Source organism: Myotis myotis, unplaced genomic scaffold, assembly GCF_014108235.1.
Source record: "Myotis myotis isolate mMyoMyo1 unplaced genomic scaffold, mMyoMyo1.p scaffold_m19_p_16, whole genome shotgun sequence".
Classification (NCBI taxonomy): Eukaryota; Metazoa; Chordata; class Mammalia; order Chiroptera; family Vespertilionidae; genus Myotis; species Myotis myotis.
Window position 1 is genome coordinate 10,203,084 of NW_023416320.1, and position 445,343 is coordinate 10,648,426.

At 42.2% G+C, this 445,343-nt stretch overlaps 3 protein-coding genes, 1 long non-coding RNA gene and 2 pseudogenes across 8 annotated transcripts; 3 read left to right on the top strand and 3 right to left on the bottom strand.

Moving 5' to 3' along the window:
- Positions 1-21,102: 21,102 nt before the first annotated feature.
- Positions 21,103-88,095, bottom strand: NIPAL2 (NIPA like domain containing 2). The gene is made up of 11 exons (XM_036337839.1): positions 87,868-88,095; positions 69,616-69,684; positions 66,701-66,872; positions 51,859-51,918; positions 41,299-41,420; positions 34,908-35,004; positions 32,152-32,287; positions 29,950-30,038; positions 28,597-28,660; positions 25,636-25,730; positions 21,103-23,834 (listed from the first exon to the last, which is right to left on the bottom strand). Exons 1-11 carry the CDS (start codon positions 87,976-87,978, stop codon positions 23,722-23,724), a joined length of 1,128 nt encoding a protein of 375 aa, XP_036193732.1. The 5' UTR covers positions 87,979-88,095; the 3' UTR covers positions 21,103-23,721.
- On the bottom strand, positions 66,879-87,939 carry LOC118670662 (annotated as a pseudogene).
- LOC118670664 lies at positions 87,243-90,156 on the top strand. 2 transcript variants are annotated; one of them, XR_004972423.1, is made up of 3 exons: positions 87,243-87,680; positions 88,468-88,681; positions 89,599-90,156. It is a non-coding gene; the product is annotated as an uncharacterized LOC118670664 (long non-coding RNA). The 2 variants fall into 2 exon arrangements; XR_004972422.1 differs by having other exon boundaries at positions 87,248-87,641.
- Positions 90,157-192,587: 102,431 nt separating this feature from the next.
- On the top strand, positions 192,588-195,312 carry KCNS2 (potassium voltage-gated channel modifier subfamily S member 2). Its single transcript, XM_036338719.1, has 2 exons — positions 192,588-193,101; positions 193,749-195,312. Exon 2 carries the CDS (start codon positions 193,792-193,794, stop codon positions 195,223-195,225), a length of 1,434 nt encoding a protein of 477 aa, XP_036194612.1. The 5' UTR covers positions 192,588-193,101; positions 193,749-193,791; the 3' UTR covers positions 195,226-195,312.
- A 19,953-nt stretch (positions 195,313-215,265) lies between these two features.
- Positions 215,266-442,009, bottom strand: STK3 (serine/threonine kinase 3). Of its 4 annotated transcripts, none has more exons than XM_036337845.1 (11): positions 441,814-442,009; positions 418,910-418,990; positions 415,355-415,483; positions 408,225-408,339; positions 385,946-386,110; positions 385,276-385,443; positions 314,355-314,492; positions 308,235-308,360; positions 292,732-292,924; positions 278,222-278,397; positions 215,266-216,630 (listed from the first exon to the last, which is right to left on the bottom strand). In XM_036337845.1, exons 1-11 carry the CDS (start codon positions 441,837-441,839, stop codon positions 216,472-216,474), a joined length of 1,476 nt encoding a protein of 491 aa, XP_036193738.1. In that variant the 5' UTR covers positions 441,840-442,009; the 3' UTR covers positions 215,266-216,471. The 4 variants fall into 4 exon arrangements, with proteins under 4 accessions (XP_036193738.1, XP_036193741.1, XP_036193740.1 ...); XM_036337847.1 differs by lacking the exon at positions 215,266-216,630 and adding an exon at positions 246,410-246,691; XM_036337846.1 differs by lacking the exon at positions 215,266-216,630 and adding an exon at positions 277,405-277,652.
- On the top strand, positions 410,233-412,978 carry LOC118670742 (annotated as a pseudogene).
- Positions 442,010-445,343: the final 3,334 nt, after the last annotated feature.

The following is a 445,343-nucleotide window of genomic DNA, read 5'->3' on the forward strand; positions in this document are numbered from 1 at the left end:
GGAAAAACAGCCAAGACGTACCGGCGTCTCCCTTCTCTGTCTTGTTAAAAATTAAAATGTAACCAGGTCCTGTTCTGGGAGAACCCACCCCTGTGCTTTCACAAAAGGAGATGTTTGCAGACGTGGACCCCTCCCATCCCATTGCGACCCTCAGCCTCACCCGCCACTGGGACACGCTGGCCCGGCTTTGGGCCCCCCCCCCCCCCCACTTGGCAGCAGCCTTGCTCTGCCTTCATGGAATGTTCTTGCCGCCCCCCCGCCCCCGCCCCGCTTCCTGCAATCCTGTCCCCTTCCACCCCTTCCTTCCCAGCTTAACTTTGTTTCCCAGAGAGGCTCCTGCCTACCTTATTCTCGATCACCAGGGGCCTATTTCCTGATGACATCACAACAGATCACAGTGCTTTGGTTGTTATTTGTTTATTGTCCATTCTATTAGGCTGTGAGCTTCTGAAGGGACACTGTGTCTTATTTGATCACTGTTGTTCCTCAGGTTCTAGCACAGTGCCTGCCCCATAACTGGTGTTTAATGTATGCTTGTTGGTGCATGAATCAAGCTTGTTGGTGTTTGTATGAAAAACGGTGCAGTACGATTTTAGGCACAGGCATATGGTGCAATGCACAAATTAGCCACTAGGTGGTGCCAAGACCTCATGAGAAAACAGCCTGCTCTGGAAAAATATCAGAACTAAAATACAATTCATTTGTGTGGGGCGTTTACAGGGTTACCGATCAATTAATATTCCCTCTTTTGAGGCAGACCCATCCTACCAAAACCCTAGTTTGAAAAGGCTCTGTGATTTTTAAAGAGAGGACTAGAGAAGGAACAACCTTTAAAACTCCTACAATGAGCGATTCCCACCCACATTATCCCCAATAAGTTGGCCCACCCATCATGAGCAGAATGAGGAAGCTCATCGCTTCGCCCGGGGTTGCCGTCTCCCCCGTGGCAGCATCCGATGGGCAAACCGCTGCTTGGGTGCCTCCTTCCTTGTATCAGCAAACACGGAGAAGCAGCCTCTGATCCTTAGGAAGCCAGTTACGAGGCCTTTGCTTCCCTCTTCTCCAGGCCAAACAAGCCTCATTTCTGTAGCTTTTCTTCTCTTGTCCGACATCTCCCCGAGGACAAGTCATACTTTGTTCTCAGAACAGCTGTGCACGGCTGTGTGAGCCTGAGCAGGGGCTGCCGGCATAGGGAGAGCCTGGAACGTTCTGGGCCACTGTGGCCCTCTGAGGTCTCCAGCCTCCCCCTCCTTGCTCTGCGGGATACAGCTGCTCCTGCCTGAGGCAGGCGTGAGCGTGGTGTTCCTCCGCAGCAGCGCCTGGGACGGCTGCATGCAGGTGGCTTATTTTAGGAAGTGGTCTAAGGCAGCGGTTCTCAACCTTGGCTGCACATTAGAATCACCTGGGAATCTTGTTAAAATCCTGATTTCTGGGCCTCATCCTCCGGTAATTCTGTCTCTTTGTTACTAATGTTGTGGCCTCACCCCAGAACAAAGAAACAATTTCCGGAGGATGAGGCCCAGAAATCAGGATTTTAAAAAGATTCCCAGGTGATTCTAATGTGCAGCCAAGGTTGAGAACCACTGCTCTAAGGGGACGGGAGAGGGGATCTGGGCAGAGTGACCTGGGGACAAGTGAAAGCCAAGGCAAGCGTGCGTCATTCGCCTGGTCACCGTGGGGCAAGTGCACCTCCCCACTGCCCAGTGAGGCCCAGAGGAGGGAACCCTGCCTGCACCAGCGCGCACTCCCCTGGCCGGGGGGGTGGGGGGGGACGGGGTGCCCCAGGAGCATTTCTTGCCTGGCACCTCCAGGTGTGCACAGGTGCTAGGATGGCCGAGTGCTCTGTGGGGACCCCACGGAGGGCCAGCTGGGAAGCCCCACGGGTGGAAACGAGGTGCAGCTAAGGCAACGTGCTGCTGGGCTACACCTGTTCCCAGCGGGTTGCTGTGGTTAGGACTGAACAGAAGTGCGCGGAGGGAATGTGAGACGGGAGGAAAGACGTCTGGCACAGAGCCCTGGGGACAGGAGAGTGTGTGTGTGTGTGTGTGTGTGTGTGTGTGTGTGTGTGTGTGTGTGATGTCAGGGCTGCTTGATGACCTCTGGAGTAAGTGCCAGCAGTTGGCATGTACACTGTAAAGTCGATCTTGCCGAAGTGGGGAGCAGCTATGGCCCAGCACCCAGCAAGCTCTCAGGCCCGGGCATCCGTCCCTCCCTTTTGTGGGCGCTGCCTGGTGCAGTTGAGAATATTGCCCATTGGGTGCCGCCATCGTCATGCGGAAACAGGTCCCAAGACTGTCGTCTGGTCAGAAAATAACCCCGTGGAAATGTTCTGCGGGCTCCGGGCTGGCTTTCCCATCGTTCCTGCCCACCCCGCTCCCGGCTTCCTCCCCGCTCACCCACCCCATCCTCTCCGCGCCTGCAGCTCAGCCACCTGCTTCCTCAGTGAAGTGGGGCAGTCTTTTTTTTTTTTTTTTTTTAAATATTTTTATTGATTTCAGAGAGAAAGGAGAGAGAGAAACATCAATGATGCGAGAGAATCATTGATCGGCTGCCTCCTGCACACCCCCTACTGGGGATTGAGCCTGCAACCCGGGCATGTGCCCTTGACCGGAATTGAACCCGGACCCTTCCGTTCGCAGGCCGACGCTCTATCCCCTGAGCCAAACTGGCCAGGGCAGGTGGGGCCATCTCGCTGCTCACAGTGTGGTCCTGGACCAGCAGCATCCGCATGAGAAAAGCGGGGTCCTGGCTGCACCCCAGGCTTCCTGAGAGGGGCGTGCGTTTGAACAAGGGCCCGGGGGATTCGTGACGGAGGGCAGCTGCAGGGGCAGGGGGCTGTCGGTGGTTTCTGAGCCTGTTATCAGCGGAAGAGCTTGCGAACAACATGTTTCTGAGCATCTGCGACCCTGACATCTGTGATTTCTGTCACGCTCCCTCCGTGATTCCAAGCCAGGCCATTCATAGGATCACGTCTGAGCATCACCAGGATATGTATCTTTGGTGGTTTTTTTTTTCTACTTCTAAAATTCTGATATTTTCACCTCTGACTTTTCACAAATTTGGGTGCCACTCTTTTTGGTATTTAGATGTGGGGCCTAAGGTTTTTCTTCTTTTATAAAACAGAACTAGTTTCTGGTGCTGAGTATTTCAGTCAGGAACTTGAGTCTGAGCTCAGGGCGCACGCCGTGCTGTTCTTCCCGCCCTTCGTTCAGCCGGGACAGGAGAGGCATGTGGGTTGTTCTGTGGCAGACCCGGAGGGTCAGAAACAGACTCGAATCGGGCATGCCCTTGTCCTTGAGCAGTTCAAGGTCAACAGCTCGCTGCGTTGGTGCCACGTGAAGAGCGAAGAGGACACGGCCTGTGGCCCGGTGCAGGGCTCCTCCTCGTGCTGCTTTCCCAGGAAACGCGGCCCTGAGCCCCAATGAGATTGATTCCGTTTGCTCTCTTGTCTCAGCGTTGCCCTGATATGGCGCTGTTGTTTACCATTCGAGCACCACCCAAAACCATTCATCTTGCCATCACTGGGCGTTTAGGAAAGCCACGATTACGTCTCCCACTTGGCCCTCTAACGTTTAAAACATCAGCCAAAACCAAAACAATAAGACACACAGACGCCCCTCCACCCAGACGGGAGTGGGCACAAGGCACAGCTTCCCCCCTGCACCCTGGCGGCCGACTCGGGGCGCTTGCCTCTCCTCCCGCGCTGCCCCGTTGCGTCTTCCAAGCCCCCGCTCATCTCATGCTTTTAATCTTGCCCATAAATCAGCGGCCTGGCTCCCCAGCCTGCGCCACGCTGAGCTCTGGGCACGGGCCTCCCTTCCCGGCGAGGATTAGTGTTAATCTCCTGCTCATGCGATGGAGTCAAGTTATTCTTTCCATCTGCCACCCCTCGGGCAGAGCTCTGGCCTCTCCTCCTCCTACCCAGAGGCCTCTGGGGGCCGGTGGTGACACCCCCTCGCAGGGACGTGTGCAGGGTACCGCGGGCAGCTCTCCCACCCAGCGTCTGAAAGGTGCAGCCTGGTGAGTGACAGGTTGGGGGCTGGAAGGCCTGAGCCCTCCTCCTTTTGCTGCGGAGGAGGCTGGGCCCCAGAGAAGGGCCTGCGCCCAGCCAGTCCAGCCACGCAGTCACACAGCTGCTTCCTAACAGCGCTGGGGCCAGAACCAGGTCCCCTGACGGCCAGGCAGCTCAGGACCAGCTTTCAAAAACGATAACAACAAACAACCAAAACCCACACACTTTTTCAGAAGAGCCTCACCCCACCAGGAAGAGAGCAGGCTGCCGTGCTGCGTTTGAGTTCTGCAGGCAGCTCCTTTCTTCCTCCTTAGGTCCCCGTCTGTTCTCCGGCGACTCTGCCGGGGTGATGCTGGCGGAACAGAAGGGCAACGTCGAGCCCTGCCCCTCCCCAGCCGAGCAGCCCTGGGCAGGCCACTGAAGCGATCTGACCCATCAAATGGAAATAACTGTGATTTTAAAATACATTTAAAAAATATATACTTTTATTGATTTCAGAGAGGATGGGATAGGGAGAGAGAGATAGGAACGTCAATGATGAGAGAGAACCATTGATTGGCTGCGTCCTGCAGGCCCCACACCAGGGGCCGAGCCCACAACCCGGGCATGTGCCCTGACCGGGAATCTAATGGTGAGCTCCTGGTTCAGGGGTTGACGCAGTGGACTATAGGAGCAAACGTGCTTTGTATTTATACTTGCTGAGCTCTTGCCATGTGCCCCTAACCGAGCCTTAGCTTATTTTATGTGGATTATGTCTTTTAATCCTCACAATAGCTCTATGAGTTTTATAGTCTGCATTTTAAAGAGAGGGACGCTGAGCCCAGTGAGGTGAGGGCACTGCCCCTGGTCACATAGCTGGCCGGGGCCAAGCCCATACCTGTCGGCATCCTTAATAACCAACCTCCTGGCCGCTCACAGTGCAGATAATAATACAGTGGGGCCTTGACTTATGAGTGTCCCAACTAACGAGTTTTTTGAGATACCAGCTGTCTCTCGGCCGATTTTTTGCATTGAGTTGATAGAGTAATTTGAGTTAACGAGCTCCTTAACGAGCTCGGTCTCCGAACGAATTAAACTCGTAAGTCAAGGCCCCACTGTAGGCTCTTGGAAGACAGGGGTCCAACAGCCGTGGGCTAAGCACTGGTCACTCTCAGGGACATCCTAGGGGGAGGAGGAGGGGCTGAGGCTCACCAGCCCGGACCCCTGCTTTGCTTAAAACCCTGGGAATGAGAGGGAGGCCCGCGACGGTGCCGTTCTCAGACACGCCACGGGGTGGCGCTGTGGACCGACAGGCGCGCCCAGAGGTCTCGGGAAGGAGCCTCCCTTGGGTCCAGCCGGGTGGATGTAGGACTATCCTGAGATTCAGCAGGAGACCTCAGGATGGGGCTCTCGGTTCGTTTGCTCAGTGCGGAAGCCGGGGAACCCGATGAGGTTCCCGTCCACAGGTGTGTGTGTGGAGCTCTCGCCACAGACCAGGCGCTGGGCTTGGGGAAGCCAGGGGCACAGATGGCCAGGTCTGTCCCTAGGAGCCCACGGTCCACGTGGGTGGTGTGTTGGAGGTGCAGAGGGGACGTCATTGCTCCCTTTAAAATGAACACAAAGAAAGCAGGACAGCTTTTCGTGGCCGTAGAAAAGTAACACTTGTGCCCTGGCCTGGTGGCTCAGTGGCTTGGCGTCCCGTCTGGTGCACAGAATGACTGCGGTTCGATTCCCAGTCAGGGCACATAGCTAGGTTTCGGGTTGCATCCCAGTAGGGGCACGTGTGGGAGACAACCAATCAGTGTTTCTCTCTCACACTGATGTTTCTCTCTCTCTCAAATCAATAAAAAGCAACAACATATCCTCAGAAAAGGATAAAAAAAAAAAGAGTTAACTTTGTATTTCCTTTCCCAAAAGCAACTTCATGCTTCCTCAGACCCCCACCCATCCCAGGCTGCTCCCTGGCGAACCCATGCCCAGCAGGAAGCAGAGTCTGGGAGTCCTGGGGCGCATACGAATGCTCTAGAGCCCAGTAAAGGGCCCTCCTTACTAAGCACACCCACCATTCACAACCAGCGCCCCCACCCCCCCACTGGGGGAGGCCCCTGCCTCATTCAACCCCAAAAGCTCCAGTTCTTCCTCCTTCCACCCGCTGTGCCTCACTTTTCCTGAGCCCTCCAGAACGACCCACTCCCTCTCCCGTTTTGTGTTCCTCCGATAACTGGGCATTTCCCACGATGGGAGGAACCTGTGTACGCGGCTGCCCGGCTGGATGAGGTAGGTCCCTGCGGGCAGTGCCCCGAGGCTTGCACCCAGCCCAGTGCCAGGCAGGTGGAAGGGGCTCTGGAGGCACGTGTGTAATTTAAATGGGCTACTCGAGAGAGAATGCACACGGGGTATGTAACGTATTCCCCAATTTAGTCCTAACAGCACCCTGTTCACGTGGCATCACCTGCATTATTTTATAGGTGAGGTGAGGCGTGGCTCCGAGAGAGAAACCCTGGCATCTCAGAAGCTCTAACCTCCCTGCAGTCTGCGGGGTGATGCACAGCCTCTTCCACCAAGAATCGACTTCATCTAGACCCGTGGTTCTCAACCTTCGGGCCCTTTAAACACAGTTCCTCATGTTGTGACCCAACCATAAAATTATTTTCGTTGCTACTTCATCACTGTAATGTTGCTACTGTGATGAATCGTAATCTGATCTGCAGGATGGTCTGAGGCGACCCCTGTGAAAGGGTCGTCCGACCGCCAAAGGGGTCTCGACCCACAGGCTGAGAACCGCTGCTCTAGACTGTCTTTCTCCAGGGCCGCTGCTCCATTGGGCTGGGCTGCTCTAACGAAGTGCCGCAGACTGGGTGGCTCACACACTCCACGTGTGTGTCTCACAGGTCTGGGCCTGGGAACCGAGGTCAAGGTGGCCCTGCAGACTGGTTCCTGGTGAGGGCTCTCTTCCTGGCTTGCAGATGGCCACCTTTCTGCTGTGTCCTCACATGGAGAGGAGAGGGGAGGGGAGGGGAGGGGAGGGGAGGAGAGAGAACTACCTCTCTGGTGTGTCTTCTTATAAGTACACTAATTTCATCCTGGGGGCCCCACTCTCATGACCTCATGGAACCCTAATTACCTCCCAAAGGCCCCACCTCCAAGGACCATCATATGGGGGGGGGTCAACATATGAATTTGGGGGAAGCACATTTAGTCCATTAACAACTGCACTACATCGGCACATGGGCGGCCGCCCTGGCCCCGAAGTCACTTCCATTCACAATTCATTCGCCAAAACTAGTCATGTTGCCCCAATATAACGGCAAGGGGAACCGAGGGGTGTGAGGAGCACACGCATATTTGGGGAGCACTTTCAAGTCTGCCACAGACCACAGCACACCCACACACATGCACAAGCACTCACATACATGGGTGTATGACGCATGTGCCAACACACGTACTAAATCAGGAAAGACCTACATGGACACTGAACCTGCAGAACATCACGTGTCCAAACAGAGAGGACGAGTGTACACCAATCTGTGCTGAGGAAGGTAAAAAGCTGCATTTCTTAAAGAAGACTCCCCCCTCCCCCCGCCCCCCTCCCCCCGCCATTATATAAAATTATGATGCTCAGGATGGAAAATAATGGTGAGCGGGCAAGGGTGACACCGATGAGAGTGCGCGCTGTTTCGGAGGATGACAGTGCTGGAGGCGTGCCCTGCCTGGGTGGCTTACAGAGGGAGCAGCGAGACACAATGTTGGCAAGGCTTAGTTTGAGCACAGAGAGACTTGTTTTATTTCTTGTGCCTACTTTGCATATAGAAGGAGACAGGAGAGGAATGGAGGAGGTGGTTACACCCACTGCCTCTGCTCTGGGCTGCACCTGCCTGCCGCGGGGGTGGTGACGGCTGACGGAAGTTAAACGTGACTTTAGGGAGGTCACCCGATGACATTTTGACATTGAGGAGGCTGGAGGCGACACATCTCTGTGGGAATTAAAATATTTGGGCCAATTCTAACAATAAACAGGCCTTAAAAGGAAAAGAAAGGAGAGCAAAGATTGCAAGCCCTCGGTGTTGATGGGTCTCCCCGCTCCCCTCTTGGGGGAGGAGGGGTGAGTGTTTGGGACACAAAGGCCTTCTTTCACGGAGCGCTTGGGGGCTGCTGGGAGAATGCGAGGCCCTGGGTGTGGGTGTCACTGCTTAGAGCCAGAGGTCCCCTGCGCACCCACTGTGAGCCATGCCTTGGCGTCAGGAAAGACAGGGTGGTAGTTGGCTTCTGAGGGAGCGAGCTCCCAGGGAACCTCAGCTCTGGTGTGCACACCTGGGAGCCCTCTGCACGCGGACTCAGGGCTGGCCTGGATGCATGGACCATGGTGGCGGTGTTGGTGGGTGACTTCACGGGTGGGTGAGATGGCATTGGTCCCGGTCACGTGCTCTGGGGGAAACCCCTGCCATGCCGGGAGCAGACAGGGGCAGGGCTGGCCACAGCCAGCACCTGTTTTCCAGTTGGTGTGTGAGCGACTTTGGAAATGGACCCTCCAGCCCCAGCCCCGCCTTCAGAGGATGCGGCCTCACCGGGCACCCGGCCGGCACTTCGCGGGGGGCTCTGTGCCAGAGCTGCCCACCAAACCACTCCTGCGTTCCTGGCCCTCGGAAATGAGGCGAGGTCATCAGTGATCACCTATGTGTAAGTCTCTTAAATGTTAGAGTGACTTGTTTGGCAGCATTCGCTAACGAATACAACAGGACTCAAATGGTGGGATGTCAGACATCCAGACCCTTCCTGGAAGAGAGCTGCCCACTTCTGGGGAAAGGCTGGGGCTGGGCGGCCCGGGGGCATTTGAAGGTCATCTTGCTGTCACACGTGCTCCATGCTGTGGCCGGCGGCCGGCCCCTGCTCTTCATCAGCCTTGGAGTTGCTCCACATCCCACACCCGGGGTGGCCGGCATTCCTCAGGCCCTGCCCGTCTCTCAGCACCGCCAGTGGTCAGCGTCCTGCCTGGGCCCCCGGGCCAGCTGGTGGGGTAAGGACCGCAAAGCAACTGTTGATTTCTCCCGAGTCCTTTAGAGCAGTGGTTCTCAACCTTCTGGCCCTTTAAATGCAGTTCCTCATGCTGTGACCCAACCATAACATTATTTTCGTTGCTACTTCATCACTGTCATGTTGCCACTGTGATGAATCGTCATGTAAATATCTGATATGCAGGGTGGTCTTAGGCGACCCCTGTGAAAGGGTCGTTCGACCGCCAAAGGGGTCGCGACCCACAGGTTGAGAACCGCTGCTTTAGAGTCTCGGGTGGTCCTGGCCATGCTGTTTTGGAATGAAGGACAGAGGTAGATGTGATTGCCTGTTTCGGAGCGGAGGGCAGGGCTGCAAATGCTGCGACATTTGAAAACATCTTGGAAATGGGCTGTGTTGCTCCTAAGTTCTGAGATGGCAAGGGAGCTGAAGGCAAGGACAGTGTGGCTTCTCCCTTCCTCCTGTTCGTTCGTTCCTTCCTTCCTTCCTTCACGCATCCGCTCCACAATCCACGTGTAAGAACTAGCTTCCAGGCCTGGTGGCGGAGGCAAAGCAGGGGCCAAACAAACAGCAAATCCCTGCCCCCCGAGAGCTTGCTTTCTCATTGGGCATGTGGACAAGAACCACAATAAGGAGAATACACTCAATTGGGTGTGTGATAGCAAGACGTACTGTGAGGAGAAAGACGAGGGAGAGTGGGTGCCAGGCCGTGCTGCGGTTCTCCTGTGAGCAGGTGGCACCTGGGTGAGGCCTGGAGGCCAGAGGCGGAGTTCTGTTGTTAGGGATTCCAGGGCAGGAGGAATAGGGGAAACCGAGGCAGGGAAATTAGGACGAGGCCGAACAGCGTGAGTCATTTGCAGCTGGCCTGCACATAACGAACCGCTATCTTCCCCAGCCAAGGACACTCCTGGAGCAAATAAAGACCTCCCTACTGAGCGCATGCAGAAGGGAGGGGGAGGGGGAGGGGGAGGGGGAGGAGCATTTTACTCCCCAAGCCAGTGATTCTCAACCTTGGCTGCACATTAGAATCACCTGGGAATCTTGTTAAAATCCTGATTTCTGGGCCTCATCCTCCGGAAATTCTGTTACTTTGTTACTAATGTTGTGGCCCCGCCTCAGAACAAAGACACAGAATATCCGGAGGATGAGGCCCAGAAATCAGGATTTTTAACAAGATTCCCAGGTGATTCTAATGTGCAGCCAAGGTTGAGAACCCCTGCCCTAAGCAGAGAAGCCAGCAGCCTCGGGGCTCGGCAAGACCGTCGCCAGGATTCGGGGAAGACCACAGCAAGAAAACCTTGAGACTTGATCTGCACCCAGATACTCAGCAAAAGGATCTGTTGAGTATCTGGGGAGTAAGATCTGTATCTGACTCCCCAGCTTGCTCCAGACGCTCGCTCTTCCGGACCAGCCGGAAAAGCCCACCTGTGCTCCAGGCCAGGTGGAAGGGATTGCTTCAATGGCGTTAATAAATGGGCTTTCCACAACGAGGAGCGCGGTTGGGCACAGCCCTCTCCCACCGGCTGGGGAGAGGTGTCCGGTCGGTCGGTCGGTCGCAGCTCTCCGGTGTTGGGGCGCGTGCCCCGAGCACTGTGATTCCCGGGGAAGGAAGGCGAGGCAGGGCCCTGAGGCGGGAGCACCCAGGAGTTTTCACCGGTCCCAGCCCGTGTGTGTGGAGCAGTGTGAGCAGCAAAGGGTGGGGGGGACCAAGGCCCCCGGGCGGTGGGTAGGAGGGTGGGGACTGAGGCTGGGGCCTGGGGTGGGGTGGGGTGGAGGGGGACCGAGGTGCTGGGCCAGACAGAGCAGGAAGTGCTCTGGCTTCTGCTCTGAGTGAGCTGAGGGGCCCTGGCAGGTCTCGGCCTGGAGCCTTTTGTTGCAGCGGCCCCCCTGCCGGTGTCTCCGGCCCCTAATGTCCCCTGGTAGGTGGGGACAGGAACCTAACGTTCCAGCCGCATCTGCTCCTGCAGGGTCCCAGCACTCCTTCCCCAGGGGGCCTCCGGTGGTGGATTTTTCATTTTTGTTGGTCCTCACCTGCGGATATTTTTTCCACTGATTTTTAGAGAGTGGAAGGGAGGAAGGAAGGGGGAGGGAGGGAGGGAGGGAGAAGGAGAAAGAGAGTGAGAAACATGGGTGTAAAAGAGACGCATCAATTCGTTACCTCCTGCATGTGCCACGACCAGAACTGGGGATTGAACCTGCAACCCAGGTATGTGCCCTTGATCGGGAATTGAACCCATGCCCCATTGGTGTGCAGGCCACCGCTCTAACCCCTGAGCCACCAGCCGGGGCTCTGGTGGTGTGTTTCTAGGCCCCACCCTCTGGAAGGGCTGCAGCCAGGCAGGTCTCTGCTGCTCCAGCCCCAGAGACATGCACCCCCGCCTCCGAGAGGAGCCCCTGGGAGCCTCACATGGCTCGTTGCTGAGCGCCACGCCACGCGGGAGCCCCAGGTGAGTCTCCGCGGCTTTGGGAGCTGGGCAAGGGCAGGTTCTGGGCAGGCGCAGGGACGAGGCCTCATCCCCCCGGCCTTCGAAAACCTGGCTGTGGGACCCAGGTCACCGGGACTCTCCACCCAGCAGCCTCCGGGCTTGGCTCTCCCGGTCTGAGCGACCCTCCCCTGCTCAGCTTGTCCTCCTGCCCAACTTGAACAGGTGGGGGTGGGAGGTGATGGAGGGGTGCCGACACCAGTCGTGTTTGCGGGCTGGGCCACCCGGCACGATGCCCTGGGTAGGCTGGCCCTGGCCTCGGCATCACTGCCCCCTGAGAGCCATCCCTCATTTCTCCTCTGGTCACACTCGTGTCCTGGTGGCAGCTCGGGGACAGTGGCACTGGGTCCTAGTGTCCCCTGTAAGTCTGTCTGGTTTCTTCAGCTCCTACCGGAGCCTTTGGCCGGGGTGGGCCTGCTGAGTTCTGTGTCTGAGTCAGAGCGGGTGCTTGCTCCCCCCCTGAGGTAGCCCGAGATGTGCTGCCTGGTGCGCTCAGGTGCCCCCGTGTGCCTGTGGGGCGCCCGTACACATGCCGTGTGCGCGCCCATGGCCAGCGTCTGCGGCCCTGTCCCGAGCAGCTCTCCAGCTGGGCTGTGGTCCTTGCGGCTCTGACATGTCTCCTTGGCATTTCTTCATTCCTGGGACCTCCCCTGACACAGATCCAGCCTCCCCCCGCGCCCCCCTCCCTCCCCGGGCTGGTCTGTGACTCTCAGCCCTGCTCTCCGCAGCAAGCAGGCGGCCCTCTCTCCCGCCTCCGCCCTCCGTGACCCGCGCTCTCCCGTGATGCGGACCACAGGCCGGGGATTAGTCCTGGGCTGGCGATGTTATTAAAAACAGGTGTAGGAATTGCTCCGCGCAGCGAGCCCACTGCCCAGTAAGGCAGTGGTTCTCACCTTCCGGCCCTTTAGATACAGTTCCTCATGTTGTGACCCAACCATAAAATCATTTTCGTTGCTACTTCATAACTGTAATGTTGCTACTGTGATGAATCGTCATGTAAATATCTGATATGCAGGATGGTCCCAGGCGATCCCTGTGAAAGGGTCGTTCGACTGCCAAAGGGGTCGCGGCCCACAGGTTGAGAACCGCTGTAGTAATGGCTCCTCGTGCTCGTAAAGCTAGCCGGGCCCTCAGGGGTCAGCTCACCCTGCTGCTAGCCATGGCCACACCGACGTCATTCCAGAGAGACGGGATCATCTTTTATTTGTGGTCACGTTTTAAAGACCTCCAGCGAGAGCTCAGCCTCCTCGGGAAAGCGCTCTGGCGACGCAGTGTCCCCTAGGCCGCCCCGAGCTGCTGTGTGTGTGACAGGTGCATGCTGCAGGGCCCCTGGGATGATTTCTGCCCCCACCCCCCTCCTCGGACACAGGGACACAGGCCTGAGACAAGGCCGTGGAGAGTGCCGGGGTTGGGGGTGGGGGTCAGGGCGCTGTGGGGGAGGCTGCACGCTCTGATGCCTGGACTCGAAGGCACCGACCCAGGCGGGCTCTGTGAGCGAAGCCAAGGCTGATCAGTGGTCCTGAGCTCAGCCCCTCGCTGTGACGGGGGTAACCATGGTTACTTTGCGTGTTGTGGGGCTTGGAGATCATCATGTGCAATGTGCCGCCTCCATCGTCAGTGCCCCATAGATGCTATTCTTGGGGACGGGGGAAAAAACGATGCCTGGGGAGGCAGAGGGGACACATGCAATCGAGAAGCTCCTGAGAACAGACGTGTCTGCGTGGGCACACGTCAGTCAGGGCAGATCCCCCTGGGAGTCTCCTACTCACAGCAGGAGGCTCCCGGGGAAATCCCACGGCTGCCTGGGTGGGGAGCGGTGCTGGTCCCAGGGCCACGGCAACCTGGGTACCCTCAGCTGCCTAGCCACGGTGCCGGTCCCCAGGTTGTGGAGGGCGTGGGCACACGCCCCTGTGTTCTGTGGGGGGCGACCCACGTTGCCTGGCTAGATGAGAGGCCACCTGTCCCTGGGTTGTTGGTTTCCATAGCAACACAGGGACGAGCAGCTAAGCAACCAGGCAGTTAGGTTAAAAAAAAAAAAAGTAGCATGACTTGGGAACCTAGTGGTTGTCATAGCTCTGTGTATGCAGAATACAGGAATTCATTTGTGTAGCACGGACTCGCCGATTATCAACCATGCACCAGGCACATGGAATACGTTAGCATCAGAGACCCCTGTTCTTGAGGGGCTCAGGTTGTGGCAGGTGGGGGGCGAACAGACAGACAATGAACAGTCACCACCCTAAATACATAAATGATACAGAACGTTAGGAGCCACGGTATGGAGAGAAAGAGGTGATGGGGCTAAGAGTGGTGGGCGACAGCATTATATAAAGTGGTCAGTAGGCCTCCCGAGAAGGTGGAATTTGAGCAAAGACGTAGAGATGTTTCAGGAATTAGCCTGGTGGAGAGAACAGCACGTGCCAAGGCCCTGAGGCAGGAGTGTGCCTACAGAACAGGGAGGAGGCCCTGAGGCTGGAGGGGAGTGAGAGAAGGAGGGAGGAGGGGACTTCAGGGCAGAGAGGTTGTTACGATAGTAACAAAGGTCTGGAAGGCCACCGCGATATTCCAGCGAGAGATGATGCTGGTGGCAGCGGAGGTGGAGACGAGACCAGGGAAAATTCTGTCCCACAGTGAGTTGCAAGTGGGTCCGTAGCAGGAATCAGATGTGTATGCAGATGACTGACTCATTGTACAAGAGTCTAAGAGCTGCGCTGAAAAAGAAGTAGAGATTCTGAGGAAGCAGCACATCTGGCTGAGAAATCGCTTAATTGTCAAACGTTAGAGATGGGCTTCGAGGGATGGAGAGTCCACCTGGAGCAGGAGTTGGGAGGGCGGGAGGGCAGGGCTTGCAGCCTGGGCGAAGCAGGATGGTGGGAAAGGTAGGGATGGAGCCAGGCCTTTCTCCATCCTGACTCTCCAACCCCAGCCCACGGTGCACGGGGGACCCTGAGGGGGCAGAGACCCTGGGGCAAAGCAGTGGGAAGCCGGGCAGCATTTCAGGGGGGAGGTTAGGACCTGAAACAAGGCTGTGGCTCTGGGTCTGGGAGGAAGGGAGAGGGCGGGTGGGATGCTGGGGAGACCGGTTACAGGTGACTGTTGAGTGGCTGGCTGTTAGCCATGGGAGGAGGTGGAGACGCCCTGAGGCCCAGCCTGGGCCCGGGGAGCACAAGGAGCTGCTAACAGAAGAAGTTTGGTGGCAGGAGGTGAGGGAGGTGGGGGAGGAAAGGGAGAAGAGGGAGGCGAAGGGGGCCTCTGAACACACTGAGAGGGCCAGGTCTCAGGGGCGGGGGTCAGGCAGGGTGGGAATGCTGGCCGAGGTGCAGTGGCCATGCTCAGCTTTCTGTTGATCTGCACCCATTAGTTTGTTGGGGCGGGGGGTGGGGGGAGCTCACAGGGGGAGCTCACAGAACCAGCGGGAAGAGGAGGATTAGGCTTGGAAAGGGGACAGGAACCAAGTGAAACCAAACGGCTGGCCCTGTGGCCACGGGCAGGCCCTGGCACGCGCTGGGTGGAGTCACTGGAGCCGTCAGACTGGATGTGGCATGTGCCACCACTGCTCCTGGCAAAGGATACCCTTGGAACTGCCCCGTGCTCCAGACTTGCGGTGGGGGGGGGGGGGGGGGTAAGGTCTCGCCTTTCAGCTTTCATGGCAGACGCGTGGAGGCGGGGGGGTGGGGGGGGGAAGGGTCCCCAGCAGAGCAGGGCCACCTGCTGGGAGCCTGAGACAGAGTCCCTGTTAGGGTGCCAGAGGGCCTGCAGCGAAGTCCCACACACCAGGGGCCATGTCACCGGAAAGGCAATGTCTCAGGTTCTGGCGTCAGGAGTCTGAGGTCCAGGTGTGGGCAGGGCTGCCGCGTCCCTCCCCTCCGAGGCTGGGCGGGCCCAGCTGCTCGCTGCCCCCCGGCTTCTGGGAGCCGCGGCGTCCCCTGGCATGTAGCCGGCTGGCTGCTCCCCGCATCTCCACATCGTCTCCCCTTTGTGTGTGTCTCTCTACACCCGAATTTCCCATTCGTATGAGGACACCTGTCCTATTGGCTCAGGGCTCACGCTAGCGACCTAGTTTGTCTCTGATTACCTCTGCGAAGCCCCTGTTTCCAATGGAGTTCCATTCGGAGGTCTTGGGGGTCAGGGCCCCCACGTGTCTTTGGGGGACACGATTCAGCCCCTCCGTCCCTACGGCCGCACATGCGTCGCTTTGGCTTGAACTTCGCTTCGTGTCTTCCTTTCCAGCACAAAATGGTTTTCAAATGGCGTTTATCGAATGGTCAATTTTTAAAAAATATATATTTTATTGATTCTTTACAGAGATGAAGGGAGAGGGATAGAGAGTTAGAAACATTGATGAGAGAGAAACATCGATCAGCCGCCTCCTGCACACACCCTACCGGGGATATGCCCGCAACCAAGGTACATGCCCTGGGCCGGAATCGAACCTGGGACCCTTCAGTCCGCAGGCCGACGCTCTATCCCCTGAGCCAAACCGGTCAGGGCAAATGGTCAATTTTTAGATATGGGAATAAAATAAATCGGCATTGCTGCTTCACTCACGCATATAGATCAGCTCACGGGCTTCAGCGCCTCTGTGCCCGCTCTGTGGATGGGTGGTGGGTCCGCGGCTCTGCCTGTGCCTGTCCCCGGCCGTGGCATCCGCGCTCGTCTCATTAACTTCATTACGTGGTGCAGCGACCCGTCAGGACAGGGAGGCTGTTCTCGCTGCTGCTGGACAGAGAGCACATGCCCAGCACGTGCCCAGCACGTGGGCCGGGTGAGGGGCCAAATACCCATTTGCAGCAAAGACCCGTCCCCGGCCCCCCAGGAAGGGGTTCCCTAGTCAGACCTTTGCTCCAAACACACTTCCCCGCGGTTTGCAAAGGGACGTGATGGCACGTGCGTGGCTGGCCTGCTGCCTGGCCCTGCCGCTCACCCGCTCGGAGCTGTTTCTGTCTTTCCACCTGCGCCTGTGCCATCGACTTTGTGCACGTTGCTCGGAAGGAGCCATGAAGGGGAGGAGGCCGCGGGCCCCTCTTCCCACAGTCAGTTTATGTTCTGTCACCTGCTCTTCCCCGGCACCTTCCTCCAAGGCCAGCGGGCCGGGAAGCAAGCGCCCGCCATCTGTCGCCTCTACCCAGGGCTGGAAGACGGAGGTTTGGAAAGGAACCCAGCAGACTCCCCGATCCAACAAACCTCCACTCAGCAGAAGGGAGGGCAAGAGGAACCCGGGGGAGAAAGTCCCCCTCCAGGGTCCCTGGGAGGCGGCCTCTGTCCAGATGTCAGGGCAGCCCCCGCCCGCCTGCGGGGAGCCGCGGGGCTGAGCTGCAGGAGCCGCCAGGAATCTATTATTATTTGGTGCTGCCTTGACTCTCCCTGCTTTGGGTGGAGAAGGAGTCTGGATTCCGCAGACTCCTCCGTGAACACAAACAGGAGCGGGCGGTGCCAGGGTTGTCACTCCTCCTTCCTGGTGGAGACCGGCAGGCCAGGAGCAGGTGGTTTGCTTTACAGAGCGGCCCACGGGTGGCCAGGGAGGGGAGCGCCGTGCCCGGGGACAGATGTCTGCCCCCTGCCAACGCTGGCTGTCCCAGCCCCGGCTGAGGACTTGTGTGTGTGTGTGTGTCCCTGTGTCCCTACTTGTGTCCTGAAGACCTCCAGGCCAAAGCGAGAAGGTGGCCATGGCGCACCCGGGCTGGAAGGATGCCCGAACCTTCCCGAGGGCAGAGCCAACTAGCCCTGGGATTCCTGGTTGGGTCTGGGGGTGTAGCACGAGCCTGGGGCGGGGGGGCACTGCTAGGAGACGCCGCCCTCAAGTGCCACCAGGTCATTCCTCTGGCGACACCTTCGGCCGCCTGCTCAGGGCTGCCCTCCCTGGAGGGCGCGGCATGGAGCTTGAGGTGCGGAAGGGGCTCTCTTGCTGCTGAGCTCTCTGGTTCGCTGTGGCTCGGTGACTGACCTCTCTCCACATGATGTCTCCTGTCCCCGTCGGCACCTCTTTCTTCCTCCCCCCTGTCCCGCAGCTGCGTCTCGGCCTCCCGACATGACCACATGTCAGCATTCCTGCGCTTCTGAGGATGAACGGGCTGGGGTGCTCATGCGATGAATCTTGGGATCCACCAGGGCCTCCTGGTCCTCTCCGTGGGCCCACCTTCTTCTGTCCCTTGTCGCCAGACTGCCCCGTCGGTGCGAACAGTTCTGCACTGTGATCTGACTTCTCCATAGCGCGTCCCTCCCTTTCTCAAACGGGCTCTGTCTTCCCCTTCTGGGCTCGCAGCCCCACCTAACGTCCTTTGGAAACCCAGTGAGCGCCGTGAAAACAAGGCCCCTTTGGGGGCCGGACACGGACAGTCTCCCCAGCGCTGGACAAGGGAGGGGTTTGCTACGATTCCCAGCCTGGCCGTGGCCCAGGGGGCTGAGCCTGGCCTGGGTGCTCAGTCCCAGCGGCTCTCCTGGTCGGGGCCGCCATGAGTCTTTGCTTCTTGTGCCATCTGCCCTCTTCCCCGTCCTCTGCCCAAGGCTCGTAGCTCTTTGCTGCCACGATTCCTCTTCCTTCTCACTTCAGGTCACTGCTGACGTGGTTGCACCCCTTAGCCGTCCCCTCCCACCTGCAGTTCACTCCCGGAGAGTGGGGCTCTGGGTGGCCAGCACGTCCTTCTCTGGGCTGAGTTCTCTGCCTGGGGCGTCTCAGCGGTCACTGCCCAGCCTGTAGCCCAGGTGGGATGTTTCTGGTAGGAAGTGATGGGCCAGAAACGCAGAACTCGAACTCAGCCATGATGTGCTGAACGTTTATCTAATATCGATAGTGAATGACTCAGAAAGATAGAAGGCAAATGCCATTGGATTCTGACGGGTGAGTTTTGGAAAAGACACGGATTGTGTCCTCGGCCCCGACCCCGAAGTGAAGTCATGCCACCATTTGCCTCCCCAGTCCAGCCCAGACTCCGGAGCCTGGATCAGAGCTGGCCACTCAGGGCCTTGCAGCCGCCCTCCTCGTCCCAGCAGCATCTCTCTCTTGCGACACGGATTCAGACTCTCCCTGGGTTTGTTGCGGGCTGCCAAGTTCCTCTTTCTCTCCTGGGCTCCCTCCCACGTCCAAGTTCTACCTGGGCTTCCGAGACCAGCTCAACCTGCACTCCTGCTGCGGCGAAGTGCTACAAACCTGCTGCCTTAAACCCGCAGAAATCTCCCTCAGTTCTAGACGACAGCGTGGAAATTAGGGGTCGGCAGGGTCGGCCCCTCTTTGGAGGCTCTAAGGGCGGCTCGTCCCTCCCCCTCCAGTTCTGACGGCTCCAGGCGTCCCACGGCTTGTGCCTTCATGACTCGGTCTCATGTGGCTTTCTCCTCTGTTTCCTCTTCTGTCTCTTATAAGGACACTCGTCGATGCGTTTAGGAGTCACTCAGATAACCCAGGATACTAGCTATCTCAAGACCCCTAACTCAGTTACACCTGGAAAGCCCCCTTTTCCAAATAAAGTCATATTTATAGGTTCTGGGGATTCAGCGGTGGACATATCTTCGGGGGGAGGAGGGAGGGCAACATTTAATTCACTATAATCCCCAATTCCCTCGAAGGCGGCCCCACAGCCAGAAGTGACCTCTCCCCCCTGTGGGCTTCCGTGCCCTTACTCCGGTCCCGTAAGCATCCTTGTGCTTCTACTGTGCAGTGTTGGTCTGTTGGGACTCGTAGTAAGAGTGTGGGTTACAGAGTTAGGAGTTCTGGGTTCAGATCCCAGCTCTGCCACTTGCCAGCTGGATGGCACTGGCCAAGTCCCTGAACTCCCCTGCCAGGGCCAGGAGGCAGCGAGGGGCCACTCTCCGGGGCCTGTGACCGCAGGGCCAGCCCCCTCGCCACCCATGCTGAGCTTTCTTACATGTTGTGCCCGAGGTGCCCTTCTTGCCTTTGCCTTGGTTTTTAAATCTGCAAAGAAGGGACCCTTCTCCTGATAGAGAAACTGTCTGGATTAAGTGAGCGGCACAGCGAAACGCCTCGGCACGCCGCCTGGCACATAGCGAGGGCTCCGTAAGCGAAGCCGCCGTTTCTCTGGCCAGACAGTGAGCTCCCGAAGAGCTGGTCTTCGATTCTCATTCCCTTTTAGATTCCTAATAACTCCACGCGGTCAAGGGTGCTGAGCGAATGAATGGACCTGTGCTCAGCGGGAGGCATGCGGTAACCAGGTTAGCGGTCTATAACCAGGCAGATCACTCCAGCGGCGTCCCTGGACCAAGAGTCCTTGAGCTGATTCATTGCCTTGCTCGTGTCTGGTGCTTGGAGGGTTTAGGTGAGGTGCTTTGGATGGAAGGAGGGGAGCCCAGACCTCAGCACATTTCTGAGGTTGGTTTTCAAATTAGAACCATGAAGGAAAAGGCTCCTAAAGCGGGGTGCGCGGGCGCTAGAGGATTAGCGAGTGTCTGGAGAGCAGCAGCTCAAATGTGCAAAGTGGCTTCGGTCCACGCAGGCCGGTCCCCCGGGAACAGCTGGGCTCCCTCTCGGTTCTGCACTTGCCAGCGTCTGGGGAGGAGCTGCTTTCCTAGAGCTCGGGGGCGACCTTGCCTCTGCCTGGAGCGCCATGAAACTCCCGGCAGCAGCTGGCCCCCGTGGGTGGACCCCGAAGCATGGGTATTGGAACTGATGTTCCTCTTCGACATGGTGGTTGGGACTCATTAACTCGCACTGAGGACCAGCCCGGGAGGAGGAGTTCCCTCCTTTCCAGCAACAAGGAATGCTTCCTTGGACAGGCCACTCGCCCTGTAACTGATTTTCTCTGCTGGCACAGGACAGCCTGCTGTGTGGGACCCCGAGGCTGGTGAGAAAGGGGATGGATTCAAGAATTCCTGGATGGGAAGGCTCTTCCCTTCGTTTACCACGATTGCTAAAACACGAGGTTTAATAGCCCGAGAAGGTCTATAGTTGCGTGGAGACTGTTTATGTGTGGAATTTAATTTTATTTTTGCTTCAAGCTGACCACCAGAGCCAGACGATTGACGACTGTAACAATTCTAAATTCCCCACACCGTCCTGTTAGGTTCAGATCTGAGAGCGCGGCCCTCAAAGCTCAAAGAAGTGTGTGTTTATCTAGTAACCTCACTAACGCACTCGTTTCCGCCGGTGCCAGACACATGGATCCGGTTTGCAGTCGGCTGCCCAGTTCAAGGGCTGCCTCTCGAACCAGCCACAGGGCTTAAGGGAAGCGGTCTGGAAGGCTGTTGGGAAAGTTGGTTTTAGTAACGGCCGCATTGATGTGCCTAAGATCACTATGGAACTGGCAAGCACCGAGCCGCTTTCGGTGGGGCTGAGCGTGCAGTCACCGTTCCTGGATGAGCTGTGCTCTTGGAAGCGGGAAGCACCGAGCGGGGTTCGCGGCTTCAGGCATTTGGCTCACTGTTTCCATCCACTGAGTCATGTCCACTGTTGCACCTGCTTCTTTTGGAGCAAAACGTGCACATTATCACCATGACTCTTCAATAGCACTAAATTGTACTAATCTAGGAGATCTGTTTCTTTCCTTTCCTTTCTCTGCCATGAAATAGGATCTCCAGGAGTATGTGTGTGTGTGTGTGGGGGGATGGTGGGGGGAGGATGGGGGTTGAAAAACACCTTCTGAGTCATTGCCTGAGGAGTTTTTTATTGTGTGTTGTTTTTTTCCCAAACGATTCAAGGTAGCAAAAGCAGTACAGGGCAAGCAGACATTTAAACTGAAAACAACCAGGTGGTAAAGACTTCTGCTTTACTCTGCCACAGGCCAGGTAACTACCAGTCATTTCTGACGCTGTTATCAAGTTGGAGAGTGGGGTTGGGGAGACTTTTCCAGTAGAGGTGGTGGCACACACAAGAACTGCGGCCTGTAAGAGAGGACCTTCAGCACCAGTCATGGCCTCACAGCTACCATTTGGATCTTGTATAGATAAGCAAGAACATCCTGATGGGAATATCGAGACATGGTTCTACACTCCCCGAGTATTAGCTTGTCATGAACCGTGAAACGGTGCTCTTTTGAGCTCCCGGGTGCCCGAGGAACGAGAAAGAAGCTGCAGAGCAGTGGCAGAGGAGTCTAGGCCAGGGGTTGGCTAACTCCAGCCCGAGGACCGGCCATCTGCTTGTGGAAATGAGGTTTTACAGGCACAGCCACGCTCATTCGTTTCCGTATTGCCTGTGGCTGCGTCCATGCTACCACCGCCGAGTGGAGTAGTTGCGACACTTGTATGGCCAGTGCACCCAAAACATCATCTCTCTGGGTCTCTAAAGGAAAAGTGAGCAGACCCCTGGTCTAGACAAATAGATGAGTCAAGTGTTGGCTACAAGTCCCCGACTCATGATGCCAGAAGAAGCCTGGGTTGGCTTTGGTTGTTGTCAGGCACTGTGTGATTTTAAAACATCTTTGCAAGCCGGCACAACTGAAATTCTCATTCGCCTTATTTTGGGGCAGCAATATGGAAAGTAAAATTAGATCTGAATATAGTTTATATGTTACCTGGACTTCTAGAGCATTGCTCCATTGCTTATATATATATATATATATATACGCAAGTCAATGTCATTTCTCAAAACTTTAAAAAAGATGCAAATGTTGGTGATCTTTAAAGTACTGGTATTATGCTCCTGTCTCTGTGCAAAATTCTACAATGCTCAAAATCAAGTGCTGGAGCTATAATTCCAGTCCTTCAGGTAAAACTCTTTAGTCTAATGGTTTTCCCCATCTTTGAACCAGTTTTAAGAGTCACCAGAAGTCTGTAGGTTAAGACACCAGACACATTTCCCAGCCGAGCCTTCCAGTGCCAACATTCAGTGAAACATGCCATAAAATTACGACTGTTTTATTCGAGTTAACAGGGCACTTTCCACAATGGCAGGAGTTCAACAGCCAGGCACGGGCTCTAGGTTATTATGCACATGCTGGCGATAGATCTGAATCTTGCCTTGGTGGCCAGGTTTGGTTGGTCTGGTCAGGCGTGCAGGGTCTGACCAAGAACACGATCAAAGACCTGCAGCCATGAAAGCTGGTCTCCATAGGGCTGCGTTAACCAAGCCGCACAAAGGCAAGACAAGTGGCTGGAACCTCGCTGTCCTGACGTGTCAGAGGTGACCTGAAGGTTTTGAAATGTCCTGAAGGATAGGGCTTCTTATTTGATGCTGGTTGCAATGAAGGCTAACTCTTTTCTCCTCGTTTAAATGTTAGGTAGATTCATAAGTAACTGATGATGATGGACGCTGCCTGTGTATGTGTTCTTAGTTGAAACAGAAAAGCCCTCCAGGGGACAGGAGCCCTGGCCTTCCTCTCTAGACTCAGATGGACCCCCTGGCTGTGTGCCTTGTCTAGGATTTAAATGGCTGGGACCCTGTTCTGTAACTGTTTCTTTTACCTGGGCGAATTTATAAAGCTTGAAATAATGACGTAGGGGAGAAACGCTGTGTTAGTGCAAATATCACCAGGAATTGAAATATGATTTTTTTTGAGACGTGTTAAGAGTTACAACATACAAACCCACATGATAAATTATAACAGCTAAGCAAATGAAGGCATAGAATATGAAGTTTTTTCTTCCATTTCAATTCAAGTGTAATAGGATCCTAATAGCTGAAGGAATCGTCACCGTTCTGTATTGTTATTTAAAAAACTGGTTCTAGTTCTTAGGTTTTTTTCCCTTGCTTAAGAAGCTGGCAAGGTCTTTAGTTTTGGTCTGTCCCATCTCAGAATGCCACTTGTAAATTCGAACTTAAAGGCACCCTTCATGTTTAAAGGAGGCGCATAGTAGGGCTGGTTTTCAGAAAAGATGACTCCTCGTTCTTATTTAGGAACAGAAAGGTGAGACCTTTATGGGGCGTCTAAGAAAAGATTTCAAAATGTGATTGCTCTCAAACCTGGGTTCCAGGAGTCAGGCTGCGGGGGAAAGTGTCTCTTTAAAGCAAAGCAGCCGGCACTCCCAGACGCTGGGAACAGCGGCCAGATCACGGGCACGTTTCTGCGTGGCGGTTCTGCTCGGGCAGCCAGGCTCTCATCAAGGTCCAGGCGGTCAGAGGCTGGCTAGGGAGAGGCCCCGGGGGTGGGGGGCACTTCAAGTTACATTCCATGCGAACATTAGGCTGTCAGGGCGCAGGGAGGCCCGAGTGTCCACAGGAGGGAGGTGGGCAGAGACCTGGAACGCACGCGAGCACATGTCAGTGATAACTAGCTGCCGACACAAATGGAACATGTGCAGCTTTTTAAGAAGGTGGGATCGAGTAACAGGCCCACGGCCGTTGCTCTCGGCACTTCAGACCTCTTTCTTCTCTCCACTTTGGCTCTTTGTTGAGTCACTTCCATCAGGCAACGTGCCACAGGATAAACCGTTTGAATCTGGTTGTATTTTATCCAACGTCTGTTTCCCTGCGGAGATAGTAATCACACAGAAATCGTTCGAGCTCTTAGAGAAGTCTAAGTCTTAGTAATTTCTCCTCTATCTGGGCCACATTTTATTCCCCGTTTTATACTAGGTGGTCACCCTCTAAACCAGTGGTTCTCAACCTTGGCTGCACATTAGAATCACCTGGGAATCTTTTTAAAATCCTGATTTCTGGGCCCCATCCTCCGGAAATTCTGTCTCTTTGTTCTGGGGTGGGGCCACAACATTAGTAACAAAGAAACAGAATTTCCAGAGGATGAGGCCCAGAAATCAGGATTTTAAAAAGATTCCCAGGTGATTCTAATGTGCAGCCAAGGTTGAGAACCCCTGCTCTAAACAGAAGAGGAAAACGCCAGCGGAGGCAAGGACCTGGGCACTGCATGCCCCTCGCTATGTGGTCAGCGCTGCCCAGGGGAGAGGGCAGTCTCCCTGCCCGCAGGGGCTGCCACGCTGGGCACGGAGCCCAGCCCGGGTTGGCCGGGAGGTTGACACATTGCATTCCCTCATCTCCAGAGCTTTCTCCCCGGAGCCCTGTCTCCTTTTATGTTGAGCCTAACGCACATGACTACACAGAAAGGCAGCCTTTCAGAGTGGCTTCTAAAGGCCACCGATCCTATGCACGGGGCTTTGTGAAATGAAAAAGAGTTGAAAATAAGTGAGCTTCATTTCCTACCAAACCTCTAACCATACACGTCACCGCCCTAATGCACACCTTGCCACGAACGCTAGTTCTTAATTCTTGCACTGAACGCTCTCAGCCGATCAGATGGCTCACGTGGGAAACAGAGCACAGAATTCACGGGGCCACGTTTTCTCAGTCGTGCGGACGAGGCGTTAATGGTTTGTGCTTCAAAGAGTCGGTCCTAACAGAATGGCGGAGGAACCTGTGAGGACACCACGACTCCTGTCTAGGAACCTACAGGTCACCCTAAACCAGTGATGGCGAACCTATGACACGCGTGTCAGAGGTGACACGCAAACTCATTTTTTTGGTTGATTTTTCTTTGTTAAATGGCATTTAAATATACAAAATAAATATCAAAAATATAAATCTTTTACTATGGTTGCAAAGATCAAAAAATTTCTATATGTGACACGGCACCAGAGTTAATGCTGACACGCTGAGCTCAAAAGGTTCGCCATCACTGCCCTAAATCTTGTAAAGCTGGAGACTGTTGAGGATGGAGGGGAGGACACAGTGGAGTGTTTCCTTTGTTCTGGACATTGCTTCTGTGGTCTGCATGACTAAAGCGAGTGATTCTCAGTGGAAGTAGGGAACTGCCTGGAAAGATGAGGCATGTTAAAGGGACCAGGATGAATGAGGGAAGGAGGGGAAGAAGCTACTTGTGTTCAGGTGTCTGGGGAGAGCGTTATTCTTGGCCTCATAGTGCACAGGCCGCCTTCCCCAGGGACAATGTTCCTTAGCAGCCTGGCCTCTGCCTTTCACTGTCCCTCAAAGGCCCTCTGAGCACCAGGGCGGCTGCTAGGAGCCCTTCCATGTTCCTCTCCTCCCCTTTTCCAATTTAAGGAAACTCACAGAGGAAATCTGCCATATCACCCAAATCAAGAGAACAGGGTCAGTTCTCTTGTAGCCCGTGTTCTGTGCAAACCTGACATTCAAATAGATGAGTATTAGCACAGTCAAAACATCACCTCTGGTATTATCATTAAGTGCTTATGTTTTGAAAATATGTTTTCTATGAATTTAACACCCAAAATAATACCCGCAGCTATTAATTTATGAGAATAACATTTTCTCTTATAAATGAAAGAATATAGTTTTACCAGGAATATTCCCCAAATCAATGTAAGACTGTGGCAGATGTTCCTTCTCTCGGTTTCTTGTGACCAACAACACACCCAGGAATGACAGAAAACACCTGTAAGAATAGCATGAATACAGAATGCTGAGACAACGCATGGTATTAAATAACAGACCCGTATCCCACATGGTGGCATAAATTCCACTGGTTTTGCTCTTCCTGTTTCCCATGGTAAGCTGCCTAAAACTTAATTGCTGCAGCCAATAATATTTGTCCTCAGAACCAAGCCTTGGAGAGCTTCCAAGACATCTCCGCCCCAGCTTTTTACCATCTGGAGGCTAATTCAGGCTCTAAACCCTCTGGGTAGACATTAAGTCTCATTTTCTATCCATGCATGCCCAGACCCATTACTGGCATGCAAAACGAGCACAAAAAAATAATTTATTCTTTAATTTTCTAAGAAATTTAGTTGTCCTTGGCCATAAGAATAGTCACAGTTTCCAGATCTCAGAAGTTTAGCCTTGCCCAAATATCTTATGAAATTGGATTTTCAAGATAGATGGTTTTCTATGCTGAGAGTAGTCTGGGCTCCAGTTTGCATTACAACGGCCATGCAGAATACCAGATAAAATGTCCATACTACCCAAAGCAACCTATAGATTCAATGCACTCCCCATTAAAATACCAACGGCATATTTCACAGACCTAGAACGAACTCTCCAAAAATTCATCTGGAATAATAATAAATAAAAAAAAGACCCCAAATAGCTGCAGCAATCCTGAGAGAGAAAACAACAAAGTACGAGGGATCTCAATACTAGATATCAAGCTGTATTACAAAGGTACTGGCACAAGAACAGACATATAGACCAATGGAATAGAATAGAGAACCCAGAAATCGACCCAAACCACTATGCTCAATTAATATTTGACAAAGGAGGCAAGAGCATACAATGGAGTCAAGACAATCCCTTCAATAAATGGTGTTGGGAAAATTGGACAGATACAAATGAAACTAGACCACCAACTTACACCATACTCAAAAATGGATAAAGGGCCCTGACCGGTTTGGCTCAGTGGATAGAGCGTCAGCCTGTGGCCTGAAGGGTCCTAGATTCGATTCCGGTCAAGGGCATGTACCTTGGTTGCGGGCACATCCCCAGTTGGGTGTGTGCAGGAGGCAGCTGATCAATGTTTCTCTCTCATTGATGTTTCTAACTCTCTATCCCTCTCCCTTCCTCTGTAAAAAATCAAAATATATTTAAAAAAATAGATAAAGGACTTAAACATAAGACGGGAAACCATAAAAATCTTAGAGGAATCCACAGGCAGCAAAATCTCAGACATATGCCGAAGCAATATCTTCACCAATACAGCTCCTAAGGCAATGGAAACTAAAGAGAAAATAAACAAATGGACTACATCAAAACAAAAGGCTTCTGCACAGCAAAAGAAACCAACAAAACAACAAGAAAGCTGACTGCATGGGAGAACGTATTTGCCAAAGTTATCTCTGATAAGGGTTTAATCTCCAGCATTTACAGGGAACTCATACAACTTAACAAAAGGAAGATAACCCAATCCAAAAATGGGCAACGGACCTATGTAGATACTTTTCGAAAGACAACATACAGAAGGCCAAGAGACATATGAAAACATGCTCAAAGTCACTAATCATCCGAGAGATGCAAATCAAAACGACAATGAGGTACCATCTCACACCTGTCAGAATGGCTATCATCAACAAATGACAAATGCTGGTGAGGATGCGGAGAAAACGGGACCCTTTTGCACTGCTGGTGAGCTTGCAGACTGGTGCAGCCACTGTGGAGAACAGTATGGAGTTTCCTCAAAACTAAAAATGGAACACCCATTTGATCCAGTGATCCCACTTCTAGGAATATATCCCAAGAAACTAGAAGCACCAATCAGAAAGGATATATGCACCCCTATGTTCATAGCAGCGCAATTTACAATAGTTAAGATTTAGAAACAGCCTAAGTGCCCATCAGCAGATGAGTGGATTAAAAAACTGTGATACATCTACACAATGGAATACTATGCTGCTATAAAAAGGAAGGAACTCCTACCATTTGCAACAGCATAGATGGACCTGGAAAGCGTTATGCTAAGCGAAATAAATCAGTCAGAGAAAGATAAATATCACATGATCTCACTCATTCGTGGAATATAATAACAAACTGACGAACAAAAATAGATCCAGAGACAGCGAAGCATCAATCAGACTGTCAAACCTCAGAGGGAAGGTAGGGGTGAGGGGAAGAGATCACCCAAAGGACTGGTATGCATGCATATAAGCGTAACCAATGGACACAGACACCAGGGGGGTGAGGGCATGTGGGGAGGGGGCAAGGACACATATGTAATACCTTAATAAAGAAAGAATCATTAAGCATCATTGGATTGCCATTGGAACCAACGGATGATCCTATATGTCGGTGATCCTCCGTCAAAGTCCTGTTCTCTGCGAGGATGTTGGCAATGATGCCCAGCAATGAAGGGTTAAAGCTGGGCACCCAGACCCAGGAAAGGGATGTCACCAATCTGATGGCATTAGGTCCAAAGCTAGATCTGCCCATCACGGTCTTTTATTCTAGGTGATCCTAGAGGTGTCCACAGTTCCCTGATTGAGATCTAACCTAGGCGTCCCCAAGGTTGAGACAGGTCTGCTACAGTATGAAAAGGCATGGAGTAGCTACAAGGAGCCAGCGGATTTAACTTGACTTTAGCTGGAACTGAAAGTCCCCAATGTTTCAGAACCCTCGGACAGATACCTCAATCACAAAGCCAAAAGTCACTGAGCCTTGTGTAGGGTGTTCAATTGAAGAATGTTTCCTGTAGGAGCTCAGGAAACGGTTGTCTCTTCTATAATCTTCCAGTTTTCTATGCCTCACGTACAATGCCAACAATCCTACATAAAAGTAATAGCATTTCATATACCTTACCTCAGACATTTACTCACCCAAAAAAATATATAAACATGGCGAGAAAAGCTGCACCAAGGAATTCCTTATAAAATATGATGCCTATAACAGGAATAGAAGACAACATTTTAGGATAAGAATATTTACAATAGCCACACATTGTTTTTCAAATTATGTCAATAGAGGAGGCCCCCTTTAGCCTCGGTTTCGCTTTTGTGGTTTCTGTTACCCAGGGTCAAAAATATTAAGTGAAAAATTCCAGAAGTAAACAATTCCTAAGTTTTAAGTTGCAGGCTGTCCTGAGTTGCACGACGAAATCCCACACCCCCGGGACATGAGGCCTCCCTCTGTCCAGCATATCCATGCTGTATATACTGAGTCAGCAGCCGTCTTGGTTGTCAGGTTGACTATGTGCCAGTGTAGAGCCTGGGTTCAAGTCACCCTTAATAATGGCCCCAAAGCACAAGAGTAAGTGATGCTGGCAATTTGAACATGCCAAAGAGAACCCAGAAAATGTATTAATTACTTTTAAAAATTACCCACTGGCAGTCACATTGCTTGCCATGAAGTAAAAAAGATGAGCCAATTAGGAAACAGATAATCCCCTACCTACCTCCAAAATACAGACATTTTGCAATAGGAAATGAAATCTCAATATGACACGGTGGTGAATTTATCCAATAAGCCAAAGAACGAGGGGAAATCAGTACCAAATGTAGGAATGATATACCTGGATCTACTGTATTTGGGTCGGAACCAAGTTTAAATGTCATATTTTTAAAAAAGCAGTATTGTGTCTGACACAATAAAAAACTGTCCATAAAAATAAAAGAATGCAATAGTAGAAAAACAGAGGCCAGAACAACAAAAGCAGTAGTATCTGTTCTCATCTGCCTGGCCTTCCTGGAACACTGGGTTCTGTTTTGGGCCCCACTCGCTGATCCAGGTGGTGAAGGCCAGAGACGGGCGCGTGAATGGACCTGGGGTGTTTGGCCCAAAGACAAGACACAAGAGGACCCTTCCACTGCTCTGATCACCAGCAGGGCTGGCAAGGAGAAGACTCCAGAAAGCAGAATTAAGGTGAGTGTCTTGAATTCACAGGGAGGCTAGTTTCTGTCCAATATAAGGAAACACTTTCTAATAATTAGAGCTCTCGAAATAATTAGAGTAATTTAAAACGGGACTGAGCTGTCTCGGGAGGTGGATAGCCCTGGGGAGCACTCGCACACAGTAGAAGAGCATGTCCTAGAGGGGTTAAGGAGGAAACTCAGACACTGTGTGAGGCTGGGAGGACATGGGTTGTGCAGATCCTAATAACCGAAGGATTCCTTGCTTTTCTCATATGCGTGTTGTGGGGGTAGAACACCTAAGTACAGAAAGCCAAAACTCACCTGCAATAATGGCACTGGTTGTAAAGAAAATATGGTTAATGGGCACCACCGTTGCTGTACTGTAGAGATTCGTGGCTTGATTCAGGAACCTAGAGCAGAAGGCACTTCCTGAAGCTCTGGCCTTAAGAGATGCTCAGCAATAAGTTAACAATAACATCAAGAAATGCATGTTCTTCAGCTACAACTACAAAGGGAAAGGAAGTGCAGTAGAAGGGCATTTCCAATCAGCAGTCATAGCTTATATGCATCTGATGTATGAGATCAGATGTCAGGTTTTATGGTCTGTTTAAACCAACAACAGTAACAATGAAAAGCAATTAATCATATTCTGAGGCCACAGAAGTTTGAGTTGGAAGCAATTCAAGCTGCTGGACCGGTATCACACTGCGGCTGATTCATTACGATAGACCCCAGAATCTGTTAAATATCATATCGAGGGAATAGTAGAGCTATGCATTGACATGCCACGTGCCAAGAAAGAAGATGGAGAAGTAAAAGGAATGTTTAATGTTTCAAAAACAATGCTTGGGGCTCCAGCTGCAGAGCACATGTGGGAACTCAGCTTCTCACGTTGGCGACCAACCGAATTCAGGTTCCCGCACTGTGCTGTGAGGCCCCGTCCGGGACTAGAACAGTGATGGCGAACCTTTTGAGCTCGGCATGTCAGCATTTTGAAAAACCCTAACTTAACTCTGGTGCCCTGTCACATATAGAAATTTTTTGATCTTTGCAACCATAGTAAAACAAAGACATATTTTTGATATTTATTTTATATACTTAAATGCCATTTAACAAAAATCAACCAAAAAAATGAGTTTGCGTGTCACCTCTGACACGCGTGTCATAGGTTCGCCATCACTGGACTAGAACCTTCTCTAGAGCAGTGCATTGCACTGACATCACCTGGGTGCTTTCAAAAAGCATGAATGCTTAGGTCCTATTCTTGAGCAATTGGAAAAAAAAAAATTTTTGTGGGCAAAGCCCAGGTGTGCCTGTGTGTATACATATACGCACGTATATATGTGTAATTAAGTCTCCTCGGGTAATTTTAATGGGCAGCCAGGGCTGAAAGCCACAGTTCTACAGTTCTAGTGTGTTCACCCAGCTCCAATGTGAAAGATGTAGAGACGGAAACAAGGGTGATAAGAATGCAGTTTATCTTTGACTGTCTCTACCTTTTACATTCAAAAAGCATAGTTCAAAGATAATGATGCTAATCGTTACATTCTAAAAGGTAGTAGAGCAGCCCTGATTAATTCAGAAGAAGGGAAGAGACAAAACAGCAAGACTCAAGTATTAGAAACACACTCAGTCTTATAAGGAAATGACTAATGAAACAGTGACAAAACATTGGTTTCTCCGGTAATTGTCCACACTCCTAGTTACAGGGCCTATAGCCAACCCATGACAATGAGACTGGACTTCTAGGACTAAGAAGGGAACCAATCTCTTCCTGAGTTTGGGCTCTGACTTCCTTGCTGGCACTGGGATGGTGGCTCTGCATAGCACTTAGGGGGTAAACAGAAAACTTTCTGGTTGACTCGAGAGTCTCGCAGGCAAAGGCATCCTCCCCATGTGACATGGAGGGGAAGCCGTTGGAGCAGAGGGGTTGGGGGGAGGCGGGGAGAGCAGAAATTAAAAATGTTCCATGTCACCACTATTAGGCCCCAGGAGAAACATAAAACAATCATTCCACAGTCCCTTGGGTACGAAGCAAATTCTGGCCAAAGATACAAAGTTCTGAGGAAAGGATTTCCCTCCCGGCCAAACGTCTGGTTTTGTCCATCTCTGGGCAATTAATGAGCATGAGCTAAGAAGTGAAGGTGAAAGGTTCATGTATTTCCTATACTTAGAAAAGAAATCTGGATGTGGACCTGCCCCTTTGATTTATTGCTAATGACAACCTGTGTACGATGGATATTAATTACAAGCAGAAGAGCATCAGGAAAGTATCAGCGTGCACTTAGCTGGATTATGGCTGCACTTTAGAGCTCACAAGATGTGAAGGCAATGCTCAGTTAAAACTCCTTATTGGATGTGAAAGCTATTGCAAGGCATGTTAGCTGAGGATAAGCTGTAGACCCTTCACCCTTCTAAGTCAGTTGCATCTAATTTTAACGATCATCTGAAGCCAAGAAAGACGGATGCTCAGAGAAGCACAGGAATGCTGAAAGACTGGTGAGGACAGGGACGCTAACTTACTTGACTTGGAAAACACAAGATGCTATCATGATGATCAACATTATATAGAAGATGGGATACGTTAGCTGCATTTTATCCGTCACAGAAAAAGCGATCATGCCTGAGACAGCTTTCACTGAAATAACAGTCAATGAGGCTGAAAAACAAAACAAAGAACACACATAAAATACATACCTGAGACAGAATGACAAATATCTTCAGTGTACATGGCGCAGTGGTAAATACCCCCATGATGCTTTAAGCATGAAGATTCTAGCTAAGCAGTAGCCCTGGTGTTGAAGCTGGGCTGGACTTCAGATTGGCTTCTATCAGCTAAAGATCTGCTGTGTGACTGTGCTTTTTATCTTTGGAGCAAGATGCTTATTTTCCAGCCGTAACTGTTGAAAGGACGCTATGGAGGTTATAATTACTAAGAGGTGGGAAAGGAGAAAACAACGAAGGGAGGAGATAAGAAAAGTCGGATTGTCCACGTAACGTTAATGGGAAAATAACTATGAAGCTATACTGAAAAAAATGTAAAGCCAAATAGATGAGAGGACTGAAAACTGAAAAGCAACTCACTCTGTGAGTTTACTAAGAGTTGTACTTGGTCTGTGCGTGAGCCCTTTGCTAATAAATGCCTACAAGTTTCATTAAACTATCTTTTGAAGATGACACTAACAGGAAGCAGGACTTGAGTATTCATTTCTCAGAGTCAACCATAAATCTAAGATTTACACAAGCATGTCTACACGCTTTCTATGCTACAGAGGAACCTGTCCCCTATGGGGACACGTCTTTCTTAGTTTCCAAGTAGCAATGGAGAAAAAGTGACTTGACAAGGCTCTATCAACGTGAAAGCAACGACGCATTTTCTGGAAACATCATGTTTCTGTAGGAAGAAGACAGGGCTTCCCTTTTGCCCAGGTCTCTTGAAATTATGTTACCTATGATTCCATAAATTAGCTGAAACCTACAGAAAAATAAAAAAGTTTTACATGAAATCAAATATAATTATAAGTCAAAGGCAATGGGAAGGAGAAATACTGTTTTTGTTGCTGTTGATATCTGGTCATAATATATCTGAACTTTACTCCTTTTAGCTTCTAAAAAGAATATATATATGATGTGTTTAAATAGCAGGTGAAGTGTTCCAACTAGGAAAAGCCTTCCAGAATCTCCTTTTCCAAAAACTGAAAGTATACTTTAACTTGAAGGGTACTAGGGCACACTTCCAAATTAGGCATTTTCTTTCTGTTATAAGTCACACTTAACAGAGGAGACCGGTAATAAATTCTAAAAGCAAACCCCCAATCCGAACAAAGAGGCCCTTACAACTGAGCATCTCTTCGTTTTAAAATGTCTTTTGACCTGACCTTCTACATATTTTCTACAGAGTACGACAACACTCACATCTCAGCGAATCTAGGGAATGTCAAGTATCTCTCGAGATGTGTGTTACTCGATGGTTTAAGTTTGTAAAGTTTGCTCTTGAGGGACCTTGATTTCTCCTCAACACGTTGCTTGTAATCAGAGCACAATGTGATTATGGTCCTGTAGCGGGAACAGCTTGGATTCCCAAAGGGATCACTGATGGAGAAACAGCTGAACACACTGTTCCATGAGCCGCAGAACCTCGGACTGCCAACGCCCTTAAAGGTCACCGACTTTTAAAAAATCATCGAATTCACCCACCACCTGGTGTTAAATTATCCTTAAACACAAGATACAAACAAAACTGAAATTCTTTACTGAACAGCTAAACCAACTATGAGCTGCTCGAGTTGATCATTGCATTTTCAAAGCATGCACAATCACCAACTGATTAATCACGATTTACTATAACTCTGAAAGTTATTTCTAGACTGGTATCCAGTTCTTCTAAGATTTTTTTTTTTTTGGTGGAGGGAGGGTGGTTGATGAGGACAGATGGAAATACAAAATTGTAATGCATTCTCGTTCTAATATTGTATATATAAAAATAGAGAGTACTTGTGTATACACAGAAAAAAGATTAGAAGAACCTACATACTCTAAGTAGTGGGATTATAAATAAATTTTAAACTAATTTTTAAAAACGATACAAATATACATGTTCATTAAAGAAAATTTGGAAAATGCAGAAAAGCTTGAAAAGAAAAATGAAAATCACTTGTAACCTCAACACTCAACTCCAAGTCATTCTTAACATGTGGGAAATATTTTTGTAGTTATTTTTCTATCTTTACATTTTAAAATTATTTCTAAGAAAAAAAATCCTAAAGTTATTAGAGAGCAAATAAAATGACCAAATAGTAAAAATTGCTATATATATATATATATATATACACACACACACATATATATAAATATACATATGTATATCTTTTTAAAATATATTTTATTGATTTTTTACAGAGGAAGGGAGAGGGATAGAGAGTTAGAAACATCGATCAGCTGCCTCCTGCACACCTCCTACTGGGGATGTGCCCTCAACCAAGGTACATGCCCTTGACCAGAATCGAACCTGGGACCTTTCAGTCCCCAGGCCAACACTCTATCCACTGAGCCAAACCGGTTAGGGCTAAATAGATTTTTTAAAGAATTAAATATATATCAATTTTTGTAATAGACATACAAAGTCTAGTTTGCATAATTGAGACACAGTTTCTTTCTACAAATCAGAGTTGAAAAGTAGAAACAATGAGAAAGGAACAGAATGCTCAAATATTTTCCTTGAAATCTTTTTGACTTAGCATGGCTAGATTAGAAAATTAGGAAACAAAATATATCCTTACCTAGAAGTGCCACCAGGGTTAGTAGAATCACAATGTGCTTCATTCCTTTTCTTTTATAGAAATATAGGAGAATGCAGAAAATCAATATTTCTAAAATCTAGAAATAAAACAAAAAGTATAAAGTATAAATTATTCTATACAAAGTCTTCAGAATGTCGCAATTCTTTGACGTTGCAATTAATGAGAGTTGGTGAGGTGACTACAGTCCCTAAGGACAATTATAAATATTGGAGAACAATACTTAAAGCCTCAGCTGTCCAGGCCCAGAGCTCTAGCATCACCTACATGCCAGTGGTGCCCAGATCTAGATCTCCAGTCCCGACCTCCCTACAACTCCAGTCTCATTTATCCAACTCTCTACTAGACGTCTCCACGTGCACGTTTAATAGCCATATCCCACGAGTACGGGCAACACTTAACCCTGGATTGCCTGCCTTCCCTACCTGTTCTTCCTGGGGTCTTCACCCCCTCAGCAGGTGACAACCCCACACTGCTCCCTCCGCCTCACTCCCTTTCACCCTCTGACCTCTGCAACGGCTTCTCAGTCACCTCTGACTTTACTCTTGCCCCTCTACAATCCAGCCATTCAGCAGCCAGAGGAATTATTTAAAAACACAATCTGGGTGATATTTTATTCCTAGAGCATACATGTGATATACATATAAGGTATTTATGGTGATATGACAAGCATTTGTGTGGCCCTAAACTAAGGAACAGAACCGACCAATACCTTTGAAGTCTGTTGCATGCCACTCCCCACTTGCACTCCTCTCTCCTGTGACCTCCCCAGGAACCACTGTACTGAACTTTGTGTTTACCATTCACTTGCACTCCTCTCTCCTGTGACCTCCCCAGGAACCACTGTACTGAACTTTGTGTTTACCACGCACTTTCTTGATAGTTTATCACATTTCTATGTATCCCTAAATGACACCCTGCTTATTTTTGCATCTGTTTGGACTTTATACAAGGGGGGTCATACTGCTTTCATTTGCTTTTTTTCACTGTGCATTATGTTTATGAGATTCATCCAGAATGATACATGTAGTAAAAATATGTTAGATCCAGTAATTCCTATGGTTTCCTATCACATTAAGAATAGAATCCAGCCTGGCTGGCATGGCTCAGTGGCTGCGCGTTGATCTAACCAGGAGGTCGCGGTTCAATTCCCAGTCAGGGCACATGTCCAGGTTATGGGCTTGATCCCCAGTGGGGGTCGTGAAGGAGGCAGCCAATTGATGATACTCTCTCATAATTGATGTTTCTCTCTCTCTCTCCCCCTTCCTCTCTGACTCTCTGAAATACACACACACCCTCCTTCCTGGATATAAAAGCCCCAGCCAACTTCTCTCACCTTATCTTGTACAACTCACTCTGGGGATGGTCCAACCTGCGCCAGCCACAAATGGCCTTTTTTCCTCCCTAGTGTTGGCAGTCCTCAGATTGCTCCTGCCTTTGGGCCTTTGCACTAACTGTGCTGCCTGGAGGGGTCTTTCCCTGATCTTTGCACAATGGCCCCTTCTAGTCACTCAGCTCTCAGCTTAACTGTCACCTCCTCTGAGAGGTCTTCCCTGACTACTTTAATCTAACAGAGCCCCCCAGTCATACTATCATACCCCCGACTTCAGGTGGCCACTGTGAGCATTTTATCATCATCTGTCATACTTCCTGTTCATGCACTTAGGTGTCTCCTGTCTGTCTCCCCACTGGACATCAGCTCTATGAGGACAGGGTCCTTATCCGTATCGGCTGTTTGCCACCCTGTCCCCAGTATTTAGGGAATTAATAAGAAAATTACACCTCAAATTTATGATGAACAACATGCCAAAAAACAGACCTAACTCTAATAAACTGAAGGTTCAATAAATATTGACTAAATGTCTAAATTTTCCTATCCCCAAGAAAACTCTAATGTAAGTCTGAGTTCTCAATTTTATTTTTTTATCATTTTTTTTCTTTTTTGAGGTCCTTAAGATAATCTGAAGCAACTCCTTTTTTTCCCCCCAAAGAGATGATATCCATGGACTGAAATGATAAATATGAATGTTGCCCGAACCGGTTTGGCTCAGTGGATAGAGCGTCGGTCTATGGACTGAAGGGTCCCAGGTTCAATTCTGATCAAGGGCATGTACCTTGGTTGTGGGCACATCCCTAGTAGAGGGTGTGCAGGAGGCAGCTGATGGATGTTTCTCTCTCATCGATGTTTCTAACTCTTAATCCCTCTCCCTTCCTCTCTGTAAAAAATCAATAAAATATATTTAAAAAAATACGAATGTTTACTTTTCTGACATCAGACAAGTAAAAATACCAACAATAGTTGTTGTTTTTTTTCTTTTTTTTTTTTTTTGCATTTGCCATAATTTACTCAGCTCTTTATTTTATTTATTTATTTATTTATTTATTTTTTAATTTATTGCTTAAAGTATTACAAAGGGTATTACATATGTGTCCATTTTATCCCCCCGCCCTAGACAGTCCCCTAGCATCCCCTATCCCCCAATGTCTTATATCCACTGGTTATGCTAATTACTAGAATTAGGCACTTCACTGCTTTTAGGACTGCATTTTACTTATGGAGCTCTAAGTCAACAATCTCTCCTTTTCCATTCAAGGTTTTGCCTGTTGGTTTGTTTTCCCCTTTAATCCTCTGTGGGCACGGAAAGCATCAAGACCAAACCTTCTTCATTTAAAAACCCTTTCATCTACAATGGAAACTTAGGTCATCCCTTAGTCTTCTTTTCCTGGTAAATTAAACCAATTATTTTAACTCTTCCTTATAAGACTTATTTGCTAGGCCTTTGATTCAACCAAGCAGTGCTACAAAAGCGACTGAACAACTGTCTCTTTGCCTTCCCGAAGGCGGCCATCAAAACACTGGGTGTCCCAGCCTGTGTACGACTCCTCAACTGTTCACAGAAATATCGCTCTTGGCTTGCTCTCTGCTCAACCACAGGCTTCCATTTCTCACCTGATACAGGGACCACAGTTCCCCCTGACGGAGAGAAGAAAGCTCTTCTGTACAACACAGAGCATGTTAGCTAAATGGATGAGCAGGCCGATTACTAACTTTTTGGCGGGGTAGGGGGTGGGGGATGAGGGTAGTGATCAGTTCTCAAAGTCATGTATGACTTTTTGTAAATCCACTTCTGAGGTTTCCGGTAAATAATACACGAGTTCCTATTAATTCATAGAATGGCTGCCGTTGCCCTGGGTTTTGTCTTGTGTTACGACGTCATGGCGCTCCCAGGAATAAAATATTTAAACAGCATGAATGAATGTTAATTTTTTTCTAGCAACATTGCCCCCCTGTCTGTGAAAATAGCAATATTAAAGCAGCTGTGATTCCTGCAGGTTGCTGCAACCCACAAAGAGGCTGCTTTGCTGCTATCTGTGAGGTCAGAAATAATAACAGCGAGTTCTGCATGCTCACCATATGCTTTACTTGTACTAATTCATGGAGTCTTCACAACCACCTTTGGAGTGGCACTCTTATTATCCCCATTTTACAGACGGGGAAACGAAGGCTCAGAGGGGTTTTGCTGGCCGGGCAAAAGAGCAGTTTTAATTACTGTAGTTATGATCTTTGCAGGCATGGTTTGCAGAAAAAGCACAGAATCTGCCACATCCAAGGATTAAATATTAATTACTTAGGTGTTTAACAGATTTAAACTAAACTTTAGCTCAAGATCTTAGTATATAATGGATAAGTTCTGGTCTTTAGAGATGCAACATCTAACATTAAATTTCAAACTAAGATAATATAGATCTATTTCCCTTAGAGTCTACTGCCAATGTGTTATTCAAACATGACTTTCTTAAAGGTTAATTTTATGCTATCTTATGAATATCTGAAATTATATACATTTTTGGTGGCATTTACTTTCAAATATATTTTTATGGGACTATGGATCTCTCCCAGGACTGTGAAATTTCTGCTACAGAAATTCCTCTCTCTACCCAGGATGACTAATAAATTGAGTTGACTTTGGAAAATGGCAAAATGCAATTAATTTCAGATTTTTTTGTGTGGAAACATAAGGTTTAATAAAAAGCTTTATTCTTTTAAAATGTTTTCTCTGGTGTTAAAACAATATAGGATACATCATCATCAAGCAATGCTGTTTATTCCCCCCAAAATAAGTCTTGATGCATCTTTAATCTCCAAAGGATTTAATTTGGGCTATTAATTTTCTGATCATAAACTATGTGAGCCTTTTCTCACTGGAGGAACAATTTGTTTTGCTTATAGACAAAGTATAACATGTGTTGGTAGGACTTCAAGTTTAGACTATCATGAAATACAGAACAAGTCCTTCTAGTTCTTAGATTTGATTGGTGACAGCTGCAGTAGTTAAAGGACTGGGTATGGTGAATAAGTAGGAAGATACAATGGGGTAGGCAGGCAGGAGGCACAGAGTATGATAGGCCTGAGGAAGGCTGACCTGAGTTGGGAAGCCCAGTCCTAAAGGCTGATGGAGGGCAGGGGGAAGGGGAGCCTTCCAATATAAGAGAGGCGGGAGCTGAGGAGAGAAGACGGTGAGCTCAGTGTTTAAGATGCTACATTTGAAGAACCTCTGGGACTTCCAGGCAGGGAAGAGTAATCAGTGGACAGATGAGAACAGAGATGTAAAGCTCACAAGAGGCCTGGGGAGAAATGTAGGTCTGGATTTGGAAGTCCTTCTAAATGAGGATGGTGGGGTGGGCAATGAGATCACCCTAGAAAACCCTGGATGAATATTTGGCATGAATAGGTAAGAGTGGTTGGCAGAAGAGGAGGAGGTGACTATCAAGAGCCTGGGATGGAATAGTTGGAGAAGCAGGGAAAAACAAACTGAAGAAGCAGAGGGGCGAGCAGTTCAGGATGATGATGGGCCATGAGTAAATGCTGCTTCAGGGTCAGGAAGAATTAGGTCCCCCCCCCCCGACCTCCCCCCCCAAAATAAGGCAATTGCATTTGGCAACTTGTGGGGAGGGATCCACTAGATCCGTGGTCAGCAAACTGCGGCTCGCGAGCCACATGCGGTTCTTGGGCCCCTTGAGTGTGGCTCTTCCTAAGCCTTAGGAGTACCCTAATTAAGTTTTAACAATGTACCTACCTATATAGTTTAAGTTTAAAAAATTTGGCTCTCAAAAGGAATTTCAGTCGTTGTACTGTTGATGTTTGGCTCTGTTGACTAATGAGTTTGCCGACCACTGGCCTAGGTTATAATAAATGGTGAGTGAGTAGGAGCTGAGAAAACAGAGGGGAATAAATGGTGGTGAGTGGAAGAGAAATAAGAGTTTATTGAAGGGTGTGTAGTATATGGAGAGTTTTTTAAAACAGAAATCTTCGTTGAGTAAGAGAAAGGGGTAGAGTGGATAGAGCGGGTGACTACAAAAAATAAAAGACCTATAAACATTTATGCTCCAGTGGTCAGAATTATATATCAAAGACAGTAAAATATACAGAATTCTTGTCACACAGATGAGGAACTGCCAGACAATAATGTAATACCAGGCAGTTCCTGCTGTGATAGCCCAAATTAAACTTGGAACAAAAACTTTTACATAAGAGGTGTATAAAGTAGGATTGTACTATGTTACCTGTTTTAACGGCAGAGGACTAGAGCAGACAGTTTTTTGAGGTCACGTCTAATCCTAAAATTACATGGTTCTGTGTACTTTGATCCTTTTTACTGAATTCACAATTACTTTACCAATCCAGTTCTTGGTTAAATGCTAAACTATCCCAGTTTTGTTCTTACTACCTGTCTTTCCTATAATGTTCTTAATGTTATTTCCCACCTAAACCAACTCCTGTAAAAAGTTACATACCAACCACTTCAATCATGTCCTCTCTTTACACCCACTGGATATGGCCACTGCAGCAAATAAAGTGTCCCAATTAGTGGCTTCCAATTTCTGTACCAGCTCATTCCATTCCTTCTTTTGCACATCTCTCAGCATTAGCCCACTGTGGCCTGCTTCTCCACAGACAGCCTATTGCATTGTTCTCAATGAGAACTTTTTTGAAGAGAATATCTATCTTGAATAAAATTCAAGGAAGAAAAAGGGGTCTTCAGGTACTTCCCTTTGGACTTGGGAGAGAGGTTTCTTTGGGGTTTGTTTGTTTTTACTTTTGAGTTGTCCTAAAGTATGATGCTCTGAAATTGGCCAGATCCAATGTTGTTGGAATTGTTCCAGTCACGGGTCACCCTGAAGGAAGGGAAACCTGGGAAGCTGGGGACGTCTATTGCTGAGTTAGTGTTTCAGATACTTTCATGTTGGTCAAATATATTTGCATTGTAATGAGATATTAATGCTGAGAAGAGATATTGTGTTAGTTCTCTAACATCTGCATCTACCAGCGGTCTAGATAACATAGCTCTGCTACTGTAAATAGAATGCTTACCACATAGATCAGGAACTGCCAGCCAACAAAGTAATACTGTACTGTTCTTGCAGAGATAGCCTGGGATATGTTCGGAGCAAAGTTCACCAACAAATATGATCCTGCAAATGCCAATGTCATACCTTTAAGTAAAACAGAAAAGACAAGTTGAAAAGAGACATTTTAATCTTTTTGTTGATGTAAACATTACCTATAGACTGAGCATTACTTGTAAAAGTGCTGACAGTTCCGCCCTATTAAAATATAATTCATTAACCATCCCCTAGATAGCGTCACACATTCACCTGATAGCAGCATTACCTTTAAAGAGGGATAAGGGCCCTGGCCGGTGTTGCTAACTGGTTAGAGCATTGGCCCGTGCATCCAAGCGTCACGGGCAGGTTCATTCCTGGTCAAGGGCACATACTTGGGTTGCAGGTTCGTTCCCTCACCCCAGTAAGGGTGTGTGCAGGAGGCAACCGATTGATATGTTTCTCTCACATCAATGTCTCTCTCTCTCTTCTCTCTCCCTCCACGCTCTCTAAAATTTAATGGAAAAAATACCCTCAAGTGAGGATTAAAAAAAAAAAAAAAAAGAGGGCTAAGGGCCCGGGAATGGATGGGGCAGGACATAACTTCTGACTTTTCTCTGTTGTTCCAGATAGATCCTGGCCTAAGCAGAGAAGTGTTCTGCTAAGATGCGAAGATCAGAACATGTGAATATGGAGACAAGAAAACCCAACCAAGCTAGCTGTTTGGGTTCTTATGGGCCAGTCAGTGCAAGATGGACCTGGATTTAGGTCTAGATGGCAGAGCCCAAGAGGGTGGGGAGTCCATCACCTGACCATTTATTCTGCACTTACTCATCTTGGGAGCCTTACACACACACACACACACGTAATTTTACACTTAGAAACTCTGGTAAATGAGCATCTTAATCATTGCCACTTTTTTGGCGCCCCTTTAGCAGAAATGAAGGTGAACATTGGCTTTGCTCTACGATATTTATAGCCCAATTTAGTATCTAGAATTCCAGGCATAGCCGAGTAAAATATCACATAATAAACCTATGGAAGGAATGTGTTACTGTCATCACTTTAACATTACTTAAAATAATGGAGGAAGGGCATGTGGGGGGGAGTGGGCATGGATGGAGGGGTAAAGGAAGGGCACTTCCAAATAACACTGAAAGCTACTTATCTGTTAATTAGCAGCCCGAGAAAAAGTGACATAGGTAGCATTTTTCAGGTAGCACCCTTGAAAACATAATTCAACTTGTTCCATCACTGAGGTGGTTTTGTTCTGTACATAATTGACAACAAGAATTGACTCCAACCTGAAACAATTTGATTTGTTGATAAAATCTCACACTTTGAAGACACCAATTTCCTATTCTTCTTAGCCAAATGATTTATGACTTTGAACTCTAGTTTCTGAGAACAAAGAGCATTTGATTTTTCACACAGGCTAAATAATAGCTATTCAGGGTAATTTAGAAGCTATAAAATAAGTTTCATCGAAGTAACAATGCATTCTGTAATGCTTTGTGAAGACAGAGATCATATACACAATTTTAAAAGCTATTTCTAATGAGATTTTAAAAATAAAAAAATATACATTATTAAGCATTGTCATAAAAGGAAAATAATAAACACCATCTATAAGAACTTGGGCAAAATTATTGGTCAGCCTTGTCCTTTCTTTAGGAATAAAAAATTCTCTTATAATTGTTCAATATTAGGTTTCTAGGGAGAAGGGACTAATAAAAACAGTTTTGTAAACTTGGTGTAGTAAAGTAGAATAAAAGCCTTGAATGCAATTTAGAAGTCTCAGAGACTTCCAACTTTCTTTTGTGAAATCCAAATTTCTTGTTTATATCGAGTTCCTCTGCCAGTTATTTCTTTATCGCATTTACCTGTATCTAGTGTCCTTTACATTTCTTTCTAAAAATTTACTTTTGAATGGGTAACGTGTGTTAGAAAATTCAAAAGCACACAAGGGTGATGCGTGAAGAGTTAAATCTCTCTTCTACCCTGATGGCTTCCTAGTTCCAAGTTCCTGAGGTTTCCTTTTCTGAGATACTTTATGCACGTGTATATGCTGGTGTGTATGACTTTTGGATTTTTTAAAAAATATGTTTTATTGATTTTTTTACAGAGAGGAAGGGAGAGGGATAGAGAGTTAGAAACGTCGATGAGAGAGAAACACCGACCAGCTGCCTCCTGCACACCCCCTACTGGGCATGTTCCCACAACTAAGGTACATGCCCTTGACCGGAATCGAACCTGGGACCCTTGAGTCCTCAGGCCGACGCTCTATCCACTGAGCTAAACCGGTTAGGGCGACTTTGGGGTTTTTTTACACAGACAATATTATACACGCTCTTCTGTGTTTTATTTCTAATCAACAGACCATCTTGGAGAACGTTTCAGTATAGGTATGGCAGCCTCATCCTCTGCAAGTCTGCAGAGTTATACAGAGGTTGTGCTACTTATTTAACTTTCCAATACGGTCCCCATGTCACATCCTGACACAGCCCCTCTCCCCCACATCACATCTGCTTCCACATTTGTACACTGTTCCCATTTATACCAATGTAGATCTTCACTGCATTTCAAAACTCCTTAAAAACAAATAAAATGACTAATGATTCCACAATTATACTTTCAAAGTACTTTTTCATATGCATAATTTCATCTGAGCATCACCTCACTGTGAGTCTGGTAAGTAACTTTATGACAGCTCAGTAGGTCATACCATCCTTTTTTTTTTTTTATTGTCTAAAGTTTTACATAGTCTCCTTTTCCCCCAGTTGACTCCCTCCCTCCCCCCCCCCACAGCTCATACCATTCTTAATAATTTTAATCTCAGCTACCCCAGGCACTTACACAGGCAGTCAGGATAGCTGCTACCTGTTATATGCTTGTGTATCTGGTGTTATTCTTTTTCTATGTGATTAACTATCTCCTTCATAAATCATGTGCACATTTTTCAAAAGTGTTGAAGATCGTCATTAGCAGTTCCTTAAGTGGATTTCCTTAAATTTTATTTATATTCCACTTTTTTCTAAAAGTGGCATGAGATGCCAGTTCCTGTGATTTTTATTTCAGTAAAGCCGTGAATATTCCCTTTCGAAAGACACAGATTTCTGACTTAGAAAACTTGCTATTGACCTCCTGCTGGTCCATTTGCCCAAAGGAGTGTCTGGAAGAATGAGCCACCGAAGGGAGGGAAACAGCACTTAACACGCTCTGTGCCCACAGAAACGCTTACATTTCAGGTTAGGAACCGGATCGTGGAAGTCTACTCTCAGCTGCAACTGCTCCCACAGAACGGAAAGGTCACTGCTACTTGCTAGCTGGAAGTTATTTATCCCTCTGTGCCTTGGTCTTCTCATCTCCAGGTACACATCAAATGTCACACCTGCTTGATTCCAGGAATCTGGCTCTGCAAGAGGCCAGCGTGGGGAACTGAATATGATGTTTGAAAAGCTCACCTGCAGGCCTGATGTGACCGAGGATCCTGGGACAGTGACTCAGGATGCTGACTGCCAGGAGTCACAGGCCACCTGAGTTAAGCTTAAACATTAATTCAAAATTATGTCTCTATTGTTATAGTCCAGGGATCCAAAGGAAATGACATAACAGATCACAGAGGAGAAACACTAGCAGCCCTATATTTGCTGCCCACTGCTATCCTTAGGCAGCCAATGTGTGCAGCACCAAGACCTGGGTATTGGTGGGAATGGAACTCAGAGCAGCTGTGGGCAAGCTGCAGGTGGGAGTCAACGACTGGACATGACCTGGATACAGGGACGTGGCCCCACCCGCCACCCTCATGCTTAGACCTGCAGCAAATCCATTTCCCCATCAAATACAGCTCAAGTCACGTAAGAGTCTACAATGACCTGGTGGGAATTTCAGATTTAACGATATAACATACAAGTATTAATAAAATCACTTTCTATAAACTGGCCATATGTGCAAAACAAGTAAACAAGCTCACCCCTGCTGTTTGTAGATCAGGTGTACTGGGGGGAGGGGGGCAGCATATGCCAAAGGAGGGTAATCTTTTTCCTTTTTTAATCCTTATCCAAGGATATTTTTCCATTGATCTTTTAGAGAGAGTGGCAGAGAGAGGGAAAGATAGGAGGAAACATTGATGTGAGAGAAACACATTGATTGGTTGCCTCCTGCATATGTCCTGACCAGGGTCAGGGCCGGAGAGGAGCCTGTAACCAAGGTATGTGCCCTTGACTGGAATTGAACCCAGGATTCTTTGGTTCATAGGCCGATGCTCTATCCACTGAGCCAAACCAGCTAGGGTGGGAATAATTTTTTTAAAGTGATGTTCTTAGCACTATTGATTTCATAGACAAGTGTGGTTGACATGAGAGTCACATTGTGATCACCATCATAGTGAAGTGTGATCATCGTAACTATAATGGTAATAGCTAATACTTACTAATATAAGCACAATTCTAAATGTTTTATATACAACTTAATCCTTATAATAAACCTGTGAAAAAATAATTATACTATTGTTATTATACTATTATAAAATATACTATATGTATATATTATATGTACATACATAATATCTATATATATAAAAGGTTAAGTAACTGACTGTCCATCCGCTCGACCGGCCCATACATATGACGCGCACTGGCAATCTATCTATATATATAAAAGGCCAAGTGACTGACCATCTGTCCATCCATCTGACTGACTGGCTGGTACATATGACACACACTGGCAATTTAAAAATAAACGTTGACTCACGCACACATGATACATATACAGCTCTCGCTGGCGCCAATTGTACATGTATTTTAATTTTATACAGTATTATATATACTACTTTGACATATAATTTTTTGCAGTAATGTAATTACTGCATGAATCTTCTAATTAATATCCTTTCAATGTGCACGAATCTGTGGACTGGGCCACTAGTAATATATAATATTGCATAAAACTATTACTGTCCCTATTGGGCATATGAGGAAATTGAGTCAAAGAGGAAATGACGATCTTATCTGGAATTTTCTAACTAAGTGGAGAGTGTGGATTGAAACCCAGGTAGTTACTTTCTTAATGATCACACTCTCCTGCCTCTTGTATGCCAGGGCCGATGAATGGACAACTCAGCCCTGACATTGTAGTCTCAGCGAGTGGCACCCAGGAGTTGTGCAGAGCATAACCTGAGGCCTCACACAGCGTCCCACTGGGGACAGAGGAACTGACCTCCATGGCAGGGGGCCTGGCTGGCCCTGAGGTTCCTTCAGACGAGCTCTCCAAACTGGAAGCCGTTTCATTAGATGGACGCTCCACCAAAAGAGGTCCCATGTCAAACTGATTTGGGAGGAGGTGAGTTCAACACACTTACATGGTTCTTTAACTGAAAGACCCCTTGGACCCTCAGTGCCTTAAGTATTCGCTGTGAATGTCCTCGAGGATATTTCTAAACACATCTGACAATTTATATCATCCCGAAGTAGAGCTTTGCGGACTATTTTCTACTTTGGGAAACATCTGACATTTAACTGGATGCAGCTGTGCGGCCTGTTTCAGGAGGCGCCGCGGCTCTAGCATAAAAGTCTCCTGTTGAAACTCTCGGACTGAGAATGCAGTACAAAGTGGCTGGAGGGAAAACAGCCTAGAATCAGAGCGATGCTTCCGTTCACTGGCACCTCCAGCTGCTGTGTCCTCCTCTACGCAAGCCCTAGATCTGAGACCTGCAGCCCCGTTCTTCCTCGGCTGACATCCCGTTTCCCAGCCCAACCGTCCTCTTAAGTAAAACCTGAAATCTCTTTTAATTGGTCTCTGCCCCCCAGCTCAAGGCTAGCGGGTATTAACTGTCTATCATCTAGCTTCTGGAATATGACTTGACCTTACTTCTGGCCTTAAGAGTTTTTTTCAGATTTAGCTGAGCCCGACTCCAGTGAAGATGGATGGGGGACTCTCTTGGTCCTGGCAATATGTCCCCTGATCAACAGGGCTCCAGCTATGACTTTTGTGGGTTACCTGGAGTCACGGAATAAACTGGGCTCCTGAACACCCCGTGGGACATTCTCTCCCCTTAGTACAATCTCCCCCGATTCCCGGGCTATGGAAGTGACATGCTGAAGGAGGCCTGGATTGAGAAGTCTCTCTAATGCAGGGAATAGAGTCCTGAACCTGCCATCACAAAGCCTGCCCTTCGTGGGGCAGCTTGGAAGCCCGAACAGCCAATCTGTCCTCTCATCCAGAGACAATGGCTTGTTTGGCTAGATTCGTACTCTAGCCACTGGCCCCAAACAAGCTGACCTCTGGTGTGGGAGGAGGAAGCGGGAGATGGTCCTCGTCTCACAATGAATTTCTTGACATTCTGTCCGGGGAAGCCATTAATAGGGGACTTGAAGTCAATACGTTACTAGTCTCTGGAGAGTGCTGATGAATGCACTGCAATTTTTATTTTTATGATAAGTATCTGGAGTAAATCAGCTAGGATCTCCCAGACTATTAGATTCTGTACTTTTGATGACAAAGGGAGAAGAGAGGGGAACATACTATCATTTTTGGCTGATAAAGGGGAGAGAAATCTGGTGCTTTTTTTTAAAAAAAGGGAAAAAATCATTAAAATAATTTAAAGCTATTAATCCACTGAGAATCAGAACACAGTCCAAAGCTTGTCATTGCGTTAATAATAGTTGGCGATTCCTTTCAGACATAGCTTTTGTGAGGTCATTTTTTGAGGCCAGTGGTGAAAAGCTTCATAGTCACAGAGCAACATTTGGCAATAAATTAGTTCAGCTTGTTCCCACATGGTCCAAAAATCTTCATTTGTTCCATCCTGCAAAACAAACTGCCATTTGCTTCAAGCAGGGAAAAATAAGTGATTTTCTTTTGCACATTTTGACAATTTAATTTTTAGCATGCTTATATGTTAATCTTTTTTTTTTAATGTCACTATTCTTTTCCTTGTTTGGTTTTAGTCTGTGTAAAGGAAAAAAAAATGCATTTTTAGCTTCTATCAGAAAGAGCCAAATTTGCTCAAGGCAACAGCAATACAGGACAAAAGAAAAGACACGTGACAACACATGTAGGGCTATATCACCAATAGTGAGGCTGAGGAAAAATCTCTTCCTAAGCATGAGGTGGGTGATGGCACTTCAGATCACGATAATCTCACGATGCCGCTGTTGGAGACGTGGGTATGGAATTGGTGACTACATCCTTCCTCATTCTTATGATACTAGACTGAAGTTAAGAATTAACCAGTTTTGCCTGGCTGGCATGGCTCAGTGGTTGAGCGTCGACCTATGAACCAGGAGGTTACAGTTCGATTCTGGTTGGGGCACATGCGGGCTCAGTCCCCAGTAGAGCATGTGCAGGAGGCAGCTGATCAATGATTCTCTTTCATCATTGATGTTTCTCTCTCTCTCTCTTTCTCCCTTCCTCTTTGAGAAAAAGAGAGAGAGAGAGAGAGAGAGAGAGAGAGAGAGAGAGAGAATTGACCAGTTTTAACTAGAGTATGCCACAAAGGTGCTATCGGTGATATAGCCCTACTAAAAAAGCATCAAGTTAGGAAGGCAAAAAAAGAATCCCAACCAGAGCCACAGGAAATGAAACCTGGATTGCTATCGTGTGCAAAGATACCCTCCTCTGGGTGTCCTCTGCTGAGGCAGTGGAGTGCAGTGGAGTGCAGTGGTGGCTAGGGTGGTAGTAGGAGTCAGGATGATGATGATGTGCTAGGCCCCATGCTAAGAGTTTTACACACATGAACTAATTTAACCCTCTGAGGTAGGTAATGTTATCTTCATTTTAAAGATGAGAAAATTGAGACTTCAAGAGAGGAAGTCACTTTGCAAAGGTCACACAGCTTTCTGACATGGGAGACACACTGCCAGTAGGGGCACTCTGGCTCCCCACTTGCTAGTTATATGACCTTGGGCAAGTTATCCAACCTAAGTACCCATTCTGTAAATGGGTTGGTTCCTGCATTCAAATGAGATAGCTCATTTAGAACAGTTATGATACCAGAAAAGAATAAATATTTAATAAAGTGTTCTGTTATTAAAATAAGAGAAATTAGTGAAGAATTAAATAACTAATATAAGTTTTACGTGGTTTGGTGAGAGAGAGAGAGAGAGAGAGAGAGAGAGAGAGAGAGAGAGAGGGAGAGAGAATTACCTCTTGGGCATAAAGTTGGCTACACATATGATGACAATGAACAGGGCTTTACATTTTTCAAAGTGCTTAAGTGAATGACCCAATTTGATCCTTAAAACAGTCTCTAATACTTGTCAGCCAACAGGCTTAGAGAAGTGAAGTCATATGCTGGCCACACAGCTGACAGCAGAAGCTGAATCCAGATCTGAACCCACGAGAGTGAGTTCAATTCATATCCTTTGATGTTGAGCCAGCTAATTGCTGTTAGTAATGCTTAGTTGATTTTGGGTTTTCTAAGTCTATGATCAAACCACCTGCACCGATTGATGCTGATATTCTTCCCTTTCACAGTTTATGACGAGCATTTATTCTTTCCCTAAACCTTACAGGCAGTGGCTGTAGTGCAGTATTGAACAGAGACTTACCCTTTTGCACCTTTGTTAACACTTCTCGTGTTGTTCCCTCTGTATGCCCACCTCCCAATGCTTGGATGTGGCCCCTGCCTGTCCTATCCAGCCATCAGAGAGGATTCAAATGTTACCTCTGCTGTCAAAAGTTCTCTCTGAGCTTCCCAGTTAGAGTAATCTCTCTTTACTCTAAACCAGCGGTTCTCAACTGGGGGGCGATTTTACTCCCCTCTCCCCCGGCCCGGGAACATTTGGCAATGTTTGAAGTCATTTTTGGTTGTCATAACTGGTGCAGAGGGTGTACGGGCATCTACTGTTTAAAGGCCAGTAGGGATGCTGCTACATACCCTACGAGGCACAAGACAGCCCCCTACGAAGAGGGAGTATCCAGCCTAAAACATCAGCAGTGCTGAGGTTGAGAAACCCTGTTCTAAACTAAAGCGTAAGGCCTTAATGATACATATTATTTCCTGCTTTTAAAAAACATTCAACTGTATTGTTTGAGGGCAGAGATTCTGTCTTAATTAGTCATCTTTTTACCACGAATGTTCATGATAATTAGGCAAGTCCCCCTTTACATCCGTCTGTATCGCTTCATCAAATATCTTAGATTAATTTAAACATTAATTGACCACTAATGACAAACAATGGCATATTTTAGGTAAAACAATTTAAAGTTTCCTGAAGACATTACATAACTAAGAAAGATGATGTAGGACCTAAGGTTTTTAACTTATAAGACGCGGGCATGGCTCCTTCTTACTTCTGATTCCAGACAACTCCCCCAAATGATTGCACAAACCATCATATATTTAAAAAATATAGAAAAAGAATATAGGTGACAAGATGCAGTTCACGTATGAATAGCATTTGGGAAAACACTTTAACCATGAAAAATGTGACAATCTTGACTACAAACTCTAGTAGCAGAATCCAAGGAAGGAGGAAGAGAAACAGTGCCAGCGCTGTCCCAACACTGGCTCCCGGGAAACATGATCAGAGACAACAAAGGCTCAACGTAGCGACGCTGGTGTCCGGGCTAACGCTCACACTCTAAGAGCAAACGTGATCTCCTCGGAAGCGAGTGGACATTGCTTTATTTCAAGCACCTAAAGGATCATATTCATTATCACACGTCAGCAGCAATTCAGACAGGAGTTTGTCAAGGAAGAAAACGGGAATCTCCAAAGTCTTTTCACCAATGGTATTTCCAACAAGAGGTGGAAGATAGAATCAATAGCGGATGGCTTTGCTAGTAACGAATCTGTCTTACAGCCAGGCAGGCTACTGTCATTTCCCACCAACAGCTGTATTTCCCAATAACATTTTATAAAAGAGCAATGTTCCGTGTTATGTTGGGAGAGAGCTAACTGCAAACCAGGTAGCTACTGGTACATCTAATTTGTGTGTGTGGTTTTCTTTTGTTTTGTTTTGTTAATCCTCACCCAAGGATATTTTTTCCATTGATTTTTAGAGAGAGTGGAAGGAAAGGAGGGAGGGGAGGGGGGGGGAGAGAGAGAAACGTTGATGTGAGAGAGACACGTGGATGGGTTGCCTCCCGCACATGGTCTGCCCAGGGCCAGGGATCGAACTTTCAACCCAGGTACGTGCCCTTGACCAGGAATGGAATTTGTGACCCTCCTGGTCCGAGGGCCAACACTCTAACCACTTAACACTGGCCAGGGTGTGTTTTTTCCTTTTTCATGTATACTTTCATAGGACAGTCTAACAAAATACATCCTTTGAAATAAAATTTACTGGATTTTATTATGCTCGTAAAAATTTCATAAAATTCATAATCACAATACTATAAAATAATAATTTGCTGTGGTCAATCGTATGGGGAGTGGGTGCAATGAAGATGGAAGTATTTCCCATGGAAGAGTAAACGGCACCTCCAAGATGATATCATTTCAGTAATTTGTTCCCAGTTTCCAAAGCACATATCTTTTATGGGTAGCATTATTTACTTCCTGATCAAGCAGTGCTGTAATGACAGGAATTGAAGAATTACTTACCTAGTACATCGGAGGCTCTCAAATTTTCTTTCAGAAACATAGCAGAAATAAAGGCACTACCTAGAAAGACAATGGCCGTTAGTGGTGTTTCCAATATAAAAACATATATTACGCAATGGCGTTTGAAAGAAGTTAATCAGTTAGTGTCCTAAGCTGGCTAGCTGTGTCCTGGTCAGAGACACCCAGTGGCTGTGGCTGTACAATAACTTCTTTCCTGCTCATGGTTCAGGATACATGGAAAGTAGCCTGGCTCACAATGGCCCTGGGACCGTGATTGGGATGGTGCCCCATGGACAGTGAGGGCTTAATAACTGAATGAATGAATGGAAAGGAAGGGAGGAAAGGAGGGAGGGAGGAACTGTGACACCAGTGTTGCTATGGAAAGGCAGAAAGAGACAGAAGGGAAGGAAAGAAGGAAGTCTTAACTTCATATCCCACATGGAAACTCATTATTTCCCATCACCTCCTCCTTTAATCCTCACTCCTATGATGCCTCTGTCAAGCACCAGAATCCTAGAACTCCGCCTGGCTGCCCCCCTCACACTACACATCCAACAGGCTACTGGGCCTGTTAAAGCTGTGTCTGTCTCTCTCAAATCCACCCTCTCCTCTGCATTCCACTGTCACTGTCCCAGCTCAGGCCAGCTTCACCCTGGCTCAGGCCACTATAATAGTTTTCACTGGGGCCTCCCATCTCACGACCCCTTCCCCTTAACACCACCAGAGTCATCTTCTAAAATGCAAATCTCATGTCAAGCCACAGCTTATCAACCTCTTCAGTAGCTTCTTCTCATTTTCAGGGGAGAGGCAGCCATGCAAAGACAGCCAGCCATGCTTATGCTCCTGCCACTTTCCTTGCCACATCTGCCCTTGACCTCTTTTATATTCCATACCCACTCTTACGAAAACAGTCCTAATTCCCAGCACCGCCAGTTAGCTTCATGCTGAAGGACTGCTATTTGTGCCATTCCTTACGCAACTCGGCCTCCATCCTCTCGAGCACCTCGAGACTAAAGCATAACCTCTGCCCTCCCCAGTCCCCACCACCAGGTTGACCACTCCACCCTTATGGGTGTCACCCCTTGTAACAGAGCTTTTCACCACACCTACTAGTAAGATCTGCGTGTCTCCCCTAAAACTACCCATCCACTTGCCTCTGAGGTATAGCCTATTCTCCTAAGATCTCCAGTGTGTGGTTTGTGCCTAGCACATAAGTAAAGTGTTTGCGGATCTCTCTGTCCAGCACTTGCTGGCCCTGGTGATGTGTAAGACCCTCTTTCCCATTGCCGATGCTACTGAGTCCGCAGCCTCGTAACTGAGCCACGGCCTCTGCGACGGCTCAGCCATGTGGGCAAGTCGCCTCTTCCCACATTGTTCCTCCTATGGAGCCATTCCTCCACGAGGGGGGGGGGGGGGTATGGGAAAAGGCAAACTTGCAATAATACAAAGCACAGGCATACAACATGATCTGTATTTTAGATTAAAAAAATTATTAGCCGAGTTGTTGTTTTTTAAAGTAAATATACAGGGGGAAAGTCATTATAAAACAATTTCACCATTTAGAGAAAACTGCAGTTAGTGTGTGTATTTTCCTTAATTGAGATATACTATAATGCAAATTTTCTTTTCTTGGTTTCCTCAGTTACTATATTACGCACCACTTGCCGTGTCATTAAAAATTCTTCATAGATATCATTTTAATGAGTCTGTATAATAATCCATTAAATCATTTTAATTTGAATATATCTGATATTCTGGCAATTGATTTAAAACTATAACAATTCTACACCAGAAACACTCATTCAAGGTAAACTGGGATCCTCATGGGTTCTCTCCATCTTTTTCTCAACCTAGCTCCCTCTCATTCAAGTTGAGCTACTTCCTTGAGAACTTTTCCTGTTTACAGGAATGAACGATTCACACAGAATAAATAGAGCATGGGGACTGTCCACCAGGCACGAATTTAATTGTGTGGCATGGCTTTAAAACATGAAAGGAACATTTCCTGCACACAAATTAATCTACGGAATACATAGCCCATTACATTAAGAATTGAGTTTGGGGCAGATTGAAAATGTCTGAAAATCTTGTTTCAGGTTTGAACCAACATAATTCAGGTCAACTAATTTCACATGTTAGAGAATTAGAAAAGGTATAAAAACCAAGACCCCACTTCCACCCCCATCACTGACTTCCTGTGTAATAAGGTAAGGAATGTTCCCAAGCAGAGGGAGACAGATTAACAATAAAAAAAAAAAAAACAAAACAAAAAAAACAGGCAACGTATCCCTATGCTAACACGCACACACAATACATTCCACTGTAACAACAGATGACAATTTCATAGCAAAGAGGCCAGTAAGAAGGGAGACACTGCTGACATGGAACAGGGGAATTCTAGAGCTACTAGGAGACAGAGATAATCTACTCCAGGGCCTAGGAGTTATCACTGGGAAACGGAGGCCCAAAAAGAGGTTGTTTATTCATCAATCTGTTCATCTAACAAACACTTATATCACAGCAGAAGTGGAAGCAGCGCCCATGTTTCCTTATCCCAGTCCAGAGCTCTTCCTAGTAAACTACACGCCATTGCTCCCTTGAAGAAAAGCATCATTTCCCTTCTCTTTTTGTTGCTAAGCCACAGTTTCATAAATACGTTCACTTTCAGAGGAATTGGGGGAAATGTTATATAGGAGATAATTTCATTACAAAACGCAAAAAGGATATGAATGGTAACAATAAGCTTGAACTACACTAATGCATCAAATCATACAGATTGCTGTGAAATAGTTATCAGAGTTGTATGAAATGTAAATATGCTATTTTTACTTTCTGAAAAGAAAATTATGTCTGATGCACTTATATACTCATTTTTCTGTTTTAAGAGAACATGAGATTTTCTATAAAATTTTTACATAAGAGAATAAAAAGATTTTAAATTTTATTTATCTAGCAAAGAAAGCAATAAGAGGAACATTCTATTAAGATACATTTACTTGTAACTCATTTACCCTGAAAAACATTGTTAAAATGAGAGCAGGGCAGAGCAAAAACAGCATCGGAACAACAGCTAATCACACGACTTCCAAGTAGAGTAGTAAATGTTTAAGATGAGGAAAAAATAAACTAAAAGTGCTCCCGTATACATTGGCAATCAGAGATCTGTCAAACTCAACCCTGTCTAGTTGTGGCTATAACCATGACCACTGTGCAATGGACACTTAGAAAGGGGGACAACCTATTACACTTCTATTCCTCTAGTAAAATCCAATATTCAACAGAAAAAAAATGTCGAGATCAAAAGCATTAAAACAGAACACACTTGTAAACGAAACAGATTTGTGCTGGGTACAGGTACCTCTGAGCACGCACACTGTTGGGTACATTTTGGACTACACGCATATTTGGGCAGAGGTTCGTCCTGGCTTTCGTAGGACATGGGTTTACACAGAGAACGCTCCCGGCCACTGGTCTCCAGAGCGCTCACAGACACAGGTCTACATGAGTGTGCATAGACCAGGGGTGGGCAAACTTTTTGACTCGAGGGCCACAATGGGTTCTTAAACTGGACCGGAGGGCCGGAACAAAAGCATGGATGGAGTGTTTGTGTGAACTAATATAAATTCAAAGTAAACATCATTACACAAAAGGGTACGGTCTTGTTTTTTTTTTTAGTTTTATTCATTTCAAAGGGGCCGGATCCGGCCCGCGGGCCGTAGTTTGCCCACGCTGGCATAGACTCTGGGGTTAAATTCATTGCACCGTGTCACACTGTGACTCAGAGATAGACACTGGACTACAAATGACCATAACACATTAAAAAAGGTGAAAAGCAGTATATGAAGTGGTTCTGTAGGAATCACGAGGGGAAAAGATAGCAGGAATATTATCCATTGGGGAAAGGACAAAAAAAACACACACACAAAAAGCTAACGTATTTTCTCTGGCTCAAATAGTGCTCCATGGGGAAGTTTAGTCATACAGTCAGTCACTTGGCCTCGACCATAGAGCTTCATGGCTTCGAAAAATCTTAGCAATTGTTACAATGGACTGACTCCTATTGATGAGTCATCTATTCTCTCTTCAGCCGTTAAGTGTCACTCAGGTTAGCAATCGGGATGCAGATGTTTTCTGGTCAAGGCTGACAAAGGAAACTTACACATGGGCATTCTGATTGGGATTTCCAGGTGAAAACAGATACAGGTCAAGCAAGATTCTGGCGGCTGCAGCTGAACCAAGTCTAGATGTGGGGGACCGTTCCAGTCCCAGGTATAGGGATGTGTCCTGGTATTGAGCTCTCTAATACTTCCTGGTATGCTTAGGAACAAACCCTCTATTTGTTCTTCATCCACCTCCTCTCTGACGTCACTTAGACTTGTTCTAAAACCTGGTTGTTATTATGGAAGAGTTACTTAGCTTCATGTGGCCAAGAGTTGGTACTCTATAAGATCCACAGCAGGCCACAAGTGAGAGGAAGAAACCAACAAGCATACATTAATTTGGTGCATGAGAGTTCAGATAGGTTGTACTAACTTGATTTGGATTTCTTCTGTGATAGCTACTAAGGGCCAGAAGTTAGGCATCAGTTTTCTGTTACACAGGACAAGGGTCTCAAGGTCATGGGGGTTCTTAATGCTATTCTTGCTATATGTTAAAAAAATGCACAGTATTTTGCAGCTGCAGCTGCAATGGGATGAGCTTGACCAAAACCATAACTAGATAAGTTTAGCCAACTGCAAAGAAGAAATTGACAGGCAATCAACCAAACAGTGTACACAAGCAATGGCTAAGCCTCCCTTTGGGAAGGCAGAGCTTTGGATGTGAGTCTTACTTGCTGCCAGAATAAAACTAATGGCAACCGTGTCTTGTTCTTGAATAAGAACATCCCAAGTGGCAAACCTCTTGAGTTCAGTAACATTTCTGTAAGATAGCAATTAAGCCCCAGGGTAGATTTTTACCTAAAAATCGTTTTTGATTTTTGGGTCTGTAGAGTGATAGGTAAATGGCACTCCCTTTTTCAATTTGCAACACTGAATTATCTGTGTACATTTTACTTAAATTATCTACCCCTCCAAATAATAACTTTTTAATTAAAGATTTAATAGCACAGGAAAAAGTTCAATAACTATTTAAATGTGTTATAGTATGGCTATTTAAAAAAGATTTTAATCCGAGTGGATTAAAAAACTGTGGTACATCTAGGTACACAATGGAATACTACACTGTTGTGAAAAAGAAGGAACACCTACCATTCGCAACAGCAGGGATGGACCTGGAGGGCATTATGTTAAGCGAAATAAGCCAGTCAGAGAAAGATAAATATCACATGATCTCACTCATTTGTGGAATACCACGAACAACATAAACCCATGAACAAAAATAGATCCAGCCCTAGCTGGTGTGGCTCAGTGGATAGAGCACTGGCCCACAGGCTGAAGGGTCCCAGGTTCGATTTCGGTCAAGGGCACATGCCTGGTTGTGGGCTACGATTCCCAGTAATGGGTGTGCAGGAGGCAGTGATCAATGATTCTCTCTCATCATTGATGTTTCTATTTCTCTCTCCCTCTCCCTTCCTCTCTGAAATCAATAAAAATATATTTTAAAAAAAATAGATCCAGAGACAGAGAAATATCGAACAGACCATCAAACCTCAGAGGGAAGGGGATAGAGATCAACCAAAGGGCTTGCATGCATGCATATAAGCCCAACCAATGGACACAGACACTAGGGGGGTGAGGGCATGTGCTGGTGGGGAAGGGGGGGGGGGCAATGGGTGACCTGGAGAGCATCATGCTAAGCGAAATAAGCCAGTCGGAGAAAGATAAATATCACATGGTCTCACTCATTTGTGGAATATAATGAACAACATATATAAACTGATGGGGGGAGAAAAGGAGACATATGTAATACCTTAATCAATAAAGAATTAAAAAAAAAAGGTTTTGTTCACATGTACTTCTCATTTTTTACCCTTTTATGACCACTTCTTTTTTTTTTTTTTTTTTTTTTAAATATATTTTATTGATTTTTTACAGAGAAGAAGGGAGAGAGATAGAGAGTCAGAAACATCGATGAGAGAGAAACATCGACCAGCTGCCTCCTGCACATCTCCTACTGGAGATGTGCCCGCAACCCAGGTACATGCCCTTGACCGGAATCGAACCCGGGACCCTTCAGTCCGCAGGCCGACGCTCTATCCACTGAGCCAAACCGGTTTCGGCGATGACCACTTCTTAAAAGACAAATTTAATCCAAAACTTAAGAATAAAAACAATTACACATTACCTATAGGTAATTGTGATATGATATTCTTCTTTGATTCCATTGGAAAGAAAAAACCCATTCAGGTCACAAACTCAAATGCCGACAGTGGCCATTAAGCTGATCCCCTGGAGAGGACAGAAGAGTGGGCTGTGGCGACCAGGACTACACAGCCAGTGACAGGTGGCAGCCACCACTCAGCCCTCGCGCACTGAGAGTCCCCTGCTACCAGATCTGATTCTTCTGGACAAAAACCCAGTTCTTGTGTGTCATGGTCCAGTTTCTAAACATGGGGAAATCATTTGTATTCGTATAAGCATTGTTTGAGCCAAACAAAACACAGCCGAGGCCAGAGCTGGTCAGCAGGCCACCACCAGTGTGTGAGCACTGTCCTAGTCCTCAATTTCCATTTCCTGGACATTCGAGTTATCGTTTCGTGTCTGCCATCTGAGGAGAACTCAGGGTATATGTTCATCATATAGGAAAGCAGAAGGCAAAGTAGTAAAGAAAACTCTTCCTTTATGAAAAAACAAAGTCACCCATGACATGAAAAGAACAGACTGACAGAATAATGCTACAAACAGATCCTCGCATGTAAATATCTGGCTTGTGGTTTCTGACCGCTTAGAAGGGCAGCTGTACTGTACGGGGAAAAGCAAACCGCAAAGCACGTTCGTGTCAGTCACAGCCCAGCGTCGAGCACGTGCACACATGGAGCGTGCTCACAGGCTCATCTAGTCTAACCGTACGAGGCACCGACTGCTCCACAATTATCATTCCTTGTTAGCTGTAGAATTACATGTCAGTTACAACGTACCCGTGGAGTTAGGATTTGAAGATCTGAGGACACTTTGAAAGATGTTTCTTTACAGAGAAAAAAGTTAGCCTACCATCCCTAATGGTAGGAATGAAAGTGAGTAATTCATCGTACTAAAAAAATTGCTATTGTCACTTATTGAAGATAATAACAAGATAATTCATAGGTTATTTGCATAATTTCAAATGAGGAAATGTAACTGGATTAAGAGCAATAAGCCCTTCTTTTCTACATTTTTTTTCTTGACACACAGTAGTGATTAAACTTGAAAAGACTCCAAAAAAAATGAAAATGCTATCATTGGAAAGATTAACTCTGTATTACAAATTTAAATGTGCATTACTTCAACAATAGCAGTTTCTCTAGAAATACATTGTGGTGTTCTCAGATAATAAGGATGGACGCAAATACAGTTTTTAGGTTTTTGGAATGCTTTCAGCTGAGTGCACGAGCGGACAGACGTAAGGTGAGAACCTCAGAGCTTTATTCCACACATAGAGGCCCGGTGTATGAATTCATGCACCAGTGGGGTCCCTCAGCCTGGCCTGCAGGATCGGGCTGAAACCAGCTCTTCGGCATCCCCCAAGGGGTCCCGGATTGCGAGAGGGCGCAGGTCAGGCTGAGGGACCCCACCGGTGCACAGTCGGGGCCGATGAGGGATGTGGGAGGTTGGTCAGCCAGGGAGGGACCGCAGGAGGGTTCCAGGGGTGTGTCTGACCCATCTTGCTCAGTCCCGATTGGCCTGACCCCAGCAGCAAGCTAACCTGCTGGTCAGAGCGTCTGCCCTCTGGTGGTCAGTGCACATGACAGCGACTGGTCGACTGGTTGCGGCCTCCTGGTGGTCAGTGCACATCACAGTGAGCAGTTGAGTGGCCTTAGCATATCACTAGCATATTACGCTTTGATTGGTTGAAGGGATGACCAGACGACCAGACACTTAGCATATTAGGCTTTTATTATATAGGATGTTACTTAGGCTGTTTTGGGGACCATGTGCTGAAGCAGACAGCCCAGCAAGTCACTGAGAAAAGGGCATCTTATCTTTGCACATGCCCAACAGGAAGATAAACATCCATGCGAAGCGCCACTGTCACAGGCAGCTGTGAGGTCTGGAGCCCCAGCGAGTTCACGGGCTGGCACTAAGCACAGGGCTCCACGCGCTGGGACACGCGCAGTATCTAGGTCTGTGGAACGCGATGTCACTCACTCATTGGTCTGTTTATGCTTCCTTTCATTTGTTTCTAATAAAAATCTTGGAGACCCAAGTTTCTGCTTGAGATGACTTCTCTGGAACTCCAAAAGGCCTCGCCCGGGCGTCTGGCTACGCTATGCCCATCGTCTAATGGATCACAGACATGTTTCAGTGTAGAGCTTCCTAACAGCACAACAGAAATACACGAAACAACATATATTCCACATCCTGCATTTCATTTTGAGCAAACGCCAGCATGTTGGGGGAAATTAGAGACGGAAAAGACTTATCAGTCATATGTCTCACTCTCTTCTCCAGTTTTAATCCAAATTAGCCACACTGAGGGTGACTCCTTCTCTTAGGAAATTATCCCAGGGCCAAGGAGACTGAGCTGCCAGTAATTTCTATCGTTCCATTTAATATTCCAAGTGTTTGATCTCGTATAATTCACCTCAAATTTAACCTACTTATGACGCACTTCTATTCATCTGGGAAATAATTAAGGAGAATAAGCGTATGTGGCTCAGATGGTACCTGGCGCAGAGGACGCACATTCAATGTTAGGCCCTTACCTTTCGCTATTTCTAAAGGACTGCCCGGGTTTCATTGGAGAAAGATGATATCTCCTCTGGACTCTTTTCTAATTACTTCCAAAAAATATACTCGGAGGCACAAAACTGGAGAATGTTCCTCATGTTCCATCTGTTCCACCCTCCTGCCCCTGCAGCAAGCTCCCTTCGTGGCCCGCTCCAGTGCCACCCCCGGTGAATTTTATACTGAGCGAGCTCTGCCCTGAATCTTCTTCACTCTATGTGGCTTCAACTCTTTGGATTGTTGCTGACTTAATGATTTTTTTATTTTTTTATATTTTTATTGATTTCAGAGAGGAAGGGAGAGGGAGAGAGAGATAGAAACATCAATGATGAGAGAGAATCATTGATTGGCTGCCTCCTACATGCCCCCCTACTGGGGATCGAGCCCACAACCTGGGCATGTGCCCTTGACCAGAATTGAACCCGGGACCCTTCAGTCCGCAGGCTGATGCGCTATCCACTGAGCCAAACCAGCTAGGGCTTAATGATTTTAAATCATCTCTCAATGCATAGATCACAGGCATGGGGATGAACAGAAAAAGGAAAATGTTACACGAAGGACACCCTTTGTAGATGCACAAATAATCCAACTCAACCCCCACAGGACAGTCTTATAAACCTTTGTGCATTTACAAGGGCAAGTACTCACAAGTCCCTTGCAATGAAATGTTTAACCATTGTGCTTCGTCAGGAATGGAAATCTTTGAAACAATGTTCTTTTCTGTTCCAACACCCTAGATCGGAACATCCTATCCTCGTTTTATCACAATTCAATTTCAAACCAACTCCCCGAGGCTGTAGTGTGTGATTTCCCTGGGCCCCTCTCCTAGAAAGAGCCAACGGCAGGCAACCAGACACGCACAGTCACAGTCTCCTGGGTCTCTCGGGTGAACGGCCAGGACAGACATTAAACAAGTCACTGAGAGCACGATGGGACCTGCCAAAGGGGAAGGGCGAGGTCGGGACCGGCCGGGGCCGCTGAGCAGGTTGTGCAGAGCACAGTCACTGCAGCTGAGGAGGCACCACCCACATCTCAGATTCTGTCGGTTTGTGTATTTCCCAGGACAACTTTCTGACAGGTGGCACCAGAGTGTCCTGCTTCAATAAAATCAACGTACTCCAATTTGCAGACAAAGTACCCTGAGAAAGGCTGCCTTTTGCTAACTCACAAAAAGGCACTGAGCAGAGACTACACCTGCTGAATTTAGTCTAGGAGCCAGGAAAGGCTGCTGAGGAGGAGGGTGTACCTGGGACAGGCAGTAAAGCAGAAGTTTAAAATTTTAGTACAAGTTCTACAGATATCCAACTTACTTCTTTTTACCAAGTTTTTGGTATAGTAAATAGTTCTTCAGAAGCTATTTTTTAAAAATATATATATTTTTATTGATTTCAGAGAGGAAGGGAGAGGGAGAGAGGTAGAAACATCAATGATGATAGAGAATCATTGATGGGCAGCCTCCTGCACGTCCCCTATTGGGGATCGAGCCCAAACCGGGGCATGTACCCTGACCGGGAATTGAACCGTGACCTCCTGGTTCATAGGTCGACACTCAACCACTGAGCCACACCAGCCGGACAGAAAACACATTCTTAAATTGCAGTTAGACCTGAAAAACTCCGCCCTTCATCCTCTTTGAAGTTAGTCAGCGAGCAAAGAAAGTGCTGCAAAGTGAGAGTAGCAAGAAGAGTTGCACACACATCTCAGGCTGTTACCACTTGTCCTCTGACAAACTCCTGGGTCTGGTTTCTAGGTGCATTTTGTCGTGGTAGGTTGTCTGGAAATCCTAGCATTTTCCAACCTGTTTTGGTAGGGAATGTGAGGAGGAGTCAAAGGGTAATTACTGCTTAATGGCCCAACAGAGGAGCCGGGAAGATCCGACTTCTCAGCTCCCTGAAGGTTAACCACTGCGTGGATAAGAACGAAAAGCTTTTCTTGAACTGGTTCGTCCTCTTTAGAAAATGTAACCATTGGCCACCTTTGGGGGCCTGGAGGCAACGCCGTCATAGGGAATTGTGAACTTTGAATTTCGTTTCTATGTGAGAAGGAGGCACAGCGGCGAGAGCCAGTGCTGTCGCCGAGGCAGACACTGTACTTACTGCTCAGCTAGTTCTGTTCTCAGGGTGTTACCCAATTCCTCCTGTGACAACGTCTGAGGTAAGCACTCTTTTTCTTTTCTTAAAACAATTATCTTTATTGTTGAAAGTATTACAGATCGTCCCCTTCTTCTCCCCCCATTAACTTCCTCCACACAAGCACCTCCCCACCAGGCCTTCACCACACTATTGTCTGTGCCCCTGGATTATGTATAGATGCATATAAAATCCTTCGGTTAATCTCTCCCCACCCACCCACCCCCGCCTTCCCTCTGAGGTTCCACAGTCTGTTCCTTGCTTCCATGTCTCTGGATCTACTTTCTTCATCAGTTTATTTTGTTCATCAGATTCCACCTATGAGCGAGATCACATGATACTTGTCTCTCTCTGACTGGGGGGAGCACTCTTTTTACTCCCATTTTACAGATTAGAAATCGAGGCGTGAACCGGTTTAAACACCTTGCCCAAGGTCACAGAGCTTTCCAGGGGCAGGACTGAGATTGGAGCCTCAGTGTGGCCCGAGAGCTTGTGCTCCTGGCCATTCTACTGCCCTGGCTTATTGGGGAAGCATCCAGCCGAAGCGCTAGATGAAAGTGAAAAAACTACCCATTAAGCTTTCTTAATTATGGAAACACGAACACAAGTCTAAAATTAACCGCACTGCTGGTATCACCAGCCTTTCCGCAGAACACGCGTTGGGACCTATTCCTCACTGACAAAGGCCTTTAGTGGGACAAGTAGGGGGAAAGCACAAGGTGCACAAGGATACGAGGGCTCCGACTCTCTCTCTCAAAAAGCAGGACCCAGGCCTGGCCACTCCGATCTGCCTGCTCACCAGGACTGCGTCCCGTCATCCAAGCCCACCGCCTGCTCGGGCCCGTTGTCTATCCCGGCTGAGTCCCGATGCGGGGACTGCTGTGAGCTCTGCCTTCAGAGGTCCCCGAGGGTCCTCAGCAGAACTGTTGTTTGTAGAGACGCTTCGTAGAAAAGCATCGTGTGATTGTCAGGTTTGGGAAACCTGGCCCATTGCCTCTGCCTTTGAAAGACTGACCCTGCGCCTGGACCCACCCCAGGCCCCGGAACCCCACACGGACGACACCTGCGTCACTGGAAGCCTAGTATTTCAGAAACGTGCTTGACTGGGGAATTCTTTGTCCCTTAGAACACCCTCGAAAGCACCGGCAAAAGTCTGCTTGTGAAACGCTGTCTCAGGGTGAGCATGTCAGTGGGGTCCAGCAGGACACCGACAGACAGAGGGCCAGAAAGGACAGAAATGAACATGGTTTGAGGCGGGAACGTGGAGAGAGTGCGAATGGAAATATCCATAACGCTGACCATAGTGCTTCTTCCATACTAGTCCTAATTAAAACAAACAAACAAAAAAACCCTGCACGAATCCAGTGTACAGAGGGAGCAGGAGCTCTGATGACTAAGACAGAGCAGCAGGTCCGACACATGCACACCGTGTGTGGTGAGACTGCACATGGGGTCAAGGAGCACAGAGGGCTGGAAGGAGCAGACCGGCCGGAGGAAGAGGGAAGGTACCCTTCGCTTGGACTTCAGAGCTAAACTGTCTAGAGTGTCCTAGATTTTAATTTCTTTTTAAAAATTTATAAAGCAGAGGAAGAAAAAGAGGCCAGAACAGAAGATGCAACCTCCATGCAACATTGCAACAGACATTATCCTTTTTTTCTTAATTCAAAGGGAGATTTGATTTCTCTGTTGAGGCTCCCAAGGAATAATAAGGGGGAAAAGTTCTAGCAAAGAAGTGTGGACACTCTTCTGCCTCATCTATAAACACAGCCATAAGATACGTCTGCGTGAAAAATACTTTCCCCTTTACTTCAAATTCTCTCGAGTTTCCATAATCTTTATAAAGAATCTCAGGGTGGTCGGGGGTTGTTCTGGGGAAAATTCTCCATCACAGTAGTCCCTATCCCACCCACGACACTTCACTGTAACCTAAATTCAGCTCAGGAGTGCTGTGGGGATATTACTTCTGAGAATATATTATTATTTGCAAAGATTGTAAAGCAGAAAATGATTTGTGCTTGCGGCCATCATTTACTTCTTTGAATCGTTTTCAATGGGCAGAGAGGGAAGTTGCTAAAAATGTTCTAAATGTGAACCATTAATTGGGGCTAAGATCACACACACCAAACGGTGAGAAGCATTAAGCAAAGCCCATCGGCCAAGTCAGTGGACTCGGAGTTTGAAGTGGGCAGGCAGGCCCCACAGGGGGCTTGGGGAGGACAGGGCAGTGAGGGAAAGGTGGGACCCCTTACACTTCCTGTGGTTAATGAGAGCAAGTCATGCTGCAATGAGCAGTTTCACGGCAGCTTCCCTGAGGATCTGCAATGAGGGCCCTACATTTCCAGCAACTTCTGAATTTCCACCTCAGGTCCCAGGAGGCCTGGCTATTTCATTCCTGGGAAGTCTCGCTCTACAATAAATCCAGCCATATCCCTCTTGCTTTCAGCTGGTTAGAATAGTTCTCTTTTATTTTGTTCCCAGAAAAATGATTTCCCAGGACTGGGTATCTGGCGATCAATGGAGAATTTCAGTACAATCTGGTGCCCTCAGCCCGGCCCCTGGTAACTATCATGCCTGGATACTTTTTTCCTTTAGCTATTTCATGGAAATTGAGGAGAAGGCAGAAAAAGAAACAAAACTAAAGATCGACTCTAAATATATAGTCATTATGAAGAATAATATAACATTTTCAGAACAATTGGGGAATTGGGGGCCTGAAGTCCCACGTTGACAATATAACTAGATCTTTTATGTTATTTCTCAGATTTTGAAAATAAAATCTAGGACATCCGTGTACATGGTATGTATACTAAATAGAAGATAAGACATACCCAAATTGCTCCCTTTATCAGGATGTTAAAAATGATAAAGAATTACATCAATTGTGAGCCTATTCAGAGTAGTAACAGCATGGCGATTTTAACGGAACAATTTCTAGAAATTAAAAAAGTGGTCTTTGCTAAATGTTCTATCATCATAGATCATAAAAGTATTTAAATATTTTGAATGATTAAGAAGGGGAAATTACTTGATAAACAAAATGAAATTCTCTATGAATACACATTATTTCAGTTCAAACGATGCATTCTTTAAGACTATTTTATACTTCCTAGGAGAAATACTAAAACTGGGATATGTAAGCACATGGTATGCTTGATCTAGTTGTTACCAGACAATAACCGTCCACTTGTTTCTATTTCAATGGTTTCCACATTCACAGAAATTTAGAAACATGCTGTTTCCATAGCAGCAAATAGAGAGTAAAAATAAAAAGATCTTATTGATTTAACGAGGTTTAGAGAATTTGTTCTCCTTTTCAGCAGTGATTTTTGCTCCTTTTTTAGTCTTTTAGCAACATCTCACATTCCCTTTTCCAAATGTACTTAGTAAATCACATAAATTTTAAAAGAAACAAATATTTAATTTTTAATGTAAAAGGGATGCTAACCTATGGAGTCGAGATTAGGCACCAAAGCATCTAAGTACATGCAATGCCAGTTTATCATATGAATAAAATATAAATTGTATCACAAGATGCTTTGAGATGATTCATTAATAATTAACAAGCACAGCATAACATTTGCTGTTACTGTGAATTTATTAAGACGCAGGCTGGGAATTGGGCTTTTATGCACAGTGGTCAAGCTACCAAATGCACGTTTATTCATGGTTCATGTGGCAGCATGACAGCGAATAACTGAAATGAGTAGTCTATTGTGTGACGTTAACATGCTAAGGAGACAGGAATAAACCTTCTTCCTTTCTGCCTGTGTTTTTTTAAGTGGTATGTTTTTCATCAACTTTCTGATCTCTTAAAATTTCCATTTGTTAAAACATAGGAAATTGGCTCACCTGTAACAGACATACAGCCTAAGGGAGCGATGAGTGTGATGGGGGCAAATCCGTAGGCCGCGAAGTTCCCTGTCTCTCCCAGGGCCATCAGGAGAGCCCCGCCCCACCACAGCAAGCTCCTGAAGAAGGGCCTTGCGTGCTCTTGGTGCGCCAACTGAAGATGAGAATATTTCTAGAAGTAAATCACAGAATGTAAATAAGAAGATATTTAAAACTTGTTTTAAAAATGTTGGCCCTATAAATTTGCATCGTGGCTTTAACATTTATCTGCCAGATCACTGTAGAGCAATGATTATGTTTCTGTGTTTGTGTCCAGCATATGAGCAGCAGAAGTGATTCACACTGACGTAGCATTTTAGAGTTCCCAGGGTCTTCCCACATATGAATGTTGCTTCATTCCCATAACAGCTCTGTAAAATAAGTATCAATACTATCAAAAGTTGAGGTGTATGGGAAGGAGTTAAGTGACTTTTTGGTCCTCCACCAAAACACTTTTTATTATTTTTTGTTCTCATTAAACTTAGTTTTAATGGGTCTCAAAATTCTGTGACAGATTTTGGGTCAAGCTAGTTTTTCCCATTAAAAAATACTGATTTTAAAAACAAATAATTTAAAAATTGCCACACATACAAAAAAAATCCAAATGGCCCATAACACATTCTCCTTTCCTTCTGAAGGTTTTACGAGGCATGAATTGTTCACCGGTCTTTTACTATTAAACCTAAACGGCCAATGGAGATAAACAGTTTCGAGACTGTCTGATTAAGAAGGGGGTGGCAGGTATGGGGATGACATGCATTTAGCTTCTGAGCTCTCTGGGCAGACTTGGTGGCTTTGCCAACTCCAGCTGCCTTCTTGTCCACTGCTTTGATGACACCGACAGCAACTGTCCGTCTCATGTCACGAACAGCAAAATGGCCCAAACGAGGATAGTTCGAGAAGCTCTCCACACACACGGGCTTGCCAGGAGCCATACTGACGATGGCAGCGTCACCAAATTTCAAAAACTTAGGGCCGTCTCCTAGCTTTTCCCCAGAATGACAATCAATCTTCTCCTTCAGCTCAGAAAATGGGCAAGCCATGTGAGCTGTGTGACCATCCAGGGCCAGGGCATGGACAGCACTGATCTGGCCTGGATGGTTCAGGATCATCACCTGAGCTGTGAAGCCAGCTGCTTCCACTGGTGGGTCATCTCTGTGCCACCAGCCACAGTGGCATCTTTGACAGACACGTTCTTGACACTGAAGCCCTCACTGTCTTCAGGAAGAGCTTCATTCTAAGCTTCATGGTGCATCGCAACAGACCTTGCTCCAGTTGTAACACTGCCTGGAGCACAGGTGGCCATGATGCTGGATTTGAGAACACCAGTCTCCACTCGGCCCCCGGGGACAGTACCAATACCACCAATTTTGTAGACATCCTGCAGGGGCAGACTCCAGGGCTTGTCAGTTGGGCCAGTTGGTGGCAGGATCCAATCCGGAGCTTCACGCAGCGTGGTTCCACTGGCATAGCCAGCTTTACGGGTGACCTTCCATCCCTTGAATCAAGGCATGTTATGTTAGCACTTGGCTCCAGCATGTTGTCACCATTCCGACCAGAAATTGGCACAAATGCTACTGTGTCAGGGTTGTAGCCAATTCTCTTAATGTAGGTGCCAATTTCTTTAATAATTTTCTCATATCTCTTCTGGCTACAGGGCGGCTTAGTGGAATCCTTTTTGTTAACATCAACAATTAGTTGGTTCACACCCAAGAGAATATGCTCAGAGGTCTGCCCGTTCTTGGAGATGCCTGCTTCAAATTCACTTACACCAGGGGCAACAGTCAGGACAGTACAGTTAGCCTTAGATGTGCCTGTAATCATGTTTTTGATGAAGTCTCTGTGTGCCATAATACATACTATTCTCGAATTTCCACAGGGAGATATCAGTAGCGATACCATGTTCATGTTCCAGCTTTCAGCTTCTCCAAGACCCAGGCATACTTGAAGGAGCCCTTCCCCATCTCAACAGCCTCCTTCTCAAATTTTTGATGGTTCTTCTGTCAGTCCCATCACACCTGATCAGATGGCCAGCGGTGGTAGACTTGCCGCAATCTACATGTCCAATGACCATGATGTTGATATAAGTCTTTTCCTTTCCCATTTTGGTTTTGATTTAGTGGTGATTTTCATGACACCTGTGTTCTGGTGGTAAAGCCTTTGCTCCAAAACACTGATTTCAGAATATCGAAAAGTCCAGATGCCAAAATAAACATAATTGAAATGAAGTTAATAAATTAATAAAGAAAAACCTTTTAAAAAGAGATTCAAATTTATGAGTCAAAGTAGCTATCGCCATGAATACACCATGGTAGAATGCTTTGGGAGCAGAGGGTTAGGTTGGGAGAGTCTTACTTATATCTGGCTTGAGTATTTCTTTGTATTTTAAACATATAAATTCCTGAAAAACTGGCCATTGAATAAAGCCCTATTTCCTTATTGATTTTATGATAACTGAACTTCCTTATTGCAAAGTATGTACAATTCTAGATTACTTAAAATTTTTTTTAAAGAAAACAATAAAAGTACTAGAAGAAAACATGGAACATTAAAGAAAATCTTAGCTTATGCCAAGGCTATGAGTACCTTTTTAAATGGGGTACAAACTCATAAGCCACCTACACACCTTGCCTACGGTATATAATACTATCAAGAGGACCACAAAAACATTTATTTAATTTCTTTTAAAATCAGAAGAAGAGAAAACATGACTGTAATCCAGTTGGATTATATTTCTCTTTATGTTGGCAAGGTCATAAAATATAATTTTTATATTTTTAATGAAGGAAAAGCCCAAGAAGGCAAAAGTGTCCACGGCCCATTAAAATCGTCATGTGCTAGAAAAATTCAGAATTAGAAAAGTAAGCTCTTCTTACCTGAATATTTAGGGAAATGCTGATTACCAAGTTTCCTAAAACAGCCAGCAAAACTCCAAAAAGGTGAAACTGAAAAAGAAAATGTTTTATTTAAATGGTGCGCTAAATAGCACTTGTACAATATTTACTAAAAAACAAACACCCCAAACAGCAAAACATTTTAGGTTGATACATTCATTCATTTGTTCATTCAGCAAATATTTGCTTGGCATCCATTTGGGAGGGTTGTTTGAAACATGAATAATGACTTTATTAGGATTAGTAGCCCATCTTTACTTTCTCAGACTCCAAACAGTGAGCATCCCTTAGTCCAGGGGTCCTCAAACTACAGCCCGCGGGCCACATGCAAATACAAATATTGTATTTGTTCCCGTTTTGTTTTTTTACTTCAAAATAAGATACGTGCAGTGTGCATAGGAATTTGTTCATAGTTTTTTTTTAAACTATAGTCCGGCCCTCCAACGGTCTGAGGGACAGTGAACTGGCCCCCTGTTTAAAAAGTCTGAGGATCCCTGCCTTAGTCCTTTTATATTGTCATGTGTATCATCAGGCTCTATAAATAGATGGCGAACTCTGAGGAAAGAGAACCATGTCTTAGGCTTCTATTGGGTCTTTGATATCATCTACTCTACAAAATTAGGGGCTTGGACAAAACTTGCTTGGACATATGTATAGTGGTTTAAAACAAGAACTATATAGGTTAAAAAATTATTTCTTTCACATTGCCCAAGATGTTTACTATAGATAGTGCATCTATTATTTGATGACTTCAAAAGATGCATTAGCAGCTCCTCTCTAAATACAAAGGTAGAATATCTTCTAGCATGATAAATTAGCAATGATTTAAGGGATTTCCCCCCTCTTCTTCTATAGTGCATAACTTCCAGCTTGCTTCAAATTCCAAGGAGTTATTTGAATTTCAAATGAACGTTACAACCACAAGGAACCCTTTTCAGAATGCAAAATGTCTTTGAAGTGTTAGAAGTTTATATGAGCCGAAGTGAAATTCAGTATTAAAAAAAAAAAAGGAAGCAAAAAAGTTAAAAACCCATTGAATAGTTGATATACAATATCCCTAGTCTTTAATCAGTTAAGAATTTTCTTTTCCTAATAAAGGCAGTTGGCAATAATTTTGATCGCTATTCCTCATGGGGAACAATTGTATCATAAGACAATGTGCTATTTCCATGCTTTTGATTTCCAGTTAAATGCATTTGGCAGCAATCAGGAAAATAAAGACTCAGATGAAGTTTAGGATTGAATGAAAATCTCCCATAATTACAAACGTAAGATGATAAATAGAAATAACTTCAAAATTCCTTAAACAATTCACTGAGTAGTTTAAATGCCACCAGGGCAAGGGTTTAGAAATTGGTAGCAGCATTTGGCAATAATTTCTTGGATATGACACCAAAAGCACGGCAACAAAAGAAAAAAAAACAGATAAATTGGACTTCGTCAAGATTAAAATCTTTTATGCCTCAAAGGACACTCTTAACAGAATGAAGAGGCAACCCACCTACGTGAGAAAATACTGACAACTCACATATCTGATAAAGATTGATATCCAGAATATATAAAGAACTCCTATAACTCAACAACAAAATAAACACTCCAATTTAAAAATGGGCAAAGGGCCGAAACCGGTTTGGCTCAGTGGATAGAGCGTCGGCCTGCGGACTGAAGGGTCCCGGGTTCGATTCCGGTCAAGGGCATGTACCTGGGTTGCAGGCACATCTCCAGTAGGAGATGTGCAGGAGGCAGCTGGTCGATGTTTCTCTCTCATCGATGTTTCTGACTCTCTATCTCTCTCCCTTCCTCTCTGTGAAAAATCAATAAAATATATTTAAAATAAATAAAGAAAGAAAGAAAGAAAGAAAGAAAGAAAGAAAGAAAGAAAGAAAGAAAGAAAGAAAGAAAATAAAAATGGGCAAAGGAATTGAGCAGCTATTTTTCCTAAGACAATATACAAATGGCCCACCGGCACATAAAAAGATGCTCAACAATACTAATCATTAGAGAAATGCTGATCAAAACCACAATGAGCTATCACTTCACACCCATGAGGATGTCTAAAAAAAAAGGAAAATAATGAGTGTTGGGAAGGGTGTGGAGAAATTGGAACCCTGTGCTTTGCTGCTGGGGATGTAAAATGATACAGCTGCTGACCTCACACCATGTACAAAAATTAACTCAAAATTAACTAAAAATTAACTCAAAAGACCTAAATGTAAGAGCCCAAACTACAAAAATCTCAGGAGAAAACATAGGAGTAAATCTTCATGACTATGGACCTGGCCATGGAGTCTTACTGGTAAAACATCAGAAATATAAGCAACAAACGGGAAAATATTTGGACCTCATCAATATTGAAAACTATTTGATTTCAAAAACCACTATCAAGAAAGTGAAAAGACAACCCATAAAAGAGTAGAAAATATCTGTAAATCATATATCTAATAAGGGACTCGCATCTAGAACATATAAAGAACTCTTACAATTCAATACTAAAAAGACAACCCAAACAAAAGTGAGCAAAGGGTCTGAATAAACATTTCTCTAAAGAAGACAAACGCCTAATAAGCACATGAAAAGATGTTCGAGATCCTCAGCTATCAGAGAATGCAAATCAAGACCACAGTGATATACCAGCTCGTCACCGAGTAAGATGGCTAACATAAAAAGCCAGATAATAACTAGTGTTCGCGAGAACGTAGATAAAGCAGAGCCCCCTCACACTGCTGATGGAAACATAAAATGTAAAAGCACTCTGGAAACAGTCTGGCAGTTCCTCAAAAAGTTAAGTTTCCATTTGACTCAGCAATTCCACTCCTAGGTACATATCCCAGAGAAATGAAAACACATGTCCACACAAAAACCTGTACAACAAGCATTCATAGCGGCATTATTCATAATAGCCCCAAGTGGAAATGACTCAAGCGTCCATCACCTAACGAGCAAGCAAAATGTAGTGCATTCATACAATGAATATCGTTCAGCAACAGAACGGAAGGAAGCACGGATGTATGCTATGACCTAGGTAAGCCTTGAGAAGTTTATGCCAAGTGAAGGAAAGTCTAGTCGCAAAGAGCACATAGCCTATGATTCCATTTGTCTGGAAGGCCCAGAACAGGCACATCTATAGAGACAGAAAACAGATTTGTGGTTGCCTAGGGTTGGGAAGGATGGGAGGCGTGGGGTTTAAGCTAAAGGGTGGAGGGTTTCCTTCGGAGGTGATGAAAATGTTCTAAAATGACTGTGGTGATGGCTGCACAATATACTAAAACCAGTGAATTGGACACTTTAAACGAGGAATTGTAGGGGATGTGAATTATATTTTAAGAAAGTTGTTATAAAAAATAATTTTGAAAACACAAAACATTTACAGCTTTGTTTTTTGCCCTGAGAACTAAAATGCTACAAACGTACTAGTAGCTATCTGTACTTCAGTCTCTTCCTGGCTGCAGTGTGGAGGATGGACTGGCAGGGAGCAAGAACAGGGAGCAGGAAGACCAATTCCAGGAAGCAGGAGACCACTTCCGGAGTTCAGAGAAGAAGTAGGTAAGGGCAGTGAAGAGAGTTAATTACACCAGGGCCATGAAGTAACAATATTCACATTCATAGCAGGACAACCTGAAATACGCAATGCTTTTCAGATTACTGAATGGTTTGGACTATCCTTACCACTAATCTCCTTGCCCTTGTATGTAATTAAGTTGTCTGCAACACTAACCCAAGCTGAGTTAAAACTAAAATCCCATATGTGAAAAAATAGAAAAAATTTCAGTCAGGAACAGATTTAAAATATATATGTATATATATTTTTATTGATTTCAGAGAGGAATAGGGAGAGATAAAAAAAACATCAATTGATGAGAGAGAATCATTGACTGGCTGTCTGCTGCAGGCTCCCAGTGGGGATTGAGCCCGCAGCCCGAGCATGTGCCCTGACTAGGAATCGAACCATGTCCTCCTGATCTCCTGGTTCATAGGCCAACTGCTCAACCACTGAGCAACACTGGCCAGGCAAACAGATTTTTAATTTATCTTGCTTATTGTATGCTGCAAGGTTGTTGCCTTTCGTTTTTAATTATTTACTTATGTAAAGTAATTCATCTGTTCATCCATCTATGCATCCACCCACCCACCCATCCGTCTAGTCAAGGAATAGTTATTGAGTACCTACTACAACTATGAGTTCCAACTATGGGGATACGGCAGAGAACAAGTTTGACAGACGCTGCTCTCAAGCAGTTTACTTTCCTTGGAGACAGATCAGCAACAAATGAACAAGAAAATACATCGAGTAAAAACTGGAAGACGAGCATACAGTAATGTCATAGAGGGTGCAAGAAGGCGTCTGTGAAGACAGCATGTCGCTCAGATAGGAGCACCAGGAAGAAGCCACTACGGGAAGAGGAGGGGAGAGCATTCCCAGCACAGGGAACAGCTAGCCCCCTGTTCTGCCTGCAGACTCTGGAGTTCGTGCCATAAAACATTCCTCTGGAGATACTCAGGAGGCTGGAATCTAGCCCTTTCCTTTGAGATGCTCAACGCAGCATCCATCTATGAATTCCTATGACGGTGCCCGTGTGAAATAGTTTTCAAACCTTTTCATAGATGCAAGATTTTAATACTTCTGACAGTTGTGTCTTCCCACTTTGCAGTCAAGTGCTAAGGCATTTTTCTCCTTGATGTTGTTCTCTTTCTGTTGTTGTTTTTGTTGGTTGTTTTGTTGTTTTTTCATTGTCCTTCTTGTGGTTGGCTCCTTTATTTTAATTTTACTTAATTTATTGGGGTGACATTAGTGAATAAAATTGTGTCGGTTTTAGGTGCACCACTCTATAATACATCATCTGTATGTTGTATTATGTGTCCATCACCCCAAGTCAAGTCTCCTTCCATCACCATTTATTCCCCCCGTCTTCACCCTCTTCAACTTCCTTTCCCTTTGGTAATCACAATATGTACTGTTGTCTGTGCCTGAGTTAAACACACACATACCGCCCCCCCCCCCCACACACACACAAATCCATAAACACAGACAACAGTAAGGTTATTGCCTTTCTCTCCTGAGACTGTCTCATGACACTGAATCCAAATCTGGTGATTTAAAGCCAGCAAAGAAGGCCAGGGTTACATAACACAGCATATTGATGCTATTGTTCCATGCCGTTTTTTTATAAACCTTAAAATCTAGGTAAAAAAAAGCCCAACATATTGCCTTCCAATACAATTAAGAACTATTAGATTTTTTTTTCTTTTACTCTGGAACACATTTACTTACATAATTGTACATTCATTATTTTTAAAAACTGAACTCCACTGAGGAGAAGCCTTACCGAGCTTTCTAAGAAGCCATTAGGGTTTTGCTCTCGAGAAATTTTGTTTCAGAACAAATTTATGGGAAAAGTAATACCTTTAATAACACATCCTTTGGGGGCTTTTAACACTTTGTTAAAAGGAGAGCAACAATAGTCAAGAAAGGTGAGATATCAGTTAAGGAAGTCTTAAACTTGGTTCTATTACAAAACAAATCAATCCCATATAATGGAAAGAGGATCTTTGTAACAAGGACAGACATTCTGAACACTGTTGTTTGCATTCAGATCAATATTCATCTGTTCATCCATCTATCCATCCACCCACCCACCCATCCGTCTAGTCAAGGAATAGTTATTGAGTACCTACTACAACTATGAGTTCCAACTAACTTTCACATTTTGTAAGAACATAGTCATCATAATAATTTTAAAAATCTGTAAGCTTTTGTTTCCAAAGAAGCAGATGGCAGACTGCCTTCTGCAGGGCCAGCCCGGGGTTTGGAAGAGGCTTCCTACCCTAAAGCTGGAAACTTGTGAGCTGGCTTAGTTACCAGTCTTTGCCCACACCTGTCTGGGTTTCTGCAGCACGTGTCCCCCTTGAAAGCAATGCCTACCTTGATCTCTGGCTATATTTTGCCAGATCCATCCCCCTGGAGACTGAACGCTATTATCCGTGTCAGGTCCCAGCCGCTGGGAGAGCTTCTGCCTCAGTCTGGGGGAGGGACCATGGCATTGCCACTCACTGATAGACCTCTGCCAGGCTCCCGTGGCCCTCCCCGCCCACCAGACCAGATCTTTCTGACAGCAAGGCCGGGATCCAGTTCAAGTTGCCTGCACCTCTTGGACATTGTTACTTGGGCTCTGCGTTGCCTCTAAAGGGCCAGTCTTTATAGCCAAGATGATACCTCCTCTCCCCAAGCCCCCCTTTCCTGGCTAAAGTCTCACATCCTACTGATCCAGCAGCCACATCCCAACACACTCCAAGGCCAAGCTACATATGACACCCAAAGAACTTAGGAGTGGCGATTGTGATGTGGATCTGCATGTGTCTTTCACAAGAATAATAAAATGGTCTACAAGTGTGGTCACAGAGAACCACACGCTTCTCTGCTGCTGTGACTCGGGCTGCCATATCCAAAGGTAAATGCCAATATTTCGTCCTCTTCTTTGGCTCTCTAACTTACAATTACATAACTGTATGACCATGTCAGTCCTGGAAGCTTACCATAAGGCGTCCATCAGGTCGGATAAGAGGGCAGCTTCACGCCAGTCCTTCAATTGTTGTTTTTCAAGTATTTCTAAAGCATTCTTCCCCCCTCCCCCACCCCTCTCTCTCTTTCTCTCTCTCCCACATTATGTAGCTACATTTTGAGGACACAGTCCATGTGTTCTGATTTCTTTGACATCACTTCCCAACACTGCTCTGTGGAGAAGGGCTCTCTCTGCTTATGATTTGTATCGAGTGGAATGTTGGTTGCATTCAGGTCCTTATTGTAAATGAGCTGATGTAGCTTAATGTGGGCTGTGACAAAAGGGAACACAGTGCATCTATCTTCCAAACAGCCCTGGAACATTCAGAGCTCTGCAAGTCCAGAGCCTAAAGCAGTGGTTCTCAATCTTCCTAAACCGCGACCCCTTAATACAGTTCCTCATGTTGTGGTGACCCCCAATTTCACTGTTACAAATTGAACATAATTAAAGCATAGTGATTAATCACAAAAACAATATGTAATTATGTATGTGTTTTCCGATGGTCTAAGGTGACCCCTGTGAAAGCGTCGTTCAACCCCCAAAGGGGTCGCGACCCACAGGTTGAGAACTGCTGGCCTAAAGTAATAAAGAACCCCCCAGAATTCACAGGGTTCTCCTTGAACTTCAATGAGATATTGGCAACGCTAAATGGCTCCTAGGACTCGATACAGCATTGCCCTCACATACCATCCCTTTTTTCCTAAATCCACTACCTCTTAGGAGATTCCTGCCTACTACAGAGGTGGTTGTTGACGGTGAAAAATTGCTAGTCAGGTAGAGGCAAGACAGGGACTGAGCCAGGGACACTGCCTTTGCCAGCCGAATCCCTTTGACTTGGACATCAGTAGGAAAGACAGGCCTTTCTAGAAGTTCTTTTATAAGTCACTGCTTAGAGATGATGTTAGCAAAAATGTTTTAGAACTTGATCCTATACGTTTTGAAGGAGATTATGGCTCGCGTCCCCTCACAAGGACAAGGAGGGCTAAACCCAGAGCTGCATTTCAGGGGTTGCTCCTGTGAGACAGGATACGGGGGGAAGGTCACAGGTGAGTTGGGAGGGGTGTTCACCTGAGAGTTGCCCGAGAAGACATTCATCCACGGGAGGAATGAAGCCCACTGGTGGGCTCTGCATTAGGGCCACGTGGTATCTCTTTCTTTTGGTTACAGGACCCTTTCATCAGCCCTTCCCAAGGGTTCCCGTGTTCTTTGGGACACCAAGCCCAGTAAGTCTAGGTAAGTCTAGCCGTGGTGACTGGTACAGGAAAGGACGTGGACCTAACCTCGTTTAGTCAGGCTAAAGCCCAAGTAGGTTGAGAAAGTTGAGCTTTCTCTTCTGGAAAATGTAGGGTAGAGCAACAAGCCTCCTAAACATGGGATCCATAGCCCCGAGGAACAAAGGTTGAGGAGGAGAATGAGAAACTGTTAAAGCCTCTGAATCAAGGCTTATGTGAACCCGTATTTCTTCTGGCCTTTTATGTCATCCAAATGGATGAATCTCTTTGATTATTTAAGCCAGTTAATGTTAAATGTTAGGTTTTCTGTGACTTGCAAATTAAGCCTCTTAACTTACAAAGCATTCTTGATAGGGAAGCCAAGTACAAAGGCCAGAAGAAAGATGGACTCCCACTGCAAGCTAAAGAAGGAAGGCCGGTGGTCCAAGTTATGGAAAGAAGAAACAATTTGTGAGGTGCAGAGTAGGTGATTTAAGACACCAGTGTGTCTGCAGGCAGCAGGACGTTCATTTTAGGCAGAGCTCTTTACGGCCTGCCAAGGCCAGGGCGGGTCTCTGAGGAGTCATGCCAGGACAAACACAATCGTCAGTGAGGTGCGGAGTGCATAACTAACCATATGTCAGCCGTGCTGGGAGTGACCAAAGTTCCAGGGATGTGACAAGGTGAGGCAAACGCCTCACAGGTGTGCACATGGTGAGAGTTACGTGGAGGGGCAGTGGAGTGTTAGCTGCCAGTCCCCAGGCAATTATGACACTCTCATGACTCAGGATAGACTGGGTAAAATTTAAGTCTGTCGGACGGAACACAGGGGTGGTGGGGGCGGGTTATAAAAGGTATAAACTGGCCCTGGCCGGTGTGGCTCAGTGGTAGAGCACTGGCCTGTGCACCAAAGGGTTGCGGTTTCCCTTTCAGTCAAGGACACATACCTGGGTGGCAGGCTCATTCCCTGGCCTAGTCAGAGTGTTTGTAGGAGGCAACCAATTGATGTCTCTCTCTCACATAGATCTCTCTCTCTGTCTCTCTCTCTGTCTCTCTCTTTCTCCTTCCCTTCCTTTCTCTCTCTGAAAAAGCAATGGAAAAAAATATCCTCAGGTGAGGATTAACAAAAACAAAACAAACAAAAAAGGTATAAACTGAATAGAGGAATGTTGGACTTTCAGGAAAAAAAACACCCAAGCTAAAATAAATGGCATCAAAGTCTTAATACTAACACTGTATGAACCTTCCCAGGCTAGGGGTGCTGGTGGTACTGGTGGGCTGAACTACAGTTGGTGTCTGAAGATGTGATCCCACTACTGCCACCCAAATATCTGTCAGCTGTTCTCATATCCCCAACCCAGAGGCCTGGAAAGTGGTAAAATGCCGGGGTCCAACCCCAGCAGGTCCAGGGGTCCCCAAAGGTGTAGACGGAGTCGGCGAAGAAGGAAGGACACGGAGACAGTGTTCAGTTGATCAGCAGCCTAGCCAGGATCTCCAGCCAGGATCTCCAGCCAAGTTCTGGTCTGGATCTCCAGCGAAGTTCTGCTTCAGATCTCCAGCCAGGTTCTGTGTCCATGTTCTCTTGCTAGGTTCTCCAGCCAGGTTCAGTCACCAGGTTCTAGTCAGGTTCTCTTGCCCATTTCTGTAGTCAGGTTCAGTCCAGGATCTTTTGCCATGTTCTCTCCAGCGAAGTTCTTCTGTCTGTAGGTTCTGTGTAGGTTCTGTCTTCTTAGTTCTGTGTTCTAAGCTCTGTATTCTAAGTTCTGACTCTTGCTGTCTTATTACATCTGTATTTATACCAGTTGATTCAATCCTATCAATCTCTATTACAAAGGTTAGGGCGTTTCTTATCTCCATTCCAGGGAGTAAAGATTATGTAGCTTAAGCATGATTGTTCGTAGTTAAAGTGATTAATTACCCACCTGGCACTAGTTAAGAGGTTTTATTCCCTCCCTAACTTCAGGGGAAAATCCCTACCTGGGGAAACAACCTTTCTCAGAGACCTTGGTTAAAACACATAGTGCCAAGAAGGTGAGCAAACATATTAAGAACAGTATGCTATATATGCCAGGTCCCTTGAAACAGCAAGCATGGACCGGCTCCCGGCAAATTCCCCCTTTTTTATTTTTTAAAAGCAGGCATTAAAAAGAAAAACCTGAAATGCTCTCTTGTATCCATTTTAAGAGTAGGATTGGCGCTTTCCGCTATTACCTGAGTCCTGATCTATCACCCCAGGGAGAGCTTGCCAATCCTGCACTTTCCCGGGGTGGAAAGGCTGCAGTGGGGTTAAGGATAAGGCTCCTTGGGCCCACCTCCTCCCATGCCTTTACATTTACCTTTCCTTCCTCAGAAAAGCATGGACATACTTCTTGTATAAAACATTCTGTCTGACTGGGAGTAACCTTAATTCCTCTGCTAGCAAGCATATGTGTTAAAAGATCAATACAGAGTCTTATTTCTTTAGACTCAGTATGGCACATCTTCTTAATCTAAAGATCAATACAGAGTCTTCTTTCTTTGGACTCAGTATGGCACATCTTCTCAATCTAAGAATCAATACAGAGTCTTCTTTCTTTGGACTCAGTATGGCACATCTTCTCAATCTAAGTTCTGTACTATCCACCTTCTTACCCTACTTATCCTCTATAGGGGGGTCTGCAGTACCCTGGTGGAGTCCTATCCGTCCCGAGTGTGGGGGTTCTCAATGGGGGGGCTTACCTAAGGGAATCCTGTTCCAGGGGTTCCCAAAGTTGTGGACGGAGTCGGCGAAGACTATCCACCCTCTTCCTACGGTGGAGTCCTATCCATCCCGAGAGTGGGGCTTATCTAGGGGTCCCTGTTCGGGCGCCAGATGCCGGGGTCCAGCCCCAGCAGGTCCAGGGGTCCCCAAAGGTGTGGACGGAGTCGGCGAAGAAGGAAGGACACGGAGACAGTGTTCAGTTGATCAGCAGCCTAGCCAGGATCTCTAGCCATGATCTCCAGCCAAGTTCTGGTCTGGATCTCCAGAGAGGTTCTGCTTAGGATCTCCAGCCAGGTTCTGTGTCCATGTTCCCTCGCTAGGTTCTCCAGGTTCTCCAGCCAGGTTCTGTAGCCATGTTCCCTCGCTAGGTTCTCCAGCCAGGTTCTGTCCAGGTTCTCCAGCCAGGTTCAGTCACCAGGTTCTAGTCAGGTTCTCTTGCCCATTTCTGTAGTCAGGTTCAGTCCAGGAACTTTTGCCATGTTCTCTCCAGCGAAGTTCTTCTGTCTCTAGAGAACGTTCTGTGTAGGGTCTGTGCCTAGGTTCTGTCTCTCTTGGTTCTCCTAAGTTCTGTGTTCTGCTGTCTTATTACATCTGTATTTATACCAGTTGATTCAATCCTATCAATCTCTATTACAAAGGTTAGGGCGTTTCTTATCTCCATTCCAGGGAGTAAAGATTATGTAGCTTAAGCATGATGGTTCGTAGTTAAAGTGATTAATTACCCACCTGGCACTAGTTAAGAGGTTTTATTCCCTCCCTAACTTCAGGGGAAAATCCCTACCTGGGGAAACAACCTTTCTCAGAGACCTTGGTTAAAACACATAGTGCCAAGAAGGTGAGCAAACATATTAAGAACAGTATGCTATATATGCCAGGTCCCTTGAAACAGCAAGCATGGACCGGCTCCCGGCAGTAAAAGGCAAGTGGAGAACCCTTGCTTTAGTATTTCAAGACACGTTTTCCAATTAGAAAATTAATTAGGAAGTGTTCTGGAATGTGAATACATCTGAAGAGTGAAGGGGAGGCAAATATCAAAGGGAGTGAGAAAGGTTATGAGGGATAGAGAAAGCAGTGATATTAGATTCAAGAAAGCAACATCTCATCAAATAACTGATACATTTTCTCTTATGTCCACTTGTAATGAGCTAAGACCAATTACTAATTATTAGAAGTACTACACATTTTATGACATTTCTTATAATCTAGGTGGACTGCATTCTATTACTAGTCGCTAGTGCTCACTGAGTGCTCTCTGTGTGCATAGCACTTCGCTAAGTATTTGACATGCATCCTCTTATTTTATTCCGACACCATCTCTATAGGTACGTAATGTTACTATCATTGTAATTTCAGTAGAGAAAGCTACAAGTAGGGGAAATGAAGAAACTCGCTAACACACTCAGTACAAAGACTGAGCTTTTAAAACTGCAGAAGGCAAGAACAAAAAGGATATCTCGGGGGAATGTCATCCTTGCCATGGTAAGCTCTCAAATGCCAATTTGAACCATCGCCAACATTTAAAACAGAAATTATTTAAATAATTCTCATAAGCAAATAAAATAAATACGGCATAGCATTTCCCACACGATCTGGATAAAACATGTGAGCTGAACAGTCATAGCAAGGCTAACATTATTGTAGAATAGATACAGACAACTGCAAGGAGAATGATATAGAGGAATTGTTATAAGGCAAACACCCTTATAACACTATCCAGATCAAGAAACAGGAATTGGGCATCCCTCCAAGGCCCTCCCTTGGCCCCATCTCATCACATCCTCCCCCTTCCTTAAAGGAACCACTGGCCTGACTTTATAGCCATCGCTCCATTGCTTGTCCTTATAGTTCTATCACCCAAGTCTGCATCCCGAAATACTGCAATTGAAGGTTGTCTTTTTTTCTGATTGAACTGTTAGGTCTATTTTAGTTCATTTGTTTTATTTTTTTAATATATTTTTATTTATTTAGTTATTATTTTTAAATTGAATTTATTGGGGTGACATTGGTTAATAAAATTATATAGGTCTCAGGGGTACAATTCTATACTACATCATCTGTATGTTGTATTGTGTGTTCACCACCAAAAGTCAAGTTTCCTTCCATCACCATTTATCCCTTCTTTACTTCTCCTACCTCTTCCTACCCCACTTCCCCTCTGGTTATTCACCACACAGTTTTCTGTCTATGAAGTGTTTGTTTGTTGCTTAATCCTTTCCCTTTTATCAGCCAGCCCCCCAACCCACACCCTTCTGACAGCTGTCAGTCTGTTCTCTGTATCTGTGAGTCCGTTCCTATTTTGTTAGTTTATTTTGTTCATTAGATTCCACATATAAGTGAAATCATATGGTACTTGTCTTTCTCTGACTGGCTTACTTCACTTAGCATAATACTCTCCAGGTATTATAATACTCTCACTCATGCAATCATGAAAGGCAAAATGTCCTCTTTTTTTATGGCTGAGTAGTAGTCCAATTTGTAAATGTACAACTTTTTTAACCACTCATTTACTGATGGGCACTTGGGCTGCTTCCAAATCTTGGCTAGTGTAAATAATCCGCAATGAACGTAGGGGTGGGTATATCCTTTCAAATTAGCGCTTCAGATTTCTACGGATTCCAGAAGTGGAATCACTAAGAGAACCCTCGTGCACTGCTGGTGGGAATGCAGATTGCTGCAGCCACCGTGGAAAGCGGTATGGCGGTACCTCAAAAAATTACAAATGGGTCGGTTCGGTCCATTTTAATCTACAGGTTCTCTCTCCATTCATTCTCTCCCTTTGTTTTTCTTGTAAACATGATTTATGAGGAAACTGAGTCTTGTAAACCCATGAACTGGCAAAGCTGCCCCTAGCCTCAATTTTTCTGATTGCATCAATGCCAATATTCATTCTAGTTCATATGAACCAAGCCATAAAGAGGATAGCAGGTCGATTTAAATGCGAACACCTGGTCTGCCAAACCCCACACGCGCATTAAAACTCCATTCCTCTAACAAGAACCACGGGGTTCTCATTATTATTACAAAAGCTCTGACAGAGTTGCTTTGAGGTAATCCGTTTCTTTCTTCCCTCTTCTTTCTGCCTTATACACATATCTCACAGAATATTGGGTAAAGGGGATGTGCACGCTACAGACATCAGGAAGGCAAAAAAAAAAAAAAGAATCAAAATTAAAAGAAAACCAAAAAAGGGATTTTTCTTGGGAAGGAAATGGAGAGGTTCAGCAACCTGTACCTGGCCCTTCAATTATTTGTAAGTTTTGGCACTTTTCTTTCTTTAAGAGACAGTAAGATGCAGCTATCAGCAGAAAAGAGATAGATGGAGGGAAAGCAAAATCAATAAAGGGGCGATATGAAACTAACGCCATTTTTTTTTTTTTTTTTTTTTTAGAACATTGTGAAAAGCCATATTCACTCCCCGCCTCCCCCATTTACTCTCACCACCACATTCTTTTCAAGCTGTAGTTTCTAAGCAATGGCCTTCAGGCATGGAATAAAAATAGCTTTGCAGTTAAACCTACTTGCTGTAAGAACTTGAGGCAAGTTATTTAACACAAGTTTCCCGACATGAGCAGTGAGGATAATATATACCTTACGAGTTGTTGGGAGCTCCAATGAGATAATGGCTATAAAGGGTCACACAGTAAATGCATAGCAAATGTCAGTCTCTTTGCTCTGCCTCTTCCCTGCCAAGTTGTATCAGTTTTCCTTGAAACATGTTGACTTTAACAATTCAAGTCATTGAAAATCAAAAGTTCAAATACAGGACATCAAAAATTCTGAATTTCCATTCACCCTATGCGGCATGAACCTTTTGACAATGTTCCTGTGAATTTATATATTTAGCAATATGCTATGCATAAACTTAAAGAACCAGTAGCAACACTCCTTCACATTATTTCCCACATTCTTCTATCCGCTCTAAAACCTTGCTGATTTGGCATTAATTTTTTATTTTAGTTTTTAAAATATATTTTTATTGATTTCAGAGAGGAAGGGAGAGGGAGAGAGAGAGACATCAAGGATGAGAGCGACACATCGACTGGTTGCCTCCTGCATGCACCCTGACCAGGTCTGGGGATCAAGCCTGCAACTGAGGCATGTGCCCTTGACCAGAATCAAACCCAGGACACTGCAGTCCGCAGGCTGATGCTCTACCCACTGAGCCAAACCGGCTAGGGTGGTTTAGCATTTGGGGCCTGGAGAACTATTTCAAACCTAGTTTTACAGGGAAAGAAAGTGAAGCTCAGAGTGACTTGCCCAAGAACACTCAGCCAGTCAACAGCGAAGAATAGACAACGGTCTCTAACACTGGCTGCAAACTGCCTACAGGGCCAATAGGATGAGAGCAAAGATGGAGGCTTACGTGGGGAGCACAGCTGTTCTAAACTGTCAACTCCAGCTCATAGTTACCACGTGGGAAAGAGGGCCAAGTGTTGCTAGAACAGTGGTTCTCAACCTTGGCTGCACATTGGAATCACCTGGGAATCTTGTTAAAATCCTGATTTCTGGGCCTCATCCTCCGGAAATTCTTTTTCTTTGTTACTAATGTTGTGGCCTCACCCCATAACAAAGAAACAGAATTTCCGGAGGATGAGGCCCAGAAATCAGGATTTTAAAAAGATTCCCAGGTGATTCCAATGTGCAGCCAAGGTTGAGAACCACTGCTGTAGGAAGACTTCAGCAAGGGATTGCCCGAACCTGTGACACCACGCCATTTATTTCAAGTACGGGGTAGTTACAGTAAGATATTTTGAGAAAGTGACCACAATCACATAACTTTTTTTTAAATATATTTTATTGATTTTTTACAGAGAGGAAGGGAGAGAGATAGAGAGTTAGAATCATCGATCAGCTGCCTCCTGCACATCTCCCACTGGGGATATGCCCGCAACCCAGGTACATGCCCCTGACCGGAATCGAACCCGGGACCCTTAAGTCCACAGGCCGACGCTCTATCCACTGAGCCAAACCGGTCTCAGCTCACAATCACATAACTTTTAATGCCAAAGTATATTGATACAATTGTTCTATTCTGCTATGCTACTGTTTATCTCTGACTGTGTTTAGTTTATAAATTAAACTTTATCACAGGCATGTATGTATAGGAAAAAACATCGTATATCAAGGATTCGGTACTATCTGTGGTTTGAGGCATTCACTGGGGGTCCTGGAACATAGCCCCACAGGACGGAGGGAGACTACTGTATGCTGAATATCCTTACAGTGCTTTGTACAAAGCAGGGAGCGCAATAACCATTTTAGAAACATTGTCCTTTTATACTGAAAACTTGTGGCTCAGACATAAATAAAATATCTTTGTAGAACTCTACTGCATCCACACTTTATAGCAGGGGTGGGCAAACTTTTTGACTCGAGGGCCACAATGGGTTCTTAAACTGGACCGGAGGGCCGGAACAAAAGCATGGATGGAGTGTTTGTGTGAACTAATATAAATTCAAAGTAAACATCATTACGTAAAAGGGTACGGTTTTTGTTTTTTTTTTAGTTTTATTCATTTCAAACTGGCAGGATCCGGCCAGCGGGCCGTAGTTTGCCCACGGCTGCTTTATAGCCAGGCCTCACTTCCCTGGCTCCTCAAAACATCTTCCCCACAACTACTTTTTACCCTACTACTACTTTCTGCTTGCTTTGAGGTTTCCTCCTTTAAGTACTCAAATCATCCCCTGAGACAACACTGATTCTAGGAGGCCACTGTTAACTATTCATCTCTTACAGAAAATTGTTTCAGGGGAGTTGGTCTTTTTCTAAGAGTGAGGTTAATCAATCAGATCTGATGGTTATCACTGGAGAGACGCAGACAGCGGGGCTATCAGTCAACAGGCACTGTCCAAATATTTAAGTTGTGATAAAACTGATTAAACGCTGGCTTTCCAGTAACCAAGGCTAATTTTGAGTGTGGGAGTCCTAAAGTTTTATTTCATATTTTGTTTTTCTTCAGCCACCCTCATTTTCAGCCTTCTATTTTTAGTCAGGTCAAAAAAAAAGAAAGAAAGAAAGAAAAGAAAAATTAAACTCCATTTTACTTTTATTGGCCTGGCCAGCACTAGAGGCATTCAATAAAATGTTGGCCAAATGAATAAAGAAATCAATTTTTACTTTTGCTTAAAAACAAATGCAATTACTGAAAGGGTAAACTATGACAGTCTTATAAGACAGCCTAAATTTGCACAATAATGGGATATGGTCTTACCTCAAACTAGCTATCGTTTAAATGTCAGCTGAGTCATTTCAATTAGCATACTTTGGATATAGCCTTTCTAACCTGTATAAATATATCGTCAAAGGCAAGTCAAGAGTTGCAAACCAAATCTCACATTTATGTCACATGGTCATCTGTAGTCAGGCGTCAGAAAGCCAAGACAGTCTTGAATTCCAGGAAACATTAAATAAAGGAAAACTAATGACGACAGCCGTTTCCACTGTGAAAACAATGGTGTCTCCTGTTTTGGATGATGCCATGGTAGCTCACAGGTACTTAACACTCCAATTCCTTTACCAAAAGAGAAAAAGCCATTCCTAAACTCTTACTGGGACTGCTTCTCACATAAGCACTCTATAACACACTCATAACATCTACTAGCTTTCGCATAATATAACATATGCTCAAAGAACTCCCCACAGAAAGCCATTTTCTAGCTCCTGTGAGAAGGAAGACGACAGGGAATAGGTTACACACAGTAATCAGGAGGCGCTGGGGCCCCACATTTTTCCTGTTTGAGTATATTTTGCGGTAAGACTTAAAGCCACGCTCTCCCCTCTGTGGAAAGCTACGGTGCACATGCTTACTTTGTCTTTACATAAATAATCTTGTGTTAGATTTTTGAAAATGACATTTCAACATTTCAAGAAGCCGACATTCAAAACGCTTTTTACGAATAAAAGGATCCTAGACATTTGCTTATTGGTTTTAAAAAACCCTGCTTTTTAGACCAGCAGCAACAAATATTTTGTGACTATATTGTGGTAAAATAAAAGGGCCCACGGATTTGTTAAAGAACCGGAACAAAGTAACACGGAAGCCTGCCATGCACCCTCTCCGATCACTTACTAGAAAGAGGATAAACGCGGCCAGTGCAGGGCCCGCGGAGCCCTTTTCCTGACCTTAAACCGAGCCCCAAGGTACAGGGCAGCTCCAAGCCCGTGGCTGTTGTTAAATGTTTATCTGCAGCGTAAACGGGTGTTGTTCGGGCTGGCAGTGCTGCTAAAGGGCCGGTGAGAAAGAAGCGGGGAGCCAGGCAAGTGCCCCCCAGGGCACGGTGCTGCGCGCGGACACGGGGAGCGGCACAGGCTCTGGGAACGCACACGCGGGGCGCCTGCGCGGGGGCCCTCATGCTTCTGAGCAGGGGCTGTCCCTGTCGTTAACTGTGACACGATCCTGGGGGGTACGGGTGGAGGAGGATTCACCCCGCGCCCCAAGAACCCTTCCGGGAGGAGCGGCGGACTGTTCTGGACCCAGCGGCCCAGGAATGACGTGCGCAGGTCAGAGCCGCGGATCTGCGCGCCCCCCCGCCCCCGCCGGTGACTGGGGGTGACTGGTGCCCAGGGATGGAAGCCGGGGGTACCCCGCCCCCGCCCGCTCTCCCACTCGAGGGCAGTGACGTCAGCGTGTGCAAACATCGGGGCGGCGGGTCCACGTGGACTGCGAGCTGGCGGGGGGGCGCCGAGGAGGGGCCCGCGCGGGTGCGCACCGGGCGGCGGCCCTTACCTGGTTCCTGCGGTACCAGGCGCCCGACAGGGAGCCGTTGCCGGCGCCCAGCGCCCCGTACGTGAAGTTCCGGGACAGCTCGTCCAGGGCGGCGCCCCCGGGGCCTGCCATCGGGTCTCGCTCCGGCCCGGGCTCCCGCCTCCCGGGGCTGCTCCGCGAGGCCGCGCTGCCTCCGCTTCCTGCTGCCGCCGGCCGGGCGGGTGCTCCCGGCCACCTGGCTGCCGCCCCGCCCGCCCCGCCCGCCCCGCAGGTGCGCTGCCGCCCCGCCCGCCCCGCCTCCCCCCTCCCGCGCCGGTGCCCGCGGGGATCCCCGCCCGCCCCGCATCCTCGCGGGCCGCTCCCCCCGGCTGGTCACCGCGCGGGCCAGGGGGTCCGCACCTGTCAGGGCGGCGACGAGACCCTCGCCAAAGGCCCGCCCGGCCCTGCTGGTGGCGCTGAGCCAGTGTTTGCTTGCGGGGTGAATGGGGGGGAGAGGGGGGCGGGGAGGGAGAGACACAGGCTGACCAAAGCAGCTGCCTTCGCCAGTCCCACCTGGCAGTTCCAGCTCCCTATCGCTCAGTAGTGCGTCTGTCTCACTTGTACTTTTAAATTGTTTGCAAGTGGAAAAGTCGCGAGTTCCCCAACTACTGTAAGCAGCCCGAGGATGAAGGTTGGATGGGTGAAATCTCAGCGCCAGCCCTGGATAGAGGCTTCCTGCAATGAAGGAGAGGACCCCCAGTGGGAGCGAGGGGGACCCCAACCTGTGCCTGGAACCCGATGGGGCTTCCTTCACAGGGAACCAGGAGGACTTGCTGAGGAGTTGCCTGCAGCTGACGTAAGAGTTCAGGCTGGGAGATTGTTGCTGTTAATGGTCTTAAGGAGCCCTAACCAGATGTTCTGGGTTTACCTGTATTCAGCCTGTGTGTGTTACTGCAAAGGCTTCTCTCTGCAAGGTTTCTCTCACCTGTAGAATTTTGTGATTCTATATCGTTGCACCAAACGCTGGAACTTGCAAATCTTTTGTTGTTTACACCAAGCTGAGATTCTTCTCATACAATGTGCGTTGACTGCCATGACTTCCTGAAAGAGAGACCTTCAAGAGAAGAGGGCGTTTCCAGTGATTTTTAGGGGAAATGTGCAAATGAGAGAAGAAAATGTGGAATAATAATTTCAGATAGAGAAAAGAACAAGACATGTCGTCTCAGAAGTTGTATGGTTTCTTGCTTGAGCATCCAAAATGTTCAGTGAGCAGTTAATATGGTAGATAATTCCAATTTTAAGAGGCTTATTTATTTCAAACTAGAGGCCTGGTCCACAGATTTGTGCATCAGTGGAGTCCCTCAGCCTGGCGCACGGGGATCGGGCTGAAACCGGCTCTCCGCCATCCCCTGAGGGGTCCCGGATTGCAAGAGGGCGCAAGCCAGGCTGGGGTACCCCACTCCTGCACTACTGATTGGGGCCAGGGAGGGACCGCGGGAGGGCTCCAGGGTGTGTCCGGCCAGTCTCGCCCAGTCCTGACCCGCTGGACCCCAGCAGCAAGCTAACCTACCGGTCGGAACATCTGCCCCCTGGTGATCAGAGCATGTCATAACGACTGGTCAAACAGTTGAATGAACGGTCAGACACTTAGCATATTAGGTTTTTATTATATAGGAGGATAAATATCTGGGAGTGTCTCTTTTTAATATGTTTTATACACCACACAAATTTGTGGTGTTTTTATTCATGGTTCTTTCCGTTGAAATGCTTTAGGATCCAAGGAACCGAATATTCAAATAAAAGTGGCTTCAACAACAAGCACCTGTTATCTCCAGGGGAATGTGGCTATTTATGGCTCTATGAGGTCATCATTTCCATCTTCCTGCTCTGCCATCCCTGAGGGATTGGCCTTGTCCCTTTCCATGGTGGCAGCTCCAGGCATCAAATGCAAACATGACCACATTTAGAAAGGAGGTGGGCATTTCTCCTGATGCATCTTTTTATTAGACAGGAAAACCCTTTTCAGAATCCTCCCGGCCGCCTTCCCTCTCAGGTCCCATGAGCCAGGACGGGGTCACGGATGTATGCTTTACCTGCACGGGAGGCTGGGAAAGTGATGTGGGCATGTTCAGCTGGCAAGGAAGAACCAGGAGGCGGTGGGCAGGCAACCCCAGCAGAGCCTGGCACAACCAGTCTTCAGTATATCCTACGAGCCAGATTGCAACGATTCATACAGCCTCTAACAAGCAAATAATAAATGGGTCATGTTACTTTTCTGTTTAAAATGCTTCCAAACCTTCCCACTGACGCAATAAAGTTCACACTTCTTAAGCCGGCTTATGAGACCCTTTATGATCTGGCCCCCATCCTCTGCTACACTCAGCTCATTCCCATTTCATTGTTTAATTGAAAAAATCCTTTTCAGATTTTTTGGTATTTGTTTTAAAACCTCTAATGTTAGAGAAAGACATGACTTGGTGCAGAATAGGTGTGATGTGTGTAGCCTGTGACGAGCGGTTCTGCACATTCCAAGGTGCCACTGCAGTTGCCACGGCTGTCCCAGCGAGCGGGGGTGGCTGGGACAAAGAATTCGTGACCGGCGTTCCTTCCCACACGGTTCACAAGGAGGCAGCACAGTGCGCTGTGAGCTATTTCGGTCCCAGCGGTGTAGGCGGAGCTGGAGGCTGTTCAGGACTTTGTGATGGCCTCTGCCTCTTGCTGGGGTGTCTTCAGGGCATAAGCTGTTCACTTTGCAGGATACCAAGGCCTTTGATCACATCCTGTCCTCAGCGCTGAAAAGGTGGAGCTCTGACTCCCTCAGTTAATTCAAAGAATTCCATTCTGGTGCCACATCATTCGAAACTGGACTTCATGGTGAACTTAGAGAACATTTCGCCTGCCTTGCCTGGGATCACCTCTTAAAAACATTTTTTTGTAATCGATTTCAGAGAGGAAGGGAGAGGGAGAGAGAGATAGAAACATCAATGATGAGAGAGAATCATTGATTGGCTGCCTCCTGCTCGCCCCCCACTGGGGATCAAGCCAGCAACTCGGGCATGTGCCCTGACCAGGAATTGAAGTTTGATCACCTGGTTCATAGGTCAATGCTCAACCACTGAGCCATACCAGCCGGGCTGGGATCACCTCTTGCAGCATCCACACACTAGGTGGGTTTTTTTTTAATTCATCTTTAGCATGAATCAGTCAACACTAGTTTCATTAATGATGAATGTCCAAGGGGAAAGGTCGTTATTACAGTAAAGATTAATTCAGGTATCTCACTTCATATATAAAAGGCAACTTCAGATTATATGGTTTAAGGAGAAAGGCAAAACTTTATAAGCATTTTAGAATAGCATGACACGATCTCTACAACTCTTTTGAGCAGCTGTTAAAATGCAGATGCTAAGGACAGCCTCTTTGGGTTCAGATCCTGACTCCACTGCTTTCTTGCTGTGTGACCTTGAGCAAGTGGCTTAATTTCTCTGTGCCTTGCATTCATCATCTGTCAAAGGGAGACGATGAAAACGGAAACATAGAAAGTGCTCTGTAAGTCCTGGCTTTTCCTGTCTATCACCTCAGGATAAGGAAGGATTCCTTAAACAAACAAAACTACAAGCCACAGAGGAGATTGATACCTGCAATTACAATGAAATGAAGGACTTTCATACATCAATAGGCCATAAAGTATGAAAAGAAAAACCACAAATCGGACATTTGTCACACATATGACTGACAAGGGATTCACATCCAGAATGTGCAAGTGACTCCTAGGGCTCTTGAAAAGAAGCATTTTGAAGGTGTGTTAACCTAGATGCACAAAAACATTGCACAGGGCTGGCTCAAGGCAAATAGAAACCTTTTACTAAAGAAGTCATATGCCTGGGGCATGACCACCCACCATGACCGGCCACATGAGAAATTTGCGATCAGATCACCCCGTGAGGGTACTCTGAGTTAGATTTATTATAGTGCCCCGCTTTTGTCCACACTTAGAGCCTCGGTTGGGAAAGGTAAAGGGAGTGTGGCACATTGGGTATGGCTCCCGGCCTTGATGTCCTCAGTGCACGGGGTTTGGCCGCATGGCTTGCTTAGGAGATGTGGACAGAGCAACAATGGGATAGTTCTGGGCCAAGACCTTCAGCGTCGCTCACGTTTCTGCTTGCTCTGGGCTCCTGGGCTCCATCCTGAGGAGAGTGTGCCCCAACGAGCCCGGGGCCAGAGAGAATGAAGAAACCCGTGAAGCGCACCTGGAGCTAAACCTTGCCGCATTTGGCTCACGGGCTCACAGACAAGAAAATAAAGAGGGATCGCTGAGACTGAGAGTATCACACAGCAAAACGGGTTGATTAAGGGGATTCTCCACTAGCTTCGTTGACAAAATCCTGGTGACAAACTCCGATTGGCCTGGTTTGGGACATGTGACCCATTTCTGCACCAATCACTGAGGACAGAGATTCGTACTAGGATTGGCCCTCCTGGGTCATGTGCCCTTTTGATTCAGGGAGGTGGGGGCAGTTGCCAAGGTGAGGAGAAGACATGCTGAGCAGACAAAAGCAATAGCAATGTAGTGGTGAGCCCGCATAGAGTGGTGCCATAGAAACTTAGGCAGGAGATAGGAACAAAAACGAGGTGTGTTGAATAATGCCATCGCTAGCCAAAAGGACACCCCCACAAGACATAACATGTGTTTATTGGCTCCAGCAATAATGACCAATAAAGGTCATTGGTGAGTTTTCCCTGTTTCAGCTGAGTGTTGGGGTGACTGCCAGATTACGGCTAAAGATACTATTTCAATAAATTAGAAATATTTCAACAAATTAGATATCACTATGATATTTCAATGGATTAGAAGTCACTATAGGAATGTTAGTTATTACTACAAAGGACCTTAGATAAGGAACAGGCTTTAAGGGAGAGCCAGGAGTTTTATTAATTTGCACATCACTCTGAAGCCACAGGAGGCTTTGGGGAAGGGCGTGTTGGGATCACCCACACTAGAGGGAGATGATTCTGGAAGGAAGACAGAGCCCCTCGAGGGTGGGACTGGGCTAAAAGGTGGAGCACAGTCCTGGTGTGACCCTCAGGGCCTGCGGCGAATTGAGCTGCATCTTTGGGACCCATGTGGAACATGAAGGCAGGGTCCCAGTGATGTGGGCTTCACAACAGTAGGGTTTAGCGAGAGATCACGAGGGAGGTGAGAGAGGCCAAGGGAGGAGAGAGCTGATAAGGATATCTGGTCTCAGGCCTGGAGAAATAAACACAGAGCCAGCTCCAAATACACGTATTCAACTGACAACATGCGACTCTAGTGCAGCCCCTTTCAGGACACTGACCTTTTCTCGACTTCGGTGGAGATCTCTCTCCTTTCCCTTCCCCAGCCCCTCTCCCTCTACGCCCTGTTCCTCCTGCTTTTACTGACCTCTGACTGTGTAGGACTGTCCAGGGCTGTGTCCCATCCAGTCGGGTCCTCCCCAGACAGAATACCAGCATCTCTCCCTCTGCCTTACCTTTAATCATCCTGTCTTATGTCTCATTCCTTTGCTCTCCACTTTCAAAGAGGCATCTGGGAATGCATCCACCCTAGCACAGCAGATCTGCTTCTGCATCATTTGCCTTCCAAATGGACTTTTCTGGTAACATGACATTGTGCCCAAAGGAGTAATTTTTGTCCAGGGACTAAGAATTTGGCAGATGGAGGAGGGAGGGCATGCAAACTTGCCCCTCAAATTTGACCACACAATAGGTTTGTCACTGACGAGGCTGGTCCTGAACTGTAGAAGGTATTGAAAGAAGTTAGATAAGGATCTTAATTTTAAGAATAAAATATTTAGTTTTAGGTGTTGACACAACCGATTTTAAATGTAATTAATTGCTAAACAAAAATGCCCTGAAGTGAGAAAGATAGGGTTAGACAAATGGCCACACCTTTCCCTTCCAGTTTATAGTTACAAACACTCTCACATCTGTTATTTCACTTGATTCCTTTAAAAAGCTTTGTGAAGTAGGAAAAGCATTTGTGTTTCTTAGAAGCATTTTTAAAAAGCAAAAAATTTCAAATGGAGAGCTAGATTACTGATCTCATGTTCACTGTTTGTGGAGTCAGGATTGCTGCTGCTGCTCAATTTAAGACAGTCTATGTGAGTGGGTGTAAATCAGGGTTCTCCAGAAGAACAGAATCAATAGAGTATATTCATTCTCATTCTCATTCTCTCTCTCTCTCTCTCTCTCTCTCTCTCTCTCTCTCTCTCTCTCTCCCTTCCTCTCTCTTTCTCTCAGACTGAGAAGTCCCATGATCTACAGTCAGCAAGCTGAATCCAGGGGACCTGGTGGTGCAGCCCCTGTCCTAGTCTAAAGTCCTGAGAACCAGAGAACGGATGGCATAACTCCTAGTCCAAAAGTTGGCAAGCTTGAGGCCCAAGAAGAGTTCATTTTTTTAGTTCAAGTTTGAAGAAAGGAAAAGGTCCATGTCTAGCTCAACCGTCAGGCAGTAGACGTTCCCTCCTACTCAGTCTTGTTCTACTGAGACCTTCAACTGTTTGGATGAGGCCCACCCACATTAGGGAGGTCAATCTGCTTCACTCAGTGTCCCAATTCAAACGTTAATCTCATCTGGACACACTCACAGACACACCCAGAATAATGTTTGACTAAATACCTGGGCGCCCTGGGGCCCAGTCAAGTTGACCCATAAAATTAACCATCCCGGAGAGCTCCTCCAGGAAGAAAATGAAAGAGTCCATCTCGTTTTGTGTTTAGTGTTGATGAAATGGCTTATAAAGTCGGATGTGACAGATGTGGCAAGCAGAAGTTTCAGAGACACAAATGCAACCATTTTCCTTTGGCCTGGAGTTTGATCTCTGCAGTAATCCAACTTGTTCTGTAGGTTTTCCTGACCATTTTACTTTAATAGAATTTATTTTCTATCTTTAGCCTCCTCTCCTGCTCATTTTTTCTCCATCATCATCATGATCATCAACATCGAAGTGTTACTGAAGGCCCAGGGCTCACATGGCTCTGTACCAGGAAGGAATGTGCAATTCACAGGGGAAACTAGGTCTGTCCCTTGCTTTGAGGGGCTTAATTCCAGTTTAGGAGTCAGAACATGTCCATGAAGAAGTATAAATGAAGTATGAACTGGATAACTAAGTGCTAACTGCAGAAGGATATTAATCTTAGGTGCCAGCAAAAGGGCTGATTGGCAGGCTGAACATAGTCTAGACAGGCTGCGAGAAGGCTGTGATCCTTGGGCTGGGCCCGCGGGAAGAGGGTGATCTAAACAAGTCGGGCAGCAGAGAGGCTGTCGGGAGCAGAGAATTCCCTGAACAAAAGTGAAAGGTGCAATGTGTGCGCAGCGTCAGGAGGAGGTGCGGGGTGGTGGGCACCTGCACCGTCGAACAGGTTGGTGCCTGGAGAGCGGCATCCAGAAGCAGATGCAGGCCCGGGTTGCCAGGTAAAATTATTTTACGGTGTGTGAACATACCCAAGGTCACTGTGTCGTGTTATCTCCCAAACGCGACTTCTTAAACCTGCCCAGCCGGTCACTGCTGTTCTGCCAAGTTACATGGGCGTCCTCTGAAAAGCAACTTCTGGATTTGCACACGATTACAAGAAAGAAAAGCAGGTGTGTTTTTGTTGTTGTTGTTGTTGGTTTGTTTGGGTTTTTTTGCCTGTTTTCATCAGAACACAACCCATAACTTCAACATTCATTGCACAATATACACATATGCAACAGAGAATTAATTTTTCAAGGCTCTTCTAAACTCGTTATTTAAAATATCAGCTCTCATCAAATCTCAACTATTTGACAGGATCAACTGTCATCCTCTTTTCGCATGTCGTCAAAGAGCTTTATCTACTTGAATCTTGCCTCTACGCAACCCTGTCTGAGGACTCATTTGCTCATTCCATTTGCTGAGTGCCTACTATGTGTAAGGGAATTACAAATATAAAAGTGAGCAGGAAAGAGGCAATGCCTGTCCTTGGGAACCTTAAACTTGAGATGGACGCGCAGGCGCGTAAGCAGAATCGACTACATAGTGCAATGAGGGAACTAAATATCAAGTATTCTGGAAGTTAGGCAACTAACCTGACGTGTGTGTGTGTGTGTGTGTGTGTGTGTGTGTGTGTGTGTGTGTGTGTGTGAGAGAGAGAGAGAGAGAGGGAGAGAGAGAGAGAGAGAGAGAGAGAGAGAGATAGGGGCAGGGACACCTGAGGTTTGAGTTGAAGTTGGTGTGTGGGCTGTTGGGGAGTCGAGCTGGGGAAAGGAAGAGAGCATGCCCAGTGAGAAGAGAGGCATCCCATGTCCCAGAAGGTACAGAGGCCTGCAGGGGCCTGCATATCGCCCCTCCCAGCTGGAGTCCAGGAAAAGTACATTCGTGGCTTGGATAGATGTAGGGAGGCAAGGTTTAACTGGCCAGTCATTTGGACTTTATTTAAATTTTATGTTAAAGATCCTGGAAACTTCGGCTCTGCTTCTGATGTCTCACCTGCCTTCTTATTCTGTGTTTCCTGCTGTTTTACAGGGTATCCCCTTTTTCACTTAAATTCAACATGCTCGAATCACTCAACACCTTCCTCCCCTACTAAATAGTCCACACTGCTTCTCTGTCCGCATTTCTTTGTCATAACGAGATCAGCAAAATTCCAGTCTCTTTCCACAGCTAAGACATCTTTCATCCCTTCCCTATCTTCACTCCCTCTACCCAAGCTGACACCAGATCTTGCTAATTTTTTGACTGGATATCTGAAGGCTTTTGGTTCAAGCACTTTCTGGCTTCCTTGAAGAGAATTCATCACTCATTTTTCTATAATAGCTCTAAATTTTTGCCAAGGCTATCTAAACTCCAAGTGAGGGGTATAACTTGTACTCCTTTGAGATATCATGTTGGAACGAAACAGCAGTTTTAAAAATCACATCAGATTATAAAGTAGGGAAATAATTTCAGCAGTCCAGAAAAGCCCCAGGTCATTTTTGTTGGGAAAAAAAGACAGTCCTTAATGTTTTATTTATTTATTTTATTCTGTGTTCCTTTATCTTTAAAGAAATTTATCCACCTTCCTCCTGAAATCATCAGGTTTTCTTACCTGCACAGAACATCCATGAACAGGGATTTTTACTTGTCGCACCGTGTCCGTCCCTTTCTATACAAGCCCTTCCTGGGATATGTTACCTGCACATTCGCACACACTAAAAAAATGTTCAGCACTGTTTCAACTTGCCCTTGATTACCGAGTGCCTTACTTCATACTGGCCCGGCTATTCATTATGGCCACACCCTGAGAACTGGACATGGAAAATCTAAAACACAAGGACCAGATTGCATTCTGTGTCTCAGGAATAAATGAGAAGAAAAATGATAATGTCTCCCAGTTGTATTTTGTCATATTTTAAACAAAATGTCCACTGGCTGGAAATTCCATTTCAATCAGTAAAGTATTTACTGAGATTTAAGGACTGTGTTCAGCATGAAACTACTTACTCGTTCGCGGTCTGGTGACCATATTCTCTACAGTTAAAAAATCAGGACACATGATGTGACGATGGGACAGAGCATTTGAAATCAGTACTTCCCTGGAAAACTTGGGCTATGTGATCGCCACAGTTACAGCACATGCAAGAGAAATATTGTCCCTCAAATTTACAATTGCAATGGAAACACAAGTCCAACCCACATTCACTTACTTGACCACTGAGTGGGTGGTTACTGAACACTTAGTATAGGAGGTCCGTTGTTAGCCAGTAAGACTGCAAGGATGAAAACTAGTCACCTTAAATGCCCTCTCAAACAAGGCAGGCCTTTCTGAGGCTAATCTTCTGTATCTACTTGGCTGGGCTACGGTGTGCAGTTGTTTGGACAAGCACCAACGCAGTGCTGCTGTGAAGGTATTTTTTTCTATGTGAATAGCACTTGTCAGCAGACCTTGAGTGCAGTAGATTACCTATCATAATGGGATGGACCCCATTCAATCAGTTGAAAGCCTTCAGAGCAAAGGTTTCTCCCAAGAAGAGGGAATTCTGCCTTTGGACTCACCATTGCAACAGCGACTCCTGCTTGAATTTCCAGCCCACCAGCCTACCCTGCAGAATTTGTACTTACCAGTCCCCAATTGTGTGAGACAATTCCTTAGAATAAATCTATCTATACCTATATATCTATATCTAGGTCTCTATCTCTACCTCTATTCATATCCATATCCATAACCATATATCTATCTTTATCTTTGTTTCCTGTTGTTTTTCTGTATTGGGGGTAACCTTAATACAGCTTTCATAAGTATTATCATTTATTTCCCATTCCTGAAATAACCCATACATTTTAAAGCATCTCTACTAATAAAAGGGTAATATGCTAATTAGACTGGGAGACCTTCCGGGAGACCTTCTGGACGTCCTTCCAGACAAAGCCATGGTGGCGGGCCGAGGCAGAGGCCGTTAGGGGTGATCAGGCCAGGAGGGGAGGGCAGTTGGGAGCAAGCAGGCCGGCAGGGGGGGTGCAGTTGGGGGTGAACAGGCTGGCAGTGAGGGGCAGTTGGGGGAGATCAGGCCGGCGGGGGTGGGGGAGACAGTTGGGGGCAAGCAGGTCAGCAGGGGGGGCAGTTGGGGGCGATTAGGCCGGCAGGGGAAGTAGGTGGGGGCGAGCAGGTTGGCGGGGGCAGTGGGGCAGTTTGGGGAGAGCAAGCTGGTGGTGGGGGCAGTTGGGGGCAATCAGGCAGGCAGGCAGGTGAGTGGTTAGGAGCCAGTGGTTCTGGATTGCAAGAGGGATGTCCGACTGCTGGACATCCCTGAGGGGTCCCAGATTGGAGAGGGTGCAGGCTGGGTTGAGGGACACCTCCCCTGTGCACAAATTTCATGCACCAGGCCACTAGTAATTGTATAATACCTTCTTTTCCACAAATAGTAACACCCCACTTCACAAATGTGTCTTTAGCAATGTTTTAAGCACGTGGCATCTACCTTTAAGACCCACCTTGCTGCGGAAGAGAAGCCCCAGGGACATGAACTGGTGGAACAGAGTTGCCCACCTTTGGGTGGAATAAGGGGTGTGGGATTCGGGGAGCTGAGGAGACCAGGACGTGCTCAGATTGGGTGGCAGTCGGCACAAAGCGCAGAGCAGGCGGTGCTGGCCTTCTGGTTACAAACCCCGGAGGAAAGAAACTTCATGGACGATAGGGCCTGTGTCTGTGGGTATCTTTATAGCAGAAAAAGATCCTGTGGGAAGAAAAGAGGAAAGTAGTGCAAAATTGCTCAAAGCAATTGGGATAATAATAAAAATTGCTTGGGGTCAAAAAGGAGTAAATGTTGTCCAAGAGCTAGAACTATGAGTTCAGCGCTAGATTAACATTTGGGGGTTTTAGACTTTTTATGAGTTGTTCCAGTGGAAAATGGTACAGGTTGATCTGTTCTAAAAAAAAGTGTGGCATGTTACATTATATTTAAGATTGTTTTTCTTGAAATATTAAAAAAAGAGAAAGAAGTGTGGGTGCTTTTTAGCAAGAGAATTCTGGCTGGAATAAGTGATAGTCAATTTTCCACATCTGATTTGAGCATGTAGCAGGCCCACTTCTCTGAACCTGCAATAAAAAATACTTGGAAGGGGAAAATCTTATGAATAATTAGACATAATTAGGTTGTCAGCTCATATATCATTATGTCTTGCTTCTCGGGGATGTTTTGCAGATTAATTAGCTAATGTTTGTAAAATAAGCTCCAAATGCTATGTATCATTGGCATAGAATTTGATTTTCAGTATGATTAATGTAATTAAGTCATGTTGATTTCATACGAACTTTCATTGCAGAATAATGTCTGTTCGGGGGCACAGATTCTCACACTGGCATTTCATCAAGGAGAGCTCTTGATGTTGGAAGCACTGTGGCAGGCATTTTGCATCGTGTGTGATGCACGTCTCAGGTAGATGAGGCATTTAAACTGTCAGATTAGAATTGTGGCTTCTAGTCCCGCCAGTGTGGCTCAGTGGTTGAGCCTCGACCCATGAATCAAGAGGTTACTGGTTCAATTCCCGGTCAGGTAACATGCCCTGGCTGTGGGCTCAATCCCCAGTAGGGAGTGCGCAGGAGGCAGCCAATCCATGTTGCTCTCTCATCAATGTTTCTATCTCTATCCCTTTTCCTTCCTCTCTCTCTAAAATCAATAAAAACATTTTTAAAAAAAGAACTGTGGCTTCTACTGATGAATAAAAGTTATATTCATATATGATGCCCATCTTGACATTACAGTAATTAAAAACAAACACTTTAAAATCAAGATCAACAGGAGAGAAAACATCAAGTTCTTATTTGGTGCCCTATGCCATCCTTGCCTAAATGACATGTACATGAAATATTCTTCAGTTAGGGTTCATTTTTTAAACCCCAAACGGCTTCAAATATCCCCAATTCATACCCATTAGTAAGCTTTTCTTAAACAGTACAACTAGTTGACTCAGAAGCTCCAATATATATTTACTAGTGCCCTGGTGCATGGATTCATGCACATTGAAAGGAAATTAATTAGAAGGTGGCTGGTAGGGAGGGACTGGGTGAGATGGGCCTGACACCCCCTGGAGCCAACCTCCTGTGGTCTCTCCCTGGCCGGCCACACCTGGGGCGGCACTGCAGCTCAAGGGCATCTGCGGAGTGAGCTGGGTCCCTCCGGCACGTGGGGTCCCTTGGCCTGGCCTGGCCTGCGGGGATCGGGCTGAAACCAGCTCTCTGACATCCCCCGAGGGGTCCCAGATTGCAAGAGGGTGGTTCTCAGGTGATGCACCCCAGAATCAGGCTCCCTCCTCTCTGGTTCCGGGGTGTGTCACCCAAGAACTGCCGCTGCCAAGTCACTGCAGCTCGGCAGCTCCTGCATTGAGCATCTGGCCCCTGGTGGTCAGTGCGCATCATTACCAGTTGGATGGTCAGATGGTTGCTTAGCCTTTTATATATATAGATATTTTGGATTTGGTGATTTTTTCCACAGTGGAATCAAATAAGGTCTAGGACAGTGGTTTTCAAATAGTTTGGTCTCAGAACTCCTTTAACAAAATCTTCAAAATCATTGAGAAGCCCAAAGAGTTTTTGTTTATGTGTTATATCTACCAATGTTTATTGCATTAGAAATCAAAGCTGAGAAAAAATATTTATTTATTCACTTAAAATAATAAGCCCATTATGTGATAACATAAATGAGACTTTTTAATGAGGAAAGGTGGGGAGTGGCATCGTCTTACATTTTTATAAATCTCTTCAATGACTAGCTTAAAAGAAAGCAGCTGTAGCTCCATATCTGCTTCTGCATCCAATCTGATGTGATACATCATTTTGGTTGAAATAGATGAAGAAAATTTGGCTTCACATAAATATGTAACTGGAAAAGGGAGGAGTGTTTTACTAGCCTTTTCAGATCATTCTGGATGTTCCTTTTTGATTTGACACCCAAACTCAACAAGTGGCAGTTTTTTTTAAAGGCTGCTTTCTTAAAAGTTGGTGGGTTCTGAAAACACATCAATGGCTTTTTTGTACGCCATTGCTTTATAGTGCATGGGCCTGTCTTGGATGATGTGTTGGTCATTTGGAAAATATGGATTCACTGAGCTATGCAGGTCTTCCAAATGTTGACACACTTCATTATACAGTGTCAAACAATCACTTTCATTAGGATCACCACTGATTTCATCATAAAATCATTTAAGTTATTGGTATACTCTCAAGTTAAAATTGTTTTTTCACTATAAAGCTGGAATTTTATTATTGGCCATAAGTACTTTCAGTTGTTTTCCCTTAAGTGATAATCTCACTTTGTTCCTTTCAGAGACAACTGTCTGCCAAACACCCACATCTGAACAAGCGTCATTTGTTTTCAAGTGAAACGGCTATTCCATGATAAAGCAGCTCGCTCAGCTCACAGCACGCTTGATCTTCCTCGAGACAACCATGGCAGTCGGTATGCATCGAGGCCTCTCTGAGAACTTCCCATGTCCTCACACAGAATAGTAAAATGATGTGTGCTCAAGGGTCAACATTTAATAAAACGAATACTTTTTTTTACTGCTGGATCCAGGTCATTGTAAATGAGACTGTCTCTTTAAGAAAAATCTGCACGTGCATGGCCCTGGCTCCCCCAACGCACATGTCAGCCCCGTGAAAAGGCAAAGAATGTCCTCGTCTCACCAGGAAATCGCTGGGATGTGCAGACTCTCTGTGGGGCCTCGGGGACCTTCAGGGTTCCGTGGACAGCACTTTGAGAATCACCGGGGTAAGAAATGCACTGAGGGCGGAGCACAGGAGAGGGGCGGGTATCTTTTTAAAGCAGCCTCGTCAGCAATGTGTAGGACAAGTAGAATTTGATGGGATTTCCTGCTGTCACTGTGTTTTGTTTTGTTTTACGTAGCAGGAAGCATGTCGTGCTGCCCTAAATCAGTTTTTCAAACTTTGTTGACTGTAACACACAGGAAGATACATATATTTTTTACGTTGTAACATGGTGCACACACGCATACAGCTATTATGCTGTATAATAATAGCCTTACGGTTTATGACACAGCCTAACATCTTTATTTAGTCCTTTCCCATTTCTTCTGAAGCGATTGGTCGTGACCCACTACACTGACTTCACAGCCCACGAGTGGGTTGGAAACGGCCGTTGGTCAGAATCTGCTCCGAGTAAAGACCCTTTGGTTCTGTAGCGCATAAACCTCCCCACAGGCGGGCCACCTCTGGCTGGAGGCCAAACGTGGCCCCGGGCGTTGGAAACGGTGGTTTAATCTGCCATTTCTTGATTCCGTTGCAAATTATTTAAAAGTGTGGCCCAATGAGAAACACTTTCTTTCAAGGGAGCGATGTGTATGTTATTGCATAAAACACCTTTTAAAATTTTATTTTCTCTGATAAAATCTAAATGTTTAACTGGGGTCCAAAAAACAAAACAAAACAAAACAAAACACAAATCTCTAACCTTTTTTTCCCTTCAGCATTGGTGGCTAAATATACACACCATGACCTCCTAAAGGAGACTGTGTTGACACTGGTGTGGTGGTAATTGTTGCTCCCATAAAAGGAGCCCTTCAGTACAGTCCCAGGATCCGGGTTCATGCTCCAGTCACACTGCTCCTCTTCCTATTCGGCCAGTGTTTTGAGAATCATTGCTCTGGCCGATGCAGTTAATGGTAAAACCCAAATTTAAGTGGCTACCAATTTTGGGTGTTTTGCTTTAATGCTAATTGACTTTTTTTTTTTTTTTTTTTTTTTTTGTGATATGGTAAGAAGGTATTAACAAAGGGGAATGTATCTGAATGTTCTCTTCAGAATTTGGCCCCTCCCTGCTTCTCTGAGGCTTTCAGGATATCCTTTCAGAATCTCTCTCTCTCTCTCTCTCTCTCTCTCTCTCTCTCTCTCTCTCTCCAGACCCTCTATCTATATTTTTCAATATTTTAGAGATATTGATCTATTGGTCTATTTTACCTTGACCCTTAAATGTTGGTTTTTTCCTCTGTTTAAGGGCAAGGACCCGTCGAGTCTTGCCTCCTCTGCTTTGGCATTATTTACTCCCCCGCATCGAGCAGTGTGTAGGAAAGGTGGGGCAGGGAGATAGGAAGTGAGAAAAAAAGTTAGACATCCATTGCAGTTGTTCAGAAGAGAGGGGAAGAGGCACTGAGTTAGGGGGATGCCACTGGAACGGCAAAGGAGGGACAGACCCTCCGTATTTGTCTCGCAGCCGGCGTGGGGATACGGACGAAAAGAGGTTCTCACTTAGGAGGACCTGGTCAAGTAGAAGGAGCTGATACAGGAAAAATGATTTTAAAACACATCGGAGATGTTAAACAGGTGCAAGAGCGTGTCGGAGGGGAGCTTGAGAGAGTGCAGGGCCGGAGATCAGAGCTAAGTCATCTACACTGGAGCCGTTTTTGAACTCGTGGGTGAAGATGAAGTCACTGATGTAGAGAACCAACAAGAATGTGGCTGAGGATAAACTTCAGGAAACCTGGACAGTGGGAAGAGCAAAAAGAGGATGAGGAGCCCTGCCCGGTTTGGCTCAGGGGATAGAGCGTTGGCCTGCGGACTGAAGGGTGCCGGGTTCGATTCCGGTCAAGGGCATGTACCTTGGTTGTGGGCACTTCCCCAGTAGGGGGTGTGCAGGAGGCAGCTGATCGATGTTTCTCTCTCATCAATGTTTCTAACTCTCTATCCCTCTCCCTTCCTCTCTGTAAAAAAAAAATCAATAAGATATATATATATATTTAAAAAGAGGGTGAGGAGCCCTGAAGGAGACCGAGAAAGAGAAATCCAAGGAGTAGAGACGCAGTTAGAAGAGTGTTAACCTGTGGGGGCAAGTAAATTCGACAGCATGTGACACACCCAGTTACAGTCCTTTGGGGTAAGGACACCCCGCCCTTCTCCTGAGAAAAGAGTGGCCGAGAGCACTGTGCAAGGGGTGCAGGATGCGCAGAGGAAGAGCCTGCAACCTGGAGGCGGCAGCCATGGGCTTCGCTTCCTCGCTAGCGTTTGCTGTCTGGACAAGCTGCCACACAGACGGGAGACCACGGGAGAGCAGCCGGAGGCCGATCTGTGTCCAAAACGTCGTCAGAAAGACACAAAGTGTGAAAGCGCGCAGCCGTCCGATGTGAGGCAGTTAGAGAGCATGTCCGACTTGAGTAGCGCGTCGGTGGGTAAATGGGGTTTTGTCAGACACAGGAGTGGAGGCAGAATACATGACTTAAACGGTTTTGTGTTGTCATCTGGGGAAGAGAGGATTGAAGGCTTAAATGCCTCCAGGAGCGAGTGCTTGCGTTTCCCTTTTCCTTGTTCGGGAGCTCGGAAGCCTCGTTTATTTGGGACATTGATATGCAACAGTTTGGCGCTTGATGGAAGAGGAAAAAGAACAGATCAGTTCACGTTTATAGGAAGCGCCTTCCATTCCAACGGATGGGTTGCAGTTGATTCATTTTTGAAATGTACCCCAAAAGTCTTCAATAAGGCGCTTCTTACGTTACTCGAAAGTTAAGCAGCCACGGAAAGACCCCCCACTTTACAAGCAGGAGGTGCGCATAAGCGGCTCGTTGTTTACCTTAGCGAGGCAGTGGGCGGCCTGCGGTGGAGGTCTGCAGACACATATCCCATGTGATGCGAGTGTGCATCTTGGATCACCATATGAGAGAACGGCAGGGGGTGATTTCAAACTGCAGAGAGACACAGGGGGAATACGATTCAGAGGAATAAATTAAGAGTATTATGACTTTGAAGATAAAATATCAGTTTGGTAGTAAACCAACATTTTTGGGCCATGATGTTGGTTCCTTTGGGGGAAAAAAAATCCAATCATGCAAATAGAAAGGCAGCTTATTCCACTATCTTTGGGGAAAAGACAGTCACAAGTTTGACCTCTAAGAATCAGTTCGAGAACACCATGGGCTTTACCGACCATGCACTGGAACAGGACCAGCCGTTCCGTGGCGACACTGGGTCACTGCTGAGAGCTGTCTGCTGGGCGCTGCTGGCGGCTCCAGGAAGCATCGCCCGCAGGGTGCACCTCGCTCTGAACGAAACCAGTGAGATCACCAGCACTCACGACAGTGAGGACAAGCTGAGGATTAGCAGCTTTTCGAACTAAAAACCAGAGAGCACTAAATGTGTCGTCATTGGGACACACACGGGGATCACTACTATGCTATTCATCACTTATAAGTTAGTTTATATTGGCCAAAGGCAAATATAAAAATAATTTCTTCATAGACACAGAACGGACTGACAGCTCTCAAGAGGGGAGCGAGTAGGGGGGGCTGGGGGAAAAAGGTGAAGGGATTAACAAAATAATTCTCATAAACATGAGATAACAACATGGTGATTAGCAGAGTGAAAGGGGGGTGGGCGAGGTAGGAGAGGGTAAAGTGGGGATAAATGGTGATGAAAGGAGACTTGGCTTGGGGTGGTGAACACACGATATGCTGTACAGATAATGTGTTATAGGACTGTACCCATGAAACATATAATTTTATTTACCAATATCCCCCCCATACATTCGATTTAAAAACATTAAAAATGACTTCTTAATTATCTAGGCATTAAAGTCTTGCATCATTGACCACATATTTAGAATAGCTTTGTATCACTTACAAAACCAATGTAAAACATCAGATTATTGAATTTTTCTCTGATCCAATGTCCAACTGTCTTACAGCCAAGATTAACTTATGTATTGCTTTGCAATTACATTAAAAAGCTTTATTCTCTCATTGATCAAAAATGGAAATACGAAGATATGAGGCAATTTATGCATCTCTATCCATCCACCTAGGTTTAAAATTCAAGAATTGAACTCCGATTTTAAAAAAACCTGGTCTGTATTTGTACAGTATGCCAGGCAGGCAGCATACTGTTAAAAGAAAAGAAGGAAAATAATGAAATAACAACAATAATAATAATAAAAACCCTATTAGCTTTGAGTTGAATAACAAAGGAGCACCAAATGGAAACTCACCTCCTAGCCAAGGAGGGCTATATGCCCTCCCCCATCTATCACCACCAGCTGCAGATGGGCCCAGGAGGGGCGCAGGCCTCTGAGACGCTGAGTCCTCTGCTTCGGCGGCAGTCGGAGCCTGGCCTGCAGGGTGGAGGACAGGGAGTGGCCGAGCCTGCAGTTCCACGTGGCAGCTCATCTCACTGCAGAGGAGACCCTTGGGGTTAGCCAACAAAAATGGAATTCAAATTTGGAACCAGAGCTCACCTGATACATTTTAATTGATTGCCATGACATGGGCGATCTGTTTAGCATTTGAGTCTCTTTTCTTTATATGAGAAGTGCTTTTGTACAGGGCGGGACCCATGCTCCCCTCAACTTCTATATGGAAAAAGAAAATCTTTTCTATCTTTTCATTGCTTTGCTGAGTAGCTTTCAACAAGCTTTTGGAAAAAGTCTGGATCCAGATTTATAAAGTATCAACTGATGCTAAAACAATGAGGTATTTTATGGGCTGTAAAGCTTTTATTATTGTTTTTTTTGGGGGGAGGGTTGTGATAATTTTAATAATCACGGTAAAATAACAAACGATTTTAGAGGCTGAAAGATGCTAAAACTTTAAAAATCAGTTGAGATGGTTTAAATTCAATTTGCACCTTTAAGGACTAAATCCAAAATATTATTTGGCTAGAGCTTTAGTTCTATAATTGATTTGAATATCACCATTTAGATGATTCATAGAAACTGATGCTAGCTAGGATGATGGCTCAAAATTACTTGTCCTTAAAACTTCTAGAAATGCAGAAGTTGTTTTATTTTTTTCGATTTAAATTATGTTAATCTTCATTGGTCCAACTTTTATTCTTTTATCTTCTTATGAGTCTCTTATCAAAATGTTGGTAGTTAATTTAGGACGTTGGGGTTGCATTTCTTAAAGAAAAAGGACATAGGTTCCCAAACTTTGGTTTGGGAATAACCAGAATAACCAGAATCATCAGAATAACCAGCCTAACCCCGGCCCAAACTCAAGGAATCAGGATCCGGATGAGGGCATGTCACAGGTGCTCAGTTCATTCTGATGCACACCAGAGTTTGAGAACAAGGCCAGTCCATAGGCTGAATCTGCCTCCTGCATGTTTTTCTAAATACCGTTTTATTGGAATACAGCCATGCCCATCACTTTGGTATTGTGGTCTCTGGCTGCATTCACACTCCAATGGCCGGGTTGAGTAGTTGTGACAAAGACCCCGTGGCCCACAAACTGGAAAATACTTACTCTCTGGCCCTTTACAGAAAAAGTTTGCTGACTCTAACGAGATGCATGATATAAAAATAGATACATCTCCTCCCCCCCCCCCCCCCCCGATCTAGTTATTTCAGTTCCCTCCATTCATTCACTTATTTACCTGGACATGTAAGAACTAAAAATCATAGGAACGCTCATGAATCATGGGGTTCAAAGAGGACTGTAGATACTGCCTTTTCATTTTCTCCAAACCTTTCAATCGTCTCAAGCAGAGAAAGGAAAATTAAGATGGATAGTATGTTTTTTAAAAATAACTATTTGATTAAAATTTTGGATATTTAATGATTCTCCAACTTATTGCTGCAAAATGACTCATTGCTAAGTTAAACTGTGATATCATGAAGTTTAGCAGTGATTAAAGTAACGTTCAAATATAAGGAAAAGTAAACCTATTCATTTCGAAAGGTGGGTACATATTTAAGAATATGTAGGGGCTTAGAAGTGTGTTTGGATTCCGCAAGGCAGTGAAGTGGGGGAAAGGGCTAAGGATCTTCAGAGCTCCCTAGCCAAAGACAGCACATCATAAAACAAGGATGCTTTCTGGTGATACAGTGCAAGAATGCTCTCTACACGGTATGAAGCATCTTGAAATGTGAATAAATTTGATGAGGTTCCAAAAACAATAGATATGCTCAAGTGAATGGGAGGCCTGAGCTGCAGCGAGGCCTTTGATTTACATGGTCTGATTGCTTCAAGGCACACATAGCTCTTCCCCAGAGCCGGGCTGGAGTTCCCTCCCAGGGCCTGCGGGAGTGTTGAATTGACATCACAGAATGTTGTCAGCAGAGAAGGGAGACTGATTGCCGGGCTGCAGGAGGGAGTTGGGGAAGGGAATTAGTTTCCTTACACCTTGTTCATCATGTCATTCACTTGCTTCTTCAAAGATCTTCCATGACTTTTTATTACTTAAAGGATTAAAGTCAAACCCTGGCTGGCATTTCAGGCGTTCTCTGATCTGCCTCGTATGCTGGTATCACAAAGCATTTTCATGCCCATGATGTCATTCGATCTTTACAGTACCCTCAGACGAGTCAGAGGTATTATCTTCATTATATAGATAAACTAGAGGCCTGGTGCACAGATTCATGCACTGGTGGGGTCCCTCGGCCTGGCCTGTGGGGATTGGGCTGAAACCAGCTCTCCAACATCTCCCGAGGGGTCCCAGATTGTGAGAGGGCGGTTCTCGGGTGACACACCCACCCCAGAATCGGGCTCCCTTCTCTCTGGTTCCAGGTGTGTCACCTGAAAAACCTCAGCTGCCAAGTCACCACAGCTTGGCAGCTCCTGTGTTGAGCGTCTGCCCCCTGGTGGTCAGTGTTCGTGTTAGCTGCTTGTCAAAAGGTCAGCCAGTTGCTTAGGCTTTTATATATATAGATAAGCTCAGGTTTAGCTGGCGTAATGGACTGGCTAAAGGTCGCACAGCAGCAAGGGTCTGAGTCAGGACTGGAACTCGTGTCTCCTGCACCATGTGGCATGTTCATGAATCTTTTCCTCTAAGTTAGACTTGTTCCCCAAACATGCCCAGTGCTCACCTACTTCTCGTTTGCTCTTGCCCTGGGGAATTCCGCTCCCTTCTCCACGTGGAATGCCATCTTTTGAGTTCACTTGCTGTCTCACCTTCCCTCAGCTCTGGCATTTAGAGCTCTCTTTCTCCTCCTCTCAACTCACACACTTTCTGTTGATACCATTCCTTTTCCTTAGAATCCCGTCATACTTTGTGGCACCTCTCGCCTTATTGGTGCTCGTATTGTGCAGTGAGAGTCTTCAATGGCTCCTTAACCTTGCACGTTGGATGCCCACGTCTCTAATGGAACTGTGTGCTTTCTGAGGGAGCATCTAGGTAGATTTTTCTTTTCTCCTCCGTGACGCCTCGTGTAGTGCATGGAGAAGGTGGGGGCCCGGTACATATTTGTTGGACAAATGATTTCATTCTCATGCTATCTTAATCAGGAATATGATTAAGAGAAGTGAGATGAAACTGAAAAAGGGAGACCAGGTTGAATGTCATCAATGTGTTTTTAATAGCAAATTCTTTCCTATTGAATCGCAGTATCCCAAGGACAGCAACGGATGCTCCATGTTCAGCCGAAGCCCAGAGTCCTCAGGGCCGAATGATCTCAAACTGGGCATAACATAAACCAGCCCGTCAGAAATTACGATTTGGAATAGACACCAATAAGACCTAAGGCCAGCAACTTACAGGCAGCTGGCATCACGGGAGAAAGAGAAAGACAGTGTTTTCTTCCCAAATGCTGGCCTTGCTAGATCCCCCTTCCTGAGGCCAGTGCTGTGCTTTGCTGGCCTGGGCTCAGGGGTGCAGCTGCGATGAGGCAACCCCTTCCTTGGAGCTTCGACAAGGTCTTCTCATCGCTCTCTCTCTCTCTTTACTTTTCAATTTTATTTTATTGTTCAATCACAGTTTACATTCAATGTTATTTTGTATTAATTTCAGGTGTGCAGCATAGTGGTTAGACAACCACATGCTTTACCAAGTGTTCTCCCCCAATATTTCCAGTGCCCACCTGGCACCAGGCCCAGTTCTCACAATATTATTGACGACCTCCCCTGTGCTGTGCTTTACGTCCTGGTGACTATTTTGTAACTACCTTTGGTTGTGGGAGTCAAGCTAAGCAGAGCTGCCTTTGGAAATTCGGAAAAATGGGCAATGAAGTTCACGGAAGTATTACCTCGCAGGTTTGGTGCCTCCGGCAGCGCAGGCTTGACTAGCCCTGATGGCCACTTTGGGTCACGCTGTCACAGAGAGTGCTCCCTCCCCAGTCGCAGACACCGTCTCCTCCAGGGCTAATCTCACCTCCCGCACTGACCACACCTGTGACCAGTATTCCCTGGGTTCGGAGCCAAGGCAGCGAGGCGGGGAGCATCAATACCACGTTTCCCTGTTTCTGGATGAGTGCATGGACCACACTAAACCTCCATGCAAGGTTATACCTGTTTACAGTGATGACTTCCTCTCAACTGGCCCTTCTGTCACAGAAAGTGATTAATCTGAGGGCTACCTGGGAAGTTGAAAACTGATGTGGTTTTTATTACTTCTGCAAGAGCCTTTCAATTACAGTCTACGCACACATTTCTTCACTTAAGAATTAAGCAGAGCTGTGTAAAGTGAGCAGCGTGTTTACAGTAGATCCCTATGGCTTGCTATCAAATTAGTGGCAAATCAGTATTATAGTAAACAGAGGTCAAAGATCAAACCCACAATTTCACATAAAATTCAAAACACGAGACGTAGAGTACAAAATAGAGGGCTCGTGTCATGAGACCATCAACTACTCTTAAAAAATAATCAAAACCAGGAAAAGATGAGAGGAAGCAAAATTTAAACATGATTTTAGTCCAGAATCTGATGCAAAAGTCAGACCTTACAGAGATCTTTTAAACACCATGACAACTGACTACCTGTCACTCATCTTAAATGGAAACACACATCAAAAGGTGGCAAGAACCAAGACTTAGCAACTCTCGGATTCTGTTCATGGACTTGACACTGACTTTGGACCAGTCAAAATCTGTTTTTATTTCCTAGCCTGAAAAGCAGGGTGGAAACTATTGTTTTACTTCTCTCGATGGACAACTCTGGGGAGAGTCATGCTAATAAGGGGACAGTGGTAATGCTCTCCTAGGTGTGATTAGCTATGTTTTTGAAAGGTCAAACGGTTTAGTAGCATGACGTGACACACACCACAGCCCTCTTTTACTGTGGGCAGCTTCCCACTCTTGGCTTCTAAGCAAGAAACTAGAAAAATCGCATTTATTTCATGTTAAATTATTCCCTGAAACAAAATGCGAACCCATAAAAATTGATTAACCATTTAGATCTTATTACTAAAGCTGGCGTCCTAAATCAGTGAACAGTTCACACCTCTCATTATGAATCTAGGATTAATTAATCTTGAGTTAAAATATAAGGCTTTACGGAAGGCTTTAATGAAGGGACTGGGCCAGATGATAAGTATTATAGGGAAAAAGCAAAAAAAAGCCTTTTGAAATAGTTTAGAAAAGCTCCGAAGGAATTCTGGATATTGAAAAACAATGCAGTCAGTCATTTTAATTACAGTGCTGCTTATTAATTTGTAAGCATTTGCTTAATCAATGCCACCAGATGTCAGCATATCCTGTGTGATTACCACTGAGTTCTCAGAACCACCCAGTGTTTTCATTCCACTGAATGACAATGATAGAGTGGGCAAATAATTACGGCTCCCCAGAGGATGATAAATCCTGTTCCTCGGCATTTGTTATGTTATGGTCGGGGCCCCGTGGTTTAGATGCAAATTCCCAACTTCCCAATAAATCCTGGCACCGAGGTTCTTGAAAGTAGGGATGCCGTGATCTGAAAGCGATGTCTAGCCTTAGAGCTCCAGTAGCACGTTGAGAAACACACACTGGAGCCCAGCTTCAGGAGGTCCAGCTCCGGCCCTCCCCTGTGTTTTTCTAGCCTATTGACCTGACTTTTCCATTGGAGAAACGTCTTGCTGGCATTTGGTTTTTAAACTAAAGAAGCTGTCGGTGTGATAAAGGGAGTTTTTATTAACAAAGAGGATAACTTTACGGAATGCTTACATATGTGCTAGGATTCTTACCAGCGTTAGCATATTGAGACAAGAAGAAATTGAAAGAGAAAGTTCAAAATGCCCTCTAAGCTTAACATGGATCTCTCTCTCTCTCTCTCTCTCTCTCTCTCTCTCTCTCTCTCTCTTTTTTTACAATAGTAAAGACTTAAACGGAGTTTAAAACTTCCAGAATTTTCATTTCAGTTAACAAAAGTGATATCGTGGCCAAAAGATTAAAGGTCTTTGTCAAATTGGCAAAATTTTGCATTTTTAGGTTATTATTAAGCAACAACTGATCTATTCTTTAACAAGATAAATCAGAAAGGCTTTTAAGTAAGTAGTAGGGATAAAATTTTAAATGCTATTTAGCAATATGCCTTTTAAAAATATTTTTTTAAATTTATTTTTAGAGAGAAAGGAAAGGAAAGGGAGAAAGAAAGGGAAACATCAATGTGAGAGTGGAACATTGATCAATCGGCTGCCTCCTGCGGGCCCCCACTGAGGATCCAGCCCACACCCCAGGCATGTGCCCTGACTGGGAATCAAACCAGCAACCTAAGACCCCCTCAGTTCAACCAGCTGAGCCACACTGGCCAGGACAATATGTCTTTAATTATTAGATATATGTGCATTTTGGTACCTGTAAACATTAGAAATGTTCAAAGTCCCTTGCCCTTTGCTATGTTTTCAGAAAACAGTGAATTTGTATAAACAACGTCCATGTTGGAATTTCACGTTATAAAGTCCAGCAGTACAACTTCTAGCACTAACCAACAACGTCCTAACATTTTATTTTATTTATTTTGTTAATCCTCGCCTGAGGATATTTTTCCATTGATTATTTTTAGAGAGAGTGGAAGGGAGGGAGGAAGGGGGGGTTGAGGGGGAGAGAGAGAGAGAGAGAAACATCGAAATGAGAGAGATACATTGATTGGTTGCTTCCTGCACATGCCCCTACTGGCCCAGGCATGGAACCTGTAACCCAGATACATGCCCTTGACCAGGAATCAAACCCAAGACCCTTTCAGTGAGCGGGTTGATGCTCTAACCACCAAGCACACCGGCCAGGGCTGTCCTGATATTTTTTCCCTCTCTTTTATTGTTGTCCTGATTTATTCCACATATTCAATATCTTAGCTAAATTATAGGTTTGCTTTCTCTTGAAACCCGTAACCCTCCTGAGGACAGTCCATATATCACCAAGGAAACTAAATGTAAACAATTCCCAGCAAAGAGTGCCATTCAAATGTGCTTTGAAACAGACACTTACCACGGGTATGGTCAGCAGGCTTCTGTGTGCTCACGAATTCGTTTGAATGGGGCATAAAAAGGGCACCTGGATCCAGAACCCTCCAGAACCCTCCTGTTGGCTCAGTGCTCCGATCTCCTGTTTGCACTCCGTAGCTCATCTTTCCCCCATTTCTCATCTCTAAGTTAAAACATCCAAAAGAGAAAGAGAAAGAAGAAAAGCAAGAGTGCATATCGTTATGTACAGTTTATAGTGCATCAACAAGTCTGGGGTCAAAAAAGTTATATATTTAAAAATTCAGTCTTGCTAATTCAACTTGGGTCCCCATAGACGTAGGTGGTACTAAGCTTTCAAGCAGGCCTCCATACAGAGCGAGCAACAGGAAATAAGTCTCTTTCCCAACCAGATAGCTCTGTCTGTTTTTAACTGGATGACTGAGGCAGCTGCTAACCGATGGTGTCTAAACGATGATCCTTGGTGGTTTAGGAAAGTAAGAAGATCCTCTGTAGGGCCAGTTTGGAGACAGCCCTCAAAAGGTGGCAGAATATTGAGTCAGACACCAGCACTCGGCCTCATGGCCACCACTTTGTTCTCAGGTGCATGGAAAACACACGAAACCAGGAGGAGTGGCAAGGAAAATCATTTCACAGGATTGCACAAGTATCACGTATTACTCTCCGCCAGGGAAATTTATAGCGTTTAAAATACCACTGTGGTCGGTGTTCACTCACCAATGGATCCTTCGAGGGATATTCAGCTCTTCATAAAAATTCCAGCTGTTCTGACACAATGGAAGAGACTCTCTTACTCATGTGTGTTTGCATATTCTGTGCAGGAGATGAGGCCTGATTCTGGCTCGTCCCTTTGCAAGTCCTTTGGCTATGACTGGCCCAAAGCCCAGGTCACAGTCTGCATCCCTCCGGAGGGCCTAGGCTTCTCCATGGCAACGGGCTGTTCCCAGACTGGTGGCAGAGCTGCTCCGGGGGCACCTTGAGCAGAGCCAGGGATTTCAAAGGCTATCCATCATCTGCTTTGCTTTGTTTTTAGGGTAAACACATTTCTGTGTGCAGGTAAAGGGGAAAAAATTAACCAACTGATGTTTCCTTGACCCAAAAAGGCAAGCTCTGAAACCTCCATGTAACAAAAAGAAGCTAGGCTAGAAAGAAATAACTGACTTTTGCAACAATTTGCACTGACAATATAGTCTCTGCTTTGACAAAAAAATAAAATAAAAAAATAGGATACTCAATATAGGAGTTTGAAACCTATCAAATCATTCCCACCATATGCCTGCTTTTCTTAATCATATCATAATAGTTGAAAGTAAATTGTCTGGTTTTCTTACCTCCAACTGTTATATCATGAGAAAAGAACCTGTTTCTCTTATGTTTTTTATTTTCGGAAACTTTTAATCAACATCTATGCTCAGCATGACATTTCTGACATGAATCCCTCCTATGGCTCCCCCATCGTCATAATACTAGCTCATAACTTCAACATTAATAATAAAATAATAGAACTAATAGTAATAGCTATTATTTATTTATCCATTTGTATGGATTATCACTTTGATGAGAATTTTATGTACATTATTTAATTTAATCCTCACAACAGTAAGTAAGCAAATAAGGTTACCACCAAGTGCTTACTGTATGTGATGGTTAATTTTGTGTGTCAGCCTGACTGGCCAGGGGAGGCCCAGATATCTGGCTAAACATTATTTCTGGATGTGTCTCTGAGAGTGTTCTGGAGGGAATGAGCATTTCACTGTGAACAAGAGTAAAGCAGATGGCCCTCCCCAGTGTGGGTGGGTGTTATCCCAACCACTGAGGGACTGAGTAGGACAAAGAAAGCAGAGGAAAGTTGAATTTGTGAAAGCCAGTCATTTCTTTCTAGCCTAGATTTCTTTTTTTAAAAAAATATATATTATATTGATTTTTTACAGAGAGGAAGGGAGAGGGATAGAGAGTTAGAAACATCGATGAGAGAGAAACATCGATCAGCTGCCTCCTGCACACTCCCTACTGGGGATGTGCCCACAACCAAGGTACATGCCCTTGTCCAGAATCGAACCTGGGACCCTTGAGTCCGCAGGCCGACGCTCTATCCACTGAGCCAAACCAGTTAGGGCTCTAGCCTAGATTTCTTTTACTACATGGAATTTTCAAGTTTCTAGGTTTTGCCTTTGGACTATTGCATTAATTTCCAAAAATTAATGACAGTTGCAACTTCAAAGATATCAGCGTTACTATCTTCCTTTTCTTCAATCCACCAAGGACTTATGTTGCCTCCACAGTGAATTCCAAACTCCTCAGCTTGGCGTTGGAGATCCACAGACACTGAGGACCTTGATTCCCATTAGTTTCTGCCACTCACTGTAGGTGTCACTGGCGAGTGTGGCATCTCTCAGCCCCACGGCGTTCTTTGGTGCCGATAGCGTGAGCATTGCTCCTTGGGCCGCTTCCCCCATCCCTGCCTGCCATTGCCGCTCATGCCTAGACGCCTATTTCTCGTGTGAATGACTGCAGCCACTTCCCACTGCTCTTCCTGCCTCTCCCTCTCTCCCCTCCAATGCATTTTGTACTCACTTGGTAGCAGGAGCGATCTTTCTACAATGCAGAGATGAACATGGGTACCCTTTTCAGTTGTGGTGCTCTCTGCTGGGGGGCCCAGCTTGGGGATTAGATCCCAGAGTTCTCAGTGGCAACCCGCCCCCCCCCCCAATCTCTGGAACTTCAGTTGCTGTCTGTGGGTGCCCAGCCTTGTTCCTCTGCCCCTCCTACCAGTCTCTATGCGGTCTCTACTTTCGATCCTCGGGTATCAGGGTTCTGTTCTGTGAGTCTCCCATTGATTATTCAGGAAGTTTTTCTGTATTTTGCTTGTAATTCCAGTTTGTTCCGGGAGCATGTCCATGCAGCATCCACTTATCCTGCCGCCGTTTTTAATCTCCAGAGCTGAGCATGGCATGGCCACGCTGAAGGCCTCTCAATAATTTCCCGTTGCCAGAGGAATAAAGTCCAAATTCCTTCCAAGGGCCCTTCATGGCCTTGTCCCAGCTTACCCTCCAGCCCTCATCCCTCACTGTCCTCCTACTTGAGCCCTTCCACCCCTGGGCCTTTGCACAGAGAGGCCCTTTTGCCCAGAATATTCTGCTTCAGTCCTCACCTGGCCAATACCTACTCAACCTGCAGGGCTCAGCTGGGATGTCGTCCCCTAAGGCACACGATCCTGGACTCCTGTCCCCACCTGATGTCTTCAGGCCGGAAGCATGCTGTGCCATTCGGGGTGCCACAGTGCCCTGTGCTAACTACTCGCTGTTGTCCTTGTTCCAATGTCCCAGCCTGGTTCTTGTCAGCTTCTAACCTTCAGCTGCACACTCCCTAACTGGCAGGGCTGTCCTTTTATTCACGATGTCTGTCGCAGAACAGGAACTCTGTAAATGTCCCGCAAAGGAAGTGCACGAACGAATGAATATCTGGAATGCCTGCCCCGGGCTCACATCTTGTTGAAATACCTGCTTTGCTTCAAAAATGGGCTCTGACCTCAGTTCTCCTCTAGAGCTGTCCCCGCCCTGGCCCCTCTGTGGAGTGAGCATACCTTCCTGGGTGGAGAGCACCTTCATAACTGCCCCACTGTAAAGCAAGGAAGCTTCTCAGTGCATTCCTGCACCTCAGCGGGAAAGGGATGCTGCTGGGCATTAACTCCCTGGCACCTTTGCCCACTTCCTGGGAGGATGACCTGCTCCTTTGGGCAGAGAAAGCTCTCAGAATAAAATCAAAGGCTGCTTGAGAAATAAAGCCACAGGCACTGGCAGGAATTGTCTATGGCAGCGGTTCTCAACCTTCCTAATGCCGCGACCCTTTAATACAGTTCCTCATGTTGTGGTGATCCCCAATTTCATTGTTACAAATGGAAGCATCGTGATTAATTACAAAAACAATATGCAATTATATATGTTTTCCGATGGTCTTAGGCGACCCCTTGAAAGGGTCGTTTGACCCCCAAAGGGGTCGCGACCCACAGGTTGAGAACCGGTGGTCTATGGGATCTCCAGGTGGCTCCTGGAGTAGTCCCAGGGCATGAGTGAGGCACCCACAACACCTGCTACAGGGACGCAGAAACACGTGAGGATGTGAAGGGAGGGTATTGAAGGTCACAAAAATCTCCGTAGAGGTACTGCCTTCCCAAGGTCTTGAAGGTGGAAGCTTCTCCAGATGGACAAGTAGGGCAGACACTGTGCATGAGGGTTTGGAGATGCCACCTAGCATGCTAAAGGGATATCTGGGTACAGATGAGTCAGGGCGATGGTGGGAGGCAAGAGGTAAGGTGAGACTGGAGACGTTTAATAGCATTGCGTCTTTTCAATGCCACAAGGAAAAAACTCCACAACATAATTGGATTTTGTCAGGGTTGGCCACGTGACATGGTTGTGGGCTGCAGGAGTAATTTGATGGACAGCCAAGGAGGTCCGATCATAGATCTAGGATAGCCTCCAGATTTATGGAACATATTGAAACCCTCTACACATTTTAGCTTCTGGCGTCTTGTTTTCTTTTGGTTTGTTTACTCCCTTTGATGGAGGGAGAGATTTCCTTTTCCTGAACTTCTCAATTTTACCCCAGTCATTAGTAACGTCATGTGGAATAAAGATCTCAAGAAAAATACGGAATTTCATCCCTTATGAGGAAGTGTAATTTGGGGCTCAAGGGGGAACTGAGCCTGTGTTATTGACAGAAGAAATACGACCCTCGCAGGGAAAATAGAACAATATGGATTGGAATACTCATACTTCAAACATCTACCACTGTGTTTAAACAAATAAATAATCCAGAAATCTCTACCGTGGGGAAAGCACAATGAACAAATTATGATGATCACATCCCACCTGTGCATCTGCCTGCCTCTGAGGTGTTCGACCCTCAAAGGAGTTCCCAGAAGCAAGGCTTTGTTGTGCTCTGTGAGCTACCACTAAGCTACAGCAGCAGTCTTTGACGGTATTTTCTCCAATAAATTGTGTTTTACTTCATCGGCAAAGAAAAAAGTCAATGACATAAACAAGGGGTATTTGGGGACTTGTTCTTGTTTATTTAATTTCCTTTTTAAAAAAGCAGCTGGTGTTGGAGAAGGGGAAAAGGAGGGTGACAGTATTTAAAAACTAATTATAGCACAAAATCATCCTAGAGTTCTGTTTCGGCCCCTGTCAAAGTCCCAGCTCCGTGCTGATGGATGAGTCAGAGCCACCCCAGGGTCAAGCTTGTGACTACCAAGAACCATTTTTGTGTTCAGTTGTTTATGGGGAATATTGGAATGCAGTTAGTGCCCATCCCAGCCCATAATATATAGGACAGGTTTCTCAATCTTGGCCCTACTGACATTTGGGGCCAGATAATTCTCTGTTGCGGGGCTTTGTCCTTGCATTGTAGGATGTTTAGCAGCATCCTTGGCTCCATCTGATACATAGATGCCAGTAGACAACCCCTCTCCCAAAATGTGACAACCAAAAGTGTCTCCAGACATTGCCAAACATCCCCCCTGAGGGGTAAACGGCCCATTTGAGAACCGCTGACATAGGGCCACACAACCACTGCTATGGCACAAACTTATCCCACAAAATCTCTCTAAGTGGGTCATTCTGATTTATTCTCCCAGAAGAAAAAAAAAAAAGAAACAGGTTTTCACCTTTCTCACCCTTCGGTCTATAGTTGCTTTGCTAATTTCTGGCTCTTTTTATTGCCTGAAATACACCTTCCCTTATAATACTTTGATTTCCTCAGTTCTCTCAGGCAGACCATGGCTGCCAATCAAAACCCAGAACCCATGGCTTGGGGAACCTCACTAATAATCAAACATTTGCAGACACTAAAGGGACAAAGAGAATTTTCTGATGTCCTTTCTATTCATAATACTCTATTGTAAATGACATTTTAATTTCCAGAAAAATTGTCAAGGTTGTAATCTCCTTGAAGTCAGGGATGATGTTTTGTTCCTCTGAGTATAATTGTGTAATTCTCCACGATGCCGGGCGAATGGTAGGTGCCCAATAAATGCCTGACAAACTGACTAAGACTGACCAACTAGTAGTTAGACTCGTAGCAGCCGCAGTCATAGGGAACCCAGAAACAAGCAAACAGAACTCTAGGTAGGCATCTTTTTCTGAGTGATTCACTAGTGAGGGCGCATCCCCCAAATCCACGTACTCGTCTCAGTTTGGATCTGTTTAGTGAGCTTTTATTGAGAGCTTAGTGCGGTGGGACTGGGACACAGAGGTGAAAAAGATGCAGTCCCGACGTTTGAGGCACTTAAAGTCATTTAAAGGCGCATCAGTGGATAATTTCAATACAATGTGGTATATTCTAAGATACAGGGGCTTAACCAGTAGGTACTGTGGGAGTCTGGTAGAGAGACACCAACCCAGCCTTTGTTAGGAGGTCTGAGCAAGGTTGGAAGATGTGATGCCTGAGTTGAGCGTCGAGAACACCCAGAAGTTGGTCCTGTGAATGGGCAGTGAAGGAGTAAGGGAGTAGAAAGGGTCCTCTGGGAAGAGGAACAACATAAAGTAACCTATAGAAGCAAGTCTTGGCAAGATGTGGGATGGGAATTAGGTATGATCTGATGTTGCTGGGACTGGGAATGATGGGAGGGGAGTCTGGAGAGATGAGAGGCCAAGTCATGGGGGACCTGGCATTGCTGCCAGGAGTAGGGGACTCTGCATGGGGAGGGCCCTGAAGGGTAAGGCAGCCTAAGTTGTGTCTTGCTGCAGCGTGAAGCATGCATTTAAAGAACAGAGGCCAGATGAGAGACTAGCATCACACTCAAGGGAAGAGGTGTTCTTGGTAAGGGAAGGAGGAAAGGCACAGAGGCAAGAAATGGAACAGGATGTCCCAGAACAGACTGAACTACAAATGGAAACCCTCTGAGCAAGGGAGAGCCCACGGGTGGTTGGGTGCCTTTGAAACATCCTAGAATAAAGCACATTTGGCAAGAATAGAAACGGAGTTGCCGCCCTTCTCTTCCCAACAGCAGCCCTGTTCCGTTCTGAGGTGGGGAGGGGCTTGCTCTCATGCCTGTGTGACCTCAGCCTGCACATTCAAGATCCACCCACACCCCTCCAACCAGAAGGAAGCTGGCTGGAGAAGGGCCAGAGCAGGGTCCTCTAAAAGAAATCCTGGTGGGCTAGGTCTGAAGGTAGTAATGTCAGGGATTGGGATGGAGAGAAAGGCTGTGAGTCAGGGCCTTGATCTTGAACGTGTCTGTGTGTGTGTGTGTGTGTGTGTGTGTGTGTGTGTGTGTGTGTGAAGATGGCTGGCAGCAATAGCAAAAGGGTAAAGAGGAAGACGCATCCTTGGTCCAACTCTATTGTCCTGGGATGTATGGATACGGCTCTAGCAGACTGGCTTTCTCATTTTCCCCTTGTAATCGTTGGTTCCTGCAGAGTTTAAAGACAAGCAAGCGGAGTGGGAAACGTTGGGAGGTGACACATGAAGAAGTGGTAGCTGGCAGCAGGAAAAAAAGACAAAAGAGTCCCCGAATGGAAAAAACCACAGTAGTTGGGGGTCATTTTGTGCCAGCGCAGATAGCCCTACATGCCTCAAAGGCTCCTGGGGACAACGATGAATGTGCTTTCAGAAGTTTCCATTTTTGGGAAAAAGCATTTGCTTTCAGTTGTCTAAAAAAAAAATCATTAATTTAGAGCTCCTCCTTCTCCAACAATTCAGAATAAGTTGGGTACCACAGCCCGAGTTCCCATTTAATCTGAGACTTCCTGCTGCTTCTCCTCTACATCTGAACGACCTGATCAAGTTTCACTGTTGCTCTCCCTCCTCCTCTCCCTTCTGATCTGCCTGCCCCTGCAGAGCTGCCCTGCAGGGCCCATTGCCTGGTCACGCAGCATAAAGTCAGCTCCATAATGGAAGCCTGGAAATGAAGTGACAATTCTGCTGTTATGCCCTAATTCACAGCCACATAATTAAATTGTTCATTATAACCTCCAATGGGACTTTTAATTCTCTCACAACAGCTGGCAAACGGGAGGAACAGATGTGCCCAACCCTGGAGCTGCTTCAGCAGGAGCAGGGAAGGAGGAGAGGAAAATGGAGTCAATAAATAAGGTCCAGTCGTCCCTCTTCTCCCCAGCTCTCAACCCCGGGGAGACTTGTTGCAACTCGCCAAGAGGGTCTGGATCTCTGGGCTTTCCTCTGAACAAAGAGGCGTGGGTGGATCATCCTGGCAATCCAGCCGCTGTTCATGGTACAGCTCTTCTGGATGGTGGTTTTCAGTGGCAAACAGCTGCCTTACAATCATGAACAAGTTGGGGCCATCTTGTGTGTGTGCATTTTGTGCTTACATCTCCCCAACACTCATCCACAGAATCAGCAGCCCAATCTCTGGGGCCAGTCCTGTTCTGAATAGGTGGGTGAGATGCGATGATGAAGAAGGAGGAGAAGGAGAAGGAGAAAGAGAAGGAGAAGGAGAAGGAAGAAGAAAACAATGATGGTGGTGGTGGTGGTGGTGGTGGTGGCAGGAGGAGAGCTAACATGTTTCACAACCCTGCTGCTCTGTAATTCCAGTGCTTGAAAGCAATCATGCCATGTCATGGCCATGACTATTCTGTGAGGTAGGAATTACTAAACCCAGTTAGAGATAGGAAGCTGGACTGGGATTATCTCACTTTCCTGAGATCACAATAATGAGGGGTCATGGAGCACACCTCCATCATTTGCTGGGCCAAGTCCTCTCACCCAGGGGTGGGGATCCATGGCCGCTGCTGCTGCTGCTGCTGCTATGGGTGGAGGGGGTGTCCCCAGAGCCGCACTGGGGGGCTGGGCTAGAGGTGGCAGTCCTCCACTCCAAGCTGTCTGAGCTGGTACTTGGCCTTCTGCCCTGACACCTGGTTCTCAGGCTGCTGATGTGCCCGCCAGAACCTAGAAACCTCTGGGTGAACCTCCTGAGTTGGGAAGGGACTATGGCTATTGGGGTCAGGATGAGCTATGTGACCATCACCCAGTCATACTTGCTGTGTGCTAAGGAGTCCTAGATCTGGTCCCCCTGAAACCCCGGGGTCATCAGCTCATTGGAAGCCTGAGCTCCTCTCTTGACCCATGTTTAGCCATGAGCCCCCCATGAATTATTTTAAACTTCCTAACACCCAGGAATAAACCTCCATCTGCTCAAACCAGAAAGAGTGGATTCTGTCACCTACAACTAAGCACTGGGACTATTACAAATTCTGAAATCACCTCCATTGTTTTCCTTGTGTGGAGAAATAAGAAAAACACATAAAAATGATCTGTAATCCCACAAGATGGAGGTAATTGCTGTAATATTTTTGCATGTTTGCTTCTGGGCTTTGAATTCTACCTACTTTGGATATAGTCAGAATGACACTTTATAATATTCTGTGCCAGTTTTGTTCACTTAACATGGATTATAAACATGTCCCAGAGGCTTTGTCCATGAAACCTTTCGTTCTCTAGCTCAAATCAAGTTTTTCTCTATCTACTCTTTTTTTAAACCACATCCACTATTTTTTAAACCACATTATCATAATCAACATACAGAAAGCATTTAATTTCTACAGCTCGATGACTTTTGAGATAAGCGTATATCTGTGAAACCATCACCACACTCTATGCCATACACACATCCATTATCTCCAAAAGATTCATCCACACTATTTTTCCTCCTCCTCCCTCTCCTCCTCCTCCTCCTCCTCCTCCATATTATTTTATAAGAACACTTACTATAAGATCCATCATCTTATCCAAGTTCTAGGAAAACAGCAAGGCATTATTAATTCTAGGCACTAAATCTATAGGATTTACTCATCTTGAATAAGATGCTATACCTTTTGACTAATATCTCCCATTTCCCCTTATCACAGGCCCTGGCAACCACCATTCCATTCTCTTCTTCTATGAGTTTGACTGTTTTAGATTCCTCATCTAAATGGTATTATGTAGTATTTGTCCTCCCAGGTATGATTTATTTCACTTAGCAATATGTCCTCCTGGTTCATTCATGTTGTTGCAAATGGCAGATTTTTATTCTTTTTAAAACAGAGTAACATTCAATTGTGTATGTACCACATTTTCTTTATCTATTTATTCACATTTAGGCAGCTTTCATGACTTGACTATTGCAAGCAATACTTCAATGAACATGAGAGTGCAGATATCTCTTTGAGATACTGATTTCAATTCCTTTTAATATGTGCCCAGAATTGGAATTGCTGGGTCAAATGGTAGCTCTATTTTTAATTTTTTGTTTGTCTTTGGAATCAGGGTAATGGCCTCATAAATAAGTTCAAAAGTGTTCCTTCTTTTATTTATTTTTAAACAGCTTTAGAAGGATTGGTATTAATTCTTCTTTAAATGTTTGGTAGAATTCACTTGTGAAGATAACTGGTCCTGGGCACACGTTTTATGTTGCCAATGTCACACTTTACATCTTTTCTCTTGTGCATCCACTCATTAACACATTTTTGTAGTTATAGTTATTCACAGATTTTTGGCATAATAGTTATTCTTAATAATTCATTCTTTTAACTATTACACCATGTTTAATAGTGATTCATGTACCACTATTTCAGTATTACATTATTCTGTATCTGTCTATATATTTACCTTATCCAGTGAGATTTATACTTTCATATGCTTTTGTATCCATGCTTTCCATTTGAAGCACTACTTGTAAAGTTAGGGGTCACAAACTCTCTCAATGTTTGTTTGTCTGGGAAAGTCTTTAGCTCTCTCTTTTTTTTAAAGTACAGTTTTTCCAGGTATAGCATTCTGGGTTGGTAGGGCTTTTTTCAAGCACTTTATATCATCCTACTATCTCCTGACCTTTAAGGTTTCAGCTGAAAAATCTGCTGAATATTATATGGGGTTCACTTGTATGTGATATGTCACTTTCCTATTGCTATTTTCAAAGTTCTCTCTTTGTTTTTGACTTTTGACAATTTCATTGTAATGTGTCTCACCATAGATACATTTTCATCCTATTTTGGGTCTTTTGGGCTTCACAAACCTTGGAAGTCTTCAGCTGTTTCTTTAAATAAGCTTTTATCCCTTTTCTCTTCTCTTTCTGGAACTCCCATTATATCATATTGCTTTTCTTGACGATGTCTCCTTGTTGCAGAATTTACCAGGCAACTGGAAAACACACAACGGGTATTCAGAAGATTCAGGAAAAACCCTTTATTCACAGCAGTGCTGCTGGCTCAGGGAATTCAAAGATCCAAAGCCTGAACACCTAACACAATGATATTACTCCTTATATATTCCTCAGTGCTTTGTTTCCTAGCTTCTGAGCTTTTGTGGCAGGCTTTCACAGCCCTACCTAAGTCAGTTAGAATGGGGAAGTAAGATTATATCTAAAGGCCTGGCCTGGGTGGCGCCAGTGACCTCCCCTCTGGCTAAGCTGTTAATTCTTGGTTTATGGCCCTTGTACACTGGGAGTATTTAGGAAAACAGATTATCCCCTAAGAAAGGGACAGTGGCTTGGAGACATGCATTTCTGTGAAAGCAGCTCTCCAGATACCAACACCATTTCTTTTTTCCCTTTTTGTTTTAAATATATTTTATTGATTTTTACAGAGAGGAAGGGAGAAGGATAGAGAGTTAGAAACATCAATGAGAGAGAAACATTGATCAGCTGCCTCCTGCACACTCCCCACTGGGGATGTGCCCACAACCAAGGTACATGCCCTTGACCAGAATCGAACCTGGGACCCTTGAGTCCGCAGGCCAACACTCTACCCACTGAGCCAAACCAGTTAGGGCCCAACACCATTTCTTTACACTGAAGGTACCGAGTAACTATCTAATGCTTTTCGCCATTTCATACCAGTAGGAATTCTGTCTCTCACTCGTCTTTCCTGGTTTGGGTCTGTCTAGAGCTTTGCTAATAAAGAAGAAGCTTTTCCAAAATATTGGACACCGGATAATAGAACTTTCAGAAAATCATGGCAGCACAATTTTCAATCTGTCTGAATCCCCTAAACATACATACACACACCACCACCACCACCCCCCTCCCCCCAAAAAAAAACAGTGCAGCTAGACTAGATAGAAAAACTGAAAACTCATGGGCAACATTTAAATAAAACTAGGTGACAAGGTATCCCCACCCACCTCAAAATCAAGCAGATGGAGACGAATCACCAATAGTCACCAAACCGGCCTGCTGGGAGGGTCTGATAGGAGAAAGAAGAAAGCAGCAGCTGGGAGAGTATGATAAACCCAATAATAAATAGCCAACAGACACACACTGGAAAGCACACTGGGCCAACGTGAGATGGTAGCTGAAACTGGGAGGGTGTGGACTTTTCCAATACCAGGTCAATGAAAGCAGCCCGTGTTATGAATGACTAAAGAGGCTGGATCCTCCTAGCCCTTTGAACTCTCAAATCTAATTCAGAGCTCCCTTCTAGGACAGAGTCACACAGTTAGAAGAAACTTATGGGAACAGAGGCCAAGTAATCAGGACATAGACAATAAGAAAAGGATGGAAGAAAAAGTCCAGTCCAATGTGGAAAGAACAGAGCCAGCATTGCCAGAGAACAAGCTCATGGATTTATTAGCACTACACAACAACAGAAGAGGGAGCTCTGAGCAGTTGCAAAAGCTCTCCTGAATCTATTTCCTGCCTCAGTCCACATGCCTAGGAAAACTGAAGTCACATAAAAGTAAGCAGCAGCCAAAGACCATACAAAGTTACTACTTAAAAATAGGATCCAATGAGAATAACATCCCTACAAATAATAAAAACACCAGAAAGATGTGTCCACAAAAACAGTTCAAAATTGTAACTTATTACTTCAAAATGAACCAAAAGACATGAAGGAAATAATTTAAGACTTGAAAGAACAACAAAAGTCAGAAATAGAAAAACTCAGAAATAAGCTGACAGAACTCAGGAAAAATGTAAAAATAAAAGAAAAATATATTTCAAAAACAAAGACTAAACCATAAGGAACAATGAGTAAAAATACAATAGATAATGTCTTAAAAAATAGAAGTAACAAGAGGAAAATTTTAAAAACAAAAAAGGAAGAATGAGATAAAAAGAATTCAGAAGAAAGAATAAATCCTGAAGCTAGGCAAAGAAAATTCAACGTATGCATAGAAATTCCTATAGATGAAAATTAAAGCAGGAGAACAGAAAAAAATACTAACATGTCTAACTCAATAAAACATTCCTGACAAAACATTGAAATCACGTATTGAAAGAGCACAGCACTGCTCTGTGTTCAGGCCATAGTACAGTAATAGGGACTGGATTTACTCTCCAATATGAAACAACCCCCCAAAATGGGAAAATATAAGAAATAATGGAGGACAATGAGTGATCCCTGAGACCTGGGAAACAACTGAGGTGAGACTTATGATTGGCCCAACTTGTCTGGTGAGCGTTTCCAGGTTGTGGTGCAGGAACGTGAAACCCAGGAGGTTCCTAACAGGTTCTTCAAGTCAAGGAGACAAAGCTATGAGTCCAGGAAGACCAAAAGGAGCTAGAGTTAACATGACAGATTACTGAGACGAGAGCTGCATGGACAAAGAACTCCAGAAATCTGAAGAGGGTCCTCTTAGGATATTCAGCAGAGCACTGATCAGTACTCCCCAAGGCTGGAGAAAGAATTATTAAAAAGGATTAGAGGGAATAGTACATGATGCTCACAGAGGCCTGGGAATGATCCACAAGGAGAGTAATCAGTCAGCAGACACCAACCCAGAACTGACACAGATGAAAGAATTAACAGACAAAGACATTAACATAGTTTTTAAAATGTGTTCTATATAGTCAAAAAGTTCAAGAAAATAAGAGAGATTTCTATTGCATTTCTAGAGATGAAAATTATAATGTTCAAGACTATAGAAACTATCTAAAATGAAACAGAGAGAAAAAACACTTATTAAAAGTTAACAAAGCATCAGCAAGCTCTGGGACTATTGCAACAGCCCTTAATAAACATGGAATTGGAATCCATGAAGGAAAGAAGGGGGAGAGGGTCTGAAAAAATATTTGAAAAAGTAATGCCTAATTGTTCCCCAAATTTAATGAAAACTATAAAGTCACAGATCCAAAAGCTCATTGAACCCCAAGTACAAGAAACATAAAAAATTACATGAATGCACACAAAACTCAAATTGCTCAAAACCACTGATAGAAAATCATAAAATCACCCAGAGATAAAAGATACTTAACATAGAGGAACAAGATAAGAATGACAGCAGATTTCTATTTGGGAGCAATGCAAGTGAGAAGGCCATGTCAATTTAGAATTCTATATTCACCAAAAAATATATCTTTTTAAAGAGTGTGAACTAAAAACTTTTTCAGACATAAAAAGTTGAAAGAATTCATCACCAGCAGACCTGTATTATAAGAAATGTTATAAAAAATCTGGAGTGGCTCAGTTGGTTGAACATGATCTTGTTCACTGAAAGGTCACTGGGTTTGATTCCTGGTCAGGGCACATATCCAGGTTACAGGTAATATCCCCCGTCAGGGTGTGTGCAGGAGGAAACTGATCAATATTTCTCTCTCACATCAATGTTTCTCTCTCTCTCTCTCTCTCTCTCTCTCTCTCTCTCTCTCTCTCTCTCTCTCCCCTCTCTCTTCTCTCCTTCTCTCTCAAATCAATTGAAATATATTAAAAAAAGAAAATCTTAGGCAGAAGAAAAAAGATACCAGATAGAAATATGGCTCCACACAAAAGAATAAAGAACACTGAAAATGGTAAGTACACATATATATGTATAAACTTTTTATTATTATTTAAATATCTTTAAAGTATAATAGCCTGTTTAAACAAAATAATATGTCAACAATAGGACAAAGGCCAGAAAGGGAGGATAGAAATAAGGGTTTTATAACATGCATAAAATGCTATATAAACCTAAAAGCAACAACCAAATAATAGAGTTATAGTTAATAAGTCAACAAGAGAGTAAAATAGAATCATAAAAATATTCAATTAATCTAAAAGAAGGCAGAAGTAGAGAAAAATGGAATAAAATACAGATGGGACAAATAGAAAACAAAATGATGGATTTAAACTTACTCATATCCATAATCACATTAAATGTAAATGGTTTAAATGCCTCAATTAAAAGGCAGAGATTATCAGAATGGATAAAAAGGCAAATAGGTTAAAAGTAAAGGATGGAAAAAATATATCATACTAATAGTAATAATAAAAAAAGTTGGATTTCTGTGTATTGAAGGACACAAATAATAGAGTGAAGAGGCAACCTACAGAATAGGGGGAGATATTTGAAAATCATATATCTGATAAGGGGTTAACACAGAATATATAATGATCTCCCACAATTCAAACTCCTACAACTCAAACAAACAAAAAACAAACTATATGATTAAAAATATGAATAAAGGACTTGAATAGACATTTCTCCAAAGAATACATACAACTGGCAGATAAATACATGAAAAGATACTCAACATTACTAATAATTAGGAAATGCAAATCAAAATCATGAGATACCATCTTAGATGGCTAATCCTATATAATAAAAGGCTAATATGCAAATTGATCAGGAGTTAGACATGTACTGATCACCAGAGGGAGGGGCAGAACGTGGTGGACATTGGCGATGCGGTGCTGGCAGCAGCGGCAGTGGAGGCGCTGCCAACCCCAATGGGCCCCAACGAGAGCGAGACTGCGGTGTGATGGTGGAGCAGATGAGCAGCTGGTGCCAGGCCAAGGCAGGTGTGAGTGGGGGCCCTGATCACCCCACCAGTCGCCCCAAAGACATCAACCAGCAGTGGTGGCAGGGGGCAGGGCCGGTGAGCGGGTGGCGCCAGGCCAAGGTGAATGTGAGTGGGGGGACCCTGATTGACCCGCCGGTCACCCCACAGATCAGCCCTGATCACCAGCCAAGCCTAGTGACCCTACCCGTAGACAAATTTTGTGCACCGGGCCTCTAGTATTAAAACAACAAAAAAATAACGTGTTGGCAAAGATGTGGAAAAACTAGAACCCTTCCTTGTACACTTCTGGTGGGGGTGTAAAATGGTGCAGAGATTATGGAAAACTAGTATGGCAGTTCCTCAAAAAATTAAACATAGAATTACCATGTGATTCAGTAATCCATGTTTATAACAGAGTTATTTACAATAGCCAGAAGATGGAAGCAACCCACGTGTCCACTGGTGGATTAACAGATAAAATCTTTTGTATAAACACAGCTTTAAATAGGAAGGACATCCTTACACATGACACAACATGGATGAACGTTGAGGATATTATGATAAATGAAATGAGACAGTCATAAAAAGACAAATATGGTGCGACTCCACTTATCTGAGTATCTAGAGCAGTTAAATTAATAGAGAAAGAAAGTAGAATGGTAGTTGCCAAGTTCCCGGGGAAGGGAAGAATGGGGAGTTTGTTTAATGGGAATAAAGTTTCAGTTTTGCAAGATGAAAAGAGCTTTGGTTGCATAACAATGTGTATGTACTTAACACTGCCGAACTGTACAATTAAACACGGCGAAGGTGGTAAATTTCATATTATGTATATTTTACCACAATTAAATAGAACAAAAAGAAAGCTATATTAATGTCAAAAAGAAAGGTATATTAATGTCACACAAAGTCGATTCCAAGGCAAATAATATTACCGGAAACGAAAAGGCTATTTTAGAATATGAATAAAGTAGTCAATTCAGCAGGAGGAACAAGTGCACCATGCACTTGGGACTACAGACCGGAATGACCAACTCCACAATATGTTTTAATAAAGTCACAGGATTTTCAGAAAAAGGCAAGTTATATTTTGGGCATCTAGAAAAAAAGAGCATGTGGCATAGAAGAGAAAAAAATAAATTAGCATCAGACTCTGACAGTGACATTTTATGCCAGGAGAAAGTGAAGTCACATGTTTAAGATACTCAAGGAAAGAAGATGCAAGCCAAAGATTTGTGTTCAGCAAAACCGACTTTCAAGTGTAAGGGGTACAGGCATACTCTTATCAACATGCAACAACGTAGGGAAACTGGTCCCATATGCCCTCCCTAAGAAACTCACTAGAGAATAAACTTTGAACAATCAAAATGGCTAGAGAGGCATTGTGGGGAGCACTAAATATATCATCTTGTCACACTAAGACTAAATGAAGGCTACTGGGGAGAGCCAAGTATCTAATAGTTCTGTGCTCTAAAAATCTAGACGTAGCATAACTATTTTTTAAAGGGAGGAGGGATGAAGAGATCATCTACAGATTCTTTTAATGCTATTGGTCATCATAATGATGATAGAACTGGTATTGTTATTCTGAGACTGCTGTGTATGCAATTTGGGATAATACAAATGAGTAGTTGTGGGACATTCTAATTCTATCATCCCCTGTGCCCTTGAGAATAGGCCTCAGCATGGATAAAAGAAACTACAGATTTGAGACGTCAATAAAAGCCCTGTGATCCTAAGGACATTACCAAATGGCTACCCAGCTTGCTAAACATATCCATCATAAAGTGGCTGTGGCTGGATTGTGTCAGGTGTTATCTTTTCCATGAGCTGTAGTATTTGAACAGGAAACTTTCAGACACTTGGTGCCCTTGACCTAGTGATTATCTTCTGTGGTGGACACTCATACTTTTCCGTACAACATTCGTCCCTTGCCACCCAAGTGCTGATTTTATGCTAGTGGAATCAAGTGCCTAGCCTTCTCTCTCTTTCCCTCCCTCCCCACCTGTGTTATTTTTTTTGCATTTATTTATCTCTATGTCTGACACATTCTTTTTGCCCTGCATTTCAACTTTGTAAGTTTCTCCACGCATATGGCAGAAAATGTCTTTGTGAGAGCTTCCAAAATGACATGCACCATAGCAAGACTAGCTATTTCTGAGCTACAATTCTGAATTTCTGGGACAGAGAATCCTATTGGCTCAGCTTTGGGTAGGTGCATTTCTTTGATCCAATCAATTGGATCTAGGGGGAGCTGTATAGTATCAACATGACAGCAACTGCTGGAGCCACCCCTACACCCCTGTGAGTAGGTAGTTGGGTGTAGCACTCAGAAAAGAAGGGCAGGGACTTTGCCAGGTACTGCAAGAGGGTATCACTACAAGCCTAACTGCAGCGGGTCCATTCTCGCTTTCCAAAGCTACCCTCCCAGGACTGTGATCTTGTTGCAGCCAGGGCCAAGAAGGGTAGCAAATTAGTATAGACACTGCAGCAGGACCTCCACAGTTAGGTAGGCATGCCGGATGGAATATCCATCAAAGCCAATCACCAAGTCATTCCAGCTTCCTGTCTTCTGGGCAGGTAGGATTTCACTCCTGGCACTCCCTGGGGTTGGACGGTACCGTGTGACAAATTCTGGCCAATGCGCTATGAGCATTTAATTACCTGTGAAAGGTTTTCCAAGGTGGTCCTTTCCCTCTGCCATGAGCACTGACAATGTCCCAGATAGTGGTTGTTACATTAGTTGTATGTAAATATTACAATTCAATGGTTGTGTGATGGGCATGTAATATAAGCAGAAGTAAGTCGTGGAGATTCGGGGCTGTTTGTTAGTGCAGCACACCTACACTGCCATGGCTGGTACCACGTGAACTGGGCTGGAATCAGCATCATTTCTGGAAAAAGGCACTTGAAATCTCTAACTCACAGCACCGAGTCTGCCACACAGACCCTTCTCCCCTCCTCTGTTCTGGGGATCCCTTATCCTTACCTCAGAAGGAAAAGTGCTATTTCCTAGTACTTAGTGATACCACCAAGAAATAATACCACAGAGGGCTTCTTGCTTGGAAGGGGTGATGCCCAGGGGCGTGCATACATGGTTAGGGGAGGTTGGCACTCACTGCAAGCCTCGAAAAGAGCTGCCCCTTTGTTGAAACTCAACACAGCCTGGTTTTTAGAAGGACAGGGCCCTAGGCAGGGGACGCAGCATGATCTCATGCTCTCAGGTAAGGCTCCTGATGCCGCCCTCCTTCCTGCAGAATCCTGGGAGAGAGGCTGAGGAGTCTGGGCAGCCAGGCTGAGCGCCATGGGTGCTCCAGCACACATGCAGATCCCGAATGTGGGAATGCGATGTGATGATTTTATGAAATATAAAAGTCAAATGAATTTTTTATGAAGAAGTTATCTTCCCAAGATGCAATAATGGAAAATTCCTTTCAAGAACTGGTGTTTAGACCTCACAAAAATGCGCAGCAAATTGCATTGTGATTTATTTGTCAATGTTTTTATAGGTTAGGCGTTACTTTCTACCCCACAGCTGGAGTCAATTTTTAATATTTAAAAGTGGAAAGAAAGCAAAACCTAAACACATGCAGGGCTGTCTGTTTTAGATTGAGCTTTTCCCAAACAGTGCTGTTTAGAACTGAACCCTGAGCATGGTCGGTCAGCGGCCAGCTGGCACTTACTTCCCTGCAACATAGAATTAAAATATCTGGGACTGGGCAGATTACATATAAGACCTCCTAAATTGTAGTTGGTGGGTCTGGTATTTATAATCGCTTTCAAATGCATGTAGCCTGTCTGCCCTCTCGATTGAAGAAGGAAAAAGTCTTTGTGCTTTTTATCCCGGGCTTCCCTTCATGCTCCAAGCTAAAGGTGCCGCGAACATAATTTTCAAGGCCAGTGGTTTCTGGCCCCTTCGATGGCTGGGTTAGCAGGGATCCCACAAGACGGTCCCCTGGGTGATTTTCAGCACACCGACCAATTGTAGAGAGGCAGCCAGCCCCCTCTAGACTTCGACTTCCTTGGAGTCTAGTCTGGGAACTACCCAGGACCCATCTTCCTGGGGCTCCAGGTAAAACCACCCTGCTGACCTTGAAGGTGGGCTTTCATGGCCAGGATTCAGATCACACAAGGGCTCTCTCTATCTAGCCTTGAAGCTGAATTCCATTCATCATCCCCTCAGGCCACATCTCCAATGGGAGCCGCATTATATCTGGTGACAAAGGGTTCACAAAGCAAAACTGGGCCTGTGCCTTTGGGAGCACCACCGTACCTCAGTGCCTGGCACATCCTACTTCATGCTCAGTCGCAGCCCCCATGGTTGAAGCCCTCAGGCTGGCACCGGCTGCCGCTCTGGCTGCCATGTGTGTGCTTCCCAACAAAGGATCTTGTAACACACAACATCTGGAGGCAGGAAAAACAGCCCCAAGTGTGACAGGCGCAGTCCCTCTGGGAAGGGTGGCTGCCCTTCCGATGGAGGGGATGGTCCTCTTTGCCCTCTCTTTCCTGCTCCCTCCTGATCGTCCTGCAGCCAAGGCCCACAGGAGGGGTTGACCCATTTCCAAATGTGCGCATCGGTCCAGCTGAATCAACCAGAGGGGGGCCCTGAGGCTGCTGACAGCACTCCCCCCCCCCCCCCCCCCGACGGGCTGTGAGAAGCATCAACCGCCTCACAGCGACGAGCTTGGGGTCACAAGGAGCCACCGCAACCATGGAAAGGTCAGAGGTGCAAGCACTTCGGGCTCAGCGTCAGCTCCAGGCCCTTCCCGGGAACCATGCTCAGGGGCTTCAGCAGGAACACCAGCATCAAGAGAACCCCTTCAACAACCCCCCCCCCCCCCCTCACAGCATCAACAAATGAACGGGTGAGGGAGGGTAATGAGGATTACCCATCTCAAAAGGATTTCTCGCCTCACAAATAGCATTCTCCCTGGGTTTCCTTTTAAAAGTGCACCCCCCGGGAACACTCACCATGTGATTTGATTTAATGCACACATCTCCCGAATGCACCCAACGCATCCAGGGAGATGCACGGGCTTCTAGGGCTCAGGCACAGAAGCGCAGCCGGCCAGGAGGGGGAGCTCTTCCCCTGGTTCAGACAGCCATCGCAAGCCTCCAAATCACCCCCACTTTACCCACTGAAAATATGCGGGGCTGAGAGTGAGGAGTCAGGGCTGAACCCCACTATCCAAAAGAGCACAGACAAACCATGGGTTGGTGTGTTATCCTGAGAGCAGAGGTGGCCACTGACGGCTCCTCAGAGATGATGGGGTTGTACTGAGTCATTCTGTCTTTTCTGCCCCATGCATGTCTCTGATGGCTTTGGGGAGCCCATCTTCAGGGATGGCGTCCCTGCATTTTCAACCACTCTGAAAACGCATTACAGCGACGACCTAGAAACCAAATCCTTTTTAGGGACCAGGGCTGGTTCAGGGTTGGGGGTGTTTTCTCAGGAGGTGTACAGCTTTGTTTTATTGGGGGCCAGGGGACAGAGAGGCAAAGTTTAGGGGAAGGGGAGGGAGGCGGAGTTAGAAGTGTTATTGTTTTATGCTCCAGTAAAGCTCCAAACCTTGAAGCAGGCAACTTGGCACCGAAAACGGTTCTGTTTGAAAGCTGATGGGCGAGGCATTCTGAGAGTGGGCTGTGGAGATAAGCATCAGGAGGAAACCGCCCCGTTTGAAGTTCGCCTGCAACCGGGAAACCAAGGAGGCGGGCCGTCTATGAGCTGGACTGCAGTGCGCACACGCATGTGCTGGGAATCCAAGCCCCATCCAGGGACAAACATCTCCGAAGTAAATGAAGGGTGACTTCTCTGAAAAAAAAAAGAAAAAAAGAAAAAAAAAAAGAAAGAAAAGGAGCTGGGGAGATGGTATTTCCTTCCTGTGCTGGGGACCAAGTCACGGTGTTCTTGGGAAGAGAGGTGAGCTCCCAGGGCAGAGACTGGGCACCATCCCTGTACTCCTGCTGAAGACTGATAGGAAGAGCAAATGTCTTGACCTCAGAGAGCTCCGAAGGGCCGAGGAGCCTGAGGGGAAGTGATGAAAATGAGAAGCCAATGTTGTCTTGAATACTTGACAGCAGCGGCAGGCCACTGTGACGTCCCTCCAGAGCGCCTGTACCGGGTTTCCTCCCTCTGGTCTTAATGCCGCCCGTCTCTCCTCCCCGACCTCCTTTACCCGCCACAGAGCTGTCCCAGGAGCTTTCTAAGTTTGATCTGCCTAGAATCCTTCAGTGGCTCCCCACTGTTCCCAGGATAAAGCCCTGACCCTTTGATACAAGCGATGAGGCCCCCATGCCCTCTTCTCTGAGAATATCTCTGAATCCCATCTCTTGCCCTTTCTGCTCTGGGCATTAGGTGCCATGTTTGGAGCGACTCGGGAAAAGTAGGTCTGGGGCTTTGTAATGTACCTGGGTCCTTTCCCCTTAATGCTGCCTAGACATTGCCCATACTCCCGTGGTTGAGAGGCCCCTATGGATTGGGACCTAGGCCATCTGCCCCCCACCCCCACCCCTTGCTCCACCCCTGTATGGCTTTCACTCTCCCTCTGGACCTCTGAAAATACCCAGGGCTCTCTTTGCACCCCTCCACTTCTGTTTTGTCCTCAAAAGTTGGCTTAGACATGATTTCATCAGGGAAGCTTTGCCTGAGCTCCAAGACTAGGAGGGGCACCCCGATGTCTCCTTCCATGTCACCCTGGGCTTATTCCTACTGTGCCATCTGCACACTGTGCCTCACTACCTGCTAACCTGCCCATTGAACCCTCTTGACGGTGAACTCCACAGAGGCAGGACTTTTCCTGTGTCCCCATCCTAGACCAGTGCCTGTCATACTGGAGCAGCCCAGGCAGGCCCTGCCTCCTGCCCACACTGATAGGGCAGTGGCTTCGGAGACGCAGCATTTCCTTTTTAAACTAAGCGTGATAGGCCTGCCCGGTGTAGCTCAGTGGTTGAACATCTACCTATGAACCAGGAAGTAATGGTTTGATTCCTGGTCAGGGCACATACCTAGGTTGTAGACTCGATCCCTGCAGGAGGCAGCCACTCAATGATTCCATCTCATCATTGATATTTCTATTTTTCTCTCCCTTTCTCTTCCCCTCTGAAAAAACAAACAAAACAAACAACAACAACTTACTGACTTTGTGGACCTCTGGGGACTTCTCTGTGCCCCAGTCTGCTCATCTCAGGGTTGTTGAGAGGTTAATTTAACTAATGAGGTGCTTAGAATAGTGTCTGCCAAAGGTAAGCATCCCAATAAAGGTGAGCTATAACTATGACCTTCGTAGGAAGAGTGGACAGACTTTAACATATGTTGGGTTACCTCAAAGTCATGAGAGTTCAAAATGCCCCCCTCCAGCTGCCCTGCTGCGGTGACGCTGATGAGCAACACGGTAGCGTATCTTGTGTAAATGGCAACTATTTCACTGGAACATTAGAAGTGTTGCCTGGCATGCTGGCTTCAGAAGAGACTAGAAATGAAGTCGTTTTGCTGGTGTGGTCAGGCTGGAGTGAGCTGTGGGGACAGGCTTTCCGAATGTGGCCCTGGGGGTTCAGGAAAAGGAGCCATAGGGGAGTTTTGTTGCTTCTCAGCTCAAGCCAGTCCCAAGTCTGGGTGACCTCAGCGTAGCCAGTCCCCACGGCGGGTGACCTCAGCATAGCCAGTCCCCACGGCGGGTGACCTCAGTGTCGTTCCTGCTGCTGGCCCGAGTGCTCTGTAAACTGGAGCTGGCTTTGACAGGCTGCACGAGCTCCTCAGTGGAGCCAGTTGGGTTGGATTCTGGGTAGCAAATGGCCCCCTGGGGAGGTTTGTGCACACGTGTTCCTTTCTGCGGGGTGTTCGGAGGTTGGCTGACCCAGGAGGAGATGTACTTAGAAGACAGTGGAGGAATGTGGTTTGGAGGGAATCCACAGCCCATTCAACAGTGAACGGGCACGTTCTGGGAGAACACTGACGTGGATGAAGGTAACCCAGTGGGAAGGTGGGAGGGAAAGCAGCAGATTGGGATTCCACTGGGACGGGCACTGACAAGACTGCTGACAGACTGGATGGGGTCAAGGGGAGAGAATGGCTCCAAGGCTTTTGTTTTTGCAGCAAATGGGTGGCTTCGCAGGCTGAGCTGGGTGGCTGTGATAGCCCCACAGGTTCCTCCTCCCATCATCCTACTCATCAAAGCTCCTCTCCCCACAGCTCAGCACGGACTCACTGTCCTTTAGAGCAGCGGTCACCAACCTTTTGGACCTCACGGACCACCAGTGTCCCGCGGACCACCGGTTGGCGACCGCTGCTTTAGAGAGTCCAGGGCAGCGGTTCTCAACCTGTGGGTCGCGACCCCTTTGGCGGTCGACCGACCCTTTCACAGGGGTTGCCTAAGACCATCCTGCATATCAGATATTTACAATACGATTCATAACAGTAGCAACATGACAGTTATGAAGTAGCAACGAAAATAATGTTATGGTTGGGTCACAACATGAGGAACTGTATTTAAAGGGCCAGAAGGTTGAGAACCACTGGTCCAGGGTGAAGGGGCAAGCACTTGGGGGCACCTTTCCCTGGAGTTGACGGTGATGAACAACAGAGCAGCATCTCTTGGGCATCTACCTGACCGGCGGGTGGGCTGACGGGAAGACGTCCATCTCTTTCCCGATCTGGGGCAGAGGCCGCTCCCGGGCACAGCACCGTTCGGCCTCCCGCCATGTTCTGCGCGCAGCTTCAGAAACCGGGCTGCGGAGGAAAGAGCGTGGTGCTTCCCCGGAATCACCATCACAGAGTCACGGCCCAGCGCAGGGCTGCACGGAGAGGATGCCCCCTTCACGTTCTCAGCTGCACTTCCGTCCTGTCTGCTCCCTCGGCCAGCACCTCGACAACCAAGAAGGAGATGCTGCAGGTCTAATTTGCAAAAGAATCTTTTCAGATGTTAAGACCTAGCTATCTGTTTCTAGAAAGCTCCCACATGATCATTATGTCTCTCTCTCTCTCTCTCACACACACACACCATTTTATTTACAGCCCAGGAAACGTCCATACGTTCTGAATATATACTCCACCCTCCCCACAAACCACTGCAACATTCTAAAAAAAAATACCCCTGCTTGTAAATAGATCACCCTTAAACGGAGCAGGATCTCCGAATACCCCATGAGTCATGCAGCTAAAATGTTCCCCGGGGAGCCCGACTTGGCAGCACACATTTTCCTATAAAAAAAAAAAAAAAGAGTGCAAAGCTTTCCATGGCACCCAGCTCCATGCCAGGATGCCAGGAAGAGACCATCTGTGTTTGGTGGGGAACCAGCAGTCAGAAACCTGTGAGGCCCACGGCCCTTCAGCTGGAGGAAACACTCCCCCTAGGAAGTCCCTTAGCCCAATAATTGAGTAGAAAGAGCAGTAGACTAGGAATGGGGGTGGGGGGCGAGGGTTCTACTACAGGCCCTGTGTTCCCCTGGGAAACAGGGACCAGATTAAATCCAACAATCACGGAGAGCCAGGTATATGCTGTAGGAAAGGAACTATTTTAAAAGCCAAAATTCAGCGTGGGCCCTCAAGGAGCATGCAGTCTTGTGAATGGATGATGATGTCACTGCATGGTTAGGATTTGGGGTCCCCAAGGTGGCGGATGGTTTGTGTCTCCCTGACTAAAGCAGCTTCAGATTGGGGTGAGTGGAAGTGATGTCACCACAGAAATGTCACAGCCAGAGGGGGGCCTGTGGACTCCTCCTCTCCTTCACTTCTGACCATTGCTAACCTATGGAGCTTCCACATTCACATATCCCACCAGACACTAGAAAAGCGCTGATGGGGACAGGAGAGGGGTACAAAACAGCCTGGCCTGAGCAGTCCCCCAGCACTCTTCCCTCTGGGTCTCAATCAAGCCAAGCAGATCTTAGCTGAGAAGCCAGAAGCTGAGAAAAATCTTCTTAATGAATTGGTAGGTGTCACTTTACTAAAGGGCCACTGGGGAAGGCAGCTGGGGATTCCTGAAGTATCTCCAGCCCCTGGAGTCTTGTAGAGGGGCAAGGACTGTTTCCCCTGGGGCCTCTGGCAGCCTCAGACAGAGGGTGGCCTTGGCATTCTTACCTGCAGATTCTGGGCCCTTCTCCCTCCCACTCACCTGCTTTCCATCAGCTGCCTGCTTCCTTCCACATCTGTGCACTCAGCAACCATGGCTACCTATGAATTCCCACGTGAAGGAAACAGATGGGGTTTTAGAGCCACTGGCTGCCAACTCCCTCTGGTCCCATCTCGAAGCTCCTGCCCCTGCCTTCTGCTCCCACACTGGGACTAGTGAGGCCTGCTGGCTTCTTTTCCCAGGGGCTCAGCAAGAGCCAAATCCCAAGCCATATTCCTTTTCCTCTCTGGTGTCCACTCCCTTAGCAGTGACCTCTCCCCAAAGGCAGTGGCCCAAGTCTCTTCTTCTGTTCTTCCTAACTAAACTGTGACTATGACTAACTCCATGCTGGGATTCTTTCAGCTTAGGCTCGGTTGTCACCGTTTGCTCATACCCCCACCCCAGCTCTTCCCTATTCGAGCCCCAGGGAACCGAACCCTGTGGACTACATCTCCCAGAATCCTTTGTAACTGGCTTCCCATAGGGTTTACCCAATGGAAGGCACAGGAAGAGTTTAGAGGCTTGGGAGGAAAGATAAGTCGGGGTATTTCTTTCAGCTACTCCCTACCCTCTCTTCCGTTTGGTGTTGTCTCTGGCTTTAGGTGAGGCTCTCCCTAGTTTGTTTTCACTGGGCCACAGCTACACTGTTCCTTCTCCCCCTCCCCTTAGCCTTAAGGGGTTAATGACTTCCCACTAATGCCTCATCACCCTGTGTGTTCCCATAACCCTGCCCACACTCCTGTAATAGTCTCTGAGCCTATTCTGTTTCCTGTTGTGACCATACTGATGCAATAGTCTTCTGGTTTTTATTCCAGAGTTTGACTCACCAAGCTTTTAAAATTATATGATTTTCCTACCAAGATCATTAGAATGGAGGCTTTGCTTTTCATATTATACCTACTAGGAGTTCTAGAACAAAACTCCGGACAGGTTAAATTCCTTGATAAATCCATGAGCCACAGAAAGAGAAGGTACTCTCTCAGAGAAAGGATAAAAAGGTCCCCAGAGAATAGTGAGAAGTTTCTCCCATGACTGATGGGACTCCTGGCTCTCACTCCTTGATGAAAAGAAGTGTGAGAGATCCAGGCCCTGGAAGGAGAGAGGGAGGCAGAATGATCCCAGATCTGCTTATTTTTAACAGAAAAAAAAACAACAACACAAAACCCTGAAAGAATCCATGTGCCGGCCACCGGAAATGAACAAATGCTTACTTTAAAAAATGTACTTCAGATCTTTATTAAAAGAAATAAAACATTAGAGTTAACATACCCCATGTCTTCACACCAGACCTGTTCTCCTCCCTCCATTCCCAAAGTGACCACTATGATGAATTCCACATGTCCCCAGTCCTTGTCTTTACCTTTTAGTATACATGCATGTATTAATAAACAATATGTAACATTGTTCCATGTTTTTAAACTTGGATGAAAAACAGTATCACCCCTCCCCCCCCCCATATAATATTCGCCAACCTGCTTTTATACCTCAACATTGTCTGTCTAGCTTTAGCTCTATTGCTACATGTAGCTTGGATTCATGCATTCTGGTTGCTGTATAGTTTTCTATTATATGGATACTAGAGGCCCAATGCGTGAAATTCGTGCAAGAGTAGGCTTTCCTTCCCCAGGCTGCCGGCACCGGCTTCCCTCTGGTACCCAGGACCTGGGCTTCCCTCACAGCCCCTGCTTCGTCTGGAAGGTCGTCCAGTCTAATTAGCATATTATGCTTTTATTATTATAGATGGACTCCCCATCTCCAATATCTCCCTTTTCAATGTTGCTCTGCACTCATCTACTAGACCTATCTTTAAAAGAATCGGTATCATCACCCAATTCATTGGGTGCCTACTGTGTGCTAGGCTGTATGCTAACTACCCATACGTTAGTCATTTGTTCCTCACGGCTCTAAGAGGCAACCCTGTTTTGCCAATCAGGACACTGAGGCTCAGAAATGGAGTAACTGGCTCGTGTGTCACAGCCAGGAAGAGACAAGGCTGGGGCTAGCACCGGGTCTGCTAGTTCCCGGTGTGTTTCTGGTGCTCTGTGTCCATGGTCTGGCCTCCATACCTCCACAATCTGGTCCCCGTCTGATCTCAGGATGCTCCCGTGTCTGTGAAATGGGGACGTTAGTCCTTCTTTGCAGGACTGTCAGAGCATTGTGTGAGATTATAAATGTGAACGTCCTTGGCACAGTGCCTAACACATAATAGGTCCTCAATAAACACCAGCTACATTTGAATAAAAAGTATGCAACGGTTGCCAAAGGTTAAGAAAATAAATGAACGTTTATCCCGGCCCACTTGTCCCTGCTTTTGCATCCCAGTGGAAGTCGGGCAAGAGAGAGTGGGAGCGTGTGAGTAGGGGTAGCAATCACCTTTGGAGAGCTCCCCTTTCCACTCAGCTTCCTCTGGTTAGGGGCTCCCAGGAGCAGCAGGAAGGCTGACAAGCGGAAGCTGACAAGGGCAGGAAACCCTCAGAAATCTTACTTTACTCCTGCTGAGCCTCGGGGCTATGGGTCCATAGCTGTTTTGGAGCTCTGGTCTTGCACAGCAAGCCTATCTGTTGAATGACCATCATGGCCCAGGTTTCTCATCTGCAGGCACCCGGAGGCAAAGGGGAGCGTCTTCCTTCCTCTCCCGGCTGCCTGGGCTTGGACCACAGCCAGCCATCCCTTTGGTGATTACCATGGCAACAAAGCAACTCTAGGCCTCCCTCAGAGGAAGCAGGTGAAACAAGACAGCCTTTCCGGCCAGCTCTCTGGCTAATGGGAACCACATTGGGGACGGACGCTGACCGGCTTGAAAAGCCCAGTGCTAGCAAGCGGCTCCCTTTAATGCTGGGGGATTACGGTCACTTGCAATTTTCTTGCTAATTGAAGTTTTTGTAGGAAAAGCAAACACATATATACACATGCATGTCTTTCCACGCTGACTCTATTTCAGGGGCGGTGGGCGGGGCACTCGGTTGCCGGCTTTCTTTGATGCCACCGCTGCTCACATCTGCACTGTGTCACCCCCAGCCCCGCCGCGGCCCGGGACACGCTGCAGGTGTCAGAACAACAGGAGAGCAGCGGTGGGAGGACGGTGCCTCTCCCCTGTTTAACTTGGAAATCCTGCCTGAGTCTTACAAGCAGCAATCTGTTGGGCCCTGGAAGAGTTGAAAGCTACACCAAGTTACTCCGAGAGAAATCCCAAAGGGGCTCTCCGTGGCCGGCGAGGGGTGTGGAGGCAGGTGCGCGCTGCCACCGGGTTCCTCTGAACATGACTGGTTTGGGAAGGGCGAGAGTTTTCCCTTAGTTTCCACCATTCCCCCAAACCAAGTGGGGACCCCAGGTCCCCATCATCTCTCCATGTGGTTGAGAGGAAAAAGGAACAGTCGACCCCTGTTTAAAATCGCAGAGATCTGGCAGCGCCCGGCTGTTTCCTGCTTCAACAGCGTTTGGACGGCACCGCCCAGGGCGCCTCTGCTTCCAGCCCCCGCCTCCCTCCTGGTCCCATCCGGTCTCCACCTTCAGACCCACCTGCGGGCCAGCCCACACAGGGGTTTCCCACCTTCACTCCTGATGCCGACAACCCTGAGCCCCACTTTCGCCACAGTCACCCCCCGAGGTGGAGGCTGCGCGCCCCGCCCGCCCCGGCCTCTGCGGCCCCACACCTACCGCTCCCGGGGCTCCTGTCCCCCCGCGACGGGGCGGCTCCAAGGGCGCGGGCCCTTCTCTTCCAGGACGTGCGGGGCCTCCCCGGGTGAGGGCCGAGCTCAGGCCCTGGCCGCTGCCCGGCCTGGGAGAGGAGCCTGGCCCCGGCCCTTGGGGAGCCCCCGGCCCCGGTTCTGCCCCCCAGGCCCTCGGCTCCGTGACTTCCTGCAGAACCACTTCCGGGCAGGAGGGAAGTTCATCAAGAAGAGGGGCGACACCTGACCCGCCTCTGCAGGCTGCGGCCCCGGCTGGGCTGGGCGAGCATCTCTCGGAAAGGCTTGCCCTCCAGCAGGACCAGGACCCTGTGGAGCCCGGAGGCCTTTGAGGGGTCCCTCTGCCTCCACTGGGGTCTGGCTTTTACCTGAGCCTCTTCCCGAAACTACTAGCTATTCTTTTAAGTACCCTGAAGCCCTCTCCCATGCATTTGGGCCAAATGAAACAATAAAGCCCTTTGCAGCAAAATAATAGTAATAGTAATAATAATGAATTGCAGGGATTTGAAGAAGCAGCTGTCCACTATAGGGGAATCAAAGGACTCCCCTTCCTTATTATGCTAACTTGGCAGCACACTGGTGCCCACCCTCTGTTGTCACACAGGCCCACACACACCCTCAAACATCGTGCATATGCACACCACACTTCCATGGACGTGCCAGGGCTAGGCCAGCTCCAAGGGGTGGCACACCCACTCCTTCTGCATTCACGAAAGCACACCAGAACACAAGTGAGCTCCAGTGATAGATTAGAAACCGACTTCAATGACCAAGATCCTTCTTGATTGTGACAGATTCACTGTGATGCATCTCAATGAGGACGGCGCCAGCTTGGAGACAAGAGAGCTGATTTCTGGTCCTGGTCCTGGCGCGAGCTCAGTGACCTTGGGGACATAACTTCTCTGAACGTGGGTTCTCTCCTCTGTGAACGTGTGAGGTTAGGCTGGTAGCCTCTGAGGGCACTGGCGGCACGAACATTCTTTAGGTCAAGCTCCTCTTGTGCTGTGTGCCACAAGGCAGGTCTGAGGTCCCTGGGAATCAGGACTTGCCAGAATTTCCAGGCCTCTGACCATTCTGGCTGCGCCCAGCAGCCTTTCTCCCGTGGAAGTTTCTGTTCAGTGCCTGTTACCTTGAGTAGCAGACATTCTCCTGGTCTCCACCCCTTCCCCTTAAACAGGGGCCCTTGAATAGAAGAAGGAAGCTTGGACCCAGAGGAGTGGGGCTCTAATTGGGGGATTTTCACTGGAGAATCGAAGGGCAAGACATGTGGGTTTAAGGACTCTACCTGAAAGGGTGAGGGCTACACCCTCCATCTTACCCAGGATCCTCCATTTTTGGGCAGCAGCCATTAGCCATGTGCTGAGCAAGGAGCTTCTTCCCAGAAGCCCAAGCCTCTGCTAGCCACACCTAGGATTTCTTTAAACTAACCAATGACAATCAAGGGAAGTGCGTGCCATAGACACAACCACATCCTGTGTAACAAGACCCCGACTTGCACCTGGCCAATCGGCAGGGCCCACAGTCCTCTCTCCTCCCCTTACTCCAACCCCCCTATAAAACCCCTCTTCCCACAGGGCTCTCTTTCTCTGCCCCCTGCCGCTGAGTCAGTGAGTGTGGACGGGGAGCTCGAGCTAGCTTGAATAAAGACTCTTTTGCTTTTGCATCGGACTCAGCTGGCTCCCTGGTGGTCTTTTGGGGATCCTGAAATCTGGGCATAACGTAATGACACAGAGGCTTCTCCCACTGTTGATGCCTCGCTCAAATGTCACCATTAACAAGTGAGTTCTTTTGCTAAAACTATTAAGGGCCTCCTCCCCATGAAAGTAATGTATTAACATTCAGACGTCATTCAGGCCTTGATGGGAAGGAGTTATTTAGATTCTTTCTTAAATGCCTTTAAAACAAGGCTGGCGGGGCTGGGGGGGGGGGGGTGGAGGGGTGGGGAGGGATGTACATGGAGATAGGGCAAGGGGCTAGGGGACTTAACAACTCAGGGATGTGAAAGGAATGTCCTGAAGGGGGAAAAGAAAACAAAACAAACCACAAAGGGAGGACTTGGGACCCCAGAAAATAAACTTCAATCCCACACAATTTTGATGAGGGCCTGCCCTGTAATGGGAACTCCTAACAGGGAGGAGGAGGGGCCCAAAGAAGGATGAAGTCATTTCGGACTTGTTGGAGCAGCATGGCCTTGAGAGCTAAAACAAAAGAGGCCGTGCTGAGTCACCCCATGAAGATGAGACGCACCCCCAGCCAAAAGTGGGTTCCGACGTGGAGAGTGATGTCGCCACTCATGCACCAAGAGGGTATTAAAAACGTTTTACTTGCATGATGAGCTTTCTAGGGGGATCAGCCCAGGCTGCAGGGAAAATCTGAAAGTGACTTGAGATTTTATGGTGGTTACCAGGCAGGGTCGGGGGGAGGGGGGGGGGCTCCTGCCTGCTGCCAGGGGCCTGTGTGCCTTGAGCTTCCAGCTGGTGCTGAGGGAAGGTGCCCTGGGCACTCTTATCAGCTCCCCCCAGAAGGAAAGGGAGTGGTGGGGCTCTGAAAGCTGTCAGCAGTCAAAAGTCAAGAATGGGATTTTGAGTTTTTTTACAGGCCAGGAAGGAGCAACACCTCCAGTCTGTTTTCAGGGCCTATGGGGACCACCACTAGCTCCAGGAGACCTTCGGTGCTGATCTGGACTAAAGTGACGCCAACACTCTGTTAATATAAAAAACCATTGAAAACTTTAAAGAATTTTTGTGAGTTTATTTGAGCCAAACTGTTGACATATGCCGGGAAGCAGGACCTCAACAAATTGAGATAATGCTCTGGAGAATGGCGGGTTACATTTGTATTTATACATTGGACTCAAAGGAGGGACGGATTAAGGAGGGGGGATAAAGCAAAGCAGGGAAACCCCTGGGATTGGATAAAAAGTAAAATGATGGACACGCACTTAGGTGGGTGCAGGAACAATTAACATGATAATGAAGGAATTTGTGGTCTCTGTCCTGGCGCCCAGCACCAGGGTTGGTTGTGCCCCAGGGGCTCCAGAAAAAGGGAAGTTACAAGTTACCCAGACATTTCAAGGGTATGTTATCATAGATGCAAAAGGACAGATAGGCTCAGTTAAGGTAAAGGTTGACCTTGTCAGTGAAGATACTGGCCTAGGACATAACTGTCCAACATAACTGCTTTTAAAGTTTAATTTCAGACCATCCTTTGTGGTGACTTTAGGTCTCTGAGTTTGCAAGACTGCCATGCAGGCCTCCCCTGAGCTTGTCAGGTCAGCATGTGGCCCCTTTCGTCCACAACTCTCAGGTGAGTGGACCAGGAACTTTCATTCTTTTAAGAACTAGGGAAGCCTATTAAAACAGTTTCTGAGTCCACAGGCCTCCTGGGCTGCAGGTGTGTGTGTGTGTGTCTTCAACTGGCTTTAACACTGACCCCAAGATCCAGGGCCTCTTAATAAGAACTGGCAGCTCCAACATTGACCATCTCATAGCTACTCACCCAGCACATGTCACGTATGGCAGGAGGAGGAACAAAACCCAGAAGACATGCCAGAATGTGAACTCACATGTGCGTCATCCTTCGGGTGGTCTTGATGCCACACAGCATCCAGACATGCTAGCACTGCCCCCTTGTTCTTGAGACCAGCTCTCCTGTGGGCAAGGCTTTTGATCCAGGTAAAAACGAATCCTGTTCCCTTAGGGTCACCGTTTTTCCATTGTAAGTGGTATCCATCAGGAGACAAGGTCTCGGGGTTCAGTCAGGCCCGTTCAATTCCCAGATGTGTGATCTTTGGTTGTTTTCTTTCTATATGAGCCTCGGTTCCTTCGTCTGCAGAATGGGGACACTAAGGCCACATAGAACATTATAAAATGAGGGGTATTATATATGTGAAGGACCTGCAGAGAGTAAGCATCTAATACTATATTTTTTTTCTAGGTTGTGTGTTCCTACAGAACAAGAATTAATATGATTTGCTGTATCACCTGGGTCAGCACAAATGAAGGTATACAGTAGGTGCTCAATACTCCTTCATTGGATTGGAGTAGTAAAGTGGTAGCTGGTATACCCATCCTTCTGATCCCACCTGCTAAGGGCAGGGGAGAGAAAGGAAATAAATAGAACGCTGAACACTTACTATGTACACTTTTCTGTCTCACAACTCCAAGTAAGTACTGATGGTCTCATTTTGACAGCTGGGGAAAAGCAAGGCTCCACAAGGTGAAATAATCCTCTGAAGGTTAAACAGCTGGTGAGTGACAGAGCCAGGCTTTCCCTCAAAAGCCCACGATCGTTCGAGGCCAGCAGAACACAAGTGCCGTGGGAGGCAGCGCCTCAGGAATGTTGCACTGGTGTTTTCTTCAAACGCTCAGCCCTCCTCAACAGAACACTTCCCAGATGTTTCCAGGGCCTGGCAGGTCTTCAGTCAAAGAGCAAGGGATGGTCCCACACCTGCACGGGAACGGAACTGTGTAGTGACCTCTCTGGATTCTGCCTTTTACTCCGTCCAAGGGCCAGCTGGCAGAACCCCGGCTCAGCTGCACTGAGGCCTCCCAGCAGTAGTCACCGGGAGCCACTGCTTCCCCACCCAAGGTCTAGGCCGCGGAGGGTGCTGTGGTTGAATTGTGTCTCCCAGGAAGAAATGTTAAGTCCTAACCCCCAGCACCTGTGAATGTGACCTTCTTTGGAAATAGGGTCTCTGCTGATTAAATCAAGTAAAGATGAGGTGATATTGAGTGAGGGTAGGGTAGGCCCTTAATCCAGCGGTTCTCAACCTGTGGGTCGCGACCCCTTTGGCGGTCGAACACCAAAAGACCATCCTGCATATCATATATTTACATTACGATTCATAACAGTAGCAACATTACAGTTATGAAGTAGCAACGAAAATAATGTTATGGTTGGGTCACAACATGAGGAACTGTATTTAAAGGGCCAGAAGTTGAGAACCACTGCCTTAATCCAATGTGGCCTGTATCCTCATAACTGGAGGCCAATTCGGGCACAGACACCAACGCGGTGAGAGGCCGCGTGAAGACAGAGCAGGGATGAGAGTGATCCGGCTGCCGGGCGAGGAATGCCAGCTGGCCAGCTGCTGCCAGAAGCGACCCCGCCTCAGAGAGACCCTGTTCCCACCTTCGTTTCAGACTTCTCGCTCCAGGGCTGTGAGGGAGTACATTTCTGATGTTTTAAATCCAGTTTCTACTACTTTGTTCAGGCAGCCCTGGGAAAGGAACACAGAGGGCTCTTCGGGGCAGCCTCCACGTTCTGGAACCCGGTGCCCCAGCCATCAGCTGCTGAGGCCCACACATCCCCTCAGCCAGGGCACCCGCCCCCCGCCCTTCAGCCATCCCCATGAGACAAGACAGACTTCAGCTCCTGGACACACATCTCCCCGGTGCTTTTTATTCCACTCTTAGCTCAGAACGCTTCGTGAATTGAGAAATAAAATGTTCTGTGAACATAGGCACTGCGATGCTGGCTACTGCTACGCACGTTCCCAGTGGGGTGGAGGGTCTAACACGTCTGCTCCCTTCCGGGCCTGGGGCACAGAAGCGCTGAGACTGTGTGTGGTGCCCAGAGAAGGGGTAGAGTAGGGAAACGGGAAGAACAGAGGTTTTAGACTCCAACAGTTCAAATTCCAGCTCTGCTTCCTACTAGCTCTGTGACGTTAGGAAGTCTCAAAGCCTTGGCCTCCTCATCTACCATTTGAGAAAAAGAACACCCACACCACAGGGTTCTTCTGAGGATTAAATGAGATAATGCACACGACGTGCCTGACACATAGAAAGGAGCCAATAATAAGTATGCTATTAACTTCATCATTGTTGTTGCCATCAGTCATCGTTATTATGAACTTCCCTGAAATGGGACAGTCCACACCGTGAACTTCGGTACAAATGAGGGAAGTACCTAGAGAGAGTCAGGAGTGAGGCGAAGGCAATTCATTGAGTTGTCTGGCCAGCTCATACTTCTATTTTCTAAGAACAGCCTCTCCCCCAATAGCTGGTGCTCCACAAATGGCAGGAGTTATGATTACTTTATTATTTCTGTTTATAAGGTCATATGCCTGAACCAGATCAGTGCCATTAACAGCTCCTCTGCCCCAGCCGGGGTCAAAGTCCCAAGTACCTGTGGTAACCTGGGTACGGCTCCCAATCTTCACTCCCCCGTCATAGGGTTGTATATCTACATCCCTTCTATTCGCGGTGCACTTCCTCCCACGGTGGGCAGAGAGGCTTTCTGTAGGACTTGCTGTGGTCCCTGGGGTGGCGGCAGACGTGACATCGACAGGAGGTCTGCCTTATTCTCTTGCGTTTCTGATAATATCTATTGAACATTATGTATAGGCCTGGCACTACTCTTCATGGTCTTATTGAACGGTCACAGCTCTGTACTATTTTCCTACCCGTTTCCACAGGGGAGAAAACGGAGGCTCAGAGGGATTAAGCAGCTCGCCCCGAGGTACACCTGCAGCCAGGGCTGAGCCAGGCAGTCTGGCGTGCATGGCCACTGCACGTCACCACGCCACTGCATAACCTGGAAAAGGTCAGGAGAAATTTCTCTGTCCAAAGACATAACCCCTGCCCCCCGCCCCCCGCCCCCCACACACAAATCTTCTCTCATTTTTTTAAATAGCAACAAAGTGCCATGCACCACGCCATGTGCTTTATATACTTCGTTCCTCGTGCTTACAGTTGCCTTGTGCTTTTAAGGACGAGGAAATGGAAATTCAGAAAACCTAAGGGGCTTGCCCAAGTCACACAGCTAGAAAGAGAACTAGAATTTGATCCCAGATCTTGAATAGCTGAGCCTAAAACCTTTCTTCTTCCCATCTTCTCACTATACTGCACTGTCTTCTCCCTCTACATATTACTAATTATGGGGGGCGGGGAGACACACCTCTGTTTCTCTAGATCTAAAATGAAATAATCAGCCTAGAACAGCCGTGGGCAAACTACGGCCCGCGGGCCGGATCCAGCCCATTTGAAATGAATAAAACTATTGAAAAAAAAGACCGTACCCTTTTATGTAATGATGTTTACTTTGAATTTATATTAGTTCACACAAACACTCCATCCATGCTTTTGTTCCGGCCTTCCAGTCCAGTTTAAGAACCCATTGTGGCCCTCGAGTCAAAAAGTTTGCCCACCCCTGGCCTAGAATCTAGAATCAAGAATTTAGACCCTCCTCCCACACTGGAGTGGCATGCTGACTGTAGCAATCATGTCTAGTCTTGAAGGAGTTCGTGTTAACCAAACATTTGTACAATGTTTTTCAAGTAAATACATGGGGGACTTTCTGGGGAGTGTGATGAAGGGAACATTTTACAAGTCTTAGAGCAGAAGGTTGAGGATCAGTGAAGATTAGATACTGCAGTAAAAAGGCATTCAGGGCTCTGGATGGTGTCGCTAAGTGGTTAGACCAGCTGTGGGCAAACTATGGCCCGCGGGCCAGACCGGCCTGTTTGAAATGAATAAAACTATTGAAAAAAAGAGACCGTACCCTTTTATGTTAATGATGTTTACTTTGAATTTATATTAGTTCACACAAACACTCCATCCATGCTTTTGTTCCAGCCCTCCGGTCCAGTTTAAGAACCCATTGTGGCCCTCGAGTCAAAAAGTTTGCCCACACCTGGGGTTAGACTGTCGGCCTGAGCACTGAAGGGTCATGGGTTTGATTCCTGGTCAGGGGCATGTACCTGGGTTACAGGTTCGGTTTGATTGCCTGGCAGGTCAGGGCGCATGTGGGAGGCAATCAATTGCAGTGTCTCTCTCACATCAATGTTTTTATCTCTTTCTCTCTCCTCCCTAGATCACTCCCTTCCACTCTCTCTAAAATCACTGGGAAAAAATATCCTTTTGTGAGGATTCACACAAAGAAAGAAACATCCTGGGTGAAGCATGTTGCAGGGATGGGATTGTCTGGTCTGACTGACTGTGGGTGGGTGCTGGGGAGCCAACGTGTCTTGGCCACGGGAAGGTTCGATTTGTCTAAGCCAGTGGTCCAGGCACCAGCCTCTGGCATCCGGTGACTTTACAGAATGGACGGCCAGCGCCCAGGAATTGGATAGTGGTGCCTGAGTTCCTTTCCAACCACAGTAAAATGAAGCCATTTATTCTACAAATATTTACCAGATAAGCCAGGCGGTCTGAGACAATAGCAGTTAGAATCTGCGCATTTATTCCTGGCAGTAACTTGCCCTTGGCAGCTGCAGCCGGACTGTGTGGAAGGACTGTGTGGACCACGTACCTGGCTGAGCACTTCAGTAAATAGGCCCTCCCTGCCCCTTGGGTGCTGTCAGTCCTGGAGAACAAATCTTTCTTGCCCAAGGATTTTGTATACAATATGTGAAAACTATCAGCTAAACCAAACTCCAGGCTGCAGCTAAGCCTTCTCCCAGAATTTAGGAGCCAAAGAATAGCCCTCTACTGTTAGGGGACGGGGAGCCCCAGGATCTGCTATTAAGAAAAATAAATACCACGTAAACTGTGTTACTCTTGGAAGAAAGCAGAGGAAAACAAAAACAACATTCTTACTTGCCTGTATATACATAAAGGAACTCTGGAAGGGTGCATGAGCAACTAGTGACTGGATATCTCTGGAAGAGGGGGGTGGGTAGGAATTAGGTAAATGGGGGTGGGGGTGGGAGAAGACTTTATGACATACTTCACATCTTTTATTATTAAAATTATTATACAGTAAAATGGACCCTTTTTGAGACCTTTTGCAAAGCTTTATAAATTGTAATATGTGTATAGATGTATATAATGCCGCTATAATCAGGATACCAAACAATTTCATTCTCCCCAAAAACTGTCTATGCTGTCCCTTTAATGTCACTGCTGCCTACTACCTTTAACCCCTGGCAACGGCTCATCTATTCTCTATCCTAATAATTTTGTCTCTTTAAGAATGTTGTAATAATGGGATTGTGTGGTATGTAACCTTTTGTAGCTACTTCCCCCCCCACCCTCCCACCCCCTACCCCACTGCACATATCTTTGGAATTCATCCAAACTGTTGCATGGATCAAAGGTCCATTCCTTGTTATTTCTGAGTACTAGTGAAATGGAATTTTTGGACTGGAACCGGAATTCTCTGTCCACTGGAGTCAAAGAATGAATCCAGAGACAGAAGATGGTGTAGCAAAGGTGGAAATTTATTAAAGAACAAGTACAGACTCCCATGTAGGGAGGGGGAAGAGTCCCACAGAACAGACTCCCACCACTCCCACTTGGGGAGGGGGAAAGGGTCCCACTGAGTTCCTTTTTCCTATGGCTTATAAAGGCGCAGATCTTGGTGCCTTGATATCCCCTCTGATTGGTCACTATTCTCTTGGACTGGTTACTATAGCAACTCCTGGGCTCAAAGGTCGAACCTCACTGGGACACGTGAGGTTTTCCCCCTCTCCTTCCTTATTGTTTTCCTACTACCTTTGGGCTTCCTTTTCTCCTTCTGGATGAAGGGCTTTCTTCTCTTTATTTTGTAAATATAGACCTTTTGCTGTTCCCAGCCCTCTCATTTTATGGAAATATACCTGTTGTAGCTTTTCAGCTCCCCTATTCTATGGAAATATACCTTCTGCTGCTCTGCAGCCCTGTGCTTCTTCTATGGTCCTCTAATTTCTAAAATTTCCTAAGACCTGTCTTTTTCACCCTGCAAAATTCACTAGCCCATGGATAGAGGCAATCCAGATCCCACCCCCACCCCTCATTCACCCACTGAAGGACATCTGGCTTGTTTCCAGGTTGGGACCTTTTTAAATAGACCTGTTAGAAATATTCACATACAGGTTTTTGTGTGGACACACATTTTCATTTCTCTAGAGTAGATATGCAGGTGTGGGATTATTGAGTCATAAATGTATGTTTCACTAAATGAAAAACGGAGACTTCCGTTTGCACTCCTTCCAGCAAGAAACATCTTAGTTGCTCCATATCCTCATCCGCAACCAGTGCTGTCAGTATATGTATTTAAAAACATCCTAACAAGTGGGTAGTGGTATGGTGGCTTTATAATTTGCATTTTCATAATGACTAACCATGTTCAACATCTTTCTATCTGCTTTTTTCCTGTACCTATATCCACTTTGGTAAAATGTCTGTACATGTGTTTTACCCATTTTAAATCTGGATTGTTCATTTCCTTGTTGAGTTTTGAGAATTCCCGATATATTCTGAATACAAGACCTTTGTCTGTATGTGACTTGCAGGTAGAAAATTATGCCATCTTTGAAGGGTGAGTGCTTTATTTCTTCATTGTTAACCTGTGTGCTCTCTCTCTCTCTCTCTCTCTCTATCTCTCTCTCTCTCTCTTTCTCTCTCCCTCCCTCCCTCCCTCCGATTTCCAGTACTATGTTGAAAAGGAGGTGTGAAAGTGAAAACCTTACCTTGTTTCCACAATTAGAGGGAAAGAATTCCATCTTATGCCATTAAGTATAATAAATTAAGTTAATCAAGTTTTTTTGTAGTGCCCTTTATCAGTTGAGGAAGTTCCCTTCTGTTCCTAGTTTGTGTATTTGGGATGATGGATATTGTATTTTGTGAAATGCTTATTTCTTTGTCTTTTAATTTGTGTGTTTATACAATTTCATTTAATGTACTTACTAAAATGTTTAGATTTACGTTTACCGTTTTTTATTGGTTTTCTGTTTATTCCTTCTGTTTTTCTCATCTGTCCAATTTTATAATTGTGATAAAATATACATAACATAAAATGTACCATCTTATCTATTTTACATGTTCAATTCAGTGGTATTAATAAGTTCATAATATTGTGCTACTATTACCACCATTCATCTCTGAACTCTTTTCATCTTATAAAACTGAAACTCTATACCCATTAAATGGTAACTCTCCATTCCTCCCTTCCCTCAGACCCTGGCAACCACACTTCTACTTTCTGTCTCTATGAATTAGACTTCATAGAAGTGGAATCATAGTTTTTGTCTTTTTTGATTGACTTATTTCTCTTAGCATAATATTCTCCAGGTTCATCCACATGGTAACATGTGCCAGAAGTTCCTTCCTTTTTAGACTGAATAGTATTCCATTGTTTGTATACTAACACACCATATTCTGTTTATCCATTTATTCATCAACGGACACTTGGGTTACTTCCATGTTTTAGTTCTTGTGAATAGTGCTGCTAGGAACATAGGTACAAATATCTCTTCAAGACCTGTTTCTATTTCTTTGAGGTATATACCTAGAAGTGGAATTTCTGGATTATACGGTAATTCTATTGTTAATTTTTGAGGACTTGCCATACTGTTTCCATAGCAGCTATACCTTTTAATCCCACCCACAGTGCACAAAGGACCCAATTTCTCTACAGCCTCATCAACACGTTATTTCCTGTTTTATTTTATAACTAGAGGCCCAGTTCATGACTTTCTTACACTGGGGTCGGGGGCTCAGGGGCTGGGGGGCCAGCCTGTGCCCTCTCGCAGTCTGGGACCCCTCAGGGGATGTCCAACTGCAGGCTTAGTAGGCCTGCACTGGGCCTAAGCCAGCAGTTGGACATCCCCTGAGGGGTCCTTAGCACTGCTGCAAAGGCAGGAGGAGCTCCCGCCACCGCTGCCGCTGCTCTCACCAGCCATGAGCCCAGCTTCTGGCTGAGCAGCGCTTTCCCTGTGGTAGTGCACTGACCACCAGGGGACAGCTCCTGCGTTGAGCGTCTGCCCCCTGGTGGTCAGTGCGCATCATAGCGACCAGTTGTTCTGCTGTTCGGTTGATTTGCATATTAGGGTTTTATTATATAGGATAGTAGCTATCCTAGTGGGTGTGAGGTGGTATTTTATTTTAGTTCTGATTTGAATTTTGCTAATGATTGACGATATTGAGCATCTTGTCATGTGCTTTGTATATCTTTAGAGAAATGTCTATTCAAATCATTTCCCCATTTCTGAATCAGCTTGTTTGTGCTTTTGTTGCTAAGTTCTAGGAGATCTCCATATATTCTGGATATAAATTGCTTACCAGATATATGATCTGCAAATATTTTCTCCCATTCCATGGGTTGCCTTTTTTTCTGTTGATAGTGTCTTTGATGAACAATTAAAACATTTTTTTTTCATGAAGTCCAATTTGTCTATTTTTTGTTGTAGTTGCCTCTGCCTTTGGAGTCATAGCCAAGAAATCATTGCCAAATTCAGTGTCATGAACTCTTTGTGCTATGTTTATTTCTAAGACTTTTATAGTGTTAGTTCTTACACTTAGGTCTTTGATTCATTTGGAGTTAATTTTTGTATATAATGTTAGATAAGGGTCCAACTTCATTCTTTTGTATGTGGACATCCAGTTTTCCCATCATCATTTGTTGAAGAGTCCTTTTCCCATTGAAGATTCTTGGCACCCCTGTCAAAAATCATTTGACCATATATGTGAGGGTTTATTTCTGAGCTCTCTATTGTATTTCATTGGCCTTTATATCTGTTTTTGTGCCAGTAACTGTAGCTTTGTAGTAAGTTTTGAAATCAGGAAGTGTAGTTTTCATTTACAAGTATTTCACCTCCTTGGTTAATTCCTAAGTATTTTATTAGTGTTGATGCTATTATAAATGAAATTGATTTGTTAATTTCTTTTTCATGTTATTCATTGTTAGTGTATAGAGATGCAACTAATTTTTGTGTGTTGACTTTATATCCTGCTACTTTGCTGAATTTATTGATTAGTTCTAACAAATTTTTGTATAGAATCTTTAGGGTTTTCTATGTATAAGATCATGCCATCTACAAACAGATTATTTTACTTTTCCCTTTCCAATTTGCATGGCTTCTTTTCTCTTTATTACCCAATTGCTCTGGCTATCGCTTCTAGTACTATTTGAATAGAAGTGGCCAGAGCAGGCATCTCTGCTTTGTTCCTTATCTTAGAAGAAAAGCTTTCACTCCTTCACCATTCCCTGTGGGTTTTTCATATATGGCTTTTATTATGTTGAGGCATTTTCTTTCTACTTCTACTTAGTTAAGTGTTTTTCATCATGAAATGATGGTGAATTTTGTCAAATGTTTTTTTCTACATCAACTGAGATGATCACAGTTTTTTCCTTCATTTTATTAATGTGGTGTATGACCATTGACTGATTTTCATATGTTTAACCATCCTTGCATGCCACTTGGTCATAGTGCATAATCCTTTTAATATGCTGCTGAATTCAGTTTGCCAGTCTGTTTTTGTTTGTCTGTCTGTTTCTCCTTATTTGAACCATTTTTAGCATTCCATTTTAATTAATTTATTTGATTTTTATTCTATCTCTTCGTATGATTGTTTTAATAGTTACTGTCGATATTGCAAATAACACATTTAATAGTCTGCTTAGAACTGATATTTTACCATTTCATTTGGAATGCAGAAACCCTAATACCTTCCCCCATTTTGTTAGAATTGCTTTATGTATTACATCTACATATATTGAAAACTCTATCAGAAAATATTCGAATTTTCCCTTTAAGCTGCCAAGTACATTTTAAAAATCACAAGAGGAGATTAGTATTTCATATTTATGTAGGTGTTTGCCATTTCTATTCTTCCTTCATTCTTGATATTCAGTTTTCTTTCTGGTATCATGACTCTTCTGTCCAAGAGCTTTCTTTAACAATTGTTTTAGAGCATATCTGCTGGCAATGAATGTTTAGCTTTCCTTCATCTATGAATGCCTTTATTTTGCCCACATTTCTGAAGAATATTTTTGCTGAATACAGAATTCAGAGTTGACACTTTTTTTAGCATTTAAAAGATGTGAGAATTCCTTTTGGCCTCTATGGTTTCTTATGAGACATCTGCAGTCATTCAAGTTGTTTTGGTTAAAGTAATACATCATTTTTCTCTGGCTGTTTTCAAGATATTTTAGTTTTTAGCAATTTAAATACAAAGTGTTTGGATGTGGATTTCTTTAGGATTTGCTTGGTTACTTGAATTTCTAAGTTTATGTTTTTTACCTAATTTAGGAAGTTTTCAGTCTTTTTTTTTTTTTTTTTTTACATCTTTTTCAGCATTGTGCTTTTTCTCTTTTCCTTATGGGACTCACATGGCATAAATGTTAGACCTTTGATAATGTCCCCACAGATCTTTGAGACCCTGATCACTTAAAAAATGTTATATATTTATTGCACAGATTTGATAATTTCCATTGACCTTATATTCAAGATCAGATAGCAGATATTTTTAGTTGCCATTACATTTTTATTTCTATTTGGTTCTTTTTTTTCCATTTTTTTTTTTTTTTATCTATTTGGTTCTTCTTTATGTCTTTTATTTCTTTGCTAAGACACTCTGTTTTAACATTTGCTGCAAGAGTATTGGTGATTGTTCATGTCCTCTCTCTGAAATCAATAAAAATATGTTTTTTAAAAACCACATATTGTATGTTTTCATTTATAGCAAATGTCCACAACAGGCACATCCTTAGAGTCAGAGAGTAAAATGAACAGTTGTTAGGTGATGGGCAGTAGGAAGAACTATGAGTGACTGCTAAAAGGTATGGGATATCATTTTGAGGCAATGGAAATATTCTGGAATGAGACATTGGCAATGGTTGCATAATAATGAATGTGCTAAAAAAAAACATTGAACTGTACGCTCTAAAATGGTGACATTTATGTGTATGAATTGTAATTCAAAAAAAACCTTCAAAAGTAGACAATAATGGACATTATCAAACTCACTGTTCACTGTAGGTCATGAGTTCAGGAACGACTGAGCTAGGTGACTCTGGCCGGATGTCTCAGGAGGCTTCACTCGAGACTGCAGTCATCAGAACTGCCTGGCGCTGCAAGACCTGCTTCCAAGGAGGTGCAGCCACCAGGCTGGTGAGCTGGTGCCGGCAGTCCATTGAGGGAGGCCTGGGTGTCTCCCCGCCGGGCTTTTCCAGAAGCTGCGTGAGTGTCCTTATGACTTGGTAGATGACTTAATAGCCAATTCCATGTGCCAGGAGCCTTGGACACGGATGTGAGTTTGCATCGATTTTTGACCCCAGGTAGCTGACCATCTAAAGGCAGACAGTCTTAGGTCACCAAGCTGTGACTTCCCAGCTGGAGAAGTTCCTTTCCTGCTGTCATGGCGGCAGGCCAGTCACAGCAACAGCTGGAGGCCAGTCCTCCAGGCTTTCTGGAAGAGATGGGCCTGGAAGGACGAGCAGGGCCTGAAACAGCGCTGAGAGCGGGCAGAAGGGAGGGCAGGAGAGCGGGACACCACGCACAGTCCACGCGCCATCAGCGGGTCTTCCACCCAGTGGGCTCCCCCCAGGGCGCATGCGCGAGTGGCGGGAGGGCGGGGCATATAACAACCCTAGCGCTTCAGCGTGAGCGCGCCTTCTTCCCGTGGGGTTCTCGCGAGAGCCCCGCCCCTAGTCGCCGCTTCCCCGCTAAACCCGGATTTGCTGAAAATCGCCATCACCATCTTTCTGAAGCCGGAGGTGGAGCTGGAGCTCTGGCTGCTCGGCGGGGCTTCCTTCTGGTTCCGGGTGCTCCGAGTTCCGGTCATGGATGCCGAAGGGGAAGCATATGGTGGACTCCCCACCCGTAAGATTCAGGGGTGTTTTGAATTCTGGTTTCCTTACTCAATCTTCCGCAATTTACTTTTCACCGTCTTCAAATCATCCTCCACGTATGTGTTCTGTTCAGGTTTATAGTTACTCCTACCTCTGTGGTTTTACACATAAATGTTCTCTTACAGTTCGAGTCTTGACTCTGAATTCTTTCCCAGCGAGAACGCATGTAGCGGGGTGGCTGAACCCAGGCCTGGTCTGACCCCGCTGGTCTAACATCCAGTCCCGTTACTGCAGTCTAAATATATATATATATATATATATGTGTGTGTGTGTGTGTGTGTAATATGTATATATATATATCTGTATCTATATCTATATCTATATATTTATATTTATAACCTCCATCCCATTGGTTCTATGTCTCTTAAGAACCCTACTAATTGACCCCATTTTGCAAATGAGGACATGGAAGCTCAAAGAGTTGCAGTCACTTACCCTAAAGTCACCCAGCGGGTAAGCAGCGGAATGGGCTTCCACTCTGTCCGCACCGAAGCCCAGTCCCTGCGGCCCACCCAGGCTCTGGGCTCCCTGCGCTCAGGCAGGGCTGGGACCAGGACAGGCAAGCGAGGTGAATCATGCACATGCAGGGTTGGATCTTGCCTTGATTTAAAAGTTTGATGATTTGTACTTCATAGACTTTTTGCATTCATGTTTACTTAAAACATATATTGCATTCGAATATTATTTTCCTTCAGTGTTGAATTTTTTGCTTCCCCCTTCCCCTTAAATTTCGTGCCCAAGTAGGTGCCTCACTTACCTTTTCAAAGAAATGAAGGTGGGGACCTGGGAAGGGCAGATTTTGGAGTGCAGACTGCGGTCACAGAACTGGGTTGGGACCGGTTCCCATGGTGACTGTGTGGCTCAGAGCAGCATGCTTGGCCTCGCGGTGCCTCTGGGCCTGTCGGTGGCAGGTCTGCTTCTTCCTGCCTCGGAAGCCCGGCTGGAAAATGAACATGGGGCTCAGTATGCTCGCTCTTGGGATTCCTTGAACGCTATTGCATGTAAATGCACACGATTTTGACGTCTGGTGATGAGCAGCGATCAGCATTATGTCAGTGTGCATAGCATTCTGTCTAAAGCGCGCACTGCCTTCCCAGCCCAGGCTCCAGAAGGCAGGGAAGGCAGACTCGCAGGTGCCAGGCCAGGGTGGTGGGAGCAAAGGGCCTCCAAGTTCAGGCTGCCTCCTCCACCCAGAACAAGCCTTCTCCGGAGGGGTCAGTGTTTCTAAGACTCGGGGAGGGGTCTGATTGGGGACTCTGACCTGCGAAACCTGCCCAGGCCGCTCACTGAGGGGGGACTGCCCAGTTCACCCAGGACACCCACATTCTCATCCGCACTCTAACCATTCTCCCCCCGGAGACACGGTCCGCTCTCCCTGCCTGGAAGGCGGCCTGACAGCTAATCACATTCCCGCCCACTTTGTCCACTCCAGCGGCCACATGACTGAGGAGAAATGGCAAGAAACTCGACTCCTGAAACTGGGCCCAACTGATAGGGCCCAGTTCCTGGAATCACAGCCCAGAGGGTGGGGGCCAGCCTTCCAGGGGCTTGGGCTCCGTCCTGCATGGCAGGGTTTCAAAGTCACGCAGGCCCAGCTGGGCTGCCTGCCTCCCAGGGAAGAAGAAAGAAATGCAGGCCCCACAGCTCACTCCTCTCGGGAGGCTCCCCTATCCCACAGCCTGAGGGGCTCTGCCTGTTCCTAACCTCCCTTCTCGGATGCTTCCCTCTTTCGGGCACCTTCTGCCTCTGCTACATATGCATTATCTATTTGCTCCTCACTCTGGGAGGTAGGAACTAGGCACCATTATTATCAAGAATATACAGATGGGGCCTGGCCAGTGTGGCTCACTTGGTTGAGTGCCGACCTATGAACTGGTTCGATTCCCAGTCAGGGCACATCCCTGGGATGTGGGGTTGGTTCCCAGTGTGGGGCATACAGGAGACAGCCAATCAATGATTTTTCTCTCATCATTGTTTCTATCTCTCCTTCGCCCTTCCTTTCTGAAATCAATAAAATATATATGTGTATTTTTTAAAAAGAAGATACAGATGGGGAGACTGATAAAGTAACTTGTCCAAGGTTATGTAGGTGGCCCTATCAGAGTTAAGACTGCATCTGTTTATTACTAAAGCCTGGGCCAGGGGTGTCGGACCGGAAGTATAACTGAGAGACAAGGAGCTCAAGGGACCAACAGTAAGATAGGAGGTGTGTTCCTGGCTGAAGGAGCAGGGGCCCACCCCTCTCGCTAATTGTGCCACATGGAAATGCAGGCCACTGGGGGCTGGAAATCCACATTTTAGGTCAGTGGTTCTCAACCTTCTGACCCTTTTAAATACAGTTCATGTTGTGACCCAACCATACAATTATTTTCGTTGCTACTTCATAACTGTAATGTTGCTACTGTTATGAATCCTACTGTAAATATCTGATATGCAGGATGGTCTTAGGCGACCCCTGTGAAAGGGTCGTTCGACCCCCAAAGGGGTCGCGACCCACAGGTTGAGAACCGCTGTTTTAGGTGAAACAACCCTGATTTTTAAACTCTGACGACTCATTAAAAATAAAGCAAAACAAACCCTCTGCAGACGGAACACTAGCAGTCCCTGGGTCAGAGGCAGCCCAGGAGCCAGCGGTTTGCCACTTTTGTTCCACACAGTTACATCGCACTGTGCTCATTGTGCATTTAATGCTTGTCACATTCAATGGAAAGTAACCAGCCCTCTTCTGGGAACAATTGTATTTGCAGGGGGGAAAGGTACAATTTCAAATATCCCTAACGCATAACTTTAAATGGCGCAGGTCCGGTGCTGCCTGTTGGCAGATGCACGTATAGGCCAGGCCGGTATATTTATCGGACACTGAAATGAGTCCTTCGCGTCTGTGGTGAGACCGCATCCGGGAGGAAGGAGTGTCTCCACAGCGCTGGATCCTGCAAAGGCCAGGCTTCTCTGAGCTGTCCTCCTCCTCTCCCTTTCTCCGACTGTGTAAGCCTTCCAAGACCTAGGCCTCAGCAACTTTCTCTCTGTCTCATTTTCTTCCAGGAAGAACTCTCAGCCCCTTATGGATGTGACTGTCACTTCTACACCTCACCCAAGCCGAAAGCCAAGTTCACTGTCTTTCTCCCAGAATCAGCATGCCCACCCTCCAGCTGGCCTCCCTCAGTCATTTGTACTATCATTCTTCTCCTTGGGTAGCTCCAAATTCCAACCTCATTCCTGAATCTTTATTCCTTCCCTCCCTCATCCATCAGCCCTGGCTGGTTTGGCTCAGTGGACCCAAGGGTCACAGGTTCAATTCCCAGCCCAGGGCACGTACTTCAGTTGCAGGTTGGTCCTCAGCCCCTGTCGGGGCACATGTGGGAGGAAACCAATCTCTCTCTTTCTCTCTAGCTCTCCTTCCTCTTCCTCCTCTCCCTCCCTTCCCCTCTCTCTAAAAAAAGTCAATGGGAAAAATATCCTCAGGTGAGGATTAAAAAAACAACACATAAAAGCCAGTGATCAGTTAGAGAAGGTTCTCTCGCCACTCTTCTTCCCCAGGATACCCCTGGGAGGCGTTGGGGAACGTGTGGAGAAACTGGTGGGTTCCTGAGAAACACTGTGCCTCTCTCCCACACCCAGGCTGGGCCCTACAGAGATTTGAGGTTATTTCAGAGCAGAGGAAACATGTCTCATTAGCCAGGAGGAAGCCCAGCACGGGCCAGGTGCCGAGGAATAGAAATGACGGCATAGGGTGTTGGGAAGATAAGACCTCAAAGTGTTCTCCCAGCGTCTCCTTGGCCACCAGTAGGTGTGGGAGAGCAGCCAGATTTCCTGAGGGCCAAGGGAAAAAGGCCTTCTAGATGAAGGCAAGGAGGCCAGCCACAGCTGCAACGTCCTTGACTCAATGAGGACCTCCCAGGAGGAGGGTATCTCAGCAGGTGCTCGGGGAGGCAAGTGATGACCAAGAACCTGACTCCCATTCCCAGCATCCCCCAACTCTCCCACCCCCTTCGCCCACCATTGGGGCCACACCCATGACCCTGGAATTCAGAAACAAGCTCAAGGTGGGGGATGGGCAGAGCCTGAACTGACAGAGATGATTAAATCTATGCCCCTCCCCAACCAGAGAACAATTGAATTGTAGAAAAATGTACAATAAGAATCATAGAAAAACGAAGTTGTATTTCTGATGATTTGGGCTTGTGTCCTGAAATTATGTGTTCCATTCTCTCCATATTCCAAACTATTCTGTATTCTGTAGCTAGGTTTAATCTTCCTAAAATACCACTTCATAAGAATGACTATTGAATACTACAGTAAACCAGGAGGTGTGTTAGGGGATTAAAAACCTTGAATGGAGTTTAATACTAAGAAACATATAAAATAGCATTGCACTGAGATGCCATTTTTCAAGCGAAATTCCAAAAGTTTGACTAGATAGTCTGTGAGGGAAGTGGTGAAGAAGCAAGCACTCAATAAATTGTAATTGGATACACAAAACGGCACACCCCTATGGAAAGGAATTTGGCAACATCTAGCAACGCTACATACGCATTTGCCCTTTGAACAACCTATCCCACTTAGAAGAATCTCTACCACGAATACATTGGCAAAAGTATGAAGGGATGTGTGCGTAAGGCAATTAATTGAAGCACTATTTATATTAGCAAAGAATTGGAAGCAACGCAAAAGCCTATCAGTAGGGGACTGGTTAAGTAAATGATTGAGCTTATTATTATTAAAATACACAACAGATTACCATGCAGCTTTAAAAAGAAATGAAAAACAGTTCTACATTCTACTGTGGGGTGACCTCTCTAAACCATATTAATAAGTGGGGGGAAAGGTACAAAATACTATGCATAGTATGTTACCTTTTATCTGAGAAAGGGGAGATTTATATACACACGCAGCACTTATATTTTTTAAATGCAAGATAAAAAAAATAAAAATAGTTACTTAAAGATGAGCGTGAAAATAAAATGGAGTAGACAGGGATAAAAGCAAGACTTTTCCGAATGCACCTTGTTTTATAGATTTTTTACCCTGGAACAATGGAACTATGTTACATAATTATAAAACAAAATCATATAGGAAAATGCAGTGCTTAAAAATTGAAAGTAAATAAAACAATTAAGCTTGTGTATCACTTTGGTGACTTATTACATAGGGAGTAATTACTCAAATGGCTTTACAACACACTAATTTGATTTTACAACTCTAGTGAGATATAGCCTAACAATTTTTTAAAACCCTGAATAGGAATAGCAAATTATTTTTCAGTAATTGTATTGTTAATAATATTTCTACTATTATTCTGAAATATAAGTATAATAAGATAAAGCAAATAAGTCACTTTTGGATTCAAGATTTTTATAATAAGAGAGATATAAATATAAAATTAGTTAAGTAAAAACCATGTGGTTTTAAATTTGAATTGGAAATCTCAGTGCAAATCCAGGATATATTGCCTTTTTAAAAGAAAAAAAATACTTATTTCCCTTCTCTGTGTGCTGAAAAGACCTGAAGACAATAAGCTACCTAGAAGTAATGAGCACCCCTAGGGCCCAGATTGTTGCCTCTAAATACAATTTACCACTAGAAGGAATCAGAGCTCTTTGTGAAATGGCTGATTTCATGTCTGGAACAGGAAATGTATAAGATGAACCTGCAAAGCAAGGAATATTTGCTTGAGGTCATGCAAAAAGGACCCAGAAGCCAACTGGAAGAGGCTCTCACTGACCAAAGATGGGACAATCTGAGCATCAAAATGAATAGTGACTGCAAAGGATTGAAACATATACAAATATTAAGATGCATGAGTTCATAATAAAAAACGAACTGGTTGCCTTTGGAGTATGGTAGGGAACTAACTCATAATTCCAACAATTTATAAAGAAACATATAATCCACCTTCTCAGGTTGCTAAATAATTGATGTGGGAAAGGTCCTTATAGAAGAATTCTAGTCTATAAATGAAGAAGTTATATAATCAAAATATCACCATTTTGTAGCTTCCAATGTTATATTGGGACTAAGCAATATGAATGGTTGCTATCCCAATATCCTCTCTCCATATCAATGTCTGCCATCCCAATATCTTCTCTCCATATCAGTGGCTGCTATCCCAATATCCTCTCTCCATATCAGTGGCTGCTATCCCAATATCCTCTCTCCATATCAATGGCTGCTAAAACCATTCGATGAAACTTTATAATGAATGAATCAGGCTGATAATACCTGAACCCAATGATCAATCTTCAGATGACAAAAAGAAAGATGACCAAACATTGTATGTCTCTTGTTATGATGCACTTGGAAGCACACACCACCACTTTTCTCCAAAATTGAACCAAAATCTAATCAAGCCTCAATACAGATCTGATCACAGTTTTTAAGATACAAAGGGGACAAAATAGCATGTTAATTGCCATCATTGCGATGAACTCTGCAAAATCCAGAATGTTGCAAAAAATTGCAAATTAAAAAATAAGAGGGAAGAAAACCTATAAAAGTTTTTTCTCTTTAACTAGATGGATTTTTAGATTTTGCTTGTCATGACTGTAAGGTCACAATAAGAAATTCACATTCAGATTTCACTTTAGATAGCTAACTTTTATATATATATATTTTTTCCAAAAAAGACCTATAAGACCTATTTACTAAATTCAGTTTGTGACCCTTGTTTGAATAGTGATTGAATCTTGATTCAAATACATATAAAAAAATTAAAAGACAATTAAGAACATTTACCAACTACTTGGCTTGGGACGGTAAACACATAAAATATACAGACGATGTATTATACAATTGTACATTTGAAACCTACATAATTTCATTAACCAATGTCACCCCAACGAATTCAATAAAAAATAAAAGAAGGAAAATTTACTATTTGACAACATTAGGAAAGTTCTCTGATATTAGTTGATGCCTTTTGCTGTTAGGATATAAATTCACTCTCTGACCTGGCATTTAGTGCTTTCCACTTGAACCAAAAATTTGGTTTACATTCTAGGTGTGCCATTTGCTAGGCTATGTGTACTTGAGGAAGCCATTGAATGGCTCAGAACCATCTGTGAAATGGATACATCATAATATACTAGATTAGTGTGAAAATATGATATAATTTGAGGGCACTTTATAAACCATATAAGCCATCTCTCTTGACTAACCTAAATGATTCCTTCATACATATTTGAGTGTTGGCCTTTGTTTATGTAATTTTCCTCTATCCAGAATATTCTATTGTCTCTTGTCTGCTTATGGATGTTTCACCCTTCCTTCTACCCTCAGCCCAGTTTTCCCCTTCTCCATGAAACCTTTTCTAACCACTTCAGCCCACGGCGATTTTCCCCTCTTCCTCTCATAGACCAAATTATCTCACTCAGTACTTTGAAATGTCATTTCTGCATATATCTATCTTCCCATCTAGATAGTGATTCTGTCTCATTTATCCATTCTTCTCTCTACCACAGAACCTAGCACAATGTTTATATATAAGAATGTATTTGTTGCTGATGATGACAGAAACTTCAAGTAAACTGTATTGCTCAGAACTTTTTTTGCAGTGACAGAAACCCAACTCAATGTAGCTCGAGCAAAAATAAATTAATGGGCTCACATAGTTAATTACAGGAAGGATATGGATGGTGTTAGCCCTGAAGGATGATCAGGGCCTGAACATGCAGGATTCACTATCATCTCATTCTCTAGTACTGCAGAGGTGATTCTGAGTGAGTCTGTTCTGTCATTCAGATGTCCTCTAGCACAATCCCCAGGGATTCCACCTCAATTCTGAGAGCAGGTTGTGCAGTGTTACAAAGATGGCACCAGTCTTTACTCCTCCCTGTATGCGTACCTTTCGCAACATGATTTTGTAGCTCCTCCCCCTGAGAGATGGAGTCTATTTCCTATCTTCTTGATTCTGGGCTCAGCCTGTGACATTCTTTGGCCAATACAATCTAATGTAAGAGACATTTGCCAGTTTGAGCCTAGGACTTAAGAGGCTTTATATACTTCTTCTCTTTCTCTTGGGTCTTCTGCCTCATTTACGCTAACAAGCTTGAGCTAGCCCGCTGGGGGATAACAGACCGTGTGAACAAAAGCTAGGCAGCACAGTCATTTCAGTCGAAACCCTGGGCATGTGAGAGAGCCCATTCAAGATCAGCCAAGTGGATACACAGCTGGCCGTAGACACAAAAGAAAGCCCAGCCAAGGCCGGAGGATTGCTCATTTAATTCCAGACTAAATCGTCAACATATAGACTCATGAGCAAAAGAAATTCTTACTGTTTTAGGCCACTGGATTTTGGGGTACTAGCTAACAATGTATCTGAACCAAAAACCCCCACAAAGTTCGTCAACCTGCCACAACAGAAACCAAACTCATGAGGCAGGTGCCAGTGCAAAAGGAAAGAGGTTTATTCAGGAGCCACATCACCTGGGAGAATAGCAGACTCTTGTCTCAAAGACCATCTCCCTTTCTTGCTCAAGCCTGGCTGTTCTTATAGGGATAGAGAGGGAAGGGCTTTTTTTCTATCCAATTATCTTGCTAGCTTTTGGCCTACCCAGGGCCCTATCCATTCACCTTCTTAGCTTTTGGTATGCTCAGGCCCTACGCATTAATGTTGCTAGTTTTTGGCACAATGAGGCAGGAATGAATGGGTATGGGGGTTAATAGCAGTACGAGGTGTGCCTTTGGGAACACTCCAGCAGTAACAGGAGTAGCCAGAGCAGGAGCAGAATAAATAGGAGCCTCTGGGATCGTCCTAAGAAGTGCTCTTCAAACTATCTCCAGGGACTCCCAGAAATACTAGGAGAAATATTAAAGGGACTGGAGGGCTTACAGAATTGATGTGGTTGGAGCCAGAGAGGCCACGTGTATAATTTGAATATTACATATGAGGATATGCTTGCTGAAATTTTTTTTTTTTTTTACCTCAAATAAGAAATTTTAACTTCCCAAAAGACACTAGGGATAGGAAGTTTTCATACATTTATTACACATGAATTCTTTCAAAGAGTGAAAAGCATCCCTAGGCCACGCTTGTATTATTTTTGTCTTTGGGGATAATTAACAATGAAACATGAGAAATAGGTGCAAAGACTGGCACTATTTATCACATATTCTTTGCAAACACAAATAAAATCAAGTGCACAGCAACAACCATGCTGCTGTCCTGCAGTCAGGAGAGGCCATGTGACTAGGTCTGGCCAATGGGTGGCGAACAGCAGTGATCCTATCATTTCTGAGCTGAGGCATTTGATTGTTGGTCTAAGACCCTCCATCATTCTTGCCAGCCACGCTGACTGAGGAGGTCGTCTGTCCCAGAGGGTAAAGCTGCAGGGTGGTTACTTCTCTTTCTGCCTGGATCAACATGGAGGGCAGCTGCCCGAGAAGACACCCAGGCCTGCCGTGGGTGTGGCACAAATGTGAAATCAACTTCGGTTGTGTCCAGCCCCCGGAGCATTGCCTGTTCCCAAAACATTCCCTGACCTAGTCTGACAATAGTAATGAAAAGCTGAAAATGCAAACATCCAACTCAAAGAAAAAACCATTGATGCTGCAAATAAATTACAAAAGTGAGAAAAATTGTTGTGCTGTTGTCAGATGCAAATTATGCATGGTTTAATTTTTGGCAAGCAAGGCCTAGTGTTCAGAGGAGCATCCAAGAAACTCTATGAGCATGAACATGATAATGGGAATTTTATCCATTTGGCAGAAGTCAGAGCAAAATTAGAAATATTATGGCAGAACACTTATGCATAATGTAAATATTGACACCAAATAATATTGCACCTATTTAAGGGGTGAAATACAAAACGAAACCATTAAAATTGTAGCAGATGCAAGGAATTAAATCAGTCTTAATAAGGTAAGAAAAGGGGGCAGGAGGGAGGGGTATAAGAGATCAACCGGAGGACTTGTATGCATGCATATATGCATAACCAATGGACATGGGACACTGGGGGGTGGGGGAGGCCAGGGGATAGTCAAGGGCGGGGAAAAAAAAAAAGACACATATGTAATACCCTTTGTAATACTTTAAGCAATTAAAAAAAAAAAGTAAAATAAATAAATAAATAAATAAATGAAAACGTTATTTTTACTGAAAAAAAAAAATAAGGTAAGAAAAGCTAAATATTACTCATTATTTTGGCTACAAAATGTGAAGTTGTTTTCAGACACAACCCCTGGTGAGTATAATTGAATAGATAATTTTTGTTAGACTTATAGATTCCTAAAATGAAAATGTTTCTACATATAAACATGTTTGGGATCCCCCTATTCTCCCCCCCCCCCCCCGCCCCCCAGCAGATGATAAAATTGGAGAAGGATTACGAACAGTGTTAGGAGACCACTTACAAAAACAATCAAGAAAAAACTCATATGAGGGGCCGCACAGCTATCACAATACTGCAAATACGCACAGAAAACACCACAGATTGCAACAGAGGATTCTAAGAAATAATCCTGGGTATTTTCTGTCCCTTGACCATGCATATTTTAATCTCGGTAGTGAATGGTGCAATAAAAATCTCTCTAACACCACTAAAGTATTTATATCATCCAGGATCTATACAACTGCTTTTCAGCTTCAACGAAGTATTGTGTATTAAAAACACATTTACCAAACATCAATTTGAAACATTGTCAAAGGCATGATGGGAAAGCTGAATTTATGCCAGAATGGCACTAACAACTCAACAAGAGACTCTAAGCAATTCCATTTTAGGAAAGGATGGTCTATTAATAAAGACGTAGATTATAGAATTCAAGCCAAAGGTAAGCTTTCAAAGACATCCCCTATTACACTGATTTGCTCAAGATTAATTTGGCAAGATACTTTAAGTGAAACTAGTGCTATATCCAAAATAGTACAGAGGCTGCAATTCAACATGTTGCCCTAAGAAGCAGCTAAGGAGGCTGTGTCCCTGCAGGTGCTTGTTGTGGTGACTGGGAGATGGGGTGAAGTGTGAGTTTCCTTCTGCTGGAGCCTAGAGTGGGCTGTCGTACCTGGATCGGGGTGAAAGGGTGTGGTTGGAGCTATCTTCGGGGAGGAGGCGAGCCTGCCTTGCTGCATGGCAGGGAGGAGATCGAGCAGGAGGGGCCTCTGTGAAAGGGCCTTGGTCTTTGAGATCCTGGAATTTTCACGTGTGTTGGTCAGGGGTCTTTTCTGCAGAGATCTCTGTCAACCTGGGCCTTCATTTCACACTCAAAGCAGGAAGTTCCGTGTGTCCACACCAGCCTGGCAGGCAGTGACTAGGCAGCAAAAGGGAACCAGGGGTGCCATGGGATGTAGATAGAACAGCTGGCAGAGGGGACAAGCCACCACAGTGCCTGGAGCACAGCTTCCCACTGGTGTGCAATTCTGATGACAAAATGACAACTTTGTTCACTACTGTATGTGGTGACTAGATATGTTTGACACAGCCATTTCCGTCCAGTTTCACAAGATTTGTCTGAGTAATTAGTATGTGCCAGGCTCTAGTCTAAATCAATGTGTACGTGAATTGACTTAATCCTCACAGCTACCCTATCAGTGTGCCCATTTTACAGATTAGGAAATGGAGGCCCGGAGAGGTTATATTACTTATCTGAGATGAAATTAAACAACAGTCAGAACCTTAACCCCTGCAGTCTGGCTCCTGAGTCCACATTCTTAATCAGGGTGTGATGGAGTATGGGAGCTACCTTTACAAGCAAAGGAAGGCTCACCACAGTGTTCTGATTTTTACCTCTAAAAAGAAAAAAAAACTAAAATTCTGCCCCCCCCCCCCCCCCCAAGGATACATCCAGAGCTTGCTACCAGCTTGAAGCTAACTTTTAACTGCTTCAGACCATCCATTTCAGGAATGCTGACATCCAGCGTCAGACCCTGCCCTCAGCCAAGTCACACCGTCTTTCCCATGTCTCCCATGCAGACTGTGGACTTCTCTACTGCCAGGTGGGCTACCAGCCTGGCAATGCCTACAGCTGGCAGGGAAACCTGCTACCGCCCCTCCACAGAGGGAAAGGGCACTGCCTACCTGGGGTAACCCTTGGGGTAAAATCCTGGGAAGCTGGGCAGGACTTGTGGCCATACTCTCACTCTCACAGTGGTGGGCTGAATGGTAGTCTGTCCTCCCAAGGCCTGAGGCCCTGCAGGAAAGGCAAGAATTACCCTGCATCCCAACCAAAGCTCTGGCTACATCGTGAGGCCTGACTTAATAAAGTCAAGGGACACCAAAGTTAGGGTGACCAGCTTGTCCCAGTTTGCCCAGAACTTTTCTGGTTTGGGCATTGAAAGTCTCACACCCTGGGAACCCCCTCAGTCCCCAGTAAAACCAGATGGTTGGCACCCTGATCAAAGTGGACATTAAGGGAAATGCTTTTTTTCAAGCCTCAAGCCTGGAAGGCCCATACCCCATGTTTCTCCCAATCCATGGAAGCCAGGAGCTCCCCAAACCATCAGTGGCGGCTATAGACTGTCCTCCCTGTTCTCCATACAAGGGGATGTGACACCTCGGTGGAGCGCTGAGAATAAAGCATTAAGGACACAGCCGCCAAATTCCATCTGCATGTTCCCATCTCCCCAGGGGCTGCAAAAGGTTGGACCCTGCGGGCTGGAGATGCTTGGCAGCTAGAGTCATTCCCAGCCATGGGCAAATTGTCCAGGCTTTTACATCTTTGCATGAGATGGCAGTATTCCCCCTTCATTCCTGATCCACGTGGCCCAGGGCCAGGGACACGAGGCAGTGGCCAAAATGCTCTTTTCTGTGATAAAAAGACCATGGGGTTAAATCAGTGAGTTAATAGACAGGTGACAAAACATTTGGCGAGACATGGCTGGGACCAACAAGAAAGCTGTGACCATCTCCAAGGTCCTCTCTGTTAAAAGTGATTTTTTTCCTGAGAGGACTTGGTCCTCAGCATGGCCACAGAGAGTCATTGCATATGATCCAGATTCCATTGAATGATATAAGTAAATAAACTCTGGACATTCAGAGAAAACAAATCACCAGTTCATCAGAATCTTTGGGGTAAATTAGTTCAGCAGACTGGACTAGAGACACACTCTGTGACTCACCCTCACCCAGAGTAAATAAGGGAAGATTAAGCACAACTTGATTGAATCATGCTGAAGCTTGGCATCGCTCAACAAACAGATCAGCCTGAAATCTCACATTAGGAACACATAATCTCATAAAATTTATGACTGTTATTGCTCACCACATATGTTTCTGGGTTACTGTATGTCAGGCTTCGAGCAAACTGCATTGCTGGGGTCTTGGGGGGCCTGTATGCTGATCCACAATGTTTTTCAAGAAAGAAGACATTTTCCTGGTTGACACTCATTGGCATGATCCTCGCCATGGCCTGGCAGCTGCAGGAAAGGGGGCCGGGTGGGGAGGTTGGCATTGGGGAAAGGCTTCCACTATGCCCCAAGCAGGCCCCTTTGCAGACTCTGATTGAGGTGCTGGTGGGGAGACTGGCAGGCAAGTCTCCTTTCTCCTGTTGAGGCATCAGTTTCCTCACCTGTAAAAGGAGGAGGTAGAATTAGATGATCTCTAAGGTCTTTTCAAGAGTTACATTCTCCTGGTTTAGAAAAGAAGATCAAGATAATTTAGAGAGAATTCAGAACCAAAATGTCTCAGTGGAGACTTGTAAGAAAATGGGGGTGCAGGAGTGCGGGTGTGGTTTTCTGAAGGCAGGGAGGGATGGGTACTGGAGGCCCTGATCATCCAGGAGGAAAAGGTAGATGGCCAACTGCTTTGAGAGGAATCTGCTGTCCAAACTTAAAACAGCCAAGAAACGGTTTCCAAACTTATATCACCACTTCACCTCCCACTGCCAATTGATCGAGGCCGTCTTTCCCTCTGAGTCCAAATGCAAACCTAAGACTCTTCACATGAGAGCTGATGGCCACCCAGACAATCCGATCCGCAGGCGAGAGAGGGCTGCTTTCCAATCTGAATGGCCCTGAGGCTCCTCCAGGTCCAAGGTCAGAGACTCCAGATCTGGCTACAGAGACTCAGAATAAAGAATCAGCGAGAAGCAGAGCACAGGAGAGGGGGTGATTTCCCTGCCGTGAAGGGCCCCCACTTGAAAGAGATGGTCATTGGGGTCGGAGTCCAGGGACTCCAGCGATGAAAGGAGGTTGAGTCCCACAAGCACTTGACTCACTTGCTGGAGCCCCCAAGTGGGGGCCCCAAGGCCATGCTCCCAGATGTTCCCACCAGGGGAACCCACGTGTAGAAGAAGCAGATGCCTGCTGCGCGGAGCTCTCCCTCATCTCCTCCCTCCCGGCACCCACCCGGGCTCTGTCCTGCACATTTCATCTCACAATCTCCCTCATGCTCATCCACGCGCTCCCTGCCAACAGCCAAGCCTGACCCTTCTGACCCCCGGGCCCTCTTCCAGGCTTTTCCCGTGTAATTTCCAGCTCTGCTAGCGCCATCCAGAAAGAGTTTTGAACAAGAGAGTGATATTTTTCTTTCTGGCTTGTTCATTTTCATTATGATTTTCACAGCCAATTCCAGTAAATCTGCTACACTGATAGTCCCTCTTCATCATCCATGTTCTTCCAAATAATCTTAGATTTAATTTGAAATCTCCTTCTGGTAATATTTTGCCTCTAAAGAGAGAGGCAAAAAACCCCACATCGTTTTGTTTTTTCCTGATTGTAACTCAGATATCAGCTGGAGACCATCCTGCCCCTCAACATCTGGGAAATGTCTTGTGGCAGATTGTACTTTCCAAAATGGCTACAATGACCCTTTCAATCCCACATGCTCACTCCAGAACTTTGTGGTGGAGACTGTGCCCTGGCCAGAGTGGCTCAGTTGGTTGAGCATCTTCTGTGCACTGAAGGGCTGTGGGTTCGACTCCCAGTGGTCTCTCTGCCTGGTGCCTCTAGCATAAGGCAACAGATTTATGCTTCTGTCTCACATCAATGTTTTTCTTTCTCTCTCTCTCTCTCTCTCTCTCTCTCTCTCTCTCTCTCTCTCTCTCTTCCTTCCTCTCTAGAATCAATTAGAAGTATATCCTAAGGTGAGGATTTAAGGGGGGGGGGGAGAGAGAGAGAGAGAGAGAGAGAGAGAGAGAGAGAGAGAGAGACTCTGCTTACTTTCCTTGTATCCATGTGGGTCTTTCGACTGCTTTGACCAATAGAATGCAGTAAGGTGACTGTGACGTCCAAGGCTGGGTCAGAAAGGCAATACCTCTCCTACCTGGCTCTCGCATCTCTCAGGACACACGACTTTGGAGCCATGAGCAGCCACGGAAGAAGTCTGGCCTCTCTGCAGACACCCGGCTAGAGGCACCAGGCGGAGAGACCACAGGGAGACGGAGAGGAATTCTCGAGGAGCCTCAGCTGGAAGGGAATGACCAAGCCTACGCCCAGCCTCTCCAGCCCAGGCCCCAGAAACCTGGATGGGGAAGTCTTCACAAGGACTCCAGCTGCAAGGCCCTCTTCCTGCACCCATAGGAAGGACCCCAGGCGAGAGCCCCCGGCTGAGTCCAGTCAGCGCCCGGAACTGTGAGATAAAATAATAGATGATTGTTGCTCTATGCCACTGAGTTTGGAATGGTTTGCTGTGCAGCGATCAATAACCAGGACCATTCAGCTCAAGGTCGAGCAATTCTGTGCCCTCTGGGGCTCAGGCAGCTTCTTGAAATTTCTGCTGATTCCTAGGGGAAAAGACTGGGTGCTCACTGTGGACCTGACCTCGCACACTGCCTCTACCCTGCCTCCCATGAACTCTTACACCGAGTCCGGCCCCGATTGCAGTTCCCGCAGCAGGAGTCACTCACAACAGGCACCTGAGTGAGTAGAAGGCTTCACGGAAAATGTACAGTCACGTTGCTGACCACCTGGGCTTCTGTCGACTTGCTGATTCTTCCCCCCACCTCTTCCCATTCTTACCTGCCTCTCAGCATCTCATCTGTCGAGAACACCCTTCCTGAGGGACACAGGGTGGGGCCAAGGTAGGAGACCCCACTCGGAGTTACCGAAGCCCTAGAAGAGGGGAGGGACAGCCTCGTCGGAGGGGGGGGGGGGGGGCGGCGGGGAGGCCTTTCCTCTGACAGCTTTCCTGAGCTAATTGTGAAGGAGAATTCAAAACTGGGTTCTCAGTCTGTGGTCCAGCTGTTCCCGCAGCTGCTGGTGCTTGAGGGAGGCCAAGGGCAACTGAGTCCGCTCCCAGCACCACTCCCACTCTCACCGCCCTGCCTCGCTGGAGACCCCTTTGCTGCCAGAGCTGTCAGACACTTACGGTCAGAGGAGGAGTTACGTCAGGCTCGGAATCTGCAAGCCCCAGATTCGAGTCCCGGCTGCCCATGTGTTCATTGGCAACCCTGTACCATTGGCTTAACTTCTCTGATCTGTGGTCCACCATCACCTTAATTCAGTTTCACCCTGCACTTCAGCTGAGCTGGCTAAGGAGGTGTGAGGCCCAGACAGAGACTCTCCTAGGCTATTGTTACATCTTTCATCAAACTTTTGGGCAAAGGGACCACTGGACAGGAAGGAAGTAGGAACACACCCAGCAGAGGCTCTGGACTGAAGGAGGCCCCAAAATTATGCAAAAGTCAGAAGGCAAGTCTAAGAAGCCAAAGTTTAGATCTGAAGACTGGGCTGCCAAGGACGTATGTGTAGCGGGGGTGTGGGGGGTATGTATGGAGCTGATTTTAGGGACCAGAACAGTAGCAGCTGGGGAAGAGGTATCTTCCCCTTAACCTGCTGTGGATTTGAAATTCAGAGAGGAGTTCTGCTAGTGCATGCACGTGTGTGTGTGTGTGTGTGTGTGTGTGTGTGTGTGTGATGTGCACGTGTGTTGGCTTATGCGTATGTGTCATGTGCACATATGTGTGTAGTATGACTGCTGGCCTCTTAGCCGCAGGCTTTATGCTCCCACATCCCAGCCATGGTGGGCTTCAGGACTCTGAATGGCACCTGCAAGTGCCTGGAGATGGGAGGAGAAGGGAATGACCAAGCACATGCCTGTGTTGGGCTCTGTGCTGGCACTTGCACATGCACCACACTCACCGCCTGCGAGGTCAAGATGATCAAACCCACGGGACAGACTTCGAAGCCAGGGCTCGGTGAGACTCAGCACGGACAGACCACGCACCTGGGCCTCTATTCCTGCTTCCACAGCTTCCACCCGCATGGCTGTGGGCAAGTCACTCACCCGTCCTCTTTCCACCATCTGGGGGCGATGGGCAGTTTGTAGTTGGAGGCACATTTGATAATTCCTACTCTGTTTCGTCTTTCATGTTAGAGTGAGAATGGAATTAAATGTCATTTAATTTTTTAAAAAAATTGTTGCCCTGGCCGGTGTGGCTCAGTTGGTTGGCGTGTCATCCCATACACCAGAAGGTGGTGGGTATGGAGGCAACCAATTGATGCTTCTCTCTCACATCAATGTTTCTCTCTCTCTCTCTCTCCCTCCCTTCCTCCCTCTAAAATAAAAAGCATATCCTTGGGTGAGGGGGGGGAAAAAAAGAAAAAAGAAACTGTCAAGTGCCATGACAATTAAAGGATTATAATTATTTTCCACAACAATAATAATAAGCTAAATCTGATTCTGACATAAAAATGCAAATAGCTGAAATTCAATGATGTAGAACAAATCAATTTGGGGAAAATTATACTCCATCTGCATTTCACAGAGCTCGTGGAAATGCGCATTGCCCAGCCACGAGGAGGACCAGAAGAGAGGGGCTCATTAATTCAGTACGTCTGTCTGACTCAAAGGCAAACAATTTATTCCTGAATAACTCTGCTGGGCTTAGGAAAGATTCAATGATTCAAATATTTCTTAAAGCCTTTAAGAGACATTAAGTGATCATTTGGATTCTAAGTAGGTCTCACTGTCAAAACCTCCTCAAAATGTGGGGTTTTCACACAAAAAAAATAAAATAAAATCCAGAGCCAGAGGCTGCTGGCCACGCCCCTCCTACTTTTATAACGTTGACCTGGGCTCCCATTCCTCTGAGACGATAGGCTGGCTTAATAAGCACACTCCCCCCGAGTGTAGGGATCTAATCAAATGAAGCCTTCACTCAAAGTTAAGCTGATACTGCTTTGGCAAGTTTTCTGGGTAAGCCTCAAACTCAGATTGTCTATCCTATTATCCAACTGTGTCTCCCACCATATGACCCAAGTGTGAGTTTGGAAGAAAATGTCCCCTCTTGCTCTGTGCCCTCCTCTTGTTTCTGCAATGCAGCTTGCCTTCTTCAAGCCTCAGGAGCATCAATGACCGGGAGTTCCTCTGCCTGCCCCCATCTTCTCACTCTTATCCCTAAATTGTCTGCTAAGCCCTGAGCTCCCATCCCCTCAGCTGAAGCTTTCGGGCTCCATAGCTGACGGTGCCTGCAGGACAACAGTGACTGTTTTGGGTGAGAAGAGGAGCCATCTCTTGAGGCATCTAAAGTGACCGGCCCATGAGATGCCAGAAGCCATGCTGGGGTCCCTACAGAGTGAGGAGAATGGCATCTCTCGTGTGTTGAACATGAACCCCAAGGCAGCTCTGCTTGAACCCAGCGTGTCCTCAACTTCCCTGTTGGCTTTTCCTCCAAGCCTTCTGCCCGAAGGGGCAGCTCATGAGGAGCTGATCTTCTGACGCTCCCTCCACCCTCCAGTCATCCCCTTCCCAAGGCAACTCTGCTACCGACTCTTCCCAGGACCCCAGCCAACAAAAGCCCTGTGCTTGTCACTCCATGTAAACAGGGGCCCGAGGTTGGACCGATGGACGATCTGTTACATTAATAGCAACCCTCCAAATTCCATGTTGGACTCAGCTATAGCATCCAGCAATGGGAATTTTCTAATTCCAGATTTTTCTGTCCTATTGTAATCCATGTGTCAAACCATGTGTTTCAATTTTAAGGCTTAAAAAATGTGGTCAGCATGGTTCTGGGGCCTTGTCCTGGCCTTAAGTCCATTCTGACTCATTCACAGCTGTTTTCAAGCTCAGGACAATCTACACCTTCTCTGCCAAATGCCTTTTAGGCCAGGCTGGGTAATGGAGTAAAAGCCCATGTTTCTCACACATCCTCAGTGGTCCCCTCCTGGCCCCAAGAAGGCCACATGTCCAGGGAGGAAGAACTGACCCAAGTCAGAGGCCAACAATCAGATTCTGTTTAGGATCTAAGGCCATTGAATCTGTCTCATTTCCCCTGCACTTGTGTTTCCTAAATTTTTCCACATCATTTCTAATTTAGGCTGTTAGAAAAGGGAAAAAATTAAAAACCATTGACCTAGAGATAATGGAATATCTTGGTGGTTATTGCATTAAAAACCGGCCAGCTGAAACGGGTTTGGAAGATCTTAGAAGGCGACCTCTGACTCAGACTCTGTAAGAGTCAAGGCTGGGAGAGGCCAAGGCCAAGGAGCCGCTGGTGCTGAGGGATCGGCCTCCCTCCCTCGGGAAAACACATTTGGAGACATGTGAGTGCTGTTCTCTCACGTCCGCATCCTAGAAATAAGGAACCAGAGAGATGAGAATTCCCTTCTGGGTTGGGGACCCCCGGGCATCCCTCACATGTGAACCTTTCCTACCGTGTGGCCTGAGAGCCCTTTACTTGTCTTTCTTCCTCAACGCTACATTTTCATAAGCACATGAGCCTTGATGGTTACTTGTTGAAGAAATGAATAAACGAAGGAAAGAGAACTGGAATAGAACATATTTTGGCTGTCTCAAATGCTTTTGGGGGGAGAATTAGGTATGCATGTATGAATGGGTGGATATATGGGAAAATAAATAAATAAACAGTCATTGTCACTCATTGGGAGATATGGTTGATGGGAACACCCATACCATCTCTCTCTCTCTCTCTCTCTCTCTCTCTCTCTCTCTCTCTCTCTCTCTCTCTCCTCTCTCTCCTGACAATCTATAACTTAATTAACAGTATTAAAGATGTCTATATATGACTCAACTGTACTCTCGTGTACCCTCTTACATCTTACTTTACCTCCTCCACATATGCGCACATACTCACATCTACTATAACAAAACCATTCACAGATGGTACAGTTTCGAGGCAGAGGAAGGAAAGTGGGGAGCAAATTCTAAGTGCTTCTTTTCAGTTCATAATTTACACTCAGGTCAATACAAGCTTCGGTACATCTCAAGGTCCTATGGCTGGGAACAATTTCCGGCAGCATAGTCTTCACAATGACATTTCATTATTACACTGATTTTCAAACAGCCAGATCCATTTTAATGCTCCTTTTAAGTGTAACCCATAAATTTGATGTCCCCATGGCCCTTTTAGCTCTTTCACAGTCAAAAGAAGTAAGCATTCAACTCTTAAATCCCAAGGAATACCAGAGATTTGGGGAAGGGTTTTCTGGGAGAGGTGGCACAAGGATTTCGCACTGTTCTAACCACTCTTGCCGTGAGAACCCACCAATCTGTGTCCCTCAACTTTTGAAGGTAGTGCAACAAAATCCTTCATCTTGTTACAACTTTTCCAGAACCAACAAGTAAATTGCATAACTCCTTTTCAGAAGTACATAGTCACGGTCAGAATGTAATATTGAATTGTGGCCAATGAGTCCCCTCCCACACTCAACACATGCTCTCATCCAACCCAGAGTCTCCTCTCTTTTCCTACAGAGTTTGGGGACACGGGGCGGGGATTTAAGGTGGTGGGCATGCCTCCTCTCCAGGCTGCCCCCAACCCCATTTATTGCACCATTAACATCTGAGCCCACCCACCAGCCTCTCCACCAGAGACCACATTTCCTCACAGTCACAAGCTCAAATGTTGTTTCTTGCCACAAATAAAACACATCTGTCACTTACTCCCTACGTTGAGGTCAGCCTGAGGGTGACAGTGTCTCACGCATGCTGGGGTCTGAGAAGTGCCTTTTCTGTAACCAGCCTTACACCTCTGGGAGCAAACTTGGTGGTACTGTCTGCAACCTAAGTCCTGGGCGAAATCTGGGGTGTCTCCTGGATGGGATTAAGGGAGCTGCTCTCCCATCCATCTCGCTTCTCAGGTGGAGCCACACTGGCCCCTACACCACCCCGGCTGCCCTCGTTAAATTCCATTATTCCAGCTCGCTCCCAGGAGCTGCATCTGACCTCCTCTTATTCCTCAGGCTTGATTTTCTATTCCAACAGAGGAAATTCACGAAGGCCTTCCAAGTTTAAGACCAGATCTCAGATTGCTCAGCCAGTCTTTGTTAAAAGTTGCTGATCTTTTCCCCCACAAGGATTGATCTAAGTGCTTCTCATTATCCAAGCCAGCTTCTACGGCTCCCCAGGGAGGCCTTGCTCCAGCAGCTCCTCCTGCTGCGGCAGCACAGGGAAACATTTGTGCCGGTGGTGGGGTCCGAACGATGAACTCAACATATAAATCCGAGCTTCCCTCCACCCTACCCTTTACTCCCGTGAGGGCAGTGAGGTGGTCAGCCACTAAAGCAGACGCCTAGTGGTTTGAGAGCTGCAGATATCCCCTGCTGTTCACTAGTTCATCGAAAAATGTCTTTTCTGCCCTCAGGGCTTGCCATCCCTGAAGCCTTCCAAGAAGCAGGCACACAGCTCAAGGTTCTTTCTTCTGGTTCCTCGCATGGAACTCCCTGTGACTTCCTCCTAGTCATCAGCTTGTAGAAGCAGTTCAAAGCCCCCTTGACTGCCAGCCCCACCGTCGCAGTGGTGCTCCAGGAGAGTGGGTCCCAGTTAGGGCAAGGCAACAGCTTCGAACTCGTCCAAGTGTGCTTGTCATTGGCCTCCTCACTCCTTGCATAAAGATCTCTTATGTCTTCAAACAGAGTTGAGTGTCTATGAGCATTGGATTGAATGCTAATGTCCAATTTGTGATCTCAAGAGAGAGTTCTTGTAAACATCCTCCAATTAACCAATTCACAAGGCCCTGCATTCATTTAATTTCCTGGGTGGTACAACCTGGCCTTCTCTAAAATCACAATTTTTTTATTTTATTGCAAATATCCCCCATTTCCCACCCCACGCCCCCGTGCCCACCTCTCCCCAGCTCCTGCTCTTTCCCTTTGGCCATCACTACACTATTGTCTGTGTCCATAGGATTTGCATATATGCTCTTTAGCTAATCCCTTCACCCTCCTTTATCCAGTCCCTCCCACTACCCTCCCCTCTGAAATTTATCAGTCTGTTCCATGTATCCATGCCTCTGGTTCGAATTTGTCAGTTTAATTTGTTAATTAGAGTCCACATATTAGTGAGATCATATGATATTTGTCTTTCTCTGACTGGCTTATTTCACTTAGCATAATAATCTCCAGATCCATCCATGCTGTCCTAAAGGGTAAAATTTGCTTCTTTGTTATGGATGAATAGTATTCCACTGTGTGAATGTACCACAGCTTTTTTATCCACTCATCTACTAATGGTCTGTTTCCAGATCTCGGCTATCGTAAATAATGCTGCTATGACCATAGGGGCGCATATATTCTTTCTGCTTGGTGTTTTGGGATTCCTAGGATATATATACCCAGAGGTTGGATCACTGGGTCAAAAGGCAGTTCTATTTCTAATGTTTTCCACAGTGGCTGTACCAGTCTGCATTCCCCTACCAGGGTTCCCTTATCTCCACATCCTTGCCAGCACTTGTTTATTGATTTATTGGTAGTAGCCATTCTGACAGGTGTGAGGTGATACCTCATTGTAGTTTTAAATTGTATCTCCCTGATGATTAGTGACCTTGAGCATTTTTTCACATGTCTATTGGCCTTCTGTAGGTCCTTTTTGGAAAAGTGTCTATTCAGGTTCTTTGCCCATTTTTTAATTGGATTGTTTGTCTTCCCTTTGTTGAGTTGTGTGAGTTCTTTATATATTTTTTAGATTAACCCCTTATCAGCTGAATCATTGGGAAATATGTTCTCCCATACAGTGGGTTCCCTTTATGTTTTGTTGATGGTTTATTTTTCTGTGCAGAAGCTTTTTATTTTGATGTGGTCCCATTTTTTTATTTTCTCCTTAGTTCACTGATTGATTCTTGTCTGTGCTCCACTGGGGATTGAACCTGCAACCTTGGCATCTGAAGATGAGCTGAAGAGGAAGCTTTTAAATAAGGAAGGGCAGAAACCACCTCAAGACTGGTAGGAAGGGTGGGATCGTGAGAGAGGCTGGCTCAGCTCCCAGAGGCAGGAGGCGGAGGGTGCTGCAGGGTGGGGTGGTGGTGGTGATCCCCGGGAGGAGTGAGGCCTGGGCCCCAAGCAGGGCTCCCCAGCCCAGAGCACCAGATCCAGGAACAGAGGCCCACGTAGCATCCAACCATGAAAGGTAGCAGGAATCCTATCCACCAGGGAGGAGTGGAGCCCACCGAAGACAAAGCCACTGGTTTTTTGTTTGGTTTTGTTTTGAACCAAAGCACTGAATTTTCATTCACAGCCAAGGGGGGGAGAGGGGGTGCAGACTGCAGTTGCCTGAGGAGAGTCTGGGTGGGAAGCACTGGGGAAAGACAGGGAAGAGCCGCTGCTGGGATACCTGCACTCGGTCATCCTCCCTTCCCCCTCCCCGCTCCTACCCCAGCAGCCATTTTTCCTGAGGCACAAGCCCCTCCCAGCAGCAGCAGCCTGGAAAGGCAATTGCCCTGCCCTTGGGGATACAGCTCACCCCATCATCGCAAATCCCACTTACCCCACCCTGCATCTCCAGCCCCCTGCTGAGGAGGCAGCAGCAGACGCCAAGCCTACAGTCTGGGCAGTCTCAGGGTGTGTCAGTGCCTGGCTTTGGGTCAGGGCCATTCCCCCCACTTTCCCAGGAACCAGACTGAGATTTCCCCCTCATAGGAGAGCTGATAGAAGCTCCCGGCTTCTGGCAGACCCCACCAGCAGGGCTCTGCCCTGCTTTCGTTAGGGAACTATTCTGGGAAAGATTCAGATGAGTGGCTCTGGGAGGGAGAACACACCCACCATCTTTCCTGAAGCCTGAACGGCATCTCCCCATCACGGGGGACCCAGTGGTCCCATCCTCCTGATTCTGTCAAAAACCCTTTCAGAAACAGCCTTTTCGGTGACTAAGTCTGACAGCAGGTTGGCAGGCAAAGGTGGGTGGAGGTGGATCCTGAGGTGCCCCGTTCTGCTAATCACCTGGCCTTGGACACAGCTTGGCCCATCCTGTGTGCAGCCAAGCCCAGCAGAGGCAGCCACAATCTGTGGATGTCTTGAAGCTTCAAATAGGTTGCTGAGAGCCAAAAGTGGACAGCTTCTGACACAGGCTAACAACAGCAGGGCACATGCAAGAATCAATCAATGAATGCATAAATAAGTGGGAAACAAATCAATATTACTCTTTCTACCTTCCCCTCTCTCTCTCTCTAAAAAAAAAAAAGACAGAATCAATCAATAAAAGTCTCCTCTTCAGCTAGTCTTCAGTTGGTAATTCTGGGTGAATGTTCCCCTATTTAGTTTTATTTCCAGTTTGGTCTGGGAGGAGGTGCAAGTAAGATCCACCTACTCTGTTGCCATCTTGAAATTCCATAATTGTAATTTTAATGTCAGAGTATGTTCTGCCATTTCTCTCAGGCTTCCGGTACTGTAGTGCTTATACCTGATTTACCTACACTTGTTTGTATTATCATTCCAACAAGTTGGCAATCCCAGAAGGTATCTATGTGGCTCAAGTCTATGATCATTCTTTTAATTTAAGAAGCAGAAAACTGTGCCTTAGGCAAAATCCCACTCAGGCTTTCAAAATAGAACCAGTGCAGAGTTGGGCCTGCTTATGGCTCTATCGACATGGGGGTTACATTCTCAAAATATGCTCAAATCCAAGTTTAAAAGAATCCAGGCCTTTGTGACCTGCTTACCGATGTGACACACATTTTACCTAACCAAGTTAAATATGTTCTCCAACAATCTTATTTAGTCCTGGCAAAAGTAAACTTCACCCCATTCCAGACCAGATAGGACAAACGATTTTTGAAATGCCAAAATAATCTAACATAAAATAATTAAAATGATGTGGCCTTCTTTTCCAATGATCATTAGAAAAGCATTACTTGTTGTATTAAATAAGACGTAGGAAACAACCGACTATCCTCCTCCTACCTGATAAAACCCAACCAAAATGTATCTCTCAACCACACAAATTCTGCTTCAATCCAGGCGACTCCAGGCAGTTGTGCTCCATGGGGGAGCTCAGGGATCCAGGCTGCTCTGACCTTGTGGCGCCTTCATCTCACTGTGTGTTTCTATGACGGGGCAGAAAACACTGCAGCCTCTTACACTGGCAATTAAATCCTAGACCCATATAACACATGACCTCCAGACACAACTTACAGGCCGGTGCAAGTCACAGTGGTTTCTCCAAACTCAGAAAGAGTTGTAAAATGCATCCTTCCATGTGCCCAGAGGGAGAGGAGAACTGACAAGGGTGAGCAGTATACATTACAAGACTCTACCTTTGAAACTTTTGATTATGGCTCCTTAATAACTACACCAGGATCTTCTGGTAAGTCCAATTTTTTTCTCAAAAATAATCCTGCAATTTAAACTTTTTTTTTTTTTTTTGCTATGTCATCGGATTTTCCAACTCTGGTTAGTCAGCTTGAGTGCAATGTAAGGAAATTAGTTTCCTTTAATAAAAACAAGAGCAAAGGAAACAAGAATGCCAGGAGGACTGTACCTTTTCTCAGGAGGCACATCTAACGGGGCAGGCTAGGGGGGCCGGTCCAGGAGCGGGAGGCGCCGCGTTCCCTGCCTCTCCTATTCCCAAATCACAGAGCTTTCCACTGTGATAAAAATATTCCAGAGCCTTCATCCTTTTAGCAAGATTTCATTAGAACAGCCCTAAATTAAGAAGATCTAGTCATTGTTTGCATTCCTAGACGCCTATGTTTAGTTGAGCTGCACGTAAGCAGAGAAATGAAAAATTAGCTTAATTTCTTGGCTGCAGGGAAGAGTGTGAATTGGTTTGCTGTCACTTGTGGGGAACATCTTGCGTCTTCCCTCAGCTGGGTTTCTCTGATGAGATGGCTTCTGCCTACTCCCCACCCCTCGAAGGCCTCTGAGGACAAGCTGCAGCTTGGCTGGGACCCGAGAAAACCTCCAGAGCCCGCAGCTAGACCAGCTCAGGGCAGGTAGGGTCAGGGGCCTCCTGAGAACAATGGCGGCCGGCCTGGCTCCCGAGAAACTGAAAGCTTCTGCCGAGAGGAGAACAGGAATTCTCTCCCATGTGGGCACTTGTTGCCCCCAAAGAGGAGCTGAGTGCTGCAGAGGCGTTCAGAAACCTACCTCCTGTCTTAAAAAAATGACCGGGGGACTTCCCAGGATCCCCAGTGGGGAGGAAGGGCTGTGGCGAGGCCAGGAATGCAGCACCTGAGAACAGAGCTCAGGGTCTGCCTGACTGACTTTGACTCCAGCTCTGTCCCTAGTTAGCTCTGTAACCTTGAACATGTTACTCAACTGTGCTGTGCCTGTTTCTTCTCAGATAACGACCATAACCCACAGAGTTATTGCGATGATTAACCCCGTCCACAGTCATGAAGTCCTCAGAACAGTGCCCAATAAGTGGCTGTATTGCTAAGATTACCAAGGGCACCACCTACCTCTGGGAACTCCCACCTGGTCCCCGGGGCAGACTCCCAGACATTCAGCTTCCAGGAGCATCTCTCTGTTCCAGGACTGAAGAGCTTTTTTAAAATCTCAAATCCAGGAAGCTGATCACCTGGATGGACCAAAGCACAAGCAACGCATGACCTTTGAGATGGGATCGCTGTGAGAAGGCTGGGACCCCACAAGCAATCCGGGAATCGAGGCTGGCAGTAAGGCTGTTGTGGAAAGAGCCTAGAGTGGAGACTCCCTCCACAAATCCGGAGCAGGCTCAGGCCCTGGAGTAACCATGGAAACAGGAGCCCACAGAGCTATCCAGGGTGTGGGATGGGAAGTGGGTGGATGGATCAACCGATGGGAGATGGATGGGTAGTTGGGTGAGTGGGTGTCACTTTCACAGAAGAGTGCGGGCCTGAGGGCAGCGCCTGTGAGCACCTCTGAGCTGGGGGAGGTTGGAGGGCTGGGTGTGTGTCTGAGGGTAGACAGTTGGGCATGATAAAGACCAAGCAAGCCAGGTCCGAAAGGGAATCTTTTCCTGAGAGTTTTCTGCTACGTTGGAAGCAGTAGAGATCTCAGGAGGAGCTGTGGGGAGAGGGTTTTCAGCTCCTGTGGCGTCAAGTCTGATTTCAGGCTGGAGAGCCTCACCTACCTAATGTCCTTGATTACAAGTCTGTGACCAAGAACCGGGTCTGACACGGTTCTTCAGATGTGTGGCGTGGATACGTTCAGGGTGGAAACATCATTCTGAGAAAAGGGAAACGAGCCTCAGGACTCCTACCGATACAGGGCGCCCTGGGCCTGCGTCCCACACACAGTCCTGTTCGGAGAAACCTTCAGCCGCTGGAGAGCAGTGACTGGCGGCTGTTCTGTGCTTCCTCTCTCCACCTCGGGGACATGGATACACGATGTCTACCAGCGTCTACTTGTCTGTCAATAACAGAAAATGCGGTGTCCCAATTTCTCTTCTTCCTACAGCCTCCTCCATTTCTCCCAGTTACGTGGCGCCATACGATTGAGTTCTGGCCAAAGGAACATGGGCAGAAGAAAAGCCTGCCACTTCCAGACATGACCTTGGGACCCTCTCGTGCCATCCTCTGTGCTGCCTTCCCTCACCTCCCATCTCAATGCAGAGGATGCCAGGGAAGGATTTCAAGGCTTTGGAGGCTGGCAGAGCTCTAGATGGAAGGAGCTGGAAGCACCATGGGGAAGGCTGCTCCCACACATCCCATTGGACTATAACATAAGCGAGAAATGATCCTTTTATTATGTTAGGCTAGTGATGGTGAACCGATGACACGCGTGTCAGAGGTGACACGCGAACTCATTTTTTTGGTTGATTTTTCTTTGTTAAATGGTATTTAAATATATAAAATAAATATCAAAAATATAAGTCTTTGTTTTACTATGGTTGCAAATATCAAAAAATTTCTATATGTGACATGGCACCAGAGTTAAGTTAGGGTTTTTCAAAATGCTGACACGCCGAGCTCAAAAGGTTCTCCATCACTGTGATAGGCCATCGGGTATGAGCATTTTACAACAATTAGTCTGTACTAATGAATCCTGCATCTACTTGAGATTATTAAGAGGGGCAGATTATTGAATCAGAAAACCATGTTTGAGTCTAAACACCCCACTTAATGGTCATCAGAGGTTAATTATCAGAGATTAATAACAGTACCCAAGAGGGGCTGGAGGTGAGCAGAGCGCAGCACAGGGCTGATCACATCATAAGCACTCAATAATTGGTACTAGTCATGAGTAACATTTGAAGGATGTGCCACATTCCGGGCCTTGCTATAGCTCTTTAATGCTTCCTTTAATTCTCATAAGAACCTCACAAGTTAGGGACTATCATAGACTTTAAAGATAGGGGCCACAAGGCATGAAGGGGTAAATGTTTTCTCCAAGGGTCCACGGGTAGACAGGCTGGACCGGGGCCCAGGCACATACCTCACTCAGCCAGTGGCTTCCCTCTGTTCCTACTCTCACCCTTCATCGCTCTCAGCTCCGTTTTCTCCACTCGCTTCACCTTCATCAGCTACCTGCTGTACACCTGAACTCAGGTGAGGGCCTCAGGGTGAGCTGTTCTGATCTGGTTTCCCACTGGGCCCTCAGAATAGGGCCAGAGGGAGGCTGGGGGCTTCAGTCCACTGTCAGTCACACAGAAGAGGGCCAGGAGCGGAGGGCCAGCAGAAGTCAGCAGACCTGCCTGAGGCAGATGGAGAGAGAGAGCCTCAAAGTCTCTGGGGCTCAGACTCCCGCTGTGGGCTCTCAGGAGGCCTGGGAGAGAGGGGAAAGATGGTCAGACCCTAGAAGAAGGTGAGAATGACACTGAGAGGGGTCCCTACTGAGGAATTATGTCCTCTTGTTAATTTCCCTCCTGGTGACTTTAAGTCTAAATTTAATCAAATTTATCTTAATTATCCCAGCCCTGGATGTTCTGGGGGATGGAGTGGTACCCAGGGGGCTCATAGGGAGAGCCTCCCCAGGAAAAGGGACTTGGAGCAGGAGGTGCAAGAGGCAGGACCTCAGGCCCTGCCCCTGAGGAGCAGGACTGTGCATGCCAACATGCATGGGCATCTGGCCCCCTTTTCATTAAAGGACTCAGAAAGGCGACCTGCAAAAACAACTTCCTCTCCCTTGTCCACTGACCTGCAGGGGCACCTAGGGATGGGGGCTGTAGGAGGAGCGGAGGGTGGCCTCTGGGGATGAATCCAAATGGCCTAGGCAAGGACTCACAAGGAATAAATCCAGTCTGGCACCCAGAAAGAATGCACAGCTATGTAACATTTACTGTTGCCTCTTGAGAAAACACATAATGAGGAATTGCATCCATAATGCAGCAAAACTTCTTAAAACCCTTTGTCCCCCAACTTTGCTCTCATCTCCCCCACCAGTCTGTTCCTCCCCTCCCCAACACCTCCTCCCCAAGGCTGAAAATTGCTCTCCCCCCCCCCCAACCCACCCCCACTTCAGGGTCTCCCTGCCTGCTTCCCTCTTCTCTTCTGGACTGCCTCTGCCACTCGCAGAGTCTCTGTGCCTGTCCACCCAGACAGGCCTGCTAGCAGCCTTGTTCCTGGTCCCCATTACCACAGGCAGCAAAATGCAGGCCCAGGAACAGGTACCCTTCCAAGGAGGGGAAGCAACTGGGACTCTTCCTAATCCCCAAGCTGTCTCCAAGGCAAATGAGCTGAGTGAGAGGCCCAGGCTCAGGCAGAGCTGCAGGAATTGGGGACTGAGGGGAAGCAGTGACAAGGGCACCCAGGCTTGATGGTGTCCCCTCCAGGCAGGCACCCACCCAGAGTGGGGGTGGGGTGGGTTTGCACTGAGCTAAGGCACAGCCCCTACCCTTGGTGCTGACTCACGCAGCTCTCAGGCTCTCAGACTACATGTTACCATAACGGTGGGGGGTCTTAGGAAACAGGCGCCCTGGGCCCTACACCAGGGATCTGATTTAATTGGTTTGGGGCAAGCCCAAGGCCTCCAGGGCACTGGCTAGTTTAAAAGCTCCCCAAGTGATTCAAATGCGCAGCCAGGGGTGAGATCCATTAGGCTAATCAATAGTTCTAGCAAACACCCCAGAGTCTGGGGCTCCAAGTCACAGCCTGGGGCACAGCCCCCTCCCCCTCTAGCTGCCTTCACCTTCCAGGAGGAAGAAGAGGCGGGCCTAGGCTGGCCGGCACAGACTGATGTAAGATAAGAGCTGGAGCCTCATTCACTCATCACCGAGTCACATATCCAATGACTTGAATACAAGTGCTGTGAAAAACATGATGGCAACTAACTGAGGGATCCAGTTACTGGGCAGCCAGCCTTTCTGAGGAGGGGACATTTAAATGGAGACCCGAGTGGTCAAGAGAAGCCTGCGGTGTGAAGCCACCATGACAGGTGGAGAGAACAGCAGGTGCACAGCCTGGGGGCAGGGGGTTGGGGAGCAAGGGGCAGGCGGCTGGAGAGAACCGATGGGAAGACACCCGTGGGTGAAGTCTGCGAGTGGGCAGGGGGCGCACGTGAAGGGTCCTGGGACTGTGGGAAGAAGGGCTGTCCTTCTCCGTTCCATAGGAAGCCCCTGGAAGCTTTTCAAGAGGGAATGACATGACCTGGCTGGTGTTTATAAGAGCCACTCTGGCTGCGATGGGGAGGCTGGCTTGTAGGGAGCAGGAGGGAGCAGGTGACAGCTCACCCAGCAGGGCAGTGGGCGCCCCGTGCTCCCCTCCAGGGAGAGGCCGAGTAAATGTGCCCAGTGCCTCGAGGTGGGAATGTAGGTCAGGCAGCCTGGCTCCCTCCCTCCACGCCGCCAGTGCGGCCCCCTCGCCTGTCAGAGAGACAGCCGGCACTGAGATGTGTGGGCTCCACTGAGAGATCAGTGTTGGCGGGGAAGGCAGAGATGATCGTCTTCCAGGTGCCAGGATGTGGGCCACCGCCCGAGGTCTCCGTGTCTCCCTTCCCAGGGTGCCTCTCCCCCTGCCCCTCCACCCCGTCAGGACCCCCCTGGCTGCCCAGCCCAGGCCCAGGCAGCTGTCGCCTGGAGCAGGCAGCTGTATTTGAAGATCAGGGCTCAGACCTCTAAATAAACCATCAACACAGCCGGCTTCCCCGGCTCAGGAGGAGGGAGGCAGCTCCATTTCTCCTCAGCGCGGTGCCTGGGAAATAAACGAGTGTCTCTGCCTGTCACATGCACTTCACCCTCTGCAAAGGCATCTGTCAGGCCCCAGCAGCATCTGCCTCAGCCTTCCCAGGAAATCACGGCTGTGCCCCAAACTCAGGCTTCTCCCTTGGCCGCCAAGTCCACCATCCTGTTCAAGGAAAGGTAGGCATGGGGGCTTGTCCTTGACCTCAAGAAAAGCACACAAACAGCAGGCATGAGCACTGGTACCTGCATGGCTGGGGCATGTTGGCACAGCTCTGTTGGCTGTTGAAGGGGAGGAGGGGGGAGGGGGGAGGAGGGAGGAGCTGAGAGGGGCTCAGTGTGACCCTAGTAGAAGGGGGAGAGCCCAGGGCCCTGGGAGCAGCCCTGGCGGTCTGCGGATGGATGGCCGTGAGGGTGGGAGGGACAAGGAGAAGGAGAGGGCAGAGAGGGCTTCTCCACGGGCCAAACCTCCCACAAGAAGGAAGGAGCAAGAACAAAACCAGACAGGGACAGAAGGGGGCCGGCAGGGAAATAAAGCAGGAGAGGGAGGGCAGCCCCACAATCATCAAACCCAAGGCTTTTGGAGGTTAGGAACCCTCCAGATGCAGCAGGAAAGGTGATTTATGCACTGTGCCAGGGCAGGAGAAGTCTGAGCGAGGCCAGGGCTGGGAGAGGCTGGGAATGGTGGCCCTGCAGCAGAAGCCACTGACAGGTGGTGTGAAGCAGACAGGGTGTGAGCCTTGGGGTGGCAGGAGCCAGGCAGGGAGAGGACGGCGAAGGGCTGGAGTGAGTCGCTGGGCCCAGGGAGCCGGCCCCACAGGTGCTCTGCACAGGGAGACCTCACAGCCAACACCGCCCTGAGGTGTGGTAGGGGTTGAAAAGTAGGGAGAGAGGCAGCAGCACAGGATTACACGTGTATTCACGAGTGTGTGCGCACACACACACACACACACACACACACACACACACACACCAGCAGCAGCAGCAGCAGCAGCAAGGGCTGGCATACTCTCAGCTGCACTCCCATGGGGATAAAAGAGACCAGGGGCCGCCTGACCCCAGGAAAAGCACACAGAGGGCAGGTGCAGACACTGGGCCCCAACCAGGTGTGGGAGAGCCACAGATTTAAGATGATAGACCTTGCAGACCTCGGTAGGGAATGAGACCAACATACTCCCCACACAGACCTTGAATAAAACAGAGAAGACAATGACAACAAATACTGGCATCTCTTCTCTCTCTCTCTCTCTCTTTCACACACACACACACACACACACACACACACACACACACACCTCTCTAAAAGCACTAGACACAAACGTGTGGCCCTCACCACCCTATCCTCCCCTCCCACGTGCACTTGCAGGGACCACACACCTGCACACAGTCACACACACCCAGAGGCAGGTGGCGGGGCAGGGACAGCTTTCCTCTGAGTGAAGCCAGGCTTCCCCAGGGAGCCCCACATGAAGCCAGGCCGATGGCCCCAGGCCCCCCGAGGATCCGCTCATCACTCGAGCTGCACAGAGCATTGGACTAGTTACCACGGCATTGGCAGGGCCACGTCAGAAAGGATGTGCTTCCCATTGTGGCTCTGGTGGCTGCCCTGTGAGTCCAGAGCCACACCACTTCTGACCAAGACCTGGGGTGGGGCCCCCCAGCTCTCTGCTAGGCTCACAGGATGTGCTTGTCCTTGCAAGTAAGGATCATGCAGAAGGACTGAGAAACACAGGGGAGAAGGCTGTGGGCCCATTTCTGAGCGTAGGCCCACCTGAAGGAGCCCACGAAGGAGGTCAGAGCTCAGATCTGGGCCACAATCTCCTGGGGAATGGGGACCCAGTACTGAAGGACACTGCACTGGACTCACACCCCACAATCCCCGCTGTGTCAGCGTGCACACCCTGTCATTGTCCGCTGAATGCTACACTGCATACAGCACACTGTACACACAGATCTCAGTCTCCCGTGTGTACATGCACTGCACACATCTCCCCACCCCTCAGAGGTCCCATTCTTATCAAGGCTGCACACACACACTGAAAGGTCCTACTGTCCTCAGGCCACACACACACTGAAAGGTCCTACTGTCCTCAGGCCACACACACACTGAAAGGTCCTACTGTCCTCAGGCCACACACACACTGAAAGGCCCTACTGTCCTCAGGCCACACACACACTGAAAGGTCCTACTGTCCTCAGACCACACACACACTGAAAGGCCCTACTGTCCTCAGGCCACACACACACTGAAAGGCCCTACTGTCCTCAGGCCACACACACACTGAAAGGCCCTACTGTTCTCAGACCACACACACACACTGAAAGGCCCTACTGTCCTCAGACCACACACACAGTGAAAGGTCCTACTGTCCTCAGGCCACACACACACTGAAAGGTCCTATTGTCCTCAGGCCACACACACACTGAAAGGTCCTACTGTCCTCAGGCCACACACACACTGAAAGGCCCTACTGTCCTCAGGCCACACACACACTGAAAGGTCCTACTGTCCTCAGACCACACACACACACACACACACACTGAAAGGTCCTACTGTCCTCAGACCACACACACACACACACACACACACACACACACACACACAGCTCTGTGCATTCCTTGAAAGCCCACACAGCACACGAGCCTGTGCACACACAGTGCCCACACAGAACTCCCACACAGAACTCGGTGCCTCTCGCCCACGCGGAAGGGGCCTGTGCTCCCGCCCTGGCAAGCTCAGCTGGGCTCGACCTCAAGCTTCCCTGCCCCCTCTTCTGCCCTCCCGCTGCCTGCCCCAACACCCCTCAACCCCTCAGCTTCAGGAAACTTTTCATCAGGTCCCTAAAGGGGGAACCCCACGGTTCCTCCAGTTCCTGCCCTTCCCGCTCCCGTCTGAGACCCCGTGGGGAAAGGTCACCACAGGCAGAACCCTGCTTGAGCTCTGGGAGGACAGAGGACGGACGGAGGACCAGAAGATGGGTGAGGGCATGGGGAAGGTGTCGGCCCTGAGTGGAGCCGGGGGCGCCAAGGGGTGGCCATGACGTGCGGGTGGAGAGCAGAGAAGCTGTGGCTGCGGCGGCATCTTCGGAGCACCGGGCGGTGGCCGCGCCTGGCACTGGGCGCGCGGAGCTGTCCGTTCAGCACCACCGCGAGGGCGCGGGCTCCGCTCCCGCTCCCGCTCCGGCTCCCGCCGGCGCCTGCGGCGCGGCTGTTGTTTCTGTTGGGGGACGAAGGGCGCTGAGATCGAGAGAGGTGGCTCTCCGAGCGTCGGGGCCAGCAGCCACCTGTGAGCCTCCCGCAACTGCAGGCGGCGGCGACATCCCCGGCCGGAGACAGGAGGAGACGCTCCGCGGACCCCGCCCGCCTGCCCGCCAGGCGCATACACAGGCGCACACACACTCGCATCCGCGCGCACACGCACAGCCAGCCCGCAGCGGCAGCCGCAGCGATGCTCGCCAGCAGGTTGGGGAAGTTTCCCGCCGGCCCTGGCCACGGGCCCCAGTGCTCGCAGGTAAGCGCTTCCAGAACGCTCAGGGCGAGCCCTGGCCGCTCTGCTGGGTAAGGCGCGGCGCGCGGCGCACGCGGCTCGGGGGCACCGCGCCCGGCGGGCAGGGAGGCTCGGGGCCGGGGGCGAGGTGACTCCAGTCGTGGGGGCTGGACACAGGGGATGCCAGGCCGGGCCCTTACCCCCAGTCGGCGTTTACAGACTCGCGCAGTGAATTTCCTCGCCTCCCTCCTGAAGCTACGCGCCCCCATCTCGGCCCAGCCCTGCCCGTACGCATCCCAGCTCCGGTCCCGCCTGTCTGCGGCGAGCGGGCGGGGACTTCTCCTCGGCCCGCCCACGGGCAAGGTCAGCTTGCAGCCCCCTTTTCTCGTAGAGCCGCGGGGGCGCGACTCCTGCAGGAGTAGAGGGACCGACAGGACCCCCTGGATGGGGGTGGAGGCGCGGCCATGCTAGTGGAAACGTACCCCGCCTCCAGCCTTTCCTTGGGAGGGGGCCAAGCCACACAGACCCACTCCTCCCATCCCCGTGCCCTTCAGCACCCAGACACCCACCTGGAGAGGACTGGGCCCGCCAGAGATGGGTGGGAAAGAAGAGAGGGGCGCCCAGACCCTGCGCACCCCGCGCTCATCTGATGCGGCTCCCTCCGCTTCCAGGTGTAGCGCCCGGGCTAGGTGCCGGAGGCTGGGCGTCTCCAACATGACCCGCCGGAGCCTGTGGGACGTGTCGGAGGCCAACGTCGAGGACGGAGACATCCGCATCAACGTCGGGGGCTTCAAAAGGCGGCTGCGCTCGCACACGCTGCTGCGCTTCCCGGAGACCCGCCTGGGCCGCCTGCTGCTCTGCCACTCGCGCGAGGCCATCCTCGAGCTCTGCGACGACTACGACGACGTCCAGCGCGAGTTCTACTTCGACCGCAACCCCGAGCTCTTCCCCTACGTGCTGCACTTCTACCACACGGGCCGGCTGCATGTCATGGCCGAGCTGTGCGTCTTCTCCTTCAGCCAGGAGATCGAGTACTGGGGCATCAACGAGTTCTTCATCGACTCCTGCTGCAGCTACAGCTACCACGGCCGCAAAGTGGAGCCCGCGCAGGAGAAGTGGGAGGAACAGAGCGACCAGGAGAGCACCTCCTCATCCTTCGACGAGATCCTGGCCTTCTACAACGACGCCTCCAAGTTCGAGGGGCAGCCCCTGGGCAGCTTCCGGCGGCGGCTGTGGCTGGCGCTGGACAACCCCGGCTACTCGGTGCTGAGCCGGGTCTTCAGCATCCTGTCCATCCTGGTGGTGTTGGGGTCCATCATCACCATGTGCCTCAACAGCCTGCCGGACTTCCAGATCCCCAACAGTCAGGGCAACCCTGGCGAGGACCCGCGGTTCGAAATCGTGGAGCACTTCGGCATCGCCTGGTTCACGTTTGAGCTGCTGGCCAGGTTCGCCGTGGCCCCTGACTTCCTCAAGTTTTTCAAGAACGCCCTCAACCTTATCGACCTCATGTCCATCGTCCCCTTTTACATCACTCTGGTGGTGAACCTGGTGGTGGAGAGCACGCCTACCTTGGCCAACTTGGGCAGAGTGGCACAGGTCCTGAGGTTGATGCGGATTTTCCGCATCTTAAAGCTGGCCAGGCACTCCACTGGCCTCCGCTCCCTGGGGGCCACCCTCAAGTACAGCTACAAAGAAGTCGGGCTGCTTTTGCTCTACCTCTCCGTGGGGATTTCCATTTTCTCCGTGGTGGCCTACACCATTGAAAAGGAGGAGAATGAGGGCCTGGCCACCATCCCCGCCTGCTGGTGGTGGGCCACTGTCAGTATGACCACCGTAGGGTATGGGGACGTGGTCCCGGGAACCACAGCAGGGAAGCTGACTGCCTCTGCCTGCATCCTGGCGGGTATCCTAGTGGTGGTACTGCCCATCACCTTGATCTTCAACAAGTTCTCCCACTTTTATCGGCGCCAAAAGCAGCTTGAGAGTGCTATGCGCAGCTGTGACTTTGGAGATGGGATGAAGGAGGTCCCTTCTGTCAATTTAAGGGACTACTATGCCCATAAAGTTAAATCCCTCATGGCGAGCCTGACAAACATGAGCAGGAGCTCGCCAAGCGAATTAAGTTTAAACGATTCCCTACAGTAGCAGGGAGGACTTGTCCTCAAACCCACGTTGTTGAGCTGCCTCTCGGGCCTCTGGCACAGTCCAGGCACCTTGGGGTTGTGGCATAGGGAGTATGGCCAGCCCCAGAGGGGAGAGATGCATGGGCATTGCATCCAGGTTGCTTCTACAGTAGTTAGAATTGTTTTTAGAGGGTGGTGTGCCTGGCACCATGCCATTGCGCCTTTCAGTGAAATGACACTCACTGGTGTTGGCATCACAGGCATAACATGTTCGCCTTTCTGCTGGACGAATACCCCCCAGAATGCTAACTTTTCTGTTCACCGTGTTCTCGAGTGCTCGTGGTCCAGTACTGTCTGTGAGGTTTCTGTGCTCTTTTTCTAAGGTTGTCATGTGAGATCTGTGCAAAAAGCCCCTACATGTCTGTCCAGTGGAAATACATCTATGGGGTCAGCAAGGATATGACGGGATTTTGCTCACGTCACATGAAAACAAAATCTCAGTTTTTTTTATTCATTGCTTTCAAAACAAAGAGAATGTGAAGTTAAGCACATGCCCAATGCAAGTCTGTGAGTTGTGTTATGAATGATCGTAGCTCTGGGACTTGCATGGGTACCTGGTCACCTTTAGAACACTGTGCATTGATGTTCATCTCTTAAATGTTGCTCTTTAGAGAATGTTACTCCGTTAAACATGTAGTGAAGATAGAAATTTTTTCCCTAGAACAGCTGCTTTAGGGACAGGGGCTTCAACTAAACATAGGCCAGATTGTAGGATGCTTGCAGACTTTTCAAAGGCGGGCCTCTGTCTTTCCTAGGGTGACCGTGCAGGCATTTATTTCTGGCTGAGGTTCCTGGTCTAGCCCATTTGACCAAACTTTGCTGTGTCTTAGATATTAGCATGTTTTTGAAATATTTATTTTTTAAAATGTTTAGAAATAAGGTCGAATTGTCTTTTTCCACTAAAAAGAGGTTTACCGTTGTGTTGTTTCCCTGAGGAACATTGTTGGGTTGCTAGCAAGGCCAGTAGTTTAGAAATCTTGTTGTCTGTTCTGCAAGCTTGTAAAATGAGGGCCCTTTTATTTCCAAGCAGAGTTTACTTAGGTAATTTTGCTTCTAGGATATAGTATGCTACATGCAATGCTGTAATTTCCTTGTTATGACATGGAAATCTGGTGGCATGGAAGTGTGTACTCAAAATACAGAAATGCATGAAAGCTGTGTTGCTTACCCAGGATGGAAATACTACAATTCCTATTTCCATTTCAACTGCCTTTTGTTGGAGGAGGGTGAGTAGAGGACAGAAAAAAGAAAGCTGTAAAACAAAACATTGCTACTCTCGTAAACAATTGTAAATGTCTTGAAAAGCGCAATGCTATTTAAAAGGCCTTTAAACTTCTAAATTTGTGTTGAAGGTTGAGAGCTCTTTCCTTCTCCAAAATGCCTTCCCTCTTCCTCTCCTCCTCCTCGTCCTCCTCCTCCTCTTCCTGTTAATTGGCACATAACATTGTGAAGGGGAACCTGGGCCCCTTTGTAAGATAGTTCTCCATTATCTTCTAGGCAGTCAGATGGTTTTACAGTTGGCTTTCATTATGGTTCGGTCTTTGGAAAGGTTGCAACATCCAGGAGTCTAAGCATGGAGTTAGGCACGTGTTTTATCCACGGCTTGGACCTTCCCTGAGCAGATCCATGTTGTGTCTTAGTTGAAAGTAATGAATACCTCATGGGAATGTGGTGAGGATCTTGTCAGAAGGTTTTGTGTACTTGTAGTTGCTATGGATACTACAGTCCAGGTGATTTGTTGGATGAATGCACTAGTCACATGTGCCCTTGAGTCCCCAGTTCAAATCCTTCCATCAGACGAGCTTTGTGGAGGGTGGGGCGGTGACCATGTCCTGGTGCCTGATGGTCTACCATCTCCATCTGTTTCTCAGAAGCAGGAAAGGGTGAGATGACTTAGGGGCAATGGGTCACCCAGTTGGAAGAGCAGGGTTATTTTTCAGAATCTACACATGGAGTATTTGGCTTGGGCTGATGTTTCCAGCACTGGAAGGCAGAGAATTTACAAAATCAGCCTTAGCTGCACTGAAGGAAATTGATGCTACAAACTTGTGAGGACTCTTCAGTTTGCCGAGACGGGTGGTCTCAGGTCACTGAGCATGGTTGCTATGGTCACTGACCATAAAGTTTGTGAAAAGTAGGAGGCAGAGGAGCTCAGTCGCTCTCATGAGTATTTTTCTAAACAGGCGGGCTTTACCACCACAAAAGAGATACCCATCGTGGTCACTCTTTGCAGATGTGAAAGCTTGAATACTTGACTTTTCATTTTGGTAATGACTTGCATTTATCTGGTGCCTTTCATTAGGGGAATCCCAAAGTGCTTTAGAAACTGTCTTTTTAACCTCTTGTACATAGACATACTTGTATAAAATTTTACTTTGCCCATCCTGGAACTTCAGTCACTTCTGAGCATGAGACTGTCCTAATAGCATTGAGTTCTCCAAGTGATGGTTTCAGATAAGAGGGAGAGAGAACAACTCAGCTAGCTTGGACATGAGTTGATTCCCACTAAGGATGGAGACTGAACTGTGAGCCTGGAGTGAATAACCTTCCTCTCCCCTCCGGTACCACCAAGGTGTGAAGGTCCCAGGTGCTCCCCACTGGGCTTTAACGGATCTTGCTAGACAACATCTTACACAGCCATCTTCTGCTCCCCGTAGCTAATCTGGGAGGGTCAGGGTGATTCTCTGCTCTGTTCCTGGAGTTAAGAATATGCCTATGAAATGACGTCATTGGCCACCAGGCTGTCAGACTGACCCACAAACCTCCTTTGGGGCCACAGCAGAGCTTCCGACCATGTATCCCAGCTACTGGCTTGACAGCAGCTTCCCTCCTGACATTTGGAAGTTGTTCTTTTCAATGCTGTTGGGGCGAATGTACACACCAGGCTTTTCTCACAATGTATGTGATGAGCATTTTGAAAGTGCTGTTTGGGAAGTGATACATGTCTTTATTGTGTAGACACATATTCCTTATAGGTCTGTGTTTCTGCCAAACCCCCACATTTCCTGGGTTTGCTACTGAGGAGGGGCATGTTGTAATGCCAAGCCGATTTGTAGCTCCTGGGGTAGTAATTGGTGTTTAATATTTGGATTTGTTATTTCTACTTCTCTTAGTCCCCAAATAATTGAACTACCTGATAATTCTTGCCTCATTTCAGAGAAAATGATCTGTTACGCACTTTGGGATAGCAGTGATCTGTGCGGGCTGTGTGTTATCTCCTTGAAGGCTAACTGGTATTTCTTGTATGTTTTAACAGCATGACTTGTCACAGAGTTGTAATTTAAAAATTGAAAACACTGCCTTTGCCATGTCGGTTTGAACACTCATTAACGTACCACTGTGCACGCACTGACGTGGCCGCTGCTCCGTCGTATCTGATGACTCACTGCAGGCTCCCTGCCTGGACTTGGTGAGGAGGAACACACACTCGGGACTCCGCCTCTGAGTATGCAGATTAAATAGAAAAAAGTGATTTATGCTTCCGTAAGGCACTTCAGTTACATATGGAGTGGCAAACACAAGGACGTTCAACGCAGGGGACTGGCTTCCTGAGAAAGGCTGGGCCTTGTGAGCACTGGTTGGGAAGGAGGAGCTGTTATTCACTCTTTGCAGGCACAGGGAGCTGGGCCCCCATTTTTTGCCAGGATCTAGAGCCACCATGCTGCTTTGTAGAAGGAACGGTCACTTATTCTTAGAGCTTGTGTGAAACGCACCCCCACTGCCTTGCTCAGCACCAGAGAGGGGCCTGCCAGGGACAGCCCCGCCCAGCTGGGTGCCATTCCCCCTGCTGCCCTGGTACCTTCCTGACAGTAATTTGGGTACTGGGTAACTTGAGTGTCCTGGCTGGTTTGGTGTGGGTAATGCTGGCGGATGCACAGAACCAGCCCTCAGCACCTACTTAACCCACTAGCGACTTAGGCTCTGAGCCATTCCAGAGGCCACGGTGAATCTGTGGGAAGATCTCTGGCTAACTGGCTCTACTCTTGCTCAGGCCTTCAGTTCTGTGACCTTAGGATATCACTTGGCCTCTCGGAGCCTTATATCCCATTGCTGCCAAAGGAGAAGCTTGGATGAGCTCATCCTTAAAGCCCCACCCAGTTCACATCTCCATGTAAAACAGAGTTTCTGCATGTCTCTACATCCTCATTACAGCAGCGAGCAGATCCCGAATCCACAATGTATCTGTAAGCAGAGCAGAGGGGCTGCTCACACACAACCTGCTGGCTTGCATGTCTCTCTTCAATAGCCAACTGCATAGACACCAGTTTCAGGGACAACGATAGCAGAGAAAGGCTTGGGCTGGCGCCTGTGCCAGGGGAATAGTTTTAAAACAATCAACGAGTGTCTCCTTTGGGCTTTAGACCATTTACACCTAATCCAAGATCCTGTTATTACATATTATTAGAGAGGAAAGTCACATTGATCCCATTTGGCTGCAGGATGAGCACTTCATCCATTTGTGTTTGTTCCCTTAGTGAGGACTAGAGGGTGCCCACCCCTGTTCCCAAGAGGGTATTGGGCCCCAACCAGGGCCCCATAATGCACAACGTCAGCTGGGTCTTTCCCAAACTTAATTCTCACTGAGGACTGGCATCTGCAGGTGTCTCCTCTGCGTAATCTGCAGAAGGGCATGGTGACCTTTGTTAACCCTGTCCCTGGTCTCACGGAAGCTGAGAAAGGGCAGCATGGGGCCTCTGTGCAGCCCAAGGGGGCACATGAGGTTGCCACCAAGTGGGGTCGAGCGCATCTCCTCCCTCCACCGGGTATACATGGATGTTCAGGGATATTTTGGGCCAGGATGCATCTTAAAAGGAAGAACAAACATCTTGTCCCAAGGGAAGAACTTAAACACTGCACTCACATGGTCATTATCTCCTATTCCTTTTAGGAGGACTTTTGTCTAGCATCTCTACCCAAGGACCTTATCTGGGTGTCATAGCCAGTTGGTCTGAAAATCTGCACGTTTTTCCTCCTTCTGTGACCTCACTTGTCAATATCACCATCTTCCTGGATAAGTTCTCCAAAACAATGACAATGTTTGCAGGTGACACGCCGATGCTCTTAGAATATAGATGTAAAGCCTCAAAGACAAGGCCAAGGGGAAAGAGGTACAACAAGGAGGAAAGAGGGCAGCTGTGCCCAGAGCTGGTACGAGCTCCTACAGAAGTTAAAGGGAGAAGGAAGAAGCCAGGAAAGAGAAAAGAGGGCGCAGAAGGACAGCGTGAATAAAAGAAAAGGCAGAGAGCAATGAAGGGAGGTGAGACAATAATGTCGGGAGAATAAGAGAGTATGTTTAGCGAAGTTATTTTAGGTCTTTTGTTGAATTCATTTTATTTTCAGTAACACCCGCCAGAGGCCTCCTGGGAGGTAGCTACTGCTGGAGTCAACTTCCACCCTCTCTACCTGCCACCCCAAACTCCCTCCCCAGCGAAGGACGCACAGTCTGGTAGAACAGCTATACGGAGACTACTAAAAGCCTTTTGAACGAAGAGGGCAGGAAGGACACAAGGAAAGGAAGGGTAAATGCTTCCTCTTGAAGGTGAGACTTCTGGGTCGTAAACAGAAAGAGGACCAGGTGTTGGCCAGACATGGGTGGTGTTAATTAGGGTTAGGAACAGAGAGATGGAGGGAAGAGAAAGGGAAGACACCTTCACGAACAGGGACCTACACAGGCAAAGACCAGGAGGCCCAGGCAGGCCAGCACGTGTGAGGCACATGTAAGGCAGTGTGGCTGAAAAGAAGCAGGGCTCACAGCGTCCGGAGAAAAGCCACGGGCAGGGCTCGGGCTTCTTTCTTCGTCACTGGTAGAACCCCCTGACCACATTAATGCCTGTGGAACGTGACTCTGGCAGCAGCTTGGAGGCGAAGGGGAGGCCAGCAGACCTATTTGAGGTCATTGCCATAGTGCAGGTTGAATAGAAGGGAGTGGGCTGGAGAGGAAGGGGTGGAGCCAGTTGCCAAGGAGACAGACTCTCCAGGCTCCATCACCAACCAACCAGATGTGGGGATGAGGAAGAGGGAGTCCTGGGATAGGCCTTTGGATTTCTGACTTAACTGGTGACTGGGTGGATGGGTGGATGGTGGTGCTACGAAGAGAGATGGGGAACACTTGGCTCTCCTTCCCGAGACTGAGCAGTGTTGCCTACACGCCTGGGGGACACAGAGGTGTGTGGAGGGCAGAGGGAAGCCTGGGACCAGATCATCAACTGAGCGATGGAGATGAGACCATGAGTGAGGTGGCCCAGGAAGGTACAGAGAGAAACAGAAGAAACATGGGCCCCTGTAGAACACTGGGGGGCGGGGGGGGGGGGGGTGAGGAGCAGCTGTAGGGACGAGTGAGGTCCAAGGCTTGGCTTTTCTCTTTTGGCCCAGTATCCTATTTCTCACTTTCCCCCGAGAAATCCCCGGTGGGTGATCTCTGCTGGTGGCCTCAGCTTTCCTCTTTACCCATTTCCTTATTTTACCCATGTGGCCGCTCTGTTCCTACCACTCTTTTCACACTACTCTTTTGAAGATCACCGGTGCTTTCCTACTTCCTAAAAGCAAATCCAGTGGTTCTTCCTCAGTTCTCAAGTTCCCCCAAACCCTTAGACCCGACAGACCAATCTCTAAACTCTTTGTAGTCCCTCCTCTCTGATCTTTGGACACGGCACAGTGCTGGTTCTCCCCTGGGCTCTGCTTCCCCTCTCACATCCCCACTGGGTCTTGGTCCTCCCAACCCTTTTCATCACGCATTTTCCCTGAACTTCTGTCCTTAGCAGCCTGCAGCACCCTTCACCCAAGCCATAGCCTCAACTGGTATGCAAATGACACATGTGTCTCCTGGTCTGACTCCACGTCACTCCCGAGCCCCACACACATGACCCATGTGCGTTTGGAAGTCACCATGTCTAAGAACAGACTTACCTTCACCCCAGACTTGCTCTTTTCCGTCACTTCTGTGAATGGGACCACAGTGCTTCAGCCACTCAGGCTGAAATGTCAGCCATCTTTGAATCCTCTCCATTTACTCGCCATTGCAATCATTTCTTGGCAGCTGACTAGTTGCCAAGAGCCATAACAGACATAGGGAAATAAATGAAAATAAATTAAAAGGTATCGCTCATAGCCCTTAGGCAGTATAGACATCATAGCCACTTGATTGGGTATTGATCATCTGGGGAGATTAAGGTGTAGATTTCTGGGCACCAGTCCATTAACAAAGCCAGACTCTTGGGGTGGCCCCAGGAACCCGCACTCTTGGAAAGCTCCCAGGTGATTTGGATACAAGTGGTTTTCAGACCCTCACGGAGAAACTGTGTCAGGGACATCCCGGCAGTCCTCGCACTCTCCTCATTCCTGCGCCCAGCAGGACTGCAGGTTTTATCAATTCTTTCTTCGCAAGATCCACACATTGGTCCCTTTGTATCAGATTCTCAAGGCTCCCATCGCACTTCAGTCCTTGTTAACTCATGTTTTGTTCATTTCCAACAGAGTCATGCCCAGGTTCCCCTGTCCAATCCATCCTCTACAGCCCCTTCCAGGCTGTTCTCCCCCCTTCCTGTGCCCCAGGCTGACTGCGACTTCCTCAGCTCCTGTGGTGCTTATGTTGACTACAGTGCAGACAGGACGGTCACAGCTGAGGAAGTGAAAAGTGTGTATGGGCCCACTGAGGCTGAAGACGGAGAAAAGGGCTCCTTTAGGTACGAGTTGCCTGTCAATGGGGTAACCAGGGACAGGCCTTAGGGACATAGGAGAATTATAACCAGGGATACACAGAGTTGACAGCACCAAGGGCCAGAAATGCTGGGTGACCGGGCTTACCAGCTGTCCAGGGAGACTAACTGCCTCTTAAAGAGACCCGTGGCCTGCCCAGCGCTGCACTACCTCTGGGCCTCGGGGGCTGTGGTATGAGGCCGGCACTGGGGGAATATGGTAGGAACAGAATTGGGGGACCTCAGGGAGGTTTTTTCCACTCAAAACGCGTTCGCCGCCTACATCTCCAGACATTTAAAGAACTCCAAGCTATTTTCAGACCTCCTAGGAAAAGAACTGAGGTGTTAGCAGTCAGACACCCATCTAACCATTTCCTACGAGGAGAGCTGGCACGACTCACTTTTGATCTGACGGCTTTGTATGGATTTTCCTGGCCAACTCTGCAGGTCGGCCAGCCGGGGCTGCCTGCTGGAGGGCCGCCCTGTAATCCGGGGCTCAGGATCAGCAATGACAAAGGCCACCACCACGGGGTCGCAGCCTGCATTTCTTTTTGTGGAACACGAAGGGGCCAGGAGGGAACCCGCAGTGCACAGAACCCAGGGGGTCCCTGGGCTTCGGTGCTGCTGGCTGGGAGGAGGCAGTAGCTTTCTTCAGGCTGCTCAGGTCTGCGATGTGAGGGCTGCTTCTGGAGGGAGGAGCTGGTGGGATCAATGCAGTCCCTGAAGTTTCCTGGGCTGGTGCCCTCACTCTGCCTGGAACCTGGGGACAAACGATTTAAGACATTTCAATATATTACGATGTAATTTGCCGATTTTAAAACATGAGATCACGGATTGTCCAGTAACCTCATTTTCAAAAAATCCTTCTCATGTTAAAAAATAAAAATCCCAGTCAGACCATGGTATCCTCCTGACCTTGGCATTTACCTGACCTTTCCACCTCCCCATGGGAATATGCAAATGTAACGGAGCTCTCATCCAGCAGGGTGCTCTGAGCCTGCGCCCAAGGACTTGCTTGTGTTGATATTTCAGGGCTGAGCTTGATGCCTGGAAACTGGGATGTGCAGATGTCACGCATTTGAAGAGACTAGAGAGCCAGCCTCCACAAACAAGGCAGGAAAGGAGCCAAGAGGCAGAAATCAACTAAGAGGCACTATTAGGCAGGTCGAGTGGAAGGATTTCTCTGTGTGCCCTAAGCTCCCAATACTTTCACATGTGTCATTGGGTGAAAAGGTGTCTCAAATGGCCCCTCAGGAGTAGGTGTGTGTCTGGGTATGTGTGAGTATGCATGTATGTGCATGTCTCTTTCTTGTTCTTTTATAACCACCTCAATATATAAAGAAATGAATTTGCTTTACATTGTACAGAGTAAGGGTAGGTCTTTTCTGCCAGAAGAAGCTGTTGTTGCCTTTCAGCCAAATTGGAAATAGCTACTCTAGACAAAGATTGTCTATATTTGTATATACTGTATATACTCGGTATATATTGTATATATAGCATTTGTATGTATTGCATATATTTGCTGTCATTACTTTGGATAAATGTCAAGGGGCCCAGCAAGACTTCAGGATTCATTGAACAAGAGTAAGAAACTAGCAATCCATCGGATTTATGTGAAATTGAAATAAATTTGTACTAAGAACTTGAAAAGCATTGTTTGGACCAGGGGTCCTCAAACTTTTTAAACAGGGGGCCAGTTCACTGTCCCTCAGACTGTTGGAGGGCCGGACTATAATTAAAAAAAAAACTATGAACAAATTCCTATGCACACTGCACATATCTTATTTTGAAGTAAAAAAACCAAAACGGGAACAAATACAATATTTGTATTTGCATGTGGCCGGCGGGCCGTAGTTTGAGGACCCATCGTTTGGACTTAAGTGATTGCCTGTCAGATTCAAAATCTGAATCTGCCCAGCTGGTGTAGCTCAGGGGTTAAGCGTTGATCCAGGAACCAAGAGGCTGCTGGTTTGACTCCTGGTCAGGGCTGCGGGCTCCATCACCAGAAGGGGTCATGCAGGAGACAGCTGATCAATGACATTTCTCCCTATCCCTCTCTCTTCCTCTCTCGGGGGGGGGGGGGGGGGACGACACAGAACACACATAAAAAACACAAAAAAACCCAAATGTGAATCATATCCCAAGTCACTACTGAACTTGTTAAAGCAATTAATTTAACCTGAAAATCAAAAAGCCTTGCTGAAACTTGTCAAGGCCCAGGCTCACTAGTCCATTGATATCAGGTATAATTTTCAAAGACCACATTCTAAGCATGTAAACGGATTTACGGTCATCAGCCGGTGCGCCTTTAAAACTTCTCTCCACATTACGAAAGGTCAGCAGAGAACGAACCCAGGAATTTGCACAGATTCATTAATAATGAAACCGTTCCCCACTTCAGATTCCTCGGTGCAGCTTGCTTTTTAGCATCAAAGACTTGGGTTGCAAGTGCTGTTCTGTCTTCTCATTTGAATATTTTTGCTTAGAATCTTTCCTTTTTAAATAGGAACGAAAGCTGTCATGGGAAAGATGGGAAGGAACACAGCTGCGGCGCTGCCCCCACCAGCACGCTTGCGTTCACAGGAACATTAGAGGGAAAGTGTTTGAAAGCTGAGCACTTTAGCATCAGGTTTTATTTAGCTTCCACTCAATTAATTACAGTTCACCTTGGAAAATTCTCTAAAAATTTAAAACTAGTTGCAGGCCCTGGATTTTCCACTAGAAAAAATTTAAAACTCATTAGCTTTTAGTGCTTTCTCATACAATGGAATGAACTTGTTTTTCTATCGAGGAAATGTCGGGTATGACACTGTTTTGTAATTTTTGGTTACAATCGTGATTGCTATCATGCCAAGAAAACCCATTTCTCTTTGCTGCCCCTCCATTTATTTCCTTCATATCCTTCCCTTTGCATTCAGTCTGTGAAGTGGCTCATGAATAGAACAATAAAAATGGACGAGAGGTCAATAGGCTCTTTGAGGGATTCTGACCTGTTGGCTGACCTGGAGCTGGAGGAGGCCTGGTCAGCCTGAATCAGTGTTTGTGTAAATGTGATTGGAACAGGTGGCTGGGGGCCAAGGGCATCCTGGTGTTCCCTACCTTAGCTCATTCCCAGGAGGAAGGACAGGGGTGACCCTAGTCTCAGGAGCCTCATACCCTGGAGCCCCCTTTCCTCCGGGTGGTAACACTCACATGGGGAAGATTCTAGCAGGGTGCTAGGTTCAGGACCAGAACAACAAATCCCCTGGACACATATTAGCTCATTTGACAGACACAAGAACCCTAGGAGAGGATGGAAGAATCATACATGACAAGGAACCAGATCCTTTAAACCAGGAGTGGCGAACACCCGGCCCGCAGGCCATATAAGACCCAAAAAATCATTTGACCTGGCCCTGCCCAGGCAACTGCAGGAGGGACTCGGAATTCAATAAATCCAGGAACTTTTTTCATAGCAACATAAATTTATATTAAGTGAATGATATGAAGCGAATGATGTTAAAAATATCCAAATGGCCCTTGGCAGAGAGAAGGCGCCCCACCTCTGCAATGCAAGGACTTATGCCTCTAGATATTTACTTTCTATTTAAAAATCTTTTCAGATTTTATAAATATAGGATCAGGGGAATGTAAGTATGCAGATCATAAAACCCTATAAAGCTATTTATTAACCAGAAATTTGATTTTGAGTTTTCTGGGACCAAAGCAAATTGGGAAGCCCAGTCAATTACATGATTCATATTTATAAGGACCAAGAATGCTTTGGTGAGCCCTGACCAGTTTGGCTCAGTGGCTAGAGCAGGGGTGGGCAAACTTTTTGACTCGAGGGCAACAATGGGTTCTTAAACTGGACCGGAGGGCCGGAACAAAAGCATGGATGGAGTGTTTGTGTGAACTAATATAAATTCAAAGTAAACATCATTACATAAAAGGATACAGTCTTTTTTTTCAATAGTTTTATTCATTTCAAATGGACCGGATCCGGCCCGCGGGCCGTAGTTTGCCCACGGCTGGGCTAGAGCGTTGGCCTGTGGACTGAAGAGTCCCAGGTTCGATTCCGGTCAAGGGCATGTACCTTGGTTGTATGCATATCCCCAGTAGGGAGTGTGCAGGAGGCAGCTGATCGATGTTTCTCTCTCATCAATGTTTCTAACTCTCTATTCCTCTCCCTTCCTCTCTGTAAAAAATCAATAAAATATATATATATTTAAAAACAACAACAAAAAACCCCCCACGATATCCCTAAAATAGGGACTGGTCGTTCCGGTTGCTTAGGCTTTTATATATATAGATAGATGACCATCACAACTGCTGCATTATTACAGATTTTTAAAAAAAGAAAAAGAAAAATAGATGAGCTGAATGGTTATTCTTGCCCAGGGCAACAAGAGTGTGAAGGATTTGAACCCAGGAAATGTGGCTTCTGAGGCCAAGCACCTTCCACTGAGCTAAGTAACAATTCTCTAAAGTACTCATGATCAAAGACAGATTTTGGTAAGGGAGAGAATAGAACATATTTTACTTAAAAAAAGAAAGCTTTCCAGGCAAAAGATGCCAAATATATCCTGATAATGAAAGAAAAAAATCTCATCTTGGACACAAGTAAATTCACCCTGCTCCCCCCCCCCCCCCCCCACCCCTTACAGGTAGAAAGGATGCCATTTCAGAAAATGCAGGTTCCACTGAAATGGAGAAAAGGTACAAATCTGCTAACAATGGTCCTAAATTTAAATTGAAAAGCGTCTCCTTCTAAGACAGATCAGCAGGCGGGCTTAGCAACACTAACATTCTAAAGCCAGACCTCCGGTGTTTATCAGGCAATGTGGTCCAGCGGAAAAAGCAACAGTTTTGGAAACATTCAAACTGGGAGCTGAAAGTTCATGCTGGTATTGATTAGCTTGGTAACCTCATTTAATCTCTCTGATCCTTTCTTCTCTGAGGAAAAGACTGTACCTTGTTGTGAAGACCTGAGACACTGTATCAAAAGCGCAGGCTTAGATGCTAAAATCCTAGTTGATATTATTACTGTGGTTATTGTGATTATCTGGGCAGATTAGCTTGTATGATTAATGATGACAATTGTGTTGTTTGCGCTAACTTCATTCAATGAAACTTTATTTACTACCAATTACATTTGCTATCCTGGTCAGCACTGTGGAGGAACAAGATGGATAAACACCAAGTCCCTGCTTGCAGGAGTCTTATAATCCAGTAACCAGACACATAATTGTAGCTGAGTTTGGAAGCAGTTAAGCTGGCGGAAGAAGGGACAGTACTAAGGCAATAATGTGAGATGAGGTTATGCCAGTTGGGTCTGGAATGTCAGGAGGCAGAATTCAGTCTGAACTTGGTGGGTGAAGTTCAGTGAATAGAAGAGTGACCCCCAGATCAGCATTTTAACGGAAGGAGCTTACTCGAGTGGGAAGAATGGAGGCAGGGGCCTGGATAATGACGGCCCAGTGTGAGAACAGGAGGAGCTGCTCTTCCGGGCTGGGGGAAGCTCTGAGCTGGCCATTAGCTTTCTCTCGGGGTCTTTCTGCGACTCAGGGGATGGTCGGCTGAGGCTGAAGGTGTTTTCTGTGGATGTGACATAGCGAGAAGGGGACTGACTCCCTGGAGGACAGGCCACCAGCCACTGGCATCGACTACCCAACTAAAGTACACAAGCACCCTGGGTCCAGATCTGATCACATTGCCAAACAGGACAAAAAATGGTTCTCTAATTAGACCCCAGACGCCTGCACTTTGGGGTAAAAAAGAGAGCATCTAGTACTCCAAAACAGCATTTCGATGAAATGCCTAATTAACACCAGTGCCTAATAATAGCTTCGTAATACAATATAACTCCAATTTTTTAAATTGATGTTCTATTTAGAATGTGGTAGCATTAGTGCTATCAGGATTTATTTTAATCATCAATCTTTTAACATACAGGCTAGGAAAGGAAAGTAACATTCTTATTGAATGCTGAGGTGTCAGTAATTTGGAAAGATTTCCTCTAAGTCAAAAACATGTTATTAATATGTATTACATAATTATATATATTATATAATTTCCACTAGAGAACCTACACATCCTTCAGGGAGCAGAGAGTAATTTTAAACCTTGGGTATGTGATTCCATAAATAAGCAGAGGAAACACAAAAGCATGTAAATAATATGTGTCTGACACACAGTAAGCGTCCCAAATTAATACATATTGCTCTCCGGTATATACTGGCAAAATTAGCTCATATTTTGAACGTAAAACTATTTATGCTAAAATAAGCTAAGTATATTGTAGAAACTGTTAAGTCGTCAAAGTTCATTAAATCAAAGAAAAAAACTTTTTCATTTACAGAACAACATATTCAACCATGCTGTTTTTTCAGCAAGATGAAACCCTCACTCATTAGCTCCAATCACAGCTACAATACTATATTTATTAAAGAATGGGGGGGAGGGGGTGCAGAAAATACATATCTATTTTGGGAACATTCTCAGCAACCAAGGTTAAAATAATGAGGCTTCTTCTTTTTCTACTTAGTTTGAATTTATTTTTTTATTAAATTTATTGGAGTGACATTGGTTAATGAGATTATACAGGATTCAAATGTACCTTTTGATGATACAGGATCTGTATATTGCACTGTGTGCCCACCACCCATAGTCGTCATCTTTTGTCACATATATTTGGCCCCCTCTATCCCTTTACTACCCTCCATCCTGCTTCCCTCTGGCGAAGACCATATTGTTGTGTCTATGAGTTTCAGTTTTATAGCCCACAGATGAGTGAAATCATATGGTTCTTAGTTTTTTCTGACTAATTTCACTTACATTAATATTCTCAAGGTCCATCCATATTATCACAAACAGCAGTATTTCATCTTTTCTTATGGCTGAGTAGTATTTCACAGTATGTATGTACCACCTCTTCTTTATCCAATGCCCTATATGGAAACACTGGCTGTTTCCCTATCTTGGCTATGGTGAATAATGCAGCAAAGAACATAGGGGTGTGTATATCTTTGCAAATAAATGTTTTCAATTTTTTTTTTGTAGATACCCAAAGAGGGATTTCTGGATCATATGGTAACTGTATTCTTAATTTTCTAAGGAATCTCCATACTGTTTGCCATATAGTAGCTGTAACAGTTTACATTCTCACCAACAGTGAATGAGCATTCCTTTTTCTCCACAACCTCTCCAACACTTGTTATTGTCTTGTCGATTATAGCCATTCTAACCGGTCTGAGGTGGTATCTCATTGTAGTTTTGATTTGCATTTCCCTAATAGCTAGTGAGGTTGAACATATTTTCATATATCTGTCACCTATTTGTATGTCTTCTTGGGAGAGCATCTACTCCAGTCCTCTGCCCATTTTTAAATTGGGTTGTTTGGTGTTGAGTTGTATGAGTTCTTTTTTTTAAAAAATATATTTTATTGATTTTTACAGAGAGGAAGGGAGAGGGATAGAGAGTTAGAAACATCGATGAGAGAGGAACATCGATCAGCTGCCTCCTACACACCCCCTACTGGGGATGTGCCCACAACCAAGGTACATGCTGCCCTTGACCGGAATCGAACCTGGCACCCCTGAGTCCGCAGGCCGACGCTCTATCCGCTGAGCTAAACCGGTCAGGGCCGTATGAGTTCTTTATATATTTTGGATATTAACCCCGTTGGAGCTGTTGTTTACAGATAGCTTCTCCCATTCAGTTGGTTGCCTTTGTTGTTGTTGTTAATTCTCAACTGAGGATATTTTTCCATTGATACTTAGAGAGAGAGAGAGGGAGGGAGGGAGAGAGGGAGAGAGAGAGAGAGAGAGAGAGAGAGAGAGAGAGCGAGAGAGAGAGAGAGAAAGAGAGAGAAACACTGATGTGAGAAATGTCCATCTGCTGCCTTCCGTATGCTCCCCGGCTGGGATCAAACCTGCAACCCAGGTATGTTCCCTGACCAGGAATCAAACTAGCAACTTTTCAGTGCATGGAGCAACACTCAACCAACTGAGCCACTCCGGCCAGGCACATTCATCTATTTTTGCCTTTACTTCCCTTGCCTTTGGGGTCAAATTCATAAAATCTCCTCTAAGACCAAGGTCCATACATTTAGTTATGTCTTCTTCTATGTAACTTATTGTTTTAGATATATTTAGGTCTTTGATCCATTTTGAATAATTTTTGTACATGGGTACAAATTGTAATCTGGTTTCATTTTTTTGCATGTAGCTTTACAATTTTCCAGCACCTTTTATTGAAGAGGCTTTCTTTTTCCCATTGTATGTTTTTGGCCCCTTAGTCAAAAATTAGTTGCCCATATACATACGGTTTTATTTCTGGACTCTCAATTTGGTTCCATTGGTCTGTGTATCTGTTTTTCTGCCTATACCCATGCTGTTTGATTATTGTAGCTCTGTAGTATAATTTGAAGTCAAGGAGTGTGACTCCTCTGGCTTCATTCTTTTTCCTCAGGATTGCTTTGGCTATTCGAGTCTTTTGTGGTTCCATACAAATCTGATGATTTTTTATTCTATTTCTTTAAAAAATGTCATTGGGATTTTGATGGGGATTGCATTAAATCTATACATTGCTTTGGGTAATATGGACATTTTAACTATGTTGATTCTTCCAACCCATCAACGTGGAATATCTTTCCATTTCATTGTGTCTTTTTCACTCTTTTAATAATGCTTTGTAGTTTCCAGTATACTATTATAGGTTCTTCACATCCTTTGTTAACTTTATTTTTAGGTATTTTATCTTTTTGTTGCAATTGCAAAAGGAATTTCTTTTCATTTCCTTTTCTGAAATTTCATTGTTAGTATAGAAATGCAGTGAATTTTTGTACACTGATTTTGTATCCTGCCACTTTATTATATTTGTTTATTGTTTCTAATAGTGTTTTGGTGGAGTCTTTAGGGTTTCCTATATACAGAATCATGTCGACTGCAAAAAGTGAGTTACTTCTTTCTTCCCAATTTGGGTGCCTTTATTTCTTTCTCTTGCCTGATTGTTCTGGCTAGTACTTCCAAGTACTATGCTGAATAAGAGTGGTGAGAGTGGACATCCTTGTCTTGTTCTTGATTTTAGAGGAAAAGCTTTCAGTTTTTCAGTGTAGAGTATGATATTAGCTGAGTGCTTGTTAAATTGGGTATTTATTATGTTGAGGTACTTTTCTTTCATCCCTATTTGAATGTTTTAATCATAAATGGATATTGTATCTTATAAAATGCTTTTTCTGCATTTGTTAAGATCATTGACTTTTATCCTTTGTTTTGTTAATGTAGGGTGTTATACTGACCGATTTGCATACGTTGCCCCTGAATAAACTCCACTTGATTGTGATGTATTGCTTTTTAAAAAATGTCTTGCTGTATTCGATTTCCTAGTATTTTGGTTACGATTTCTGCATCTGTATTCATCAGAAATACTGGTCTACAGTTTTTTTTGTGTGTGTTATCCTTGCCTGGTTTTGATACCAGGGTTATGTTAGCCTCATACAATGTGCTAGGAAGTACTGCCTCTTCTTCAATTTTTTGGAAGATTGGTATAGGTATCCAATCTTCTTTGAATGTTCAGTATAATTTACTAATGATGCCATCTTGTCCTGGACTTTTATTTTTTATGGTTGTTTCAATTTTTCCACTGTTGATCAGTCTATTTAGATTTTCTAATTCTTCATGATTCAGTCTAGGAAGGTTATATATTTCTAGGAACTTATCCATTTCTTCTAGGTTATTGAATTTGGTGCCATACAGTCTTTCATAGTATTCTAGTATGATCTTTTTGTATTTATGATGTCTATGGTACCTTGTCTTTCATTTCTAATTTTATGCGAGTCTTTCGTCTTTTTTCCTTAGTGAGTTTAGCCAGGGGTTTGTCAATATTAATCTTTTCCAAGAACTAGCTCTTTGTTGTATTAATTTTTTGTTGTTCTCTATTTCATTTAATTTTGCTCTAATTTTTATTATTTCCTTTCTTCTTCTGATTTGGGGCCGCTTTGTCCTTCTTTTTCTAGTTCTTTAAGATGTAATGTTAGGTTGTTTACTTGAGATTTTTCTTGGTTCTTGAGACAGACCTGTAGTGATATAAACTTCCCTCTTATTACTGCTTTCACTGCATCCTAGAAGTTTTGGTATGTCATTCTCATTTGTCTCTATATCTTTTAATCTCACCTTTTCTTTCTTCTTTGATCCAGTCATTTTTTAGTAGTAGGTTGTTTAATCTCTACATATTTGTATTTTGAAAACTTATTTTTTTGCAGTTGATTTCTAATTTCAAACCATTGTGGTTAGAGAATAGGCTTGATATGATTTCAACCTCCTTGAATTTGTTGAGGCTAGTTTTGTGACCACATTCTATCCTTGAGAATGGTCTATGTGCGCTGGAGAAAAATGTAAAATTTGATGCTCTGGGGTGAAAGGCTGTGTTTCAATTATATCCATTTGGCCAAACGTGTCATTTAAGTCTATTTCTTTACTGATTTTCTGTTTGGATGAGCTATCTTGAGCTGTCAATGGAATATTTAGGTGCCTTTGTTGCTTTGCCTTCCCAGCAATGGCAACCAGCAGACCTCCATGGCCCTGGGATTAGTCGCAGAGTGAGCCCCTCGAGCTGGGAGTATTTCTTTAGTACCAGTTCTCAGGTTTGCAGACGATGTGCTCTGCAACCCGACACAAAGGGAGGGGAGCTCCGGGAGACCAAGGAAGGCACCAGGCTCCGTGGCTTTGTTTCTGTCGGGAATGTCAATTGCCAGACAACTGTGGCTGTGTCCCTGTGCTTTGTCCCTGCCCAGCTCACTGGGCTCAGCAGCAGCTTGTACTGCCCACTTCTGCAGGAATGCTCTTTCCGGCAAAGGGAGTGCCAGCCACACACAGCCCGATTTTTCCCCTCCCAACTGAGCCCCACAGTAAGCTCTGGGCTGCATCTGTGGCTCCTCTGAGTTCTCCCTTCTTGAAGAGGCTGCTTCTTAAACTCATTAAAATTAATTGAAAACTCTCTTACCTAAACATCATGATTAATCAAGGCTTACCTACACTTGAGGGTTTCGGATCCTCAAAACTTAATGTTAAATTCCATTTTTTTCTGATTGGTGGGGGATAGAAGGTGAGAAGACAGGAAAACATTTAAAACAGTTTATCTATCCTAAAATGATCTGAAGCTTCCTAAGGCTCTAAAATTAAACAATGCCCACTGTTCTTAATTTGCTAAAATGTGTGCGTATTTAAAAAACACACACATAAATATAACAACAGGAAATAAAGTCTATTTACACAAAAATCTTAGTGTGATTGTAACATTTATATTTACTATTAACAGGAGGACTTTTATTGAGACTGAGTTAGTAAGAGTGGTTAACAGGCCTTATTGAGTTAATTTGCATAAATTTTCTTTTTTTTTATTGGGGTGACACCGATTAACAAAATCATTGGGTTTCAGGTGCACAATTCCACATCATCTGTGCACTGTATTGTGTGTTTACCACCCCAAGTTAAGTCTCCTTGCATACATTTTCTAATTTAGTAAACTTGGGAGAAATCATCTTCATAGGTTTCTTGTCAGTTCATGTAGGTGGTTTTACTTTGGTGATAGCAAATTAGTCATTTGATTCCATCAAATTAGGCAAGATATTATCAATTAAAAAGGGAAAAAAAGATATGGTATTTGAGTTGATTGACTAAATCTGACTGTCCTAAACAGATTCCATAAAGATGTAGCTGAAGCATATTTATAAATTTAGTTTCATTCTTATGAACCTTCATAAAATTTTCAATACCACTATTTTAAAATCTTATAATTTATATCCAATTATACATATAATTTACTATCTGTAAGAACTCGATAGAGAGCAATATTACTCCAAGGCATTACCTAGAGTGCAAATGCCATTCCTAAAAAGAGTAGGCGCTTTTCAGGGGTAAAATACCTTCTGTGGCTGTCACTAGTGAACTTGCCAGCATTTCCCGTCTCTTGCCCGAAAAGCACACGGTAAGGTTGCATTTCCCTGCTCCCAGGAAATTAGGAGTGGCCATGACTCACTGCTGGGTGGAGCTAGTGGGAGACTTGTCAGTGCTCCTTCCCTTGCTGTGGTTGTAGAGGGGGGTGCTCCATCAGCAGCTCCTGGGGTGTGACAGGAGAGGGCGCCTGGCCAACCTGGGATGGGTATGGAGCACAAGAGAGAAATGACCTGTGTTATATTAAAACCACTGAAGTTTCAGGGTTGTTATCACCGAGTAATCTTGCCTGTCCTAATAATATATCTTCCTTCCCTGGAAAAGAGAATCCCAGTGATGATTTTTAAAAAAAGAAAAAAACATACAGAGATGAAATGTGCTGGGTGTCACAGTAAAATTTATTTGTCTTTATGACTTACACATAGTAATTAAAAACACACAAAAAACCTGTCAAGATGGCTAGATGTAGCTTTGGAAATGACTGGTCCCAGTTCAATCACGAAAATGTTTATTCAGCTTAGAATGAGTTTCTTTTTAATGGTTTTTTCTTTTTTCACTCCCCAAGGCTTGCACAGTTCAGTGCAAACTTTTTTTCTATTTTGTATCATCAGGCACATGATGTTTACCAATTCCCAGGAAATAAATGAAATCAACAAAAAGGTCCTGTGACAATTGAGCGTATTTTCACAGAAATAAATTTGATGAGCTTATTACAGTTTGACACAGTTCAGTTATCAGACCTACACATGACACATACAACAATATTAAGAAATTACATTTGTCTTAAGGATTTAAAATATTTATCGCACTTTTTCTGTGCAAGGATTCCATTGATTTCTTTGGTTTTAAACATTATAACTCTGTCTGACCTAAATATATATATTTCTATTTGTACCAAATATTAAGAATTAAAAAGTTAAAAATTTCAGGAGGTAAAAATGGAATTATTGCTTCAGTATAAAAAATGCCTGGCCCATTTAGGTACTATTGTTATTATTGCTTTGCTTCTATTGGAAAACTATCCTGGAAATCAAGGAATGTACCCCATAGCTCCCTGCTTAGAGTATAATTTGGTTGAATATTATTATCTATTAATACTTCCCTACCTTCACCAAAGCTATCCTGATCTTGTCCCTAAAAAAAAAAAAAAAAAAAAGTGAAATGCCATAAATAAATAAGTTTACCTAAGGGGATATAATAAATAGGCTACTAGATAAGAATAAAGAATGCAGTAACATAAAGCCCTTCAGTGCTGTACAATTAAACAATAGCTTTGGATTTTCAAGGTCTCTAAACCCAGCCTTCATTTTATAACAGTTTTAGTGCTGGTATGCAGCTGACAGATACAGAGAAACTACATGTCTGCTGTTTTCATCGTTTAAAAATGAAAACAGAATGGGTACAGTTGTAAACTGTGCCTTTTGGAACGTTACCTGGGTAGGTACTAATCAGTTTTTGACCATTGCCTAGTTGTAGAGCACAGGTCTTAGGAATTAAAAAGAAATCATACTATTCCTTCAATTCTTAGTGGTTTCTTGGTCTCCAGAATAGTTATAGAAATAAACAGAGAAGAAACTAGACTCAGAAGTTTTGCTGCCTTCTTTTCTTCGCATCCATGGCATCCAGAATGGGCTGCCGTTTCGCGGTGTATCTCTGGCGGAGCTCTTCGATTTCCCGCTCCATCATGGGGTCCAGGGCTTTCAACCGTGTCTGCAGTTCTTCTAAACTCAGGTTTTTTAACTGGACATAGGAAACAATGAAGATATGACTATAGTAAGATTGTCTACTAGAATATATTAAAATCTAATGAGTTTTAGCATAACTATCTCAGCAAACTCTTTACATTATCTTTGAAATATGGTTCAATAATCACAACAGGAATTCCTTCCATGAAGAATCAAGGAGCCACATCTTGCAAGAACCTCAAGGAATTTGCAACAGAGTAATAAAAAAACACTGTTTTTAAAAAAGAGCAAATGAGAAAAATAACCTGGTAAATATATCTGTTTTTAAAAAGCCAGAAAGACAAATCCACCACTACCAACAAATAGACTTTCAGGTCATGCTCCATATAAATGCACTCTAATGGCTCACACCCTGGCCAGTATGGAGTGCAAAGACGATCATGAACACTTGCAGACACCACCCATTTAGGGATTGATGCAAGATTGTGACCAAATGGAATATAAGTTAAATTAACTGTCTATCCTGCATTTTACCAAAATGCTTAAATTTTAAGCACTCTGAAAGTTAATTAAAAAAATTACTGATAATTTTATCCCAAGCATTTTTATAAAATAGGATATTTAATTTATGATTCAAAAGATCCAAAATCTGCCCTTCCTGGGTAGCTCAGCTGGGTAACCAGCTGAGGTATGCCAAGACTGCGGGTTTGATCCCTGATCAGGGCACATACAAGAATCAACCAATGAACATGAATAAGTGGAACAACAAATTGATGTTTCTCTCTCTTCTCCCTCTCCCCCTTTCTAAAATCAATAAAAATAAAAAAAGAAATATCCCCAACATGGTAAGTATCATGTAAGTTCTGACATGGGCCAATTTGAAAATGAGGTGCCTGTCAGATTTTCATTGTATATGTTATAGTTACAATAATAATATTTGACTAAATTAGTGATTTTCAACCTTTTTCATCTCATGTCACATATAAACTAATTACTAAAATTCTTCAGCACACCAAAAAATATACTTTTTGCTAATCTGATTTTAAAAATAGGTATAATTTTGATTCATTCACACTGAATGGCTATTGTTGTGTTGGCGGTGGTCTTTTTTTTATTTGCCAATCTAACGGAAAAGAGGTCAGTGCCCTGACTACGTAGGTATTGCATGTTTTAAAAATGCTTGCGGCCCACCGGTTGAAAAGTTGCTGGACTAAATGATGTAGTTTGACTGTAATGGTTTAGTTTGATCATGATGGCCTCTGGGGACAACACTAGCACATGCTTTGCTGGTTTTCTGTGGAGCAATAGGAGAGGTCTTATGTCACGTGTGTATTATGGATAAAATGTGTTCTATATCAGGATCTGTGGCATCCTAAACTTTATACATCAAAACAGTAAAAGATTATCTCCTAAGCACATCTTTTGGGGGTGTTGTCTCGGGGGTTATGAAATGCTCTGAGATAAATAACTGAACACTTTTGCTTTTATTTTATTAACATTTTTAAAAAAATGTAAACTTTTTTTTTTTTTTTTTTTTTTTTTTAAGAAACTGACTCTTAAAGCAATGGTGGCAGGCAGGTGGTTTAAAAAATCTGTTCAACCATAATGATTTACAGAATGCTATTACATACTCAACATCCTGGTAGGTTCTAATATTATAGGGAAAGCAAATGAGTTCCAAACTATTTCCTTGCTTTAGGAAACTTACAAATTAGCTGGAAGGGAAGGGGAAGATTAGCAACTATAAACATTTAGGGATTGATGCAAGATCCTATAAAATTAAACCCTATTGTGTGTGGTACAAATTACAGTGAAAGGTTCTTAACTTAAGTCCAGGAATCAACTTCTCATGTGCAAAATTCTATATGTTCACGTGTGTATTTTCCTGGGGAGAGCAACTATAATTTTTAAAGGGATACTTGGGTAGTATCTACTAGGAAAACTCTTTTTAAAAAATATTTCAAAAATTAATTTGTAGAGAAAGAGGAAGGGAGAGGGGGAGAAACATTGGCGTGAGAGCGAAACAGCCATCGGCTGCCTCCTGCATGCCCCAACTGGGGATTGAGCCTGGGCATGTGCCCTGGCCAGGAATGGAACCAGCAACCTTTCAGTGCATGGGAGGATACCCAACCAACTGAGCCACAGCAGCCAGGATCATCTGATTCTTAGATTCCCAACAAAGAGAAAAGAGTCTCGCTATAAATTCAATGGAGAGAAGGTTCTCTTTAGGGAGCAGGGACTGTGCTGGTCCCTGAACAAGAATCAGGTGAGCAGGGGCCCTGTCATGTTGAGAAGGACTAAGGACTAAGGACTACGGGCATCAGAGAACCTGGGTGGGTGGGGCCCTGAGAGCCAGGCACTGCAGGGACTGCACTTCTGGGAGCCTGGATCAACTCCGGAGTAGGAAAACGATGAGAGTAACCCAGACTTGGCCTTAAAATGATGAAACTCGCAGATTATTTTTTGTTTTAAGAAGATCACTATCTTTGGTTATTTTATGAGCCAAGCCAGACAACACTCTCACGATTTTACAGTCACATGTCAATTTTATCCCCAAACGGCATCTTCCTGCTTGATCCTCCACTGTACTCACTATGCCTGGCACTAAGGGACTCTTCGTTCCAAAAATAAAATCCATTCTCAGGTGAAAAAGAGTCTTCACCACTGGAGATGCTGAAAAGAATGAGTTACAGGCTCTGAAGTAAATTCAAAAGAGGAGTTCCAAATACGCAGGAATGGCAGTGTGCGGAAGGAAGCTCCAGGATGGAGACTGAAGTGGCCTCCCGGCTCTGGCGTGTGCGAAGTTCTGGTATGTGCAAAAGAGGCCGTTACCTTTTAGTCATCTATCACCCAAACAATGGAGCTTATTGTGTTACACTATTATATATGTTTCACATAATGCATGATATTACATGCTTTCACTAATTTTGATACAAGTATTAGTCATGCATCTGTTATGGTCAGTACTTATACTTTATCCTGTGGGGATAAAGAATAAGCCAACAGGAACCTTGAAACTTGCATACACAGGTGACAGTGAGGTGAAGGGCCAGGAATGACCACACACAGCCACGTTCCCCTGAGAGAAACATGCCAGGGTGCTGCCTACACAGATCCCATTCTACTTCGCCTCTATTTCGATTTCAGCCCATTGTGAATTTCTATACAACATTTATATTTTATACAGCACAACCACATTATACAATTTAGTATGATTCTAGAGCAGCCGTGGGCAAACTACAGCCCGCGGGCCGGATCCGGCCCGTTTGAAATGAATAAAACTAAAAAAAGAAAAAGACCGTACCCTTTTATGTAATGATGTTTACTTTGAATTTATATTGGTTCACACAAACACTCCATCCATGCTTTTGTTCCAGCCCTCCGGTCCAGTTTAAGAACCCATTGTGGCCCTCGAGTCAAAAAGTTTGCCCACCCCTCTTCTAGAGTCATGTATTATTTTATTATCAATTTTTATACACGAGTCTCATGTCTCTAATACCGATATTCTATAAAATATTTAAACTTTAGAGATTGTACACACACAACTATATTGCTAAACATCATGACAAGAAGGTTGGTAGATAAGTAGGAATACAGAATAAATGACTCAAAGGAATGGGTTACTCTAAGATTAGGAGAAATGGCATCAGACAAAGTAAACAATTATCATTACTTAACAATTTTTTGCATTAAGATATTCTTGTAAATATCTTATACTACCTTTAGAGGGGCAAACTGCCAACAGTTTATAAAAATATTACAATAATAAATTGACTTCAGGGAAAGAAGCTACTTATAAGAAAAAACTTCCTCCTCTAACAGACATATTTTTAATATGTAAACTTTGCAAAAAAAACAGGTCTTTGATGTTGGAGAATTGGTAGGGGATTGGGTGTTCCATGTATGTAAATTCATGAAGTACCTAAATCTTAGTTGTTTAAGTGATAAAACTTTTGAACAGTAAGTCTTTATAAAGCATTTAATGGAATATGTTGCCTTCTAAGGCAGAGGACACAGGACCTAAGACACCCTTTCCTTGAGGATGATTATTACTATCGATTACTAACCTGTGCCAGGTAATCATGCTCTCTTTCCTTTTTGGCTTTTTATCTTCATTTGGGGGAAACCTATCAGCTCCCTTTTATGGCCATCATTAGGTTTGTACCCTCTCTCTACTTCAAATTTGTTAATCTATTGGGACCCAGAAAACTGATTAAATAATCGTATAAGGCATTAAATTAAATAAGAACAAACAGATTCTGAGTGAAACCCGGAACCTGTTTAGGAAAGTTAGAGCATGGCTTTAGTGCTAAAGCTAGTGTTTTTGTTGATGTTGTTTTCATAATCTGACTTCAAATTCATGGCTGTGTAAGGTTGAGGCTACAGGAAATCCAACGTCCACATAAGCTACATTTATAGCTGTTTTCAGCTGGACTGCCAGAGACCTTCAGGTGACTCGTTTATCAAGTATTTATTGGTATTTTCTATGGCCCAAGAACCACCAATTCAGAGATGAATAAATCACTCTGCCTCCCACAGAGGGCTTGCAATCTAGCTGGCAAGACAGGCCCAGGAACAGCTCGTTTGCTGAAGAATGAGTAAGCTGAGATGAGAAACAGCAGAAGGCACACAAATGCCTGGCATCCTTGGATGTGTGAGGGATCCATAGGGCCAGAGGACGAGGCAGGAAGGGAGGGGGCAGATTGCTGTGGGGCTTAGGCATGTTGCTGCAAACTTTCTGTCCACAGAAAAGAAACGTTATAATTCTGAGCACAAATGGTGACATGATCATACATGAATGAGCTTTAGAAAAATATCTCCAATGGCAGGTGTAGAAAAGAGATTGCCCTGGGGAAATGGATGAAGGAAGACCCGTCAGCAGGTTAGAATTTACAGTCCAGTGAGAGTGGAGGCCGAGGCAGGAGAGTGGAAGATGGAGAAGGGAGGCGTTTGAGAGACTGAATGCAGAACCGATAGGGCTTTTGTTGACTGATCATGAAGGTTCGGAAAGAAGGAAGGGCTAAAAATGACCCCTGCTTCAAGGCTGGGTGATGGGGTAGTGTAGTTAATGAAATTGATTTTAGTCCTGTTGCTTTGAGAGAGAAGCAACGCTTCAAGGTGGATATGTCAGTTATGGATTATAATTTGGGCGTTTGGAGCTCAGGGGAGAGATTCAAGCTAAAGACATCACCAGCATTTAGGATAAAACTGAAGCCCTGTATAACGGTAAGATTTCCTGGAAAAGGTTTTCTCCCTGATCTCATGATCTGTCTATGGCATTCAACAGAAAATAATCCCCAAACCTTAGCATTTGTGGTCAGAGGCTTTTGTTAATGAAACAGAAATATCAGATTTCAAAATAACTCTAAATTGTGGTGTTAACTAGATAAAAAAGAAAAAGAAGAAAAAGTGAGGTTAACTGGCAGCATTTTTCACTCTTTATAAGGTGGGTCTGAGTTTTGACTCCTGGTTAAACCTTAATAACATATACTTACCACTTTGTTTCTGTAGCCATCAAGCCTCCCACAGCCTGGAAATGGATTGGGGAGGGAAAGGTGGCAGAAGCAGCTTTTTGATCTCTTGGAAAACAGCACTGCTCAATATGCTTTAGTAGTAAAGGGACTCATGGACCAGATAAAATTTTATGGAGACTCATAATGATAAACTGGCCCTATAACAGTGATGGCGAACCTTTTGAGCTCGGCATGTCAGCATTTTGAAAAACCCTAACTTAACTCTGGTGCCGTGTCACATATAGAAATTTTTTGATATTTGCAACCATAGTAAAATACTTATATTTTAGATATTTATTTTATATATTTAAATGCCATTTAACAAAGAAAAATCAACCAAAAAAATGAGTTCGCGTGTCACCTCTGACACGCGTGTCATAGGTTCGCCATCACTGCCCTATAATATCACATAAGCCACCATCGCCCTTCTAAAATGCTAATTCAAATTATAATAATTTCGAGGGCTAATAAGGATAGAAGGAAATGTTGAGCTTCCTGAATAAATATCCATATTGTTGTGAGAAAGTTTCCTTGACTAATATCAAGTTTCCTGAGCACCTTCATCAAAGTGGAGGGAGGCTGCTTCAAGTTGGTATGTGCGTGGAACAACTTGACTTACATTTCTTATTGCTACTTAGGAAGCCATCTTCCTACAATACATGGAACACAACGCAGCTGTATTACCACAGCTCTAAGCCAGGTGTCTGATTCCAAAATAAATGTGAGAGCTTAGAATTTGGTGAGTCGAGTCAGTGAAGAGAAGGTATTAGAGCATTTACACCTTGTGGTTTTTACTGTAAATGAACAAATGTACAAAAATGAATAACTCATCTGGAAAAGGATTTTATGTTTTAGGCTAATTTTATTTAATACAATTTTGTACTAAATTTAATGACAAAATAGAACTTGCACAATGAACAATGGCCTAATATTGTGAAAAAATTTGTGAAACAATCTTAACAAACACTAGGGACACGCAACTTGATTAATAAATGAGCTGACATGCAGTGACAGGAAGAACTTCTTAACAATAAAAATTAGATGGCATAATAATTAGATGTTCATAAGTTAAATGAAAGAGTTAGGAGTACTTTCAATAGAAGTCAATATTTTGCTTGAAAACTGGCTTTGGATTATGACTAACAGCTTGAATAAACAGCTCATTTTGTTAATGATAGCCCTGGATTATCACACTTCATCCAGAAAGTAAAATTACAAATCAATACCTAAAATATTATATTTCTCAATATCCCTTAAAAATCCAAGTAAAAGATATGCATGTTAATAACTTACTGGCTCTTGCATAAAAAAGCAACACAACTAATTCAATGACATAAAAAGTTAAGATGTGAAATAAGATTAAATCAAACCACTGATAATTCTGACAATTTAAACTTTTAATAAGTAGAATTATTTCTGAACTTTGTGAATATTGAAAGGCTGCTTATTACTGATCAGGAAGAGCTGTCAGTAAAACCAGGGCTTTCTGTATCCTACCCATTATAAAACCTAAACTATCACAGCAAATGATAAGAAGGAACCACTTTCTCAAATCATTTCATTTTAAGAGCTCTAGGGTAAAGCACTTAGATTTTTATATTATTTTCTTTTGTCAAAAATAGTCCCAATTATATGAGGGAAATTTTAAAAAGTTGTAATCTCAAAAATAGCACAAACAGTTATTAAATGCATAAATGTGACAACATTTCAAGACCTAGTATAATCAGTCTGTCAAAATAAATGAGACACCACCACAATGTAGCAAATGGTCTTAGATGTTAACGTTAACACAGTTAGTCAAATAGTCAATCAAGGAAATCCCGTACAAGGTTTGCTGTGTTTACTGGGAAAACAAACTCTTCTTAGCAACTGTTTAAATAAACCTCACAGATGCTACAGACCTTATTAGTGGCCTATGATTGAAAAAATGTGGATTGCTAATACTGTACCCTGACTCATCTATTTTCCCATCTGCTAGCAATTCCAACAATATGAAGTATCAACAGAATGGCTAACAACAATAATTTTCTATGGCAATTTTGATGCTGAACTGCCTATAGCACTTTGTAAAATTTACCAGTGCATGCCTCAGACTGTTTCGAGTTGTATGTGGCCTGGAGCGACATACTTCTTTTTCCCCTAGTATTCCGATTTAGCTCTTTTTTCACTGGGCTGAACAGAATCTGGTTTGGTTTTACAAAGTACCGTCCATGGAGGCCGCCACGCTCATTTTACTAACAATGAGAGTGGGAAATGCAACAAAGTACTAGCAAAATTCCATCCAGGTCCGCTGATTAGTTTAGATGTATATAAACAGGTAAGGGGCCTTCTGCCAAAAAGACTGAGCAGCAGGAATAGTAGGCAGTAAAGTAAGAAAATAAATATAACATCAATATGTGAAGGCATTTCCTGATTTCACTTCTGCACTGAGAAGAATGCACTGAGGAGCTCTCAAGTCAGCGAACCTCCCATGACGCCTGCTTAAGAGAACCTGACACATACAGCATGTACTTACAAAAGGGTGGCAATTTCTGATACTTACATCCTATCTAATAAAGAGGGAATATGCTAATTGACCCTTAGGCTGTCGCAAAGATGGCAGCGCCCACAGCCAATAAGGAGGAAATACGCTAATTGACTGTCCCGTCCTCAAAGGTGGCAGAGCCCACAGCCAATAAGGAGGGAATATGCTAATTGACTGCCCCACCCTCAAAGACGGCAGTGCCCACAGCCACAAGATGGCGGCACCCAGTCCCCTCAGCCCTGCCTGGGGGCTGGCCGGAGTTCCCCAGTCCCCTCAGTACTCCCAGCTCCCCAGGGCCAGCCCGAGGTGCAGGGAAGCCTTGGGTGGCAGCTGCCCAGCCACCCAGGGCCTCCTGAGGTTCAGGTAACCAGGCCTGGCCAAGGCTGGCTCTGCCGGCAGTGGCAGCAGCAGAGATGTGATGGGGCGTCGCCTTCCCCTCGCCTCCCGCCCCTGAGGGCTCCTGGACTGTGAGAGGGGGTAGGCAGGGCTGAGGGACCCCTCCTCCAGTGCATGAATTTTCATGCACTGGGCCTCTAGTTATATAATAAAGGCTGCACTCTTTATAAAATGTGCTCTTACAAGTGGTGTTAATGTTGTCTACTGGCACAGCCTTCCTCCCAAAATAGACACTATTTCCCTATCTGGATAGAGGATTCCATATAGATCTGTTCTGAGCTGAGTGGCCCTATCTTCTGACTGAATTACTGTAACTATTTTGGGATTATAACTGGAAACTGCCACAAAGCATCTATTTTGTTTGTTTAACCTTAGAGCATCTACAGTAAATTTAAGACATTTAGATTCTACTTGCATTCCCAAAGAAAAGGGAGAAAAGCATTTCTTGTAGCTATTAATGGAAGAGAAAGGGAAAGTACTAACAATGGATCATTTACACTATGTCACACACTGTCCTAGGTCCTGTGCTTTCTCACAAGATCCTAGCATCATGAAACCTTATGGGGCAGACATTACCAACCCCACTTTATAGGTGAGGACACTCAGAGAGACCAAGTGACCTAGCCTTGGCCACACAGCTGGAGGTGTCTGGGCAGGCCCTCACAGACAACCTCAGTTTCACTAACATGAGTTTGGATTGGAGCCCACTGGGAGCTGTTTCTTAGGTCTCCCAAGAAGTACAAAAGCATTTCAAAATCCAATTATCACATAAAAGTTTTTAACATTTTCTTTTAATAGATTAAAAACAGGGAAACCCTGCTTTAAACACTTCCACCATGATGGACTCACACAGGGACACTCAGTTCTACAGCAATGATGTGTGATAACACATGCGAAGCGCTAACAAGCAGGGCCGCTGACCCAGCTTCGGTGTCCAGGGTTTTTGCTGTGGGTTAGCCACACAGGCATGCAACACATGTGTGCCTTTCCTCAGCTACTCGGACACCAGCCCCCTTCTCCAAGAGCAAAAGCAGGTGTTTGCCTAAATCAGGATAAACATAGCTTCTCAAACTGGCACGGCATAGCTAACGTCCTCAAGTACACAAAACAACCTCAGAGGCCATCCTCCTTCCAGGAGCTGGCCAAGGCCAGTGCCGAAAAAGGCCTTCATCTTGAACAACCCAGGTAACTGCTAAGTTACCCTTTCTTTTCACTCTCCCTTCTCTCATTTCAATTCCTCGGTTGTCACTTCCCTGCTCAAGTACAGTATTTCTTTCTTTGCCTTGAAATCCTATACTTCCTATCTACTCACGTACTTTATTCCATCATTCTTTCCTCTCTTCTCTCAAACTCTCCATCAAATCTAAATATGCTTAATCTCTCCTATAAAAGAAAAAAAAGCAAAAGAAAAGAAAAAGAATCCCACCCTTCCTCCCAGGTTGTACCTACCAAAGTATTTTACTTATAAGATATTAACGTTTTAGCTATAACTGGCCTCATGAAATAAGTATCTATGTTTATTAAGTATTTTTCTATTTAATCAGCTCTCGAGCAAAATAAACACATTTCTACATAGTGCTTTGAAATAGATGCCAATAAAAAGAGACATGCCGTGACAAACCCAAGACATGTCCCCTTGGCATACAGGCGAGACTTTGCTGTGTCCAGCGGACTGCCCCACACTGGCCTGCTGTTGGGCCTAGGCCAGCAGATGGGCTACAAGCCGATGCATTACCGCAGTTACCTTGTCCTGGAGACTCTAGCCACCATGTAAAAAAGGACTGGTGACATTTTCATTGCATTCCTCAATGGCAGTTGAACACTTATCCCCCTTTTATGCTTTTCAGTTTCTAGTAAGCAGTTTTGCCTGCTAGAACTATCAGGAAAAAGTCAATTCATGCATAGCACTACTACATTATAAACAGCTCTAAAATGCTAAGCCCAGAACATCAAAATCTGAGAAACCTGAAACCAACTAGTAATTAAATCTTTCCAGCTGAATTAAGGGGCAATGGAGAAGTTCTATTAATTTTGACTGATGTCTTATCTCAGTGACTCTGATGAACACTTTGTTTGAATATTTTTGATAAGGCCATAATCGAGAGATGAACAAATTCAGTGATTAGCTTTACAAACTTCATTTCTTTACAATTAACTACAGCAGGTCCTTGAGTAACATTTCATTCAGTGTCATTTGTATAATATTGATGAGGAGAAAACAATGGATTCCTGGCCACGGCCACTGTCTGTGTGGAGTTTGAAGGTTCTCCCCATGTCTGTGGGTTTTCTCCGGGGACTCCAGTTTCCCCCCACATCCCAAAGATGTGCACGTGTGCCCACACTGTTGCGGTCCGAGTGAGTGGGTTGGGTGTGTTTGCGAGTGGCCCTGGGCTGGAAGGGTGCCTTGTCCCAGGTTGGTGCCCCGCCACCGCGCCCTGAGCTACAGGAATAGATTCTGGCCGCCCATGACCCTGAAGTGGAATAAGCAAGCTGGAAAAGAATTCTCTTACTTGTTTTTTTTTTCTTGTTTTTATTAATCAATTTATTAATCTTTCTTTTCTTTTTTTGGTTGATTCTCACTCAAGGATATTTTTCTATTGATTTTTAGGGAGAGTGGAAGAGACAGGGAAAGATAGAAACATTCATGTGAGAGAAACACATTCATTGATTGCCTTCTGCATGAGCCCTGACCATGGCTGGGGCTGGGGAGGCACCTGCAACCAAGGTATGTGCCCTTGATGGGAATAGAATCTGGGACCTTTTGGTCTGCAGGCTGACACTCTATCCACCGATCCAAACCGGCTAGGGCTTATTAATCTTTCTTAAATGTATGTAGCAACATTAATTTCAATGTTTAATATTAGAAGTGTTTTGGGTCTTTATTTAGAAGTTTGGTGATGTTTTTATGACAAGAATTATGCTGTAGGAACTTAAATCTTATTATGTAGCTTTGCTATTGGTGAACTAAAGTGAAGACTTACTGTATATGATTAGTTATGGAAGATCATAAACACTAAAAACAAGTCCTCCAAATAATCTGTAACTAGCTTATTGGGCAGTCAAATCTCTGTGCAACTATTAATGAACTTAAAATAGTTTCATTTTTTTTCCAATCACACTTTTTCAGCTGTGCTATGCCAAATTTCCATGACATGTCCCTGAAGGAATCTGGGGCCAATCTCCCTGATTTCTCATCACTTTTAGAAGTCCAGACCAATGAAAAACTTCAACCTCATATTAAATACAGCTCTCGTCCCGCACAGACACCGAGAGACCTGCAGTGGGAAGGGATAACGATGTAGCCAGCACCTTCTCCCTCTCTTTTCAAGGTCCACTCCTCTGTGTTGGGAGCTGGGAAGGAGACAGGGGTCTTCTGGTGTAAAGGGCTACCTGTCAGTGGGGGGATGTCTCCCTGGTCTGGTTCTGGGTTGGCTGATACTGGCGGTTGTACACAGAAGGGGTGTGTGCGGGGTTTTTCTGAAATGGTGGCTGGTACTATCCGGTGCCCGCCCTCCTGGAGAGCGGCAGAGTGTGGGTGGGGTACTGTCTCTCTGGCCTGGAAGCCCTGCTGGCAGCCTTATGATGTCTGACCTCCAATGTCAGAGCCACAGAGATGGCAGAGGTGGTTCTGCACACTCTCCAGGGCCACCAGGACCAAGGAAGGGGAGAAGTCCCCTCGTCTCCTCTCGCCTAGCACGCTGGGCCTACACCAGGTCCTTCGTTGCCCTGCAGGCCTCGGCTCTATCTACAGCAGTCTCCTGTCTACAGAGCTCTTTGGGGAGAAGCCGAAATCTTCTATGCCACAATTAGATGACTATGGTAAATGAATGTTCCATAAAAACTTTTTTAAAGTCCAAGAATGGCAGCAAATTAAATTTTTAAAAATTGGTTTTGGTGTCAACTAATTTAATAGAGAACAAGACATCAATGATCTTTATCTGTAACTACCTTGTAAAATGAGCGTATTCCCAAACGTTCCCAGCATTTTTTAGTGCTGAGCTGGACACGCTGCTCCCTCTCTCAGGGGCACTAAGACTTTTGGCTTGGCCTTGCCCGGAGCCCAACACCTGCTTTCTGAGTGGGTTCGCTGCCAGTGTGGGCATGGAACAGAGGCAGCGAGCTGGGACTGGGCCCGTGACAGAGGGGCTAATCTCACTTTGCATCTACTGGGAAGCCAGGAGATTGTGGTCACCAGTGGAAACGTAGGGATCAGAATTTGAGCTCTGGTTTTAATAATATACATTAATATGAAGTAGTCTGTTAGTAAACCTTTACATTTTATTTTTCAGGATGAAATTTCAGCTAAGCCTTAAAAAAAAAAAATCCAATTTTAATAAGATTAAAAAGAAAAATGCATCTTTAATTACTGACTAAATGAAAGACATACTGTTGGTTTACCTCCTGTGGAAAAGTAACAAAAAAGCTATGTGGCTGTTAAATTCAATGGGCTGGTGAGGAACTTTTCATAAGATGGTGTTAGCAAGTAACCAGCATAGGCTGCTATTCAGAGTAGCTATCCACTGATAATTACCCTAAAATTATTTTGTAATAACATATAATATCATGTACCTCCCAATCCTGAGTAAATGACCTAACAGACCTTTGGCTAGTATCTAATACCAATACATGCTAGAATTCTCCAAAGCATTCTTAAACAAGAATATTGCGAGTGAAATTTCCTTTGCCTTATTAGAGTAAAGGTGCAATATTGCAAAGGATAAAGTGATTTTGAAAAATATTGCACGCAAAGAAATTACCTTCAAATGGACTCAGAGTGCAAGCGGGTCCCTATAGCACTGCCCATTTCTGGGTTCCCATGGCACCCACCCTACCTTCAGTCAGGACCACCCATTGGAACCAACCCCTTCCTGCTGTCCTTCTTTCAACCAAAGTGCACGATCTTGTAACTGTCAGGTCCACCCCCAGCTCTGCGGCCACCAACCCACACTCTCTTCTGATCGCCCAGGCCTGGGCCCTGCTTCCTGCTCCCAGGCGTGCTCTCTGCCTCGTCTCACTCATGCACACTATAAGGTCTGCTAAGTAGATCACCTTCCCTCTCACAGCCCACTGGATAGTCAGGACAGCCAGGTGTGCTGGGCCATGCTTCAAAAGAAGGGAGAGAAGACAAATACAGAAATTGTGTTTTCCACTGGCTTCTCATGAGGGCAGATTTCCTAGGTGGTTTTGTGAGGTTACAGCAGTGGGCGTTTCCCCATCCTCTGGCAAATCTCTGCTCTGAGTGCTATTAAAAAACACACTACTGAGAAACTAAGATGGCGGCATAGATAAACACCGGGAAATTGCTGCCTCCCACAACAATTGAAAAATCTTCTAGGAACACAAAATGGACATCATCCAGAACTACAGGAAGGCTGGCTGAGTGTAAATTCTACAACTAGAAGGAAAGAAAAGCACACTGAGAGCCAGAGGAGCTGCGGAAGTAAAGTGCAGAGGTACGGGGGGGGGGGGGGGGGCCTTGCGCGCGCGGAAAGGGGCTGGCACCTGAGGACGCGGCTGTCTTTTTGAATCAGGAGGGAGTCACAAGCTCCCGACGGCTCTGAACTCCGGTTCCGGGAAGTCTCTGGGGACCCAGGACTCATACGAGGAGAAACTGGACTGTCTGGCAGTGGGCGAACTTGAGGGCGGCTTTCCCTCAGAGGTGCTTGCAGCCGTTACCGGGACACTGAGACGCGTGACTCCTTAGGGCAGGGCTAAGGATCCGCCATAGCTCCTTGCTCCGCCCTTTGATTCCTTGAGACCCCGCCCCACCCAGGCTGTGGCAGAGGCTTTTGCATATGAATGCCCTGGCCCTTTGCAACCTGATAATTACCTAACTGCAGCCTGGCCAGACAGAACCAGAACTTCCAAGAGAAGGCCCAAGGCCCCACAGCGGCTTGCATTGCTTCACAGCTGAGCCTCATCAGGGCACCTCCAAACTCCAAAAAAGGAAGGGGAATCTGCAGTCCTCTTCGTAGCTCCTGCTGTGTAACCGCAGGCAGAGGCTAAATTAGCACCTCCTTAGATCCAAGAGCCAGTGTACCCAGTGGTCAGAGGGGGACCATCCAGATTACAACTCCTCAGATCCATAAGGGACACACTCAGGGTGCAGACTCAGTGAGCACCAAAACCCCACTGAAGCAAGTCTTGCCCTAGAAGGGTGTCTCCAGCACAGAAGTTCTCCCACTGCAGACACAGCTGATTCTCACAGCCAATTGGCCTGGAGGTCAATTCCTCCCAGTGATCCTACAACAACCAAGGCATAACTACAATAAGACTGTGCACAAAGCCCACAAGGGGGTGCACCAAGAGTGTCCACCTCAGGTAACTGGGGAGGCTGAGACACTGAGCCCTACAGGACACCTAGCATACAAAGCCACTCTATCAACACAGGGAAGCAGCCAAAATGCGGAGACAAAGAAACAGGTCACAAATGGCAGAAATGGAGGAAAGCAAACGACTGGATATAGAGTTCAAGGCCACGTTTATAAGGTTTTTCAAGAATTTTATGGAAACCGCTGATAAATTTAGTGAGTCCCTCAATAAGTATAGTGAGACCCTGGAGGACATGAAAAAGGACCAACTAGAAATTAAGCATACACTGACTGAAATAAAGAATAATTTACAGAGATCCAACAGCAGACAACAGGATCCCAAGAATCAAGTCAAAGATTTGAAATACAAAGAAACAAAAAATACCCAACCGAAAAAGAAAAAAAAAAGAGATTCCAAAAATATGAAGATAGTGTAAGGAGCCTCTGGGACAACTTCAAGCGTACCAACATCAGAATTATAGGGGTATCAGAAGAAGAGAGAGGGCAAGATATTGAAAACCTATTTGAAGAAATAATGACAGAAAACTTCCCCTACCTGGTCAAAGAAATAGACTTACAAGTACAGGAAGCGCAGAGAACCCCAAACAAAAGGAATCCAAAGAGGACCACACCAAGACACATCATAATTAAAATGCCAAGAGCAAAAGACAAAGAGAGAATCTTAAAAGCAGCAAGAGAAAGACAGTCAGTTACCTACAAGGGAGTACCCATACGACTGTCAGCTGATTTCTCAACAGAAACCATGCAGGCCAGAAGAGAGTGGCAAGAAATATTCAAAGTGATGAATAGCAAGAACCTGCAACCAAGATTACTTTATCCAGCAAAGCTATCATTCAGAATAGAAGGTCAGATAAAGAGCTTCACGGATAAGAAAAAGCTAAAGGAGTTCATCACCACCAAACCAGCATTATATGAAATGCTGAAAGGTATTCTTTAAGAAGAGGAAGAAGAAAAAGGAACTCTTACCATTTGCCACAGCATGGATGGAACTGGAGAGCGGATAAATACCACATGATCTCACTCATTTGTGGAATATAATGAACAACATAAACTGATGAACAAGGACTGATCCAGAGATGGAGAGGCATTGATTGGACTGTTGGGCCTTGGAGGGAAGGTAGGGGAGGGTGGGGGTAAGGGGAAAAGATCAACCAAAGGACTTACAGGCAAGCATATAGGCCTAACCAATGGACACGGACAACGGGGGGGGGGGGGGCGCGGTGAGGGCATGAGGGGGGGGGTAGAGGGTAACGTGGGGACAAGGACACATATGTAATATCTTAATCAATAAAAAATATATTAAAAAAAATAATAACATCTTGAGTTTATAGGTAAAAGATTATAATTTTATGTTCACAATAAAAAACACTCTAATTTGGGGATGAATTTTGTTTCAAAAGATACATGTGAGAAAAAAGATAATTAGGAATAAAAGAGTTATTGTAGTGAAAAGTGACTTTTCAAATAAAATAATCAATTTGTTATGTTTAAAAAAAACAAACAAACATACTACTTATTGATTCTTAAGAAAGTGGTGGGTTTTTAACTTGTAGAGTGACCAAACATTGAATAATTGGTAACTATTTTATAAAGCTCCTTAAATCCCATTAAGAAATTAACTTAAAGAAAACTTGAGGGACAGAAGCAAAAGTGAAAGCAATAGGATGAAATAAAGTTAGTCCTCCTAGATACGCTGAACTGTAACCAAAGTGACTTTGGAATGGGCAGACTTCTGAAAAGGGCAGGGGGTGAAGGGAAACGCTTTATTGGTTTCAGGAGTCTAAGGTTTATAAAAGAGGGGAACAGCCTCCAGCTGATGACTGGTCCCTGAGAAGGAAGGAGATAGGCCACTATCAGACCAAGGGTATTCGGAATTGAGAAAACATGAGGCCACTGAGCTCCACCAATAGAATTAGTGGCTCCTCAACTCCTCTCAGAAGGGCAAGAGATCACTGCCTCTAAGAGAGGGCTGGGTCACTGGCTATCGAGCACCCTCTGGTGGTCAATTTGACATCACAGATTTTCTGCCTTTTAAGAGCAGATACCTGCTTTCCTTAAAAAAAAAAATAAAAAAATAGCATAGTATATTTCAAAACCTGTTTTAGTCAAGGAAGGAATCACCACTAGCAGTGCTGGGCTAAGGGAGGTGTAAATTTGATACCCCCAAAAGTAAGCCATTATAATGATTCAAAGAAAGATACCTCTGAATGTGTTTATAATCCATGGGTGAAATTACTTAAATGAAAAGATCTAGTCAGTACTTAGCTATTTAAAATTTAATTCTTTGAAGCACTTACTTTCCATGAAATAGCCTTGAGCCTGATGTCTGATATTTTCCAAATCATATTATAAAATACTTCACCATTTACAAAGCATGCTTATATACATTGTATCAAATGGGCCTCATAGTAATTCTGTGAAATGAGACAGATAATTCTATAAATAGGTATTATTCTTACTTTACAGATAAGATGAATGAGGTTTAGAATGATTCAGTAACTTCCGTAAGTAGCACAATTTCCTCAAAATCTAAGATGTCCCAAATGATTGAATGTACACTAAATTAGCCTGTCTATAATCTTTATCCTCTGTTATACAGAAAATAAAAATCAGAATTTTCATGATAAAGCAAAAGAAAATATTACTTATCCTAGATCATTGTTTTCATGTTATTTCTGCATTATCTAGAATAAATAATTCAAGTAATTACTATATCTGAATAGGCAAACATCAGAAAAGAAGGAAATAAAAATGAGAAAGCAAAAAGCTATAGAAAACAGAAAAACACGTGTGGTTCATAAGATCCACATTGATTTGGGAGCAAAATGCACCAAAAATTAAGAGGGTAAGATGATTACACAAAGTACTTGGCATTTTATAATTCTTTCATTTTGTAAAGTGCCTTCAAAATTTGTTACTTTTTATAACCCCTAAGAGATAATTGAGAGGCATAATAACCTTAAATGGCAAATCAAGAAGATTGCAAAAGTACTTAGAAAGTAAGCCATCACTTTTGTTTAAAAGAAAATAGCTTGTGATTTTAATTACAAGGCAAATTCCCAATTTTTTTCTGAATATAAAGCAATGCAGCTTAGAAACATTCCTGCTGCATGGTCTTCCACACCCAATTAGTTAATGGGGACTCATGCCTCCCTCATCCACGGTCAGATTGCCCTAGGGTGGTCTCAGAAACCTAACTCTTATATACCTTCAAACTCTCTTCCTTAGTCTTTAGCATCAACATTGAAATACTTTTAAATATTTTCTATCTTCAACCAACCAACCAAAATAACCCTGCCTTCATTTCCATCTACCTCTGTAGTAGTCACATTTTCATTCTCTTCTCTCAAAAGTCAGACTTGTCAGAAGTGTGGGGAAAACAGGCTCTATGTTCTAACCTAGTCATCATACTTCAGCTCACTTCCTACTCACTCCATACTGCTTCTGCGCCCCTCCCTGCTCTCAGCTGCTCTTGTTGAGTCACAAAGTCAAATAATTCCTCTTAGTTTATATCTTATTCGACCCTTCAAGCTGCACTTTATACTTTGTCCACTCATTCCTTCTTATTCTTCAGCTCATAGCATTTCACAATTGCCTACCAATGCTTGTTGAAAAAAGACAGAAATAAGCAAATCCTCACAGTCTAAAAGCTGCTCCTAGCCATGTAAAGCCATGTAAAATGCCTTTTTAGGGTCTACAGTTCATCTTGGTTCTGTTTAATTTTGAGGTGGAATTTTGTCTTGGCCAGACACTGAAAAGCTTGAATTCTGAAAAATCAGTATTTTTGTTTTTTAAAGAGCTGGCTATCAAAAGTAGTTATTAACCAAAGATGGTTCATCATCACCCAGTCTGTGAAACATCAATAATACATTAATAATAAGAGCCATCTTACATTTCAAAAACCACCAAGGAAGACTGTTTACTAATTTATCAGTGTTTATCATCACTATGGCATATTGAAAGAAAAATTTAATATTAATCATTAACGATGTTACTGTGATGAAATTTCCTGAAATCAGAGACTATCTGTATATCCAAAATGTCTTAATATATTAGTTAACACAATTTTCAAACTGTATTAGTATTAGAGACAGAAATAGAATGGAGGGGACTAGCTATAGTTATAAGAAATATTAATCATTCTCTGTTAACCATGATTGTTCTGTTCTGATTAGAGAAAGCACATTCTGACCTCACTGAGACTTGTACGCCCTGGGACATGGGAGTTAACCTGGGAATGCAGTCCATCCTCCTTTTCTGAGAACTGCCTATCATCATGGGAAGATGAACAACTATGTAGGGGAAACAATCTGGTCCTGGAGGCACTAGCCCTTTGAGACCCCCAGCCCACACTGCCTATAAGCTGTAACCATTATACCTTGCCTACTCCCCATGCCTGTAATTCCTACTCCCCCATGCCAGTAATTCCTATTCCCTTGTAATCTTTGTCCTTCTGCCCAATATAAGCAGCTGGCTTATGGGGGTGGAGGGTGTAGAGCAGATCTTCATGGATGACCTGCTGCTCTCCCATACTGCCGGCAGTGTTGGAATAAATACTCAGACATGATTCAACCCTGTCTCTGCTTAACTGGCTCAAGTGACAGGCAGCCTGGACCCATTGGTTGTTGGGTTTCATTAGGAACCTCAATTCAAATGGTTGATATCTTATTGTTGGGCAGAGGCCAGAGTTTGGTGGACTCTCTGGCCCATGTGCCTCAAAATCCTGGGCTTAGGTGCTGGTATCACTTTGGTCAAAGCCCCAGAAACAGGAGCAGAAGAGGAGGCACAGAATGTAGAACATCCAGTTATATTAGAAAATAATGGGAGAAAAGACTGAGAGATGGCCTACCTTTGCTCCCCTAAAAGCCTTCATTTCTCAAGCACACAAAAAAGTGTTAGAACTGACGCAATAGATCTTTTACTAAATTGTTCTTCTAAAGCCTGCTATATTTTAGAAAGTAAAAAGTCAAATGATCAGAAACAGTAATCCACAATCAGATTAAATGCCACTGTTAAAGAACAGACTCTATGTAATATAACAAACATGAGGTCTGAGCAGAAACATCACACATTTAAAATATTTAAAAATAAAAATAGACAAATCTCTTAAGGAGGTCTTTTCAAACATCATCTGACATCAGTACTATGATAATACTCAGCATCAAGTTTAAAGAAGTGAGACAAATTGCCACCATGCCCCGGTGGACTAAAACTTTAAGAATCTTGTAAACAGTAGATTTAATAATAATACCCCCATGTGAAATTTGAAACAATGTGAGGTGCTCCTCTAGAATTTCTTCCTCTTGGTGCCATCCCAAGTAGCACCATATAAGTGGCTCTGATTGGGTAGTTTGGTCATGACTAAAGACGGTAAACGGAGTAGCATGAGGTTTTAGTTCATCTGAAAGAGAACCCTCGAGGACTGTAAGGACCACCTGCACCTGAGCTACATGTCACGGCAAAGGCAGATCTATTGTGCAGAGAAAGCATCAAAATCCGACAATTACTCCAACATGTACTTAATGTAAGTTAATAGTTTTTATTAAAACCACTGGGGGAGAAAAGTTATCTTCCACGTGTACTGAACATAATAATGCCGTCTGTTTTTTCCAGATAACTTATCAAACCTGAGCTAGGGAAGGTGAGAACCCTGCAGTGATTTTCCAGCAGGCATGGAGACATGGGAGCACCTCAGTCCAGGGCAGAGAGCTTTACTGCCCCGCCAACTCTAACACGGGGCAGAGTTGGGATTATCCTGGTTAGGTGATGAAAGGTCAAGGTGATTATCAGGACTAATCTGAATTGCAAAGGGCACTGACACGAGATTACTGTAATAGAGCTGCTTTATACTTATCGGCAGTCATAAATGGCCATGGGAAATGCTCTGGTTGTGTGGTCCCTTGTAACTAGGATTTTCATTCCAATAGAAAAGGGGAAACGATTGATTCCAGGTGAAAGCAACGTTGCCTGCCCCGCCACCCCCTAGCTGAGAAGTGACAACCACATTACTGGCAAATAAAAAAGGCAAATGCATGAACAGATTTTAGTGTTGCAATAAAACAAAACTTACTACCTCCTACCCCCATCAGTGTGGCATTTTTAATGACATGAATAATAAATACTGAGACAAGTGATAATTATTCAAAACCGATTTCATTTCAAAAATAATCATAGCCAAGATTATTTTTATACAGTCATCCCCCCAAATTTCCAAGTTCCCTAAATATCTTTAAATTTTATCACTGCCGATGACTTCCCCTATCACCACACATGTGTCCTGTAAAAGACTTGTCTTAACTCCAGTCCCTAGCAGCTCAGCTGCACCCTCGGTGCCCATGACTGAGGGCTGAGGGTTCCTGTACCCCTTCCCCATACAGATCCCTTAGCTCACTCGCTACTTCCCATCCCTGTTCTCCACCAGAATTACCCCTGCAGCTCTGACTGCTGGACAGGCTTGAGAAAGCAGACATTCTGGGGTATAAAGTTGCAATGGCTGCACTAGCAAAATCATTACACCCGGGGAGCGGCCCTGACGAAGGAAGGGACAGAGAAGGGAAAGGACACAGAGAAGAGGCTTTACGTAATGACATTTGGGGCTGGAAGTCCTTTGTGATGTCTGTCTGTCCTGTGCATTGTAGACGATTTAACAGCAACCCTGACTCCTACTCACTACTAGACACTGGTTCTCACACCAGTTGTGAGAACCAAAAATGTGCCCCGACTTTACCAAATGGGCCCTGGAGGGCAAAATCATCTCTTGCTGAGAATCAATGGTCTACTGGGAGGGTATAGAGAGATGTAAGAAGAATATTGAGAGAAAAGGATCTGAATTCAGACCCTTGAGCTATGTATGAAAGAAGCTAGTGGCTTTTGGTAGGTAACATGCTTACTCTCTCTGAATGTTACTCAATGTAATAGAAAGTCAAGAGTGAGCATAAGGACAAGGGCACTAGAGGTCAGAGGAAGTGAGAAATTCATAAGGAAGAATTCCAACCTCTGGTGGTCCCTGTGTCTTCTGAAGAGCTCTCAGACTTTTCCTTGAGGCTCTTATAAAGCCAGCAGGAAGCACGGGAGTGTGGGGGTGGGGAAAGGATGGGGAGTTGAGAGGTGGAGAAGGCCTCCCATAGCTACCCTAAGCTTAAGGCAGACCAAGCTTGCTTCTGAGCAGAGTCAAGGACTGAACCAGGGAAGGGCCACAGCCCACTTTTTCAGGCCAGATGCCTGGAGTTCTCACTGCAGAACCTAGAAAGACTCTTAGTGCTCCCCAACGTTGCCACAGGGGCTTTAGCTGACTAAAACAAAGGAACAGTTTATCTTTTGCCTGGTTATTAAGTGTGTGACTTGGAGAAAACCATCTCAGTTCTTTCAGTTTCTGAGCTTCTCAAGTAAAATGGAAATGTTGTAGCTCATTTCCCAGGGTTGTTCTGAAGGTGACATGAGACGCTAAAGGCCAAGCACAAAGGTTGGCACAGCTGCTCTTGCCTCCTGCCCGCCGCCCCCCCCCCCTTCTCTTTAAATTCGTTCCCTTTCAGCTCACACATATGCCCACATCTGTGCCGCCTCCACAGCAGAGCTCTCCTCGCTCTGCTCTTATCCGTTACATTTCCTAGCTTCTGTCATCATCTGGTTCTGGGATTTTCCTCTCCCCTATGCTCTTGATGAGGTGGCAATGGTACTGGCTGCTAAATGCATCTAACTCCTTTCATCTCTGGTGACAAAAGAGAGCATGTCAGGATAGCAGCGGGGAGAATGCAGAAAAGGGGTTGGAGTTATGAGGATGACAAATTTCATCTTCATCAGTCACTGTTTTACCCCTGGCAGCTCTGATGGAATCCACTTGGGTGAAGAGTTGAAGGAATTTCTTTCTGTGTGATAGTGTAGGCATGTAGTTGAGTAGGAAACTGGAGAGGCAGCAAAAGGATTAAAAGGCATATCAGGAGTTCAGCTTTTAGTATGTCAGAGAAAGCTCCTAACAGCCTAACTTCTTCACAGATAACAGCCTTAAACTGTGGGCAAAATACAAAAACCAACTACTAAAGTCTCTGAAGGGTAAACAAAAATACATTTCCCCCTCCACAATAAACATTTACAATATCTGGGATGTAATCCACAGTTGCTTGACATATCAAGAATCAGGAAAATGTGATCCCCTCTCAAAGGAAAACACAATCAACACAGACCAATTTTATATGACCCACACATAGAAACTGACGGGGCTTTAAAGCAGCTATAATTATGTTCACTAAGGAGAGGGAAAATAAGCTCATAATGAATGAAAAAATGGGAAATCTCAGGTGAGAAACAGAATATAACAAAAACCAAATGAATTTTTTTTTTTTTTATTTTAGAGAGAGGAAGGGGGAAAGAGGGAGAAGGAGAAGAAGAGAGAAACATCAATTTGTCCTTCCACGTACTTATGCATTTATTGGTTGATTCTTGTATGTGTCCTGACTGGGTATCGAACCCGCAACCCTCGTGAATTAGGATGGTGCTCTATCAGACTGAACTAACCAGCCAGGCCAACCAAATAAAAAAAATTAGAACTATCTGAAATTGTTAGGTAGGTAGCTAGTTAGTATTAAGAGAGGAGGGAAGCAAGGGAATCAGACATGAAGCATAATAAACTAGGGACTGAATCAGACAGCAAGTCTGCTTCACGAGGAAGCTGCAGCATTCACAGGCTCCCCAGGGGCTGCTGCTGCATCCTCCGCCCTCAGGACCTCATCCCCAAAGCAGGCAGGACCCGCGTTATGGTCATTAGCTGGAGTTACCCAGGGAGAGTAAAATAAAGGGGGAGGTCCTTCTGCTGAGGCAGGCGCAGCAGGAGCTAAGATGCCAACCAGCCTGGAAGGTCCAGGAAATGGATTGGTTAGGGAAGCGCAGCACAAACCCTGGAAGGATTGGGAAACTGGTCCTTCTCAAACCTGAGGTAATATAATCAAAGTTTAACAAGTGTTTGCTCACCTATAGGTACAGCCGCGTGGGCCTGGCAGCTGTGGGGCCTCAAACTCAGGCTCCAAATGTGGGCCTGGCTACTCGGTATGGCTACTCAGCACAGCAGGGCACAGAGGCTACACCAGCCGGTCGGGGACAGACACTGAACTGGGTAAGAACCAGTGGCACAGAATTTCTGGACCCTGGCCTTTTCTTCTGGGCTGGATGAAGCCAAGGCTGGGTTGTTTTGTTTTGTTTTGTTTTTGTTTTTACAGAGGACGGATGGAGGTGAGACACTGGGAACCTGGAGGCAGTCTTTAATTTCTATTCCAATAAATCTCACCACTACATCTCCTTCCATATGTGTGTGGGTCCCTGAAATGCTTTTTATGACTTCATGGAAGGACCCCATTTCTACTGGCAACAACATAATTTTACCGGCTATGCTAGAGAGCAGAAGAGAGGTCTAAAGCTCTATTGGAAAAGATCAATAGAAATTATCCAGTCTGAAGAAGAGAGAGAAAAGATGGGGGAAAAGGACAGAGCTTCAGGGAACTTTGGAACAATGCTAAAATGTCTTCTGGGAATATTTTATTTGGAGTTCCAGAAGGTGGAGAATGAGAAAATGGGGGCAAAAACAAACAAAAAAACGCAACAAACCCACAAAAAACCAACTGAATAATTACTAAATTTGGTAAAACAACATAAATTTACAGGTTCAAAAAACTCGTGAACTATGAAGAGGATTGAAACAACATTAATCACAAAAATCTACGCCTACATTTACTGAAAACCAAAAATAAAGAAAAAAGCTTAAAAGTAGAGAAAAATGACGCACCATATCTCATGTATACAACAATTTCTAGCATCACTGACTTATCTTTAGAAAATGTGGAGACCAGGAGAGTGGAACAATATTTAAGTGTTCTGGGTCGGGGGAAGCCACTTCACTTTAATATAAAGGCACAGGCAGGTGGAAGTAAGTGGATGTAAATAGACACAGCATGCAAACAGGAAGCACAAGAAGGCTGCAGTGGCTGTTAAACTTGGGGGAGGGGAGCATATCACCTGCCTCGCTGACACAATATAATTTTTGGGAAAAACCAACACTCATCAGGAACAAACCAAAAAGCTTCTGCAAATGTACATGGCACTGAACTCATAAGTATCAGATCATCTAGATGACAAAGTCTCTCCATAACAGGGATTTCCTGCGCGTGGACTGCAAGAATTTTTAAAACATGCAATACCTATTCTGTCAGGGGCACTGACTCTCTTTTCCCTTAGATCGTCAAATTAAAAAAAAAAAAGGTAACAGCAATATTCACAATAGCCAACCAGTGTGAATGAATCAAAATTATACTTTTTTTTTTTTTTGTCAGATTGGCAAAAAAAAAAAAAAAAAAAAAAAGTTTTTGGAGAGCCACAGAATTTTAGTAATTAGTTTGTGTGCCATGAGATGACAAAGGTTTATAAATCACTGCTTTATAAAATCTTGACCAGCACACACACCAAGAAAGAGATCCAACTATGGTATGCCCACCACTGTCTCCCCTCCTGCATGGTGAAACCCAGAGAAACAGGACTCACCTACTAGTCAGAGATTCTCCATTTGTGACAAAGATTCAGATTTGCTCTTGCATCACAATTGGCTGGGGGAAAATATATCCATATACAAAATTAAAGCAAATATGGCAAAACGTTAATATCTGTTTCAAGCGAGGTGGTAAATGTGTGTTTATTGCACTATTTTGAAACTTTTAAAAAATTCCCACAGTGAATTAAAAAAGTTGGAAGGCAATGAGCTGGAAGAGCTTTATTCAAAACTAGAGGCCCGATGCACGAAATTTGTGCAAGAGTAGACCTTCCTTCCCCCGGCTGCCGGCACTGGCTTCCCTCTAGCACCCAGGACCCGGGCTTCCCTTGCAGCCCGGGCTTCATCTGGAAGGTCATCCAGAAGGATATCTGGTCTAATTAGCATATTATACTTTTATTATTATAGATTATTATAGATACTCTCCCCTCTCTTTCCTCCATATTCTGTCTGCTATAATCTGGTTGGGAGGGAGGTATCAGGATACCAGCTATATATTTTGAAAATGAACTTCACATGATTTTGATATACAACAGCTACTGCTGGAATATCTGCCTGGATAAAAAGATGCCAGAATTTATGGGGGCGGGGGGGGAGGTGGTGGTGGTGGTTCTTACTACCTTTTAAAAGCTGACTCTACTGACCTGAGCTTTAACATTAAGAGACTGAATGAGATTTAGTTTCCCAATATGTGTGCCATCATGGCTTAAAGACTTAATATAGTCCATTTTATGTGAGAAGAAGAGCATTCCCGACAATGTCAGCCAAGCAGAGTCACAGGGAAGGAGTCAACTTGACTTCACTTGAAGGTGAACAAGGAGGACAGTAGATCTGAAGCTCAGTGAGCAAGAAGAGTGGTAGGAGGTGGCTGGGTGCCAAAACATGGATGGGACCAGCAGACCACAGTGAGACCTCGGGCTTTCTTCTGTGCTGGAAAGGCCCTGGTGTGTTTTAAGCAGGAGAGAGACAGAGTCCGAGCTACATCTAAAGCGAGCCAGCCTGGCTCAGACAGGACAGCCTGGCTCAGGCAGGACAGGCAAGAATGGCAGCAGAGAGAACAATAAGGAGATCCACTGGTTGTTGCCAAATATAACCCACTATGAGTGGAAAATACATAAAGAGCTTCCTTAAACTCCCCTGTCCCCTCCTTCAAAGGCAGGGAAATCCATAAGGATAGGGAGTAAATGTTGTACAATCATCAGTTACTGAGTCTCCGTTTCCTGTCTTTGCCGGCTTGAGTAAGGAAGGGAACATCATCTGGAAGGACTATTGGTCTGAATACATTTGGTATTTTTTAAATAATAGAATAAAGTTTTGATAGTCATGTTTCTCCTGTGCTTGTCACCCAGTCCTTCCACATTAAAAAAAGTTAAAGTCACTGAAGTGTAATATTTATTCAACTGAAGCTAGCTCCACACATTCCTCACACTTCCCTTGAACTAGCATCAAAGATTTACTTAAAAGGTCATGAGAAATTCAAAGTCAAGGTTTTTCCTGCCTGTCCCATCTCAACACTTCAAAATGAACATAAACATATACTAATGTCACTTCATCTATACCATTCAACTTTCCAAAGAGCTTTAAAAGAAAACACCCGACAGGCATATTTTTGACATGCTAATCCTGAAGATAAAATAGTATAGGATTCTTACAGATCAGTTATATACTTTTTAAAAAAATATGGTTTTTAAAAATTGATTTTTAGAGAGAGAGGAAGGGAGATAGAAACGTAGATGAGAGACAAAAATCGATTGGCTACCTCCTGCATGCCCCCTACTGGGGATTGAGTCCATAAGCTGGGCATGTGCCCTGACGGGGAATCAAACCAGTGACCTCTTGGTTCATGGTTTGATGCTCAACCACTGCACCATACTGGCCAGGCAAGTTACATACTTTTAAAACATTATTGCTCCCTCAATAAAAATAAATCAGAGAGTTTGAATCTTAAGAGCAATTAAAGTCAAAACTAAATGTTCTCAAAAACAATTTACAATTCTTGGAGAACCAAGATGGCGGCATAGGTTAACGCTGGAGTTTGCTGCTTTGAACAACTACTTCAAAAGTGAAACCAAAAAACGGAAGGGACATCACCCAGAACCACAGGAACGCTGCCTGAGTGGAAGTCCTACAACTAGGAGGAAAGAGAAACGCATGCGGACACTCAGAGGAGGCGCAGTGCTGAAGTCAAATTCTGAGGTGCAGAGTGCGCGGAGCGGGCTGGCGGCGGAGGGCGCGGTTGGCGTTTTCAATCGGGAGGGAGTCGCAGACTCTGAGCTCCAGATACAGGCGAGTCTTTAGGGACCCAGACTCAAACGGGAGAAGCGGGACTGTCTGGCTTCGGTCAGAGCGAGTGCAGCTTTCTCTCTGAGCTTTGCAGCGGGTGCTGGGACTCAGAGAGGCAGAGCCCCTGGGGACAGGACTGAGAGCCGCCATAACTGCTCTCTCCGGCCCACCCTGTTGATCCTGTGCGACCCGCCCCGCCCAAGCCCTGCACACAGGCATTTGCCGGATAGCCTCAGGCAAACGCCAGATTAGCACCTCCCTAGAGGACAGAAGTTCTCTCACTGCTGACACAGCTGATTCTCATAGCCACTTGGCCTGGAGGTCAAACCCTCCCTGGAATTAGCTACAACAATCAAGATTTAACTATAAGACTGCGAACAAAGACCACTAGGGGGTGCACCAAGGAAGCATAACAAAATGCGGAGACAAAGAAACAGGACAAAATTGTCAATGGAAGATATAGAGTTCAGAACCACACTTTTAAGGTCTCTCAAGAACTGTTTAGAAGCTGTCGATAAACTTAATGAGATCTACAAGAAAACTAATAAGACCCTCGATCTTATATTGGGGAACCAACTAGAAATTAAGCATACACGGACTGAAATAACGAATATTATACAGACTCCCGACAGCAGACCAGAGGAGCGCAAGAATCAAGTCAATGATTTGAAATGCGAGGAAGCAAAAAACACCCAACCGGAAAAGCAAAATGAAAAAAGAATCCAAAAATGCGAGGATAGTGTAAGGAGCCTCTGGGACAGCTTCAAGCGTACCAACATCAGAATTATAGGGGTGCCAGAAGATGAGAGAGAGCAAGATATTGAAAACCTATTTGAAGAAATAATGACAGAAAACTTCCCCCACCTGGTGAAAGAAATGGACTTACAGGTCCAAGAAGCGCGGAGAACCCCAAACAAAAGGAATCCAAAGAGGACCACACCAAGACACATCATAATTAAAATGCCAAGAGCAAAAGATAAAGAGAGAATCTTAAAAACAGCAAGAGAAAGAAACTCCGTTACCTACAAGGGAATACCCATACGACTGTCAGCTGATTTCTCAACAGAAACTTTGCAGGCCAGAAGGGAGTGGCAAGAAATATTCAAAGTGATGAATACCAAGAACCTACAACCAAGATTACTTTATCCAGCAAAGCTATCATTCAGAATTGAAGGTCAGATAAAGAGCTTCACAGATAAGGAAAAGCTAAAGGAGTTCATCACCACCAAACCAGGATTATATGAAATGCTGAAAGGTATCCTTTAAGAAGGGGAAGAGGAAGAAAAAGGTAAAGATACAAATTATGAACAACAAATATGCATCTATCAACAAGTGAATCTAAGAATCAAGTGAATAAATAATCTGATGAACAGAATGAACTGTTGATTATAATAGAATCAGGGACATAGAAAGGGAATGGACTGACTATTCCTGGGGGGGAAAGGGGTGTGGGAGATGCGGGAAGAGACTGGACAAAAATCGTGCACCTATGGATGAGGACAGTGGGTGGGGAGTGAGGGCGGAGGGTGGGGCGGGAACTGGGAGGAGGGGAGTTATGGGGGGAAAAAAAAGAGGAACAAATGTAATAATCTGAACAATAAAGATTTAATTAAAATTAAAAAAAAAAAAAAAAAGAAAATAAAAAAAAAAAAAAAAAAACAATTTACAATTCTTTTAAAGTGTTCTTCATTAAATTTAAAATAAGAATGACAAATAAGAGACAGCTGCTTTTATGAATCCTGTGAAGGAATTATATAAAGATAGAAATGAAATATATGTATATACATATATGTGTGTGTGTGTGTGTGTGTGTGTATAAATTTCTAAATGAGGGCAGGGATTGGCAATGCCTTTAATGGCTCATGAAGACACTTTTCTGGCATTTAGGTCACTGCATCCCCTTTTGAGATGGTCCTCAGGAGCTAAGTCTCAACATTGCTCAGCAGGGACTCAATGACCAATATCCAAACAGCACCCCCCACCCGTAGAGCTTCTGTGCATGACCTCTAACTGCTTGGTGCCTAAGTCTCCACAGATGTCAAACAGAGAAGAATAATTGCTAGCCACCTCTCAGCAATTCCAGAAGATTTAATGAGACAAGGAGCCAGACCTCCATGGTGAGTCAATTATTCCCAGGGTGGAAGTTATGTTATTTGTGAGGTGTTGTAACTCTAAGGATAATAGAGTATTGTATGGAATTACAAAGCCTATTTATTGATTCCCCAAAGTGTTTACATGAAAGCCTTCAGAATAATGTACTCACCAAGTAACAAATGGTCCAATGTTTTATTAAAAAGTTTGAATTGGATGGAATGCATCATACAGATTTTATAATGTTATTTCTCTTCTGACTATTAATAAGAGACAGAACACAAATCTTTTAGGATAAACGGTTTTAAAGGGATAGACAGATAGGGAGGAAGCGTTCTAACTGAATCCAGGCCTATTAAAACGGCCTGGTACCACGCACTATGTATTCATTGAGCCAAGTCCAGAGTCTACTAACTTCAGCTTGCCCGAGGCAAGGTTGGGGTAGAGCCCTGGAATGAAAAAATATGAATCCACTGATGAAACATAATTCAATTCTTAAAAAGAAGTGTGACCCAATATTAATTGACATGATTAATATAACACATATAGTAACAAACACTTAAATTTGGATTATTGAAGTCATAGGCTCTTTAAACAGTTCACACAGGATGGCCATGCTCTCGTAAGTTAAAATGGATAAAATTGATTTTTTACAGCAGATTAGCCACACAATATTAATCATATAAAATATTTCCCTGAAAGTCTTGGCACAAAAATAGGCCAATGTATTCTGTTGTGGAGATTTTTTTTCCAAAGTAAATTTAGATCAGGGAAGAAAACTTTAGAAAGCAATCACAAATTTCAAAATCAATCAATTCTAATTGTTTTTAAGGCGGTACATACATAGGCCTGCCAAATGCTGCAGGAAACTTATGTACAATCTGTCTGGCAGCTGGACCATGTGAAAAAATTTTAGGAACAACCCTAAAATAACCAAGACGCTGAAGCCTCAACGAACCTTGTTTTAGAAAGACCATTTATCAGGTTCATTAAAAAAGATAAGGAAGTAAGGGTGAGATAACCAATTTAATTAAGGGTGAGGTTAATTATCTTAGGTATTTTTAATTGGTACTTTCATTTGGGCCTGGGCTTAGAAGATAGTTTACCATCATCAAGGCCAGCTGCTCAGTGGCATGGAATTAAGTCATCCAAGAGGACCCAGGGATGTGTTTGAAAACAGGGGGTAAGATGCTCCAGAGAAATGAAGATTCTGTTAAGTGAAACTAGTCAGTTTCTTACTACCTTTTTTTCCTTACTATCTTTTAAAAACTGACTCTACTGACCTAACCTTTAACATTAAGAGACTGAATGAGATTTAGTTTCCCAATACGTGTGCCATCATGGCTTAAAGACTTATAGTCCGCTTTATTTCAAGTCCTACAGTTTTCCAAAAGGACCAAGAAACATTTAAACAAAGAAAATAATTTTTTTTCTACAGAAATTGGGGGGTAAACGCAAAAATTTGTCTTTAAAAATAGTTTTAGTTTGACACTAAAATATCAGCACTTGAACAGAAGCAATAAAATATTTTAATTGTTGACTTGAAAATTACAAAAATAGTGAACATTTATTTAAAAAAATCCAATACAAAAATGTACTAGTGAAAGTCCACTTCTGCCTGGGCCAGTGTGGCTCAGTTGGCTGGGTGCTGTCCCGTGCAGGGAAAGTTACTGGTTTGATGCCAGGACATACGCCTGGGTTGTGGGATCCATCCCGAATAGGGGGTGTGCAGGAGGCACCAGATTGATCTGACATCAATGTTTCTCTCTCTCTCTCTCTCTCTCTCTCTCTCTCTCTCTCTCTCTCTTTCTCTTTACCTAAAAATAAATTTAAACATATATATGTATGTGTGTGTGTGTATATATATATATATATGTTTATATATATATATATACACACACACACACACACACACACATATATATTTTATCTTTTTTTAAAAGTCCACTTCTGACTTTCCATTCCATTCCAACCATATAACTCACCACCACGGAAAACTGATTTGTTGCACACCTTCTCCCAACATACACTCCCACACAAACATTTTTACAAAAATAGAAGCATTTTTCTGTCCTATAACTTGTTTTTATTCACAAGACAATGTATCATAAACAGCCTTGTGGATCTATACATACAAACCTGCCACTTTGCTTTTAATGAAGGCAGATACATACACACACAGACACGTTTAATTGCTAACTTCTTTCATTTGCTTATTCATTCTACAAACCTTTACTGAATGTCTACTAGGTTTTAGGTATGGTGCTAGGCTGGGTGTGACAATTGCCAGAGGGGAACAAAAAAGCAACTGCAAGTGCTACTGATATAGCTTGGGGGAGGGGGAACTTTCTCAGTGGAGGTACATTTAAGACTAGTCTCAGAGGGTAGAAAACAGTTAGCTAGGCAAAGAGTGAACAGTCCTCATCAAATTAGAATATAAAAATGCAAGATTATGAACTTTTTATACCAATGTATGTACTTCCATGTGAATGAACTATTTCACCATATTATATTGTTTGCTTTTTTATAAAGTAAATACAGACACAGAACCTAGACACAGAACCTAGACACAGAACCTAGAGACAGAACCTAGCGAGAGAACATGGCAAAAGATCCTGGACAGAAACTGGCCACAGAACCTAGAGACAGAACCTAGCGAGAGAACCTGGCTGAAGAACCTAGAGACAGAACCTGGCTACAGAACCTGGATAGAACATGGCAAGAGAACCTGACTAGAACCTGGTGACTGAACCTGGCTGGAGAACCTAGCAAGAGAACATGGACATAGAACCTGGCTGGAGAACCTAGCGAGGGAACATGGCTATAGAACCTGGCTGGAGAACCTGGCTAGAGAACCTAGCAAGAGAACATGGACACAGAACCTGGCTGGAGATCCTAACCAGAACTTCGCTGGAGATCCTGACCAAAACTTGGCTAGAGATCCTGGCTAGGCTGCTGATCAACTGAACGCTGTCTCCGTGTTATTCCTTCTTCGCCGACTCTGTCCACACCTTTGGGGACCCCTGGACCTGCTGGGGTTGGACCCCAGCATCTGGAGCCCGAACAGGGGCCCCTAGGTAAGCCCCACTCTCGGGATGGATAGGACTCCACCGTAGGACGAGAGTGGATAGTCTTCGCTGACTCCGTCCACAACTTTGGGAACCCTTGGAACAGGATTCCCCTAGGTAAGCCCCCCTCCCTCCCATTGAGAACCCCACACTCGGGACGGATAGGACTCCACCAGGGTACTGCAGACCCCCCTATAGAGAATAAGTAGGGTAAGAAGGTGGATAGTACAGAACTTAGATTGAGAAGATGTGCCATACTGAGTCCAAAGAAAGAAGACTTTGTATTGATTCTTAGATTGAGAAGATGTGCCATACGGAGTCCAAAGAAAGAAGACTCTGTATTGATCTTTAGATTAAGAAGATGTGCCATACTGAGCCTAAAGAAATAAGACTCTGTATTGATCTTTTAACACATATGCTTGCTAGCAGAGGAATTAAGGTTACTCCCAGTCAGACAGAACGTTTTATACAAGAAGTATGTCCATGCTTTTCTGAGGAAGGAAAGGTAAATGTAAAGGCATGGGAGGAGGTAGGCCCAAGGAGCCTTATCCTTAACCCCACTGCAGCCTTTCTACCCCGGGAAAGTGCAGGATTGGCAAGCTCTCCCTGGGGTGATAGATCAAGACTCAGGTAATAGCGGAAAATGCCAATCCTACTCTTAAAATGGATACAAGAGAGCATTTGGGGTTTTTCTTTTTAATGCCTGCTTTTAAAAAATAAAAAAGGGGGAATTTGCCAGGAGCCGGTCCACCCTTGCTGTTTCTAGGGACCTGGCATATATGGCATACTGTTCTTAATATGTTTGCTCACCTTCTTGGCACTATGTGTTTTAACCAAGGTCACCTCTCTGAGAAAGGTTGTTTCCCCAGGTAGGGATTTTCCCCTGAAGTTAGGGAGGGAATAAAACCCCTTAACTAAGTGCCAGGCAGGTAATTAATCACTTTAACTACGAACAATCATGCTTAAGCCACATCATCTTTACTCCCTGGAATGGAGATAAGAAACGCCCTAACCTTTGGAATAGAGATTGGTAAGATTGGAATCAACTGGTATAAATAAATACAGATGTAACAAGACAACAGGACACAGAACCTAGACACAGAACCTAGACACAGAACCTAGACACAGAACCTAGCGAGAGAACATGGCAAAAGATCCTGGACAGAGAAACTGGCCACAGAACCTAGAGACAGAACCTAGCGAGAGAACCTGGCTGAAGAACCTAGAGACAGAACCTGGCTACAGAACCTGGATAGAACATGGCAAGAGAACCTGACTAGAACCTGGTGACTGAACCTGGCTGGAGAACCTAGCAAGAGAACATGGACATAGAACCTGGCTGGAGAACCTAGCGAGGGAACATGGCTACAGAACCTGGCTGGAGAACCTGGAGAACCTGGCTGGAGAACCTAGCAAGAGAACATGGACACAGAACCTGGCTGGAGATCCTAACCAGAACTTCGCTGGAAATCCTGACCAAAACTTGGCTAGAGATCCTGGCGAGGCTGCTGATCAACTGAACGCTGTCTCCGTGTTATTCCTTCTTCGCCGACTCTGTCCACACCTTTGGGGAGACCTGCTGGGGTTGGACCCCAGCAATAATTAAGAGGTATATTGCAATACCAGTGACTTTATTGTACCCAGGATGCAGAATCAGCATGAACTCTGAACGTGGAGAGAGTACACCTTCCTCAGGCTGCATTGATAACTGAACTTAGAAAAATTAATTCTATTGCTTTCATTTCTCATTTCCAGTTCCTCTGGTTTTTCACTTTATCTTCTAAGCTGCCATTCCTTTGGCAGTGGTGGAACTACAGCATGTAAAGCATCCTGTCCCTCATCAGCCTTTCAAGCCTCTGTATTTTCCACTCAGTAGTTTGGAATTTACAATGCAGTGACTGACATCAGAATGTGGCAAATATTTTGCTTTATATTCATGAAGTAGGTAGCCCACGATTGGGGTTCTCCTGCTTACACCTATAGTTTTTAATATGAATATGAAGCTTTGGAATACCACAAATTGGCATCTGTGTACTTTATAATTGGAATGATTTTTCTTGTCCTGATTTTCATTGGAAACCTTAAGAATTTCTCATTGTTACCCCGTTAACTTCTTTTTTTTAAATTAAATCTTTATTGTTCAGATTAAAAATAAAAATAAAAAAAAAGTAAATACAAAGAAAATAACACTGGAACTAGATTTTCACTAGTATAATTAATAAGAATTAACCTAAAAATACTTCACATGATGGGAAATATAAGATTTAAAAATTTAGGATCCTCTTTTTCATATGTGAATACGTATAATGCATATATATATATACATGCACAGATACACAAACTATATACTATATAGCATACATATTGCAGAATAACATAAATCTAATCTTTTCTAGTATTCTTGGCAAAAGCAAGCCTGGTCATTTGATTTATGTAGAAGAATTTTATTTCTAAATCCAATGCTTTAATAGCAGGCCAGTAGACAACCCACATTCAACCAGTCAGCTTGAATTTTACACAGAGCCATTATTGTTGTCCTAGAAGCCAGAATCTTCTTAGCTATCCAAAGTGTTGTGAAGTATGTTTTATAATCAAATTATTGTACAAAGCTAAAAAAACACACACACAAAACAGTCAGCTGGAGACAGTTCTTACTCTCAAAGGGCTCCAAAATATCACAAGAACATATATAGTCACAAACAAACATAATACAAAATCGGCACATAGAGAAAGAGATTAATTCCCAAGGGAAACTGGACAAGGTTTAATAGAAGGGATCGGGTTAAGCTGGGTGGAACTTCAACTAGTACAACAGGAATGAAGGGTGCTTCAAAATAACACAGAAAGACACACAACAAAGAAGCTAGATGCTGCCAAGGACTTGCAGACACTAGTGAAGTGGTAGGAATGAGGCTAGAGTTTAGGGGGCACAGTGAAAGCAGGAGTGGAAAATAAGGCAGATCATGAAGCAGAGGAATTACACACCAAAACGTTCAGTGTTTATCCTACAGGAAGTGAGGAGCCATCAAAGATTTCTCAAAGGAAATGATATGATCAGATAATGATGCACGCGGTGGAATGAGAAGAGGTGAGAAGACAGAAGAGGGTACTATAAGAAAACTCTACGAGGGAGGAAATAAAGAACTGATCAGAGCTGATGAAGGGCTGCAGCAGTGGAAACTGGAAGGCACATTTTGGAGGCAGAATGAAATAGATGAAGAACTTGGGAGCCCAAAGGCCTGGGATTTGAATTCTGGCTCCTCCACCTGCTTGTTTTCTGGAACCAGCAAGTTTAACTCCTATAAGCCACAGGTTGTTCAACTAGAAAGCAGGAATAATGCATCTGCCTGTGTGGAAAAAACTATAGGAGAAACACAGGAAGTTGAGTGGCTAAATCATATCCATACACTTATTTATCCAACAATATATAACAGTATAAAGAAGAATAAAATGTAGCCTTATCTGGCTGGGGAGATTATATGAACAACTAAAACTACAATAATATAATGTACTGTACTAGAAGTAAGATCAAACACAGGAATATAAAGACAGACAGTGTACTAGTAAAGGCATTAAAGATTATGTCAAAATGGTGAAGGGATTCCAGGAAGTTTTCATAGAGGTGATATCTGAATCGGGCTACTTATAACTTTGGGGTGTTTTCTTTTCACCTTGAATTACCAGGTTCTCCACTTTACCATATACATTACAGTATAAATAAACTCCTAGGACATGGTGCATCATGTGAATTTTAGAGGGTGAAAGGAAAGTCAAGAGAAAGTGGTAGAAAAAAAGTGGGGTCAAGGGAGGAAGGAGAAAGGAAGAAAGATTAGAGGAATATGAATGAATTTTAGGCAAATACCTTTTCAGGAAACAATATCTGAAAGAAAGCCAGATACTATTTAGATTCCCAGTGATACAATGTAAAGGCAGCAACATGCAAATGAAAGAATGTAACGAGTTCCAGGTGGCAGCTCAGATTTTTTCCAGGTGAAGCTGCGTGGAGGTGGCTACTGTCAGTGTCATGCCCTGTCTAAACAAGTTTTAATTTAACTTCAAGCAACACATACAATACACTTTTGTTTAGACTGTTTGCAGGGATTTGTCTGCTACTAAGAGTCAAAATAACCTTCCTAAAGAAAGAGAACACATGTTTGCAAAGATGTTGTCCTCAATTTTTTCATATATCAGGTAATGTTTTCTAACTGATTTATTCAACAAATGTTTACTGAATACTCTGTGTAAAGTACAGTGGGGGATACAAGAATGAATTTGATACCGACCGTGCCACCAAAAGTCTTATAAGTAAGTTCACTATAAAGTAGAAAGTGTTAAATTCGGCGAGAGATACAGATAAAACACTACACAGCATACAGCAGGGGAAGATTACTTTGAGCTGGGAAGATTAAGGATGTGGCATTGGCATTAACACAGGGGGAATATGTTATGTATGATATTCACTTGACAAACACTTAATGAGCACATACCACACATCACCTAAAAGGCAAGAGAACTTGAGGTGGTTTAGTTCAACTCCTTCACTTAATGCATCAGGAGAGGAAAGACCAGAGACTCGAATAGCAAATTCAAGCACAATGCGCAGAGGAAAAAATTAGAATTGATGTCTGCAACCTGCAAGTCCGGCACTTTCTACTATTTTACTCCGTCTCCGTCAAAACCCTCGATCTGAATATTTGTGATGGCCAATCACTATTTCAAAATGCATCCCATTCCATTTATGACTAGTCTTATTTGCTGTAAAATGCCTCCTCTAACATTTAGTTAAAATTTGCCTTCAAGAGCTTCACAGATAAGGAAAAGCTAAAGGAGTTGATCACCACCAAACCAGGATTATATGAAATGCTGAAAGGTATCCTTTAAGAAAAGGAAGAAGAAGAAAAAGGTAAAGATACAAATTACGAACAACAAATACACATCTATCAACAAGTGAATCTAAAAAACAAGTGAATAAATAATCTGATGAACAGAATAAACTGGCGATTATAATAGAATCAGGGGCATAGAAAGGGAGTGGACTGACTATTCTTGGGGGGGAAAGGGGTGTGGGGGATGCGGGAAGAGACTGGACAAAAATGGTGCACCTATGGATGAGGACAGTGGGTGGGGAGTGAGGGAGGAGGGTGGGGTGGGAACTGGGTGGAGGGGAGCTATGGGGGGAAAAAAGAGGAACAACTGTAATAATCTGAACAATAAAGATTTAATTAAAATAATAAATAAACAAATAAAATTTGCCTTCATTTCTAACCAGTGGCCCCCTCTGGAGCTCCACAGAACATACATAATCCTGTGGCCATATGACCGTTATTCACGTATCTGAAGACAATGCTCATGTCTCCACCCTATTATTCAGGATTCAGCACATCACCATGCTTGGGGGACAGGCACTGGAACTAGGCAATTAGCAGACATTTGGTCCTGTCCAAAACAACCATGCTTAGAAAACATCCCTGGGCTCAAACGGCCCATAATGCTTATCTATAGTTACACTAGTATGAAACCCAGTGCCGGGCACTAGTAGGGTCCCTAGCGGCTGCCGGTCGGGGACATTCTCCCTTCCCCCAGCCGCCTGGCGCCACTGCCATGGAGAATTGGTACAGCTTTTGGCATAATTGTTGAAATACTAGAGGTTCTCTGTGGACAGGTAAGCTAGCACTGAATCATTTTAGGGAAATGTTACAAAACTGAAAAAGATGAGAGTCCCCTCACCCTTCTTTCTCTCCTCTGGCCCAGACCAATTAATGGGTGACCTCTGTGAAATATTAAAGACAAGCTAGATAATTGCCATGGCTTCACCAGATGACCTACGTGTAGCAGTTTTATGGAGATAAAATATTGGCCTATCATATATGGCACAAACATGCTTCTTTAAATAAAAAATGGCCCTTCCATGTTCTGAAGTTTTCCTGAACAACGCAGTACAAAGTTTCCTAGTTCTTGGGTTGGGTGGGAGGGAATGGAAAGGAAGACAGAAGAATTAGAGTTGATTCTTTTCCTATTCCCAAATGTTACAAACCAGCTGGTAATGTTTAGTAGCAATAACCTCATCTGCTAGGCACTGCAACTAATTTCCCATATTTGGGTAGGAAAAACGCATCATGTCTCAAGAATAACACTCTGACAGGGAATTTAATGACTGACACTAAAGGTAGATATGCAGCTCCCGGGTATGAGAAAAGAGTCAAAACTCACCTACGTGATGTACAGAATGGATACAGTGTGGAAGTAGAGACAGAATGAGTCCGTGCCCTCCAAATAAGGGTTAAACTAAGAAATGACAGATGCAAATGCAAAAGAGAAGTAGGTAGTGGCCATTCAGAAAAAAGATATTTCCCAGTGTCTCTTGCAGCGAGGGATAGCCATGACACTAAGTACTGGGCAGTACCATATGGCAACTTCCGAGCACCTTCCTCAAAAGATGGCTGGGGCACGCCCCTTCCCTCCTTGTCTCCATCCTGCTCCTGGGATGGAGATGCCTCCACCTTCAATTCTGAAGATGAGAGCAGCACCCTAGGGATAGGGAGTGGGGAGATTCAGGGAGTGGGTCTCTAGACATATAAATTGTTTGCAATTTTATTTAAACAATGCTCTAAATATACCCTTAAAATGATCTTTTGCATATATCTACTTTCTTCGATGACATTCCTAGAAGTGGGTAAAGGAGTTAAAAACATTCTAAAGTTTTTGATACATTTGGCCAAGTTGCTCTTTTGAAAGTTTCAATTCACATGTGCTACCCCCCTTTTCAGCCCAATATTAGGAATTATTTTTTTTATCATTAATTTGGAAGAGCTCTTTTTATATTAAGGGTGTGGATACCATATTATAAATACTTCTTCCCAATGTATTTGCCTTTCAATTTAGTTGATTTTGTTGTTGGGCAAAAACTTGAAATCTTTATGTAGTAAAATCAAACCCTTTAAAAAAGTAGTTCCTGCCTTTATTATTATAATACATTTAAAAAGCCTTCCCCCATATCAAGATTGTATACATATTCACCTAAGTTTTCCCCATTACTTTTTTACTTCAGTTAACCTTTAATCCATATGGAATTTCTCCCATACATTTAGCTGTGTACCTAGACGACTCAGCTAACACATTTAATAACAGATATCATTAAATATCTCTTTTCCTAATCATTAAAAAGTCCATTTTTTTCTTTTCTTTTTTAAAATTAGTGTTACTGTTTGATTATTGTGGCTGTGGAAATGTTTTAATGGCCACTCACACAAGTAATTCACATTATACTGTTTTTTCCCCACCAAATGTCTGTTTGGTTTATTCCTCTAAGAAAACTTCAGATATATGTTGTCGGTTTTAGCAAAAAGAATAAGAATAAATGAAATATTAATTGGAATTTTATTAAATGATAGAGAGCAACTGGGGGAGTGGGATGATGTAAAACTTTAAAACATTCATTATAGATGCTTCTATTATAGATGCTACTTAAATTACTCATCTTTTAGATAAAAGTTTTTTTGTGTGTTTTTTTTTATATTTTATTGATTTTTTACAGAGAGGAAGGGAGAGGGATAGAGAGTTAGAAACATCAATGAGAGAGAAACATCGACCAGCTGCCTCCTGCACACCCCCTAATGGGGATGTGCCCGCAACCAAGGTACATGCCCTTGACTGGAATTGAACCTGGGACCCTTCAGTCCGCAGGCCGACGCTCTATCCACTGAGCCAAACCGGTCAGGTTATTTTTAATATACAAGCAAAATTAAGGCTCAGCTGACCTCCACTTAATAAGCTTTAACAAAACATAAAAGATAGCACTCAAGTGCATCCTGAAATAAAAAGTTTTTAAATAGAACCGATAATAAAAAGGGTGGGAGAGTAAATTACTAGCTAAGACAAAAAGATTATATTCTAAAAGACTAAGTCATGACTTTGGTGAAATCACAATATCCATTTATTATTACTGAATTTTTATAAAGTTCCTTCTCCAAAGGCTTAATTGTTAAATAGTGCAAACAAATAATTCTAAATTCTCCAATACTGAAAATTAGAGGACCGTGTGGGAGAGGCTGAGCAGAATGAGAAAGAAAAGTAAAAATGAAAACAACAAGCAAAATAAAAGATCTTCCTCTATCAAAAATGAATTAAACTGCAATTTCTGACTCATTCCCCACGGATCTTTTTATAAAAGCAGGATTTATAGAGTTTTAAGTAAATTATGTCTTTCTGGCTGTCATGAGTCTGTTAGCACTGTACTGAATTCTGGTAAGTTGGAAGGGGAGAGAGAACACAGTGAACTAAATTAATCTAAAAGAGGTGTGAAATTGGAGAAAGGCCTAAAAACCAAGTGCAAAAAGATTGAAAATAATAATAATTTACAGAGGAAATAGTTTTGAGAAAGAGAACAACGTTCAGTGTGGTGGTTAAATAAATGGATCCTAAAAATAGTGTTGTTTTTGGTGGGTAGGGAACTCAGGGAGACCCACAATGGCAGGTCTTAAGTTTGAAATTGCTAGATATTTGGCAGAAGGATTAATAAATGAAAAGGGGAGTAATTATTAGGTGGCATTTCTAACTGCTACTTCGTCCCCCACCCCCAAGCCAGCACCCACCCTCATTCCCTAATTGTTCTGACCCAGAATAACACTTCTTCCCATCCAGACTTGGTTTTTCTATCCATAGGGTCTCCTTCCTTACAGACTTCATCCCATTGATTACCTTTACTCAGTCTTCAAGTTCCTGCCATTACTGCTTTCTTATCAGCATGAAAAAAAAATCCTCAAGTTTTTCATATCTAACACTAAACCAAAATAAAGTTTCCTCAACTTTATATTCCCCTTTATCATCATATGTCTATGATTTTCACAAGCCACTCCTAGAGGAAGTCTACGTCTTTCCCTCGACTTACTCCTAACCCTGAAGCAGTCTAGCTCTAGGGCCTCACCATCTCACTAAGGCTGTTTCACTTAAAGGCAACACTGACCTTCTTCTTTTTAATATGGTTCTATTGATTTTTAGAGAGAGGGGAAGGGAGAGGGATAGAGAGATAGAAACATCTTTGATTGGCTGCCTCCTACTGGTGATCAAGCCCACAAACTGGGCATGTGCCCTGACCAAGAATCAACTGAGATCTCTTGGTTTCTGGGTCAGCATTCAACCACTGAGCACAACAGATGGGCTACACTGACCTTCTAAATGTCAAACACAATCTCCAGTTTTCAGCTCTCAGGATTTAATCTTGCTGAAGCTTTTTATACATTCCCCTCTTTCTTGAAAAGCTTTCCATCCTCAATATCTAAGACACCACATTCCTCCTTCCGTTGATGCTCCACAAGGACAGATCTCAGTCTGTCTGTGATTACTTTCCCTCTATATTCATGACTTCCATTACACCAGTTCAAAAATGAACCATGATTCCAAATCTCTAATCCCGAAAGATATTTCTGTGGAACTCCCATTCTGGCTGTGTCTAAAAAAAAACAGGTCTTTCTGAATGGTTGTAGATCCAGTGCTAAGTCCCCCTTAAAAAGTCACTATTCCTTAGCGAATGTAACCATCACTTACCTAGGTGCTCAATTTAAACATTTGGGAATCATCTGAGATCCCTCCTTCTCCTCCCGGATCTAATCATGAAGGACTAGAGATTCTCTCAAACTGCCCCTTTCCATTCATACCAGTGCCTTCATTCATTTCTCGTTTGGATTATGCCATACCTCGACAGTCCCTTAGTGATTTTTCTACCTCTAATATCAATCCCTTGCAGTCTAGTTTCAACAGATCAGTTGATTGTAACTTGAATGGCTTTCAGTTATCAAGCTAAACTCTCAAATTCTTTGTGCGCATAAGTGTACCTGCCCACTCTCCTTCCCATTCCCAACACTTCCCACTCAACTTTACACTCCAACAACATGTAATCCTGTGCCCAATTCTTCTGTCTGTGCTATATGTAACACTATTTTCTCATTTGTCTGCCTGCTACATTCTTACCCATTTTTAGGTATCTGTTTAAATGCTAACTTTTAAACAGCATCCCCTTTTAATGGGTTGACTTTGGTGTTCTTTGCACATTCTCAATTGCAGTTTTGAAGAGCCTTCCATTGCACAATGGCCTTACTGCATCATAATTGTTCACATGGGCATCCCAACTACCTAACTGGCTTAGGTTAGGAAATTAAAAATAGGTCTTGTGTCCCAGATCAATAGGATATTATTGCACTATTCTGTAACTTAAATATTTTATAACAACATATGCCCAGAAAGAAAGGTCTTAATTAAGTTTAAACTATTTGAGAATAAAGAATAAGAGACCACTTATTATTTTTATTTTACCATTGCCTAGTAAAGTGTCTAGCAGAGATTAGATTTTAATACATGCATTGCTTTCAATTTAAATCTAATTTAAATTATAGATCTGTAGCATTTACCCAGCAAATATTTCACTGAACAAATATTAGTTGAGCAGCGATTATTAGCCTAAACCACCCTTCCTGCAAGGATACAGTGTTGAATACAACAGGCACAACAGGAGTGGTGATGCTAGAAGAGGGAGGACTGTGAGAAAGAAGCTGGAGAGCCACCAGGAGCCAAATTGTAAAAGGATTTTCAAGAGAAGCTTAAGCTCAGTGCTTCCAGTAACCAATTCTAATTTTCTCCATAAATCAAACCACTAAATGAAACACCTGTTTTCTAAAAACGTCACATTCCTGAACCATAAAAAAGAAAAACTATTCCAACTAAAACTCTTCCCAGATTTCCCATCCCGTGGCACCCTCTGTGACTAAGCCCTGAGGAAACATTAAACCAGAGATGTTTTACTTGCACATCTCCAGGGTGTGCAAAAATGAAAACAACTCAGACTCAGAGCTCTCAAAAGTTATCAGAGTTTTAATCATGAACTCAGAATGCCACGCATCATATCAAATGTTCACTTTTGAAGCAGGAGGAGAATAGTTCACCTTTTTATTTGGGATAGAAGATTAGATTCTAATCTTTTTCAGTTTTCCATTTAGATGAGCACAGGTACATTTTTTTTGAGTCTGTGAACACTTTAATTTAAAAGCCATGGACAGCAACCTAGAGGAGCTCTGACCATGCAAAATGTTTTATAAATAGTTCCATGTGCACTGTTCATCTGGAGTCTCACTGGAGATGGATAATGACCTTGTATTTTGTACTCATTTACTCTGAATTAGCCAAAACTTCTGTTTTTAATTACATACTTAATTCACCTAGCATGGTCTAATTACAGAAAACAAAACATCATTTAAACAAAAGGTGGCCTTGAACTTAATCTATCAAAACACCAGTTAGTTTTTAAAGTTTTCAGTTCTCAACAAACTGCCAAGACATGCAAAAGCAATTTTCCAAATGTGATCATATGCTTTTATAGCAACAGATTTACTACAAAATCAAACATCTGTATATACTTTGAAACCTCGATGTGTTGTCTTGTTATTAATGCAAATCTGCTTAAATTTTGATAGACCTAAAAATCTTAAAGCTAAAGAACTACACAATAATTTTTAAATATCCAAGACCACTGTGGCCTTGAAATGACAAGTTATCATAACCATGGCTACTTATTTAGAAAGCAGTCCAGAACTCTGTACAAACTCCTGTGTGGAATGTTTCCTAGCTTCCCCAGTGTAGCAGCCCTTCTCCTCTGTGCTACCACAGCACCTTATACATCTCTCAATCAGTGTTTATGATGCTGAATTGTGGTTATTGGTTTAAAGATCTGTCCCCTAACTAGATTGCAAAACTTCCTGAAAGCAGACTTCATGCCTTTTCTCTCTAAGCTCCCAACATGGAGCACGGCTCCTGACACAGAGCCAAGTCCTCAATACATGCCTGTTGAGTTAATGTATTTAAATGCAATATTGTAAAGTTGTCTCAGTTTGTGGACATGATCTTGTATGTAGAAAATCCTAAGGAATCCATCAAAAAACTACTAGAACTAATGAATGACTTCCAAAGGTTGCAGGATACAAGATCAATACACAAAAATCAATTGTGTTTCTATACTGTAGCAATAAGCAAACCAAAAATGAAATTAAGAAAAATAATTCCATAACAATAGCATCAAAAAGAATAATGTATTTAGAAATAAATTTAACAAAAGTTGTGAAAAACTTATACTGGGAAACTGCAAAACACTCCTTGGGTAAACTCGCCGATTTTATTACCTCTGAATTAAGTTTAACTAGTCCAATATGGGTGGAGCCAAATTTTCCAACAACATATACAGTTATTAAAATTTTTAAATAAAAAAATCATAACATGATTTGACACTGGAATGGAATATGTGACATTAGAACTGTCCAGGAATGCCAACGTAGTGTGGTCACCTGAAACAGGCTATAAAGAGACCAGGGAGGTTCCGGTGCAAGGTAGGTGTAAAGGGAACATTGTGAGGAAGTTCTCATCCTGAGCCAGACCCAGGAAAAACAACAGTGGGGAAGTCGGGGCTCCTATGTGGAATGGACTAAGCTCTTGGGGCATAACCATCTATGTAGTACAACTGATTTCCAATATATAGAAAATCAATTTCACTGCCACAGTAGGTAAGTTCCTGAAAAGCCCACTTAAAAACATTTTATTTCAGAATTCTAGTTATATCTATGCTGCTTTAAGAAATACAAGAACAATTTAGAAATTTAAGTATTTAAAAATGCTTAAATGCTTTATTATCTGTTATTGTACTTATAGTTCACAAAATACTAAGTCAGAGAGATACTCTAGGCATCCTGCTATTTTAACCACCTATCTAATAGAAAGGTGGAAGAAACAGTAGTGGCTCATATTTGTGTGATTCCATTAACATGAAATGGCAAGATATGCAAATCCATAGAGATAGGAAGTAGACTAATGGTTACCTAGGTCTGGAGGGAGAGCGTTTTGGGGGGAAATAAGGAGTGACTGCTAATGGGTTCAGGTTTCTTTTGGGGATGATGAAAATATCCTAAAATAGATTGTGGTGATAGCTACATAACTGCGTATACACTATAAAAACCACTGAATTGTACTCTTTAAATGGATCAATTGTACAATATGTGAAATAAAGCTCAAAAAAGTTGTTATAAAATTTAAAAAATAGTTGTGGCTGATTATGTATTAGATTAATTAAAAACAAGATAATTTAGGGAAAATATGAGAAAATGAATTTAAAATTAAATTCTTAAAACTAAGAATTACTATCACAATTTGACAGAAATTAAAGTAAGCAAAATTATTGGTACACATATTGTAAAATGCATTCCAACAAATATTTTAACCATATGGTCTTGATCTCTTCTAAAATGCAAAAGAGTTAGGAAAGTTCAAGTAAAAAACTAATGATGTATTCTAACATGCTTTATAAAATGAGTAAACAAAAGCTCAGGGAAACTGATCTAAAAAAAAATAAAAAGCTTTCCAAAACCCATCCCAAATTTGCCCAATCACGTCTTCTAATCACCTACCTTCGACTTTAAGTTTGTTTAATGATCTAACCTGTTAGAGATTCAACATATGATGAAAGGGAACTTGGAGAAAAGTAAAATAATTATAGGAAGAAAATACCTTTCCTTCTCTTCACTTGGGCAAAATATGTTTAGACAGGATTCAATAGCAATTTCTTAGGCTATGTTCTAAGGTTTTCCTAAGCACTCTTAAGGTTGGCACATCAATATAAATTTTATTCTACTTTTAAGCCTTTTGTAATAACATATGTATTTTAGGCTTATAATTTCAAATCAAGGATAGGGGTGTGTGTATATAAAATGTATTTTCATTCAAAAATCAAATTCATAGCATTTAAAATATTTAGGCTGTTTTATCTAAGCTACTCTGTGAACCCTGTGTTCATTTAGATGACTACCATGCAGACTGTTAGTAAGCTGGTTAATTTAATGAAAAAATTATCAATGGAATTATTTTATTAAGGCAAATTACTTCAACATATTTTAAATTTTCATTTGAAAGAGTTTCACCTAGTAATTAAACAGCTCTTTTAGCAACAAGGGTATAAAAAAAAAAATATCATAAACCTAAGCCTAGAGTTTATCATAGATTAAGATTTTCAAACTTTAAATTGATCATAAATTTAAGTACATACTGGGAAATAAAAGAATGAGAATTACTGTGATTAGCGAATAGCCTTTTAATAAGATTGTAGTAAACCTAAAGTTTATCAACATTAAATAATATATCTACCTATTAAAATTAATGTTGCATATTCTATCAAAATTTCTATTTTTCTACTCAGAAGTTAATGATAAAAATGTATTTGGAAATTTATCTAATATTTTTCTAACACTTGTTAAGATTTTATTTGAAATATATCTATTGCTCATCGACCTTTATTCAAATCACTTATTAATAAAAATGTTCTCTACTTTGAAATTTTAAAGGGTCCAATATCAAGATATTTTGTTAAATGGTAACCTAGAATAAATACAAAGAAAGGTTTAAAAAAAGAAAAGTGGTAGGCTTTAAAATAAATCCTGTATATATTTGTGATCAGGTTACAAATAAATATAACAAAATCAGAGGAGCAACTGGCAAAATGAAAGAAATATATTGATAACTCATTATTCTAATAAGGAATGAACTCCTGTAATGAAGAAGGATTGCTAGGGACAATGGAAGCCATTTTCTTTTGCTGCCATTAAGTATTATTTAACAGTCAAATCTGACTTAAGGCCTGGTGAAAATGTTCTTGCAAGACTTGACATATGTCCCTGGATGTATGTAGGAGGTGGGGGAAAACATATTTCTGCAAATGGGAGGCTTGATGGAGTAGCCTGCACCTGCAGACCTACATGGGAAGGAGAGAACAAGGAGAACCTCTCATACTACCCAAGACCCTAGAAACAGAACATCATGGATTCCCATGGCTCCGTGATTAAAGAAAGAAGCAAGGCTGCTGGTCAGATGCATCCAGTGCCCTGCCTGGAGAGGGACTGAAATTGCTGGAATAGAAAGGAGCTAGGATAAGAGTGACAATCCAAGAAAACCACACATACTGTCCACATGAAATCACGACATCGGCCGAGACATTGTGCAGCAGTTAGAACCAGAATACAAATGGGACACATCATCTTCAGGTGACCAGGTTCAGGTGATGAGCTCCGCCTCTCTGTCCCTCCTCTAACATACTCCCCCCCGCCCGCCCCCCCCCATCTCTCCGAGAGCTAGACCCAGGAGAGGAGAAAGCACGCCCATTACGTTAAGCCAGTAGTAGTGGCCTGCTCTGAGATGTAGGGTAGGGAATATTCAGGTGAGAGTTAAATCAAATTTGAGATTAAAATTTTGACTACTCAGACTTTTACTCACCAAAAGTGACCAGAAAGTTGTAGCATTTACCCAAAGGCATAGCTAAGGAACAGAAAGGGAGGTTAGAGAGTGCATGGTTAAACGTAGGTTTGGAGAAAAGGCTGTTTCAGGTTTATCCTCAATGACTTGAAACTGTTTAAAAAGTGCTTACATACTTATACATAACCCCTCATGCCAGGATGAAATCTCAAAGAGTAGATAACAAGAAACTTGTAGCTGAAATTATTCGTTTAAATTCAAGCATAGGCCAATACAGTGGAACCTTGATTCTCAAATTTACAAGGCTGTTCAAGAAGCAATTTGTTTGAAAACCAAATCATTTTTTCCCATTAGAAAAAATGTAATTTATATTAATTCATTTCAGATCCCCAAATGATTCCCTGTTCTAACCTTTCTTATATAAAGTATATGTCTAATACACTGTTTAATCTATAAACAAACACTTCTTTCCTTAAATTTATAGAACTACCCCCTCCTGGCCTTAAAGGAATCACTTTCAGCACCCGGTCCAGGGGTGTCTTTTGGAGGCCAGTATGCAGCATCTTCGCTTTTTCCCATATCCCTACCTCGGAAATGCTGACACCTGCTAACTGCTTTTCCTTTATCCAAGTCAACAACAGTTTTCTACCTCTTCAACTGCCTGCAATCATCGTTTCATCCACACCCTTAGCAACATTAGCTCTCTTGAAGGCCTCTTTATGTTTTAAAATCATGCTAATTGTCCATTATGCCAGCAACAAAAGCAAAAAACACACAAAAATATTCACAGCACAGTTTCCTGAGAGGTTAACAAGCAAGAGTTAGGTAAACTTAACTTGAATTCTCTCCTTTGTGGCCTGAGAGACACTTTTTGTTATGATGATGTATCAGCAAGAAAGGATTGTCAGGTCCAGAATTGGAAATTTTTGTTCAACAAGGAGACATTACTTCCGTGAACAACTTTCAAGAACTGAATAACTTAGTTTGAGATGGGAGACCTTCAAGAATGAAGGTTTGACTGTATACACCCAATTTTTAAAAAAACAAAACGTTACCCATGGTAAATTCTCAAGTGACAGCTGCGACTTGCCTGCTTAAGCTTGGTTCAACTCATATCCATAGATAGATAAAGCCAATCACCCTTCCCACTGCTCCTTCTCTGGCCACCTTAAATTTGGGATTCCCTAGAAATCTACTTTTGGTAACCAGTTCTCCTTACTTCAAGGTTCTCTCTTGGTATTCTCATGTACGCTTTATTAAGCCAAATCCATAGCTTCATCCTACATTTTCAATTACCTAGCTTTATGTCCCACAGATATGACACACTTAATACGTCCACAACAGAACTCATTAGCTCACTCCCACACACACCCAACCTCCAAAATGTGTTCTTCCCTCCTTTTCTATTTTGCATCTCACTCAATGGCAACACCAGCAATATAATCCTCTAAATCAGGAGACTTCTTTACCCTAATCCCATACACACAACTGGTTACTATATCCAGATGATTCTAAATCAGGGGTGGGCAAACTTTTTGACTCGAGGGCCACAATGGGTTCTTAAACTGGACCGGAGGGCCGGAACAAAAGCATGGATGGAGTGTTTGTGTGAACTAATATAAATTCAAAGTAAACATCATTCCATAAAAGGGTACGGTCTTTTTTTTTTTTAGTTTTATTCATTTCAAACGGGCCGAATCCGGCCCGCGGGCCGTAGTTTGCCCACGACTGTTCTAATGATCTAACCTAATCTAGATAATATCTTGAATGTAGCCTCTCTCCTCTAATTCTACTATCTTTGCCTTCTCAACTCTGACAAATTCAAGTCTTTAGTTCAACCCTCCTAGGTCTTCAATTCCTGTCTATGCTTCACCTTGACACTAAAAAATAAACCTGATTAAGTTACCTTCCTGATAAGAACTCTGCACTAGCTACCCCGCCCACAGGATTCCAGCTAAATACATGCTGGAAGTCTCAGCCTGGCAACTAAGGCCTGTCCAACCAGGGCCAGCCCTGCATCAGAATCAGTGCTACTCTGTTCAGTAGGCATCATCTCCTTGAGGACCAGCTCTCTGGCCCAGAACAGCCTTCTCTGTCTCTGGCAAAGCCAACTCATACAGACCCCGCATCTCTGCGTGACCCATGTCTGAACCCCTACTTTATTGTAATGGTCTCCAGATTGGGTTCGGTACCAGGATTTACCTATCTGCTCTTTTTCTTGGTTAATAGATTTGTTTTATGTCTCAAGTTAACCTCCTCACTAAAGGCTTAGTAATAGGATAACTGTTGAATTGCAGGGTGAACTGCAATGAACCAAGTCATATTTCCTAGGTTCAAATTTTGGCTCCACCACCTAGAAGCTATGTGACTTTAACCACCGAATTTAGTCTCTCTGTACCTTAATTTCCTCAGTTGTAGAAAAAGGTGGGGGGGCGGGGGTGCGGGGGGTACCATATGATCATCAAAGGATCATTGTCAGAAGAGTGCTCTGAGACGTATTAGTACTGAGCACACAGTAAGCTCTCAATATGTATTAGCTATTATTTTTACTAACATTTGTTTATTAGCCAGAAGCAAAATGATAGAAAAATTCTGAACAGTAAAATTATACCTGCAGACAAAACTGCACATGCATTAAAGAACTAGTTAGTTGGAAAAACAATTTCAGATGAAGTTTTAAAAATGCAGCTTCCTATTACAAAGCATAGCAAAATGTGGAATAGCCGAATGAATGAAGCTTGATAATCTTAATGTGGAGTCAAGAAAGAAAAATATGTATGACTACAGACCAAGAAAAAATTCTTACAGGTCAGGGCAACTGATATAAAATACAAAAAGGAGCTCACAGGTTGACTAAGTTCTGAAAAATGCTTTAAAAATAACAACAAAAATTGGTCATTTCAGATATACGTAACAGTATATCTGAAGAGCTGCTGTTAAATGATGACTACTAGACTTCTAAGGACTGCATAATAACAATAATTTCCTTAACTGAGTTATTTAAAGGATATTTTTCTAGAAGATGACACCTATAACTCTATAATAAAGGAAAATGGGGAAAAACTTTGTTTGCAGACATTAGCTGTAATTCACTGTTTTCTGCAAATCAAGGGGGAATTTATCTGCATCTTATTTCTATTGTGCCTTATACAGATCTGCTAAGGAAATATTCACAGTCAATAATGCAATGTTTAAAATAAAAAGTAAGGCAACTTCAGGAATTTTGTACCATCACTGAAGTTCTAGGTTAAAGACAGAAAGTTTCTTTTCATCAAAGAATACAATCACTAAATGACTATCCATTTAGCTCTTCCATTAGCAATGATAATCCACAACTGACTACTCATTTCATTTGCCTAGTTAGTAAAAGGGTATGGCTGGGTATTAGCCTTTACATATGTATATATTTGTATCCTAGGCTATTATGTAGCTTCATTTGCACTCTCACATTGAGATAGAAAATTAAAAACTAAATTGAAGGACTGTAGTTACAACTTGATACTCTAACCCATGTTACTGAGACTTAATTACTAACAACAGTTTTAATCACAACAGTAAACTACATATAAAATCAAACATGCATCATCACTTAATTCATAAACAACAAATAGTTTCTTTGTTAAGAACCATAAAAATATATATTCAAAATAAATTAATGAAATTAAGATATTTGTTTTCCAAAATTCTTTTACCTGTTACTACACATTACTTTGATATCATCTTTCACACTTTCCCTTAAGATCTGTCTATATTTCTGGAAAAAAGTTGTTTCTATTATTGATGGACACAATAACAAAACAAAACTAGTTTGGTTTTTTAAAAACACCTGTTATTTACTGAAAAGTCTCCCAACCTGAAGAATCCAACCTAATGAAAGTTTTCTATTTCAGTGAGTGAGAGGTACTATAGAAAAGGTTGCCAACCCACTGTCAGGACAGGAGAGAAAGGTGTCAGCATTAGGTTAGCCAGGCCAACAAATCTAATAGGCCCCCAGGGAACTACTGTGTGTACTTCTGTGAGAGATGTATGTCAGGCAGTATGATGAAAGTTAGTTATGAAAAAGGTTCTGACACTAGACTACTCGATATATTCTGAAAACCTCAAGTATGAAAGTACAAAAATAATTTTAGATTAAAACATTTCATTTATGACAGTTAAAGTAAAAAGAACTATTATCAAGACAATCTAAAATATGCATCACTAGTAACCTCAACCGAGGCTAACAACGCACTTGAAATTGAATGGTTTATTTAAGAAGTAAACACCATGGGCATCAGTCTGAAATTAAAAGGAAATAAATTATATTGGCCGCTCTTTGATCCTAAAGTCCACTAGTGGTTCTTAATATTGCTTTTGATGCTTATTGACTAAACATTCAAAATGAGGTTATGAACAGAGAGCCTACAGAGTCAAAATAACAACTTCACACATCAACATTAGCCACAACATATGCTTGGAGTACAGTATAACCAATTTTTCAAAACAATCTTTTAATAAAAGGCATTTTTAAAAAAACAAATTACTATGAGACGAGTTTATGTTTTTTTAGAACTCTTTTTGGTAAGCCATTTTTCTTTCTGCCATGCGCTTTAAATATCTTAGTACATTCCAACACAGTGACAAGAAAACACACACTGCACCTGTACTTTCTATCTTAATTAATACAATAAGGATAGGCCTGCTCACTTTAATTTGTAAAGGAAATGATGATATAGTGCATTTTAACTTAAGGTATTAATTACCTAAATAAGCAGAATTAGCTTAATGTTTCAGTAGACACTATAAGTAAACATTTCTGAAAGTATGGAAGACTTAAACAGCATATTTAGGAATAAGAAAGCAAAATGCTCATTCTACCTCAGGTGGCCAAATGCACTAAATTATACTGAAGGGGGAAAACAGCAGTGTGGCCGTTCAGGAGATGCTTTACTATAGAATCAATTAAATCCAGCTGAGTTGTCCAGTGATTACTTAACTCAACATTTTTTTTTCCTACTTGTATATAAGCATGTTTGGGGAAGCCACCCTCCTTTCAAAACAAAGATCATGACTGTCTTAAATGCCTCAGTAAATTGATGGTCAAAATCTGATAAAAATTCTGCATGGGCCTAGAATCACATGATGGTGTACACACGCCACACCATCTGTGGGATAGACTGCCAGCACAGACTTCGTGAGCTGGCAGAGGACTGAAATAGTCAAGAATTCTGCAAGCGTTTCAAAGTGTAGGCTTCTCATTAATTTTAATTTCCCGTTGGCTCTACAAGGAAAGAGTGAGCAGTGAAAGCGCACTGTGCCACATACACTCAAGTTCATGCCACACGTACACCTGTGATCATAAACTCTTATCCAGGGCTGTCCACCACAACATTGGAGGCTTTGTGTTTATTTCTTCTTTACCCTAGAAGAAATAAACCCCAAATATCTAGTTTTCTTTTCATACTTTGTTAACTCAAACATCTGGAAATACTTGACAATAATCATTTAATTAATGCAAAGCTAATTGATGACAATGTGCTTAAACACTTCACTCAACTGAAGTGGTTTCCTCAGTTCACACAATGAGGGGCTGAAGAGAACAAGACGTTCTTTGAATAAGGTAACTGCTAACCAACATCTCCAAAAACATTATCTGTGTTTAAGTAAGTACCACCGATGATAGCATACAGCTACACCAGTAAAAACTGGTAGAGGCTGCTGGCTTAGGTTCTCCCAAGGCTTTTCAAAGCGCTGGCGTTGCTGCAAGTGTTTTTGTGGGCTCTTGTGCTCACCACTGTCTCCACTTTATTACCCTTCGTAACTTAGGCTGCTCCAGGAGGGTGAAGAGATCCTGAGAAGGAAACACTTCTCCGGAACAAGGAACTATTCCTAATGCCCGGGGGGCTCCAGCAGCAGGGCTGGTCCTTTCCCTTGGGAGTTTTGTAGCAGTGAGAATTTTTGTTGATGTTTGTTTTGTTTTTGTTTCCTTATAACCACACCGACTTGGCAATCCAGGAATCAGAGATAAGACTAAAAAGCTTAGAAAAGTATGAGAGGAAAGGACTATTTTTCCTTTTGCCACAAGGATTGAGACTTTTTATCCAGCCCTGCCCTGGAGAAATTTTTGTGTCCCTTAGCTCAAAAGAACATCACCAATGGAATAAATATTCAAGAATCATAGTAATCAAGAAATGTTAATTTATAATTTAGTTTGAGTCAAAAACAAATAATGGTTAATTTACCTAATTCCTCTTATACTAGTACTTATTGTCAATCCAATTTCTTTCCTTTTTTTAAAAAAAAAATTTGGAATGAATATAGTGGGTTAACAGATGGCTTTTAAAGTTTTGTTCTTATTCCAAAATCTTTATGTTACCCAAAATATATCTATTTATGAATGATGCTGTAACTTCTGCAAAACATGATCGACACACTCTTTCTATTTAACACTAAACAATCTGGATGCGAAGGCTGTTTGGAAATAATTCTAACAAAAACTGAAACATTAGACTAGTGCTATAATAAACAGATTTGCCTTTTACATTTGTTTTATAAGTCTTCACAGGCACACCCAAAACAATTTTTAGTAAAGTTCAAATAATTGGTCCAATTAGCCTAAATATATTTTATCCTATCTTTATAATACCTCCACACTGGTGAACATAAATTAATTCTCCTGTCATCCCATTACATCCAGGAACATAATATGAAACAACAGTTCACAGAAAATCCAAAAGACAATGCAAAAGAAAAGACACAGCCCTAGCTGGTTTGGCTCAGTGGAAAGAGCATCGACCTGGGAACAGAAGGGTCCTGGGTTCGATTCCGGTCAAAGGCACATGCCGGGGTTGCGGGCTCTATCCCCAGTAGGGAGCGTGCGGGAGGCAGCCGATCCATGGTTCTCTTTCATCATTGATATTTACATCTCTCTCTCCCTCTCCCTTCCTCTCTCTCTAAAGTCAATAAAAATATATTTTTAAAAAAGAAAAGACACACATGATGTTGCAGACAGGCTTTAAGATAACACTGCTTCCTGCTCCGCACATCTGTCCAGCAGGTGCCTCTGAGTAAGTTCTGTCTTTTAGGAACCTGCTCTGAATACTACAAAAGATAATGAAGTGTTCTCTTTCATTTTTCTTTCTGGAAACCTATTTTCCTCCATGCAGAAGGATAAGACTTCTACATCCTGGAAATATGGTCAAAATAACTTAGGGCTGTTTTAAGCAACTTCTATTTAATAGACATACCTGAAGCCCAGTTCTTTTGGAAAGTAGCCCTGAGATACATCATAAAGAGGGAAGATAAACACACAAACCTTAGCACACTGTTTACTTTGATGAGTCATTTTTTTTAATATCCTATATTTAATGTATGATGGAATAAATAAGAGACGTCTCTTATCATTACCAGCTGGTGTCATAAATGGAAATCTGTCTTTGTTTTTACAGCATTCCCTGACTTTGTAAGCAAAGTATTCTATTGACCCTTTACACTTGGCCCTACTCTCTTTTAGCCCCTCTTACCCATTTTTCTTTGTTGTTTTTTTTACCACACTCACTACTACTTCTAGTACTTCTTTATTCACCCGGCAATCCTGCCTTTATTCATCTCTTACTTATTCCCATTTACACTATCCTCGGGAGCTGTTCACAAACATCTTCCATTTGCCGCAAAGTGATGGAGGGTTGGTGGCTCCAGCTGACAGGTGCAGTGAACGATGAAGAGGGAAGAACTGCTCTAGCCACTCTGTTCCTACTCCCCTCCCTGTTAAGGCTCCATGCCCTGTGTAAATCAGAAAAAAATAATCCCACAAAAGTGGAATCTAGTCGCAGGATTTTTTGAAGCCTCTTTCCTCCTGTGAGGACATGTTTGTTTCTTTTTTTTCTTTCACCTCCTGTTACTTAGTTCTTCACCTTAACCAAAATAGCACTCTAGTAAGTTGGCTATTTCCATTGATTAACCTTTTCTAATGCATCCTACATCTACCCCTGTTTTTGTTTCTTTTTCTCCTCCATTTTATTATTAGAGATACTCCGTAACTTACAGTGGAGTAACTTCCCAATAAACCCATCATAAGTTGAAAATATCAAGTCAAAATGCATTTAACCCGCCTTACCTACCGAACACCATAGCTTAGCCTAGCCTATCTTAAACATGTTCAGAGCACAATATCCAACATACCCAGTAACACACATAGTGCAGGGTAAAGCATCAGCTGTTTACCCTGTGGTCATGTGTCTGACTGGGAGCTGTGGCTCACTGCTGCTGCCCTGCATCGTGAGAGAGTGCCGTACTGTCTATCACTAGCCCAGGGAAAAGAGCAAATTCAAAATTTTAAGTATGATTTCTACTGAACGTGAAGCACAAAGAGAGAGAAAGAGATATTATTTTCATATCACCCAAAGCAGCAAATCATAAGTCAAATCATTGTTAAGTCAGGGACCATCTGTATATTATTGTAAGCCTATTTCACATAACTGGTTTTTCCTACCTCTAGTCTTTTCCTAGCAATCAAATCCTGCCGCCATCAAGATTAAGATCTTAAAACAGTTCATCATGTCACTCTCCAACTTGAAAACCTTCCGTGGCTTTCTATTATGAAATAAAAATTCAGACTCTGCAATCTTGTGCTCAGGGACTCCGCCATCTGAGCCTTACCATTGTATTTCCTTCCCTGTGTCATTGTCATCCAATACAACGTGTGGTTTCCTACCTCTAAGCTTTTTATTATATGCATCATTCTTGGTAGTGCCAGCATTCCCTCCTCCTGATATCCATCTTTCAATGCTTAGACAAAGCCCTCACAATAGTGTAATTTCATAACCCACTCCAGCCTTAATATTGAGTTCCCCCCTCTTATGCAAAACCATATGACATTAGAATTATTGCTCTGGATTACAACTTAATAGTTAATTAATACCTTTTTTAATTTAATAAATATTATATATGTGTTTATATCCCATAGTGCCTAGCACAATCTAAAGCAGAAAGCAGAACATCTGTTAAATCAGTTTGTTTTCTAACAAGTTTGGAATTTTCAGGTAGAAGGACTCCAAAATCTTGAATCTTGACTGGTCATGTGACATATCTTGATTAACAAAATACGGCAGAAGTGACACTATGCATTTTTTTGTGTTTTGTTTTGTTAATCCTCACCCGAGGATATTTTTTCCATTGATTTTTAGAGAGAGTGGAAGGACAGGGGGCGGGGGGAGGGGGAGGACATTGATGTGAGAGAGACATCAATAGGTTGTCTCCTGAATGCACTCTGATGGGGGCTGGGGTTCAAACCTGCAACACATGTATGTGCCCTTGACTGGGAATGGAACCCTTCCATGCACAGGCTGACCATCTAACCCAGCCGTGGGCAAACTACGGCCGCAGGCCGGATCCGGCCCATTTGAAATGAATAAAACTAAAAAAAAAAAAAGACCGTACCCTTTTATGTAATGATGTTTACTTTGAATTAATATTAGTTCACACAAACACTCCATCCATGCTTTTGTTCCGGTCCTCCGGTCCAGTTTAAGAACCCATTGTGGCCCTCGAGTCAAAAAGTTTGCCCACCCCTGGTCTAACCACTGACCACACTGGCCAGGGCAGATACTATGCAAATTCTTTTTCTCCCTCTTATTTTTTTTATTGTGGTAAAATACATATGTTAACACTCACCATTTTAACCATTTCTAAGCATACAAGTTCAGTAGCGTTAAGTACGTTCACACTGTTGGTCCACAATCACAACCATCCATCCCTGGAACTTTTTTCATCTTGCAAAGGTAAAACTCTGTACCCACTAAACAATAATTCCCTATATCTCCTCTGCTCCAGCCCCTGGCCACTCCCATTCTATTTCCTATCTCTATGAATCTGAATACTCTAGGTATCTCATGTAAGTGGAGTCACACAGTATTTGTCCTTGTGTGACTAGCTATTTCACTTAGCACAGTATCTTTAAGGTTTGTCCATATTATGGCATGTGTCAGAATTTTTCCTTTTTAGGTTGAATAATATTCCATCAGTATATATATCACATTCTGTTTATTCCTTAATGGACACTTGGGCTGCTTCCACCTTTTGGCTACTGTGAATAATGTTGCCATGAACATGGATGTACAAATATCTGTTTTAGCCCTTGCTTTCACTTCTTTTGGTTTATGCCCAGAAGTAGAATTGCTGGCACACAGAGTAATATTGTTTAATTTTTTGAAGGAATGCCATATTGTTTACCACAATAGCTAAACCACTTTACATTCCCACCTACAATACATAGGGAAGGGTTCAAACTTCTCCAAGTCCTCAAACACTTGTTATTTTCTCTGTCTCCTTCTCTCTCTCTCTCTCTCTCTCTCTCTCTCTCTCTCTCTCTCTCTCGTCTCTCTCTGTATGTGTGCGTGTTTATATAACAGCCATTTAATGGGTGTAAAGTGGTATCTCATGGTTTTGATTTGCATTTCCCTAACGGTTAGTGATATTAAACATGTTTTCATTTGTTTATCTTCTTTGGAGAAATATCTATTTGAAGAAATAGCTATCCATTTTTTTTTATTGGGTTGTTATTTGGTTGTTGAATTGCAGAAGTGCTTTATACAGGGTGTGGCAAAAGTAGGTTTATGGTTATGAGTACACAAAACACAGTTTATTCTTGTATTATTATTTATTAATTTTTGTATTATTTTCCACACAAACAATTGTAAACCTACTTTTGCCCCACTCTGTATTTCCTGGATGTTAATTCCTTATCAGATAGAGGATTTGCAAATGTTTTCTCCCATTCCATAGGTTGCCTTTTCACTCTGTTGATAGTGTCCCTTGATATACAAAAGTTTTAATTTTGATGTAGTCCAATTTATGTATTTTTTCTTTTGTTGCCTATGCTTTCAGTATCATATCAGGAAATCATTGTTAAATCCAATGTCATGAAGCTTTTCCCGTATTTTTTTTCTAGGAGTTTTATAGTTTCAGTTCTTATGTTTAGATCTTTGATTCATTTTAAATTAATTTTTGTATATGGTATAAGGTAAGAGCCCAACTTCATTATTTTGCATATGGATATCCAGTTTTCCCAGCATTGTTTGTTAACAAGACTATCTTTTCCCTATTATCAAAAATTATTTGATTACATATGTTTATTTCTGGGCTTTTTATTCTAATCCATTGGTCTATGTATCTGTGTGTTTTGATTACTGTAGCTTTTTTTGTTAATTACTGTTTTGTAGCTTTGTAGTAAGTTTTGAAATTAGGAAGTATGAGACCTCCAACTTTGTTTCTCTCTTTCAAGATTGTTTTACTCTCCTAATTCCTTAAAATTTTATATGAATTTTAGGATGGATTTTTCTACTTCTGCAAAATGTCAGTGGGATTTTGATATAAATTATGTTAAATCTATAGATTGCTTTAGAGAATATTCACATCTTAATAATATTAAGACTTCCAACCCTTGAACATGAGATGTCTTTCCATGTTTTAGTGTCTTCTTTAATTTCTTTAAGCAATGTTTTGTAGTTTTCAGTGTACAAGTCTTGAACCTCCTTGGTTAAGATCTTTCCTAAGTATTCATTTTTTAAAAATATTTTTATTGATTTTTAGAGAGAGAGACACATCGATGTGAGAGTAAAACATTGATGGGCTGCCTCCTGCATGCCCCTACTGGGGATCAAGCCCACAACCTGGGCATGTGCCCTGACCAGGAACTGAGCCGGCAACCTTTCGGTACCTGGGACAATGTCCAACCAACTAAGCCACACTGGCCAGGGCCCTAAGTATTCATTGTTTTGATGCTATTGTACATGGACACTATGCAGATCCTAAGTATAGGTCTCAAGAGGCCTTACAACAGGGGTCCTCAAACTATGGCCTGTGGGCCACATGCAAATACAAATATCGTATTTGTTCCCGGTTTTTTGTTTTTTTTACTTCAAAATAAGATATGTGCAGTGTGCATAGAAATTTGTTCATAGTTTTTTTTTAAACTATAGTCCAGCCCTCCAACGGTCTGAGGGACAGTGAACTGGCCCCCTGTTTAAAAAGTTTGAGGACCCTTGCCTTACAAGTTCTGCTATTATCCTCTTGGCAGGCTACTACTGCCACCTAAAAACTCCAGACTTGCCTGATAGGGTCATGTGGCCTTGCTAACTGTCGGCATAACTGGCGGACACAGGAGTGAAGTAATTTTCAATCATTCACTCTAGTCAAGCTGTTGGACACCCCAGGTGAAAGCAGCACAAGAACCACTCATCTAAACCTAGTCAAACTGCTTACCCACAAAAGTGTGAGCAAATAAGAAGTTGTAGTTTTAAGCCAACAAGTAGAAAAGCTAATTGAAATAATTAAATAATTTTTTAACTATGATAATTTATTTATTACTTTGTAGCTCATTTCATACTCTTTCCCAGAGGCTATTAAGATTTATTCTAGCTGAGACAAGACAGAGTTCTTTGATGCTAAATATTCTACATAATTCATTATGTTCATGAATGATTTAAAGCTTGAATATCAGCATTCTAAATAATTTAAAATTTTTTTAAAAAGTAGCTTAAAATGAAATCTTACAAAAACTACAGAAATACAGATTTTATTTTTCTAATTTACAATTTCAAAATTGAAAAGACAGTAAGTAAATATCACAATGTTTTCAGGATAACCTGTGCTATTGCTAATATTTGCTAGCAATTAGTACTAAACTTATTGAGGAAAGATTTTAAAACTCCATTATCTGATTATTTAAAAAACTTAAATAATCACAATATTTAGGAGTAAAGTTCTCAACATTAAAAATATTTAGAGGCATGCTGACTAAGTAAAATGGCTTAAAGTTACTTAAAAAAATTAAAGACATACATACACCTAAAATTTTATTTACTTATGAATAAATGTATTTCTTATAAATATAGCTGTGAAGGATTAAAGTTACTTCATGTGGGAAAAAAATATTTCAGAATAATACCCAAAAGTAACATACTACTTAAAACATGCTAAAGCAAAAACCTACTCCATAAAGATGTCTACTCCATTAAAAAACTCATTATGAGAAATTACTCTCTCAAGATGTGGAAATAGTTGCTTTAGAACTGTCTGTATTATATGCATTCTTTAAAAGAAATAAAAAGGAAAAGGGCAGAAGAAACAAAGAGAAAATGTAATAAAAGAGGTGTTAGAACACAGTTTAATACTTAAGTTTAGATGCTAACTAGAAAAAAAAAATAGGGCTATTATTTCTGACAAACCAACTGGAATTAACACTTACTCAAGTAGAAACGAATTCAGTTAACTTTCAAAGTTGAAGCAAATTTCTCCAAGTCTATGTCATAAATGTTGTATCACTTGTTTTGGAAACCGAATTTACTGTCAGAAGTATCTCATATTTGCAATATTAGAAACATCTTTTGAAATAGTTGTCATTTTAATTTTAAAGAGTCCTAAATATTTCTCTAAATGTGGGCTATGAGTTAAACTGTAATCAATTATTTACATTTCTCTGCAAGTACATTTCTACAAGAAAACTACAACTGTACCATTCCCCTACTCACATTTATGACTATATGTTGAATATTAATCTATAGTCTATATAATTTTATACATATGCAATACTATGGTTCACAATCTGACAATAAAATAAAGAAGGAGAAAATATAAATGAGAGAATTAAAATGTACTTACAAAGTCGAAGTCTCCGTCTTGAGGAACTTTCCAGTTATCAGGGAAAACATTTTTGGACATAGGGAAGGGTTCATGCATGTTCTGATTACAGTTTTCATGACTCTTATTCTTGAAGTCCTGTTTATCAAAGTAGTCCATAAAAGACGGTCTTTGTACTTGTGGTGAAGTTGCATTTCCTTAGGTAAACAAATAACATGAGAGAGTGAGTATAAGTGCTCACATTTAAAGAAGTATTATTTCTATTGAAGTATAATTTTTTACTGAGCAATGTAATGGATTTTCACTGGTCATATTTAAGACCAACATAGTCAATTTAATGAAGAACAAAGTAAAATAAAATAAAATGAGAATGAAAAAAACAAACATATCCATTGGTTGAAATAAAAGTTCAACCAATGATTAGGCAGAGATCCACAATATCCTTTTTTAAAAAAATTTTGTTTTATCCACGATATTCTTAGATTGTGGAAACATTTTAGAATTTTGGCAGATATTAACCATAACTTTGTTTAAAATCATTGCAGATGTATTTGAAATCTGTCAGAGAAAGAACATTTTAAAACTCTGTTTTATTTAAATAGCTAAACCTGAATTATTATTGTCATTGTGCACCACAAGCTACTAGAAGTAATAAGGACTTACCCTGGCTCCTCTTTTACCTCTTCACTTCCTCATGGTCCTTCTGGCTAATCCTACCTCCTCCTGGACTCCCATGGCCTCACCAGTCATATTATATCTATGAACCCCAACTCTACTTCTCCAGCCCAGATCTGCCTCCTAAGTTCTACACCCAACTTGCCCACTACTCACTCTTACTAATAGACAACTGGATCTGAGGTAGTTTCCACACACTTACCAGTTCTAAAGCTACATTCAAGGTCTTTCACTCCCAGCTCGTTGCTCACCTAACCAAGTCAACATTATTTACTCAATGCCCAAAGTGATTAAGCTGAGAAATAACCCAGATTCCTTTCTTCCCATCATACCACACTGATCACTGAGTCTTTTAAATTCTACTTCTCAATACTAATGTTTAAACCTAACCTTTTTTTCCTCTGGCCAACATTGCTACCTTCCTAGTTTAGCTTCTAATCATTTCTTGCTTTGGTCATTGCAGCAACCTCCATGCTGGTCTCACTGATTCACGCAGTTTTAATTTTAGTTTCATACTGATAACACAGTGACCTTTCTAAATGCAAATCAAACCATGTCATCCTTCTGCTTAGAACTTTCCAATGGCTCATTTTCTACACTGAACGGTTAGAGTGAAAAATAAACATTTGGAATAACTAGATTTTTAAATCTAGCTGGTATGGTCTTGATCAATGGTTTTCAAACCGGATTCCGTAAAGCCCTGGAGTTCCAAAAGAAGGTCCCAGACACTCCCACAAAGACACTTCCTATACAGTTCTCCCGAGGGTAAGTTATCTACCTTCTTCTTAAACATTTCCTGCCATGGGTAGCACACCTCCCCACAAAGAACCATGTTTGGCAACTCTAAGTTACAGAAAGTATTTTCTTAAATGTGAACTTGAAATATGTCCTTCTATAATTTACACTCATGTTCCAAGTAAATTCCTCTTTTATATACAAGTACATCAAATATCTGAAAATGCAGGTAATGGCTCCTGTCTTGCTTGACAGTTTTTCAGGTGAAACATCCCTAGTTCCTTTCATATGACATGTTTTTTAGATTCATCATCATCTTACTTGCCTATATTGACAATGCAGACTCTCCGTGGTCTTCTAACATCAGATGTAATATGGCTAATAATGATCTCTCCATCTAGAATGCATTTGCAATAGTACTAATGCAACTTAAAACTAGTTACTGGTATGACAACTAAGTAACAGTGTTGGCTTTTAAAGTAATTTTGTTCAAAAGAACACAAAGCTAAAAAATCTTTATCTTCACTCTTTAGAAATATGGAATGAAACTGAATTGATACCTGCTCTAAGTGGTGAATCAGCAAGTCTGGAATTCTTTAAATTAAAATAAAAGAGGGAGTAGTTCTTACTACACACAGATGTTCAACATCAATGACCATGAGGAGAGGCTAATAAGATCCTTTTTTTTTTTTTTTTTTACAGCTGCATAGTATTCCAGTGTGTAAATATAACACAGCTTTTTATCCACTCATCTACTGATGGGCACTTGGGCTGTTTCCAGATCTTAGCTATTGTCAATTGTGTTGCTATGGACATAGGGGTACATAGATTCTTTCTGATTGGTGTTTCGAGATTCTTAGGATATATTCCTAGAAGTGGATCACTAGGTAAATGGCAGTTCCATTCTTAAATTTTTTGAGGAAACTCCAAACTGTTTTCCATAATGGCTGCACCAGTCTGCATTCCCACCAACAATATACTAGGGTTCTCTTTTCTCCACATCCTCGCCAGCACTTGTCATTTGTTGATTTGTTGATGGTAGCCATTCTGACAGGTGTGAGGTGACACCTCACTCTAGTTTCAATTTGCATCTCTCTGATGATTAGTGACTTTGATATGTCTCTTGGCTGTCTGTATGTCCTCTTTGGAAAAGTGTCTATTTAGGTCCTTTGCCCATTTTTAAATAGATTATTTGTCTTCCTTTTGTTAAGTTGTATGAGTTCCTTATACATTTTGGTTAACCCCTTATCACATGTATCACTGACAAATATGTCTTCCCATACAGTGGGCTCCCTTTTCTTTTGCTGTGCAGAGCTTTTTATTTTATTTTCTCCTTTGTTTCCCTTGCCCTCAGAGATGTAACGGCAAATATATTGCTATGAGAGATGTCTGAGATTTTGCTGCCTGTGGTTTCTTCTAGGATTTTTACGGTTTTACACTTAAGTCTTTTATCCATTTTGACTTTATTCTTGTGTATGGTGTAAGTTGGTGGTCTAGTTTTATTATTATTTTTTCGCATGTATCTGTCTGATTTCCCAACACCATTTATTGAAGCAACTATCTTTACTCCATTGAATGTTCTTGCCTCCTTTGTCAAATATTAATTGAGTGTAATGGCTTGGGTTGACTTCTGGCTTCTCTGTCCTGTTCCATTGATCTATATATCTATCCTTGTGCCAGTACCAGGCTTTTTTTTTATTACAATGGCTTTGTAGTATAATTTGATATCTGGAATTGTGATCCCTCCTTCTTTGCTATTTTTTCTCACGATTGCTACACAATCCCTACACAAGACCTAGAATACTCCAAAAATGTATATGGAACTAAAAAGACCCTGAATAGCTTCAACATCATTACTTTTGAATTAATGGAGGCTACTAGTATTTCATTACTAGCAACTGTGTATTGGCATAATAAATTTTAAAAATCATATAACTACCAAAATTTTAGAATGATCTGTCTTAGTAGAGTCAGAAGAAATCTGACATTTAGACTATCCATGTATTAGTGAAAAAACAGCAAAAAAACCAAAACTACAACTATTCTTCTGAAGACTCATTCTTCAATTAGAGCTGTTCAGGCTTTAGAAGACTTAAAAATAAGTATGACAAAACATCTGGGACCCAAATGATACCCTCTGAAAAGATACATTCCATCAAAATTAGGATAGAATGGGACACCAATATTTGTAGTAAACCTTCAGAACTCAGAACACACTCATATCCCACGCATATAAAACTCGTGAAAAAAGAACTCCTTAGGGAGTTTAACAAGATATCAGTCAATGCTGCCTTTAGATTCCCTGTCAGTCCAGACTTTACTAGTAATGTTACAAAAGAATGCAATATATAGGAGAGAAAGTATAATATTTTAATGATCAATAAATATTACATAACGATTTTGTGTTTCTGGTCTTTTATCTTTAACTTTCTTCCCTAAAATCTCCTATTGCTTAAAAAAAAAAAAAAAAGGAACTGATTAATTTGACAAGGTTACATTACTGACATTTGGACTGGACACATACATTCCATTAACATTTTCAACAGATTTTAAGAACCCTTGATATGTCTCTGGGCTTCATCATTACAAGAGATTTTTATCTTCAGAATTTAAATTTAGTTCTTATAGCAACCTTTTATTCCATAACAGAGTCCAGGAATTTAACCTCAATTAGTCTCCACCTCTGACCTTTTAATGAAAATAAATAATAAAATATTGTAAGTGTAGCTCAATAGATTTTCTATAAAATAACTGAGCAAATCAAATCATGGAGAGAGAGGGGGGAGATAATCCCTTAAAGGAAGCCTTTGCTCGTTATTCTTTTTTAAAAGAGTAATTTTGTAATAAAATTGCATATTTATTTGGGTTGTAAGTTCTTATTTTAATCAGCTAGTCTTAAGATGGGTCACATGTATAAAGAAATCTAAAAATTTTAACATTGCCCTAGCTGGTTTGGCTCAGTGGATAGAGTGTCAGCCTGCAGACTGAAGGGTACTGGGTTCAATTCCGGTCAAGGGCACATGCCTGGGTTGTGGGCTCACTCCCCAGTAGGGGGCATGCAGGAGGCAGCCAATCAATGATTCTCTCTCATCATTGATGTTTCTATCTCTCTCTCCTCCTTCTCCCTTCCTCTTTGAAATCAATAAAAATATATTTTAAAAAGTAATTAAAAATTTTAACATTTAGAACAACGAGGGTTATCAATGTTTATATAGTAAACTCAAAACCAGAGAGGAGAGTATAAAAGGTTTCTTTGGGAAATAACTCTTGTGAAAGAAACCCATAAATTTCACCATTATCAACTGCATTTGACAAAAGTATAGAAAATGTTTTATTGAAGCAAATTTCTATATAGTATTCTTTAAAAAATAAATTTAGCTTATGTAGGTGCTTTGGTAAAAACAAAATAACCAAAAGCACATTTTGGCACTACTACTCCATTGAAGAAAACAGCAGTCCCTTGACCACTGCCCCTTCCCAAATCTTCCTCCCCCACCCCCTTACCTGGCCAGGCCTGCACTACTCTTATGACCTCTCCCTCCAGTCAGCACTGCAGACTCCATTTATAGTCTTCTCTGTTTTCTCCTCAACCAGGGGATAGGGAACGCTTCGCCTCGAATCTTTACTAATAACCATGGTGCTATAATGAAACAGGGGTCTTTTGATTTACCAATACCTTAATACAGACCCTGTATCTGAGAAAATGGAAGACTAATGTTTTCCTACTGGAAACTAACACTTATAGAACAGCAACTCTAATATGGCTTATATTTCAAGAGCAGCAGCATGCACAGAAAAGGAGAAGGAAAGAAATAAAATCTCAAAAGTTACTTTTCCACTACAGAGAATAAAATGGGGAAAAGCTTTAATATTTTATAAAAATCCTTACAACAAAAAGTAAGACGGGCTGAGTGGGTACTTCCTTGAGAGACAGGGAGAGTAAGGAAAAGACTGAAAATAGTATTCTCTGCAATGAGTCAGAGACACAAAAGTTCAATCGGAAGTAAGTAGTGGCAACAGAAAGGGAAGAGGCAAACCAATCCCTGGACTGACTAAAGCGAAAAGTAAATTGCTAAGGAATTTTATCCCAGGAATCTACTCTTGCACCCCCAACAGTCCTGTGCTGCTCCCAACCCTACCCCATCAGGAGCTGCCCAGGGCATACAAGCCACCATTAGTGTCCTAGTGTCTCAAAGTAAAAGCCTACATATCCTCTACAGGCCCTCCCTCCCTTGAGGTGACAGGTGTTTCTTTGTAGGGAGGAGTGGCCCTGTATCAGGATTGGGGCCTATGAGATGAGGGTTTCCAGAGAAGCTCTATTTTCTTGACATAGGTACCAGCCATTTCTTCTTGCTCTTTCCTCTTGCCTGGAATGCAGATTTAATGGCTGAACATCTGGCAGTTATTCTGCAATCAGGACGACAATGAGAATAATGCCCTAAAGATGATGTGAAAAAAAGGATTTCTGACATTATGAAATCACTCTACCAATGCAGGACACTCTGCTGTTGGATTTCTTGTTAAATGGGAAATCTGTTTAACTCCTGTTATTTGGATTTTCTGGTACAGATAGCTAAATTCATCCCCAACTGAAAAATTTTTACTCCCAAGTAGAGGATGCAGGAATGGGTAGGAGCAGCAATCTTCAGTTTTGCTACAGGAATAACCCAATCTGAAACTTGAACTCTATTGTTATATAATAGTTTAATTATTATTATACTAGAGGCCCAGTGCACAAATTTGTGCGTGAGCGGGGTCCCTTGGCCTGGCTGGCGATCGAGGCCTATTAAGGGGGGCGGGCGGGCGGGGGGGGAGGGGAGTAGCTGACCAGGGAGAGGGGCAGCAGGAGGTTTGCTGGCCAGGGGGAGGGGCTGTGAGAGGTTGGCCAGCTGGAGCAAGAGGCTGTGGGAGGTTGGCTGTGGGAGCACACTGACCACCAGGGGGAAGCTCCTGCATTGAGCATCTGCCCCCTGGTGGTCAGTGCGTGTCATAGCGACTGATTGACCGGTCATTTGGTCGGTCATTTGGTCGTTTAGTTGCTTAGGCTTTACCCTATATAATAAAAGCCTAATATGCAAATTGTTCCCTCAACCAGGAGTCTGACCGGGAATTCGACCTGGAAGCGGAGCTGGCTTGCCCTGGCCGGCGGCTGAAGGCAGCCCGGGGGAAGGGAGACCCCAGCCGGCAGCTGCTAGGGACCCTACCCGTGCACGGATTTTGTGCACCGGGCCTCTAGTATATATGTGTGTGTGTGTGTGTGTGTGTGTGTGTATATATATATATATATATATATTTTATATATATATATTTTTTTCAGATTTATTACACACACACATATATATATAAAAATAGAATGTTAATACAGAAGCTACTGACATCAGCTTTTTCTTAACTTCTTAGACTGTACTTTAAAACAAAGGAGGACACAGACAACATGGAGAAGATCCAGAGGCTATTCATAAAGAAGATTAAAAGCTTAGAAAATAATACCTGTCTAAAGGTTAAAGGGACTGAAATTGTTCAGCCGGGAAAAGTCTCAGTATATAATTTAACAAGTATCCAAGTATATCCAAAGGGTTCTTGAACAGAAAATAGTGACCAGCTGTTTTCCATTTCCAATGAGAGTAGAATAAAGGGAAACAGACAAATTTAAGCCCAAGGATTTTAGTTAAATAAAAGGAATGATTTCCTGTATGAGTAATGAGCATTATAACAGCAACTGTGTCTTTGGAAACCCTTTCTTCAGAGGTCTTTACAAGAAAGACAAATTTTCATTTGTACAAGGAAGACTAAAATTTATATACTTTTCATGCTCTGTGCTAGGTATCCTCAGACCAAAATATCTACACTTACAGACCCGAGCTGGGTCAAAACATCATTAAACATCCCACAGACAAGAGAACACGGAGGCGCAGACCATATTCAGTACCCACAAGTGACTCCGAACCACTGTGGCCACACATCATACCTCTGTAGAGGAAATGAAGGGTTTCTAACTGCCCAGTAATACTATAGCTATTTGTACTCAGCTGCAAGTAAGACCTGTAGTTTACTGTTCTCACCTTTACTGCTGTGCTGTGGGCAAGATTAACGTCAAAGACACACACAACAGTTTTTCATGAAAGAATAGTAAGAGCTCTGGAGAAATGGGAAAGTGATGCCCCCACACACCCAGCTCTCCTGGTTGTTTCTTGGCATTTCAAGTTCTATCCTTAATGATTTACTTCTTTGGCTCAAAGGTTTATAACTTTTGGAAAAAATGTAAATATTTTGTGAACATTAAACATTATTAAGCACTTTACATCTGCATATCGGATCCTTTTCTGAAATAGATTTTGGGAGAAAGGAGGGGGAAAAGGACTGAACCAGAGCAGGGAGAGATGTTACTAAGCACAGAATGGGACATGAAAGATGTTGTTCAGAACAAATGGTCTTGTACTTACAATTTTGTCCAGGGACATTAGATGAACTAAGGAGCAGGGACACCTAATGGGTAGTCTTCCCTTCTTGCTCATTTCTCCTAAACCCTTTAAAATCAACCTAGAATCTATTTCCAGAATAAATTCCTAAAAAGCTAAAGCAGATCTTAATTTGCCTTCTATTACTAATTAAGTGAAACTGTCCAAAATGAAACAATAAACTGTGATATTAAAAAAAAAATCAGTTATAGGCATATACAAAGAAGATATTTTAAAATATGTATTCCATCAAAATTATTTAACCCAATATCTAATCATTGCTAAACACGGTTACGAAAGGTTAATATAAGTAAAAATATAAAACCTAAACATGACCAGTTATTCCTCCACCCATTCTTAATACTACATGGTCTCCACCTGTTCACCAGCCAGCTTGCCCTCTGCTAACTGTGCTCCACTGTTTCCATCCTTTCTAGAACTCCAGGTGAGTTCTAGGCACTGAGGAAAGTTGCTTATTTCCTTGTTCTAAAAAGTGGTTATCAGCCCTAGCTCCACCTCAGAAGTACTTACAGAGTTGTTTTGATTTTTTTTTTTTAGGAGATGCCAAGGTCTTGCTCTGGTCTAGAGCCAGCATCTCCGAGGGGCTACTGCTATGGTGTGCATTTGTGAGGTGAGTTCATGGATCCAAAACCAGGGTTTATCTTATAAATCAAGTTCACTGCTCCAGCCTGTGGAGATCTCTTCAGATCCTGATTTCATTTCAGAAGCTATTTTCATTCTGCTCCACTTCATGTCACTTGCAGTTCTAATGGGCTTTCAGTCTATAGCTTCATCAGTTTCTATAAAAAATGCTGACCCAGTCAGGGTGGAGGCCTGACCCCTACAGCACACAGTGAGAACTCTTCTGGTTGACAATTTATTACTTAACACTGTGCCACTGTCTCTGGCGAGCCTTCTTGTAGAGGCTGGGAATCTCAGCACTGCATTCCCAGAACTCCTTGCACCTTACCCTGGATAAGTATACTTTTTCCACAACCAGGAAAGCAAGAAAGGAGGCAGAGGCCATGAGGCTGCTGCCTCAGTTATTTCCTCTGCCACACACAGCTATGAAGACGTGGTATTTCTTTTTATTAACAGCAGCATTCCAGCATCCAGTCACCAGCCTCCCAAGTGCTAAGGGGTGGCTGCCTTGGCAGTGGTAGCTCTCTAATCCCTGCACAGCCACAGGGAGTGAGAGCATTCTGGTTTACTGACCTCAGCAGTGCCAATGGTAGCCTCTGGATTCATTGTCCTGATCGCACCAGTAGTAGCTGCATTGAAGGTCACTTTGGACTCCTGGAGGCCTAGTTTACACAGCCCTCGCCTCCAACTGCCTCCAACCTCTCCATTGATTTATTAATGTCCACACTTCTGACTTAAATCTGTCTGTTTAAAATACCTAGAGTAGTTTCTGTTTCCTCCAATAATCCCTGACTGATACAAGCCCATTTGGATATAACCGTTCAACCCTTAGAACCACCAACTAGGTCATATTACAGAGTGTCCACAAGGATATCATCAAATACCTTGTCAAATACTTTTCCAAAATCCTAAAACACGAAGTCCAAACCCTACATTTTCTCTAATGTACAAGTTTAGTGATGCTGTCAAAAAAAGGCAATTATATTACTCTGATCTGATTTGTTTCCACGAAACTAAGTCAGCTCATAATGATCCAGGTCTTTTTTCCTAAAGAACTCACAGATGTTCTTGTTCCACCACTGACTTGCTATGAAACCCTGAACAAGTCATTTATCATTCCCAAGTCTCAATTTCCTCAGTGGTGAATGGTAGTGACAATCCTACTTTACAGGGTCCTTGTGAGGAGTCAATAAAACAATGTATGGAAAGTCCTGAAAATAATGTTTGGCCCACACTAGATGCTCATTTACAGACAGTTATAATTTGAGAAATTCATCTTTTTCTCTTTTCTAAAAAAAAAAAAAAGTAAAATAAAATTTAAATTACTCTTTCATGCTTCCATGACACTTTACCCATTTTCTCAGAGATATCAAATTTCACAAACAGTGAGATATAATAGTTCTCTCACCTGCAACTTATCACAATACACACGACTGAGCATTTCGGGAGATGTCAGATCAGCTGAGTGTCTTTACCATGCCATTCAAATCGTTCATATTTATGCTTGTGCTAATCTGTTCATTCTAGAGATCACCAATGTCTCTAGAGTCCCCTCTGGCTATCTGACTGAATAAAGAGCAAGGTGTTGCAGGAGGCAGGGAAAGGCTGGAGCAAGAGTTTGCCTTGGGAAAAGAACAGTTGCTGTTCACTGGCTCGGGTCTCCAGTCCCAGGAAGAGCAGGCCTCCCTGGCTGTGTGGGAAGCAGGGCTGGCTCTCTAGATGCTCCAGTTTTCCAAGTTGTTGGAAGGACAAACTGACAGGGTATCAGGTAAAGATTAATCTTTATTAACCTGCTGTATTTAAAGCACGCTGCTAGGTGCTAAATGTATTTATCTAAATTAATCCACACTTACATACGCAGACAAATATACATCACTGAACCTGAGAAAACATTAAGTCACACACAATTAAAAGTGGTCTGACTTTAAATCCCTGGCTCTTTCCACTACACCGCATCATTTGTTCAGAAAATATTTAATGAACTCTTACTACTGTGCTAGGTATTGTATTAAGCACTGGGAATACAGTGGGGAATAAACAGATAATCATACAGAAATAGGGAATTATAATACAGTGTGACAATTGCTATTCAGAGTAAAAGCATGAAGTGAGATGGTTGCCTATGGGAGGGGCACCCATCCCTAACCTGGGTCAGTAGAGGAAGCAAACCTCTTAACACGTTAAGCGCGAGCCTGTTTTGTCTTCTGGACGGGAAGTATAGTGTCAGTCACTGGTGACTGACAGGGCACTTAATGTGTTAACTGAGCCTGAGAATTAGCCAAGGAAGCAGGAATCTAAACAAAGGGAGGTACCGGGCAGTGCAAAATAGAGGGATTTGGGCACATAAAATCCCAAAGGTAAGGATGACCATTTTAAGAGCTGAGGAGCTAGAAGAAGAATAGTGAGACCTGAGAACAGAAAGGTAAACAGACAGCAGAGAATATACTGCCTTTTAACCCATGTTGGGCTCTACACTAAGAGCAATGGGGAGTCACCAGAGGGCCAAAAGCAAAAAAGAAATGATGAGATCTGTATAGGGTAGGGGACTAAGACTGGAGGCAGGGGATCAATTAGGAATCATGAGGCTTGATGTTGATTCAATGATGGGGTGAAGAAAAAGAGAGGTTGAGAATGACTAATTTTCCTATCTTACTCCAAAGTCCATGTTTGAAACACCTGCACAGCTTCTCTAACTCTCACGTGATAACATTTCAGTTTTTCCTGTAAGTAGGAAGCAAGGTAATCTACTGAAACTGCGAGGAGAGGTGGCAGGGAGAGATTTAATGAAGGTCTAAAACAGCCACTGTGTAGCATGGGAAAGAGCTGAGCAGAGAGACATAGGCCTACAGGAACATTCTGAGGGCCCAAATGGGGGTGAGTGAAGGCCAAGAACTGGTGGTCGCCATCTGTATACATGTGAGAATGTCTCCATGGGCACTCAGCAGCCATAGTGAAGATGCACAGAAGATGGACAAATAGATTGGTCCATGGTCACATTTGCCAGAGAGGGAGAAAAGACCAATAGGGTAGAGGCGGTAAGGATACAAGGAAGAGAGTGAAACTAGCTTGTAACCTTACTGGAGAGTGTGGCGCTTCATCTGAAACCAACCGAAGATAGTCCTCTCAGCGCAACTGCAGCTCCCAGTCCAGCCCCACTCTCTAAGACCAGAAACTATACCACAGAGACAGAGCTGCGTAGATCTGAGCTGAACAGGGTAAAAGGCCCCGGTCTTCTCTTTGCTGAAATGACTGCTTTCCCAGAGTCACCCACAAAGAAATAACCTCTACTATCTCATCAATTTGATGACTATGGATTCCTTGACCTGAGCCTAATCTACTCTCTTTCAGGACAAAAACTCTTAAATGTTGATTTACTTAAAGACAATCAATCTACTTATACCCACTGTTAACCATTCATAATTCTCCCTGACACTCACCAATCTGGATAACGTAGAGATCTCTGTGTAAACACTTGCTGTTGCCAGATTGTGAAAGATCTTGGTTACCCAGCTCAATCCTGCCCATAGATGGATAATGAGGAGGCCTGAGAGAGATGTGAACGGGAAGAATGGTAGGGGAGTGCAGAAGTAATGCTGTCACTGCTAAAAACAGATTTGGAGAGCTCTTCTTGGGAGATGCCCCCAGGTCCATGCCATTTGTTTTAGAAGGAAAGATATTAATATCTTATTAAGTGTTAGCTACTGGTTTTATAAAAACACATTTTTTAGATTTATCAACCAATGGTCATTGGCACCAATTCAACACCAACAAGAATCCGCAAGTTCGGGTGTGGTGAAGGAAACTTTACGCAGGGATACAGCAAGGTGGTGAAAACAGCATGACTACAGAGCGGCCCTGGGGCCAGGAGGCCCTGGGGGCAGGACCCTCTCCAGCGTGACAGCTCTGCTCTGCAAAGGTCTGCTCAGCACTATGCGTCTGCTCCACTCTGCTCTGGGGAGACACCTTTGGTGTTTCAGCTCAGTCAGGAGACTCCTCAGTGGGAAGGGAAAGTGCACTCCCATTCCATTTTTTTAAAAAAAAAGATCAAATTCTAAATATTTTTTGTCACTTTTGCCCACTTTCCTTCAAAAGATCTTTTAATAATTTTGCTTCCTAGAGTCAAATCAACACACTTTTCCAGAAGTAAGGAAAACAGGTTTGTAATTTCATATGCCATGTGCCCCAACTGGGAATTGAACCCGTAGCCTTTTTTTGGTATACAAGACTAAGCTCCAACCAGCTCAGCCACCCGGCCAGGGCACTGCTATGATCTTTTTAGGGAACAACAACACTAAGGACACATTAGCAAATGAGGCTTTGACTGTGGACATAACCTGAGAGCTCGTACCAATGAATCTAAGAAGTTTTAAAAAAGATTTAGATCCTAAGAAAAAACAAAAAGTAATGATGTGGTTTCAGGAAAAGTTCAGCCTCAGTAACTTCTTCACCTTTTTTACTGCTGCTATACTACAGTAGGACAGCCCTGGGGGTCACATTAATGGATTTTGGGGAACATTAAAGAATAATGTCTAAATTGGAAAAACTTAAAATACACTCACAGCTGACTCATGGGGTTTAAAATTTGCAGAAGTACATAAAACAACTGCAACTATATAAATCACTATCTGATCAACTTAAATGTGGGCTTTCAATAAGATCTCAATAATATGATCATATAAACATGAACATATTGAAATGAAATTTCAATATGATTTTCAAAAAAATCATACTTAGGATATAAAATTATAACATCTAGTGAATGATTTCTGTGGCTATCAAAGCTAAAAGTCACTACACAATATATATGGAAATCTGTGATGTAATTTAATGTCTGAAAATTGTCATCACATATCTCTTCCTTGAAACATAACATTCTAACATGAATTAGATTCCATAAAGACTTATGTTTTTTTAAATAACTTTTATATGCTGATGACCAGCTATATGACTGCATGGAAAAGTTGTTTATGCAGTTTCATAGGTAGCTCAGTAGCTCACTAGAGATACAAGAAAGCACTCAGTGACCATCTAAATGTCTGCTAAAAGTTAGAAGGTCTAACTAAAAACCTGTATCAGCGTGTAGAAAAATGACATAAAATATCTCATAAAGTCTTCTTGATCTACAGGGCACAGGACTTGTACCACAACACTAGCTGGCTTTGGAGGCCACAAGACCATCCAGTGCAGCTGGGTAAGCATGTTAGGGGTGCAGAAAGCCTCTCCTAGTCAGAAGCCTGGCTAGGAATTTCAGGAAACCCAAGTCTTAGGCTGCTTTCCAGAGCAAAGTCTCAGAAGACCCACCAGTTGTGGGATATAGAAAATTCATTACCCCTCGCCTCCCATGGTTAACTATATGGCAAATACACACACACACACACACTCACACACACACACACACACACACACACATAAATATAAAGAAGTGCTAGTCTGTGAGACTTTGTCTTCACCGCTCTGGAAGTAACAGACATCAGAGAGAATGTCTTCATCGTCATTTTAGCCCCCGCAGCACCCCTGGCACTGTGCCTCACACATGACAAGCAGTAGTAAATATGCACTGAACTGAATTTCATGCATGAATATCCCTGTCGCTTGAGCCTTATTTCTAATGTTTCTTTTTGTCCCACATTGGCCCTATTTCCTCTAACTTGCACCCCTGTGTCACTGTGCAGTTCACCTGATCATTTAGGCAACAGGAAATAATATTAGGTTGTATTTATTGGAACAGAATTTTTGATTCACTTTTTTCTTATTGGAAAAGTAAATAAAAACACTATCTTTTATACAAATTATGTTATGGGTAGGCATTCTTCAACAAAAAAGTTCCATAATCCTAAACTAGAGATGTGCTGCTTTCTGCTATCTTAAAAAAATTATTTTTAAAATTTACTAGTGTTAAATAAAGCAAAGAAACAAAAATTTCCATGCTGGCTATAAAAAGTAATACAGAACTATCCTGGTTTCTATGGACATATACTTTCAAAATAGAAAATTAATATTCAATGGAAAAAAGCCACATACTTTTCATAGTTCCATCTTCTTCTTCTTCATCCTCACTGTTTATCACCATGGTCCCCAGGTCAGACTCTAACATCGTGCTGTTATGCTCAATCATGGTCTGGGCCCCTTCACTCATGGTGCTTGTGGCCCTCATGGTGCCCACGCTTTCCGAGCTGGTCTTCACCATGGTGTGGGAGTCCAACTCATCTTCATCCTGCAAGGAGAACACTGCAGTGAAGGAAGGCTTTCCTAAGACAGCTGGATTTCTTAATTCTCAACATATTTTCAATCATGAAAAATACTATTACTACTAATTTTAATGTAAGGATACACATACAAATGTTATCATAAGAGTCAAAGTTATCCAAAAGAACCTAAAGCTTTAGGTAATTAAAGCTATCTCAATAGAAATTGATGAAATAGAAGGCTGCTAGCTATTTTTAAAATAAGGGTGGAAATATGTAAATTATCAACAAATGCATAGCAAAGAATATAGTGACAAAATAAATTAAAGAGCACATTAAAGACAACATGTTGACACTTATTATAACAGCTATAATAAAATTTATAACCTTATACAAAGGCAATAAGCTTTTCAAAAAATTGTGATAAATATACATAACATAAAATTTAACATTTTAATCATTTTTCAGTATATAGTTCTGTGACAATGAGTACATTCATAGTGTTGTGCAATCATCACCTACACCAATTTCACTACACCCAGAACTTTTTCATCATACCAAAGAGAAACTCTGTACCCTTTAAAAAAATAACTCCCCAGTCTACCCTTCCCCCAATACCTGGTAACTTCTATTCTACTTTCTCTCACTATGAGTCCTATTTTCCCAAAGTTCAACCTGAGTCCCTAGCTGCCAAAAACTCCTATCATGCTGTGCTCATTCTGTCTCCCTATCTGCTCATGCCTCCTTCTCTACCCAGAATTCTCTTTCTTCTCTATTCATTTTAACTAAATCACACCTAGTCCCAGATCAAGTATGTATTACCTTCATGGCTAATTCAGTCTTTACTAATTACCCTCTTTTCCAATCTTCTGTAGAATTTATAATCTGCATTACACACTTTTACATTTAAATTTATGATCTCATATTGTAACTGTGTAAAATCCTTTATAAACATAAGTATCATATAGATAAGAATGCCTTACAGTACTTCTGACTTTACTCAAGTGTTTCATTCAGTATCCCATTATACAGGAAACATTATATATTTACTTTTTCATAGAATTATAAAATCAGGGACCTTTAATAATTCAAACCTTCATTTTATATCTGAAAAAAACTGAGGCCCACAGAAAGTAAGAGATTTTCCCAAGGCCACACACCTATTTAGTAGAGCTGAAAACAAAACAAAATAAAAACCTTAGAACTTAAAACTTGAACTAAAAAACTAGTTCCTTCATTTTAGTCCATTATTTCACTAAATACATGTACTTAGTTACATTTAAATTCTGACCTACTTGCATGCTTAAGAGGCACAGGCTTACAATTTTAACAGCTATGTCACCAGCTCCTATTCCCAGAGTCCCATACAAATTATTTGGTCATTCCTACTCAAAGCCACGATCTTCTCCCATTTGGCTTATTAAAACAGCCTCCTAACAGTTTTCACTGCTTCCAACTCTTGCCTCTTTAGTCTCCCACACAAAAGGCAGATTGATCCTTTCAAAAGACAAATCACATCGTGTTACTCTCCTGCTCAAAACACTGCATTTGGCTTCCCATCACACTTAGAATAATATCCAAAATCTCTGTCATAGCCAAATGTGATCCGGCCCAGTAATATCTGCCAACCCCATCTCCTATCACATTCCTTCTCACTCATCAAGTTCCAGCCATGCTGGCCTTGTTTGCTGTTTCTTGAGCATTCTAAGCATGTTCCTCCTCCAGCCTTTAAGTTGACTTGTCCCTCAGCCCGGAATACCCTTCCACACCAGCTCGATCCTTTACTTCAATCAAGTCTCTCCTTAGATGTTACTGCCGTAGTGCAGCTTTTCTGACCACCAATCTAAAATTGAAGTCTCCATCATTCTTTATCCTTCTCTATTCTTTATAGCCCGAACCTGGTTTCTCCACCACTAGAATGTAAGGTTAATAAAGGTAGAATATTTCTTTTTCACTGATGAATCCACAATGCTTAGAACACCTGGCACACAGTAGGTATTTGACAAAAAATTTATTTAATGAATGAATCAATTTATTTTTTCACTCATTAGTTTATTCAATGAACATTTATTGCACATTTACATGTTAAGTCATGAACCAGGCATTGAGATCAATAAATTACAAGGTATTCTAAGTGCTGTAAGAAAAGTGCTGGCAAGTACAATGGGAGTATCAAGAATATAGCCTCTGGCTCTGCCTTTAATAAGTGAAGAAAGCCTTACAGAAGAGGCTGCCTTTAACCTAGGTTTTGAAGGATGAGTAGACTAGGTATGTAACATATGTAAATAAATTTGAGTGGGTACTTTACAGTACTTCTTTCTCACAATAGAACTACTCAGCTCAAAAACGAGAGACTGAATTAAGTGTCATACATTTATACTGCGATAGCACCTTGTGCTTTTGCTGATCATACACTTATGACACAAAACTGCAGTTGTCTGTACAACTTACTTGTCCAAATCTCCCATTAGTCTCTAAAATCTATAAGGGCAGTAACCAGATCTTGCTAACAGTTATATTCCTGGTATCCAGTACAAAGCCTTAGTCTAATTACATAATCTATTAAATGAATGGTAAAGCCCTCACTTTGAGGTGGTGCTAAAACACAGAACCAAGGACAATGCCATGTAAGGTTCTAGTGTAGGGCTTTATTTAAACCTACTTATTATTTTAAAACATAGAATGACTATTGAAGAAACTTTGGGAAGAAAATAATGCTATTAACTAGAATTACATTTAATCATTAATCTAACAATGATTAAAATAGTCATCATCAATGAGTTATTAACACTATGCTAAGGATTTATTGTAGGCTACTCCCATTGTACCCTCTTATTAATCCTGTGAGATATTATTATCCCCATTGTACAAATGATACACCTGAAGTTTAAATGGGTCTAATAATTTATCCAAGGTCATACAACAAATAAGTGGAGGGAGGAGCAAGGATTCTAACCAGGTCATTCTAATTCGAAAGCCCAAGATCTAATTTCCAACTGAATAAGGCTTTTAAGTTATCTACAGAATTTCTCAAGTCTAATTTAATTTATATTACAGGTTAGCTAGAGCACTTTTCATTTTGCTAAGTTAAGAGATGAAGAAACCCCAGGCCAGTGTGGCTAAGTGGTTGAGCGTTGACCTATAAACTAGGAAATCACAACTCCATTCCCAGTCAGGACACATGCCCGGGCTGCAGGTTCAATACCCGTATGTAGTATGTAGAAGGTGCTGATTAATGATTCTCTCTCATCATTAATGTTTCTCTCTCCCTCTCTATTCCTCTCTGAAATCAATAAAAAATATTTAATAAAAAAAGAGATGAAGAAACTAACATACATAAATAAACTGATTTGTACTTGTTCAAAAAGCGAATTTTACAAAAAGTTGGGATTTACTCTTCCCAGTAGATCCCACTGAAGAGGGAGTGAGTGAAAAGGGAGGAAGGGAAAAGTTGGATATTCTATCAGTTCTTTTAAAAAATCTACTGTTGGATTAATATTTTATCGTGGTTACAACCAGTTTATTCCCAAAACACTAAATCTATTTTTATATGTGTGAGTCATTGTCTTTTATCCTTATAAGATTCAGTGCTGTGACCATTAAACTTAACAAGAAACATAACATCTGGTTGGTGTGAAATAATACTTTGAGTCTTCCTATGTTCTATATTAGAGATGAATATACAAAGGGATAATGAAGTCTGCACCTCTGGATTCACACAATTGGCTTAGATAATCTATAAAATTATAAAAACACTGAATCAAGTTGGGAATGATTGCTTTACTGTTTATTATTATTTTGTTAATCCTCACTTGAGGATGTATTTTTTTCCCATTGAATTTTTGAGAGGGAGGGAGGGAGGGGTAAAGGGAGGAAGATAAAAAAGAAAAAGAGAGAGAGAGAGAGAAACATCAGTGTGAGAAATACATCAGTTGGTTAACTCCCACACACCTGATCTGGGACTGGGGGTTAAACCTGCAACTCAGGTACGTGCCCTTGACCAGGAATCAAACCTGAGACCCTTTGGTGTGTAAGGTGACACTCTAATCTGAGCCACACTAGCCAGGGCATATTTTTACTTGCATAGTCACTTTGCTAAAGGATGCTAATCTAATTTACAAATTGTCAGTAAAAAAAAAAAAAAAATAGCAATAAAAAAAAGTGAGCACTCAATTCACTAATGAAACAATGGCACTCAAACAGTAATTAATGAAGTCCAGATGGAACGAGAACTGGATTGTATTAAATTAGAAAACTCATTTGGTGATGGTATTAAAAACTCTTCAGCAACACTTTCTACTTTTTGAAAATCATTAATTCTGAAAAACTTGATATTATACATTATTGTTAAAATTTCATTTGATACTTTTTATAATAAAATAGTTATTTACAATGTTTTTCTAAAGCTATACTTCATTTATATGTACTCTGTTATTCCTCACAGAAGAAAAGCAGAAGAAAAACATGTTGATACTTCATAGAAAAAGGTCTGCAGAGCAGATGCTTCCCACTGCAGAAAGCAGCCAATTCCAGTAAGGAATACAACAGCATTTTCAATCAGTGGTCATCATGTGCCAGGAATGCAAAACACAGTACTGATGATAATCCAGGTTATGAATCATAAAACCCACATGGAATACAAATATTTGAAAACATTATTAGGAAATCCTACTCCATTGCTAAGACAGATTTATGCTACAACAGTCTGAGAAATAATCACAGACTACATTAGGTATCTTTACATTTGCAATACCTACTACCTTAAAGGATTGGTAACTACTACTTGTCTGATTTTAAGGAGATTAACACAAATGTTTTAGAAAGCATTGGTCATTTGCAACATTGAGATTGTTCAACTATTCTTAAATAGGTATCTTTCTCATTGAAAAAATTCTTATTATTTTATTTCTCTTCCTGAAATAATATTAAATATATCTGCATTGCCAATGCAATACGTAATAGGACATTATCAGTATAGAGAGCAATTTTCAACCAATGTGCCACAAGAATTTTTAAAACATGCAATACCTGGGTATTTAGTCAGGGGCACTGACCTCTTTTCCCTTTGACTGTTAAATTAGAATTGACAACAGCCAACACAACAATAGCCATCTGGTGTGAATGCCCTGTCTTTTCTAAAAATATTTATTTTATTGATTTCAGAGAGGGAGAGAGAGATAAACATTAATGATGAGAGAGACTCATTGATCCGCTGCCTCCTACATGCCTCCCTAATGGGGACCAAGCCTACAACCCAGGCATGTGCCCTGACTGGGAATCGAACCGTGACCTCCTGGTTCGTAGGTCAATGCTAACCACTGAGCCATGACAGCCAGGTTAAATGCCCTATCATGAACCATAAATATATAGGTCATATAATAGAGTTGTATCTTACTGGTTGTGTTGCATAATAAGGTTGTGTCTGATTGGTTAATTCTTGGCACCAGAAATCCTTATTTATATACAAGTATAGGCTCCTGACTTTTTAAAAAGTCACTTTGGAGCAAAAAAGAGCAAGTATTTGCTATTATTGTTTTTTTGTAAATCAATCAAAATTATACCTACTTTTTTGTCAGATTGGCAAAAAAATAACATTTTTTGGTGTGCTGTGAATTTTAGCAATTAGTTGATGTGTGCCAAGAGATTAAAAAGGTTGAAGCTCAATGGTATAGAGCAGTGATTTTCATGGCTTTCATTCAATTAAACAATTCTAATGAGTATGCATTCTGCTACAGCATGAAAAAATTATTTTCAGGGAAAAAATAAATGTGTAAGATATATAAGTAAACCAATTATACAAAAAGTAGCAATATTACAGTCTGTCCAGATTATTTAAAACCTCTTAGAGGTGCGAATCAGGGATGGCACTGACAGCAAACATAACAAACATGCTATAAATGCATCACGGAGCTTTTAATATAATGAGGGAATCCCCACGGGCCCCAAACCACTGGGAATCAGAGTGAAAATAAACTAAATCTGACCTGAGGGCTGACTTAGGGGCCTGTGATGATGGGGTATCTGTTTTAGTGGATAAAGGGGAACAAGAAACACATTTTGGGGTTCTAACATAGAACTGAAACCCCTGTTAAAGATTGGGACTCTTGAAGGTCTATATCCTCAGTGAAAAGACGAACAGCAAAAAAATGTACTCAGAGGTAAAGAAGATGACATGCAAACTTGTCTGTCTCACATGGGCTATAGGTAAAGATGAGGAGGAGTGGACTGGCGATGGTGATGGTGCTTCCCTTTAGAATGTACAGGCATGGGTTTGGGCTTTCTAACGTTATCCTCGTGGTCTATGTGGATAGACCCCTATGAGAAATTAACCTAAAGCTCCAGTACCGAAACATCCCGAGGGCTGATGGAAACAAAAACCTACACTACATGGATTCATACTCATCCTTTAACCCAGAACTCACATCATTCGGAGACAAAATCCAGCTAAACTTGAGCTCACAATCCAAAAGATAAACAATTAATAAACAAGTTACTGCCCTGGCCGGTTGACACAGTGGATAGAGCGTCGGCCTGCGGACTGAAGGGTCCCAGGTTCGATTCCAGTCAAGGGCACATCCTTGGTTGTGGGCACATCCCCAGCAGGGGGTGTGCAGGAGGCAGCTGATTGATGTTTCTAACTCTCTATCCCTCTCCCTTCCTCTCTGTAAAAAAATCAATAAAATATATTTAAAAAAACAAAAAAATAAATAAGTTACTGAGAATGGGTAGAAACAAGACACAACAGAATTAAGATTCCCTTGCTACTAAGAATTACGTTAGTCCCCTTAGAAAGCTGGATCTTTCTAAGATAAACATTTCTAGGAGAAAGACAGAAAAGAGTAGATTAAAAAAAAATAACATTCTAGAGCAAAGATATTTGCCTTGCTAAATAAAATAAATAAATAACATTCTAGATTAAAAAAAGATAACAAACACAAAGGTAGAAATAGTCTAGCTAGAATGGAAAACAGTAAGTTTGGTTGCATTAAGGCATGGCCTACAGCTTATAGAGTGCTTTAAACAGTGGGAAGAGGCATAAATTGCTTGGCAGAGGAGAGATAGGAACCTGGGAAACTAAAGGATGAATTAGAGAAGAAGACTGGAGACAAAAAGACTGGAATCAGAAGGTTATTGAAATACAGATTTGAAGTAATTGGAGCCTCTACTAAGAAAGGTCACATAGAAACAGAAATGACAAGTCAAATCTGAAAGAAATCATGAAAGAATCAAAATATTCTAGAAACTTGCTGGACACTCAAATATAATGGATCAAAGATAACTCCAATATTATGAACCTAAAGAGACCAAACTGACTCTAAAGAGAAAATTGTAAAAGATTCTAATTTGAAATGATGACGACAGAAAACAAAATAGATAATGCCAATTATTTGTAATGAAAAAATGACTTAATGAAATTTGCTACTTCAGCATACTAGTATAATAAAGACACTGAAAAATGATTATTAATTTGTGATGAAAGAGTCAAATAGATCAGCACAGCATGTGCAATGCAACTTCAAGGAAATGAGCATAAAATTGGGGAAAACCGTGCCAGGAATCTTTTACTTCTCTCCTTGTGCATCACTAAATCAGGGGTTGCTAATTATGTTAACATGCTAGCCTGTGTCAATAGATGAATTTCAATTATTGAGGTAAAAAAGGCAAAAATCAAAGGGTCCTATTGCACATCTGCTTGTATTTTTCACAACATGGATGAGCCCTATGTACCATTAAAGTAAAAACACTCTCTCTAAAAGCAAAGTGAAACTACTGCCTGACCCAAATTCTGTTTCCACATATGGTAAAGGATAGCACTGACTCCACTGCCCTGTTATCAATACACCCTGTAGTATCTATTGTTTCTATGTTACAAGTGAAAGGCCCACAGTAGGGTCAGCTGGTTAACTCTGGTCTCAGTACCACATTCAAGCCAAACTGAGCTCAGAAGTACTGAGAAAACATCAAAAGTATTCTCCTTCAAATACTCGCTCTTAATAATTAGAGCAGATAACTAACTACTTAATAAGCAGATAATTATTAAGCAATGCTTCAATGTTTGACAGGCTGAAAGCAAATAAATTATCTACCAGTTAACAATTACTAAGATTTGCAGTACCTGAAAATCTGTACAAAGAATGAACTTTCTTTTCATTGTTATAAGTAGGTGGTCCTTCTATTTCACTGCAAAAGCAGCATAAGAGCTTACTCAGCTGCTGTCTTTGACATACCTGTCCCTATCAAACAGAAATTTCAGCTTTCATAGATCCTAATGCCTTTGTATGTTCACAGGCATGTTTTAAAGTTCCATCAAAGCTTTCAGGATCTCCAAGAGTCATAAAAGACTTGTTCATCAGTACAACAAGCCTAAATGGTGAGAAGGCGTGTGGGCAGGACTTCAGAGGCTCAATGGTGCAAGACTGCACAAGTTCTTGGCATTATATTAAAAGTTTCCGAACAAAAGATTATCCTACATCCCATGTGCACAATATTGATATACAACAGAGTAAATTAAAAGTAAAAGCAACCTTAAACATGACTATTTTTTCCTCTCACAGCCAAAGGCTTGTCAAAAGATTAACAAAATATAAAGAAAATTATAAAAATCAAGTATTTTAAAATAAAAGTAACACCTTTAAAAACTGTTGTTACAAGAAGTTTATGAAAAAGCCACAAGAGGGCACCAAAGACAAAAGACTAGGACAAATCAATTGGAGACTTACATAGATAAAACAGGTTCACAAAACAGATTATTACATTTACTAACATATCAGTACCTTTAAGAAATTGACTAGTGGACAATGACTTTAAGAAAAAACTGACATATTTTAGCTTTGGCCAGGTGGCTCAGCTGGTTGGAGCATTGCCCTATACACCAAAAGGTTGTGGGTTCGATTCCTGGTCAGGGCACATGCCTAGGTTGGGATACATATGGGAGGCAAGTGATCAGTGATTCTCTCACATCGCTATTTCTCTCTCTCTCTCTCTCTCTCTCTCTCTCTATATATATATATATATATATATATATATATATATCTTCCTCTCTATCTAAAAATCAATAAACATATCCTAGGAATAGGATATATTTTAAAATGCCATCACCACTGTCAATGAGTAAAACAGAAATATGTTTAAAATATATTTTTATTGATTTCAGAGAGGAAGGGAGAGGGAGAGAGAGAGAAACATCAATGATGAGAAGCATCAATCGGCTGCCTCCTGCATGCCCTCTACCGGGTATTGAGCTCGAAATCCGGGTATGTGTCCTGACTGGGAATCAAACCATTAACCTCCTAGTTCATAGGTTGACCCTCAACTGCTGAGCCACACTAACGAGGCACGTTAAATTTTATTTCTAACTAAGCAATATCTATGTTTCTAGGGGCATGTTGCCTATATTCAGTAATAGGAAATATCAAATATTCATATTACTTTATCATTGCATTCTAAACTGCATTTATATAAAAGATTTATAATTATAACCTTATGTTCCTAGAACAAACATAAGGGCTAATTTATCTTTGAAAACAATTTCTTTTTCTTATTCTTTCTTTCTCTTACTCCTTTTCTGTTCCATTATGATAATTATTAATAGCAAGCAGAAACTTTAATATATACTTAGCAAAAGAAGTATCACTTGCATAAACTTAGAAATTATAATATAAAATGACTTTAAGAAGTCAGTTTCCAAAACATACAATTGAAGCACAATAAACTAACAATATTAATTTTAACATGCAGTTTACACTACTGAAATTCATGATACAAATGAAATTCTGGAGCAGAGGAGTGTCAAGGCAACAATAACAACAAAAAATTGCCCCCAAACCAAATACAAGGTGTCCCTCCAAAAATGTATATACACTTTGAGTAATTATTAATTCCAATGGATTAAATCTGAAAAGAAAGAAACATCAACTGAGCTATCAGCTGCTAAAGGTGTATGCATTTTTAGGGACATGCTTTACTTATCACATGTTTGATTTAAGCACAGCTGATCAAATATTTCACATACTATTCATTACACACCTTATTATTTTAAAATGCAAATACATCCTATGTTGATGATACTCTTATGGCACTATCCTCCTATATAATAAAAGGCTAATGTGGAAATTGACCAAACAGCAGAACCACCAGTCGCTATGACATGCACTGACCACCAGGGGGCAGATACTAAACACAGGAGTGCCCCCTGCTGGTCAGTGCATTCCCACAGCCAACCTCCCACAGCCGGCCAACTTCCCATGGCCCCTCCCCCCGCTGGCTGGCACCGATGGGCCCCAATCAGTACTGGGTGAAACGGCCCCTACCAGCCCTGAATACTGGCCAGGCGGAGGGGCCCCACCCTTGCACGAATTTGTGCACCGGGCCTCTAGTACTAAATAATAAGGGGTAAAGTAAAACCTATTATAAAGCAATTTTATACATACATTTATTGATTCAATAAGTATCAATTAAGTATTTATATAGTAAACACTTATAGCATGCCAAGCAATGTGCTAAGATATAATATTTGTCCTTAAGAAATGTACAGTTTGGTGGAGTCAGAAAGTAGAAAATGAAATACAGTGAGATAAATACTTTCTTAAGGGAGCAGGGTGGGCACTGGCCTAACTGGACGTGGAGGAGCATTAAGGAAGCTCTCCCTTTCCAGAGGAGTCAATGACAGGGATGACTCCTGAAGGATGAGTTAAGCAGGAAAATGAGGGTGAAGTAAGTAGTCGAGGAAAATGCAGAACCTATGCTTTTCTTTAAAAACTTTTTGAGCAACCCCATCTTTGCTGATGGTTTCTCTATTAGCTGCAGAAAGCCTGCTGTTTCTCTAATTGCCTGAGCTCTCCCTTGGGATTCAAACTTGCATAGTCAACTGCCTGCTACATAACATGATGTGGATGACCCATGCGTGCCTCAAATTAAACCAATGCTGACGTGATCTCATCTCACTCAGAAAGCTGCCCTAGAAAGAGAGCTGCTGGAGTGTTTCAGGCACAGCACAGTATGTGGAGAAGAAACAAAGGCTCTGACTATTCTATCGAGAAGTTCGGTTGAGAACATATTGTTGCTGATTTGTTCCCTTTTTTTTTAATGGTCAAAATATAACTACATTTTTAGGCTGAGGAGTAAGGCCCTAGTAGAAAGGGATAACATGATTGAAATGGCAATCAGAGAGGGGCCTTTTAAGGGAGTAGGAAGTTGGAAATCAAGGGGCAATAAAAGAAGTCCTGCTCTTTATGCATATCTCTATCACAGTACTATCATGCTGCACTTTGATCAGGTATCAGTTTATTTGTTGCCTTCCCCACTAGACTGCAATCTTTTTGCAGGCAAATACCATGTCTTATTTTTCTTCTGTACAAATTTTTATGATGGATAAAAGGTATATCCTCTGAAACAGGGAGAATGAAAAACGTAGTAAAGATACAGAAACATATTAAAGTTAGAAGGAAATTGAAATCTAGAGTGCAGTAAAACAAGAGAAAAATAAGTTATAAAAATTGGAAAGAAATAAAACTACCTTTATTCATAGATAACATGAAAGTAGAAAATTTCAAAGAATCTACCCAAAAACTCCTGGAAATAATGAGTATAGCAAGGTTACAGGATATAAGGGCAATATAAAAAAAAAATCATTTGCTTTCTAAATACCAGCAATAAATAATTAGAATTTGTAATAGAAAAACATTTTTAATAGCACTAAAACACATTTAGGTCTAACATTATGTGTACAGAATCTATGTGCACTGAAGAAAGAAATCAAAGCTCTAAATAAATAAATTCCATGTTCATAGATTGGAAGACTCAATATAATTTCTTCCTAACTTAATGTATAGATTCAATTCAATCCCAATAAAAATTCCAACAAGCTAATTTGTAAATGTGGACAAAATTATTCTAAAGATTATATAGAAAGGCAAAATACCTAGAACAGTTAACACAATACTGAATAAGAAGAATAAAGTTTAAAGACTCACAGAATCCAATTTTAAGACTGCTAGAGTCCCAGGTGTACTTCTTAATGGGCCAGCATACGAACTTACATGGTCCCGATTCCTCCGAGCCCCACCACCAGGCAATGGCTTTGGAGTAATCCAGGGATATACAGTGAGGAACTGGACTGTTTGACATTGGGACAGAAACATGGGGGCAGCTTTCTCCCAGACAGGGGTGCTCACAAGGGTGATTGTTCCTGAGGCAGAACCTCCCCCATCACAGAGCTGACTGGCAGCCATATCTGAGTTTCCATCAGCATGGCCCACATTGTTTGCTCCACCCTGGTGATTTCCTGAGACCCTGCCCCATCCAATTTGCTGCCCCACCCAAGCTGTTTGCAGCTGCTTTTCCATATGAATGGCCTGTCCTGACTCAGGCTTCAGGCTTTGCTAAAATCTCTTAAACAAGCATCAGCTGGAATCAGCATACCCCAAAGCTATCAATAAAAGGCCCAAGACCCAGCACTAATACCAGCCTGACTTGCTTCACAACTGGGCTTTGCCTGGGCACTTCCTAGACCAGGGGTGGGCAAACTTTTTGACTCGAGGGCCACAATGGGTTCTTAAACTGGACCAGAGGGCCGGAACAAAAGCATGGATGGAGTGTTTGTGTGAACTAATATAAATTCAAAGTAAACATCATTCCATAAAAGGGTACGGTCTTTTTTTTTTTTTTAGTTTTATTCATTTTAAACGGGCCGGATCCGGCCCGCGGGCCGTAGTTTGCCCATGGCTGTCCTAGACCAATACAAATAGCAGCCATCTGCAGATATCTCTCTGTAGTTCCTGCCGGGTGGCCTCAGGCAATGGCTGACTTTGGACCTCCCCTAGAGGCCTCAGAGCTAGTCACCTGGTGAACAGCTTCAACCATAACAGATTACAACTCTACCCATCTACAAGCAACACACTCAAGGGACAGACTCAGTGAGCACCAAAGCCCCACTGAAGCAAGTCCTGCTTCATAGGGGTGTCTCCTGCATATAAGCTCTTCTATTATAGACACAGCCGGTCCTCACAGCCAACTGGCCTGGAGGCCAATTCCTCCCAGTGATGACAACTCCTCCCAGTGACACCAATCAAGGCTCAACTACAACAAGACTGTGTACACAGCCTACACAGGGACATCCTAGAGTGCCCAGCTCAGGTGACTAGGGAGGCTGAGCCACCGGGCCCTACAGGACACCTATTACACAAATTTAAATTGGCCAAAAGACACTCCACACAATGAATAGAAAAAGATCTCCGCCAAGGCACATCAGCATGAAAATCTTAAATAACAGGAAGAAAGTGAAGATCTAAAAAACTTCCATAAAATATTAAAAGGATTAGGCATCAGAATATCATCTGCCTTGTCATCACCAATACTGGTAAGTTAGAAAATATACCAAGGCTTTCAAAATGTTAGGGGAACATTAATGCAGAACTTTATACCCAGAATTTTTTTCTTAATATTATTTTATTTTTCAATTAGTCTACTTTTAATATTATTATATACTAGAGGCCCGGTGCATGAAAATTCATACACTGGAAGGGGCGTCCCTCAGCCTGGTCTGCCCCCTCTCACAGTCCAGGAGCCCTCAGGGGCGGGAGGTGACCCAGCGATCAGGGGAAGGCGATACCCCATCACACCTCTGCTGCTGCCAATGCTGGCAGTGCAAGCCTCGGCCGGTCCTGGTTATCTGAGCCTCGGGTGGCCCTGGGCAGCTGGGAAGCCACCATCTGAGGCTTGCTTGTGCCTTGAGCTGGCCCTGGGCGGCTGGGGGGCTGAGGGGACTGGGGGACTCTGTAGGCAGGTGCGCGGGGCAGGACTGAGGAGACTGAGCACCGCCATCTTGTGGCTGTGGGCGCAACCATCTTTGAGGGTGGGGCAGTCAATTAGCATATTCCCTCCTTATTGGCTGTGAGAGCTGCCATCTTTGAGGGCAGGTCAATTAGCATATTCCCTCCTTATTGGCTGTGGGCACTGCCATCTTTGGGACAGCATGAGGGTCAATTAGCATATTCCCTCTTTATTAGATAGGATTGGCATCAAGTGTACAGCATCGTGGTTAGACAATAATATACTTTACAAAGAGTTCCCTCTAATATTTCCAATACCCACCTGGAACCATACATAGTCATCACAATATTGCTGACTACATTCCCTATGCTGTACTATACATCCTCATGACTATTTTGTAACTACCAATTAGTATTTCTTAACCTCTTCTGCTTTTTCACCCAGTCCTCCAACCCTCTTCTCCTCTGGCAACCAGAATTTTATACTCAATCAACAGTAAAGGTAAAACTGAGAAACAGTCAGAAATATAAGGCCTGAAAAAACAACTGCTCATGTTGGGAAGCTCCTGGGAGAAATAGTTAATCAAAATAAGGAAGTAAAATGAGAAAGACATGATCCAGGAAACAGGGGATCCATTACACAAGAGAAGAAAAAGGAATTCCTAGGATAATGTTGAAGGGAAGTATTGGGGATGACAGCTGCTCAAGACTAGAAAGCAATCAGTTCAGGTTAGAGGAGGACAGAGGCTAAAGAATGAGTCAAGGAAAAAGTATAACACTAATAAATGTTCTGTGTTTGAAAGGGGAGTTTACAGCTCCTGCAGAGAATGTGGGGATGTAGCCTTTGAGAACAAATTAGTAATAGGTACGTAGAAAAATTAACAAACAACAGTATAAAAGCTAAGAAAATTAGTAGCTATAGAAATCACAAAAAGAATATACAATCACAATATATTGTGTGTTTACATGGTTGTGACTATGTAATACTGAGTAGGGATTTTTTTTTTAATTATGATTTAATGATAAGGGGGAAATTAGAGAAAACAAGTAATCAATTCCTTTTTAAAGAATTTCAGTTTTTAATCAATACTTCTATTTCAAATTTGACATAACCTTATCAGAAATTGTATAACTGCTAAGACATTGTTTACTTTTAAAAGTACTAATAAATATTTGACTGAATAGTGAGCATAAAGTATTAAAAAAGGAACATGAAAACTTAAAAGTAAAAATCCTAGTTATAATCTTGCTTCCTCTCCAGTTTTGTTTTTAAAATGCACTGTAAATGGAAGAAACTAGTTCCTTAAATGTCCCTCCTGCTTCTCTAGTAACTCATCTTCTAGTGTGGCACTCCTAGATACTGTGCAGACCTTATAAGCCACTAATAATTAATTCTTAAGATATCAGAAAAAGATAATAAATATTTAATACAAACTAAATATATTTTGAAATTTAATGAAAAGTACCTCATTTGTATAATGAAACAGTAAGTGCTATTGATATAAAGAAAAAAATTATAGAAAAATGACTTAAAAGGAAAAAAATCACTTTTTTGAGGGTAATTACGAACCGAATTTTCTTCCTCCTCTTCCAATTCTCGCTGCTGTTCTTCATGTCTTTTAGCTTTGATCTCCATAGCTTCTGCAATCAGGTCTCTTAAAATCGACACAGGCTTTGCATTCTTGATAAAAGGATGCTAGAAAAGTAAGATTCAAAGGTATAATTTTAAAAGATTTATCTGAATTATATCTAAAAAATGTTAAAACAACATGTAAATAAATGCAAACCAGGATCTTCAATGATTGTTCTTTCATCCAGAATTAAATGTATAGGTTAAGAACAGAGAATACTGCCCTAGCTGGGTTGGCTCAGTGGATAGAGTGTCAGCCTGAGGGCTGAAGGGTCCCAGGTTCAATTCCGGTCAAGGGCGCATGTCTGGCCAATCCCCAGTAGGGGGCTTAATCCCCAGTAGGAGGCGCGCAGGAGGCAGCCAATCAATGATCCTCTCTCATCATTGATGTTTCTCTCTCTCTTCCCCCTCCCTTCCTTTCTGAAATCAATAAAAATATATTTTAAAAAATAGAGAATATTGCCCTAACCAGTGTAGTACAATGGTTAGAGCACCAGCCTGCATGCTGAAGGGTTGTGGTTTCGATTTCCAGTCAAGGGGTTTTGCCTGGGTTGCAGGTTTGAACCCACACCCCAGTTGGGGCACATTTGGGAGGCAACTGATCAATGTGTCTCTCTCACATCTCTTTCTTTCCCTCCCCCCACCCCCCACAACCCCTTTCCCTTCCACTCTCTCTCAAAATGACTGGAAAAAATATCCTTGGTTCAGGATTAACAAAAAAATTTTAAAAACATAGAATAAGTCAGCTGCTTTAGAAATAAAATTTTACTTTTTGGTTTACTTGTTTTTAAAAACCATTAAAGCACAAACACAAAAATGCAATCCTGTTAGTAAAACTACATTAATGAAAACTACCTTATAGATGTAATTATCCAAAGGGAGTTTAGAGTAGGTTGGAAAAACGATAAAATTTTTTTAAAGAATTGGTGATTACATTACATATAAAAATAAAATTATGTATTAGTTACAGATTTTAATTAACCTTAATAAGCTGACAGCCAGAATCAGTGGTCAAAAGAAGGCAACTATTTTCTTACTTCTTTTACATATTTTCTATTTTATTAGGTCTTGAAATGTAATCATTCCCAATGGAGGAAAAAAATGGCAATAAAATGTTTTCAGAACATGAATATTGTTTCATATCTATAATATATAAAAATAACTTTTCATTTCTTTTTTTTCTACCCTAATTTAACAAAAATATCTGAATTTATTACAAATCTGGTAAACAGAACAGAAACCACCAGAACAGACCTGTATTTTTGATGATTTTTTATTGAGAGGGAAGACTGTGAGAGAAATAGAGGGTAAGATTAAAAGTATAATTGGGAAAGATTATCTTATTTGGAGGCAATACAGCTTCAAAATGTAATTTTCATAATTAACTGTCAATAAATAGACCCAGGTAAAAGCTGAGTTATTTAATAAAGAACACAAAAATATTCTCAAAGACAAAACAATTTTAGTGCTAAAGAAGAAATTACAGATATGTGGAAGAGGCTTTAAAATGGTGAACATATATCATTTGAGGAAAGTATGAGCAAGAATTGACCAGATTACAGAAATAATAGAATCAATAGCAAAGAACCAATAAATTATTTTATAACAGTTATAGACTAATCACCAGATAACTTAAGCTCCATTAACATAGCTATGGTAGACTCCTGGTTCCACCAAAATAGAGTTGTGGCTAGGTGCCCGGTAGCCCAGCTAGATCCTACCTTTCGTAGTCCCCCACTCAGCTGGCTGTGACTAGGAGACTAAGTTCTGGGAATGGAATGGAATGAAATGGAATGGAATGGAATGGAACAAAACGGAATGGAAATCTTGGTGGTGTGCTCCACTTCCTAACCTGGGCCTTAAAACACTGTATGCACTCTTCCATGACTTCTCTTCTTTCTGCCAAGCTGGAGAGCAGACAAAGATAATGACCTAGACAATGGTGGAACAACAAGGAAGGAACTCTAGCCCTACACTGAACATTTTTGAGAAACACTGATGGAAGGTCACATACACACACACACATACACAACTGAAGATATGTTCTTTGCCCTTAAGAGACTTACCTAAAATAAGGAATAAGACACAAACACATACAAAAAAATTAAAATGTGACATACAAGTTACATTTATGATGGGTTAGCACAGCCTGTACAATTAAGAGATGAATAGGTAAGGCAATCTCATTCAATTTGATGCCTCATTCAAAATAAATAGATCATTTTAGGGAGGAGGAAAATATGAACAATATGCACAAACACACCAAGACAGGGAGTGTATGTTAGAACACAGTAGGAAAATCTGTCTTGTCAAGACAGAAACATTATTTAGAGAAATGGTGTTATGTGAATTTAGATACAAGCAATAGTGGGGCAAAGCATACATGCTTAGGATGAAATGCTTGAATTTTGTTTGAGAGCCATTTTAATTATATAAACAAGAGAATAATATAAGGAAAAGAATGTCTTTGATAGCATAATCCTGCAGTACAATGTAGAAACAAAATAGACTGAGGAGAGCCCTGGCTGGTGTGGCTCAGTTGGTTGCAGTCGTCCCATGCACTGAAGGGTCACAGGCACATACCTGAGTTGGGGGTTTGATCCCCAGTTGGTGCACATAAGAGACCAATCAATGTCTGTCTGTCTGTCTCTCTCTCTCTCTCTCCCCCCCCCTCTCCCCCTCCCCCTTTCCTCTCTCTGTAAAATCAATAGAAACATGTCCCCATTGAACCTTTAAAAGAAACATAGAAGGAGGAGAAACTGTAATAATGAAGGTGTGAATTATTAGAACCTAGGTTAAAAAAACAGATGCCACAATGGAGAAAAGTGAATCTGACGAAAGAACTCTTAAGAAGGATTTAGTCACTATATATACTAACAGTAGAAGAAGACCAACACTGCAAAAACTGGGAAACATTAGAATTATATCTCTTTTAAAGAATACAGAAACCTCAAATTGTATTATGCCTTATCTTTTCAGGGGAAATTATGAGCCAATCCTGAAAGCCACAGTGTTACCTTTAAGAAATGCCAAAGCAAATACATGGTTCATCCAGTCTACTGCAAACTTTTACTTTTGTGCAGTTAAGTGTGAACTGACTACCCAGTGCTTGCTACCATTAGTCTATAGTGTTTAACATTCTTAATCTTGAATCCTCGATATGTCTGATTTCATTTGTACTCGTGTGTTTTTTCTACATAACCACTACCAACGTTATTTTGACCAACGAAGAGGAACTGGCTAATAAAGTTAAAAGGCTATTGGAAGAACAAGGCCATATTATTTGAGCATTCTCAATAGTCAGAAGAGAAGTTTTATGCTGCCTTTAGCAGATTCTTAAAGAATACTTTAAAGTAACAGATGGTAAAATAAAAAAATGCAAGGCAACATTAAAAAAGGACAACAAGAAACACCAGAGAAAACAATTTGGCAAAAAAAAATGTCAACTGTGATTAAAATGTTATTTGCATATACTACTGTAAATAAATGGGTTGAATTTCTATTTATTAAGTAGTATTATAGTTACTAAAAGACAGAGTTCATAAGATAAATTCAACTGCATGCTTTCTACATGAGACATACACTTAAATAAATCCAACTCATGTTTCCTCAAGAGGCGTACTGAAAAAACTTGGGTTAAAAGTCAAAGACAGACAATAAAATTTTAGTCAAACATAAAAATATATCAAGAATAACATAATCAAAAAGGCAGAACTAAAGGCAATTCCCTATACTTCTCCATTAAAGTGCAGATAGAACCCTGGACATTGTATATAAAACAAACATAGGAAAACTCTGAAAAAATGGGGAGAAGGCAGCAAACTGGCTAGGGACTGTGGGACTTGAGGAAAAACATAGCTGTGAGTTCCATGGGTTTTCTTTTTATCTCCTTTATCCTAGACTGCGTACTGGAAAAGCCAGCAACTCAGAACCACTAAGGGACACAATCTAAAAAAGCTCCTACAACAGCCTTCTCTCTTGAGCCAAAAAATCAGGAAAGGGACAGCTAACAAGACAAAACTTCTAGACAATAACCATCCTACTCCAGGCAAACATCACAGAAAAACATTGGCCCCAACTCCACCAGCAAAGGCTGAGTAGGGAACCTATACTTTCACCCTCTGGAGGGTATTCAGTCCTACTCAGATGGTGTCAGATAAAACGTGCCTCTCGCCCCTGGACTTATATGCCTATCAGACAGTAATTAGACTCTAATGAGACTAAAGATAATTATCCTATGTAAAAAAACTTAAGTCAGAAGTTTGTTGGGCAGAAAGCAGAGTAGGGAAAGGATGAAAATTGGGATTAGTGGACAAATGGAATAAACCTGGAATAATGATTTAATCAATGTGCTCTTCAGTGTCATATAACCTTTCTGTGCTTCAGTATCCTCATCCACAAAATTAGGAAATTATACTAGAATATTTCTTAAATGCTTTTTAATCCTAAAAACTCTAAGTTAAAAACAACAGAATTTATTTTCTTAGAAAGATTAGAAAAGGTTATGGGAGAAAGACTAGAAAGAAATACTGGTTAAACTATCCAAAAATCAGCTATCAGATATATTTGAATTTACCTCCACCATCATATTTTGTGCTGACTCACTTTCCTGTGTGTGTTTTTCTCCTTTCTTGCCTTCCTTGGAGTTTAACAATTTAGATACTCAACATGATAGTACTAATAGGTCTTTGATTTATGTGCACAAAAACTCCTTGGATATCTGACAATATTTCAAAATAAATGTTTCAGTTAATTAATTTTGAAAGGTACTATTTGCATATAACAAAAAACTCAAAAGGCTCAAAAACAGCACTCAACAAAAAAGTTAAGTTTCGAGTCCACTCCTGCTTCTCAGCCACAGTTACCTTCTCTGGAGGCCAGTTTCCTGCTTATTTTTTCAGAGCTACTCCACCATAACCACTGGCATATGCACATATACATATATGTATGTGTGCCTGTGTGTATTTTGCCAATCACTCATCTCAATCGAGCTTAAATTGTTTCTAATTTGTTGAAAGTTTTTTAATATTGTTTCCAATCTTTTGCCATTATAATGTTCTATGAATATTTTTACACATGTTATTTCACACATGGTTAAATTTTTCTATAAAGTAAATTTCTACAAGTGTAATTACTGGGTCAAAGTATATTTAACATTTTACTTTAGTTAGACAATGCTAAATTGCCTTCAATGGAGAATGAATACTAGTTTTATTTTCATAGCAATAAACATTATACTGTACTTAAGAGCCTGTTTCTTATACGCCTCAACAAATACTTTTGTTAAAACAGTACTTTAGAAAAATTGCTTTTTATAAGAACCATGCTTTGAATCCTTTTGTGATTTAATAAAAAGAATTATTTTCCAAATATCAAGTTTTGTTAATGTGAGACACATTTACTAGTATTAATAGCTTAGAGGTCTGAGCCAATTCTGTTGGGGAAAATGAAGACTCACAAATACTTATTGAAAGTATTACATTATTTCTATTTGCACTGAATTTCAAGGCAAATAAAAAAAAATACGACCTGACACTGTAAATACAAGTCTATTTGTAGCAGAGATACTGAAACTCTTCATTTAGGTAATCTTGTAACCAATATTTACAAGAGATCTTTTCAAAGAGTTCAGGGATCTTGTATTTACATATCTTAAAGCGGAGCAGGTCAAAGAAGAAATGCTGGGTCAAAGAAAACATCAGGGTGAAAAAAAAGAAACTAACGATGGAGGAGATAGGGTTCTGAAAGGAGAATCCTAGGAAGTTTTGTTTTAAAGCAACTTTAGGGGGAAAGAGTTGACAATAATAACAACAAAAACAGAAAAAAAGGGAAAAGAGAACACTAACTTGAAAAAGAAAAGAAGAAAATGAGACACAGAGAACATACAGAAGAATGGAGACGGTGGATGGAGGTGTGAGGAGGGATGTGTACCAAATCCACATTTCCTGGGAGGTTTATGTCTTTAGAAATCAGTTAAGGAGACTCAAGACCATCCTACTTAAGGTCAGAAAGCTAAAAGATATAAAGAACACATTCTTCCCTTGGTGGCATAGCACTGACCTGTAAAAGCTGTGTTGCAGTAGCTCTCTGCTCAGGATTCTTCACTAGGCACTTTTTAACAAAATCGGTGAAATCATCAGACCAGAGTTCTGGCTTCCTGAATGTTGGTGGTGGATTTGTGGGTATCATAAAAATAGCCTAGTAAAAAATGAAATATCCAAAAGACACAGTAAGAATCACAATAACACACCAACTAAATCTCTTCATCTATCTTTCTTTCAGACTCTAAATCTAAAAAACAAATGTAAGTGGTTCTAGGATTTCCAGTAAGATTACTATTCAGGAAGCAAGTCCATCTGCTACTAATGTAATCATTTCCCATTAAATTTCCTCTATTTGAATTGCAGCTCATTGAGCACATCATTCTTTATTTTATCTATTATTTTTAATCAGTCTCCAAAGAAGATTGCATTTCTAACCCTCTTACCAAACTAAGGACATTCTCTGGTTATATAGATACATCCCCCAATTTTACTATTGCATGCCAGATTTAGTTCCCATTTCAGTTTTATATAAGTATCACTGCAGTCCAATTTCCTTTTGCAATCCAGAATATTTATTGCTGTATTTGAAATAATACTTAATAGAGGCAATACTTTTCTCTTTCCAAATATATATGTCAGTATTCCAAATGAAAAGTTTTAAAGCTAATATACCACTTTGATTTATTACTAATGATTTAATTTAGTATTAATAACTTAGTACTGATGATAATACATCCAGAAAGTTCACAGTTCAAAAGCTCTAAAAATCCTCCCTGTCATCGCTGTCCTCTAAGCTATCCAGTCACCCTTTTTCAACCCAGAGAATTAATCCCTAATGTTCTTAGCAAATCACTGTATGTAATGAATTAACTTCTCTCCTGGGCATCTAGAATTGTTCCTGATAAAATACCATTACTAAAACATCATTTCCTTTGAGAAAAGTTATTAAAGATATGAAAACAATAATAAATTTAAACCAAATGTATTAAGAACTCAATAAATACTAGCAATCATTATTTTCATTTCCACATTATATAAAAAAGACAAGAAGCAAACATGGCAATGACAAAAATTTTACAAAGCAACATTAATTTAGCCAAATTATAACTAATTGTCGTTTAATAGGTAAGCTTATATAATTATGCAATCAAAACATGTGAGATGAGGAAAAATGGCTTTTTGGCAATCAATATGCACGTGCAGCCTCCAAACATGGGCTCACAAAGATGTGTTCATGTGAAGCATACAAAAACTTCCTTTTGACTACAGAATTCTCTAATTCTCCAGAAGACAGGTGTATGTTTCTGTTCTATACTCAATTTTTCACCTGGCTTTTAATGGTCTTCTCTCTTCATGTGCAAACAAAATCATGTACATGAACTTATCTCCCTTCTCGTTAATGCATAAAGAAAATTAAAATGGTAATACTACAAACCATAGGAATGCTTTGAAACAAAGTTTTTACCACTGAAAGAAACTAACCATACCTATGTTTACTTCTGTTTATATATGGAGAAAACATAAAAACTGTCAACAAAAATGAACTATTTGGGGAGATACCAATTTTAATATATTCCTTTGACATAATAAAATTGTTCTACTTTTCATTGGATTTTTATTAATTGTTCAAAAGTCACCATAAGTTCTTAGAATCACAGAATTTGCACAGTAAAAGATAGATGACAGCTCTAGCTAATTTAGCTCAGTAGATAGAGCATTGGCCTGCAGACTGAAGGGTCCCAGTTTCAATTCCAGTCAGAGGCACAAGCCCAAGTTGCGGGCTCAATCCCCAGTGGTGGGCATGCAGGAGACAGCCAGCCAATCAAGATTCTCTCTCATCATTGATGTTTCTATCTCTCTCTATCCCTCTCCCTTCCTCTCTGAAATCAATAAAAATATATTAAAAATAAAAGATATATGACAGCCCTGACTGGTTTGGCTCAGTGGATAGAGCGTCGGCCTGCGGACTGAAGGGTCCCAGGTTCAATTCCGATGAAGGGCATGTACCTTGGTTGCAGGCACATCCCCAGTAGGGAGTGTGCAGGAGGCAGCTGATCGATGTTTCTCTCTCATCGATGTTTCTAACTCTCTATTCCTTTCCCTTACTCTCTGTAAAAAAATCAATAAAATATATATATTTTTTAAAAAGATATATGACAGATCATTTAGCTCAATCTTGTCATTTAACAGAAAAGAAACCAAAAATTCAGAGTGGGACTAAGTGACTTAAAAACAGCATTGGGCCTACAAAAGAGCCTTCATTAAAAAAATTAGCAAAGCATCCTAACACATCTACTATGCTTCAAGAAACAAGAAGGAAAAGCATAAAAGCAGGTTACTAAAACTAAACAAACAGCTATTAAGAGGATAAAGAGATGATAAATGATGATTCTGTTTTCAACTTACAGGTTTTCCAGGTCCTTGTCTTATTTCCAAGTGGGGAAAAAAGCATAAGCAAGTTTTAAGCCTTCAGACAAGACAATGAGAAGAAACATCTTAAAACTTGCTACAATCACACCTTTGTCAGTCAATAAAGTTGAAGATTATTCAATCAAATATGAATTTGAAAAGGCTATTCAGTAGAGAAAACATAGTCTTTTCAATAAATGGTTCTGGAAAGACTGAAATAGAAATGAATTTGGACAACTACATTATACCATATAAAAAAATTCAACATATGTCAATGACCTATCCATAAGACCTAAAACTATAAAACCCTTAGCATAAAATTTAGGGGGAAAGTATCATGACACTGAATTTCACAATGATATCTTGGATCTGACACCAAAAATCCAGGTAAAAAAAAAAATTTGATAAATTGGACTGCGTCAAACCCAGCAATCCCACTTCTGGAAATATATTCTAAGACTCCTGAAATACCAATCAAAACGAATATATACACCCCTATGTTCATGCAGCATTATTTACAATAGCCAAGATCTGGCAACAGCCCATACTCATCAGAAGATGAGTAGATAAAAAAGTTGTGGTACATTTACACAACAGAATACTACACTGCTGGAAAGAAGGAATTTTTATCCTTTGCAACAGTATAGATGGACCTGAATATTATTATGCTAAGCAAAATAAGCCAGTCAGAGAAAGACAAACATCACATGATCTTACTTATGTATGGAATCTAATGAATAAAATAAACTAATGAACAAAACAGAACCAGAGGCATGGATACATGAAACAGGCTGATAGATTCCAGAGGGGAGGGAGCTGGGTGAGACAGGGTGATGAGATTAGCCAAAGAACATATATACACAGCCCATGGACACAGACAACAGTGTGGTGAAGGCCAGAGGGAGGGGGAGGCAGGGCCTGGGTAGAGGTGGGTATAATGGGGGACATGAACAATTTTTTAAAAATTTAAAACTTTTGTGCATCAAAGCACTATCAACAGAGGAAAAAGGTAATTCACAATGGAAGAAATTATTTGCAAATGGGTTAATACTCAGCATATATAGAGAACTCTTACAGTTCAACAACAAAAAAATCAAACAACTCAAAAAATGAGCATGGACTTAGATATTTCTCCAAACATATACAAGTGGCCAATAAACACATGAAAAGACACTCAGCATTTAATCATTAGAGAAATGCACATCAAACCTATGACCTGAAGAGCATTATGCTAAGCGAAATAAGTCAGTTGGAGAAAGATAAATATCACGTGACCTCACTCATTTGTGGAATATAATGGAACAACATAAACTGATGAACAAAAACTGATCCAGAGTCGGAGAATCATCGATCAGACCATCAAACCTCAGAGTGAAGGCAGGAGAGGGTGGGGGGGAAGGGGAGAGATCAACTAAAAGGCTTGTATGCAAGCATAACCAATGGACACAGACACTAGGGGGGTAGGGCACGAGCGGGGGTGGGGGGTGTTGGGGAGGCAATGGGGGGATAAGGACACATATGTAATACCTTAATCAATAAAGAAAAAGAAAAAACATAAAAAATAAATAAAAAACACACACACAACTATGAGATACCACTCACATCCATTAGCATGGTTATTGTTAAAAAATAAAATTTAAAAAAAAGTGGTGGCAAAGATGTAGGACAATTGGAATCCTCACACATTGCTGGTGAAGATGTAAAATAGTGCAGCTGCTATGAAAAACAGTATGGTAATTCCTTAGAAAATTAAACACAGAATTACCATATGATCCAGCAATCCTACTCCTGGGTATACCAGTATACCCAAAAGAAGGGAAAGCAGGAACTAGAACACATATTTGTACACTCATGTTTATAGCAGCATTATTCACAATAGCCAAAAGGTAGAAGTAACCCACTGACAGATGAAGGGATAAACAAAACACACACACACACACACACACACACACACACACACACACACACACACAATGGAATAGTATTCAAACTTAGAAAGGAAGAAAATTTTGACATATGCAACAACACAGATAAACCTTGAAAACATTATATGGCGTGAAATAAACCAGTCACAAAAGGACAAATATTGCATTGATACCTCAAGAGGTTCTTAAAATAGTCAATTCATAGAGACAGAGAGTATAGTGGTGGTTTCCAGGGGGTGGAGGGAATGGGGAGTCAGTGCTTCATGTGCACAGAATTTCAGTCGGGGAAAAGGAAAGCATCCTGGAGATGGACAGTGTGGCCGCTGTACAGCAATGTAACTGAACTTGTTTACACACCTGTACACTTAAAAATGGTTAAAAGGGTTAATTTTTATAGTATATACTTTACCATAAAAAAATATATATATAAGAATGAGGGGAAATGTAATGCAATAATCAAGCTCAGAAATGTTTGTGAATGAATACCCGTTGCACACAAAGCATGGTGTTAGGCACTACACAGAGTTTAAAGATGCACAGGAAATACAGCCACTACCCAACCTAGTCTGTAATGAAAGAATAAGCAGTAAAATAATTAAAGAATACTACAATAATAGAAGAAATGATATAAGGTATAAAGAGAGGTCTTTCCCTTAGAAGAAATAACATAAGGGAAAGCGGGAGCATGGAATAAGGCTGTTGGGAGGAGCAGAGAGCAAGCTGATATGCTGTAGGGGACTAGGAAATGAGAAGATTAGAAGGGGAATGGGAATATGGAGTTTGGTCAGCAAGAAAGTATGCAGCTGAAAGGTTTCTTTTTTTTCCCCCTAATATATACTAATACACTGTTAATCAGTTTGTTTATGCCCAAGAAGTAGATATTTAAAAAAACACACAAAAAAAACAAAAGCCTAGAGATACTCTAAATATGGAATAAAAAAGGCAGTTAGGGGCTAGTGTAGATGTCCCAGATGAATAATAAAGAGTTCAACTAAGATGGTACCTACAGGAATGGAATGGAAGAAATTGGGTATGAGAACCAAGAGTACATCCTAACAACACTGTTTGGGAGGGATGGAAAAGAAAGAACAAAAGATTACTCCAGAACTCAAGAAATGAAAAACAGACACCTTCATTACAAAAGTCACTCAGGAATTCTAACAATTCACCCTATCATTCTTTTGAAAGCCCTCTCAATATTCGGTAATTTACTATAATGTGCTATTACTGGTTTCCAACTTGAAAAGTGGCCCAAAGGATTTTCTGTGGATAAAGTAGTGTAGATTCAATATTCAAGTCTATTAACTCCAGGGTAAGAATTAATCTCTGTAATACTGTATGTATCTTCTTTCAAAAAGGGAAAATTCTTTCATGGGAAAAAACATTCTTACACACCTTACAACTGATATTACATCTAAGATAGCCAGCTTTATGACACAATAAGCATCTATCAAATGAAAATACATATCAAGTACTTTTTGTGAGTTCAGAACTATGTTCTAATAAAGAAGCAGCAAACCGATAGGCCATAGGCCTATACTTCGTTTGGGCAACATCAAGCTCATAATCCCATGAGGTAAGAACCTGCTGGAATTAGACTGATTTTTCCCAGGGTGCACATTTCCTCTTTTACATGGGTCCCACCTAGCCTGGTTCAATTATCTACTCTACTTGATGGACCCTATAAGTATCTATGTAAGCCTTGCTATTACAGATTTTTAAAAATAAGATACATATCTCAGACCCACAGAGCTCACAGTCAACTGGGGGTGGGGGGAGAGATTAACACATATGGAACAAACAGCAAACAATGGAGTGCTAGAAAACAAAACTCTTCTGTAAATAACCTAATTAATCTCAGACAGCTCCATAGTTGAAGCCGAAACCAATCTGGTTTTAAGGATGGGGAAAATGGGGTTAATATTGGCTGCTGGAAAAGGCACACAAAACCACCTGCTTCTCCAAATTAAAGAATAAAATAAATTTGAACTCTCATCTCTGCAAAACAGTTCAAAGCACCTACATAAGCCCCTATATAGACTGACCTCAAACTGCAGGTAAATGACACTAGATTGTGTAGGTAAATGTTGTTCATCTGCACTTCTGTTACAAACTGATGGATAACAACTCAGCGATTTATGTTCTTGAAGCTAATGCTCTCCTTTGAACTTTGAGACAATGAGCTGCAGCCTTATCTCCCGATAATCTTAACATATAAGGCTCACCTCAGCAGTAGCTATTAGAAACCCAAGGATAAAAAGCTTAACTCTAACTCTTATTTACCCAGTACTATCATAAAGTGCTCCTAAAATGTTCACATCCTATTCTCAAACAAGCACTGAACTGCATACAGTTCAAACAAATAAGTCTTAATATATGATCTACAAAAATGTAGAGACTTTAAAGTCTCCAGGAAAACCACTCTACCTTTTATTTCCATTTTTTATGTTACATAATCAATAATAAACTGACAGATTTTATCAGACCTGACTCTGTTCAACTAATTTAACTGAATCATGAATCACAGAAGATCCCCTCAAGAACCTCCAGGTTTTTGTCCGAGCCGATTAGGAAACAGGCCTCTCCGCTGTAGAAAGTTTTGGCAATCAGTGGCTAGCCTTAGACTAACAATTCACTCCCTTCCTTGCCACCAACCAAATCACATGGACACACATTACAGCCATATAATTTATCTTATCTCTAACACCATATTGATTGAAGAATGTTAGTACAATAAATGATAGGATTATCCCTGTGTTTGTTTCTACCCAATGTGTTGCTTAACTACATATTGAGCCTCGGATTAAGTTTTAAAAAGAACTTCCCTGATCACAAATAGTCTTAAGAAGCCAAGAAATGTAAGTGCCTCAGAACAAGTAATTATCTTCAGGCCTGGAACTTCAGATCTTATACTCCGGGAGCATCCAGAAGACATGGCCAGAGCCAGAGCTGGGAAACTACATGCCTGAACTGTATTATAATCTTAAGGGCGGTGGTCAGCACTATGTCTAAAGCTAAGGTGACTGGATATGTGAATGTACAGAAGCAATGAACCTACCAGAATAACAAAGAAATTGGTGCCACTACCCACGAACCTCAGACATATGAGCAAAAGGTTATCTTCCTAACAAATTAAATGAGATAAAGGATGAGAAAGCATTTTTAAAAGCTGCAAAGAACTAAACAAACATAGCTGTTTCCTCATAGGAAACATAACAGGTAGCAAGCTACTAAGTCAAAAATATATAATTTCTGCAAAGAATATATAGTAATAATATATTTTAAAGACTACTGTAAATAACAGCAAACAGTACAATGGAATGAACCCAACACTGGACCCAGATCAGAATAACCCTCTAACTGCTTGTGCAGCCTCAGTTTTTCATATAAGTGAGGAAGTTGGACTAGGTATTTTTCAGGTTCCTTTTTGGGTCTAAAAGACTCTGGCACTCTAACTTCCCAGCAATCTAGGAGGTGAATACTACCTAGACAAGTACTATATGATTAGTTAGAAAGGGGATGGACATGGAGAAGGAGAGGGAAGGATGTTAATTGCTTCTGGGCCTTTTGGCTAAGATGAACTGTAAAAGGACTACTAGATGTTAATGTAAATACAAATCCAAATTTGTGCACCACTTCCTCAAAAGCAAATCTGAAATACACGGAGCTTTTGAAGAGAATACTAAAATCTAGCATGAATGCTGCTCTTACATGCAGTTTCTACGTAAGCACAGGTTCAGGTAGCGCAAGCATGACTTCACACTTCACTCCAGCTCCGGGTACAGGGACTTCAATAATCATTAATCTGCCCAATAAGGGCCAGTTTGCCTGCCTATCAACCAAATTAAGGGAAAGGGTGCAGTTGGTGCCCAGGCAATAGAGTGAATAAGAAAACCAGCTGCAGAGGTCTGAGCCAGCTCTGGATGGCACTGGGTACAATATAATAGCGCCACCATTATGAGTAGCTATCTAACCCATTTTAATTCTCTTGCCCTGTTTACACATTTGAAAAATGGGAATAATAATAGTACCTACCTCATAAGGCTCTTCAACTTTAAATGGGTTAATACATGTAAAATACTTAGTGAAAATGAGAAAATAAGGTAACAATGCAGAATGGTTACTTCCCATAAAAATGACAAGTATGTGGCAATAAAGATAAAAAGATAGTACAGAATCTCAAAAATTCAAAATATCTATTCACAACAGCATCTATAAGATTACGTAAGATTCTTTTTAAAAATTTATTATAAAAGTCAGTATATATTCAACTTTTAAAAATTATATTTGTAATTGAACCAAGGCTTCATTTAAAAGCATTTAAGATGCTGCCTATACAGCAACCTCTCACATAAGCACAATTTAAATCCCAATACCTTTAATTGCATCCAGTTAAATCTTAGACGTCCTTCAAAACTGAAATTTAATGCCCTTTAAGACAATTCAAAAATATTCATAAAACATGGCTACAGAAGAAATCAAAAGTGAACATGAGCCCACACTTAATGAACTTTATCAATCCACTCTCTCAGATCTCCCAAATTTGAATTACTGTGTGTGTTCAGTTCAACTAACTTTTCTGAGCACATATAATGTATCCATACCTGCAAAAAGAATTTCTTTGAGAAGCTTAGAATCTAATGGGATAGGTCCATACATACCAGATCATTTCAATAAAATAGTGTAAGTGCTGAAATAGGCAACAATGGGCATTAAGATCAAAATTATGTCTAAAGAAAAACTAGACGTGAGTGAGCTTAGTCCTAAAGAATGATTGAATTGATGTGGCATAGAAAACAGAAAACCATGTTCAAAGTTGTGAGGTCTGAAATACCACGGGCTCTCTGTGGGAAACTGACTTATTTCAGGTACGGGGCAGGAAAATTACAAAATAAGCCTGGAGCATCTTAATCGGCCCTTAATGAAAGGTACCACTCAAAGAAAGGAAACACTTCCAGTCGTTCAGAACACTACAGGTTCTGAACAAAAGAAGTTCAGAACCTGTAGATGTTAGCCCCACCCACAAAAGATTATGATTTAATTGATATTTCTATCTCTCTCTCTCACTCTCCCTTCCTCTCTGAAATCAATAAAAAATATTTTTAAAAAGAACAAAGTATATAAGAGCTTTGAAAGACAAAATAACTACCTAGAATGTACTAAAATGTTTCAATATAGAAATAAACAATATTGCAAAATGGGGGGAAAAAGAAAACTCTGTACAAAAGATTCATGAAATATTACTTCCTATAACTTGATTAAAATTAGAGAAATAAATTTATTCTAGTCATTAGCAGCTTTCACTTATCAGGGACAAGTTTCTAGGACAAGTTTATAAGAATATGAAATCCTATTAAAAGGTCAAAATATTATATGGAACAGTAATACCTTTACCAAAAGGCAACAGTAATTCAAATCAATACAAAGTACATCAATACCATCCACCCTTATCATATCAAGTCTATTGCTACCATGGGGCCCAGGGCAAGAAAACAGAGACCCATGGTCAACGGCTTACCTATCTTTTATTCCCACCTCTGACTCCTGAACACCCCTGCACACACACCTTGGCTGCACTCTAATGTCCCACTACCACCCCTAGCCAGCCCTGCAATAGCTGTCTCTTGTCTATCTCTAGCTGGCACAGTTTGCTCTCACAAGGATGATCCTAGAGAAGATGCCTGCACAGGCTCAGGGCCACTTGAACAGGGAATTCTGGGATCCTGGGTACTCAGAGCATAACCTGACATAGGGATGTAGCAGGGCCAGAGCAAGGCCAGAGTAAAAACCTAAAGCACAGCTCTGGGCAAAGACTCCACTAACCCAGGTCTAGTACCTACAATTGACATAACCTTAAAATTACCATTTGGCATAAAATCACCTGACTAGAGTGAAAAAATAATGTCCCAACTTACCACCAAAGTGCAGACTGTGTTATCATGGAATCTATGATAGTTAATCAAATAATCAAAGCACACATAGCAAAATGTAAAAAGGTAATAGCGATTATAAACAAGTCACTCAATCCTCAGTCATATCTAATGGTGATTGCAAAACTTAGGCAGATGCTTATAGGAAGGCCTATGAACCCAAATTGATACTAAGAACTAGGTTAAAGCTAAGCAGGCAAAGGTCAACATGGAGCTCATGTGACTGATTTAGAATAAAATAATAAGCTAGTCCCAAGGTAACAAGAGTGGCACGCAATAAATGAGGCTCTGGCATAAGAACAGTACAATGTCCAGTACAAATCAACTTAACAAAAAGAAAGTATACATAATGAAATCAAAATAAATTATACGTTTAAAAAAACTAAAATTAATTAACAACAAAGGATATATAAAGAACAAGAAAGAAACAAGTGAAAATGATAGATCTTAGGAATTCAGTTGGACACTTTAGGAATTAAATGGTAAGTTTTAGAAGAAAAAAAAATCTGTCAACCTTGCCTGGAGAAAAGAATGCTTTCATCTACTGCTTGGGTCAACATGAGAGCCAAATAAATAAATAACTCATCAGAGTCTATCAAGAATTAGTGAAAATGATAAAAATATTAACACAGTTCCTGGCTTCACTTCTTTAAGAAAATCTTAAAATTCACAAGCAACTACTAATTCCAAATACTCAGCCAATGGTTCTCAACACTGGCTACATGTTAGATCAGAATTATACAGGAAGCTTGTAAAATTACTAGTTCCCTGGACCCAGCCCAAAAAATCTGATCCAGAAGGAGCCTAGGTATATATTTTTTTAACTCTCTAGATGAGTCTAAGATATAGCAAGGGTCCAAATTACTTTGTGAACTAAGGGGTATGAACTCACAGTATCTACTTCCAAACTCTTATAACTTTGGGACGATTGTGAAAAACATACCATTTTCTTAGAGACTGGGAGTTCGTAGAGAAAAGGGAGAAACTATGAAAACTCACTAATTCAGGAGCCAGCTCTAGGCAACGACAACCAAACTGTTTTTCTTGAGATAGATAGATAGATAGATAGATAGATAGATAGATAGATAGATAGATAGATAGATAGATAGATAGATTGCTGTGCTTTGTATTTTACCTAAAATTCTATCAACTTGAAAGTCATTGCCCTTTAAAAAGTATGTGTAACTTCTGCTTCCAGGAAGATGGAATAGATACATCTTATTCTATCCATTAAGTACAACTAAAGACCATGGACATTTTATATACAATAAACCTAAGACTCTGAAAGGTAGAAAGAAAGCAGACCAGTTAGGGACTTGAGACCCAAGGAACATCAATGGTGAGTTCCTGAGTTTTCTTTTTGCTTCATACTAGTATACCCCAGACATGGAGCTACAGAAACCAACAATCAGAAAAAGCCAATGGGTGCAAACAAAAGGAGCCTCCCACACCCTGACCTCTCTAGCCAATAAACAAGAATGTGGGGACGTGATAGAGCAGAGTCTCAGCTGGACAGGAGAGGAGAGTGAGTCCAGGAGGAAACCCATACACTAGAAAATGAGGGCAGGGGGGTGGGGTGGGGGCAAAAAATGGTCTGAATTTGAAGATCAGTTGAATTTTAGCCAAGGAAGTGAGAAGATGGAAAGATCAGAAATCAGAATTGAAACATCCAGAGAGGATTGTTAAGACTGTAAATCAGCAGTTACTTCTCATTAACACAACAGGGAAACATGAAATAAAAGAAAATCAGACTAAATAGTCCTGGCTTTATCACCAGCTAACAGTGTGTCATTAGATAAGTCACTTAAATTGTCTGGGCCTTACTGCTAATTTGAGGGTTACTGACAAACTACCTCTGGTTTTCCTTTATTCCCTTCCCTTGTCCCTCCCCCAACCTCCAAACACAAACACACACACCTTCATCATTATAGGTAAAGATAAAGAAAGATAGCAAAAAAGGGCAAAGATCTGAAAAACAGATTTTCAAACTGACATTCGTCTTGACCATCTTCCCAGTTCCCTTTTCTCTCTCCCAAACCCACCTCTGCAAGCTCTAAAACCCCAGCCAGGCCTGCTGGCAATCCTCCCAGAAAAAAGCCCCAAATTCCATATTTCTCTCTTCTTTCTAACCTTTCTTCTCTCTCTCCTACCCATCAAAACTTTGATTGTTGAGTGTATCTCAGTTTCATCACACAAAGGCAACCTGATTAAGCTATTCCATATTAAGGCAAGGATGAATAATAACTTCCCAAGTTGTTTTGCTTATGAACCCAAATGAATCTATTCAGCAAAACTTCAGGCAAAGTAGAAAGGGATAATTTAGGGCAAGGAAATTAGCTTTTACCCCGATTTTAAGTTTATGATGAAGAAATGGGAGTATTTGTGGTCATTTTCCCACAAAGGCCTCCTTTTAAGTACCTCTCCTTAGGGAGAAGCCCATCATTCCTCTAACTTTCCTTAGACAATAAACCACAAAAAGATACCCAAGGCGGCTAAGAATGGCACTTTCTAGAAGTGTAAGCCTGATGGCATGTTAAAGTGGGAGACTTAACACAGAAGAAGGGCCCTAACCGGTTTGACTCAGTGGATAGAGCGTCGGCCTGCGGACTGAAGGGTCCCAGGTTCGATTCCGGTCAAGGGCATGTACCTTGGTTGCGGCACATCCCCAGTAGGAGGTGTGCAGGAGGCAGCTGATCAATGTTTCTCTCTCATTGATGTTTCTATCTCTCTATCCCTCTCCCTTCCTCTCTGTAAAAAAATCAATAAAATATATATATATTAAAAAAAAGACAGAAGAAGGGTGACGTGAGGAACTATCCTGAAAACATCAGCACATACTCACCTACTAGGTCAAGGGCATTCTATTAATAGAATCCTTCAGCCTTAGTTATTTCATGCGAGACATGGAGAAAGAGGGCCTACAATCTCAAAGGCTTAAGAGAAGCCTTAATATAAGGCAAGAAAATAGTCATAAAACCACATGAAGAAGTGACTACAAGTAGAGGTGCCATTAAATAAGAGAAAAAGTGGAAAAGTATCACTGAAGAAGAGAAACTCCCCACCAAAAAAGGTAAAAATACAACTAAACTATTAAATGCTTTCGAGCAGGAATCAGCAAAGACCTAAATATAAGACCTGAAACAATAAATTAAGTAGAAGAAAGCATAGATAGTAAATAAACTTATGGACGTTGGCTTAAGAAAGGATTTTATCCATTTGACCTCAAAGGCAAGGGAAGCAAAAGCAGAAATAAATGAATGGCACTATATCAAACTAAAAAGCTTCTGCAAAGCAAAAGAAACCATCAACAAAACAAAAAGGCAGCCAACCTAATGGAAGAAGACATTTGCTAACAACACCTCTAATAAGAGGTTAATATCCTGCCTTTTTTTCTTGCATACCAGTTATCAGCACCTGATATGTTATAGCTTTTTGTGTGTAATTTATTCTCTCCCTCACTGTAATATAAGAACCTAAAAGATTGAAACTTTAATTCATTCACTTGCATCCCAGTGCCTAAAATGGTATCAGAGCAGTCATTCAAGAAATATGGCATGAATTAATATTTAACAAACTCACTCTCTCTCAGCTTCACTAAGATTTTTAATTTCCAAAAGGACGGATTTATATGTAATGACCCCCAAGACACCTATACAGCTTTAAAGTTTATAAATCTAGCAAAGAGGCAGACCTAGTTAATGGCAAGGTAGAAAAATATAAGCTGGCCTTCTCAGAAAAGGAAGACTTGACAGTAAATGATTAACTACCAGAAGAATAAAGTCTATAAGAGAGGTACCTCCAAATAAATACGTGAAAAACTTTATAATAAAACTATATAATTAAGCACAGAGAACAAGACTATCTTGCCAAGATTTGCTATCATTGGCAAAAATCCATATCAAGCTCAGCTTCCCCAACTCCAGATACAAATGGAACTGTGAATTTGGCAACTCACAGGAGAGAAAGACTGAAGTACAATCTGGGTTCACATTAAAGTTACCTCATTCTTCTCAACTTAGATCTGACCCAGAGGAAAATTTTTAACAGATTATGTTGGACTAGTGCCATACTATACTCAGAAAGTTCAAAATTAGCATTTTAGATGCTAACCTAAAGGATTTCTATTTTGTTTCCCTAAAACTAAAGTGGACTAAAAATAAAACATGATAAATTATGAGTATAAAATGGATGAAAGAAACATTTTGTAAAAAAAAAAAAAAAAGAATTATGACACAAGTACTTCCCTCTTATTTCATTCATGCAGTGTCTCACCCAGGCTGAACACATGGTTAACACTCACGTTGGTAAGTGATAGAAGAGCGCTAATGCTCTTCTTTCCTTTCACTGTTTTTCCAAATTTAGTGATACACAATATAGACATGTCCACCTCAATCCTCCTAGTTATTAAACAATGCAAATAAAATTTATGTACTCACAATATTTACATATATGCATCAACCATTTTACTTTATTCCTACTATGTCACAAAGCATTGTATTAGACACAGAAGACAAAATAGAAGTTAAACATGCTGGTCTCAGTAAATTCATAATCTGGTTAAAAAAAAAAGTCGGGCAAGCTACAATAGAGTATGATCAATTTTATGAACTTGGGGTGCACAGGGTGCTAAGGGAGCCCAGAGGAAAAGTTCCCAGATTAGACTGCATAGAAGAGAAAAGTGAAGAAATGCAGGGAGAGAGAAACAACACTGAGCAGAGGGCAGCAGTAAGAACCTAAATGATCTACAAATGCTAGTCCGGCTAAAGGAAGGAGGATATTACACAACTAAAGAGGTAGGCAGAGGCCAACGCTTTGTATAACATCCTTGTAAGTCTGGGTCTTAACCGTGAGGCAAATTTTTAAAATTGCTTTTTAATTGGATGATTTTAAGTAAGGAAGTAATATGATGTGTTTCATTTTAGAATGATCAATCTAGCAATATTATGAAGGATACTTTGGAAAGGGAGGGGATGAGGCTGAGCACTACTAGAATAGTTAGGATTCTGTAAAAACCCACACAAAAAAGTATGAGGTCTCAAGGAGATAAACTATAATGGGAAGAAGGGGATACATTTTAGAGATATTAAGGAAGTAGCATGGATGGGAACTGGTGAATGAGAACTTGAATTAGCTCAGTGGCAGACGAGCTGGACAGGAAGGAAAGTAATTACAAGAAATTTAGGAGGCAGTACCGATAGGACTTGATAACTGGACCGAGGGATACTCTCCACATTTCCAATGTAGCAACTGGTTGTACAGGAGTGCCATTAACCAAGGCAGAAAATACAAGAGTAAAACAAGTCTGATGAGGGGAAAAAAACAAAAACAACAAAACACAGTGAAAACAAATTTGAAGATACTGGATTTGAGGTGTCTAATGACAATTATAGAAAAAATATAATTATCTAAGTAGATAACTAGAAATGAGACCAGAGCTCAAAAACAGATGAAAGGAAAGCAGGGAGATAAGGATATCTTAGAAATCAAATGAGGAAAGAAACTTAGGAGAATAAAATGGTTAACAGCAAATATACTTTAGTCTTTTTATACATAGTTCTGAAAGGAAGATGTGAGGCAGAGTAGCAAGAGTAGTGTGTGCCCAAAGGAAATCTGTTATTTTATTTCTTAAAATGAGAAGCTGAGCCTGTAAAGTTCCATAACAGAGAGGAAATAGGGATGTGTAGAGGATGGAAGATAAAAAGGGAGGAGCATGCCCTCTACTAAAGCTAGAACAGAGAAATAAGCTCTGAAAGTTCAGGCACATAGCTCGGCTGGAGTGGCTCAGGGATTGAGCATCAAACCCCTTCAAAGCTGATGTCCTTAGCTATCAAACTATACTGCCCCCTCTACAGATAGCTACAGAATACTTTTGGTTTACTAAATTAATTTGAAGACAGCATATTTTCTATCAGAAAATATTTCTAATTTTAGAATACAAGTGAGAGAAAACTGGAGTTTACAGATCAGAAACTTGCTAAACTACTTTTGATATATTAAATAAGAAAACCTAGATTATTAACAATATGGCATTAAGATATCTTACCCTTTTTTTTACACCACTAAACACAGTTTTCTTATCTGTATAAATACATACATATAAGATGGTTCTTAGATTTTACCATGTATCAGAATTCCTTGGAGGGCTTGTTACAATCCAGATTGCTGAACCTCATCCAGAGTTTCAGATTTAATAGGCCTGAAACAGGATTCAAGAATTTGTCTTTCTTTCTTTTTTTTAAATTTCATAATTTTTAAAAATGTGTTTTTATTGATCTCGGGAATTAAGTGAGATGAATATAAAAACACATGGCATATGGTAAGCAAAAAGTGCTACCTACAATCCTATCTAATAAAAGAGAAACATGGTAATTGGAGTATGACCGCTACCCTTCCCATTGGCTAATCAGGGTGATATGCAAATTAACTGCCAGCCAAGATGGCGGCCGGCAGCCAGGCAGCTTAAACTGAACATGAGGCTTGCTTGCTTCAGTGACGGAGGACTGCAACGTTCCCTGCCTGCCTTGCTGGCCTCTGAGCCTGCAGTTTGAAACATAGTAACAAATATAGACGCTAAACAAAACCCCAGAAACCAGCTTTCAGCCGGCCTGGATCTCAGAGCTGGAGTTGATACAGAGTTTCGATTATAGAACCTAAACAAACCAGATACCTACTTTCAGCAGCAGAGGCCTCAGAGCTGGAGCCAGAGCTAAAGCTGGCCCAGAATAAAAAAGAAAAAAAGGAGCAGTTGGGAGCTTCAGCCCTTAGCCCCTCACCCAGACTGGCCAGGCAACCCAGTGGGGACCCCCACCCTGAAGGGTGTGTGACAAGCTGCAAACAGCCATCATCCCCTCACCCAGGCTGGCCAGGCACCCCAGTGGGGACCCCCACCCTGATCCAGGACACCCTTCAGGGCAAACCAGCCAGCCCAACCCATGCACCAGGCCTCTACCCTATATAGTAAAAGGGTAATATGCCTCCCAGCACCGGGATCAGCGGAGCTGAGAGGCCTCCCGGCACCAGGATCAGTGTGACAGGGGGTGGGGCCACAACCTCCCTGTCCGCCCTGCTCTGTTCATGACAGGGGAAGGCGCCCCAACCCCCTGATCGGCCCTGCTCTGTGTGTGACAGGGTGCGGCGCCCCAACCCCCCCCCCACACACACACACATGGGCCCTGCTCTGTGTGTGACAGGGTAGAGCCATAACCTCCCCATCGGCCCTGCTCTGTGGGTGATAGAGGGCGGCGCCCCAACCCCCTGATCCGCCCTGCTCTGTGTGACAGGGGGCAGTGCCCCAACTCCCCTATTGGCCCTACTCTGTGAGTGACAGAGGGGAGCTCCTCAACCCCTTAATGGGCCCTGCTCTGTGCGTGACAGGGGGGAGCTCCCCAACCCCCTGATCGACCCTGCTCTGTGTGTGACAGGGTAAGGAGCCCCAACCCCCCTGATGGGCCCTGCTCTGTGCGTGACAGGGGGCAGCGCCCCAACCCCTGGATTGGCCCTGCTCTGTGCTTGACAGGGGTGGTGCCGCAACCTCCCCATCGACCCTGCCTTGAGTGTGACAGGGGGCGGTGCCCCAACCCCCCAATCGGCCCTACCCTGAGCAAGACTGAGGGTGGCATCACAACCTCCCGATCGCCCTGCTCTGTGCATGACAGGGGGCGGCGCCCCAACTCCCCAATCGGCCCTGCTCTGAGCCCGACCAGGGGCTGCACCTAGGGATTGGGCCTGCCCTCTGCCACCCGGGAGCAGGCCTAAGCCAGCAGGTCGTTATCTCCCGAGGAGTCCCAGACTGCGAGAGGGCACAGGCCGGGCTGAGGGACCCCCCTCCTTCCCCCCGAGTGCACAAAATTTTGTGCACTGGGCCTCTAGTTATTAATAATAGTAAATATGATCATGATGACCATTACCATTACCTGCCTAATTAGATTTTTATATCAATTTTTACTCAAAGGCAATACAAAACTGACATATTTTGACATCTTTTAAGACCACAATAATCTACCTGCTAGCTCTATTTGCCTCTGGTGCCTTTCCTCTATACTGCTTGCAAAACACCTTTCTAAAATGTAAACCTGCATGTCGTCCCCTACTTCAAACCAAGCTTTCCCCATCATTTAACAAAATAAAGTACAGTCCTAGCTGGTTTGGCTCAGAGCCTTGGCCTGCAGACCAAAGGGTCCCTGGTTCTATTCCGGTCAAGGGCACTGTACCTTGGTTGCAGGCTCCTCCCCAGCCAGAGCCCTGTTTGGGGCACGTGCTGGAGGCAACCAATCAATGTGTTTCTCTCACATCAATGTTTCTCTCTGACTTTCCCTCTCTCTTCCACTCTCTCTAAAAGATCAATGGAAAAATATCCTCAGGTGAGGATTACCAAAAAAAAAAAAAAAAGGTACAAATTCCTTGGCTTTGCTTACAGATAGATCCCCTGCCCATGAGTCATAGTCTAATTACTCATCTTTCAATATGTTTTTAGAATATAACCTATTCTTTTTAAAAATATATATATATTGTTGATTTTTTACCGAGAGGAAGGGAGAGGGATAGAGAGTTAGAAACATCGATGAGAAAGAAGCATCGATCAGCTGCCTCCTGCATACCCACTACTGGGGATGTGCCTGCAACCAAGGTACATGTCCTTGACCGGAATCGAACCTGGGACTCTTCAGTTCCCATGCCGACGCTCTATCCAGTGAGCCAAACTGGCTAGGGCGAGAATATAACCTATTCTTTACACGTTTGCCTCATACAACTCTCTAATAAATTCACATATCCCTTCCATAATTCCAAAGTACCTCTAAAATAAGAGAGAAAACAATGATAAAATATCAAATAATATTTGTAGGGCATTTCCCAGGGATTTTACATTATTTCAATTAATCCTCAAAACAACTCAGGATAAAGACTATAATTATTTTCATATTACATGTGGAAAAGAATGAGATAAGGAGAGGGCAAATTTGCAATAAGTAATAAAACCAGAAAATACAAAAGCCAGGATTCTACCATGAGGCAGGCAATTGCATTATACTAACACTTACTAGATAGCTTAGTACTTGAGGGTTATTTAGATAACAGATTTTTGAATTAAATGCTAATATAAATAATTGCCTTATTCATTTTTACATTATTTTAAAAATATGTATTGCCTACTACATGCCAGGCATTGTGTTAGGCACTGAAGAGTATCAGCTAAGAAAGGTAAGACCCATTGCTTACTTTGACACATTCAATTTAGCGGGGAAGACAGACATTAAACACCACCAAAAAATTATAAGTATTTCAATAAATAAACAATAAGATAAAAAATACAAGTTTCTCTGAAATTGTAAGAGGAAGACCTAACTGTTCTATAGCTATTTTTCTTTACTTTCAGTCTCCAATACAATGGTGTGAGTTATGCAGAATATGAATTTCAGAATGTCAAATAACTCCATTTTATGATACTTTCAAAATCAAATAAAGTGACTAAATTATAAGATCAAAGTCACATAGTTAAGATTTTAAACATATTATTTAAAATGGCATTTAAATTCTTCAGTTCTTCATTCCCTTGATAAATGTAGCTACTGCCTCTCTGAAACAGAATGTAATAAATATAAACTATTAAAAAAATGGCATTTGAAGGGGCCTTGCAATATTAGTCATGATAAAGGTAAAACAATATGCCAAGTTCCTGACAATCATAGCAGTGCAGGAAAGTACTTTCGTTTTGGACAATGCTAACTTTCTAAGATTAAAGAGAAATTAGATCCATGACTTAATATACTTCATTTGTAACATTAAAAAACACACACACAAAAACCCACTTCTTTCATAGTAAGTTTCAAAGGGAAACCAATATTTTTTATAGGGGAAAAAGACCTAAAGTCCAAATACTGATCATACAAAAAGACATGAAAGGTAAAATTAAGTATGAACCAGGTCTGGATCCCCATATCTTCAGTTTCTATTTATCAAACAGAAAAATCTTTCCAACTTTCTCCTTTCCTGTATAAGACCAAAACTATGCGATATTCTGTTTGTATTACAATTATACTAATTCAATGCAGGTCACTTGCTTTTTACTGAGTCCAGATGACATTCAGTAAACTCAATATGGGCCAATTAGTTAAAAAGAGAGAGAGGGAAGGAGGAAGGGAGGAGGGGGAGGAGGAGAAGGAGGAGGAGGAGGAGGAGGAGGAGGAGGAGGAGGAGGAGGAGGAGGAGGAGGAGGAGGAGGAGGAGGAGGAGGAGGAGGAGGAGGGGAGGGGAGGAGGGGGAGGAGGGTAATGGAGGAAAGGAGGAGGAGAAGGAGGAGAGGGAGAAGAAAGAAGGAAGAAGAGTGCGTTCTGATTGTCTTTGGGCAGGTCATACAGTGGCTACAGAGCATGCATCACCGCCTGAAGTTCATTCTGGCTAACACCAACCATATGCTAACATAAAGGACTAGCATTTTTCATTCCTTTCAGACTTCTCACATTTGGATATTCTAATTTAAGTACATTTTCTGGTGAAAGTGAGGACAGCACTCCTGCACAATACTGGTTTTCCCCTTCAATTCAATTGTTTTATTATGGAGTTACCAACATGGAACCTGTATATTGTCTAATCTAAAAATGTGTGCCTCACTTAAAATTAATTATTTTTTACTTATCATGGTTATTGAAGAGTAAATAAAACATGATTTAGCTGACACACACAAAAGATGCTCTAAGGCTATGAACTTTCAACATCAATACTTGTAATCTTCAATCAACCTAATTAGACACATGACAAAGTAGGTAATAGGGAGAAATATTTATAACTAAAGAAGCAATATTTTTTTATAATCCTCACCTCAGGATATATTGTTATTGATTTTTAAGACAGCGAGGAAGGGAGAGAGAGAAACACTGATGTGAGAGAAACATCAATCAGTTGTCTGCTCCATGCACCTGGACCAGGAATCAAATCCAGAAACTAGGTATGTGCTCTGACCAGGAATTGAACCCACAACCTTTTGGTGTATGGGACGATGCTTCAACCAACTGAGCCACCTGACCAAGGCATGAAGCAATACATTTTTAATACCTTTTCTCAGGAGTGGCACTCAACATTTTCTTCTAATCTATTATGTAAAGAAAATAAAACTTTAAAAAGTTATAAATAACTGTTAGTTAAAATTTACATAAAATCATAATTTCAAATTAGATTGCACTCCTACAAAAACTACATTAATTCCTCACTACACTTATACTTTATCAATAGCTGGTATTTTAAATAAAAAACTATTCACTCACTCATTATAAAAATACAAGTCTCCAAATGTTTAAATTAACCTGCTTTTTACCATTTTATTTATTTTTAGCTTGTATAAATTTAACTGAAGAATATTATGTTCCTGCAAGTGTTCATGAATACGGAGATATAGCAATGGAGATGGAAATTATTTACTCTGAAAATCCTGACTGCATGACTGTTAAATCACTTACATACGGCCAAATGATCTATAAGGAAGCAGGGAGGTCCTGAAATTGTGTACTCATATCCGTTTTCAACTACTGCACAGGTGACACAATCAATCAAGTCCTGACAGAAACTGAATGGGAGTAGAAGGCACTTGGTGAGTAAAGGTGACTTCTTTTGACAAAATGAAAAAAACAGACTATCACCATCATATTAAAAAGTAGCAATAGCTATAGATTAAAGAGTATTTTTTACTCTTTATGGTATTCAGTAATGTGGGTCCAACTTTGGACTCTTATCTTCATTATATTAAACATACAGAATAACACAGAAAAAAAGCCTATCTATCTATATATATATAAAAGGCTAATATGCTAAGTGTCTGACCATCCGACTGGTCGCTATGACAAGCACTAATCACCAGGGGGCAGACGCTCAACACAGGAGCTGCCGTGATGCGCACGGGCCATTTACAGAGAAACAGCACGGCGGACTTGGTGTCCACAAAGTAACACTAAGCTTCCCCCAAGCGAAACACAGGCCCTGCCACCACCCCGGAGTAATACCCCACCAAATTGCAGCCGACACTGCGAAGACCCCATGGTGCAAAATACAGCCCACTGCCCAGCCCAGCCTGGAAATGGTGGCTGTGGGCACCAGGTAACGATGTCATGTAGCAACGCCTGGCTTCCTCTCCCTAGCAACTAGCCTCCTTGCAGTTTCTTCAGTCCAGGAACACGACTTGCTTTATAGCCAGGTGCAGACATTTTACACTTTAACCAAATGTCGGTGAAGCATTTTCCCATGCCTTATCTCATTTGATCCCCACAGAAGTCATGGAGTAGGTAGATAGGAGACTCGGTGGAATCCTATTTTCTTTTCATTAGCCAGAAAACGAAGATTTAGAAAGCTCAGAAACTTGACCTGACTGAAAAGAAGTAAGAAATGGTGGACCTTGAAAATGACTTCAGGTTTTCTCACTGCACAGAATATAGTCAAACACTGCTGCAGTTAAATATTTTACCCTTTGTTCTCCCTGTGCGATCTACAATAATAATCTGCTTTGTGTTGATATTTACTGCTGTGTTGCTGACAATTACCTGAAAGAGAAGTTGGGGAGCTTCACTGGGCTGAAAAATGTTTAGCTACACCAGAAAGCAGGTCTAATTAAGCAAGTTTATTCTATATCTATAAAAGGCTAAGTTTGACTCACACATGCACAATACATATAAAGCTCTCACTGGCACCAATCACACACATGTGTTTCCATCTGTCAATGTCGATAGTGAGTTTGGTTGACACTTCTATTATAGAGAAAGGGAAAACAGCAATATTAAAATATTTCTCCTAATTAATTTCCTTTCAATGTGCACGAATTCGTGCATGGGCCACTAGTTTCTTTAATGAAGTTGATATTCTCTGCAGAGGTTAGCTGGTGATTAAGGAGGAAGAACCAGCAGTACCATCTGTAGCACAGAACTACCATGAAAGGCAAGAAAGGGACCAAACCCACCCAGGGAAGAAAGAGCTCAGCCAAATGATGGGCGCTGTGTTGGAGGAGGAGGCAGGTGTGGTCCCATGTACAGGTTAATGAAGTGGAAGACAACCAGTAAAATGAAAAAGGATCAGAAGTCCATCCTACCTACCTAGAAAAGCATGGTAAAAGAAGTACCCTAAAATGAACTACATGAAAAGGAATTTATATCCTAGAACATATCTTTAAAGGTCCCATTTTTTTAAAACTCTTGCTCTGGCCGGTGTGGCTCAGTAGTAGAGCATTGGCCAGCATACCAAAGAGTCTTGGGTTCAATTCCAGTCAAGGGCACATACCTGGTTGAAGGTTCCTTCCCCGACCCTGGCCCTGGTTGGGGTGCATGTGGGAGACAACCAATCGATGTGTCTCACATCGATGTTTCTTTCTGTCCCGCTCCCTCCCTTTCACTCTCTCTAAAATCAATGGAAAAAAATATCCTCAGGTGAAAATCAACAACAAAAACAAACAAATAAACAAACAAACAAAACAAACTCTGGACAAGAGAGTGTGCTATCAGAAATTTCATTAACGTAGGTGCTTCCTATTCTAAAGAAATGCGATTTTAAATGCCTTGGAGCATAAACACAAAATAGGCCTAAAATGTTTATTCATTCATGTTGTGTCAGTAAGTCAACTCTACATATTATCCACACACAAAAATAATAATACATTATGTCTACAAGCAACCCTAGATCACACAAACTTTTCTGCATATGGAATTCACTGTCAACCAAAACTCCTAAGTGACTTTTATATTGCAGACATTAATTCATGTCTCTGCTCTGGCCTGACCACCCTGCCTATGCTCCTTCTTTGGGAGAAGGGTGAGGAAATATTCAAGCCTAATATATGTTAAATTTTATCTTCCTGTATTCAACCTAGTGCTTTATTCTGCAAGATTTTCTATGCCCTGATTCTGCCATTTAATAATCGTTACTATCCCTCCTTTATTCTTTACATCTGTAAGTTTGAAAAATATGCATTCTTTATCTTAGCTTGAGTCGTTTATTTAAAAATGTTCAACCTCTGAAAGAAACAATTAGAAACTTAATATCTTATTTCATGTATCTACTTGCAACAGGTGAGGGAAAGATTTCATAAAGCAGCAGATTATGAACTAAACTTGAGAAACTGATGAAATGCTGCCACTGAAGCAAGAGAGTAGTGGCTCAAACAAAGCAGTATCAGAGGCATCTACTACGATGGCTGCTCAGATTAAGAATAAGAAATTGAGAAAAGCTAGAGGAAAGGAGCAGAGGAGAATAAGACCAGCAAAAACGGAGAGGCAGCAGTGATTTTAGAGTGAGAACAGCCTGATTTTTTTCTGATAAGAAAACCAGCATTGATAAATTAGGCAAGACATGGCTGTCCTATCAAACTAAACATTTTAATCTTGATCAAATGGCCAATAGTTGAGCATGGCGCATAGAAGGGGTAGGAAAAAAATGTTAGTTCACTCAAATATTTAATGAGCATCCTCGCTCATCATTAATCAATAAGCACTATTCCCAAAACCTTGGAAATAATATACAATGAAATATTGGTTGTGTAAAAAATCTTAAAAGTACTACAGTAGTCTCCCTTAACCATGGAAGATATGTTCCATGACTCCTAGTGGCTGCCTGCAAGCTCAGACAGTACCGAACCCTACACAGCTGACTCTTGAACCACATGGATTTGAACGGCACCGGTCTACCTATACATGGTTTTTCCCAATGAATTCCTGTTCTGTTTTCAATTCACAGTTGGGAGTTCAATTCATATACATACAACATTTTATATAAGGGACTTGACCAACCACAGATTTTTTTATATCCGGTGGGGTCCTGGAACCAATCCCCCATGGATAACGAGGAACAACTGTAGTAAAGTAATCAGGAGTCAAACTTATACATGGGTTTTTTTATTCCGTAGGGTGTCAGCACCCCTAACCTCCATGTTGTTCAGGGTCAACTATATAAAATATGTTTTTTCCCATACATACATACACACATACCTGGAATAAAGTTTAATTTATAAATTAGGCCCAGTAAAAGATTAAAACAGTAACTAGTCACAAACTAGAATAGTATACTGTAATACAAGTTATGTGAAGGTGGTGTGTCTTGTCTCTGTGTATGTTTTTCCCTCTCTCTACCCCTTTATACAGTGGATAAAGGAATTCACAGCCCCAGTGGGGCAAGGTTTCATGGAAGGTAGTCCTTTGTAGTTCTATAACTAGTGAAAAAAGCAATAATAAAAAATATAATATTTGCCCTGACTGGGTAGTGCAGTTGGTGAGAGTATTGTCCCAATACACCAAGGTTGCGGGTTTGATCATGGTTAAGGCACATCCAAGAAACAACCAATGAATGCATAAATAAGTGGAACAACAAAGTGATGTCTGTCTGTCTCTCTCTCTTTCTCACACTTTCCCTCTCTCTCTAAAATCAAACAATAGAAATTTTTTAAATGTAATATTTAATGATGCACTAATGAAGCATTCCTAGTATTCATTTCTACAAATTTAGGTTTATCCTCAATCTATTTTATAATACCACTCTTCCTATGAAAATACTATCTTAAACATTTTCATTATTGCCAGTAAATAACATAATTTACAACCTACACTTATTATTAAAGTATCGAATTAAAAACCCCAAAGCACCTCCTTTAGGTGTAAGGTTAGGCTGAGATTTTTCTTATTTCTTGAGGTAGTCATGCAATGTTATACATTATCCTTTTAGGAATGCTTTCACTGTCTCCCATAGATTTTGTTTCTGTGTTTTTATTTTCATTTGTCTCAAAGTATCTTTTGATTTCTTCCTTGATCTCATTGTTAATCTATTCATTGTTTAGTAATGTTATGTAGCCCCCATTGGTTTGTATGTTTTTTTCCTTTATTGATTTCTAGTTTCATACCATTGTGATCAGAGAAGATGCTTATATATCAATCTTCATATATTTACTAAAATTTGTGTTGTATCCTAACATGTGGTCTATCCTAGAAAAAGTTCCATGGGCTCTTGGAGAAAAATGTATATTCGGTGCTTTGAGGTGAAATGCTCTGAGAATATCAATTAGATCCACCTAGTCCAGTGTGTCATTTAAGGCCACTGATTTCTGGTTGATTTTCTGTCTGGAAGATCTATCCAGTGATGTCAATGGGGTGTTTAAATCCCCTACTATGACTGTATTACTGTTGATCTCTCTATGTCCATCCAGATTTGCTTTATATATTTAAGTGATCCTATGTTGCATGCATAAATGTCTTTGAGGGTTTTGTCCTCTTTTGCATTGATCCCTTTATTATTATGTAATATCCTTCTTTGAGTCTTATTATAGCCTTTGTTTTAAGGTTTATTTTGTCTGATATAAGTATTGCTACTCCAGCTTTTTTTACATTTTCATTTGCATGAAATATTTTTCCAACCCTTTACTTTGTGTATGTCTTTTGCCTGTAGATAGCATATATGAGTCTTATTTTCTTATCCATTCAGCTACCCTATGTCTTTTGATTGGAGCATTTAAGCCACTTACATTTAAAATGATTAATGGTAAGTACATGCTTATTGTCATCTTATTCTTTATAATTATGTTCCTCTTTTTGTTCTTTTTCCTTTTCAAGCGGGCTCTTTAACATTTCTTGTAATACTGCTTTGGTGATAACAAATTCCTTTAGCGTTTTCTTGTCTCGGAAGCTCTTTATTTCTCCTTCAATTTTAAATGATAGACTTGCTGGGTAGAATAGTCTTGGTTGTAGGACCTTGCTTTTCATCACTTTAAATATTTTATGCCAATCCTTCTGGCTCGAAATGTTTCTGTTGATAAATCACCTGACAGTTTTAGGGGAGTTTCCTTTTAGGTAACTAACCATCTTTCTCTAGCTACCTTTAAAATTCTCTCTTTATTTTTAATCTTTGCCATTTTATAGACTATACTGTCTATTCCCTCACCTAAGATATGCACATGGCTTGCTGCTTTGTGTCCCTTAAACCTTTGCTTAAATGTCTCCTTCTTATAAGACTTCCCCTACCATATTTAAAAGTGTAACCAAGCCTTCATCCCCCATCTGCATTTTTCAAAGTGTTAATCACTGTCTAATACTATATATTGTACTTACTTGTTTCATTTGTGATGTATCTAATCCAACTGGAATGTAAATACTGTAAAGGCAGGAAATCTTGTCTTATTCAGTGCTAGATCCCATGCCCATAGATCAGTGCCTGGCACTCAATAAATATTTACTGACTAAATAAATGAACTTTATTATTTAGAACTTGAAGAGAAACTGAGTTAAATGTTACCATTGCTGGAGAATTTAATTATGGCTACTTTAAAAGTATAGTTCTACATTTATTTTTCATTACTTTTTAGAAGTTCAACACAAAGCGGAATCTAAAACTTTGATTGTAAAAGTCAAAGTTTGAATGAAACTCAACTTGTTCTATTGCTCTAATTTCCAGAAACTGTTATTAATAAACAAAATCTTTTAAAGGGGACATTCATAATTTAAGAACTAAAATTAAGATTTTGATGGCATCCTTTATAGTAAATGGATACCAACACAAGTTGTATTAAGTGTTTTGTTTAATATTACTAAATCACTGGAAAAGCTTCTGAGAAATGGAGCTCCTTGTGTCATAGCAAGACCTCTATGACCAAATCTTTTATTAAAAGATATTCACATGAATAAAGCATTCTAAGTGCAATAGAAATTACATTCCTCATCATACTTAAGCATTAAACTATTCATGTCATTTACATTTAACAAAGAATTTTTTATCCAAACTATTATTTAAAAATATTTTTTCTCGCCGAAACCGGTTTGGCTCAGTGGATAGAGCGTCGGCCTGCGGACTGAAAGGTCCCAGGTTCGATTCCGGTCAAGGGCATGTACCTTGGTTGCAGGCACATCCCCAGTAGGGGGTGTGCAGGAGGCAGCTGATCGATGTTTCTCTCTCATCGATGTTTCTAACTCTCTATCTCTCTCCCTTCCTCTCTGTGAAAAATCAATAAAAATATATTTAAAAATATATATATATTTTTTCTCAACAATAACTTTTCTCTCCTAAGGTACTTGAAGGCATGGGACACCTTCCCACCCAGCTACTATGTAACTTTTCATTATGTCAATAAAATAATTAACTGATACCAGCAATTTTTAATATCATCGCTACACATTTAGAAAAAGTAAATAACCTAGAGATCAAAATACATAGTAAAACCATAGGAACAGCAGTTTTTCATTGCCAGCTCTCTCTATATAAACACTGAATGCAATTCTATGGAAGTATGGCTCCACATACTAAGATGAGGAATATGTCTGTTTACATGTGTCTCTTTCCTGCTCTATATACTGAAACCTGTGTGTGCCTCTGTGGTTAAAATTTACTGCATGTTCATATTAAAGTCCCATTTCAAAAATTTAAACATACAGCCACAAAGACCAATTACAATAGTTAGTATGACCTTGGTGTACCAGATTTGGAAGTTCATAAAATTAGAATTGATTGTTTATGGACAATTACAGGTACTGAGATTATTTCAAACATTTCAATTTTTGTTTTGCTCTGTTGAACCAGACAGTCTCATTTAAACAACAGAACCAGATGCAGAGATTTAAATATCAACTTCTAATAAAAAATCACCACTAATTTCTTAGCAGGGTGGCCATTCTCTTGCTCATTACAGAGTCCTTTAAAGGTACAGTGACTCTGGAAACATGGTGGTATTAGTTTCAAAACATTTTTAAACTAAACAAAAATATGTCAAAACAAAAAATATTTTGCCTAGCAAAAATATGTGAAACCTGGACTTTCAGCTTAAAGCAATATATAATGTCTAAGAAATAATTGGATATTTCAGAATCTATGGAGTAAATAAGTGCATTTTAAGAGTATAAAGCTGCTCTTAGGCTAAATAACACACACACACACACACACACACAGTACATTAGAAGCATTTTCTTGTTTAACACTAAATGACATATTAAACTGTAGTAAAGGTAAAATGAATGTACTAGAAAAATTCAAATGGATATTTGCAAGTGCCCACATAATGTCATAAACTGTGAGTGTGTCTGATTCATTCATCTTTGAATTACCAAGGTTTAAATAAAGGGTTGATATTCAATAAATACTAATTAAATATATGAATAGGTATAATATAAAGAAAAATTGTAATGTAATAAGTTTCGGGGGGCGGGGGGAGTCTCAATACTTTTCAATGTCAACTTGAAGAAAAAGAAAATTGTCCTTATCCAACAAAGTTTAAATCTACCCCAAACTCCTAAGAATCAATGGTATAAGGAAGGCAAAAGGCACAGTACATGAGAATAAAACGTCAGTCTACAGGCATAGTGTACTCTCAGAATGCTATTACAAAACTTTTCAGTTTTCTTATTCTCCATGTGCCCTACTGTGATGAACTACCTCTCAGCTACCTGCCTTTCCTTCTTCTTTCTAGTGACAACTGTTAAGCAAAGAAAAAGTCAATCTATTTTTGATAGAAGTATAGCTGCAAGATTCTGTTCCATTTCAGAGGCACAGTCCCCTTAAAATCAAATACATAGGCATATGTGACTTCAGTTGTTCTTTGTGAACACAAAAACTCCCTTTCCTAGGGTGGTTTCTTCCCACATCTCCTGACCAGCCTGGCCCCTTCTACTTTGTTCTATAAACCACTAGCTCCCAGTCTGCTTCATAGCTTCTGGTAGTGAAATGCAATCCAACTTCTCAGAAACATGTCAACTCCAGCACTAGGAGGGCAGTACTGAAAGCAGCATATCTGCCACCACCTGACTTTGTTCAACTCTGAGAATTAAAAGCCTTACCTGGAACATAAAAAAACAGTGCTCCACCACACTGTGTAAATTTCCTAGGGCATCTATGAAATCTCAACACCACAACATCTACCCATTCCTGATATCAAAAGTGGGGAGATGCTGGGGTCCAACCCCAGCAGGTCCAGGGGTCCCCAAAGGTGTGGACGGAGTCGGCGAAGAAGGAATGACACAGAGGCAGCGTTCAGTTGATCAGCATGGTTGGGTTCTCTTGCCTGGTTCTATTGCCAGGTTCTGTAGGTTCTCCAGCCAGGTTCTGTTGATCAGCATAGAGAGGTTCTCCTGCCAGGTTCTATCCAGGATCTCCAGCCAGGTTCGGTCACCAGATTCTGTAGCCAGGTTCTTCAGCCAGGTTCTGGCTAGGTTCTCCAACCAAGTTCTGTAGCCAGGTCCTGTCCAGGTTCTGTTGCCATGTTCTCTCGCTAGGTTTTCCAGCCAGGTTCTGTCACCAGGTTCTGCCCAGGTTCTCCTGCCAGGTTCAGTCACCAGGTTCTAGTCAGGTTCTCCTGCCATGTTCTATCCAGGTTATGTAGCCAGGTTCTGTCTCTAGGATCTGTGGCCAGTTTCTGTCCAGGATCTTTTGCCATGTTCCATCTCTAGGTTCTGTCTCTAGGTTCTGTTGCCAGTTTCTGTCCAGGATCTTTTGCCATGTTCCGTCTCTAGGTTCTGTGTCTAGATTCTGTGTCTAGGTTCTGTGTCTAGGTTCTGTGTCTAGATGTCTTGTTACATCTGTATTTATACCAGTTGATTCCAATCCTATCAATCTCTATTCCAAAGGTTAGGGCGTTTCTTATCTCCATTCCAGGGAGTAAAGATTATGTAGCTTAAGCATGATTGTTCGTAGTTAAAGTGATTAATTACCCGCCTGGCACTTAGTTAAGGGGTTTTATTCCCTCCCTAACTTCAGGGGAAAATCCCTACCTGGGGAAACAACCTTTCTCAGAGAGGTGACCTTGGTTAAAACACATAGTGCCAAGAAGGTGAGCAAACATATTAAGAACAGTATGCCATATATGCCAGGTCCCTTGAAACAGCAAGGATGGACCGGCTCCTGGCAGGGAGAAAAAGGTGAAAAGTCAGTTTGGAAAAATGTTATGTTACCTAGAGCTAACCCTGTTCATTCTCTCCTTCCTATTCTATCCTCCATCCCTACAAGCAGTGTCTCTTAGAGCCTCTCCCACTTTTAAAGGGGTCCCAGATTGGAGAGGGTGCAGGTCAGGCTGAGGGACACGCCCCTCCCCCCGCCGCCCCTCCCCCCCCCCCCCCGCACAAATTTCGTGCACCGGGCCACTAGTTTTATAATAAAAAACCAGGGCCACTACATCCTGAAGAATACTCATCTAGTTCGGCCTAGAAACAGACTTACTAGGTGAAGGCTAATACAAGACAAATTAAGTTTATTCCTGAATAACCCTATCCTTTTAATGAAGCAAACTAAATGTAGTTAATATTGTTGACAATAATCAATTAAAATTAAAGAATATTAAACTACACAGAACTCAACTTTTGAATGCAATCAGTCCTAATAAATATTTAAAATAAGGAAAGCAGACTTTATTGTTCTAGCTCCAATTTCCTTCTAAGGATCATAGAAGTTACCCAGCTTGCTCCAGCAAGTACTGCACCAGAATACCACTGAAAGGAAAAACTAGCTCTGTGGTGCTGTCTTCCAAAATTTAAAAGTCAGCCTATGACATTTCATGGACAGATAATTCAGACGAGTTCATTCACTCTTGGCATTTCCCCAGAAGGTGAATTGGAATTTCTCTTTTCCCTTAAATTCCCATATGCTGCCCAGAAACACCTGGAATTTGTTAGGAATTCCACATAATTTCAGAAATATTTTAACTTGACACAACCTCCATCAACAATAAAAACAGTATTTTCCCCTTTACCTTTATCGTTGTCCAACAGTTATTACTTAGTACTACATTAAAAAAAAACAAAACAAAACACTCACTTTTTGTTGAGTGAGTGAAGTTCTTGCTTCCTAAAACTTAGATTCCTATTTCAAAGTCCTTTACCAGGTAGTACAAGGAAGACTCTCCCCTACTTCTTTCTTAGTGTTAACTCCTCTCCTTCATCTTATCCTTTCTAGACAAGAATTCCTGTTATTACCTCACCCCCTTCCTGACTTCACTTTCTATGTGGGTTTTAATTTGTATTTGACCTAATTCCCACAAAACAACCCATTTTCCTTTTCTAATTTAATATTTTATTATTTGCTGTAAGAACCTAATATAATTATTTCCCTATTCACGGCTAGCCTTATGCAAAAGAGAAGACAGCGAGCTTTAGATGTGATTTAATTGGTATAGATGATCCCAGATCCAACCCCCCTCCCTTTCTGCCCCTCACCCCCCGGCAAAACACACACACACACACACACACACACACACACAGCTGAAAGCAGAGATACGTTTCCTTGTGTTAAGTTCCTGCTGCTTCTTGATATTCTTATCACCCTCTCTTCCTCCCTCTTTCCCTCTCTCACTCTCCCTCCCTCTCCTTTTTCTGTTTTGTGTTATGATAGTTCCCTCCAGCTAAACTAATTCCTTTTTCTTTTACAAACTAATTCAATTTGTCAGGAAATGCTGTTGGTTCTATTTTCAAAATAAAGCCAAAATCTGACCAGGTCTTACCACCTTCCCTGCTACCAACCAATGCGTGCCACCACTGTCTCTTGCCTGGATTATTGCATTATTGTGTTCTGTGTAGTTTAATATTCACCCCCCTCCTCTCATCACATTCTACTCTTAACAAAACCAGATAAATCCTTTTCGAATGTAAATCAGATATTACTACTTTGCGGCTCAATGCCTAGCAAGGGCCTAATAATGTCTACAAATCACTACTGATCTGATCTACCATCACCACCACCTTCCTTACTTCCCAAATGTACTTCTCTGATCTTATTCTCTGCTTTTCTCTCCCTCCATCATCACTCTGCTCCAGCTATGGTAGTCTCCTTGCTATGCCCGTCTCCTTGCTATGCCCCAAACACACAAGCATTCCCTCTACTTGGAATGGTTTCCTAGGTATACATGTGGTTCACTCCCACAGCACCTTCAAGTCTTGGCTCAAATATCACTTTCTCAGTGTGTCCCTGATCACCGTATTTCGAACACCTCTCTCTAGCCTTCTTACCCTGCTTTAGTTTTTTTCTCATTTCCAAAGCACTTTCACTTTCTAATATACTATATAAATTACTTATTTTCTAGCTTTTAGAACTACTTTGAATTGGTTATTTTTTCCTATTTTGCTTTGGTAAGATTATTATCAGCATCAAGAAAGGCTACTAATTCCTTTGGGCATACAACCATACCAATAAAACAAATAATATTTTGTTCTTTTCTAATACTATACTGATTTTTCCATTATTTTATCTTACTTTACATGCTAGAACATACAAAACACTGAATAATAATATTAATAGAGGACATACCTGTTGTTAAACATAGCTTTAACATTTCACTAACTGTTAAAATGTTTGCTTTTCTTTATTTTATATATAAGTATTTATTCATGTACTTAGGAACACTATTGGACTTTATCAAAAACTTTTTCAGCATTTATTGATATAACCACCTAATTTTCTTCCTTTGATTTGATAAATTTTACATCCACTGGTCTTTTAATTCATTTATAATAAAATATTTTTGGTTAAAGGCTATTAGTATGTCCTTTCCATTTCAACAATTCTTATTTAGCATATTTTTAACCACTCTGTCATTAGTTATTTGAATGTAGCAATATACAATGAAAGGTTCATCACTTCACTGGGTCTTTTCTTGAGGCCTTGGTTATGATTTATTTGCTGTTTAAGTAGAATTTGTTCAAGTATTTTCCTCAAATGGGGTAAATTAAGAGTTATATTCTGAGAACCCCTGAATACAGAAAAAAATATATTTTACTCTAAGAGGTAAATTGCCGGGAGCCGGTCCATCCTTGCTGTTTCAAGGGACCTGGCATATATGGCATATTGTTCTTAATATGTTTGCTCACCTTCTTGGCACTATGTGTTTTAACCAAGGTCTCCTCTCTGAGAAAGGTTGTTTCCCCAGGTAGGGATTTTCCCCTGAAGTTAGGGAGGGAATAAAACCTCTTAACTAAGTGCCAGGCGGGTAATTAATCACTTTAACTACGAACAATCGTGCTTAAGCTACATAATCTTTACTCCCTGGAATGAAGATAAGAAACGCCCTAACCTTTGTAATAGAGATTGATAGGATTGGAATCAACTGGTATAAATACAGATACAACAAGACAGCAAGAGCCAGAACTTAGAACACAGAACTCAGAAGGCAGAACCTACACACAGAACTTAGAACACAGAACTTAGAACACAGAACTTAGAATACGGAACCAGAAGAGAGACAGAACCTAGGCACAGAACCTACACAGAACGTTCTCTAGAGACAGAAGAACTTCGCTGGAGAGAACATGGCAAAAGTTCCTGGACAGAAACTGGCCTCAGAACCTAGAGACAGAACCTAGCGAGAGAACATGGCAAAAGATCCTGGACTGAACCTGACTACAGAAATTGGCAAGAGAACCTGACTAGAACCTGGTAACTGAACCTGGCTGGAGAACCTGGACAGAACCTGGCTGGAGAACCTAGCGAGGGAACTTGGCTACAGAACCTGGCTGGAGAACCTGGAGAACCTGGCTGGAGAACCTAGCAAGACAGCATGGATACAGAACCTGGCTGGAGATCCTAAGCAGAACTTCGCTGGAGATCCAGACCAGAACTTGGCTGGAGATCCTGGCTAGAGATCCTGGCTAGGCTGCTGATCAACTGAACGCTGTCTCTGTGTCTTTCCTTCTTCGCCGACTCCATCCACACCTTTGGGGACCCCTGGACCTGCTGGGGTTGGACCCCGGCAGTAAATGGAATATATTGGTTGAGTCATTTATTCATTCATTACTTTATTTAAAAATTTACACTATGTAATATGCCCCATTTTAGGCAGTGGACATACATTAATATTGAAGAAGAGAGTCCTTGCCTTTAAAGAATGTATTCTCCAGTTGAGGAAAACAAACAATAAGCACATAAATAAATAAATAAATAAATAAATAAATAAATAAATAAAATGTAAATTAGTTATTAAAAACTAAGAAAAAAATAAGGCAAGAAAATGATGGTAGCAGCATGAAGTGCTATTTTTATATATACAAATATATATTCTATATATAAAAGCCTAATATGCAAAGTGTCCCCTCAGGAGTTCAACCCATCAGGAGTTGGATAGCTCACTATGACATGTGCTGACCACCAGGGGGCGGCACGGAATGAAGGAAGGCCCCAGCCAGCCGGCAGCCAGGGAAGGGAGACAGCCACTAGGGACCCTACCCATGCACAATTTTCGTGCACTGGGCCTCTAGTAAAATTATAGTCAGGAGGACCTCTCTGGTGATCATGTGGATGGTTTATATGAAGATGATAAATAGTAGTTGGCCCACATATTGTGTTTCCTAAGTGCCAGGTACTGTGCTATGTACTGAACATACATTATCTTATCTAATCCTAAGCAACTCTATGAGGAAGTTAGTATTAAAATAAATATTGTATTATAAATTTAAATTCAACCTTAGAATATGTGGCTGAAACAACTATTCCTCACATCTATAAAAAAAATGTTTTAAAATGTTATTTTATCATTCTATTGGTCAAGAATTGATCAAAGTATTCAGAATTAAAATGCTAAAAAAAATGGGTACTGAGAGTATGTAAATGTGACTAAAAGGAAGACATTTTTCTAAAGCTAAGTGCTACAAGTATACAAAATGAAGAAAGGGACCATTCTCAATAAAAATGTATATAAGACTAGGATGTCTGCATACCAACCCTCTACTAATACCTTACTAAATCCTTTATACATAAGCTCTCATTTAATGTTTCCAATAAACCTGTGAGTCCAATAAGTCTATTATATCCATTTCATATATGAGGGAAGTGAAGTTTAAGGGAAGTATTATCTTACCTAAAGTTACATTATAGGAAAAACAGGAGAAGAAATAAAAATAGGAATTTGTACAGATAGCATGATCATAGACTATTCTATCCAAGGATATCAACTTACTACAGGTAATAAATGAATTCAGAAAAGCTGTAGGATATGTGGTAAATCCAGAAAAGTGCTTCCCTGTTGTAGATGGATTGTGCAGTGGAAAGAAAATTGGCTTTGAAGCCAAATATGTTTGCGTCAAGTCAAGCAGCTAGCCGAGGGAGTTAACTGAAAAGTGTGTGTTGCTCAGATTAGCATCTGCAGGGTTAATTTTGCGATAACCCTGGGGGATGCACCAGTGACAAAGTTGCTCAGCAACAATAGCAATCCTTAAATACCTGGTCAAACACGGCTGTTCCTGGTTCGGAGAGATCAAGGGCAACCAGCTCAACTATGTAAGTTAAGAACGCTAATCCCCTCTAAGCTCCCATTCTCTCCTCTTCTCAATAAAACTACCTTCGCCCTCTGTTAACTACATCACTCTTCTTTCTTCCCTACTTGACTCTTTCTTTCTGATTCTTCCCTACTACCTCTCTTCTTTTTTCCATTACCTTAATCAGGCACTCCCTTTTGAACTGCTTTCTTCTCTCCCACCACTACAGTTTAGTTTCAAGAGCATGCATATATACCTTCATTACTTCCAAATGAATTTTAATCTCAATGGCCAGATCTCTTCTTCCAATATTAGTAGTAAGAAAACTTTAGACAACTCAGCCTATCTTATAGAGTGACAAATGGACTGAAAACACTGAACTGTGTATGTTAAAATATTATGTGGCTTTAGAAAAAATTATGCCCTAAATATATTAAAAATTATTGCGTACATTTAAAAACTCCTTTTCAAAATTCAAGTAGTAAAATGTAACTTACTTAACAAATTTAATAGGTAGCCCTAACCGGTTTGGATCAGTGGATAGAGCGTCAGCCTGCAGACTGAAGGGTCCCAGGTTCGATTCCGGTCAAAGGCATGTACCTTGGTTGCGGGAACATCCCCAGTAGGGAGTGTGCAGGAGGCAGCTGATCGATGTTTCTCTCTCATCAATGTTTCTAACTCTCTACTCCTCTCCCTTCCTCTCTGTAAAAATTCAATAAAATATATTTTTTAAAAATTTAATAGGTAATCTAAGAATATTAGTGTGAAAAAAGAAACTCAAAGAGAACCAAGATGGTGGCATAGGTAAACGCCTGTATTTGCTGCCTCCCACAACCACATCAAAATTACAACTAAAATACAGAACTATCATCCAGAACTGTGGGAAAGCTGGCTGAGTGGAAGTATTACGACTAGAGAGGTAAAGAAGAAAGCACATTGAGACTAGTAGGAAGGAGAACAGGCTGGTCCAGCACCCGGGTGTGAGCAGAGGCCGCCTGGAGGAGCAAGGGATCCCAGCCCCACACCAAACCCCCAACCCAGGGTTCCAGAGCTGGGGAAAGAAGTCCCTATGGGCCGTAAGAACTACAGACTGTAAAAACCAGTACGGATTGGGGCTGAGTGACACACAGACTGCTAGAGACCCAGGTGCTCATCTTAAAAGGCCGGCACCACGAACTGAATTTATAAGCTCCCACTTCCTTTGAGCTCCAGTGTCAGGCAAGAGACTCTGGGGGACCCAGAAACATATGGAGAGAAACCGGACTGTCTGGCATCGGGGCAGGAAGTCAGGGATGGCTCGATCAAATGAAGGTGCTCGTAGCAGTCATTGTTCCCATGCTGGGACCTCCCCATTGCAGGGCTGACTGGTAGCCATTTCTGTTTGCTCCACCTGGTGATTCCATGAGATCCTGCCTCAACCAATTTACAACCCCATCCAAGCTGTGAGCATCGGCTTTGCATATGAATGGCCTTTCCTTACTTAGGCTAAAACCTCTCAAGCAAGCTGCAGCTGGGTCAGTGAGCCCCAAACCTATCAATAAAAGGCCCAAGACCTGGCACCAGCACCAGCCTGCCTTGCTTCACAGTTGGGCCTCGTCTGGGCACTTCCAAACCCGATACAAAGGAGGAATCTTCAGATCTCTCTGTAGCTCCTGCTGGATAGTCCCAGGCAGTGGCTGACTGCACCTCCCTGGAAACCCAAGAGCCAGTGTACCCAGTGGTCAGTGTGAGACCATACCAGATTACAACTCTTCACATCCATAAGTGACACACTCAAGGGGCAGACTCAGTGAGCACCAAAGCTCCACTGAAGCAAGTCTGCTCCATAAGGGTGTCTCCTGCTCAGCAGCTCTCCCACTGAAGTTGCAGCTGGTCCCCACAGCCAATTGGCCTGGAGGTCAATTCCTCCCAGTGACACCAACAGCAATCAAGGCTCAACTACAACCAAGGGGTGCACCAAGAGTGCCCACCTCAGGTAATTGGGGAGGCTGAGCCACTGGGCCCTATAGGACACCTAATACAAAAAGATACTCTATCAACTCAAGGAGACTTAGTAGCTACCAATACATAGAAACAAACACAGGGAAGCAACCAAAATGCGAAAACAAAAAAACATGTCACAAATGAAAGTAATGGAAGAAAACTACTGGATATACAGATCAAAACCACTGTTATAAGATTACTCAAGAATCTTCTAGAAACCTCTGAGGAACTTAGTGAGACTTTCAAGGATCTTAGTGAGAATGCCAAAAAAATGGAAAAGGACTAGTTAGAAATTAAGCATACACTAACTGAAATAAAGAATAATATATAGGGATTCAACAGTAGACTACAGGATCCCGAGAATCAAATCAATGATTTGAAATATGAGGAAGCAAAAAACACCCAACCAGAAGAGCAAAAAGAAAAAAAGAATCCCAAAATATGAAGATAGTATAAGGAGCCTCTGAGACAACTTCAATCGTACCAACATCTGAATTTTGGGGTTGCCAGAAGAAGAAAGAGAGCTAGATTCTGAAAACCTTTTTGAAGAAATAATGACAGAAAACTTCCCCTATCTGATGAAAGAAATAGACTTACAAGTACAGGAAGCGCAGAGAACCCCAAACAAAAGGAATCCAAAGAGGACCACACCAAGACACATCATAATTAAAATGCCAAGGGCAAAAGACAAAGAGAGAATATTAAAAGCAGCAAGAGAAAAACAGTTTGTTACCTACAAGGGAGTACCCATATGACTGTCAGCTGATTTCTCAACAGAAACTATGCAGGCCAGAAGGGAGTGGCCAGAAATATTCAAAGTGATGAATAGCAAGAACCTACAATCAAGATTACTCTACCCAGCAAAGCTATCATTTAGAACTGAAGGTCAGATAAAGAGCATCACAGACAAGAAAAAGCTAAAGGAGTTCATCACCACCAAACCAGTATTATATGAAATGCTGAAGGGTATTCTTTAAGAAGAGGAAGAAGAAGAAAAATGTAAAGATAAAAAATATGAACAACAAAGTGACAACAAATACATATCTATCAACAAGTGAATCTAAAAATCAAATGAATAAAAAATCTGATGAACAGAATAAACTGGTGAATGGAATAGAATCAGGGGCATGGAAATGGAACAGACTGACAATTCTCAGAGGGAAGAGGGTTTAGGGGGGTGCAGGAAAGGATTAGACAAAGATCTTATATGCATGTATGCCTTACCTATGGACACAGACAATAGGGTGGTGAGGGCCTGGGGTGGAGTGGGAATCAGGTGGAGGGGAGCTATGGAAGGAAAAAAGAGGGACATCTGTAATAATCTCAACAATAAAGATTTAAAAAGAAACTCAGTTATTGCTTTAGTGTCCCTCAGCACTACATTTTTTTCCCATTTGGACTTAATAACACCTCACATATAATAAATTGATTCACAAAGGAAATATAAGTCATTGACAGTTTACTATCATGAGAATCAGAAACTAGTGATCATACAATGCTTTTAATTCTTATCATATTACTAATATTTTATTAGAAACAGATGGCAGCAGCACAATTTCAATGGAATTAGTTAACTTTTCTTTTACTTTCATAACAAATTAAGCACTGCTCTGTTGAAAAGTTATGTCATAAGCCTTGAGGCAGTGTTAGGTGCTATAATTTAAACCGGTGCAGTGCAGAGTTTGCATGCTGTTAGAAAAGAATTTATTAGCCTCATTGTTGATAATTATTTAACTGATAAAGTCCCAGTTTCTTTTCAAACTTCCAATCAGCTAAATGGCTAAGAAAACTAATAAAATACTCAAAGATCTCTAAATCTATAATTAATATAGCAACATATAAATTTGCAGTATAGCAGCAAAACAGGTGAAAAATATAACCATTAAAACGACTTCCAAAGAACAAGTCAGGCAAATGGTCTATGTCCCTAAATAAGCTAAACCTAGAGATAAAGAAACTTAGTGGGTGAAGAGGAAACATAATCTAAACTTAAATGAAGTAGATAACTAAATTTAAAAATGTGGTATAAACCTACTATAGAATATTATTCAGCCTAAAAAGAAAAAATCCTGTTATATGTTACAATGTGGATGAACCTTTTAAGATATGCTAAATGAAATAAGTCAGTCACAAACAGACAAATACTGCCTGATTCCACGTATATGAAATATCTAAAGTAGTCAAATTCATGGAGACAGACAGTAGATTTCTGGTTACTAAGAACGGGGCGTGTGGGAGAAGTGGGGAGTTGTTTAATAGGTATAGAATTCCAGTTCTGTAAGATAAAGTTCTGAAGATCCATTGCACAAAGTGAATATACGTAACACTAAAAATGGTTAAGATGGTATTTATTATGTGTTTCTTATTTACCACAATTAAAAAATTTTTAGACTTTTATAAGAGAGAACCAAGATGGCGGCATAGGTTAACGCCGGAGTTTGCTGCTTTGAACAACTACTTCAAAAGTGAAACCAAAAAACGGAAGGGACATCACCCAGAACCACAGGAACGCCGGCTGAGTGGAAGTCCTACAACTAGGAGGAAAGAGAAACGCATACGGACACTCAGAGGAGGCGCAGTGCTGAAGTCAAATTCTGAGGTGCGGAGTGCGAGAGCGGGCTGGCGGCGGAGGGCGCGGTTGGCGTTTTCAAACGGGAGGGAGTCGCAGACTCTGAGCTCCAGATACGGGCGAGTCTTTAGCGACCCAGACTCAAACGGGAGAAGCGGGACTGTCTGGCTTCGGTCAGAGCGAGTGCAGCTTTCTCTCTGAGCTTTGCAGCGGGTGCTGGGACTCAGAGAGGCAGAGCCCCTGGGGACAGGACTGAGAGCCGCCATAACTGCTCTCTCTGGCCCACCCTGTTGATCCTATGCGACCCGCCCCGCCCAAGCCCCGCACACAGGCATTTGCCGGATAGCCTCAGGCAAAGGCTAGATTAGCACCTCCCTAGAGGACAGAAGTTCTCTCACTGCTGACACAGCTGATTCTCATAGCCACTTGGCCTGGAGGTGAAATCCCCCCTAGTATTAGCTACAACAATCAAGATTTAACTATAAGACTGCGCACAAAGACCACTAGGGGGTGCACCAAGGAAGCATAACAAAATGCGGAGACAAAGAAACAGGACAAAATTGTCAATGGAAGATATAGAGTTCAGAACCACACTTTTAAGGTCTCTCAAGAACTGTTTAGAAGCCGCTGATAAACTTAATGAGATCTACAAGAAAACTAATAAGACCCTCGATCTTATATTGGGGAACCAACTAGAAATTAAGCATACACGGACTGAAATAACGAATATTATACAGACTCCTGACAGCAGACCAGAGGAGCGCAAGAATCAAGTCAATGATTTGAAATGCGAGGAAGCAAAAAACACCCAACCGGAAAAGCAAAATGAAAAAAGAATCCAAAAATGCGAGCATAGTGTAAGGAGCCTCTGGGACAGCTTCAAGCGTACCAACATCAGAATTATAGGGGTGCCAGAAGATGAGAGAGAGCAAGATATTGAAAACCTATTTGAAGAAATAATGGCAGAAAACTTCCCCCACCTGGTGAAAGAAATGGACTTACAGGTCCAAGAAGCGCGGAGAACCCCAAACAAAAGGAATCCAAAGAGGACCACACCAAGACACATCATAATTAAAATGCCAAGAGCAAAAGATAAAGAGAGAATCTTAAAAACAGCAAGAGAAAGAAACTCAGTTACCTACAAGGGAATACCCATACGTCTGTCAGCTGATTTCTCAACAGAAACTTTGCAGGCCAGAAGGGAGTGGCAAGAAATATTCAAAGTGATGAATACCAAGAACCTACAACCAAGATTACTTTATCCAGCAAAGCTATCATTCAGAATTGAAGGTCAGGTAAAGAGCTTCACAGATAAGGAAAAGCTAAAGGAGTTCATCACCACCAAACCAGGATTATATGAAATGCTGAAAGGTATCCTTTAAGAAGAGGAAGAGGAAGAAAAAGGTAAAGATACAAATTATAAACAACAAATATGCATCTATCAACAAGTGAACCTAAGAATCAAGTGAATAAATAATCTGATGAACAGAATGAACTGTTGATTATAACAGAATCAGGGACATAGAAAGGGAATGGACTGACTATTCCTGGGGGGGATAGGGGTGTGGGAGATGCGGGAAGAGACTGGACAAAAATCGTGCACCTATGGATGAGGACAGTGGGTGGGGAGTGAGGGCGGAGGGTGGGGCGGGAACTGGGAGGAGGGGAGTTATGGGGGGGGAAAAAAGAGGAACAAATGTAATAATCTGAACAATAAAGATTTAATTAAAAAAAAATAAAAAAAAAAATTTTAAATAATGGAGAGTGAAAAGTAAAAGATTTGTAGCAAAATTTTTCTTACAGGCAAAGAAATCTTGTAGGTAAAACACATTTGTTGTGTTACAACTTTTAATATCTGATGTTCAGTGTATGTGACGTAGTAACTTTCTCCATATCTATCCTGACAAGTACCACCAAATGTATTTCTTAGAATAGTCCCTCAGCCAAACTCACCTACCCCTCCTCTCACCAAGGTTCTAGGCTTCCAAACAAAGAACTTTTCCTGAAAGCCCCTCACCAACAGTGTAATCAGTCCCCAATAAACAACTTGCCAAGGCACCACCTTGGCTTTTTTCCTTCTTTCCTCTCTCTCCTGTTATCACTAAGAAGCCCCTGCTGCTTAGGACTTCCTTCCTCCTCTAAAATGAAGACTAAATTAAGACATGCTCAGATAAATTAAAATGAAGAGAATTCACTGCTAGCAGTCCTGCTCTATAATTCATACTAAAGGGAGCCCTTCAGTATGAAATGAACGGACAGTAAACAAGAAAGAACCCCACAATGAAGTAAAGAGCAAAGCAAAGGTAACTACATAGGTAAATCCAAAAGACAAAATTATTTTTTGTTTGTAACTCTATATAACAATTCTACCATGAATTTAAATTACAACCTCTTCCTCCAGCTCCCCCCATTCCCTCCACACAAAAGTAAGACTACAATAGGCAAATATTGGACCTGCTGTAAGAAGTGGGTTTTCTATTTCACTTTTGGTATGGTGACAGTGAAGAGATAAAGAAAAGAAAATAGAGTCACCTTTTGAAAAAAAAGGAAAATGCTGTAAAACAAACGTGCGGTGGATGAACTATATACTTCTTCATGTCATAGTCATACCATTATAACTTGACAATCTGGCTCAATGTGGTTTTAAAACATTAATCTTATCTTATTCATTTTACCTCCTTTATAGCTCTTGAGTTCCTTTCTCTCTATCTCCTCAGCTAATATCTTAATTGAGGTGAGAGAGAATAATCTCTGGCTTTTGGGATTTCTCTTAAAAGTGTTTAGATAAAGTAAACAGTTTAACTGAAAAGAGTACTCAAAACATAGATACCAAGTCCTACCCCAAATCCTACCAGGACACAACATTTTGCAATTACATGTACTTTCCTGCTGGGGCACTCAGCACTAAGAAGGCAAACTTGTGAAAAGAATGCAGAATGTAAGGATGAGTGTGCACTAACATTAACTTGCTACTACTGTGTGTCAGACACTGTGTAAGGCACTTTTATCTAGTTTCTCATTTAACTCTCACAGCACCCTTGAGAGATATTCTCATTTGCTTTTTTACATATGATAAAACTGAGGCTCAAAGAGGTTGCTACTTGCTTACGTCACTGAGATAGTACATGGTTTAGAGACATTAGAACGCTAAACAGAAAGGTCTGACTTCAACGGCAGTTCTTTCCATGTCATCATACTACTACCCAAAGAAAAGAAGCCACAATTCTGAAATGCCACCGGGACTTATATCTCAATGAAGTTGCTGGTTATATAAGACATCAAGCTGTATAGGGAATGTCAACACCAGTTTTTCCGGTCCCTTCAAAATGAGTGAACAGAGTAAACACGTAAATTTCTCCTAATAACTGTTTTAAACGTGATAAAAATGTCATTCAAATAACATTCTATTACACCAGAATAATCTCCTAACCCTGACACAATGCTTTTTGGTAAATGTCAAAAATCATACTGAGAAATTCTGATTCATCCAAGAACATTTTCTATACTAACCTAGTAATACACAGAAAGAAAAAAAGGAGTATAAAAAAAATTGGGGGGAGAGGGATAATTACTCAGCCACATGCTCCTCATTATGAAAAATAGAAAAATTATTTATACACTATAAGGAAAAGTAATCTTATAGTAAAAAAAAAAAAAACACAGCGGAATATAACTTTAATAGATGTCAACTCTGGCATCTTTGCTGGTTCTATATAAAGCTCTACATAATCAAGTCAGGTTCAGGGATTCAGCCTCCTATAAATATCTTCATGGCAGGAGACAGAACCTCTGTGAAAAAGGACCGTCAAATATAAATAAAACAAAGGTTCGCTGGTTATACACCCAATTCTTTTAAAGTAAACCAAAATTTTCCCATGTGAATTTTCCTTTGGAAAACACAGAAATAAATCTAACTTGATCAAGGAAGTTGTCAAAAGAATACATGTTAATTTAACATGGCTGGCTTAGTTTGCCTATTGCAAGATACTCAATTCTGATCTCTGGAAATGGAAAATTAATTATTTTCAGCCACTTGTTTTATTGCATGTAAGTCTAAATTACCCACAACTAAAAGAGATAGAATAATGAAATTTCATGATGTCCCAAATACATGAATCAAAGCTAGAGCAGAAGGGAAAACGCAGACACTACGAGAAAAGATAACATTTGTCTCCCACAGGAGTCTCAAGAAATGTAACTTAATTCACAAACCTTGACTCCTCAGACCCTTCTAGAAAAAGACCATGCTGCCTTTAAAAAAAAATCTCAATTGTCAGTAAACGAATGAAAGGAAGCATAGCTTTCCAAGATGACTTTCTAAATCCAGTTACTTTTTTCTTGTTGCTGTCAGTTACTTTACTAATTTCTAATTCTAATAAAAATTTTAGCATAACTAAGAAAGACAAACTGAAATTACTTGGAGATTTTTATGCAAAATTTCCAATTGTGTGTCTTAAACTCTTTTACTCCAAAATGAGTTCACAAACTCTGACAGATGTTTTATAACTCTGTTTAAATATTTAGTCAGTAAAAGGATGAAATTTTAAAAAAAAACACACACAAAAAAACTCAGAATGATTTCATTCTTTTCAAAAACCAGGGTGGTCTATGGGCAATTTTGGTACCAGTGGTGTTGCCGGGGGAACAAAATGAAAACAGGTGCCATCAAATTCAAATTAAAGATTTAGTTCTATTTTAAACCACCTTAAACAATGTTTCCATAAACTTTCTAACTGATACTACTATAAATTTGACAATATTTTATAACAAGAAAAGGATTATAAATTGTCTGTAGACCATCAAATTTTAACTGTAACAAATTTAGACTGATTGGCAACACTTCCTTTAAAAAAAAACTTTCATTAAATATGCAATATCATTTAAAAAATGGAATGAATATATAATAAAAAGGCAGGTCAAAAGAAGGAAACAGCAAGTATAAACTTTGACAGTCTTTTCTGAAAGGTTTTACTTTGTTTTGAATCCATGCAGTTTTAAAATAATTAAAAAAAAAATCAAGCACAAAATAATTTAAACTCACAACATATAATTAGCAACATTATAAAAAGTTTACCATTCCTGCCCTAGCTGGTTTGGGTCAGTGGATAGAGTGTCGACCTGCGGACTGATGAGTCGCAGGTTGGATTCCGGTCAAGGGCACATGCCTGGGTTGTGGGCTCGATCCCCTGTGGGGGTGTGCAGGAGGCAGCCGATCAATGATTGATTTTCTCTCATCATTGATGTTTCTATCTCCCTCTCCCTTACTCTCTAAAATCAATAAAAATTTAAAAAAGTTTAACCATTCCTTATAAACCTAATGGCATAAGATTTATTGTTAAAAACTGGATGAAATTTCCACTATAAAATATCCAATAAATTTTATTCTATTAGTATTAATATTTAGTTTTGAAAAGAATATAAGTACTTGACTTCTACCATTAAATAGTACTTTTTTTTACTCCTACAGAGATGAAGCACGTGCCTCTTAAGAAATACAATTCAATATTAAACATTTTCTTACTTGTTTTATACAGTATCAGTGACAAAACATACTTTTCTAAGTTCATTCTAAGAAGTGAACTAATGAGAAATGTTTAGATAGATGATATTGCAGATAGGTTAATGTTCTTCATAAGACTATAAAAGTCTTTTAAAAGAGTTTGTTACCAATGAAGATTCTAGATATATAAGTAAAATGAGATACATATTCTACAGTATTATTAATTTAAGTAGAAGATAATTTTTCTGTATCAGTTTTTAAACTTGACAATTTTTTTTAACTTGTAGGGGCATTTCATTTTGTATGGATGAAAATTCTTTTATTCTGATCATAAATAATCAAATTCTTTTGTCATTTCAAATGTTTCGGACAGTTCAAAGTTTTATTTTTAGCAGTTCTCTGGGGAAACACAAGTTGGTTCATTAGTGTGGAATCATAACTTATAGTCAACTCCATTTGTTGGATTCTTTCCAATACTTAACCACACTGAAGATTTCATCAGCTAGCTTCCCAAAAACCTGGAAGTTTTCAGTATTGATATATATGTCTTTGAAACATATTTCTAGTTTAAGTTTCCCCCATTAAATTATATTTGCAAAAATAATAGAAATAGAATACTTTTTCAGATTAGCACTTTATTTGAATTATAAAAGAAATACACACTATTATATAAAGTTGACCAATGTAAAACTTCCTTTACGGTTATATTAGTTAACGTTTCAAATAATCTCACTTGTATATAATTATAAAATTACTGTACTGGTCTACTGCTTACTTTGAAAGTGATTAATCAAAGTCAGAGAAAGCCAACCATCAACTGAAGTGTGTTTTGAATTTCCTTCTCAGAAAAATGTCAAAAAAGATGAGCCAATTTTACTTTAATTAAAACCTCATTTACAAATCTGAAATAAATGTTTTCTATTTAATTCCAATTATATTTCAATTGTGTCCAGCTTTCAAACTGCTTCTGCTACTCGGTTACACATGCCAAATTAATCTTTTTCTTATGATTCATATAAACATAATTAAAATAAAAGGACTTGAATAATTGATTATCTAATAGGTATCCAGCATTTTACATCTTACTTTTAAATCAAAGAGCTCATTAACAAACAAGTTAACTATTATCAAATTATCCTCAATTCATTAATGGCTAAGTTATCCCTTAAGCAATGTATTGCCTAAGAATAAATACTTAAATTTCATTCTTCAAATTTTAGAAATTCTATTTTTCCTACATTCTCTACTATCTCATAAAAGTAAAATAAACTTACTGGCCTACATTTCTAATTGTGAATTTCTTTCCCAGAAGAAGTAACTCTTGCTGCTAGAACCAGGATATGTTATAGCAGCAACACAATCGTTAAAGTCCTTTGATCCAGAAAAGACTCCTCCTCTAACATCAAATGACCCTGATGTCAAACCCACCAAATAGCCTTAGCTAAGTTTCAGATGTGTATTATGTGACTGGTTCAAATGAAGGAAGACTTGTTCTTCGTACATCCTAACACTCTTTGTACAGCCTTTCAAAGAATAAAAGGGTAGGGGAAACAGATTCATCTAAAATATTTGTTTTACGCCTAGCTGGTATGGCTCAATGGATAGAGCGTCGGCCTGCAGACTGAAGGGTCCCAGGTTTAATTCCGGTCAAGGGTACATGCCAGGGTTGTGGGCTCAATCCCCAGTAGGGGGCGTACAGGAGGCAGTCGATCAATGATTCTCATCACTGATGTTTCTATCCCTCTCTTCCTCTCCCTTCTTCTCTGAAATCAATAGATATATTTAGAAAAAAATGATAAAATATTCATTTTACTAATAAGCAGCAATCTTCTAAAAATTGAAAGTGAAAATTTTAGAACTAAAGATATTTTCTACCATGTCCTCTTGGGTGCTTCACATAGAGAGTCAAAGAGTCAACCCAAAAATCAATGAATAAGTAAAGGCATCTAGAGCCTTCAACAGAATCAAGTAGCATGTTAAACAACTGAAGTTAACACATTACCATTTCCTACCACACACCAGTCAAATACATCTGCTCCTCCCTTTCCTTCATTCACTTCTTTTCTCCTGTACTGGTCTACTTACAACCTAGCCCTTTAAAGGCATCTGAAAACAGGAAAGATTCTGCAGTCCGTTCACATGAGAGAAGAGTAAATCACTGATGAAATAGAGAGATGTTCAGAGAAGGCTCTAGCTCCCAGCATCTTTCAACCATAGCTCTTACATCTATAATTCTAGTAGATAACTATACTTATAGATAACTTTTCAACCCTTTTCAAGGGTTTTGTCTTGATGAATATTTGAAAATTAGTATTCATGTCAATGTATAAAAAATGAATAGCAAAGGAAAAAGAAATAATGACTTGTGATAAGAAGTAACAATCTAGACATCAAATCCTTAGGATCAATTAGAAGTTCACTAAATCCCAAACAGTCAACACTGTTTAAATGTAAAAGAGCCAATATTAAAGAACCTGCATAAAGTGCTAGAAATGTATTATTTTTTTTTAAATATATTTTATTGATTTTTTACAGAGAGAAAGGGAGAGAGATAGAGAGTTAGAAACATCGATGAGAGAGGAACATCGATCAGCTGCCTCCTGCACATCTCCTACTGGGGATGTGCCCGCAACCCAGGTACATGCCCTTGACCGGAATCGAACCCGGGACCTTTCAGTCCGCAGGCCAACGCTCTATCCACTGAGCCAAACCGGTTTCGGCTAGAAATGTATTATTGACAAGGAAAATAATGCCAGGTGAAAGAAGCCAGTGACAAAAAAGACCACATACTGCATAATTCCATTCATATGAAATGTCCAGGATAGGTGAGATAATAGTGACAGGATGCAGACTGGTAGTTGTCAGGGTTTGGAGGAAGGAAGGAATAAGAATAAAATGCTTAAAGAATACTGTTTTATTTTGGAGTGATGGAAATATTTTAGAACTAGATAGACGTTGTAGTTACACAATACTGTAAATATATTAAATGCCACTGAACTGCTCACTTTAGAATGGTTCATTTATGTTACATGGATTCTCTTAATAAATGTATATTAAAAAGAATAAACTATCGACACTTTCAATAATATTTAGAACAATGGTAAGCATATAGAAAAAGTTCAATAAATGTTTGCTATAATAATTACCCATGCCACAAAAACCTAGTAAATACACAGAATACTGTTTATTATTCCAAAAATACAAATGATATACAAACATTTAAAGTTTTATGTTTACTTTTAAGTATTCATTTTAACAATTTATTTCTTTTACATTCAGCATGAAATTATGTAATTCATCTACTAGGAACTTATCCTCCTCCCAAAAGATACTCATACAGGAAAAACAATGTAAAATGGCAACTAAAAATTACTTTATATATTTATTGTTCCATGTTATCCAAGTTATAAATGTAATTTTGCCATACAATGCGTATGTATTTAACTATCTGGAAAAAAGAAAGTAAATTATTAAGAAAATATATATAAAAGGACAACTAAAGAACCATTTTATAAATTTAACCCCACAAATCATAAATATATTGTTATACTCAAGTATTAAAATAATGAAATATGTAAAGTACTACTAAAAGATTCATACATGTATTTACAAACTCAATAAAAAGTTCAATTTGTGAATTAGAAAAATTCTTCATAATGGAAGACGAAATAGGAATCAAGAACTAGATCAGCCCAGGGAAAGCAAAGAAAGAAAGGACACAGAGTCATAAGGCTATATTTATGGATATCAGACATCACTAGTTCATTTTCCTGTTTTAAGGTTAAATACACACACACACACACACACTAGAGGCCTGGTGCATGAATGCGTGCACCAGTGGGGTCCCTCAGCTTGGCCTGTGGGACTGGGCCAAAAGCAGCTCTCTAACATCCCTCGAGGGGTCCCCAGATTGCGAGAGGGCGAAGGCCAGGCCAAGGGACCCCACTGGTGCATGATTGGGCCAGGGAATAACCCAGGAGGGCTCCAGGGCATGTCCAGCCCATCTTGCTCAGTCCTGATCGGCCGGAACCCAGCAGCAAGCTAACCTACTGGTCAGAGCGTCTGCCCCCTGGTGGTTAGTGCATGTCATAGTGACTGGTCAACTGGTCAACTGTCTTCCCCCAGGTGGTCAGTGCACGTCATAGCAAGTGGTTGAGTGGCCTTAGCATATCATTAGCATATTATCCTTTGATTGGTTGAACAGCCAACTGGATGATGGGACACTTAGCATAGTAGGCTTTTATTTTATAGGATATGAAAAAAGTATTCCATATTCTAAACTTGAAGCATTTATCCTATAGTTAGGGGAAATGTCAATAAATGAGATCATTGTCAGCTCCAAACTATCCATTATAGCAGCCAAAAGATCAAATCAGAAAATAGTTCACCTCAAATAAGCTACTAGAAAAAACTCTGGTACATTCTGCTAATACCTCAAAAGAAAAACTATGACACATTCCAAAAGCAAGAGAATAGTTAATATTTTCCACTTCTTTGCCTTACATACTTGTTTTACTATCTGAAAGCTGTCTTTTTGCTTCCTTTGAAATGCCTAATGTTTATCTTATACATTACCATTAACTGTGCTATAAAAGGTTCCTGTTGGAAATGATTACTATATTTTAAGTACACATTTATAAACAACAACAAACTGCCATTAGTAATTTTAATTTGAGCCCTGGCCTGTGTGGCTCCGTTGGAGCACCGTCCCTTTCTCTGAAAAGTCACAGATTCAATTCTTGGTCAGAGCACATGCCCAGGTTGCGGGTTCCACCCACAGTCAGGGTAAGTATGGGAGGCAACCAACCAATGTTTCTTTCTCACACCTATGTTTCTCTCCCTCTTAACCACTCCCTTCTTCTCTCTCTAAAATTAATTTTAAAAAACAAATCCTTGGGTGAGGATTAAATAATAATAATTTTAATATGAAATTAAATTACTGAAATAAACTTTCAAATATTTTATGTTGACATCAGTCAAGAATTGGAGCATGACACATGCAACCTTTACTGGTTCAAAGGCAGAGTTTAAGTCAAGCTTTAAAAACATCCAAATGTTTAACAATTAAAGAAAATGCACATTAAGTGCTTAATAAATAAAAAAGTTCAAAAGAACAAGGTTTGTGGGAAATAAAACATTCTACATTACATGTCAACATTTTTCATGTGCTATATATAAGAACTTTACAACTATAAAGATTATTATTTTTAAAATATTATCTTCTTCTCTGAAGATCTTTAAGAAGTCAGCTAACTTCTAGAATTATTTTAATGTGATTCACCCTAAACAGAGACAATTTTCTTACATCTCATGAGTTCCACAAATATTTACATATAAATATTATTCATTCTCTATTCCCTCTGATCTGTACGTCTAATACCAAAAGAGTTGGGTGAGTTGTGAAAAACAATATGGTGGTTCCTCAAAAAATTAAACAGAGAATTAATTACCATATGATCTAGAAATTGCACTTCTAGGTAAATATACAAAAGATTTAAAAGCAGGAAATCAATATTTGTATACCCATGTTCATAGTTCATAGCAGCACTATTTACAATAGCCAAAAGGACAGAATCAACCCAATGCCTATCATCAGATAAATGAACAAACAAAATGAGGAAAGCACATACAGTGGAATATTATTCAGCCTTAAAAAGAAATGAAATTTTGACACATGCTACAACATGTAAGTGAAATAAACCAGACACAAAAGGATAATATTGTATGATTCCACTTACATGAGGTGCAGAGTAATCAAATTCATAGAAGCAGAAAGTAGAATGGTGATTACTTGGGGCTGGGGAGAGGGAGTAATAGGAGTTATCTATCTATATATAAAAGACCAGTGACCAGAACAACTTGTGTCTACGAAGTGCACTGCGGCAGCCAACCAGTCTGATCAGGGCCCCAATCGGCCCCCAACACCCTGATCAGGGGCAGGGCCGGCCACCAACTGCCCGCAGCCCCTCCCCCCAGCCAGTCCAGCCCCCCTTCGGCCCCCAACACCCTGATCAGGGGTGGAGCCGGCCAGCCAACCACCCGTGGCCCCTCCGGCAATGGGCCCCCATCAGGGCGGGCCAGCCAGACCCCACCCATGCACAGATTTATGCACCGGGCCTTTAGTTGTTTGATAAGTAGAGTTTTAGTTTGAAATGATAAAAAAAATAAATTCTAGAGGGGATAGTGGTTATGGCTGAAGAATAATGTCAATGTATTTATGGTCACTTAAAAGTAATTAAAATGGTAAATTTTATGTTATGTATATTTTACCACAATAAAAAAAAGGGGGGGAAACACATTAAAATGCTGGAAATGGATGGTGGTGATGGCTGTACAACAATGTGAAAGAATATGCTATTGAACTGTACACTTAAAAATGGTTAAAATGTTACATTTCATCTTATGTGTATTTTCCAACAATTGTTTTTTAAAACTTGGGTGGAATCTTTCAGTAGTTTTATTACGAATTAGTTATTTTTAGAGGTCAGACAATAATTGCTAAGAGTTTCTGATTATTTTGTAAGCAACTGAACCACCTCTACAGCTAACCAGCACTTCTAAAGCAAGCATTACTGCCCTTCAGCCTGGTGGTCCTGTTGAAATTTGGCAACCATATAAAATCTACACTAATAAAAGAGAAACATGGTAATTGGCGTACGACCGCTACGCTTTTCATTGGCTAATCAGCGAGATATGCAAATTAACTGTCAGCCAAGATGGCGGCCGGCAGCCAGGCAGCTTGAAACTAACATGAGGCTTGCTTGCCTCAGTGACGGAGGTTCCCCGCCTGCAGCTGCAGGCCTCTGAGCCTGCAGTTTAAGAAACATTGTAACGAATACTGCCGGACTTCAGCCAGCGGGATCGCAACATTGTATGCAAAGGCCAGAAACCTACTTTCAGCAGCGGAGGCCTAAAAACTGGAGCCAAGCCTCAAGCTAAAGCTGGCCCAGAATAAAAAAAAAAAAAGGAAAAAAGGAGCGGTTGAGAGCTTCAGTCACCCCCAGCCTGAAAACAGCCCTCAGCCCCTCACCCAGACTGGCCAGGCACCCCAGTGGGGACCCCCACCATGAAGGGTGTGTGACCAGCTGCAAACAGCCATCATCCCCTCACCCAGGCTGGCCAGGCACCCCAGTGGGGACCCCCACCCTGATCCAGGACACCCTTCAGGGCAAACCAGCCGGCCCCCACCCATGCATCAGGCCTCTATGCTATATAGTAAAAGGGTAATATGCCTCCCAGCACCGGGATCAGCGGAGCCGCGAGGCCTCCCAGCACCGGGATCAGCATGATAGGGGGCAGCACCCAAACCCCCTGATCGCCCTGTGGCTCTGTGTGTGACGGGGCGGCACCCCAACCACCACCACCCCCCCCCCACGGGCCCTGCTCTGTGTGTGACGGGGTAGAGCCATATCCTCCCCATCAGCCCTGCCCTGAGTGTGACAGTGGCGGCGCCCCAACCCCCTGATTGGCCCTGCTCTATGTGTGACAGGGGACAGTGCCCCAATTCCCCTATTGGCCCTACTCTGTGAGTGACAGGGGGAGCTCCTCAACCCCCTGATGGGCCTTGCTCTGTGCATGACAGGGGGGAGCTCCCCAACCCCCTGCTGGGCCCTGCTCTGTGTGTGACAGGGGGGAGCTCCCCAACCCCCTGATGGGCCCTGCTCTGTGCGTGACAGGGGGCAGCGCCCCAACCCCCTGATGGGCCCTGCTCTGTGCGTGACAGGGGGTGGTGCCGCAACCTCCCCATCGACCCTGCCTTGAGTGTGACAGGGGGCTGTGCCCCAACCCCCCCCCCATGGGTCCTGCTCTGTGTGGGATGGGGTAGAGCCATAACCTCCCCATTGACCCTGCCCTGAGTGTGACAGGGGGCGGTGCCCCAACCCCCCAATCGGCCCTACCCTGAGCGTGACTGAGGGTGGCATCACAACCTCCCAATCCACCCTGCTCTGTGCATGACAGGGGGCAGCGCCCCAACTCCCCAATTGGCCCTGCTCTGAGCCTGACCAGGGTCTGCACCTAGGGATTGGGCCTGCCCTCTGCCACCCGGGAGCAGGCCTAAGCCAGCAGGTCGTTATCTCCCGAGGGGTCCCAGACTGCGAGAGGGCACAGGCCGGGCTGAGGGACCCCCCTCCCCCCCGAGTGCACAAATTTTTGTGCACTGGGCCTCTAGTCCCATATAATAAAAGGCTAATATGCAAATTGACCGAATGGTGGACTACCAGTCGCTATGTCACGCACTGACAACCAGGGAGCGGATGCTCAACACAGGAACTGCCCCCTGGTGGTCAGTGACCTCCCATAGGGGGAGCGCTGTTCAGCCAGAAGCCAGCTCATGGCTGGCGAGCGCAGTGGTGGTGGTGGGAGCCTCTCTCGCCTCCTTGGCAGTGCTGAGGATCCCTCAGAGGATGTTTGCCTGCTGGCTTAGGCCCACTCCTCACAGACTGCGAGAGGGTGCAGGCCAGGCTGAGGGACTCCTCCCCCCCCCACCCCCGCACCAGTGCACAAATGAGCCTCTACTAGTAGTACTTTATATTGATTCTGCAGCAGTAAGTGATGTTCAAGACCTTAAAACTATTTTCTTTCTTGCCTAAAATACCCCATTCTCCTTATTTTTCTCTTAATATCTGACCTCTCTTTTTCCTCCCTCCTCTAAACCCCAAATATGGGTACTTATAATTCTGTCCTTCATCTTTTCCCCCTATCTCTATGAACTTTTCAGAACTTTTCTTCTTACAACTTTGCAAAACGTTTTATAAATACAGAATACCAACAGCACAAAAGATACTAGGAATCAGGGAGTTGGAGAACAATTCCACTTACCCCAATAACTAATTAGCTAGCTATTGGAGGAATGCTTCCCTACTACACATGTATATATCAGTGCTCAAGGTTAAGAAAACCACATCTGTATTTTTTGGCAGGTGAAATACATTTTAAATGAAATAAAAACATTTACAATGTTTTCTTTTTTAAATTATTGTACTGCTAGAAGGAAGTATCTAACAATCTGTTCATTATTAATTGCATGTTTTCTGATATGGTTAATTATTTAGGCTTGATACAATCATTCAGCTGGTTAAGACTGCTTACTGATACAAAGCAAAAAATAGGTTGTATAAATTGCAATGTAAATATCAGTTTAAGGCTCAAAAACAATTTCCTCTAGAAGAACACTTAAAATTTTCTATATAAAAGCAATATTTGCAGCCCTGACCGGTTTGGCTCAGTGGATAGAGCGTCAGCCTGTGGACTCAAGGGTCCCAGGTTCGATTCCGGTCAAGGGCAAGTACCTTGGTTGTGTGCACATCCCCAGTAGGGGGTGTTCAGGAGGCGGATGATCGATGTTTCTCTCTCATCGATGTTTCTAACTCTCTATCCCTCTCTCCTCCTCTCTGTAAAAAATCAATAAAATATATATTTTTTTAAAAAGCAGTATTTGCAGAAAAAAAAACAACAGAAAAATAAAATCCAAAGAAAATGGATATATCATGTCTTAATTTAAAAGTTGTCAGAATACTTATAGTCTTTAAAAGTATAATTTGTGATAATTAATGGATACTAATTTTTGGTATGAAAAAATTAAGACCAAAGACATTGACTAGCAATGATTTCTTTACCTAAGTTTTCCCCTTTTGTCTTGAAAATAAAACACACACACACACACACACACACACACACTACTCATTTTAAAGCTTTAACATAAAAGTAGGGTGCATATGAAATCATTTCATTTAACAAATTTCAAAAATATTTTATGGCTCTAAAAACTTAAGAATATGGGGAAGTTATCAAGATAAAGCACTAAATGAAAATTAGGAAAAAATATGATTTCATGATTTTCCAATTTTGATTAAAAAAAACTAACAACAACAGTAAACCCTTATGGTCATTATACATACATACTAGAAGCCCGATGCACAAAATTTGTGCAAGAATAGGCCTTCCTTCCCCTGGCTGCTGGCACCAGCTTCCCTCTGGCACCCGGGACCCGGGCCTCCCTCCAACCACCGGTAGGCACCCGGGATCCAGGATCCAGGCCTCCCTCTGGCCACCAGCAGGCACCTGGGACCCAGGCTTCCCTCGCAGCCCCAGCTTCATCCAGAAAGATGGCAGGATGTCCGGTCTAATTAGCATATTATACTTTTATTCTTATATACAAAAATATACATATATGTATGCAAAGTAAACAAGAGTATCATATATAAAATGTTAACTGTAAATCTCTAAGTAGAACAAGTACAAGTGATTTTTATTTTCTTCTTTATATTTTGCTTTCTTTCTTTACACATTCATTCCTTTCTACAACAAACAACACATTTGTAGTTGGGCTTCCTGGAAGAATAAAATCTATTCCATTCAGTTTTCTGCCTCATATTTTGACAGAGGGGGAAAAACCCATCTTTCAAAGCTACACAGAATAGGTTTTTATCATTGACAATGTTCTCACCTCATCCATCAATAAATCCTGTTAATTTACTTTCAAAATACACCAGAAACCAACTACTTTTCACTACCTTCACTGCTTCCAACATCCTCATCCAAGCCACTATCATTTCCGGCTTGGTTTATACAAGTCTCCTCCATTAGCTTATTTAATTCCACCCTTATAACTCTTCAGGCTATTCTCATTTCACTTCTCTACTCAGAAATCGTCAGCGGCTTCTCATCTCATTGAAAATAAAAGCCTAAGCATTGACTGTAACCTACAAGCCTCCATACTCTGCACACTCCAACTTCAAGCCCATCGAGCTCCAATCAGTTGCCACTACCTAGTATATTCTGCATCCAGATAGCCTCATTTCCTTCAAGTTTTCATGGAAGTGTCATCTTGTCAGTGAGGCCTTCACTGGCAATCCAAGAACAATATACATCAACCACTCCATCCCACCCTTTAGATTTTCTAACTTGCCTCCCTAGTTTATTTTTTCTTCTGTAGGATTTATTACTATCTAACATGGTAGTATCTCTCTCCTTATTAGCCTATAAGCACAATTTAAAAAAAACAAAAACTTTTTATTGTTGCATCCTCAGCACCTGGAATAGTCCTTAACACATAGCGGGTGCTCAGTGATATCTGTGAAAGCATGAAGAAATGCACTGCTGTGTAGAGCCAAAGCTTCCCAGACACAGTAATAATTGACTCACTGAAAATCATAAAATGACAGCAACTCATCTATTCCTAAAATCAGTACCTAAATGACTTTACAGAAGGTTCAACAGCTGTGGCTAACAATAATGTAGTCATATTTTTCAAGCCTAAAGGGGAGCATCTAGGATCTTCCCTCCAAAATTTAGGAATAAAATTATGACCTGATTTGACATATCAAAGGGACTCTGGAATATAGATCACATTGCCATTATTGCTGATAATAAAAAGCAAGCAATAATGTCTAAAACCATACTGCTACTCTTCTAAGTTTTCCACTAGAACATTCAATTCTAGTCTATGAAGCTGGATATAAAACTTTCCTTATGTATAAACAAAAAAAAACCAAGCTGAATCTCATACTACTATGCACCTGAGTATCTGTTATCTAAGAGATCTGGGGATACTTTATAAACATCAATCAATGCTGTGCAAAGAAAGCTAAGAGGGACTGGGCAATTAGATACTGTGAAAAAATGAAGGCAATCAGAAGAAACACAGTCCATGGTGGCAGGGACACAGCTAAGCAGGAGGTATGGATAATCTGGGTAAGTGCCATGGAAAAATAAATATCATGATTGGACTTGAGGCAAATGGAAACAGTTCAAATTGGCTTCATACAGTACTCTGTGGAACATATGATGTCCATATGTCCATTACCAACAAACTAAAACATGGAAAATAACAAAAGCCAATGCTGTGATGGCTATAAGAACACACCCAATGCCAGTCTCTACCACACCACAGCAGCATAGCTTACTACAGCTGCCAGGTAAGTTGGCTAAGAAGTCAGAAGCAATAAGAAAAGAAGAGGGGAAAGGGCTAACTAGAAACGGTTCTATTTCCCTACATAAAAAAAAAAAAAGCTGGGATCTACACTAGAAAGTAGAATGTGACCACAATAAAGGCTGAAATGTAAAGCACTTTTTTTTTTTAAGTTTCCAAAACTATAAAGTACTTTAGAATTAAGGAGGTCAGCATTTTATCTAAAAGTACAAATGATTTAATATCCAAAGAAGTAAATTCCGTAAGAAGAGAGGAATAGAATGAACATCCAAGTTTTAGAAACTGCAAACGTGACCTTTCATGTTTGAAATATATAATAGAGAACAAAAACAAACTGACCATCTTTTGGGAAACCTGGGAACCCATTACACTTTACGTCAAGTCTACAAATTTTCTTTCCATATTCTCTAGTTCCCAAAATGATTTCATAGTTGATATAAAAGCAGCGCTTAGGCAAAGGTCATGAAGGGTCAATTTACACAGGAAAGCCAAAAACTATAAAAAAAAAAACCGACAAAAACCAATACTATCATCTTAGAACCTATCTGGTGGCCCTGATCTTTTCAAGCAATCAAAACCAGATATTCCCAGTCAGGTGAAATGCATAAATATAACTTCAGCTCTAATCCAGAAATATATTGGTTGTCACTCACTGAAACTATATAATAATAATAATAAAACCCAGCAGTTAAAAAACATAACTACTTTATAGTAAATATCAATGTCATTCCTGTTTCAACCTGACTTCCCATTCAACCCCTAAACCCCCAAACTTGAAACTAAGTACAATTTCTTGAGTAGCTGGAGTGTGGTTAAGGAAAGGAAGCTATGCTTGTTTGTATGGAATCTGCCATTTCCTCCCTGCCAAAACACTTGTTTAAAAAGTCATGTAATATTTCTATTAAATTGTAAATGCAGCCGACAAGGAAATGGCCTACTGGCAGTGTATTACCTTTGTGGCAATGCCAACAGGCCTACAGCAAAATAGTGCACATGATAATTTCAACATGCATTCCCAAATAACAAAATTGTGCTCTACATAAATACCACAGAACCTGAGCAAGATCCAGAAAAAGCAATGGGAAAATTTGACCAAGCTTTCATGCTTGCCTATATCAATTGTATGTCATAACTAAAGCAAAATAGAAAAGCATCTACATATGTCCAAGAAGCTTGTGAAGTTAGATCATATAACCCTGGGAAAACTATTGCAACTTAAATCTGTGTATTTCTTGTTAACCACTGTAACAACTCACTAATAAAAACTAAGAAAAACTGTGGGTATCAAATGAACCAAAATGTACTAACTACGTACAATTCCTTAAAGACCATAATGCAACTTATTAACAGGAACATATGTTCAGTATAAGCCACAATTGTTATGTTAAATTACTTCTCCCTTTGATATCATTCATTTGATTACAGAATTTAAGTGATTCACAAACCTTCCAATTAAAATGCTGACCTTCAGTATGTAAGTCACTTACTGCAATGCTTATAGTCACCTCTGATCATTTATCCTTTACCTTTCATTACATAGCACAACTACATATAATTAGGCTATTTAAATGATCACAGATGTAATAAAGATGATTCTATTTATGTAAAAGTTTGTTGAAAACTAAGTTAACATAATTAAATCATTAATCTGTGATTAATATAATCCTCTAAGACAGCTAGAGAATTCTATTCTGCAAGAATTTAACTAATATTCATATATTTTAAAGTCAGCCTTATCAACCTTCGTTTTTTTAAATGTCTGTCCAGCCATAATTTCAAAAGTCAAATTTGCTATAGATAGCATTTCTCCAAATATTTTAAATTTTTAAATGTTATACACTTGAAATTACAGTCATAAACTGCCTTCAGATACCTTCCAACCTCCCCCCACACACACTGTAAATATTTGTTTTCTAAAATAAATGCCAGCTAAGCCTAAACAGCTTCTAAGGCTGGTTTAAAAACAAAACAAAACTTAGCTAAGATCAATATAGTAGGCCTATACAACTGCTTTTAAAATATATGTCTTCAACAAGACTTAACAATTATATCCCACTAGTGTCCTGGTGCATGGATTCATGCACATTGAAAGGATATTAATTAGAAGGTGGCCGGGGGGGTGGGACTGGGTGAGATGGGCTGGACATGCCCTGGAGCCAACCTCCCGCAGTCCCTCCCCAGCTGGCCGCACCTGGGGCTGCACCGCAGCTTGAAGGGCATCTGTGGAGTGAGCGAATGCGGGATTGGCCGAAACTGGCTTTCCAACATCCCCTGAGGGCTCCTGGAGTGTGAGAGGGTGGTTCTCAGGAGACACACCCTGGAATCAGGCTCCCTCCTTTCTGGTTTCGGAGTGCGTCACCCAAGAACCGCCGCTGCCAAGTCACCGCAGCTCGGCAGCTCCTGTGTTGAGCGTCTGCCCCCTGGTGGCCAGTGCACGTCATAGCTACTGGTTGGACAGTTGGATGGTTGCTTAGCCTTTTATATATATAGACTAGTGGTCCAGTGCATGAAATTTGTGCACATTAAAAGGGAATTAGAGGAAATATTTTAATATTGCAATTTGCCCTTTCTCTATAATAGAAGTATCTGAAAGAAAATTAGTAAAATGTATATGAAAATCTTCCTCCTGTCCGAGTCTAGGGCAGTGATGGCGAACCTTTTGAGCTTGGTGTGTCAGCATTTTGAAAAACCCTAACTTAACTCTGGTGCCGTGTCACCTATAGAAATTTTTTGATATTTGCAACCACAGTAAAACAAAGACTTATATTTTTGATATTTATTTTATATATTTAAATGCCATTTAACAAAGAAAAATCAACCACAAAAATGAGTTCGCGTGTCACCTCTGACACGCGTGTCATAGGTTCGCCATCACTGGTCTAGGGCATGCCACAGGACCCAGAATCAAGTCCCCACCCACCTGCATGCACCTCGAAATCACATGAGACCCAGACCCGGCTGGCCCCCACCTCCATTGGGCGAGATCCAGACCTGGCCAGCCCCACCCCCGTCAAGCCCCACCAGGCGGGAGCACAGCCACAGGTCCCCCGTCAAACCCCGCCATGTGGGGGGCACGGCCTGAGGTTCCCCCGTCAAGTCCCATTGGGCGGGAGGCGCAGGCTCAGGTCCCCCGCCCCGGCCCAGCACCAAGCAGCTTCAGGTCCCTGCTGATCACTTGTTACGGGAACCCTGCCTCCGCTGTGGGCACAGCCATCTTGTGTTACAGGAACCCTGCCTCCGCTGTGGGCACAGCCATCTTGTGTTACGGGAACCCTGCCTCCGCTGTGGGCACAGCCATCTTGTGTTACGGGAACCCTGCCTCCACTGAGGGTGCAGCCATCTTGTGATGGTGTGACGGAGTGAGGGTCAATTTGCATATTACCGCTTTATTAGATAGGATTAGCAAAACCAAAGCTACTGTCCAGAAGCCAACACTGCACAGTGCTCACACTAGTCTTTCTGATCTCCTTCAACAAGGGAACAGGATCAGAAAAAAGTAAATTAATTATATAAATTTAAAAGACAGGCCTTTCACGTTGTATTTGGCTAGTATTTACTTAGTTACATTTCTTAGTTTATTTTACTAACTCTTAAACTGTTATAAATACAAAATTTATTATTGTAAGAAAGAAGAATGTAAGCTTGCCAGAGTTCAATATTAACACCCGAGAAGTATCTTTGAGATAGGAAAGGGAATCGAACACATATTGAACAGAAATATTTATTGGATGCTCTTATGTATAAGTCACTCTGCTAAGTTCAATTAGACACACAAAGTTGAAATGAAACACACTTGTATTTAAAACTTAGATTTAGTAGGGGAAATAAGACTACATAATAACTAAGATAATACACAGTAAGTTTAAAAGTGCCATAAGAAAGTCAAAGAAAAGGTGATGTGAGAATTCAGATTTTTTTAAATCAATGGAATGAGGAACTTTGGACAGTAACTAGCAGACCTAAAACTATCCTTTCCAGAAGTAAAAGAATATTGGGGGGAAGGGAATCATAGAAGCCATATACATACATATTTAATCTGTTTCCAGATTAAAACACAGAACAGTGATGTGCAGTGATCAAGTACACAGTAAACAAAACCGTATCCTTAATATGCAACATAATAAGAAACTCTTTTGAGGGTCATTGATTTTGAGAGTCACAGTTTTCAATCTTTTGAGTCAAAAAACCCTTGTTTCAAGGAGTACCTATTTTTATTTGATAAAAATTATGAGCTCTAGTACCAGAAAAATGCACAACTGCACAAACACTAATATTTAAATGCAACTTCTGGGGGTCCACTAACTCTGAATTCTTTGCCCCAGAGAAAGCTCATGCTACTCTCCTTTGAATCATGGTTTCTATCACTGGGCCAGCATATAGTGAAAATGAAGTAGAAAACATCCGTATATCAGTCTGACCTGAGGTTAGAAAAGAGAGTCAGTCCACTTGTATCTCTGTCCTCATGGGCTCATTATTTCCATATTTTTTAAATAAAGGCTGAAGAAGTCATCTCAGCAGCCACAAGAAGGGCTTAAAAGCTGTCAGCAACCTCCCTTGGCTGGCATTAGCCTCCTTTGGGTACTGTGTAAAATCCCACTATCTCCAAGTCTACTGGATACCCTAAAACAACTTCAGATGATGTTAAAGCAACTGATCCTTTCCATACCCAAAAGTTCCTTAAGTGATGATGGTAAATATTATTAACTAGGAACTCTCTACAAGAACTTGAACTAAATTATTGTCACAACTCTTTGTAATACCTTACGCAATAAAACAAATTTAAAAAAAATTATTGTCGCAATGTAAGATTTGAAAAGTAACTTAATAAGGCTACTTAATATATCTATGTTGTTACCATTTTACATTTATTGCTCATTTACATAACTCTCAGAAATGGACATATGAAAATGCTTTAAAACTAACTCATAGATAACAAAATTGTTTCAGGACTTGACGTAAGACTTCCAAAGCCTGATTCAGTGATTTTTTTTTTCTCTAATGCAAGTTACAAACTAATACTGATCATGAAATCAATTGAACAGATTTGAACCACCTGTATTTTTTAATAAAAAGATGAAACAGAATAAAAAGAAAGACAATGAAACGTGACTCTGATAGAACAGAAATCAAGGTGAATCACATAGTAAAGATAATACTGTTTTATGTATTATGTACCAGTTGTGTGTGCACACACAAAAATGGGTCACAGAGTGAAATATATTTCATACTGTGAATCACAATCAAAAGAGCCTGAAATGAAATGCCACCTTATAATCATTAATAAATCAACTTAAATTGTCTCCTGTAAATGCTTCCACACAAATATAGAGAAATATTGTCTCTGTCAGCATCCCATATTAAAATCTTAAAAAGATGTATTTTAGTGTAATTCTTTCTCAATGATTCTTACTGTAAGCAATACAGTACTTAATAAAAATGTCTCCAAAACTACAATTTATATTCATGTAATTTCTATGTCAGTAGGAAAATGATGATTGTTTCCTCAATAGTTACCAAACTAATCACATTTACAAAGCACTTGGCAATATCAATAGTAAAGTTTGAATATAAATTAGCAGTGGGAATTTATCTTCCCTGTGAAACCCTCCGGGGTGACCTCAGCACGCTCAACCAAGAGAAGCTGAGATCTATTTATTCTGTTCTCCTTCTTGTTCATCTCTTCAAAAATAGTAATTCCAACTGGACAGAAATATGTTGAAACTGTCTCTGTAATAAACCTTAATCCCCAATTTAGGGTTGGAATGCTTACTACTCCCACATGTATTAGGACCGCAGGGCAGAAAACTCTAACTTTCAAATAGAGTGAAAAAACTGTATGTCCTGGAAGTAGTACTGAGATTCTCCAATGATCCAATTTGTCCTACTCCTCTAGATCCTTGGCTATTTCTGATCTGAAAGTGTGGTTAGTAGAATCAGGTTATCACCTAAAAGAATCCAGTAGAAAAATGTAGGAAATATACAGGTAAGCAAAAAGGCAATATGAAATAAAAGAAAGCACAAAGAAAGGAAAGCTAAGGTGGGAAGGGGAGTATGTAAGCATTCATGTCCACGTGTTGCCAGTGGAGCGAACAAAGAAAGTAAAGGCAGGAATGAGAAGAAGAGAAAAAAAAGGAAGATGAGGATACATTCAAGGGAGAAAAACAACTGATATATGAAATGACAAATAAAATTCTCACCTATAGCCACATGATCCTATGTAATCTGTAACATACGTACATATAATTGAATAAAAGTTGTAACAGTGTATGTATGGTCTTATATTCCAAATAATAGAATGTATATCTACCCCTATTAAGCCACAGAATTCTAACATTAGAATTCTAGTTATCACTGGACTCAAAAGTTCCAAGAGAACAGGAAACGTCTCTTTGCTTACCACTACATCCTCAAAGTCCAACTAGTGCATAATAAATGTGCACTAAAGATTTGTAGAAAGAAACAAAGGAAAGAGGAAGAGGAGTAAAAGAATACAGAAAGAAAATTTCAGGGTACTTGAACTCAAAAATCAAACATCCATAGTTAAACGACATTTACTTTCTCTAACGTGAATTAACCAGTGCAGAACAGCAGAGACACCCCAACTGATCCGGTTTGACTTCTCTACCTCCACATTAAAATATGCATTTCTTCCATTTTTAACATTAATACTTAATCAATAATATTTTAATATTAATGACTAAATTTTGTGTGAGTGATAACAGTTATATCCTACCATAAAAATGTACACAATTACATGGCACATAAGTTTCAAGAGTGTTAGTCTCATTACTAAGGTGTCATTAAAATTATATTTTTAAATACTATCCAAAGAATTTAAAATGCTGATTTATAACCGTTAAATATTTATACAAGTTCAGAACACATTTATTGCATAAAACAAAGTAATATATGGGTGGGCAAAAGTAGGTTTATAGTTGTTTGTATGGAATAATATATAATACAAGAATAGGTTTACTCACAACTGTAAACTTGCTCTTGCCCACCCCTTAGTATATAATTAACTACAAATGAGTAATCCTCTATTTGTAGACCTGCAAGTTATAAACAGAGAGTGAAAACTATCTGAACCAAAGGCCTCCCAAAGGACTGACTACCAAGGAAGAATTTACAAGGAGACTTAGTATTAGAATTGGGGTGCTTAGGTTTGATGGAGGGATACAGTGATAGATATTTAGGAAAAGGATGCTATTCACTCATTTCCTGATTTTTTTAATAATTATATTTCCTAAAGGGGTGAGGAAATTGCTCTCCACAGAAGTCTGTGGTTAACTGAATTCAAAATTAAATTTTTAAAATATTTTATTTATTTAACTTACTAAAATTAACTGGTGACTTCATATTTAACTTTTAAAAATAAACTAGGTTTTAATAAAATTTGTTTCAGTTAACATTTTGAGCAGATAGATTTACTTCCATTTGCCATTACTCATTAATCTTAATCTAACAACTGGAAAAAAATTTATAAGGCCATTTTCAGTCCTCTGTTTAGAAAGTTTTACATATTTTAGTGTGTACTTCATCAGTGTCCTTTACTACACCGATAATTATTACTATCTACCACAGTAAAGACTTGATTTGCATAAACTACAAATATTTCTTTTAAAGAAAAAGTTCTATCAAAACCAAAAAATTTAGCCGAAACCGGTTTGGCTCAGTGGATAGAGCGTCGGCCTGCGGACTGAAAGGTCCCAGGTTCGATTCCGGTCAAGGGCATGTATCTGGGTTGCGGGCATATCCCCAGTAGGAGATGTGCAGGAGGCAGCTGATCGATGTTTCTCTCTCATCAATGTTTCTAACTCTCTATCTCTCTCCCTTCCTCTCTGTAAAAAATCAATAAAATATATTTTAAAAAACCAACAAAAACAAACAAACAAAAAAAAAAACAACAAAAAATTTAGTTCATCCCTTGCCATCAAACAAATCCAGTGTTTTTAATAGCTTTTTATTAGGAAATTCCTCCTTGAATACTGATACTCTAAATATCTCTTATTCTCTCTCAGGAATGATTAAAGTACCAATATTTGACAAAATGATATACTAAAGGCATGTAAAACAAATTACCTCAGCCTTCACACCTTCAAAAGACCCATTCTCAATTAACTGCCAAGTTCCAATTTAATATAATTACTTTCCTTTTCTAATTTAGCACCATCTTTAAGTTTTCACATCCTTCTGGCTATGACACTTGAAATATATGTCTTTCAAAAGCTTAATCAGTAAAAAGCACAATATTAACTAGTGACTATTCAGGCGGGAGCAATTCCCTCTAAATTATCCAAGTAGATACACCTCCTCTTGTCCCTAATTCTGGATGACCTAAGCAAGCATGGTTCTCAAGCAGGCCTGGAAATGGACATACTCAAGGGGTGGTATGTCTGAAAACAATACTAGGAAATCAACTCCTAGTTCATTCAGTCTTGGAGTCAGCATCACTGTTCTGGAGTTGTTCCTGTTTATATGCATCTAGAGGACAGGCATCGCAGAAAGAGGTACATCCTGGTGAGAATGGCCAAAGGTAATTTCAGATAGACTAGTTAGGATCCTTACTCCAATCAGGCAATATCAACAGTGGCTGGACACCCCACCCTGACCCCAGGATGTGGAGGCGAGGGAAGCTGCCCCCCAACATCCTAACTTAGCCTCCTGTTCTACATAGCCATCTCTATGCAGTAAATTGTATGATATCCTTTAGTTGTATTAACAGAACTAGCTTTCTCTCCCTCCATCAGTTGTAGTGGTCTTTCCATCAATCACCTCTTCATTCTATTGTGACAACTTTGTCGACTACTGATTATCTCATAAGCCTATATTGCTACCAAAAAGTAGGTGGGGAACAAAACACAAAAATTAAATCTGTCTATATTTCCTGCCCCCCTGGAACGATCTCAGAAGGCTCATATTTTAAATTAATAATTATAATGATGACATAATACGGTTGGTAGATTTCTTATTTTTGCTGGCCACTCCTCCAATTGCATACAGATGTGATACACAGTTGACCCTTGAACAGCACAGGTTTCAACTGCATGTGGATTTTTCTCAATACGTGAAATGTATTTTCTCTTCCTTATGATTTTCTTCAACATTTTCTTTAGCTTACTTTATTGTTAAGATACAGTATTTTAAAAAGATATAGCATAAAAACTATAACATAAAATATGTTAATCAACTATTTATTTATATGTGTTAATCAACAATAGCCTATTAGTAGTTAAGTTTAGAAAGAATCACAGATTTTCAACTACCCGGGGGGTCGGCACAGCTAAGCCCACATTGTTCCAGGGTCACCTGCAAACACAGAAGGTATTTCTTTGGTATCTAGGCAAGAACATGGACTAGCTTGAGTTCATATCTCAGTGCTGCCACTTACAAGTTGTGTCATCTTAACAAATAAACATAATCCTTTAAATATCCATTTCATCCAACCCACTCATTAAAATAAGGATTAAAATATTTATTTTACTGAGCTGTTAAAGCAGAAATTTTAATTTAAAAAGAAAACTTCAATATTTCACTCACTGATCAGAGTTTTATATCCTACCAGCTTTCTCATACCTTAACTACCACTTTATCTGCTCTCTAATCTCACTGAAAAGACTGATACTCTAAATTAATTGGTTTGGGGTAGGACTCAGACATCAGAAATTTTTCAAAGCTCCCCAGGGAACTGCTATGCAGCAAAAGTGAAGAACACTGTCTTACTCCTTGATCCCTGCATTTCCTTATACTCTCTCCTCTCTTTCCAGACTGTACCCCATTGGTAACCCTGAAGTATCCTCTGAACAGTATTCTTAAATGCACTACAGCCCTGTCCTTCTAAGATACTCATTCATTTTAACCCAAACCTGGGATCAAGGCCATAATGCACTCCATTCCATGGCTGAGCATTCCCAGAGGAAAGCCCACAAACCAAGATTGATAACACTACAACCTCCACTTTCCATCTTTAGCTGGGACTTCAACATCTTGTTTCTCTCTTGGACAGCTTTCTTTTATCTTCCCATCCCACCCACCCCACCCCCACCCAACTATTCAAACCTTGATGAAGCAGTAAATATTGTTAAATTTACTGATGATATCTTTTTAATATTCTTTGTGACAAAATGGGAAATACACATAATGCACATGTGCTCCATGCAGAACAATGCTTATCTTAAGGAAAAGCATTTGTGTGACTGAACGGCAAGCTATACAAGCTGCAACTATTTTTCTCAAGGAACACCAATTTTGCTTGAAAAAATAACTGACAGGAAAACCACAGCTATTCAAACTTGGTTATTTGACAAGACATCTTCTCAAAAATGAACCAAGTGAATCTATCATTTCAAGAAAAACTGTAGTATTTATTTACAATGATAAAATCTGAGCTTTCAAGTGAAGATTCAACTTTTGGAAAACTTCTAACTGCAACACGATCTGGATAGTTTCCCAAGACTTGCAGTTCATGCTCTAATTTGTAAGGTAGTTCACAAACATGAGATAAGTTAAATAATGATAATTTAAATAGCAACTTAAAACCATATGGTGCTTAGAAATGCATAAGGCAACACTTGATAAAATATCCAAAGAACTGTAGAGTCAAGGGTTGCCTATACACAAATTATAAAGGACAAGAGAAATCAACTTAGGTAGTAACTATCAAGGAAGAGTCTACTGAAATAAAAACTGAGATGGGACTTAAAAAATGGGTAGAATTTCAATTGGTAGAAAAAGTGAGGAAGGCATCCTAGAAAGTCTAATTAAAAGATAGATTAGATAGATAGAATTTAAAGAGATATAATATCTTCAAGTATATTCTTACTATTTCATATTGTTAAATCAAACTGTCAAGTGATATTTTAAGATCTTGGAAGGTAGGGCCATATATTATAATTCTTTGCTATCTGCTAGAGAGACTATTTGAATAGGAAAATAAATTTACACAAGGAGGAAGCAGACAGTAATAGTCTAAGTCCTGGGACAAGTCCCAGCTCTGGCACTGATTTAGCTAGGTTACCTTGGGTAATTTCGTTTACCTCACAAAGCCAAAGTCAAATACACCTAGTTGGAGGATCACCCTAAAAACATTCTAACTAAAAGTACCAAAGATAACTAATATAAAATAATCAGATAAGAAATGAGAACCTGTGTTACTGATATTATGCTGACGTTGTACATATTTTTCAAGTTATTACCCAACAAATTCATGTTGTTTTTATTTTTCATTTTAGCAAAGAAATTCATAAGCAGAAGAGGATAATACATATTCTACACCACTGTATTACTCAAAAAACTCTCTTTAAAGTGGCAAGCAAATTTATTAATATTTTAGGCATAGTGCGCTGTACCTTTATTATTGAAATTCAATCCATAACAACATTGCAGCATCAGAAATAATTACAATTTATTCTTCTCCAGATATTCTAAAATACTGCATTATTTTTCCTCCTATTTACTTCACACATTTCTCCAGTCACCCAGATACCATCCTCTCTCTTTACACACACACACATGCACACACACTCACACACACTCCTCTCTCTCTTTCTTCCTCTTTGTCCTTCATTCTTATATCCCTTCTTGAGGTGATTACAGCCACTAGAGGGCAATAAGTTTACAAAGATAAATACGCTGATCTATAATAAATTGAGATTCATATACTAATAAATGTAAAAACTGTATCATCACAAACCCTAAAGCATAAGCAATTTGACTTGAATATGCAAAGTATGTACTTCAAATTCAAAAATTATCCTGGAAATGGTGTTCATAGAGCATATAACATCCAATAAAAAAGACAGTCCATTTTCTTACTAAGCACTAACTAAAGAAATAAGATTAATTTGCTAACAAGTACACAGCGATATTAGAAATCAGAATTTTAAAAATACTGTATTAGCCTCAGATAATAGAAGAAAAGGGGAGAAACAAAAACACAAGACAGGCAGCCCTGGCCGGGAGGCTCAGTTGTTTGGAGCGTCATCCCATGAATCAAAACGTTGTGGGTTTGATTCTGGTTGGAGCACGTATGGGAGGCAATGTTTCTCTCCCCCAACCCCCCAACCCGAATAAATAAATATATTCTAATGTGAGGATTTAAAAACAACAACAAATAAACAAAAACACAGAAAGGCAGAATTTGTAGGGTGAGTAGAAAAAAAAAGAACTGATTTCTTCCAATGCCTCCATTGCAACATGGAGAAAACAATGAATTAAGGAATGTAGTGAACTTACCAACTCTTTCTTCTATTGAAAAGCCAGGGAAATTTTTACAGATATATCTTGTGGGAGGGAACCAGTGATTGTAGAGAGCATATATAGCTTTCACTTCTTTTCTCACAATTAAGTATTTAGAGGGGGGAAGTTAACTGTCACTATTCTTTGACAGATAATTTTACCATTTTTGCACAGAACCTAAATTCAGATGAACGTATTTAATTTACTTTATATTTACTTACACTGACATTACAACACTGCAATGCTTAACAACATTGACATTTTTAGAAAAACCATCGTTTTCTTACCCTCATTGGATGAATATCAGCATAAGGAGGTTTTCCTTCAGCCATCTCTATAGAAGTAATGCCAAGAGACCAGATGTCAGCCACACAGTTGTAGCCTATTTCTTGAATTACCTCAGGAGCCATCCAAAATGGAGTTCCTATCACAGTATTGCGTTTTGCCATTGTGTCCTACAAAAACATTATACAGTCATAAATACTAGTACAAAAATACTGAGGACTCTGTTTGCCAGCATACTCTTAAAATTATGTATGTGAGAATCTCAATACTACAGATTACAGATGAAATTGACTATTTTCCTAAAATTTCAACTAGTTATAACATGACATATTTAGGAATTTTGATTTCTAAAGTAACCGAGTCCACAAGTAACTTATCTCCACTATCGTCATTAAAGACAGTACAATAACAAGGAAAGTTACACAAATTAACCCATGTAGCTTTCCTTTTCAACCACTTAAGCATTTCAATGACTACATATATTTTCATATTTATTCAACGTTTCATAAGTTGTAAATAAAACTAATAAATGATACTCTAATTATGGCTCCTTCTACCCAAGTACAATGAACTTACACATTTCTTTCCATAACCCCAAAAAGTTATTAAAGCTGAGACACAATCAAACCTAGACATACAAGCCAAAAGTATTTCCAAAATTATTATACTTACTGTTAACTGACCAGCCACGCCAAAATCAGCCAATTTTGCATGTCCTTCTGTATTGAGAAGAATATTTCCAGCTTTTATATCTCTGTGTATTTTTCTCATAAAGTGTAAATATTCTAGTCCTTTCAAAGTAGATTTAAGAATAGTTGCAATTTCATCTTCTGTTAACTGGAAAGAAATATTTTAAAAACTTGATTGAAATAACATGTTAGGTAAACTCTTACAAGAGAGCAGGGTAATAAGCACTCCTTTCTGATGACCATGGAACCTGTAGGACAGTGATGGCGAACCTATGACACGCGAACTCATTTTTTTTGGTTGATTTTCCTTTGTTAAATGGCATTTAAATATATAAAATAAATATCAAAAATATAAGTCTTTGTTTTACTATGGTTGCAAATATCAAAAAATTTCTATATGTGACACGGCACCGGAGTTAAGTTAGGGTTTTTCAAAATGCTGACACGCCGAGCTCAAAAGGTTCGCCATCACTGCTCTAGGAAAAGGCTACAAGGTAAAAATCTGAGAACCTCTTCTAGTTCTTTGATAATCTTTGTCACTCTAATTACACACTTTACTAATGAAAGAAAATGTCATCATCAAATTTCTCCTTTCTTTAACATTATACATGTCATTCCTAAAGCACGTAACATCCCAAAAATCAACAGGACCCTAAGAAATCAGTGTTTTCCACATCTTTTAAGAATGAGGTGCCGAAACCGGTTTGGCTCAGTGGATAGAGCGTCGGCCTGCGGACTGAAAGGTCCCAGGTTCGATTCCGGTCAAGGGCGTGTACCTGGGTTGCGGGCATATCCCCAGTGGGAGATGTGCAGGAGGCGGCTGATCGATGTTTCTCTTGCATCGATGTTTCTAACTCTCTATCTCTCTCCCTTCCTCTCTGTAAAAAATCAATAAAATATATTTAAAAAAAAAAAAAAAAGAATGAGGTAGCAATATTATAGCTATCTGTCCTGAAAAAGTAAATTCAGACACTCTTCCCTCGGGTGCCTCCTATTCTTTCTTTTTAAAAATAGGGTGCTTTTTGATAAATTGGTGTTGATTTTTAGAGAGAGAGGAAGGGAACATGCCCTGACCAGGAACTGAACAGCAACATTTCCTTGCAAGAGAAGACCACACCCAACCAACTGAGCCATACCCACCAGGGCGCAAACCCATTCTTGATGAAAATAAAAAACAACAGTTTTACATAGAGCAGAGGAAAGGTGAAGGGTGGACTGCCAAGAGACTCTTGCATGAAGCACCAAAAACGCTCCTCCTGCTTGTAGCCAGGGCATTCCTCACCCACCCACACCATGGATTTCTGACCCTAATAATGAAAACTGAAAAATGAACACGTCAGAGACCAACTAGGAAAATGGAAACACAAACTTGAATAGACACTTCTCCAAAAATATACCCATGGCCACACATGAAAAGATAGATGTTAAACATCATCATCATTTGCCATTAAGAAATGCAAATCAAAACTCCAACAAGGTACCACTTCATGCCCACAAGGATGGCTATAATAAAAAATAAAGCTGTGTTAGCAAGCATGTGAAGAAATTAGAACTCTCATACATTGCTGGTGGGAATGCAATATGGTACAGCACTATGGAAAACAATATTTAGTTAGTCAAAACACTGAAAAGTTAAACATAGAATTACCATATGACCCAGCAATTCTATTTCTAGTTATATACTCAAAAGAATGGAAAACTGGTTCTCAAACATCAATGTTCATAGCAATACTCTTCACAATGGCCAAAAGTTTAGTAACAACTGTAATGTCTATCAACAGATGAATGAATAAACAAAAATAATATATACATACAGTGTACTATTCAGCCATAAAACATGAATAAAGTACTGGCATGTACTACACTATGAATTGACCTCAAAGACATTATGCTAAGTGAAAGAAGCCAAATATAAAAGGGCATGTATTGTATGATTCTATTTACATGAAATATTCAGAATAGGTAAGTCCACAGGAAAAAAAGCTGAGTAGTGGCTGCCAGGGGCTGGGGAAATGGGAAGCAAGTGCTTAAAGGATGAAAATATTTTAAAACTAAATACAGGTGGTGATTACACAACACTGTCAATGCACTAATACCACTGAATTGTTCACTTTTAGAAGATTAATTTTATGTTGTGTTAATTTCACCTCAATTTTTTAAAACCCTGACCATATTAAAATCCCTAAGCAAATTGGAAGATGGCTTAAATATATAATATCATAACTATATTATACATGTCTATGTGTATGCAGTACTTTTGAATAATGTGTTTGCTTTGGATAAATGTGCTTTCTTCATAAAAAAAAAAAAAGAAACAAACAAACAAACAACCTGGACCTCCTTCTGTTAACTCCTAAAGTGTCAATCTCCCTCTCCCTTTTCAAATTAAAACATCTTAAGATAATTCCAAGCCATCTCTTAATCATACTCATCAGTGATAACCTAAAAATCTTACTTGATAACTAATCCAGAATGCCAGTTACCCATTCAATAAATATTTACCAAGCACTATCTACATGCCAGAAATTACAACATTTGCTGGGGATAAGGTAGTGAACAAAACAAGAAGAGTCCTTGCTCTCATGGAGCTAATATTCTATAGGGGAAGGGATAATTTGATGATAATTTGATAGAAAAGAGTGTAATACAAGCTTCCATTCAAGATGGCCAGAACCACATCAAAATTACAATAAAACTAAGAACTATCATTCAGAACTGCCTGAAGTCTAGCTAAACAGAAGTCCTACAACTAAGGACATAAAGAACCACATCAAGACTGGTAGGAGGGGCACAAGCACGGAACGGGCTAGTCCCACATTCACGTGACAGTTAAAAATAGGAAGAGGTATCTCAGCTGCCGAGGTGCCCTCTGAGAAGAGGAGATTCCCAGCCCACACCAGGCCCTCCATCCCAGGGTTCCAGTGGCAGGAAGAGAAGGTCCCATAACTTCTGGCTCTGGAACCAGCAGAGATTGTGGCTGAGTGAGACAGAGGGCTGCTGGAGTTACAGAAGTGCCTCTTACACAGGTCACTTAATATTCTGCCCTAATCAAAAAATGATGCAACATCCATCCAGTCATTCATACTAATACATGGATATGTCTTAATTGAAAATTATTTGTGCGATAGTAGTATTTTAACAATCCACTTGAATATTAAGGCTCAAATCTGGTATCTGTACTTTAAGACTTTTAACTTCAATTATTAAATGAAAGGTTTCTATGCCTCAATAAAATAATTTAAACAACAATAATCAAATGAAGAAAATATTTTCTACAACATAGATATAACAGCTTAAATTTTTATATTACTTTACAATTATAAAGGGTATTTTATGTGACTCACAACTCAATTAAGTAAACAGAAACATTATCATCCCTTTTTATAGATAAGGAAACAATTTAGAGAAATTAAGTGCTCTATCAAATGTCACACAACTGTTAAGTGACAAAGCCCACATGTTTTCTGGCTCTACAATCTATACATCTATTTGCCAGATGTCACAAACATAAATATATGAATTGGTCTCAATATAAGAAAATAGGGAGTTGTCCAAGAGTGATATTCAAAATATTTGGCAATCAGTAAAGGCAATGTCTAATAAGAACATTAGCCAGCCATAATACTAATCAATCAGAACAGCTACCATTGGTCAAAAACAGTAAAAATGGATACCAGCCATAAACAAGCAGTAAAACAATATCAGGCAGGGTGCTTATTTCATCTCAGCATTCAAATTTACATTATTTTAAACTGTGTGCCAGTCAAACAAAAGAAGTATACTGGTTAATGAACTCTACAAGTAAGAAGACTCACCTGGCCCAAAAAATAACCTTAACTGAGGACATTATAGGTGGCTTTCTGAGTAATTTATTGAAAACACACATTTTTTTAAAAATATATTTTATTGATTTTTTACAGAGAAGAAGGGAGAGGGACAGAGAGTTAGAAACATCGATGAGAGAGATCGATCAGCCGCCTCCTGCACGCCCCCCACCGGGGATGTGCCCGCAACCAGGGTACATGCCCTTGACCGGAATCGAACCTGGGACCCTTGAGTCCGCAGGCCGACGCTCTATCCACTGAGCCAAACCGGTTCGGCTGAAAACACATATTTAATCCCACTAGAATAAACACAGATCAATGACTTAAATATTGTAAAAATATTTAAATAAAAAAAAGAAGAAAATCAAAGTATCAAATCAGTAGGCAGGAAGAATAGTTTATAACTTAAAAAGCAAACAAAGAATTATGAGGATTTATAAACTTTGTCTATATAAAAACTATAAGCTTAGATAACAGAAAAGTATTCAGAGCAAATATAGTAAGATATTTAGTATATAGAATTAGTTAGACTATAAAGAGTTCACATAATTCTTCAGAAAAATAATCAAATACCAATAAGTAAATAGGCAAAAAATGAATACACAATTCACCAAACTAAAAATAGAGCTGGGTAACATACATGGAAAACATTAAACTGCACTAATTATCAAAGAAAAGCAAATTAAAACAATGAGGGATCAATTATAAAATTATCCCATATGGGTCACAATGATGCTGAGTATTAACAGCACATGTGGCAGACAGGAAGAGGATAAGCCATGTGTAAAAATGATCTAAGAATGCAGAATTATTTTCCAAAAGCTCTAGAAAACATTCATCACTGAAAGAAGCATTTATTGAGTATCTGATCTACATTCAATTAAAAAAAAATATCTCTAGTAAACTAGTATGAACCACAGCTGAGAGCAATTAATTTGGGAAGGAAAAAGGAGTGGCATTAAAATTGGGCTTTGAATAAAAAAAGTAGTTCGCTGTCCAGAAAAAGGAAAAACTACCAATAGAGTAATTCAAATAATTAACTGAAGAGTACAAATATAATAGTTAGGAATTGTACTCAGAAATCAAGTAAAGCCCATTTTCTTTAAAATAAGAAAAATGATAAAAATGATGGACCAAATTTCAGCCTTCTAAGTGCCAAAATGCAGATAAATCTTATCAAATTTGGAGAAATAAATGTTTACCTGGTCTCTCTGAAATATCAATGGCTTCAAATGAACTTCGGAAAAAAGCAATATCTATATCAACATTTAAGCCACCTTACAAGTATTTTGTATGACAAATGGAGAAGAATGAGAAAGGAAGGAGATAGGAATTTGTATTGGACAGGACACAGTAGGCCTGGATCTTGATGTTTATTTCATATCTTTTAGACACTTTCTTGTTTTAAAGAAAGGAGGGAAAGGAGGAGGGGAGCAAAGTTTGTGTAGTCAGCTGACCATCATTTTCCTAAATACAGTTTTATTTCTCAAACAACCTTTAAATGTTTTTAAAAATTTATTTACATATAAACACAGCCAGTTACCAAAAGTGGCTTGATTTCTATTTTGCAATAGAAAGAACTACTTATACTCAATAGTGTATATAAAATTTAAAGGAGTATCTTTTTCATTTCTATAATTAAGACTTTTCATCACTTCAGATAGACCCATATCCAACCATATCAAAATGGTCAAGTTTATACTGAAAACATTTAGGGGAAAGAAAAAGAAAAAACCACAGGAAAGAGGTTCTGCTTTATATAGAACGTAAGTTTTCAGTTCTAAGATGAAAAACTAGATCCATTCTCAACCCACAGCTAACACTTCTTTTAATGATATCTATCAAGAATCCTTTCCAATGAAAAATTTTAAAAACAAAGTATTTCATTTGTGTGTTTAATTAGGTTATCTTCAATACATTACAGGTTTCACTTTACTTCTTTCACTGTGCACATAGGGTAATGTCATTTTAAAATAATTTGAATCACATTTTATAGTCTTAACAAAATAAATAAATAAGTAAAAGAGGGTGAGAAAGAGATAATAAACCATGAATGAAACACTCAGTAATCAGGGATAAAAATGAGACTTTATAGCTGAGCTAATATATTAAAAGACGGAAGTCTACATCTGGTTCCAATACTGGTATGAATTCACTGGCAAATTTAAAAAGAATCTCATTGTACAAAAACAAAAAGATGGTTTTGATAGGCTTTAGTCCTCTGGTTACTTTTGTTTCTAGAGTCATATGATTAGTATAATAATATGATACATTTAATATGTCTCTGTGTATATGGTTTTGATAAAAATGGACCCACCAACTTGTCTCAAGGGCACAAGCACAAGCTATTTTAAAATACACATACTGCCCTAATGTTCTTATGTCAGTAAAAACAAATTGATGTTTTATAAGTTCATACAAAATTTAAAACTTTCACTTTCTAAAAATGAATATTTGACAATCTTAGCTAAACTTAGCTTTTGACATTATTTCTGCATATAAAGTAATGCATTAATTCTATGCTTGTATCTATTATATATCAAGGAAACAAAAAAACTGAGACATATTTCACCTTTTCAAGTGCCAGAGACAGATAGATAACTATGGATATTTCACTATAAAATTTTAAGTTTCAACTTTCACAATGACTTTTCATAAAGTCTTGAAAACCATTTAATCAAAATTCAATAATACAATCCTTACACAGTCTTTTAAGGCCTAGATAAGATCTTGCCTCTTTCAAGAAAACAACCTGTGTATTCCCCAAGTCAGGGTTTACCTATCAGTGATGCTAATGATAACATCAACAACAGCTTACATTTATTGGGTTTTTACTATATCTGCCACATTACAGGTGTCATTTCATTTAACACCTGAACACAACCGTGGGAAGTAGGCAGTAACAAGAATTTACTGAATGTACACTGCCCTTGCCTTTGTGGTACTCAGAATTTAGTAGAAAGAGAAGGGCACGGGAACAAAACATTACAATACTGAGTGATACTATAACAGCAGGATTAGCTATAGGACACGCCAGGACAGCAGTTCCTAAAGCTGATTACGCACCAGAACTAGTATTCTTAAAATAAAGTTCAAGCCATCTAATGTAACCCTCAGGCTTGAATGACGCAGTTCCTGCCAGCCTTGATGATCTCACCACCAATTCTCCCGCACTCTAGGAAGCCTTCACAGAGGAGGTGACTTTTGAGCTGAGTCTTGAAGAAGAACAAAGTTTATCAGGTGACTAAAGAGGAAAGAAAATACTAGGAATGTGTAAAGGCAATGGGCATAAAAATGTATGAAATCCAGTGCTAATGAATAGTTCTTTGAATATGGGAAAATAGTGCAAAATGTGAAGGTAGATTAGGGCCAAACTCTGCTGTCTATACCTAAGATATGATCATATCTGAACTTTTAGAGGAGAAACTCTGACAGCAGACTCTCAGCCAGAGACCAGAATTAGTAAGGCCAATATGGAGGACATAATAATGAAATCATTTATAGTAGTAGCTGTAGTAGTAATAGTAGTAGCAGAAGCAGCAGCCAGTTGTTATAGCAGCTAACATTTTGTAACTATGCCCAAAGTCCCAAAGGAGATTTCTGTGGTGGAATTAATAATAAACATCTTAAACAAAATTAGACAAAATTAGAGAAGATGAAGTAGAGTCAGAGCATGTAGTGAAGAAGAAAGACACCAAAGGAAATTCCATACTTCTTTCATAGTTCAAACTGAAGTTGCCCCAGCACTAAAAAACAAACAAAAAAACATACTGCTTAGGCCAGGGGTGGGCAAACTTTTTGACTCGAGGGCCACAATGGGTTCTTAAACTAGACCGGAGGGCCGGAACAAAAGCATGGATGGAGTGTTTGTGTGAACTAATATAAATTCAAAGTAAACATCATTACATAAAAGGGTACGGTCTTTTTTTTTTTTTTTTTTTTTTTAGTTTTATTCATTTCAAACGGGCCGGATCCGGCCCACGGGCCGTAGTTTGCCCACGGCTGGCTTAGGCCCTCTAACTCAATAATTTTTCACAATTTATGCAATGACCAAAACAACACAAATATGCCAATACATATGCACAAAAGTTTTCTGCATTGATTATAAAAACAAAAACTGAAAAGTTGGAATTTATTTTTTCCAAAGTACTAAAAAAAATACATTATGTACACACAGACCGAGACTTGTATATACTGAATGGGAAGATAGCTAAGATATAGCAGAATTTTTTTAAAAGGCAAAGAATAGAACACCACATATAGTATAAATCCCTTGTATAAAACAAGATATGCATACATGTGTGCTGAAAGAAGCCACAGGAAACTGTTAACTCACATTACCCAAAGGAAGTAAAATTCAGAAATGAGTGGAGACACTAAGTTCCTCTTCTGTACCATTTGGAATTTTTACAATGTGCTCTTATTACTTTTATTTTTTCCTTACTTTATATAAATAAAAGGGGGAGGGGTTTATATATTCTGGTTAAAATGTATAGAGAATTGTGTGAAATAATTTTCAAAGACTTCCATCTAAAATTGTTAAAACTGGAGACCTGCCACACCTAAAGAGCTAAATTTCCATTATCTAGAAAATTAACTTACACATATTTCTTAATTTTCTAAGATTAAACAGGACTTTACTGGATAAAACACAATGATTTTTAATATGTTTTTCTAATACTAGAGAAGATCCACTATTTCAACAAATATAAAATTCTTAGATCACTACTAATTAAAAACTAAATACCACTTTTTAAAGTTTTAGCTTTAACAGTAATAAAATCGCAATTTACATTTGTACAGGTTACAAACTGCTCTGACACTCATCTTTGTTCCTCACAAGAAAACACTGAGGTAGGTAAGGAAAGTAATATGATATTAGGTCCATTTTAGGATTAGGTATCTGAAATTTAGAGGAGTTACACAATGTACCCAGGGTCACAAAGCTACTAAGTAACAACCCAGGAACTGACACTTGCTCTTCTGGTTCCACATCCAGGAGTCTCTACACTAAACCACATTGCTCCAAATGACCACTGCCAGGGTGTGCTAAGGATCAGGCAATGACAGGCAGTCTGCCAGGAGAAGAACATACAATTTAAAAAAAAAGTGCATGAAAATGGGCTTGACTGATGAAAAAGAAATAGGACTGGGAGAAATGCCAAGAAGAATAGCAACTAAGGTGAAGACTGGGCAGCGTACCAATAAGGGAAGCCAACGAAATGCCTTTGTAAGCTTAATTTACTTAGTTAAGGTAGAAGAAGAGAAAGGCTATTGGAAGAACTGTGTTGTAATGTGCAAAAAATCATAAAGAAAAGTGTGTATAATCCAATCAAAGGATTTAGAAAAGATGTGATGGAGCGTGATGTATTAAGACGTATTTAATCAGAGATTAAGACATGGTACATGATTGCTATGAGAAACTAAGGGTCTAATCCTACAGTGCATGGTCACGTTAATGATATGGCTTGGAATGTTAAGAGGCATGTGAGAAATATACTTAGAACTCAATCTCACTCTATGGGAAACACACTAAATAAGGAGCAATAATTACTTTCCACACAAAAGGACTCATTCTCCTAAGATTCTAGTGTAGCCCTGAACAGTAGTACCTGCTTAGGTTGACAAAATCTTTGTAAGAGAATGGACCACAGACCCCAGGGTCAGGCCACTCTGATCTAAAGGGAATCTGGGTCTCTAATCCTGATGAGTAGACTTCCCAGGGGAATTCTTACAGCAAACATTTACTGCTTACAAAGCACAAACAAGTTCCTTGAGAAGCGTCAACGTTATTGTCCTTTACTGTAACGGAAAAAAGGATTAAAGACCCAACAGTTTGACTCCCAATGTCACTAGATATCTCTTCTAACACTGTACATTCATTTCCAGAGTTATTTTAGAGATTTTTTTTTAATCCTCACCTGAGGATATTTTTTTCATTTATATTTCTTTAGAGAGCGGAAGGGAGAGAGGGAAGGAGAGAAAAAAAGAGAGGAAAAGAGAGAGAGAAACATTGATGTGAGAGAAATACATCAATTTTCTTGTACCCACCCCAAATGAGGCCAGGGATTGACCCTGAAACCCAGGTACGTGCCCTTGACCAAGAATCTGTGACCCTTCAATGCACAGGCCGATGCTCTAACCACTAAGAAACACCAGTCAGGATGAGATTTTTTTTTTTAATATGATTAATTCCTGATATATTTTGTTTTGGTGGTTGGTAAACATATAGAAATATCTGTTATTTTTTGCCATTTTAACATCCATTTGCCTTTCTCCTGCTAACATATTCCTTTTTTTAAAAAAAAAATAGATTTCAGAGAGAAAGGAAGAGGGAGAGATAGAAACATAAAAGATGAGAGGGAATTATTGATTGGCTGCCTCCTGCAACCTGGGCATGTGCCCCTGACTGGAATTGAACCCCAGACCCTTCAGTCCACAGGCCGACGCTCTATTCACTGAGCCAAACCGGCTAGGGCCTGCTAACATATTCTGATTTCCCTTTAGGAAATCACTATTTCCCCATCCTCAGACCACGTACTTCTATTAGTCAGCTCCATCTTAGCTTCAGGAGAGACACATGACCTATGTCAAAGCCAATTACATCACATTCCAATGGCCACACCAATTTGCTCAGAGAAAGGCACACGACCTCTTCAGAAGCAGTGAGGTACAAGACTGCTGGATTTCAACTTGGAAGGTCTGACCCAGATAGCTGTTAGCGGACATTTGTACCCATGAAGCAAGAGCCTGTGTGAGAGTGAAATCAATACAGAGGTACCAGAACGACGAGATGAATTCAAGTAATTTGTTTCAACCTGAATACATGAAACTAGCCCTGCAAAGACTCTAAATATATGGGCAAATCAATTCCCTTTTTGACTTAAGCCAGTTTAGGCTGGGTTATCTGTAACGTAACCAAGAGGAGAAACTAATGCAATAAACTTGTTAATACCAAAAAGTAGGAAAGTTCCTGGGAATGAGGTTTATACAAAGCACAACCCACTGAGCAGACCAATTCTAAAAATGCTAGTAGTTATTCCAGATATTCAACAGTATGAGATCTCTGAAGCTTATTTCTGTTCTCTGCCCCCAAACGAAAGGGGAACAGTAACTGGGGGCAAGGAAAGTCTTTTAAAAGAAGCACGCAGACTTTTCTCAAAAGTCTTCTTTTTTCCTACATATTCCTAGTACTGCCTCCCCCAGCTAATAAATATTTACTCCAAATTGTATGAATATTTCATTTAGGTATCTCACTTTATAAAACTCCTCCAATGCTTCAGTTTCCATTAGTTTTTATGACACGATATAATCACACAAACCAGACCTTGGTACAAATCAATGGTTTAGAGAAACTGGAGGAGTTAAGTAGCAATCTCTGAAATACCTAAATCTCAAAAGCAACATGGAAGCTTACATGTAAAACTTTATCTGAACATCCATCAAGCCTCACATTCCAACTTCTTTACGACCAAAATCTCTCCCCTCCTTCTTGGGAAAAAGAATTTAATGGAGCTCTCAGGTATTTAACATGAGAAAAACACTGGGAAAAACAGCAGAGCAATTCAGTAACTCCCTTCCTCACCCTTCTAACTCATCCCACCCAAAAAATGAGGCTTGAGAATATGAAAGAGTCAAGGTTTTAAACAATAAAAAATGTATGGGATTCTTCCAGAAAAACACAAATCTGCTCAACACAAAGTACATACATTAGGAAACATAACTAGAATATTTTAACCATTATTATATACAAAAGGGCAGAGAGAGGTTGTCTTTCATGAAATCTGGATTGCAGATGTCAGGCAAAAAAAAAAAAAAAAAAAAAAAAGATTAATAATCTATCAAAAAGTCCCAGAACTACTGATTCAAAATGAAAGCTTTCACTACGTACACCATATGTAAATATACACATATACACGCTGCTTATAATCCCTTGATCTGAAGAGAAAGAGAACTGATACTCTACTGTGAAAATGGTCAGTGGGCAGACATTTCAAAATCCTTTCCCACATGAAAAGATTACTGAAAAAGAGATCAGAAGACAACAAAAAAAGCACTTAATATATATTGAGTTGTAAATCCTGTATGAACTAGGATCTATTACACAAAGGGGGAACATGCAACAAAGTGAATAAGAAAGTCAAACATGAATTAGTCCAATATCACAGATGCAAATATAAACCCCAGAAAGCATTTTATGGGACAGAAACACACACATACAAAAAATGTCTATTTTTAACAATGAAATAATATCAAACTTTGAAGTTCCAAATAAATCTTAAATTAATAAAAAAATCTGTGTCTTCACACAAAAAAAATCATCTGCTTAAAGTAGTACATAATTAAGATAAAGGCAGGACACATATTTTTAAAATACAACAAATCAAGCATTTACTAAAACAGCTATTATGTACAAGGCATTAATTCTAAGGGCACTAAGATAAAATATCCTACTATATTTTGAATAACTACTGCCTGATTCTATTAAAGAAACTCTCACTGTACCTATAAATGTAAGCTCTAGCTTATGCAGTGTTACCTTTCATTAACAAAGATAATTCAAAGTAACAACAGTGAAAGCTAGGCTTCTGTCCTTGGTTCCATAGTCCTTTGTATTATTCTCAAACGCATCTCATATGTAATGTTCACGATGCAAAGACACTCCCATCTACATAACTGGAATGAGAAGCCGATGATGACAATACCAACAGCAAATATACATAGGGCTTTTTTATGTGCCAGGTGCTGTTCCTAGCACTTTACATATATGTCATCTTTAGAAAACTCAATGAAGTAGGGTAGTCTTCTTATCACACAGCTCATATGTCAGAACCAGGACTCAAACCCAAACAGTATGGCTCCAGAGTCTGTGCTCTGACTTCAATTGTAGCAATTAGATATAGTTTTAACCCCTTTTTTCCTTCTAATCGACTTTACTAGTCTATGACTCAGTTTCTTATCTTAAAAAATGGGCCAATAACAGTTCGTCACTCATATGGTCATTCAATGCTCAAATGAGGATTAAATGCAGCAATATATGTAATGTGTTTAGAACAACAGTATCTAGTACATACAATTCTATATGAGTAACTGTTCTTACAAAATCTAACAAATGTCTGTTGCTGGAGTTGAGAAACAGTGCAGAATGGCCTTCTGTGTCATTCACAATTCTAAAAAAGTGATGACTAACTAAAACTTGACTCGTCCTGGCTGGTGTGGCTCAGTTCGGTACCCAGTCGGGGCACACACGGGAAGCAACCTACCGATGTTTCTCTCTCACATCAATGTTTCTCTCTCTCTCACTCTCTTCTTCCCTTTCCTCCCTTTTTCCCTCTCTCCCTTCCTCTCCTTAAAAAAGAAAAGAAAAGGAAGGAAAGGAAAGGAAAGGAAAGGAAAGGAAAGGAAAGGAAAGGAAAGGAAAGGAAAGGAAAGGAAAGGAAAGAAAAAATCAATAAAAACATGTCCTCCAGTGAGGATTAAAAAATTTTTTTACTTGACAAGTCCACCACCAGCCTTCAGGAAAATACATACACAAGGTAGAGCAAAAGTAGGTTTACAGTTGTGAGTATGTGAAATTGAGTTCTTTCTTGTATTAACTGTTGCATTATTTTCCAAACAAACAACTGCAAGCCTACTTTTGGCCCACTCGGTACATAACTCAGGAGTTGCTCTCCTCAGTCTGGAATTTCCTCTGCATTATCTTGTGTTCCCTCACCCCATTCCCAGCCAATATCACAGAAATATATTTCCTCCTGATAGAAGAAGATACTAAAAATTTCTCCTCAGTACCAAACTGAAAGTTTATACATGTTTTAAGACACAAAATCTATTTGGTATTTTCATGTCAGTCTCGTCAATACAGCTGGGGTACCAGGTACTCTAAAAGGTTTCAGCCAGAATACTACTCTCGGAGTTTGTATTCACCAAAGAGCTACAAAATTATGGAGCCTGAAAAAACAATAGCAACCCTCTAGTTCAGGCTCTTGTGCTGATTAACATTTAAATTTGCCTCTAATTTCCTGTGTGACGGCATCCTTGTGTAAGTGTCATTGTACAACTGTGCTCGGATTTCTCTCAGGTACAGAGAATTGCTGGATGGGTCCTAGAGTACATATACCCTTAACTCTACAAGAGATTATCAAATTACTCCTGAAAGTAATTTATACTTTCTAATCATTAATTTATACTCCTAAGAGTATGAAAGTATATACAGTATACATAAGGCGGGGGGGGGGGGGGGGAATATCACTGATTCAGGCTCAAAAACCAACCTGAATTTGTAGTTAATTTGCGTATTATTTCTTTCCTCCCCCTGAAACTCCATTAAGTGATAGAGAATTTTTTAAACAAAATCAACTAGTAACAAAAGAATCAAGGCCAGAGAATATAATTAATTTGGGAGCATTTTCATGGAGAGAGTCACTGCCAAGAGCAGATAAAGAAGGGTCTGCAACAACAGGAGTGGTTGGTTAACAAGTGAACTCCAGAGGGGCTCCAAGTTAGAACTATTGGGTGGGGAGGGCAGGAATGAGAAGGGGGATGGAAAAGGTGGCTAGCTCTTTCCATGGAGGCTGAAAAGAAGAAAATGGAACAGGAATTGGTTCCTCATCCCTACTCTGCCCCTACCCCCATCCCTGTACATGCAGTTTACATGCATTCTGGCATTTATCCTGAGGCAAAAAAAAAAAAAAAAAAAAAAGGCAGGAGGAAGGGCGTGGCTCCTCTCTCAAGAAACTGAACAAACTACCTCTGTGGGCCTGTCCCTAAAAGCAAGCTCCCAGCCCATTCATCCTAACATTATACCTGCCAGTCAAAAGCATTGTCCCAAAGTTTCCAGTGAGATTCCAGCGGGTGGGCTCTGACATGGGCAAGACCAGGGTAAATAGAAAAAGTAAAACAATAACCCCAGAAGAAATAAAGATGATTCAGGAAACAGAATAACTTTGTCAAAATCTTATCATTCTTATAGTGATTAGAAAAGTTTTCGCATCCCTGTCTCTGCATCAAGATGTCATGAGAAAGGAATAATCGAAAACAAGAGTTCTTGTAAATTAAAATATAACTGCGGAAATTAAAAGTTCAGTTAAGAGTCAGGAAAAAAAAGATGAAACCACCCTCACCATACTCCTCAAAAGAGAGAAGAAAAAAAGGACAGAAAATCTAGGAGAAATAAAAACAAATAAAATTGAAGATATTCACTAGCCAATGAAGAAAATGGGGAAATTATCAAAGAAATGTTTCCAAAACTGAAGAAAAACACAAAGGTTTATTTGAAAGGGACTACTAAGTGCTGATCATAACTAATCAAATAGGATGTATAGCTAGGCATATCTAGTTCCTTCAGCAACATCAGAAACATTAAAATAAAGAGAAAAGTCTAAAAAGTTCCAGAGATGGCAAAGGAAACTTTCAAACAAACAAGGCTCTTGACAGGCATTAGCTATAATGTGAGCGAAACTGGATGGAAGATGACGCAGGAAAATTCTCAAAGCTCTGAGAGAAACTTTTTTTCTGTAAAAGTCTACATAAGCTAACTATCAAACCAAGTATGAAAGCAAAATAAAGACATTTTCAGATGTGCAAGGACTCAAATAGTTGACCTCTTATTCTTATATCATGAAGAAAATACTTTAGAAAGAATACAGAACAGGGGCGAAAAACCAAGGAAACCGGAAATATACAAGAAAACAGTGGCACTAACCCAGGAGTCCAGTGAAAAGAAATTCCAAGGATGCAGCTGTACAGCAGACCTAAAAAGCAATGAGTCCACATTAGAACAAGAAATCAGGAAGCTCCAAAGAATGTCCTCTCAAAGAAGAATCACATAAATTCCAGGAAATGGACAAAATTAGTAAGAAGCTAGAAGACATTATTAGCAAAATGATAAAGATGGCATATGCTGCTTCTCTCAACATAAAAAAAAAATAAGAAAAACTCCAGGAAAAACAAAAAATTATGTAACATCATAATCCCAACAAAGATCCAGCAAACTAAAATGTGGCAATAATTCTAAGCAACTGATTAAAGCATGAGAAAAGTAAATCCATTTAAAACAGATGCTGGAACATTCTCCTTTAGGTGACCTAAGAGTACATATGACATTGGACTTTTAGAGATGGAACTTTAAGAGATCATTATTCCCTTTTCAAGATGTCCTTTGCCCTCTCTTCTCTGACTCACTCATTCACTCATTCATTCATTCATGTAACAAGTATATACTGAGAATCCCACATGCTAGGCACTGTCCTAGGAACAGAGATAAAACAGTGAACAAAGATGACGAAAACCCTGCCATCCTGGAGCTTGCATTTTATGGGAGATGATACCTCCACTTCCAAGACCTGCTAAAGGGTTCTCTCTCCCATGAAGCTCTCTCTGAACTTCCTTGCTAAGTGCTTCACCTATTCTACTCCTAAAGAACTCAATTCACAGAAGGGAATTTAGCTTTTTACATGCATATTACCATTGCTCAGCTAATGTGCAAACTATGCAACAACAGCAACATTTGTTAGAGTTATTTGTTAGAGTACTTCTAGTGCATAGCTCTGAGCCTAGATAAGTAATTGCGTTTTGAACCTTTCCATTCAAACAAAATGTAAATAAAATTGCCAAGTAAAATGTAAAGCACTATGTAAATGCTACCTATTATTTAACAGATGAAGCTGAATTCCCTGTCAGTTAGCTGACTTGCCCAGATCACAAAACAAGTTTGTGGAAGAGCCAAACTAAAATACATTGTACTAGCTTGAACTAAAATAAGTACTCCAATCAATAAATAGGCCAAAAGGGAAGAGAATAACCTTAGGCATTTTCTTAGAACATTTCCAAATATATAATGAACGCCTAAGACACAGACTCTGTTTCTTCCATATGTCAAGGCGTGACATTACAATTATGCAAAGATCACTGTGAGAGCCTTTAGAAAGCCTCTCATCAGAAATATAATCTATCTTTTAAAGCCTCCATGTCACAGTTATATATTTCTACTCTGCAACATATAACATTTGAAATGCATAAGTGTTTAGATATGTTAATGTCATTCATTTTAAAATATATTGGCTTTTTAACTATTTATTCACAGGGTGTGGTTGGCAGTTAGCTAGACGGGGCAGAGCAAGGACAATGGGCCAGATATAGAAGGTCACCAGGGCAGAAAGCACCTGGGGCTTTCTGCCCTGGTGACCTTCAAGGGGCAAAACTGGGAAAACAAGGACCTCATCCCCAAGGTGACCCTTCCTCCCCTAATAGATCACTGGTCATCCAGTTTAGACCCCTTTGTTACCAGAAAATGGACCTGGCCCTTAGCAGGTCTGCTGTGGGTTTGCCTAGGGCCAGCCAGTAGTGTGTGGGTTCTTGACTTCCAGCAGGAAAAGTTTCACAACATGAGTCCAGGTGACTATGAGGAAACATTTATTAAAGCTGGGGACAGTAAAACGAGGACTTTTGTTTGCTGGGAGTTTTTTGCTTACTGCTTCGATTTCATTAGTTGTACTTATCTATTCAAATTTTCTGATGCTTCCTGATTCAGTTTTGGAAGATTGTATGTTTCTAGGAATTTATTCATTTCACTCTGGTTGCCCAATTTGTTGGAATATGGTTGGTTATAGTATTCTCCTACAATTATTTGCATTTCTGTGGTGTCAGTTGTTACTTCATCTCTTTCATTTCTTAGTTTATTTATATAGGTCCTCTCTCTTTTTTTGTTGATCAGTATGGTTAAAGGTTCATCAATGTTTATCTTTTCAAAGAACCAGCTCTTGGTTTCATTGATCTTTTGTATTGTTTTTTTAGATTCTATGTCCTTTATTTCCAATCTAATCTTTATTGTTTCCTTCCTTTTACTTACTCTATGCTTTGTTTGTTGTTCTTTTTCTAGTTCTTTTAGGTGTAGGGTTAGACTGTTTATTTAAGACTTTTCTTGCTTCTTAAAGTACGCTTATAATGCTACGAGCTTCCCTCTCTAAACTGTATTCACTGTGTCCCATAGATTTTTGGTTGTTATGTGTTCATATTCATTTGTTTCCAGGTAACTTGTGATTTCTTCCTTTTATCTCACTGGTAACACATTCATTGATTAGTAACATGTTATTTAGCCTCCAAGTCTTTGTGTGTTTTTCAGTTTTTTTCTTGTGATTCTAGTTTCATATGATTATGGTCAGAGAAGATTTTGATATGAATTTAATCTTCTTGAATTGATTAAGACTCGTTTTGTGTCATAACATGTGGTCTAACCTAGAAAATGTTCATATGCCCTTGAAAAGAATGTATATCCTGCTGCTTTGGGGTGAAATGCTCTGAAGATATCAATTAAATCTATCTGATCCAGTGTGTCATTTAAGGCTGCTACTTCATAACTGTAATTTTGCAACTGTTATGAATGGTAATGTAAATATCTGATATGCAGGATGTATTTTCATTGTTCGTGACCCACAGGTTGAGAACTGCGGCTCTAGAGGAAGACCAGGCCTCTAGGGGAGGTGGAATAGCTGACATGTGGAGGTAGACCTTAGGGAACCTTGGACCTTTTATAGATCTGCCCCCAGCGCAAAGCTGGAGGAGCTGACCATTGTACACAGATTGGCCCCTCCCATACATACTCAGTCCCAGTAGATGTAGCCACAAACAGTGAATAGTGTGATACTTCTAGACAGGTAGTTCAAGACGTTGGTTACACATAACATCTGACATAAACCTGTACCTGAACCTCATGCAAGTGGACCCAGAACCAGTGGTGGGCTTTAGACCACACCAGAGGTTGACCAACTAGCCACACAAGCAGGACACACAAAGGGGGATTCCTGAAGGCACCAGACACTGCTGTGAACAACTTTGCCTTAGGGGCAGTCCATGCAAAGTGACTCAAACTAGGTGATTGAGGTTTATCTTATAGTCAGCCAGCCTGAAAGGTTAACTCCACCTATGAAAGAGCATTCAAGACACAGCTATAACAGGAGAGTGCATATAATCCACAAGAAACATTCCCAGAGCACCGAGCATAGGTGATCTGGAAGACTGTGCCACTGGGCTCAACAAGACACATACATCATAAAGCCATAATAATAATTTTGGGAGTCATAGCAGATCTACTTAGTACACAGAGGCAAATGGGGAGAAAAAGAAATATGCCCCAAATGAAAGAACAAGAGAAATCCCAGAAAAGTAATTAAATGAAATGGAAGCAACCAAATACCAGATGCAGAATTTAAAACAACGGTTATAAGGATACTCAAGGTCCTTAGGGAAAGAATGGATGATCTTTGTGAGAACTTCAGCAAAGAGGTAGTAAGCTTTAAAAAGGACATGGAAATCATAAAAAAGAACCAGTCAGAAGTGAAGAATACAATACCTGAAATGAAAAATACACCAGAGGAATCAACAGCAGGTTAGATGAAACAGCGGATTGGATAAACTATTTAGAGGACAAGATAACAGTAATCACCCAAGCAAAGTATCAAAAAGAAAAGAGAATTCAAAAAATGAGGAAAGTTTAAGGGACCTCTGGGACAACATCAAGTATAACAATATCCACATCATAGGGGTACCAGAAAGAGAAGAGAGTGAGGAAGGGATAGACAACCTGTTTGAAGAAATAATGGCTGAAAACTTTTCTAACTTGGTGAAGGAAAAAGTCACACAAGTTCAGGAAGTGAAGAGAGTCCCAATCAAGATGAATCACAAGACCTAAACCAAGACACATCATAATTAAAATGCCATAGGTTAAAGGCAAAGAGAGAATCTTAAAAGCAACAAAAGAAAGACAGTTACTTACCTGCAAGGGAGCTCCCATAGGCTGTCAGCTGATTTCTCAACTGAAACACTTCAGTCCAGAAAGGACTGGCATGAAATATTCAAAGTGATGAAAAGCCATTTCCTACAACCAAGACTACTACAGCAAGGCTATCATTTAAAATGGAAGGCAAAATAAAGAGCTTCCCAGACAAAAAAGAAGCTAAAGGAGTTCATTATGACCAAACCGATATTGCAAAAAATGTTCAAAAATGAAGTGAAATAACATTTCTATATTTTAAAAATCTGAGATCTTATCATCATCATCTCCATACATAAAGAAACACTAAAGGACATTGTTCTTCAAGCAACTGAGAAATGCAGAAAAGAATAAAGAGCAATAAGAAGCATAAATACTTTATATATAAATAAATATAAACACTGACAATATAAAACAATGAGAATGCCTAATGCGATTTAAAATGTATATAGGGCCCAGCCAATGTTTCCCTGTGGTTAAGTGTGGACCCATGAACCAGGAGGTTACAGTTCAATTCCTGGTCAGGGCACAGGACCCAGTTGTTGGCTCAATCCCCATTAGGGGGGTGTGGGCTTGCAGGAGACAGCTTATAGACGATTCTCTCTCATCACTGATGTTTCCATCTCTCTCTCCTTCTCCCTTCCTCTCTCTGATATCAATAAAAACATATATATATTTTTAAAAGGAGTTTTAAAAAATGTATATAGAATTAACAGAAACAACAAAACATACAATAAAAACAAAAGAGCATAGAAACCTTAAAAAAAAAGGTTCCCATACTTTTAGGAAATGATTGATTGTTCTGTGACCATGAAAACAATAACTCTCAGAGTGAGTTTTAAATAGATCAAGGACAACTATTTCACTGGTCACATTTCTGAAAACCAGCCAATCAGTAACAACCAAGACTCTGAAATCAGACAATCAATATTATCACTCCAGTGAACATTCCTATGAAATGATCAAATGTTTACAAATGTCAAGGCATTTTTTTAAATGGGATGATACATATCCATATATTGCTCCCCTTCATAACAATGGTACTCCTTTTAGTTAATACATAAATAAAGAAAAAGTAGGATACAAATAATCTTGAGACTTAACAGGAGCTATTATTAAGGCAACACCCAGTGACAATATACCTCCAGCTCCTGATCCATATCATGCGGCTCTGAGTGGTTTCTCACATATGGCGGTCAGATTCCTCCATACCACCCCAGGCCCAAGGACCACTGTTCTATGAGAACAGCAATTAGACTATTCCCAATATATAACTCTGCAACATGTTCAGTAGCTTCTGTCTTCTAAAAAACAATGCATATAAACTAAAATCTTTCTTTTCCTAACTGTTGAAGGAGACTTCCAAGGATAAGGATCCCATCCATATTCATCTCACACAACTATAGTATACCTTCACAGTGTGTAATTATTGACAAGAAATTAAGTACTTGGATCATATACTTTCTAGCTAATCAAAATGATAACATTAATATTTACAATCAAAACAATAGATTTTCCATTTCACACACTTCTACTTCATATTTCTATCTGGTAATTTTAAACACCAAATGCATGGAGTTTATCCCTAAAATGGTTTTAAACCACATCTCTAACTGAAGTACAATTATTTTCCTTTAAAGCATTGTTCTGCCACTCAAGAGTTATCTGATCTACATAAATGCTAGTTAAGCACCACAGAAATTCTCAAATATATAACTAGAATGTCACAAATCACTTAATCCATTCTGTCAAAACAGAGATTATTTAAACTTATTTCACTTTCTTCAAAAGAAATCCTATTTATTTTCTCTAACAGAAAAAATATTAGTAGGATAAACTTACAACTTCCATCCCTAATCAAACTTTAAAATGATTCTGGTTAACCACAAATAGACTCAAGTAGTTAAGTATTTTTCTGAATGTATTCAACATATAATAATGTCATATAGTAATTGGGTTACTGTTCTACAAAATTACAAATTATTTCACTGATGATTATTCTGAATCATTCACAGATAAAAAGGGCACTCTTGTCCTGATAAATTATCTAAGAAAACTAAACGTATTGCTGGCTGAAAGAAAACAATTTGTAATAGATAACTTTTACTTAGGGTCAAAATATAACCATCAAAAGCTATTATTAATAACATCTTTCACTAAGCTAAATTCACAAAATTACAACACTGTAGTCTAACTCTATCACTTTCAAATATCCTGACAATATTATTTGGAAAAATAAAGACAAGAATTGTTTTTCAATTATTTTTAAAAATTCAACTGTTTACCAGTCATAGATTATAACATAGAAAACTGAAGTAAAGAAATGCCATGAATACTATGAACTCTAAATAAAATTCTAGCCATAATTTATTGAACTCAAGTTAATAAAGATTGTGCACAATGATACAAAATGAAAAAGAGGAGCACCATAGTAACTTCTTGGTGACTTACCAAAATTTAATCCCAATAAATAAATTACACAATCATGTGACTTCTAAGTTTGCCATAAAGATATGTGGCTGGTTCTCATGCCTTAAACTAGATCCTTTTACACTCTAAAACTTTTTCTTTTTTTCACACTAATATTTTCTTTGTAACAAAATATTACCTAGTCAAATTCTAAATATGAATCTTTAGAAATGAGATTAACAAAACAATTTAAAAATACTTACTGTCTTGTTTCGTAATCTAATTATGTCTGAGACAGAGCCAGCACCACAGTACTCCATAACAATCCAGAGGTCTGTGTTCTTAAAGTAACTGCCATAGTACTTTACAACATAGGGGCTACAAAAAAATATACAGACAATTAAACTTAGTTAATTCCTAAAGAAAATGATTTCTTAATCCCAAAGAAAAGTATTTCAACATTTCATAATGTTCCCAAGTATACTTAATTACTAAACTTCTATTATACACTGATTTGTCTATATATAGAGTTCACCAACTGTCTTAATTAGTCTCTAATTGATGGATGAAATTTAGGAGGATTACAAACCAGAGAAGGCCCAAATGTTTTCAGTGATTCCCAAGAAACTAAGGTTTGTTTTGGTAAAGAGCTTCTATTTAACATAAGGCACAAATGAAAATATTTTTCTTTAAGTAAAGCATTTTAAATACAAATCTTCTAAAGGATTTTTCAAATAAAATATTAACACTCAACTTTAAAAGACTTTATATTTCAGTGGGACCAAAAAATTTTTTAAATTCTCTTTCATTTTGGCCTTTGAAAATTCTGGAGAAAAAAAGTTTTTTTGCTTTAAATTCAGATAATTAAAATTTTTAACAATTTAAAGTATTTCTGAACTAAGGTTTTATGTCTTTCAGAGCAGAATAAACTGTTTATAGCCAAGTCGTTTTAGGAAGACTTAACAAAATTTATTAAGGGTATGCTATATACACTGATGTGTAAAACAGCTTGCAGTGAGTTCAAGATTATATTAACTGAAAGGCACATAGAAAATGTACATGGCCCTAGCCAGTTCGGTTCAGTGGATAGAGCATCGGCCTGCGGACAGAAGGGTCCCGGGTTCGATTCCAGTCAAGGGCATGTACCTCGGTTGTAGGCTCCTTCCCGGACAGGGCCCTGGTTAGAGTTCGTACAGAAGGCAACCAATTGATGTGTTTCTCTCACATTGATATTTCTCTCTGTCTTTCCCTCTCTCTTCCACTCTCTCTAAAAATCAATAGAAAAATCTCCTTAGTGAGGATTTAAAAAATAAAAAATTACAGAAAATGTATATGTATTTTATTTTGCAGTATACACTAAGTAATTGGCAATTCTATGGGTACAGGTGGCAGCTCTTATGAAAATTAGTGATTCTAATGTGGGCAGCTACCTGAAAAGGCAACTCTCTCTCCCTTTAGGGGTGAGCCAAAAGAAAACCTTTGGGCAAGGTAAAATTCTCTTTAAAAAATAATTTGTGGCCCATTCTGATACACAATCAAGTAAATGGATCAAAGTTCAACAGCTCAATATCATAAAACATGGTCTCAATAATATTAACTTAGAGAATTATTTAAGGAGATAGAACTAAACAGCCACATTAAAGACTCACACCCAAATATAATTTCTATCATTTACTCAACATTCATTCATTCATTCACTCATTCTACTTAAGCCAGAAATTAGACCAGATGTTCACTTTGCAGTGGTGAACCAAACAGATACAATTCTGACTCTCATATAGCACACATCTACATGAAATACACAGATATTAGAGAAGCAAAACCACAAATAAATATAATTACTAACTGTGATAAGAAAAGGTGTTATGAGATAAATTGGCTAAGGATTTATTTTGCATTCACACTTCGGTAAACAAAAGTATTCCTAGTTCATATAAAAAAATGAAGTACATCCATATTCCATGGAAGCTCCTGACTTGGAATATATGAAGAAACTATATATATATATATATATATATATATATATATATATATATATATATATATTTCAGAGAGAGAGAGGAAGGGAGAGGGAGAGAGAGAGAGAGAAAAACATCAATGATTAGAGAGAATCATTGATCGGCTGCCTCCTGCACGCCCCCAATTGGGGATTGAGCCTGCAACCCGGGCACATGCCCTTGACCAGAATCAAACCCAGGACCCTTCAGTCCACGGGCCAAGGCTCTATCCACTGAGCCAAATCAGCTAGGGCATGAAACTTTAAAGGTAGACATGGGTGAGCTATAACAATAAAATATCCTCCCTCATTGAGTGGCTGTGGATTACAAATTAGGTTTGGCAAAGAAAGAAATGCTTAAGGTTTTATGTGTATAGTGGCCTACTATTGGTCATCCTCTGATAACTTCCATTATCAGTACTCTTTTTTACTTTAAAGCACTTACAACATCTTGTAATAACTCTGTCATTGATTTTATCTGCCTCCCCCAGAAGAAAAGAAGCTCGATGAAGATAGGCGCCAATCATCTGTCTTGCTCTACATTCTTCCTCAGAGCCTCCCTTCTTACACGTACAAACAAAATCAGTAAGTGAACAAATGAACAATCACAGAAAAATTAACAGAAGGGATCTAATTTAGGCCTCCTCTATGGAATAACATTGAAGCTAAGATTCAAAGGTTGAACAGAAGTTAGCCAGATAAAGAGCATTCAGGAGCCAAAAACTGTCTGTGTAAAAGCCCTGAGGAGAGAAAGAGCAAGTCATTTTCAGGAATCAAAACCAGTTTGCCTAGAATAATGTGAGTGAAGAGTCAGGTAGAACACAATGGAGTTGCAGATGGAAGCAGGAGCAGAACAATGAAGGACTTCAAAACCAAGGAAAGGAGATAGGGCTTTACTAGTTACACAAGATAAGATCAAAGAAGTTTAAAGATTTCTCTGCTGTTTCAAAGCTAGAATGTAGGAAAGCAAATATGGACACAGGTAGACCACTTAGAAGGTTATGGTAGTCAATGCATGCAAGAGATTGTAATAGCATATTTTTTTTATTTTCTGTATTTGTGATAAGAAGTGGCGATAAAAAAAAAAAAAAGAAGAAGAAAATATCTATCAAGTGGGGGGAAAAAAATCTATATTTAAAAAACTTTATATTGAAGAATGTGCCCTGACTGGGTAGCTCAGTTGGTTAGAGCATCATCCCAATATGCCAAGGCTGCAGGTTCTATCCCTGGTCAGGGCACATACAAGTATCAACCAATGAATGTGTAATTAAGTGAAACAACAAATTAGTGTTTCTTTTTCTCTGTCTCTCTGCCCCTTCCTCTCTCTCTAAAAATATCCTCCTAGATAATAAAAGGCTAATATGTAAATTGTCCCCTCAACCAAGAGTTCGACTGGGAGGTCGACTGGGAGTTCAACCAGGGGGTGGGGCCAGCCGGCCAACTGCCCGAGGCCCCATCCCCCGTTGGCCCCTTCCCCCGGTCGGCCCTGCCCACAATCGGCCCCCCCACCCCAATTGGTGGTGGGGCCAGCCAGGCAACCTCCCGTGTCCCCTCCCCCCAGCCAGGCCGGCCAGACCCCACCTGTGCACAAATTCATGCACCAGGTCTCTAGTCAATAAATAAAAAATAAGAATGTGAAAAGAAGCCTGAAGTTAAACAGAAATTACTAGTAAGAAGAAATGTGAACTCTTTAGAGAAGCTTCTTATGCAAGAGACATTGTCATGTTTAGTGGTCAACCTATACCCAGGAAATTAGGGATATTCTTTGGCTCAGGGGGGAAAATGGATCAGAATCTGAGACTATTTGACTGCCTCTGAAGAAGGAAAATTGCTAGAATACTTGGATGCAGGAGAATTACCTCCTATCTTGGTCGATCTCATGTTAGTATCTTCATCGTGGATGCGTCACAGCAGAAATACGTGACTACAGGCAGTCCAGCAATGTGAAATCTCTAGGTTACCAAAATAGGCACATTCTCCTACATTCAACAATGCTTACTTTAATCTGTGGTGTACATTTAATAACAAGTAGTAACCATAAGTGAACCCAGGAAGACAAACTTTAGCTTGAGAGGCCACTGAACCTCGCTATAGCTGAACCACTGTGTCCTGGTCCTTCTATAGCCATAACGTGCACTGCAAATAGACTGCTCTATAACAAGCAAAAGATGAAGACCTGCCCTATGAAACAGTGTTTCAAAGGTATTCCACATCTTCTCTGAAATGACATCAGGACCTGTCTCATTGTCCACCTCCTCCTCAACTAAAATAACCTGATTTCTTAGGGGGGAAAAGCAAGAAAAGCAGATCAGCATGATGACCTCAAAATTTCTACACCAGGAAATAGTGTAGATATGTGGAAATGGAGTCCCTGTTATTTGGCCATACATGCTAAAGTGGAAATCAAATTTGATGACTTACAACCAACAGTCTGGACAGACCATGATGTAAAAGATGATTATGTATTTAAGTGTGAATCTGGCAATCAGTATCAGAAAACAAAGCTGACCATTTTGCAGTCACCTGGTGATCCACTTTACTATGGTAAAATTCAGCCATGTAAAGAAGATAATGAAGGTGACTGCAGATATCTCCATCCTACTCTTCCACAGTTGATCATTCAAATTGGTTCATTATTGGATCAAAGACTGATGCTGAAACGACAGTCAATCAGTTCCAGGAATTGGTCCAGGATGAAGCCAAGTATCCAATCAAGATGTTGCACAGCTCCAGTGGCTCAGCCAGCTTGAATCAGCTCTCTCCAGGGAAAGGAAGAACAGCCTGAGATCGTGTCAATTCAGTCTTCAGTACTGGGAAAGGGAGTAAAACATTGATCTCCACCCATCAAACGTCCCTCAAACTCAGGACTTAGTTCCTTGGGTAACTATTTTACTCCACAGCTTTCTGTAATCTCCAACTCTTCCTCCTGCTTCTAAGCCACCAAGTCTTTCTCAGAAGTCATCTGTGGGTCTCAAGTTAGCATGCTTTCTCCAGCTTCCCATCACAGACATGAAAGTTTAAAAAGAAAATAGCTCAAGAGCTTTTGGTTTTATTTTTTTGTTTTCTGTTTTTCTTCAAGTTGATAAATTGCATCCTTATTCACAACAGATTTTCTATACATTTCACATTTAAACAAAAGTACACAGTTACTAAAGGTGTTGTATTATCTATCAAATATGTACTTTATTACTGTATTTTGAAAATTTGTCAGGATAAACTTGATGTATTAGAAATTAATCATGTATATTTAGGTGTCCCCCTCAAAACAATAGCAAAATACCCAAGTATTAAGCCCCTGATGGACCTGGCATTATGCTAGGTTCAATCTTTCCTTTTCTACATCAAATTGTGGGAACCACATTCTTTTCCAGTACCAAATAGAAATCCTGGGGAAATTTTGTAATTATATTTTTTGATCTGGGGATTAAGGACTGAGAATGTATTATTTTTCTATAACCACTTGAATTTCCTGTTACACAGCTTTAATGGAAAATATGTAACATAAGCTAAATATATAACATACAATAAAGAAAAGCAAAATTAAACACACCCCAGCAACAACGTTACTCTAACATTATTCAGTCACTTCATGAGCCAAAGAACTTATAAGGATCTTATATACGTTGGAAGAGAAAGTTTTCCATAGGTCTCTTACTAATAAGCACCCTGTTTTGATCAGGGGTGACAATGTGTCCAGACTCCCCTAAGTTACTGTGTGCCAATTCTAATAAATAAAACATTAGCTAGGGGGTTCTGGGAAAGCCTTTTCCTGCTTCTTCCCTTCTCCCTCCTGCTTGGTATACAGACATAAGGCTGGAGCTGGAGCAGCCCTCTTATAACCATGAGACAATAAGCATGCAAGCAAAGGCCACATGCTGAGAATGGCACAGTATAAGAAAAGAAGCCTAAGACAGTTATTACACTGTTGCTGCTATACCAGCCCTACCTTTAGACCTTTTGTAAAGGGAAAAATAATAAATTTTATTGCTCTGATTAAGTAACTATAGGCTAAATACAGTCATCATTTACACACTTGGCATCCTCAGGTTATTTAATAGGCGTACTAAGCCCCTTCATGATCAGCTCCATTTACTTACAAACTCAGATCACACAAATCTCAGTTTCATACTTTCCATTCCAGTAATTCAAACCTTGTCAGAATAGCACATACCAGTGAGCTGTTTTTCTCCTACCTGTAATTCTCTATACTCTCTCGCATCCCTGCATTTCTTCACCAGTTTAACTCTTCCTCAGCATCCCAGACTTCTGACTCCTGGCTAAGGTAAGTGCCCTGCCTCCTTGTTCTCACATCACCGCCCGCACCAGTCGGTATAGTGAGTCAGCTTTATTATAGCTATTTATTTTAACTATGTGTCTTCTCAACTAGATTACTAGCCAGCTCCTCAAAAAGAAAAACAGTGTCTTAGTTCTCTTGGAATTCCTAGATCAGTGGTTCTCAACCTTCTGGCCCTTTAAATACAGTTCCTCATGTTGTGACCCAACCATAAAATTATCTTCGTTGCTACTTCATAACTGTAATGTTGCTACTGTTATGAATCGTAATGTAAATATCTGATATGCAGGATGGTCTTAGACGACCCCTGTGAAAGGGTTGTTCGACCACCAAAGGAGTCGCGACCCACAGGTTGAGAACCGCTGTCCTAGATCCTGGCCCACTGGGGATGCTCAGCAAATGTTTGTTGAATGAATTAGAGTTACGCAAGACTGTTTTTAATTATCAAAAGAGTAATATAAAAAAGGCTGCTAAATGACCCCCCTTAACATAAAAAAATAATTTTCACCCATAAATTCACCCTGAAAATGGGGAAAACTGAATATTTTCTACCACCACCTGTTGCTTTATAACATAATTTCTGTTTAAGAGCTGTAAGTCCTAAAGACAAGGATTTTAGTCTCACTTCCAATGGGAAGTCAAAAAACTAAACAGATGACCAAACAACACATCCTATATTAAAAAAGGCTAATATGCAAATCAACTGAACGGTGGAATGACCAGTCGCTATGATGTGCACTGACCACCAGGGGGCAAACACTCAACGCAGGAGCTGCCCCCTGGTGGTCAGTGCGCTCCCACAGGGGGAGCACCGCTCAGCCAGAAGCCAGGCTCACGGCTGGCAAGTGCAGCAGCAGTGGCAGGAGCCTCTTCCGCCTCCAAGGCAGCACTAAGGATGTTCCAGGGGGAGCGTGCCTAAGCCGTCAGTTGGACATCCCTCAAGGGCTCCCAGACTGCAAGAGGGTGCAGGCTGTGCTGAGGGGACACCGCCCCCTCCCCCCCCGCCAAGTGCACGATTTTCATGCACCAGGCCTCTAGTTTTATTATACATTAGCAAAAATCATCAAAATGAAGGAAAACAAAAAAATTAAAGGTCTTCATACCTGTCACATTGCTGCATTATGGAAATTTCTTTGATTATTTCTTGAAGATCTGACTCAACAGGTACTTGTTTAATTGCCACAACTTGACCAGATTCCTTATGTATTGCTTTAAATACACTTCCATAAGACCTAAAAGAAACCAAGATATTTATTTTTTTTCCTTTCAAACATCATAACCATTAGAGAAAAAGAATCTACAGTTTGTGAATGTAGTCTTTCCTAGTTTAAAGCATGATTTAATGATGGCAAATCAAACAAATAAGAAAAGCTAGTTATAGTTACACTTTAGCTTTAATGCTTCAATTATTGACTTAAAATCTCTCAAAAACATCGTTAATATATAAAGATTTATTGTTTTTCTTATGAATGAAATAGACTTACAGCTTATCAACTCAAATAAATGCAGCATTAAGATAAAAATAGAAACTAAAATAATAAATAGCCCTGGCCTGTGTTGCTCAGTGGTTAGAGTGTTGGCCCATGCACCATAGGGTCGCGGATTTGATTTCCAGCCAAGGGCACATAAGTGGGTTGCAGGTTTGCTCCCCGCCCTTCATCGGGGTGCATGTGGGAGGCAACCAGTCAATGTGTCTTACATCAATGTTTCTCTCTCTCACTCTCTCTCTCCCTCTCCTTCCCTCCCTCCCACTCTTTTGGAAAAGCAATGGAAAAAATATTCTCAGGTAAGGATTAGCAAAACAAAACCAAAAAAAATGAAATGTGGCCCTGGCCAGTGTGGCTCAGTTGGTTGGGTGCTGTCCTATGTACCAAAAGGTTGCTGGTTTGATTCCCAGTCAAGGGCACATGCCAGGGTTGCAGGCTCTATTTTTAAGGTAGGAGGTATGCAGAAAATAGCCAATCAATATTGCGCTTTCACATCGATGTTTATCTCTATCCATCTCCCTCCTCTCTCTCTAAAAATCAGCAAACTATTTTTAAAAAGAAAAAGAATGAAATACAGAATAAAAACCGCCAAATTCTCATGTTAGGAGCAAAGGTTAATCTCACCTAAAACAAAATTATCCCCAAAATAAAAAAGGTCCATGCCTGTTCAGACTGCTTAAGGGCAACTGAACCCCTCAGTTGGGGACTACATGATACCAAAGTTAGAGAAGCAGGGAATATGTTCCCTCCTAAGTCATAGATCCAAAGCATCCTCAAATGCTCCTTTTACTATCATCTCCTCAAGAAGACCACATACTCACAGCTGTCAGTCTGTTCTCTGTACCTATGAGTCTGTTTCTGTTTTGTTCGTAAATTTATCTTATTCATTAAATTCCACATATAAATAAAATCATATGGTATTTGTCTTTCTCTGACTGGCTTATTTCACTTAGCATAATTTCCAGATCCTTCCATGCTATAACAAAACGCAAGATTTCCTTTTTATTATAGCCAAGTAGTATTCCATTGTGTAAATGGACCACAGCTTTTTTATCCACTCATCTACTAATGGGCACTTGGGCTGCTTCCAAATCTTGGCTACTGTAAATAACACTGCAATGATCATTGGGGTATATGTATTATTTCGAATTAGTGTTTTGGGTTTCTTCAGATAAATTCCCAGTAGTGGAATCAATGGGTAGTAATCCCATTTTTAATCTTTTGAGGAAACTCCATTCCATTTTCAATAGTGGCTGCACCAATCTGCATTCCACCAACAGTGCATAAGGGTTCCCTTTTCTCCACATCCTGGACAACACTTGTCATTTATGGATTTATTGATGGTAGCCATTCTGACATATGAGAGGTGATACCTCATTATGGTTTTCATTTGTATTTTTCTGACAATTAGTGATGTTGTGCATCTTTTCATATATCTATTGGCCTTCTGTATGTCCTCTTTGGAGAGTGTCTATTCAGATCCTCTGCCCATTTTTTAAATGGAATGTTTGGTTTTTCCTATTGAGTTGTATGAGTTCTTTATGTCCTTTGGATATTAACCCCTTCTCAGATATATGACTTACAAATATTTTCTCCCATTCCACAAGTTGACTTTTCATTTTATTGATGGTTTCCTTTACTATGCAGAGCTGATTAGAATAAAGTCCCACTTGTTTATTTTTCCTCTTGTTGTCTTTGTCTTTTGGTAGCAAATCCAAAAGTTCATTGCCAAGACAGATGTCAAGAAGCTTATTTACCTCCTCTTTTCTTCTAGGAGTTTTGTCATTTCAGATCTTACATTCAAGTCCTTAATCCATTTTGAGTTAATTTTTGTGTATGGTGCAAAATAGGGGTCCAGTATCAGTCTTTTCCATGTAGCTGTCTGGTTTTCTAAACATCATTTATTAAAGAGACTATCCTTTCCTGGTTGTATATTCTTGGCTCCTCTGTCATAAATTAACTGACTACACATGCATGGGTTTATTTCTGGGCTCTCTATTCTATGTGTCTGTTCTTACACCAATGTCATACTGTTTTGATTACTATAGCTTTATAATATAATTTGAAATGAAAGCACATGATGCCTTCAACTCTGTTCTTTTTTTCCAAGATTGCTTCAACTTTTAGTAATCTTTTATAGCTCCATTTAATTTTAGAATTCTTTGTTCTATTTCTGTAAAAAATGCCATTGGAATATTGATAGAGATTGTACTGAATCTAGATTGCTTTGTGTAGAATGGACATTTTAACATATTAATTCTCTCAATCAATGAGCACAGAATATTTTTCCATTTATTTGTGTGTTCTTAACTTTTTTCATCAATGTTTCCAATGTGCAGATTTTTCACCATCTTGATTAAATTAATTTCTAGTTATTTTATTCTTTGTGATGCAATTGTAAATGGTATTGTTTTCTTAATTTCTCTTTCTGATAGCTGTTATTATAAAAATGCAACTTTTTGTTGTTGTTGTTGTTTTTTAAATATATTTTATTGATTTTTACAGAGAGGGAGGGAGAGGGATAGAGAATTAGAAACACCGATGAGAGAGAAACATCGATCAGCTGCCTCCTACACACCCCGCAATGGGGATGTGCCCGCAACCAAGATACGTGTCCTTGACCGGAATCGAACCTGGGACCCTTCAGTCCGCAGGCTGATGCTCTATCCACTGAGCCAAACCAGTTAAGGCAACTTTTTGTATATTAATTTGTATCCGGCAACTTTACTAAATTCACTTATTAATTCTAACAGTTTTTTTGTGGAATCTCTATTTAATAATATGTCATCTGTGAACAAAGACAATTTTACTTCTTCCTTTCTGATCTGAATGCTTTGTATTTCTTTTTTCTTGCCTAACTGCTCTGTTTAGGACTTCCAGTACTATGTTGAATGAAAGTAGCCAGAATGGCCACACATGTCTTATTCCTGATCTTAGAAGAAAATCTTTCAGCTTTTCACTGATATGTTAACTGTGGGCTTGTCATATATGGCCTTTATTACGCTGAGGTATGTTCCTTCCATACTATTACTATCCTATTCAAGCAAATAGAAAAATTAATATTATATAGCATCTTTATAATTGTTTATAAATGAAACTGTGAGGTCAAGAGACTGTGCAAACACACACACATACAAAAGTAAATGGTATTTTCATACTTTTTGTACTTACCCTTCTCCAAGTTTCTCTAATACATCAAAAACTTCTTCAGGCTGCTTAGTCAAACTGTCTTCACTCAGCTTTTTCAGCTTACTGGTGACAAAAAGACAAGAAGAAAATATTTAAGATCTTCACTAAAACTTTTAATTTTATTTTAAAGAGGCAATACATTCAGGTGGTTCAAAACTGAAATATAAAGAGGTATACAATAAGTAGTGTCCTTCCAACCCCTGTTCTTCTCTGTCCAGAAACATCTCAAAGAATAACCACTTTTACTTAGCTTCTTGTGAAATTTTTATACAAAACGAATATGTTTTTATTTCTCCCCATTTTCAACACAGCATTTTACACACGTTCTTCTTTATCCATACTGTTGTGTACCTTGCTGTTTTCACTTAACAACATGTAACTCATGTTGAAGATCCTCTAAAAAGTACGTAGAAAGCATCCTTATTATTTTTTTCCCTACATCTACATCCTACTTTATTGCAAAGATATGGCATCTCTTACTCACCAATTCCTTATTTATGAACACTCTGGTTCCCTTTTGCTATTATAAACAACACTGTGATAAATAAGCTTATACATAAATCAATTCACATATATATTAGTATTCTATAGGAAAAATTCCCAGAAATTAAACTGAGGTCAAGAGATTATGCAAACACACACACATATACACACACAAATATGGAAGTATATATATTAATAAATAAGTATATATAAGTATATCATGTCATAATATATACATAATAATGTGTATGTAATTAACAAGATCACTATAATACCTATTATATGTAATTATATATAGTATATAAGTTAGAATATAATGTGGTAATTATTAAAATTATAGATTACATTATATTATTTTTATCTACTATGATATTAGCAATTGCCCTCCAGGGTACTTGTACCAATTTATTTTCCTATAAGTAATATATGAGAAAGTTTCTTTTCCCACAGTTTCACCAAGAGTATTTAATCAAATATTTGGATTTTAGACAATATTAGGTGAACACTTGTAACTCAGAGTAGACTTAATTTGCATTTCTCTTATTATGAGTGAAGGTGAGCATCTTCTAATATAGTCATGAAACTAAACCATCTAGTCATGTTCTTTGCTCATTTTTCTACTGGGTTCTTGGTTAGGATGCACTTATTTTCACTTATATTTTTTTAATCTAGCTTTTATTCTGAAAGGATAATAAAAATGTCACTTGTATTTTGATTTCACTTATGCTTTTTAGTTTTATGATCTATTTGACTGTTTGCCATACTGAAATGTCTTTTTTTTTCTTCTGTTTTGTTTTTGCTTTTTTAAAAACATCATCCACACAGATGGCATGTGCAGGTATCTGGAAACAAAGAGATCAGAGAGATTATGCACAGTATGTTTGACAAACCAAACATAATGCAGTATGAATGAAGCTTCATGTATGAAGAACCAGAAATAACTCAACATGAATCAAGTAAAAATGACGAGCATGTAGAAGAAGCAGAGTCAGGTTAAAAAAAAAAAAAAAAAAGCCTTGTAAACCATGTTAAGGAACTCTATTTTAAAATGATCACTTCCCCTGTAATGCGGACGAAGGACATGCAGTGAGCAACAGTAGAAAAGGGAAACTAGTTAGAAGCTTAATCAATATATCAATATATGGATACACACAATATAATCCTAATAGTAAGAATTGATAAGCTATTCAAGATATTAAAGAGGCATAATCAACGGGCAGTGGTTTGGGTTAAATATGGGGTGATGAGGGAAAGAGAGGAGTTGAGACATCTCTTAAGCCTTTGGTTTAATGTCAGTTAAGCTAAGAACACCAGTAGAAAACAGTTTGGAGGTGGAATATTATGGGTTTAAATCAACTCTTCCAAATGTAGATTTCCAGTAAGCAAGAGTATATTTGAAACCCAAAAGAGATCTGAGTTGAAAATATCATTTTTTGTACCATCAGAACATAGATGAGGCCTGAAGACATGAGAAGGGATAAAATCATCAAGAAAATGTCTAAAAAGAAATCAGGGTCAGGGAGAAAACAGCTCCTAGAAAAACATCAATATTTAAGAAATGAGGTCATGTAGGACAAGAAGGTAGTGCTTGACCATGTTCAAAGCTTTTGAAAGTTCAAACAAAAAAAAATTCAGAAGTGTCAATTACAGAATTTCCACTTCTGAACACAAAAAAAGTAACAGGATCCAGAATTATCTGTCTGTTGTAAACAAGTAGGAAACTCAACAAATATAGGAAACAACTATTTTCAGACATTAGATATAAGACATTTCAGAACTAAGATCGCTGAGAAAAGGGCAAGAGATCAGCCTCATTATCATCAGGGCTTTAGGATCAACAAGTTTGGGCAGACTGAAGCACAGGGAAAAAGGAATCCACATGGAGCCCAGCATTTTTGCTAAGTTGAAGAAACAAGAGATGGGATTGTGGAGTGGCAAGGAAAATAAATTTGTATTACTAAATACCTTCAAGAAGAGAGCTATGCAAAGAGGTCCAGCAACCCAGGAGTTTCCGTGACTAACACATGCTTACATGTAGTTCCAATCTACACATGCTTACAAAAAAACACTCTACAAAGTTCAGCAAAATCAATTTCCTAAGGGAAAACAATGACCAGGGAGCTCTAAAACAACTCCTCCCAGAGATCACACAAGGCTGAGAATCCTTCCCACCAACAAAAGCTGAGAGAACTCTTACAAATACAAAGGTGACTCAGTAGCAACACCAGAATGGCCATATTTTAGAAAGGAGACAGTATTACCAAAATATAGAGGCTAATCTTGATTCTCCCAAAAGGAGCTTAAAAACAAGCCTCAAAATATTGAGCCTATTCAAAGAAAACTGCCTACCAGAAAAAGTTTGTGACTTCTTAAACTAAAACAAAATCCAGTATTCAACAGTGTAAAACTTACAATTTCAAGAATTCAATCAAAAATTACTAAACATATTTGAAATCAGGAACTATCCTATCTAATAAAAGAGAAACATGTTAATTGGCGTATGACCGCTACCCTTCCCATTGGCTAATCAGCGAGATATGCAAATTAACTGCCAGCCAAGATGGCGGCCGGCAGCCAGGCAGCTTGAAACTAACATGAGGCTTGCTTGCTTCAGTGACGGAGGACTCCAATGTTCCCCGCCTGCCTTGATGGCCTCTGAGCCTGCAGTTTAAGAAACATTGTAACAGCCGAAACCAGTTTGGCTCAGTGGATGGAGCGTCGGCCTGCGGACTGAAGGGTCCCGGGTTCGGTTCCGGTCAAGGGCATATACCTGGGTTGCGGGCACATCCCCAGTAGGAGATGTGCAGGAGGCAGCTGATTGATGTTTCTCTCTCATCAATGTTTCTGGCTCTCTGTCTCTCTCCCTTCCTCTCTGTAAAAAATCAATAAAATATATTTTTTTAAAAAAAGAGAAACATTGTAACAAATATAGAAGCTAAACAAAACCCCAGAAACCAGCTTTCAGCGAGCTGGGATCTCAGAGCTGGAGTTATACATTGTTTCGATTATAGAACCTAAACAAACCAGATACCTTCTTTCAGCAGCAGAGGCCTCAAAGCTGGAGCCAGAGCTAAAGCTGTTCCAGAGTAAAAAAAGAAAAAAAGGAACAGCTTCAGTCACCCCCAGCCTGAGAACAGCCCTCAGCCCCTCACCCAGACTGGCCAGGCACCCCAGTGGGGACCCCCACCATGAAGGGTGTGTGACCAGCTGCAAACAGCCATCATCCCCTCATCCAGGCTGGTCAGGCACCCCAGTGGGGACCCCCACCCTGAAGGGTGTGTGACCAGCTGCAAAGAGCCATCATCCCCTCATCCAGGCTGGCCAGGCACCCCAGTGGGGACCCCCACCCTGATCCAGGACACCCTTCAGGGCAAACCAGCCAGCCCCCACCCATGCACCAGGCCTCTATTCCATATAGTAAAAGGGTAATATGCCTCCCAGCACCGGGATCAGCGGAGCCGTGAGGCCTTCAGGCACGGGGATCAGCATGACAGGGGGCAGCGCCCAAACCCACTGATCGCCCTGCGGCTCTGTGTGTGACAGGGGGCGGGGCCACAACCTCTCTATTGGCCCTGCTCTGTTCCTGACAGGGGAAGGCGCCCCAACCCCCTGATCGGCCCTGCTCTGTGCCTGATGGGGGGAGCTCCCCAACCCCCTGATCGCCCTGCGGCTCTGTGTGTGACAGGCTGCGGCGCCCCAACACCCCCACCCCACAGGCCCTGCTCTGTGTGTGACGGGGTGCAGTGCCCCAACCCCCCCCCCCCACGGGCCCTGCTCTGTGTGTGACAGGGTAGAGCCATAACCTCCCCATCGGCCCTGCCCTGAGTGTGACAGTGGCAGCGCCCCAACCCCCTGATTGGCCCTGCTCTGTGGGTGATAGAGGGCAGCACCCCAACCCCCTGATCGGCCCTACTCTGTGAGTGACAGGGGGGAGCTCCTCAACCCCCTTATTGGCCCTGCTCTGTGCGTGGCAGGGGGGAGCTCCCCAACCCCCTGATCGACCCTGCTCTGTGCATGACAGGGGGGAGCTCCCCAACCCCCTGATTGGCCCTGCTCTGTTCGTGACAGGGGTGGCTCCGCAACCTCCCCATTGACCCTGCCTTGAGTGTGACAGGGGGCGGTGCCCCAACCCCCCAATCGGCCCTACCCTGAGCGTGACTGAGTGTGGCATCGCAACCTCCCAATCCGCCCTGCTCTGTGCATGACAGGGGGCGGCGCCCTAACTCCCCAATCGGCCCTGCTCTGAGCCTGACCAGGGGCTGCACCTTGGGATTAGGCCTGCCCTCTGCCACCCGGGAGCAGGCCTAAGCCAGCAGGTCGTTATCTCCCGAGGGGTCCCAGACTGCGAGAGGGCACAGGCCGGGCTGAGGGATGCCCCCCCCTCCCCTGAGTGCACAAATTTTTGTGCACAGGGCCTCTATTCCTATATAATAAAAGCCTAATATGCAAATCGACCAAATGGTGGAATGACTGGTGGAACTACTGGTCGCTATGATGTACACTGACCACTAGGGGTCAGACACTCAATGCAGAAACCGCCCCCAGCCTGCAGGCTCCAGGCCAGCCAAGGTAGGTGTCAGTGGGGGCCTCCCCAATTGCCCCGCCGGTTGCCCTATAGAGGGAGGCAACTGATGGTGGCAGTGGGGGGGCGGGGCCAGCGAGCGGGTGGTGCCAGGCTGGCCAAGGCCGGTGCCAGCGGTGGCCCTCCAATCACCCCGTCAGTCACCCCACAGATCGGCGCTGATCGCTGGCCAGGCCTAGGGACCCTACCTGTGCACAAATTTTGTGCACTAGGCCTCTAGTGACTCATAAGAGGAGAAAAATTAGTCAATTAGAAAAGACACAGAAATGGTGGAATTAACAGAAAAATAGTTGACCCTTGAATAATGTGAGGTTTAAGATCACCAAACACCACATAGTTGAAAATCTGCAAATAACTTAAGTCATACCTCCACATATACAGATTCCCAACTTCTTATTAAAGATACACTGACCCTTGAAAAATAGGGGTTTGAAATGCACGAGTGCACTTATACACAGAATGAAAAAAAATTGCATATAAGTGGACTTACACAATTCAAACCTGTGTTGTTTAGGGTCGACTATTTCTTATAAAAAGCAATTATGAATATATCCCATGTACTCACAGATATAAAGAAAATGGAAGAAAGGAAAAAGTAAATCAAAATTTTAGAGATGATAAAATAAAGTATCTTAAATGAAATTTTCACTGCATAGGATTTGAGAAGATTACACAATGCAGCAAAAAAGATGAATAACTTGAGAAAAAAGTTTAAAAGAAAGCCTGAGCCCCACATGAAAATTAAGGATATTAATTAAGGATATTAAGATAGATAGATAGATAGATAGATAAAACAATAGATATATGGATAGATAAATAGATAGACAGACAGTCAGATAGGCTGATAAGTATAAAGAGAGAAGGAGGGAGATAATGGCCAAACATTCTCCTACAGACACAGGAAACTCAACAAATCTAAAAATACACACACACACACACACACACACACACACACACACAAAGATATATTACAATCAAACTGCTGAACACCAGTAAGAAAGAGAGACTACTAAGTAGTCACAGAAAAAAAAAATCCTATATAATAAAACAGTAATACACAAATCAACTGAACAGCAGAACAACCAGTCGCTATGACACGCACTGCTGCTCAACGCAGGAGCTGCCCCCTGGTAGTCAGTGTGCTCCCACAGGGGGAGTGCTGCTCAGCCAGAAGCTGGGCTCACTGCTCACGGCTGGTGAGTGCAGCAGTGGTGGTGGGAGCCTCTCTCGTCTCCGCAGCAGTGCTAAGGATGTCCAACTGACAGCTTAGGCAGGGAGCAGGCCTAAGCCATCAGTCAGACATCCCCCCAAGGGCTTCTGAACTGAGAGAGAGCACAGGCCAGGCTGATGGACCCCCTGAGTGCATGAATCTCATGCACCGGGCCTCTAGTAGATAAATAAAGAAAAAAAACTTTTCTTGAACTCAACAACAGCAGAATATACACTCTTCTCATGTGCATATGGAATATTCTCCAGAAGATACTGCATGTTAGGCCCCACAAAAGTCTTGTAATTTTCAGAAGATTGAAATTATACAAAATATCTTCTCCAATCATAATGGAATATAACTAGGAATCAACAGCAGAAAGAAAAACACACACAAATATGTGGAAATTATATAATATTAGAGGCCCGGTGCCCAAAAATTTGTGCACTCGGGGGGGGGGAGGTGTTCCCTCAGCCCGGCCTGTGCCCTCTCGAAGTCTGGGACCCCTCAGGAGATAACGACCTTAGGCCTGCTCCCAGGTGGCAGAGGGAAGGCCCAATCCCTAGGTGCAGCCCCTGGTTGGGCTCAGAGCAGGGCCGATTGGGGAGTTGTGCGCCACCCCCTGTCATGCACAAAGCAGGGCGATCGGGAGGTTGTGATGCCACCCTCAGTCACACTCAGGGTAGGGCCAATTGAGGGGTTGGGGCACCGTCCCCTGTCACACTCAAGGCAGGGTCAATGGGGAAGTTGCGGCGCCACCCCCTGTCACGCACAGAGCAGGGCCAATCAGGGGGTTGGGGCACTGCCCCCTGTCACTCACAGAGCAGGGCCCATCAGGGGGGTTGGGGCTCTGTACCCTGTCACGCACAGAGCAGGGCCCATCAGGGGGGTTGGGGCTCTGTACCCTGTCACGCACAGAGCAGGGCCCATCAGGGGGTTGGGGCGCCACCCTCTATCACCCACAGAGCAGGGCCCATCAGGGGGTTGGGGCGCCACCCTCTATCACCCACAGAGCAGGGCCGATCAGGGGGTTGGGGCGCCGCCACTCTCACACTCAGGGCAGGGCCGATGGGGAGGTTATGGCTCTACCCCGTCACACACAGAGCAGGGCCCGTTGGGGGGAGGGGGGTTGGGGCGCTGCACCCTATCACACACAGAGCCGCAGGGCAATCAGGGGGTTAGGGAGCTCCCCCGTATCAGGCACAGAGCAAGGCTGATCAGGGGGTTGGGGCGCCTTCCCCTGTCAGGAACAGAGCAGGGCCAATAGAGAGGTTGTGGCCCCACCCCCTGTTATACACAGAGCCGCAGGGCGATCAGGGGGTTTGGGCGCTGCCCCCTGTCACGCTGATCCTGGTGCCGGGAGGCCTCGCGGCTCCACTGATCCCGGTGCTGGGAGGCATATTACCCTTTTACTATATAGGGTAGAGGCCTGGTGCACAGGTGGGTGCCAGCTGGTTTGCCCTGAAGGGTGTCCTGGATCAGGGTGGGGGTCCCCACTGGGGTGCCTGGCCAGCCTGGGTGAGGGGATGATGGCTGTTTGCAGCTGGTCACACATCCTTCAAGGTGGGGCTCCCCACTGGGGTGCCTGGCTAGCCTGGGTGAGGGGATGATGGCTGTTTGCAGCTGGTCACACACCCTTCATGGTGGGGGTCCCCACTGGGGTGCCTGGCCAGTCTGGGTGAGGGGCTGAGGGCTGTTTTCAGGTTGGGGGTGACTGAAACTCCCAACCATTCCTTTTTTTCTTTTTTTTCTTTTTTTATTCTGTGCCAGCTTTAGCTTTAAGGCTTTGCTCCAGCTCTTAGGCCTCCGCTGCTGAAAGTAGGTTTCTGGCCTTTGCTTACAATGTTGCGATCCTGCTAGCTAAAGCCAGGCAGACTAAAGCAGGTTTCTGGGGTTTTGTTTAGCTTCTATATTTGTTACATAGTTGCTTAGAGTTGCAGCTCAGAGGCCTGCAGGCAGGCGGGGAACGTTGGAGTCCTCCGTCACTGAAGCAAGCAAGCCTCATGTTAGTGTCAAGCTGCCTGGCTTCCGGCCGCCATCTTGGCTGGCAGTTAATTTGCATATCTCGCTGATTAGCCAATGGGAAGGGTAGCGGTCATACACCAATTATGATGTTTCTCTTTTATTAGATAGGATGCTCTTAAACAAGCAGAGGTAAAAAAAGAAATCACAAGGCAATTAAGAAAATACCTGGACACAAATGAAAATGAAAACACAATATATCAAAACATATGGGATGTAGCAAAAGCAGTACTAAGAGGTAAGTTTAGAGCAGTAAAACCTTACATTTAAAAAGTAAAGATAATAAAGCAACAATCTAACTTCACACCTCAAGAGACTAGAAAAACAAACTAAACCCAACATTAACAGAGGAAAGAAATAATAAAGATTAGGCACAAATACATAAAGTAGACTAGAAAAACAATAGAAAAAATTTCAACAAACCTGCTATGTTATGAATATCTGTATCCTCCCAAAATTTGTATGTTGAAATCCAAACCCCCAAAGATTATGATATTAGGGATGTGGAGGGTGCTTAAGTCATGGAGTAGAGCCCTAAATAAAACTGGCTCCAGAGAAATACTTAGAATTGTCAGCTATGAACCAGGAAGAGGGTTTTCATCTGAATGTGACCATCCTGACACCTTAATCTTAGACTTCTAAGATTCCAGAACTGTGAAAAATAAATTTCTATTGTTTACACCCAATCTGTGATATTTTGTTATAGCAGCCCAAACAAACTAAAACAGAAAACGACGAGTTGGCTTTCTTAGAAGACCAACCAAATTAACAAACCCTTAGCTACACTAAGAAAAAAAGAATAGTCAACTAACTAAAACTAGAATGAAAGAGGAGATATTAAAACTGATGTCACAGAAATAAAAATGATTATAAGAGAGTACTATGAATAATTATACACAAACAAATCAGTAACCTAAAAGAAATGGATAAATTCTTAGAAACATATAGACTGCCAAGACTGAACAGTGAAGAAATAAAAAATCTGAACAGACCCATAACCAGTGAAGAGATTTAAGAAGTAATCAAAAATCTCTTAACAAAGAAAAGCCTAATATTAAATGGCATTAATGGAGAATTCTACTTAACATTTAAAGGAAGAATTAACAACAATATCCCTCAAACTCTCCCAAAGAATTGAAGAGAAGGAAACATCTCTAAACTCATTCTGTAAGGGCACAAATTGCAGCATTACTTTGCTATCAAAACCACAACATAAAATATAAACCAATATCCGTAATAAACACTGATGCAAAAAATCCTCAATATAATGCTAGCAAACAAAATTCAATAGCACATTAAAAGGATTATACACTGTGACCAAATGAAATCTATACCTGGTTCAACACATGAAATGTAAGACTGGTTCAACACATGAAAATCAATCATTAACCACATAGTTAACTCAAGTGATGCAGAAAAAGCATTTGACAAAGGCCCACACCCTTCCATGATAAAAGCACTCAACAAACTAGAAATAGAAGGAAATTACCTCAATATAATGAAAAGCTCACAACATACATAATGGTAAAAGACTGAAAACTTTTCCTCTAAGATCGGAAACAAGGAAAGGATACCCACTACTATTCAACATAGTACATACTCTAAAGCAATAAGACAAGTAGCAGAAATAAAAGACAAAGAAGAAATGTAAAAAAGTAAAATTATCTCTGTTCACAGATAACATGATTTCAACTATAGAAAACAATAACGATTCCCGGGGAAAAAAACAAAAAACTGTTGTAACATAAATTTCAGCAAAGTTGCAGGATACAAAATCAATATAAAAAATCAGCTGCACTTGTATACATTTACAATGACCAATACTAAAATTAAATTTAAAAAATAAATCCCATTCATTATGGTATAAAGAAAGGATAAAGTACTTAGGGATAAAAATTTAACCAAGGAAATGAAAGACATATACTAAAACTATAAAACACTGCTTAAAAAGAAACCAAAGAAGATAAAAATAAGTAGAAAGATATCCTATGCTCATGGATTGGTTGGAAGACAATGTTATTTAAATGTTTATACTACTCAAAGCAGTGCTCGCTTCGGCAGCACGTATACTAAAATTGGAACCATTCTACTCAAAGCAACATACAGATTCAATGCAATCTTTATCAACATCCCAATGACTTTTTTTTTTTTTTTTTTTTTTTTTTTTTTTTTTTTTGCAGACTAGGAGGAAAAATCCTGAAATTGATGTGGAATCTCAAGAGCCAAAAAAATCTTGGGGTGGCGGGTTGGGGGGATAAATTTAGAGGTCTTACAATTCCTTTGTGCTGTTTTGTCCTGTGTTTTACTTCTATATATGCTATTAACCCCACATTACGTCCTTATTTTTGGCCTTGGCATGCCCCATACTTCTCACTACATGGCCCCAGGCCCAGCACTAGTGGCAGCCAGCCTTGGTTCATAGCTTGGTCTCTCCTGGGCACCTCCAAGCCCAGTACAAGTAACAGCCACCTGCAGATTGCTTTGTAGCTCATGCTGGGTGGCCCTGGGAAGGGCACAAATTGCAGCTGACCTTGGCCAGCACCTCCCAGAAGATCCCAGAACCAGCACACCAGTAGACAGTTTCAGACCATGTCAAAGCACACCCAATCTCCTCCACCAGGGACACACTCAAGGGGCAGACTCAGAAGGCACCAGAACCCTGCTGAAGTACATCCTGCTCTGAGGGGTCGGCCCCTGCATAGCTGTTTCTCCATGGTAGGAGAGCAACAGCCCACACAGGGTTTTGGGGGAGGGGGCAGGGCTACACCAGAAGTGACCAGCTCAGGTGATCGGGGAGGTTGTGCCACTGGACCCTACTGGACACCTGCTTCATAAGGCCACTCTACCAAGCCCGGAGACGTAGCAGTTCTACCTAATACATAGAAACAAACACAGGGGGGCTGGGCTGCCAAAATGAGAAGACAAACATGTCCCAAATGAAAAAACAAACAAACAAAAAACAGCAAAACTCCAGGAATACAACTAAACAAAATGGAGACAAGCAATCTACTAGATACACTTCAAGGTGTGTTTTTTACAAGGTGAAGGCAAGATCCTTCACCAGCAAAAAGGATACAAATCGCTGCATTCCAATACCCACTCGATTGCGGTGGTCTGGAACCGAACCTGCAAATCTCTGAGGCAGGCTTATATAAGAGACACTGAAGCTCAAAGGGCACTAGCAGCTGACTAAGGCATTTCCCAGGCCACCCCATGCACACTTCCTGAGTACCCCACAATACAATTCTATTACTGAAGGGATCTGGGTACCTCTCGTCTTTGTGGCCTTAAAGGACCTAAGTAACAGAGTAACTAATATAGGAAATAAAGCAGGAGGAAGACACACACCAAATGCAAACTGGAAAAACAGTGGCACCACTAATTAGTATACGGTAGATGGAAGGTCAAGATTCCATTTTTAACATACTGCCTTTGATTACCAAAGTAATCAAATGTTATTTAGTAGATACTGAATAAGACTGAGTACAAAGATTCCAAAAGTGTGTATTTGTGGGTCATTTCAATCAAAGTTGAAGCCGTGGATAAACTCACCAAAGAAATAACCACATTAAAAAAAAAAAAAACGAAGAGAAAGAGAAAACATAATGTCTTATCAATTATGAATTGGGAAGAAGAGCATCTAAGATAGAAAAACAGAAGCAACAGAAAAATGAGAAAGAGAAAGCTTCAAGAAACAGAGATATGAGGGAGATAAGTTCAGAGAAAAGGTTTCTGATCTTTCCAAGCAATGACTGATAACCTGCAACCTAAAATCAGTTTCATTATATAGGCAAGGCCTGAATTGGAAGGCTTGAAACAAAATGAACACTTAAAAGAGATTTTAAAGATTCTAGAATTAGGGAACAAAAATGTAATTATAGTAGTAAAGTCATAAAAAGTATGAGAAGGGACATGTTCAAAGATCAGATGAAAGTTGAGGGAAAGAGAAGAAATTCCCCTTCTGTGATAGAAGCAAAAATTATGTAGGAACAATAATCAAAGAAAATTAAGATGAAAGTACATAAGGTAGTTTTTCTTCCTACTGATCACAGAATTTCTACCTTCTCTACAAAGTAGATGAAATCATTTGTGTAAAATGACAGGAAAAGAAAGTGCAAATTTAGGGGACTGCAGCTCTGAAACTAGTCAGGAGTGACAGCTCTTTCTGTCAAGTCTGCAAACACCAAAATGCAAATTAGCCCTAGATAAGAAACAGCCCAGTTATAAAAGACATAACACTTGATATTTTAACTATTTTCAATTGTATAACTTAATGGCACGAAGTATATTCACACTGTTGTGTAACCATCACCACTATCCATCTCCAGAACTTTACCCATTAGACAACTTCCCACTTCCTCCTCCTCCCAGGACTGGTAAACACCATTCTATTGTCTGTCTCTACGAATTTGAGTATTCTAAGTGCCGCATATAGATGGAATTATACAATATGGGTCCTTTTGGGTCTGGCTTCTTTCACTTAGCATGTTTTCAAGTAGCACATATCACAATTTTATTCCTTTTCCAGGTTGTAAATGTGGTATATACCACATTTTCCTTAGCCATTTATCCATCAGTGAACACTGAGGTTGTTTCCATCTTTTAGCTATTGTGAATAACGTTGAAAATAAAATCTGCTGTCCAAATATCTATTTGAGTCCCTGATATCAATTCTTTTCTGTATATTTCTAGAAGTGAAATTGCTGAATCATATAGCAACTGTTTAATTTTTTTAAGGAACCACCACACTGTTTTCCACAATGACTGCACTATTTTACCATTCCAACAGCTATGCACAAGAGTTCCAATTGTTACATATGCTTGGCAATATTTGTTATTTTCCAGGGTATTTAGTGTGTTTATTTATATGACAGCCATCCTAAAGAGTATGGTTTTCATTTGCATTTCCCTAATGATAGGTGATGTTGAATATCTTTTCATATATTTATGGTCCACTTGTATATCTTCTTTGGAAAAATGTCTATTCAAGTCATTTGCTCATTTTTTTATTTGGGTTATTTGTTTTGGCCAAAGACTTATAGAGACACAAAGGAAGGCTTTCTACACTGCTAGATCTAGTTCCCTATTCAAGAGTAATTAGTATATGCCCTCTAGATCTTTTAGAAACTTAACCATGGAGAAGAGGACCTAACCAGAGTGCAAATTCAGTAGAAGAGAAAAGACTATCTTCATGAACAGACTGTTTCTTCATAAAGGACTTTCTACCTCATTTCAGCTCTGTAATTCTCAATGTCTTTTTCTCTTGTGGCAAATTGCCCTATATTTCAGTGGTCACATTATTGGTAGTTTTATGTCTACTAATAAAGGCTATTTAATTTCATAAAGTGTTATAAAAATTATGCTGTTATTATTGCTATGTGCTAATTAAGCACTATGCTTCATATTATATGTAATATCTCATTTAAAACTAAGTTCTGGTCTCCAACCCTAGCAGTTTCATCTTGAACACTGTTAGAGACATATGAAAAGTTTTCATCCTTTAGTCCTTCAACAGTTCATTATCAATGTCAAAAAGTCGTAAAGCTAGCCTTCAATAATGAACATTTTCTAAATTATACAATGCTGAAACTGATTTTGAATCCACAAAATCGAACATCTTTCAACAACAAGTACATTTTATCCTAAACTAATAAAATTCAAAGATCATTTTTCTTCTACTCCCTTTTGCTTTTTAAAGGACAAACATTTTGTAAATATTTAGTAGATAGTTAGCTCTAAAGTAGTAATACTGATTTTCTTTTCTTTTTTCTTAACATATGCATCCAAGTGAAAGCTGACCTTTTATCCTCTTGGAAAATTACATATTTCTTCAAAATATGTTGACAATGCCAAACACATCTTTAAAGCACTTTGGAAACTGTCTTCAGAGACAAATGATTTACAATCACTATTTCACTTAATCTTCACAAAATCCAGAAAAAGGGTACTATTAGCACCTCCATTTTACAAGTGAGCATACTGAGACTTAGAAAAGTTAACTTGCCCACAGTAAATGGCAGAACTAAGCTTAGAACCAAGGTTTATCTGACTCTAAAGCTCTGGCTCTTAATTGTTTAGCTAATAAGTATCACTATAAATAATAAAATAAATATAATTTGATGATCTCATAATTTTATTTTTATGAAACTATATCAAAATTTGGGGGGGGGATTGATTATTGGCACTACAACTAGCTGTAATCCGCCTACGAAAATAGATACTCAACAATGGATAGAAGACTTTTTAAATTAAATGCAAGTCCTGTTTTCAACTCTATCATACCATTTCCTCTCAGATTGGGCTCTTTGCCCAAAAGTACTCTAAAATTATAATTTCCTCGCAAAGAGCTTTAAAGAAAAAGAAGCTGAGATTTTTCTCCATCCTTCACCCCTGAAGCCTTTATTTTTATTAAAGGTCAATCATTACAAGAAAAACAGCCTAAATACTTCATCCACAAAAATTTTTTAAAAACCTACTATAAAAATAAACTACTATAGAAGTAATGCTACTGTATTTGTACAGGTATAAATACCCTTTGAAGCTCTAATTTTGCTCCTCAAAATCTAAGTAATAATCCAGAATGACAGACATATTTTTAATTTATGAATTTTATAAACTTTTTAAGGTAAAATCCTGTTCTTTTTCACAAAGCACCAAAATCATGTTCTTTTTTGATGCCAAAAATGGCTATTTTCATATTAAATTTTAGAAATTTAGAAAAGTTTGAAATAATTTTTTCCTCCTTTAACTGCAAAAGATGATTCAAAGATGTACTATGGGCCCAGAAGAAAAGCAAAAACTGACACAAAGAGCATGTCCTTTGGGAAAGGGAGAGCTACTGTCAGGCCCGATAATTATTTCCAAAATACATAGCAGTTTAGAGAAGGCTATAACAATGAGAAATGACAAAACAATACAAGATGAGGTGTAGGAAATAAACAGCTACATACAGCAACAAAGCTTCAAACACATTAAAAGAACACACGTGACAGTTTCTATGAACTAAAACTATGAACAGTTCTCTGAACTGTTTGTGTTTTTATTAATTAAAATTCATAAAAATAATATTAAGTAATCAAGAAAGCAAATGATCAGTCTCAGAACACTGCTCACGTGTCTTCATTTTGGAATGACTTCTATCAAAACTAGTTGGAGTTTTTTGTCCTTTGTTTTTTAATAAATTTTTATTGATTTCATAGAGGAAAGGGAGAGAGAGCTAGAAACATCCATGATGATAGAGAATCACTGATCGGTTGCCCCCTACACGCTACCCACTCGGGATGGAGCACACAACCCAGGCATGTGCCCTGACCCAGAATCGAACCATGACCTCCTGGTTCATAGGTCGATGCTCAACCACTGAAACACACCAGCTGGGCAAAAACTAATTGTTTTAAAAGTGTTTTTTCAATGTCCTAAAAGTATAATACTTAAAGTGGTTTACTTCGTTTATTTAGAAAATCCATTATATGGTATACCATACTTCCCAATGATACTAAATATCTTTAAAATTTTCACCATATCACTAATTTAGCATGTTTTTCACAACATATTAGCATGAGTTTTATGAATATTAATTAATTAAAGCTGACTAATAAAGTACTGAGAGTGACTGTAAAGGAGGAAATTCCATTTTCTAATCATTGACCTGGAACTGGAATTCTGTTCTACTAGAAAACAATAGATGGGAAAAAATCTTGAAAGTCTATAATGAGAATAAAGAGCACAGAAAGAAATCTCAATCAACCAGGAAAAGAAAAATCATCAAAATACTTTCTTCTCAAAAGTTAATTATTATATACATTTTTAATTTCCACTGCTTAATTTGACACTTGTTTCTTATAATTCTTAGGAATTACATAAACCACAAATTTTATTCAGGGAAATCATTACTCTTGAAACTCTTTCTATGACCCAGATTTCACTGATTATAAAAATACTAGAGGCCCGGTGCATGAAATTCGCGAACTTGGGGGGAGAGGTCCCTCAGCCTGGCCTGTGCTCTCTCACAGTCTGGGAGCCCTCAGGGGATGTCCTCAGGGGATGCTGGCAGTTGGACATCCTTAGCACTGCCACAGAGGTAGGAGAGGCTCCCACCACTGCAGCTGCACTCGCTAGAAGCCCGGCTCAGGGCTTCTGGTTGAGTGGCACTCCCCCTGTGGGAGTGAACTGACCACCAGGGGGAAGCTCCTATGTTGAGCGTTTACCCCCTGGTGGTCAGTGTGCATCATAGCAACTGGTCGTTCCACCATTCGGTTGATTTGCATGTTAGCCTTTTATTATACAGGATTAGAGTAATCATTAGAAAATGGTTACTGGTTGCTATTTCATTGCAAAATGACCAACTAAATTTATAGGTGCAACTTAATGTCTTTTAATATAGTAGGTAATTACATCAAAACTAACTCGAGAAATAAAAGTTATGTGACACACTGAAAAATGTAAATTACCAATTAATATCACTGAGACAAATACCTCATTTTATTTATTTAAAGCACAATAAAACTTAACAAGAGGGGCTAATATAAACACTAAAAAGGTTTAACACATGGCATTTAATATCTGGATGTGCTTCATTTTGCAATTCATCACACTGAGTCAGGTTTAAATTTATAAAGCAGCCTCAAAATGCCCCCTGAATTTTGTTTGTTTGTCTGCAGATGTATTTTTATGTTTGCAAGACAAGGTTAACTGTTATACCTTTAAAAATAAGGCCTGAAATCTGATTTTATCATTAGTGGTGTCATTCGTCTTGGATTCTTTTGTTTTCTACATCTTTTTTGTTTAAGAAAAGAAGAAACTAGGTCACCTGAAACATTTAGCGGTGAGAAAGTGAGGCTGGATATTAGGATAACAGTAAGGGTAACCAGAGTAAGCCAGGGAGAACATGAGGATAACAGTCCACTCTACATAGTCTCTACTACAGAATCTGTCCATACTTGCCCAATTTCTGAATCCAACTTAAAATAAAAAATGTATGTAAAGATATTACTCAGGGAAAGAAATTCAAACTGCCAGTGCCATAGTTTGGAAAAGAGTCGGTTCTCCTACCTATGAATAAAATGCTATTTAAAAATAAGGGCCCAGTTTAAAGTCTTGAAATACCATTTCTCACTAAAGGAAAGCAGGGCTTCTTAGAGAAATGGTTGGATCAGATCTGGGACAGAAAATGGACAAGATGAGACCTGCCTGTTTTATCACAACAGACAGCAAGGAAGCTGCCACAAGAGTCACACTGTCTCCTCAAGAGACTCCCACTGACCATAGATGGGACACTTTGAACTTCAACAATAGTATCTGTAATGGCTTAAAAATCCATCAAATATGTTTAAATCCAACAGCTCATGTTGGCATTTTTAAAAAATAAAAAATTGGTCCCATTTGGAGAAAAATAGGGAATTCATCTTTTATAAGCATAAACTGCTTACAATTCTGCTTAAAACTCTTTAATGACAGCACACCACACGACTGAATCCCTGCCCACCTCTCTGACCTCATCTCCAACACTTTCTCCCATTCTGTAACCCACCCACAGTGGCCTCATTTCAATTCCTTCCACACACTAACCTTCCCCCCACCTCTTGGTCTTCTTACAGCTGTTACCTTTACCTGGAATACTCTTTCTGGTCACTCACACAGATAACCTCTCAATGTCAGGTCACAGCTGAAATATTACCTTTTCAGAGAAGCTTCCGTCAACTGCCCTATTGAGCAGGTTTCACCACTTTTCTCTATCAATACATGCTACGTCTAGCCTTCCTAGCTCAAGTTCCAATTAGACTGTATGTGCCATGAGGGCAAAGATCCCATCTATCTCATTCAGCAATGTTCTCAGCACTGGCATTTGAAAGGCAGTTAATTATTAATTACTGAATATATGAATAAATGAGTAAAATGAATGATCTTAAGGCTGACAGTCAATTTCTGCCATGAGCAATGATCGTTGAGTAAAGAAAGTCAGTTTTTAGAAAGAAACAGGAGAATGGGGCAACCCTGCATAGACAGGAGAAATCCTGTGGCTCCAGAGAGAGTCAAGGAAACTAGCTGCCTACTATCTTTCATTTATGATTTCCTCAAATATAAAAAAGTTCACCATACTGGTCAGTGTGCTAAGTGGTTAGAGCATTGGCCCACTCACCAAATGGTTCACCAGGTTCGATTCCCGGTCAAGAGCATGTACATGGGTTGAAGGTTCGATCTCCAGCCCTGATCAGGATGCATGTGCAACCAATCAATGTTTTTCTCTCAGATCGATGTCTCTCTCTCTCTTCCCTTCCCCCCTTTCTTCCCTCTCCCTCACTCCCTTCCTCTCTCTCTAAAAACAAAAAAAATCAATGGAAAAAATATCCTCAGGTGAGGATTAATAACAACAAAAAGTTTACCAAAACTACAAAAAAATAATTTTAACTTGCATTTCTTTACAATTATAGGACTAGGTTCCACAATATCAGAAAACCAAACATTCTAAAAATGAAAAGATGATCTGATCTGGACAGAGAATAGCATTCTATATATAGAATATAGAATTTAGAATATAGAAACTACCTTATTCTTGGAATCATTAAATAATTTTCCCCATTTTTATGCATGTGTGTTTGTATGAATCAGGATACTAATAGTTATATCAAGATATCTGAAATACCTGAAAAAATCTACTCAATTTCACCTCTTTACCAAGATGTCTGGTATTATATTAACAGCTTTCTATAATTCACACTTTGCTACAGAATCATTTTTCAAGATACATCCTTTGATGTACTTTATGACATTCAAGGTCATCTGCAGCTAATAAGCAAACAATGAACTTATTTTTGATATTCATATATATCTGTGCATAATTTGTTACTTTTATTTATTTAACCTGAGACTCTATATTTAAAAAGCAGTTGTAATAAGATATCTCAATATAGAATCTTCCTTCTAAGAGATAAAAGCTTTTTAAGATTAGAATAATCCTAACATATGAGGCAATTCAAATACAATCACAACAAAAAAGAAGCTTGGGACAAATAAAAAAGAAAGTTTCTATCATTTAGTATAAATGTTCTCTTTAGAAGAAAAATCTAAAGACCTTTAGTAGTTATAGAGGGTGGAGCTGGTAGGGAGTCAGAAATTGAGGTCATCATAATTATAGTTGGATGTTTCCAGGGTGTGGGGTCATTCTACACCAGAAAGAAAATGTGCTTTTGCCGCATAACAATCTTTTCTTTTGTAAACTTTGTCAGACATCGTAGATAATCATTTTGCATTTTTCCAAACTTTAATTGACATATATAGTGTTCAAAATACAGTAGCTTTTATATGATAGTTTCCCCGGCCCCTTCACCTCCTCCTCTTTTATAATCTGAAAGAATATCTCTAGTGTATGTATAGGTTGTTACAATTCCACCACTCGGGATTCCTTTGGCAATGCCATCAACAAGCTTTCAATATTAAATATCAAGATGGAGTTGGAAATGAAATCGATTTCCTGTCTCTACTACACACAAGAGTGTTTTTCTCAAACTGCAATCACAGCCCATTAATAGATCATGAAAATAATTTTGTGGATCATGACCAGCAGTTTCTCAATGAAACAGAACAGAAAATAGAAAAATATCAGAAACCACACACACAGTACATTTTATGAAACTTCTATTTAAAACTATATATATATATATATATATATATATATATATATATATATATATCTGCACTGGGTCTCATTATCAATTTTTTTTAAATTTTTGAAAGTCATTAATATATGATGGTCTGAAGAGACAGTATCTCTAGTTCAACAGATGTCTCTGAAAGGAGAAATTTAAAATTCTCAGTGCTTTTTCCCCTTATAATCCAAACAAGAAGCACTCAATCTAAAATCTTTATTATTAAAGCTTTACTGATACATTTCTGGAATGGAACATTTAGATTACAACAGAAAAACAAATTTCAACCTAGCTGCCTATAATAATAAAAGCATAATATGCTAATTAGACCAGACATCCTTCCAGACGACCTTCCAGACAAAGCCAGGGCTGTGAGGGAAGCCCAGGTCCCAGGTGCCAGAGGGAAGCCAGTGCTAGCAGCCGGGGGAAGGCCTACTCTTGCACAAATTTCATGCATCGGGCCTCTAGTGTTTAATAAATGTTTACCTTTTTCTTTATATTTCTTCAGTACTAATATATGCCAAATCTCAGCCCCTTAAAGAACAGTGGATAAATGAATCATTGCCTAGGATTGACTGAAAACTAAGTTTATCTACTGTTTTCATGTGTAACTGACGTTTGCTCACCAGGAACTGTTCCAAATTTTATTGTCTGTCATACACTCTCTCTAACAAGGAAGGGCCAATTGAGTATTCCCATCTACAGGGTCTAAATCAACTCCAATGGAGTTGGTGCAATCCCAAATTAACCAAGAAAATCCAAAGGGAGCATATGGTTTAGGGACCAAGTTGTTAACATTAGCAGAAAGATGCTGTTTGTGCAGTTCTTCTCCCTTGGACTACTTAGAACACCTCTTCCACTTGCCTGCCTCTTAAAGTTGGGAGCTTACCCCAGGGCCTCCTGCCTTTATCTTTTTAAGAGTTCTTAGAAACCTCTCTTGAGACGCTCTCTGATAATAAGCACACAAGAATTTCACTTTCTAACATTCCAAGGACACATGAATTAGGAATGTAGACATTAATATTAAGTCCACCCCTCTTGTCACTGCAATGTCTCAATGGTTTTCCTGATGCCCTACTTCTACTTACCTGGTTTGTGGCTTTGTCCCACTCAACTTAATTCCTGAGAGTTGGGAATTTCCTGCTGATTGTTTCTCTCCATTCCTAATTTCTGGCCTAAGATTAGGGCCACTGATGCTATAGGCTGATGTGGACTCTATATGCTGAGGAAAATATGAATACTTTCTACTTTATCCTTCTATACCTTCATCCCTTTACCACTGCTTTTTCATTCCATAACAATCTATCTTGTGGCTGATAATCCATTCATTCCTAGCAACACTTTCCCTTATGAAATGATTGATTTCCTAACTTCACTTTTCATTTATGTCAGTGGTTCTCAACCTTCTTAATGTCGCGACCCTTTAATGCAGTTCCTCATGTTGTGGTGACCCCCAATTTCATTGTTACCATTTAATCCTTGTAGCAACCCTATTGAGTAGGTTAGATTACAGGCATTAATTCTATTTTATAGATGAGGACACTAAGAGAGTTTGCCCCATGGAAAGCTATGGTAGGAATAACTGATAGTGAGTTTTTGTATTGTCCCTATTAATCATTACCTTCTAATGTGGGTCGTTCGTTGCGACCCACAGGTTGAGAACCGCTGTTTTAGAGTATAGCTAATCAGTAGAGAGAGCTACCACTTCAATTCAGAGTTGTTCAAGTTGGTGCTGGCTCAGGCCTTCCAAGACAAAAAAAGTTAAAAGAAAAAAAAAATGCTTCCAATTTTCTTCTATGGTATTAAAACTAAGTGCCCAATCAATACTAGAATTTAGATACTTTACAAAATGTCAGGAAAGAATTTATCAAGGGCTCTGTCTGATAGGAGGTCTCTTTTGGAAACCTGTCCACAGCCCCCTTTTACACCTGAACAGATGGTTTCCAGGCCTCAAGGCTCAGGTGTCTACACACCCTGTTCACAATAGCTCACAAAGTCCCAACCTTTTAATTATTTCATGTTCTTGAATACACCATCTTTCATCTAAAGATCTCTAGGTATCAAAACACTCAAACTCTTAAATCTTCGTAACACTATCTAGGAGAGAAATCAGTAGCCTTGTTTTATAAATTAAAAGTAAAAGACGGAAGTTAAATATTTTATCCAACAGCAGTTAGCTGATTGATTCGTTCTTGGGGAGAGGGAAATGCACATTATGAATTTAAATCAATGGATAACCTTGATTTAGCTTCCTAAGGTCATTTCAAATATTAGTCCAAACTACTGTGTACTCTTACACTTCCAATATATCAAAGATGAAATATGAATTAACAGTAAATACCAAAGCATCATTATTTTTACATGCTAAAAAAAAAAACTATATGGGGGAGAGGTCCTAATTCAAGATTACTATCTTGCATCCATAAATACTTTGAACTTGAGGGGCAGGGGAGGAGCACCTGTCAGGGCAGCACATCCACGGTAAGTTTTACAAACTGTGTGGCTATTAATATTTAATTCCTTGAACTGCAAATAAACAACCCGCTTCTCAAAAAAGGCAATACTATGAAAAACATTTGACCAGAAAGCCGACATGCCTGCCAGAAGCCCAATCATTTCTTAGTTTTACGTCTCCCTGGCTCCGTGAATCTGCCACGAGGAAGGAAAACTGCGCGCCCAGGAGCCCGGCCGCGGGGCGCCCGCGCTGCCCACCTCTGTCCACGAGCCAGGCCCGGCCGCCCGGGACCTGGAGGCTCCGCCCCCCTCGAGCCCCCGGGCCCCTAGGACAGACCAGGCCCGGCCCTCGGACCCCGCTCTCTACCGCCAGCGCGCCCGGCTCCCCGCCCCGCAGTCGCGGAGGGTGTCACGGAGCGGCCGGGCCTAGCGGCCCCCGCCCCGCGCCGACGGCGCCGCCTCCCGCCGGCTCCCCGCTCCCCGCAGTCGTTACCTCTTGGGCGCCGGCGGCTGCTCCATGGCGGCCCGGGACACGAGGAGGGACCTGGTGGGCGGCGAAGGCCGGAGGGAAGAAAGGAGCCGGGGCGCCCGCTGGCCGAGCCCGGGGAACCGCAGAGGGAAACTCCAGGAACTCGGAACAACTTTCCCGTAACTCCACGGCGGATCCCCCTCCCGCCCCGGAGTGTGGCTCCTCCCGGCCCGCCCCGCCCCTCGGCCGCTGGGTCCAGGGAGGGTGGGCGGAGCCGGCCGCGGTCCAGGGTTGGTGGGCGGGGCCTGCCGCGGTCCAGAGTTGGTGGGCGGGGCCTACCGCGGTCCAGGATTGGTGGGCGGAGCCGGCCGCGGTCCAGGATTGGTGGGCGGAGCCGGCCGCGTCCCCGGGTTGGTGGGCGGGGCGTGCCGCGGTCCAGGATTGGTGGGCGGAGCCGGCCGCGGTCCAGAGTTGATGGGCGGAGCCTGCCGCAGTCAGGCCAAGCTGAGCAAAGCCGGGCGTTGGGTAGGGTAGGCGGAGTCGGGGGTCGAGGGCGGGGCCGGCCTTACTGCAGGGGGGAGGTGGGGGAGAATAGGAATGGGTACTGGAAGAGCGAGAGGGCAAGGCCTCCTCAGGACTAGCCTCTCTATGCCAAGGCTACTTTCCTTTGAGCTGGCGCTCCTCATTTGCCTTCCTTTTTTTTTTTTTTTGCCCCAATACAATTTGATTCATTTCTCTGGATTTCCCAAGGATACATCCCAAGCATCTTGTGCATGTGTTTGAAGTACTTCTAACTGCCCACGCTTCCCTGTCTAACTCTGTTTATAATTATTAGTTATGTTTTCTCCCGGCCATTGGACATTTGTAGCTACAGTACTAGGGATGCTTCTGGAAATTCTTGTTTGATTTGATTGTGGACAAGCTCCTCATTACATTTCACGATAATTATGTCTAATTACAAAGAAAATAATGACTGCGGTGACAACGCTCAGTGCACAGGATTCAGTGCACTGTGGTCTTGCTCAACAGGGTAACCTGGCAAACTAGACAATTCCGGTGCATTAAAAAGTATTCAAGAAACGTTTGTTTCCTTCTCTCTTGCCACCCCCTCTCTCCAACCTGTTCCATTGTCATTTGACCCCTCAGCCATCCCTATTGTGTGTATACCATTACCTTAAATTCTGTCTACAGATATCTTTCTTATAACCACACAGGGCTGCTAGGTAACAACTTTGGTTTTGACAGAAATTGTCAAGATGTAATGTCATGTAGTTTTTGGAGACTAGCACAGCCTCCTTTGCAATTGGAATTGGCCATGTGGCTAAATTCTGATTAATAATGTGTAAGCATAAATGTTTGTGGCACTTCTTGAGAATCTTCCTTAAGAAACAGCTGGTAAGTTTTATTAGCTAGTTCTCAATAGCTTAAAGCAGCAATTATTTTATTCTCATGTGTCTCTGGGGGCTGCTGTGTTCTACATTCATTCACATGGGGCCAGGATGAAGCAAATGTGGAACTCAATTGTTTTCCAAATTAGATATACACGGCTTAAAAGTCCTGAAGCAATTTTTGGATCTTTAGTCTCCTGTTTCATTGCCTCTGCTTTTTCCATTGTATTTCCCTGGCCAATTCCCCCTCTACTAGATAAAACAAACTTTCCCACTTTCCTATACAAAGAAATTTATTTCTCTCTAATTCAAACTCCTAAACTCAAGCTTTGGTGTCACTTTAACTATCTAACCAAACTGACCAGAAAAGTCTACCCCCCCTCCAAAAAATCATTTTATGTACTTTAGACAGATTTGCTGCAATAACAATTCAAAATCTCCAAAGCTTCCAAAAACAAGCATTTAGTTATTGTTCATGGTATCTGTCAGTGGTTGCACCTCTGTTCTCTGAGTCTTACTCTGGGGACCAGACGGAAGGAGTAGCTGCCATTAGGAACGTGTGTTTCTCCTGGTAGAGGAAAAAGCAAACAAGTTAGCCGAAATCCGCACTGCCTCTTAAAGCTTCTGCTTAGAACTAACACATTGTCACTTCTCATCTTCCATTGACCCAAACATCAGGGCTAACTCAGAAAACGGGATGGGGAAGTCTCTTCATCTACTCTTTATAGAGAAGAGAGTGGCTGGAAACATTAACACAATCAATTACAATGTAAGAAGAGTCACTTTACTTATAATTAATTATAAACAGCAACTTTATTCCTTCCCTTATCCTATATCATGTTCAAGATGGGTAGATAGCAATGTTTCTGGGGGTAATGAGTTGTGAGTGTGGGAAGGTGTGTATTTAAAAAATCTAGAACCCTGGCCAGGTGGCTCAGTTGGTTGGAGCATCATCCTATACACCGAAAGGTTGCAGGTTCAATTCCTGGTCAGGGCACATACCTAGGTTGAGGGTTTGATCCCTGGTTGGGGTACATTCAGGAGGCAACCAATCGCTGTTGCTCTCTCACATTGATATTTCTCTCTCTCCCTTCCTTTTTCTAAAATCAATAAATACATGCTTGGATGAAGATTTTTTAAACTAGAAGTCTTTTTTTTTAATATGTATGACCTCTCTACCCTAAACTCCACCATCTCCTGACTTGTCCCTGGGTGTTGGGGCAGCTGTGTAGGGACATTTTGCAAAGGATCGTCAAGTAATTTCAACACTTCCTACCCTCAACCCTTTGAGACCATTAGAAAATGGGTTTGGGGGAATGCTCTTATCATATTTTGTCCCTACCATTCCTGGCATTTTAAGTACAGTGAGTCCTCCAATTCTTCAAGTTGTAATGAGTACATAAAAGACATGAACAGGCAATAACATTGGCCTCAGATATTTGGCCAGGACTCTTTTTTTTTGCCAAGAGAAGGTTATTACATTGCAACAGTTGTAGGATTTGTTACTTCAAATAAAGAAGAAACTACTGCTGAAATTTTTGTGGGACTATATTTTGAAAGCACTCAACCAGGAAGAGTGGACATAATTTTAGATTGGGCTGTATTTGTCAATGTGGATGCACTTACCAGAAGTGCTGCATTCAAAGTGCTGGCTGAAGCAGTTGGGTGTTTAACTGGGTTTGGAGAAGGCAAATCAGGCCCCCAACACTGGCCCTCATTAAAGAAAGTGAAGATGCCAAAAATCCCTTGGCATACATACAGGAAGGAAATAAAGACTCCTTGAGATAGGAATGCTGGAAGAGATCCATTGTGAGAGTCCTGCTTGTATACCCATAACTTGCCCCAAGAAGGACTGGAATGACTATCCCTTCTTCAAGGCCTTTAGACCCGAACTGCTGAGGGAAATTCCAGCATCTTTAAAAAAAAAAAAAAAAGCTTTCACTATTTTTTGAATGTTGGAAATTGTTGGTGGGAAATGTTGCAATTAAAATGTGTTCCCTAGTTTAAATTAGGAAAGGAGAATCTGAGGGTCACAGGGGTGAGAAAGCCTCCCTGGACAGTCAAAGGCACATTGCGTATTATAATAGGCAGGAGCACCAGTTTGGTAATAAGATGATCTCACCCGAAGAAAGCTCTGGCTCTGCCTATCTGAACATAGGGTTCCCA

Coding starts and splice junctions, on each gene's coding strand:
- NIPAL2 (XM_036337839.1), bottom strand. CDS start 87,978: ATGGCAGGCCCCGGGGGCGCCGCCCTGGACGAGCTGTCCCGGAACTTC. Junction 66,873..69,615: donor GCATTTCCCTAAATATTCAG/GTAAGAAGAGCT, acceptor ATTTACTTCTAG/AAATATTCTCATCTTCAGTT. Junction 51,919..66,700: donor AGGCTGTATGTCTGTTACAG/GTGAGCCAATTT, acceptor TTGTCTTTCTAG/GTAGTGCCTTTATTTCTGCT.
- KCNS2 (XM_036338719.1), top strand. CDS start 193,792: ATGACCCGCCGGAGCCTGTGGGACGTGTCGGAGGCCAACGTCGAGGAC.
- STK3 (XM_036337845.1), bottom strand. CDS start 441,839: ATGGAGCAGCCGCCGGCGCCCAAGAG. Junction 314,493..385,275: donor CTGATATTCATCCAATGAGG/GTAAGAAAACGA, acceptor ATTTTTTACTAG/GCTATTTTTATGATACCCAC. Junction 278,398..292,731: donor AGAAGATGGAACTATGAAAA/GTATGTGGCTTT, acceptor TGTTTACCTAAG/GAAATGCAACTTCACCACAA.